Source organism: Ahaetulla prasina, chromosome 12 (genome assembly GCF_028640845.1).
Source record: "Ahaetulla prasina isolate Xishuangbanna chromosome 12, ASM2864084v1, whole genome shotgun sequence".
Lineage (NCBI taxonomy): Eukaryota > Metazoa > Chordata > Lepidosauria > Squamata > Colubridae > Ahaetulla > Ahaetulla prasina.
This window is the reverse complement of record NC_080550.1, coordinates 25745251-26294901: the sequence shown is the minus strand read 5'-3', so window position 1 is coordinate 26294901 and position 549651 is coordinate 25745251. Positions and strand designations below refer to the sequence as shown.

The 549651-nt window shown below is 47.0% G+C and overlaps 12 protein-coding genes and 1 non-coding gene across 28 annotated transcripts; 5 read left to right on the top strand and 8 right to left on the bottom strand.

The window, feature by feature from the left end:
• Nucleotides 1-15885: 15885 nt before the first annotated feature.
• FHOD1 (formin homology 2 domain containing 1) lies at nt 15886-61253 on the bottom strand. Of its 8 annotated transcripts, none has more exons than XM_058154819.1 (25): nt 53477-53929; nt 48216-48322; nt 47193-47257; nt 41459-41549; nt 34546-34613; nt 34298-34403; nt 33250-33344; nt 32615-32726; nt 32251-32345; nt 32021-32164; nt 31727-31920; nt 31429-31539; nt 30794-30817; nt 30181-30234; nt 25436-25551; nt 24428-25341; nt 23068-23220; nt 22740-22922; nt 22231-22350; nt 20773-20934; nt 20469-20659; nt 18382-18574; nt 18043-18205; nt 16770-16946; nt 15886-16562 (listed from the first exon to the last, which is right to left on the bottom strand). In XM_058154819.1, exons 3-25 carry the CDS (start codon nt 47202-47204, stop codon nt 16480-16482), a joined length of 3561 nt encoding a protein of 1186 aa, XP_058010802.1. In that variant the 5' UTR covers nt 47205-47257; nt 48216-48322; nt 53477-53929; the 3' UTR covers nt 15886-16479. The 8 variants fall into 8 exon arrangements, with proteins under 8 accessions (XP_058010802.1, XP_058010803.1, XP_058010800.1 ...); XM_058154820.1 differs by having other exon boundaries at nt 41459-41525; XM_058154817.1 differs by lacking the exons at nt 41459-41549; nt 53477-53929 and adding an exon at nt 60489-61253.
• An 18937-nt stretch (nt 61254-80190) lies between these two features.
• On the top strand, nt 80191-132098 carry LOC131184317 (puratrophin-1-like). The gene is made up of 23 exons (XM_058155455.1): nt 80191-80730; nt 81344-81513; nt 83453-85389; nt 93249-93467; nt 94705-94828; nt 95088-95181; nt 95504-95590; nt 102172-102288; nt 104136-104234; nt 104505-104653; nt 111236-111374; nt 112781-112903; nt 117794-117988; nt 118983-119788; nt 120518-120767; nt 121283-121372; nt 121479-121703; nt 121992-122162; nt 122587-122764; nt 127432-127548; nt 127638-127883; nt 129047-129219; nt 132030-132098. The coding sequence occupies exons 3-23, from the start codon at nt 83829-83831 to the stop codon at nt 132096-132098; spliced, it is 5232 nt and encodes a 1743-aa protein (XP_058011438.1). The 5' UTR covers nt 80191-80730; nt 81344-81513; nt 83453-83828.
• On the top strand, nt 131473-135257 carry LOC131184078 (puratrophin-1-like). The gene is made up of 4 exons (XM_058155024.1): nt 131473-132291; nt 132381-132626; nt 133782-133954; nt 134184-135257. Exons 1-4 carry the CDS (start codon nt 132183-132185, stop codon nt 134187-134189), a joined length of 534 nt encoding a protein of 177 aa, XP_058011007.1. The 5' UTR covers nt 131473-132182; the 3' UTR covers nt 134190-135257.
• Nucleotides 135258-142408: 7151 nt separating this feature from the next.
• On the bottom strand, nt 142409-173264 carry KCTD19 (potassium channel tetramerization domain containing 19). The gene is made up of 18 exons (XM_058155454.1): nt 173206-173264; nt 172796-173113; nt 172520-172691; nt 172221-172412; nt 170338-170469; nt 168820-169045; nt 167049-167209; nt 166245-166348; nt 162304-162446; nt 158668-158751; nt 155891-155996; nt 153355-153976; nt 153035-153048; nt 151744-152191; nt 144119-144304; nt 143385-143539; nt 143118-143219; nt 142409-142638 (listed from the first exon to the last, which is right to left on the bottom strand). Exons 1-18 carry the CDS (start codon nt 173206-173208, stop codon nt 142525-142527), a joined length of 3282 nt encoding a protein of 1093 aa, XP_058011437.1. The 5' UTR covers nt 173209-173264; the 3' UTR covers nt 142409-142524.
• A 251-nt stretch (nt 173265-173515) lies between these two features.
• Nucleotides 173516-204063, bottom strand: ST3GAL2 (ST3 beta-galactoside alpha-2,3-sialyltransferase 2). Its single transcript, XM_058155188.1, has 7 exons — nt 203746-204063; nt 187929-189050; nt 184707-184900; nt 182849-183028; nt 181558-181603; nt 180573-180692; nt 173516-179735 (listed from the first exon to the last, which is right to left on the bottom strand). Exons 2-7 carry the CDS (start codon nt 188256-188258, stop codon nt 179562-179564), a joined length of 1044 nt encoding a protein of 347 aa, XP_058011171.1. The 5' UTR covers nt 188259-189050; nt 203746-204063; the 3' UTR covers nt 173516-179561.
• Nucleotides 204064-216494: 12431 nt separating this feature from the next.
• On the top strand, nt 216495-243032 carry FCSK (fucose kinase). Its single transcript, XM_058154950.1, has 23 exons — nt 216495-216622; nt 217176-217327; nt 217533-217583; nt 218100-218225; nt 219956-220028; nt 220297-220394; nt 221111-221191; nt 223003-223122; nt 223418-223589; nt 223802-223929; nt 224208-224309; nt 224746-224916; nt 225611-225684; nt 226670-227034; nt 227279-227489; nt 228474-228640; nt 229523-229750; nt 230300-230443; nt 231400-231519; nt 232284-232471; nt 241522-241621; nt 242181-242404; nt 242647-243032. The coding sequence occupies exons 1-23, from the start codon at nt 216553-216555 to the stop codon at nt 242737-242739; spliced, it is 3258 nt and encodes a 1085-aa protein (XP_058010933.1). The 5' UTR covers nt 216495-216552; the 3' UTR covers nt 242740-243032.
• Nucleotides 243033-244653: 1621 nt separating this feature from the next.
• COG4 (component of oligomeric golgi complex 4) lies at nt 244654-272661 on the bottom strand. Of its 2 annotated transcripts, XM_058154940.1 has the most exons (19): nt 272351-272661; nt 271290-271372; nt 271090-271204; nt 269300-269474; nt 268471-268664; nt 267375-267480; nt 262941-263098; nt 261925-261983; nt 260565-260698; nt 254429-254547; nt 253165-253331; nt 252366-252531; nt 251545-251607; nt 250983-251099; nt 250534-250626; nt 249594-249677; nt 249193-249294; nt 245428-245556; nt 244654-245231 (listed from the first exon to the last, which is right to left on the bottom strand). In XM_058154940.1, exons 1-19 carry the CDS (start codon nt 272549-272551, stop codon nt 245097-245099), a joined length of 2400 nt encoding a protein of 799 aa, XP_058010923.1. In that variant the 5' UTR covers nt 272552-272661; the 3' UTR covers nt 244654-245096. The 2 variants fall into 2 exon arrangements, with proteins under 2 accessions (XP_058010923.1, XP_058010924.1); XM_058154941.1 differs by lacking the exon at nt 271090-271204.
• Nucleotides 272528-333835, top strand: SF3B3 (splicing factor 3b subunit 3). 3 transcript variants are annotated; one of them, XM_058154937.1, is made up of 26 exons: nt 272528-272666; nt 273090-273195; nt 274886-275212; nt 281582-281754; nt 283096-283237; nt 284778-284890; nt 285984-286121; nt 286208-286311; nt 286513-286678; nt 289980-290075; nt 290612-290684; nt 301648-301799; nt 303780-303935; nt 305040-305195; nt 305694-305837; nt 311386-311508; nt 314935-315089; nt 315481-315655; nt 316453-316658; nt 316905-317061; nt 317246-317371; nt 318425-318637; nt 319267-319365; nt 330607-330750; nt 331607-331711; nt 333214-333835. In XM_058154937.1, exons 2-26 carry the CDS (start codon nt 273126-273128, stop codon nt 333352-333354), a joined length of 3654 nt encoding a protein of 1217 aa, XP_058010920.1. In that variant the 5' UTR covers nt 272528-272666; nt 273090-273125; the 3' UTR covers nt 333355-333835. The 3 variants fall into 3 exon arrangements, with proteins under 3 accessions (XP_058010920.1, XP_058010922.1, XP_058010921.1); XM_058154938.1 differs by lacking the exon at nt 272528-272666 and adding an exon at nt 272687-272961; XM_058154939.1 differs by lacking the exon at nt 317246-317371.
• LOC131184448 (small nucleolar RNA SNORD111) lies at nt 275736-275818 on the top strand. Its single transcript, XR_009151977.1, has one exon. It is a non-coding gene; the product is annotated as a small nucleolar RNA SNORD111 (small nucleolar RNA).
• Nucleotides 333836-337737: 3902 nt separating the features above from the next.
• Nucleotides 337738-418216, bottom strand: MTSS2 (MTSS I-BAR domain containing 2). 6 transcript variants are annotated; one of them, XM_058154947.1, is made up of 15 exons: nt 416062-416078; nt 394200-394261; nt 380155-380230; nt 379774-379847; nt 377069-377153; nt 376210-376301; nt 375916-375990; nt 368054-368211; nt 365322-365429; nt 349446-349543; nt 348172-348298; nt 347279-347398; nt 345215-345391; nt 344192-344360; nt 337738-343383 (listed from the first exon to the last, which is right to left on the bottom strand). In XM_058154947.1, the coding sequence occupies exons 3-15, from the start codon at nt 380178-380180 to the stop codon at nt 342617-342619; spliced, it is 2076 nt and encodes a 691-aa protein (XP_058010930.1). In that variant the 5' UTR covers nt 380181-380230; nt 394200-394261; nt 416062-416078; the 3' UTR covers nt 337738-342616. The 6 variants fall into 6 exon arrangements, with proteins under 6 accessions (XP_058010930.1, XP_058010928.1, XP_058010925.1 ...); XM_058154945.1 differs by lacking the exon at nt 416062-416078 and adding an exon at nt 394788-394920; XM_058154942.1 differs by lacking the exons at nt 380155-380230; nt 416062-416078 and adding an exon at nt 417713-418216.
• LOC131184040 (ATP synthase subunit epsilon, mitochondrial-like) lies at nt 358270-358793 on the bottom strand. Its single transcript, XM_058154949.1, is given in 2 exon segments — nt 358270-358751; nt 358753-358793. Coding segments are annotated over 2 exon segments (150 nt in total). The 3' UTR covers nt 358270-358642.
• A 331-nt stretch (nt 418217-418547) lies between the features above and the next one.
• Nucleotides 418548-479829, bottom strand: VAC14 (VAC14 component of PIKFYVE complex). The gene is made up of 19 exons (XM_058154864.1): nt 479643-479829; nt 479392-479542; nt 467687-467854; nt 467269-467331; nt 465052-465159; nt 464211-464320; nt 463623-463729; nt 462578-462712; nt 461632-461787; nt 459913-459973; nt 459212-459356; nt 456513-456578; nt 438995-439154; nt 436145-436277; nt 427657-427831; nt 426642-426760; nt 425660-425739; nt 421201-421351; nt 418548-418996 (listed from the first exon to the last, which is right to left on the bottom strand). Exons 1-19 carry the CDS (start codon nt 479744-479746, stop codon nt 418822-418824), a joined length of 2367 nt encoding a protein of 788 aa, XP_058010847.1. The 5' UTR covers nt 479747-479829; the 3' UTR covers nt 418548-418821.
• A 161-nt stretch (nt 479830-479990) lies between these two features.
• Nucleotides 479991-544058, bottom strand: LOC131184418 (hydrocephalus-inducing protein homolog). Its single transcript, XM_058155651.1, has 34 exons — nt 543904-544058; nt 542806-542905; nt 541798-541897; nt 541179-541347; nt 540831-541069; nt 539226-539352; nt 535902-536106; nt 533549-533784; nt 532804-532955; nt 532537-532726; nt 531761-531872; nt 531325-531585; nt 530721-530863; nt 526739-526957; nt 526095-526255; nt 525794-525909; nt 524929-525160; nt 519669-519881; nt 516792-516930; nt 516092-516257; nt 514139-514286; nt 509165-509372; nt 507701-507922; nt 505669-505838; nt 504823-505021; nt 503957-504115; nt 502554-502834; nt 495451-495670; nt 486379-486591; nt 485293-485456; nt 483612-483762; nt 482956-483186; nt 480654-480878; nt 479991-480551 (listed from the first exon to the last, which is right to left on the bottom strand). Exons 3-34 carry the CDS (start codon nt 541857-541859, stop codon nt 480063-480065), a joined length of 6222 nt encoding a protein of 2073 aa, XP_058011634.1. The 5' UTR covers nt 541860-541897; nt 542806-542905; nt 543904-544058; the 3' UTR covers nt 479991-480062.
• Nucleotides 544059-549651: the final 5593 nt, after the last annotated feature.

Sequence of the window (549651 nt, the reverse complement as noted above, 5' to 3'; positions counted from 1 at the left end):
TGCCGGCACCCTGGTACTGCGGTTGCAGCTGACTGTTGGGGGCGAGTCATTGGCCCCTGTCGTGTCCCACTCCTCCGCTGACGGCCGGGTCAGGGAAATCCGAATCAGGCGTGCCTCTGCAGCTCTCCCAAAGTCCTAGCAAAGTCCTCAGGGCAGGCAGGAGACCAGAAAGTGACTTCAGCAAGATATGTTTAGACTTTGCCTGACTCAGAGAATGCCAGAAAGCAGATCCTTTATATAGGCCATGGGGTGTGGCTCCATGACTCAGCACTTATCCAGGCCTGCCCCTCCCTTCCTTCTGTTGCCTCCGCCTATCAAGTCTTCTGACGCGAGGGTCACTCCAGTCGGCAGCTGTTGGCAATAGACCTCCCTCAGGCTCACATGCTGTGGAGGAGGGGGAGGGGTCTAGTTGCTCCGTTTGCCTGGGCATGGAGCCAGAGCTGGGGCCGGGAGGCATACTAGAACATTCCTCCGTGTTCGGAAGCAGATAAGAAGGCCCCGGCTGTGGTGAGATTGGGCGAGACACAACAGCCCCAACAGAAAGGGTGCGCAACTTGGGCGTTCTCCTGGATGGACAGCTGTCGTTTGAAGACCATTTAGCGGCCGTCTCCAGGAGAGCTTTTTACCAGGTCCCCCTGGTTCGCCAGTTGCGCCCCTTTCTTGACCGGGATGCCTTATGCACGGTCACTCATGCTCTTGTCACTTCCCATCTGGATTATTGCAATGCTCTCTACATGGTGCTACCCCTGAAGTGCACTCGGAGGCTTCAGTTAGTCCAGAATGCAGCTGCGCGGGTGATTGAGGGAGCCACACGTTGCTCCCGTGTAACACCGCTCCTGCGCAGTCTGCACTGGCTACCTGTGGTCTTTCGGGTGCGCTTCAAGGTGTTGGTTACCACCTTTAAAGCGCTCCATGGCTTAGGGCCCGGGTACTTATGGGACCGCCTGCTGTTACCTTATGCCTCCCACCGACCCGTACGCTCACACAGAGAGGGTCTTCTCAGGGTGCCGTCCGCCAAGCAATGTCGGCTGGCGGCCCCCAGGGGAAGGGCCTTCTCTGTTGGAGCACCTACCCTCTGGAACGAACTTTCCCCTGGTTTGCGTCAATTACCTGACCTTCGGACCTTTCGCCGTGAATTGAAAACGCACTTGTTTATCCAAGCGGGACTGGCTTAATTTTTTAAATTTTTTGAATTTTAATAATTTTAATTGGGGTATTTTATTTATGGGTCAAATTTGACGGTTTTAAATTTTCGGCCACTAATAGAATATGTTATTTTAACTGTTGTTTTAATTTGTATATTGTATTGTTTTAAATCTGGCTGTACACCACCCTGAGTCCTTCCGGAGAAGGGCGGTATAAAAATCTAAATAATAAATAAATCATAAATAAATAAAGCTCAATTTAAATGAAAAAAGAATTAAATGATTTTCATGAGGTCATGTCCCAGAGCAGGGAGGCTGGTTAGCATTCCTCGGACAAAAGATCTGTTTGACCCATGTACAAATGGCAGAAGGTGGGCTGATGATGAATTGTGGTCTTTTGTGTTAACTGTATTTTGCTTTATTTTTAAATTGTTATATTTGTTAATGTTAATGTCACCGTAGCCCATTGCAAAATAGGTGTCTGGATATTGTCCCCTGTTGGGCTCTGGATGAGCCGGGAGAGACCTATGACTGTCATGGAGGACAGAACCTCTTGAGCCATCTCAGACCCAACCCCGGGTGAAAGCGGATTGAAATCCCTCAAGACCATAAGCCTGGGCAACTCTGCCACCAACCAGAAATAGAGCTGAGCAACTCAGGTAATAGGGAGGTTGCCCTGCAGCAGGGAGGCTGGTACAATATCCATAGTCTCAACTGATTGCCAAAGCCCGACTGAAGGGACAGCAACTGGAAGGCTCCTGGAAGCCATAAGAGCAGGGGTGAAATCTAAAAATTTTCCCTATGGGTTCTGTGGGTGTGGCTTAATTGGTGGGCGTGGCTTGGTGGTCAGATGACTGGGTGGGTGTGGCCAATAACAAATAATAAAAATAATAAACAAACTATAAAAAACAATGAGGTACAAAAAACCATCTTTCACACTTTACACACACACACAACACAACACAACACAACTGACTCACTGCTTTTTACAATGTAAAAGCAGCTGCACTTCACCCAAAATGGCCCCTGCAAAAGCAGGAACTTCACACAGTCACAACAAGCTCAAGATTGTTGTGACTGTGATTCTGACCCAGATTGTCGGGGGCAATAAGTTGACATAATATACAAATGGATGAAGACTATTGCTTGCCATAGTGTAAGCCGCCCTGAGTCTTCGGAGAAGGGCGGGATATAAATGCAAATAAAAAAACAACCACCCAACTTTCATACTTTACACACACACAACACAACACAACTGACACACACACACAATGCCACATACAGATTTGTGAGATTTTGTGTGTTTGTGTAGTTAGAGTGAAACACTACAGAAACACACCAAATCTCAGAAAGCTGCACAAATATTTTATTTTATTACTTTATTTTATTTTATTTTATTTATATTTTTTTAGATCAGGGGTCTCCAACCTTAGTAACTTTAAGGTTTATGGACTTCAATTCCCAGAGTTCCTCAGCCAGCAAAATAGGCAGTTTCAGTTGCTAGCAGATTAAGGCAGATGGATTTTACACAGGCATATTCATCTGCCTGAATCTGCTAGCAACTGAAACTGCCTATTTTGCTGATGCTTTGCCAGCCCGAAGGAGCAGGAATAAGGTAAGTGGGGAAGGGGCGATTGGGTGGGCATGGGCTGTTGTAAGAGGTTTTACAAATGTTTTTTAGAAGCCTGTGAGGATCAGGAAACTCCTCTGGGATCGCTAGAGGAAAAAAAGTTTTTAAAAGGCTCCTCTGACGATCCCATGAGGCTTGGCCTCAAACGCTTTTTTTTTACTTTTAAAGGCATGTTTTCGGCTGAAGAAAAACTGCTTTTAAAAGTTAAAAAAAAAATCTCTGCTGATGGTGCGGCTCAGCAGAGGCGGGGGTGGGGCCAGGGATTTTTGCCACCGGTTCTCCGAACCAGCACCCGCCATCGCTACCGGATCGGGGGAGTCGGTCCGAACCGGGAGCATTTCACCCCTGCATAAGAGACTCCCAGATGACATCTGCCACACCCTCAGCCCTGCCTTGGAGACTCAGCTGCTGCCACACACCTGAAACCCAGTTGGATACCTTTCCAAAAGGGGAACCGGTCCTTGCAGCCAGCCCAGCTTGGCAACCCGGGCCAGATGACCCATTATTGCGGACTGGCAAGGAGTTTAACAGCAGCAGCTGAAAGCCATATTAAAGCAATATATCAGAAGCAAACAGCACAAATAATAGTAAATGGTGGGTTAACAGAAACTTTTAAAACCGGGCCTTCTTTTCTGAAAGCAGCCCACCCTCGGTCTCCTTTCGTATCTTCCCATAACCCATCTTCCACCACCAAGATGTCTCTGCTCCCCCTCCCCTGAGACCCTCCAGCCCCATGCTTGCTGCTGCCAAACCAGCCCAGGTCTTGCATCATCTGCAAGGGGGCTCTTATTTATTTATTTATTTATTTATTTGATCATATTTATATACCGCCCTATCTCCCGAAGGACTCAGGGCGGTTTACAGGCACTTAAAAACACATAAATACAATATAAAAGCAATTAAAAAACTTATTCTAAAAGCCCAATAATTAAAAATATAGAAATAAAACCCAATTTAAAACCCATAAATTTAAAATCTAACTCAGTCCTGCGCAATTAAATAAGTATGTTTTAAGCCCGCGGCGGAAGGTCCGAAGGTCCAGAAGCTGACGAAGTCCGGGGGGTAGTTCGTTCCAGACACATTCTTACACATTCAGACTGGGCCATCGTAAGACTTTCCTGCACATTAGAAACATAACAGCTAGATTTCATCAGAGGCACAAAGAGAGAACCATTATCCAACTAACATACAAAGGGCGTGTATAAAGAGAAACAAAATGCAGGAGTTGAGCCGGAGAGAAATCCTTCACAAGCAGTGCCCATTCACCCAAGAGTTACTGGCTGGAACAAGCATTCTTGCCATTATGAGTCAATGAAGACAGGTAAGGAAGTGAAACTCTTGTCTTTGATCAACCGGAAACAGTGTTAAATGCACTGGTGAATTCTAGTTTTACAGCGAAAATTACTTGGCAATTTTGTTTCTAAAGAACGGCTCCCTTGAAGTCTTTCAACACAGTTATTTCTAATACCAGACTGATTTCATTTTTCATACTGCATTGTCCAGTGTGGAGGGCAGACCATCCTTTAGGCTGCAGTTGCTTTGGGGGTGCCCCACCTAGGCAGCAGGGGAGCTGGAATGGAACCCTTGCCTGGCACAGGAACCACGGGTCCTACAAATTCCTCCAGCCTGGGTCATTGCTGAGCAGGGTTGGTTTTTTCCTGAGCTCTGAGTGAAATCGAAACTCATTGTTTTGTGTCCCGTCTTCCCAAACCAGTGTAAACAATTCTGCCCTGCCTGGCACAGGATTGCCCTTCAGAGGCCTGGGAACAACAAACACCTCTCTCTGGGTAAACAGGTCCAGCACTTTCCACCTTTCCTCTTAAGTTTTTCCTTTCCAGACTCTTTCTCATCTCCGTTGCTCTCCTTTAGGCGCATTCCAGCTGATCAATGTCTTTCCTAAAAGGTGGTGCCCAAAACAAGGCATGACAACCTAGGGGTGGCCTGATCAAAGTAGAGTTTTGATTTGAACACTTACTTGTGTTGATGCAGCCCAAAATTGCATTTGCTTTTTTCTTTTTCTTTTTCTTTTTTTGCAGCTGCATCAGACTTTTGGCCCAAGTTTCTCTTACAATCCATTAATTGCCCCAGATACCTTCCCAGGTAGAGCTGCTTTGCGCTTGTTCCCCCACATCCTGTCCAGATTCCACTTGAATTTATCCTCAATGAAGTTTGTCTTGCTGGTTTCTAATATCAATTCAACTTGTCAAGTTGAACATTGAAACTCTTATCTAAGCAGTACACTATCACCACCCATATATTTTTGTCACCTGAAAGGTTGATAATTGTATTTCCCAATTCCTCCTTCAAGTCATTTATAACAACATGAAACAGCTGGAGGCCTATAGTGGACATCTGCACTAACACTTCCCTCTAACTTCAAGTGGGATTAACAACTATTCAAGCTGCTTCATATCAATCTAATGCTAGTCCAATCTATTTCATCTATTGCCATTTTTGCCTTGAATTTCAAGGGTGACTCTGCTGAATGAAGAATCAACTTGATCTTTTTCATTTAACAGAAATTCAAGATAAATACATGAACTAGATTAGACTACCATCTAATTCGGTATCTTGAGCCCCTGCTGGATCCTTGGTTTTTGCCTAGCAATTCATTCTTTTTTAACTGATCCCTCAAACTGACCTAGCCCCCCTCTTTTTTGGGGGGTGGCTCTTCTCCAGTGTTATGGCATGCTGCCTAATTTCTGAAACTACCATGAAAGGGGCCCCAGTATAACATTTGCAGCCTCCTTGAAAACCCTTAGATGTGGGTTGGGTTCCTCCTGACAACATCATCAACTTCTCCTCCTCCTCCTCCTCCTGTTCCAACTAGGGTTCAGTCTTCAACCCAAGGGAGAAAGCATCATGAATCTCGAAGGGGCCGGGCTGAAGCATGTATGAGAGAAAGGTAGGCAGGGAATAGCTCTTTACTATGAATGTGCTCAAATCTCCAGACCAAAAATCACATGCAAACTGAGGAAAAAAAGAAGTTGACAGTCCTGGTTAAAGCATTTCATTGAAAAATCCTGGGAAATGGGAGAAGAGGCAGTTGACTGAAGCAGAGATTTAATGTCTGAAGATTTGAAAAGTGAGAAAGGAGGATGCTAAACTGAGCTCTATCAAGCAACCTAAGAAGAATAGTCTAGAGCAGATTGTCAAGAGGTCAGCCTGTGAGCACAAGAAGTCAGCGAGGGTTTATCAAGAAGTCTTGCCAGATTAATTGTTGTTGTTTTTTATTGAAAGAGTTTTAAAAAAACAAAAACATTTCCCCCCCTTTTTCCCCCCTCCCTCCCAAAAAAAAACCAAAAACAAAACACCCCCCTCCCTCCCCCACCCCCCGGCTTCCCGGGTCAATCACAAGGTAAAGTTATACATAAACCAAACATAGAATAAAATTTTCCCTTCCAATCCAAATAACCACATCCAAAGCTTTTCGTCTCCCAACCCCCTCCCCATTACATAAAATAACTTTCTAATTATTCAAAGGCAATCTGATATTTCTTAATCTGATATCTGTTTTGTAGATAATCAATCCATTTTTCCATTCAATTAAATATCTTTCCTGCGTATTGTCTTTTAAAACGCTGAGATTTTAGCCATCTCAGCCAAATTAATAACTTTCAATATCCATTCTTCTATTGTAGGTATCTCTTCTTCTTCCAGTATTGTCCAATCAACAGTCTTGCTGCTGTTATTAAGTTCAAAATCAATTTAGTCTCAATCCCTGTACAATCCATTATAATTCCCAAAAGGAAAAATTGTGGCAGGAACTTTATCTTCTTCTTCAGTACATTTTGAATAATCCACCAAATTCTTATCCAAAAGACCTTAATTTTCTTGCAAGTCCACCAAATATGAAAATATGTAGCATCATCACAATCACACCTCCAACATTTCGCTTGGATATTAGGATACATACATGATAATTTTTTGGGATCTAAATGCCATCTATAAAACATCTTATAAAAATTTTCCTTAAATTCTGTGCTTGTGTAAACTTATCATTTCTAACCCAGATTTTCTCCCATGTTTCCAACATTATTGGTTCCTGAATATTCTGTGCCCATTTTATCATACAATCCTTTACCAAATCCTTTTCCGAATCTATTTCAAGCAACACATTATACAATCTCTTTATATGCTCCTGGGTCTGATTTCTAATTTGCTTTATTAAATTTTCCTCCTTTGCATTATACCAATTTTTGATCTTCTTTCCATCTAGCACTTATTTGCCCATATTGAAACCAAGTATAATTCCTCCTTCTTCATTTAATACCTGTAATGATTTTAATTGCAATCTACCTCCTTCAGCATACAAAAGTTCTTTATATGTAATCATTTCCTGTTTCTGTTCTATATTTATATTCTCTATTGCATGTCTAGGGCTCGCCCATATAGGAATCTTGTAATCTAATTTATAGGAATATTTATTCCAGACCAAAAGAGCACTTCTCAACACATGATTCTTAAAAGCCCTATCCACTTTTTTCCATAAAATAAGTACGCATGCCATCCATATAACAAGTCATAACCTTCTATATTCAAAATTCTTTCCTCTGTTAAGTTAAACCAGTCACTTATTACTGAAAGGGTTACTGCTTCATAATATAGTTTAAAGTTAGGCATTCTTAAACCACCTCTTTCCCGTGAATCCTGTATTATTTTCATTTTAACCTCGCCTTTTACCCTGCCATATAAATTTATTAATCCCACTCTGCCAATCTTCCAAATTTTTATCCTTTTTAATTATAGGTATCATCTGGAACAGAAACAAAAATCTAGGTAACACATTCATTTTAATAGCCGCAATCCTTCCCAATAGGGATAACTGCAATTTCTTCCAGCCACTCATATCATTCTGAACTTTTTGCCATAGCAAGTCATAATTATTCTTATAAAGTTTCTTGTTCGATGAGCTAATATAGACCCCTAAATATTTAACCTTTTTTACTACCTCAAATCCTGTCATTTCCTCTAGTTTTTGTTTCTGTTGTATAGACATATTTTTAATTATCACTTTTGTTTTATTCTGATTTATTTTAAATCCTGATACCTTTCCATATTTATCAATTACTTCCAACAAAAATCTACTTGAATTTATAGGATTCGTTAACGTAACCACTACATCATCTGCAAAAGCTCTAACTTTGTACTCATATTGTCTAATCTTAATTCCTCTATTTTCATTAATTCTCGTATTTTATCTAATAATGGTTCCAGAGTCAAAACAAACAATAATGGTGATAAGGGACATCCCTGTCTTGTTCCTTTCGCAATCTTAATAACTTCTGTCAAACTACCATTTACTATAATCTGTGCTGTTTGCTCTCCATAAATCGCTTTAATTATTCTAATAAAACAGTCTCCAAATTGCATTTTCTCTATTAATTTAAATAAAAAATCCCAATGCAATCGATCAAAGGCTTTCTCTGCATCCAAAAAAATAAGTGCCGCTGAAGTATTCTTCTTTTCCAAATATTCCAATATATTAATAATCTGTCTAACATTATTCCTCATCTGCCTCCCTTTTATAAAACCAGATTGATCAGTATGAATTGTTTGACTGGATTACTTCATAGATGGGTTCTGGAGAAGCTGTAGTCATAAGATCTCCTGATTTAGGTGATTTAGCAGAGCACTTGACAAATGTTCCTCATAATTTGCTGATTAGCTAGCAGGATGAGTGAGAATTAAGTGGATATTTTGTTGGCTTGAAAGATGCCCTCATAGCAACTTATCAAAAATTGCAAATTGAGGAGGTAGCACCAGTTCAATCCTTAGTCTAAGGGCATTGCTAAAGTAATGAAGGGAACACTTCACTCTAGAGAAAAGGGTGGCCGCTGGCTCCGGAAGAGGAGGCTGCAGGTGTGCCCAGAGGAGGGTGCCAGCTTGCGGCCTGGAGCAGAGGAAGCCATGATACTGCCTATCTCCAGGAAAGGCCCCAGCAAGGTCAGCCAGATGTCTATCAAGGGCTGGTGGGGGGGGGGAGGAAATCAGACTTCAGATATCTGAAAACTATCTCACAGGGCTGGGGTTGCAGTAGAGACAACCACTTCCTAGGTCCCACAACATTCATTCATTCGTTCGTTCGTTTGTCAAATACGTACAAGATAGCAGGTATAAATATGAACATGGATATGAACGAAGGAAATGAATACAGATAAATGGGGACAGTAGGACAGAGATGGTAGGCACACTGGTGTGCTTATGCACACCCTGTTTATGGACCTCTTAGGAATGGGACGAGGTCCACGGTAGACAGCTTAAGGTTGTAGCTGTGAGGGTTTGAGGATGTAACAACGGAGTTGGGTAGAGCATTCCAGGCGTAGACCACTCTGTTGCTGAAGTTGTATTTTCTGCAATCGAGTTTGGAGTGGTTTACCTTGAATTTGTTTCGATCATTTGCCCGTGTATTATTGTGGTTGAAGCTGAAGAAGTCGTTGACAGGTAAGATGTTGTAGAAGACAATTTTGTGTACTATGCTTAGATCAGACCGCAGGCTGTGCAGTTCCAGATCGTCCAAGTCCAAAATTTGAAGTCTGGTGTTATAAGGGATTCTATTTTGAGTAGAGGAGTGGATTACTCTTCGCATGAAATACCTCTGGACCCGCAAAATGATATTAATGTCCAATATACAGTGTGGATTCCAGGCAGGCGAGCTTTATTCGAGAACTGGTCCAGTAAAGGTTTTGTATGCCCTAGTTAGCAGTACAATGATGCTGAAGAAGAAGCTTCACAAGATTAGGTTAACAATTCTTAGTGCCTTTTTGGCAATGCTGTTACAGTGAGCTCTGGAGCTTAGATTGTTTGAGGTGAGTGCTCCTAGTCCTTGACGGAGTGAAGGTCATCTAGGAGGTCATTTCCACCCAACTTGTATTTGGTGCTCTGATTTTTATTGCCAATGGGTAGGACAGAGCATTTATTAGTTGAGATTGGAGTTGCCAAAAGCACGACTATTCTGACACATCGCTTTGTCAAGGTTGCTTTGTAGGGCAGCAGCATTGTCAGTAGTGTTAAATAATTGTATGTCATCAGCAAAGAGGACACAGCTGCTTTTAATGTAATCGCATAGGTGGTTGATGTAAAGCAGAAAGAGTGTGGGTCCTAGAACGCTGCCTTGGGGGACACCACTGTTAACTGTTGCCAGATTTGATAGATCTATTTTGACTACTTGTTGTCTGTTTGACAGGAATGTGGCTATCCATTTGTGCAGGGATCCAGAAATGCCATAAGAACTTAGTTTTAACAGTAGTTTATTGTGCATCACTGAATCAAAGGCTTTGCAGAAGTCTATGTAAATTACGTCTATTGCTTTACCATGGTCAAGATGTGTGGTCCAAATGTTTCTGCAGTGTAGGAGTTGCAGATTATAGGACAAATTTTTCCTGAAACCAAACTGCCTGTTAGAATGACATGCAGGTGGGCAGAAACCAAAGGAAAGAGATGGGCCCTCAGATATTTATTTATTTAAGAACATTTATAGAGCTGCCCAACTCATTCTCAGTGACTCTGGGATAAAGGATAAAATCCCATTACAAAAAACAATGACCCTCCATCCCTCTGGTGACAACAATCAAACAAGTAACTCATTCTGGGGTCCCCAGGCCTGTTGGCAGAACCAGGTCTTCAGGGCCTTGCAAAAGAGAGTCAAAGTGTGGGTCCCCTCCATGGGGATGATATTCCTGAGGGAGGGGCCACCACAGAGAAGGTTCTTCTTCTTGGTCCTGACTTGGACCTCCTTAGGAGAGGAAACCCATAACATTCCCTGCTTCCCCTCTCTGGTGGGCCAGGTAGGTCTGATTGGGAAGAGGGTCCCTCGAATAGCCTGGTCCCTAGCCATGTAGGGCCTTGAACCTTGAATTGGACCCCAAAGCCCATGCAGATTGCATAGCAGTGATAACTCCAGGCCACAACAAAGAGCACCCATTACCCAGTGCTGCAGTGATAGTGTGAGCATTAATAGGCCGATACAAATACCAGGCAAAGTTATGAGAAAGATGATTAAACAGTTGGTTTGTGGCCCTTGATGGGACCCAGGAGGGGATTATCAAGAGTGAGTCATGTCAAACCAACCTATTTTCTTGCTATAGAGACCAGTTTGGTTGACCACAAAAATGCCTTGGACATAAAGTACTTTTACTTCAGCATTTAATAAAGCCTCCCCTGAGATCCTAGACCAGAACTGGACTCTGGACCATTAGGTAAACACAGGGCTGGCTGAACCCCTGTACCCACCACCAAGTGTACATTAATGGCTCTGCTGTTGAATGAAGTCCAAGTCTTCTCAGTTTGAGTTTCTGGGCAGTTCCAGTGTGATCATTCCTCTCTTTTGTGCATTGGGCGAACCACGCATAAGATATTGCATTCAATTCCAGGCACCACATTTCAAGAAGGACAATTGGCGAAATGGAGCTTGTCCAGAGGAGAGCAACCGAATTGACAAGGGACTTAGAGGGAAATTCATACGAAGAACAGCTGGAGATATTGCATGTGCTTTGCTATAGTTTGGATGATTTTTTTGTTTTGTTTACATTTATATCCCGCCCTTCTCCGAAGACTCAGGGCAGCTTACAGTGTATAAGGCAATAGTCTCATTCTATTTGTATATATATGTATATATGATGGTGGGAAAATTGTGTCTTTCTGGGCGTGAAGGGCTGTCAGGAGATAGGGAAGGAATGTTTAAAGTTGGTTCAACAATCGGGGTAAGGAATGGTAGCCCCAGATGACAAGGGATTCATTTCTGTCTGACACCAGGAAGTATTCCCTAACAATCAGGCCTCTTCAGCAATAGAACCACCTGCCTCAAGGCGGCCACCTGCTGAAGAAGCTACACAGGACAGAGAGTTGACTTCAGTTGCCTTTAAGATTTCCTTTCAGCTTTAGCATTTTATGATTCTGGATCACACAGAAGTTCATTATTTCAGAGGGCACAACACAGCAACAGCTTTAAATCACAGAGAGGCAAATTTTGACTGAATGTAATGGAAACAGCCAACAGTGGCAAAATGATGGTGGACTCTTCCTCATTGGATAAGGTCAAGCAGAGCCTTGATAGCTACTCATTAGAAGGGGAGTATGTAGAATGTAGAGGGGAGAGCCTTCATGGCCTCAGTGACTCTTCTAGGATTCTAAGGGTTGGTGTACGCACCTCTTTCAGAAAACCATCTGGGGCCAATGAGAGAATCCTTGATCTAACAGCAGGTGAGAAGCAGGTATGTTGGCAGAACTCGAGTCCCTTGCCCACTTAAGCTGAATGCCTCTCATGCTCCAAGCAAAGCTGTCACATCCGAGGCCTCAAGGGCTGCGAGGAGCTCCTGGGATATCAGCCAGGCTGGTCACCTTCAGATGCCCTTCTGTTCCAGGTGGTTGGCTTGTTCCAGCCGCCTCCCCCCACCCCCCCACCCCGGTGCTCCCTTAAGAAGCTGTTGACAAAACATGGGGGTGGGGTGGGGTGGAGGGAGAGAACAACTCAAAACCAGTTAGTCTTAGTAAAACGCTTAAGGGGAAAATGCCAGTTCAGGCCATTCCTCTTTCAAGGTCAGCGTCTTCCATGTCTTCAGGTGCTGCACATACAACACTGTAAACAGCCTGTATTTTCACTTTAGACAACCCCCCCCCCCCATTACTGCATTTTAATCCAAATTCATATAACTTGAGAACAAGGAGGCCCGCTGGACACAGGTCTCTCCCTTTGGCCGCCCATGCACCTCAGCCTCAGGAGCTTCCCAGGACTCGTCAGCCTCCTTGTCAGCAGGCATAGCTGAGCGGCTGTCCACAGCTTGCCAGTTTGGCAATGCGCAAACAAAAGTGGATGCCCTATAGGAGACCTTGCCACATGGCAGGGACCTTTTGAAACCTCACATGGGGAGAGAGGGTCTTGGCTAGGCAGTAGCAAGAGCCTTTAGACTTATATACCACTTCACAAGGGCTTTCCAGCCCTCTCTAAGAGTCAGCCTTTTGCCGCCAACAATCTGGCTCCTCACTTTACCAACCTCGGGAGGATGGAAGGCTGAGTCAACCTTGAGCTGGTCAGGATCAAACTGCCAGCAGGCAGCAGAAATAACTTGCAGTACTACATTCTAAGGACTATTCACCCCATTTGCAAGTTTCTAGTACACTAGAAGCTGCATCCATTTCAAAATTTGGGGTGGGGGAAGCTACTTCTGCTGCTACCACCGGTCCTCCCTCCACACCACTGGTTGGGTAAGGAGAAGACTAGAGAAGTCTCTAATGACGATCATAAAAGCAGGCCAAAGACACCCAGCCCTTCTCGCAGGCGGCTTCCCATCCAGAAGTGGGGGCCCTCAATACCACAAAGACAACCCTGGCTGAGATGCTGCCAGGGACAGAGAGCCCTGCCAGGCTAAGGAAGGGAAGTTGCCAGGTTCTCTTTACACTCAAGTCAGGAAGAGGCTTCAGCCAAAGTGGGAGGGAAGACAGAGCTGAACTGATGGCTCTCAGGTTCCTCCTTGGCCTTTTCTGATTCCTTCCTGATCCAAGAGCTCCTTGGGAAAGGGCTGAGCCTGGGGGCCAGATTTCTCCTTGGGTGGTTCTGGCACTGTAGTTGCACCCTGCTTTTCCCCTTTTGCTCCCCCACTATATATTCTCGCGAGGTCAGCCATGCCTGCAGACAGCAAGCCAAGCAAGGCAGGGCCAACAGACTTTTGCAATCACGTGACAAGATGAAGTTCACTTCCCATTTACCTGCATTTTTCTTTTTTAATGCTTTAGTTCCCCTGGCATACAGTCTGGGAGCTTTGGTCCTCCGGCCCTGTCGAGCCAAGCCAGTGGCACCCCTGGGAAGAAATGGTGGGAACCGAACAGTTGTGAAAGATATGGAGAGCTTCTTGCATGGAAAGAACCACATCAACTATGCCTTGCAATCAGGCAGCAGGAAGACCTCAAGCACCTGGGATGGAAGGCCTCGGCCATCCTTCAGCTGGGTGCTTCACAGGCAGCCTTAGATTCCTCCAGGGCAAGTTTCAAGCCAGTGGCCTGAGGGCGAGAGGTGCAGTGGCCAGTCCTGGGCTCTTTCGGCTTCTCCATCTCTTGGGGAAGCCCCTCCCATGCCATTGGTGGGCCATTTGCATTCAGCAGGTTCTGACCAGTTCTGGAGAACCAGTAGTGGAAATTTTGAGTAGTTCGGAGAACCGATAAATACCACCTCTGATTGGCCCCGCCCTCATCTATTCTCTGTCCCAGCTGATTGGGAGGAAATGGGGATTTTGCAGTAACCTTCCCCTGGAGTGGGAAGGGAATGGAGATTTTACAGTATCCTTCCCCTGCCACGCCCACCAAGCCACCACCCACAGAACTGGTAGTACAAAAAATTGAATCCCACCACTGGCTTGCAGCCCACCCTGAAGACATGGGACCGAGGGGCCCTCCTCCCCTGCTGGCCTTGTGCAAAAGGCGCCTGTAACCCATCTGGGAACCAGAGGGGAACTTAAAGGCCCTGGGGGAAGATGCCCAGCACCAAAGCAATAGTGGGAATGAAGGCGAAAGCTTGGCAGGAGCATGGAGAACTGGCTACGGAATACTTTGCCAGTCCTGAAGCCAACAGTGCCACAAACGGTTATTCATTAACAGATCACCTCCACACCCACATAAGCCACAGGGTGAGACCAGCCATCCCTGTAAAGCTGAAGCCGAGCAGAACCGCATGCAGAAACTCAGGTGCATCAAATCTTGGGACTTTCTGACAAAAGAGGTGGCCCCCTAATATTAAGTTGCATCAGTTCCATCAGATTCCCAGAGCTTCTTCAACTGTCCCACCTCATACAAGGAAGATCATGTTGAATTCTGGACTCTTTCTCAGGAAAAGATTTGAAGGCTGGTTGCTGAATATTGCAATAGTGGTTCGTGGTGTAAGGAAAGCATGTATATGACTCCAATGAATGCTTAATGAAGAGTTCGGATTTCAGCTGGAATGCGCGGTGCCTTTTTGGTGGTTTCTTGCATTTGTAGTTGGCTATATCAGCAATACCTGTGACATTTCAAGTGTGTTGCACTGAGGATATAGATAGATGGATGGATGTGTACTTTTGCATGCGGACAAACTCTGTTGTCAACTAAATGATATCAGACAAATTATATAGTGCAGCAAGGAATGTGGATTTAAAAAACTAATTATTAACAACCAAGGTAGCTTTATTTAATAGACAGAAAGGAATGAACAATTTCTACATAAATGGTGAAAAACAAGATGAATGTGTATATCCCTGAAGGATGTTTACTGAAGACAGGAAGACAGATGGAGGAGTTGAGACCCGAGATCTTGGCAAAGACGGTGAACAGCAGGAGGAACACTGGCCAGAAAGTGCAAAAATGGCTCCGTACCCATCTGTCCTTCTGCTCACTTTATTATATACTACAGGGAGGTGGAAGTTAAGAAATAAATAATGAATTTATAATGAAATGTCTTCTCTTGCTAACAAAGGATGTTGTTGAATGGGGATGGAATGAGTCCTTAAAAGTGTGTGTGTGTGCAGAAGAGATTGCAGACTGAAGGCAGGGCGAATGCAGACCGAATACGAAGGAAGCCCCAGCACAATAGGGGCACTCTGGTCACCCAGAGAGAACCTGAGAATCCAGTTGCAAACCCGACATGTGAAGAGAGAACAAGTCAGGAGAAAGAGGCAGAAAGTGGCATTTCATGGAGAGTTTCCAGAAACAGAACATGAGACGTTTAAAGGACAAAAGCCAGCCAGACCAGACCAAGAACAAGAGGAGTAAAAAGGGGGGGGGAACCCTTCCAGCTACCTTTCCCATCTTATTGCAAGTTTTTCTCCACTCTTCCTCTTTCCACCCAAGGAGGCGTGTGTGTAGAAGCTCTCTTCCTGAACCTCTCCAAGATGCCACGGGTGCCAATGGCTCTGGAGACTTGGGCCAGGCAGAACCTGTGGCAGAGCAGATTCTGTGCTGCATTGGCTCCTCTGCCTGGCCTAAAGACCACCGGAGAAAGGGACCCCCAGCAGCAGGCAAAGCCCCCTTCAGCTCTTGCTGCCTCTTCTTCTCTGGAGTCTGCTCAGGGGCTGCTGGGCCCCAAAGCTCAGATGTGGAGGGAGGGGGAGAGAAATGCTGTTGGGGAAGAAGTGGGGAGCTGGGGGCTAGCCAACAGTCCTTTTCTGTTGGGGGTGGGGTGGGAATTCCAGACAGCTCAGTTTTCAAACCACTTAATGAACAGCAACTGAAAAGGTAACAGACGGGATAGGAAACGAGAAAGACGGCCGCCTGGCCAGATTCGCAAGAACAGCTTTTACTTCTCGTTTCTAACACTGAATTCCAGGAAGGACCAAGCAGGCCTCGGAGGCTCATCCTTGGACGGAGGCAGCGACGGCGGCAGCAGCAGCAGCAGAGGGGCTGGGCAGGGAGAGCTGTTCCTTTGGCCTGTTCTCCATTAAGCCTGCCCTTCCCCATTGCAGGACTTGGATGGGTGGGTGGGTGGGGTGAACAGCAGCCACCCTCCACCCTCTGAAACCGAGGCCTCAGCTCCCCAGCCCTGAGTGGGAGCAGCCACACAAGCACACAGGCCAAACACAAAGCTTTGGCCAAGCAAAGCTTGCTCTCCTCAAGGCAGAAGGGGCCAAGCGAGACCCCCCCCCCCAGCCCCTCTCGGTGAAGGGAGGCAACCTCCCAAAGGGAAAAGCTTCTCCAGTTTCCCCTCCTGCTTCTTCCAGCTCAGGCACGGCCTCGTGGGGTTCCTCAGACCGCCACGCCGGCTGACTGTGCCAGGCCCAGAGCCTGCACCAGCTCCTCGCTCAGGCCGCTCTTCAGGGTCCGCCTCACTGCAAGGAAGGAAAGGGGTGTGTGTGTTAGGGAGATGCAGAGGTTCTTGGCGGCTGCGGGGTCTGCCTTGAGAGGGGACCCGGAGCCAGCGGGGGGGAGGGGGGGGGAGACCTCTCCTCCCACTCCTGTCTTCCACATCAGTTGCCCACTCCAAGAAAGAAGCCACGTCTGGGCTCCACCAAAGTGACAGCGCAGGCAACACTTACAGGACTTCCTGTTCCCGCGTGACCGCCGGCGCTCTTTGGCCGGGCCTGAGCGTGCAGGAGACCTCTGGGTCACAGACTTGACCAGGCGGTTCATGATCTCCTCAGAAGCATCCTCGAGAGAGCCAGCAGCTTCCTCCTGCGGGGTGGACCCTCCGGCGGGACTCTGCTTCCCAGCACCTAAATGGAAAAACTCCTGAGGGGTGGAGGGAGTTGCTGACCTGCTTCTGCGAGGGGGTGTGTGTGTGTGGGGGGGTGTTGAGCTAGCTCACATGTCTCTCCACGTAACTTCAGTGCACTTTTCAGCCACCCCCCCCCCCAATTAACTTCAAACTTTCCCAGAACCCTAGGTGGGTCTCTTTGGCCCCATCCTTCAGCAGATGAGGCTTCGTCTGCCCTGGGGATGCCTCCTTCCTCTGCCTTGCTGACCCCCATCTCCAGGATGTGCTATCATCTAAAGATAACCCGGGTGAAACTTGTGGCAACCAATTGGGTGAAGGGTTCGAGCAATCCGCCCTGGGCCTGATTCTGTTGTGAGAAAGAGGCTCCCCTTAAATAAGAGCCCAACATCTGGAAACAGAGGAAGCACACTTGTATGGGCACGCCCAGGGGTCAGGGGGTTCCTCTCAACAGATCTGCAGAAGGTCCCTGGCTAAAGAAAAGCCACAGAAGGCTACAAGCGCACACTTGGATTGTTGCTCTGCAGAAAGCCAGATAGAGAGTGGGAATGAGCTCCTTGTGTGGCCCTTTGCACCAGGATGCTTCTCTGCCCTCTGATAAGGGCAGCACAGGCCGCCTTGTGCATCATCATTCAATTCGCAGGAAGGCCTGGCCCCACTGCCTGTCGCCACTCCAGGGTCACAGCACTGAGCTCTTACTAATTCAGCTAACAGGACTTAAGATCTGTCTGGATCAGACGCCACAGGAGGAGAGGGAGGGCAGCAGGGGAATACAGGAGGACCTTTAGTAATGCTGGCAGTTACGGAGGGGGAGAGAGAGGAGAAAACCGGAGGCGTCCAGAAGGACCTGAAAGGGGGACAGGGATTGCTAGCAGCTGCCAGAGAGCCCAGAAAAGGGAGCCCTGCTCAGGAGGCGGCCCAGGCCAAATCCTGCCCCAGCTGCCCCAGGGCTTCTCTGTTTCTCCCAAATAAGACATCTCCTGATAATAAGCCCAATCGGGTTTTTGAGCGCATGGCAATAAGGCCAAGCGCTTATTTCAGGGTTCAAAAAAGTATAAGTCAGGGTCTTATTTTCGGGGAAACACAGTAGTTCCTACCTCTGCTGGTGCGAGAGCGATGGCCAGGGCCTTCTGCTGGGGAGACGAGCAAACTGGTCATGTCTTTATGGCTGGCTTCGTCCTTTTGCTCTGGGCTGGCTGATAGCACAGCATGAGGGGCACAGCTGTCTTCGGTCTTGCTAGCTGCAGCAAACTTCTCCATCTGCAAAGAGAGAAGATACCCAAGGACGCAATCCCCATGGTGGCTCTTCCTCCTTCCTCTGTTCTTGGCAACCGTAAGGCCTCCCAGAGGAGGGGAGAGGACGCAGGTGGATCGCCTCTTTTTGTGTGGCTTGCTGGACTCAGACAGAACGTTTTGAGCAACCTTGGATGGCTCACCTCAGTAATCATCCTGCCCCGTGTCTTGTTCCTCTCCCGATAGGCCGCCCGCTTCTTCTGCTGCTGCAGGACACGCTCTCGGCACGTGTGGTACTCCAGGGCAAACTCCCGCAGGAGCCGGCAGAAGCTGGTAACCCTCATGTTCTGCGCCGAGTGTGCGTCGTAACCCAGGAACAGGAGAAACAAGCGGAACCTTGAGAGAGAGAGAGAGAGAGAAAGCCTGAGCCTCGGTGGCACAGTGGTTAGAGTGCAGTACTGCAGGCTACTTCTGCTGATTGCCGCAGTTCGGCAGTTCGACTCTCACTGTCAGGGTTCCAAGGAACACCCCCAACGAAATAAAACTCTGAGGCCCGAGCTTCCTCAAAGTTCCAATTTATTAGAGATGTCATATTGGCACATCTGGGAAAACCCAAATCTGAAAGCTTCCAGGTTTTCTCCACCCAGCTAACAGTTCACAGCCCTGCCCCACATCCACAAGTTCATCACATATCCCAATCAACTCTTCACCTTCAACTGGATACAATCTCCAGGCAGTCTCCAGCCAATGCAGGCAAAAGTGTCCTTGAATACGGAATGCCGTTATGACTAACTTTCTAACGTTCCAACAAAAAACCCCTCCCAATTTCCCAGGCTAAATTCCTAACTCCCATGTGGCAGTTAGGAAGAAGAAGAAAAAAAACTGTCTTCCAAAACTGACACTCAAAGACTGACTCAGCTTTCCATCCTTATGAGGTGGGTAAAATGAGGACCCAGATTGTTGGGGGCAAGAGGCTGACTCTGAAAACCGCTTGGAGAGGGCTGGAAAGCACTATGAAGCTACAAATTGTAGTTGGCACTGCAGGAATCTGCTCGTGTGTGTCCACTCACCCTCGTCCCTAGGAAGGACCTCCGGGGACCCCGAACAGATTGAATGATGCCAAACCCAGACTGGGCCTGAACCCCTCCAGAGGGGGCTGAACTGAAGGATGCATGGATCAGCAGAAAAGCAAAAACGCTGCCCTCCCCCTTGGAAAGGAAGACTGCAGCCCTTGGGCAGAAATTCCCTCCCGGGACAGCCTGGTTGGTCTCTCATCATTCCAGACTAGATTCCCATCTCATCTTTCAGCTTCCAAGCATGATAAAGGTCTTTTTAAAATTAGATACTCAGCAACTTAACATTAAATGAGCAATTACTACAAAATAAGCAAATCACCAAATTGAACAAACGCACCAAGAAAAGGAGGAGGGAGGGGGGGTGACAGCAGTTTGTTCCAATGGGGCACCTGAGCAGGGAGAGCAAGCAGCGTGGTTGTCTTCGTAAGGCTACGGCTTCTGCTGGCCCCACACTCTCTCGAGGCCATGTCCTTGGCTTCCCCTGGCCTTCCTCTGGGGGCATCCCAGCTTCCATCCAGAGACAGCCCTGATCCGAACCTGTCCAGTGTCTGCAAGTCCCACCAAGGGTGGCGAGGTCCGTGCAGTGGCCAGCAGGTGAGGCAGGCAATTCAAGACTCCCCTTTGTACCCAGACACTGAACCACCTGGTCAAATTCTAGCTATGCCATTGGGGGTGGGGCTGTTTTCTGGATCAGGGGGTCTTTAAGGGTGGGATAGTTTCACCTCAGGGATGTGCAAAACTGTACTGCCCGTTCCTGAAATATTTGGGCATTCGTTTTCCCCAGGATGCTCCAGTCTGGAAGTCCCATGGGAGACCCGACCCTTTCCAGAATGAACCTCCCAGAACAGGCAACGGTCTGCCACACAGTCCAGCCGCACACTGGGGAAACAGTGGACTCTGAGGAGCTTTGCCTTCAGCTCCTTCATTCCCTCCAGCCTGGCCGACCCGGCCCTTTATGTTGGATGCCTCGGGGTCGCAACCCAGTGCCGTCATCTTGCTGTAATGTGGCCAATCCAGGGATCAGTTCCACTTAAAGGAAGCTCAGCTGTCTCCTGGTTGCCCGTGACCCCTTCTCTTGTGGGAAACTGGATCTGACACTGAGCGGAACACTGCTTTGTTTATGGCCATACACACAACAGAGGCCCTTCTTGATGAGCGAGAGGGGACCGGCCATTACTCATCCGGCAGGACTCGGACCATCTAGAGACTCTGACCTGTTCAACACCCGCCGGTGGACGATCTTAAGGAGTCCCATTTTCTCTGTACTGGCCTGCAGAAAATCCAGCAGCTTGCTCTTGAGTGCTGGCTTGCACTCGTGTTTTGCAATGGCCTTCAGGTGCTCCCAGGAGGCTTTGCACCGGCGCTCCAGCTGCAGGAGACTTGCTGCCAGCTCCTCAAAATCCACCTGAGGAGATAAGACGAGAGCTGTAGATGTGCCGCCCCTGTGGGATTTGGGCTGAACCTCAGCACCCAAACTCAGCCTCCCGGGTGCAAAACGAGGGAAGGAAATCCCTTCACCTTGGCACAGCGGGTGAGGGCAGCGATCTCCGAGTAGAGGTCTGTGGTGGCTGGGAACTCTGCCACCACGAAGTGGCACAGGTGGTGCAGGAGGCTCTGTCGGTGGACGGTGTCTTTTACCTCCGACACTTTGGCCAGATAGCTGAGCTCAAACCCTCGACTCTGAAATGCAGAACCTTGTAAGTGCCAGGAAGAGAAGAGGTTCTTTCCTCCTGTGATGGACGGGAAGCCTGTCCAGAGACAGTCCACAAAGAGCAGAAGTTCTGTCCTGGGTGGCCCTCAGGCGGTCCTATTTTGAGCCTGGATGTGTTAAAAGGACTTTAAAAAGGACTCAAAGGAGCAGGCTATAGGAGGGACACCTGGGCAGGCTTTGGCCTAGCGTCCCGTCTTAGAAACCAGCCCCCAATCCCAGAGACCTTCCTAGAGCAGATAGGGAAAAAGGCGGGAAAAGGTGTGCTTTGGTCATCTCCAGGTACATTCTGATCCAATGCCTTGGCCTTGGGCAGGGCTAGGTGTCAGCTTGGTGCCTTGCTGGCGTTCTGCCATCAATCGGAGAAGGGAGGGGGGAACAAGTGGGCAATAAACCCTTATTGTTTATTACCGTATGCCTCCCACCGATCCGTACGCTCTCACAGAGAGGGACTCCTCAGGGTGCCGTCCGCCAAGCAATGTCGGCTGGCGGCCCCCAGGGGAAGGGCCTTCTCTGTCGGGGCTCCCACACTTTGGAACGAACTTCCCCCGGGCTTACGCCAAATACCTGACCTTCGGACCTTCCGCCGCGAACTGAAGACACATCTTTTCATTCGCGTGGGGCTGGCTTAAATTTTAAATTACATAAATTTTATCGATTTTAAATTTTTTACTAATTTTAAATGGGGTTTTGGTTTTTATAAATTTTTAAAGTTCTAGGCTAATTATAATAAGTTTTTTAACTTGCATTTTAAATTGTATACTGTAGTGTCTGTATTTTATTGTTGCCTGTACACCGCCCTGAGTCCTTCGGGAGAAGGGCGGTATAAAAATCAAATAAATAATAATAATAAAATAATAATAAAGCTGTGTATCTTTATGATGGGAAATTGGGAGGGGGAATTGACATGTGAGGAAGAACAGAGAGGTTTGGAATCCAGTTCATGCTAGTGCTGACGTCTTCAAGACTGTATATCCTGAGAGTGGAATTTCATCAGCACAAACACCTCAGTGTTTCCCAAAACAGCTTGGTGGTGCTGGATTGGCTACACATGGGCGGATAATGTTGGGGGGGGGAGAGGGCTAGGGGAAGACAGGGGTTTAGATTTTAGATTCCGCTTGACTATTGCAATCAGTGTCTCTTAGTAAAAGTGCCTTTTCACTTCAGCCAAATGGAGTCGAGAGTTTTACTTTCCTAGGTGATCAGACTGGGGCAGGTCTGACACCTGGCACGAGACTTTCCTAGAAGACAGCCATGTCATTCTTCACCTGGGAGCCGTTCAGGAGGTTGCCCATGGCTAGAAGGGTGGCCAGAATACACCTGAAGGTCTGGTTTTTGGCTAGTTGCTCCATGCCCAGCTTCAGATCGAACAGAGGCTCTACAATTTCCTGAAGAGAAGAAAATAAAGAGGGTTCCACCTCAGAATTTCCTGAATCTCAGGATGGGCGGCAAATACATTTGATCAATAAAATAAATAAAACCCTCCCGGAAAGGGAAACCCTGAAGGGAAGGAGAGGGAAGGTTCAGAAGAGAACCATCTGGTCAGACACTCAATGCGTGGAGTGACATCCCCATCTCCAAACCTACCGATTACAGCAGACCGCAATGCCACACGAATGCCTCGTATTAATAGGGATGCTCGGTTGCCAGATTGATACCTGGACTTGCCCTTCCTTACTAACCAGGAGATTCTTCACGCAAGCTAGCAGAGAGGGTCGCCCTGAAGTCCAGCTGTGCGCCCCTTTCCTCCTGGACAATCCGGGATCTGCACAAGTACCTTCTCCAGGGCTTCGTAGTCCAGCTTGAAAGCCCACAGCTGGAGGCGAGCAGGGAGCTCTGTGATGGAGGAGAGTGTGAGCAGGAATTGCTCAGCTGACCCCAGAGGGAGATTCGGGTTTGCCAGTTGGGCCTCCTGGATCTTCTGCTTCTCCTCGTCTGTGGGAACCATTGTCAATATTTTCTGGTTAAACAAAAAAGCCAGAGGGACTAAGGTTAGTCAAAACCTCCTTCAGATCCATCCGAGGCTCCTGATGTTCTCCTGCATAGAAGGTTTCTGAAGCACCGAGGACAACCATCCAAAGGCACCCCAGGAAATCCCTTCTCACCTCAATCCCTTCCTTATTGATTGCAAACTCATCGAAGTTGAGAATGGCCGTCTTGATGACGTGGATGGGAGGCAACACCGTCAAGCCAATATTGATGGCATTGCTCCTCTTGGGATCCAGGATCACAATCACCTTCCTTCCGTCTACAGCTTTCTAAAAGGGGAACAGCAGAATTGGAACAGATGAAACACAGGATCCGGGAGCACCTTTATCCATATTTGTTTTGATAAGTCCCTTGTAAGAAAGAAACCCAGGTACGTTTTTGCAAACTCCACCATTGTAAGTCAAGAAACTCAGAGGCTCCTGAGGATGCAGAGCTGAGGCCAGGACAAGCAAGGCCCTGAAGTCTAAAAGGGAAGGCATCTGCCAGGCTGAGGCAAAAGTCACCCTGTGCCACAACTGCTCTACTTCTTTATCAACACCAGCATTTATGCCCAAATGCCCGGAGCAAGAGAAAGAAACCTTTCCATGGCCCGACCCAAACAAGGACCAGCTAGATCAGAAGAGGTCTGCTCTATCTGCAGCTCAAAAGCACAGCAGCCCAAAGATCTGCAAAGCTCTCTACGCAGAACCCCTGTGGGCAGTGAGCCCAAGGACTGGTGGGAAGCTGCTGTGGAAAAGACAGGGAAATGGGGGGAGGGGAAACAGCAGTTTCTTTTACCCTTGCATTTTGAGCCCATGCAATGGCCACAGGAGAAGGTTGAAGATGAGGAGCAGCTCACATTTCCAAGATGGGAAGTGATGTCAGGACAGCTGCTGTTCTCAAGATTCTGTCTTAGCCCCAGTACTCTTCAGCGTTTTCATAAATGATCTAGGTTAGGGGAGGGGAGGAGAACCTACCCAATTTGCAGATGAAACCAAGCTAGGGGGAATAGCCAACGCTTTAAAAGATAGGATCAAGATCCAGAAGGATCTTGATACACTTGAGCACTGGCCTCTATCCAACAAGGTAGGTCTAGTCTAACAAAGAGAAAGATGGTGACAACATGGTATAGTCTTCTAATATTTGAGGGACTGTCACAGAGGTCAACCTATTTTCTAAAGCACCAGAAGGCAAGACAAGCAATGAATGGAAAATTATCAAGGTGAGATCCAACCTAGAACTAAGGAGAGATTTCCTGACGATAAGAACAATTAACCAGTGGAGAGACTTGCCTTCAGAGGTTGTAGGTGCTCCATCACTGGAGGTTTTCAAGATGAGGTTGGACAACCATTTGTCCAGACTGGTCTGGGGTCTCCTGCTTGAGCAAGGGCTTGGACTGGAAGACCTCCAAGATCCTTTCCAACTCTGTTATTTTATGTTTTCTTAGCCAGAGGAAAGCTTTGATATGCCAAGTTTGAACCTCATGCAGCAACTTACCTTGGAACTCGGAGCCTCCTTTGCCCTGGACTCAAAGAGATGTTCCAGCTTAGCGGAGTCAATCTCGACCTTCTCCAGGGATGCCCACAGAGTAACCTGCCCAAACCGACTTTTCCAGGCAGGGCCATCTATGTCTTTCAGCTCCTTCCAGAAGAGCTTGACGGTCTTCTTTTTCTTTGCAGGGGAGCTGGCTTCTCCCCCAAGGGGGCTGCCGAATGGAGGCGGAGGGGGTGGACCAGGTATGCCAGCTGGGGGAGGCGGAGCCGGAGGAGGTGGAGCACAACCGGGAATGGGAGGAGGAGCCAGGTCCTCACTTGCTCCCAAAGCCATGTGGGGCAAGGCTGTCTTGGCCACCACCTTTGCTTCTTGTACATCAAAATCTTCCTCCTCACACAGGTCTGAGAAGTCCAGATCCTGGATCTTCAGAGGTTGAGAAGCAAGCACCAGTGGACCTCCCATTACTTGAGCCCTGTCCAGGCTCTTCAGACTGATTTCAGCTTCAACACTGAACTGGCTTTGCAAGGGGAGGGCCCAAGATTCGGTCTGTTGCCCCATCCTCTCCTGGCTCTCCTCTTCCCGGTGCCCCATCCTCCCCGTCTCTTCCATGCCTTGATCTGAGAGCAGCGTCCTCTCCGTGCCTGGCGGGCTCTTATTAGCGAACAGCATGTCGAGCATCAGTTTTCTCTTCACAGAAGCATTGCTGCTCTCGAGAGCCCCACTGATGCCACCCGGGGCACATTCTGGGTCTGGGCCCAAGATGCAGGAGGTGTCAAAGAGGTGGCTTAGAGGGGCATCCTTGGGGGACACATTCTCCCTGCCCTCCTCGCGATCCAAACCAGGCTCTGAGCTGGGCTCTTTCCCGTTGGCGTTTCCGTTTTGTCCTTCACTCTGCCTCCCTGTGGCAGAAAGGGGCACTAAAAGAGGAAAAGGCCAAGCAGAAGAGAACTGAACCAAGGAAGGGACAAGCTGTGCCACAAACGAGGCTCCCCCTGCACCCCGCCACGCTACCTGGGGCCACTTGCTCAGTGCTTGAAACCGCTTCAGCAAGAACTTCTGCTCGTCCCCGGGTGATGGCACTGATCTTCTCTTTCTGAGAGGCAGCCAGGTTTTCTAAAAAACGGGCTCTGCAAGAGAAGAGGACACTCCACACCACTGCATTGCGGACACCGTCACCATTGCGTCCAGCGGACAGTGCCACAATCATGAGCTCTCTTGCCAGTCATACATGCAGTTGCTGAGCAAGAGAGGGCCGGCCAACCCTGCCAGCCCCTCTTGACTTTCTATGAACATTTACACAGGAACACCCTCCAAAGGCAGATGCTACAAACAGGCCTATTTTGAGGATCAAGACTCCCCTGTTTTTCCAAGGGATGACCATTGCTGGTGGTTTTTGGAACTCCAAGGCCAAGCCAAGGCCAACCTCCCCAAGGCAAGGAATTTCCCTCCTGTAGCCACTGATACTAACACAGGTTTAAAGGAAGTCTGTGACCCCTGGAGTTGCGCCACAGCATCAAAAGAGCCTCTGTTGGGGAGGACTCATTGCCCAGCACATCAGAGGGCTCTGGCTATCAAGGACTTGGACGAGAGAGTCAAGGAGGCCTCAAAGTCTGCCCAGGGTACAAAGCAGGGCGGGTGGGTAACTCTGTCGACAGAGGGATGCTTAAAGGTTCAAAAAGATCCGAAGAGGCTTGAGTAGGGGTGAAATTGATAGGATGGAATTTAATGGGAAAAATATAAAAATCCCCATCTGGGGAGGCACAAGACCAGGAGAGACCTGCCTCAAGAGAAGTCCAGGTAAAAGGGGTCTGGGTGTCTCCGCTGACCCCAAGTTAAACTGAGCCCAGCAGCGCCTCGTAGCCGCGAGAGGCAAATGCCACCTAGGGATCATGATCAGGAGGGCTAGGTCCAGATTTCAGGAAGTCCAATGTCCAGTTGTGGGCGTAAGGACGACGACGAGTGAAGGCCACCATGATGCTTCCAAATCCCAGGAAGACAGTAGGAAAGAACTTGCTACCTTCAGCCGACAGAGAAGACAGCAGGAGCCCTTTGTGGCACCAAAGGGAGAGGGGGTGTATTTCCTCTTGGCCCAGAGAAGAGGACTAGAGCCAGAGGGTGAAAGCTGTGAGGAAGGAGCTCCATCCTGGACATCAGGAGAACTTCCTGAGTTCACAAGTTGTCTGGCAGTGGAACAGACGGCCACATGAGATGGTGGGCTCTTCTGGGACATTTGCTTTCAAACAAAGGCCAGATGCTCATCTGTCAGAGTTGCTGCAGTATACCTTGCATTCAGCTGGGAACTGGACTGGATAACCTTTGTGGTCCCTTATAACTTTATGATAATATGAAAACACATAGAAGAACTCAGCTGGCCTCAAAACAATAAACGTTGCCCATAAAGGTTAGCAGTAACAGTTAAGCTGTAAGCTAAGATACAGAAAAGAATATCAAGGATCTGAGATTCTCTGTTTCAGGTGTAATTCCTGTCTTAGGGAATCCAGTTGTCCTGCTCGCCCTCATGCAAGGACAACTGAGTGTCCTCCCACAGGTGAGGCAGCCGAAGGATGACACAAGGTGCTGCACTCCAAAGCTGGGCTGCTCCACTGCCCCACTTGAAGACAGGCAGGTGGGCCACGGAAGATGCCTCGATGTGCAGCTTCCATTGGGGCTGTCTTGGCCATTGGGTGGCTCCAGCTGATTTTCGGGTTTGCTGTGGGGCTGCCCTGTCCTGCCCAGATCTCTTCACCTGCCCTCCGTCCTCTCCCGGCTGCAGTGGGGACTGGCAGCCTGCCTTCCTTTGTAAAGAGGACCAATCCAACCGACTGCCCCCGAGTGTTGAACCCAGGGCTTCAGGCCTCAAAGAGGCTCGGTGACCTCTCAGAGACAGCCAGAAGGTCCGGCACTGCCGAGAGGCTCAGTGTGACGGAGGCCAAAAGAGCTTCTGGGTCTAAGGCCATGAGTGGGGAATGCCAGGGAAAGAGAGAGGGGAGCCCTCCTGGCCCTTCTGCCTCCGGGCACAAAAAACGGAGACCCACAGACCTGCTGGATGCCACTTGGCGAGGCTGCTCATTTCCTCCCAGCCAGAGGTGGGTGGGGGTCCCTTGAAGAGGAGGTCTTCCTCAAAGGCCTTGAGGCACAGGGGCTGCCACCTGCCCCGCCCTGAATGCCACAGGACCGATGGGGAGACCGAGAGTAGCAAGGGAGAGACCCACAATCTTGTTCCCGTAAGCTTTTCGCGCTCTTTCCTCGGTGGCTTTACGAGGTCCTCCTGCCAAGCGCAGCCCTTCTCTTCTCCCATTCTGCCTGAAGCACAGAAAGGGAGCTCGGACGCCTCCTAATGTCCAGCGACCCTCCCGTTTGGGCAGGAGCTGCTTCTCTCTCTCCTCAGGCCATTTGCCTTCTGACCCTCTTGGTCACTTCAGACTGGACTCCAGGCCGGACAAACCTGGCCTGGCCCTTTGCATGGCAGCCCTACCCAAAGCCCACCTGCTCATCGCTCAGCCCCGCCCATCATGCGCCATCCGTGGTCTGGTTTCCTGAAGGGAAGAGGGACTGGGAGGGAGCCTAAGGCTGTGTGTGTGCAAGGCCATCTAAATTTTCTTTCTTACTGGTTCTGTGGGCATGGTTTGGTGGCCGTGGCTTGGTGGGATGTGTGTGTCATGTGACTGGGTGGGCGTGGCTACATGATTGGGGGATCACAAAGACAGAAACTCACTAACAATGTCCTGCTGGAGCAGGGTTGGACTAGATGACCTCCAGGTCCCTTCCAGCCCTGGATTATCCTCTGATCTAGTGCCAGGTTTATAGTCCTTCCTTCCTTTCCTTTTCTTTCCCTCCCTCCCTTCCTTCCTCTCTCCTTTTCTTTCTTTCTTTCTTTCTTTCTTTCTTTCTTTCTTTCTTTCTTTCTTTCTTTCTTTCTTTCTTTCTTTTTCTTTCTTTCTCTCTCTCTCTCAAACAAACCCCCCATCCCCCCATTTTTTGCCTAGCAGGCTTCATCTTTTTTACCTTTTAAAAAATGCTTTTAAAAGTAAAAAAAAAAAAGCCTCTGACAATTGCGTGGCTCAGCTGGCCATGGGGGCCCCCCGGGGATTTTTGCTACCGGTTCTCCGAACCACCCGCCGCCATTGCTACCAGATTGGCTGATCCGGTCCGAACCGGGAGCATTTCACCCCTGGTGTTGCCCCAGACGTGCTCCCCACAGCCCTTCCACAGCCCTGACTCCCTTCTCTACTGCCTGGGGGCTGTCACTGGGGCCTTTCTGTTTCATGCTCCGGTTCTGAAACATACCTGCTGTGCCAGCCAAATCTCTCTATCCCCCTCAGAGCTTTGCACCAGAATAACGATCACTAAGCCATCCAGATGGGAGTCGGGATTCAAATCTAGGAGCCTCAGATCCCCAAGAGGAGATCCAGGCTGCTTCCCTTCCCCTGAGATAGGCTAGACCTAGCAGCTGACTTCTTTCTCCAGAAATCCCTCATTTACTTGATTATCAACTGTATGTGGCCTTGCACAATGCATGTAACTGCCATGCTGGGCCTCGCCCACCCTATTCCCTCCTCTGGTGACATTGCCTGGGGTAGCACAAGCCGTACATTAAACGGTCACCTCTCATTCCAGAGACTGATCTTCACGTCCCCAGCTTGCTCTATGATAAATCAATGTGTGCACAACACACAAAGCCCGGCGTTTTAGTATCGGCACCACTGTATGAACTTGAAAAAACAACTGTTTATACCCCATGGCTCAGGGGCAGGGAATCTATTTTAGCCATGGGTTCCCAACTTCCCTGAAATCCAGAAAAAGGATCCTTTGAGATTGAGCCCATCTTCTGGCTCAGGTCTTAGAGGAGGCTAAACCCACCGGGAGTTACCACCTGTGACCCTGGGCACTAAGGGGGGCTAAGTGCACCAAAGCAAAATGCTCCCACTTTTCTTTAACTGAGAAAAGGCTGCAAGAAAATCTGCCTCCGGGCTGCTTGCTTTCACTTTTGAAATGAGTTTCAATCCTGGTTTGTCAAGGCACTATTTTTCAGGTGTTTTTTTGTTTTTTTTTATTAAGGGTCTCCCTGTGAACAGGCAAGGGGCATTTACCAGATAGTTGAAGAATTTGCAGGTGGGCAGGAGGGAAGATGCTGGGCAAATGGCCCATGCGGAGGTCATGTGCGGGAGGAAAGAAGAGGAGGAGCGTTATGCACCAGCCTGGCCCCAATGGCTCTCTAACAGCACTCCAGATCCCAAATAAAATGCAACGGTGGGTCTCAGGATCAGACCAAAGTTTTCCATTTTATACACATCTGTGTCTTATCAGGTCATCCTGCCTAAGTAAGCAATGGCTGACCAGCGACCTTTCACACGGCTGGCCAGTGGCCTGTTTGCACAGCCCTCCGCGCAAGGCCGTGGGCAAGGAATGGCCACCTGGCCCAAATAGTTTTGGCTTCAAGCTCTTGCTGCCAGCTGGAAGGAAGTCGGTTTTCTAGGCTTGCCTCAAGGCGGATCCAAAACAAGTGGCAGAAACTGCCCAGGTCTCCCAGGGGGGCTATTTCTGCCTACAGAGAGAGGGGACCCGGAGGGAAGGAGGGGGGGGGGGCTCAGACTGGCAAGTGGAGGAGTTAAATAATGTGAGCTGGAAATGGATCCCAGCTAAACCACTGGACCCAGGACCAGGAAGGGAACAGGAGCCTCTGGCTTGGCAGGCCAGCTCCAGCTCTATCCAGACCCTCAGCCTGGCCAGGGGTGCACACGCCACTCCGTACTTACTCAAACAGCCTCAGAATGGGCTTGTCCCCACATACCGGGGGGGCTTCCTCTTGCCTGGGAGAAAAAGGGAGTTAATGCTAGTGGGGTCTCTGCACCAAGCCACAAGCTCGGCCAAGCCAGCCCCAAAGGCAAGAGAGACATGCAGCGGGGGAGGGGGGGAGGGGCACTTTCTGGAAGGAATCGCAATCAGAATGGCCATCATGCCAAGATACCCCCTGCTTGGATTCTGCAACGAACCGTCACCCAAAGCAGGAACGGAGGTCTCCCCGGATAAAAGTAGAGGCGCCCCCTTGTGGAACGGATGGGACACGGGGACCCCCTTCCCATCTAATTCTGAGGGGTGGAAGCTGATGGCCCCAAGACCCCAGCCCAGCCAAGCAGCTGCCTCGGGCTCCTGGCAGCCAGAGCGGGCAACTGAGCCACAAGCATCCCCAAAGGCCAACCGGGGAATTTCTTGCCAAGAAACCGGCACTGCTGGCAGGGAGGGTGGCTCAACGCCGCCCACCCACCCACCCACCACACACAGGCCGTCTTTTATCGAGCAGAGGCAGCCACGACACGCAAGCCCTCACTGACTTACACCACTGCACACCACACGCAGGCTGTCACTTACCAAGCAGAGGCTGTTTCGTGAAGTCTGGAAGAGGAAATAGCATTTAAGCCGGGCAGGTGCTGCAGAGAGCAAGAGAGCTGAGAGAAGCTCAGAGCAGCTAGAAAGAGAACAGACCCGCCGCCACCTGCTTCTCAACCCACCCTGAAGGTCCTCTGCACACAGCCCTCTGGCGCGCGCCAACCCAGTGACGAGGGAAGCAGCCCAAAAGACAGAGAGCGGTGCTTGGGAAGGAGGGGGCTGACTCTGGGGCCACCTCTGTGCATCACATGCCATCCTCCCTGACCCTGGGAGCCGTGTCCCCAAGAGGCAGAAAGGGCCAGATTAGCCACCGGTGGCCATGCGCTGCCAGCTGCAAGAGCCGAGCCTCTTCCTCTCCCACAACCTGCAGCTGAGGGCCAAGGCTGCCCCAGCACCATCTGCTTGAGAACAGCGAGCTCTGTGTGTCCCCCACACAGAGAGGCACCCGGAACCTCCCGTCTGTTGACAAGGACTAATTGCAGAGATGGGTCCCTGCCCAGGAAAGACCCAGGAAGACCTCTGGGCAAACCTCCCACACCTGCAAGTCCCCCCCCACCGCCCCCCCCCATCTCAACAGAGGCTCCTCCAGTCCTCTTGGCCGCCTAGCCGGGACCTACTTGAAAATGCTCCTCTCGCCCAGGCCAGCCAGCTGCTCTCCTTCCACGGGGGCCAGTGGCGCAGAGAGTTGCATGCAGGAGGTGCTGCTGTAGGAGCCCTTCGAGCTGGGCCTGGAAGGGAGGGAGGGGAAGAGCTGCAGCAGACTGGCCACTTGCCAGGGAGGCCCGGCTTTGTGGGCCCCAACAAGAGCCAGATTAGTGGTTCAGCATGGCAGCCTTAGGAGGACATGCGGGACGGGAGTCCAGTGGCCAAGACAGATGGAGTGGGCCCCCCATCCATGCCCCACGCCCAACTCACGGCTGCTCACAGCTCTCTCCCTCCAGGCCCGGAAAGGCATCTGCAGCAACAGTGGCACCTCTGTCCTCCTCCTGGCCCACAGCACTGAGGAAGGAGCGCCGGGCCCCCTGCCGGCCCTCGTCCCCTCTCCGCCGCTCCTTGGCACGGGTGCCCAGCAGAGGCTCTTCTGCCCCATCCTCCTCCTTCAGGGCATTCTGCGGATCAGAGAGCCGGTCAGCAAGCAAGCGGGCACAGGCAGGCAGCAAGGTGGCCAGAGGCGACTCCTGCCAAGGGCCTCCCTCTGTGGGCCCTCACCTCATAGAGGGCAAGTTGCTGCCTCAGATCCGGGTCCGTGCCCCTGCTGGCCAGGTGTGCCTGGACGAGCCGCTCCATGCCCTGCTGCTCCAGACAATCTGTCACGTCGTAGAAGGAGTCTTGGTCAGGGAGGGCAGCCAACGTCTGCAAGCCCCAACAGGACACAACCATTAGCCGGGCACAGCCGCCCATCCCAGGAGGTGCCACCTGCACGTCCTGCCTCCCCTCACCTTGTTGATGAGGGTCATTGCAAACACCTGTAGCTCAGTGTCAGCCCCGCTCTTCTGCTCCAGGATGGCCACAAGGCGAGACCACGGAAAGGCACCTGAAAGGCAGCAAGTAAGGAACAGAGGACGATCTCCCAGCTGCTTTCATCACCACTTAAGGCAGAACGTCTTCGGTTCCGAGAGACGTGCCAGGCCCCTCTTCTTTCTCCCACAGAGAGACAGCCTGCATCTCGCGGTCCTTGGGGGCCACCAAAAATGGTTTGCCTGATGAGACTAGAGGTTGGCCCTTTCCAAGGAGAAACCAGGAAGCACCAGGCTTGACTCGACTCAGCCACCTGCCAAGTCAGCAGCTCGGCCCTGCGCTCACCTCTGACCTGCTCTACAGTCCCCACAGCCTGGATCAGCAGCTGGGCATTGGACTCGGTGAACTCCACAAAGACCAGGAGCAGCTTCAGGGCCGTCTTCACCACCAGGCGGTACTAGGGGAAGGAGAGGGAAACCACGTATGCCAAACGAGCCAGCCTTCCCTGGCAAAGAGTACGAGGGCTGTAGAGATGGGCACCTTGAAGCGTGCCAACCATGCCCATTGCTGGGGTGAGCAGGAGAGATACACGCCCAGCGCTTCAAGCAGGTGAAGAGACCTTTCCCTGATGTCTTCTCTGAGCTCCCTCCTCTGACCCTCCTCTCCTGACTGCCCCGGGAGCTGGGATTCTGCCTGAAGGTCTGAATGATCCCGAGGGCCACCCGGTTCAGGGATGCTCTTGGTGGAGGTGACATGTGGAGAGGTCCTTGCTCCCTGGACAATGTCCTTTCAGGTGCCAGCTGAAGGGCCCGGCCACGGAAGTGCAGGTGCTCTGGGCTCTCCAGCCACTCAGGCAGCAGACAGGATGAGCTGAGCCACCCTTCTTTCCTTGCCCAGTTCACCTTCCAGAGCTGCTGGGGAGGGCATTCATGAGACAGCTAAGGACAACCCGAGCGTCCTCAGCCGGCATCTTCACTCACCAGGCTGCCCGTCAAGGTGTAGAGCCACTGCACTGTCTCTGGATGCTGGATCACCCCCATCATTCCGTCCACAAACAGCATGATCTGGCTGAGAGCTGCAAGGGGGGGAGAAGAGCGGTCCCATGGGAGCCCCAGCGGCACTTGGGGGAGGAAGGGGTGGACCAGGCTGCTCAATTGCTGGGCATTGCCTGCCGGTGGGGTGGACTTCTGCAGAACATGCAGCCCGAAGCCCTCCTTTGCAAAGCCCACCCCCATCCGCTTCCTGCTGCCTCACAGGAGGACCCAGGTGAAAAAAGGGCTAAATTCCAAAACAAAGGTGAAAACCTCAGGGCCTTTGGCTCTGTGAGGTAGAGGTTCCCCATGGGCCTTGGCCCCTCACTGGCCATGGAGTGCAGCCCATGACCAGTGAGTCTTTTGCAAATGCATAGCTTGGAGGGGGGGGGCGACCAAGGAAGCCACTGCGGATGCTTGCAGAGAAGCGCAGTAGAGTCCCTGGGCGAAGGTGGCGCTTCCCACACTTGGGGACCATGGGAGGGGGATGGATCGGACAGCCCCCTCTGTGCTCAATCAGACACCTAAAGTCTACCTTGCCTCTTCCTGCTTTGTTACTGCACCCAAAGAGGATGTGTTGGGGAGCAGGAGGGGGGCACATGCCCTGGAAACATAGGAAGCTGCAGAGCGCCAGCAGCCTTTCTCAGAAAGGGAGGCAGAAATAGCAGGGGGTCCTCCCCACTGGATCGAGGCTCTTCCCCCGCCCCTCCCCCTGCCCACAAGTGGCTGGTTGTTCATTCAGTTCTCCACCAGGGGGCAGCCGAAAGACATTGCTGGAAGAGAACCATAGGGACAACCCCTCCTCTCTCCCAGGGGCTTCTGACTCCCCCCAATTTAGCCAGGATCCTGCCTCCCCAAGAGCATCTGCTCCTCCCTCTACGGGAGGCAGTGAGGTAGAAAGAGGGGCAAGGGATGCCCGGGACATGCAGGGAAGCGCTCCCTTTGCTCCCGGGCCTGGCCGCCCCCTGGGCCAGTTCAGCCGCTCAGTCAGACTCACCCCGCAAGATGTAGTTCTGGTAGTTCTGGTCAGCTTCAGCTCCCACTGAGACGAGACACGTCAGCCCTTCGGAGTTCACAAACTCGGGCACCAGATCCTTGTCATCCTGCAGCCGAGATGCAAAACCTGAAAGACTCCCCTGAAGCACTGCTTCCATTGGGCTGGGCTGCCCCATCCCTTGGCATCTCCCGCCAAGGCCTCAGGCAGGCAGGGATGTTGGCAGGGCCGGCCGGCCGGCTGAGCCTCACCTGGAAAAGCTGCTTGAGGGAGAAGAGGGAACGCCTCAGCTCCGGACCCTTGGAACGGTACAGCTTCTCTGGGGAAGACAAAGGGGTCAGCCTCTGGAATGGGGCTCAATTCCCTCAACACTGTCAAACTATTCACTAAATCTGCACTACTATTAATCTTCTCATCGTTCCCATCACCAATCTCTTTCCACTTATGACTGTATGACTGTAACTTTGTTGCTGGCAATCCTTATGATTTATATTGATATATTGACCATCAATTGTGTTGTAAATGTTGTACCTTGATGAATGTATCTTTTCTTTTATGTACACTGAGAACATATGCACCAAGACAAATTCCTTGTGTGTCCAATCACACTTGGCCAATAAAAATTCTATTCTATTCTATTCAGAAGACCCAGCTTGTCTCCAGCTGGTTTCTGCAGGGCTCCCCCTCGAAAATACAAGGAGACCTGGGGGTCAAAACTAGAGCTGACTTTAAGTTAACAGAGACACAACCAGCACAATTCCCTTTGAGGCACTCGGCCATTCCGGAGAATTGGGGCCCTTGGTTTCTACCCCAAGACAAGCCAACCAAAATCCAAGCTAAATTGTTTGCGTGTGGATGATTTGGAAGCTCCTTCCTTCGGGGCTGGTGGACAGATGGGCCCCATTCTTGTTCCTTGGGGGTAACGTCAGTCAAGGAGGCCATGAAGGAGGGATTTGGTAACTAACCTGAGCAGAGCACCTTGTAATGATCTGCCCAAAGATAAGCCACAATTTTCTCCTTAAAAGGCAAAGGTGCACAGGGAGTCTTCGACTTGCGACCACAATTGGGCCAGAATATCTGTCACTAAGCAGACACTCACTGACTCTGCTTGCCGGAAGCCTCCTGGGGAGATTGTAAACGAGCTGCCTCAGGGATAAGTCAACTCCTGACCTCCGGACCTTCCGACGAGCTGAAGACATTTTTGTTCCATCGCGCAGGGCTGGCCTAATAGTTTTAATGGGGTTTTATTAGAGTTTTAATTCTTCTTAGCCAAATTGAATTAGTTTTTAAAAATGTTTTGTTTTTATAAAACTCTTTCAATTAAAAAAAAAAATGCTTTTAAAAGTAAAAAAAAAAATGCTTTTAAAAGTAAAAAAAAAAATGCTTTTAAAAGTAAAAAAAAGTTCTGACGACCGTGCACCACAACTGTGATCACGGAACCTTTTTACCTTTTAAAGCACTTTTACTACCGGTTCCGGAGTAAAATGTACTGTCCGTGCACACATGGTGCGCCCTTGTCGCGTAATGTGAATGCGCAGCCAGGGAACTGGTGGCAAACCGGTTCAGATTTCACCACTGGTGGGAAGAGTCAGGTCTTTGCAGCCCTCTGGAACGAGCTGCCTCAGGGATAAGTCAACTCCTGACCTCCGGACCTTCCGACGAGCTGAAGACATTTTTGTTCCATCGCGCAGGGCTGGCCTAATAGTTTTAATGGGGTTTTATTAGAGTTTTAATTCTTCTTAGCCAAATTGAATTAGTTTTTAAAAATGTTTTGTTTTGTTTTTTATAAAACTCTTTCAATTAAAAAAAAAAATGCTTTTAAAAGTAAAAAAAAAAATGCTTTTAAAAGTAAAAAAAAAAATGCTTTTAAAAGTAAAAAAAAAAATGCTTTTAAAAGTAAAAAAAAAAATGCTTTTAAAAGTAAAAAAAAGTTCTGACGACCGTGCACCACAACTGTGATCACCGGAACCTTTTTTTTACCTTTTAAAGCACTTTTTACTACCGGTTCCGGAGTAAAATGTACTGTCCGTGCACACATGGTGCGCCCTTGTCGCGTAATGTGAATGCGCAGCCAGGGAACTGGTGGCAAACCGGTTCAGATTTCACCACTGGTGGGAAGAGTCAGGTCTTTGCAGCCCTCTGGAACGAGCTGCCTCAGGGATAAGTCAACTCCTGACCTCCGGACCTTCCGACGAGCTGAAGACATTTTTGTTCCATCGCGCAGGGCTGGCCTAATAGTTTTAATGGGGTTTTATTAGAGTTTTAATTCTTCTTAGCCAAATTGAATTAGTTTTTAAAAATGTTTTGTTTTTATAAAACTCTTTCAATTAAAAAAAAAAATGCTTTTAAAAGTAAAAAAAAAAATGCTTTTAAAAGTAAAAAAAAGTTCTGACGACCGTGCACCACAACTGTGATCACGGAACCTTTTTACCTTTTAAAGCACTTTTACTACCGGTTCCGGAGTAAAATGTACTGTCCGTGCACACATGGTGCGCCCTTGTCGCGTAATGTGAATGCGCAGCCAGGGAACTGGTGGCAAACCGGTTCAGATTTCACCACTGGTGGGAAGAGTCAGGTCTTTGCAGCCCTCTGGAACGAGCTGCCTCAGGGATAAGTCAACTCCTGACCTCCGGACCTTCCGACGAGCTGAAGACATTTTTGTTCCATCGCGCAGGGCTGGCCTAATAGTTTTAATGGGGTTTTATTAGAGTTTTAATTCTTCTTAGCCAAATTGAATTAGTTTTTAAAAATGTTTTGTTTTGTTTTTTATAAAACTCTTTCAATTAAAAAAAAAAATGCTTTTAAAAGTAAAAAAAAGTTCTGACGACCGTGCACCACAACTGTGATCACGGAACCTTTTTTTTACCTTTTAAAGCACTTTTTACTACCGGTTCCGGAGTAAAATGTACTGTCCGTGCACACATGGTGCGCCCTTGTCGCGTAATGTGAATGCGCAGCCAGGGAACTGGTGGCAAACCGGTTCAGATTTCACCACTGGTGGGAAGAGTCAGGTCTTTGCAGCCCTCTGGAACGAGCTGCCTCAGGGATAAGTCAACTCCTGACCTCCGGACCTTCCGACGAGCTGAAGACATTTTTGTTCCATCGCGCAGGGCTGGCCTAATAGTTTTAATGGGGTTTTATTAGAGTTTTAATTCTTCTTAGCCAAATTGAATTAGTTTTTAAAAATGTTTTGTTTTTATAAAACTCTTTCAATTAAAAAAAAAAATGCTTTTAAAAGTAAAAAAAAGTTCTGACGACCGTGCACCACAACTGTGATCACCGGAACCTTTTTTTTACCTTTTAAAGCACTTTTTACTACCGGTTCCGGAGTAAAATGTACTGTCCGTGCACACATGGTGCGCCCTTGTCGCGTAATGTGAATGCGCAGCCAGGGAACTGGTGGCAAACCGGTTCAGATTTCACCACTGGTGGGAAGAGTCAGGTCTTTGCAGCCCTCTGGAAGGCTGCAGCTGGGCAGGGCAGCATAAACTCTCTTGAAGGAATTGCACACACCAACAACAGCCAAGCCTCCTACAACTGACCCCATTTCATTGGGTTCACAACCCTAGTGATCACAGAAAAGGAAGTGCAGGACCTATTTCACAGACAAAAGCCAGGAAAAGCTCCAGGCCCAGACAAGATAACTCCTTCTTGCTTCAAACGCTCTACCATCATCCCAGTGCCAAGAAGCCCACCATCAAGGAACTGAATGACTACAGACCAGTTGCTTTAACATCTGTAGTCATGAAAACCTTTGAAAGGCTAGTGCTTTCCTACCTGAAAACCATCACGGATCCGCTGTTAGACCCCTTGCAATTTGCATACCGAGCAAATAGATCAACAGATGATGCTGTTAATATGGCTCTGCACTACATCCTACAACATCTTGAGTCTCCAAAGACCTATGCAAGGGTCCTTTTGTAGACTTTAGTTCAGCATTCAATACCATCATTCCAGACATTCTTCTAACTAAGCTAACCCAGCTACAGGTACCGGAACAGACTTGTAAGTGGATCACAAGCTTCCTAACAAACAGGAAGCAGCAGGTGAAGCTAAGCAAGATCACATCAAATACCTGTACAATTAGCACAGGCCCCAAGGATCGCCTCCCCCAAAAGCTGGTGGGGCAGCTCTGCAGGACTCCGGGGATCCCTCGGCAAACAGCTTGGCTCTGTTCACTCGAGGAAGATCCCAAGGACAGGCTGAATGGATACAGCACAGCTGAGCCCGGAGGACCATCCTCAGCTGAAGGATCACTGAAAGAGATCACCGAGTGGATTTCCACTCCCTGGTGCAGTGCCAGCACTCCATGTGTGAACTGATTGTTACCAGTGGCCTCCCATCGACCAGTGCGCTCCCATAGGGATGGTCTCCTCAGGGTGCCGTCGGTCAGACAATGTCGGCTGGCGACCCCCAGGGGGAGGGCCTTCTCCGTGGGGGCCCCTGCCCTCTGGAACGAGCTGCCTCCAGGGATACGTCAACTCCCTGACCTCCGGACCTTCCGACGCGAGCTGAAGACATTTTTGTTCCATCGCGCAGGGCTGGCCTAATAGTTTTAATTGGGGGTTTTTTATTAGAGTTTTAATCTTTCTTAGCCAAATTGAATTAGTTTTTTTAAAAATGTTTTGTTTTGTTTTGTTTTGTTTTGTTTTTTATAAAACTCTTTCAATTAAAAAAAAAAATGCTTTTAAAAAGTAAAAAAAAAAAAGTTCTGACGACCGTGCACCACAACTGTGATCACCGGAACCTTTTTTTTACCTTTTAAAGCACTTTTTACTACCGGTTCCGGAGTAAAATGTACTGTCCGTGCACACATGGTGCGCCCTTGTCGCGTAATGTGAATGCGCAGCCAGGGAACTGGTGGCAAACCGGTTCAGATTTCACCACTGGTGGGAAGAGTCAGGTCTTTGCAGCCCTCTGGAAGGCTGCAGCTGGGCAGGGGCAACATAAACTCTCTTGAAGGAATTGCACACACCAACACACACACACATACACAGAATTTCAGAAGCTTTTATGAGCTATGATTCCTTCTAACAAGGTGTGAAGACAAAGAACCCAGCATTTTGCTGCCACTGGGCCAGTTGCAGCTTCAGGATGGTCTCCAAGGGCAACTCCACCTCAGGCATGTTGCAGTAACCGAAACAGGAGATGATGCAGCACAAACAACCGGATGCTCCTTCTGGGCGGAGTGGAGGGAGACGCTGGAACTCCCTTTTTCCTGCTCACACAACCCTCCTGGCTTGGCCTCTCCAGAAGGAGCCCCAGGCCAGGCCGGTGCAGGCAGGAGAAGCCAGAAGGCCTGTGGGGCTCCTGCTCACCACAGGCCCCAAGGATCGCCTCCCCCAAAAGCTGGTGGGGCAGCTCTGCAGGACTCCGGGGATCCCTCGGCAAACAGCTTGGCTCTGTTCACTCGAGGAAGATCCCAAGGACAGGCTGAATGGATACAGCACAGCTGAGCCCGGAGGACCATCCTCAGCTGAAGGATCACTGAAAGAGATCACCGAGTGGATTTCCACTCCCTGGTGCAGTGCCAGCACTCCATGTGTGAACTGATTGTTACCAGTGGCCTCCCATCGACCAGTGCGCTCCCATAGGGATGGTCTCCTCAGGGTGCCGTCGGTCAGACAATGTCGGCTGGCGACCCCCAGGGGGAGGGCCTTCTCCGTGGGGGCCCCTGCCCTCTGGAACGAGCTGCCTCCAGGGATAAGTCAACTCCCTGACCTCCGGACCTTCCGACGCGAGCTGAAGACATTTTTGTTCCATCGCGCAGGGCTGGCCTAATAGTTTTAATGGGGGTTTTTATTAGAGTTTTAATTCTTCTTAGCCAAATTGAATTAGTTTTTTAAAAATGTTTTGTTTTGTTTTTTATAAAACTCTTTCAATTAAAAAAAAAAATGCTTTTAAAAGTAAAAAAAAAAATGCTTTTAAAAGTAAAAAAAAGTTCTGACGACCGTGCACCACAACTGTGATCACGGAACCTTTTTACCTTTTAAAGCACTTTTACTACCGGTTCTCCGGAACCTGAGGTTAAAAATGCTTTTAGCTTTGGATGTGGTTGTTTGGATTGGAAGGGAAAATTTTATTCTATGTTTGGTTTATGTATAACTTTACCTTGTGATTGACCCGGGAAGCCGGGGGGTGGGGGAGGGAGGGGGGTGTTTTGTTTTTGTTTTTTGTTTTTTTGGGAGGGAGGGGGAAAAAAGGGAGAAAAATGTTTTTGTTTTTTTATAAAACTCTTTCAATTAAAAAAAAAAAAATGCTTTTAAAAAGTAAAAAAAAAAAGTTCTGACGACCGTGCACCACAACTGTGATCACCGGAACCTTTTTTTTACCTTTTAAAGCACTTTTTACTACCGGTTCCGGAGTAAAATGTACTGTCCATGCACACATGGTGCGCCCTTGTCGCGTAATGCGAATGCGCAGCCAGGGAACTGGTGGCAAACCGGTTCAGATTTCACCACTGGTGGGAAGAGTCAGGTCTTTGCAGCCCTCTGGAACGAGCTGCCTCCAGGGATACGTCAACTCCCTGACGTCCGGACCTTCCGACGCGAGCTGAAGACATTTTTGTTCCATCGCGCAGAGCTGGCCTAATAGTTTTAATGGGGTTTTTTTATTAGAGTTTTAATTCTTCTTAGCCAAATTGAATTAGTTTTTTTAAAATGTTTTTAATTTTTGTGTTTGTTGTTTTATTTGGCTGTAAACCGCCCTGAGTCCTTTGGGAGAAGGGCGGTATATAAATTAAAATAATAAATAAATAAATAAATAATGGCCCTCAAGGAGCTGCTTTTGAGGGACTCCTGCCCAAAGAAGAGTGGCCCAGCCTGTTCTGGTTCCTTTTCCTGCTCACACAACCCCCTCCTGGCTTGGCCTCTCCAGAAGGAGCCCCAGGCCAGGCCGGTGCAGGCAGGAGAAGCCAGAAGGCCTGTGGGGCTCCCTGCTCAGCACAGGCCCCAAAGGCACACAACTGCTGCCACCCTTCGACCCTCGGCGCACCCCCCTTTTCCTGATCCCAATAGCCACGGACCCCCCATCCCCACCCCGAAGTTGAGGAATTAAAAGGCTAGCAAGGAGGAGATAAGGGCCCAGGTCCAAAGAGCAGCAAGGGAGCCCAGCTCTCCCTTCACCCCCCCCCCCTCAATGTGTGCACAACAGGCAAACACCCACCTTCGAGTGGCTCTCCAGGTAGATGCCCTGGCTGGCTCAAGGGGGTGAGGGGTCTGGAAGGCTGCAGCTGGGCAGGGGCAGCATAAACTCTCTTGAAGGAATTGCACACACCAACACACACACACATACACAGAATTTCAGAAGCTTTTATGAGCTATGATTCCTTCTAACAAGGTGTGAAGACAAAGAACCCAGCATTTTGCTGCCACTGGGCCAGTTGCAGCTTCAGGATGGTCTCCAAGGGCAACTCCACCTCAGGCATGTTGCAGTAACCGAAACAGGAGATGATGCAGCACAAACAACCGGATGCTCCTTCTGGGCGGAGTGGAGGGAGACACTGGAACTCCCTTTTTCCTGCCGGGCAAGGAGAGGTCCATCATGGGACCATTTCTCTCCCGGAAACTCAGCAGCAAAAGAGGAGCACGAGTGTTTCTACTGTTGGCAGTAAATAGCTAAAATCCCGGGCTTGCTTTGATCCTCACAGTTATGTGTTGCCACCCACTCACTGGCGTCTGAGGCCAGGAAGATTTGCTGTCCCCTTTGAGCAGGAAAAGCATCTGCCTGCCCCTGGCCTTGCACAAGCAGAGCGGCCCAGGTGAAGCCATACCCTTCCCAGGTGCAGGAGAGGCCCAGATGTGGGATGGAGGAAGGTCAGCAGGCCCCCAAGGATCGCCTCTCCCCCCAAAAGCTGGTGGGGCAGCTCTGCAGGACTCCGGGGATCCCTCGGCAAACAGCTTGGCTCTGTTCACTCGAGGAAGATCCCAAGGACAGGCTGAATGGATACAGCACAGCTTAGCCCGGAGGACCATCCTCAGCTGAAGGATCACTGAAAGAGATCACCGAGTGGATTTCCACTCCCTGGTGCAGTGCCAGCACTCCATGTGTGAACTGATTGTTACCAGTGGCCTCCCATCGACCAGTGCGCTCCCATAGGGAGGGTCTCCTCAGGGTGCCGTCGGTCAGACAATGTCGGCTGGCGACCCCCAGGGGGAGGGCCTTCTCCGTGGGGGCCCCTGCCCTCTGGAACGAGCTGCCTCCAGGGATAAGTCAACTCCCTGACCTCCGGACCTTCCGACACGAGCTGAAGACATTTTTGTTCCATCGCGCAGGGCTGGCCTAATAGTTTTAATGGGGGTTTTTATTAGAGTTTTAATTCTTCTTAGCCAAATTGAATTAGTTTTTTAAAAATGTTTTTAATTTTTGTGTTTGTTGTTTTATTTGGCTGTAAACCGCCCTGAGTCCTTTGGGAGAAGGGCGGTATATAAATTAAAATAATAAATAAATAAATAAATAATGGCCCTCAAGGAGCTGCTTTTGAGGGACTCCTGTCCGAAGAAGAGTGGCCCAGCCTGTTCTGGTTCCTTTTCCTGCTCACACAACCCCCTCCTGGCTTGGCCTCTCCAGAAGGAGCCCCAGGCCAGGCCGGTGCAGGCAGGAGAAGCCAGAAGGCTTGTGGGGCTCCCTGCTCACCACAGGCCCCAAAGGCATACAACTGCTGCCACCCTTCGACCCTCGGTGCACCCCCCCTTTCCTGATCCCAATAGCCACGGACCCCCCATCCCCACCCCGAAGTTGAGGAATTAAAAGGCTAGCAAGGAGGAGATAAGGGCCCAGCTGCCGAGCGCTGAAAGAGTTCCCAGCCAACGGGCCCCAAGCCCTCCGGGGCATGGGGGTGGGGTGCTTTGCAGACCTCAAAGCAGTGGTGGAATTCAATTTTCTTACTACTGGTTCTGCGGGTGTGGCTTGGTGGGCGTGGCATAGCTTGGTGGGCGTGGCTTGGTGGGCGTGGCTTGGTGGGCGTGGCTTGGTGGGCGTGGCAGGGGAAGGATACTGCAAAATCCCCATTCCCACCCAACTCTGGGGCCAGCCAGAAGTGGTATTTGCCAGTTCTCTGAACTACTCAAAATTTCCGCAACCGGTTCTCCAGAATCTGTCAGAACCTGCTGGATTTCACCCCTGCCTCAAAGCCTCCCCCAGCTGGTTCAGCCAGTCCTCCCAACTGTGGGGTCAGCTCAGGAAGTCCCCTTCTGTGGCTTCCGTCCCTCCCTGCTCTCCTGCTGGGACCAGCAAGGCTGGCGTGGCCCTGAGGATGCGGGGCTGTCCCTCACCATTTCCTGCTGGTCTGCGCCTGACCCTCAGCAGCCCCGCTCTTAGGAAATTTACTTAGAAAGTTGCCATGTGGGTCCATGCCCCCAAACAGGATGCGGCAGACGGCCAGGCCTGCACAGGCTGACTCATGGGGAAGCAGCCAAGAAAGAAACCCTCAGCCTGGCTAGCGGGAGGGACGGAAGAGCTGCCCCGTAGGAGCCCTACGATCAAGGGATCAAGCAGGGATGTGGCTCTGCTGACAGCTGCACCCCCACCCCCAGCCCTTTTCAGGGACAGAAACCGCAGGGCAAAGCCAGAGCAAGAGCTCTTGAAGGAATTGCACACACCAACACACACACACATACACAGAATTTCAGAAGCTTTTATGAGCTATGATTCCTTCTAACAAGGTGTGAAGACAAAGAACCCAGCATTTTGCTGCCACTGAACTCAAAATTTCCGCTACCGGTTCTCCAGAACCTGTCAGAACCTGCTAGATTTCACCCCTGCCTCAAAGCCTCCCCCAGCTGGTTCAGCCAGTCCTCCCAACTGTGGGGTCAGCTCAGGAAGTCCCCTTCTGTGGCTTCCGTCCCTCCCTGCTCTCCTGCTGGGACCAGCAAGGCTGGCGTGGCCCTGAGGATGCGGGGCTGTCCCTCACCATTTCCTGCTGGTCTGCGCCTGACCCTCAGCAGCCCCGCTCTTAGGAAATTTACTTAGAAAGTTGCCATGTGGGTCCATGCCCCCAAACAGGATGCGGCAGACGGCCAGGCCTGCACAGGCTGACTCATGGGGAAGCAGCCCCTTATGCCTCGCGTGTCTCCTCCAGCAACCCCTTCCCTGGAGGTTATTCGTTTTCCCTATTTAAATTCTCTATTCAGTTACACGCCTGCTTCCTTTTTCAAATGTGGCTCCAGATAGCGCATTCCGCAGAGAATAAGCTAAAAATAGCCCCAGCTGCCGAGCGCTGAAAGAGTTCCCAGCCAACGGGCCCCAAGCCCTCCGGGGCATGGGGGGTGGGGGTGCTTTGCAGACCTCAAAGCAGTGGTGGAATTCAATTTTTCTTACTACTGGTTCTGTGGGCGTGGCTTGGTGGGCGTGGCAAGGGAAGGATACTGCAAAATCTCCATTCCCACCCCACTCTGGGGCCAGACAGAGGTGGTATTTGCCGGTTTTCTGAACTACTCAAAATTTCTGCTACCGGTTCTCCAGAACCTGTCAGAACCTGCTAGATTTCACCCCTGCCTCAAAGCCTCCCCCAGCTGGTTCAGCCAGTCCTCCCAACTGTGGGGTCAGCTCAGGAAGTCCCCTTCTGTGGCTTCCTTCCCTCCCTGCTCTCCTGCTGGGACCAGCAAGGCTGGCGTGGCCCTGAGGATGCGGGGCTGTCCCTCACCATTTCCTGCTGGTCTGCGCCTGACCCTCAGCAGCCCCGCTCTTAGGAAATTTACTTAGAAAGTTGCCATGTGGGTCCATGCCCCCAAACAGGATGCGGCAGACGGCCAGGCCTGCACAGGCTGACTCATGGGGAAGCAGCCAAGAAAGAAACCCTCAGCCTGGCTAGCGGGAGGGACTGAAGAGCTGCCCCGTAGGAGCCCTACGATCAAGGGATCAAGCAGGGATGTGGCTCTGCTGACAGCTGCACCCCCACCCCCAGCCCTTTTCAGGGACAGAAACCGCAGGGCAAAGCCAGAGCAAGAGCAAGAGCTCTTGGAAGGGATCCGAAGCAGCAGGAAGACGGCTTCCCTTTCATCGAGCATTTATTGACAAAACCATAGAACAACAATACACACTTAAAAACAAAAAAACAAAACAAAAACCCACCTGAATAATCAATCTGCCCATAACAGGCGCTCCGTCACAGAATCCAGCACCTAACCCAGATAACAGAGCGGGACCTCAAGGCCCAACAATGCTGGGGCTGCTCTAATCCCAGGGATCTTTCAGAGCCCCAGGACCGAAAGAGCTCTCTTCCTGGGTCCTGTGGAGGGTCCAGAGGGGACCCTAGCATGCCTCTCCTGGCAGATCTGATGGACGGACAAGCACAATCCAGGAAAGACATCCTCCCAATGCAGCTGCATGTTGCAAAGGCTCTATGGCCATTATCAGGCCTGGAACTAACCCAGAAGCCCACTGGCCAGCAATGCGGCTGGCAGAGCATAGCGGGAGGATGGCTCTGAGCTGCACGAGACAAGCTACACAAAAACCTCCCTGGCCTCGCCTGCCACCCCTTCCTCAAACAAGAGCCACAATCCCGGAAGGACTCCCAGGCCGCGCTCTGCACCTGTTCAGAGGTAACGATGGCAAATCCCTGAGCCGAAAACCCAGAGCCCCTCTGCCCCCCCTTCAGTGACACCGATTCCTCCCGATCCAGACCCTACAACCTGCAGAGTGGGCTTCCACCGCATCTCCAGGGCAGGGATGGGTCTCATCTCCACACTGACTGGTAGATCCTCTAAGCATTTATGCTACCATTAATTATCAGCTGTTGCTGTCTCTTTTAAAATTTTGCTTGGTTCAGCCGGGAAGAAAGGTGGGCTAAGAAATTATTCTGCCTCATACTACAGTGGGCAGAAGGAATTTCCCCAAGGAAAGGCCACCCCCGGCACTGGCCAGACAAACGCGGCTTCAGCTGGTCCAAGCAACCAGTTTGAGAAGACAACTGAGGCCCCTCACTCAGTCACATAAAGATAAAGTGGGGCGGGGGAGAACATTCAGACTTGCAAAAAGCTGCTCTTATAGCTTCACAATGAGCTCTGCAGCAGGGGTGAAATCCAGCAGGTTCTGGAGAAGGGTAACGGAAATTTTGAGTAGTTCGGAGAACTGGCAAATGCCACCTCTGGCTGGCCCCAGGAGTGGGGTGGTAATGGGGATTTTGCAATATCCTTCCTCCAGGAGTGGGGAGGGATTTTGCAGTATCCTTCCCCTGCCACGCCCACAGAGCCGGTAGTACAAAAAATTGGATTTCACCACTGCTCTGCAGCCTGACTTTCTAAGCCTGGTCTGCCTCATGGACTGACACCCACAAATTACCCACCAGAGATGCCGAGGAGGCTCCTAAAGCAGAAATATCTTCCTCCTGCAGCGGATGCTGTAGAAGGAAACAAGCAGCCCACCAGCAAGAAGCTCCAGAAGCCCAAATTCCCTGAGGTTGCCTGGTCTCCTCAACACCTTCCCTGGTGGCCTCATCACACACACACCACCCCCCAGGGCAGACTGCTCCTGGATTGTCCATGAAGGAATCTGAATCCAAACCCAACTGAGGGAGGGAGGGGAGCTCCATTTCGCTGCCTCTCTCACTGCTTTCCACTCTGCCTCTACTTTTCCCTCACCCCCCACATCTCCCCACCCCCGTAGTATAGTCCTGTTGCTCACTCGCCCCGCCACCCCAGGTTGTTTCCTCCTCCCATTCTGCCATGCCACCATTTCTTACCCCAGATTCATACCAGCTCCACCTCCACCACTTTTTGCCAATTCCTTCCCTGTTAATTCCAAGCCGGAGATCGGTCTTTCATACAGCAACCATCACTGGGTGCACATTTCCACCAAGATCACCAACATGACTGAAAGGTGGCGCAACCGCCGGCCTTACCAGGGCCTGGGGAGCCCTCCAGAGCAGCCCTTCCACAGCCCAGACCCAGGCAGGACTCACCGATGATGGCATGCACTCGGACCGAGAGCTGCGTGCGCAGGAGCAGGATTGGCCGCCTCCCTTTGCTGCAACAAGAGGAGACCAAGTGAGGAAGCCAGTCAGGACCAAAAACCGCTGGCTGCTTCAAGATCCCCCACCCGCCCACCCACGCAGGGCCTGCCATCTGCTGACACAAAAGACAGCATCCAGAAAACACTACATGTAACTCCTCTGCTGCGTGGGTGCCGGTCTGCATCCGGGTCCAATTCAAGGTGTTGGTTGTGACCTATATAGCCCCAGATGGTATAGGTCCAGGCTACCTATAGAACTGGCTTCATCTCATCACATCAGTACATCTCACCTGGTGAGGTAAGGAAGGCATTTTGCAGATCCCGTCAGCCAAAGGATTTGGACTGAGGGTCCAGGAAGAGGGCCGTCTCAGCCAAATGCCCCCATCTGGTGGGATATCCTGCCCCCCCCCAAAGACGTGAGGCAGCCCCCCCCCTCCTGAAAGGAGGGAAAACGTGGCTCTGAGGCCTGGACCCCAGGGGAGCACACAGCTGTGAGGCTGGTTAGCCCATTGAAAAGCCCTTCTCTCCTTTTCATTAATTTTTAACAAGATTTTATTTCATTCTTGCCTCTTCTTAATTTTTTAAACACAGTTTTTATATTTTAATATTTTATTTGTGCATTACCCAGAGTCTCTCGGTGAGGAAGATAGGCAGTTTAAAAATTTGATCAACAAACCAGCAAAGTAAAAATAGAAGGGTGCCGGCAAGGTGCCAGCAACTGGGGCCAGGGGGGAGAAAGGAGCTGCAGGTGTGGCCACCACGCACGATGAACCGAGCCTCCTCATGAATAGGTAAGCACATCACCTTTGAGTCTGCCTGGTTGCCTCACACACATCGAGTGCAACATCTGACACCCCCAAATTGAGATGTGCTTCTCCTTCCAGATTAAAAGCGCCAGATGTGCTGGCAAGAGGCGCACAGGAGGGAAGTTTGCAAGTGGAAAAGGAGGTAAAATCCCCCAGCAGGGATTCACCTGATGTCTTCGTAGAATGCTTCCAGATCGTCCTTCTGTTCCAGCAGCGAAAGTTCCAGGTCCAAATAGTATCCGGAAGTTAGCACTTGCAAGGCGCAGTCCTCCAGCTGCAAAAGAGGTACATCTGGATATTAGCCCAGCAAGGAGCATCTGCTCTGGGATTCCTCCTGGCCCCTTGCCCAGCACGGGCAAAGGCAGTGCCTGCATTGGCACCTAACCCTGGCTTCTTTGGAGGCAGGGCCAGATCCTGCCCTCAGCTCCACCTCTTCAGGTGCTGGACCAAGCCAGGGCCATCAGATGCGCTCTAAGGTGGGTGAGAGCCCCCTGCCCTTCCCAGCTGTAGCTGCTCAGAAGGGAGGAGCCAGCAGACCCACACCTCAGCCCCACCCCACCCACCCACCCACCCACCCCGATCCCCAGAAAAGCAGCCCAGGATTTGAAGGAGAATTTCTTCCCAGCACTGAATAAAAAAGAATCAAGGCCTACAAGCAGGGAGGCGGGAGTTTGCAGACACCCTTCCGGGGGAAGAAGGGAAATAGAGATCAAATGGAAATTTACAACCAAAGGAAGAATTCTCAAGGGTGAACACAGAAGAGCCAAAAAAGGCAAAGTTAAAGTTGGAAATCTTTTCCCTCTGTAGAAAGAGAACACGACAGTGGTGGAAAGGGAGGAAAAGAGGTAACAGACCACCTGCTAAATAGAAAAGCATTAACTTCTGCAGGCAAGTTGTTCCAATAATTAATCAGTGGAATAACTTGCCTGCAGAAGTTGTAAATGCTCCAACACTGGAAATTTTTAAGAAAATGTTGGATGGCTATTTGTCTGAAATGGTGTAGGGTTTCCTGCTTTTTTTTAAAATTTATTTATTTGATTTTTATACCGCCCTTCTCCCGAAGGACTCAGGGCGGTGTACAGGCAAGATAAAACAATACAATATACAGATTAAAATACCATTTAAAAAACTTATTTAAATTAGCCTAACATTAAAAAATTTCCATACTAAAAACCCCGTTTAAAAATTGATAAAAGATAAAATTCAAGACAGCCCCGCGCAAATAAAAAGATGCGTCTTCAGTTCGTGACGGAATGTCCGAAGGTCAGGTATTTGGCGTAAACCCGGGGGAAGTTCGTTCCAGAGTGTGGGAGCCCCCACAGAGAAGGACCTTCCCCTGGGGGCCGCCAGCCGACATTGCTTGGCGGACGGCACCCTGAGAAGTCCCTCTCTGTGAGAGCGTACGGGTCGGTGGGAGGCATGTGGTAACAGCAGGCGGTCCCGTAAGTACCCAGGCCCTAAGCCATGGAGCGCTTTAAAGGTCATAACCAACACCTTAAAGCGCACTCGAAAGGCCACAGGCAGCCAGTGCAGTCTGCGCAGGAGCGGTGTTACGTGGGAGCTACGCGGAGCTCCCTCTATCACCCGCGCAGCTGCATTCTGGACTAACTGAAGCCTCCGAGTGCACTTCAAGGGGAGCCCCATGTAGAGAGCATTACAATAATCCTTGGGCAGGGGGTTGGACTAGAAGACCTCCAAGGTCCCTTCCAACTCTGATATTATTATTATTATATTATTTTTTTTTATTCAAAAAGTTTTACAGAATTTTTTTCCCTTCCCCCCCTCCCCTCCCCTCTCCCTTCACAACCCCCCCCCCGACTTCCCGGAACGAGCACAAGGTATAGTTAAAAATAAAACAAACATATGTTAAAAAAATTTCATCCCAACTTAATTATACTCCTACAATCATCAATTCCTAACTTCCCCAAAACAATCAAAAATAATACATCATAATCATTCAAAAACAGTCTGATAACTCTTAGTCTGATATCTACTTTGAATATAGTCAATCCATTTTTTCCATTCCTTTAAGTATCTTTCTTGCGTATTGTCTTTCAAAAAGGCTGATATTTTCGCCATCTCAGCCAAATTGGCAACTTTCAATATCCATTCTTCTATTGTAGGTACTTCTTTTTTCTTCCAGTACTGTCCTATTAATAATCTTGCTGCTGTTATTAGATTTAAAATCAATTTAGTCTCAATTACTGTACAGTCCGTAATAATTCCCAACAGAAAAAATTGTGGTAGGAACTTTATCTTCTTTTTCAAAACATTTTGTAAAATCCACCAAATTTTTATCCAAAAGGCCTTTATATCCTTACAAGTCCACCAAATATGAAAATATGTAGTGTCATCACAATTACATCTCCAACATTTTGCTTGCATATCTGGATACATACACGATAATTTCTTAGGATCTAAATGCCATCTATAAAACATTTTATAAAAATTTTCCCTCAAATTCTGTGAATTTAACATTTCTAACCCAAATTTTTTCCCAAGTTTCCAATAATATTGGCTCCTGAAAATTTTGTGCCCACTTTATCATACAGTCCTTTACCAAGTCCCTTTCAGAATCTGTTTCAAGTAACACATTATACAATCTCTTTATATGCTCCTGAGACTGATTTCTAATTTGCTTTACCAAATTTCCCTCATTCTGCTCTATACCAGTTTTCTGATCTTCCTTCCATCTAGCACGTAGTTGCTCATATTGAAACCAAGTATAATTTTTCCCTTCTTCTTTTAGTACGTGCAAAGATTTTAATTGCAAATTACCTCTTTCAGTATACAAAAGGTCTTTATATGTAATCATTTCCTGATTCTGTTCTATATTTATATTCTCTATTGTATGTCTAGGACTTGCCCACACAGGAACCTTATAATTTAGTTTATAAGAGTATTTTTTCCAAACACGCAGACGAGCAGTTCTTAACACATGGTTTTTAAAGGCCATATCCACTTTTTTGTCATAAATTAAATAAGCATGCCATCCATATAGCAAGTCATAACCTTCTATATTCAGAATTCTTTCCTCCGTTAAATTATATTATTATTATTATAATTAGCACCACTGCTACCCCACTTAGCAGGTGGACTGTTACCTCTTTTCCTCCTGCTGAGAGCCAGCAGTAGCATCCCAGAATCCTGGTTCTGCACTGCAAACATTGATTAGCTGAGCAGTTTAGTAATCTAGCTTTTAAGTACTTTAGAGGCTCTGTAGCATTTTAATATTCCCATTTATTCCATATTTTTGTTTAACTAGTTCTAGTTCCCGGGGGTAAGATGGGCACCCAATAACTTTGATAAATATGGGATTCATTTAGAAATATTTTTTTCCGTTTTTCCTGAGGTCTTTATTTCTGATATGAATATATAAATCTTTGATATAATAAGTGATACAATAAAGCAGTGATGTCGGTGCAGATAAAGTATACACTGAACGGAATGGTGAGGATGAGGCAGTTGAAGTTCTAACAGACCTATGTCAACAAGTCTGGAGAAGGAAATTTTTACTGAGAAGTGCAAGCTGAGGTAGAGCTGACAATTCATCTTTGTCTCAACGACAGCACACAAGACTTTTGGTGTGCAAACCATGGCAGAATGTGAAATACATTGGAATGAGCTGGCATAACCAGACCAGTTCGCAAGAACCGGTAGTAAAATCGGTGGGAGGCTCTGCCCACTGACCCAGGCGTCATCAGGAAGTCTCTGCATGCGCAGAAGCTTCTGCGCATGAGCGAAATGAGCGCACGCAGTCCCACTGCAAACTGGTAGTAAAGGTAAGTAGAACCCACCCCTGAACCAGACCCCACGATTGCTCTTCTGGTTTGCAGAGAGCAAACAAATTTAGAGACAAGGTCAGCCAGAAGAGAAGGACAGCAGAACATAAATGGGTGCTTCCTCCATGTCTCATATACCATAAATATATTACTATGTAATAACTCAGAACTGGAGATGATGATGTCAGGAAGCTAAAAACTGAAGACTTGGAGATATGCAGCCACTTCCACTTGGTTGACAGAAAGGAAATAAGACTTGTGAAAGTAAAAAATGGGAAGTAGAACAAGTCAAGTTAACGTAAAGTATTAAAAAATAGAGGTAAATATGAACAGGCGTATTTAGTTATCTTAAAGTTTATGGAAGAGATGCAAATGGCACACAACTTGAACAAAAAGGAATGGAGGCTGCGGTAAAAAAATAAAAAGGAGATTAATTTTAGGGGAAAACCTATGCAGAATCATGGATGTTTTATTCATGCATTCAGTTTTGTTTATATAACATATTTTGTCCCGGTTTCAATAAAGACTGAAGTATCTGAATGCAACCGAGATCAGACTAAAGGAATAATCTTTCCTGCGCCCCTGAAAACCCAACTATGAAAATGGGGCACTAAGAATGACCAAAAGGAAGGCAAGATTATTCATTTGGTGGCAGCTACTAAGAACCTGGGATCTGCAAACAGTCCCTTAGTCCTCCATCAAATATCCTGGCTGCTCTCCGAGAGGACCAAGCATGCAGAATCTCACGCATGTCGAGGAGTGGACGAAGGACTAGGACAAAAACAATTATACTTGGCAAGACTGAGGAAAGTTGGAAGGGATGTCAGTGAATACGTCCAGATGGACAGCATGGAAGATCAAGTTTGACTGAAGAGGTAGAACAGTTGTGGCCACAAGGAGCTCAGCCCAACTCCGGAATAGCTGACTGGGTAAACCAGCCTGCCCACTGTGGTCTCCTTATGGGTAGGCTAACCTTTTGCAGGTAGGTTAAACCTGAACCAAGTCAATGCAACCAACAGGTGTGGATCACAGCCCTGTGAGGTAATTTTGTGCCTGCATTATTAACCATTACCCATGGCTTAGGGCCTGGGTACTTACGGGACCGCCTGCTGTTACCACATGCCTCCCACCGACCCGTACGCTCTCACAGAGAGGGACTTCTCAGGGTGCCGTCTGCCAAACAATGCCGGCTGGCGGCCCCCAGGGGAAGGGCCTTCTCTGTGGGGGCTCCCACCCTCTGGAACGAACTTCCCCCGGGTTTACGCCAAATACCTGACCTTCGGACCTTCCGTCGCGAACTGAAGACACATCTTTTCATTCGCGCGGGGCTGGCTTGAACTGAATTTTATCAATTTTAAATTTTTATTAACTAATTTTAAATGGGGTTTTTTTAGTCTAGTATATTTTAACCCATCAAGCTAATTTTAAAATACGTTTTTTAATCTGCATTTTAGATGGTATATTGCATTGTCTGTTTTATTTTTGCCTGTACACCGCCCTGAGTCCTTCGGGAGAAGGGCGGTATAAAAATCAAATAAATAAAACAAACAAATAAATACGCATTTGGTGAGGCCAGAGAAACAACCAGTTGCTCAGCAGGCATTTGGCGGGGGTCTTCTGCTCTCCAGCCCCCCCGCCCCACAAACCTCTCCCCGTTTCACAGACGCTCCGGGAAGGCAGCTGGGGCTCCGTCCCGCGTCTCAGTGGCCCAGCGTTTCTTCCGCCGGCAGGCGGCCCCAAAGCCAGCTGGCAGCGATAAGAGCCGCCTCGTGGGCCCCGCGGCGGAAAGGTCTTTCCTGTTTGTTCCCGGCTGTTTTTAGCAACAGGAGCAAAAGAGCCTGCCCGGAGCTCGTCACCCGCGCCGCTCAGAATAGAAGCCGCCCGGCCGCCCCAGCCAGCCCGGGGCCGCTGCCTTGGCTGCCAGGCTCAGCTGGCGCGGCTCCTTTGGGGCGAGGGATCCGAGCGGCCGGCACAGACCGGCCTCCCTTCGACCTGCTCCACTTGGGGTCGCGCGGCGGAGGGACCCCGGGAAGCAACTCGGAGGCGCCGGGCGGCGTCTGCCAGAGGGAGCCCCGGGCTGCCTTCCCACGCGCGGCTGCTTCTCCAGCCCACCCACCCCCCCGAGGCGCTCACCCGCAGCGGCGCGCCCAGCAGGCGGAGGAAGGCGGGCACTTGGGCGGCCAGCGGCAGCGCCTCGGCCACGGGTGAGGTGGGCGGGCGGCGGGGCTCGGGGAAGGCGGCGCAGCAGAAGGGGTCCGCGTCCTCCAAGTACTGCAGGCGGCACTGCACGGTGCCCGGCGCCTCCGGGGGCGCGGCCGGCTCGGCCATGGTGCGGCTGCGGCGGCGGCGGCGGATCTGCGGCGCTCTCCCCGGGCGGGCAGAGCTGCGCCGGAGGGGCGAAGGGCGGGCGGGCCGCGCCGGTCGGGGATTGGCGAGGCGGAGCTTCCAGGGCGGGGACCCGCGGAGACCCCCCAGCGGCCGCCGCTCCACCCCTCCGCCGTCCCCGCCTGCCTCTGCCGGTGTCCCTGGGCGCGCGTCCGGCGCGGAGCGGAGCCGAGCGGCTGTCCTGCGCCGAGGCTCCAGCGCCGGGCGAAAAGCGGCCGCCGGTCAGGGAACGCAGCCCCGCCGTTCCCTCTGCGGAGCCCGGCGAGAAAGGAGCGCTTTCCCTGCGCCTCTCAGCCCTCGGCCGAAGCTGCTTTGGAACCGGGGCTTCCGGGCAGGGCTCAGGCAAAGGGCAGCTCTTCGTCCGGATCTCGCTCCGGCTTAAGCCGGCCGTTACTCGGAAGCGCCGGCCGAGCCGGGCACCCGAGCGACGCTCCAGACCAGCCGCACTTCCTCTGCCGGCGGCCCCGAAGAAGGGAGAGCCCAGAGCCGTCGAGGGCTGCGCAGGCCTGGGGTCGCCCGGCGCGTCTCCCTCGGCGGACGGGGCAGTTGGAGGGGGGCTCACCGGTGGCCTCCCCACATCTCTCCCTGCGCCGATCCGGCCGGGTTGAGCGGGCGGAAGAAACGCGCTTCCCCCGCCGCTGCCCTGCGCGCTTCCTTCCTTCCTTTTAAAGGCCCTGCCGGGGCTCGGGCTGCGCTTCGGTTCGCCCCCTCCGGCCCTGCAGAAGAAGCCGCCCTCCGAAACCGGGCCCGGGAAGGCCAAGGTGGCCCCGCTGCTCTGGCGGATCTGGGGACGGGGCGGCCCTGGCCCAGAATCCGGAGTAAGGGGGGTGGGTGGATGGGGGAGTTCCGGACTCGGCCCCAGTGAGAAAGGCTCAGCTTCTTGGTCCAAGGACCCTTTTTTGCCCAGCGGCCATCGATCCCTTTTCCAGCTTCCGGTTCCTCAGATGGGCTGTTTCAGCTGGTGGGTTGTTGTTTTTTTTTGGTAAGCACATCAAGAAAGCGTCGATTTTAGCAGAAGCAAAAAAAAGTTAAAAAAAGGAAAAAAAATGATCGGTTGGCATTTGATACTCCCTTTGGGCCTTGTTTTATACCTTTTTGTTCCTATCTACATTACCCCAATAAATTAAGGGTGGCTATTTTTTTATTTTTTAAAAAATATTTTGAAATTAAAAGTTCTTCAAGACAGTACAAGAATAAAGCCAGCTTCAGAGGAAGCAGCCTGGTCTAGTGGTTAAGACACTGTGTTCCCAATTCGGCTCTGAGCCTGATGCCAAAACTGATGAAGAACCTCAGAGACGATGTTCTCTGTTTTATTGAAGCGCCCCAAGAAAAGGGTCCTGGCCAAAAATGCCAAGGAACCTCGAACAGTAGAACTAAGAAAGCTTTATACATTTTCACTAAAGTGGAAGACGGGATATATAAAACAAATCATCTATTAAACATTTTAGTAATCATCTAACAATTGACCAATAGGATGGTCTCTAGTTGTCCCTATTCCTAAGCCTTGGCTAATGAATATGCCAGGAGTTGTACAAATACATATTCTATTTGCTCCAGGCCACCCCTATTTCTAACTTCTAGCTGGGCTATGCAGGATGTCTAACTCTTTTTTACTGTTATATAGTTACCTAGTTCTCTAACCACCTGCAATTGGTACAATTGGTACACCGTGCATATTCTCTGTGAATAAACATTCTTTGTTCTTGCCAGACAGACTCCACAATTACAGGCGTCCCAGTTTTCTTTCAAGGGCAGATGCGCATCCTTGCTTCGCTTTAGCAGCCCATCAGACTAAGTTAGAAACCAGGAGACTGAGTTCGAGTCCAGCCCTGGGCATGAAACTTGGCTGAGTGTCTTTGGGCCAATCGCTCTCTCAGGACAGCCCAAATAGAAGGAGGAAGGAATGTTAGGTACATTCAGTGCTTTGAGTTATTTATAAAAATAATAAAGGATAGGATAAAAATAAAATAATAAAAATAAAAAGTACCAAGTATTTAAAACATGAATTTGTTGCTCACTCAACAATGGATGTGAAGTCTACCAGAAAGATGCAGGGCAGGCTGGACTCAGTTGCATGAAAGGAAACCAGGCGCTCCTCTGGGGACTAGAGATGGGGGGGAGGGGCGCATAGAAGTTGTGCTCTTCAGAGACACACACCCTCCAGTCGCTACCAAGCAGAAAAGCCACTTTCCTCCTCAGTGACGCTTGTCTTGCAGACTCATACGTTCTCGTACCACTCCAAGGAGTTTCTGGCTTCAAGGCTCCACATCAGTTGAAATTGGATCTGGGGGTTCACAAGAACCGAACCCTCTGCAGCTTCCCTTTGGTGCCCACAGGATCCATCAGTCATGGGGCAAGTCTAGCTGCCCGGCCGGAAGTGGAGGGACTTCTGAGAGGGGCTGTGTGAGGGACCCCAGGACCTTGGCCCCGTCCCTGCCGATGTAGTCTGAGGAAGGCTTTCGGGAAGCGGATGATCCCCCTCGTAGTACGGCAGAATCTTAGCTCCAGGGGGCTTAGGGGCTACCATTTCCACTTGGACAGCCAGAGAGATGACAGCCAGAGAGCTTCTGTGGACACTTCCATGCCGAATAGTGTACAATGATTGCACCAACTTGACCAGACGTGCTTGTAGCCCCAGGTCTTGTAGGCCTCTCCGTAGCATCTCATGATCAACACAATCGAAGGCTTTCATGTAATCGATGAAGCTCATGTAAATGATCATTTTCCATGACCAGCGCAGATTTGCAATATGTTGACAGGTGACCCCCCATGACCCCTTCAGAAGCCAGCTTGACATCCGGTAATTTCCTTTCAATAGTTGGTGCTAGATGTTCTATACTTTTAAGCAGAAACTTAATGCTGATCGAAGCTGTTCCGAAGCTGATCGGACACTAGTTAGGTCCTATTCTAGGACCTACCTAGTGGCAATGAGGGAGGCGAGGCGTTCCTACGCCTCCACCCTCATTGCGTCGGCAGATAACCGCCCGGCCGCCCTGTTTCGGGTGACCCGCTCCCTCCTTCATCAGGAGGTGCGGGATGACCCTTTGCAGGGACGTGCCGAGGAGTTTAGTGGTTATCTACACGATAAAATCGCTCAGCTCCGGGACGGTCTGGACTGAAATTGGGATGATCCAAGCGAGGGAGAGGAGGCACGTCTTGTCGAGTCTGTTTGGGATGAGTTTGACCCTGTGGCTCCCGAGGACGTGGACAGGTTGTTGGGGAGGCTTCACGCCACTACATGTTTACTGGACCCGTGTCCTTCCTGGCTGGTACTGGCCACTCAGGAGGTGACACGAGGCTGGCTCCAGAGGATTATCAACGCTTCTTTGTTGGAAGGGGTTTTCCCTGCCGCCTTGAAAGAGGCCGTGGTGAGACCCCTCCTCAAGAAGCCCTCCCTGGACCCAGCTATTTTGGGTAATTATCGTTCAATTATCGCTTCGTTGCGAAGGTTGTAGAGAGTGCTGTGGCGCGACAGCTACCCCAATACCTGGATGAAGCCGTCTATCTAGACCCGTTCCAGTCCGGCTTCCGACCCGGATACAGCACGGAGACAGCTTTGGTCGCATTGGTGGATGATCTCTGGAGGGCCAGGGACAGGGGTTATTCCTCTGCCCTGGTCCTATTAGACCTCTCAGCGGCTTTTGATACCATCGACCATGGTATCTTGCTGCGCCGATTGGGGGGATTGGGAGTGGGAGGCACCGTGTATCGGTGGTTCTCCTCCTATCTCTCCGACCGGTCGCAGACGGTGTTGACGGGGGCAGAGGTCGACCGCGAGGTGCCTCACTTGTGGGGTGCCGCAGGGGTCGATCTTCTCGCCCCTTCTGTTCAACATCTATATGAAGCCGTTGGGTAAGATCATCAGTGGCTTCGGGGTGAGATACCAGCTGTACGCTGATGACACCCAGCTGTACTTTTCCACCCCGGGCCACCCCAATGAAGTTGTTGAAGTGCTGTCCCAGTGTTTGGAAGCCGTACGGGTCTGGATGGGGAGAAACAGGCTCAAGCTTAATCCCTCCAAGACGGAGTGGCTGTGGATGCCGGCACCCCGGTTGGAGGCGAGTTATTGGCCCCAAAGGATAGGGTGCGCAACTTAGGTGTCCTCCTGGATGAACGGCTGTCGTTTGAAGATCATTTGACGGCCGTCTCCAGGAGGGCCTTCCACCAGGTTCACCTGGTTCGGCAGTTGCGCCCCTTCCTTGATCGGGATGCCTTGTGCACAGTCACTCATGCATTCGTTACCTCTCGCTTGGATTATTGTAATGCTCTCTACATGGGGCTCCCCTTGAGGTGCACTCGGAGGCTTCAGTTAGTCCAGAATGCAGCTGCGTGGGTGATAGAGGCAGCTTCGCGTAGCTCCCGTGTAACACCGCTCCTGCGCAGACTGCACTGGCTACCTGTGGCCTTTCGAGTGCACTTTAAGGTTTTGGTTACGACCTTTAAAGCGCTCCATGGCTTAGGGCCTGGGTACTTACGGGACCGCCTGCTGTTACCACATGCCTCCCACTGACCCGTACGCTCTCACAGAGAGGGACTTCTCAGGGTGCCGTCCGCCAAGCAATGTCGGCTGGCGGCCCCCAGGGGAAGGTCCTTCTCTGTGGGGGCTCCCACACTCTGGAACGAGCTTCCCCCGGGTTTACGCCAAATACCTGACCTTCGGACCTTTCGCCGCGAACTGAAGACATATCTTTTCATTCGCGCGGGGCTGGCTTAAATTTTACTGATTTTAAATTTTCTACTACTAATTTTTAAATGGGGTTTTAGTTTTTTATACATTTTAAAGTTTTAGGCCAATTATAATAAGTTTTTAAACTTGCATTTTAAACTGTATATTGTATTGTCTGTTTTTACTTTTGCCTGTACACCGCCCTGAGTCCTTTGGGAGAAGGGCAGTATAAAAATCAAATAAATAATAATAATAATAATGCTGATGTGTGAGGGATGAGAGCAACTGTATGATATCTGGAGCAATCTTTACCCCTTTTTGGCAGTGGAAGGAACATTGGGCATTTCCAATCCTGTGGCTGAGTGTTGGTTTCCCATATTTTCTGGCATAGATCTCTAATGACTGTGAGTGATACAGGTCTCAGTAATTCTGCAGCAGTCATGTCAGCACCTGGAGTCTTGCCGTATGGCAGTCGGTTCATCACCCATATGATCTCTTCCTGAAGGATGGCCAATTTATAGGTCTCTTATTTCTACAGGGAGGCAGCAGAATGTGGGGTGGGTGGGGAATGGGTCCCAGCCTCAGAGGGCAGAGCAGGGACGGGCATTTCTGTCTCTGCTGGGAAGAACCTTCTGCCTGCTGGAACTGGGTGTGTTTGTTGTTGCCTGTGGAAACACTGCCCTGTAGACTCCAGACTCACAAAAATGGAAAAGGGCCATGAATGGGGGGTGGAGGGGGGAGGATGACCCACTATCTTGAGCCTGCCATGAGTCATCCAGAAGTGTGATCATGGTATAAAGGCCACATTATAATGAGCTTATATAAATCAATTGTGCAACTATACATGTGGATTATTGTGTGCAATTTGAGATCAAATTTCAAAAAGGATGGAGAATTGCTAGGGAAGATTCAGAGGAAGGCAAATAAAATGGTCAAGGGCCTGGAAAGTTTTAGGGCAGGGGTGTCAAACTCGCATCATCACGGCATCATCATGTGATGTATCGTGGCTTTTTCCCCCTTTGCTAAACCGGGTGTGGGCGTGGCCACTGAGTGACGCACTTGGCCCGCAGGCCGTGAGTTTGACACCCCTGGTTTAGGGAATGAGGTGACATTGAGGGCTTTTTAGTGTGGAAAGGATGTGGCTAAGGGATATGATTGAGCTATACAAAACTATGCACAGAATGGATGAAGCAGACAAGGAGAAATTATTTTCCCTTCCCAAAATACTAGAAACACAAATTAACCAAAAGAAACTGAAACAGGAAGGAATCTGAACAAAGGGGTGGTTTTTAACACAATGTCAATTCTATTTTGGAATTCACTGCTGTGTGAAACGTGGTGCTGGCTACCAGCTTGGCTGGCTGTGAAAAGGGACTGGAACAACCATGGAAGTTCTGGGGAAGAAGAGCTGTTGGCTGGCTGGGAGACTGGAGGGTTTCCTGGGGCGGCTGGCAAGGCCATTGGCAGAAGAGCACAACTTCGGTTCCTTTTGGTGCCCCAGAGAGGGAGGAAAGTATATGAATAATTACAATAATGTCAACAAAAGTTGCAGCCTAGAATTTGGCCTTCAAATGACTTTCCCCAAAACATGGGATGAAACAACCTACCTTTGCATCTGGAGGGGTTTTGGCACGTCTCAGTCCTTCTTGCCTATTTTCAGGGGCTTGGAAGCTGATGAAACCCGGCTGCATCTCCCCCGTCAGAAGGGCCCTCATGCTGCACCAGAGCTTTTCCTGGCGTTCCTCTTTGGGACAATTCGGCATGAGACTTTGGGCATCTATTTGCAGCTGGATGATGCGCAGCAAGCACTGTCAGATGCCACAGGTCTTCAGACTGGTTAATGAGTACCTTTGCTGCCACAGCTGGAAGCTCTCCTGGGACCTGTGAGTCATCCCCTGAATTGCCAGCTGCACTCTGAGTTGGTTTTCCTTGAAAAAAAATGACTCCAACCTTATGAGGAAAACCCCAGTTCAGATTTGTGTGGTTTCCATGGTTCCTTAGTAGTCATAGGAAGCCAAACTATAATCACAGAATTCCTAGTCAACATTTCCAGCACAACTGAAGGAGGAAATGACACGGTCCAGCCTTTTGAACAATCTGGGGTAGGGGCAGGGTTATTGGATCATGGCTGATTTCCCAAGCCTGGCAGAGGCTCTTCTAGAATCGCCCTGAGCTTTGCAACCAGGGCCTGCCGTGGGATTTGCATCCTGGAGCCCCGAGGCTCTTTCTGTTGTGTTTTGCCCGCTCTCACCGCAGCCGGGGTCTGCTTATCTGCTTCCGAACGCTGAAGAATGTCCTAGCATGCCTCCCAGCCCCAGCCCTGGCTCCATGCCCAGACAGGCTGAGGAGGGGGCATCTCCCGGCCCCAGCCCTGGCTCCATGCCCAGACAGGCTGAGGAAGGGGCATCTCCCGGTCCCAGCCCTGGCTCCATGCCCAGGCAGGCTGAGGAGGGGGCATCTCCCGGCCCCAGCCCTGGCTCCATGCCCAGACAGGCTGAAGAAGAGCAAGTATCTCCAGCCCCCAGCTCTGGCTCCATGCCCAGGCAAACGGAGCAACTAGACCCCTCCCCCTCCTCCACAGCATGTGAGCCTGAGGAAGGTCAATTACCAACAGCTGCCAATTGGAGTGACCCTCGCGTCAGAAGACTGGATAGGCGGAGGCAACAGAAGGAAGGGAGGGGCAGGCCTGGATAAGTGCTGAGTCATGGAGCCACACCCCATGGCCTATATAAAGGATCTGCTTTCTGGCATTCTCTGAGTCAGGCAAAGTCTAAACATATCTTGCTGAAGTCACTTTCTGGTCTCCTGCCTGCCCTGAGGACTTTGCTAGGACTTTGGCAGAGCTGCAGAGGCATGCCTGATTCAGATTTCCCTGACCCGGCCGTCAGCGGAGGAGTGGGACACAACACTTTCATCCGCAGAACTTCCAACCAAACCCATTCATCATTGGGCAACGTGGGTGGGGTTCTGTTACAGGTTACCCATCTGGGGCCCATCCTAGCCTTGGTGAGCCCCGATTTGTTTCTGCATGAAACAGAAACTGTTTCAAAAGGTTGACTCAGCCTTCCATTCTTTATAAGGTAGGTAAAATGAGGACCCAGATTGTTGGGGGGGCAATACAAGTTGACTTTGTATATATTATACAAATGGATGAGACTATCGCCTTACACAATGTAAGCCGCCCTGAGTCTTCGGAGAAGGGCGGTATATAAATTCAAATTTAAAAAAAAAATTGGGAGGAATCATCCCCACTTCCTTTGTATTTAATCCTATGTTGCATTATTTCCAGTTTCTACTACTCCTTCAAGTCCTATAGCAATCTTCCTCCTTCCCTCCCCCCGCCCCCCTTCCCTCCCCACCCCCTCTGCCTACCTGCCTGCCTTAAAAGTGCAGGATCCAGTTAAAGGATTCTGTCCCTTTTGCTCTTTAGCCCTTGCTAAATGCACCCACCACATCTCTGGTTGAGTCCCTGGTTGAACTGCTACTTCACAGATGGGTGAAGTTTATCCTGAACTTCCACTGGAATCGGCTCTCGGCCCTTCTTGGCTTTTCTGCACAGCCTAGCAGCTTCTGCAACTGCTCTTGCTGTCTGCAGCTTCTTCCATCTTTTTTTCTCTTACCACAAAATATCAACCAAGCAGGAGGTAGCAAGTGCTAGAAGGCCCCTTGGGGAGGCTCCTCCTGCTCTGTCCCAGGGGAGCCCTTTTCGGGATGCTGGTGGGGCTGGTCATTTGGGAGGCTCTCTTCCTCCTTTCCCTATTGCTGTCGGGCCCTCCCTCAAAGGGCTTGCTTACCTCTGCAGGGACTCCTCTGGGCTGCTTGGTCACTGGGACTGGAAATGGTTGATGGGTTCTATTTACAGACCCCTCGCATCCTGGACATAAACTGTTTGAACTCCTACCCTCAAAACGACGCTATAGAGCACTGCACACCAGAACAACTAGACAGAAGAACAGTTTTTTCCCAAAGGCCATCACTCTGCTAAACAAATAATTCCCTCAACACTGTCAGACTATTTACTAAATCTGCACTACTATTAATCGTCTCATAGTTACCATCACCAATCTCTTTCCACTTATGACTGTATGACTATAACTTGTTGCTGGCAATCCTTATGATTTATATTGATATATTGACCATCAATTATGTTATAAATGTTGTACCTTGATGAACGTATCTTTTCTTTTATGTACACTGAGAGCATATGCACCAAGACAAATTCCTTTTGTGTCCAGTCACACTTGGCCAATAAAAATTCTATTCTATTCTATTCTAGAAAACAGAATAACAGAGTTGGAAGTAACCTTGAAAGTCTTCTAGTTCAACTCCCAGCTCAAGCAGGAAACCCTCTTACCATTTAGGACAATCTCTTCTCCAGTGATGGAACTCCCATAACTTCTAGAGACAAGCCATTCCACTGATTGTTCTCACAGACAGGAAATTTCTCTTTAATTTTATGTTGGAACACCCCCTTGATAAGTTTTCATCTGTTAGTTCTTATCTTGCCCTCAGATGCTATGCAGGATAGGTGGATCTCCTGTTCTCTGTAACAGACCCTCAAGTATTGGAAGACTGCTATCATGTCACTGTTCTCACCTTGGCTTCCTTAGACAGTATACAGCACAAACTTACTCTTTAATTCAGACGGCTGTGAATTAGTGTCATTCCCAGTCCAAAAGGCTTATCAAACAGTCTTGCAGGGGAGTGTTTACAAACACCCACCTTATCTCCCTTGGAATGCTGCCAGAGAACTAATTGCCACATGCAGGGCAAGGCCAAACTTAGCAGAGTCAAACAACTTTTCTACAGCTTTTACCGACCAGATAAGCTAATTGCTTCCTGCAAAAGCTTCTCTTCTATGTCTTATGGGAGGGGCCAATCATCTTCAAGCTTTACTCCCAAGTTGACCCTGTTTTCTTAATTGTTCCTGTCTACTGGCAGTTCACACAGCCACAAAAAGCTCAAAAAACAACTTTCACACTTTACACACATACAACACAACACAAGTGACTCACACACAATGTAAAAGCAGCTGTACTTCACCCAAAGTGGCCCCTGCAACAAGCAGGAACCTCACACTTTCACACTTTACACACACATAACACAACTGACACACACACACACACACACAAAATGCCACATACAGCTTTGTGAGATTTTGTTTGTTTGTGCAGTTAGAGTGAAACACTACAGAAACACCAAATCTCAGAAAGCTGCACAAATATTTTATTTTATTATTTTATTTATTTATTTATTTAGATCAGGGGTCTCCAACCTTAGTAACTTTAAGGTTTGTGGACTTCAACTCCCAGACTTCCTCAGCCAGCAAAGCAGGCAGACTGAGTTGTTCACAAGGAGATGGATTTTAGGCAGGCAGAGTCAGCTGCTACCTGATGCAACTGATTACAGTAGCTGAAGTAAAGCATGGCTTTGCCAGCCCGAAAGGAGCAGTAATTATAGGTAAGTGAGGAGGGGGCTTGGGTGGGGGCTCTTGTAAGTGGGGGCTGTTAAAAAATGATTTTAAAAGCCTGTGATGCTGAGGCAACTCATCTGGGATCACCAGAGGAAAAAAAGATTTTAAAAGCTCCTCTGACGATCCCAGCTGAAGTTTCCTCATTGCAGCCCAGAATCTCTTAAAATAATTGTTTTAACAAGCTCTTCGGCTGAAGAGCTTGTAGAAAACATGTTTTTTAAGGTTCTGGTGATGAGGAACTCAGCTGGGATCGCCAGAGGAGCCTTTTAAAACCTTTTTTTTACAACCTCTTCTGCCAAAGAGCTTGTTAAAAAAAAGTTTAAAGGCTCTGACAATCTCAGCTGAGATCTTCAAAGGCTTTTTTTTTTTTTACTTTCAAAGGCATGTTTTCGGCTAGAGAAAAACTGCTTTTAAAAGTAAAAAACAAACAAACAACCCTCTGATGATGGTGTGGCTCAGCTGGGCATGGAGGGGGGCCAGGGATTTTTGCTACCAGTTCTCCGAACCACCAGCCGCCATCGCTACCGGATCAAGTGAGCTGGTCCGAACTGGGAGCATTTCACCCCTGGTCTCTTGGCATCAGAAGGCAGACGAAGCACCGACATCCCAGATGAAGAAGCCAGGATGCACTGCCTGACCAGAGCCCTAGAGAGGAAGCAGCCAACTGGAGAGCTTTGGATCGGGAGGAGCTGGCGGACTGGAAGTGTCTGACTGACTGCTGTAGTCCTTCGGTGGAACAACTGAGAGAGAGTTTGTTGGGATGGAGGTGCATGGTACAGCATCGATGTACCAAGCAACCCTGGGACCAGGAGTGCGAACCAGCCAAGCCCAAGCCTCTGCAGGCCCCTTGCCTTCCCGGTCCCAACCCATGATGATGGGACTGCAACTCGAGAAACCACAAGAATTCAAGGGACAACTGTCCCTCCCCAGGTAGCCCTCAGACAACCCCAAGTGCTTGAGGATGCTGCGGTACTCCAAGCACAAGTGATCCCACAGGCAGTGGGGGTGCCACCGGGTTACGTGCTGGTCCGGGACAACTGAGAATCCCCTCCCTTGAGAGCCATATTCAACAGGAGGCTGGAGAAGTTAGCCTACTTCCAGAACAAAGTGTGGAGCCACATGGACCACTCCGGGGTCGGCTATCCAGATGATGTTGCATGTGTGAATGCTATCAATGCGAGCCTGGAGGCTGAGGATTGGGTGAGGTATCTCCATGACGAAGGAGCTCTGAAATTGGGAGATGCTGATGCCTTCATGGAGGAGCTTCAGACCAGATTTGGGGACCCCTCACAGACCCGCCAAGCAGAAGCAGAGATCTGGACCATAAGGCAGGGTGTCAGCTTTGAAACAATTTTGGCCGAAGCCATATTTGACTGAAGCCATCACTTTGTTTCCTAGTTGCCACTATTGATGGGAGGTGGAGAGTTAGAAGGAACTGGAACGTGGTGCCTGAGGACTAGACAAAATATCAACCAGACGCAGCACGTGAACCAAGGTCATGGCAATGAACATCTGCTGAGACCGAAGGGGAGCTACTGCTGGACTAATTGGTTAAAGTGACCCAAGACACCTGAGGGGGGTGGAAAGTGTCTATTCTTTTAACTACCCTAAAGTGCGGGAATTACTTCACCTTTCTAAGTGCCAATATGATGTTCTCAATAAAAGGTCTTTCAAGCCTGAACGGAGCTTCTGAGTCCTGATTCAATTGGGTTTATTGCTCGGAACTTTGACACAGGGAGCCAGGCCCATGGCCAAATACATCCAAGAATTCCAAGGCCTGGCAGGGAAGCTGAGAGGATAGCCAGAGTGATTGCTGGTCTACCAATTCCAAGATGGGCTGAATCAGAAGCTGTTCCAAAATTTCCTGCCCCAAGGAATTCAGGATTAGCTCCATGCCTGATAGCAACTGGCGACTACAGTAGAGTTAGACCTGGTGGAGTACAAGTAGCATGCTGAGCTCAAGAACAGACCCCAGAGGACCCAAGAGAGACTCTCGCTGGAAGAGAAGACCTCGGGAGCCTCCTCCTTGACACCGAGGGAGAACCCATGGCTCCTGGGGGGGGGTGCTGTTTCCAGTGCAGGAAGGAGGGCCATAAGGGCACAACTTGCCCAGCACCAAAAATGGTAGTTAGCCCAGAGAACTCCGAGCCAACCAAAGATCAAGAAAGCATCGAAGAAGGCAAAAGAGAAGATACGGGTGGCGCATCAGGTCGTGGAAGTCTCTCCCCAATCCAGTGAATGGGAGAGAATTCCAACCCCCATCAAGCCCAGCCTGGTCTTTATGGAAGTGACAGTGATGGGGAGGACAATGCAATGGTAAGTGGAGCCATCATCCATTTCACTGTCCAAGTGGAGATCATGGTGCCCCACCAGAAGCCCAGGGGGTTTTCACTGCCCTGATAGACTCGGGCTGCACCCGCTGTTCTGTTAGTTTGCAGTCAATAGAATAGTTGGGACTAAGAGTAAGGAAGCTGAGACAGCCTATGAAGTTCGAGCAAATTGATGGCTCAATCGTGGGTGTGTGTGCCCACCACGTACCTGACAGAACCAATGAGCAAGAGAGCAGGGAGCCACAAAGAGACTATCTGATTTTGTAGTGGCCCCAAAAATGGCAGAGGAAGTAATACTGGGACTATTGTGGTTGAAACAATGGAACCCTGCAGTGAATTGGGGAAGTGACTGGTGGTGCTTAAAGGCGGGATCGAGAAAACTAGAGCTAGAAGGAAAGAAGGGCCAGGTGCTGCTGAGAGGGGAAGAGAGGACTAAGCCAGTGAATGCCATAGCAGAACCCGAGCTGGGGAAGCCATCCATCCCAAAAGAGTACAGGGACCTGGTGGAAGTGTTCCGTGAGAAGGAGTCCAACGTGCTCCCTCTCCGCCATCCCACGAACTGTGCTATTGAGCTATTACTGGGGGCAAAACTGCCGAAGCCCAAGATGTACGTGATGATCCCCAGGGGAGATGGAGGAGCTGTGGAATTTCGTGGACAAGAACCTGGCTAGAGAAAACTGCAAAGTTCTGGCGGGTCAAGCAATATTTACGCTGCTATGTGAACTATCAGCAAACGAACTGGGCGGAACTTTTGCCATTCGCAGAGGTAGCCTATAATGACTCAGTTCATAGCAGCGCTGGTTTCAGTCCTCATTCAAAGTGGCTGCAGGGGTGGAATTTGTGCTCATGCCAGAATTCCCAAGGGAGCCTCCCCTCTCAGTGACACTAACCGAGTGGGTGGACACCCTAAGAAACGCCTGGGGAAACGTGCGGAAAGCTCTCGTGAACGCGATGCAGTCACAAAAGAAACAAGCAGATTGGAAGAGGGCCCCCCAGAGTGAGTTTAAGATCAGGTTTAAAGTATATTTGTCCACAAAGTACTTGAAATTAAGGCAATCCTGTAAAAAACTGGGCCAAAGTACAGGTGTACACATCATAAACCCAGTCACGGTGAAGTTAAAATTGCCAAAAATACCAGAGAAAGTCCACCCAAAGTTCCACTGCAGTTTGTTGAAGTCTGTTCAAGGCTCCAACTTGAGACCAGTTGAAAGGAAACTGCCATCTTCTATCTGGGAGCGAGAGGAGGAACACTTCGAAATTAATAGAATTTTAGATTTGAGGTACTATAAAGGGAAATTGCAATACCTGGTACAATAGAAAGAGTACCTAGAATGGGTGAAAGAACAGAACATTAATGCTGATAGTTAGTGAGAAGATTCTATGCTAAGCACCCATCAATACCAGTGAAGACTCCAGAAACATGAATAATGATATTGACCTATGCTTGATATCCAGGTCTCCCTTTTTTTCCAGGGGGTCGGCATGTCAAGGTTGAACTGCTTTTGAAAAGTTTGGGTCTTATCATTATTCAACCTGCCAAAGAACTGAGGGAAGGGAAGGGTGAGAAAGAATCCAGACGCTCCAGAGACAGACCGTGAGAGCCAAGACCCCACTAAGGCCATTGATGCAGGTATCCAACAAAAAAGTGAAATATTCTCAAAACAAAAGGATGATTCATAATTAGACAATGTGACCAACCAGTCAGAATATTCTCAGAACAAAATGAATACAACTGATTGTTGGACAATGAACCATGGGGAGGTTGAAGGGATAAAGGGGATTTTACCTATGCTGGTTTTCACATGAAAAGTTTAGAACTGGCTTTGCTATTTCTGTGCCTATGTGGAATTATCAGTAAATTTATACTCGTGGTAAAATAATATCTCAGGAGTTTCTTTTGCTACATTTACCAATGGGATGGTTGACACCAGGAAAATCAAATGTACAGGTACAGATTAGATAAAACGTGACTCAACAGCAGTAACAGTGAGAGGGATCTTGGAGTCCTAGTGGACAATCACTTAAATATTGTATTAGCCAGCAGTGTGCGGCAGCAGTCAAAAAAGACAACACAACCCTAGGTTGCATTAACAAAGGGATAGAATCAAGATCATGTGAAGTATTAGTACCGCGCTATAAAGCCTTAATAAGAAATTTCTTCTCAGTGAAAACAATCCGTGAAATGGGTTGCCTTCAGAAGTTGTGGGAGCTGCATCACTGGAGGTTTTTAAGAAGAGACTGGACAGTTTTATTGTCTGAAATGGTGCAGGGTCTCCTGCTCAAGCAGGGGGTTGGACGAGAAAAAATTCCGAGGTCCCTTCCAACTCTGTTATTCTGTTATTTATTTATTCTGCTAATTTAATCTGAACCCGATAAATCTGACTCTCAAAAATGGGTCACAAAGACTTTTGAAAACTAAATAGTAAACTCATATCTTGGATCCATTCTTTAAAATCAAGATGTCCATGACCACTTGCACCAAAGTAGCTCTCTTATAGTAACGATAGTCCTTGCTTAATTCAGTGCTCGTTCAGTGGCCATTTGAAGTAACAGCGGTGCTGAAACATTGGCACATGTGAAAAGTTCTGGAGGTTGCAGCTGTTGTAACATTGCTGCAGTCATGTGACCATGATTCAAAGACTGGGCGATTGACTTGCAATCACAAGGTTCACAACCTCCCACAATCCTGTGATCGTCATTTGGGACTTTCACTCCTGGCTTCCAGCAAACTAAGTCAATGGGGAAATTTGGCAAATGGCGATCACATGACTGCAATGGAATTCGCCTAATGATGGCAACTGGGGCTGTGCTGTAACTGCTATTGTAAGTCAACGTGATCGTGTGACTTTGCAACTCCTGAGTACGTTGCTTAGTGACACAGTTTCTGGGATTTTCAGAACTGAGAGGGAGAAAACAGGGAGGTGGTGTAAGGATCGAGGCTGATGAGTTCTTAGGCTAAACCCAGGTTTGATTTTATGTCCTGTGGGCCACATCCAGCCCTTTGTCTGTCCCTGGCCAGCAAGCTATGGCGACACGGGGGAGGCCCTCCAAAACAGTCCCAGCTTTTTATGTGGTCCCTTGGGAAAATCAGTGGTCCAACCCTGGGCTAAAGAGGGCTGTTTTGTATATACTGATGAGACGGCTCCCAATCTGAGGGACAGGACAGCCAGGTTTTCATTAATTGGAAAAGACAGGAAGGAGAGGTGTAGAATTTGAAGGGAGGGAGGGAAGGAGGGGAAACTATTCTAAATAGTCAGTATTTATTGCCATGCCTAGTTTGAAACCTGGACAATGCAGGATCTTTGCTATGAAAACTGGTAAACTTGATAAAACAAAAGAAGATCATAGTTGAAGAGCAAGCAGGATGGAGATCCACTTTGGATTGCTGCTTCATTGTCCATCATTTTTAGAGAAAGACACAAACCCTGAGAACGGAAGTGCTCTGTGTAAACACTGCAGGCCTTTGACACAGTCCCACAGCACAGAATGTGGACAAGACTAGATGACCAAGTTATTTTTAAGCCAAAAGCAGGGAACATTAAGCAGCCAAGAGGCTTGACTCGGGGCCTGTGACTAGGCGTCTCTTCTGCAGGAACGGGAAGGGATGAAACCCACAAACCTCACAGCTCCAGCCACAAGGCTGGACTAGATGGGAGGCTTTGCCTGGAGGGAAGGTTTTTCAGACTTCTGGAACAGCCTGACCACTTGTCATGGATCTTTTCTTTTATTATTCTTTTTTTCCGGCTACTTTTCTGATTCAGAAATCAATAGGCCTCTTAGGGTAACTTGGTGGAATGGAGGAAAGAGGACAGCAGAAACACTTGGTTAATATAGAAACCAATTTAATTTTATTAAATAACCAAAAAAAGAAAGACCTCCCTTGTTTCTACAAATTAACTTGATCCCTCCCACACTGCTCCTCTCCCTCAGGTGATTTCTAAACCTGCCTCTTTATGTGGAGAGTGCATTCCAGTCTGGAAAGCTGGCTCTCCCTCTGACCTCACAATGTTTCCAATCTGAAGTGGATGCAGGTCCCCTATAGCCATTCTGAATTTGTGCAGGTGTGCAGCGGTTAGAATGCAGCATTGCAGGCTAGTTTCAATTCTCATGAAAAAGTTCAAAACTTCTATCACATGCCTCAAGCTGAGTCTAAAGTGTGAACAACTACAAGCTTGGCAGAACAGGATTGTCTCAATCTGGAAAAAAGAACCCTAACATCAAGTACAAACTTAATGGACATTATCTAATGTCCCCCACCCTGTCAAAGATCTTGGAGTTCTCATATCAAATGACCTTAATGCCAAAGCCCACTGCAACTACATAGCAAAAAAAGCCCTAAGAGTTGTAAACCTAATTCTACGCAGCTTCTTTTCTAAAAACTCTACACTACTAACCAGAGCATACAAAACATTTGCCAGACCTATTCTTGAATACAGCTCATCCGTCTGGAACCCATACCTCATCTCTGACATAAATACAATAGAACGAGTCCAGAAATATTTCACTAGAAGAGTTCTTCACTCCTCCGAAAACAACAAAATACCTTATACCAACAGACTTGAAATCCTGGGATTAGAAAACTTACAACTCTGTCGACTCCGACATGACCTGTGTTTAACACACAAAATCATCTATAGCAATATCCTTCCTATAAAAGACTACTTCAGCTTCAATCGCAATATTACAAGAGCAAAAAATAGATTCAAGCTAAATGTCAACCGCTTCAAACTTGATTGCAGAAAATATGACTTCTGTAACAGAGTTGTTAATGCTTGGAACTCACTACCTGACTCCATAGTCTCTACTCAAAATCCCAAAATCTTCAACCAAAAACTGTCTACTATTGACCTCACCCCATTCCTAAAAGGACTATAAGGGGCGTGCATAAGAGCACAATAGTGTCTACCGTTCCTGTCCTATTGTTCCCTTCATTATATCAAATTAATATAGTTGATGCATATTTTTTTACTTATATATTTTCTTCAATACATGTTGTTTTATCTATGACAATTGTTTATGTATACTGTTGTGACAAAATAAAATAAATAAATAAATAAATCTCATTCCCAGATGGCAGTGGAGACAAACTATGCAGAAAGACCACAGAGGGCAGACCACTGCAGAGCCTGTCATGGGGCTTAGAAAGGTGGTTCCAACACAAGTGTGCAACAGGACCCCACAGATGTGGTCATCAGGGCCCAGGTAATTGTGGCCAGGCCACCTTCTTCCAAAATGGCTAGAATTGGTGTAACAGCCTTTGGGGTAAAGGCTTTCCCAGCCATGGCATCCACTTTTGCCCAAGCAGGAGCTCTAAGTCCAGCAGAACCCCCAATGGTCATCCTGAAGCAGAATCCCCAGTCGTGATTTCTGAAGGAAAGAACATCCAGAGCTAATCCAGGGTTGACCCAGAAGGGCTTTGAGCAAAGCGAACTCTCTGAGAGTCAGTTGAGCCTCTTCTGTTCCACGTAGCCCAGGACAGAACCTCTGCTGCCTCTCCTACTGGTGATAATTCCTCCTGAGGAAGAGAGGGCCTCTTCCAGCGTTCTCATATAAGCTGGGGCAGAGAGCTGACCCTGTGATGGACACAGTCAGGATTTCTCTTCTCCTCTTCCACCCACTGCCAAGGAAGTTCCTGCACAGGAAGCGCTGGAACTGCTTCAACAGGTCCCTGACATCCAGTTCTTGCAGGGGTCTTGCAGGAGGATATCATGATTGGTGGCCCCAAATGCCACCAAAAGATCCAGCAAAGACCTGTGGTTGCTCTTTCTTTTTCCAGACCCAAGATTCTCATAAGGGTAAATCCTGAAATCCACATGGTTCTCGCTCCAGTGATCTGTGCAAGCTGCTGGGACATCTATGAAATCAGAAGTCTGGGATGAGTTAGTGCCCCAGCCGTCTCACTGGATTCTGCTCAGATGGCATTTAACTCGGAGCAATGATGAGTTTGTCAGTGAAACACTTGGCAAATAGAAATCTCCCTCTCTTTGACTCCCCAGCAGGGTTTTGCTCATGCTAAACAGTGCTGCTGGATGGCATTCTGCTCATACAAAGCGGGCAGAGAACGTCTCGTCTGGATTACTGCAATGCTCTCTACATGGGGCTCCCCGTGAGGGGCATCCGGAGGCTTCAGTTAGTCCAGAATGCGGCTGCGCGGGTGATAGAGGGAGCCCCTCGTGGCTCCCGTGTGACACCTATCCTGCGCAGACTGCATTGGCTACCTGTGGCCTTCCGGGTGCGCTTCAAGGTTTTGGTGACCATCTTCAAAGCGCTCCATGGCATAGGGCCGGGCTACTTACGGGACCGCCTACTGCTACCGAATACCTCTCACCGACCCGTGTGCTCTCCCAGAGAGGGACTCCTCAGGGTGCTGTCAGCGAGACAGTGTCGTCTGGCGACACCCAGGGGAAGGGCCTTCTCTGTGGGGGCTCCCGCCCTCTGGAACGAACTCCCCCCAGGACTTCGTCAACTTCCGGACCTCCGAACCTTCCGTCGCGAGCTTAAAACACATTTATTCATCTGCGCAGGACTGGATTAGTTTTTAAATTTGTTGGTTTTAATGGGTTTTTATCATTTATTCTAAATTTTTAATCTAGGCCAATTGAATAAGTCTTTTAATTGTATTTTAATAGTATTTATATTGTAATATTATTGTTTATTTTATCTGGCTGTGAACCGCCCTGAGTCCTTCGGGAGAAGGGCGGTATAAAAATTTAAATAATAAATAAATAAATAAAAATAAAATAATACTGCCACGTTGCCAGTCCAAATCTTTGTTCAGCCTCATTCATTGTTTTTCAGCCAGGGTGCTGTAGGTGCCTCTTCAGCTGCCCAGGATTCCCAGTAAAGCAGAGCTGAAATCTAAAAATTTTCCCTACCTGTTCTGTGGGCGTGGCTTAATTGGTGGGCGTGGCTTGGTGTTCAGGTGACTGGGTGGGCATGTCCAATAACAATAAATAATAAAAATAATAAACAAAGTACACAAAACAATAAGACGTACCAAAAACCAACTTTCACACTTTACACACACACAACACAACACAACGGACTCACACACAATGTAAAAGCAGCTGCACCTCATCCAAAATGGCCCCTGCAACAAGCAGGAACCTCACACAGCCACAAAAAAACTCAAAAACCGACTTTCACACTTTACACATACACAACACAACACAACACAGCTGACTTACACACAAGGTAAAAGCCGCTGCACTTCACCCAAAATGGCCCCTGCAACAAGCAGGAACCTCACACAGCCACAAAAACCTCAAAAACCAACTTTCACACTTTACACACACACAAAATACCACATACAGCTTTGTGAGATTTTGTATGTTTGTGTAGTTAGAGTGAAACACTACAGAAACACACCAAATCTCAGAAAGCTGCACAAATATTTTATTTTATTATTTTATTTTATTTATATTTTTAGATAAAAGCAGCTAAATTTAAAACTTCCTTAACTTTAAATTGCTGTCTAAAAAAAAAACTCCTTAAAAAAACCCAATTAGCTATTTTTTAAAGCTCCCCCCAGTTACTTACTCAATTGGAGGCAGGCAGATTGAGTTGCTCACCGATGAGATGGATTGCAGGCAGGCAGATTCAGTTGCTAGCTGATGCAATTGATTGCAGCAGCCGAAGCAAGGCTTAGCGAGCCCAAAAGAAGCAGCAATTAGGCGAGTGGGTGGGCATGGGCGGGGGCTGTTGTAAGAGCTTGTAGAAAACATGTTTTTTAAAGGTTCTGGTGATCAGGCAACTCAGCTGGGATCGCCAGAGGAGCCTTTTAAAAGCTTTTTTTTTACAACCTCTTCAGCTGAAGAGGTTGTTAAAAAAAAGAGTTTAAAAGGTTCTGATGATCCCAGCTGAGCCGCGCGATCATCAGAGGCTTTTTTTTTTTTACTTTTAAAAGCATTTTTTCGGCTGAAGAAAAAATGCTTTAAAAGTAAAAAAAACCCAAACCTCTGATGATGGCGCGGCTCAGCAGGGGCAGGGCCATGGATTTTTGCTACCGGTTCTCCGAACCACCCGCCACCATCACTACCGGATCACGTGATCCGGTCCAAACCAGGAGCATTTCACCCCTGCAGTAAAGCAACAACCAGCCTTGGTGACCCAATGCTGGGAGCCAACTGGGAGCTGCAGCAGCTCAGAGTTGGCTGGAGAGAGGAAGCGTGGCATCTCAAACTGCCTCCCCCAGTAGGTCTTTGGTCCCCTCCCTGGCCCTGCTTGCTCTTGCTAGATCTGAGAACCTGGACAAAATCACTGGTTTTCAAGGGCTTCTGGGATCCTGACATTTGAAAGGGGTGTGTGTGTATTTTGTGATCAAAGGAACTGTCTGTTTTCTCCAGTTTGTGGGGAGTGGACTAATGAACGAAGGTTTCAATTTTGCTGACTTTTGTTATCTCTGGCAGAACCCACAGTCACGGATTCAGAGAGAACGATGGTGTTCGTTTACGCGCTTGTGACCACAGACTGTTTCTTGTTTTGAGGATGTTCAGCTTGCAGGGCAGGGTACCAACCAATCCAGTACGCTCCACCTAGAAACAAACAACCTACTCTCTAATAAACAATTTGGTTTCAGAAAAAAATTATCATGTAACTTACAACTTCTTCACTGCAAAAACATATGGACTACAAATCTTGATCAAGGCAAAGCAATTGATGCAATCTACATAGACTTCTGTAAAGCTTTTGACTCAGTAGTACATGATAAACTTCTCCAAAAACTAAAATCCTACGGCATCTCAGGACCCCTCCACAATTGGATAACAACTTTCCTGACAAACAGACAACAAGTGGTCAAAATTGGCAATGCTCTATCAAATCCTGTTCCTGTCAAAAGTGGCATTCCCCAAGGCAGCGTTCTTGGACCAACACTCTTCATATTATACATTAATGATCTCTGTGACCAAATAACAAGTAATTGTGTTCTCTTTGCTGACGATGTCAAACTATTTAACACCACCAACAATACAGCTACCCTTCAAAAAGACCTTGACTTTGTATCTGAATGGTCTAAAACTTGGCAACTCCAAATCTCAACCAGCAAATGCTCAGTCTTGCTTATTGGAAAAAAGAACCTAAACACTAAGTACAAACTTGATGGACATTACCTTACAGATGACCCCCACCTTGTCAAAGACCTTGGAGTTTTCATTTCAAATGATCTAAGTGCCTAAGCCCACTGCAACTACATTGCAAAAAAGGTTTTAAGAGTTGTAAACCTAATCTTGCGTAGCTTCTACTCCAAAAACACTACTAACCAGAGCATATAAAACATTTGCTATACCAATTCTAGAATACAGCTTGACTGTCTGGAACCATACCACATTTCTGACAATTGAACGTGTCCAGAAATATTTTACAAGAAGAGTTCTCCACTCCTCTGAATACAACAAAATACCTTATGCCACCAGACTTGAAATCCTGGGTTTAGAAAATTTAGAAGTACGCCGCCTTCGATATGACCTGAGTTTAACTCATAGAATCATCTATTACAATGTTCTTCCTGTTGAACACTACTTCAGCTTCAATTGCAACAATACACGAGCACACAATAGATTTAAGCTTAATGTGGACATGAGTTTGGGCTAGAAATTAGAGGGGAAATGGGCAACAGGATCCCACGTTTGGCTTCTTGGTTTTTAATGCCTTCTAGTGTCCTATGTCCAGCTCAGAAACAGACTCTGCAAGATGTTGCTATGCTCAGAAGTGTACATCTGCTTTCTGTGTAAGATTTAAATCTGCACGGCTGATGAGTTTCAAGCAAAGGTTGCCCCAAGGAAGCCTGCTAGTCGCTTGGGTCAAGATCAGGGGTGAAATGCTACTAGTTTGCTCCGGTTTGGGCAAACCGGTAGCGATAAAAACTACCGATTCGGGTGAACTGGAAGCAAAAAAAAGTTACCGGTTCACGTGAACGAGTAGTTAGCTACCATTTTGGTGGAACATGAGTTTGGGCTAGAAATCAGAGGGGAAATGGGCAACAGGATCCCACGTTTGGCTTCTTGGTTTTTAATGCCTTCTAGTGTCCTATGTCCAGCTCAGAAACAGACTCTGCAAGATGTTGCTATGCTCAGAAGTGTACATCTGCTTTCTGTGTAAGATTTAAATCTGCATGGCTGATGAGTTTCAAGCAAAGGTTGCCCCAAGGAAGCCTGCTAGTCGCTTGGGTCAAGATCAGGGGTGAAATGCTACTAGTTTGCTCCGGTTTGGGCAAACCGGTAGCGATAAAAACTACCGATTCGGGTGAACTGGAAGCAAAAAAAAAGTTACCGGATCACGTGAACGAGTAGTTAGCTACCATTTTGGTGGAACCAGTAAGTAAAAAAAGCTACGATCCAACGATCACCTGTGCCGCGCAATTTAGCTTTGCTAGAAAGCAGGATTTCCTGTTTTCCAGCGAAGCTAAACTGTGCGGCACAGGGGATCGTCAGATTGTAGCTTTTTTTAACTACCACTTCACCCGAACTGGTAGCTTTTTAAACACACAGCATACATTTGGTGCGCACTGCACATGTGTATGCAACATGTGTTTGGTGCACATGTGCGCATGCAGCACGTGGTTGGCATGCAGCGTGCATGCATGGCCAGCAAACCAGTAGCAAACCGGTTCAGATTTCACCCCTGGTCAAGATCCACGCAGAGAATCCTAAATTGGGTTGGCCAAGATTGGGGTGTGCAAGAGCTCGGGGGTGGGGGGGGAGAGGAGGAGAAATAAAAAGCGAGGCCCTTCTAGTGAGGGGGTCAGTTCTGAAGAGGTGGATTTGTTGAAGAGCCTTCCTGCATCCTTCGGCTTGAATTGTATATTTGGGTTCCCTCCCTCAGCAGGCTTGAAGGCCTTGGGTGGTCTTGAACTCCTGCAGGGATCTCCAGTGTCCTGGAGGGAGGCTACCAGTTCAGATGCCAGACTTTAGCCCCCTAGAAGAAGCCAGCCAGTGCAGAAAATGAAGGCGGACTTCAGGCTGGCCGGGGGCTGCCCTTGAACTTTGGGCAGCTGCTCTAGGTCAGTGGGTTGTCGGGGGGGGGGGAGGGGGGCTACCTTTTAGCTCCAGCTCCTAAGGCACCTCCTGATCCTAGCCTTGGCTTCACCTTCCCTTAAGGCTTAAGGGATCCCCTGCCCACAGCTCGGCCTCTCATCATCTCTGAGATGGTGAAGGATCAGAGAGGGAGGTACAGCAACCGAGCCAAGTGCTTGCCTAACTCCTGGGCACTCTTGACACATAGAGAATGTTTATTCATAAGCTGTGCCAAATTGCATGGGCAGCCCTCGCCCCCCCGCCCCCCCGTTGCTGACCAAACCTACAAAGGCATGGGTGAAATGCTCCTGGTTCAGACCGGATATGCTGATCCGGTAGCAATGGCAGCGGGTGGTTTGGACAACTGGTAGCAAAAATCCTTGGGCCCCCTGCCCATGCCCACCTGAGCCATGTGATTGTCAGAGCCTTGCTTTATTTACTTCTAAAAGCATTTTTTTTACAACCTCTTTGGCTGAATAGGTTGTAAAAGAATGCTTTTAAAAGTTAAAAAAAAAGACAGCGCACCACAGCTGATCGCCCCCCCCGTGCGCGCTGTTTTACTTATCACATGCCTCCTTTTGGCGTGCACTGTGTGCGTGCACCTTGCATTTGGTGTGTGGTGTGCATTGTGCATGTGCGTGCAGCACATTGTCCAAACAGTTGCACTGAAATCTGCTCGCACTTCAGTTATGCAATTAAGTGCGTCAAAGGCTGGTGGTTATTTAGGATACCTGGAGAAGTGCTAGAAAAAGTGATCAGACAGTGAGTTTGCAAGCGCTTGGAAATGAGTGAGGCGATTACCAGTTTTGTTTGGTTTAATGGATCCAGGGAATGCTAAGGATGCACTGTTGCTGGGCTCCAATAAGGCATCCGATGAACCAGTTTCTTCCTTGATAAAGTGGAACAGAGCAGGGACACGCAGGGGAGTTTTGGTCAACTGAAGACAAATCTGCGAAATGGAGCCGCTGTTTGCAGCAAAGACCAAGGAACTGGGAGTAGACCGATTCCTTGGATCCTCTTCAGATAAGGAGAGGCTGGGAGATTGCCCAAGAAAGCTGCTCCCTGCCAGGAGACCGCAGGACAGCAGAGAATCCATCAGATTACGGAATTTGCCATCTTGCTTGCAACTGGGGCAGAGAGTTTTAAAAGACAATTGCCTCTCTTTTCAAACACTCCTGGAAACTGCTTGTTAATTATCTTAAAGCTATCACAAGTGGTCAATTTATGACCATGGCTGGAATACTCAGTCATTCAAATGGTTGCTAAGTGAGGCATCAACTTTGCTGAGCAACTGCAATGCCAGCACTTCTGGCTGTGGTTGGGCAGTTTCCTAAGTCCCGAAGCAGGTGGAGTCGCAGGAAAGGAGGGCAGGGGAGGCCCTGGACAGGCCACGCAGGCCTTGGAATAGAATAGAATAGAATAGAATAGAATAGAATAGAAGAATAGAATTTTTATTGGCCAAGTGTGATTGGACACACAAGGAATTTGTCTTGGTGCATATGCTCTCAGTGTACATAAAAGAAAAGATACGTTCATCAAGGTACAACATTTACAACACAATTGATGATCAATATATCAATATAATATTGGGGGGCAAACTTGCAGCTGCCCAAGGAAGGAAGCCCCCCAAACCCCCAACTCTCCCCCACTTCGGCCTTGGCTGTTTTTCTCTGGCTGCTGAGAGGCAAATATCGCCAGACGGAAATCCAAGCAGGATTTCCAGGAGAAAAAGGCTCCTCTGACTTTCCCACCAGCCCAGAGGGAGCAACGGCCAAAGCCCCCAGATCCCAATCTGGGGACGGACTGCAGCCTTTGGCGACCGCTCGCAAGTCCTTTCATTCAGTGCCGTCGTAACTTCAAAGGCCCCTGAAGAAAATGGGCGTTGAGGCGAGGACCGGCCGAGAGACCTTCAGAGGAAGCCCGAGAAGGGCCCCTTACGGCCGTTTCCACAACCGAGACTCCCGAAGAGGTCCCGGCCTCGGCCGCAAGAGGGCGCCCGCCGCCAGTAGCTCCTCTCAGCTGCGCCCCCTTCAGGCGGGGCCGGGTCTTGGCGGCTGGGCGGCGCGTGCCCGGGGAGGGCCGGGAGCGCGCCCGGAGGCTGAGGCCCGTTGAGCTCGGCCGTTCCCGCCCTTCTCGCCGAAGCGAGACTCCCACCCGAGGGGCTCTCGGGCCAGGAAAGGCGTCCGTGGGGGGCTCCGTCCTCTGCCGGGCCTCGCTTGCGGGCGGTCGGTCGGTCGGTCGGTCTCCCGAGGTCGTGGGGGCCCTTCGGGCAGCTGCTGCTGCAGGTCGAGGTGCGCCGGGCTCTTCGGCTCCGCCACGGATCCGGGGCCGCCACGGAGGCCGAGGGGAGAAGGGCCGCCCAGGCCCCCCCCCCCTTGAAGGGCCTTCCACTGGAGGCGCAGCGCGGCCAACCCTCAGCGGGCCTGAGGCAGAGCAAGCAGCCCGCCCTTCGGCTCCCTTTGGCCAGGAGCGCCTCCCTCTCGCTGTGTGTGGCAGAAGTGCTGATGGTGCACAATCCTGGTTCTCTTGCAGCCTTGCAGGCAGAAGCTTCTTCTACCAGCCCAGGAGGGAAGGTGGCTGCCCTTCCTTCCCAGCTGGCAGAGGAGGCAGCGGCGGCCTTTCTGGGCTCAAGGGCCAGCAGGCCAGTTGGAGTCCCCCCCTGGCTGGCTGGCTGGCTGGCTGTCAGTGTGCGAGCTGAGCACCGCCAAGTGCTCCCCTCAGACTGATGGGGGGGGTGTCTGGGCGAGAGAGGCCGTGAACGTGAACCTTCTCTCTGTCCCCACAAAATGCTCCCTCGGGTTGGCCTCGGCCTCTCACCTGAGCATGTATTCCAATGCACCTGAGCATGTATTCCAATGCTCTTGGGACGTGACGTTACTGTAAAGGCAAATAAATGCAGCGTTGCATATATATTTTGTTGCATTATCTGCGTAATACAGGAAATCCTAAATAAAGGGGATTTTTTTGGGGGGGGTTTTATTTATTTATATTTATATCCCGCCCTTCTCCGAAGACTCAGGGCGGCTTACAGTGTGTAAGGCAATAGTCTCATTCTATTTGTATATTTTTTTACAAAGTCAACTTATTGCCCCCCCAACAATCTGGGTCCTCATTTTACCTACCTTATAAAGGATGGAAGGCTGAGTCAACCTTGGGCCAGACTTGAACCTGCAGTAATTGCAGGCTGCTGTGTTCTAATAACAGGCTTAACAGCCTGAGCTATTCCGGCCCTTATGGATTGGTACAGCCATAAAGAACTCTTGAACCTAAACTTGAGTTTATTATCATGTACGAGAGAGTGATTGAGAATGTGGTTTCGTGAGCCTTATGAGAACAAGACAGACACATTCTGCTGCATGCTGTTCTGCTCCTTTCTCTCACGTTCACAAGAACATGCCATGTGTTCTCCCCCATGCTACAATCATAATAGTTTAACGGGAGCCACACCCTGCTCAGTCAGGGAAGTTTTTGCAATGTAAGCTGTCTGCCGCCACTCCGTTGGGACTAGCACTCTGCTCTGGCGCTGCAGGAACTGTCTTTGGGAGAGTTGGGGGTCTGGAGGAATGAGGCGGTCCCCCAGTTGCCCTTCGTGATTGCAGCCCGAGAGACCCAGTTGCCAGCTTTGCTGACTCTCCTTCTCTTGGTAGGATTCCCAGCCGCTGGATGGTTGCATCCAGAACATCCTCTCTGGGCTTTGCCCTCCCTCTGAAACCACATCATGTGGCGGAGAAGCTCTGCAGCGGGGATGGCCTCTGCTACCTCATCAGCTTCCTGATTCCTGCCAAGCGCATCTTGCGGTGGGCCCACTGGGAAGCCTGTGAGTATCTTGCTGCCTCCAGGCTCAGAAGGAATGCTTGAAAGCTTCCCCCCCCCACCCGCCCCATCATCTCTAGGAGGGAGGGAACCTAATAGCCAGGCTGGGTCTGCAGCCAGGAAACCCTTAAGTGTGCCCAAGGCATTGCGATTCTCTGCCCCACTCGTTCCTAAGCGAACAGAACAATACTGTGGAAGCTTTCAAGGGCCTGAATTGTCAGATTTTATCATATTAAATGTATACATAGGTAAATGATGTTTGTGCAGATGACTCTTCAAAAAACTGCAAATGTTAGCAGGTTTGTGTTATCTGCTGCCATGCAACAAATGTCAGGCCTGACTTTAATAGCAAAAATAAATACTCTGTTGCTCACTTCTGTTGTTCATGCAAAAAAGGAGAGCCTGGAATAGATGTGCCTGGATTCTTGAGCGCATTTCTGTCAGAGAAATTTTCTATGCTGGCACTGCAAATAGTTACTTATCAATGCTTTTATTTATTATTTTTATTTACTTCTATCTTAAATTTATTTTTGAAATTTAAGATAGGTACTCATCTCACAGAAGTGACAATTTTTTATTGAGAGAATGCCAAGGGATTCAGATCTCTTAAACTCCCTGTGCTTTGATGTCACAATGCCAGCAAAGTTGAGGGTCTCCCCTGGGACAGTGAGGGGCTTGTTTCCCCTGCTTAAGTGGGACCATAGAACTTGACCAAGATTGCAGCTTGAATCAGGGGCTCACTTCTTTCAGCCTCCCCGTAACTTTTTCCTTTCCGTAGGGCTCAGAGTTTAAGAGATCTGAATCCCTTGGCCTTTTCGCAATAAGCCTGGGTTAGCCTTTCTGCCTCCCTCTGCTGTCCTCAGGGACCAGAGCCATGTGCAAAGGTAACCTGGAAAAAACATCATTTAAAGTGTAAAAATGGACTGTTTTACTTGATTAGACTCTTTTTTTTTTTGATGCACTCCTTCTGTATTGTGTGATGCCCAAAGTCTGTCTGAATTGGGATGGGTTTCATTTTTTGTTACCCATCAGGATAACAACAGGATACCAGTACCAGAATGTCCCATCTCCACATTTTGTTGAGGAAATATTTTTAATTAAAGCATCACCTTGATTTTTGTTGGAGGCAGTCATCCTTCCTAATAGTATTCACCATAAACGCATATTTCGGGAAAGTTATTTTTAAAAGAGTGTTATCAAACTGCCAAATTCTGCTTGCCCTAGGTAACAGTCCAGCTGTTGTACTCTCTTGATGTTTCCAGCTGGATTTCAACATCTTAGTGTGTGCTATTTAAACATGGAAGGGAACTTTCAGAATGAAGAATAATACTATTATGCTCAAAATGATGACTATACATGCTTCAAACTGATTTGGAAGAATTGCTTTAGCTTTGAATAAGAGTGAGCACAGCATCCCTTTTGCTACTAATTGAAGCGGGCCCATCTTTTGTCAGAGTTTTGCACGAGAGAGAAAAAAATGCACCTGCTTTAATGAGATAGCTCTTTGTGTGACTTTTCAAACAGTCACATCTTTTGTTAGCCTCACTTGGAAGTCTGAGCAAAGAAAGGACAGCTTTATGTCATAAAACACTGGTATGATAGTAGCACAAAGTCTCCATCTTCTGAATAATTTTCTGCACAGCCCTTTTGAAAGTAGCAAGTTCAGGGAAACACATGTGGTAGTTCTACCTTACTACACAGGTAAGGACAGCTTACTTCTTAGAATAAGTAATGCATCATTGTGTGCCTTAATAATTGTGGGCTTAATAATATCTTTAAGCAACTATGAACCTGAAATAGCTTTTCCTCAATTAGGGGATGCTTATAATTATGGCATGGGGGGAATGGGTGAGGTGGCATTAGATTCTTCCTTATTGAGAAATGGCTTGTAAATGATTCCCCTGGCTTTTCTTATTCCGTCAGGTTGCTCTTCCACCATGCAGGTTGGCCCCTTTGCGTGCACGAGAAGATCGTCATCCAGTTGGCTTCTCTCGACTGGTGGATCTTGAGACCGGAGGACTTTTACCTGCAAGCGGTTCTGTACTTGAGGAAGTCTCCATGGATCGTAGTGAAATGCTTGGCCAAGGACAAACATAACATGGAGGAGTTTGTGGCATCTGCTGCCTTGTATGTCTCTCTCTTCGCTGTGGAATGGCTGAGCTCCCTCAGCAGGAAATGGTTGGAATCACATTGGGAACCAGCTTGTTAGCCACAGATGGTGAGATATTCTGAGTGCCTTGGGATGAAATAGTCAATCCAGGATTTACCAGTAACTCCCAGACTACTGGAAAAAATAAAAAGAATGTGCATTTTGTCCCAATGACTGAGAAGTCTTCTGCTCTGGACTTTCCAGTGGAGGAATCCCTCAGTACCTGTCTTTCGGGGGCACCCCACATCTTCCACGAGGCCAACTCATTTGCCACCACCTTAATGGAGGAACCTGCTGATCAGGCATGTGAGAGCCCAGAGCTCGGGAAGGCCTGTGAAAGGGTCGGGGAAGGAGAAGAGGCGGACTTGACAGGTGCCTCCCTGCCCACCTCTGGCTGCCCCAAAGGATCTTCAGCTCAGCCCAGTGCTTTCTGTTGGCTGGAAGCCAAGGACAGCCAGCAGCACAATCAGAACAATAGCCGTCGCTGGGGAAATTGTGCTGGTTCAGCTCTTGCAGCGGTGCCATCTGGGCAGCTGAGGACTTCTGACATGCAAGCTACTAATGTTGCATGTTCTGTAAATAATGAAACAGAGTGTGATAAATTGTTCCCGAAACATCCTGGCAATCCAGAGAATCATCCAGCTTCTTTGAGTCCCACAGCTTCCTCTATTGTTCAGGAGCCACATTTTGCCAAGACGTTATTGACGCATCGAGAACAGGAGCTCGATTGGAGGTATGCCACGTGCAGTTACAAGGATGGAGAGGAGGCTGAAGGTCAGGCTCTGGGGACGGGCTCTTCCACCATAGCTGGAGGCCGCTTGGAGTTCCCCAAGCCTTCTGCATCCTATCCTGATGTTTTGGGTGTAGAGAGAATGGGAGATGTTGTCCTGACAGAGTGGGAGATCAGTAGCTGCGAGTGGGATTCTGACAGCTCCAAAGAAAGGCTGGAGGGAAAGGCAACTTCTCCGACCACAATCAAATCATCACAGGTGGGAACCTTTTCAAGGAGGAGAATAGCTGATAACCAGTTCTCAGAGAAGCAGTTGGTGGAAGTTAAAGGTCAATCTTTTGAACGGCTGGAACAATTGCATCTTCTAGAGCACACGGAAGGGACACTAGTGGACCCATTAATGGAGTTGGGCAATAGAATAAGCATGGAAGGAAATCATCCATGGCAGACTAAGCAAAGCCCCTCTAAGAATGGGTGGCAACTTAATTCTGGAGATCCTTTCGTCCCGAAAAGCTCCCTTTCCCAGAAGGCAGGGCAAGAAAATGTGAATAGTTGTCATCAGCGAGCGGGAGACAATCTTCTGGTTCCCAGTTCTGAGGCTGAGTCAAAGAGCACAAGAACAAAGCTGAAGGAAAATGGCCCCAGGCGTCTAGCAGGAGTCGCTGGACAGGCAGAGGCCCCCTGCAGCAACCTTCCCCAAGGCAGTGCTGCAGCACATTCTGTGGATCAGCCCGATCGCTCAAGCACGCTACAAGCTTTGCAGATAGGTGTTTCCAAGAAGGTGGGAAGAGGACAGGGCAGCCGAGCCCCTTCCCCAGATAAGGAGTCGGGCACTGGGGCCTTCCTGGAAGGTAGACACAACTCAATCCATGAAGCTCCCCGCCAGTTTCAGCCTAGTGATCCAGAGACGAACTCCTTGGCACCCCCCCTCCCAGCACTGTTTCCAGCTGTGACATTGCCAGAGCGCACCAAGCCCATCCCGGAGAGGGATCAGGCCACAGGTATGATGCATCCGGCCACTTTCTGCCCTTCGCTGGGGAAATGTTCTCATGACAGGTTGAATGTGCAAGGATAGGGCCTCTTTCAAGAACATGAGAACTGCAGGGAAGGGAGTTCAAGTTTAGAACGTTACAGTGATTAATTGCAGAGGCTAGCAGCTCTTTTGGCTCGTGGACATAGTAAGGATTTTGAAAATATGCCATGGGCTTTACCGCAAAGAATTGCCTCGGGAGGGTTGGCCCATTTGTGACACAGTTGTCGTATTGGACATGGAAGATCATTTAATTACCACAGCAAACTGCCTATAGCCCATGGATACTTCCTATCATTTCTAGCTTGTTTTTTTTTTTTTTAATTTTTGCTGGACAAATTGGGCGTGTTTAAAGAATAGCGGTGCCCATCCTAGGCTGTAGTTAGCTGATCTTTAAGTATTTTCTAAGTAAAATGCTGGTGGGTCATCTGGCATTATTGGAAAGGAAGATGGTGCTTGATGGTTGTCTCTTTCCTTTGCATAATGCCAGCTTCCAATTGGAATATTCTTCCCTGAAGTCTCGGTCTCCTCAAACTCAGAGGGGCACAAGGCCTGGGTGGGGCCAAGGGAGCGGTTCACACACACGGGCGGGCGTGGCGCAGTGCTGGAGGCTTCCGTGTTATTGCACAGGAATGAGCTTGCAAATTGTGTGTAGAATGTACATCTTGACAATTATGGTGCTAGACCAGAACTCCCAGATTATACTGCTGAAGTTTAGAAACGCAACAAAAGTTGCGATGACATGATTGTTTATAAAAACTTCTCACTCGTTCAAAAAAAGCTGTACAGGTAGTCCTTGACTTAGGACCGCAATTGAGCCCAAAATTTCTGCTGTTAAGTGAGACATTTGTTAAATGTTTGTCCCATTTTACAACCTTTCTTGCCACAGTTGCTAAGTGAATCCCTGCAGTTGATAAATTAGTAACCCATTTGTTTTTTTTGTTTTTATTGAAAGAGTTTTAAAAAAACAAAAACATTTTCCCCCCTTTTTTCCCTCCTCCCTCCCAAAAAAAAAACAAAACACCCCCCTCCCTCCCCCCCCCCCCGGCTTCCCGGGTCAATCACAAGGTATTGTTATACATAAACCAAACATAGAATAAAATTTTCCCTTCCAATCCAAATAACCACATCCACAGCTTTTCATCTCCCAACCCCCTCCCCATTACATAAAATAACTTTCTAATTATTCAAAGGCAATCTGATATTTCTTAATCTGATATCTGTTTTGTAGATAATCAATCCATTTTTCCCATTCAATTAAATATCTTTCCTGCGTATTGTCTTCTAAAACGCTGAGATTTTAGCCATCTCAGCCAAATTAATAACTTTCAATATCCATTCTTCTATTGTAGGTATCTCTTCTTCTTCCAGTATTGTCCAATCAACAGTCTTGCTGCTGTTATTAAATTCAGAATCAATTTAGTCTCAATCCCTGTACAATCCGTTATAATTCCCAAAAGGAAAAATTGTGGCAGGAACTTTATCTTCTTCTTCAGTACATTTTGAATAATCCACCAAATTCTTATCCAAAAGACCTTAATTTTCTTGCAAGTCCACCAAATATGAAAATATGTAGCATCATCACAATCACACCTCCAACATTTCGCTTGGATATTAGGATACATACATGATAATTTTTTGGGATCTAAATGCCATCTATAAAACATCTTATAAAAATTTTCCCTTAAATTCTGTGCTTGTGTAAACTTAACATTTCTAACCCAGATTTTCTCCCATGTTTCCAACATTATTGGTTCCTGAATATTAGTAACCCACTTGTTAAGTGAATCTGGCTTCCCCATTGACTTTGCTTGTCAGAAGGTCACAAAAGGGGATCACACGACCCCAGGATGCTGCAACCGTCATAAATATGAATCAGTTGCTATGCATCTGAATTTGGTCATGGGGATGCTGCAAAGGTTGTAACTGTGAAAATTGCAATAGCACTTAAACTTACATACAGTGTAAGTTGTTTTTTTTTATTACCGGTTCTGTGGGCGTGGCTTGGTGGGCTTGCCTTGGTGGCATGGCAGGGGAAGGATTTTTAAAAATCTCCATTCCCACCCCACTCTGGGGTCAAACCGGTATTTGCCGGTTCTCCAAACTACTCAAAATTTCCCCCTATCGGTTCTCCAGAATCTGCTGGATTTCACCCCCGCTTACATGCCCTGAGATTTTACATTTCTCTGAGCGGTTTTCAGAGTCAGCAACTTTCCCCCAACAATCTGGGTCTTCATTTTACCGGCCTCGGAAGGATGGAAGGCTGAGTCAGCCTTGAGCCAGTGAGAATCAAAGTGCCGAACTGTTGGCAGCCAGCAGTCAGCAGAAGTAGCCTGCAGTACTGCATTCTAACCACTGCGCCCTAAATTGGCCATAAGTCACATTTTTCAGTGCTGTTGTAACTTTGAAAGGTCACTAAATGAACTGTTGTAAGCTGAGGACTACTTGTAGGTCTCATCCACCTGTAAACATCCTCCCTGCTGAGATGTCACTGTGTGGTTGGCTAGTGCCTCGAGTCCCAGGAAGGAGCTTTTAAAACGATGAAGCAACAGTTCTAACCATTTTGGCTCACCAATTAATTTTTTCCGCATCTGAAAAGTATTATTATTATTATTATTATTATTATTATTATTATTATTATTATTATTATTATTATTATTATTATTATTATTATTATTTATTCGATTTTTATACCGCCCTTCTCCCGAAGGACTCAGGGCGGTGTACAGCCAAGGTAAAACAGACAATACAATATACAATTAAAATACAAATTAAAAAACTTATTTTATGATTGGCCTAAAAAACTTTAAAATATATAAAACTAAAAACCCCTTAAAATTAATAGAAAATTTAAAACCAATAAAATTTAAGCCAGCCCCGTGTGAATGAAAAGATGTGTCTTTTCAGTTCGCGGTGGAAGGTCCGAAGGTCAGGTATTTGGCGTAAACCCGGGGGAAGTTCGTTCCAGAGTGTGGGAGCTCCCATAGAGAAGGACCTTCCCCTGGGGGCCGCCAGCCGACATTGCTTGGCGGACGGCACCCTGAGAAGTCCCTCTCTGTGAAAGCGTATGGGTCGGTGGGAGGCATGAGGTAACAGCAGGCGGTCCCGTAAGTACCCAGGCCCTAAGCCATGGAGCGCTTTAAAGGTAGTGACCAAAAGCTTAAAGTGCACCCGAAAGACCACAGGTAGCCAGTGCAGTCTGCGCAGGAGCGGTGTTATGCGGGAGCTACGCGAAGCTCCCTCTATCACCCGCGCAGCTGCATTCTGGACTAACTGAAGCCTCCGAGTGCACCTCAAGGGGAGCCCCATGTAGAGAGCATTACAATAATCCAAGCGAGAGGTAACAAGCGCATGAGTGACTGTGCACAAGGCATCCCAATCAAGGAAGGGGCGCAACCAGGCGAACCTGGTGGAAGGCCCTCCTGGAGACGGCTGTCAAATGATCTTCAAACGACAGCCGTTCATCCAGGAGGACACCTAAGTTGCGCACCCTATCCTTTGGGGCCAATAACTCGCCTCCAACCGGGGTGCCGGCATCCACAGCCACTCCGTCTTGGAGGGATTAAGCTTGAGCCTGTTTCTCCCCAAGTAGTTGTTAATCTGGATGGGAAATTATGTATTTCTGTCCCTTTGAGGGATAAAAGTATTTTTTTATCTCCCAAAGGGACAGAAATTCATAATTTTTTATCCGTCTCACATAGTTCATGGCCTGCAGTTGATTATTTATTATGTCTGGTATTACTAAGTGTTTTCTAAAAGTTACTCATCTAATGCAGTAACTCATTCATGTGAATTGCTGATGAGTGTCAACCTGAAATGGGGGCTGCCCAGAAGCGCCACTCCTCTGGGCTCACAGACAGACTCTGCTTTCTCAGGGCACCTGAATCCTGGTCTTGCTCTTCTTCGCCGCCAGAAGAAGCTGGTGCTGCCCAGCAAGCGCCCAGTGGCCTTCCCAGGGCTGGGGGAGGAGAACAGGCTGGCTGGCAAGAATCAGGGCTCCAGCCAGCCTCCCACTGCTGTTCCCTAGCTTTGCAGGCTTTTGCAGCTAGGAAGAAAGGAAGCTACCAACCCTGCAGCTCCAGAGAAAATGCTGCAATTCAGTTCTTTGGCCTGTCTGTGGAGTGGCAGCTGAGCCCCTCCTGGGTGAAAGGAACCTCAGAGAAGTGATAAAGTTTCTACCTTGACTTTGCCCAAAGACTAACATTTTTTCAAAGGACATTGATGCATGTTGTGTGCTGCAGATATAGAATAATTAGGATGTAAATCTCCTCTAACAAGACAGCAGGAGATGAGGGGGAGGCATTTTTATTATGGCATTCAAGATGAAATTAATATGCTTCTTATTCTTGATGTAAATGAGCACTCAAGACTGCTTTTTGCTAACGTTGTGAAGAGACTAATCTTTATCATCTCCATTAGTCATCTCTTGTTTTGAGAGGAAAAAACTTAAAATTAAATGCCAGTGCAAAGTAGATTTTTTTCTCTGTTGACAATGGGTTAAAGCAAAGAGTACATTCTCAAAGTCACATGAAAGTTGATTTTTAGCACATGATTGACTGATGGATTGATTATATGCCATGAAATTATTTATTTAGCATATGGCATATCATATATAGACTAGTAATATATGTTAACATTTCTTCTAGATTAGTAAAACAGAATAAAATATAAATGTTAAAAAGATCTATGTTCAAATACCAATGTCTAGGCCAGTGATGGCTAACCTTTTTGCCATCGCCTGCCAAAAGTGGGGGGAGTTGCGCATGTGCGTGCCCACATCCATAATTCTATGCGCCTCATGCGGCCCTCCACATTCCCCCCGCTTTTGGCATGCAATGGCACAGTGGGCCCAGTAGACCCGTTCTTCGCTCTCCCCAGGCTCCAGAGCCTTTATAGGGGAGGGTGAAAACAGCCTTCCCCACCCCCCTCCAGAAGCTGGAAACTGCCCGTTTGCTGATTTCCAGTAGGACTGGAAGGCCTGCTTTTGAGCTCACGTGCCCATCAATATGGCTTCGCATGCCACAGGTTCGCCATTACGGGTCTAGGCCATCTAACCACTGAAGCGCAGCATCGTTCATATGAAAGAAATCAGATATTGAACTGGTAGATCCCTAATCCTAACCCTCAACTTTTAGCCGATCATGATGTGATCTACAGTTTGATGTGGGACCCCACAGTCACACTGAGCGGAGGATACTGTGCCCCATTTATCCAGGGAGTCCCAGCAGATGCTTTGCGAGGCATGAATCCTATTCAGGACTGTCCATTGTTGACGTGGTTCAGTTCAAAGTCTGGCACTCCTTTGTGGGGTCATTTATATGTCTTTTTATGTCTGGCCATTTAGCCCATTTGGCTTTCCATTGGGAATCGATGTGAAAGTTGTTGGGCAGATGTTGTGCAAGGACCAGTGGGGGCTGCCTTGCCATCAAAAAAGTGTTGACTCCTAGCTGCTATGTAGGTAGACCTTGTGCAAGATGATCTATGCCCAACTGGGCCTTCAATTTTCCACCAGTGTCCCCATCAATGCTGTAATTGAGTCTGTCTCTCTTGCTGCTGGTCATCTTGTCCTTGTAAGGACCTGCCTCAGTTATCTCTCAGGAAAGCATAAAAAGCATGACTCTTGCAACAGATGATAAGGAACTTTTACTGAAAGAAGTGAAGATTCCTGCGCAACGTTTTAAGCTAATTTCCTCTGTTCAACCCCCACCCAGAGCCCCATGTCCACCAGTAGCTAATACGATGCTGCAAAGGTGTTATGAGAAGTTGGAGACGGGATGACGATAAGAGGTCATCCTTAGGATGTTGCAGCCTTGAGTAACAGACTGGAACTGGCTGGGAGGGAATCCATCCTGATGGCCTAGTCCCCCTCCCTAATTCCCATGCAGTTATAGCAAAAGTGAAAGCAATCAGCTCCAAGAAGCATGCCCTCTCCCCTTTGGAATGGCAACATTCAGGCAAGGACCTGACATGCTGCCTCCCTAAAAGAGGGAGTTCCACACCTGGAGGAAAGAAAATAGCAAACAGGGAAAAGAAAACAACGATTATGGTCATTTCAGTTTATCAGGGTATGGTTGTGGAGCCATTTAAGCAATCTAGGGGACTTAACGTGTTGATTTATCTTCCTATTCGTTCTGGGCCCCATGAAAATCTTTCCATGCTACTAAGTATTGGATGTTGCCCCTGTGTAGGATCTCTTTCATTCTTCCCCTTCCACCATAAACAGTTTGGGTACAGGTGGAGGGGTTGGACTTATTGGGGAAATCACCTCAGCTTTTAACAAGCTGCAGTGGAAAACAGGGTGAATTTTCCTCAGTGACTTTGGCAATTCTAATTCTACTGTAACCAGGTTAATAATGTGCTTGATGAGAAAAGATCCTACAAATTTAGGTCCCAACTTTTTTGAGGGTTGTAAAGATTGGCGAAACCGGGTGGATAAATACACTCAGTCCCCAACGTGGAATTTGTAAGCTCAACCCTCTTTAACCTTCTTCTTATCAGCCTGGATTTTATAAGCCACCCCGGACTCAGCCAGTGCTTTATGCACAACTGGCCATGTGTTTTACAGCTGACCCGTCCACTCTTTTAATGAAGGGATTACTGGATCTTTTACTTCTTTGGCCAACACGCACCAGTCTTGGAGACGGGCAGTGTACAGGTCATTGTTCAGTCCATCTTTGAAACAGCTGACCAGGATGTCTTCCAGCCAGTCGAGGTGGCACTTGTCAATTAGTGCTTTTTTGAAGGCTGGGTCATTTTTCTTTTCCTTGAGCCCTGGTGGTTACTTGGGCTGCTAGTTGACGTGTTGGGAGCAGTGGTTTGATTATTTCTGCTTTGGAGCAATTATATTGTGGCATTTGTGATAGGGCATCAGCAAGGAAGTTTCTGCTGTTCGGTCTCTGACAATTTCTTTGAAGTGTAGGTGCATGGCTGTAGCTGCCCTTTCTCGTTCTCTTGCAATAACTCTGGTCCCAAGGCAACATCACTCGCGTTGGGCAGAATGTTCCTCCTCCCTTATCTCTTAGGTGAGGGGGTGACCTTCACGACCTCCACTTCTTTCAGCGCTGTTTCCCTCTTGCAAGGCGGCAGCTTTGTGTCCTTCCCCACCTTAGTTCTGGTCTGCTCTCTTTGTGATTGACCACTAGGATTCCAAGGCCCAAGGTTGGCAGCAACTACAGGCTGCTCTGCCAGAGAGAGGGAGAGAGAGAGGGAGAGGGAGAGAGAAGGAACCTTACTTACGGGACCGCCTGCTGCTACCGAATACCTCTCACCGACCCGTGCGCTCTCACAGGGAGGGACTCCTCGGGGTGCCGTTGGCCAGGCAGTGCCGGCTGGCGACACCTAGGGGAAGGGCCTTCTCTGTGGGGGCCCCCACCCTCTGGAATGAGCTTCCCCCAGGACTCCGCCAACTTCCTGACCTTCGAACCTTTCGCCGCGAGCTTAAGACACATCTATTTATTTGCGCAGGACTGGACTAGGTTTTAAATTTGAATTGGTTTTAATGGGGATTTTTATTATTTATATTGTCATTTTTAAGTATTCGGCCATTTGTAATAAGTTTTTTAATGGATGTTTTATGTTGTATTTATATGTATATTTTTATTTGGCTGTGAACCGCCCTGAGTCCTTAGGGAGATAGGGCGGTATACAAATACGAAAAATAAATAAATAAATAAATAGATAAGGAAGAGATGTTTCATCATCTACAGTAAACCTCATTGGGTTGGTCCGGTTCAGATCCATTGCAAGATAAATCCGTGAGTATCTCCTTTGATTCTGAATGCAAATGGGAATAATTAAACTCTTAGCATTGAAAACTCTTTCCTATTACAGAAACATCATCGAATGGGACAGAAAATTCCAATGAAGAAGCTGATAACAGCAGCCTGTCACTGATCACTCCTGGCAGCGCTGGGGAAAAAGACCCCACAGCCGTGACTATGCAACCAGAACTCCCACCCTTTCCATTCAAGGGGATTCTGGAAACAGACCCCTTGCCAATAAAGAGCTTGAATTGGGAGATGCTTCGGAGTGGGGCTGCATGCCTGCCAGGTAAAGCCCCCCCAAAGCTTCCTGCTGCCTTTATGATTTCCGAAGAAGGCAATGGTCGGGGGAAGATTTGTGATTTGTGAACCTGAGAAATCTTTTAGTTTTTATTTATTTATTTCTTTATTTATTTTGTCATAACAGTATATATAAGCATAAGCATGAAAATAACTATATAATATATAAGCATATAAATGAGCATAAGTATGTAATAACTATACGAAATTGGATACAATCAAAGGGAACATTAGGACAGGAACGGTAGGCACGCTGGTGCTCTTATGCACGCCCCTTACAGACCTCTTAGGAATGGGGTGAGGTCAATAGTAGACAGTTTCTGGTTGAAGCTTTGGGGATTTTGGGAAGAGGCCACAGAGTCAGGTAGTGTGTTCCAAGTATTAATAACTCTGTTACAGAAGTCATATTTTCTGCAATCAAGATTGAAACGGTTAACATTGAGTTTAAATCTATTGTTAGCTCTTGTATTGTTATGATTGAAGCTGAAGTAGTCTTCAACAGGAAGGACATTGCAATAGATGATTCTATAAGTTAAGTACAGGTCCTGTCGAAGGCGGTGGAGTTCTAAGTTTTCTAAATTCAAGATTTCAAGTCTGGTGGCATAAGGTATTTTGTTGTATTCAGAGAATCTTTCATGTTCTCACTGGAGATTGGGCCTTAGTGCATAGGCCCCCCTCCCCAAAAAAACAGCCAGAGCCTCTGCACCGTTGACGGGTCTCTCTCCATAGGCTGGCCTTTCCGCATTGCAGAGGAACAGTGGGCAGCCAGGGGCTCTAAGCAAGAGCAGGAGGAGCTGAAGTTCGAAGCAATCCTTGTAGAGTGAAGGGGTGGCCCTGAGGCTCTTGAAGAGAACCAGCCTGAGTTTCCAGCTGGGATGGGGGACAAGTCCTCCCCCCCCCTACAGGGTTTATGGCTCCAGACTCCCAGCGAAGCTCAGGAAGATCTGCCACCGAAGAAAACAAATACGTGGGCCCCTCAAGGGTCCAATTCTGCTTTCAGAACTAGATCTGTGTAGATCTGAATTTGTGTTTCTCCTAATCGTTTTCAACTTCTACCATCCCGCTATTTCCCATACTTTGCCATGTTTGCATCTATCCATTCATGAGATAGGCTGAAAAAGCCATTTTTTTGTTTATTAGAGAGCAATGCATGGCCACTTCAAGGGGGCCTTGGTTCTTCTTTTTGCCTAATTAGTTAGACAAATTAAATGGAGCCTCTTTCTCAGGTACCAAAGACAGATCCGGACGTGCCGTGGTCATCATCACAATGAGGAATACAATTTGGTTGCACCCGAACTGCAATGCCAGTGAAATAACACGCCTTCTCCTGTATTTACGCAGCATTCTCAGGTTTGTGAGAAAAGGCAAGGAAGACCTGGTCAGTTCTTAGCTTTATAAGGGTAGATTTCCAGTCAGTGGAGAAACATGGATGTCGTGGCTCTTAGCTGGCTTGGATACTTTCATGTCGTCTGGGAATCCCAGATACAGCAGTTTAGATTTGCCGCTATAATTATTCACTGGTCTGTGTGAATATTCTTTGATCTCCTTGAGGAGTATTTTGAATAGCTGTAGACATTCATATCTGTCTCCTCTTTCCTTTCATGCTCAGGCCAGAGCGCAAAGCCTTGGGCTTAACCATCCTGGTAGATGCCCGGCGATCTTCTCCAGTCCCAGCTGTCTTCACTGCCTTAGACATTTTGCAGGTGAGTCTTCCTTCCTTCTTCTGAATGCTGCTCTAGCCTTGTTGGGTGCCCACTGGGCACACAGAGCCATTGTTTTCCTTTCCCAGTTCTTTGCCAGTGTTCCATCACACCAGATCTGGGTGCCCCGAAAGTGCCAGAAACATTTGGGTAAGAAACGACTCACGTGTGAAGGACTTGGCCTTAAGACAAGCCCTTCCGTTTGGCCCCGTCCTTCCTTGTTAATAGAGGAATGAACATTCCTGCCAATCCTTATTTAGCTGGATGTCAAAGAAAACTTTTGACTGGAGCAGGAGCCATAGAAAAACGCATTTTATCATTGCAGGAGATCATCCCCCACTGCATCCAGAGAGCCCTGCTGTTTGTGGAGAGAGAGCCTGCCTTCCAGATGGAAAAGCCAGCTGCTGTGCAGGTGCCTGGAAGTCCGGAGTTCAGGAATCCTCCACTACCATTTAAAAGGGCCTGGAGGGTGGTTTGATTCTTTGGGGCAGTTACAAGCGTGATTTTGAAAAGAATGAGGAAGGGCTAGAGCAGCCCCAGAGCCATCCTCCTGTCAGTCTGTAGGCCTTTGTGGTCCATGTAAGCCTGCTAAATATGCAGGCAGCCATTCCAAATTAATTAATTAATTTATTTATTTATTTATTTATTTATTTATTTATTTATTTTGTCCCAGAGTATATATGAGCATAAGCATGAAATAACCATACAGTATATAAGTATATATATAAGTATGAGTATGTAATAACTAAACTAATTGAATATAAAGAAAGGAAACAATAGGACAGGAACGGTAGGAACTCTTGTGCTCTTATGCACGCCCCTTATAGACCTCTTAGGAATGGGGTGAGGTCAATAGTAGACAGTTTTTGGTTGAAGATTTTGGGATTTTGGGAAGAGACCACAGAGTTAGGTAGTCTATTCCAGGCGTTAACAACTCTGTTACTGAAGTCATATTTTCTGCAATCAAGACTGCAGCGGTTAATATTTAGCTTAAATCTATTGTGTGCTTGTATGTTGTTGCAATTGAAGCTGAAGTAGTCTTTGACAGGAAGGACATTGTAATAGATGATTCTATGAGTTAAACTCAAGTCATGTCGAAGACGGCGTAGTTCTAAATTTTCTAAACCCAGGATTTCAAGTCTGGTGGCATAAGGTATTTTGTTGTAGTCAGAGTGGAGAACTCTTCTTGTAAAATATTTCTGGACACGTTCAATAGTATTGATGTCAGAAATGTGGTATGGGTTCCAGACAGTCGAGCTGTATTCAAGAATTGGTCTAGCAAATGTTTTATATGTTCTGGTTAGTAGAGTAGTGTTTTTGGAAAAGAAGCTACGTAAGATTAGGTTTACAACTCTTAGAGCTTTTTTTGTGATGTCGTTGCAGTGGGCTTTGGCACTTAGATCATTTGATATGAAAACTCCAAGATCTTTAACAGGGTGGGGGTTATCTGTAAGGTAATGTCCCTCAAGTTTGTACTTAGTGTTTGGGTTCTTTTTTCCAATAAGCAAGACTGAACATTTGCTGGTTGAGATTTGGAGTTGCCAAGTTTTAGACCATTCAGATACAAAGTCAAGGTCTTTTTGAAGGGTAGCTGTATTATTGGTGGTGTTAAATAGTTTGACATTGTCAGCAAAGAGAACACAATTACTTGTTATTTGGTCACAGAGATCATTAATGTATAATATGAAGAGTGTTGGTCCAAGAACGCTGCCTTGGGGAACGCCACTTTTGACAGGAACAGGATTTGATAGAGCATTGCCAATTTTGACCACTTGTTGTCTGTTTGTCAGGAAAGTTGTTATCCAATTGTGGAGGGGTCCTGAGATGCTGTAGGATTTTAGTTTTTGGAGAAGTTTATCATGTACTACTGAGTCAAAAGCTTTACAGAAGTCTATGTAGATTGCATCTATTGCTTTGCCCCGATCAAGATTTGTAGTCCATATGTTTTTGCAGTGAAGAAGTTGTAAATTACATGATAATTTTTTTCTGAAACCGAACTGTTTATTAGAGAGTAGGTTGTTAATTTCTAGGTGGAGGGTAATGGATTAGTTGATGATGGATTCCATTACTTTGCAGGTGACACAGCATAGAGAGATTGGTCTGTAATTTTCAACTAGGCTGGGGTCGCCTTTTTTGAAGACGGGGATGATTCCAGCCCAGAAGAGGTCTGTTCCTGGGTGGCCTTTCCCTTCTCCTGTCAGCGTGCACAAAGTCTCAATTTTTCTGGCCAAGGGGTTGTGTTGCTGGAATCGGAAAATGAGAGGCTAGACATCTGGAGCATGACCTGTGTGCTTGCACTGGGGCTCAATGCGTCTAGCCTACTGGTCAGCATCTAAGGGCGGAGCTTCATCTGCCATTCGGAATGAGGCTGCATTGTTTTTATTTATTTATTTATATACCGCCCTTCTCCCAAAGGACACAGGGTGGTTTACAGCCAAATAAAAAATAAGATTCCACAAAAATTAAAAAAAACATTTTAAAAAACCAATTAGGCTAAGAATAGGTTAAAACTATACTAAAACCCATATTAAAACTACAATTAAGCCAGCCCTGCGTGATAAAACAAAAAGGTCTTTAGCTTGCGTCAAAAGGTCCAGAGGTCAGGGAGTTGACGTATCCCCAGAGGCAGCTCATTCCAGAGGGCAGGAGCCCCCACAGAGAAGGCCCTCCCCCTGGGGGTCACCAGTCGACATTGTTTGACTGACAGCACCCTGAGGAGACCCTCCCTATGGGAGCGCACGGGTCAATGGGAGGCTATTGGTAGCAGCAGGCGGTCCCGTAAATAACCCAGTCCTATGCCATGGAGCGCTTTAAAGGTGGTAACCAACACCTTGAATTGCACCTGGAAGACCACCGGAAGCCAGTGCAGCTTGCGCAGGAGAGATGTCACATGGGAGCCTCGAGATACTCCCTCTATTACCCACGCAGCCGCATTCTGGACCAGTTGGAGCCTCCGGGTGCTCTTCAAGGGGAGTTCCATGTAGAGAGCGTTACAGTAGTCCAGGCGGGAAATGACGAGGGCGTGAGTGACCATGCATAGGGAAACCCGGTCTAGGAAGAGACGCAACTGGCGTATCAGGCGAACCTGATAAAAAGCTCCCCTGGCGACGGCCGTCATATGCTCTTCTAAAGACAGCCGTACATCCAGGAGGACGCCTAAATTGCGAGCCTTCTCCATGGGGGCCAATGACTCGTCCCCAACAGTCAGCGATGGAGTCAGCTGGCTGTACCGGGATGCCGGCATCCACAGCCACTCAGTCTTGGAAGGGTTGAGTCGAAGCCTGTTCTTCCCCATCCAGACCCGCACGGCCTCCAAACACTGGGACATCACTTCAACGGCCTCATTGGGGTGGTTAGGGGTGGAAATGTACAGCTGAGTATCATCAGCGTACAGATGACATCGCACCCCAAAGCCATGGATGATCTCACCTAGCGGGTTCATGTAGATGTTGAACAGAAGAAGCGAGAGAACCGACCTCTGTGGCACCCCACACATGAGGCACCTCGCGGCTGATCTCTGCCCTCCTGCCAACACCGTCTGCGACCGGTCAGAAAGATAGGAGGAGAACCACCGGAAAACGGTGCCCCCCATTGCTAAACCCTCCAGCCGTCGCAGCAAAATGGTTGATGGTATCAAAAGCCGCTAAGAGATCTAACAGGACCAGGGCAGAGGAACAACCCATGTCCGGAGCCCTCCAGAGATCATCTACCAACGCGACCAATGCCGTCTCCATGCTGTACCCAGGTTAGAAGCCGGACTGGGACGGGTCTAGATAGACAGTTTCATCCAGGTACTGGGGGAGCTGTTGCGCCACCACACTCTCAACAACCTTCGCCACAAAATGAAGGTTGGAGACGGGACGATAGTTCGCTAACACAGCTGGATCCAGGGAGGGCTTCTTGAGGAGGGGCCTCACCACCGCCTCTTTCAAACCCTCCATCAAAGAAGCGTTGACAATTCCCTGAAGCCAGCCTCGTGTAACCTCCTGTGTGGCCAGTACCATCCAGAAGGGACACGGGTCCAATAAACATGTGGTCGCATTCAGCCTCCCCAGCATCCTTTCCATGTCCTCGGGAGCCACAGCATTGAACTCTTCCCAAATAATATCCTCAAGACCTACCTCCGTCATCCCGCCCGAATCTACCCAGTCCAAGTCCAGACCATCCCGGATCTGAGCGATTTTATCGTGCAGATATTGTCCAAAATCCTCAGCACGCCCTTGCAACCAGTCAGCCCCTTCCCCACCATTCAGAGATCCCATATGCCTCTTCCCATCCCTTGGGGTCTCAAGCTGCATCACTGATAGCTAATTTACCTTTGGTGCCACATTTGAGAGCCCTGCGCTTCCCATGCTCACCTCCTGCACAGCCTTGGGTGCTGGAGCACCAGGCCTGCCTCTCCCCTTCCCCACTGAGCCCAGCCTCTCTCACAAGTGGGCACAGTTCGTCCCGCTGTTTGCTGGAGTGCCAAACCCACCCAGATTTCACAAATTGTGCCACTGCCTTGCTCCCCTCGCTTGCCAAAAGCATTGGCTGCTGCTGCTGAATGCTGGGGGAATGGGGGGGGGGTCAGTAATAGAGGAGCAAGCCGATCTGGCATGCATCACCGAGACCTGGCTTAGTCCAGAGAGGGGCGGAGATTCCCTTCTCGGAAATGTGTTCAGTTGGATTTAGGATTTGGCAGCAGCCAAGATCCCAGATCAGGAGAGGTGGGGTGGCAGTGGACATCCAAGAGTCTTATCCAATTATCTGGGAACAGTTTGATCCTATAGGACCTAAGGGAGTGGACAGGGTCTTTCATGTGCCACCACCGGTCACTTAGGTCCTTGTCCCTCTTGGTTGGTGAAAGTTGTAGAACTGTGACTGCCAGGCGGGTTTAGGCAGTGATCAATTCTTCACTGCAGGAGGAGGCATTCCTGGAGGCTTTTAAGGAGGCCCTAGCTTGCCATTTCCTAAAAAAAAAAATCTCTTGACACCCCCCCCCCCACACAACTGGACAATTTCTGCCCAGTTTCCAGCCTTCCCTTTTTAGGGAAGATGATAGAAAACATGGTTGCTTGGCAGCTTCAGAGGGTCTTGGATTTCCTGGTCAGGATCCAGGCTCGGGACAGAAATAGGTCACTGTTGTTGATGATCTTTTGCGAGAGTGGGATGGGGATGTCAACCGTCCGACTAGCGAACCCAAGAAATGTAGGCACTCTCAGGCATTTTAATATCCCAAAAATAAAATACACCATTTCAGCATTGAAGAATTAAAATCAGCTCTGAGGTTTTCCCGTGCAATGCTACATAGTTTCCCCTTCCCACCCATAGTGATGATGCTGGCCAATTATGAAGCAGTCTTTTGTTTTGAGAACAGTTCATTTCTCCGTGGGACACCTGCAGTAGTGACCTTGGTGGGTTCTTGGCTCACATAGTCTATTCTTGGATCGTCTGCATTCTTTCTCACCCTTCTTTCCCCTCAGTTCATTGGCAAGAAGCGTTTCAAATTTGATGGGTTGGTGCAACCATCCTTACTCTCCTTGGCCTCTCAGCAGCCTTCAATATCATCGATCATGCTATCCTTCTGGGCCAGCTGTGGGGTTTGGGACTGGGCAGTGGTAGTTTGGCTCCTTTCTACAAGGATGGTCCCCATTGGTGTTGAAAGGGAGCAAGAGACCAAGCGACGGCTGCTCCTTGTCCTCCACTCCTCTTTAACGCCCACATGAAGCCGCTGGGTGGGATCACCATGGGTGGAGGGATCACCAATATGTGGATGGTTCTCAATACTTCCGTATTTCCACCCTTGGTGGCCCACGTGATGCTGTGGCTGCCTCTCATGCCTGGAGGCTGTGGGGGCCTGGATGGGGGACAACCTCTTCGACAGAACCTTGGCAAGACCAGTTAGCTTTGAGCGCACGGGGCCCCAGGATCCAGGACTTTGTCATCTTCAATTCTGGATAGGGTTGCACCACCCCAGACGGATCCAATCCACCACTTGGGGGTTCTCCTGGATGCGTGACTCCTGTGTGAATCTTGAAGAGCAGGTGGCAGTTGAAGCTCGAAGAGCCTTTGCACAATGTTGTTTTGTGTGCCAGTTGCGGCCTTTCCTGGATCAGTCATTCAAACCCTCATCGTCTCACGCCTGGACTGTTGCAAGGTGCACTACATGGCCCTACCCTTGAAGAGTATTCAGTAGCTGCAATTAGAGCAGAATGTGGTGACAGAGGCAGTTATTGGGGCCCCTTGGGTGGCCCGTACTATACTGCTGTTCCATTAGCTGCATTGGCTACCAGTTTGCTTTTGAGTGCAATTCAAGTTGCTGGTTTAAGGCCCTTCATGCGAAGGGTCCAGGTTATCTGAAGAACTGTCACCCCAGTGGAATGGACCCTCCCCGTATTGGCAGAGGGGGCATGCTATGGAATGTCCATCCAGGATTTTCGGCTGACAGGGTCCAGCAGAAGAGCTTTTTCTGCTGTGGCTCCTGCCATTTGGAACATGGGGCCCCAGTTTATGATTCTGGTGGTTGCCATTGGATGAGGAAAGACCCCCACCTCTCCCTTCCCTCACCATCTTTTAACGGTGTTGTTATTTATCTTTCATTTTAATGTGTTTTCATGTTTGTAAGCTGCCCAGAGTCATCTCTAACAAGATGAGCGGGACATAAATTTAAATAAATGAATAAAGCCGGAGAGTTTGTATGGATTGGAGATTAGTGATTGCCAGTTTTCAGTCCTGTACAGTATTCGGGGACATGTACTGTAAACTCTCCTTTCTCTTTCACAGTATGTGACCTTGTTGCTGGTATTCTTACGATTTATATTGACTGTTTCCTAATATGATTTGATTGCTTATTTGTACCCTACGACTATCATTAAGTGTTGTACCTTAGGATTCTTGACGAATATATCTTTTCTTTTACGTACACTGAGAGCATATGCACCAAGACAAATTCCTTGTGTCTCCACTCACACTTGGCCAATAAAGAATTTTATTCTATTCTGTTCTATTCAGTGTGAACTTCTCAATTCCTTGAAGTCCCTCCACAAACATATTGAGAGCCAGCAGCTGCCTCAAGAATTCAGCGGGTCACTTCCCTATTGCCATCAGAATTGGCTGCACTTCCAAATGGTGAGGCAAGCACGAAAACATAACCTTTGAGTAATCCAGAATCCCAGGAAATCTCTAGTTCTGTAAAAAAGTATTCTCTCTCTTGTGGATTTTCTTCATGTTTGCCTATTTTGCCACTGAATATTATGAAAACCAGGGTTGAATGTATAAGATACTGATATGCAAAATGGGGAAGGTCGGGTGGTCTTTCAGGTTCAAAGAGGATAGGACACGAAGGTGGCTGTTCAGTCCCAGTCTGGAAGCAGAGTCTAATGGGGAGGGGGAGAGGCTGGGAGGCCGTGTTTTTCCTGGGATGCCACTTATGATTTGCTATCAGTTTTTGGTTGGTGCCTGTCTTCAAAGCCACTGGAGGGGGCTCCCACTGGGCAGATCCTAGGCAAGGGGCATGGGAGGCTGCCCGAAAAGGGAAGTTACAAAACCATTTCTAGAACTCCAGGACTCCACCAATCCAAAGTTAGAACCAAATTGTGTCCATAGTGAATCTTCTCAATTGGCTCCCTGTTAAAATCAATCTGACAGCCAGTCTGGAGGATCCTTAGAGCAACTGTTGCTGTTCTTAAGCCTCTCTTGCCATGGATGCAAATGGGATTCAGGAGAGAAGAGCCAGGCTGACAAAGCTCAACAAGAAGGGCAGCCTTCCTGTTTTCCTGAAAGCCCCTGGATGGCCCTCCATGCTTTGGGAGGAATACTCTGTGGCCAGGCGAGTAGGACATTACAGGCTGCCTAAACGTCTGACCGAAACCAAGCCCTGCATTCCGTAAGGCAAGCTTCCTCATATCGGGTACCACAGATATTACATCTGAATCAGAGAATTCTTCAGGAGAACAACAGATCAGATATATACTATATATCACGAAACCAGCAAAAACTAGAAAAGAAAAAATACCAAAATTTGGAATGAATAAGGCAAAATTCAGATTAAAGACCATAAAAATGTGCTGGCATAACCTGAAGCAAGCAGTTCCCTTCCTCTTCCTCTGGATCAGTTTTCCAGGGAAGAATGGGTGCAGCAGAACTCTTGGCTGCCAGGATTGCAGCTAAAAGGAGGGCCGGGTCTGTTACTGAATTTAAGGTGTTGCAGCAGGTGAGCTGTGTTAGCTTCAGGAGGTAAAAATGCAGCAGGAGTCTAGTAACACCTTTTCCAACGAACCCATTTTATTCAGAGCCTCATCGGATGAAGGAGCTACAGCTCACAAAACTTACATCTTTTCATACAATTGGTTAATTGGAAACGGTGCCAACAGATTTCTTCTGAATCTACTTTGTCATACCGTGCCATGACATGATGGATGACTAAATGGTATTGATAGTGGGCTGGCTACAAGTGTCCTCCCCTCCAACATTTCCCCCATGGCAGGAAGTCAGCAGGGTTCTGGGATTGGGGGAAAGGGGTCAGACGATTCCCTTTACACATTGGTAGGACTGACATGAAGTTCTGATAAGATTCATGCAAACATTCAGAAAATGTGGAACTGGGTATATCTGTTACGAGCATTGGTTTCCAGACGTTTCGGGAGGGAGGTTTCAGAAGAAAGATTGTTTTCTTTCATTTGGGGGAGTGGATTAAGCGAGGGGTTCCAGAGGGCCATGAGGAGTGGAACCCAGGGGCCCCTGGTGCTCTATGCCAAGAGAGGCGGGTCAGATTGTGCTGGAGAAGACTTCTGACCCTGGGCAGCTCCACATGAAAGGCAGGCTTTCCTGCCCAAGTAAAGTGGCAAAGCCTTTTCCTTGAAGAGAAAATCGGGCCTCCCCCTCCCCTCCCCCCCCAGGACCTTTGCTTGGATTTGGGAGCTGCACCCGGTGGATGGCTTGTTAATCCACGTGGTGCCCTTGTGCTGACCTTGCAGCGTCTGCAGCACTTGCTTTCTGGGTGCCAAGAGGCTCGCCTGTTCCTCAAAGAGGCGGTAGAAGCAGTGGAGTCCAGCAGATGGCCGGAGAACCCCCAGGTGAGTGTCTGGTGCCGTTCTGGTAAGAAGCAAAGGTTTCCTGGGCCAAGGGCCTACAGTAATGTGGCATAATGCTTTTTTAAAAACCTCCTCCAACCTTTGGGGTGGGTGCAAAGGCCCTGGAGGTGCCACCCACTCCTTTGCCCAGCAGCCATGAAGATTCCCGTAGCTTGGCTGGCTGGCTGGCTGGCTGGCCTCCCTTGGGTCAGAAGGCCAGGCATCTCCATCCCAGAGCCTTAAGCAGAGCACCAGGTCTTTCCGTGACTGTAGGACGCCGGTACCCTGTTGAAGAGCTCCAGACAAATGATGACAATGGTTCTGGATGACACAAGGCTGGCCAGGCTGCGGCTAGAGGGGGGCGCCCTCCTGGCCAGCCTCAAGAAGGGGGAATCCTGTGCGATGCTGTCCGAGGACTGCAGGTGAGCCTGCTGCTGTGGGAATATTGAGCGGGGGGGGGGGCAAGAAAGGGGGCAGGAGATGCGGAGAATCTGTTGGTGTCAAGGCTGCCTCCAATCAATTCCTAGGAAAGAAAACCCTCGATTCCATAGGTTCGGAGAAAAGATATTTTTATTAAGAACAAAGTGAATGCAGCAAAAGTCAGGCAAGGTCTGAGTCCAAGCCTCCTGTTGGTTTTCAGTAATTCCACTTTACCCTACCTGCATGCTTCCCCTCCCAAATGCCCATTGCTCCCGCCCAGCAGTGAAATGCTATCGGTTCGCACGGGTGTGGGCGAACCAGTAGTAATAAAAACTACTGGTTTGGGTGAACCGGTAGTGAAAAAAAAGCTATCGGTTCATCCAAACTGGTATTTCCGACAATCAGCTGTGCTGCGTGATTTAAAATCCTGCTTTCTAGTGAATCTAAATCGCGTGACACTGCTCTTCCCCCCACTCGCTGTTCTACTTACCTTCCCAAGCCTCCTTTTTCCATGCAAAGTGCGTGTTTAGTGCGCACTGCACATGCATGCATGCTGAGCATGCATTTGGTGCGCACTGTGCATGCTCTTGGCACGCAGTGCACATGCATGGGCAGCGAACGGGTGGCAAACCAGGGAGGATTTCACCACTGCTCCCGGCCTCCCTGTTTCCATGGCATCTGGCAGCAAGCTTGAAGGAAAGTGATGATGATCAAGCTGACAGTTGGCTTGGCATGAAAACAATGCAATTAACTTTCCCTTTTCCCCTGGCCATCCTCCCCCTGTTATCAGTCAATGTCCAATTAAAAGTTCTCAGGTTGTTTTGGAAACGGACCTCCTTCTTTGCTTTCCTTTTGCCGACCTTGTTCTTGATTGCTGCTCCTCCGTCAGGGCCAGCTGTGCTTCAATCCCCCATTCCAATCTTTCCCACTTCTGCCACTGGTAATATCAGGCTGGCAAGATGCAACATGAAGCAAGCAGCAGAATGGCAGCCACATTCTTCCTGTCTTAAACTGTTCCATATGGTCCTTGCCAGCTGAGAGCAGTTCCATCTTGCTCAGGAAGGGGTCGGTCTGGAATACTTCATATTGGACTTGCCAGGATTAATTTTGTGATGCATCTCACTAAGAGGCAGGGGTAAAGATATCTACTCTGTCATTTGATCATACTTCTCAAGGTTTGCATACTTCCCCAGAGTTATCTGATCTGCCAGGCTTGCCTGCCTTGGCAAGCTCACCAATGATAGTGGGCACCATCTGGAACTTGATTTCTCAGATCCTTCCATTGTTGGTCTTCTTCTCAGCTTTGTGATCCAGCATGATGTCAACAGCCAGGCCTGATGCTGACCACAAACCATAAGACAAGTAGATATTTTAATTTCTTGCCTGCAGAAGTTGTGAATGCTCCAACACTGGAAATTTGTAAGAAAATGTTGGATAGCCATTTGTCTGAAATGGTGTAGGGTTTCCTGCCTGAGCAGAGGGTTGGACTAGAAGACCTCCAAGGTCCCTTCCAACTCTGTTATTATGTTACGTTAAGTCACACAAAATTAACCTCAAGGACAAGAGTTGCTGCTTTAAGGAGGAATTGGGGGTGGGAAACTGCCTGCATTTCTTCCTGATTTGCTTCAGAGAAGCACGTGAGTAGAGTTGCTACTTTAAGGAGGAATTGGGGCTGGGAAACTGCCTGCATTTCTTCCTGATTTGCTTCAGAGAAGCACGTGAGTAGAGTTGCTGCTTTAAGGAGGAATTGGGGGTGGGAAACTGCCTGCATTTCTTTCTCATTTTCACAACCCGCGCGCCTAACGGCGTGTGAATCTAATCTAATCACTATAAATCAAAAATTGCAATAATATATTCAGGGTTGGTCCACTTGAGATTGTGATTTTATTCTATTGAAAATGACTGGCTTAGTTCAGTGCAATACTTGTTTTGCAGCTGTCTTTCGCAGTACTCTTTTCAAATTTGGGTACTGTTCTCTTTGTAAACAAATTAGCAGTCTACGTGGACAGATTACATATCTAGAATCTCTAATCTATGCTCTCCAAGCAGAAATTAGGTACCCAATTTAGCCATTCCAGCTGCTGTGCCATCAGCCCCCTCTACCACAAAGATCCTGCAGGAAAAGGGCAGTATGGACAACCGTGGGATCTGGCAGGGTGAGAGCTGTGAACGATAAACACAAAGCTTTTACAGTGTCCCAGTATAACAGATATAGTGCCCTTGCTGACCTAAATAGGAACACTAAAGTGACAGATCAAGGTAGTTGTGATACTGATAACTCAAACAATCAAGGGATTATGGTTCAAGATGAAGAACTTACTTTGGAAAAGTGTGAACCTACTTTGGAAAAGTGTGTATCAAGTATTACAGATCGGTCACACAAGAAGAGCACGGTATCCAAAAAGAGAAGCCACCTTCTGATTGGTGATTCAATTGTAAGGGATGTAAATTTAGGAAAGGATATGGAGGTTTTGAAAGATGTCAGGTGTCTACCTGGTGCTACTGCCAGCAGAGACAAGAGGCGTATTCTTAAGATAGTCAAGAATGCCAGTAAGGATTCTGATGTTGATGCTATTATACATCTTGGCACAAATGATCTGTCCCAAAAGGATGTGCTTTCTGTGCAGAATGATTTCCAGAGCTTGGGGTATGAACTTAATAGCATAGGTTGTAGGCTTAACTTTTCAGAGGTTTTACCAGTACATAAGGAACAAAAAGGTAAAGGCCAGCGTGTAGTGGAGTTTAATGTGTGGCTAAAGGAGTGGTGTAAAAGGGAAGGCTTTGGTTTTATTAGTCATGATATCTGCAACTGGTCCAATGAAAAATTGTATAAAAGAGATGGATTGCATCCATCAAAGAAAGGGACTGAGTTACTTAGCAATAAATTCACAGATTTTCTGGATAAACATTTAAACTGAACAGTGGGGACAGAGAATTAACTGATACAGAAAATTTCTGTCCCCAGCAATCGAAAATTAAAAGGGTTATCAGTGCATGTAACATAGATGTCTGTATGGGTAAGACTATCAGCCCTGCTATCAAGCAAAACCAAGCATTTTAACAGTGAGTGCTAAACCAACAGGTGGCAAGAAAGTAGAGGCAGTCAACACAGGTTATGTAGACAGTAAACACAAGGTCAATCCAAATGGACTCAAATGTCTTTACACCAATGCACAGAGTATGAGGAATAAACAGGGTGAATTAGAAATTCAAGTAAATGAGGGCAGATATGATATTGTTGCCATTACGGAAACTTGGTGGGATGAAACTGACAAATGGAACATACAGCTAGAGGGATATAAATTATTTAAAAGAAATAGACCAAATAAAAGAGGAGGTGGAGTTGCACTATATATAGAAATAACTACATCTCCACAGAAATAGAGCACAACAATGATGAAAATCATCTTGAATGTATTTGGGTCAATATAAAAGGGGTAAAAACGATATTGCCATAGGTCTATACTATAGGCCACCCAACCAAACAGAGGAAGTAGATGAACTTTTTGCTAGTCAGCTAACTAAGGTATGTAGGAAGCACATCACAGTAGTAATGGAGGATTTTAACTACCCTGACATCAACTGGGAAACAAACTCTGCACCAAGTGGAAGATCCAACAGGTTCCTAACAAACCTAGCAGACAACTTTGTTTCCCAAAAAATAGAGAAGGCGACAAGGGGATCAGCCATACTGGACTTAATTCTCACTAACAGAGATGAAATGATAGAAGGTGTTGAAGCTACAGGAACCTTGGGGGCAAGTGACCACGCAATATTGGAATTCGACATTAAGCAAATACAAGTAGTAGAACAAAGTCAAACTAGAGTCTTGGACTTTAAGAGAGCTAATTTCAATAAACTTAGAGAGAGCTTGAGAAGGATTCAATGGATGAGAATCCTCAGGGGGAAAACAACTCAAGAAGCTTGGGAAATTTTGAAAAGTGAGATTATAAAAGCACAGTCTAACACAATACCAATGAAGAAGAAAATAATAGATCTCAAAAGAAACCAGCATGGATGCATAAAGAACTATCTGACAAATTGAAAGACAAAAAGGACAAATATAAAAAGTGGAAAGAGGGGCAAATAACTAAGGCAGAATATCAGCAAATAGCCCGAGCCTGTAAAGATGAAGTGAGGAAAGCTAAGGCTCACAATGAACAAAGGCTAGCGACAAAAGTAAAAAATAACAAAAAAAGCTTCTTCCAACATGTTAAAAACAAGAAAAAAGTCAAGGAAACAATTGGCCCATTGCTGGGAGAAAGTGGCAAGAAGATGACAAGCAACAGGGAGAAAGCAGATCTACTTAACTCATATTTTGCATCTGTCTTTACACAAAAGGACAATCCAACCTATCAAAACGGCACTACAAAAAACAGATTAGAAACACAAGTTAAAATAGGGAAGAAAATGGTAAGTGAACACCTGTCTACCCTAGACGAGTTCAAATCACCAGGACCGGATGGATTACACCCCAAGGTTCTGAAGGAACTGGCAGACGTGATCTCAGAACCACTGAACTATATCTTTCAAAGATCCTGGAGCACAGGGGAGCTGCCAGAGGACTGGAAAAGAGCTGATGTAGTTCCCATCTTCAAAAAGGAAAAACAGATCCAGGAAACTACAGACCTATCAGCCTGACCTCAATACTGGGGAAGATTCTGGAAAAGATAATCAAGCAACGAATCACCGAACACCTAGAAGCAAACAAAGTAATAACCAAAAGCCAACATGGGTTTGTCAAAAACGGATTATGCCAGACTAATCTTATCGCATTCTTTGACAAAATGACAAAATTAGTAGACCAGAGGAATGCTGTCGATATAATTTACTTGGACTTCAGTAAAGCATTTGATAAAGTAGACCATAACCTACTACTAGATAAAGTAGAAAAATGTGGGTTAGACAGCACCACCACCAGATGGATTCGTAACTGGCTGACCAACCGCACTCAACGTGTAGTCCTCAACGGAACTACATCCACATGGAGGGAAGTATGCAGCGGAGTACCCCAAGGCTCTGTTTTAGGCCCAGTACTCTTCAACATCTTCATCAATGACTTGGACGAGGGGATAGATGGGGAACTCATCAAATTTGCAGATGACACCAAGCTGGCAGGAATAGCCAACACTCCAGGAGATAGGCTCAAGTTACAGAAAAATCTTGACAGACTTGAACATTGGGCGCTATCTAACAAAATGAAATTCAACAGTGAAAAAAGTAAGGTTCTACATTTAGGCCAAAAAAACAAAATGCACCGGGACCGTATATGTGGTACCTTGCTCAATAGTAGTACCTGTGAGAGGGATCTTGGAGTCCTAGTGGATAACCATTTAGATATGAGCCAGCAGTTTGTTTGTTTTTTGTTTACATTTATACCCCGCCCTTCTCCGAAGACTCAGGGCGGCTTACAATGTATAAGGCAATAGTCTCATTCTATTTGTATATTTTTTTACAAAGTCAACTTATTGCCCCCCCAACAATCTGGGTCCTCATTTTACCTACCTTATAAAGGGTGGAAGGCTGAGTCAACCTTGGGCCGGGCTCGAACCTGCAGTAATTGCAGGCTCTGTGTTCTAATAACAGGCTTCTCTACTGCCTGAGCTATCCCGGCAGTGTGCAGCAGCTGCTAAAAAAGCCAACACAGTTTTGAGTTGCATAAACAGAGGGATAGAATCAAGATCACGTGAAGTGTTAGTACCACTTTATAATGCCTTAGTAAGGCCACACTTGGAATATTGCATCCAGTTTTGGTCGTCACGATGTAAAAAAGCTGTTGAGACTCTAGAAAGAGTGCAGAGAAGAGCAACAAAGATGATTAGGGGACTGGAGGCTAAAACATATGAAGAACGATTGCAGGAACTGGGTATGTCTAGTTTAATAAAAAGAAGGACTGGGGAGACACGATAGCTGTGTTCCAATATCTCAGGGGTTGCCACAAAGAAGAGGGAGTCGGGCTATTCTCCAAAGCACCTGAGGGTAGAACAAGAAGCAATGAGTGGAAACTGATCAAAGAAAAAAGCAACTTAGAACTAAGGAGAAATTTCCTGACAGTTAGAACAATTAATAAGTGGAACGACTTGCCTACAGAAGTTGTGAATGCTCCAACACTGGAAATTTTTAAGAAAATGTTGGATACCATCTGGCTGAGATGATGTAGGGTTTCCTGCCTGGGCAGGGGGTTGGACTAGAAGGCCTCCAAGGTCCCTTCCAACTCTGTTGTTATGTTATGTTATGTTATGTTATGTTATGTTATGTTATGTTATGTTATGTTATGTTATGTTATGTTATGTTATGTTATGTTATGTTATGTTATGACTTTTGAGAATGTAGAAACTGCTTCCTTCTTCACCCAGTTCCCAGGCAGTTTCAGAGCAACTTCAAACAGGTACTGACCTGTTCAACCCTTCCATCTGGCCATTGGCCCCCTCATCTGTTCTTCCCTTCCTATGATTTATTTTACTTCCAGGCTATTTTAATAGGGATGTGACAAGAGAATTCTCCACAAGGATTTCTGGCATCCAAATAGCCCTGACGGGTGGGGTTGGAACTTCATTGATCAACCACCTTTGCTTTTCTCTCAGAGATGCCATGAAAGTGGCTGACACGCTTTACAGTGAAGTGGACGAAGGAATCCACCAGCTGGTGCTGGTTTCCAACAGGCGCATCCAAGCCCTGGAGCTGCTGATGGAATTTGAAACTGTGGAGCGATGCTTTCAAGAGGTCGGTGCCAGATGTTTTGCAGGGTTATCAGATGGGGGCGCTCTGAATTTGGGGGAATGAAGAATAAGCAGCTAGACCTCACATTTTCAGTGGACTTTCTTCTGACCTCCAAGGTCCCTTCCAACTCTGTTATCCTGATAATGTGGAGGTGTTATTGGGTAACTCCATGAAATTACTGCAAATTTGCAGTGACAAAAACAACATGAAAAGAAATATCCCCCCCCCCATCATTAATAATCATTGTGGCATACATGGACTGAGCTAGGGAACCCTAGCAGCCCCAGTTGGTTGCTGGGTGATTTTAGAGGAATGTCCAGAAAGTGGACCTGCTGCCTGGGTACTCGAAGGCCAGATTGGTGATAAGTTGATCATTATTGAAGTCCTTCTTGAACATTGCAAAGTCCCAGGCCTGAGGCTGGTGTGTTAGTGGAGCTACTGTTGTGTTTTTTGACTTGCAGCTGTTTTTCGCTTTTTTTATACTTTGTTGTTATGTTTTTAATTGTTTTAAATTTTACTGAATGTTGTAAACCACCCGCTTTTGCAGTGGGACATCTATAAATCATCATCCCCATGAACATTCTCATCCTTCAGACTGTGCGCCACTGAAATGGTCCTGACCTATCTTGCTGGACCCAGCAGTCCTGGGCAGTTTTAGCCAACTAAAAAGTTGTATTTCCTTTTTAGGGAAGGTTGTTGAGAAGGCAATTAGACTTCAAAAGAGGAAATGAATAATCTCAAGCGTTTTTAGGTTTCAGCCTGGATATAATACTGAGGGAGTGTTGACCTTGCTTGGGGATAGGCTCTTGTGAAGCCTTGATGGGGGGGTGGGGTAACGCAATGGTCCTAGTTCTTCTTGATCTTCATGTGAACTGCAGAGGGGGGAGGAGGGGAGCAACTGTCTGAGATGTTTACTCAAACTACCTTTTTGGAACAACAACCATAATAAAAAAAATAAGTCATTAGGTCACATCAGAATGCAAAATATAGAGCAATAATAAAACCAAAGGCAACACTAAAAGGGAATCAAATTCTATTTCTGTGATAGCTTTATCATAGATTTACCCCAATCAAATCCGCCCATGCGGTTCTCCATTGTATTGATATGTGCAATAGCCATGTCATATGGAATATTTGGGTTCTGAGCCTCTGTTGCTTTTATGTATGGATCTCTGCGTGATCCAAGATGTTCTCTGTCTTGTGCAGTTGACTCTCAAAGGATAGATATGCGCTCCGTGCTGATTTCTGGATGGATTCAGGCTCTGTTTGTCTGATCATGGCCTTGGGGTTGGCTCTTTCCCTGGGCTTCACAGCTATCGCCTAGCAATTAACAGCCCACAGCTTGAGCCAAAGGGGCCGTTCTTGTCATTGACCTACCTGAGCCGGCATTTTTTGCCTCCTTTTCTCAGATCTGCAGCTGGATCAAGAATGTTGGCGAAAAGCGCCTCTTGGAGCTGAACAGCCTGGACAATTCTCTGGATGGGCTGCTTCAGGCCAAGAGGCAGTTCCAGGACTTGGCACTGACGGCAGATGTGAGTTCTACAGTCTATGCATTCTCCCTCCCTCTTATATAGTGTTCCCTATATTAAATGTAACAATAAAGAATATAATACAACAGGATTTTAAAATGGTATAAAACTGTTGGATAAAAATAATGCTCATAAAAAAGGCTGGGTGCAGAGATGAGGTTCAGCATAGAACCTCATCTCAAGAAGCACTTGAAGGCTAGGTGCCTCTCAACTTTCCAGGGAGAGTGTCGCAGAGCCCCCCACCAGCAGAGGCACCCTGTGACTTCCCTGGGGTCTGTAACAGGGCCTCGTTGTAGAGCTCAGGAACAGGGAACCCGGTCTTAGCTTGTTTAGGATCTTTGACTTCTTGAGCCTGGCTGCATAGCTGACTGGTGGCCTCAGCAGAGGTAAACCCTCTGTCCTGCCCCCTGCCTGCTGCATTCTGCAGTTTGGACCAAGCGCATTACAGTCATCTAAACACAAGATTTATCACATGTGAGCGTCCGCAGCTAGGCTGTTCCTGTCCAGTCACAGTTGGTGTCAGCGTTCCAGAAAGCCCCAACTCCCAATTAAAAACTCCAAGGCAGGCATTTCTCAAAGTTCCATTTATTAGAGTAGGTATACCGGCACATCTGGGAAAACCTAAATCTGAGAGTTCCAGGGTTTCCCTCAGTAAATCAAAACCCCAAATCCAGCCCCTGCACCCATCAGTCTGTCGCATAGTCCAATCATCACCCGTCCCAACTTGAGCCATCCCTGCAACCGCTCCTCCTCCAGATGCAGGAACACCATGACCTTGACTGAAGGGAAGAATGCTATTATGTCTAACTATAATTGCTCTCCTGAATTCCCCCACTCCTACTTTCCCAAGCGCAAGAACTTGGCAGCCTGGAAGCTTCTGGTGCTAATATGGCTTCCAAAGCCCACAGAGGTGACTTGGGGCTCTGAATGGCAATGACAACTGTGGAGCCGTTCTTTCCAGGTCCTGAAAATGGGACCTGCCTGACTGTGAAGTCTACGACTTGTCAGGATTCGGTCTGTTAACTGGCCCTTGTCCATTACAAGTAATGCAGGTGTTAGAGACACAGAGAGCTGAGTGTCATCTGCATGTTTATTTTTAATTTTATTTATTTAATTAGATTTTTATACCGCCCTTCTCCCGAAGGACTCAGAGTGGTGAACAGCCATATAAAAACAACTAATACATAAATAAGCTTAAAAACATATTAAAAACTAATAAACTGGCCAAATTTAAAATTAACAATAAAATAAACAATCTTAAAACCCCTCTTAAAATTCCCCTAAGCTAGCCCTGCATTGTGGAATAAAAAAGTCTTGAGCTCGCATTTAAAAGACCGGAGGTCGGGGAGTTGACGCAGCCCCGGAGGCAGCTCATTCCATAGGGCTGGAGCCCCCACAGAAAAGGCCCTCCCCCTGGGGGCCGCCAGTCGACATGGTTTGACTGACGGCACCCTGAGGAGGCCCTCCCTATGGGAGCACACAGGTCGATGGGAGGCTATAGGCGGCAGTAGGCAGTCCTGAAGGTAACCCGGTCCTGTGCCATGGATCGCTTTAAAGGTGATAACCAGTACCTTGAATTGCACCCGGAAGACCGCCGGCAACCAGTGCAGGCTGCGCAGGAGTGGTGTTATATATGGGAGCATCGCGGTGCCCCTTCTATTACCCGTGCAGCCGCATTCTGGACCAGTTGGAGCCTCCTGGTACTCTTCAAGGGGAGCCCCATGTAGAGAGCATTGCAGTAGTCCAGGCGGGAAGTGACAAGGGCATGAGTGACCGTGCGAAGGGAATCCCGGTCGATAAAGGGACGCAACTGGCAAATCAGGCGGACCTGATAAAAAGCTCCCCTGGTGACGGCCGTCAAATGTTCTTCTAAGGACAGCCGATCGTCCAGGAGAACGCCTAAGTTACGAACCCTCCCCTGGGGGGGCCAGTGATTCGCCCCCAACAGTCAGTGATGGTATAAGCTGCCTGTACTGGGATGCCGGCATCCACAGCCACTCAGTCTTGGATGGGTTGAGCTGAAGCTTGTTCTTCCCCATCCAGACCCGCACGGCTTCCAGACACTGGGACATCATGTCGACAGCTTCATTGGGGTGGTTAGGGGTGGAAATGTACAGCTGAGTGTCATCAGCGTACAGATGGTATTCCACCCCAAAACCACCCAGCGGCTTCATATAGATGTTGAACAGGAGAGGCGAGAGAACCGACCCCTGTGGCATCCCACAAATGAAGTGCCTAGAGGTCGATCTCTGCCCCCTGCCAACACCGTCTGCGAACGGTTGGAGAGATAGGAGGAGAACCACCAAAAAATGGTGCCCCCCACTCCCAAACCCCCCAACCGCCGCAGCAGGATACCATGGTCGATGGTATCAAAAGCCGCTGAGAGATCTAACAGGACCAGGACAGAGGAACAACCCCTGTCCGAGACCTCCAGAGATCATCCACAAACGCGACCAAAGTCGTCTCCGTGCTGTACCCAGGCCTGAAGCTGGACTGGAACGGGCCCAGATAGACGGTTTCATCCAGGTACCGAGGAAGCTGACATGCCACCACACTCTCAACAACATTCGCCACAAAGCGAAGGTTGGAGACAGGACGATAATTTGCCATAATAGCCGGGTCCAGGGAGGGCTTCTTAAGGAGGGGCCTCACCACCGCCTCTTTCAAGGCAGTAGGAAAGACGCCCTCCACTAAGGAGGCGTTGATAATTCCCAGGAGCCAGCCTCGCGTAACCTCCTGGGTGGCCAGTACCAACCAGGAGGGACACGGGTCCAATAAACATGTGGTCGCATTCGGCTTCCCCAGTATCCTGTCCATGTCGTCGGGAGTCACAGCATCAAACTCTCCCCAGATAACATTCTCAAGAACAGCCTCTGTCATCCCACCCGGATCCACCCAATCACCGTCCAGACTGTCCCGGATCCGAGCGATTTTATCGGACAGATACTGACCAAAGTCCTCAGCACGACCCTGCAAAGGGTCCTCCCGAGCTCCCTGTTCAAGTAGGGAGCGGGTCATCCTAAATAAGACGGCTGGGCGATTATCTGCCGATGCAATAAGAGCGGAAAAATAATTATGTTTTGCCGCTCTTATCGCCACTAAGTAGGTCTGAATAAAAGACCTTACCTGTGTTCGATCGGATTCGGAGCGGCTGGACCTCCAGATACTCTCTAGGCATCTTTTCCGGCGCTTCATCCCTCTCGGCTCCTCAGAAAACCATGGAGCTGATCGAGATCGGCACTGGGTCAGAGGCCGCAAAGCCCCTGTTGCTGCCCGTTCCCAGGCGGCGACTAGTTCTTCGGCCGAGCCGTGGGTTAGGTCCTCAGGGAACGGCCCAAGCTCCGTCAGAAACCTTTCTGGGTCCATCAGACGCCTGGGACGGAACCAGTGAACCGGTTCCGTCTCCCTATGGTGAGGGTTGGCGGTTCGAAAGTCAAGTCGGAGGAGTGAATGATCTGACCATGACAGGGGTTCAATAGTTAAATCCCCCATTTCCAGATCATTCAGCCGCTGTCCCGAGACAAAAATCAAGTCCAGCGTGTTTCCCCTGATGTGAGTGGGACCATTCACTATCTGGGTCAGGTCCAAGGCTGTCATGGAGGCCATGAACTCCTGAGCCGTCGTCGAGGTCTCGCCTGCAGATGGCAGGTTGAAATCCCCCATAACCATCAGTCGGGGGGTATCCACCGCCGTCCCGGCTATCACCTCAAGCAGCTCGGGCAGGGCTGCTGTCACGTAGCAAGGAGCCAGGTATGAAACCAGCAGACCCACCTGTAACCCAAGGCCCCACTTCACAAGGAGAGACTCACATCTGGCTATCGGCGGGACAGTGACCTCCCTCGGTTCAAGACCTTCGTTGATAATAACTGCCACCCCCCCACCCCTACCCTGAGCCCTCAGCTGATGAAATGCACGGAAGCCTGGCGGGCACATCTCAATAAGGGGAACCCCCCCCTCTGAGCCCAACCAGGTCTCCATAATGCCCATCAGGCCCGCACCCCCCTCCTGTATAAGATCACATATGAGGGGGGCTTTATTTAATACGGACCTGGCATTGCACAGCATCAGCCGAAGGTCCAGGTCCTGGGGACTCTGGCCATCCGGGGAACGGGTAAAGCCAGGGGGACCGGAGCGTGCGATTGCTCGTAAACAGCGAGCGCGCACTCCCTGAACATGATGTGGGCCCCCGCTTCCGCCATATCTGCCCCTCCCATACCCCGTGCCGATGGAAAAGCCCGTAAATGGTTGAGAGCTCGCCACCTCCTTCTCCTCCGGACTTATAGTCTCCGAGCCGCGAGCTCTAGGAGAGTCTAGCTTCGCCCGTGATGGGTTACCCCCCCAACATGTTAGCAATGTCCAGAACTTTGCAAGACAGCCCAGTGCTTTCCTGTAGCTGCTAATTGACCTTGGAGCCAGAAATGTGTCTTATCCCATCTGCAGCATGGCTGTAGGGTGTAGACAGTGGATGTACCTTTGATTTATTTTATTTATATCCTGGCTTTATTATTTTTATAAACACCTCAAGCAGCAAACATATCCAGCACACCTCTTCCATTTTCTTCATAACAACAACCCTGTGAGGTAGGTTGGGCTGAGAGAGAGAGAGACTGACCTAAACTCACCCAGCCGGTTTTCATGGCTAAGGTAGGACTTGAATTCGCCATTTCCTGCTTTCTAACCCGGTGCCTTTGCCACTAGACCAGACTGGCTCTCTTTTCCGTGCCCCCTCCGGATTTAGCCAATCTCTAGAAAATTACATATTGGCACCTGGAGGCCTTCTCAGGACTGGCGTCCGGAGCAGGGCAGGCTGAGGCATTTCACAATCATTGGCTGGCCTCTTGTCCGTGTGGAATTTCATGCTTGGCTAAGGAGCCTGCTCTGCTTTGGTTTCAGGAATATTGCCAGAGGGGATGGGAAGCGCTGAGGAGGTGGGACGGGGAGGAAGAGCCACTGGCCATGGGACACCAGGCAGGCTGCAGAGCCCAGCTGCAGGACTACAAGATCCAACTGCAGGGATTCTGTAAAGAGTTGGAGGCCAGCAGGAGCCGGATAGAGCAGGCGGTTGAGCTCTACAGATTCTTGGAAGAGGTAGGTTCTTCTGAAGAGATGCAGCCGGTACTTCCCTCTGCCTGCCCTTTTCTACCCTTTCCTGGGACTGGCAATAGGCCCTCCTGGCTCTGGCCAAGTTTCCAAACTCATGAGTCCCATGAGGAAAGTGTGGTGTGACCTGCAATCCAGCCCCGCCAGCAGCAGAGAAATTGAGGCGCGGCTGCAGAGGCCTTGAGGAGGCCCAGGGCTGCCTATTGAGCTGGGAAAAAGCCAAAAGTCCTGTCGTGTCCCACTCCTCCGCTGACGGCTGGGTCCGGGAAATCCGAATCAGGCTTGCCTCTGCAGCTCTGCCCAAAGTCCTAGCAAAGTCCTCAGAGCAGGCAGGAGACCAGTAAGTGACTTCAGCAAGATAAGTTTGACTTTTGCCTGACTCAGAGACTGCCAGAAAGTAGATCCTTTATATAGGCCATGGGGTGTGGCTCCATGACTCAGCACTCATTAAGGCCTGCCCCTCCCTTCCCTCTGCAGCCTCCGCCTCTCCAATCTTCTGATGCGAGGGTCACACCAATCAGCTGTTGGTAATAAACCCTCCTCAGGCTCACCTGCTGTGGAGGAGGGGGAGGGGTCTAGCTGCTCCGTTTGCCTGGGCATGGAGTCAGGGCTGGGGCAGGGAGATTCTCCTTCTGCAGTTTGTGTGGGCATGGAGCCAGGACTGGGACCGGGAGGCATACATTCCTCAGTGTGCGGGAGCAGGTAAGAAGGCCCCGGCTGCTCTGAGGGTGGGCAAGACACAACAAGTCCCTTTGCCCTGACACTGAGTGCTCCTTTGGCCACAAGATAGTGCTTGAGAGTCTCTTTGGTTTTGACCGTAGACTTGGAATTGCCTAGAGGAGCCCCACTTGGGTCTCGAGCAAACCTTCATCCAGGAAGCCAGAAGCCTCCCAGGACAACCAGGTCTAGCTTGACAGGCTTCTTTCAGCTCCAAGCACTTTTTCATTTCCTTTGAGCTTTTGTTTCTCTTCCTCCCTTGCAGGCACACAGGTGGGCAGAGGAGGGGATGCAGTTCCTTGCCAGCCTCAGTGGGGACAATGGTTCTGCTACTGTTGGGTGTCTGCAGAACTACCGGGAGCAGCACCCAGGCATGAGTGACACCCAGTTCCAAAGTATGAAGAAGCTGGCCTGTCTGCTGCCGAACACTGATCCTCTTAAGAAGTGGCAGCTCATCTGGTCCAAGTGTCAAAGGACCAAGCTTGGCTTGGAGATGAGGCTAGAAGCCGCCTTGAGGATCCAGCAGCCACTGGGTCCTCCCAACCTGAAGCCCTCAGAAGAGGGAGAGTCCCGCTTGGCCAGTCCAGACAACAGAACTCTGGCCAAAGTTCCCAATGTGGCACCTCTACCTGACAAGCCAAGTCAACTTTCCAGGTGGCCTGGGGGCAACACAGTGGACCCTTGCAGTGGAGCTGGAGAGGGCTTGTTCCAGGCTGCTTGCAGCCAATCTTGTCATCTGCCTGTTGACACTCCGAAGCCATCATGCCGTCTCCATGATGGGGGATCCCCTCTGGAAGCCCCTTCCTCTGCACAGCTCTTCTCCAGAAGAAGACTGAGGAAGGCCTGGAGTGTTGACCTCCCCAGCTCAGAGGGACCTCGGACTTGGGCTGACCCCAGCCATTGTGGCAGCAGCAGAATCTGGATTAAAGGCTTGGAAGTCAGCAGCATGGAGTCGGTGGGTGGGCCCTGGGAAGGCCAGCAGCCCCTCCACTCAGCTGCCTCAGCTGCCTGCCCTCCACAAGAGGATCAGAGACAGAGGGGCCCCGTGCCAGAGGCAAGGAGCTGGAGCAGGTGGGTTTGGACTGTGCCTCCCCAGTCATGGCAGCTGGTCTGTAGCTGTGGATGGACGTGCACAGCAGCAGGAAGCTGGTCTCTGAGTCATCTTGACTGCAGAGCATGCCGGCCCTGGTTTCTCAGCACAGCCGCTGCCTGAATGCAAGGGTGTGTGTGTGAGGGGCAGTTTGGAAGAGTTTAGGGGGAAAGAACAAAGGTCCAGCATAGATGGGTAGGGCATCTGGCAGCTTTAACATGGGAGAGAAGCCTCTGTGCCTTGTTCAAAAAGTTCCGTTCTTTATTTGTATTGTATCTATTGATGTCGGCATCTTTGCTTCTTGCCAAAGTCTCATCCAGTTCATGGTACCCAAGTAGGTGAACTTGTTCTTCCAGGGACAACTTCCAGGGCCTCTTCCTTGCATTACATTGTCCACATCTTGCCAAGCCCTGAGCGTTTCCTGAGAAATGCAAAAGGCCCCCAAGAATAGAGCTGCCTCCGGTCTATGGAAAGGATTACAGCAGATGCCAGTCCGGGAATGTGTCTTTCCCCTATTTCTCCCGTAACGAAGGCTGGCTGGCTCCAGCGTTTGACGTCAGCTTCCAGCTTGTGACTCCATGATGGCTCTTCAGCTTTAAGGCTCTTTTCTCTTGACCCTTGGAGGTGCAGATGACCCACACAAAGGTCGGATACAGCGCTTTGATAGGCCTCATGCCAAAATACACTCTTCTCCTTTTTCTGTATTGCAGCAAACCGCAGCATATCATGGAGGAGATGGTGACGACAGAGCAGGAGTATGTGCGATCTTTGTGCTACATCCTTGACAACTATTTTCCTGAAATGGAGCGGGTGGACCTGCCACAAGAGCTGAGGGGAAAGCGAGGCATCATTTTTGGGAATTTGGAGAAGATGTACAACTTCCACAGCCAGTATTTCCTGAGGGAATTGGAGCACTGTTGCAGCCATCCTCTGCGCGTCAGCCATTCCTTCCTGAGACACGTAAGAAGGGAGGTGGGGGTGTCCTGGGTGGAGCAGGTCTGGACCATCACAGTGGACAGGAGAAGGTGAGCTGGCAGCTGTTCCGGATGGTCCAATCTAGAGGAAATTTGCAGCCCAGGAATGTCCCTGAAGCATGCCAATAAAATTGGTTTTGAGCATAAAAGATGGACCCCTCATAATGTTATTCTTGCCACAAAACGAATGAATTTTACGCAGGGAAAAGCTGGTTTCCATTACTAGAATGTTAATAGGTATTCATCCCTCCCCACGGGAGTGTCTCTGTCAGGCCTATCCGAATAGTTACAGGGGTCTTGGAAGGATTTTTGTGGGGTTGGAGCAAGTGGAGTAATCCTGGCAGAATTAAACATGTATCTTTTTGTCTATCCTCCACCCACCTCTGTCCTTTCGCTGGGAGCACAGAGTGGTGGTGGTTGCCTTTTCCTCCTCCTGCCTGAAAAGGTGTCTTGGTACCTGGAGGTGGAGAGAAGAGTCTGTGTTTCTGTCCTTTCTTGCAGAAAGACCAGTTTGGGACGTATGCCTTGTATAGTAAAAACAAGCCCAAGTCTGACTCTTTGCTGGCCAGTCAGGGGAATGCCTTCTTCCGGGTAAGTTGGTCAAACGCCTCCCTGAGACAACCATGGCTGCCCTGCCCACTGTTCTGGGGGGGCCTGGGGGCCCCTTCCTGCTGAGACCGCTCTCCTTGGCCGGCAGTTCAAGCAGATGCAGCTGGGAGATAAAATGGACCTGGCCTCCTACCTCCTGAAGCCCATCCAGCGCATGAGCAAGTATGCGTTGCTCCTCAAAGATCTCATCGGGACGTGTGGGGAGGCCCAAGAGCAGGAGTTGGCCTACCTGCGAGCGGCAGAGCAGATGGTGCGCTTCCAGCTGCGGCATGGAAATGACCTCCTGGCCATGGATGCCATCCGCAACTGTGACGTATGTATTGACCAAGCGATGTGTGCGCAGGGCTGCCAGGCTTCTGCCTCCACAAGCCAGGGGCCAGGAATTCCCCTCTCAGGTGGGGAGCTGTTGCCAGCAGCAGTCCCATGAAGGCCGTCCCTCGCCGGCCTGTGGAATTGGGCCTGGTTAGGACCCCTGGGAAGGGGAAGAGGCCGGGCTTCCTCTTGCTCATCTTCAGTGGCACCTTTGGGGCCTGGCTGATTGGGCACCTGCCTTCTTCTGTAGCTCCCCAAGAATAACTGACCTCCTGGTTCCTCTGCCTAGGTGAACCTCAAGGAGCAGGGACAGCTGATGCGCCAGGACGAGTTTAGCATTTCTCTGGGCCGAAGGAAGTACCAGCGCCACGTCTTCCTCTTTGAAGATCTGATCCTCTTCAGCAAGCCTAAGCGAGTTGAGGGTGCCCTGGATATCTACATCTACAAGCGCTCCTTTAAGGCAAGGACTTCTCCAGGGCATCTGCCACAGTGGGTGTAGGGTGGGCTGAACAAGAGACAGGCAAGAGAAGGCGCTGTTGTCTCCAGTGTCTTGTGCTTGGGTCACCCTCTCTTGCCCCTGGAGGTGCGGGATGAATCTTCACACTTTGTAACCTTTTGAGGGAAAGATGTTCTACTTTGTGAAGTGGGCTGGAGCTGACTTCCTCAGAGCACTTTGCCTGGCTCACAGTTGCTCAGTGCACAGCCAGTCAGGCTTGCTGAGGGGATCGAGGCAGGGGTTGCCTCACAGACGTCATGGCTGCCTTGTCCTAGACCCCCAGCTCCATTCCCCATCGCCCATGGAAGTTGCCCCTGCCCCCTGCCCCCCGCCACCCGGCAGCCTCAGCTACATCATGCACGATGGATTCTCATCTTTATCCCCGCAGATGGCAGAAATTGGCCTAACGGAGAACTCGGGGGAGAGTGGCCTGTGCTTTGAGATCTGGTTTAGAAGGTGGAAATCCAGGGACACCTACATCCTGCAAGCCAGCAGCCCAGAGGCCAAGCAGGCCTGGACCAGTGACATCACCAGGATCCTCTGGGAACAAGCTGCCCGCAACAAAGGCTAGTTCCCACACAGCCTCTCCATCTGTGTTCCCATAAGGAGTGGGGCTCATGAGAGGGAGAGTCCTAGGGAGCGGATGGGGGTTCTTAGCCTGGCGGGAGGGGATGTGAGATAGCAGGGTGGGTGTCCTTGGCCGTGTGAAGGAGAGTTTCTCATATCAATAGATACCAAAAGGGGAGCCATGTTTAGGCATCCCCAGGACCGCTAGTGAAACTTTTACAGATGGTTTTCTGACTTGTGGAAGCACCTGGGACAGTTTTCACAGGGGGGGAGAGAGAAGAGGCTATTCTGGAGGACAAGGCTGTATGTCCTGGGACTAGGGCCAGCATGCAGGAGGGAGAGGCATCCAATACAATCCAGGGATTGTAGTTTCTTTGCAAGGATACGGGGAACGAACAGGAAACATTAGAAAGTCTTTAGGTAGAAATATGATTTAGTGGCATTGCAGGTGCTAAGATTCTGCCATACATTCAGCAACCATTCAAAGTTACAACAGCACTGAACACTCCTTGGAGTTCTGGTCGCTCTCGGTGCTGGGGTGCCTGGCTTACAGTTACAATGTCACAGTGAGAGATGCTCCATGGTGGTTGTGCCCAGGGTTCCCTACCAGCTTCCCCCACACAAAGTTAGTCAGGAGCTGGAAATTGCTCCTGCTGCTTTTGCGCTCACCTGTGCTCTGTAGGGCCCGTTTGTGGCATGCCTACCTTTCTTTATTCAAAAAGTTTTACAAATTTTCCCCCTTTCCCCCCCTCCCCTCCTTCGCAACCCTCCCCCGACTTCCCGGAACGAGCACAAGGTATAGTTAAAAATAAAACAAACATATGCTAAAAAATTTTCGTCCCAACTTAATTATACCCCTACAATCATCAATTCCTAACTTCCCCCAAAAGCAATCAAAAATAATACATCATAATCATTCAAAAACAGTCTGATAACTCTTAGTCTGATATCTACGTTGAATATAGTCAATCCATTTTTTCCATTCCTTTAAGTATCTTTCTTGCGTATTGTCTTTCAAAAAGGCTGATATCTTCGCCATCTCAGCCAAATTGGCAACTTTCAATATCCATATTCAATATGGATATTGGCATGCCTACCTTTCATGGGGAATGCGTTGCTATGAGCAAGGCTGGTGAGCTAGCCTACATCTAGACTGGACTAGACTACTAATGTTCCCTATAGATCCACCTGGGGATGGCCACAGCATAGTAGAGAAGGCCAGCTGGATGCAAGAGGGGTAAATCGTAAGGAATACAGAGGAATGTGAGATGAAACGTCCATAAGCGGAAGGCAAAAGAGGATGGGGTCATAGAGCGGAATGAAGACGATCTGATTATGTGGATGGCAGCTGATGAGATCCTACCTAGAAGCGAAGGTGTAATTATAAACAAAAGGGCCGTGTGACTCTCCTTATTCGTCCCCCAGTTCACCTGACTTTCCTTTTGGACCTCTTTGGAATTGCTTCTCCTCTGAAATCTTTGCCAAGCTTTTGTGGTTATCCAAAAGCTAATTGCTTGTTAAGGGCCCTGGGTTGCTTGGTTGGTTGCTTGGTTTTATTTGCAGTTTTTATTTAACAACCAATATTTTTTTTGCAGACAGTGTAATGACTGGGTTAACATATTTTTCACACAGTGCTCACAGTAATAATACAATTACATATACAGGATTTTTATCTTCCAACTTCTAACCTTAATGTGCACATTATAATTATAATATATTCTTTTATATATGTATTAACTCCTAGCATTTTAATATTATAGATATCACTCCAATGTGCATTCCACCACATTTTCAATATCTCAACTTTCTATAAACACAAATGAAACCAGTTGTCAATCAGATTTAATTAGTCCCAAGATTATATCTCTAAGTCACCTGAATTTATAGTCTTTTAAAACTATTTTCCAATATATTTTTTCATCCTGTTAATCATAATACCTTTAGAAATACCTAGTCTTAGTCTTCCACCTCCTAATCTTAATAATATTTATATTTATAATAAATTCTATTATATATCTACCATATATATTACTTTCCCAATTTAAACTTTCCACTTATTTCTATTGGTTTTCAATATTGTTACTATATTGCAAAATATTATATCTCTATCCATCAACGCTCAGCCTTTTTAGAATGTCATCATTTATTGATTTTTTGATGATTCTTTTATGTTTCTCTCTTGGAATTCTATATGTCTTTCTAGCATTTTTACACAACTGATTATTCCCTCTGTTTTACCCTTTATCTCCTCCTGCTGCATCTTTTGAATATCCATCCATAACCTTTTCATTATTTTTGAAAGATCTTTCTTTTTTCCCTCTATTCTATTATAAGCTCTTAAGGGATTGTCTATTTGATTTTTAGTATTTATTATTGCTGTCTTTTCAGTATTTTTATCTGCTTTTAACTTATTTTTCTTTTGGTAGCTTATTTTGCATTGTCCCCTCCACCACTCCTTCTAATTTCTCAGATATCTTCTGTGTATTATATTCATCTTTTCCCACCATTTGTTGAGAGCCTTCTACTTTCACATCTTTATCTTTAAATATTCCCATCAAGTTCTTATAATTCTTTGTCACTATTTCTAACATTTCTTTATAAACCTTTGTTGTCTCCTGCTGAGTCATTTTGTAACAAGTTAATATACCTCTAGTATCCCAGTATCCCAATATCTAAAAAAATAAAACAGTTGTTAATAAGATTTGATCAATCCCAAAGTTATTCCTCCAAGTCCCCTAAATGTCTATAAATTTGTGCTTTTCAGTCTTTATAATTTCCAATTTACACCTTCCCAATTGTCCAGATTTTAAAATCTTTTCTTCTTTTTCTTTTTTCTTCCCCCCTTTCTGCACTTTTCTTCTTTTGCTTCGTAAGATAATCTATCACGTAATGTTAATAACTGAAATCCAACTTAGCCCACCAAGTTTCTTCAAATCTTTCAAATCCGCTTTCCAATGTACTGTTCCAATATAGAGTTTTAGTGTTCAATTTAATTTGCCTTCTGAATCTTCAAGAGCTCAGTAAATATTTCTGAGCATCCAAATTGCCTACTGAAATAAAATCAAGGTCATGTAACTTTCCAGATGTTGTTTACTTTCTCATCACTTTCCTTTGAATTCTACACATCTTACTCCTCCAGTAGAGGGCTCCCCTGCTCCCCATTCCAGCATTCCACAGAATGTCAAAATCAGAAACGGCTGATTGTCGTCCAATCAGGGGAGTTAGAGAAGAGTTTAGAAAAGCAATTTCCCAATAGTTGCTTTTCACAGTGTTATTTAGCTTTTCCAGGCTTTCCATGTTTTAAATAACCCTTTAGGTTTTTCTTTTACTTCTAAATCTTCAATCTTCCTCTTTAGTTTTTAGTCTTTAATCTTTCTCCATAGATCCAATTACCGCTTTTTTAGCATTTGGAGATCATTTTTGGAACTTCTAACTCAGGTTAAATCTCTCAGGTAACAGATGGGAATTTTCTCACCCAGTTTCACTTCTCTGTCCACACACTGCTCCAGCACAAAAACTTAGTGTCCCGGTTGTCCTAGTTTGTGACTGACCAAAAATGGCTGTCGTCCCTGCTGCCATTCAGGAGAGCTTTCTTTGGAACAATGAGGAAATTGCTGTTTCCTCGCAATCGACCAAATGCCTATCCTTTCTTCACCACCCCTCTAGGGCGGCTTAACCCTGTAGGGCCTCCCGGCAAGCAGTTGCCAGCTGCATTTCACGGAGCCCGGCAGAGCGCCGCTATTTTCCAGCCGTTCTTGCCGTGACATCAACCAGAAGTGTGCAAGGGCTCTGGATTTGATCAAAGGCCTCAACCCAACTCTCCTTTTCTCAAAAAACCAGCCTTCGTCCCACCAGGCTACCACCACTGTCCTGAGCTTTCAAGCTTGATCAGAGAAGGCACAGCTTTGCATTGGCCTTATTTTCTTTATTTTGGCTTTCTTTCTTGATATTGTACGTGTATCAAAGAGAAACAGACATTAATTCCCCTGTGAAATTAACTATTTTAGCCTGATAATGATGCAGCTAAGCTCTTCCTCAGCCCTCTTGGTGTCTGCCTAGTCACCTAATTGTTCTCCTGTTTCTTGGCTTAATTATCTCCATACTGCTTTTGATAACGTGGCTGTGTATCTTTCCAAAAGTGTAGCTGTTGCTAAATTCCCCTAAAAGTGAATTAAGGCCCACCAAACTCCCAGGGCTTCTGCAACTGCCACCTTCTTTTTCGTGCATTCAGATCATCTTCTCCTAGAAGTATGCCCTTAGTCGATCAATATTATACATGCCTCCCCTGCTCGCTCTCTTTTCCGTGGCAGCTTTGATCCCCTGGGCCAGACAGCCCCTTCCCCCTTTTCTCCGTGGTTCACTGCCTGATAGCTCCTAAGGCCATTCCTGCTTCCTTTCCCACATGACAGGATAGCAGAATTCTCCATTCTCACAGACTAAGAAGATATTCACTGCTGTCATCTAGATTGTTCTGGGTGTGTAGGAAATTCATAATTGGGACAGTTGCGTGTTGCGTTCCAGTGGAGGAGCAAAATGGAAGAATCGATCAGAGAATTTGGAGGGAGGCTGCACTCCCTGGAAGGATTGTGATGGAGTGGGGGAAGATAATTTAGTCTGATGGGGGAAGAATGGGCGCTTCTCAACGATTGACATTTCTCCCCATCAGAGGTCCGCATGCAGGAGATGTTGTCCATGGGGATTGGGAACAAGCCTTTCCTGGACATCAAGCCTAGCGAGGCTGCCATTCACGACCGAGCCATCAATTACATTATGAAAGGCAGAGGTGGGTCCCTCCCCAACGTGCTCCTGCCGTGTCCTTTGGCCGCCCAAGGCTGCACTGGTCTACATGATGAATTCCTCTCTTTGTGGCAGGCGCCAGAACCAGGGCTTCCATCGCGGTGTCTGTCTTTGACCACGCCAACCCTTACAAGAGATCTCCGACCACTCTGTCCGCCGGCAGCCCAGCCTCCTGCTCGGGGATTGGGGCTCTCAACCTACACATGTACCTGGATCAGACCTTGCTGCCTACAGTGCTGCCCACCAACCTTCCTTTAAGGGCTGGGGTCTGCCCTGAGGAAGAGGAGATGGAGAACGAGACAAGCAGTCAGCCCTCTATGAGTATGTATGATCCATCTTTTTCTAGCACCGTCTCAGAAAGTATTGTCCTCCAGGAGATTTCCTGGAACATCTCTCTTCAGTTAGCCTAATCCTGTAACTCCACCAGCTGATAGGAACTGCCAGGTGCTGTGGTCAACCAAGGCACAGTCACTCAGCCCCTGTGGAGCAAACCATCTTGGTTCCCAGTCTCTGCCATGGAAGCCGCAATCTGGGCGAGCTGCTTCAGGTATATCTGCAAAGGTCACATTTGCAAAGGTCAAATTCGAGAAACACTGATCAGTGTTTCTCGAATTTGGCAACTTTAAGATTTGTGGACTTCAGTTGGCTGGAGCCAGAGCAGACTCCAAGTGACTTGCAAAGCCCACGGCTGGGACAGGAAGGTTATGGAGACCCTCTGGCAGAATTGATACCAAAGGCCTGGCACTTAGTTTGACTTGTGAGGTGCCAGCCATCTGACCGGGCAGCCCTTGTCTGCAACCCTCAGTTCCTAACAGGAGAGCTAATTTTGTTCCCCATTTGCCACCCTGAGTCACCAGAGAGGCACTAGATGCATAGATGAGCAAGCCTAGCTGAAGGGAGATCAGCAGAGATTTCACGGGTGGAGGTGACCCGGTTGGTGCTGCGTTTTTAAAAGCCTTCGACAAAACTCATTGCCCAAAGGCTGTGTGAATTTAGCAATTGTAGTATAAGATTGTTTCCTTTTACACTTTGCTAAGAACAGAAACGAAGCCTAGGAATAAACATGGAACTTTCTCAGTGGAGGGAAATGGCAAGTGGATGAGCAGTGGGACTTGTGCTTTTCTGACTAGTTGATAAATGACCCTGGGAGAAAATAGCAGATGGCCATGGTGGAGGTGGTGCTGATCCGTTTCAGGTGGTCAAAAAGCAAAGCTGAGCCTTTTGAGCTGGGGTGCTGAGACATTTCTCCTTCACGCAGCCCCCCAACTGCTCAGTGCAGTTCAGTTTAAGAGAGCGGGGTGGGGTGGGGAAGCCCCTCTGGGCACGAAGACTGTTTGGGAGGAGGGAGGAGTGTAGCCGCAAGGGAAGGCGCAAGGACAGTGGGGAGGGATGGGACTGCAGGAGAAGCAGCCCTTCTCCCCTTCTTCCAGCAACTGGAGTGTGTGTCTTCTCAACGTGCCCAGAGTTTTCTTCTTCCCCTTTAGCCACCGAGAGCTCCGGGTCCTCCCAGGGCCTGCCTGGAAGTGGCTCCAGCAGTTCTGACAGCTGCCTTCACAACTTGAGCGAGGACTGGAGATCCCCACTTCCTACAGACTTCTCCTTAACCACCACAGATATGGAGAAAGGCTGTTTCCCCAACAACCAGTATGTTTCAGCGGTAAGCAAATGGGGCTTAGCAGGCCAAGCTGGCCCTCCTCCCGAGAGTTCTGCCCAATTAAAATAATCATTAAAGACTTATTCTAATGCCAATAATTAATAATACCAATTATTAAAATAGAAATATAAATATTAAAATCAATTTAAAACCCTCTAAATTTAAAAATCTAGCCAGTCCTGCACAGATGAATAAATGAGTCTTGAGCTCATGACGGAAGGTTCAAGGTCCGGAAGTTGACGGAGTCCTGGGGAGTTCGTTCCAGAGGGTGGGAGCCCCACAGAGAAGGCCCTTCCTGGGTGTCGCCAGACGACACTGCCTAGCTGACGGCACCCTGAGGAGTCCCTCTGTGAGAGCGCACGGGTCGGTGAGAGGTATTCGGTAGCAGTAGGCGGTCCCAGATAACCCGCCCTATGCCATGGAGCGCTTTAAAGGTGGTCACCAAAACCTTGAAGCGCACCCGGAAAGCCACAGGTAGCCAGTGCAGCCTGCGCAGGATGGATGTTATACGGGAGCCACGGGGGGCTCCATCTATCACCCGCGCAGCCGCATTCTGGACTAACTGCAGCCTCCGGTTGCCCTTCAAGGGAGCCCCATGTAGAGAGCGTTGCAGTAATCCAGGCGAGACGTCACGAGGCGTGAGTGACCGTGCATAGGGCATCCCGGTCCAGAAAGGCGCAACTGGCGCCCCAGGCGACCCTGGTAGAACGCTCTCCTGGAGACGGCCGCCAAATGGTCTCCTAGAGACAGCCGTTCATCCAGGAGGACGCCTAAGTTGCGGACCCTTTCCATCGGGGCCAATGACTCGCCACCGATGGTCAGCCGCGATTTAGCTGACTGTACCGGGATGCCGCATCCACAGCCACTCTGTCTTGGAGGGATTGAGCTTGAGCCTGTTTCTCCCCATCCAGACCCGACGGCCTCCAGACACCGGGACAGCACTGCTTCGTTGGGGTGGTCCGTGTGAAAAGTACAGCTGGGTGTCATCCGCATACAGCTGGTACCTCACACCGAACCCACTGATGATCTCACCCAGCGGCTTCATGTAGATGTTGAACAGAAGGCGAGAGGATCGATCCCCGCGGCACCCCACAAGTGAGGCGCCCGGGCCGACCTCTGCCCCCCTGTCAACACCGACTGCGACCGGTCGGAGAGATAGGAGGAGAACCACCGGTAAACGGTGCCTCCCACTCCCAATCCCTCCAACCGGCGCAGCAGGATACCATGGTCGATGGTATCAAAAGCCGCTGAGAGGTCTAATAGGACCAGGGCAGAGGAACAACCCCTATCCCTGGCCCTCCAGAGATCATCCACCAACGCGACCAAAGCCGTCTCCGTGCTGTAACCGGGCCGGAAACCGGACTGGAACGGGTCTAGATAGACAGTTTCATCCAGGTGCAAGGGAAACTGATATGCCACCATACTTCGCGAAGCGAAGGTTGGAGACCGGACGATAATTACCTAAAACAGCTGGGTCCAGGGAAGGCTTCTTGAGGAGGGGCCTCACCACCGCCTCTTTCAAGGCGGCCGGAAAGACACCCTCCACCAAGGAAGCGCCAGAATCGCCTGAGCCAGCCTCGTGTCACCTCCTGCGTGGCCAGCACCAACCAGGAGGGGCACGGGTCCAGTAAACACGTGGTGGCATTCAGCCTCCCAACAACCTGTCCATGTCCTCGGAGCGACAGGGTCAAACTCATCCCATAAAATGTCACCAAGACCACCCTCAGCCGTCTCACCCGTATCACCGCAATCTTGGTCCAAACCATCCCGAAGCTGAACGATTTTATCGTATAGATAACCGTTAAACTCCTCAGCACGTCCCTGCAACGGGTCATCCCGCCCCCCCCCGTGTAGGAGGGGGGGGGGCACCCGCAACAGGGCGGGTGGGCGGGTTTCTGCCGGTGCAAAGGGGGAGGAGGCGAGCTACGCCTCGCTTCCTCAATGCCACTAGGTAAGTCCTAGTATAGGACTTCACTAGTGTCCGATCAGCTTCTGAACGGCTGGACCTCCAGGAACTCTCTAGGCGCCTTCTCCGCGCTCATCCTCTCAGCTCCTCGGAGAACCAAGGAGCCGGTTGGGACCCGCGCCGGGTCAGAGGTCGCAAAGGCACGACACGGTCTAAGGCCCCGCCGCGCCCGCTCCCAGGCCGCAACAAGTTCCTCAGCCGAGCCGTGAGCCAGACCTCAGGAAATGGCCCAAGCTCCGTCCGAACCCTCCGGGTCCATCAGGCGCCTGGGACGGAACCAACGTCGGCTCCGTCTCCCTGCGGTGGTGAATGGCGGTCAGAAAGTCCAGACGAAGGAGAGAGTGATCTGACCATGACAAAGGTTCAGTGACTATTTCCTTTAAGTCCAGATCTCTCGACCACTGACCAGAGACAAAAATCAGGTCCAGAGTGCCACCCCCAATGTGAGTAGGGCCATCAACTACTTGGGTCAGGTCCAAGGCCGTCATGGAAGCCATGAACTCCCGAGCTGCCGTCGATGACGAGCCGGACGATGGCAAGTTAAAGTCCCCCATGACTAAAAGTCTGGGGGTCTCAACTGCCACCCCGGCCAGCACCTCCAGGAGCTCGGGCAGGGCAGCTGTCACGCAGCAAGGAGCCAGGTACGTGATCAGCAAACCCATCTGGCACCTATGACCCCATCTCACAAAGAGGGATTCGCACCCGGCAATCTGAGGTACAGTGGTCTCCCTCAGCTCTAGACTCTCTCTAATCACAACCGCCACCCCGCCACCCCTACCCTGAGCCCTGAGATTGTTCTGGGTGTGTAGGAAATTCATAATTGGGACAGTTGCATGTTGCGTTCCAGTGGAGGAGCAAAACGGAAGAATCGATCAGAGAATTTGGAGGGAGGCTGCACTCCCTGGAAGGATTGTGATGGAGTGGGGGAAGATAATTTAGTCTGATGGGGGAAGAATGGGCGCTTCTCAACGATTGACATTTCTCCCCATCAGAGGTCCGCATGCAGGAGATGTTGTCCATGGGGATTGGGAACAAGCCTTTCCTGGACATCAAGCCTAGCGAGGCTGCCATTCACGACCGAGCCATCAATTACATTATGAAAGGCAGAGGTGGGTCCCTCCCCAACGTGCTCCTGCCGTGTCCTTTGGCCGCCCAAGGCTGCACTGGTCTACATGATGAATTCCTCTCTTTGTGGCAGGCGCCAGAACCAGGGCTTCCATCGCGGTGTCTGTCTTTGACCACGCCAACCCTTACAAGAGATCTCCGACCACTCTGTCCGCCGGCAGCCCAGCCTCCTGCTCGGGGATTGGGGCTCTCAACCTACACATGTACCTGGATCAGACCTTGCTGCCTACAGTGCTGCCCACCAACCTTCCTTTAAGGGCTGGGGTCTGCCCTGAGGAAGAGGAGATGGAGAACGAGACAAGCAGTCAGCCCTCTATGAGTATGTATGATCCATCTTTTTCTAGCACCGTCTCAGAAAGTATTGTCCTCCAGGAGATTTCCTGGAACATCTCTCTTCAGTTAGCCTAATCCTGTAACTCCACCAGCTGATAGGAACTGCCAGGTGCTGTGGTCAACCAAGGCACAGTCACTCAGCCCCTGTGGAGCAAACCATCTTGGTTCCCAGTCTCTGCCATGGAAGCCGCAATCTGGGCGAGCTGCTTCAGGTATATCTGCAAAGGTCACATCTGCAAAGGTCAAATTAGAAACACTGATCAGTGTTTCTCGAATTTAACTAAGATTGTGGACTTCAGTTGGCTGGAGCCAGAGCAGACTCCAAGTGACTTGCAAAGCCCACGGCTGGGACAGGAAGGTTATGGAGACCCTCTGGCAGAATTGATACCAAAGGCCTGGCACTTAGTTTGACTTGTGAGGTGCCAGCCATCTGACCGGGCAGCCCTTGTCTGCAACCCTCAGTTCCTAACAGGAGAGCTAATTTTGTTCCCCATTTGTCACCCTGAGTCACCAGAGAGGCACTAGATGCATAGATGAGCAAGCCTAGCTGAAGGGAGATCAGCAGAGATTTCACGGGTGGAGGTGACCCGGTTGGTGCTGCGTTTTTAAAAGCCTTCGACAAAACTCATTGCCCAAAGGCTGTGTGAATTTAACAATTGTAATATAAGATTGTTTCCTTTTACACTTTGCTAAGAACAGAAACGAAGCCTAGGAATAAACATGGAACTTTCTCAGTGGAGGGAAATGGCAAGTGGATGAGCAGTGGGACTTGTGCTTTTCTGACTAGTTGATAAATGACCCTGGGAGAAAATAGCAGCTGGCCATGGTGGAGGTGGTGCTGATCCGTTTCAGGTGGTCAAAAAGCAAAGCTGAGCCTTTTGAGCTGGGGTGCTGAGACATTTCTCCTTCACGCAGCCCCCCAACTGCTCAGTGCAGTTCAGTTTAAGAGAGCGGGGTGGGGTGGGGAAGCCCCTCTGGGCACGAAGACTGTTTGGGAGGAGGGAGGAGTGTAGCCGCAAGGGAAGGCGCAAGGACAGTGGGGAGGGATGGGACTGCAGGAGAAGCAGCCCTTCTCCCCTTCTTCCAGCAACTGGAGTGTGTGTCTTCTCAACGTGCCCAGAGTTTTCTTCTTCCCCTTTAGCCACCGAGAGCTCCGGGTCCTCCCAGGGCCTGCCTGGAAGTGGCTCCAGCAGTTCTGACAGCTGCCTTCACAACTTGAGCGAGGACTGGAGATCCCCACTTCCTACAGACTTCTCCTTAACCACCACAGATATGGAGAAAGGCTGTTTCCCCAACAACCAGTATGTTTCAGCGGTAAGCAAATGGGGCTTAGCAGGCCAAGCTGGCCCTCCTCCCGAGAGTTCTGCCCCCATGGCTGCTGCGCGGCATAGAGTGAGGATGGTCCGTGCAGACCACCTGCAGGCTTTGGGTGTGCTGGGTGGGCTTGCATCTTCAAGGAACTGGTACCTTGCTGGCCAATGCAGACAAACTGGGGCAGCCCAGTTATCTACCTGTGCAACTCCCAGATGCTGCTGTCTTGCAGGTTTGAATGCAGCCAGAAAAGAAGGAACCCGATTGCTGGGCAGACCCCTGATGCTACGAGGGCCCCTTATCCTCCTGTCAAGCTCTACAGGAGGGAAGCAGGCTCTGGCCTGCCTCTTCCGGTAGTCTGAGAGCTGGCACGGGGAAGCAGCAGCAGCTGAGAAAGGCCGGTTGACGAGGGTTGGTAGCTCGAACAGGACCCAAAGGCCAACTGCGGTGGCGGGGAGGGGAAAGAAGTGCAAGCGGGAGAATGATCCCACCGCTCGCTGGCTGGCTTGGTTTCCACACCTGGCAGGTTTTGTTCACACACAAGTTTCAGTAATTGTATAAATATGCAGAAGGAATCAAATCCCAGAAATAATTATTTCTGTATGAACATTAAATCTTGTAATCTAGCTTTTTTGCTTTCTTGCCTGGTGCTTACTAATGATTTCAAAAGCAAGTTCCACAGAAAGCAAAGTGCCAGGTCAGCCCCCTTGCCTTCCTGTGAGGTAAAACAGCAGCTTGGATTCTTCTGCTTGGCAGGACGAGGCCTCCATCCTCCACCTGAAGAAAGGTTCCTTTGTTTCTTTGAATCGGGAGCTGCTCCTTTGGGAGTTTTCTGTGATCCTCTAGTTCAATAAAGGCACCTCTGACTCAGCCCGTTGAGCGGATTTTTTTGAGAGTTCAGTTTTTCACGCACCTTCTCTAGGCACCGTTATGATGTTGTTGTTAATCACAACTTTGTTCCATTCACATGCTATGAGTATAGCTTTTATTTAAGAATTGACAGTTTCACTTTGTGAGAACAGGTATTATTGCAGCTATTTGGTGCAATATAGCATGGAGACCCTCTGTATGGGATTTAGAAACATCAGAAATGTTTTCTTCTTAATTTATTACTGGCTTTTATAGAGTTTACAAAAAAACTGAAGAAAGCTTAGACTAAATTTTGCAGGAACACAGCATCTCACTCACAGTTCTGGAACTCCTTGATTTTGGTTATTTTTTAATTATTGTTACTGCTAGAAATAAAGTCCTAATATATAGTTGCCACCAATGTTATTTTTAAATCTCAATAAAAAGTTTGTTTCTTCCGGTTGTTTGGCTGCATGTTTATTGCTAAGATTAGACTCAGTAGAAGTGGAAGGGAGCTAAGAGGACTTCTACTCCAACCCCCTGCTCTAGCAGAAGGCCCTGGCCTATACCATTTCAGACAAGTGGCTGTCTAGTCTCCTTAAAAACCTCCAGTGATGAAGGACCCACAACTTCCGAAGGCAAGTTGTTCCACTGCTTAATTCTCTTCACTTTTAGGAAATTTCTCCTTAATTCCAGGTTGCTTCTTTCTTTGATTAGTTTCCATCGTTTCCTGTTTTGCCTTCTGGTGCTTTCAAAAATAAGTTGACCCCCTCTTTGTGGTAGATACTCAAAAGTGGAATACTGCTATCATTTCACCCCTAGTCCTTCTTTTCTCTAGAGTACCCATACCCAAATCCTATAACCATTCTTCATTTATATTAGACTCCAAGCCTTTAATCATCTTAGTTGGTTTTCTTCATCACTGTCTTCCCTGTTTTGAAGTGTGTTTCTTTTTCCATGATTTTATTTGTTTTCCTCTTAGATCATTAAGAATTTAAAAATTTCTAAAGAATTAAGTGTTTTTTATTTTTTTAATTGAAAAATGAAAATTGAAAACATTTTTAAAAATTGAAAAAAGTTTTAAATTGAAAACAAATTGAAAATTGAAAAGATTTAAAAATTGAAAAAAAAATTAAAAGTTGAAAAAAGTTTTTTAAAAGTTTAAAAATTGAAAAAAAGATCATTACAGTCTTCATGACATCCAGATAGATGCTATGTGGAATAAAGTTGTTGAATTGATACCTTCATCTCGGGGCAGACTTGTAAGCCCACAAGATGGAGAAAGATATCCCAGCTGTCTTAGGGCCTCAGCTGCCCTAAGCTACCCATCAGGAGGATGGGTTCCAGGGTGTGTGCCAGAGAATAAAACGGGGGGGTGGGGGTGGGATTTCACAGACCAAGACCTGTTCTAAATCATACCGGGGAGAAGATGCAAGTCCTCTGAAATGGAGGCTGAACCAGTGTGTGGATTTAAAAAGTGACATGCCCTACATGCTCAATCACAGGCAAAAAATACACATCACACATTTACCCCTTTCTTCCCTCCACCATTCATTTACTTCGCTGAAGATGTTTTGGGGCATTTGAGGCAATAGGCAAACGGAAGCGTAGAGCTCATCCTGAGAGCGGCCTTTACATTCTTGGGAAGAAGAACATCCTCAAAGGTTGGGAAATCCCACAAATGTGAAGCTAAAAACATAACTGCAAATAATTTTCACAAAGAAGTAAAATGGGAGAAATCTAAAGAGGCCAGGATGAGGCAGACCTTTCATGAATGTTGAAGAGATGGAGTCCCTAGAAATTGAAGGAACTGGCTGAAAAAATAAAGCTCAAAATAAGTCAAGGTCAGATGTGTCAAACTGGCGGCCCATGGGCCGGATGCATCATCCGCAGGCAACGCCCATCCCAGTTTCTGAATGGGAAAAATGTCACAAAATGTAATGGCAACGTGACGCAGCTAGTTTAACCCCCCTGGTCAAGATGGTCAACAAAAGTAAAATTTAAAAATGTAATATTTTTAAAAAATGACCTTCTGTATGTTAGAAAGTCAAAGACCGTGCAGGTCTGCTGGAAGTGGAGGGGTGTGAGGTTGAGAAGGCAGAACCCAGAGATTCTGCCCCTGTTTTTTCCAGTGAGGAAAATGAAGCTGTGGCTGGTTGTGGTTGTGCCACTGGGGGGGAGGAGAGAACCAGCTGCTGAGGATGGACCAGGGGGGCAAGAGAAAATTTCGCTAAAGTATTGTCTCCCACGCAGTTGCTCGTGAAAGGGGTGACAGAACCTGTCCCAGTCAACTTGGGCCAGTCCTGGAGAAGGACCTGGGAGACTGGGGAACAGCTCATCTCATCCCCATCCTCAAAAAGCAGACGAAGGGAAGACCTGGGGAAACCACAGAGCCACAACTTGGTTTCTGTAACCCGCAAAGGTCTTCAAACAATCCATCGACACCATGTTTGTGAGCCCTCGGATAAGCATGTTGGAATCGCTAGGAGCCAGCATGGACACCTTGCAAACAAATTGCGCCAGATTAATTTCAGCTTCTTCTTGCTATACCTTGGTAGGGTCTAAACTCCCACTTGGGCTCCCCGTTGGTTTAATGAGTGCACCCAATAGTGCTCGTTAATAGCTTCAGTTCAGCTGGGAAGGAAATACCAGTAGAGTGCCTCAAAATTCTGCCCTTGGCGCTCTGCAGTTTAACATGATTCACAAAGGGGAAAAAAACCTCCCACCCTGGTCACAGTTCATTTGCAATGGTCATGTGTAGTTCTAGACCCCACCACTCAAAAAGGAAACTGACAAATGGTCTCCCAAGTTCAAGGTTACTTATGGGACCGTCTGCTGCCACCGAATGCCTCCCACCGGCCCGTGCGCTCTCACAGGGAGGGACTCCTCAGGGTGCCGTCGGCCAGGCAGTGCCGACTGGCGACGCCCAGGGGAAGGGTCTTTTCTGTGGGGGCTCCCACCCTCTGGAACGAGCTTCCCCCAGGACTTCGTCAACTTCCTGACCTTCGGACCTTCCGCCGCGAGCTCAAGACACATCTATTCATTTGCGCAGGACTGGACTACGTTTTTTAAAATTTTAAATGTCTAAATTTTAGATTTGGTTTTAAATTGGGTTTTATTGTTTATATGTCTATTTTAAATTTTGGCCTATATAATAAGTTTTTTAGATGAATGTTTTACTTTGTATATTTATGTGTTTTTATATGGCTGTACACCGCTCTGAGTCCCTAGGGAGATAGGGCGGTATAAAAGTATGAATAAATAAATAAATAAATAAATAAACCCAGTACAAGATGGAAATGCCTGTCCAATTGTCAGGAAAATTCCCAGGTGCCCCTCTTGACTCCTGAATCTGTCAGTGACTTAAAGCTAAAGTGTAACAAATCCCACAATCAGCCTGGGAGGATACACAGGAGCTAATGGAGGACCACTGCAGAACACCACCAGCTGCAGCTTCACTATCTATCTCTAGACCCCATCCATTCATGGCACTTATCTGCTGCAACTTTGACCTCTAAATGGAAACGATCCTTGGCTCCATTTGTTGAGAAAGGTATAGTTTTATCAAGGGCCTTCTGGCAATAGTGCATCGCCAGAACTGAGATTTAGAAGCCCAAATCCCCAAGTTCAACATTTCTCTCCCATCCCTCCCCCTCCCCCACCCTCCAAGGTTCAACAAGATGTTTTGAGAATCAACATAAAAATGCTGCAAGGTGCAAGCTCTAGAAGTGGGTTTGGACTACCATACTGGGAATTTTATTACCAAGTGGAAGCATTGAGGAATATAAGACTACTGACGCTGGAGGGACATGATTTACAACTAGGTTGGCATGCTTTCCTATGGTATGGGAAACAAAGGATACACGGATATTTCCAGAGATACTATGTAAGAAATGGTTTGTTATCAGTGTGGGAAAGAGTGAAAGAAAAACATGATTTGAAAATACCAATGTGGCTTTCTACAATAGAAGCTTTGACATATCCAAATATTGTTAACATGGGGAATATTGTTAGATACAAGGATATTTTAACAGAACAGAGGGAACTGAAACAAAGGCAAGAATTAGATAGGCAAAGATTGAGACAGATTGATATACAATATTATTGCAAATACAATCAAGGTTTGAAGCAGATCATAGACAATATGGTTTTAATTTGGGGAAATCAGAATTGGATGAGATATTGACTGGAACAGATGAAAAATGATTACAAAATTATATAATTATTTATCATTACCAAGCAATGTCGGCTGGCGGCCCCCAGGGGAAGGTCCTTCTCTGTGGGGGCTCCCACACTCTGGAACGAACTTCCCCCGGGTTTACGCCAAATACCTGACCTTCGGACATTCCGTCGCGAACTGAAGACATATCTTTTCATTCGCGCGGGGCTGGCTTAAATTGAATTTTATTAAATTTTAATTTCTTATTAACTAATTTTAAATGGGGTTTTTAGTTCATTGTATACTTTTCAGGCCAATTTTAAAATAAGTTTTTTAATTGCATTTTAAATTGTATATTGTACTATCTGTTTTATTTTGCCTGTACACCGCCCTGAGTCCTTCGGGAGAAGGGCGGTATAAAAATCAAATAAATAAATAAATAAAATAAATTTATTGCGGATTAGATTAGAAGATGAAGAAGTAAAAGAAACGATAGCATGGGCAAAAAATTTTGGATAAACTATTGAACTGGAGAACTGGCAACAGCTATGGGAAAGAAATTATAAATTAACAATGACGACAGCTTATGAAGAAAACCTGTATCAGATGTTTTATAGAGGGGCATATGCCACCAGAAAGATTAGCTAAAATGTTTAAAGATAAATCAGCCAAATGTTGGAAATGTCACCAATTGCCGGCATCGTATTATTGTATGTGGTGGTCATGCAAAGAAGCAAAGTACTATTGCGTTAAAACACACACATGGTCAGAGGGAATGCTGCAGCAGCATATAGAGTTAAGACCAGAGATATTTCTGTTGGGAATATTACTGGAGAAATATAGTAAAGAAGATACATATTTGATTATTCATATAATAACAGCAGCCAGAATTGTATTTGCACAGAATTGGAAAGCAGATTCTCCTGTTGAAAGGAGAAATTATAAAGAAAATTTTAGAATGTGCAGAAATGAACTGACTAACACTGAGAATAAAAGAGGAGCCAATGTATTTCAAGACATGGGGATAATTTTATGATTGGTTAGAAAGAAATATGAATAAAGGTATGGCGATAAAATAGATAAGGAAAAGATGAAAAAGAGAAAAAATAATTAGAAGAATAGAAACCCAGACGATGCCTAGGTAAAGGGAAAAGGGGGAAAGGGAAAAGTGAGATTATTATAAAAGGGTACACAAATGATGAAATGGATGTAATTACTAAACAAATGAGAAACTGAAATGAAGATGGATGCAAAAAGATAATTGGGGCTGCTGAAATATCATTCTAGACTGAATTAAAAAGGGAAACAACAAGAGAGAGGGAAAGGAGTAGAGAGATAGAGGAAGGAAGAAGAGAAGAAAGGGGAGGGAGAGATAGAAGAGAGGGAAAAGGAGAGGAAGAAAAGGGGGGGAAAGAGTAGTAGTAGAGAGGGTTAGAAAGGGAGGAAGAGAGAAGTGGGGAAGGGAAGGGGAAGTAGGAAAGAGAAGGAGAGGAAGAATGAAGAAAGTAGGAAGAGAAAGGGAGGAGAAGAGGAAAGGTTGTGGTAAAATAAAGGAGGGCAAATTGTAAAAGAGCAGTCCCAAACAACTAACAATGAAAGTTAAAAGATAAGATGAATGGAAAATGATGGATATAAGATTGTAAACTCAAATATGCTTATAAGAAATAAAAATAATTTTTTTTTGGAAAAAAAATGTTTTGAGAATGATCGCTTCAAGTGTAGGTTGGTATGCAGCTGCCTTCTTCTCCCAGCGTTCTGGGAAGATCTAGCAAGGGGGGTGGGGAGTACAGCTCTCCACAACCAGCAGTCACTTTCACTTTGTCCCAAGCAGCCCCCCTCCCATCCACCCTCCCCATAGATCATGGTAGACTCACTGTATGGGATCGAAGCACAAGTGAGAGTAAGATAGCAGCTGCCCTGTGCGTCCTGCCCCATGCAGGATAGTGGCCCCTGTCCACTGTCTTGCAAAGTCTCAAGTGAAGTTATGGCCACCCTCCCTCTTGGCCTTGACTTGCTGCTACTGAAGGACCCGAAAGGCAGATGATAAGCTGGTTTCTCATACATCCATGCCACTATTCAACCAGGTCTCAATAACACAGGCCAGGTCTCTACACTTGTCCACCCCCATAGATCTGAACTTTACCAGCAGCAGGAGGAGACCGAGGCACCCAACAATGGACAGTGGTCATCTGGGCTCAGGACCTGGGCCACTGGCTTAGAAGGGACAAGCCTGTTTTGTAGAAACCAGCAACTTAAGAAGCCGTAGTTGGTTGGTCCCCTTATCCCCCATTCTCCCACTGTGGGACACTTGAGCCACTCCTTGGCTTGTCTCCAACCTCATCCTGGCATATTGAATCAACTGATCTTCTGATCCAGCTGCCAAAGAGATCTGAAACCTGTCAGAGTTGAATCCCATAGAGGTAAACAGCCACAGCAGTGGGCCTCCAATCTCTTCTTCCTCACTATCAGTGCTTTCATGTACGAATTTTATGTATTTTTATTTATTTATTTATTTTGTCATAACAGTATATATAAGCATTAACATGAAATAACTATATAATATATAAGCATATATATGAGCATAAGTATGGAATAACTATATTAATTGGATATAATGAAGGGGAACAATAGGACAGGGAACGGTATGGGTTCCAAACAGGCGAGCTGTATTCAAGAATTGGTCTAGCAAATGTTTTATATGCTCTGGTTAATAGTGTAGTGTTTTTGGAAAAGAAGCTACGTAAGATTAGGTTTACAACTCTTAGAGCTTTTTTTGTGATGTAGTTGCAGTGGGCTTTGGCACTTGGATCATTTGATATTAAAACTCCAAGATCTTTAACAGGGTGGGGGTCATCTGTAAGGTAATGTCCATCAAGCTTCTACTTAGTATTTGGGTTCTTTTTTCCAATATGTAAGACTGAGCATTTGCTGGTTGAGATTTGGAGTTGCCAAGTTTTAGACTATTCGGATACAAAGTCAAGGTCTTTTTGAAGGGTAGTTGTCTTTTTGGTGGTGTTAAATAGTTTGACATCGTCAGCAAAGAGAATACAATTACTTGTGATATGGTCGCAGAGATTGTTGATGTATAATATGAAGAGCGTTGGTCCAAGAACACTGCCTTGAGGAACGCCGCTATTGACAGGAACAGGATTTGATAGAGCATTGCCAATTTTGACCACTTGTTGTCTTTTTGATAGGAAAGCAGATATCCAATTGTGGAGGGGTCCTGAAATGCCGTAGGATTTTAGAGGATTTTGGAGAAGTTTATCATGTACTACTGAGTCAAAAGCTTTACAGAAATCTATGTAGATTGCATCAATTGCTTTGCCTTGAGGAAGATTTGTAGTCCATGTTTTTGCAGTGAAGAAGTTGTAAGTTACATGATAATTTTTTTCTGAAACCAAATTGTTTTTTAGAGAGTAGGTTGTTTGTTTCTAGGTGGAGGGTAATGGATTGGTTGATGATGATTGATTGGTTGATGTATGCGTTCATTTTGATTTTATCAGGTTAATTTCAAAATGAAAAAGAAACTTCTAACAAATTGCAGCCAAAGACTTCAGTTTTATTAAGGGTTCTGTAAATATTTTCCAATAACAAAATGTGAGAGTGATTTAAAGTATCCTTTTTTAATAAGTGAGTTAACACAGCAGCTGTATTTCCAGGCAAAAGGCAGGGTGAACTGAAAGGAAACGGAGATGCTCACTTAACAATTTCTGCTGGGTCAAAGGCCACCCCTTAGCCTCCCCCCTCGACAACAGGCACACAGATGGGGGGACAGTGATGTTCACTGGGGACCCCCGTTTCATTCTCTTTTCAGGGGGAGGTGTCAAGAATCACAGCGGGGATGGGTTGCTTCCCAGATGCATGCTCATCGGAGCAAAAGGCCCACCAAATGACATCTCTTGGTGAACTTTGGGTTGCCGGTGGGGTGGGGTGAGCCTTTGGGGCAGCCTTGCCTGAACCTGTATCCAGCCTAGGCATCCCTGACCTGACATCTGGATGTCAGATCCCTCAGGCATTCCAGTGGCTGTTCTCAGGAAAGGAGGGGAGGGGTCTCACAATGAAAGCAAAGTCTGTACTGCAAACGTGCATTTATCTGTCCCCTGCATGTGGAAGGCCACGAAAGAGGATGGAAGCACCGCTCTCATTCACACTTACTTCAACCCACTTCAGCAACTTCTCATAAGAATGGCCATCGGCTTTAAAGGGTGCTGAACTCAGGAGCTCGGCCACAAACTCCTTCGCCGTGATCTGCAGGCGCTGTAAGGAATGAGGAGATTCAAATTCCAGAGCCAGAGCTTTGCCAGGCCGAACGGCACTGAAAGAGCCCTTGGGAAGGAGTGGCTCGAATGCCGGAAAGGGCAAAGCTTGCTTGCCAGCCCAGCCAAAGCATCTCTGGGCTGGAGGCAGCAGATCCCTTCTTACCCACAACCGCCGGACCAGAAGCTCTACTTTGGCAGTGGTTTCTTTAGGATCCTTCTGTCTTATAGAATCCAAGATGACATCCGTGAGGAAACCATGGCACTTCTGGGCATAAAAAATTTCTTCTTGTGTTAATGGAAAGCTCAGAAAAACGACATCTGCAAGAGGAAAGAGACCGAGACCCTCAACTCCTGCCTTTCTACCCAGCTCTGAGCTCTGCCTTCTTCACCCCTTTCAGCCTTTGAGCTCCTTCCTCCTCTCCTGGAGCAGGGAAGGCGGCTTCCTTCACTCAGAATAACTCAGCCCCAGGCGAGCTGCTATTCTAGGCAACATGCTGAAAGGACGGGGGCACAAGTGGGATCCGAATTACCAGCTTTGTATTGGATAATGTATTTCTCTCCCTTGAGAGAAAGCATTGCTGCTGATAACTTCAGATTGGGGGGAAAAGGTTGAAATGGGACAATAACCCAAGAGATCATCAGGCTCGAATGTCTGGATCATTCCTGGAATGTGTCTGGGAAAATGTGTCCTGCCGTTCTCCTGATCTTTTGACCCTTCTCAGAATGGACTCACAGCGTAACAACCAGCAAGTCCAAGGCATAGGAGCATGAGATTTTAGCATGACGCCTTGCTGGGGCAGGCAGAAAATGAGGTTTCCAAATGTCTTTTGGGATTCTAAGTGTGTACAGTCTGCCCTAGGACATCACCCACCCACACAACTGCAGTCAAGGGCCTACCTTTGTCCACTGGGGGTGCCAGGGCACAGACCAGAGTAAGGTCTTCTGTGCCTGTGCTGTAGAGAATGCTGCCTTCGTGAAAAACGCAGGAACCGTCACCTGGCACAATGGGTGGGTGCTCAACCTTAAGAATCAAGCCCCTCATATCAAGGGCTTGGCAAGGAGCAGCTTCTTCAAGAGCTGTTCCTGTAGAGCATGAACAAAATAATTCCATGGGTGGTTTGAGCAAGGCAACATCTCTAGGGCTACAGTACAAAATCTCAGCCATTGCATTAATCCCACTTCACTCTACTTCTGCAACAAGATTTTAACAGCTAACAATTTGTAAAATATTTCACAGATAGGTCCCCTGATGGCTTACACTTACTAAAGTATACATGGCAGTAACACTGATAATACAATTTTAAATAAATACTTTAAAAGCCTAATTTGTTTACAGAAGCCAGAATAATAAACAATAAACGGAAAAGTGAAATTCCTTGGACCAAAGTCTGCAGTTGTGACATGCAAGGCTTTCTTCTTGGAAAACATCTGCTCTACTTTTGCAACATGTGCGAGGCATTCAGAAGGATCCTCGAAGGGAACGGTTGGGAAGAGTGAAGCAGTAGATGGACAGAGCCTGAAAAAGGACCATGGGCATTTCCATGCGTGACACTGGCAGCAACTCTCTGAGTGCAGGAAGGAGCCCAGTTCTCCACAAATCAAAGGCAGAGAGATCATCTGCACCAACAGAGACAGTTTCCAGGCTCTTCTAGATGAAGCAGGTTGTGAGGGTTCGGGGAAGAGAAGCAGACAGGCGGATGGGCGGAAAAATCCTGAAGTCACCATCTCAAATAAGACTTGTATCCTACAGAAACTAGGTGTGTTACTAAAATTAGTCCTCTAAACATGCTCAGTGAAAAACCAGAAAAAATACTGGCCTTTATTGTGGTAGACACATGTTCAGAACATGAGAATTAAAAAAAATCTAAGAAGAGCTTCAAGTAAATATGATTCAATGAGCAGAATGCAGACATGATGGAATGTTACCCATCACTGATAGGAAGTGAGGGAAACCACTGATTCAAAAGAATAGCAGTCAAAGAAAAGAGCAGTTGCACTGCATATTAAAAATGTGCGTTGTTCTTTGGAAATCCAAGTGAATAAACTTGGCAATGCCACAGATAGAAACTGATGGAAAACAAGTGGAAGAATAAATAAAAGCAGTATCAACCTTGCAATCTGCTATCTATCACTCACTCACTCACTCACCCACCCACCCACGGAAACATGGATTATAACAGGCAAATGAAGATTCTTCGTCTTATATAGATTTAATTGCTCTGACAGCTGCCGGGACGCAAACTCTGCCAAGCATAATCCTTCCAGGAAATTCCTCAGTTGCTTTGCTGATAGAATTAATTGCTTAGTTAATTGCTCATAGAATTATTTCAGGAACCTTTGGTTTATTATCCAATTTTTTTTCTACTAGAAAGCTCTTTTTCACTTTCACTTAAAAACTGCCTTCCAGTGACTTAAATCCATCATTTTGTCCTCATTTATGGAAATGACTAATTCCTGAAATTTGGAAATTTTAGATTAAAGTCTATTCATCTGTATAACACTTTATTACACCGGCAACTTTTGCTCAGTTGGCAATCAACTACTATCCAAAGATTTTTTTTACAACTACGGTACTAAGTCAGGTTATACCTCCCTCCTGGCACCTGCATATTCGAGCTTTGTTTGCTAAGCAAAGACTTGTTTCTATTAAATTTCACTACTTTACTTATAGCTCATTTCTTTAACTTAACTACATTGTTTCAAATCTTATTTCTGTTGTCTAGTATGACAATAGGTTGTCTACTTATTTCTCACATGGCAGCATCTGCCGGGAAGGAGGGAGGTTAACAACAAAGGCAAGATGGTGGCCCTGACACTGTCCAAAGGACAGTCATGAAGGACACCTCCATGACTGTCCCCTACTCCCCGCCGCGTGGCTCAAGATTCTCCAAACCAGAGACAGAAGGAACGCAGCCAGCCCGCTTCAGGGGAGGAGCCAAGGATCTTTCCTGGGTCGGCAATGTTATCTCCCAGTTGGCCAAACGGCTTCCATCTAAAGGCCAAATGGAGATGCCTGGATGATGGCTGCTTCACTGTCTTCAGTCAATAGGTCCCTGGGTCCCTCAGGAGCTTGCCTCACCTCAGCGTAGCCAGGTCTGCCGCTGAACCCACTTTGGTAACACCTGCAATGTTGTTTGTGAATCCTCATAAAAAGGACAAATGAAAGTGGTATGAAGCATCCAGGAGCGATCTGGATAGCATCTCACTTGATTGCTCCAATTTCATGAGGAACTGCTGGCAGCAGAGCATTCTCTCCAAGACAGATCTCAAGCCAGAGGGTCATCCATTGGGGATCCCACTGCAGTCTAAGGAACATGGCTCAAACCATTTTTGAGAATAATTTGCTAGAACAATTAATCCATGGAAGAGCTTGCGTCCTGGAGTTGTGAGTGCTCCATTGCTGGAGGTTTTCAAGAAAGAACTGGACAAGCATTTGTCTGTAACATCTTCTGCAGCTGAAAACAAGGTTAGCAGAAACCCACAGGGGAATTAATTATAACTTTCTCAAAACAACGAGGGTGAAATTGAACACACACATCCCAAAGAGGCTTTGTAATGAAATAGTTGGTAATGGTGCAGGCTTCTTCTTATGAATTCAAATTCTCTTCAGGGAAAGTTTAATAACGGAAAACAAAAGTCCTTTTTCTACCACAGGGCTTCCTTATGATGCAGTCAGAAGCCGTGTGGGAATTGAATGAAGGAGCACCCGAATGGTTGTTGACATAAATATCAGTCATACTATTCCCATTCGGGATAAGGATGCTTTGTGAAGGAGCTTGAGTAGAGAGAAAACCAACTCCTGTAAAATGCAGATTATATGAACACAACTCACTGTCCTTCTCTACTTCTCTAGCCTTCCTTATGTCTACGGAGTCTCTGGGCTGCTTCGTGCTTTAAACTTCTTACTCATTTTATTCTTTAAACTTCTTATTCATCTTTCAGGGCCTCAACTCCATCTAATCATCTAACCATTAATTTTTGGTCTTTACCTTACTTTCAACCCAATCATTCTCATTTCATAGATTTATTTTGCAAGGCAATCATTATTCATTCACAAGATGGCAGCAAAGCATTTGAGTTTCATGTATTCTTGGCTTCTTGTTCCACTGTTTACTAGACTTACAAGTTGACCCCTTGATGAAACAAACAAAACCCTAAAAACCATACATAGCAACCCAAAGAATTGAGTTTTTTAGTTGTAATTGGTGAAACTGGTGTGTGTGTGTGTCGCTGTTACAGCACATGCTCTGCACATTGACTAGATGACAGCTTACAAAGGAAGGAAAGGCTTCCAGTCCCCACTGCAGCCAGGAGAGGATGAAGGACAGATGAAGAGATCTGGGCAGGACAGGGCAGCCTCACAGCAAACCCGAAAATCAGCTGGAGCCACCCAATGGCCATGACAGCACCTGGGACTTGGTCCATACCCCTGGCACACATCGAGGCACCTCCCATTGCCCAGCTGCATGTCTTCAATTGGGACGTTGGAGGAGATCAGCTCTGGAGTGCTGCACCTTGGGAGACAATCTCTCTGTCGTGTCCCACTCCTCCGCTGACGGCCGGGTCAGGGAAATCCGAATCAGGCGTGCCTCTGCAGCTCTGCCCAAAGTCCTAGCAAAGTCCTCAGAGCAGGCAGGAGACCAGAAAGTGACTTCAGCAAGATAAGTTCGACTTTGCCTGACTCAGAGACTGCCAGAAAGCAGATCCTTTATATAGGCCATGGGGTGTGGCTCCATGACTCAGCACTCATTAAGGCCTGCCCCTCCCTTCCTTCTGTTGCCTCCGCCTATCCAGTCTTCTGATGCGAGGGTCACTCCAATCAGCAGCTGTTGGAAATAAACTTTCCTCTGGCTCACATGCTGTGGAGGAGGGGGAGGGGTCTAGCTGCTCCGTTTGCCTGGGCATGGAGCCAGGGCTGGGGCCGGGGGGTGCTCCCTCCTCTGCAGCCTGCTTGGGCATGGAGCCAGGGCTGGGACCGGGAGGTGCCCCCTCCTCTTCAGCTTGTCTGGGCATGGAGCCAGAACTGGGGCCGGGAGGCATACATTCCTCCGTGTTCGGGAGCAGATAAGAAGGCCCGGCTGCTGTGAGAGCGGGCAAGACACAACACTCTCTGTCTTGGGGACCAAAATCAGTTCCTTTAGCTAAATTCTCTCTCACCCTCCTAGTCTGTATTAAGCAGCCACCTCTCTTCTCCTCCCCACCCCGCCACAAAACCACAACCAGTTTCATTTTCCTACTGGGAGAAAATGGATGCAGAATCTCTGGGTTCTGCCTTCTCAACATCACTTTTTCCAACAGATCATCTTCGGCTTTCTAAGTACCAAAGGTCATTTTTTAAAATATTACATCTTTAAAAAACAGTGTACGTACGTACGTACATCTGTCTGTCTGTCTGTCTATCATCTCTCTCTCTCTCTCTCTCTCATCTATTATTTATTAAATTTATTTGCCACCTATCTTGCCCACTTATTCTAGGTGGCTTACTATAATAAAAAGGAACAAATGAAAAGAGTGTAAAGAATACAGAAGTAAAATAGTAGAACAATAAAATAAACAATGAAAAAGAACTCAAGAGGAATACATTAATATGACAACAAAAAGATGTAGAGAGCAAGGGCGGGGAGGTGGAATTGGCCATCAATCCATTTTCAAAATAATAACCGTCCAATGAAGAAGCAGAAGCATGGAAGTCAACCACTGGCTTAAAGGATGTGCCATCAAGAGAACTCCACAATATCTGCCTGGGGGGTTCTTGCAGGAGATGGCTACACCTTACAATAACTGGAAAGAGCATCTTTGGAAACCAACTGGCTCCCCTTATCCACAGGGCTTTAAATTAACCCTGGAGAAGGAGGGAGACGAACTTTTGGAAGGTAATTCAAAGCATAAACCTCTAGAATAGAATAGAATTCTTTATTGGCCAAGTGTGATTGGACACACAAGGAATTTGTCTTCGGTGCATAGGCTCTCAGTGTAGAAAGGGAATACAGACAAAAACAGGAGATATAGAAAGCAAATACAAGGTCAGTCAAAAAGGACTCAAACACCAAAGTATGAAGAACTAAAAGCTGAGCTGAAGCTCCCAGTACATGAGGGCAGATATGGCATCGTTGCCCTTACCAAAACTTGTGGGATGTAACTCATGACAGGAGCATATGGCTTAGAAGGATTTTAAATTGTTCAAAAGAAACAAAAGGGGAGGTGGAGTTGCATTATGTATAAAAAAATCACTACCCCTCTACAGAAATGCAGAACAAAGGATGAAAGCCTCCTAGAATGCATTTAGGTTCCTCTAAAAGGAAAAAGGAATGACACGGCCATAGGTGTAGACTACAAGCCACACAACCAAACAGAGGAAATGGATGGACATTTGCTAATCAGTTAACTAAGGTGTGCAGAAAGCATTTAACTATCCTGACATCAACTGGGAGAGAAACTCTGCACAAGTGGGAGATCAAACAGATTCCTGACGAATGTAGAGGATAACTTTGTCGCCCAAAAGGTAAAGGAGAGAACTAGAGGGTCAGCTATATTGAACCTAATTCTCACTAACAGATGAAATGATAGAAGGGGTTGAAGTTGTGGGAACTTTGAGGGAGAGTGACCATGTCATACTGGAATTCAACCTAGTGCAGTCACACAAGCAATAGAACAAAGTCAAATTAGAGTCTTAGACTTAGAGAGCTGATTTCATCAAAATTGGAGCTTGGAAAGGATTCCATGGGTGAAAATCTTAAAGGGAAAAACAACTCCAGAAACTGGGGAAACTCTGGAAAAAAGAGATGATAAAAGCCTAATCTAGCACAATACCACTCAAAAAGAAAAACAAGAAACCCCAGATGTAACCAGTGTAGTTGCACATGGAACTCTCTGATAAACTGAATGACAAAAAGGATAAGTATAAAAAAATGGAAAGATGGACATATAACTAAAGCAGAATATCACCATATAGCCTGCAAAGATGAAGTCAGGAAAGCTGAGGCTCAGAATGAACTAAGACTTTTAAAAGTTTCTTTCAACATGTAAAAAAGAAGAAAAACGTCAATTGATGATTGATAGGCAGCAGGGAGAAAGTCAAACTGCTTAATTCATTCTTTACATTTTTCTTTACCTAAAAGGAAAAAAAGAGAGTCCAACCTACCAAAAGCAGAATCATAAAAGACAAATTAGGAATACAAGTCAAAATAGACAACACCTGTCCAGTCTAGAACAAGTTCAAATTGCAGGACCAGATGGATTACATCCCAAAGTTCTGAAGGCACTGGCAGCTGTTTCTCTTGGAATCATTGAACCATATTTTTCACAGTTCCTGGAATGCCGAAGAACTACCAGAGGACTGGAAAAGAGCTGATGTAGTTCCTACCTTCAAAAAAAAGGAGGGGGGGGTTTGATCCAAGAAACTATAGACCAATCAACCTGACATCAAAACCTGGGAAGATTCTGGAAAGTTAATCAAGCAACAGATCTGCAAACATCTAAAAACGAGGAAAGCTATTACCAGAAGCCACCATGGCTTTGTCAAAAACCATGCCAGACAAATCTTATTGCATTATTTGACAAAGCGACTAAATTAGTGGACCAGTGAAATGCTATGGACATACTACACTTAGACTTCAGTAAGGCATTTGATAAAGTAGGCCACAACCTACTATTTAATAAGATAGAAAATGTGGGATAGACAGCATCACCATTAGATGGATTAGTAACTTGTTGACAAATCGCACTCAATGTGTAGTCCTTAATGGAACTGCATCTACATGGATGAAAGTATGCCATGAGGTACCCCAAGGTTCTGAGTTAGGCCCAGTACTCTTCAAAGGCATTTGACCATGTAGACGATAGCCTACTTCTCAATAAGATAGAAAAAATGTGGCGTAGAACAGCTGTTTCTCAAGGTCTGCCTTGGGCCCAATATTCTTCAACATCTTCATAAACAATTTAGATGAAGGAACAAAAGATTAATTCATCAGATTTGCAGATGACACCAAGCTAGGAGGAATAGCCAACACTTTAGAACAGGGCTGTCAAACTCCTGGCCCACGGGCCGGATGCGTCTCATGTTGGCCATGCCCATACCTGGTTTAGCAAAGGGGGAAAAACGCCCAATATGTCATGTGATGCCCGATATACCACCATGACAATGTGAGTTTGACACCCCTGCCTTAGAAGATAAACTCAAGATTCAGAAGGATCTTTACAGACTTGAACACTGGGCCCTATCCAAGAAGGGGAATTCAGTGATGAGAAAAGTAAGGTTTTACACTTAGGAAAGAAAAACCAAATGCTTTAACTACTCTAAGGATCATGACTATCGTATCAAGAAGTTGATCACTAAGCCTCCTCCTGAACAACATGCAATTAAAAATAGAAAGCTCAGGGACAAAATTAATGTTTCGAAGCTCTATGTACAATTTCTAAGGAACCCCCGATTCCTAGAATAAATAAGCCATGGAGAGCAGTCCTTTATTCCCAATCAAACCCAGAAGTCATTTACAAGCAGCAAGTGAAAGAGTTCCACTTACCCTTCTCTTTCTGGCCACTCTGTTCCTGAGAGCTGGTACTTTTTCCCGAGGAGGGCACCTCCTCCAAACAGCTTGGCTCATCTGCCTTTGCCAGCCAGCCCTGGGGAGGCAGGGGTCCCTGCTTGCACAGTCCAGCCTTGGAGAGATTTCCTGGTGCTCTTGGTGCCCCTGGTATGTCTACCTCATTACTGGATAACTCAGAGGCGGAGATTCTGGAGCAGCTGGCAGAGGGGGTCCTCACAGACAATGCTCGCCATTTAGAATCTTCACCAGATCCTGGTCCCTGGGGAGCCCCACAGCATCTGCAGTGAGCCATATCCCAGCCTTGCACCAGGGAAATGAGCTTCTGAATGGGGGGGTCACTATTCTCCAGGGGTTTGGTTAAGTTGCCTTTTGCTCCTCTTTTCTTGGGGGCTTCCTTCCTGTCGGAAAAGAGCTGATGTAGTTCCTACCTTCAAAAAAAAGGAGGGGGGGGTTTGATCCAAGAAACTATAGACCAATCAACCTGACATCAAAACCTGGGAAGATTCTGGAAAGTTAATCAAGCAACAGATCTGCGAACATCTAGAAACAAGGAAAGCTATTACCAGAAGCCACCATGGCTTTGTCAAAAACCATGCCAGACAAATCTTATTGCATTCTTTGACAAAGCAACTAAATTAGTGGACCAGTGAAATGCTATGGACATACTACACTTAGACTTCAGTAAGGCATTTGATAAAGTAGGCCACAACCTACTATTTAATAAGATAGAAAATGTGGGATAGACAGCATCACCATTAGATGGATTAGTAACTTGTTGACAAATCGCACTCAATGTGTAGTCCTTAATGGAACTGCATCTACATGGATGAAAGTATGCCATGAGGTACCCCAAGGTTCTGAGTTAGGCCCAGTACTCTTCAAAGGCATTTGACCATGTAGACGATAGCCTACTTCTCAATAAGATAGAAAAAATGTGGCGTAGAACAGCTGTTTCTCAAGGTCTGCCTCGGGCCCAATATTCTTCAACATCTTCATAAACAATTTAGATGAAGGAACAAAAGATTAATTCATCAGATTTGCAGATGACACCAAGCTCGGAGGAATAGCCAACACTTTAGAACAGGGCTGTCAAACTCCTGGCCCACGGGCCGGATGCGTCACATGTTGGCCATGCCCATACCTGGTTTAGCAAAGGGGGAAAAAGGCCCAATATGTCATGTGATGCCCGATATACCACCATGACAATGTGAGTTTGACACCCCTGCCTTAGAAGATAAACTCAAGATTCAGAAGGATCTTTACAGACTTGAACACTGGGCCCTATCCAAGAAGGGGAATTCAGTGATGAGAAAAGTAAGGTTTTACACTTAGGAAAGAAAAACCAAATGCTTTAACTACTCTAAGGATCATGACTATCGTATCAAGAAGTTGATCACTAAGCCTCCTCCTGAACAACATGCAATTAAAAATAGAAAGCTCAGGGACAAAATTAATGTTTCGAAGCTCTATGTACAATTTCTAAGGAACCCCCGATTCCTAGAATAAATAAGCCATGGAGAGCAGTCCTTTATTCCCAATCAAACCCAGAAGTCATTTACAAGCAGCAAGTGAAAGAGTTCCACTTACCCTTCTCTTTCTGGCCACTCTGTTCCTGAGAGCTGGTACTTTTTCCCGAGGAGGGCACCTCCTCCAAACAGCTTGGCTCATCTGCCTTTGCCAGCCAGCCCTGGGGAGGCAGGGGTCCCTGCTTGCACAGTCCAGCCTTGGAGAGATTTCCTGGTGCTCTTGATGCCCCTGGTATGTCTACCTCATTACTGGATAACTCAGAGGCGGAGATTCTGGAGCAGCTGGCAGAGGGGGTCCTCACAGACAATGCTCGCCATTTAGAATCTTCACCAGATCCTGGTCCCTGGGGAGCCCCACAGCATCTGCAGTGAGCCATATCCCAGCCTTGCACCAGGGAAATGAGCTTCTGAATGGGGGGGTCACTATTCTCCAGGGGTTTGGTTAAGTTGCCTTTTGCTCCTCTTTTCTTGGGGGGGCTTCCTTCCTGTCGGAAAAGACTGGAGTTTCCCCAGTCATCAGAGGACTTGGACATTTCCCAGGGATGTTTTCGCTTTGCTCCCTTACTGGAGGAAACGCTGGTGTACTTGGTGTTCTCTCTATCACTCCCTTCCACAGATTGTGGTTCTCTAGCTATATTCCAATTATTGGCACACTGATCTAAATCCACAGCAAAATGTAGATGCTTAAAAAAAGGAAGAGAAAAAAATCCATTAAAGCATAATTAATAATGTAATAATTGTATTATAGCAAGAGTTGCGATGGCACAGTGGTTAGGGTGCAGTACTGCAGGCTACTTCCGCCGACTGCTGGCTGCCTGCAGTTTGGCAGTTCGAATCTCACCAGGCTCAAGATTGACTCAGCCTTCCATCCTTCCCATGTCGATAAAATGAGGACCCAGATTGTTGGAGGCAATACACTGACTCTGTAAACCGCTTAGAGAGGGCTGGGAAGCGGTATATGAATCTCAGTGCTATTGCTATTCTTTCTTATATAAATCCAAATATGATTTTTGCTGAATATATTTGCCATCAGAGAATCCATTTTTTCCAATGTGAACCTCTGGGGCCTCTGGTGGCTCAGCAGACTAAGTCTGTCTGTTATTAACACAGCTGCTTGCAATTACTGCAAGTTCAAGTCCCACCAGGCCCAAGGTTGACTCAGCCTTCCATCCTTTATAAGGTAGGTAAAATGAGGACCCAGATTGTTGGGGGCAATAAAAGTTGACTTTGTATATAATATACAAATGGATGAAGACTATTGCTTGACACAGTGTAAGCCGCCCTGAGTCTTCAGAGAAGGGCGGGATATAAATGCAAATAAAAAAAAACAAACCATCCATTTCTAGCCTTCTAAAAAAAAAGTAGGCAGTGACAGAGATATTTTGCAGTCCTATAAACTAAGGAAGTTGGACTCCATAGGCTTGCACTGGTATAATATTTTATTATATTCTGAAATAACCACTAGAGCAAAAAAATAAGACATTATAGAATTTGTAGTTATAAGATAAAATAACCAAGTAGAACTAAAAACAGCAATGTTGCTCCAATACGAAAGACTGAAAGGGCATACAGGTCGTCCTCAATTTACAACCATGAGAGCAACTGGAAATCTGGTCTGAGGTCACTGTAGTCGAAAGTTGAGGCACCCACATGACCGAACCTGCTTTTTGGACATTTTTCACTGGGGTCATGAAGCAAATTGCAACCGTTGTTAAGCAAACCCGTTCTTCTGAATGGGGGAATCGTTTTTGCCAGAAACCATCCAAAACACCAGAAGACGGCAAGAAATATTGCAAAATGTAATCACATGACAACAGGATGCTGACTTAGTCATAAAGGTGAGCCACTTACCAAGCACCTGACATGTGGTCATGTGACAGAAATGTAGTCAGTTTGCCACAGCTAGAAGCGCTGCAGGGATCATAAAGCCCCCACTCAGAGGCCGAAGTGAAAAGCTGGTCTCTATCTATGAATATTATTAAAGCTGATGGGAAGTGTAGAAACTTGCTCTGTCTTGCTATCCATTGTACTGCTGTGTTTTGATTAGGAAAAAAAACCCTGTTTCTCCCCCTATTTGTTTTCTGAGCCTGGCATTAACTTTTCTTTTGACCCGTGTTTAAAAACGTGTTTTTCACCCTATCATTGGAAGGGTACTTTTTTCTGCAGTGCTCAAAAATGAGAAAGAAGAAAAAAGTGCTCAAAAGAAAGAAGTGCTCAAAAATGAGAAAGAAGAAAACCAGCATGACAGAAGTAATAATAACAGCAGCATAAAAGAGAAAGAGCTGGAAGAAATATCACAAATTACAAATAGAAATGGAACGACTGTGGCAAAACAAAGCATTGATCAGAGGCTCCTTGGGTGCAATCTCAAAAATCTGGAGCACCTCTTGACAAAATCTCCATCAGTCAATTGCAAAAGGCAGCTTTGACTTGGAACAGCTGACATCCTGTGACAACACTTTTAACAATATCAAAGAACACCTGTCTTTTTCAGGTCCTCGGCAAGGACTGAACAGCTGGATAAAAATGCCAAATCTAAACATCTGGATGACTATGCAACCAATCACAACAATAGTAATAATAAAAAATAACATTACTTCTCGAAGGACTTCGTTCGATCTGGTATCCTTCTCTGATATTGGAGACTGAAGGTTTCTAACTGGACAAACTACATGTTGAACTTCCTGCTGTTGTACCCATAATCTGGAACACAAACATTTAATATCTTTTTTAGGAAACACTTTCCATGCCTCAATAATATTGGTCATTGTTAAGAACAGGAGAAAGCTATGTGGGCTTTCCCCCCCTTTTTCCTAAGGGGCAGGAGAAAAAGATTTTGAGGAGCAACTGACACTTTTAAATTCTTGGCCAAAGTGCAAGCTACCTAACTTTTGCATTTTGTTCAAATGTCCTCTTGCCCCACCCCGGTGGCTTAAAACTACCCCCCACCTTGGATCCTGCAGCCCAAAGGGAGGGGCCTTTCCTGGGGGGGGGTGTCTGGGGGGGGAAGGGCTGGGGTTTCTGCACCTCTCCTATTTTTCTTCTTCACTGAGAGCTTCTGCTTCCTACTACAGTATTCTGGTCCTATCCGATGACTGATAAGAGGTTAATCAACCAATCAGAATAGAGCTGGAAGGGATCTTGAAGCTCTTCCAGTTCAACTCCCTGCTCAAGCAGGAGATCTTACAGAATTTGAGACAAATGCCTGTCCAGGCTCCTCCAGGGATGAAGTACCCCCAGCAGGTCATCCTCAACTTGACACCATTTGTTTAGTGACTATTAGAAGTTGCAACACGCCTGAAAAAAATTACTCCTGAATGTTTTTCACCCTTAGGACTGTTTATTTATTTATTTATTTGATTTTTATACCGCCCTTCTCCCAAAGGACTCAGGGCGGTGTACAGGCAAGATGAAACAATACAATGTACAGATTAAAATACCATTTAAAAAACTTTTGGGGGGTAAGGGGGAGGGGAATTGGGGGGGGTTTGGTAGAGATGGAGTGATGGTTAATGTACAGGGTTTATTGAAGATGTATAAATATAATTAATGCAGGGTCGGGTCTGCCCAGTTACCATTTTAGAACGGTGGGAGGAGAAAGAGAGAGTAGGAGGTAGGAAAGAGGAGAAGAGGAAGGAAGAGGGGTAGAAGAGGGAGAAGGAAGGTGTAGGGTGGAGGGAGGAGAAGATGTAGATAAGAGAAGGAGAGGAAGGTCTGGAAAGTAGAAGAAGGTAGAAGAGGGAAGAGTGTTAAAAAGGGGGGTGGTGACTGGGCAAGCCCGACTAATTGTATATAACTGTACATTGGATGAACTATTTGATATGATTGTAAGAATAAAACTTTTAAAAAACAAAACAAAAAACAATTATTGGTTTGCAAGTATTTTTGATTTTCTGACTTCGCCCCCTTCAGTTTCGTTTTAGAGAAACTGAAAGCAGAGCGATACATCAAAGGGAGCTTTGCTGTTGAATCGAAACTGAATGGAGATTTTATCTTATTGTGTTTGACTGTGGACTGTTGGATTATATTACGCTGTTTAAGTACTTTACAAGGGGATTCTCAGCAGGAATTTTGTTATGGAGGTTCTTTCAGAAGAATGGATTCGTGACTTTATACAGGACTACACAGAAAGTATGTATTTAATTATTCAAAATACGAATTGATAAAAATGGGACGTTTTGGATGAGAGTTTGGAGCAAATTAACCAGTGCAATTATTCGGAAAATGGAATGGAGGACATACAAATAAAAGTGGATAAATATGAAGATTTGATCGTGAAGAAACAAGGTGATCTAAAGAAGTTTTCTTTAAATAGTTTGGATGAGCTGCCTGAATTTGTGCTACAGGAGATTGTCCCTCAAATGGAAAAGACTCACAAGCTTAATGTTTCCCAAGAGTTCTCTTTTTGGACTGATGGAATATACGGCAGTAATTTTGGATTTCTGGACATAAGGAATTACTAGGAAATATTGTGATTGACTTTTTAAAAGGAGCAACGAAGGAAAGACAGAGATTAATGCACCAAAAAAAAATAGCAAGAGACAAAAGTATTATTTTTGAAACAAGGTTTTTTAAAATATTAATAGACAAAAATATTAGTGTCCCCGAAAGACAATTTGTGATTATAAGAGACTATATATTTGGATATACTGGATTTTGATGAGGAAGGACTAAAGTTGAATAGATATTGTAATTAATTAAATAATATTGTAATTTTCTCTATTGAAATTTTATAAATTTTATAATCTGTTGTATTGAATTTTAAATAGAATATTCTTGAAAGATCTTATGTAAGAAAGACTTGGAAGAGAAATTATATGGTTATATGGTTATAGAAGCTATAAGGAGATATTCTCTGAACTGGATTGGATTTTTATGCTTTAGCTGGTTTTAAAATATTTTAGGATTAATTTGTTCTACTGATTTATATATTTTATTACTGTTTATTGTTAATTTTTGAAGGATTTGGTTATGTAAGGAGGAAGTCAGAGCTAGAGAGGAGAATTGGTATAATAGTTTTGGGAAAAATTTTTTAGCATATGTTTGTTTTATTTTTAACTATACCTTGTGTTTGTTCCGGGAAGCCAGGGGAGGGGGGAGGGGGTTTGTGAAGGGAGAGGGGTTGGGGGGAAAGGGGGGAAAAATTTTTTTTTGTAAAACTTTTTGAATTTAAAAAAACAACAACAACTTCAGTGATTTACTTAACAACTGTGGCAAAAAAGGTTGTAAAATGAGGCAAAACTCACTTAACAACTGTCTTGCTTAGCAACAGAAAGTCTGGGTTCAATTGTGGTTGTAAGTACACTGAATTTTATTTATGCTGTGCAGCAAATGAGAAATGGGCCCACACTGAAGAAGAAGACGGAAGAAATACCTGTACGTGTCATACTGATCGAGAGCCTCTAACAGAGAAGGGATCTGATACTCTATCACTTCCTGGCACAAAAGTGACCATTCCCTGTCATGGGGTGAAAAAGCAAATCATATCAAATCAACTGTACTGAGATTCCCCATTAACCTTTGCTGAATTTTAAAAAAGGAAAAGAAATTATGATAACAATGATTTTACCACTGACACATAGTTCAGCTTCACAGAGAACATGTTGAAGTTCCATCTTCTCATCCTGGAAGGCCACTTGATTCTATGAGAGGGTCTCCAAGGCGCTGCCTGATGCCCAAACAAAGCCATGGCAGGGGCTGACCGGGGACAAGGACCGTGGGACTAACCACCCCTTGAATCTAAGACTCCCCAGCTCATGGACCGAACTGGCATGGAAACCATGCTAGTCCTGGAGTTGGCAGAGGTTCATAACTACACACTGTGCAATTCTGTATTTATTATTTTTTATTTATTAAATTGGTTTGCCACACATCTCACCACAAGGCGACTCTGGACGGTTTACATTAAAATGAAACCATAAATATATGAATAAATATACAAAATCATATGAAAATTACAATAAAATGTAAGTTATAACTAAAGATGGGGAGGAAGGGAGCAGAATATGTGTGTGTGGGGGGGGGGGAGGTGGAAGCTGCTGTCAGTCGATCAACCACCCCCAGCATGAAATCCCCCCATTGGAACCAATTGGCATAGCCAGCTTTAAATTCTGACAAAGACGAAAGGAACTGGGGAAATACACCCCCTTGCGCACCCACCCACCCCCGAGACTGACTCAGTTCTCTTTCTTTGGGTATCCTGCTCCCTGGTTTCCAGCCAGGCAAATGAAGGTGAACCAAAACCTATTTAATGAACTGTACAATCAATTGAGCTCTAAAGTGAAAGTGATCCATTTGTCAAGGTCTCTTTAACCATTTCCTTTCAATAAAAAATAACTCTGCATATCCCAAAGATGCTTTTCCAAGTGGCAACTGGACTTTCTTGTGTTTCTTTGAAGACATTTCACTTCTGTTTGAAACATCTTCAAAGAAAAACCAGAAAGTCCAGTTGCCTCTTGAAAAAGCACCTTTGGGACAACCATGACCTGGATGACTGAGACTCTCCCTAGATATAACTAAGCATGATAAAGAGAACAAAACAATAGCGGAAAATAACACATTAAATCAATTGTAACCTCATAATATAATAAGCCCAAAAGCCTATCATTTGTTATGATCACATTAATTTATAAACATCCCAACCGGTTTAGGTGATACCCTTCTGAGCACAAAGCCAGGGGCATCAATTCCAGAGAAGGGGAGCTGGGAGGAAAAGCCCTGGACTCAGTGAGCCTCTCGTGGCAGAACCACATGATCCTGCTTCGGTCAGGCACAGGGAGGGGGGAAGAGGCTTTCCAAGTCACTGGTGGTGTCCTTGTGCCCCCCACCACCCTGCTCTCTTTCTCAAATCCACAGCTGTTGGAGCAGGGCAAAATAAGGGAGGTCTGGAATAGTATCAGCCAAGCAAAGGGCACAGTGAGGTCTCTGGGATCCCAGCCAAGCTCCTCATCTCTGGAGAGACCTGAAATTGGCAGCCTAAAACTCAGAGGGAAACCGAATGGGGAGGCTTCAGACAAGCACTTCACAGAAAGAGCAAAGGAAGCTTGGAACCAACTTCCAGCAGAGACAGGGGCTCGGCCATCAGGAACTGAGTTTAAACATGCTTGGGATAAACATACATCTATCACCCAACAAAAACTAAAAAAAGAATAAATTATAAAAATAAAAATAAAAAAGAAAGCAACAGCAGCCTCAAAGGACCACTAAATCTTTTTCTGCCACCAATTTTCCATGTTTCTACAACAACCATGTCCTATCCCTGTTCCATTCAATCTGAAATTGGATTTGCAACAGGATGAACAAGGCTACTAAAGCATTCCAAGAAAGAAAGAGAGACAGAGAGAAAGGGAGGGAGGGAGGGAGGGAGAGAGAGAGAGAGAGTGAGAGTGAGAAAGAAAGAAAGAAAGAAAGAAAGAAAGAAAGAAAGAAAGAAAGAAAGAAAGAAAGAAGGAAAGAGGATGTATCTTTGCTATGCCTGGAAGCTGCCTACAAAAGGCAGTAATGATCCCAGGATCTTCTGTTTGACAGCAATCCATCTGGCTCCAGTTTTATAAGTGATCTTGATGAGGGGATAAAAGGGGAACTCATTGAATTTGCAAATGACACCAAACTTGGGGGAATAACCAACACTCCAGAAGGCAACTTTAAGATTCAAAAGGATCTTGACAGACTTGAGCATTGCACCTGATCCAACAAGATGCCGTTCAGTGGTGAGAAAAGTCAGGTCCTGCACCTAGGCAGGAAAACCCAAATGCACAGATTTAGAATAGGAGGTACCTGTCTCAATAGAAATAATTGGGAGGGGGATCTAGGTGTCCGAGTGGATCACTACTTCCTACGAGTTAGCTGCCAAAAAAGCCAACACAATTCTAGGATGCATCAATAGAGGAACAGCCTCAAGATCATGGGAAATGATAATGCTGTTCTACAGTGCGCTAGTGAAACCACATCTGGAATCCTGCATCCAGTTTCGGTCCCCACAATATAAAAAAGATATTGAGACTCTAGAAAGAATGCAGAGAAGAGCAACCAGGATGATGAGGGGACTGGAGGGTAAGTCATATAATAAACACCTAAGGGAACTGGGTATATTTAGCCAAATGAAGAGAAGATTGAGGGGAGACAACATAGCCATCTTCCAATGCTTGAGGGGCTCACAGGGAAGAGGAAACTAATTTACTCTCCAGAGCACCTGAGGGCAGGACAAAAAGCAGCTGGTGGAAGCTTGGCAGGAGGAGATTCAACTTGAAAATAAGGAGGAGTTTTCTTTTTTTCTTATTGAAAAAAAGGAAATAAGGAGGAGTTTTCTGATGGCAAGAAGGATTCCCTCATCCAACCTTTTAAAGCACTGCTGTTTTCCTTGGGTTAGTATTTGTGTGTAACCTGGCCTGGATGGCTGCTTGTTGTGCAGTTTATCTGAATGCTGGTCTGGAAGTTCTCATTTTAAGTCTAAGCTACCCAGAGCCATGATGAAGTTAGGCAGCAGGAGGGAGGCCTGGTCCAAGGACAAGACAGCAGTTCAGCCTGCTCCTTCTGCAGCTGCAGGGGGATACCTGCACTGCCCCAGTTATTCTTTGGGGCACAGGGCATCTGCCCTGGGGCTCTGCCACTCCAGCCTTCCCTGGCCGTCCCCAAGTGCAAAATAAATGCACTTTCCAAGATTTCGGATAAATAATCTTCATGTTCTCTTACATCACTAGTGTTATTTCTGAAACAATGTTTAGCTTTGTGGTCCTGATTTATTGCTGCAAATGGTTAATTAGCAACATTTAATGACATCATAGGGGACATAACGAAACAGGAACAACCTAAGAGAAATTGGCAAACACAAATTGCTACAGTTTTAGAGAAAACAGAGCTTTGGGAAGGAAATAATTAAAGCCTTATTCTCCAAAGAACATGGTTGGGAGAGGCAGCCATTCGGTGCACTGAGCACTTCCAATTCTATCTTAAGGTAAAACTGCTCTTTAGCTATCCCAGATATAATATGCATCAACAGTAATTAACGTACTTAAATTCAGACGGTAAATACAACTTGCCAAGTCTTAAGAAGTTGAGAACATGTCGAAACATTTTTCCATCTCCATGAATGAGGAGACTCTGGCCATAAGCAATCCAATATACCTTTTTGCAATTTGACAACAACTCTGGAAACTAAAAGGAAAAAAAGGTAAGAGATTTCAAGTCAGCTCTTTCCATAAGCTTTCTCTCAACCTGAAAAGACTATTTTTCTTACCAAAAAACCGCCCAGGTTTGTATTCTAAAGAACTAGATAGCTCACAAGGATAGAATAATATCAGGTGCAAAGGGGCACCACACATGACTGGCGTTGTTAGCGTAAAATCAACACGTGGCATGGAGGCTGCCCACTTTGCCTGGCCTGCAGGTGGCCCAAGTCCCTGCAAAGCAGGGGCGGCATCATCCCATGGTTCCAGAGGGGAAACAGTCACCAGAGTTTGCTGCAGTAAAAATGTCTTTTTTTTTGCTTTTGTTTTTTGCATTTTGTAAAAAAAATCAGATACACGGATTGTCCTGAGTCTTGGGTCATGGAAAAAACGCTTTTATCAGTTTGGTTAATCTTTAAAAGACTAAAACTGCAATGTCACAGCAGCCCAATGTAGTACTGGTAGTCTTCAAGTTATGATCATAATGAAGGATGCCCATTAGGGGCGAAAATTGGGACAAACATTAAATGAACTACATCAAGTCAAGTAACAACCAGCATCCCGGCTCCCCCCACCCCTGTGCATCCCTTAAATGAACGTGTGGGTCATTAAGTGGAATTCAGAGGTGGGGAAGACCCTGGGAGGCCTAGTGCAGGCACTCCCCAAGGCCTCTCTCACCCCCAGGATATCCTATGGTCCACTTTCTGTCCTCAGGGGGGCTTACACACATGTCAGCTTTGCAGGTGGCTATCTTGCCAATGAGAAACAAGGGGGAAGGAAAATGTGGGGTGCCCCTGCCTTTCCAGGTTCTGCCACTGCCCTTCCTCCTGGCTAGGTGCCCCTGCCTTTCTGGGGCAAAACAAGAGCCAGGCCCCTCACCTATCAGATGGCCGGGTCATTGGGGCAAGAGGCTCTGAACGCAGCAGCCATTTCCACAAGGAATTGCTGGAGCACTGAAAATGGTGGTCTCTTTCAGGAGGCCTGGGAAGCAGACCCAATGCACTGTGGGGTCCTGTCAGGGCGGGATGGAAGGCAAGAGAGGCGGGGGTTCTGCAGCATTCCCATGGCCTATCATAAGGGCAAATGACCAAAGGGGCCACTGTAACTTTGAAACAGGGTCATACAGTATGTAGTTTTGGGATGTCTGTTAAACTCTGCACATTTATTAAGTGACCTGTCATATCTGGAGGACTGCCTGTAGTAAGGGATCCAAATGTTCCTTGATTCCCTTATCCTCAGATATAATAATTTTAAAACGCCACAATCTCAAGCAAATGCCCAAATCCTGTGCCATCATGCTAGATTAGTAAATACCATAGCTCTAAAAGTTGGAAAAAATGTGGACTGGAAAGTTACTGTCATCTTCCAAGAGAGATTAAGGACACTGCCCGGCAGCCCCACTAGAATGGGACCCATCGGCAGAAGAGCCTGGCTGAAGTTCACCCTCCAAGCCCTGCCCAGCCTCACTCCCAAGGCTAGCAGGAGGAAGGCACAGCTCTTCCTATATGTAATAGAGCAGCAGTCAAACTTTCTGGCACCAGGGACCAGTTACGTGAGAAACAATTTTTCCATGGACTTGTGAAGGGGGGATGGTTTTGCACGCAACCTAGATCCTGTGATCCTGTGCCTGCACAGAGGAAGTTTTCCTCGCTTGTCTACTGCTTGCATGGCCCAATTCCTGACAGGCCATGGAATGGTCCCAGTCCAGGGCCCGAGGTTGGGGACCCTTGTAATAGAGGACCAATGAAAGGCAGCCATTTGTGGCTTGCTTTCCCCTCTCTCTGAGAATTCCCTGCCAGCAGGAAAACCACCACCCAACTGCTCTCATTAAAAGGGGGAAGGACGGGGCTGGGCAGGCTTGGGAGGATCTTTGGGCAGAGATTTCTCTCAGGTTGCCCAACTCATAGGTCATCTAGTAATCCTCCTGCGCCTCCACCTTTGGCAGTCGGGATAGAAAGAGAATGCGTGGGGGTGGGGCAGAGCTAGGAAACAGGAGCACCCTCTGAATAACAGAAGTGGCAAGTAACCTCCAATCTTTTGCACAGGAGACAAAAGGGCTCAAAGTCCTGATAGCAATAGAAAGTCCAGTTTGGTGTTAGCAAAAAAAGAACAAACAAAACAAAATAAAACTGCAGGGCACTTCTTGGGGGGGGGGAAGAACTGGCATCCCCCAGGCGGCAAACTCCAGCTCTTTCAAAGGAATGCTACACCTGGGTTTCCAGAAAGCCTCCTTGTGACCCACAAGCCCTTTGGGAACTCCAGTCAAACATTTTGCCTGGAGATGCTTCCACAGAAACCCGCTACCTGCTGTCTCCTGCACTCCAAGCCCAAAGGGCCGTAGAAGGCGGAAGAGGTCAGTGAGAGGTAGGCAGACGAGCCCACTATATGGCCAGCCACATTGTTGAAAGTGAGGCCCATTATAAAAATTGGGTTAGAAGGGGAGAGAAATCCCTGGACTTTAAGCTGGCTCGAGTCTGGGCTGGGGATGGGACAAAGGCCGTATCCCAGGGCTTGTTTGTGCAGCGGTTAGAGGGATGCGAGGATGAGCTCTCTAAGGTACTTTCCCACGGTCACCTGCATTCAGGAGAGGGAATGGATGACACTGGAATTCTCTCACACATCCCAGCCTGCATTTCTCCAGGAGAAGCCCAACAAAAAGCCCAACAAAAATCACGAGAGGTCAATTTTCAAAATCTCCATGCAATCTGCCATATGTATCCTGAGCTTAGTTACACACCGTGCTTTCTCTACATCTCTTTAGAACAAGCAGTCTAAATGTCCCAAAGGTGCTTTTTCAAGAGGCAACTGTACTGAATGAAAATGTACTGAAGAAGAAGATAAAGTTCCTGCCACAATTTTTCCTTTTGGGAATTATAACGGATTGTACAGGGATTGAGACTAAATTGATTCTGAATTTAATAACAGCAGCAAGACTGTTGATTGGACAATACTGGAAGAAAGAAGAGGTACCTACAATAGAAGAATGGATACTGAAAGTTACTAATTTGGCTGAGATGGCTAAAATCTCAGCTTTTTTAAAAGACAATACGCAGGAAAGATATTTAATTGAATGGGAAAAATGGATTGATTAGCTACAAAATAGATATCAGATTAAGAAATATCAGATTGCCTTTGAATAATTAGAAAGTTATTTTATGTAATGGGGAGGGGGTTGGGAGATGAAAAGCTGTGGATGTGGTTATTTGGATTGGAAGGGAAAATTTTATTCTATGTTTGGTTTATGTATAACAATACCAGGATTGACCCGGGAAGCCGGGGGGGGGGGAGGGGGTTTTTTGGGAGGGAGGGGGGGGAAAAGGGGGGAAAATGTTTTTGTTTTTTAAAACTCTTTCAATAAAAAAAAAAAAGAGGCAACTGGACTTTCTGGTTTTTCTTTGAAGATGTTTCGCTTCTCATCCAAAAACACAGTACAACACAGTCCTTTCAGCAGTTCCAAGAAGGCTCCACACCCATTTGCACTACTCAAGTGACCCTGAGGACACAGATAAACTTCCAAGTAGCCTCAACTACTCTCTAAAAGAATGCAAATGTCTGCAAGGAGTATAAATCCTTCCCTTCCCCTCCATCCAGTCAGAGCTGAAGAAGCTTCTTGGATGAGAAGTGAAACGTCTTCAAAGAAAAACCAGAAAGTCCAGTTGCCTCTTGAAAAAGCCCCTTTGGGACAACCGTGACCTGGAGGACGGAGAATCTCCAGAGACATTTAGCTAAGCAGCCTAAATATTGGCCACTCTAGACCAAGCAACATAAAGATACTTAATAATTATACCTTTAATAACGTTTGCAAATAGGTGGCATACCAGTGGCTTCCTACATAGACTTTGACAATATGATGGAGGGAAAAAGCTGTTATTTCTGCCGCCCACTCTGCATCTACAAAACACAATCCAAATGGCAGAAGGTCTACTTTTATACTTTTGCAACACAAAGGAATGGGTTCATGGAGGAATGAAATATGCCCAGCCACCTGAACCACACCATTTCCTTATAAATGATTGGATCAGGGAAGGAAATCAGAGAAAATTCATTACTGGCTCAAACTATTTTACAATCTACAACAATTCTAAATCCACTTCGCAAGTTCCATTACCAAGCCAGAGATTGGTCTTGGCCTATATGCTAGATCATTTTATGTCGGAATTCTCAACTATGTTGTGCAGGTCAACAACTAAGTGTGTGAGCCGAATCGGTACAATACATTAACCTAAAGCATGACTGGACAATTTCAGTGTGTCCAATGAAGAAAGCCCTTCCGAGTAATGCACATAGGAGGACAGCTTGGTAACAGTCCCTAAAAAGGCGTAAGAAACTTTTTAATTTTCTTCTCCCACTAAGAGAAAACATCAATTATTCTATCACATATTCATCCTTAAAAAAGTCAAGTCTCCTTCAAGTTCAGCTTGTCCCCCCCCGCCCCCGATGAGTCTCCCCTGTACTGCAACAACACAGGAGGTGTTTTGTTCGCCGCAGCCTTTTTCGCAGGGTTTTTTCCTTACCCAGATCTTTAACCTGTGAATGATTCCCACAACGCAGTTTTACATGCAAAATATATCTGAAGGAAGACACAACTTACTTTTTATCAGGGAATCTGTGGGCGTCTTTGGGTTTAGAAATCTTTTTAAAGCGTCCTTCATTGGCTCATAGATAAGATCCATTTGATCCAAATACGTGCAAAGGTGTGGAAGTTCAGACATATTTCGTGTAAGTGGAAGTCTGCAAGTTCCTAACCAATTCCTTTGCACAGAAAAAGAGAAAGACTTGCCAGAAATGTAGATTTTTTCAAATCATTCCTATTTTAAGGCAGCTACTGGACTATTTCTTTCCATTCTTTCATCTTTATACGGACTTCTTACCTACTGCTTTTCTTCTTCATATACATATATCAGATTTCCTCACTCTACTTTAAAAAAAACACCAATACAGCTCTTCCTTATCATATGCATATTAATTTGCCATTAAACCTTGCTTAAGAGATACTGTTAGCAGTGTACTTTCACTTCATTACATGAAATATTGAACAGTTAGAAACTGAAGCTTTCTATTATAAGGTCAAAATATTATTTGCTTCCATGAGGAAGCTAGGCCTTCGCTGTTAAAATAATAAAACATAGAAAGCATAATTTAGGACCAAACAAATTCTAACAGAAGAGTTCAGAACTGCTATGCAGCTGAGGGTGGAACTGTGGAGTCTGAACTTCATGGTTTGCTCGCAGAAATGTCTTTTCTGACTATCTAGTCAGAAATGTCATTACCTGACTAGATAGTAATATCAGTGCAAAGAAGTGTGGGTTTTTTCCCCTGTATATGTACAGCAATTTGCTATGCCAGTGTTGGGGGCGGGGTTTCTCCTAGGTATTTCCATGATTAGGTTATTGCTTTCTGTTTGACTATCAATCAAGACGAATGACTGACTGACATTCCCATAAATCCATCCAGTGGCCTTAAAGGAACCACCAAATGCTACAGTTACTTACTAGAGGGCACCACATATACGCATTCTCTACAGGTTACTCCTACGATACAACTCTGTCTACTCAGTTCCATCTGACAGAGGCACCCCAGGACGAATTTGGCACCCTTCGAAGAAGTTAAAATCCCTCCATGAGATCCATGTGGGTCCTGGGAGCAGCCAGCTAGTAAATGGATCGAGAAGGAAAAACAGCGGATTGCCAATCACTGCTCACAGCTCTCAGCATAAAGTGATTTGTCCGCTGCTACAGTCCCTCCTGGCTCCTCCTGCCTTCTTTTCGTGGAGAACAGAGCTCTATTTGCTCCCAACCGGCAACCTCCATTCACATCCCAAGGAGACCCAGCCAGGAACTAAACTTTGCCACATCTGGACTGACCAGTCCTGCCCTTTGTACAGGACTCTCCCAAACTACTACAGGATCTAATAATGATGCCCGGGTCAGGAGGCAACGTGAGGCATGCCATCCTCTGTCAGCAGGTGCAGATTCTATTTGGCCATCTATCCAACCTTTGGGAAAGCCTCATCCTGGCCGATGGTCCGGATATTTCTGGCTACAGACCAGCCTTATCCCTCTCTCTCCCATCCTGGGAATGGCTGCAAGAAAATGCAAAGGCCATAAATACTAATTGACTGGATGACTCAGGTGGTAATGAATGTGAGCAGGGAAACGCTATTTAAACTGAGAATTTTCCAATTATAAAATAAATTTTCCAATTATAAAATAAGAAATATTCTGGTAATATTCATGGAGCTGCCTGGAGAGCACTTCCTTCACACCATTTTGTTATACCGGAAGGTTGTGTTTGCATCCACACCTCAAGTGTCTTTATTAGAAACTAGAAACAAGCACAACCAAACTTCCCAAGGGACATACATGACATGCTGAAAAAGAACTCCGTTCCCTGAGATGTAGAGCTTATTCCCATCCAGGGTGCTCTCCATGTGCAGCTGCCCCAGAGCAGAGTCCGGGTACTTGACTAGGAGTCCCAGCACCATTGGGTACAAAGGGAGGAGGACAGATGGGTCCTGAACTCTCTGCTGCTGGGCCGTCGGGCTCCTCTCACAGCCTTGAGACTTAGAAGCTTCGCTGGAACACGAGCCTAAAGAAAAACGCCCAAGGAGACATTGACGTTAGCATGGCTGACTGCACCTTATGCTTCTCTGTGCTGGAGTAAAGATCCGAGCTGCATTCCACTTTAAAACCAAAGCAGAGGAAAAACTCAATATTAGCAACACAAGCAAACGCATTTCTTAAAAGTTCAGAACTACAGCAGTCAACTTTTTTGCCCAATGGTTCGGAAGCACCCATTTTGTTCTGGACTTGGGGCAAAAGTTCAGAGTGTTTTCAGAGCCAAATAGCATAAATGAGTTAAAGCTCAGAACGTTTTGCATTCTGAGTCTCCAAGCAGGCTTGCATATGCTCAAAGCTTCCTAATCAATTAATTATTGTAATCAGAAGGACAGACGCCTATCATGGACAGGGCACAGGAGGAATCAGCCCAGAGGAGCACTGAGTGCAAGGACCACCTGGTTTTGTGTTGTTGGACAGTCATAAAATACTTATTTTAAGATGAGCAACAATAAAGCAAGTACGCTGAAGAAAACAGAATAGATTCAAACTTAATGTCAACCGCTTCAAACTTGATTGCAGAAAATATGACTTCTGTAACAGAGTTGTTAACGCTTGGAACTCATTACCTGACTCCATAGTCTCTACTCATAATTCCAAAATCTTCAACCAAAAACTGTCCACTATTGACCTCACCCCATTCCTAAGAGGACTATAAGGGGCGTGCATAAGAGCACAAAAGTGCCTACCGTTCCTGTCCTATTGTTCCCTTCATTATATCAAATTAACTATAGCTGTTGCATACTTTTACTTATATATATATATATATATATTTCTTTTATGATGTGTTGTTTTTTTTTATGTCAATATTTGTGTATACTGTTGTGACAAAATGAAATTTTAAAAAAAAGATACTGGTATTGTGAAGGCCAAGTAGTGTGGGATTCCTTAATGGTATTCAAAAGAATATTATTTTCTGAAAAAGGACAGCTCTAGTTTGACATTGTATTCTAAATATTGTAATTTGTAGTCATTTTTAGAGTTTCCTAGTAGAAGGGGTAAATCAGTCTAAAAATGCAGGAAAGTTATTATCTGCTTCATTTGGCCATTTAACAAAAAAAGAATAATTGCATACAAATGTATGCACAATATACTTCAATTTTAGTAACAAATAACTCAACATCTTTATTACAGGTTATATTCCATACGATTTCCTAATGAATATGATCAAGCTATCATTACTTTCATTCTGTAATTAAAGAAAGTCCAAGTATGGAACTTACGGAAGTCAACACAGAACTTAAGTTCTTGTAAGAACTATACCTGGGTTATTCCTGAAGATCTTCACAGCTTCTATGACCTTGGGAATGCCCAAGGCTTCCGCTTCCGCTTCCAAAGCATCCAAGCTGGAGAAGTTATCAGGCAAAAGAATCTTCTCTGAGCGAAGAAAATTAGCTAGTTGTTTTAAAAAAATGCAGACCAGAAAGTCAGCAACCTGAAGGGCTAGCAGGGTGTTTTTGCCATCCCATTTCACGCTATATACATATATTTCGAGTGACTTTAGGGGAAAGCAAAACTGGGGATTACTAGCAAAAAATGGACAGCCAGAAAGAAAGAGATGGACATGGAAACAACAGAGAGAAAATTGATAGGAAGAAACAAAACTTGAATTTGAAACATAGCCTAAGCTAGTAACTACAACAATAATTCTAGGATAACAATGCAAATTATAGACTTGGTAAACAGCAGATGAGGTCTCCTTGATACTCTCTGACTTCACTTGTTTTCTTGCAGATATTTCCTTACTCAAACCATCAGCAACCACTACAAGAAAACAACCAAGCCCAGAGAGCACAGTGGACCCCTCATTTCAACCTGGAGATACAGATATTCTCCTTTATCAACATCAGCATATCTTAATAGTGAGACACAGAGAAATATCCAACAAGCACAGTTTTCGTACAAGCAACCCTTTCTTTAAAGGAACTGAGAACGGGCAGCTCCAGGTGCCCTGGGTCAAAAGAGGCCAGGGAGGCTGCCCTGCCTTCCTTGCATTGTGTATTTTCTTGGGGGAAAAGAACGTGTCAAATGAGGGGAGGGGGGGGGCAGCAAAAGCGACAAGATTTCCCCCCCCCCCAATTTCCTCCTTATGCTTCCCAGTTCTTCATTTCAGGGAACAGGCCGACGGTACCCAGGAACGCTTTGAGTCTGTCATTTGCACCTCTATAACTGTCTGGTTCGGTTCTGCAACCCAACAAGAAAAACACAGACTTCAGAGGATAATTAGAACTGCAGAAAAAATAATTGCTACCAACTTGCCTTCCATTGAGGACCTGTATACTGCACGAATCAAGAAGAGGGCCGTGAAAATATTTGCAGATCCCTCGCATCCTGGACATAAACTGTTTCAACTCCTACCCTCAAAACGACGCTATAGAGCACTGCACACCAGAACAACTAGACACAAGAACAGTTTTTTCCTGAAGGCCATCACTGCTAAACAAATAATTCCCTCAACACTGTCAGACTATTTACTGAATCTGCACTACTATTAATTGTTTCATAGTTCCCATCACCAATCTCTTTCCACTTATGACTGTATGACTATAACTTGTTGCTGGCAATCCTTATGATTTATATTGATATATTGACCATCAATTGTGTTGTAAATGTTGTACCTTGATGAACGTATCTTTTCTTTTATGTACACTGAGAGCATATGCACCAAGACAAATTCCTTGTGTGTCCAATCACACTTGGCCAATAAAATTCTATTCTATTCTATTCTATTCTATTCTATTCTATTCTATTCTATTCTATTCTTTGCACCGAGAGGGCGGAGGGGGGGCATTCAGGATTCTGCCATAAAAGGACTCCCCTCCTTGTGCGGCCACGAGACGTTTTTTCCAGATTTTATTTATTTTATCGTTTATTTTATTTATTAAATTTTTATACCGCCCTTCTCCCGAAGGACTCAAAAGAAGGACTTTTGCGGGTCAGGGAGCTTCTCGGCCACTGCTGGAAGAGGAGCTTGTTTATTTCTGCGCTCTTTATTTATACTTCGTGGGTAACCGACACAGGCGCCACCTGTTCTCGCGCGCGGCGGCCGCCCCGATTCCCTCGGCACCTCCGGGGGCCGCCCCGCTCAGCCGGCGCTCCCCTCCCCGGGGCGGGTCCACACGCCCCCCGCCCGCCCCGCCCTTTACCGATGAAGCGGAACTCGCCGCTCTCGCACTCGATGAGCGCCGCGGCGTCGGCCAGCCAGAGCAGGTTGTCGTCGGTGACCAGCGCCGGGAAGCGCTCCACCAGCCGCAGCGGCAGGAAGCAATAGGGCACCTCGTCCTCCGTGTCCAGCAGCGGCGTGTCCATCAGCCCCAGCGGCGCCTTCTCCTGCGAGCCTGCGGGGAGCGAGGGCCGTCGCGGCGGGGCTGGGGAGGGGGGGGACCCCGCGCGGGGGGGGGAGCCGCCCCCTCCCCGACGCGCCGCCGCCCCCCGCCCGCCTTACCGGAGCAGGCGGGGCTCTTGAGCGCGCACTCGGCGGCGGCGGCGGTGGCTGCGCAGGGCTTGCTGATGCACTTGCGCGTCCGCCAGTAGTTGAGCGAGGCGCGCTCGGCGATGGGGATGTCGGCGGGGCGGACGCGCAGGTTGTGCTTGCCCTCCTTCAGGTTGTCCAGGCTCTGCGGGAGAGGCGCGTCAACGGAGGGGGGGGCGTAGAGGGGGGCCGGGGGTCCCCCCCCCACTCCTCCTCCTCCTCCTCCTCTTCCTTCCCCCCCGCGGGCACCTGCAGCAGCGGCGCCAGGCGGAGCAGCCCGGCCTGCTCGTACAGCAGCGGCAGCTCCAACCCGCTGCCGCCCGACAGCCGCGCCGTGTGCAGGAAGTAGTGGACGTGGGGGAAGGCGTAGCCGTCGCGGTCCAGGAACAGCCGCTGCCCAGCCGCCGCCGCCGCCGCCGCCTGGCCCAGCAGCGACTCCGGGAACTGCGCCAGCTTGCTCCGCGGCACCGCGAAGGCCCAGCCGCCCACGTTCAGCTGCACCGGCGGCTCCTCCGGCGCCCCCGACGGCGCCCCCGACGCCTCCGCCTCCTTCGCCGCCGCCGGGTCCTGCGGGAGGGAGAGCCGCGCGTCAGCCGGCGCCCCCCCCCCTCGCCCCCGCCCCCACCACTCGCCCGCCGTCCCCCCCCCACCCCCCTCACCATGCCGGGTCGCCGCCGCCGCCGCCTCCTCCGGGCAGCCGGTCGGGCACAGCTGCTCAACCGCCGCCACGGTTGCCCGGCAACGGGGGGGGGCACGTGCGGGAGGAGCCGCGCCCCCCTCCCCCCCGCTTAGCCACCGGCCGACGATCTCCGAGGCCCCCCCCCTCCCGCCACTTCCCCGGGTGCCTCCATGGGGAGGGGGAGGCCGTCCAGCCCCCAGTCGGGAGCCGAGGGGACCTTGGCCGAGGGGCTTCATCTTCGCCCGCCCGAAAACAGGAATCGCCGCAGCAAAAAAGCACTTATTCAGGGCGGAGGTCGAGGGTTTTTTTTTTTATAGGGTACAGAAATAAATGATAGATTTGATGCGTGTAGCTGATGAAACCGTAAGAGGCATTGATCACACGTTCGAATTAAACAATACAAAATATGGATTCTAGATAATATTGCAGAAGTTGGCAAGTTTAGGGGTTGCACTACTCTTCCCAAAAGGGTTTGTATCTTTCTTAAAAAGTATAAGTGCATTCAGGGACTTTCAGAATACACTCTCTCTTGTTTAGTGCTGAAATGGCAAGTTCCTGCATACCAAAAGAAATGGCCTTGGCCAAGAAGAAAAAAAAAACAACCCCATGTTTTCTAAAGCTAAAAATGTGGCCAGAGTTGCCATGTTAAAAGTGATAATGTCACCCTTTAAAAAACTAATAATGAACATTAAAATTCTAGGTAACACGCCTAGATCATGGAATGGGAAGCCTGCACATTGGCACTTGTTAGTTTGTTTGTTTATTAAATTTGTTTGCCATCCATCTCACTTAAATTGTTATTATCTGTTCATCATAATGTGAAGGCACATCATACACATCAAGTTCTTCCCCAAAACCAAATGAGGTCTTGGTGTAGCACAGGCATGTGGCCTTTGCAAGTGGCAGCTGCAAGACTTTGGTAGGGCACCCAGTGTGCAAATAGAATAGAACTTAGACTCAAGAGTGCTTTACAGCCCTTTCTAAGCAGTTTACAGAGTCTGCATATTGCCCCCAACAATCTGGGTCTTCAGTTTACCCATCTCAGAAGGATGGAAGGCTGAGTCGACCTTCAGCTGCTCAGAAACTCCTGGAGTGAGCAGCAGGTTAGCCTGCAATACTGCATTCTAAGCACTGCATAATATGGATGCACGCATGGATGGAGGGAAAGAAGGAAGGGGGAAAAGGAAGAGCGATAGCGATAGCACTTAGACTTATACACTACTTCACAGTGCTTTCCAGCCCTCTCTAAGCAGTTTACAAAGTCAGCACGTTGCCCCCAACAATCTGGGCTCTCATTTTACTGAACTTGGAAGGATGGAAGGCTGAGTCAGTTAACTTGCAATACTGCATTCTAACCACTTTGCCACCAAGGGTTGTTGAGACCACCATGGCCGGTTTATGCCGTAATCTTTCAATTTGGATTTTCAGATCTTGATACTTCCTAATCTTCTCCAATTATTTTTCTCCTATTCTCCTATCCTGATATAGCCATGTCCATTATCCACAGTCTTCTTTTCAAGCACAGTTGTCTGGTGTGTTGAGTCAAGACTTTTATCAGCCTGTATTCAGAAATTGCACAATATTTTAACCTCGCTTTTGACTTTCCAATTTTTATGTTTCCACTTTTCTATCTGTGCAATCTTCTTACACAGGTTTAATATATGATCTACTTGTTTCTTCTGCCTCTCTACAATTTGCACTTTGAAATGACATTTTTTTTCAATTCTGGCTTTGATTGCATTAGTTCAAATGGCTTACTCTTGAGCAGCCAAAATCAAGTTTTCAGATTCCTTTTTTTAATGTTCCACTTTTAAATCGTTGCCAGGTTGCATCCATTTTCTCCTTCACCATTTGTAGAAATTGACCATGTACTGTAATGGCTTTTCCTTGCCAGCATTCTGTTCATGTTTTTATTACCTTATTTCAATGTTCAGGTTTTGTTTCCTGCACATTCCTCAAGTTCCAAGTTTAAACTTGAATGCCTATTATCCTTGGCTGTCTTTTATGAAATCAGCCAATGCCTGCCTTTCATCTTCGACAGTTTATTTGACCTGCAGTAAACCTCTGCCTCCATTTCTGCAGGGCATCCATCAATATCGCTACAGGAATGTAAATGCATGACGAATTGCTATGTTGGTTGCATAGTCAGATGTTTTGATTGGATTTGCCATTTTTCTTCACCTATCAAGGATCTCTGATCCTCCAAGTTATTTTTAAACCCTAAAAGAAAAGGTTGTAATTTCTTCTCTTTTATGCACTGGAATAGTTTTAGCCAGACTGAATTTTTTTTTCAATCTCTCTGTTTTGGTGGATCAAGTTGTAAACTATTCATTTGGCCCAACTGCAACTTCAATCCATGCTCCAAAAATTGGTCAAATACTCAGTGTAAGCTAATACTGAAAATAAAAACAGGACTCTGGCAGATGCTTTCCAAATATCATCAGTGCTCCCACAGCAGCAACCCCATCTTCTCTTGCTCATTCAGGGCTGGTTAAAGCTCAGCCCTTTTGACTTAGTAGTTTATATCAAGCAGGGGAATTGTGGGTGCCTTCTGCTATACAATTATAGGAATGTTAATGTGGATCCTGGGTTTTGTGCTGCTTTTTGTGTTTGTCTGTGTGTGTATGCATGCACGTGCTTTATTACAATTTACTAAAAAGTTTTTTTTAAAAAAAGCATTATTGTCAGGTTAAGGGAGATCACCGCTCATCCACTATGGAACGAACATGGTGGGTGCCATGTTTCAAGTGCAGTGGACAAAATCCGAGGCTCAGCAGATGCAGGACATCTAAGGCGGGGGTGTCAAACTTGGCGGCCCACTGGCCAGATGCGTCACACGCAAGCCATGCCCACCCCAGCTCCACGAAGGGGAAAAGCGTCACGTGACGGCATGACACCCATGATCTAAGGGAAAGATGGTGGTCTTTGGGAGAGACCGTGCTCGGCTGGAACAGATGTGAGATCAGAGTTGAAGAACTGCCCTGAAGGGAGGGGAGAGGAAGAAGGGAAAGTGAGGCCTACAAAAGGTGTCCATCTCCTGCTTGATCCACAGCTGGATTACATGACAAACTTCAACAAGGACATGGAGCAGGCGGCCAGTCTCGGAATGCTCCGCCCTCCTGTATTCAAGGCTTGTGGCTCTGCTGACTGGGGATGGTGAAAATCTTAATAGCAAGTCAATCAGCCATTCACCACAGAAAAGCAGACCTACAATAGATTGGAACTGGAGGTGCCCTTTGGAAAGAGAATGTGACCGACTGATCTCTGTGAGGAGCCAAAGGGGAAGATGTCTTTGAACTACCTATGAATATGGGAACAGTCTGGAGGAGGAAACAAGGCAATTGTCCCAAATCTCCTTTTCCCACGTCTGATGGAGCAAGTTTAGACTAGATGTTTTGAGCCGGAGAGGCTACCAACAAGACAGGTATGGCCAGGAAGCTTCCTGTCAGCGAGGCTGTAAGCTTTGGAAGGTTCTGGAGGAGGTCTTGTCCAGGTGCGCCACCCATGTGGTGAATCCCAGCGGGCATGGGGACTCATGGCGTTGGAGCGCATAAGAGAAGCAACCCGGCGTACATGTGGGTTAGCTCGTCAGCCAGCCAGCCACTCCTCTCCATCTTGGGATGCGTTAACAGAAATAACGTCGAGGTTATGGACGGGAGTTGTTCCGTCTTACTTTGCACTGGTTAGACTGGGATCTGTGCTTGGAGCCAGTGAATTTGAGTCAGTGGCAGCAGTTTGGCTGGAGCCTCCGCTTTCTCCTGAGCATCTCCTGCACCTGTAAAAGGGTCCAAGACATGTGCAGCATAAATACCAGGAGCCCCCAGAAGGAAAAGGTACAGCTTTTATTTTGTGTAGCAGAACACAAAACAAATCCAGTTCTTCCAAACTGTAGCCTGTGAAATTAAAAAACAACAAAACGAAGGGCGGCATCACTGGTTTGAAGCGTAGGCAGCTTCCTAGGTAGGAAGGAAAACAAACCCTTTGGCTGTAGGACTTCCAGAGCCTGTAAGATTTGCAAAAATTGGGCAATGACCGCTCCCAACCTCTGGAGCTGAAGCACCAACTGATTTGGCCAGGACTGTCCTGGGACAGGAAGAAGCCCAGGCGGGACTATCAGGGACTAGATCATCTCCCTACTTCAGAGCGTCTCCCCCTCACTCTGACAACGGGTGCGGGCCCAGTCCAAGAAATCATGGCAGCCATTCTGCCAGCTGCAAAAGCTCCTGGGATTAGCCAGTGTCTCATCAGCCCATGCCATGCCATCCAGGGGCAGTGGGATAAAGATGTGTGAAGGGCTATCAACGGTTCACTAAGGAAACCCCCTAGAAAAGTACCCTAGTGAACTGGAGGCATTGCAATTGCAATTGATGTGGGAAGAAGTCAGCAGAAGGCTGCAGCTCCCAGCCCTGGGGCCCCAAAGCCCAGGGAGCCCCATGCCCATGCTTCCAGCTGGTACCTCAGTTACAGGGATCAAGTGGGAAAGAGCTGAAGGTCACACAATTCTTGTTTGTAGAATCAAAGCAAAGCAACTCTTGTAGGCCATCACTCCAGGTCAGTCCTGATGACACTGGTGATTATCTGCTGGTCCCGCAATCAGCTGACCTTTCCCCAACCTCTTTTGTGGAGAAACAAAGATTGAGAGAAGGTCCAGGGATCCTGGGCACTCTTGGACCCACGAGCTCCTTGGCTGCAGGTATCTGCAGCTCAAAGCATCAGGCTAGAGAGTTCTGAGGGGCATCGCAAGGCACACCAAAGGGAAACTGCAATCCAGTTGCAGTAGGTGTGGAGGGGAGGGGTGACAGTCAGATCTGATGCTGTCCCAGAAGCACAAGGGCGACCCAGCACCATTGGGGAGGGTACCCTCCACTTCGATATGACCATAGAAAGCTGCCCTGGTGTCAGCCAGAAGCTATTGACCCGCCAAGGCCAGGACTGGTTTATAGATCCCTGATTGCTGCCATTTCATATGTTTTAGTGCTCCAAAAACACCTTGGGGAAATATTGTTAGTTATGCTTGTAACAAAAAGCCACCATTGCCACAGCTCCGTCATGCTGTAGAATTCGATTATTTCAAGAAAGAAAACACTGATTTAATACCATTTGCTGGGATTGTCCTTTTGAAGAAAACCGCTTATGGGCAACTTGCTTTTACCATTTGTCTTCAAGACCTTAATCGCCAAAGCAGCTGGAAAGCTGCCTGCACCCAGAGCAAGAGAAGGCAGCCGGGCTGACTCAGGAGCCACTTCTCTTGCTCTCTTGCTTGAAGGAGAGCAGGCAGGAATACAGCATCCTGAAGCGCCCACCCCCACCCCCCGCTAGCAAGGTAAATGCAGGCCTAAAACTGCTAGCTCCGACGGCTCCTTTTGCAGAAAGTGGCCTAGAAAATGTTAATCGCTTGTGGATTACATCCTGGAAGGCATCAGGATTCTGACTCCATGTGACCCATTTGTCAACCACCCCTCCTTCCCCTGGAGAAAGGTTGCAACCCAGAGGCGGAGCCCTCTCCCCCTAAAGACGTGAAGGGCAGCCCTTCCTTGCATTCCTGCCATGAGCAGAACACATGACTGAAAATAGGTTGAGCGGAGAGAGGGAGGAAGGAGGTCTGGGTGGCCAGGAACCTACGGGCAAAGGGATGAGATCTTGCCGTATTGGAGGGCAGGACAGAAATGAAGAGTCTGAGTCACAGCCTACAGAATCTGAGTGCTTCAGCAGGACCTCTTGGATGTTTCGGGAACAAGAGCATCTGCCCTCGTTGCAAGCACACCACGCCCTGAGCTAGAGGTCAATGTTCACAATCTCCAGGCTCTTCCTGGCTTCTCCTCCAAGGTTACTCCATGAGTTTACGTGTCTGGGACAAAAATGCAATCCAGCCTGGCACCTAATTGGACAGAAAAAAAGAAGAAAAACAACTTCCTGGGGCAAAGGCAGGAAGCTCCTCTCATTTACTGAAGAAAATCTTAAGTTTTAAAAAAGAGTCTCAATGTGCCCATCGTGGGGCTTGGTGGAGGCAAAAGGGGGTCTCAGCCATAGAGCCAGACTTGGGCAGAAGCAAGAGGAGGAGGAGGAGGAGGAGCCTGGACAGCCCCCACGGCTCCTCTTTCCCTCCATTGCTCGGCTGCTGCAGAGGCTCCTGCATCTCATTGGTTTGTTCTAAGGAAGGAGGAGGACTCGAGCTGCTCTCTGCCTGAATCTGCTTCACTGGAACCTCCTCGGCTTTGGCGTCCTCCCCTCCCTGTGCTCCTCATTTCCTTTTCCAAATGGTGCATCAGGTGCAGGAGAACCGTCCCTCCTCACGCAGCCACCGACAGTCAGGCTGCCCGGCAGCAGCTGGAAACCTCAGTGGCCACGATAAACACTGATCTTGTTAGTTTTCTCCAGGATGTCCACAATGTGGGCCTCAAAGTCTGCATCGTGCACTCCGGTTTTCCGGAACTCTCCAGCATAGCGGTTGTTCTCCCAGTAGTGGTGCCAGTTGCCGTGGCCATCTGCCCCGAAGCCAAAGACGTTGACCTGTCACCGGGAGAGGGAAAGAAGACCCACTCACTGGGGGAACTCCAGACAACCTAGACACCAGCCTGCATTTTCTACTGAAATGGGCCCCAAATTGATGGGATTAAAAAATGACTGACATTCTTTCCCTTGTTGGCTTTCCTATGTTAAACGTTGATTTCTAATCTCCTCCACCCCACCCAGAACAAGAAAAAATGTCTGACATCAACTAAAGCAAGAATCTGAAGGAAAACTGTTTCCTCTACTGCTGCCACCCAAAGGTCAGCCCCATTTCTGACTCCCTCTTAACTATTTGACCAGCACTCCCAGTTCTCAGCCTTCTTCCGAAACAGGTTCTGAGTGGCATCCACTCACCAGGCCAACACATACGGACACAAGAAGGACAACTCTGAGTTCAAGCTTCATGGCATCTGAAGGGACCTCAGAGATGATCTGGGTCAAGGTCACCTCCTTGACCAATGGCTGCCTGGCCTCTGCTTGAGCATCTCTAGTAACTCTCCTGACTCCCATGGCTTTAGTGAGCCATCCTGGTTCATTATCCCACCTTTCCTGCCCCTTCATCCACACCCTTCACTGATAGGTCACCAAGCCCAAAGCCTGAGACAATGTCAGTTGGGTGTTCAGGAGAGAGCTTACGCTTCTACTCTGCCTCCCATTTCTGAGAAGAACAGGTTACAACTCAGCTCCCTTCCTGCACATCCCATATCTGAGGAAAAAATATAACTAAAACTCTGTTTTCAAAGTTCAAAAAAGTTCAAAAGTGCATGCATCATTTAATCAGCAGGAGTGCTGCTATTACTCCCACTGGGACAACTTGCTTGGCCTATCAAAACTGACCTCATCGCAAACATGCAGGGCGAAAAACAGCACCAGCATGCCTGTGGAGGGATAGCGGCCATGATGCTCTGTCCACCGGTCATGGATATATTTGAAGAATGCTGGATTGTAGATCTGAACCTAAAGGCAAGAAACCAAAGGAATAGTCAAGAAAGCTTTTTGCTCAGCCAGCTCAACTTCAGTTCTCTGGGTGAAGCCCCAGCAGAGATTCACAGGGTGCGACTAAGTCCGTTTTCAGGTTTGATGGCATCTACTAGTCCATATACTGCCTTAAAGAAAAGGTTTACGCACAAGATAAAAATAACATTACTAAACCAACACATAAATTGCAAAAATAATCCCAGCAATTAAAGCAGGATGTACAATAAGTGAGACTCAAGGACCATACCTGATCTGGGAGGTCAAGTGGAGTTCCCCAAAACAGGTGGGGCAGAGGCCCGTCGTGTGAAGCTTCACAGCGTAAAATCAAGGCTTAGGAGGTTTTTCCGCCCTCTGATCCTCCCCAAACCCTCAAAAATATCAGAACGCCTTGGATCTCTGACCCAACCCATTCAGGCAGGGCTAGGGCACGGAAGAGGGGGTGGCAGCAAGGGCACCCAGCCCTGGGCCAGACTTTCTGCAACCACCTAATACTTTAAAACAAGTAAAATCAAACATTTCCAGGGGCCACCCAGCTCAACCCTCTGCTAAACGTAGGGATATAAATTAAAGGATGATGGTCAAAAATCGCCTGTGTGGTTTATCCGTCCCCACTTCTCTCTGCTGAAGGGACGCAGAACAAACCAAGGGGCAGCTTGGGCAAGCTTTCTTCAGGTGGGCCCTGGGAAGCTCAGAGGGGGTTGACGCTCTATCCTTATTTTGTGTGTTTTCTCATATCGTGTTTTCCTTCATTTCCTTAATTTTGAGTAAACCCTGGGGATGCAGCCCATCATAGGGAATATATAAATATTGAATGAAATCAGTAAATAACCTGTATCTAACTTACCCTCTCTTTGTCTACCCGGAGGAACGGCTTCACTGGTGCGTAAGTGCTACAAGAGGCACGGGAGAGAAAAAGCAAGGCATCAGAAAATGTGGCTACCTGTGCTCCTCTTGCTCCCTTCCAGGAGGGAAGGGCCTGGGGGAAGCAGCTGCCAGAGGTAGCAGGGAGAGACGGGGCCGCTTCAGAAGTGAAACAGGCAAAGATGGCAGATGCCTTCCCTAGCCAGGATCAGTTGCTTCCGCCCCAGCACAGCACCTCAGGGCACAGGGCCAAGGAGAATTTTGCTCAAAGGGAATTCTAAGGGTTAACTCTGAGATAAGATGGGCGCCTAGACATTTTATAAACAAATAAGGTGAGCCCCAAAGCAGCAGGCCAGGTGGAAGGACCAGAGGGAACCGGAGCTTACCTGAGCTAGCCAGGCTCTCTTCAATAGAGGATCCCCTACGTGAAGGAGAGAAAACTCTGGGTGTCCTTAGTCCAAGGCACAAGAAGAGGAGTTAAATAAAGAGGGGGCTCTCTTGCTCTTCAGCCCTTCCTGGGCAGGGTCTGCATTACTTCTACTATTAGTACGGCTGCTTGTTTGCCAAGCAGCTCTGGGCAGTTTATCGGGGACTTTGCAATATAAAATAACTAAAGGCACCATGTCAGGACAAACCAGATCTCTAATCACTCATATAATATCTGGACCTGGGAGAAAAACAGGTCTTTGGGTCCTTCTTAAAGGGCATCTGTGTTGGTACCATTGGAATCCTGAAGTGGATGCTGCTCAATGGGGCACACGCTGACAGAGAAGGCACGACTTTAGGGTCCCATAAGAGAGACAGAGCATGCCAATCGGGTCTTGCAGGATGGCAGAGAACTGGAGATGGAGAACTCTCTCCAATACGCTGCTCCTGTGCCGGGCAGGACTTCCTGGGTGACCATTAGTACCATGAATTGCCCCCTGGAAGCCTGCAGTACATGGCAGGGCAATGATCCGGGTGTGTTTGCTGCTTGTGCTGGACATTCTGGGCCAGGAGCAGCTTCCGAGTCATCTTCAAGGGCAGCACTACGTAGAAAGCAATATTCCAAGCCAGAGGCGACTTGGGGAGCAATGGGGTACACGCACAGGGTAGCTGAAGTCACTTTGGCCACAGTACCCCTGGTGGAATAACTGCCAGCCAAGGCAGCATCATGGCAGCTACCGTAAATCAGCTCCCCTTTGGGAAGGGATGAAAAGGAGAGGGGTAGACCCTTCCCCTAAATATCCAGCTCCCCACTCTTCCTCAAATCAACTTCCCTCAGAGATACGTACAATCGGATCTGGCCTGTTGAGAGGGCGCTGGCGATCCACAGCAGGTCCAAGGCTTTGAAGGGCACCAGGACAAAGCTGACATTGGCAGGCAAGTTCTTGGCACTCTCGGGATACATGAAATGGTGGGTTGTCCTGCTCCCAACATCTGCCTCAAAGCCCACTGTAGGTGCCTGGTTCATTCTGTAGGAGGGAAAAGGATGTTTCTTCACGCCTTGGTTCTTAAAGGAAGAAGAAGACCTCTCCCTCCCCCACGAGGTTGCCCACTTCTTCTGCAGAGGGTTAGGGCTCTTTTTTGTCCCCAAGACCATGCACAGCAATGACATAATACGTCACTAAACGGATCAGGGCTGGAATTTTTCACCTTCCCACACTTTAAGAGGTTTGGCTTTAAAATTTAGTTAAGTATATCCCAAAGGTGCTTTTTCAAAAGGCAATTGGACTTCGTTGGTTTTTTCCTCTTTGAAAATGTTTGGCCTCTCATCCACAAGTACTTCTTCAGTGAAGCCAAAAAGCTTCTTGGATGAGAGGCAAAACACTTTTGCAGAAAAAAACCACAAGAAAGTCAAAAAAGCCAACGCAATCCTAAATTGCATTAACAGAGGGATACAATCAAGATCAAGTGAGGTATTAATACCACTCTATAAAGCCCTAGTAAGACCACACACCTAGAATACTGCATCCAGTTTTGGTCACCACCCTATATAAAAAAAGTTGAGGCACTAGAAAAAGCGCAGAGAAGAGCAACCAGGATGATTAGGGGACTGGAGACTAAAATATATCCAACGGTTGGTAGAATTGGGCATGGCTAGTTTAGTGAGAAGGATCAGGGGAGACAGGATAGCAGTCTTCCAATATTTGAGGGGCTGCCCCAGAGAGGAGGAAGGGGGTCAAGCTATTTACCAAGGCATCTGAAGGCCAGACAAGGAATAATGGAAATGATATAAAACTGGATGAGACACTTAATTCATTAGAAAACAGAAATAGAATTCATCCTGGTGGCTGGAAAATGGGATAAATTGACTAAAATTTAAGAGAAACAATTACAAAGTTCTTTATTTGGAAATGTGGCTGTTGATAAACTGAATCAAATTGTAATTTGAAACAAATTACACCACCAAAAGGGGCTGAGAAGATCATCTAAAGGCTCCAAAGAGCTAGGAAAGAAAGCAAAGGTGTGTGAGGCACAGGAGATGCCTTCATCTGTTCTTCCAACGGTTGGCCATAGTCCAAGGCAGGAGAGGACACCGCCGGGGTGGTGTGATCAAGGAAAGTTTGGTCTTCAGAAAAGGTCTATTTTATGATTTTCCCTTATGGCTCTTGCTCAGCTTGTTGTCTCCTTTCTAGGAAAGGCAGATGGTTTACTCGGTGCTAGTTCCCTCCCTGAATCTCGTGTATGAATGCATGCTGGTGAATACCACAACCCTGCATTAGATTCCTGGCCTACTGTTGAAGTTTGCAGGTGCTGTTACACAGATGTAGGTAACGAATTGTATTGATCAACTTGGTTCACAATTCTGCCGTCTTCAGCCAGAACTATATAGGAGCAGCTATCATACACATTCACAGTGACCTATTTGGAGAACAAAATCTGGTAAAAGAGTTGGTCCCATCTGATTGAAGGACACAAACATTTTACCAGCCTGCTTGGCTTAGGATGCAACACTCTGAAAACTTTCTGAAGACCCAATTCTGTGCCTGTTTTGTTTGGATCAGTATATTTATAGATACATCCACTTTTAAGATTATTCTGGTGGCAACAGAGCATAATGAAAACCATGATAAATAAATCACTTGCACAAATTGCTCGCTTGCAACCCCACACCACAGATCCCAGATCCTCCCCCACTTTGCTCCTCACCTCATGATGAAGTCGTGCCCATTGATATCTTGGCCATAGCCGGAGCCTCGCAAGTTCCCTGAGTTGCCCACGACAGCACAGCGCCGGCAGGACAGGGACTCCCGGCACCTGTATGGATCCTCTCCTGGAACAATCTGGAAGAGCTTGCCCAACACTTCATGAAGGTTGTGGGACTTGAACTGGGGCTGCAACATCTAGAAAAAGTGGAACCATTTGCAACAATTGAAAAGGTCTTGGGGAGTGGGTGTTGAGAGAGAGGACAGGACAACTGAATTTGGGTCGTGAGCACTGATGCTGCTGTTGACTAAACCAAGTATAAACCAAGGGACCTTATAAAACACAGAAGAGACTCGTCTTTGGGGCACATCTCCATCTCAGTCGCAACGAAATGGTCTGCAGCCATTAAATGCTCATCAAAATCCTTCAGAGTCTCCTCTGTAAGAGATCCTCTTCAAAGTCCCCCTTGCTTGTTGAAGAGCAATTTGAGGAACTGAACTGGGACTAGGCCCACCTGGTCCAGGGCTTTCTTTTAAGCACCTGCTGTATCTTCATTACATGCAAAACAGTGCATTAAATCTAATCTCTGTATTAGTAGACAAACCACTCACCTCGGGGCACCTTATTTTAAAGAAAGTCTCCATTTAAGGCAATTCAGCAATTTGAGGAACTGAACTGGGACTAGGCCCACCTGGTCCAGGGCTTTCTTTTTGCAAGAGCTAACCAGATGCTGCTTCTGGGGCAGTTCACAAGGAGCAGCCAGAGACCTCCTGTTTTCCATCCACTGACACACCTGGCATTTGGAGGCAATGCTGCCCACCTCCCATCTGAGGTAACACTGAGTCTCGAAGATCTTTGAAAGACCCAGCCTCTTTTTCAGTTTTCATGTTTGCCTGATAGCCACTGTTGGTTTTTGTTGCATTACTGTTACTGAATTTAGCTATAACAGGCATGGGCTTGCTCTGAAGTGCTCTCAGCTCAGCCCCATGAACACTAGATGAACATGGACTGCAATACATCAAGAAACTTTTCGGATCAAGAAAAGCAGCACCCCTCTAGTGTCTCTCCCCAAAGCTGGGGTGCGTCAGCTGTCCTAGGAAATTCTCAATCTGGTTGGCACCAGATTCAGGACCAGGTGGGCATCTAAGGGCACCTAGGAGGAGGAGCAGGACAGGTGGACAAAGACAAGGACTGCCCTCTTCTGGCAGAGAAACAGGAGAGCCAAGTTTCACCCAACCAGCACCCCAAACTCCAATGGATCCTTTTCCCCCTTTGCCTGTACTGAAGCCCCAGAGACAGCAGCTTTGAGGAAGAGCCTCTCCCCTGAGCCCCACCAGAGTTCTGCACCTGGGCTGCCATGTTAAGAGGCAGCCTGCAAAGGGCTGGGTGGAGTAAGATAAGTGAGAAAGGGGACCTTTGCAATGAGGCAGGCTTAGCCTAAAAATGCCACAACTTGGACAGCAAACACAGCAAAGTTTAGGACTCTCACAACAAAAGGTCATTCCAGAACACCACAAGAGGACTCCTTCCTTTCTAGTCCCATTGTGAAGTTCTGGTCATTTGCTGTTTTCCAGCCTAAAAATGAAGGCTGCATTTGCAGCCACTGCAAGAGGCTGGGGCTCCGGCTTTTCTCCTCCAACCTGCCTCTTGCGCTCACATGGGGGGAGCTACCATAAACACGATGACACACACACAATCTTTTTGAAGGCATTAGATACCTGCCTTCCTTCTGCCTGGCATTTCACCAATTTTCCAGAATTCCTCAAAAATAAGAAGCCAGACCAGACCATCAGGAAGTTAGTTCCCTTGTTATTTTAGAAGGCAACGCCTGTGGGGCCAGAAGTAGGGACTTATTTAAAGTCATCAAATACTAAGCTTGCATCCCAAAGTCACAGGGTTGATCCAGATGTTGATGAAGCTCATTATCTGTCAAAGCTAAATCTGACAAAGTGGTCATGTAGTCGACTGAATTGATCTAACCATTACAACTGCAACTATGCCCTTCTAGTTGAGTTTGACTAGATGCCCAGGTACTTGGATTGCAATTCACAGCTTGTGGGGTCCCGAAATGTCTTTTGCCTGTGTTTTTAATGGCACTTTTCTAGTTAGTTGTTAATCTGCTGTAAAAGAGTATTTGAAGGCAGAACATGCTGTGTTATTAATACATGACTTACAAGAAATATTTTTCCTCAGATTTCAGCAATGTTTAAAAACGGCTGCTCCAGGTGAGTCTATAGAATTCCTGCTGTCAGGTAGTTTTAACTGGGTGACATGATCACACAAGGGTCAGAGTCAAGCCCTGGTGTAGCCTGAGGTCCCCAGCAGCTCAAGACAAAAAGCCTGCGGAAAGATGGACGTGGTGGCCGCAGTGGCATTCTGGTCCTCCACGTCCATCTTGACCCCAAGAGAGCAGCTGCAGAACACATTTCAGGACGCTGTCTAAGGCCAAGAGCGAGTGACCGCCCTGCACTCCTGCAGCTGGCTTCAGGCTTACGGGAGGACTAGAACTCGGGTTTCTTTATTCCTGGCCCAGCACCATTACTCACTGCACCAAAGTGGCTTTCAAAAGGAAGCCAGGAGGCAGGAACCAAAACCAGGAAGGCATCAGCCTGAGGCAAAGCCAAAGCCAACCAGCTCCTGTCTTTGTGGCCTCGTGGGCAGGGCTGCAAATTCCTCCCCCCAGACTCTGTTCACCATCACTTATTCTCTGGTACCACATTTTGATGCAACATTTGGCTGATCATAAAAGATATGACACCAAATTAGCATTGGAGGAAATTAGCCCCCTGCTTTCTGCTTCTAAGCCCCCACTTGCCTTTTCCCATGAATTAATTCTTCTGCTTTCTCAGGATTTGGCCACAAAAGAAAAAAATCTGCCAAGACAGATTAACTCCACAATCTCAAGGGAAGGGAAAGGCTTGTCAACTCGGAAGTCCACTTAAGAAAACAGAAGGCAGGAATGCTCAGAGGTCTGTTATGCGCACAAGGACTGAGAGTGGAGTGTAGGGGAACGGACAGACAGGAGAGCATCACACAGCTTAAATAATGAAAAAGAGTTTGGCCATGCTTTTGCCACTGAGCAGGTCCAAAGGATTTTGGGATTATTTGCAAAACTGCCCAGCAAAGTTCTTGAGGTGATTTTACTCAAGCAGGAGGCATGGACTCGCCCTTCCTGCAGGAGCTGAGCAGCTGCTTCTGTCTGGGCAAAGAGCCCGCGGGACTCACCATCCACCACCTCTGGACGTCCGGCGGCAAGTCCACATTCTCTTTGGTCCACACCGGGGAGATGTTGCCATCAAAGCGGCTGTCGAACCAGGTGGTGTCGCCGGACTCCATGGCACACCGGTGGCAGGCACAGCTCTTCACCAAGAGGCCCTCCTTGCTCAAGCGCTGCATGCCGGCATAACTGGGCACCAGCTTCACCCGGTGGAGCCCGTTCAGCCCACTGAGGTCCAGATAGGCCATGCTGTGGTGCGAATAGGTGAAGAGCAGCGACATGATGAAGACAAGCAGGAACGCTGTAGAGAGGAACCAGAAGCGCAAGGAAAACTTCATGGCGGGCTCCAAGGAGAAGGCCCCCTCCGCTCAGCTGCAGCCAATGGAAAAGCGGAGGGAGGAGCAGGGCCGGCCAAGAGTTGGACTTGACTGGACTACCCTTTCTGAGTCATGAAGGTCCCACAGCAAGCGATGGCCAGACCAGAGATGGTCTTCCTGCACTGAAGCATACGAAATCCTCCGCCTTCGGGAACCAGACCTTGAACTGCAGAAGGAAAACTCACAGGGCCTCCTTGCTGTTTTGAGTTCTTATAAAACCTGTTTTGAAAATATCTGTTTCTGGAGAAGACCCTTTTCTTTGGGAAACTGTTGTGACTCCGGGGTGGGGGGTGGGGACTGGAGGCCTCGGCCTCTTCTTCCTAGCTTCAGGATACTGGGTCTCGCACGGAGGGAGGGGGAGCAACCGCTATCAGAGCCACGTCACCGACATCCTTGGGCTTAAGAAGCCGCCTCCTTGAGGCCCCCAGCTGGGGCGTGGAGAGCTGCTGCCCCTCCCCATGGGTGCGCCTCGCCTCCGAGGCAGCCCTCTGCTTCCCAGGGCTGACGAGGGGGCAGCGCATCTGCAGCGCTGCCACAGAGTGAGGTCTCCTGACTGGGCCAGGCTCTCCCTGCACCCTTGGCCCGCGGCGCCCACCCCTGGGTGGCACAGGTAATGCCCAGTCAGTGCAGCAGCATCTTCCCTCGTGTGGCATCTGCCAGACATGGAGCTGCAGGGTGGCACTTCCTTGCGCTGCTCTCTGTGGCCGCAACTTTTCAATATACTTCTTGCAAGTCCTCAACCAAAATCTGAACCTGGGAAGGGGGAGAGAGAGAAAGAGAAAGGTTGCACAAGGAAACAGGTAACAAGTCAAGTCAACACTAACTCAGTGCTCCAAAGGCTGCAAGAAGAGCAGCAATAGCCAACTGCGCCTTCCCCCCTCCAGCCTTGGGCACCCACAGCATCCTCTTCTTCTCCTCGTTAGCACACGAGAGGCAGCTGCCCCTTCAACCGTGGGTCCAATGTAGAAGTCGGACCCACGAAGTTGCTGCCAAGCTTCAAGGAAAAGTGTCTCTTATTTGCAGCATAAACAGATCAGATCGCATCAAGTGTCCTGCCAAAGGCCACATGGACAGATTTTCTTAGCGTAACCCATCTCTTGCAGTAGAAATGCATGCAATATTTTGGAATTCCAAATATTAACATTGTTCCAAATATTAAATCCTTCCTCAAAATGTCAGATTCCACTAGCAAAGCACCACCTGCACGCGAAGAACGTAAAGGCTCCAGTTGCTTTTTCCCAGCAAAGCAGCCAGATTTCCTTATTTTCCTTCCTACCAGGAATCCTGGTTCCAACTAACCAACCAAGTGCTTCCTTGTGCCCACAGCTTCCGCTAAGGGTAGGGACCTGAGAGGGACTTGCTGAGGCAGAACTTCCAACTCCTAGGATACCCCCTCAGGAGCAAAGGAGGGCTTGAAATAGGCATCTCATCACTAATGGGGAGGGGTACTTCACTGCAGCTCTCCAGAATCCTGCTCCTTTGCTCAAATGTCCATGGTGCCAACCCTGAATGAACGTGGCTGAGGCCATCTTGGAGGCTTCAGGGTTGCCACAAGGCAGAAGAGGGGACAGGGAGGGGGAAAAATAGATGGCTGGAGTTTTGTAGTCAGAACAAAAAATTTTCCTCCGGGAACCTAGGACATTCCAGCAGGTGGCTAGGGAAGAAGAGTGGATTAACCAAGCAACCGGCAAGCCCCTCTATTGGACAATGTGACTTGTGGGAAAAGGGGAACTTTCACTTTTTAATTAGGTGAAAACCGTGGGAACTTTCAGAGTCGATTTTCACCAACTGTGCCAATATGATTTAGCCAATAAATTGTTCTCTGAGGAATCTACCTAGCGAGTTCTACTTTCAATGGGTGCATTTCTTGGAGCGCTGACATATGGAGATTTTCAATCATCCAGGCCACGGTTGTCTCAAAGGAGTTTTTTTCAAAAGGCAACTGGACTATATTTTTTTCTCCTCGAGGAAGAAAATGTTTCACTTCTCATCCAAGAAGCTTAATTAGTTCTAACTGGATGGTGGGGTGGATTCTTCTTTGGTCTGCTGAATGAGATGCAGCCAGGGCCACAGCTGCAAGTGCCACATTCCTGGGCTCTCCGAGCAGAATATGGGGCTTGTGGGGGCCCTTCCCACCTCCCCGTTTCTGGGATGACGTAAAGCAAGGGTGTCAAACTCAAGGCTTGCGGCCCGGATGTGGCCCTCAGGGTAGTTAGATCTGACCCATGAGGCCGCCCATAGTGCCTCTGCCACCGAAAACAGAGCTCGGGAGGGCCAAACGCAGCCTTCCCAGGCCCCATTTTCAGCCGGGACGGCTTCCTGCAATCCTCTGCCAGTAAAAACAGAGCTTGGGGGCCATGCGCCCCCCCCTCAGCTCTGTTTTCGCTGGCAGAGGGTTGCAGGAGGCTGTCCCGGCAGAAAACGCACCACCCCAGCTCCGTTTTTACTGGCAGAGGGCTATCAAAACAAACAAACAAATGAAAAACAAAACAAAAAGAGAAATATTTTTCCTTTTGCATTTGAGCATGCAAGAAGGGACAGAAAAGTAGAAAGGGAAAGAGGAAAGACAAAGAAAAAGAAGGAAAGAGAGGCAGGAAGAAAAAAGGAAAATGAAGGAAGGAAGGAAGGAAGGAAGATTATAATGAGAGTGTAGGACTTAGCACTTGGCCACCACGGCTGCAGAGATGGGGTTCTTAGGCCAGATAGAACCGGGGCAGATGCCTGGTAAGAAAACGGGTGGCCCAAAACACGTTGCCTCAAAATAACAGGAGAGAAAAGCCTAAAATTTAAGCTTCTATCAAATCTTCTCTTTGTGTTATGGAGACTGCCCACATGTACAGGTAGTCCTTAACTTACGACTGCAATCAAGCCCAGAATTTACGTTGCTAAGTGTGAAGTTTGTTGTGAGTTTTGCCCCGTTTTATGACTAATGTTATATTACTGCAACTATACATTCTTTCTTTCTAGATGTCATAGGAGGAAGACTGGATTGTTCTTCCTGCAATATTGACAAAATAATTGTATTTTAAAAAGACAAATTTACTGCCAGCTATTCTCGGAACTTCCCTGCATGTCAGACCAGCTGACTTATCCAATTAAAAGGGCTGCAGCCTCTCAGCCAGCATCCGTTTAATTAACTGCCTGCAGAAAAAAGGCACAAAGGGACTTTTATTCCTGGCCAGCTGTGCGGAAGCTGAGAGCCAAGGCCACGCTCCACCCAACTCCAACAGACGCACCATGGAGGGAACTGTGCCAAGGGCCTGCAAGGCAGCTCACCCTCGGGCTAGTACTGGCCTGTGGCTGCAGCCACATTTGTGTCCTGCGGTTCTCGCGCACCAGCTGATTGAACCTCTTCCCATGTCCTCCTGCTCCAAAATGGGGTCTCCTCCTCCCTGGTTTGGTCCATTCAAGCCCGGCCCAGACCCTGCCTGGGAACCCTGTTGTTCCTTTCCCCCTAAGCCCAAGGCTGTGACATACCCAAAGCGAGTGCAAGTACCTGTCCCAAAGAGAAGGGACTGGCACAGTGCCCTGCTAACAGGTGGAGCAGATTAGCTAGGCTCACGTTTTGGGAGGGCAGGGGTGGATGAGGGAGGAAAGGGGCTCCTGCTCCAAGGAGGGCACTGAAAGGGCAGCTCAATATGTTCCCCAGAGACCCAGGAGCAGAAGCCCCCTCCATGGCTCCTGAGGGCCACATGAGAGAAGCAAGGAAGGAAGCTTGGCCCCCAAAGTGAGCATTGCCAAGGGTATCCCAGGACTGGCTCCCCCATCATTCTCTGCCCTGATTGCCTTTGGAAAACAGTGCACCAAGACAAATTGGTAGCCAGAGGTCATTTTCCAAAGAGGTGGAGAATCAAGCAGGAGGGTCTTCCCCAAGAACTTTGGCAGCTGGCACAGGCCTGCCGCTGCCATATGGGGGCATAGGCAGGAGGGCAACCTGTGCCCAGATGCCCGACGCCTGCCAGACGCCTGAAGGGAAGGCGGGGTACAAATCTCAGAAATACGTGGTGCAGGATGAAAAAGGCTATTTCAGTTTCTCACAAAAGCACATTTTGAGTTGTTGGTGTTTTGGAGCTTGGAAGCCCCCATAGCCCAGGGACAAGAAGTTCTTGGTTATCCCAGCCAGCAGGCAGCCGTCAGGGAAGCAAGCCTTCTGCAGCCACACGGCCTCTCTGTAAAAAACAGGACTGGCTTTTCTTCCAGGAGCTGCTGCAGCAACAACAGTAGGGGTGGGGGGAGGGGGCCATCCAGGTAGCCACTTGGGGCTTCCACTTGCCTCTCCAGAGCTGCAGGAGCAGGGAAGGCTGCTCCCTTGGCTCTAAAGCCCCCCTCCCTCAGGGCCCCAGGCGCCCTCCGCCCTGCCATTTCCTCCTCCATTCCGGCTGGGCTGAGCCAGAGGCTTTGGGCAGGGCAGGGCAGATGAGCTGCAGCCCAACAGCCAGGAAGATGAGGTGGCCTCCCTGCCTCAAGACCAGCTGTCTCCCTCAGGCTGGCACTGCCCCAATGGACACTCCTGATAGCCAGCCGGAACATTCTCTGACAGCCAATCCAGCAGGAGCACGGGGCGGTCCTGGGCTAATGTCCAGAGGAGGGAGGCCGCAGGCCACTCAACCACCTAATTCAGCTGATAAATTCAAGAAAAAGGCAGCTCTCCTTCGGGTTCTACCTAAGCCCATTCGTGACTGTGAGCAATGTTCTGGCCCTGAACCAGGAGACCCACTCAATGGTGGAGACCTCCCCACAGGCAGCAGCGTTCCAGCCTGCCTTTGCAGCCTGCCCCAACAGCCATCATTAAACAGCCTGGCCTGTCCGGGGAAAGGGATCGGCTGGCTCTTCTGAGGTCCTAAGGAAGCCAGAAGCCAGAGGACAAAGAGGAATTTACTATGGACACATGTAAAGTTCCTGCATTCTCAAAGGGAAACAGTTCATGGGAGGTCAGCCAAACAGCTCCAACCCCAAATATACTGCTGACCCATTTACTAGATCAGGTGGAAAACCACTGACTTGCTGAAGAAAGGCCAAGGAGACCCTCAGAGAGAGACTGAAGAACCCCAAAAGAAAGCAGCCGCCAAAGGCTTAGGCACTGCGAAGCAAGTCTGGGCAGTCAAAAATCAATCAATCAAAATAGAACTGGCGGTCTTGTAGTCCAACCCCCTGCCCAAGCAAGAGACCCTATACCGTTTTAGATAGATGGCTGTCCACTTTCTTCTTAAAAACCTCCAGTGATGAAGCACCCACAACTTCTGGTGGCAAGCTGTTCCACTGGTTAATTGTACTCACTGTTAGGAAGTTTCTCCTTAATAGAATAGAATAGAATAGAATAGAATTTTTTATTGGCCAAGTGTGATTGGACACACAAGGAATTTGTCTTGGTGCATACGCTCTCAGTGTGCATAAAAGAAAAGATACCTTCATCAAGGTACAACATTTACAACACAATTGATGATTAATTGCTTCTCTCCTTGATTAGTTTCCATCCATTGTTTCTTGCCCTGCTCTCTGGTGCTTTGGAGAATAAGTTGATCCCCTCCTCTTTGTGGCAGCCTCTCAAATATTGGAATACTGCTATCATGTTCCCCCTAGTCCTTCTTTTCTCTACACTAGCCTTACTCACTTTCACAACCGTTCTTCATGTTTGTATCTCCAGGCCCTTAATCATCTTAGTTGCTCTTCTTTGCACTTTTTCCAAAGTCTCAACATCTTTTTTGTAATACAGTGACCAAAGCTGGATGCTGGATTCCATGTATGGCTTTATAAAGCGGTACTAATACTTCACGTGATCTTGATTCTATGCCTCTGTTTATACAACCAAGGATTGTATTAGCTATTTTGGGTGCTGCCACACACTGCTCTCCTTCATGGATTACTGCCTTGTCATGGTGAAGGAGCTTGCGTAGCTCAATGAAGCTATGAGCTATGCTGTGCAGGGCCACTCAAGATGGATAGGTCATAGCAGAGAGTTCTGACAAAACGTGATCCACTGGAGAAGGAAATGGCAACCCACTCCAGTATCTTTGCCATGAAAACCCCATGGACAGTACAAAAAGGAAAAAAAGATATGACGCCGGAAGATGAGCCCCTCAGGTCGGAAGGTGTCCAATATGCTACTGGGGAAGAGCGGAGGGCTAGTACTAGTAGTACCAGAAAGAATGAAGCGACTGGGCCAAAGCCGAAAGGACACTCAGCCGTGGATGTATCTGGTGGTGAAAGGAAAGTCCGATGACAGAGAACGAGGTAGCTGGATGGAGTCACTGAAGCAGTCAGCGTGAGCTTAAATGGACTCCAGAGGATGGTAGAGGATAGGAAGGCCTGGAGGAACGTTGTCCATGGGGTCGCAATGGGTCAAACACAACTTCGCAACTAACAACAACATACTGCTGGCTCATGTTTAAGTGATCATCTACTAGGACTCCAAGGTCCCTCACAGTTACTGTTTTTGAGGCAGGTCTCGCCTAATCTGTATCTTTGATTTTTCCTGCCCAGATGCAAAACCTTGCTGTTCCCCACTTTACAATCCATGTTGTTGGATAGGGCCCATTGTTCAAGTCTGTCAAGATCTTTTTCCACCCTGAGCTTGTCTTCTGCTGTGTTGGCTATTCCTGCCAGCTTAGTGTCATCTGCAAATTTGGCGAGCTCCACTTGTATTTGTCATTTATGTTCAGGATTAAGGCTCTCCCACTGGGAGGAACTCCTAGCAACTAGGTGCTCCTGTGCCAAACAACAGGAGAGACGCTACCTTGCTGGGCTCATTGTTGCTCCTGGATTTTAACGTATTTCTGCAAAGCATCTTCCCAATCCACAGCCTCTCTTCCACTCAAGCCCTTTGGACTTGCATAGGAACCTGAAGAGAAATTAATGGCTGCCAGAGCATGTTTGCTCTCTGAGGACAATGGAGGTGGCCAAACAGTCATGAAGGGAAGGGCAGACCGGTCTAAATAAACACATACATGAATGACAGCTGGAAAGCGACAGTGTTGCCAGAAGACAGGCTGACATTTGGCCAGGCTCTTGCACAAAAGGAATGAAGGAAGCCTCCTTAGAGCAAGCAAGACAAGTCAATGCCGAGGATTCATGGAGAAAAAGGCAGCACTGAAGGAGGAAGCTGCCTCCATTTCTAGCACAAGTGACCAGCTTTGCCCCTGCAGCCGAGGGGACAAGGAACTGTGGGGGGGGGGGAGGAGGGGGGAAGCTCTGGACAAATGCCCCACAATGCTGAGGAGCCATGGACAAGCCGTAGCTGGTAGGGAGCTCCAGGAATTTAAAAAAAATGGTCTTGCAAATGCTCACAGTAAAGGAAAGCCAAATATTGGTTAGGGTGGCAAAGAAAGAGCAGAGCGACTCAGCTGCGCCTGGTTCAGCTCAGGCCCTCTTTCCGTGGGCAACCATGCCAGGGCCAAAGGCAGCCTTTCCTCTGCTGAAATGCAAGCCTCCAGGGCCACCTGAAGGGATTATTGCAATGCTCTCTACATGGGGCTCCCCTTGAGATGCACTCGGAGGCTTCAGTTGGTCCAGAATGCAGCTGCGCGGATGATAGAGGGAGCTCCACGTAGCTCCCATGTGACACCCCTCCTGCGCAGACTGCACTGGCTTCCTGTTGCCTTTCGGGTGCATTTCAAGGTTCTGGTTACCACCTTTAAAGCGCTCCATGGCTTGGGGCCTGGGTACTTACGGGACCGCCTGCTGCTACCTCATGCCTCCCACCGACCCGTACGCTCACACAGAGAGGGACTTCTCAGGGTGCCGTCCGCCAAACAATGTTGGCTGGCGGCCCCCAGGGGAAGATCCTTCTCTGTGGGGGCTCCTACCCTCTGGAACGAACTTCCCCCTGGTTTACGCCAAATATCGGACCTTCGGACCTTTCGCCGCGAACTGAAAACATATTTGTTTGTTCGCGCGGGGCTCTCTTAAATCGTCTAGATTTTAAATTTAAATTTTTTAAAGTTTTAAATTGGGGTTTTTTAGATTTTATATATTTTAAATTTCTTGGCCAAACTGTATAATAAGTTTTTTAATTTATTTTTAATTGTACATTGTTTATTTTTATTATGGCTGTACACCGCCCTGAGTCCTTCGGGAGAAGGGCGGTCTAGAAATCTAATAAAATAAAATAAATAATAAATAATCCTCGGCTGTAGCCGAGGCCCAACACTGTGCTGGCCTCTCAGAAATCCTGCAGGGCTGGGAAGTGCCAGTTGACAGGAGGGAAGTAATTACCAGAACAAATCAGAACAAATCTTGCCAAACTCATCTTGTTTCTTCATTACCTTGGACTGACAACAAGGGTGCTTAATCCCACCTCTTCTACTCTTTAGTATCTGGGTAAAGGCATGCTTATTGAACAGCGTGTACGAGACAGAACTGAGTGGAAGAGAAAAATATAATTCAAATTGTTGTTGATAAGTTAGGCAATTGGGCTGAAAATAACAGAGTGAAGTTTAACAAAGTTCATCATTTAGGAAAGGAAAAAACAAATGTTCAGGTTTAGGATGGGGGATGCCCGGCACTTGTGAAAAAGACTTTAGAAGAGAAATCTGACCCCAAGATGAACTTCAGCGCAACCATGCAATATTAAATTGTGATAGCAAAAGTATGGTTTTCATATCTGGGGAAGTTATCATCTTATTCATCTAGAAACTTTGTGTGGTCAGGTTTCACCTCAGGTTCAGCTCCGCGCAGCACCCAGCAGTTCCTCCTAGCAGGGAGCTTGTACCGCCTCCCTTGTAGTTTGCCCCACAGGCTCTGGTCCTGCCTTCTTTTGTGGAACAGCCCTGCACAAGTTGCTGGCCTCCCTCCCTCTTTGACAGACCCACCCCTCCGATCAGCCCCTCTCCTTTTCAGCAGACAGACAATAATAATAATAATAATAATAATAATAATAATAATAATAATAATAATAATAATAATAATAATAATAATAATAATAATAATAATAATAATAATAATAATAATTTAATTTGTATACCGCCCTTCTCCCGAAGGACTCAGGGCGGTGAACAGGCAGATAAAATAAAAACGATACATATCAATAAAAACAATATTTAAAAAACTTATTCCAATAGCCTACATTTAAAATACTATACAAAATATAAAATAAACCCCAATAAAATCCATATTTAAAACCCTATTAAGCCAGTCCTGCTCGAAAGAATAGATATGTTTTAAGCTCGCGAAAGGTCCGGAGGTCTGGAAGTTGTCGAAGTCCTGGGGGAAGCTCATTCCAGAGGGTAGGTGCCCCCACAGAGAAGGCTCTCCCCCTGGGGGTCGCCAGCCTGCACTGTTTGGCTGGCGGCACCCTGCGGAGGCCCTCTATGAGAGCGCATCGCCGGTGGGAGGCATATGGTAACAGAAGGCGGTCCCAAGATATCCCGGTCCTATGCCATGGAGCGCTTTAAAGGTGGTAACCAACACCTTGAAGTGCACTCGAAAACCACAGGTAGCCAGTGCAGCCTGCGCAGGATTGGTGTTATATGGGAGCCACGAGTGGCTCCTCTATCACCCGCTGCTGCATTCTGAACTAACTGAAGTCTCCGGTGCACCTCAAGGGAGCCCCATGTAGAGAGCGTTACAGTAGTCCAGGCGAGAAGTGACGAGGGCGTGAGTGACCGTGCATAAGGCATCCCGGTCTAGAAAGGCGCAACTGGCGGACCAGGCGAACCTGGTAAAAGCTCTCCTGGAGACGGTCGCCAAGTGATCTTCAAAAGACAACCGTCCATCCAGGAGAACCCCCAAATTGCGCACCCTCTCCATTGGGGCCAATGATTCGCCCCCAACAGTCAGCCGCGGTTGCAGCTGACTGTACCGGGATGCCGGCATCCACAGCCACTCAGTCTTGGAGGGGTTGAGCTTGAGCCTGTTTCTCCCCATCCAGACCCGTACAGCCTCCACACACCGAGACAACACTTCAACAGCTACATTGGGGTGGTCAGGGGTGGAAATGTACAGCTGGGTATCATCCGCGTACAGTTGATAACTCACCCCAAAACCACTGATGACCTCGCCCAGCGGCTTCATGTAGATGTTGAACAGGAGAGGCGAGAGAACCGACCCCTGTGGCACCCCACAAAGGAGGTGTCTCGAGGTCGACCTCTGCCCCCCTGCCAACACCGTCTGCGATCGGTCGGAGAGATAGGATGAGAACCACCGAAACACGGTGCCTCCCACACCCAATCCCTCCAACCGCCGCAGCAGGATACCATGGTCGATGGTATCAAAAGCCGCTGAGAGATCAAGGAGAACCAGGGCAGAGGAATAACCTCTATCCCGGGCCCTCCAGAGGTCATCCACCAATGCGACCAAAGAGAAAGGCAGGAAGGCCAATGCTCACCTTGGTGCAGGATGGTAACCAAAACCAAAACCAAAGCAAGCGAGATGTATTCTGTCATCTACGAGGGCAGGAAAAATTGAAACACGAACGGAAGTTACATGAACGCAGGTGTTGGTTCAAGAGGAGGAAACATGTCTGACTGGAAGGAGCATCGACCGTGCAACCAATTCCCTTCAGCAGGCAGTTGGGCAGCAATCTGCAAAGGGCCCAATCCACCACTCCTCTACCTCCGTGGCAGCCAGCCAAGAAGAAGGCCAATGTTAGGCTGGTGGTGCCGCTCTGGCCCTGCCCCACCTGGGAGCTCTGCTCACATTTGATCCAGTGTCCTCTCCGAGAAGTAACTTTAGGCATCTGTAACTAGTAAGAGTAACTCTTACTTTTTTTAATATATGATTGTTTTATTTAATTTTATTTACTAAAACACATCGCTGACCCCATTTCCAAGAAGAGTCAGGAGGGTAAAGGACCAATAAACTGTGTCTCATGGAGCAGAACAAAGGCTAACCAATGCCAGGACTTCATGCTGCCCGAGTGACAGGAGTAGCGGGGGCTCTTCATCTGTTTGGGTCAGACTTGCTTCCAGGTCCCCTTAATCTCGCATAGTGGGAGACCCCAGTGCACCCCTCTTGAACTGTTCAAACTGTTCATGAAGGTCTCTCGGATCTTTCCCCTAAGACCATCCACTCATCTGCACTTCTAAGCAGCTTGCAACAACAGCAACATCCATGAAAAACAATAACAATTAATTAAGCAACAAAAATTCTTGCTACTCTTGGGAGATGGTATGACTGCAATGTCCTCTGAAACAAAAGCCAAGAAGGGGACAACTCACCACTGTCAATTTGCCCCGATCAGCTCACCACAGGACATTCTCTGTGGGATAATTCAACCATTTTATTTAATTATTTAAAATAATTTTAAAATAATTTTAATTTTTCTCGTTCACATTTCATTTTATCCCTCCTTTTGCATCCTCTCTTTAACGATTCTATTCCACCATTTCTTTGATACTAGTATAACTCTTGTCCCGTGGTGAATTTGGCCATTGCAAATTGTCCCCTGGTGAGCTAGCCGTGGCAAGTTGTCCAAGATGCAACGGAAGTGTCTTAGCCATCTTTTTGGACAGTTATAGGAGAGGGAATCCTTTGGACTCCGAGGGTGTATTGCTCCTGGGAATGGGGGAATCTGATTCCCTGCTCCTGCATTTCCTGGCTGCTAAACCAGGTGTCAAACCTGGAAACAACTTTTGGCCATGGTTACTTTTGCTTTGTTTCTCAGTTGCCACTCTTGTGAGGGAGGGGGGGGGAGTCAGAAGGTGCCTTAACCTGCTAGATAAAACATTGGACAGCCTCCATGTGAGAACCAAGGTCATGGCGAACATCTGCTGAGAACGAGGGGGAAACTGCTGATGTGACCTAGGACACCCGAGGGGGGGGGTTTGGGAAGTGCCTATTCTTTTAACTACCCTAAAGTGCAGGGATTACTTAGAGCTGGCTTCACCTTTCTACGTGCCCATGTGATGTACTCGATAAAAGGTCTTTTGAGCCTGACTGAAGCCTCAGAGTCTTGATTCAATTGGATTCATTACTTGGAACATGACACTGCACCCAACTGGAAGAAATGCCCCACGTCACAAGTGCCTGATTCCGCTTGCCTAGAAATCAAACACCCTTCTCGAGCCTCACAAGGAGCTGGCTACCAGTTCCATGAACTTCAACAGCTGCAATGCCTGAAGCAAACTTTCAGAAGTTCTCCTCATCCTTGGAAAGAAGCTTCTCTGAACCAGAAATCCTCCCAGCTCTTGTAGGTCCTTAGGGCCTTGTTGGCCAGAAGACCTGCTTGAAGTGGAGACAGACTTTCCTACCAGAACTTGGGCTATCTTTAGTCACACCAACAGCTCTCCCTACCTGGGCTGGCCCCCTTGGGCCCCTCCCGCTAAGGCCAGGGATTCCCTTGCTCTATTCCTGTCCAACTTGGTGAGATAAAGAGCATGGCTTTCAGTGCCAAAGATCTTCCCTGACTTTGCAAGTGCTTGACTACTGGCGTAAGCCATAAATATGACAACTGAAGGAGAAGAGCAACCCAGCACAGGGCAAAAATCAAACATCCTATAGGACTAAAAAAGGGCTAAAAAAATGATGGTCATATTAATTCTCCGGCTTAGAAGATTGAACAATAAATGCTTTTATTAATAAAATATAAATTATTCTTTTTCTGACTCAACGGATTAGAAAATCAGAAAGAAAAAAGGAGGAAAGGCTAGGTCCCAGGACAAGATGGGCTTGGATACCAAAGGTCAGCCTCCTCCATCCAAACATTGCCCCATGGGACCATAAGAAGATATGTGAAGACTCCCCTTTTCTCCCTGCTTTAGCGCTGAATATGAAGAAGGAATGCTCAGTCATCAGAAAGGGGGCGGACTTTTCTGGATCAATGGAGACGCAAGGACTGTGGCTCATGGGAGGGGTTGCACCTGCCCACACTTCTGATGGTTAGGAAGGTGCCAAAGTGAACGGAGAGAAGCACAAGGTGGATGACATAGCTAAAGCCACAACGTGTTCATTTGAAAATGTGATCGTTCTGAAATCAGCCATAGGAACAGTAGCAGAGAAAAGATTGTGCACAATCCAAAGGAGAATTAAGAAATTCTTAATTCTGCTGTACAAAATAATGGAGACAACCACGCAGGCCCAGCTTTGTATTTGCTGGTTGTCCCAGGCAACAGGAAATTCCGCCCAGGCTGTCAGGAAGGGAGAAATCATGGGATTTGCCCTTCCCCCACTCTGCTCTCCAGATGGGGAGGAAGCTCATGGGGGTCTGGGAGTCTGGCTGAATCCCACCAGGGCCAGAAGGAAGAGGAAGGCCCTCCTTGTCCTCCAGCCCATCCCCCCTCCCAGCTCCAGGCTGGCTGTACAGGAGCAGAACCTTATTTTCACGCCCAGGCCAGAAATGAAAGTCCCTGCAGGGCAGGAAACCACAAAGAGAACTCTGGTACAAAAAGATTTGTGAAACAGTAAATCAGTTTAAAAATTAAAGGAATGTGAGGTGTTAAACTTAAATACTAATTTTGTTACTTTGATTATTTGTTATTTTAACTTGCATTAACCTTCATCCTGTTCCTGGATTAAAAATAAGGAGCATGATGGAAGCTTCAGCCATCCTCACATACGCACCACCTCCCTTGAGCATCCTATTCACATGGGGGGAGGGCAGAAGGGGGGTTGCTGCTGTGGGGCAAAGAGGAGCCTCTGGGCTTCAGGATCTCCTCTCTGAACCAGCAGAGGCTGCCGCAAAGGTGAAAAACAGATTGGGATTTCAGGGTGCAAACCTCGTCCTTTTGGACCTGAAACCTGAGGCTGGACACAAGTTTGTGAGGCAGGGGGCACATCTGGTCAGTTCTCCCTGCCACAGACATCCACGCTGTGAACCATGGCTAATTGCAAACCCAGTTAATAAGATTTAATGGACTCTGTTTGGTTTTGGGTTAGCCAACGGGATGTGCAAACTATACCTTACGGTTTAGTGTGTTGTATGAAAAAGGTATTGTGGCTTATTCAAATCACCAAACCCATGGTCTAGTCTAGTGTAATGTGTGAATGCAGCTCTTTAGGGAAAGGGCAAGTCTGTTGGCTGGAGGTTCCCCCTTGTTCAAGCTTCATGTTCTTCACCTGGGGAGGGGCACTGACCCAAGGACCACATGCATTCCCTTCGTCTGGGCGCCTGTACCAATTTGATTAATCAATAAATAATCATTCATTCCATGCCACAAGCCACAAACTACCCTTCTAAGTATTTGCTCATTTTAAAACGTATGTGTCCCTTTTCCCATCTTCACCAAGGGATACAAATTCATTTCTTAGTTTTTCTCTATTTATGGTGAATCGTTTGTAATATTTTCCCTATCAAGCACAAATTCTGTAGTCTTAAGACACATTAATTTTCAGATCTGCATTCTGCTTAATACCATATTCTGCTTAATACCATACAAGCACCCAAGTCACATTTTTGTATCTCACAATCCCTGCCAGGCATAAATCTGCCCTGCCCGAATGTTCATTTTGCCTCTTGGAACCTTTGAATCGGAATTCTGCCTAATACTTTTCCATCAACGTTTGACACATGATAACTTTCTATTTGTGCAATGTCACATTTACAGCATTCTCCCAATGATACAGATGCAGCCTTCATACACAGTCTAAGCAAGGCACACGTTATTCCACCAGCCAGCCAGCCATCCAAACAGCCACACATACACACGCTTTTTTGCAGGTGCACCGTCTACAAGAGTGGTCACCAACCAGTGGTCCGTGGACCACTGGTGGTCAGTGAGAAAATTTTGGTGGTGCGTAGAAAAAGTATTTGCATTTTTAATATTGCACTAAATACTATTTATCTTTTTAAAAAAATCATATTAGTGGTCCGCTGGATTTAAAATTATGAATTTGGTGGTCCCTGAGGTCCGAAAGGTTGGTGACTTCTGATCTACGACATCTTCAGGTCCAAAACGTTCCATACGGTCTGTTGGTCACAGCAGCCTCTTCTTGGTGTTTCTTCCCTGGGGGGCGAGCATGGCTTTCGACCCTATTCTGGGCCACATCGCCATTATGGCCCTCCCATCTTGGAAGTCTTATTGCCAGCCCCTCGCCCATCGTTTGCCGGGCAGCCTCTTCTCCCCGGCACAAAAGGGAAGCGCAGCAACGAGACGCCGCCAGATCCCAAGGGGCCGTCGGGGGATAGCGGCCGGGAGGCCTCCGAGGCTGGACCAGGCGCGCGGGGGCTACGGGAAGGCGGCTCCGTCCGCTCAGCTTGGCGTCCCTCGCAAGCGCCGACGCCCAGCCGCCCGGAGCCCGCCGCTCAGTCCCGCCAGGCTTTCGCGATCCGCCCCGGACCTCGCCTCCCGCCGGCCCAAAACCCACCAGGGGCGCGGCGCCCCTTCCCGCAGCCCGAGCCACGGCGCCGCCTGCCAAGCCCCCACCTCCCGCCGGCCCTCCTGCGCCGGCTGCAGCTGCAGCTGCGGCGCGCGAGCCGTGCGGGCAGCGGAGAAAGGCAGGCGGCGAGCTCCGCCTGGCCGGCATCTCTCCCGCGAAGGCAGCACCCGGTCCCACCGCCCCCGCTCGCCCCGCTTACCGGAGAGCCGCCGCCGCCGCCGCCGCCGCCGCGCAGCCAGCCGAGAGCGAGGAGGAGGAGGAGGAGGAGGCGGCGGCGAGGAGCTGCCGTCCGCCGGGGAAGGGCGCGGCGCGAGCCCGGATGGAGGAGCGGGCGCCGGGCGGGGGTCTTCCGCTTCCTGCATCGGGGGTCAGCGGGCGGGGGCCGGGCTGCTCCGAGGGAAGCGACGCCTCGCCGCCCCGCGGCTCCCAGCCCAGCCCAGCGCCCCGTCCGAGGTCCTCCGTCCAAGCTGCGCAGCGAGGGAAGCGCGACCCCGCCGTCTCCAGCCCCGCCCCGCAGCCCGGCGGACTTGGCGCGCGGCCCCCGGGGGGCTCCGAGTCCCGAGAGCGCGGCTCCCCCAGAAGGCGGCTTAGCGTGGCGGGCGGGCGAGCCTGGCCGGGGAAGCCCCCGCCTCGTCCGCCCCTTCTGCCGGGCCGGGGGCGCCTCCCCTCCGCCTTGGCTGGAGGCTGCGGGGCGGCGCCGCTGCCAGATGCGTCCCGCAGCCGCTGCGCAGGGAGGGCAGCCGGACAGGCGTCAGTCTGCAGTGGGGGAAGCCGCGGGAAGGAGGCCGTTCAGTCCCGCGGCTGTTTCCCTTTATTTTCAACTCTTTTTACTTCCCTTTTACAATAGTCGATATATTTCTTCTAAATGACACCTTACCTAAAATTTCTACAACTATTTTAATTTCTTTTCTGCTACTCATTTTTCTTTTAACCATTTGCTTTTCAGTCTCTCCAAAATCCCATTCCTTAGTATTTTTCTCCCGTTCTCTTATCTTTTTCTCTTTCTTATTTCTTCCTTTCCATTGTCTCCTTTCTCTAATTTTTACTCTTTTGGTTTCCCCCCTCAAATCTTTCACCATTTCTTCCTCTTCTCTATGGGCCATCACTGCCAATCCCAGTGTAGTTATCTATTTTTTTTACTCTTTTAATTTTCCCCCTCCATCTTTTCCCTCCTTTTTTCTTTTTTTTAAATATCCTTCCCCCTCTCCATTTCTATTCCATCACTGCCATTCCAGTGTAATTATCTATGTTTTTATCTTCAATTATTTCCTTTTCAGCAGTTTATTCTTGTTCCTCTTGTCTCTTCCTCATAATTTCTTCATCTTTTTCTTTTTTTTACTTTTTAACCACATCTCTGATTCCTTGTTTACCTTAAACGATTCTCTCACCATTTGAAGCATCTCCCTTAATTCCTCGTACTCATCCTCCCAGCTCTCCATATTCTCAAGTTTAAGGAGAAAGGATTTTTAAATTTATTATTTTAACTTATACATAGTTCAAATTCAAGTCCAAATATTGTCTCTTTTTTTTCCTTTTCAGTTCAGGTGTTTCTTTATTATTTATTTATTTATTTAGATTTTTATACCGCCCTTCTCCCGAAGGACTCAGGGCGGTTTACAGCCAGATAAAACAGAACAACATAATAAATACAAGATAAAATAATATTTAAAAAACTTATTCAATTTGGCCCAGATTAAAATATATTTAAAACAATAAAACCCACTAAAGATTAAAAACCAAATAAAATCTAAAATTCTATGCCAGTCCTGCGCGAATAAATAAATGTCTTCAGCTCGCGGCAAAAGGTTCAAAGGTCAGGAAGTTGGGGGAGTCCTGTGGGAAGTTCATTCCAGAGGGTGGGAGCCCCCACAGAGAAGACCCTTCCCCTGGGGGTTGCCAGCTGACATTGCTTGGCGGACGGCACCCTGAGGAGTCCCTCTCTGTGAGAGCACACGGGTCGGTGGGAGGCAATCGGTAGCAGTAGGCGGTCCCAGCCGTAAGCCATGGAGCGCTTTAAAGGTAGTAACCAGCACCTTGAAGTGCACCCGAAAGACCACAGGTAGCCAGTGCAGCCTGCACAGGAGTGGTGTCACATGGGAGCTAAGAGCGGCTCCCTCTATCACCTGCGCAGTTGCATTCTGAACCAACTGGAGCCTCCGGGTGCTCTTCAAGGGGAGCCCCATGTAGAGAGCATTGCAGTAATCCAAGCAAGAGATAACAAGAGCATGAGTGACTGTGCATAGGGCATCCCGGTCAAGGAAGGGGCGCAACTGGCGAATCAGGCGGACCTGATAAAAAGCTTTCCTGGAGACGGTCGTCAGGTGATCTTCAAAAGACAACCACCGGTCCAGGAGAACGCCCAAGTTGCGCACCCTCTCCATCGGGGCCAATGACTCACCCCCAACAGTCAGCCGCGGCTGCAGCTGGCTGTACCGGGGTGCCGGCATCCACAGCCACTCCGTCTTGGAGGGGTTGAGCTTGAGCCTGTTTCTCCCCATCCAGACCCGTATGGCTTCCAGACACCGGGACAGTACTTCGATAGCTTCGTTGGGGTGGCCTGTGGTGGAAAAGTACAGCTGAGTATCATCAGCGTACAATTGGTACCTCACCCCAAAGCCATTGATGATCTCACCCAGCGGCTTCATATAGATGTTGAACAGGAGAAGCGAGAGAATCGACCCCTGCGGCACCCCACAAGTGAGGCGCCTCGGGGTCGACCTCTGCCCCCCTGCCAACACTGTCTGCAACCGGTCAGAGAGGTAGGAGGAGAACCACCGATAAACGGTGCCTCCCACTCCCAAACTCCCCAGCCGGTGCAGCAGGATACCATGGTCAAACTTTAAGTGGTTCCAATTCAAATCTTTAATCTTCCCAGTCCTTTTTAGATGTTCTGATAGAATAGAATAGAATAGAATAGAATAGAATAAACAGATGTAATATTTATTTATTTATTTATTTTTATTTATTTAAAAAGATAAATAGAATAAAAAGATGCAGCTGTTTAAACAATCACTCCTCCAGCTTTTCACATGAAAGCCTAAACAATGCAATGTTGTTGTTTTTTCTCTCTCCTCCAGCCGATGTTTCTCACAAATCCCCGGCAAGTGTCGCTTGTTAATCCACAAAAATAGTTACTCCGTCTTCCTCGATTAAGTCCTTTTGTTAGTAAAAGATGCTTTCCCTCAATTTTCTTTTCCTTTTAGTATTTTTCTTCCAAATCCAATTTTAAATCCAGATGGAAAGTTACTTCTTTTAGGGCTTTAGTCTTAGGAGTTCCTTTTATTTTTTGTTTCCCTTCACTTTGAATTTCCGCCTGCCAATTAGCCGCTAATTTCAAGTTAGAAAGTCTTTTCAGCTTTAATTTTTTTCTTCTTCTTACCTGTGAGTTGGCCAATCACTCACCGGGTAACAATAGTCCCTTCAAATCACCGCTCTTGCTCAATTCTTTTGTGTGGCGGCCCGGACTTTGACAGCTCCTAATGGCCGCCTTTCCTCACTGGCAAAATCTATTTGCAACCTGCACAACTGCTGAAGACCACTATAGAGTTTTCCTACTTGAAATCAATAAAGTCATTAAACTATATGTACCACAAATGACCACCATGACCAGGAAAAGCAAACTACCCATATCAATAAAAAAGCTTCAATCAAAAAAAATATCCCTCTGGAAAAGAAACAAAAAAGGCTGTGTAGCAAATTTCAAAATCCGCTACAAAAATATATGCAACCAAATAAAAACTGAATGCACAAATTACCACACCAAGCAAGAAGAGGACCTTTTGCGCACAAATTCCAATCGTGCCTTTTATAATTTTGTGAACAATAAACTTAAAGACTCAAGTCCATCCCACCACTAAAAGATTCTAACAACAAAGAATGCAATGACGAAACAGTTAAAGCTAACCTCTTCAATAGTTTCTTTGGCTCAGTTTTTGTTAACAGCAATAACACATATCCAACATTCCATAAACGCACTAGCATTGAATATGATGACTTAACCCATATAGATTTCACAGAAGAAAACGTTGAAAAAGCTCTTCATAACTTGAAACCATCGCTATCAATTGGACCTGATGGACTATGCGCATACTTCTTAAAAACTTTCCACTAATATAGCAGAACCCTAAGCATAATCTTTGACAAAGCTTTTCACAACCAGTTCCCTTCCCAAACTTTAGTCACTAGCCACAGTCATCCCTATCTTCAAAAAAGGAGACCCCAGCTTAGTTGAAAATTACAGACCGATCTCTCTGTGCTGCGTCAACTGCAAAGTCATGGAATCAATCATCAACCAATCCATTACCTCACACTTAGAAACTAACAACCTACTCTCCAATAAACAATTTGGTTTCAGGAAAAAATTATCATGCAACTTACAACTTCTTCACTGTAAAACATATGGACTACAAATCTTGATCAAGGCAAAACAATAGATGCAATCTACATAGACTTCTGCAAAGCTTTTGACTCAGTAGTACACGATAAACTTCTCCTAAAACTAAAATCCTATGGCATTTCAGGACCCCTTCACAAATGGATATCTGCATTTCTGTCCAACAGACAACAAGTGGTCAAAATTGGCAATGCTCTATCAAATCCTGTTCCTGTCAAGAGTGGCGTTCCTCAAGGCAGCGCCCCTGGACCAACACTCTTCATACTATACATTAATGATCTTTGTGACCATATCGCAAGTAATTGTGTTCTCTTTGCTGACGATGTCAAACTATTTAACACCACAGACAATGCATCTATCATCCAAAAAGACCTTGATCATCTAACCACTTGGTCTAAAACTTGGCAACTCCAGATCTCAACCAGCAAATGCTCAGTCTTACATATTGGAAAAAAGAACCCAAACACTAAGTACATACTTGATGGACATTACCTTACAGATGACCCCCACCCCGTTAAAGACCTTGGAGTTTTCATGTCAAATGATCTAAGTGCCAAAGCCCACTGTAACTACATAGCAAAAAAGGCTCTAAGAGTTGTAAACCTAATCCTGTGTAGCTTCTTTTCCAAAAACACTACACTACTAACCAGAGCATATAAAACATTTGCTAGACCAATTCTAGAATACAGCTCGCCTGTTTGGAACCCTCACCACATCTCTGACATCAATACAATTGAGCGAGTCCAGAAATATTTTACAAGAAGAGTTCTCCATTCCTCTGAAAACAACAAAATACCTTATCCCACCAGACTTGAAATCCTAGGCTTAGAAAACTTGGAACTCCATCGCCTTCGACAAGACCTAAGTTTAACTCATAGAATCATCTATTGTAATGTCCTTCCTGTTAAAGACTACTTCAGCTTTAATTGCAATAATACAAGAGCAACCAATAGATTTAAACTTAATGTTAACCGCTTTAATCTAGATTGCAGAAAATATGACTTCTGTAACAGAATCATCAGTGCTTGGAATACTTTACCTGACTCTGTGGTCTCTTCCCATAATCCTAAAAGCTTTAACCAAAAACTTTCTACTATTGACCTCACCCCATTCCTAAGAGGACCATAAGGGGCGTGCATAAGCGCACAAACGTGCCTACCGTTCCTGTCCTATTGTTTTTTTCTTTTTTTCTTTTTTTCTTCCTATATATATATAGATGCTTATACCTCCCCTAATATTTACTCATATATATGCTTATATACCAGATAATCCTTTTTATATGATGTTGTGACAAAATAAATAAATAAAAATAAATAAATAAAGGCTAATGCCGGCGCTGCAGGGAATTTGCAATTTCCCTTTTGGCCGTTCGGCGTTTTCCCCCCAGAGCTCCGGGCACGCCTCTCTCCCCGCGGCTGTTTCCCGGGGATGCCTCTCTGCTGGAGGCGGCCAGGCCGAGTTGGTCTTTGGGGCTCCCCCGGCGCCTCCCGCGGGGAAGCCGAGTTCACACTTTGCGGACAAACTCCCAGCTCCGTTAAAGCCCGGGGCGGCTCGGTCGCCTCTAGCACTGGGGCCGGGCTGCGGCCAGAACCACCCTGCATGCACGCCGGCCCGACGGTGCCTCATCCGGGGTTTCCCCTCGGGCAGGCTGGGCGGAGCGACCCTGGGGACGCAGCGCCCGATGCAGCCGGGCCAGGCTGGGGAAACGAGGCACGAGCCGCCGGACGGGCGTTTTTCCACCCGTCCATCCGACTCTCCGCGTTGCTCTTGGGAGGGAGGCGAGAGGCGGCCAGTGCTTTGGAGCTGCGCCTCGCCCCCCCCCCGTCGCCTCCTCGTCCGGCCACAGGGGGCGCTGGTCAGGGAGGCGCTCCGCGGCGGGAATCCCGGGGGGGCGGGGGGGCGGAGTCACGCGTGCCCGCCCCTTCCAGCGGACTGCATTTCCCGGCCTGCCCAGCGCCTTAAAGGGCCAGCGCGAGGCCGGGCGCCGCTCCCCGGGGGGGAGGGAGGGAGGATGGCCGCAGACTGGACGGCGGTGGTGCTGACCTGCCAGCACAGGGACAGCGCCTTCGCCTTCCAGAGAGGTGAGAGGGGAGGAGACGAGGCCCCCGGCCCGGAGGGGCTGCTGGCTCCCCGGCTCCCCCGAATCTGGTCTGCCCGCAGCCCCGCCCAGAGCTCAGCGCGGTTCGGGAGCCCCTCTGGGCACGGAGGCCGTTCGGGAGGAGGTGCCGGGGGTGGGGTGGGGGGAAAGGCGCAAGGAGAAGCAGCCCTTCTCTCCGGGACCTGCTGGAAGGAGGAGCCCGAGAGCCAGCTGACCATCGTTTAGTGTAGGTGTGTCCAAACTTGGTTAAGACTTTTGGATCAACTCCCAGAGTTCCTCAGCCAGCTTTGCTGGCTGAGGGACTCTGGGAGTTGAAGTCCAAAAGTCTTAAAGGGACCAAGTTTGGACACCCCTGGCCTAGTGGCTGCCTGCTGTTAAAGGGGAGGGGCGGGTCTGGCCCTGGGGCTGCTATGTCTGGGGCTCTGGCTGGTGGGTGAGGAAGGGGCTGCTTGGTCTGGTCCAGCCTGGCTGCCCTGCGTCCCGAGCGGCTCCTTATTCCGCTCTCTCCTCTCTTGGGTGGCCTTCCAGAGCTGGAGATCCGCAGAGACCGAGGCTCCCTGGGCCGGGAGACCACCCTGCTCACTGTGGAAGACCCCAACGCCCAGGTGGGCAGTGGAGGGGCTACCCTCAATGCTCTCTTGGTGGCGGCAGAACACCTGAGTGCTCAGGCAGGTTACACGGTGAGCACCTTGGCGTCTCCTCCCTTACCCGCAGCTCGCCTGCCCTCTTAGTCGGCTGGGCCCCCAACAGGTCAGCAAAACCTGTTGGGCTTGGGATCCGTTTTCACGGGAGACGCCCCCTCCCCGCCATCCCTGGACCTCAGTTTGGGATGGGAGCTGCCTCTGGCCCAGGTCCATCCGGGGTCTCTCCTATCTGCTGCTCCAGGTGGTCACTGCTGACGTCTTGCAAGAGGCCAGGATACTTGTCTTGCACATGGTGAGCAGAGAATCTCTGTCTGCTTTGCTGGGTTTTCTTTTGTGGGACTTCCTGCCTCTGGGAAGAGGCAGAGTTCCTGGTTCCCACTAGAGAATGGGGCAGCATGCACTTGCTTCCAGGTGTGTGTGTGTGGGGGGCAGCATATCCTGTCAGGCCAAAGCAGCCCCCCCACTCCCAAACATATTGGAGAATCGGAAGCAGGTCAGTTTAGAAAAAGGAGCAAAGGCTCAGTTAGAGATCATAGCAAAAGGGTAGCTGTGAAGGCCAAGACTGACATGGACCCCCCCCGCCCCCCCCGAGGCTGTTGGCCCTGCCTGGCCCAGCTGCTGCTGCTGCTGCTCCTCAAGGGCTGACCTGCTGTTGGGTAGACCTGCAGCTCCCAGCAACTTTGTCCCTGTAGCCAAGGACGGGGACACACACACACACACACCCCGGTGTGTAGGGCTAGGGGCTGACTGAGCCTTTGGGTTCCTAGGCTTGCTCCCTCCTAGTGGGGACATCCAGTGACATGTTCCCCTCCCTCCAGGGCCGGGACTTTCTGTTTGATGACTGCAGCCGTGCAACATTCCTCTCCTTTTCCTGATAAAAACAGGGGCGTGCTGAAGTTGGAAGGTGGAATTGGTGGTCATAAATCCAGGAAAATTCGCTCTTAAGAGCAAACCCCCTGTCAGACCTGCCACTCTTCCACAATTCTGATAATCTCTTTCACCCAGAGATTATGCTAAGCTCAGTGAACAGTGATTTTCTGTTTCACTGACTTTTACAATCTTCTAACACGGAGTGCTCTGTTTGAGCACCCAGCAGGAGGGTGACGTCACTGGAGCCTGAACCGGCCGATAGCTACTGGAGAAATAGTGGAGGCAATTAAACAATTAAAAATGGGGAAAACCCCTGGTACAGATGGTCTTACAGCAACTTATTATAAAAAAACACAGGATGAAATATTAGGCCCACTTAAAGAATTATTTAATCAGATACAATTAGTATTGTTTATACCCCCTTCATGGAAAACATCTTTTATTTCACTGATACCGAAAGAGGAGCAAGACTGCTCTAAACCTGGTAACTATAGGCCGATTTCACTTTTAAATAATGATTATAAGATTTTTGTAAAAATAATAGCAAATAGATTAATGTTAGTTTTACAACAAAGAATTCATACTGATCAATCTGGTTTTATAAAAGGGAGGCAGATGAGGAATAATGTTAGACAGATTATTAATATATTGGAATATTTGGAAAAGAAGAATACTTCAGCGGCACTTATTTTTTTGGATGCAGAGAAAGCCTTTGATCGATTGCATTGGGATTTTTTATTTAAATTAATGAAGAAAATGCAATTTGGAGACTGTTTTATTAGAATAATTAAAGCGATTTATGGAGAGCAAACAGCACAGATTATAGTAAATGGTAGTTTGACAGAAGTTATTAAGATTGCGAAAGGAACAAGACAGGGATGTCCCTTATCACCATTATTGTTTGTTTTGACTCTGGAACCATTATTAGATAAAATACGAGAATTAATGAAAATAGAGGGAATTAAGATTAGACAATATGAGTACAAAGTTAGAGCTTTTGCAGATGATGTAGTGGTTACGTTAATGAATCCTATAAATTCAAGTAGATTTTTGTTGGAAGTAATTGATAAATATGGAAAGGTATCAGGATTTAAAATAAATCAGAAAAAAACAAAAGTGATAATTAAAAATATGTCTATACAACAGAAACAAAAACTAGAGGAAATGACAGGATTTGAGGTAGTAAAAAAGGTTAAATATTTAGGGGTCTATATTAGCTCATCGAACAAGAAACTTTATAAGAATAATTATGACTTGCTATGGCAAAAGTTCAGAATGATATGAATGGCTGGAAGAAATTGCAGTTATCCCTATTGGGAAGGATTGCTATTAAAATGAATGTGTTACCTAGATTTTTGTTTCTGTTCCAGATGATACCTATAATTAAAAGGATAAAAATTTGGAAGACTGGCAGAGTGGGATTAATAAATTTATATGGCAGGGTAAAAAGGCGAGGGTTAAAATGAAAATAATACAGGATTCACGGAAAAGAGGTGGTTTAAGAATGCCTAATTTTAAACTATATTATGAAGCAGTAACCCTCTCAGTAATAAGTGACTGGTTTAACTTAACAGAGGAAAGAATTTTGAATATAGAAGGTTATGACTTGTTATATGGATGGCATGCATTTATTTTATGGAAAAAAGTGGATAGGGCTTTTAAGAATCATGTGTTGAGAAGTGCTCTTTATGGTCTGGAATAAATATTCCTATAAATTAGATTATAAGATTCCTATATGGGCGAGCCCTAGACATGCAATAGAGAATATAAATATAGAACAGAAACAGGAAATGATTACATATAAAGAACTTTTGTATGCTGAAGGAGGTAGATTGCAATTAAAATCATTACAGGTATTAAATGAAGAAGGGAGGAATTATACTTGGTTTCAATATGGGCAAATAAGTGCTAGATGGAAAGAAGATCAAAAATTGGTATAATGCAAAGGAGGAAAATTTAATAAAGCAAATTAGAAATCAGACCCAGGAGCATATAAAGAGATTGTATAATGTGTTGCTTGAAATAGATTCGGAAAAGGATTTGGTAAAGGATTGTATGATAAAATGGGCACAGAATATTCAGGAACCAATAATGTTGGAAACATGGGAGAAAATTTGGGTTAGAAATGTTAAGTTTACACAAGCACAGAATTTAAGGAAAATTTTATAAGATGTTTTATAGATGGCATTTAGATCCCAAAAATTATCATGTATGTATCCTAATATCCAAGCGAAATGTTGGAGGTGTGATTGTGATGATGCTACATATTTTCATATTTGGTGGACTTGCAAGAAAATTAAGGTCTTTTGGATAAGAATTTGGTGGATTATTCAAAATGTACTGAAGAAGAAGATAAAGTTCCTGCCACAATTTTTCCTTTTGGGAATTATAATGGATTGTACAGGGATTGAGACTAAATTGATTTTGAACTTAATAACAGCAGCAAGACTGTTGATTGGACAATACTGGAAGAAAGAAGAGATACCTACAATAGAAGAATGGATATTGAAAGTTATTAATTTGGCTGAGATGGCTAAAATCTCAGCTTTTAAAAGACAATACGCAGGAAAGATATTTAATTGAATGGAAAAATGGATTGATTATCTACAAAACAGATATCAGATTAAGAAATATCAGATTGCCTTTGAATAATTAGAAAGTTATTTTATGTAATGGGGAGGGGGTTGGGAGACGAAAAGCTTTGGATGTGGTTATTTGGATTGGACTTTACCTTGTGATTGACCCGGGAAGCCGGGGGTGGGGGAGGGAGGGGGATGTTTTGTTGTTTTTTTTTTTTTTTTTTTTGGGAGGGAGGGGGAAAAAAGGGGGAAAATGTTTTTGTTTTTTTTAAAACTCTTTCAATAAAAAAAAAAAAAAAAAAAAAAAAAATCATCAACCAATCCATTACCTCACACTTAGAAACTAACAACCTACTCTCCAATAAACAATTTGGTTTCAGGAAAAGATTATCATGCAACTTACAACTTCTTCACTGTAAAAACATATGGACTACTAATCTCGATCAAGGCAAAACAGTAGATGCAATCTACATAGACTTCTGCAAAGCTTTTGACTCAGTAGTACACAATAAACTTCTCCTAAAACTAAAATCCTATGGCATTTCAGGACCCCTTCACAAATGGATATCTGCATTTCTGTCCAACAGACAACAAGTGGTCAAAATTGGCAATGCTCTATCAAATCCTGTTCCTGTCAAGAGTGGCGTTCCTCAAGGCAGCGTCCTTGGACCAACACTCTTCATACTATACATTAATGATCTTTGTGACCATATCGCAAGTAATTGTGTTCTCTTTGCTGACGATGTCAAACTATTTAACACCACAGACAATGCATCTATCATCCAAAAAGACCTTGATCATCTAACCACTTGGTCTAAAACTTGGCAACTCCAGATCTCAACCAGCAAATGCTCAGTCTTACATATTGGAAAAAAGAACCCAAACACTAAGTACATACTTGATGGACATTACCTTACAGATGACCCCCACCCCGTTAAAGACCTTGGAGTTTTCATGTCAAATGATCTAAGTGTCAAAGCCCACTGTAACTACATAGCAAAAAAGGCCCTAAGAGTTGTAAACCTAATCCTGTGTAGCTTCTTTTCCAAAAACACTACACTACTAACCAGAGCATATAAAACATTTGCTAGACCAATTCTAGAATACAGCTCGCCTGTTTGGAACCCTCACCACATCTCTGACATCAATACAATTGAGCGAGTCCAGAAATATTTTACAAGAAGAGTTCTCCATTCCTCTGAAAACAACAAAATACCTTATCCCACCAGACTTGAAATCCTAGGCTTAGAAAACTTGGAACTCCGTCGCCTTCGACAAGACCTAAGTTTAACTCATAGAATCATCTATTGTAATGTCCTTCCTGTTAAAGACTACTTCAGCTTTAATTGCAATAATACAAGAGCAACCAACAGATTTAAACTTAATGTTAACCGCTTTAATCTAGATTGCAGAAAATATGACTTCTGTAACAGAATCATCAGTGCTTGGAATACTTTACCTGACTCTGTGGTCTCTTCCCATAATCCTAAAAGCTTTAACCAAAAACTTTCTACTATTGACCTCACCCCATTCCTAAGAGGACCATAAGGGGCGTGCATAAGCGCACAAACGTGCCTACCGTTCCTGTCCTATTGTTTTTCTTTTCTTCTTCCTATATATATATAGATGCTTATACCTCCTAATATTTACTCATATATATGCTTATATACCAGATAATCCTTTTTATATGATGTTGTGACAAAATAAATAAATAAAAATAAATAAATAAAGGCTAATGACGGCGCTGCAGGGAATTTGCAATTTCCCTTTTGGCCGTTCGGCGTTTTCCCCCCGGAGCTCCGGGCACGCCTCTCTCCCCGCGGCTGTTTCCCGGGGATGCCTCTCTGCTGGAGGCGGCCAGGCCGAGTTGGTCTTTGGGGCTCCCCCGGCGCCTCCCGCGGGGAAGCCGAGTTCACACCTTGCGGACAAACTCCCAGCTCCGTTAAAGCCCGGGGCGGCTCGGTCGCCTCTAGCAATGGGGCCGGGCTGCGGCCAGAACCACCCTGCATGCACGCCGGCCCGGCGGTGCCTCATCCGGGGTTTCCCCTCGGGCAGGCTGGGCGGAGCGACCCTGGGGACGCAGCGCCCGATGCAGCCGGGCCAGGCTGGGGAAACGAGGCACGAGCCGCCGGACGGGCGTTTTTCCACCCGTCCATCCGACTCTCCGCGTTGCTCTTGGGGGGGAGGCGAGGGGCGGCCAGTGCTTTGGAGCTGCGCCTCGCCCCCCCCCCCGTCGCCTCCTCGCCCGGCCACAGGGGGCGCTGGTCAGGGAGGCGCCCCGCGGCGGGAATCCCGGGGGGGCGGGGGGGGCGGAGTCACGCGTGCCCGCCCCTTCCAGCGGACTGCATTTCCCGGCCTGCCCAGCGCCTTAAAGGGCCAGCTGCACTTGCCCGGGCGCCGCTCCGGGGGGGGGGGAGGGAGGATGGCCGCAGACTGGACGGCGGTGGTGCTGACCTGCCAGCACAGGGACAGCGCCTTCGCCTTCCAGAGAGGTGAGAGGGGAGGAGACGAGGCCCCCGGCCCGGAGGGGCTGCTGGCTCCCCGGCTCCCCCGAATCTGGTCTGCCCGCAGCCCCGCCCAGAGCTCAGCGCGGTTCGGGAGCCCCTCTGGGCACGGAGGCCGTTCGGGAGGAGGTGCCGGGGGTGGGGGTGGGGGGGGGGAAAGGCGCAAGGAGAAGCAGCCCTTCTCTCCGGGGACCTGCTGGAAGGAGGAGCCCCGAGAGCCAGCTGACCATCGCCTAGTGCAGGGGTGTCCAAACTTGGCCCCTTTAAGACTTTTGGACTTCAACTCCCAGAGTTCCTCAGCCAGCTTTGCTGGCTGAGGACTCTGGGAGTTGAAGTCCAAAAGTCTTAAAGGGACCAAGTTTGACACCCCTGGCCTAGTGGCTGCCTGCTGTTAAAGGGAGGCGGTCTGGCCCTGGGGCTGCTATGTCTGGGGCTCTGGCTGGTGGGTGAGGAAGGGGCTGCTTGGTCTGGTCCAGCCTGGCTGCCCTGCGTCCCGAGCGGCTCCTTATTCCGCTCTCTCCTCTCTTGGGTGGCCTTCCAGAGCTGGAGATCCGCAGAGACCGAGGCTCCCTGGGCCGGGAGACCACCCTGCTCACTGTGGAAGACCCCAACGCCCAGGTGGGCAGTGGAGGGGCTACCCTCAATGCTCTCTTGGTGGCGGCAGAACACCTGAGTGCTCAGGCAGGTTACACGGTGAGCACCTTGGCGTCTCCTCCCTTACCCGCAGCTCGCCTGCCCTCTTAGTCGGCTGGGCCCCCAACAGGTCAGCAAAACCTGTTGGGCTTGGGATCCGTTTTCACGGGAGACGCCCCCTCCCCGCCATCCCTGGACCTCAGTTTGGGATGGGAGCTGCCTCTGGCCCAGGTCCATCCGGGGTCTCTCCTATCTGCTGCTCCAGGTGGTCACTGCTGACGTCTTGCAAGAGGCCAGGATTCTTGTCTTGCACATGGTGAGCAGAGAATCTCTGTCTGCTTTGCTGGGTTTTCTTTTGTGGGACTTCCTGCCTCTGGGAAGAGGCAGAGTTCCTGGTTCCCACTAGAGAATGGGGCAGCATGCACTTGCTTCCAGGTGTGTGTGGGGGGGGGGGCAGCATATCCTGTCAGGCCAAAGCAGCCCCCCCACTCCCAAACATATTGGAGAATCGGAAGCAGGTCAGTTTAGAAAAAGGAGCAAAGGCTCAGTTAGAGATCATAGCAAAAGGGTGAAGGCCAAGACTGACATGGACCCCCCCCCCCCGCGGCTGTTGGCCCTGCCTGGCCCAGCTGCTGCTGCTGCTGCTCCTCAAGGGCTGACCTGCTGTTGGGTAGACCTGCAGCTCCCAGCAACTTTGTCCCTGTAGCCAAGGACGGGGACACACACACACACACACCCCGGTGTGTAGGGCTAGGGGCTGACTGAGCCTTTGGGTTCCTAGGCTTGCTCCCTCCTAGTGGGGACATACAGTGACATGTTCCCCTCCCTCCAGGGCCGGGACTTTCTGTTTGATGACTGCAGCCGTGCATTTCTCTGCCTCCCGCTTGAAGACCCTGCGGCCCCCACCGAGGCGCTTGCCTGCCACTTGGACAGGCTTCTGGCCACTTTGACAGAGCGGGTGAGTGTGGTGGGGGGAGATGTCCTGCTTGCCTGCTGCCCAGAGGAGAGTGGGGGTTGCAGTTGCAGACAGACCCACCCTCCCTTGGTCTGGCAAGGGTTGAGAAGGGGCCAGAGAGAGTCTCAGCTCTCTGGGGTCCCTCCAGGAGAGGAGGCTGGAGCCCATCATCCGTGCACCTGACATGATGCAAACGGGAACCGTGAAGTGTCCAGGTTTGACTTCTGCTAGAAACAGGGACATGATCGGATGTCTGTGCTGGCAGTTAGAGGCGCCCATCATGAGTGGCATACCTTAAAAGGAGGCCCACCCTTGACAGGCTTATACCTGGAGCCGGAAAGCAGCTAGCAGGCAACCAGGCCTGCATAAGGTGACCTGGCTGGGCACAGGGCAAGGCTTAGCTCATTTATTCAACCAATTGGTACAGCCACCCTCATCTTGAGAGAGGGCTTCTGGAGAAAGAAGAGCAAATGTCACCCACTGTGAAATAGCATCTGACCGTGGCTCCCATGACTCAGTTCCCCCTGAGGATAGGGGAGTCAGATCACTGCAAGGCTGCTATGACAAATATTCTAGGCATCTGCTGGGTAAAGCGCCTCAGATCCACTCTGGCTGTGCAAATCCAGTGGAACTCCTGGGCTTCCATGGAGGCAGAGTTCTGCCTGGAGATCTGGGAGAAGCCAGTTGGTCCCATAGGATCTTCCTGGCTCTTAGTTCAGCCACCTGGGCTTTAGATCCACCCATCCTGACTGGTTAAGCTCCTAGGAGATGATGGGTCAAAGTCATGGTGAATTCATCCGTAAGCTGGGGGAGGGTCCCACCTGCACTTATGAATTGGACTCCTCCTCAAGACCAGGAGGTCCTGTTTGGTGTCACTCTTGGTTTCTTTATCTCCCACTTGGGGGTTGTAATGGGGCCGTCCTTGAAAACTACTTGAAACTTGCAGGGGGTCCAGAATGCAGTGCCAGATGTGTCTCAGTCCCCACATGTGGCCCCCTTGGCTTCACAAGCTGCACTGGCTCTCAGGGGACCTCAAATGCATTCAGGGGGTGGTCCTCGCCTGCCAGACCCTTTATGGCATGGCTCTGGGTGGGAGCGCCAATCTTCCGTTGCTGGGCTCCTCCCATGGGGCTCAGAAGGAAGCCTGCCTGGGCTCCTCTTATCCGAGGCCATGTAGAAGGGCCCAGGAAGTGACCCTCCGTTGTCACAGCAACTACCCTCTGGAACAGCCCTCCTCTCTCCAGAATTGGAGGTCCTGGCCAGTGGTGGGTTTCTACTGGTTCGTTCCGGTTCAGGCAAACTGGTAGCGGCAGCGGTGGGAAGCTCCACCCACCCGCCCGGACGTCATCACGGACGCTCGCAGTTCCGAACCAGTGGTGAAGGTAAGTGGAACCCACTACTGGTCCTGGCCTTCCAAAGGGGTGGGCCCATTTGGTGCGATGACAGCTTCCTGGTCTTTTAACTCTTTTTAATGGTTATTGTGGTCACTTCATTGGCCATTTGCAGGCCACAGTTGCATGCCGATTGGACAGACATATTAATCTAGGTAGTCAGTAAATACCCACAGAAGCCTCAACTATGCTAAGCAGCCCTGAATGTCTGAGGATAATCCGGGCAAGGAGAGCCCCCCCCCCCGGTTTTTTGGGGGAACTGGACTCGTCTCTCCCTTCTGAAGGCCTCCAGGGGCAGCTGCCCAGTTGCTCGTGCTCCCTTCCTTCTTGCCTCTTTTGCAGGTCTGCAAGGGTTCTCCCCCAGGCGTGTGGGTCTCCAGCACCGATATGTTTCTGACGGTTTCTGCCACGCCAGGTGAGTCTGCCTGCAGGGCAGGGGATGACCCCCTTCTGCAGAGGGGCTGAATGTGCCAGCGGGCCCCTCAGCCCTGCCTTAGCTGTTGGGTGCCTTCATCACAGAGGCAAGAGTGGGAGGGGCCACTGGAGGGAAGGGCCCCTATGTCTCACCTCCTGGCCTAGAAGGGCCTGCTTTGGGGCCCTGATTCCTGCTGAAAAGATCTGTGGGGCTTGACGGCTCTCAGAGGGAGGACTGGATGGTTGATGAAACCCGTTTCGCCCTACAGAAATTGACTGGCGGAGCTTCCAGGGAGTGAAAGTGGTTGCAGTGCCCGGCAGCGTCTCCTATGCCAGGCACCATGGCGTCTACTCTGTGGATTCTCAGGTGCGCCCCAGAAAGGTTGATTATGTAGGCGGGCACTTCCTTCCTGTGCCTCATAATCTTCAACGCAGAGGCTCCTCCCCAGCTTTCCCCAAGCAATTCAAAAAGTTTGCTGCCTCTAAAATGTCACCTCTTGCCAAAGGCGGCTAACAAGAGCATAACATAAAACAAGACCAAAATAATGAAGGCCGTAAGAAAAATCCCAATTATTGGCTAGGAATTCAGCCAAATCGGAGATAACAAAAACAGGGTTTTGGAGGCTCCGTCTGAGGGCAAAAGCCGAGTCTAAATAACAGCTGGATTTTATCAAGAAATAAGCGAAGGGATCACAGACTCCAAATAAGCATCTCAGCCCCAACAGGGAGACCCACGGCTGTTCTGGCCTTCCTGCTCTCCCGGCAAGCAGTCTGGAGTCCAGACTATCTGAGAAACTCCTGTGGGGCACAAAGGGGCAGCTGGGGATGACCTTGCTCAGGCTGCCTGGAAAAGGAAACGGCTCTTCTCTCTGGCCAGCCAGATGTTGCTGGCTGGGCTGTTTCTAGCCTTCCCAAGGAGGAGAGGGCCTAGGGTGCCCCCTCCCCTGCTTTCTTCCTGGGATCCCATCCCAGCACTGATCTGCTTTCCCTGCCAGCAGCTTCAAAGGAGCCACGATCTGCAGTTCACATCCCCCCCCCCCCGGAGGACCAGCCAAGTCTAATTCAGCCCTTGTGCATCCACAGGGGCTGGTGCAAGACATCCTCTACCAGAGCTCAGAGGAGGAGATCCAGCGGTGCCTGGGGCCCGATGGGAAGGTCCCACTGGTGAGTGGGAGCTTGGTGGGGATTGTGTGTAGGGATGTGGCTGAGTCCACCGTGTGGGCTGGCATGTGGGGTGTGGTGGGGGGCTCAGACCCACAAAGCCAGAACTGCCCCCCTTTTCTCTCTGGCAGGTGTGCGGGGTCGTCTTCTTCTCCTCCAGAGCTGCAGAGCAGCTTGGCCACCCACGTCATCCCCCCACTCAATGCTTGCACCTACATGGGGCTGGACTCGGGAGCCCTGGCCCTCCAGGTGGGGAAGCCCTGCTTGGGCCGGGTGGGCCAAAAGGAGCCCCCCTCGGTTTGGGTACTCATGGGGCCAGGCATCTGCTCAGGAAGGCAGAGGAACAGCCAAGAGAAGGGCTCTCGCCCATTCCCTCGAGGAGGCTAGTCAGTCTTCCAGGGAAAGATCCAAGTTGTGGGGTGGGAGGGAGAGTTACAGACCGGGAGCCAGGGCAGCCTCCGATGGAACCATCTTTCCCCAAGCAGACCGACGTGCAGCCTGGCAGCTGCTTTTCCCTGGGTGAAGACTCTCTTCTCCCCCTCAGCTGTCTCTCTTCTTCGACCTGCTCCTATGCATGGCCCAGGCAGTGACTGAGGAGGCCTTTGTAACCGGACGCCGAACAGGGACGGGGGGAGGAGATGCCCAGAGCTCCAGGGTAGCTCGGAGTGCCCGGACTGTGCTGTGGAAGACTCTCCACACGCTGCCACTCACAATGGGTGAGTCTCCCGTCGCATGCCTGGTGCTGTGGTAGCAGAGGAGAGTATTGGAACCCCAGCTCGGGGGTGGGGATGGGGAGAATGGGCGGGCGAGAGGCCTGCCTCCCAGGGAGGGCCAGAGTCTCCCTAGTTTGGCAGGCAGAACTGGGGGCCCCTGAGGCCTTGAGCCGGTGACGACTGCTGGTAAGTTCATGAAGTCCTTCTCTTCCCAGCCTACCTCCCTGATGGCACCTATAACTACATGACCTCATGTGCCAGTGAGCACATTTACCACCTCACCCCTCAGCTGGGTGATGCCCACAGCAGGGGTTTCTGCAAAGTGGCCCATTCCAACGTGGATGTAAGTTCCCGTCTAGCCTTCTCCTCGTGGATGTGGCCTCTTGGCTAGGAATTCAGCCAAATCGGAGATAACAAAAACAGGGTTTTGGAGGCTCCGTCTGAGGGCAAAAGCCGAGTCTAAATAACAGCTGGATTTTATCAAGAAATAAGCGAAGGGATCACAGACTCCAAATAAGCATCTCAGCCCCAACAGGGAGACCCACGGCTGTTCTGGCCTTCCTGCTTTCCCGGCAAGCAGTCTGGAGTCCAGACTATCTGAGAAACTCCTGTGGGGCACAAAGGGGCAGCTGGGGATGACCTTGCTCAGGCTGCCTGGAAAAGGAAACGCTCTTCTCTCTGGCCAGCCAGATGTTGCTGGCTGGGCTGTTTCTAGCCTTCCCAAGGAGGAGAGGGCCTAGGGTGCCCCCTCCCCTGCTTTCTTCCTGGGATCCCATCCCAGCACTGATCTGCTTTCCCTGCCAGCAGCTTCAAAGGAGCCACGATCTGCAGTTCACATCCCCCCCCCCCCCGGGGGCCAGCCAAGGCTAAATCAGCCCCTGTGCCTCCACAGGGGCTGGTGCAAGACATCCTCTACCAGAGCTCAGAGGAGGAGATCCAGCGGTGCCTGGGGCCCGATGGGAAGGTCCCACTGGTGAGTGGGAGCTTGGTGGGGATTGTGTGTAGGGATGTGGCTGAGTCCACCGTGTGGGCTGGCATGTGGGGTGTGGTGGGGGGCTCAGACCCACAAAGCCAGAACTGCCCCCCTTTTCTCTCTGGCAGGTGTGCGGGGTCGTCTTCTTCTCCTCCAGAGCTGCAGAGCAGCTTCTGGCCACCCACGTCATCCCCCCACTCAATGCTTGCACCTACATGGGGCTGGACTCGGGAGCCCTGGCCCTCCAGGTGGGGAAGCCCTGCTTGGGCCGGGTGGCCCAAAAGGAGCCCCCCTCGGTTTGGGTACTCATGGGGCCAGGCATCTGCTCAGGAAGGCAGAGGAACAGCCAAGAGAAGGGCTCTCGCCCATTCCCTCGAGGAGGCTAGTCAGTCTTCCAGGGAAAGATCCAAGTTGTGGGGTGGGAGGGAGAGTTACAGACCGGGAGCCAGGGCAGCCTCCGATGGAACCATCTTTCCCCAAGCAGACCGACGTGCAGCCTGGCAGCTGCTTTTCCCTGGGTGAAGACTCTCTTCTCCCCCTCAGCTGTCTCTCTTCTTCGACCTGCTCCTATGCATGGCCCGGGCAGTGACTGAGGAAGCCTTTGTAGCCGGACGCCGAACAGGGACGGGGGGAGGAGATGCCCAGAGCTCCAGGGCAGCTCGGAGTGCCCGGACTGTGCTGTGGAAGACTCTCCACACGCTGCCACTCACAATGGGTGAGTCTCCCGTCGCATGCCTGGTGCTGTGGTAGCAGAGGAGAGTATTGGAACCCCAGCTCGGGGGTGGGGGTGGGGAGAATGGGCGGGCGAGAGGCCTGCCTCCCAGGGAGGGCCAGAGTCTCCCTAGTTTGGCAGGCAGAACTGGGGGCCCCTGAGGCCTTGAGCCGGTGACGACTGCTGGTAAGTTCATGAAGTCCTTCTCTTCCCAGCCTACCTCCCTGATGGCACCTATAACTACATGACCTCATGTGCCAGTGAGCACATTTACCACCTCACCCCTCAGCTGGGTGATGCCCACAGCAGGGGTTTCTGCAAAGTGGCCCATTCCAACGTGGATGTAAGTTCCCGTCTAGCCTTCTCCTCGTGGATGTGGCCTCTTGGCTAGGAAATGGGAGTGGCGGGAGTCCGAAGGCAGATGGCATTGCATGCAATCAGCAATTGGGATAAATAATCCTCCTCACGCCCCAATTCCTGTTGAGGAGGCAAGTCCCTCTTCACACTCTCCTGTGAGGTGGAGGGCAGAGGGAATAGCGGGCCCTGCGGCTTCCCCCAGAGTTCCCCACCCAATCCCATCCAGGAGAGATTTTCTGGCATTTCCCCTTCTGTGCCATGCAGGAGCCACGTCTACTGGAGGAAGGTTGCTCTGTCACCAACTGCCTGCTGGAGGGCGCTGTGGTTGTGGGGCCAGGGAACGTCATCCAGCACTGCAACCTGGAGGTGGGTGAGTGGTGGTCTTTGTCCCCCGTTGGAACCAAGTGTAGTCCAAGTGTTTCTGGACTACCACGCAGCTAATCCATCACTATGACCTATAAGCACCCTGGGCTGATGTCTTGCTCGTCCTGGAGAGTCCCTGGGAGAAGGCTGTCTTGCAGGTCTGGCCCAGGATGGGGTGCTGTTACACTGGAAGGCCTGCAACAAGCCCCCCACCCCCATTTCAGTTCCTAAGAACAAGGGGCATGGATGGGGCCTGTCTCTTTAAAGAGGCACATTGGCCACCTGCCCGGGATGCGCCAGGTCAGGGCCTGCCTGCCTGCCTGCCGAGCAGCTGCGGTGCCACCAAGGCAAATCCTATGGACTGAGGTGTCCAGGTTCTGGCCGGGACTTGTGTGTCCTGTTCTGAGCAAAGACGGATGGTTGCTTCGTCTTCCTTCAGGGCCCCTTGCACATCCGTTCTGGCTGCCTCCTCACGGGGCTGGATGTGGCCTCCTCCGTGGCCCTCAGAAGCCACTTCCTTCAGGACGTGGTCATTCAGGGACACGTAATCCGGCTGAGACACATGAGCTGCAAAGTATTCACTCTGAGTGGACGTCATGATGACTGGCAGGTATGTGCAAGGTGCGCATTTTGGGGAATTTCTCCAGGCTTCTGGAAGTTTCCTGCAATGCCCACCTTCTCAGCCCCCTGAGCTGTCCATAAGAACAAACCAAATCCCGAAGGGTGGTTTCTGAGAGATTTCCTTACCAGAGTTCTCCATGCTTTCAACAATGGCCGCCATGTCAGGGCCTGCCTGCCGTCTAAGGCCCTGGGAAAGTTCTTCCACATTCAGGGGTCCTTTCAGAGGCTGTGTTTCTGCCTCCAAAGTAGCCACCACTGAAATGTATAGCGTAGTCAAACATCAGCACAGGAAATGTTTATGACATTTTATACTATGTCATAAAATGCTTTATGATAGTTTTTATGTCTTAAAATCTTTTGTGAAATTTGCCAAATTTCAGTTCCAAGGGAGTCATGGGTCCTCGATTTTGGATGCATTTCTTATGTTAGCCTATTTGGAGTCCCTTGGTTGAAAAGGTGCTGCCTCGTGACACATGGTTTCATCCAGGTAAAGGTTACAGACACCAGAGTTTCAGCAGTATGCAGAGGATACTGAGGCCCAGACCCCTGGCCCTCCACATCGGGCAGCCTGTGTTCACGGCAGCCGGTTACCTGCGCAAGGGAGCCCACGAGTCTCCCAGCAGAGACAGCCACACATTCCCCTCGTGGGCTGCCACTTCTGAGACAGCCATCGTTCTCCACAGGGTACAGCAACCGAAGAGAAGGGCACCTTCTTGAACCTGCCATGGGCAGCCTTGTACCACCGGACTGGAATACGGTATGTGTCATCTCGGTGAGGCCATGATGCTCCAAGGACCTCCTCAGTCCTGCCTGTGGATGCTGCCTGGTGGGCTCACAAAGAGCAGTAGGATGTCCGGCCACTCGGAGGCAGGGAAGCTGGTCACAGGATGGGTGTCCATATCATGGGTTCTGTTTGGCACCAGGCACTTGTGGCTGCGAGGAGAACCCGGGGTGAATTTGTGGAGGAGTTTGGAGTAATGTTCTTGGAGACTCTTCAAGAACTGGCAGCTGCAGGGCTGGAATAGTTCCGGATGCCTCTCCTGGAAGCAGCTGCAGGATGGGGGCTGCCCTGGCCTCTGCAAGGCCAGATTGATTTGAATCTGGTGTTTCTAGAATCTGGTCTGTTTTCAACCTCTGAAGAACTCCGTGTGGCCCAGAAATGAAACAAAACCTGCAGTGAACACAGACTTACTCAGCCCACGGATGATCAAGTAGTCCTCAGAGGATGAGGCAGAGCCACCCAGAAACAATCAACTTCTCTCCTGGGCCCACTCTTTGACCCACCCCCAGATGGGGGCTCAGGGGGGACTGCAGAGAGAAACTAAAAGGGGTGGGGGTTGCACCCCACCATGCAATCTCAAGCTAAGCAATAAGGGAGGGCCATTGTGGCAGTGATTAGGAGACTCCTGCAATACATTTTTATTTAGATTCCGGTGCCTTTGCTTTGGGGGCTTGAGAGAACGTTCTCCAAGTCCTGCTGCATCTTCCTCTCTTCCTCACACAGATGCTGGCTAGCAAACATGCAGTTTTAATCCTGGCCAGAGAGGTGAAGGCCGGCAGACTTGGGCCCTGGGTCTTGGTGGCCTTGGCCTCTGCCCTGCTCTCTGGGTGCCAGCCTAGCCCCCAGTAGCCGGGCAGCCCACCCATTCCTCTGTTAGGCTGGCCCTCTGGGATCTGCTGAACTGCCCCTGCCTCAGGACCCTTGCCCTGGGACTGCCACCTGCTTGTTCTCACCTGAGCAGGAGCCAGGACCTGTGGAGTCCGGATGTCCCACCAGACAAGCGCTGCCTGCTGAACGCCCGTCTCTTCCCTGTGCTCTGCGTCTCGGAGCCCCTGGGCCTCGGGGGCCTCTTGTGGCTCTTGGGCTCTCCAGAGACCCGGCAGCTGCAGTCCTGGAGGAGGGCCTGGCGCATGTCCTGGGAGGAGATGAGGGCCTGTCTGGACCAGGAGGCAGAACTGGCCTCCCGCAGGGCCATCTTTTTCCTACAAGGCCAGCGCAAAATCCAGCGGGTCCTGATGGAGCAGAAGAATTGCAGCCTCCTTCCCCTGATCCGCTCGGCTGTCCTGGAGGGCTTTGGGGAGGCTCTGCTGGATACCCTGGACCAGGGTAAGGAGGCGGGCCTGGGGTGCCCACAAATTCCCCCATTTGCTGACCTCTGTCTCAGGCTGAGCATGTTCCCTTGCCAGGCCACCCTGGGAAGTTGGAGGGGGCACCACTGTTGATTGGGGGGAGAGGTTTCTTTAGCCCAGCCCTCTGCCCAGGTGCTTGGGTGGTGCTCTGAGTTCCCCAGGGGGTGGAGGATGCCAATGGGGCAGGAGAAGGAGAATTCTTGGCTCTGCTTCCTCCCTAGTGGCTGCCACCGCTGGGGATCTGGGGGTTGTTGCTCGGGCACTGGCGTGCATCGCAGATGTCCTGGGCTGCATGGCCAGAGGAGAGGGGGGCTTACGGAGTGGCCCCACAGCCAACCTTGCCTGGGCTGCTGCCTTCCAGCAACTGGAGAAGGGAGACATCGCTCAGGGTGTAAAGGCACTTGCCGTGGAGAGGAAGAAATGGCTAAGCAGGTACTCAAAGGGCAGAGGGGGGGGGAGATACAGGGCAGTCTCCGCAGATCTGCCAAGGCTTCTGTTGTGTCTCGTCCGATCTCACCACCACAGCCGGGGTCTGCTTATCTGCTTCCGAACGCTGAAGAATGTCCTAGCATGCCTCTCGGCCCCAGCCCTGGCTCCATGCCCAGACAGGCTGAGGAGGGGGCATCTCCCGGCCCCAGCCCTGGCTCCATGCCCAGACAGGCTGAAGAAGAGCAAGTATCTCCAGCCCCCAGCTCTGGCTCCATGCCCAGGCAAACGGAGCAACTAGACCCCTCCCCCTCCTCCACAGCATGTGAGCCTGAGGAAGGTCAATTACCAACAGCTGCCGATTGGAGAGATCCTCGCTTCAGAAGAATTGATAGGCGGCAGCGTCAGAAGGAAGGGAGGGGCAGGCCTGGATAAGTGCTGAGTCATGGAGCCACACCCCATGGCCTATATAAAGGATCTGCTTTCTGGCAGACTCTGAGTCAGGCAAAGTCTAAACATATCTTGCTGAAGTCACTTTCTGGTCTCCTGCCTGCCTTGAGAACTTTGCTAGGACTTTGGCAGAGCTGCAGAGGCACACCTGATTCGGATTTCCCTGACCCGGCCGTCAGCGGAGGAGTGGGACACAACAGCTTCCCACATCTGTGCTTGGGGGCCCCTGTTTGTCTCCCGGCCCCAGAGCTGCCTGGAAAGATCCCTTGCCCAATGGCAGGCAGCTGGCATCTACGGCTCTGCCCCCCCGGCTACTGCCAAGCACCTGACTCACTCGCCTGGAGGCTGTGCAGCACTTGGGCGGGTGGGAATGCTTTACCCCTGCCGGCTTTCCTGGTCCAGCAGGGCTGCCATGCTCCAGTGGCTCTAGGGAAATTTCTCTGCTTTTTGGGAAGGTGTCTCTGAAGGCAGCTCAAGGCTCTTCCCAAAGGGGACGTGCCCACCAGAGGCCCCCAATAGCCTGGTTCCCTCCTCTTGCAGACCCATCCTGTTGGTTCGCGCTGCCCGACACTACGAGGGGGCCGAGCAGATCCTCATCCGCCAGGCCATCCTGCTCTCCTGCCAGTTCATCGGCTTCTGGCAGGTGGAGCTGCCTCCCCTGGGCTGCTGGGTGAGAGTGGAGTGCCCTGCACGGATTGACCTCTCTGGTAGGTGACAAGCAGAGGCTCTGGATGCCTGCCCAGGGCCCAGACTGGTTCCCTGCACTAAATACTAAATGGTTTGCAGCTTGGGAGGAGTGAAGGCCTGGGGGCAGTTGGGTTAAATAATAAGGGGGGGGGGATTGGCATGTGCCAAAAGCCCTGAGCAGACTGAGGTTGGAAGATGCCTGATTCAGGCCCTGTCCATCTCCAAGGATTGTCCTCCGTCCAGGCTGCTGCTTTGTTCTCTTCTGCGTTTTAGGCAACATACAGGAGGTGCAGCACCAGGAAACATCTCCAAAACTTCATTTCCCCAGGAACTCCTCCATCTATTTTGCAGGTTTACTCATAGCTTTTTTGCATTGGCCCAAAAGCCCAACAATCATTGCTGGTTGTGGAGAACATGACTTACTCCCAGTGCCAATACTTTTCCAGGCTTCCTCCTCCCTGCTTCTAGTCTTGCTGAAGGCAGTTTGAAACTCCTGCCATCAACTTCTCATTGTGTGCAAACTCTCCACATGGAATGAAGAGGGGTGTCATTTTTGTTTCAACCTCCCCCCACTCCATTCTGTAGTAGTGGGAGCTCTGTAACATTCTCTGCCTGTGGACACGGGTAGCAAGAAGTCTGCATCCTCTTATACCCTTTGGAGCATTCACTTTCTGTCCAGCCCACGTCCTGGTCCTTCTTGATGATCTGTAGCCTCAAAGTTCTTCCTAGCTTTCACTCGATCAGTTTCAGAATCAAGCAAGAGATGTGCCAAATCGTGCCTGGTGTGCCCAGGGGAGGCTTGAGCCAAGAAATTCCACCAGCTGTAAAAGAGGTGTAGAAGCTCAAGCTTTGTCCATGGGTTCTGTCTGATGACCTTTGGTAACAGGACCGGTGTTTTCTAGGGGGATGGAGTGATACCCCTCCAATCACGTATGAACACGGTGGAGCAGTGGTGGATGTGGCTGTCCTGGTAGACGGCTGCAGGCCTATTGGTGCCCAGGCACGACGCATTGCCAAACCAGAATTGCAACTGATCATCACCAGTGGAAGTCTGGAGAGAGAGGTGGTGGTGGAGTTCGTCTGTCGCGACCTAGATGATCTGAGGGATTACTGCCAGCCTCATATGCCAGGTGAGAACCTGCATCTTCCATCCAGCTGTCCCTCCCTGTAGCCAGAAAGGAATCGGAACGTGGAACCAAAAGGGTGGGCCACTTGCCATGGTGTCCTGTGGATTCTGGAGAAGTTGTGTCTTAGCCAAGATGCTTGTAGAAGATATCATTTGGCAGAGCATTTTCACCCAACTTGAATGACACCCAGGACATGGGAAGAACATTTTTATAGCTTGATTGACTTGGTTCTCCTGCCATTTGAGATGTACTGTGAATCGTGCCCAATGTTCTGTCCTTCCTCTTCTGAAACATTGGTGGTGCCTCAGTGGGCTTGGGGATTGGAGGGCGCCGTGGACAACACTTTAGGCTCTCTCTCCCCCGTTCCATTGCATCATAAGCCTTCAGGCTCTTTCCCGAGTCTTGGCTGGATCTTTGGGCCAGTGGTCTTTGCCTGCTCCTCAGTTCAGGCTTCCTTGCACCTGGGCTCTGAAACAAAGGGCCAGGGTAGGTATGAGTGGCTTGGCTGCCCATCCTCTCTGGTCTTTGCTGCAACTCTGTCTCTTCTTCCAGGAGCCTTGCTCAAAGCAGCCTTGGTCTGCACTCACATTGTTAATCTCCTGTCCCCACAAACCCTGCGAGAACAGCTGCAGGAACGTTTCGGAGGTGGCTTTGAGCTTCACACCTGGTCTCATCTGCCCCATGGATCGGGCTTGGGTAGGTGGGGCTCTAGATCTGCTCTGGGTTGGTTGAGAGCCAAGTAAGCCATGGAAATTGCTTCTCTTTATCATACATTCATTCCCAATAAAATAGAATATTTGTAGCTCAGGGTTGAAATGAGAGGTCCTTGGTGCTCTCTGAGCTTGTGGGCACTAGCACTGGCCACTGTGACCTAGTTTGGCTAATTAAACATTTGCAAGAAAACAACTAAGCTCCTAGAGCACCGAAGACCCCTCATCCATCCACCCGTCCACCCACCCATCCATCTAGCTGCCCATCTCAGATTAGTGATTCTGGGTGGTTTACAATTAAAACATGAACAGTGCCAAAGCCCCCTCCCCCCTCTAAAAAAAAAGAAAAAGAAAACAACCATGCAGAGAAAGAAAACAGTGCAAAACAATCAAGATTCCTGCAAAGCAGCCCCTGGGAAAGCCACGGACTGTGTCCTCCCTCTGATCTCCAGACCAGATGGCCAACCCAGCCCTTCAAACCCTTCCAGAAGTCCATCAGGTTCCTGGCCAGGCTGACCTGGGAGCTGAAGGAGGAGGCAGCAGCTGCCTCTTTCCGTTTCTGCCTCCCTCTGAAAAGAGCCGGTTCACAAATAGCTCTTTTCAAGCAGCTACCAGTTACCCTCCTCCCTGTCAGGCTTTTAGTCCTTTCCCATTTGGCCCTGATCACCAACCCCACCCATTTTGTGAAGAGGACGGCTCTGAGAACTGCTTCCAGGGAAGATTCTCGGGGGGTTGAGGGCTCCCAAAGCGTTTCCCAAATGATCCGCCTCCCCATTGGGGTCCTCCAGCTCTGAGGTTTTTTGAGAATTCAAAGTGGGAGGCTCTGAATTCCCCCCCCCCTCTGCCATACCTGATGGTCAAGCGCCCTCCTTCTTCTCCATTTGGGACCTCCGTCCAGAGGAGTGAAAGGCCACATTGGTGTCGCTTGGTGTTCTTCCACAGGGACAAGCAGCATCCTGGCAGGTGCAGTGATCGCATCGCTCTATCGCGCATCTGGGCGCTGCACTGGTGTAGAGTCCCTCGTTCATGCGGTGCTGCAGTTGGAGCAGGTTTTGACCACAGGTGAGCAGTTTGTCTTGTTGCTGCCTCGACCGGCCCTTCCTAGCATCAGTAGAAAAGGAGGTTAAGACAGCCGTGTGTTGCAGCTGCTTAAAAAGGCAAAGGCTCCTTTTGGATGTATCAACGGGAGCAGGGAGTCCAGATCACAAGGAGCAACTGCCCATGATGTGACTCAGACAGGTCCCAGGTGGAATATTCTGCCGGGTTTTTGAGCACTGGAATCTAAAATGGACACTGACAACCTGAAATGAGTTTAGGCTAGATGAATAGGAGGGAAAACTAACTCTAGCTAAAGGGAGTTGAAGCGATCTGAGGGGAGATGAGGTGTCTTCCTTCAGAGAAGTAAGCGTTATCCCAGAGTGGACCCATTCTCCGCAGCCCCAAAGAGCAGGACCAAGAACATCAAGATACCAAAAGGTGGAGAACGAGGTTAAGATTATGTAAGGCCGTGATCAGAAGGCAGAATCAGCTGCGTGTTCCCTGGAGGTCTTCAGACAGTCTGGAAGCCCCTTCCCTTCTGACTCTCAGATTCTGAGAAAATGCCATGAAGTCTGCCAGCTCCTCTTTGATTTCTGGCAAGGGCAGCGCATCCTTACACACTCCCCCCCTGGTCACAGGACTTTATTAGGACTTTCACTTTGTACCTGAAAGGGGAGTTGAGACGGAGGACCTGCTCTCGGCCTCCCTCGCCCATTTCACACGGTTGCTGTGGAGCAGTGAGCAGAAGCTCCTGGCCTGGGCCTGAGCCCCTGCGCTGTCCTTTTCAGGTGGTGGATGGCAAGACCAGGTGGGCGGGCTGGTCCCAGGGCTTAAGATTGGGCGCTCGAAGGCCCAGCTGCCACTGAAGGTCGAAGTGGAAGAGATCACTCCCCCGGAAGGCTTCGTACACACCTTGAATCAGCACCTGCTCTTGCTGTACACGGGGAAGACCCGCCTTGCTCGCAACTTGCTCCAGGTATGTGAGGTGTATCTTCTCACTAGCACCCCACTTTGCACACGTTTTCTCCTAGATTTTAGTCTCAAGATTGCTCAGTGCTGTTCCTGGTCTCATAACGCTGCTCCCTTGGGTAGCTGATATATACACAAACCCTTGATACACTTGGATGAAAAGGTGGTTACAGGTTATAGAGTTTACATGTGAATGCCTCAGGTATGACAACATTACAAGAAACAGCCAAAATAACGCGTAGCTTGTATTGTAAAAAAAGTGTGGAACAGATTTTCTTCTATGAAAAATACAAACTTGTGCAACCGTACTTTGGAATAATTGCAGACCTTCAGTAGACAAATAGAATTGGGTTTAGCCTTATTCAGAGTAGATCCATTGGAACTAGTGATGTTTGAATTAACCAGATTTCTCTAGATCCAATCCAAAGGAATCAGATCAAGAAATCTGGTCCCTGGCCTAGACCTGCTCTCTAGGTGATGTGCAGAGGCTCCTTGGCACAGGATGGCCTCGTGCTCTGAAAATGTCAGGCGAGCTTCCCTTCTGAGAACTCTGCAAAGAGCGAGAAGGACCTTGGTGAGTTGCCAAGAGAACTCCCAGAAGTGAGATCAGTGGCCATATATTTGGCCAATAGTGGAATGTCTGTGCTGGTCATGGTTGCTCATAAGCAGCCACTTTACAATTGGTACAGCACCGCTACGCAGAGGAAAGTCAGCAGCCCTGAAATATCGGAACAGAGCAGAGATAATTTTGCAATTCGATCCTCAGAAGACTGCTACAGACTCTTAAAGCAAATTTCACTACTTTTTTAATGACTGTTTTGATCCAGAAACAGGAAATAAAAGAGGGACTCCAGCCAACTGTCTCTAAGTGGTTAAATCTTTAATCCACTTCAAAACATTTTCCTTCAGTAATCAGATGATCTTTAGCAACATTCCTTTAACTTCTATTTTGCAAAACTGTCCAATCATTGTCCCCAATTAATCCAAATAAAAATCTTTCCCACAGAAATATGCTTTACTTGTTTTAAAAAATACTTTAAAATAATAAATCTAAATTCAAATTGTCCCCTTAGTCTGCTTTCAATTTTCTTAATTTAAACTTGGCAAGCTTTTTATCTTTAATTATTTTTCAATATTTTAAAATTGTTGCTTCTTATCTTCAGATAAGAAATCTGAAATGAAGGATCACTTACTGGGCAGCTTGATTGCTTTGCTGCTTCAAAGATCTTTTACTGTGAATTGTCTTCCGAATTTGTTTAGGATAGTGTGTGCTGGGTGGGCAAACCCAAGGCCCTTTGCAGGCTCTGCTGTAGCTGTGAGCTCATTGTCTCCCGCAGAGTCTCTGTACCCAGGTTCAAGGGAAGATCTACAATCCCTTTGGATCTTGTGAGTCTTCTCACAAGGAGCAGCTTTCCAAAGCACAAGCGGGCATTCTCCTGGCCTCTCCTTGTACGGAGAGGTACTGTTGCCCTGAGCTTAACAAAACCTGGCTGCCGATCTTCCCCGCATTGCCATCCCACAGTTTGTGACAGTGTGCCATTTTTCCCCCATGCGGAAGTTCAAAAGCTCAGTATTGTTACTATTACTTATTTATTATAAGTAATAGTACTGAGTAATAGTACTCAGTACTCAGTATATTATTATATTATTTCTATTAATATTCTATTTCTATCCCAGTGGAATTTAAGTATATTTTCCATCTTATTAGGTTCACCTTTTTTTTATTAAAGTTTTTTATTTTTTATTTTTATACATCTCATTCAGTGGTGAAATCTGAACCGGTTTGCTACCGGTTTGTTGGCCGTGCATGCATGCTTTGTGCATGCGCAGTGCACGCCAAACACATACTGCATGCACATGCACAGTGTGCACCAAACGTACGCTCCACACGCCACGCATACATAGCGCCAAAAGGAGGCTTGGGAAGATAAGTAGAAGAGCGAGGGGGCAGCACAGCTGATCGTTGGAAATACCGTTTCAGAGAAACGGGTAGTTTTTTTTAACTACCGGTTCACCCAAACCGGTAGTTTTTATCGCTACCTGTTCACCCGAACCGGAGTGAAACGGTAGCTTTTCACCACTGATCTCATTGCATGAATGGTTAGATACCTGGGTATCATACATTTCAATACAAATAAACATAACATTATTATTCCTAATAATTACATTTCATTTTTAATTTACTGACATATGACTTCTAATATCATTCTTCAATTCTAAACCTTCTCATAGCTCTTCCGTTCATTGTTTCATCTTAATATCTGTTTTTACTATTCTTCCCCTCTTATTTCTATCTCTATTTTAACCCTCTTTTTCCCCCCTTCACCTATCACTCTGGTAATCAAAGACATGGTGTTAATCATTTTTTACATATTTAATATTTTTTCCAATCCTTCAATCCTTGTAATTCTACTATTAATACACTTGTTTTCATTAAAATATATCTTTCCCCCTTAAATTTCTTGGGGTCATTTTTCTTTTTTCTTTTTCTTTTTCTTTTTCTTTTTTTTAAAAAAATGTTATTTATTTTTAAATATAAAATAAAAAACCCCTCATCAAATCAATTCCATTACAATGTGCTGTAAGGGTGTTAACATATCTTCCTGTGCATTCACAAAATAATCATTTCTTCTATACATATATCTTATACTCATTTTTCCTAACATATCTTTCCATTTAACCAATTATAGAATAAATCCCATATTTTATAATATTGTTTATCTTCTTGTTCTCTAATGTCAAATGTTAATTTACTCATCTCTGCACATTCCAACATTTTTCTAATTATTTCATCTTGCAAAGGTAACTTTTCATTTTTCCAATTTTTTGCAAATACAATCCTAGCTGCTGTAATAATATTCACAGTCAAATATTTTATATCTCTAGTATGTATCTCTGGTATAATTCCCAACAGAAAGATTTCTGGCTTAAAGTCAATATGCTTTTTAATCATTTTTTCCAACAACGTGTTTATTTTAGTCCAATATCTTTTAGCTTCAATGCATGTCCACCACATGTGGTAATATGATCCAGATATCTGATGACATTTCCAACATTTTTCAGATTTGTCCTTAGACATTCTGGCAATTCTTGTCGGGGGTAGATGCTACCTGTAAAACATCTTATACAAATTCTCTTTAAATGCTGTCGACATCATCATTTTATAATTAAACATCCACAATTTCTGCCAGTCATCTAGATCTATCCTATGACCAAAATTCTTCCCCCAAGCAATCATTGTCTCTTTAACCTGTTCTTAATAATAACAATAATAATTACAGAGTTGGAAGGGACCTTGGAGGCCTTCTAGTCCAACCTCCTGCCCAGGCAGGAAACCGTACATCATCTCAGACAGATGGTTACCAACATTTTCTTAAAAATTTCCAGTGTTGGAGCATTCACAACTTCTGCAGGCAAGTCGTTCCACTTATTAATTTTTCTGTCAGGAAATTTCTTCTTAGTTCTAAGTTGTTTCTTTCTTTGATCAGTTTCCACCCATAGCTTCTTGTTCTACCCTCAGGTGCTTTGGAGAACAGCCCGACTCCCTCTTCTTTGTGGCAGCCCCTGAGATATTGGAACACAGCTATCATGTCTCCCCTAGTCCTTCTTTTTGTTAAACTAGACATACCCAGTTCCTGCAATCGTTCTTCATATGTTTTAGCCTCCAGTCCACTAATCATCTTTGTTGCTCTTCTCTGCACTCTTTCTAGAGTCTCAACATCTTTTTTACATCGTGGCGACCAAAACTGAATGCAATATTCCAAGTGTGGCCTTACCAAGGCATTATAAAGTGGTATTAACATTTAACGTGATCTTGATTCTATCCCTCTGTTTATGTAGCCCAGACTGTGTTGGCTTTTTTGGCAGCTGCTGCACACTGCTGGCTCATATCTAAATGGTTGTCAACTAGGACTCCAAGATCCCTCTCACAGGTACTACTATTGAGCAAGGTACCACATATATGGTACCTGTGCATTTTGTGTTTTTTGCCTAAATATAGAACCTTACTTTTTTCATTGTTGAATTTCATTTTGTTAGATAGTGCCCAAATGTTCAAGTCTGTCAAGATCTTTCTGTAACTTGAGCCTATCTTCTGGAGTGTTGGCTATTCCTGCCAGCTTGGTATCATCTGCAAATTTGATGAGTTCCCCATCTATCCCCTTGTCCAAGTCATTGATGAAGATGTTGAAGAGTACTGAGCCTAAAACAGAGCCTTGGGGTACTCCACTGCATACTTCCCTCCATGTGGATGTAGTTCCATTGAGGACTACAAGTTGAGTGCGGTTGGTCAGCCAGTTACGAATCCATCTGGTGGTAGTGCTGTCTAACCCACATTTTTCTACTTTATCTTCCTCTAACTTCACCTCTAGTAAGTATCCATACAGTTTCTTTATCAGGTTGTCATCTGAACCTGTTAAAACTTGTTAGGTTATTATAAAAGCCTTCTATTTTAATATCATTATCATATCTGGATTGTATTTGCAAGTATGCAAACCAATTCATTGTTATACCCTTTGCCTCTAATTCTAATTTGGATTTTAACTCACCCTTTTCATTCAACAATTCATTATATCTAACAATATGTTCCTTTTTAAATGTTGAGTTGGGGTCATTTTTCAGTGGAAAATATTCTCTTACGCAGATCACACACTACTCACTTTCTCCGCTCCTGCACAGTCTGGTGTATTCAGGCTGTCTTTGGTTTCATGGCAGCCATGTTTGCTGCTGCTGTTCCTCGTCGTCGGCTGAGGGGACTTTCCTAGTCAGGGAAGGGAGATGCGGCTCCCCTCTACCTGCTAGGCAGTCTCCCTTTACCTCCAGGGTGGCTATGGAGGTCGGAGCCAGCCACGGAGCTCGCGGTCCAGGCTTCCGAAGGCGCAGGAAGTACAATCGGAAGTCCAGGTTCACTTTTTGTACATATCCATTCATATATGTACACATGCAGGAAGATATACACACCATTGTGTGTGTGTGTGGTATATTATTTATGTACACTCATTATGCATATATACATCCAAGAACCTTTGCTCTGTGTGTGTGTGTGTGTGTGTGTGTGTGTGTGTGTGTGTGTGTGTGTAAGGTTAGATAAGTATAGAAAGTGGAGTCTAATAGATCTAATCAAAGCCAGCCATGGGAACAGAAGCCTTTGTCCCATTTGAAACTTCTGAGCAGGCCATGAAGGACAACTTGGAAGAAAACTTTGGTTTTCACAACAGACATGGTTTTATAAGAGTGTGGAGCTTTTGGTCAGAATTTTCTAATAATCCTTTGGCCATAGTTTGGATTTTTTAAAAATAGCGCCGGAGTGCTCGAATAAGACATCTCCTACCTTCAGTGCTTCACTGTCCGCCTGGTCTTTTTAATAGTTCATAGAATCTGTGGATTCTGGAGATTAGGTAGTGCAACCCGCTGCCCGGTGCAGGGATGCTCCTTCAGCCTCAATCTAAACAAATGGTTTGTTGGAGAGGTCTTCCTAGTCTGTTTATTATTGATTGCTTTAAACAAATGTATATGGTTACCCAACTCACCCATAGGGGACTCCAGGTGGCTTACAACATTAAAACCCACAACATAAAAATTGTAACTTGGTGCCCCGATGGCAGCAGCAACACACTTGGACAAGCCACTGGATCAGCTATGCCCCCGTTGGTGGTCCCCAGGCCCACTGACAAAGCCAGGAAGGGGAGGGCCAACTCTGTACTAGGGGAATTCCAGGGGAATTATGCCGCATAGGGAAAGGGCCACCACCAAAAAGGCCTTTTTTTTGTGGTCTCACCAAATGTACGTCCCTAAGAGATTGGGCCCACAACATACCCTGTTTTGTTTTTTTAAAATTTACATTTATATCCCGCCCTTCTCCGAAGACTCAGGGCGGCTTACAGTGTGTAAGGCAATAGTCTCATTCTATTTGTATATTTACAAAGTCAACTTATTGCCCCCCCAACAATCTGGGTCCTCATTTTACCTACCTTATAAAGGATGGAAGGCTGAGTCAACCTTGGGCCTGGTGGGGCTTGAACCTGCAGTAATTGCAGGCTACTGTGTTTTAATAACAGGCTCCTTACAGCCTGAGCCACCACGGCTCAACAATGTTCCATTGTTGGTAGCATAGTTGGACGTCCAACTAAATCTACCTTGTCATTTAAACTCATTCTTTTTGCTGTTCTCTGGAAAACCCTGAACCACCTGCCCATCTTCTAAATGACAGCCATTCCAATACTTTGGATCAGCTCTTCACATCTTCCCTTATCTGGGCTAAACACACCAAGAGTCTCCATCTGTGGCTCCTTTTCCTTCCAGGCCCTTCATCACTACTTCTTTTTTATTATTACAGAAAGTTTTTTATTTTTAAAAAAACATACAAACATAAAAGCATCTTCCATTCAAATTTCAAATACAATGTGCCGGTGTGTGTTTCACATTTTTGTGCATACAATTACCCATCATTAATTTGTTTAATCATCCATTTTATCATCCAATTATAATCAAATATTTTGGTTAATCAATCTCTAATGTTCCTTCTGGAACAATATTTTATCTTATTACCCTATTTTGTCCACCATTTTGAGACAATTATATTGTTCTTTATCATAATTTCCCTTCTAACCATTAGTAAAATAAGTCCCATACTTTATAAAATTGCTTGTCTTCCTGTTTTCTAATTTCAAACGTCAATTTACTCATTTCTGCGCAGTCCATAATTTTCTTTATAATTTCATCCTGCAATGGCAATTTCTCATTTTTCCAATTCCTTGCAAATACAATTCTAGCTGCTTTTATTACATTCACAATCAAATACCTCAGTTCTCTACTATAGGTTTCAGGTATAATTCCCAATAAAAAGACTTCTGGTTTAAAATCTATATGTTTCTTTATCATTTTCTCCAGCCATGTATATATTTTAGTCCAATATCTTTTAGCTTCCATGCAAGTCCACCACATATGATAATAGGATCCAGGTATCTGTTGACATTTCCAACATTTTCCGGATTTATTCTTGAATATCCTGGCTATTCTTGCCAGGGGTAGGTGCCACCTGTAAAACATCTTATACAAATTTTCTTTATATGCAGTAGACATTGTCATCTTATAATTTTGTGTCCACAGTTTCTGCCATATTTCTAAATCAATACCACGCCCAAAGTTTCCCCCCCAAACAATCATAGTTTCTTTCACTTGTTTTTCTTCTAATTTAATCTCTAATAAATAACTATATAGCTTTCTATTAAATTATCATCCGTACCTGTTAAAATTTTATCTAGGTTGGTCAAGTTATTATAGAAACCTTCTATTTTAGCATCTTTATCATGTCTAGAATGTATTTGCAAATATGAAAACCAATTCAATTTTATACCTTGTGTTTCTAGATCCTGAATTGTTTTTAATTCACCCTTTTCATTTAACAGTTCATTATATCTAACAATTTGTTCCTTTCTAAATATTAATGAATATGAGAATGCCTCAATTGTTGATACCCAAAGTGGAGTTTTTAAATAATGGTCTTTCTTGATTCTTTCCCAGTTTAGTAATAAAGCCTCTCTTATAAAGTGTCTTCTGAAGTACCCTTGTATTTTCACTTCTCCATACCACAAAAATGCATGCCAACCCAGTAATCAATCATGACCTTCCAGGGTAGGAATTCTAATATTTCCTAAGTTTATCCATTCTTTTATCCACATTAAATTTGCACCTTGGTAGTATAACTCCGTTTGGCAGACCAAAACCTCCTCTTAACCTTACATCTTGTAACAATTTTAGCTTTATCCTTGCTTTCCTGCCCTGCCAAATGTATTTCAGTATTATCTTATTCAGGCCCTTCATCACTTCTGAAAGGCTTCCATGAGGGTCCTTTCTACAATAGTCCCCTAGACTGAGGGTCTTTAAATTTGGCTGAATATTCTGACCGGTGCCTGATCTCTTGCTCATGACCCCATCTTTCTGTGGCCCTTGTATCATACCAGCTTTATCTTGCAATCTACCTAGACTTCCAGATCCTTTTCACATATTTTCCCCGCTCCCCCCAATTATGGTTCCCTGCCACCATCCAAACACAAACCTTTGACTTTCCTTGCACAGAGGATGGGCTTAAGTGTTTCTCCCCACTGAAGTTTTGACTTGCAGATCTTGCCTGTTATTCCAGGCTTTCAAAATCTGAGGGTTTGGTCTTCTCCCTGGATTGCCTGCAAACTTCATATTCAGATTTTTTGATCTTCTCATCATTCAGGCAGAGTCTTGGAAGCCACTTGACCCCCCTTTCCCCACCGGAGCCACTGAAGTCCATTCACAGGGTTGGCTGCTCAATCAGTGAGTGGATGGCCTGTCCAGCCCAGCTTCTTTCGCCTTCATGATCAGGGTCTCTGAGAGGCCTTTTTGAATGCTTCACTAAAGAAAAGAGATGGCGTCTCTACTGCATTCCCATGGTCAACTAACTTAGTTACTTTAGCTTAGGTCTGGCTAAGTGCATCCTGGTTCCTGTCAAGCTGTACATTCTTCTCTAAACAATGATAACCTTGTATTTCGTATCTTGCTCCAAGATTTTCAAGAAACAGGTCCAAATTGAGTGATCTGTCTTCTTTCTTCTACTCTTGATGTTGGAAACAATAATTTACAGTGCAGCTGTATGCCCACAGCCACCAAGGGGGCCTCCAAGGTGCCACCCACCAGCTATTCTGTACTACGTGGGCCCTGGAGACTTGAACTCCATCCTTGTCTGACCTTCTCTCCGGGTTGTCCCCGCCCCCCGCTCAGCTGCATTTGAACACACTTCCTTTGGGAAGTGGACCCAGAGACGCCGTGCGCTGCCCTGCCTCTTCCTGAACCTGCCTGTTCAGTTGACAGGGGAATTTCCACGGCCAGTGGGTTGCCTTGCCTCACCTCCCACAGCAGCTGTGGATCATTGGGGGGGAAGTGGTGGCAGGACTGTTGCCTGCAGCTGTCCCAAAGCTCAAGAATGTTGACACCAGAAGGTGGAGTGTGCACTTCTTGGCCCCCCCATCAATGCAGAGACACATCTGAGAAGAGGTTTGTGCTGAAGGGCACTGCCTTGTTTCTCTGCAGGATGTTCTAAGGAACTGGTACGCCAGGCTGCCCACCGTAGTAGAGACTGCCAATGCCCTGGTGAGCAATGCGGAGGAGTGTGCCCAAGCCCTTCAACAAGGTACCCACACTTGAGATAAAACTGTGCCAGGAAGGGAGCCGGAAAACCCAGACCAGTCAGAGAATGGCTGGAGGACTCCCCCACAATTTGACAGTGGGCGAGTGTCGGTGTGGTTGTGGAAGAGACCCTGCCGCATGGTTTGGAGTTTCAGAAAGACTTTGAGGGTTAAGTCAATTGAGGAATTGTGAAATAAGTGACCCCTTTAACCTAATCGGTTAAAAAGCAACAGCTGAAAGCAAGGAGTAGGAATAAACTGCCCATACACAATCCAAAGAGCCATCCTGAGCCAAGTAGGAGGCGGACATCTGGCTGGGGAAGGGAGCCAGGGGAACAACCCATAGATACCCCATTCTCTTAAGAGTCAGCACCCAGGAGTTGGATGGTGCCCCCCCCCTTTGTCCCTCCCTCCCATCTTTATCTCGAAAGGGAGGACAGCCAAGCAGTGATCAGAGTTTGTCCCAGACAGATTTTAGTGCTGTGAGGGTGCTTGGATGCCTGTCTTCCAGAGAGCACCTGGGTGTGCATGTGTGCTGCCATCCTCCTCCCCTTCTCCTTCCAGGTAACCTGGCTCTGCTGGGCCAGTGTATGAATCGGTACTGGCTGCAGAAGAAGGAGATGGCCCCTGGCTGCGAGCCTCTGATGGTCCGGCAGATCATGGAGGTGCTCCAGCCTCACGTCTATGGGCAGAGCCTGGCCGGAGCTGGTGGTGGGGGCTTCCTCTGTGTGGTAACCAAAGAACCCAGGAACCGGGCGGCCTTGCAGGAAATCCTGGCAGAAGCTGCGGTAGGTGAACACAGTCCCCCCATCGGGCAGCTCCTCCAAGGAAGAGGAATGCTCTCTGGGCTTGGGAGTGATCAACACAGAAACCTCTTAAATGTATGGGAATGGCTGGGTGGAGTGGGGTCGAGGGCTTCCCCCATGGAGGGACAGGAAGACAACTCCCTCCAGCTGCCCGAGAGCTACAAAGGCAGGAATCGCAGAAGATGCTCAGCTCAAAGCTCGATTTATCCACATGTCCCTTTCAGGTCCTTGGAAATGTCACCATCCACACTGTGGAAGTGGACCCAATGGGATTCAAGGTGGAGCTTCTGGGGGACACGTATACTTCAGAGGCATGAAAGAGCAGCTCCCTCCTCTGCTGCTGATCCACCAGAACCAGCTGCAGGGCAGGATGAAGAACCAGCTCTGCTGTGTTGCAGATCCCAATCTAGCAAACTGTGGGACGAAGTTCTTGGAAAGGGGTGAAAGTAGCAGGGCTGCATCCATTGCACAAGCCAAGCAATAGTCAGCCTGGCAAATCTAAGCAGTTTCCACACAACTGGGTCCCCAAAGCAAGCAATGCATTCGCTGTGAACACCTGTGATGATTCATTTGCGATTACAAAATAAAGGTTGCACTGGTTTTCTTAAGAGCTAATGAGGGTCTGGTGCATTTTTAAATTGAAAGTAGCAATACACCGCTTGTAATCTCAGAAATTGGACCATACTAGGAAGGACACATCATCAACTGAGACCCCCTGAGGCTCAGCTGCAGCAGGTCCTATCCCAGCCAAAAGGTCAGATGTTGCAGGCAAGAGGAGAGAAAATTGCTCTTGTAGTAAGCTAAAATTTAAAGTGAGGGCCTCGGGCTTTGTTTTTCCACTTAGAAAAGTAAAATACAACAAATCCCCCCCCTTTTGAATCCACACCAACAAAAGAAATATCTTAAACGAAAAGCTCCTTCAGAGAAGGGGCTACTAAGACAACAGGCTACATTTAGCTGTGGAAGGAGACACAAGGGGGGGATTGATGGGTCATCACGAAACAGAGGAAGGAGGCCGCTCTGGGGCAACAGAAGGGCAGGATGGGAACCAACAGAGTAAGAAAATCTGTTTCCTGTTCTAAGCTTTGAACTGCTAGGGGGGGTCAAGAGAAACCACCAGAGCCGTCAGCCACCAAAGTGGTTGGTGCTCTCTTGACGGGAGGTCTCGAAACCGAGGCCTGCACTGAGCAGAGGGACCGGTTCCGACAACCCTCGAGACCCTTTCCAACCTTGATTCTACCCTTAACAATATCCACACTTCCAGAGTTCTGATTCATGGAATCGGAGGGACCTTGGAGATCATCTAGCCGAACCCCTGCCCAGCGTAGGGATTTCCCATTTCAAAATCCCTGACCAATGGCCATCCAGCCTCTGCTTGAAGAGAGCAATTCACCATATCCTCACTAGCAAACAGCTCCAGTCAGCAGAAAATTCTTCCACCAAAATCTGTTTCCTGTCCTGATGTCTCAGTAATGGGTTTACCCATCTGTAGTATCCCCTCACAATGTTCCAGCTACAATAGCTAAGCCAGAGTAGTTACGCTGTCAGCCAGAGGCCAGTTAGATCAGACTGGAGGCTTGCCTAACATGGCATTTTGCTTCTGCAAGCTGCAACCACAAGCCCAAGGCAGGATAGCCAAGGGCAGCAGGGGTGGCTACCTTGGCATTAAAGGTGCCCACTTTTCCTTCCTGGAGGGAATCGGAAGAATGGAACAGCTGCTGGCAACGGGTTCCTCCTCTCTGAACTGGCCCAATCTTGTTTCAGCCATCTAAGCTGATGGGTGGTCCTCATCTTGCCTGCCCACACCCAATTACAGTTAACAGAATAACAGAGTTGCAAGAGACCTTTGGGGTCTTCTGGTTCAACCCCCTGCATAAGCAGAAGACACTCCCATTCCCAGTCTCTTCTTAAAAGCCTCCAATGATGGAGCACCCACAATGCCAGGAGGCAAGTCGTTCCATTGATTAATTGTTCTAACTGTCATAAAATTCCTCCTTAGTTCTAGGTTGCTTCTCTCCTTGATTAGTTTCCATCTGTTGCTTCTTGTCCTGCCTTCAGGTGCTTTGGTTGACCCCCTCTTCTTTCTGGAAAGCCCCTCAAATATTGGAAGGCGGCTCTTCTGTCTCGAACAAAAACAGAAAGCCCAAACCGTGAAACCAACTCTATAAGTTGCCCATTTCAGCTGTTAGTGTTGTTTCCACACCTGAACACTGTCAACTTGTTAAACAGCATTATGGTATGAAGAGGTTTATTTTAAATTCCTTTGGGTCTGTCAGCTAATTTGGCCATCTCCCCGTTGGTCTCAGCACCAGTGAAAGGTACCAGGAGGTGGCTCTGGCCAAAGCTCAGGCCAAACTCCTTACCAACCACAGCGGAGAGCCAAGCCCCAAGAGGAAGGGGTCCTTTAATCATGGTCCCGGGAACCTTTTTTCGGGGGGGGGGGCTGCCATGAATTGACAGCACCTCCCAAGCCCAGGATGCTGGGCAGCTTGCACAAACCAGGTAAGTTAAGAGGCCCAAACCTAGCTGAGGTTTCCTACTTTCACTTTTCAACAAAACAGCGTCCCATTTTCCCTAGCAAGACGGCGAGTGGCTGAGCTTCTATCTGCTTTAGCAGCCAGTCCTGGCAGGAAGAGGCGACACATTTTTAAAAAAGGAAGCTCCTCTCGGATGGCTACAGGCGCAGCCGTTTGATGTCTTCATTACGAAAATCCATCCGGAGGGCCAGCACTTGGCGGACCTCTGCTGGTGTCAGGCACCACGTCAGAGGGCCCGAATTGGGTCCCCAGTAATCCAGGATCTCCGTTACCTGAAAAGAGAAGACAATACTGTCTGCCCATCTGGCAGAGGACCGGACAGCACCGGCCTGACATCTGGAAGGCAACACAGCTGCTGCCCTGCCTGCTTCTTTCTTCGGCCCATCTGGGATGGGGCTCTGCTCCACCTCCCCTCGCCCCACCCGGTTGCCCTGCCTAGGGAGTAACATCTGGAGGGCGGAGACCCACCCTCTCCAGGTTGAGAATGGTCGCCATCTGGGAGAGCCGGGCAAACTTGTCACGGATGGTCCAGGTGGTGACTGTAGTCAGGTAGGCTATCAGGGACCTCAGTTCTTTGTCAAACTGCAGCCCGCCAAGCTGAGGAGACAGAAAGTGGCAAAGCATGGCTGAACCAGCATCTGGCCATGAGACACCCATCCCACCCCCAGCAGAACCTCCTGGAATGGATTCACCCCTGAATTCCACCTAGCAGGGAAGTTCGGGGAAAGGCCCACTTCCAGAGAAGCCCCTTACTCTCTGTTGCCCATTGGCTTCACCCACCCTGGGCTCCCCCTCCATCCATCTCCACAGCATTCTTGCGTTGGCCTTTTGAGGCAGGAGTCAGTAAACACGCAGATCGATTCCCAACCCTAACCTGGCCTCCTTTCCTAAGCAGGTGAGTGTCAGCCTCCACATGCTACCTTTATTGTTTTATTACTGTTAGTTAATTGGTTTACTGCTGTCTTTTAGTGCTAGGCAAAGGGAATGGGTAATGTATCCTTGATTAAGGGCTAGCTGCTTTGGCTGTCATGAAATGGAGTGGGGAGAGGAGTTTAGGCAGAAACGAAACTTAACTTGCTAGGGATTAGTAGAACGTATTCAAAGACTAGAACACGGGCTGATGACACTCACAGCTAACAGTCCATGCATACCAGAGAGATGAAACCATCTGGAGATGATCCTCACCTGGCACCTGAGAAGAAGGTGGATTGGACAAGACTGCCTGACCTTTGGGGGGAGGAGGGATTAATGCGTGAACTTGTATGTGTAAACCACACCTATTGTCCAGACCTTGCTTTACTCGCGTCGCAATCAGTTCATTCTCAGTAAAAGATACCTTTCTCTACAAACCATGGAGTTGGGGTTTTTCTTTTTTGAGTTTTGAAAGGAGGCACGCCTGACATTGGGCAAGCTGGATCTCTTCTTCCCCATTCCTCTCTTAGGACTAAGAGCAGGGAAGAAGCTCTCAGAGGGCCAAGACTTGCCGGTGGTGCAAAAGGCAGAGGTTCCGGGTTGCCAAGGGAGGGCTCTGTGCTGTAGGCACTGCCATCTGGCCAGCCACTCCCCTGCCCTTACCCAGCAGGCATTCCCCTCACACAGCTGCACTACACCTGGCTCACAGCATATAGAAAAGAATGGGCCATGTTACACAATCCAAAGATGCCAGCAAGCAGAATAAGGAGCACAAACAGGCAGAACCCAAGTCATCATGCAGGAAGCAAAAGTGATTTAGTACCTTACTGAAACAATGGCGGAGTGAAACTCAGGAACGGGATGTAAAGACTGAAGGAACAGCTCATCCCAAAGCAAGAGATGAAAGGGGAAGAGCAGCAGCAGCACATCTGAAGAAGGGGCGCCCTTGGATTGGAATCTAGGTATTTCTGGGCCCAGTTGAGGAAGGAGAAATGATAGAGAAAGTGGTGGGGATCTGCGGAGGCAGATCCTGGACTAGACTGTCTTCCAAGAGGAGAAACAGAGACAAAGGGATCACTTTTTTTAGACTGGATCTGTCGTGTCCGCCTCCCCCTCCGACGACCGGGTCTAGGAAGTCTGTATCAAGCGTGGCCACGAAGCCTCTGCAGCTTTGCCAAATTCCTTTCAGATTTCTCAGGGCAGGCAGGAATCCAAGGTGTGACTTCAGCAAACCAGATGAGACTTTGCTTGACTCAAGGAATGCCAAAAAGCAGATCCTTTATATAGGCCATGGGGTGTGGCTCCATGACTCAGCACTTATCCAGGCCTGCCCCTCCCTTCCTTCTGCTGACGTCGCCTCTCAGATCTCTGGAAGCGGGGATCCGTCCACTGTGAATTCCCTTCCTCCGGATCTGCTGCCTGCAATTCTAGCACGTGGCTGGCTTCGTGCTCACATGCTGTAGGAGTGAGGTTTTTTTGTTCATTCCTGACATTCTGTCCGGGCATGGTGCCAGGGCTGGGGGCTGGAGGCATGCCAGGCCGTTCCTCTTCATTATCCGACTCTGAATCTGACAGCAGCCCGGCAGGAGGAGGGAGGAGCCCAGCTGAGGAGAGGAGGGAGGACAAGGCACAACAGGATCCTAACTGATAAGCAAGAGCTGGTAGAAAAGGGAAAGGCATTGGGGATCAGAGGAGGTAGGGAGCATACTGGAATTGGAACACGAGATCTCAAGGGATCTCTTTCAAGAAAGTTAGGGAGGTCCTAGACAAGATGCCATGGAGAAAATGGGAGGATTCTCGCAGAGGCAGACAGAGCCCTTCAGTTCCTGTTTTGCTTTTCTCCTCTCAGAAAAGCCAATGTAGCAATGGACCGGAAAGAGCAACTGAGCGAAGAAAGGAGTGGCAACAACAGCAAAAAAAGACAACACAGCTACAAGGAATCCGTTTGGACTCTTCAAGCCCAGACCAGGGTGTCATCTTGCTGACCCCTTTGTGATCTCATGGAGGACAAGCAGATGGTCAGAGGATTGAGGAGCTGTGGTGACGCAGGATTAGAATGCAGCATAACAGGCTACCTCTGCATCCCCACTGCCAGGAGTACAATCCTGAGGGGCCACAGGTCGGTAAAAGGAGGACCCAGATTGTTGGGGGGGGTAAGAGGCTGACTCTGTAGAGGGCTGTAAAGCACTCTGAAGCTGTAGATAAGCCTAAATGTTATTGGAGAAGGAAAGCGTTGAGCGAAAAAGAATCCAAGCAACTATGGATTGTCAGCATGATATTCTTACTCAACTCTGAGCAAGTTAATAAAAAGTTGCTAAACAGAGAAGTAGGTATTACTTGTCAGAAACCAGCAGGAGTTTGTTTATCAAGAATCCATTATAACCAGCTTAGCAGACCATGGGAATGTGAGGTGTAGGGCATCTTGCGATTTTAGTAGAGAAGACGGCAAACTGGCTAAATTATACTACAGCGATATGGAGGATACAGAGGAACAACCTACCCCAAAAATCATGGGGACAGCAAATACCCTAATGGCCAGTTTCAAGATTCTAAAGGACTTGAATGAGTACAATGCAAAGTCCTACATTTCTGCAGAACAAAATCAAAAGCATGAAACAGGATTGGTGGAAGGAACACAATGAGCAGCAGATGTGAAAAAGGGCTGGTTTTCTCAGTGGATCACAGGCTGAACACTGACCAAAGAGTTTGTTTCTAAAGTACAGCTAGACTTCAGTTACCAACTGCTTTGTTCAGTGACTGAAGTTATGATAGTGCTAAAAAGATAATTTTATAACTTATGCCTCTATTTATGAGCTCTGCAGCATCCCTCAGTCTCATGACTGTCATTACAGTCAATATGTTTTATCCTATGCCTAAGCTGTTGTTTTTTCTTTCTTCCTCCTTTGCAGAATGGAGAGAAAGGGATGACAAGGGAGTAAGCAGGCACACAATGGGGATATACAGCAATGTGCTTGTGCTGGCAGCTGTTAGCATGCTATGCAAACAATCTAGTGTATTCCTCATTCTGTGCCTGTTAACTCTCTTGTAAAACCTTGAACGAATGTAAAAACAAACAATAATTCCCTTTTGTTAATTATCTCAGCACCAAAATGAACACTCCGAAGGATTGGAGAGTGGAGAAAAGGAAAGTATCTGCCATGCTGCTGCGCAGATGATGGGGGCACTTTGTTTGAAGTTACTTGAAGTTATTCTACATAGAATACATAGAATATAAGTTATTCTACATAGAATAACTACAATTAGACTCAGATTTTAACGCTGGCATGTCGATCTGCAGGTTGGCTTTACTGGCACTCTTACCCGACTGAAGGTGGACTTGAGAACAACCTTCTCCAGCTCCAGAGCTACTAAACTGGTCATCAGGCTGGTGAGGCTATCGTAGATCACAGGGGAGAGTCCTGCCTGCAGAGAGGGGAGAAGACATGGTTCAGGATGTCACTATTGCCAGAAGCAGACCAAGGCAGGCCAGGGGGACGGTGTTTCCACCCAGCCCCTGTCCAGAGAGAAGGCTGGTGTCAGGCAGGCATGCCTCCCTTCCCTGTGCTCAGGGAAAAAGCTGCCAAGGGAATACGTGCCCTTCCATTGGCAAGGGGAACACCCAGCGGGACAGCTGCCTTCTCCTTGAACTGACCGACGCCTATATGCCAAAGGGGCCAATTCCCCTTTGAGGAATTTCCTGCCAACTCCTGCCTCAAACCTACCTTGAACTCCACCATCTGCTGCTCCAGGTTAAGAATGAACTGCTGCACCCAGGGGTCGTTGGCTTCATAGTCATTAAACTCTTCCTGAAAGAGCAGCAGAGAACAGAGCTGGCCTCTCTACAAAACGTTCCCTTCCTCTGCCTCCCGGGGTGGTGGTGGTGATGGCTCCAGCTGGCCTGCCACGTCTTCCTCAGAGGCATCGCAGCAATTCCGTTTTCACTGAAGCCGGGTCCAGCAAAAGGATGGACGGACTGATGGGCTCAGCCACATAGGAGAGGCCTGGCTTGCTCAAGGCAGGCCCAGCCATTGCTCCTCCTCCTCCAGAGACTTTCCCAAGACTCGGCCAGCCTGGCAAAGGCTTGCCAGCCCCGGGCCTGCCTCCTGCTGCTTCCGTGCCCGCTTAGAGAGGAAACAAAGGGTGGGGCTTGGGAGGCAGTAGGGCTGTTCCCTGGGGAGATGCTGAAGGGAAAAGCTCTGCATGCAGAAAGGGAGTCCACTGCCAGGACGGCACTTGACTGGCAAGTCCCCACTCCCACCCCAAGGAAAAGGGAGCCTCCAGGCCACCCCTGTTCTCCTTCTCTGGCTTCTCCACATCAGCTCTTCAGTGAGGCCAGGAAAGGGAGCAGACACCAGGTGCAATATTGGAACTCGGCTGCATCGAGACCTCCAAAGCCTTTCAACATGCCCCCTTCCCTCCCTCTTACCCCAAAGAGAGTCAAGGAGGAGAATCCTGAGATTCTTCCTCAGCCTTTCCGACTGTTCATATTTTACTTAATGACCGTTGTATGTCTTATTCCAGCTCTCTCTCCCCCAGCAGCATTCCGATTCCACATCTCCCCTATAGAACCTCAGTTGAGTCTTCAAAAGAAAACACCCCCCCCCCCCATTTCTTCAGCCTCCTGCATTCAGGCAAGCAAACAAGCAAGGGCTGTGCACTCACCTCCTCAATGTTGTGGGATACAGACAGGAAGAGATTAATGCAGGGCTTCACATGCGGTTTGACTGCTGAGTTGGTGAGTTCATTCAGGCCTTCCTGAGAGAGAACAAGGGTCAGTCTGCAGCCCCTCATTAGGTCTCCTGGCTCCCCTATACACAGCAGCCACCAGGGAGCTGATCCTGGCAAAGGTGCAGACCCCAGGGGGTCCCGGCTTTTGGGCGAAGAGAAGCTCCTCATATTTCAAGAGTGGTATCATCTTTCTAAGCTGAAGTGGAGAAACGCTCAGCAAAATGTGGGTGAGTGGAAGAGAAGCTCCTCTTGCAGCCCCAAGCAGCTCACCTCCCGCCAGGCAAGGATGCTGCCCACTGGCCAGACTGGCCGCCTTCACTTCCTCCTGTGGGGGGGGGGGAAGAGGCTTGGGACAGGCAACGCTCCAAAGGTCCAAAGCTCACCTGTAGCAGGTCACGAAACTTGCTGGAGACAGCATCCATGTCCGAAAGGCAGCTCTCCAGCTTGAGCTGAGCCTGCTCTCCTCCAAAGCCCTGGCTGAGGAGCTCCGAACAGTCACTCTGTAGGGAAGCAGAAATCCAGCTGCAAACAAGAATCGCTTGGCAGAAGGAAGACCTCAAGTCCAGTGGAAATGAAGCACAGCAAGAGAAGGTGGGGCGGCAGCCCATCCGCAGGGAGGCTCTCCCGCTGCTCAATTTTTCCTCCCATTTCCCATACAGTCTAAGTCTCTGGATGTGGCCTCCCGGCCAGGCATTACAACTCCTTGCTCCAAACTCAGCATCCTTGAGTTTTTACACAGATGGTTTATATCCTGGTTTCTTTGGGTACCCATCTTTGGAATAAGCCAGGCAGGACCTCCTAAAATAAAGCCGGACTTCTAGTTGGGATGAAGTGATTCTATGAATTAGTGTATTAACTTAGCCCCAAGATGGGTTTGAATCACACAAACACACAGCGACACCAAGACATGCTGCTTCCAGCCAAGAGCTCAGAGCCAACAAGTACCTCCAGGGTCTTCTTCAGTGTCATTATGTTCTCGCTGCAGGCCTCCACGTTGTTTAAAGTCACCTGAAACAGAGTAAGCAGAACGGTCAGCATCTTTTCCAACCTTTAAGAGCAGCCATGCCAAAAGGGCCTTTGTCGCCAAGCTCAGCATTTCAGTCTTTGCTCCTCTGAGGAAGAAACTTGGCACGGAGGAGGAGGAGGGAGCCAGGGGAACACGAAGAAAAGTTTCATTTGCTAGGGAAGAGGATCAGGCACCTGATCTTCAACTTCCTTTTCCCTCTCAGACCCAGCTGACTCTTAAAACCCAGCATCGGGCTGTTCCGCATCCAGGAAAGGAAAAGAGACTGGCCCAACAGATGGAGAAAGGTAGGGAGGCGTTTCCATTTCCACCAGCCCTGCAGGGCAGGCCCAGTTCCTTGGGGGAGGCTACTGCAAAGAGAATTCCATGCATTTGATCATCAGGCCCAGGCCTTGGCATGCGGGGCTGCCCTTTGATGCAAAGACCTGCCACCCCCTATCCACCTGGTCCTTTGCTGCCTCTCAATACAAGACCCAACCAGTGGGCGTTTCAATGTGAAACAACATTTCAACCTCCTTTCCTCAACAGAAATTAATTGTATACCAGGTACTTGAATAAGACAAGCATTTCGACCTCTCTTCTCCAACGAATGACGCTGTATTGGTGCTTCCAACAGCCTTTCAACAGCCCTCTTTGCTTGGCCCTCAACCCAGCCATACCAGCTCTCTAGGAGACCCTCTGCCTTTCCCTCCAATCCAGGGACTGCCTCCCCCCCCCCCGGGTCCCCAACCGGACAACGCACCAGGAAGGACTGCTTAGCCTCATCAGTGCTCTCGATGCCTTTAGAGTCGAACTTCCCCTGCTGCAGGCTGCTCTGCATGAGGCTCACGGCACTGGTCACTCCCCTCTGGAAATCCTGGAAAGGGGTGGCTGGGAAGCCCACCCGCAGCTTGTGGCCCAGGATCTCCCTGTGGAAAGAAGGCAACCTCAAGAAAGAATGCTGGAGATTCAGGGAGCCAACTTCTTTTGCAGGAAGGAGGCAGACCAAGTTGCAACCCCTCCCCCCCACTTCTGACTCTGGCTAGGAAAAGCAAAACTGGCTTCACTGCTAAGAGTGCTGTGCAGGATTTGCAGAGCAAAGCAAGCTCCTTGCTGCCCACCCTTGTGTGACATAAAATTCTGCCCTTTGGTGCAGGAAGAGTCCATCCCAAGCCATCAGGAGCAGGAAACAGTGGAATCCGTGCATCTGTAGTTTATTTCAAACTCAGAACATTCCAATAAATAAATTTAATCTGAAACAGTGTGCACAGTTCACTTGTCAGACTTCTTTATACCCCCAAGGTCCCTCCAATTCTTAATTTCACGGTTCAAAGTCATGGAATCCTAGGGTTTTTGGAGATCATCTCCTCTAACCTCCTGAAGGTCCTAGTCCAGCCCCCAAATTTGCAAATTTGTTCTGATTATGTGCAACAGTATGAAGCCCATGCAGTCCAAAGAGCAGTTTATGTCTGTTTTACAGAAGCCTAGATGAGACTGAGCAGAACCTCCTCAGGTTCCCACAAGAGCTCCACACGTTGTCCACCTCCTTCCCCACCACCTACCTGAACTCTGACTCAAGCTCAGTGATGGAATGGTTGATCATGGCACAGAGACAGTCGATGCTGGAGCTGGAAAGAGCCCTCCCGATGCATTTCTTCACGATGTAGAAAACATCATCCACCATGCTTGAGGTTAGCTGACCCTTCTCACAGGTGTCCATGGCCACAGCCTAGCAGAAAAGCCAACAGGCATTCATCATTTACTCTGGGCTTGTCAACCCATCAAACACTGGCTCAACTCAGGCATTCAGGGAGACCGAGCACTTGGCTTCCAAACTTGGCTGCTTCTGAAGACAAAGACACTGAGAGATCTCTCTCCTCAGCAGAAAATGTCAAACTGGTCTTATCATCATCACCATTTAATCCGCTCAGCTATGGCTTGATTCAAACTGTGTTAAATTTTGCTGATTAAACCACCATTAGTAAGCCAAACCACCACTATGGGAAACTGAGAAACTCCTAAGCAGAGACTCTAGTTATCGCAGCTGAGAGAATCTGGCTTCCATCTCCGACAAGCTGGAAAAACTTCTGGCTAAAGCTTGGCGCAGTCAAGGTTGACATGGCTACCCTACACTGGCCCAGTCGAAGGCCGTTTCTTTCCCACTGGGCTTCCCATGCAGGAAATGGATCCTCCATGGGACTCAGCCACGCAACTGAGCTTGTTGAGATAGCCTGCTCCATCCAAGAACGGAAGGAGAACAGATGCAAACTTCCAGACAGTTCTTCCTACTGTCAGCCCTGGACTGCCAGATGGGCCGGGGCTGCCATTCAGGCGGAGGAGCGGATGCACGTGCACAGCCGGCAACGGCCAGGCTGCCATGGAGTTGCCATCTGAGATACCCGCATTGCTTCGCTCCGTCATACATGGGCTGCCGCCTAGCTAGGGGCACCCAGACTTTAACTGGCTGACCAATCCTCCATCCATGGAGCTGTTGCCTGGCTAGCGGAACCCTGGCTGTACCCGGCTCAGTGAAAAACAGCTGTTTGTTGGATCAGGAAAACAGCTGATCATTGGAGCGTGGGCAGCAGCAGGAAGCCAGGCAGGATGAGCCGGGATGGGCAGATAGGGGCATGGCCGGGCTGTGGAAGCTGTCTAAGCGGGCGGTGGGGCACAATATAAGGGGCAGGTGAGCTAACCACAGTAGCACAAACTTAGATTCCTTTTGGATGGTTACTTCGTGCCGGGTCCACGTTTCCAGATAAACAATCTAACATCAACTTGTGTTGCTGGCTTTTCTTACGCGGGACACCGGAACGTGACACCTACCTTATTCACAGTCTCTCTCATAAAGTACTCTTCCATGGTGATATAGTAACCAATCAACTCTTGCATGGCACAGCTCAGAAAGCAATTGTGGAGCAGTTTGTCCAGGCACTTCTGATGCTCTATGGAGCAGAACCACAATGATTAAGAAACAGCAGAATGGTTTATTTATTTATTTATTTATTTATTTATTCATATTTTTATACCGCCCTATCTCCCTAGGGACTCAGGGCGGTGTACAGCCATCTAAAAACAACATAAATATACACAGTAAAACATTAATCTAAAAAACTTATTAAATAGGCCGAATATTTAAAATAGACATAAATAATAAAACCCCAAGTTAAAACCAAATCTAAAATTTGAACAATTAAAATTGAACAATAAAAGAAGTGGGACTTGCACAAAGGTGAAAAAGATGTAATCAAAATCCTGAATTAAATTCTGTGCAGCTACTACTAGAGAGGTCAATAGATATCGAAGAGAGACAGCTGCAAAGCTTCCAGATGGAAAATCTCTGGTGAAGCACCTTAATACCATTTTTTGGCTGTTGGTGAGGCATCTTTTTCGGTGTATAAAACACACTCCCCACCCCCCCAAAAAAAGTGGGTGGAAATGTCCGTGCATCTCAGAGCGAATGTTGCCAAAGCCCCGCCCACCCGCTGGCCTCTGCCTCCCAGCAATTTGCTTCCTTGCAGCAAAGAACCTGGTCATCTTCAGCACAGCCCGATTTAGCAAGAGCAGCTAACTGTGGTTGGATCAGTTTCCTGGTGTTGGATTTCAATAACTGCATGCAAGACTTGACATGGTTGCCAGTGTGCGAGCAAGCGTGTTCGCAAGCGAGTGTGTCCACACATTTTTTTTCTTCCTCTTTTATACATGAAGTATTTGTATAACATGAAAAGTCATACTGCGTGATGGGATGGGCTGTTGTCACAGGTGTGAGACATGAACTTCAACTGAACCCTCCTCCAGACCACCCAGGCATGACCGAAAGTATACATATGTAAAAAAAGAGAGAACGAAACAGCTAAAAATATAGTTATTATGCTGATATGCAGTGAAGCATCAAGGGTGGTTAATTTCTTGACCTGTCACTGAAGCAAGTTTTGATAGAATTAGATGGGTCAAGATGGCCAGCTTAGTGACCATGTACTCTACATCCCAGAATACCACTTATCAGCAGTTCCAGGCTGCGGGGATCGCCACCACCCATCTCCACCTCTGTGCGCCCCGTTTTCGGCCTCGGCACATCCCATTTTTTTATTGGGTTTTTTTTATTGTTTTAATGTGATACACAATCAGACAAACACACAACATATAACAGATGAATATTTCCTATTTGTAAACAGCATTTCTTAGTGGTATTCTTTCGCTTTTATACCTTTCTCCCCAAATCACATTTGTTATTTTATTTTCTTTCTTATCCCATTTTCTTTATTTACATTAAATTATCTAATGCTAATAGCTTTACTTTTCTAGATGTTATATATTTATTATTTACATATTGTAACATACAGATTATTATATAATCTGGAATAAATGGTATGAGTGGCTTGAGTCTAGAAATAAAGGGAAAAAAATAAAGGGGAGAAATTAGAAGGTACAGTATGTATTAGAAAAGGCACATCCCATTTTTGGCCTGTTCCAGAGGCGGCAATTGCCTCTGCCTGGAATGGGCCAAAAAAGGCATGCGCGGAGGCCAAAAATGGGACACGTGGAGGCGGCAGCGGTGATGGGCAGCGACGGTAGCAGTGGGTGGTGGCGATCCTCACAGCCTAGAACAACTGATAGGCGGTATTCCGGGAGGCTGATCCAACTGCCAATCAGCTACTCGTGCTAAATCAAGCTGTCCTGAAGCTGACCAAGCTGTAATGGGGTGGGGGGGAGCAGTGGGGGATAGAGAGGCAGGGAGGGGACTCAGAAGTACTGTCTCAGCCGTCTCAAGGTCACACCAAAAGAATACAGAGCTGGCTCAATTCCCCAAACAAATTGTTAACATCTGATTGGACACTGACTAATAACCAGGGGGGCTGGCCGGGAGCAAGAGAAAGTTAACTGTATCTTTTAAGCATGAAAACCTCAGATCTAGCTTTGCTTCTTCTGTAACCACCTTTTCTTTAGTAAAGTATAATTTTGGCTAATCATGGGCCAGGGGTCTTTCTTTCCTAAACTGACCAAATTGGGACGGTTTCTGGCACTCCTGATAGCTAAAATAATGGGAGTCTACTTACAGATTGGGTGGAACTGCAGCTAATATCAATAATGAATACACTTTTATGCAATGTCTGATACAATAGCAGCTTACAAGATATTCAGTCCTGTGGGGGCAGTCCTCAATTTATGACCATAAATGGGACAGGAATGAGTTGAGTCACAATCAGTCACATTTGAGTCACAATTGAGTCACATCGCAGATGGGGACTGCATCCAAGAAATTAAAAGACGCTTGCTCCTGGGGAGGAAAGCTATGGCAAATCTAGACAGCGTACTAAAAAGCAGAGATATCACCCTGCCAACCAAAGTGCGTATAGTCAAAGCTATGGTTTTCCCAGTTGCAATGTATGGCTGTGAAGGTTGGACCATAAGAAAGGCTGAGCACCAAAGAATTGAGGCCTTTGAACTCTGGTGCTGGAGAAGACTCCTGCGAGTCCCTTGGACTGCAAGGCAAACAAACAAGTCAGTTCTAGAGGAGATCAACCCTGACTACTCTTTAGAAGACCAGATCCTGAAGATGAAACTGAAATACTTTGGCCACCTAATGAGAAAGAAGGACTCACCGGAGAAGAGCCTAATACTGGAAAGATTGAGGGCAAAAGAAGAAGGGGATGACCGAGAACAAGTGGCTGGATGGAGTCACTGAAGCAGTCGGCATGAGTTTAAATGGACTCCAGAGGATGGTAGAGGACAGGAAGGCCTGGAGAAATGTTGTCCATGGGGTTGCGATGGGTCGGACACGACTTCGCAACTAACAACAACATAGATGTGCTATGTTCCTTCTTGCTTCAAACGCTCTACTATCATCCCAGTGTCAAAGAAGCCCACCATCAAGGAACTGAATGACTACAGACCAGTTGCTCTAACATCTGGAGTAATGAAAACCTTTGAAAGGCTGGTGCTGTCCCACTTGCAAACCATCATGGATCCGCTGTTAGACCCCTCACAATTTGCATACTGAGCAAATAGATCAATAGATGATGCTGTTAATATGGCTCTGCAATACCATCACTCCAGACACTCTTCTAACTAAGCTAAACCAGCTACAGGTACCGGAACAGACTTGTAAGTGGATTACAAGCTTCCTAACAAACAGGAAGCAGCAGGTGAAGCTAAGCAGAATCACATCAGATACCTGTACAATTAGCACAGGGCCCCCCCAAAGCTGTGTGCTCTCCCCACTTTTCTCTCTGTATACCAATGATTGCATCTCCAACAATCCATCTGTTAAACTACTGAAGTTCGCAGATGACATAACAGTGATCGATCTCATTCGAGACAATGATGAATCCGCATACAGACGGGAGTTGAACAACTAGTCTCCTGGTGCGACCAGAACAATCTAGAACTGAACACATTCAAAACCGTAGAAATGGTGGTAGACTTTAGGAGAAACCCTTCCATAATTCTACCTCTCACAATACTAAACAACACAGTATCAACAGTAGAGACCTTCAAATTTCTAGGTTCTACCATATCGCAAGATCTAAAATGGACAGCTAACATCAAAAACATCATCAAAAAAGCACAACAAAGAACGTTCTTTCTGCGCCAATTCAGAAAGCTCAAACTGCCCAAGGAGCTGCTGATTCAGTTCTACAGAGGAATTATTGAGTCTGTCATCTGCATCTCTGTAACTGACTGGTTTGGTTCTGAAACCCAACAAGACAGACAACACAGACTTCAGAGAATAATGAAAACTGCAGAAAAAACAATTGCTATCAACCTGCCTTCCATTGAGGACCTGTATACTGCATGAGTCAAAAAGAGGGCTGTGAAAATATTTACAGACCCCACACATCCTGGACATAAACTGTTTCAACTCCTACCCTCAAAACGACGCTATAGAGCACTGCACACTAGAATAACTAGACACAAGAACAGTTTCTTCCCAAATGCCATCACTCTGCTAAACAAATAATTCCCACAACACTGTCAAACTATTTACTAAATCTGCACTATTAATCTTCTCATCGTTCCCATCACCCATCTCCTTCAACTTATGACTGTAACTTTATTGCTTGTATCTTTACGATTTATATTGATATTGTTTTGATTGCTTATTTGTACCCTATGGCTATCATTAATGTTGTACCTTAGAATTCTTGATGAATGTATCTTTTCTTTTATGTACACTGAGAGCCTATGCACCAAGACAAATTCCTTGTGTGTCCAATCACACTTGGCCAATAAAAAATTCTATTCTATTCTATTCTATTCTATTCTATTCTATTCTATTCTATTCTATTCTATTCTATTCTATTCTATTCTATTCTACATACAATCCACATTATGTGAAAACCCAACTTTCATAAAAATCAGGTGAAATGTTATACTATTAAATTTTATGGACAGCTGTTTTTGTAACAACTGGGGAGTAGAGATGATGTAGTGGAAGCATGGTTTTGAGGAAAGGGGGGAGAGACGCTGTCCAGGTCAAAGAACCAAACGAAGGAAGCCCTGATGGAGCTGGCAATGAAAAGAGGGGGCAGGAATATTGTCCTTTCAGATTTGCAAGATTCTGTCAATGTAGCCTTACAATAAAGGAGATTTATTTTATTATCATATTTAGGAACCACACATCTCCCTCACAGAGCAGCTCTACCACGTCTGGTTATGTTTCCTGTCTGGTTTACTCGGGATGGCTGAAGAGCTGCAAGACCCATGAGGCTGGGTCTTTCTTTGACTGTTCCAGGATTGCCATTCCTGCCCCTCTTCTCTGATGTATTCCTAGGCAGCAGCAGCTCCTCACTCCGAGGTCATCCATGAATTCCATTATATCCAGTCCTTGACTAGTTAACAAGCTACTCAGATATTTGTACTACAAGAAAGTCAAGTGCAAACCTGCCCTCAAAAGCTACAAACTGCCGCACACAATTGAATTTTGGGTGCTTAACAAATGGCTCGCATTTACGATCCGTTGCAAGCCACATGAGATTGTCCCAGTCACATGATATTTTACAACAGTTTTTGCCATTTTCTGGCAGAAAACAGTACAAAACACCCAGTGAATGTGCTGGATTTGCTTAACCACCACATGGTTCGTAATATGGTTCATGGTTCATCATAAAAATGGTCGCAAAGGTGAATCCGGTCATGCGGTGCGACTTACAACTGCAGTAACTTGTGATCAAAATTCTGGGCTCCATTGTGGTTTAGTCCACTAGTGAAGGCCTACCCGGATGCCTGCTTTCTCTCTGAGACACGAAGAAGCAACCTGTTGTGTCTTGCCCGCCCTCAGAGAAGCCGGGGCCTTCTTACCTGCTCCCGAACACTGAGGAATGTATGCCTCCCGGCCCAAGTCCTGGCTCCATGCCCACACAAACTGCAGAAGAAGGAGCATCTCCCTGCCCCAGCCCTGACTCCATGCCCAGGCAAACGGAGCAGCTAGACCCCTCCCCCTCCTCCACAGCAGGTGAGCCTGAGGAGGGTTTACTCCCAACAACAGCTGATTGGAGTAATCCTCGCATCAGAAGATTGGAGAGGCGGAGGCAACAGAAGGAAGGGAGCGGCAGGCCTTAATGAGTGCTGAGTCATGGAGCCACACCCCATGGCCTATATAAAGGATCTGCTTTCTGGCAGTCTCTGAGTCAGGCAAAAGTCGAACTTATCTTGCTGAAGTCACTTACTGGTCTCCTGCCTGCTCTGAGGACTTTGCTAGGACTTTGGGCAGAGCTGCAGAGGCAAGCCTGATTCGGATTTCCCTGACCCAGCCGTCAGCGGAGGAGTGGGACACGACACAACCCCTGTACCAAGGTGGCAGCGTTTATTTCCTTATAGGTTTCCTCACGTCATGCCTGGGGTGTGTGTGTGTGTGTCCCACTTTCACTGCTAAAGAGCAGTGATCACGGATTCCAAGCTGTAGGAAGGAAGCCAACTGACCCCTTTGCACCTGGCTCTCCAGCAAACACTTGCGTCTTACCTTGCTTCACCTCCTCGGAGGCCATAGAATCTCCCACCTCAAAGTCAGAGGTGATGCGTCTCCTGATGAATCTCAGGTAGAGTTCGCTGCGGGCATTCATCATGGTGACCTCGGTTAAAATAGGGTCAAGCTCCCTGTGAGAAGCAAAGCAAGGGTCAGCCAGAGAAAACCATGAACCATGTCTGCTAAACCAGAATCTCCAACAATGAGCCATCTGGGCAGGACGTCTGGCTGCCTTCAGTTCCCTTCCTGGCACTTCTGCCTAGCTCTGCTGAAAGTGCTCTTTCAGGTCTCACAAAAGACATAAGAGGCAAAGAAACGGCTAGCTGATGCTGCACCCAGCCAGACGCTCCTGTGCAGATTTTCCCAACAACTGAACCCAACAGTAATAAACAGGAGTATCAAAGAACAGAAAGCAGAACTCCACTTGCTGGGACTAATGGCTAAACGAATCAGAAAAGAGTTGGGAGAACATTTACATAAGACAATGGTTGCATGGTTATTACACAAAGAGAAATGAAATACCCACAATGGGGAAATGGCTGCTGAAGATGACAGAACTAGCAGAGATGGCAAACCTGACTTGTTTGATTAGAGAAAGATCAATAGCTGCATTTATTAGTGACTGAAAACTCCTCATGGACTTTTTGCTGAAAAAAGATGAACGTGTAGGGATTTGATGATTAGAAAGGGTAGACGAAAGAAAGAAAGAAATTAGAAAGAAGGAACTTATACTGTAACCATAGAGAGAGAGAGAAAAATATAATTAAGAAAACTGGAAGCTCTTCTTTATAACTCTTTTTTCTCTTTCTTTTCCTTTCTGTTTTTCATTTTACCCCTTTCCACTTTAATGCTTTACCTCCTTTCCTTTTTTCTTTCAAAATCTGTATTATTTTTATTCTCTTAAAATTTCTGTAATAAAAATTATATTGTTAAACAAAGTATCAGAGAACACCATGGATTCTGGCCCATGTTGGACAATGCTACTCTAAGGGGAATTTTAACTTCTCCCCAAGTCAGACTGGAAAACAGTCACCCGCCTCCACAAATTTGACCTCTCTTGGGCAGCTGAGAGCGTGAGCAGGGAAGCTCCAAGCTTCCAGGCAAGTTACACTCCTCGGGGGTGACATCCAAAGACCCCAGCGGAAGCCGCATCAACCATTTTCGGTTCACCTTCCCAGGGAGGACAAGCGCCTGCGTGGAAGGACTGGCCCTCTGGGAGGCTATCGGCAAGCAGCAAGTCTGATCGAGTTGGTAGAAACCCCAATGCAGACTTTGCTGCCCAGCAAATCCCAGCCTCCCCCAGTAAAAAGTCTGCCTTGCTTTCACCTGAAAAAAAGAGAAAAGAGGTGTGTCCCACCTTGGTTCGATCTTTTCTCCCGCCACGCTCCTCATCACGCTGCTCTGAACGTGCTGGAACTGCAAGCATGGGAAGACAAGAGCGGTCAGGCCCCCCCACTCTTTACTGGGCAAGCCCAAGCAGGCAGTGGCTGTAGGGGATACGTCCCAGCCACAGCAAAGCTGAAGGTGGTCAGAGAAAAAGACCTGGCTGCTGCCCGACCCATTTCCAGGACCCTCTGAGCACTCGCTGACAGGGCTGGGAGTGGCAGGTCCAGCTCTGGGAAAGGCAGAGCTCTGCAGGCTGTCAAATGCTCACATGCAGCTTCCAAAGATGAGGCAAACCCGGAAAATCTGAGCCCGGGTTCTCAGCCTTGACAGCCACTTCCTTTCCCTGCTTAGCCCAGGTGTGATTCTTGCTGCAGGAGCTGCTAGGAAGCAGAAGGGCTTTGCGACAAGGCTGCCTGAGGGGAGCCACGCTGCCCCTGTCTCCCTGCTGGAAGGATGGCTTGAGACATGGGGCAAGTTTCCACACTCGAAAGACTCTCGGGGCCAATCTCTTAAGTGCAGGAGCCGCTGCATTGAGCCTGATTCAGACCCCAGAGGACCCTGAGCAGCTGGGCCTTGGCAGCCAAGAGTCCCACCCTCCCTGGACAAGCCCCTCTGCTTCCCAGGACCAAGGATCCCGATTGGGCCCAGAACCAACATCGAATGGCCCCTCTTCATTCTTTAGAAGTATCAGGAGTTCTTTATGGGTTACAGTCAGAATAGCTCCTGTAATGCTGGGTGGGAGGACAAGGGAGCAAAGGCTGAGGCCCAATTCCCTCTGCTGCCCATCACTGGAACACGCAGGGCGATTTAAGCTTGTCCGGCTCCAGTGCAGCTCAACTGGAACATTCTGAAGAACAGTCCAGGCAGGGGGCTTTGTTCTCAACAAAAAGCAAGATTTATTTTCCATTTCACGCGCACTCCTGAGAGCAAGAGCCAGCCAGTCACAGGAGATCCGCCTGGAAGACCCAGCCTTCCTCCTTCCCTCACCTGCCTACGATAGTCTCTCTGCTGGATGAACTTCTCCACCACCTTCTCCACCTGCTGGTCACATTCCGCCTGCAGATGCTTGATCAAAGCATAAAGCCTGCCAGGTCCATAGTACGTCTCCACGATGGGCTGGTGGGTCTCCACAATACGTGCAATCCCTACAAAGAAACCCCAGACTCACAAGATCTCAGGGACAGGGAGCAGAAAATTTGCTGCCAAATTGCTACTTTTTATTGATTGATTGATTGATTGATTGATTGATTGATTTGATTTCCATACCGCCTTTCTCCCAAAGGACTCAGGGCGGTTTCCAGCCAGATAAAACACAGTTATACATATAATATAAAATTTAAAAATATATTAAAAAACTAATTCAAATTGGCCGAATTTAAAACTTAAAAACAAAAATAAAACTATGATAAACCCCGATTAAAATTACTAATTATATCAAGCCAGCCCTGCGCGGTAGAATAAATACGTCTTCAACTCGCGACAAAAGGTCTGGAGGTCAGGAAGTTGTCGTAATCCTGGGGGAAGCTCATTCCAGAGGGCAGGTGCCCCCACAGAGAAGGCCCTCCCCCTGGGGGTCGCCAGTCGACATTGTTTGACTGACGGCACCCTGAGGAGGCCCTCCCTATGGGAGCGCACAGGTCGATGGGAGGCTATAGGCGGCAGTAGGCGGTCCCGAAGGTAACCCGGTCCTGTGCCATGGAGCGCTTTAAAGGTGGTAACCAACACCTTGAATTGCACCCGGAAGACTACAGGAAGCCAGTGCAGCTTGCGCAGGAGAGGTGTTATATGGGAGCCTCAAGTCGCTCCCTCTATCACCCGCGCAGCCGCATTCTGGACCAGTTGGAGCCTCCGGGTGCTCTTCAAGGGGAGCCCCAGGTAGAGAGCATTGCAGTAGTCCAGGTGGGAAGTGACGAGGGCATGAGTGACCGTGCATAGGGAATCCCGGTCTAGAAAGGGGTGCAACTGGCATATCAGGCGTACTTGATAGAAAGCTCCCCTGGAGACGATCGTCATGTTCTTCAAAAGATAACCGTCCATCCAGGAGGACGCCTAAGTTGCGCACCCTCTCCATTGGGGCCAATGACTCGCCCCCAACAGTCAGCGATGGCTTCAACTGACTGTACCAGGATGCCGGCATACACAGCCACTCAGTCTTGGAGGGGTTGAGTTGAAGCCTGTTCTTCCCCATCCAAACCCGCACGGCCTCCAGACACCGGGATATCACTTCAACGACTTCGTTGGGGTGATTAGGGGTGGAAATGTATAGCTGAGTATCATCATCATACAGATGGTATTGCATCCCAAAACCACGAATGATCTCGCCCAGCGGCTTCATATAGATGTTGAACAGGAGAGGCGAGAGAACCGACCCCTGTGGCACCTCACACATGAGGTGCCTCACGGTCGATCTCTGCCCTCCTGCCAGCACCGTCTGCGACCGGTCAGAGAGATAGGAGGAGAACCACCAAAAAACGATGCCCCCCACTCCTAAACTCCCCAACTGTCGCAGCAAGATACCATGATCGATGGTATCGAAAGCCGCTGAGAGATCTAATAGGACCAGGGCAGAGGAATGACCCCTGTCCTGAGCCCTCCAGAGTTCATCTACCAACGCGACCAAAGCTGTCTCCGTGCTGTACCCAGGCCTGAAACCGGACTGGAACGGGTCTAGATAGACAGTTTCAGCCAGGTACTGGGGAAGCTGCCGTTCCACCACACTCTCAACAACCTTTGCCACAAAACGAAGGTTGGAGACAGGACGGTAGTTTTTAACACAAAGAAGAACATACTAGAAATCAATGAAGAAAAAAGTAGGTTTTGACCTTGTCTGTTCACTCTTAAATGTGGGGAAGAGCCACTCACATCCAACCCTGCCTAGGATACAGAAATCAGCCAGAACCACAGCAGAAGACGCCTAGAGAGCATCTGGAGGTCTAGCGTTCCGAGGCTGATCGGACACTAGTGAGGTCTTTTACCAAGACCTATCTAGTGGCAATGAGGGAGGCGAAACGTTCCTACGTTTCCACCCTCATTGCATCGGCAGATAACCGCCCGGCCGCCCTGTTTCGGGTGGTCCGGTCCCTCCTTCATCAGGGGGGACGGATGACCCCTTACAGGGACGTGCCGAGGAGTTTAACGGTTATCTATACGATAAAATTGTTCAGCTTCGGGATAGTCTGGACCAAAATTGCGATGATCCAAGCGGGATGACGGAGCCTCGTCTTATTGAGGTTATTTGGGACGAGTTTGATTCTGTGGCTCTCGAGGACGTGGACAGGTTGCTGGGGAGGTTACACGCAACCACATGTTTACTGGACCCGTGTCCCTCCTGGTTAGTACTGGCTACTCAGGAGGTGACATGAGGCTGGCTCCAGGGGATCATAAATGCTTCTTTGGTGGAGGGGGTTTTCCCCGCCGCCTTGAAAGAGGCGGTGGTGAGATCCCTCCTCAAGAAGCCTTCCCTTGATCCAGCTATTTTGGGGGATTACCGTCCAGTCTCCAACCTTCGCTTTGTGGCGAAGGTTGTAGAGTGTGGTTGCGTGGCAACTACCCCAGTACCTGGATGAAGCCGTCTATCTAGATCCGTTCCAGTCCGGCTTCCGGCCCGGTCATAGTACAGAGACAGCTTTGGTCGCGTTGGTGGATGACCTCTGGAGGGCCAGGGATAGGGGTTGTTCCTCTGCCCTGGTCCTATTAGATCTCTCAGCGGCTTTCGATACCATCGACCATGGTATCTTGCTGCACCGGTTGGAGGGGTTGGGAGTGGGAGGCACCGTTTATTGGTGGTTCTCCTCCTATCTCTCCGACCGGTCGCAGACGGTGTTGACAGGGGGGCAGAGATCGACTGCGAGGCGCCTCACTTGTGGGGTGCCGCAGGGGTCGATTCTCTCGCCTCTCCTGTTCAACATCTATATGAAGCCGTTGGGTGAGGTCATCAGTGGTTTCGGGGTGAGTTACCATCTGTACGCTGATGATACGCAGCTGTACTTTTCCACCCCGGACCACCCCAATGAAGCTGTCAAGTGCTGTCCCGTGTCTGGAGGCCGTCCGGGTCTGGATGGGGAGAAACAGACTCAAGCCCAATCCCTCCAAGACGGAGTGGCTGTGGATGCCGGCACCCCGGTACAGCCAGCTGCAGCCGCAGCTGGCTGTCGGGGGCGAGTTATTGGCCCCAACGGAAAGGGTGCGCAACTTGGGCGTCCTCCTGGATGGGCGGCTGTCGTTTGGCGATCACTTGGCGGCCGTCTCCAGGAGAGGTTTTTACCAAGCACGCTTCGTTCGGCACGTGCGCCCTTCCTTGACGGGATGCCTTATGCACGGTCACTCACGCTCTTGTCACTTCCCGTTTGGATTATTGCAATGCTCTCTACATGGGGCTGCCCTTGAAGTGCACCCGGAGGCTGCAGCTAGTCCAGAATGCAGCTGCGCGGGTAATAGTGGGAGCAACTTGTTGCTCCCATATAACACCGATCCTGCGTGGCTTGCACTGGCTTCCTGTGGTCTTTCGGGTGCGCTTTAAGGTTTTAGTTACCACCTTCAAAGCGCTCCATGGCTTAGGGCCCGGGTACTTACGGGACCGCCTGCTGTTACCTCATGCCTCCCACCGACCCGTACGCTCACACAGAGAGGGTCTTCTCAGGGTGCCGTCCGCCAAACAATGTTGGCTGGCGGCCCCCAGGGGACGGGCCTTCTCTGTGGGAGCTCCTACGCTCTGGAACGAACTTCCCCCTGGATTGCGTCAATTGCCTGATCTTCGGACCTTTCGCCGTGAGCTGAAAACGCATTTATTTATTCAAGCGGGACTGGCTTAATATTTTTAATATTTTTTTAAAAATTTTTATTTTTTTTTTAAATTCTTTTAACTGGGTTTTATCATTTTAGGGTTTCTAATTTTAAATTTTAAATCTTTTATTTGGCCTTTTTCTAATATGCTCGGTTTTAAATTGTTGTTTTAATTGTATATTTCTTATGTTTTTATCTTTTGGCTGTACACCGCCCTGAGTCCTTCGGGAGAAGGGCGGTATAAAAATTTAATAAATAAATAAATAAATAAATAAATAAATAAATAAATAAATAAATAAATAAATAAATAAATAAATAAATAAATAAAAGGTTCCTTCCAATTCCACTACCTCCTTCCTTCCTTCCTTCCTTCCTTTCCTCCCTCCTTCCTGAGTCTATCAAGGCTTCTTTGTATTTTGTTACAACTCAAAGACTTCCTGGAGGCCTCAGTCTAGCTTACTGCTTCCTTTGTCCTCCTTAATGACATTCCATAGAGCAGCAGCCCAAAGGAGCTCGGGGCCCCAGGCCCATGCAGGTGGAAGGCTCAATATAGCCGTGGAGGTTCCTCTGGGGTTCAACCAAGCAGTAACACCTTATTCATTTCTAAGTTTTCAGGATGAAAGCAGAGCAGAACTTTACCTTCGAAAAGGAGCGTCAGCGTGTCTGCAAACAGGACTGCATATCGCCGGTCTGTTGGGTCAGTCTGTAACGCTAATTGTAAATTCTCTTCTGCTTTGTTAGCAACCTGGAAAGAAGAGGCTCCCTTAGCCTGCTCTGTTGTCTCACAGCACCCATTGGTGCAAGAGGCTCACCACTGCCATCTCCTACTTTTTAATGCATACCAATTCTCCAAGGTTTTCCCGAAACAAACTGCAGATACTTCAAGGAACAAATAATAGGCAGTTATGAAAGACTTCAATTTTCTGCTGGGACACACAAAACATACTAAGTGCATCTTCTATATATTCTTGGCAAGATTCCTCATTAAGAAGATAGATGATTGAAAAGGAAATTCACACTCATCGCAAATAGTAGAGAATAGCTGGCCAATGAAGCACTAATGGTGAAAATCCAGTGAAGAGATTGCTCCGTACTGGAATTCTCATAGAAAACCAAGGAGAAAAGGATAATTAATATTGGATTCCAGGAAATGGGCATTAGCATGTATTCTTGAAGCAAGAATTATGAATTTGTTTCTAACTTTTATCACACACACAAAAATATGCAAGCTTCAGCGAAATTCAAAATTATAGGAGAAATGGGGAGAAATTTATAGATGGCTAAAACTGGAAAAGATTGCTAACACCACCAGTTTAGGGGTGCATCCCCAGGTATTGCAGCTTATTAACTGATCTCTGCAGTACTGCCGATACAAGCTGAACACAACTTGGCAGCATGAAGCTTGACACTTTCCTACGATAACAAACACACCTCAAACATTAGAAGAAAAACTGATCGCAGCTCAATGAAAGAAACAGAAGCTATCTAGGAAACTGTAAAAGCCCCTGGAGTAACATTGAAGCCAAATGAAATCAGTGAATAACAGAATTTCGCTTGGTTCCTCAAAGGACACCAGCTTCTGTTTGTCTTTAGCCAATTGAGCGCAGATCAGAAGAAGCTGGGCCACCAGATCTCTTCCATTGGTCCATCCACCAGACTGACAGAGTGCAGAGGTCAGAAATCCTCTCAGCAGCACAAGTATTGCTGTTCACCCCCAGACCTGCAAGGTGCTCACCTGCTTGCAAAGGTATCTGGAGAAGTTACTCAGCCCCTCATCATGCAGGCCCAGCAGGGGGAAGATCTTGAAGAAGCGTTCCACTTGGAGCAGGTCTTCCTGCTTCATGGCAACATCAAATTTTTCAGTAACAATTGTCTTCAGCTGCTGTTCTGCTTCTTGCAGGAGCTTCAAGTTGGCATCAGTTATGGTGCCTGTCAGGGAAGAGAATGAGCTGCAATATTATTTTGTTTTATAGATGCTGAGATTAATTTAACTAAATAATTCAGGCTCTTAAGAGGAGCCTGAACTGGAGACAGAAGAAAAACTTGGGAGTAAACTCCACTTCAGTCCTAACTAGAGGATAAACTCTAATTCAAATGCTGAATAAAGTAAAAAACATCTGGTTTTCCTGGCAGGGAAGGGCTAGAAGCCTTTAAAACTAGTAACAACAGCTACATTCAAGGTTGCTGCGGGCCAGAGGCAACTTAACATGAGGCAGTTTCAAAGTAAATTTTGAGGATGTGTTTTTGATAGGAGTTTACTGACTTCTTACAGTCAGTTTAACAGTCAAGAAAAATCACAATGATCGTTATGCTAATATAGCGTGATGTAGTATTTTATAGTATTTGGCATTATCCGTTATAGTACAGTATCACATGCATTTAACACAGTGATGATATACACGCCACAATGCCAATTTATACCATTTGATATTTTTCAATAAAGACAAACAGGTGACACTGGAGAAAGTCTGGGTACAGAAGGACTGAAAGCAGGAAGGCCCTCCGAAGGGCCAATGCTATGGGGTGGGGGAGCCCATTCAGGAAGAGACAAATGGCCTTCTTACCCTCCTGGCCCTGCCTGCTCAGCTCAATGACCGACTTGTCCAAAGAGAGGTAGCGGTGGACGTGAGCTGCCGCCTGCTCGTAGTCTTCACTCTTCAGGGCCGCCTGGACACCATCGGTGCAGAACTTCAGGTCCAAAATATCATCTGATCTCTGGATGGCCTGGTAGAGGCGGTTCTGCCAAAGCAAAGTAAGCAGACCAATTTCATTAGTAAACAACAACTATACATTTTTTACTGCAATACTGTTTACAGTCTTACACCAAGACCAATCTGGCTTTTTGCCAAAAAGACAACTGAGAGACAATATGAGAACTGTTTTGAATCTTACTGACAATTTAACAAAGAGAAACAAGGAGCTCTAATATTTTTGGATGCAAAGAAAGCTTTTGGTAACTTAAATTGGTACTTTCAATTTATAGTTTTGAAAGGCATAAAGAAAAATTTATAAATTGAGAACTTTCACTATTGATTATATTTCTGCGAGATCCAAAAACTGCTATAGAACACTTGATGAAGAAGCTGAGAAAGACTGAGAAAACAGAAAAAGCTTGTTAAGAATATGGCTTCTCAAGCTAATGAAATATTGACAAGAAAATCAAGTTTTAAGGTGGAGAAAAAGGTTAAATATGTTGGGACTACATTGACAAATACAAACTCCAAACTGTTTCAAAATAATTTTGTCCCTGTGTGGAGTGACATTAAAAAGACTTATTAAGAGGCAATACTTTGCAGCTACCGCTATTATGTAGCATCTCCGTAATTAAGCGGAGGCTGTCGCGTTATTTTTTTTTTTTTAATAAAAAAGTTTTATTTTTACATTCATATCCAACAACTCATCCAATGTAGAGTCATATACAATTAGTCGGGCTTGCCCAGTCACCACCCCCTCCTTTTAACTCTCTTCCCTCTTCTACCTTCTTCTACTTTCCAGACTTTCCTCCCCTTCTCTTATCTACATCCTCTCCTCCCTCCACCCTATACCTTCCTTCTCCCTCTTCTACCCCTCTTCCTTCCTATTCTCCTCTTTCCTACCTCCTACTCTCTCCTCTTTTCTCCCTCCCCACCATTCTAAAATGGTAGCTGGGCAGACCAGACCCTACATTAATTATATTTATACATCTTCAATAATCCCTGTACATTCACCATCACTCCATCTCTAGCCTCAACCCCCCAATTCCCCTCCCCCATACCCCCCTGCCCCAACTTCCCAGAACAAAATGCAGGGTATCAAAACTAACAATCATAATCCTAATAATTCCTAAATTATAATCTCTAGTCTCTCCACACTTAATCACACTCTCAATTCCCCTCTCCTTCAGAAATATATCTAATACAAAATATTTCCTAAATTTACTCATATGCTATTCGATATTTTTTTTATCTGATACTTATTCTGAATATAATCAATCCACATTTTCCATTCTAAAATATATTTTTCTTGTGTATAGTCTTTCAAGTAAGCGGAGATTTTTGCCATTTCTGCCAGATTTGATACTTTGAGCGTCCATTCTTCAATTGTAGGTAATTCTTCTTTCTTCCAATACTGAGCAATCAAAAGCCTTGCGGCTGTTATTAAGTTCAAAATCAATTTAGTCTGTCGCGTTATTAAGGTCATTCTACCGCTCGGGAAACTGTCGGACTTTCGTCCCCGGCTTTCCCGCTCATTTCTGCTTCCCCGCTCCTCTACCAGGTTCAGGAGGATTGTGCTGCAAAGAGCGAGCGAGGCGGGCGGGCCGGCCCAGCGCCTCCCTTCCGCCTCGCCGTTTCTGTTCCGGGGAGGCGGCACCCACCTTGGCCAGGTCCAGCTGGCGGACCTTGCTGCTGACGTTCTCGGCCAGGCGGCAGGTGAAGGCGATGGTGCCCCCCAGCTGCTGCGCGTCCCCCTCGATCAGCTGCAGGTTGGGGCTGCGAAGGCGGAGAAAAAGGGGCGGCTGAAGGTCTCCGACCCGGGAAACCCCCCGCCCGGCCCGGCCCGGCCCCCGCCACTCACCCCATCCGGTGCAGCGCCGCCACCTTCCCCTCCAGGGCGCCGCGCTGCTCCAGCAGCTGCTCCAACTCCGCCCGCGTCTCGCCCTGCAACGAAGCAAGAATAGAATAGAATAGAATTTTATTGGCCAAGTGTGATTGGACACACAAGGAATTTGTCTTGGTGCATATGCTCTCAGTGTACATAAAAGAAAAGATACGTTCATCAAGGTACAACATTTACAACACAATTGATGATCAATATATCAATATAAATCATAAGGATTGCCAGCAACAAGTTATAGTCATACAGTCATAAGTGGAAAGAGATTGGTGATGGGAACTATGAAACGATTAATAGTAGTGCAGATTCAGTAAATAGTCTGACAGTGTTGAGGGAATTATTTGTTTAGCAGAGTGATGGCCTTCGGGGAAAAAACTGTTCTTGTGTCTAGTTGTTCTGGTGTGCAGTGCTGTATAGCCTCGTTTTGCAGGTAGGAGTTGAAACAGTTTATGTCCAGGATGCGAGGGATCTGCAAATATTTTCACGGCCCTCTTCTTGATTCGTGCAGTATACAGGTCCTCAATGGAAGGCAAGTTGGTAGCAATTATTTTTTCTGCAGTTCTAATTATCCTCTGAAGTCTGTGTTTTTCTTGTTGGGTTGCAGAACCGAACCAGACAGTTATAGAGGTGCAAATGACAGACTCAATAATTCCTCTGTAGAATTGGATCAGCAGCTCCTTGGGCAGTTTGAGCTTACTGAGTTGGCGCAGAAAGAACATTCTTTGTTGTCCTTTTTTAATGATGTTTTTGATGTTAGCTGTCCATTTGAGATCTTGCGATATGATAGAACCCAGAAATTTGAAGGTTTCTACTGTTGATACTGTGTTGTCAAGTATTGTGAGAGGTGGAAGTATGGAAGGGTTTTTCCTAAAATCTACCCCCATTTCTACGGTTTTGAGTGTGTTCAGTTCCAGATTGTTTTGGTTGCACCACAAGAAGCGCCTCAGAGGCCGCCTCCCGCCCGCCCGCCCGCCCGCCCGCCGGCCCCGTCCTCCCGCCGGCCCCGTCCTCCCGCCACCCACCTCCTCGCGGCACAGTCGCCCGTAGGCCGCCTCCAGCTCCGGCAGCTCGGTCAGGCCGCGCAGCTGCTCCAGCGACAGCGCCGAGGCGCACATCTCGCCGGCGGTGAGGGCAGCGGCGGAGATCCGGCCGGGCCTGGGCGCCGAGGCGGGGCGGGGCCTGACGCGCGGTCCGAGGGGGCCTCGCAAGCCGCGGCGCTGCATCAGGCGCGCCGAGGGCAGCCCGCGCGCCGCGTGCCTCCAAGGACCCCGGGGAGGAGCGCGGGCCGTGCGGCGGGCGAGGGGCGACGGGATCCGCCGCCATCCGCGCCGTTCTGCGGTAGGTGCCGCTGAATCTTGTCCGGGGAGGCTGCCTGGGGCGCCCGCGGCCCTCTCTCCGGCGGGCCCGTCCCTGGGAGGGCGGCTGCGGCGCGGGTGCGAGGCCGCTCGGCGGGCCCCAGCGCCCTCCTCCTCGTCGTCGCCTTTGGCCCTGGCGCGGGATGAGCTCCTCCATTGAGTCTGTCGCTGTTTCTTTCTCGGACCTGGCCCGTTAACCCTCCGCCGCGTTTCCTGCTCTTCATCCCGCCTGCGGCTTAAAGGAGTTCCGAAAAGGGCGTTGGGCCTTTTTGCCTCAGGCACGGTCTCTTCCCTTTACTAATTGAGCTGCAACCCCTCGAGAAGAAATACTTTGCTTGGCTATTTGGGCCTTGCAAATGTTCTACGAAGCCCCCAATGCTTATTCGTTGTTTCACTCTTTTTCTAGCTGGTGGGCTGAAGGGAAGCGACGTCAACCGGCACCATGTTCCTGTACAACTTAACTCTTCAACGGGCCACTGGCATCAGCTATGCCATCCACGGGAATTTTTCAGGTAAACTTCACTCTGATCGCAAGGCCGCATGCAAGGGCCAGCGCTTGTTCGTTTGTGTATAGTTCCCAGAGGAGTGAAAGCAGGTATGACCTGATGATATGAACTCTGACAACCTCCCCTAAGAAGGATGCCATTAGCTCTGAACTAGAGTTAAAACCTGGGTTGAATTCATGGCTTTTCAAATGCTGTGAGAGTGGGTAAAAAACTCCAAAGTGTGAGGACCACAGCAGTGGCTTGTGTTCTAAATTTTGGTGGAGAAAGGCCTCTTAGTAGACCATTTCAAGTTATTCTTACCGAATGGGCAGATTTTGCCATGCTGGGCAATGCCTAATGTATTTTGAGTTGTTGCCTCCAGAGCCTATTGGTAACCAAGAGGTTAACACCTCTTCTAAAGTTGCTGCCTCCGTTACCAATAGGCTTCAGTGGTAGGATTGACCCAGCAGTAGTTTCACTACTCCATTCTGGACCAGTTGTAGCTTCCAGGCCTTCTCCAAAGGCAACTCCAAGTAATTTTTTTTGTTGTTTTTTTGTTTTACATTTATACCCCGCCCTTCTCCGAAGACTCAGGGCGGCTTACGGTGTATAATGAGTACAGTAACTTAGCTAGGGGTTGATCAAGGCATGCATTGTCTCTGCTGAAACACCCTACTGAATGTAGACTAGCAACTGGTGTACCAAAGATAACTGAGCAAAGATGTGGGGAGCCACAGCCTGCATGTAATGGAAGGTGGGGAAGAGGTGCTGCCTAGGAAGCAAATCGGATTGGAGACAGGAACCCTCCGTGGTTTAAGAGTCAGAGAAATAAATTAAGAGGACCAACCCTAATGTATGAAACGGTTAAAAGTAGTGACTGAAAGTTCGTATTTTCAGACTTGCGGGATTCTGTTAGTATTTTATTGCCTTAAAGTAGATTTAGCTCATCTAGTCATGTCTCGTATCTGATTCACCAGGGAGGATTGACATCCTACTTGCTGTTTAAGCAGTATAGGTTTTCCTTATTGTATGCAGATTTATTATACAACTGATAATTTTCATCCAATTGTACTCATGTTGTAAAAAAAACACCCCTTTTATGTAGTTGGGTATAGATTATGTGAGGTTAGATGAAGTTTTGGAGGAAATTGACTAGCATAAAGTAAGGGGAGCCTGCAGTAACCAATTGCTTCATGAAGAGCACAGTTTCATTCTGGTTGACCGTTGGAATTGATGCTCTTCAAATATCTGTCTTTGTTCTATTACTTGGTCTGGGAAAGATTTAATCTGGTGTTTTGCCTTGAACTGGAGGAGGCCTTCATGCATGCCTTTGTTTTAATGTTAAGTAACGTGGGAGACAGCAGGAGAGCCCTATGGTACCATACATTGGGGCAACCCAATCTTGTCCATTTTCATGAGTGTAGTAAGAATCCCACGTAAAAAGATCCAGCCTCACTCACCACGTTAGGTTTTGTCCAACTGGCATCCAGCCTAGACTGTTTTGCCTGCTAAGGAACTTGCAGAATCCTCATTCTGTACATATCTTTGTCCACCTTTCCTAAAAGGGTTTGGGTAACTGAATGAGCTACTATGTGGGAGTTTAGACACAAGAAATCAAGAGAAGGATGGTTGAGGCTCTTAACTGCCATTGGATTGAAGTTAATGAGGCTAAGCCTTTGATCCTCCTGAGTTGCTTATCGTAGCTTGCATTTTCCAGGTACTAAACAGCAAGAAATTGTTGTTTCCCGAGGGAAAATCTTGGAATTGCTTCGTCCTGATCCAAACACTGGAAAGGTTCATACCTTGTTGACAGTAGAAGTTTTTGGCATCATTCGCTCGCTCATGGCCTTCAGATTAACTGGTGGGACCAAGGACTACATTGTGGTGGGCAGTGATTCAGGCCGCATCGTCATCCTGGAATACCAGCCTTCTAAAAACGTGTTTGAGAAAATTCATCAGGAAACCTTTGGCAAGAGCGGCTGCCGCAGAATTGTTCCTGGACAGTACTTGGCTGTGGATCCTAAAGGGCGGGCTGTCATGATCAGTAAGTTTTATGCGAATGGCAATTGGGAAAAATGGTTAAAGAAATGTATTACAAATGCGGTTGGTGATGCATGCCATTTGTGTCTGATGTCCATATCTGTGTTATTGCACTTTTGGTATGTTTGGCAATGATTTGACTCTGAGTTGTATATTTTATGAATTTATGGTTTATGCTTTAGCATGTTGTCTGGCCTCAGTTGGTTGTGGTTTATTTTGTAAGGCTAGTATTGCATGAAAATGGCCAGTAAGTGTATTGATCAGAGGTTTTAATGTTTTTGCTTGTGGGACTTGTTTGGATTTTTGAAAAAGTATCAAAGGTGCCATCATAAAATTTGGGGGGGGGATAGTGCATGGTGGTTGCAGCTAGTCAGAAATCATGGATTTCGCAGAAAGACATATTTCCGGAAATATCTGAAAACAAAATCAAGACGTAGCTGACTTATAGAATACAAAGTCACCATTTTGACTCAAATGCCAGTGCTCACAAGGGCATTTTCTATGGAATCAGTTGAAAAACCGCAGTTTGGCCTGAAATGATGATTAGGAATTCATGTCTCTTCTCTGAAATAAGCTATGGAGACACTTGGATCCATTTCTGATCAGGTACTTGTTATAATTACTTATTGGCTTTTAAATACATCTGTCAGGGTTCCAAGGGACACCCCCAGCATCTTGGTGACAAAAACTAGATTCAGCGTATGAAGGAACGCTGGCTTGAAAGAAAGAGAGAGAGATGTATCCAGTGGATGACCTCAGGACACAGAGCTCTTCACCTTTCTATAAATGATTTAGATGAGCTAGAAGGGATGTTCAGCAGATGTGTAATTCCCAAAGTTAGGTGGGGATTGATGGCATCTCTGAAGACAAGTTCAAAGGCCATTTTTTTTTTAGTTTTTCAACAGAATGAAGTCCAGTTGTGAGAAATGTAGAATTCTCCACTTATATGGGAGAAGTCAGATGAGCAAGCAGTAATGGTACCTGGCTTGGCAGTAATATTTATGAGAAAAATCTTGGTTGCTGGTAGACCATAGGTTAAAAATAAACTTGCAATGTATAGCAGCTAACAAAACAGCCTGTCAGTGTTCCAGAAAAGAACCCCTCGCCAAGTAAAATTCGGAAGCAGGCATCTTTCAAAGTTCTTTTACTAGGATAGGTAAACTGGCACATCTGGGAAAATCCGAATCTGAGAGATCCGGGTTTTCCCTCAGTAAATCAAAACCCCCAAAACCATCCCCTGACTCCTCTGCCAATCACATGCTCCAATCACCAACCGTCCCATCTCGAGACATCACTCCGGCCACTCCTCCAGATGCAAGCTCGGCCTGACCTTGACCGACAGGAAGAATGTTGTTATGTCTAATGGCAACCCCTCTACTAAATCCCCCCCTAGGCCAGACGCTTCTGTGCTGCCACAGCCAATATAATCTTAGTCTTATTAATAGAATAATGTTGAGATTATACAAGCTGATAGTTCTGTTATACAAGGCCATACCTGTGGCACTGTCCAGTTTTGATTGGCACAATATAAGAAGAATGGTGAGGAACTGGAAAGAGGGCCAAGAGGAGGAGAGGGAGGGGCGGCTAGATTTTATGAAGCAGGATTAAAAAAAATTGGGTACATTTAGGTTAAAGAACAGGAAGGCTGAGGGGAGAGTTATTTGATCGATATAACTGATATGGACGGCTGCATAGCAACTGGGCAGCAAATGGAGTTTAAGGAGAAATCATAACATGAAACCATTGTTACATCATTTAAAAGTAACATCTGAGAATACAAACAAGATCGTAGCAACTTACTCAGTCTTCACTAACTTCATGATCCTGGTGTCAACCCTGGGCAAACAATCAGGTTTCAAAGCTTCCCAGAAGATCAGCAGGCTTGGGGCCAATCCGAGCTCAGTAGTGTGGCAGAAAAGGCATGAAAGCACCTTTTATTTAGAAGTCTGCAGTGAGTCGGCATCACTCAGGTAGGAAAGATGGAGAAACTAAGAAACCCTCATAATTTCCTGAGCCCCTGCATTCTGGCCCAGTTGCAGCTTCTGAATGCTCTTCAGGGGCAGCCCCATATAGAGTGGATTGCAGTAGTTCTGTGGGGAGTGAGCAGAGTGTGAGGGACCATAAGCAGGCCCTTCTGTCCTAGGAAAGGACACACTTGGTCCACTACATGAAGCAGGACTGAGTCCAGGAAGATCTCCAAAATCCTACACCAGTTCAGTCTGTCATAGTGCATAAAAGAGGGAACGTCACTGGTTGGGGGTGGGGGGTCGTGACCTGTCTGGTCTTTGATCTCTTGTCACAGGGAAGAAGGTGTGGATTAATTCTCCACGGTGCTGGAGGATGGGACAAGAACCAGCCAGTGGAAGCTTCACAGAGAGACATTTACTGACTGTCACAGCTGTGAAGCGGTGGAACAGGAGCCTGCCTCCTGGAATCATAGAAGGCTCTGTCAGTGCAGACTAAAGCAAGAAAGGGACAGCCATTTGTCTGGGGAGGAGGGGAAGGTTGAGCTAGAAGGCCTCCATGTTCCCTTCCAGCCCTAGGACTCTATGGAATTCAGTTTCCTCTTTCAGGACTGAGTTTTTTCTGTGTCATACTCAGTCCTGCTGCTGTAGTCTGGAAAAGCTCTGCTATGGTGGTGAAACAACCAGGGCTTCCTATAGGAACAGGGAGCTCAGAAGCTGGGAAATCACTTCGTGCAGGTATGGCAGTTTCAGAGCTAGATGGTTTGTTTTTCAGGGGATTGTTCTAGAAAGGGGTCCCCAACCTTTTGGACTTCAGGGACCACCAAGTTCATAATTTTAAATCCCGCGGACCACTAATACAAATCCAGAGCGCTGCTTGCTGAAGTGCCTGGACTCCCATGACGGGATGGGGTCCTTCAGGCACTTTCTCTCTTTCTCCCCCCTCCCATCTCTCTCCCAATCTTTCTCTCTCATTCTCTCTCCGCCCTCTCTTTCTTTCTCCCCCCACTCTTTCTCTCTCATTTTTCTCCCCCCCCTCTCTCCCACTCATTCTCTCTCATTCATTTCTCTCCCCCTTTCATTCTTTCTCTCTCTCCCCCTCTCTCTTTCTCTCTCCCCACTCTTTCTCATTCTCTCCTTCTCCCCCTCTCTCTCCCACTCATTCTCATTCTCTTTCTCTCCCCCCCATTTCTCTCTCTCTCTCCACCTCTCCTTCTCTCTCTCTCTCCCACTCTTTCTCTCTCATTCTCTCTCTCTTTCTCTCCCACTCACTATTCTCATTCTGATTTTCTCTCTCTCTCTGATTCTATTTCATTCTCTCTTTCTCATTCTCTGATTCTGAGAAAAAACCCAGGCGGCTTCGAGCAAGAGTTGCGAAGAGAGCGGCCCCCTGAGTGACATCCCTGGGGGAGGCGGGCAAGCTGGGCGGTGGAGCGCCCTTTTAGTTTCCCCTCCAGCTGAGAAAGCAGCCCAGAGACTCTGGGAGGAGGAGGAGGTGGGCAGAAGTGGGAGGGGGGACAGAGTGCTCTTGTCGTGTCCCACTCCTCCGCTGACGGCCGGGTCAGGGAAATCCGAATCAGGCTTGCCTCTGCAGCTCTGCCCAAAGTCCTAGCAAAGTCCTCAGAGCAGGCAGGAGACCAGTAAGTGACTTCAGCAAGATAAGTTCGACTTTTGCCTGACTCAGAGACTGCCAGAAAGCAGATCCTTTATATAGGCCATGGGGTGTGGCTCCATGACTCAGCACTCATTAAGGCCTGCCCCTCCCTTCCTTCTGTTGCCTCCGCCTAGCCAATCTTCTGATGCGAGGGTCACTCCAATCAGCAGCTGTTGGAAATAAACTTTCCTCAGGCTCACATGCTGTGGAGGAGAGGGAGGGGTCTAGCTGCTCCGTTTGCCTGGGCATGGAGTCAGGGCTGGGGCCGGGAGGTGCTCCTTCTTCTGCAGTTTGTCTGGGCATGGAGCCAGGACTGGGGCCAGGAGGCATACATTCCTCCGTGTTCAGGAGCAGATAAGAAGGCCCCGGCTGCTCTGAGGGCGGGCAAGACACAACAGCTCTGGAGAAACAAGGTGTGCCGGGAAGGACTGCTGCCTGCTGCACCAGCCTTGCAAAATTGAGGTGGGGTTTTTTTCGATACTTAATGCAAGACATCCCCCTTTGGCGCGCCCCCCCCGGCACTTCTTCCAAGAAGGCGGTGCTCTCGCTCTCTCATTCTCTCTTATTCTCTTTATCTGTCTCTCATTATCTCATTCTGATTCTCTCTCATTCTCTCTCTCTCACTCTCTGATTCTCTTTCTCATTCTCTCTCTTTCATTCTGTCTCTTTTTGTCTATTTCATTTTGTGTGGCATCAGCATTCTGCCTCGGTATCTTTGCCCAGCCGGTGGAGCAAAGTAGCTTTCGTCTCCTGCTGCTTGGGACTCGGAGCTGTAAACAGCGTTTGATCAGGGGAGCAGCCGGATTTTGCTCTCCATTGCGGATGTCAGACCTGCAAGCTCTTGTCTCTCGAGGAGCCCAGCCGAAGTTTCCTGTGCCACTTCAGCGAGTGCTCCTCGAGAGACGAGAGCTTGCAGGGGGCCAATCTGGCGTCCGCAATAGAGAGCAAAATCTGGCTGTTCTTCGGACCAGTCACCATTTATCACTCCGAGTCCCAAGCTGCAGGAGATGAGAGCTGCTTTGCGCCACCAGCTGGGCAAATATACTGAGGCGGAATGCTGATGCTGCGCAAGTGCAAGTAGTGCTTTGCTCCCACAGCTTCCAGCCATCGCAGTCGCTGCTTTGGCCCACTTGCGCTGCAGCTCCTCCACCAGGATGGACTGACAAAAATACAAAGATTTCTCCATGGACCACCAAAATTTTCTCGTGGACCACCGGTTGGTGACTGCTGTTCTAGAAAGATTAGAAGCTAAAAGGATAATACTGTTAGACAACACTGTTGCCCCATGTTGCTTCCAGCATTCCAGGAAAAATACTATATATTTTTTTTTTCACAAGAGTTTCTTTGAATGTATCACTTAAGCTTTATGAAGTAGTCTAGGTTGGAATTTTTTCACATCAAGCAACTGCATATTGAGAAGAATTTGCTGAGGAATCAATTACATTGGGAAAGTTTATGGCTCAAAATGATCATGAAAAACCACTTCTGTGGTTGCACACGGTTCCCCCATCTACCCTGCATCCCATTTATGGTCCTAGAGAGGGGCTGAAATTTTTAGGCACTTTGGACTTTCTTAATGGAAAGTCTGCTTATTATTTTCAGCTGTGCTGACTTGTAATGGAGAGAAGGAATAAGGAACAGGAAGAAGAGCTGCTACCAAGACTATAGAAAAAAGAAATCTATGTTCAGGACAGAATATTAATCTTGAGTAAGTGTCCCAGACAAGAAGCTCCATAATTCTCATAAGGATCAAGAGAGAAAGAGTGAGTGTGCAGAAAGCACATTCAGACTTTACACGATTGATATCAGCTGTTCAGGCTAGGGGAAACTAGAAAACCAAAGTCATGAGTTCTAATATGATTTTTATTTTAAGGTTCTAGCAATATAATCTTGCAAGCCTGGCTGCATTCCCCACTCCCTCAGCCTTTGTGAGAGCTAGGGATGGTCTTGCCTGAAGCACCCACTCAGCCCAGACTTAGATTTCTTTTGTCTGACCATTGTCTTGGTAGTGGCTCTTCTTGTTCCTCAAAGTTATTCCGTCTGCCCATTATGCCACTTATTGTAAGAGCAGCAGCAATGTGTCTCTTGGCAGGGCACAGATAGATTTAGCCTCTGCACTAACTTCCTCTGATGTGACCACCTTTTCTTTTTTTTCTTTTTGTTTACATTTATACCCTGCCCTTCTCCGAAGACTCAGGGCGGCTTACAATGTATAAGGCAATAGTCTCATTCTATTTGTATATTTTTTTACAAAGTCAACTTATTGCCCCCCCAACAATCTGGGTCCTCATTTTACCTACCTTATAAAGGGTGGAAGGCTGAGTCAACCTTGGGCCGGGCTCGAACCTGCAGTAATTGCAGGCTCTGTGTTCTAATAACAGGCTTCTCTATTGCCTGAGCTATCCCGGCCCCTTTTAGTGTCAGATTAGCTTTGCTTCCTATATGTCTCTGATACACATCTGTGGATTATTGAAATAGACCACCTTTAAACCATATATTTACTGGACAAGCTTTTGATGGAAAACTATTAATTTAAAGGAGCAGTCTGGGTAACTATGGGTGACCGCCAAGGCCCCTTCCAGTTCTGCTTATTCTGAACTTTGTATTGGAAGGGCAAGGAACCCCCAGATGAAGTGGCAGCTGTGAGCCCTGCCTGTTCAGCTGGCCTGTTGTGTCTGGAGAGGCTGAGCAGGACAAGCTCTGGCTGGCTTTGACACCCACCTTCCCTTTCAGCACTTCCTCTCTTTGCCTGCAGGTGCCATTGAGAAGCAGAAACTTGTGTACATTCTGAACAGAGACGCAGCTGCTCGGCTCACCATTTCTTCTCCGTTGGAAGCCCACAAGGCCAACACCTTGGTTTATCATGTGGTTGGAGTCGACGTTGGGTTTGAAAATCCCATGTTTGCTTGCCTGGAAATGGATTACGAGGTGATATTTCACGAAAATGATTTCTAAAATAACTAGATCAATGTTAGGTCAACTTGCTGACATTGTTAATGCTGGTAGTTGGCTTGTAGTGGTGAAACCGCTGCTTTCCTGGGCTTGCAACAAGTGTATTCTTCAGCACAAGGGATGCATGTATGAGAGGTGCTCCTAGTGAGTGCAGTTGTTAACCTGTCTGTACTTTGAGGCTGGCAGGGATATGTGTTTAGTTTGGGATTTTGGGGTGCTGGCGTTGACTTGGAAGGAGAATCTCTAAACCCCCATGCCTCTGTCCCACCTGTTTGTTTTTTTTTTAATTTAGATTTATAAACTGCCCTTCTCCCGAAGGACTCAGGGCGGTGTACAGCCAAAATAAAAAGAAACAACGTACAGTTAAAATAAAATTTAAAAACTTATTATACAGTGTGGCCGAAATTAAAATAGTTAAGAATCTAAAAACCCCAATTAAAACCAGAGAGAAGTTTAAAATTTAAAACTAAACCATTTAAGAAAGCCCTGCACGAACAAACAGATATGTTTTCAGTTCATGGCGGAAGGTCTGAAGGTCAGGTATTTGACATAAACTGTTGGGTGGTGACAGCAGCTGCAGCTATTGGGAGGAGAATGGACAGAATGAAAATGTCAGCCTGGATCCATTTCCATGGATTGTGTGCTGTCTATCTCTGCTGAGGCCACTCTTGGCTTACAAATGTCATTTAATAACTGATAGAGGCTACAATGGTCTTGGAAAGGGTGCTTTATGTACCAAAAAACACTTCTGCCCATTGTAAAATGTCACACACGCCCCTGTAATCCTTCAATGCACAAAGAGGGGAGTTGTCCACAGTTGTGATAATGGGCCACATTAGATGGTTTCAGTGCGATGCAGCTCTTGCAGAGGGTGAGCTACTGCTACTTACAGCTGTCTCCCACCTGAGGCAGAAATGGCCATTCCTGAGAAGCAGCAGAAAGGAGTGCCTGCCTGCACTGCAGCTCAGGGTTGTGCGGCAGAGCGTTGGGCCAGAGGAGCCTCTGCCTGATGCAGCCTCTGAGCCTGTATGGTCTGAAGTGGGGCAGTAAAGTTGGGGTCACTTGCTCTGGACACGTTGACTCAACTCTGCACGGCTGGGCTCTGCAGAGGCCTTTATGGAAAGGGTAGCCTCAGGAAGCTTCGCAGCACAGATAGGAACCCTTTCATCTGTTTTGAGTTATGCCAGTTTTTACAGGTGATTGTAAAACATCCGTAGGGTGCTTTCCATTAGATATGTCCTTGTCATATGGTAGCTTTTTTTAAAAAATAAACTATTCAAATTTCACATGAGACATAAATGGTATTTTTTCCCTTAGGAAGCTGACAATGACCCCACTGGGGAAGCTGCAGCAAACACCCAGCAGACATTGACATTTTATGAGTTAGACTTGGGCTTGAACCACGTGGTCAGGAAATACAGCGAACCGTTGGAAGAACACGGCAATTTTCTAATAACAGGTACTCTCTTTTTATTTTATTCTTTTTTTTTTTAATTGAAAAAGTTTTACAAAATTCCCCTTCCCCTCCCCTAGCCCCCTCCCCTTCAAAAACCCTCTCCCCCGACTTCCCGGAACAAACACAAGGTATAGTTAAAAATAAAACAAACGTACTAAAAAAATTTTCCTCCTAACTCAATTATACTCCTACAATTCTCATCAATTCCTAACCTCCCCCAAAACAATCAGAAATAATACATCCTAATCATTCAAAGGCAGTCTGATAACTCTTAGTCTGATATCTGTTTTGAATATAATCAATCCATTTTTTCCACTCGTTTAAATATCTTTCTTGCGTATTGTCTTTCAGAAAGGCTGTGATTTTTGCTATCTCAGCCAAATTGGCAACTTTCAATATCCATTCTCCTGTTGTAGGTACTTCTTTTTTCTTCCAATACTATCCTATCAGTAATCTTGCTGCTATTAGATTTAAAATCAATTTAGTCTCAATTACTGTACAGTCCGTGATAATTCCCAGCAGAAAAAATTGCGGCAGGAACTTTATCTTCTTTTTCAAAACATTTTGTAAAATCCAGCAAATTCTTACCCAAAAAGCCTTAATATTCTTACAAGTCCACCAAATATGAAAGGTACTCTCTTTTTTAGCCCTTGTAGGGAAAAGCCCAGCATTCATGAACCCAGAGAAAGATTTGTCTTTGTTTTGTGCATGCCATAGAATCTCTAATAAAATCTTAGTAGTGTCGTTTCATCCACTAACAAATAGCTTCCATTCTGAAACCTTAAGCAATCAATCAGAATAAAGCTGGAAGGGACCTTGGAAGTCTTCTAGTCCAATCCCCTGCTGAAGCAGGAGACTCTAAACCATTTCAGGTAGGAGGTCTTTTCTTAAAAACCTCCAGGGATGAAGCACCCACAACTTCTGAAGGCCAGCTGTTCCACTGGTTAATTGTTCTAAGTGTTAGGAACTTTCTCCTTAATTCCAGATTGCTTCTCTCCTTGATTAGTTTCCAATCTTTGTTTCTTGTCTTGCCTTTTGTTGTTTTGGAAAATAAGTTGACCCCCTCCTCTTTGTGGCAGCCTCTCAAATACTGGAATACTGCTATCTGGTCACCCCAGTCCTTCTTTTCTCTGGACGAGCCAAACCCAAATCCTGCAGCTGTTCTTCATATGTTTTAGTCTCCAGGTCTCTGATCATCTTGGTTACTCTTCTTTTTACTTTTTCCAAAGTCTCTTTCTTGAAAAACTGAAAACCTGCTCCAGAAAATTATTTTTCCGGCCTCTGAATACTTCTCTTCCTCCTTTTCACTTATACATTTCCTTGCTGTGGTTCTGGTCACCCAGTCCTTATCATTGACCTCCAATAATGATAGGCGAACACTTGAAAGGATAGATGGAGCCCTTTCAGTGTTCGCCATTCAATCTTTCTGCAGAAAGAACTTTAATAATATACATTGCTAGAAAGAACTTTCCCTTTTTATGTAAAGAAAAAAACAAACAGACTCCTTTTGTTCTTTGGCCATGCTCATGACCGTGTTCTATAGTTCCTGGAGGCTCCGATGGTCCGAGTGGGGTATTGATTTGCTCTGAAAACTACATCACCTACAAAAACTTTGGTGACCAGCCAGATATTCGATGTCCAATTCCCAGGAGGAGGGTAAGTATCTTGTGACCTTTACTCTTCTGAAAACATTATTTCCTCGGTACCTAAAAATCCCCATTCTCCCTAAACAAGGAAAAATATAGAAGTAGAATCTTGGCCTTGATAATTGCATCGTTGTCCTTTGAGTCTTTATCGTGCTCAAGGGTGTTGAATCCCTCAAATCTCCCTGTAAGGATGACCAAGGCTTTGGTAAAGGGAACCTGGAAAGCTACCCATGAAGCTGTCCAGCTGGAGAACGAGAAAAAGAGCATTGTTGCATATGCCCTCTTTTGTTTTGTTTTGTTTTGTTTACATTTATACCCCGCCCTTCTCCGAAGACTCAGGGCGGCTTACAGTGTATAAGGCAATAGTCTCATTCTATTTGTATATTTTTTTACAAAGTCAACTTATTGCCCCCCCAACAATCTGGGTCCTCATTTTACCTACCTTATAAAGGATGGAAGGCTGAGTCAACCTTGGGCCGGGCTTGAACCTGCAGTAATTGCAGGCTCTGTGTTCTTAATAACAGGCTTTACCAGCCTGAGCTAAACCGGCCCTTTGAGGAGCCTGGAGGGTCATGTCTTTGAAGAACCTCCAAAGAGAAAGGAAAGGTGCTCCTCTTCACCATGGACAGTCCCTAGCCTTTTTTTCTCTAGTTCAGTGATGGCTAACCTTTTCTGGACTGAGTGCCCAAAGCACGCAAATGCTCACACCCGCCCAAACCCCCCAAATGCAATGCGTGTGCAGCCCCCGCACATGCGCCCCGCCCCTATGCATACATGCGCACCCTGCATGCACGCACGAGCACCCTGCATGTGCCCCAACCCCTGCACATGTGTGGCAGAGACCTGAAGACCAGCTGGCTGGCGGGACGCGCACACACATGCGCAGGGGAGCTGAACTGGGGCAATGGCTCGCATGCCGTCAGAGGGGTCGCTGCGTGCCACCTCTGGTACGCATGCCATTGGTTCGCCATCACGGCTTTAGTTGATCCCAGGCTTTTCAGAAATGCAGACAGATGCTCTTTCATACTCTTAAACAGCTGGCTTTGTACTCCAGGCCAGCCTTTGCACTGCGACTACTAACCGGGTCCTCTTTTTTTTGACAGAATGACTTGGATGACCCTGAAAGAGGCATGATCTTTGTCTGCTCTGCTACCCACAAGACCAAGTCTATGTTTTTTTTCTTAGCTCAAACAGAGCAGGGTGATATTTTTAAAATCACCTTGGAGACTGATGAGGATATGGTAAGTCTGAGCACATTTAGTTCGAGGGAAAGAGAGACCTACAACCAGGACCGTCTCATGCAGAAATGCATTTGTGCCGGTTTCAGGTCACAGAAATTCGCCTGAAGTATTTTGACACTGTTCCTGTGGCTGCAGCCATGTGTGTGCTGAAAACGGGCTTTCTTTTTGTGGCTTCTGAGTTTGGAAACCAGTAAGTAAGACCTCCAGTTTCCCTTTCAAAGCAAGAGGTGTCCCTGGAAGGGCTTCTGGTTGGCATCCAGCTCCACCTTCTCAATATCTGGGGGTCCTTCAGGCGTGGGAAGGCAGGCAACGCGGGAGCCTCGCCCTTTCATCTTGTTTGACATGAATCCCCTCTGGCTCCCCGTCCCTTCCTGCCCCTCTTCTGTCGCAGCTATCTCTACCAGATTGCCCACCTTGGAGATGATGACGATGAGCCCGAGTTCTCCTCTGCAATGCCCCTGGAGGAGGGGGACACCTTCTTCTTCCAGCCCCGGCCTCTTAAAAACCTGGTATTGGTGGATGAGCTGGACAGTCTCTCTCCGATTTTGTCTTGCCAGGTATGTTGCTCTTCCACGTGGATGGCAAGAGTAGCGTAGATCAGAAGTGCAGACCAGCCTGTCTGCTGCTGAAAATTTGCCCCTGGAACTGTTGCTCTCTTTCTTATTTAGGTGATCAAACGGTTAATTCGTGTTCAAGATGAGCAATTCCCTATTTTATGTCTTTCTGCCTGCCTGCTGCTGTCAGGCTAGCCCTTTCCGTTAGGATCCATAAGCTGTATGGCTGTTTAGCATTTGGGTTTTGTCATCATGCCAATACCCAACTCCTCCCCTTCAGTATAGTAGAATTTTTAAACTTCACCATTAAAACTGTAAGATACATTTTCTTTTTTTTTAAAGGGAATCCCTGTTTTCAGGGAAATTGCACCACTTTGATTGTTAAGGAACAATTCCTTTCAGTTTATTCCCAGTGTATTCTTGCAATAACTAGCCATTTTATTTGGCAAATAAAACTATTTTCTATGAATTCTTACACATAACACTAAATATTACATACTTCAGAAACAATACATCGATCAAAATATATTTACTATCCAAGATAGTAAGGGGCCGGTTTAGCTCAGGCTGGTAAAGCCTGTTATTAAGAACACCGAGCCTGCAATTACTGCAGGTTCAAGCCCGGCCCAAGGTTGACTCAGCCTTCCATCCTTTATAAGGTAGGTAAAATGAGGACCCAGATTGTTGGGGGGCAATAAGTTGACTTTGTAAAAATATACAAAATAGAATGAGACTATTGCCTTATACACTGTAAGCTGCCCTGAGTCTTCGGAGAAGGGCGGGATATAAATGTAAACAAACAAAAAAAAAAAAGATCAAATACAAAAAAAAAACTCAGCAAGACAGTAACCATAATTTTTAATTTTTAAAAATGGTGAAAAAAAATCTCCAAACTGTGCAATAACAGGCAATAGAAGAAGAATTCATAAGCATCCCAAAAAGATACATCTCAATAAAAAAACCTCTTCCAAATAGGACTGCCCCAAGATCTGGGAGAAGAGGCAGGTCCTCAATAGCTCCTGGGGGTTATTAGGATGGAACCATTTGGAGTGTGTGTAAGAGAGAGAGAGAGAGAGAGAGAGATTCCAGAGGGGAGGTGTGTGACTGAGAAGTTTCCCAAGTTGTGGGCAGTAATGAGCATTCCTCAGTATGCCTGTATAACTTCTCTACTTTGTGAGCTGCACCAGTTGTTGGTTGGCTTCTGCCAATTCACGATGCCAGTCGCTCTCTGTAAAACCCTGCATGGCACAGGGCCTGACGGACTGCCTGGGCAGCTCGGTCTTGTAGGATGCCTTGGATTAAACAGGGCCTTCTGCCCATACCTCAGAAGTTTTGTGCCTTTTCTGTTACAGCACCTGCCTTCTGAAGTGGGGGGGGGTCTCTCTGAGACCTGAATGGCCCCCGTCCTGCTGGTATTTTGAAGGGACTTGAAGGTGTTTTTCACCCAGGCTTTTGGCCAGAATGATTGAACCTCGTTTCTTTTGTTTTTCACATTGTATTACCTTGCCAAATCTACCTTTCTTTTTGCTTTCTTGCTGTTTTAATGCCTTGTTTTTCATGTTTTAAATAATTTTTAAATGCCCAGAGTTACCTGAACTTGGGTGGCATACACATAATAACAATAACAACAACAACAACAACAATAATAATAATAGGATAACAAAGAAGACATGCTGATGCTAGCACACAATGAAGGCTTATTGAATACCAACTTGGCCAACAAGAAAGACCAACTGAAAACTAGAAAAGAGACATGGCAAGGCGAAGTATTTCATAGCCAGTACACACACACGCACGCACGCACACACTCAGACACAGAGCAGCAGACAATTAGTTGAAAGCTGGCAGTGACTAAGAGCCGGAAAGCTGAAGAGAGGCCGAGGGGCGCCTTCTAGCTGCACAAGACCAAGCCTTAGGAACAAAGGCACACAGAGCCAGAATTGAGCAGATAGAAACTGACTGCAAAGGCCGTCTCTGCAAAGCAGCTAAAGACACCTCAGACCACCTGGTTAGCTGCTGCAAGAAGATGGCGCAGACTGCCTACAAACAATGACATAATAAAAAAGCAAGAATGGTGCATTGGAAGATCTGCAAGAAATCCCATTTGCCTGCAGGCAAGAACTAGTGGGACCACAAAATAGACAAAGTTGTAATAAATGAAGAAGTTAAAATGCTCTGAGACTTTAAAATTCAAACAGGCTCTGCCACACAGCAACACTCCAGACTTAACAATTGCCAATAGGAAAGACAAAAAGAGTCTATGGTGGACATGGTAGCACAGCAGAAGAGAAGAGACAAAACACCGGGTGTGTGTGTGTGTGTGTGTGTGTGTGTGATCACAAAATACAAAGACTTGCAAACAGAAGCAGGACGTCTGGCAAAAGAAAGTGATGCTGTAGTGGCGTTCCAGGTGTTTCGGGGTTGTACCCAAGGTATCTATCCCTCTTGGGATAGATGCCTTGGGTGCAACCCCGAAACACCTGGAACGCCACTGGAGCACCAACAAGATGGATGGAATTGCCACCAGTCAATATTAAAAGGTAACTTTACTTGGAACAGCTTACATCCTGCGTCAGTAGTTTGAATACCATTAAACCACAACTACCTATCCCAGGTTCTTGGGAAGGACTTGATAGATGGACAAAAATGTTAAATATAATCTGAACATCTGAGTGTGCAACCAACCGTTCAAGTGACTGCTACTGCAGATCTCTTTGCCAGTGCCAGGAGGGATCTCTGCCCGGGCCAGGAGCATCAGGGTGTATGCGTGTGTGCGTGTGCCAGGCCAGTGTCCTTGGGGAAGATGTTCCATGTGTGGACCCCACGACTGAGGCGGTAAGGGGGGCTCCTCTGCTGCCTAGAGGAGATGTACACCTTGGAAATGAGAGATTTCTGGAGCAGGCCAGGAGTATATGGACATCAGAAGTGGATGGGATATGGGAACTGAGAGAAAATCATTTTTATACCTGTGGCCATCAGTGACAGGAAACTTCCTTTGGCCTTCATTCAGGTGAGCGAGCAAAGTATAACAAGCATTTCCTGACAGAAAGAAGCCAGATGCTGCGATATGTTTAAAGTTAGGATGCTTGGGCTTGCCTGCCAGACAAATGGCCTGGGGATAGTGATATTTTACAGTTAAATCCTGTTCTGTGTTGCTGCTAAATTCTTCAGGTTTAAGTCATGTCTACTTTCCCGTCACATCAGTGTGTGACAGCCTTTGTCTTCCTGCTTTGGGGGAGAAGCAGAAGCAGACCTCGGATGGGTGTTTTGGTTTCTAATTACCATTTATTGGATTTCCGTGCAGATTGCTGATCTTGCAAACGAAGATACCCCTCAGCTGTATGTGGCATGCGGAAGGGGGCCTCGTTCGTCTCTGAGGGTCCTGAGACACGGCCTTGAGGTAAGAAGCCGCCTGAACGAGTCTGACAGACTGAAATGGATTCTTTGCTTCACTTTGTGCTCTTTGATCGAAGTGCCGTGTTTGTTTCCTCCATGTTTTTGTTATGTGCAAGTCTCTCTTTGGATGACCCCTGTTGGGCTACATACCAGCTCCTGGCATGTCCTGGGGTTGTTGGGAGGGTTGGGATGGCTGTCACTGCTCGGGGTCTTGGAGAGCAGCTGCTGCTCAGATCGAAGCACCTAAAGGCCTTGAGTCACTATTCCTTCCTGTGAAGGAGTAAAACAGGCCAACCCTCCTTTCTCTTGTTAAGGAGTTGGATAAAAATGCCTCCCCTCCTCCCCCCACCAGAAAAAGCCCCACCTATTTTTTGAGTTTTTTTCTTTTCAAAGTTTTATGTGTGTCTGGGATTTAGCTGTATAGAAAGGAAGGAAGGCTTGCGTCACCCTGATTCTGTTGTGTTTGCTATTTTAGCCTCTTAAGGCTATTTCATTTTCACAAATCTTCCACGTCTAAGTTATTGTTCTCTATCTTGCTAGGTATCTGAAATGGCCGTCTCGGAGTTGCCCGGTAATCCTAATGCTGTGTGGACAGTGAGGAGACACATTGAAGGTAGGAAGAGTTCTTGTATGGAGAGAACTGGGAAGGAGCATGGCTCAGGCTGAGGCACCTGGGCACAGCTGGTCTGCCCACAAGCCACTGTGTGGTAGTGTAGTATCAGAACGTCCTAATGCGAGATGCAACTCCCCAAACACGCTTTACGTGGCACCACAGCTTGCAGCTTTTGAGTAATCTGTGACTATTACAAGATTGGCAGGTCTAACGTGGCTCCTAAAGCACCCCTGATAGCATTATCTGGACCATGGTGCTCTCTTAGTCATTTTCCCTCCCTCCTCAGCCGCTTCTGTCCTGTCCTACTCTCCCTGGCACTTAACTTGGAACCAATTCACACGGTCCTATTTATTTATCACTTTATTCACCGATTCATCTTGGGGGTCAGTGCCAAGAACCAGAGCAGTGGCTAGACTGGATCATCTGTTACAGGGGGAGCTTCAGAAATTTGTTTGTTGCCGTCTGTGACTGGTTGTGTGCAAAACTTTTTTTCATTTTGAATGCCTCTAGTTGTGACCATAATATACCTCGGAGCTTGCTATTTAAATGAAGCTGCTGGGGTGGATTGCCTAGCATGAGGAGTCTGGAAAACCAGGATCTTGATAAAGCCCAGTTCTGCCCTCCTTTTTCGTTGCAGTCCAAGTCGTCTGTTTAATGGGACATTAGTCTGTGGTGTTCAGTCAATCAAAACTGAAAATCAGTTCAAACAAGACTGAAGGACTCCTAGTTGGTTGCAAGTTAGATCAGACAATAGGAGGTTAAATTACAGTGGATGGCTTACCCCCCCCCCCCATCCCTAAAATTTTAGTTTGGTGACTTCTTAGGATCTGAATGTCCATCAGAGTTGGGGAATGGCCAGACTTTGTCTTCATAACTAGTGTTAGTAGACCAAGTGCATATGTCAGATTTGACCAGGACGACGCAGGCCTTGGTTGTATCCGATTTGGGTTACTGTGGCATGTTTATGTGGGGCTGTGTATGAGCGCATTTGGAACTTTAAGCTGTACTGTGGGGTGCTGCTGTGGGATTGTTGATGGGGAAGATGCGTCTCCCTTGAACAGCACCCTCACTTCTACAGGTCTGTTTCTAGTTTAAAGGGCTGGCCGTAAAGCAGAATGCAAGTTTGGACCAGGGTGGTTGAATGGCTGCCGATCCTTCTGCTCTGCTGCCTGTGGAATTCTCTTTGGTGGGCTCCCTTGAGGGGAACTTGCTATGAAGTTCAGCTAGCTCAGATATTTTATGTTTCAAATAGGTCATTTAAGGTGGTGTCAGGATGATTCAGAGGATGGAAAGTTGTTTTATGTTGTGTATGCCTGGATGTTTTTGCAGTGTCATATTTAATGAGGCTGCAGAAGTAATAGAACTAGGTGTGTAGAAAATTTTTGAGAGGTTTGAGGATTGCTGGATGGTGACAGGCTGAATTTAGTGTGGATAGGTGGCATATAAACAACAAGGACCAGGGAAAAAGCTATAACTCATATTCAGCCCCAGCAAGAGGTTGGCACTGGGCTGCTACTTTTATTTTGTTTTCACTACTTTCAGGAAATTGTGGGTGATGAGTGCCATTCCATGTATCTACTAGATCTGTTGGGGCAATGCCATGTGGCTGGTACCCACCATTTCAGACCAAGCAGCTGAAGAGCAAGGAAGAGCCAATTTAGGTTGCCGGTTGTGGTACCCAAAGAAAAGCTGTTGGAAGCAGCTGGATGTGGTTAGCTGCTGGGAGAGCATCAAGGCAAGAACAGCAGCTGGCATGGAGAGCCAGGAGGAAAGAGTGGAATGTGGCTGTGAGCAGCAGTTGGCTTGTAAAGCAGGCAGATAAGGAGAGCACTGGGGTGCAGGGTGGAAGACTTCCCTGGTCAAGTGCAAGAACAGACTAGGCGAAGGTACCTCAACCCTGATTGCTGGGGGCTGGGGGGGGAAGCTGTGTAGCTGTGGGCTACGGTTATATTGAAATGAGAAGATAGAAGTTGGGTGGAAAGACTGGGACTCAGTGAATTAAGAGCATGCAGTTGGTTCCAGCGTGAGGTGTCGGTTTAATGGGATGAACTGGACTGAGGAAGTGTCCAAGTCACTCACACGCTGACAGCCTAATGAAGTCTCATTAGTGTTATGGACCATGTAGGTGCCTCTCCTCCTCCCCCCCCCCTCCCGCTCTATCAGGGTTTTCCAGACAGATGCAGAGGTAGGGCAGCCAAGATACACAACCCTGGTCCATAGTCGGGCAGTTACGTTCTTTCGGAGCTCTGTCCTCCTTGGATTCAGGTTCTGCTGCATTCCTGATGTCACAGCCTTGGTGGCCAGATATTGGCAGTTGGGGGTGCCTGCATGTGAAACGGAGCTGCAGAGACAAGCTTTATCTCTGCTGACTTGTTAGCTTCCCAGGTACCTGGCAGTGCCCCTTCTTCAGTACTTAACTTCGCCTTGCGGGGTGGGATGGGGCACTCTGAGGCTTCCATACTGAACAAGAGGAGTTTTGGTTGGTTTGTGACTCCATTGTGAACCTGATCTTGCATATGTAGCTATGACTGTTAAAACACATATTATGTGAGCCCACTCTTGAACTGGTTTTTATTTTAAGCAAAGGAGATATTATCTGAATATGGAAGGCACTGACAGCTGTCATTTCCAACAGACAGATCACTTTCTGGCCAAACAGTAACTCACTGCCACTCCAAATCTTTTGAAGCACGGATCTGTTAAGGACAGATCTAGCTGGGCATCTGAGGGATCCCTTTGGGTTCTCTGTGTGTTTGGAAGATGCGTATGGCCGCTCATCTTAGTGGAATTCTTGGCAGCTCTGAAGGATTTTTCCACAGCTCGGTGGGCAGTTCCATCTTACCCCTGATCAATCTCTGCTCGACAGAGCTGGTTAAATGAATCTGGAAGGAGAGCCCTCCTGTGTGGCCTCAGCCCAGTCACTGACTCAGGCTTGCCAAGGAGTTTTCCAGCAGCCGAAGCAAGAATGGCCAGAATCGGAGGGGCTGAGACTGAGCACCCCTGCAGGCTCCACCCCCCACCCCCGGTGTAATGAAAGTGACACAGGCTTAGTCCATGGATTCTGACTGGCTTCCCTCCCTGTAGTAATTCAGAGCCAGCGAACCAGGATGCCGAGAGGGCAACTGGACTAGCGTGGAGATTTTTTTTGGCATAAGGTCGTTTCTCTCTGCTCTGACTTAGATGCCAGTTGAGTGGAACCACATGAAGGCAGCTCTCTGCATTTCTCCCTGGGATTCCTTTTTACTCTTGGGATTTGTAGCATGATCACTGCAACTGAGTAAGAACTATAGGTACTCCTCCCTTAATGACTATTTGAAGTTACGACAGATTCTCCCCCCCCCCTCCAAGTTACTTTCAACCCGTCACTGAAGCCACAGTTGCTGCCTGTGCCCAACCCCTGTCGCAATCCTGTGGTTGCCCTTTGAGCACTTGGCTCACATCCATGACGAGGTGCAGCATCCTGCGATGGTGTGACTTGTGCCATTTTTTTGCCAGCTTCTGCCAATCTGCTCATTTGGAAGAATGGATGCACTTAATGACCACCATAACTCACTTTATAACCATTGTAAAATTGAGTCAAGTCACATGGTGACCCGCTTAACAACTGCAGGGACTTATAATGGAAATTCCAGGTTCAGTGGTGATCGTTGAGTGAGGACTATCTGTACGCATAAAAAGATGTTGGAAATTGCTCCATCCAGGTATTAAGTGTAGAATCAGATTTGTTGCTCCCAAATGCTGGAGCCCATTGGCTGAGATGGAGCTTTTACTGGGTCAATATTGGGTTTCTCCTAATGCTTTTCCTGGAATGTATCACCGGATGGCCTGCCTAATTCTCAGTGGTTTTCCCTCCTGGCATGTGCTATTGACCCAGAATTGGGATGGTTGTGCTGCGGTAATCCTGTTTGCCTTTTGTTTTTGTATCTGAAGTTCTTTATTCTCTCTTTTGTGGTATCTACACAACTCTGGACAAATGCTAACTTTGGCTGGTATGTGGTTATGATACTACCAATACCAAGCCTTCTGTTTTCTTCCACAGGTGGCTGGCAGTGGAGGTGCTGATCTCCTCCCACAGGTGTGTACTTGCAGCTACAGGATATTGGTGCTGTTTTGGGTATACTTAGGGTCTCCTAAGCTCTTTTAATAGATAGAATATGTGGTCATTTCCATATTCCATTAAACCTGGGAATCTTAATATATCTGTATTCAGGATGTTTATCAAATCTTAAACACACCCAGATTTTGGAATTCATGCACAAGATAGTTAGAGCTCTTGCAGGTACTGTGGTTAGAGAACTTCTAAGCTAATACATAGGAGATACAAGGACATCCCCCAGCTTCCAGTTTTAGAGTTCCTCAGCTGACAGTCCTATTGCTGAGAATTCCAGAAGTTGAAATCCACACATCTGGAGAAAGCAGGCTAGCTGGATTCAGCTCCAGTATTACCATGGCTGCCATTGCACCGAGCTGCAAAGACCCCACTACCGAATCATCACTATCCATGTTGTGAGCATCCTTTGTTTTCCCACCTGTGCGTGCAGCGTTTCCCCACAAGAAGGCTCTTCCTGATGGCATCCTTCACAGTGAGGGCAACACTTCATTATTGTTTTCATTGCGGCTTCCCACTCCTCCCTTTTAGTGAAGCCAGGTTGGGCTGCACTAGTGCTCCTACCAGATACCTGCACATTTTCTTACTCACACTCTTACCTGTTGATGAGCATCTCTGCAAATCTGTTCCTGCCTCTGGAATTGCCCCCTGCTTTGCTTCCGTGAAGAGAAGCCAAAGAGCAGCCTTGAGTGGCTGCCATAGTTCAGATGTCTGTCTGTGGTGTTAACCCTGCTGTTCAGTACTTTCTGCCAAAGCACATAGTGAGAAGATTGGCTCTCATGCTCCTGCCCCACATTTGTTCCTTGGCCTCCCAATGGTCACACATGTTTCTGATGGGGGAGGGGGGGGCTTGGGCTGCTTGGTGATCGCCATCTAGTTAATTCCTTTCTGTTTCTGTTGTTGAATACCTGGCTTGTCTTTTGAGTGCTTTTATGCATCAGTAGTCAGAATGAAATTTACTTATTTATTCGCGCGGGGCTGGCTTAAATTTTATTGGTTTTAAATTTTATTGGTTTTAAATTTTTACTAGTAATTTTTTAGTGGGTTTTAGTTTTCATGTTCCAAAGTTTTATGCCAATTTATGTAATAAGTTTTTTAACTTGTATTTTAATTGTATATTATATTGTTTGTTTTACCTGGCTGTACACCGCCCTGAGTCCTTCGGGAGAAGGGCGGTATAAAAATTGAATAAATAATAATAATAATAATAATAATAATAATAATAATAATAATAATAATAATAATAATAATAATAATAATAATAATACTTTGACATCTATCTTGCAAAACCTTTACAAGCATCTAAGATAACAGATTTAAAAATGATTTAAATCTTCCAGTGAATATGTTGAAAGAGCCTCCAGTAGACTTAGACAGCCCAATAGGCATGGACTATCTGCAGTCAAGTAGATGCGAGTCCTGTTGACATCAGTCAGACAGAATGCTGGATGTGAGGACTCTTAGCTTCAGGTGATGCCTAGAACTTGAACTTGGGCTGACCTCTTGTGTGAACTCTCAGTTCTCACTTTCCCGGACAACTCAATGGGCAAAATTTAGCATAGCGGGACCATCAGCCTGCAACATGTTAGAATTCTGATTCTTGAAACTGTTAGTTCTTCAAGCTTTGGCAAAATGACCAGCAAGTGAGAGGAAGTACGCTGAACTCTAATTCTTGACTGAGCAGAGTCCATGGAAGCTGATTTTGGTTAACGGTTCTTGCTGACAACCTAAAATTAAATGGAGCTTTTTTCCTGTTGAGTTCTAACGTTGGAAGAACTACAGAATAAACCAGGATGAATAGGTACACATTTATCATATTAGTCACTATATAGATCATCTTAACAGAAAAGATAAGTGAAATGTTAGCAATGACCTCCAAGGTCCCTTTTAACTCTTGTTATTCAGTGAGATTCAAAAAGACTAAAGCTGTTTGTCTTTTGTGGGGGGTGGGGAAGGAGGGCTGAGAATTCCAGAGTTGAAATCCACACATCTGGAGAAAGCAGGCTAGCTGGATTCAGCTCCAGTATTACCATGGCTGCCATTGCACCGAGCTGCAAAGACCCCACTACCGAATCATCACTATCCATGTTGTGAGCATCCTTTGTTTTCCCACCTGTGCGTGCAGCGTTTCCCCACAAGAAGGCTCTTCCTGATGGCATCCTTCACAGTGAGGGCAACACTTCATTATTGTTTTCATTGCGGCTTCCCACTCCTCCCTTTTAGTGAAGCCAGGTTGGGCTGCACTAGTGCTTCTACCAGGTATCTGCACATTTTCTTACTCACACTCTTACCTGTTGATGAGCATCTCTGCAAATCTGTTCCTGCCTCTGGAATTGCCCCCTGCTTTGCTTCCGTGAAGAGAAGCCAAAGGGCAGCCTTGAGTGGCTGCCATAGTTCAGATGTCTGTCTGTGGTGTTAACCCTGCTGTTCAGTACTTTCTGCCAAAGCACATAGTGAGAAGATTGGCTCTCATGCTCCTGCCCCACATTTGTTCCTTGGCCTCCCAATGGTCACACATGTTTCTGACCGGGGGGGGGGGGGGGCCTTGGGCTGCTTGGTGATCGCCATCTAGTTAATTCCTTTCTGTTTCTGTTGTTGAATACCTGGCTTGTCTTTTGAGTGCTTTTATGCATCAGTAGTCAGAATGAAATTTACTTATTTATTCACGCGGGGCTGGCTTAAATTTTATTGGTTTTAAATTTTATTGGTTTTAAATTTTTACTAGTAATTTTTTAGTGGGCTTTAGTTTTCATGTTCCAAAGTTTTAGGTCAATTTATGTAATAAGTTTTTTAACTTGTATTTTAATTGTATATTATATTGTTTGTTTTACCTGGCTGTACACCGCCCTGAGTCCTTCGGGAGAAGGGCGGTATAAAAATTGAATGAATAATAATAATAATAATAATAATAATAATAATAATAATAATAATAATAATAATAATAATAATAATAATAATAATAATAATACTTTGACATCTATCTTGCAAAACCTTTACAAGCATCTAAGATAACAGATTTAAAAATGATTTAAATCTTCCAGTGAATATGTTGAAAGAGCCTCCAGTAGACTTAGACAGCCCAATAGGCATGGACTATCTGCAGTCAAGTAGATGCGAGTCCTGTTGACATCAGTCAGACAGAATGCTGGATGTGAGGACTCTTAGCTTCAGGTGATGCCTAGAACTTGAACTTGGGCTGACCTCTTGTGTGAACTCTCAGTTCTCACTTTCCCGGACAACTCAATGGGCAAAATTTAGCATAGCGGGACCATCAGCCTGCAACATGTTAGAATTCTGATTCTTGAAACTGTTAGTTCTTCAATTTTTGGCAAAATGACCAGCAAGTGAGAGGAAGTACGCTGAACTCTAATTCTTGACTGAGCAGAGTCCATGGAAGCTGATTTTGGTTAACAGTTCTTGCTGACAACCTAAAATTAAATGGAGCTTTTTTCCTGTTGAGTTCTAGCGTTGGAAGAACTACAGAATAAACCAGGATGAATAGGTACACATTTATCATATTAGTCACTATATAGATCATCTTAACAGAAAAGATAAGTGAAATGTTAGCAATGACCTCCAAGGTCCCTTTTAACTCTTGTTATTCAGTGAGATTCAAAAAGACTAAAGCTGTTTGTCTTTTGTGGGGGGTGGGGAAGGAGGGGCAGGGAAGATGACTTCAGGCTAGCTAGAGACATCCTCAAATCAAGGAGGCTGGAGCTGGTCCATCCCACTGCACCAGAAAGCCCAGCTGATCCTTCTTGTTCAGTCTTTCCCCCAGGAGGGTCGTTCAGTGAAATAAGGGCAGAGGAGCTGAATGCTATAATTGGGTGTGCGGGAGGGCAGTGCGGGCAAAGCATGGCTCTTCAGAGTTGCTGGATTGCAGTGATCTTGTTGGTTAGCACTGGTGGGACTTCAGTGGCTCTCCTGCTGCAGGAAGTCTTGGAATACTCTGGCCTTCTAAATTTGAAATGTATTTTCCAGTTGTACTAAGGAATCTTTTGGGCCAATTCATGAAAGTAGGACTCCTCCTTTCAAAAGTTCCATGGCTTTTTTTAGTTTTTTAGAATGAGAAGGGACCACAGCTGGCTGTTTCGCTTCTGAATGGAAGAGTCCAAAGCAATTTCAGCAGTTGATGCTTACGCTTACATTTTGTGTAATAGGATTTTCTACATTTTGCTGAGAATCCTGACAATAGCTTTTCTGAAGATTGTTTTCAGATCATGCCAAACCAATCTTACTTCATTTTTCAACATAGTGACTAAATGAGTAGATCAGCGAAATATGGGCCACAACCTACTTCTTGGTAAGCTAGAAAAAAGTGGGATAGTTAGCATTACCATCAGGTGGTTTTTTAACTGGCTGATAAACTGTAGTCAACGAGTTGTCCTTAATGGTACTACATCCACAGGGAGGGAAGTAAGCAGTGGGGTGCTACAAGGTTCCGTCTTAGGCCTAGTACTCTTCAATGTCTTCATAAACAACTTAAGATGAGGGAATAGGAGGGGAATTTATCATATTTGTGGATGATATTAAGCTGGCAGGAATAGCCAACACTCTAGATCGGGGGTGTCAAAACTCGTGGCATCAAGTGACGTATTGGGATTTTTTCCCCCCCTTTACTAAACCGGGCAGGGATGGGGCCAGCATGTGACGCCTCCAGCCCACGGGCTGTGAGTTTGACATCCCTGCCCTAGATGATAACTCAAGATCCAGGTGGAACTTGACAGACTTTTACACTGGGCCCTATCTAACAAAATGAAATTCAGTGTAGAGAAAAGTAAAGTCTTACACTTAGGCAAGAAAAACCAAAAGTACACATATAGAGTGGGAGAAACCAGGCTTAAGAGCAGCAACTGTGAGAGGGATCTTGGAGTCTTAGTGGACAACCAATTAAATATGAGCCAGCAGTGTGTGGTGGCAGCCAAAAAAGCCAATGCAGTTCTAAGTTGCATTAACAGAGGGATACAATCAAGATCACGTATAAAGCCTTAGTAAGACCACACCTAGAGTTTTGGTCACCACACTATAAAAAAGATGTTGAGACTCAGATGACCTACAAGGTCCCTTCCCATTCCATTATTCTGGAGCTTTTCTGAGCAGCTTGCTCTGGTGGGTGTGGGTGTGAAAAAGCTTTATGCTGTCAGAACATTTTTTTGATTGCCACTGGATCACCTGAATGGCATTAAAGTTGTATATAGGTAATCTTCACTTAACAACCACAATTGTGCCTGGAATTTCCATGTGACTTGATGTTACAACAATTTTTACGACAGTCGTAAAGCAAGTGACCACAGTCATTAAGCAATTCACATGGTTGTTAAGCCAATCTATTCTCGTAATGGGAGTTTTTTCCCAGATACCAGTAAAAAATCAGAGTTACGTGACTGTGGAACATTGCCCCTCTGTAGAAGATTCCTGCTACCACCAATCGGTTTCCATCAAGCCTTCCAGGGTCCCTTTGCCCCTTCAGTGAGAAGATGATGGCCTTCTCTGCCCCACGAAATCCCACGCCTGGCTTCTGTTATTTGACTGAGGGGTCAGAGGCTCATTGGGAATGTGGCCACCTCCTCTCCTCCGAGGGGCTTGTGTGATCGGATGGCTATGTTGAAGCTCAATATAGGACTAATAAAGATATTAACAAGACACTGGTTGGATTGACAGATGCATGTCCTCTTATCAAGAATACTTTTTTTTCTTTTTGGGTTATGACTTGCTCTGTCATCCCTGACTTGGACAGCTTTTCCATTCTTGCCTCCGGGTGGAAAATGGTTTGTGAATGAGGATACGTTGATCTTCCACAAGGGCCCTTTTGAGGCTCTGCTGACCTTCACTTACCTCACCCTTCAGACCTTTGAAGGACTTTCACTGTGACCCTACTGACCCTTTGGGAAAAGCAATCACTGCTACTCTGCTAGGGTTGTCTAAAGAAGGTGCCATCCTTGGTTTCTTGAGGCAGCAGCCGTGCATGTGGGCTCTATGTGGACGTTTTCAACCCAAGGGATGGCAACCTGGACTGCAGCTTGGCAAGGCATGATTCACTTTTTGACTTGAGCTGTGCGATGACCTGGTCTCGAATGTTGACCTTTGTTTGGGACTAGAGCACCCAATCTGATGCTCGGATTAGCTTCACAGGATTAGCCTTGGTGTTACATTGATAGGCCTACCTAACTTCTAATAAGATAGCTTGCGTTATTCATGCATATGAGGCACAGGAGCTATGGGGTTTTTTTAGTCTTTTGTGCATTCTCACAGTGTTGCCTATGCCGTCCAAGCACTTAGGTCTGCATCTGAGTGCTTATGAAGGCATCAAAGTAGTTTCCAATGGAGAATCAATTGCAGAGAAGCATCCTGCTCTGTCTGTGGATTATTAAGAAGCAGCTTCTTAATAGGGAAGACTGAGAGTAGAACCAAGGACCCAAGAGACGAAGGGCTTCCTTTCATTGACGGCAGTGCTCACACAGGAACCGGAGGTCGCCGTTTGGATCCCTGAACTCCATGGCCTCCGTGTCTCTCTCTAGCTCTGATTCGTAATAAGCCTGATGGTTTTGCAGATTGATCGCACCACATCATGTGAGTGCTCTCAGAATTCAGCTCTGGACTTTTGCATCTCCTGGCTTCAGGGGAAACTGCTCTCACTCTTTAGGGTCAAATCAGAAATGAATGACTTTCCTGAGGCTTCTGATATTTTTTAACCTGATGTCAAATTTGGTTTCCCAAAGATTAGCCATCGCTTCCTAGTGGCTGAATATTTTCCCCTTGGGAAAGCATCAGAGATGCTGTAGGAGCTTCTATGGGCCATCTTTGCATCACAGATAACCCCCACCCCCTAATCTTTCCTCCTCTTTCTCTCACCAGATGAGTTTGATGCCTACATCATTGTCTCTTTCGTCAATGCCACCCTAGTCCTGTCTATTGGAGAAACTGTGGAGGAAGTGACTGACTCAGGGTTCCTTGGTACCACGCCCACCTTGTCCTGCTCACTGCTGGGAGATGATGCTTTGGTGCAGGTAGGGCCATGGCTTAACAGCTGCATCGCCCTTTTATCCATTAAACGATTCTATTCACGGAGTGGCTGTGGATGCCGGCACCCCGGTACAGTCAGCTGCAACCGCAGCTGACTGTTGGGGGCGAGTCATTGGCCCCAACAGAAAGGGTGCGCAACTTGGGCATTCTCCTGGATGGACGGCTGTCGTTTGAAGACCATTTGGCGGCCGTCTCCAGGAGAGCTTTTTACCAGGTCCGCCTGGTTCGCCAGTTGTGCTCCTTCCTTGACCGGGATGCCTTATGCACGGTCACTCACGCTCTTGTCACTTCTCGTCTGGATTATTGCAATGCTCTCTACATGGGGCTACCCTTGAAGTGCACTCGGAGGCTTCAGTTAGTTCAGAATGCAGCTGCGCGGGTGATTGAGGGAGCCACACGTTGCTCCCGTGTAACACCGTTCCTGCGCAGTCTGCACTGGCTACCTGTGGTCTTTCGGGTGCGCTTCAAGGTGTTGGTTACCACCTTTAAAGCGCTCCATGGCTTAGGGCCCGGGTACTTACGGGACCGCCTGCTGTTACCTTATGCCTCCCACCGACCCGTACGCTCACACAGAGGGTCTTCTCAGGGTGCCGTCCGCCAAGCAATGTCGGCTGGCGGCCCCCAGGGGAAGGGCCTTCTCTGTTGGAGCACCTACCCTCTGGAACGAACTTCCCCCTGGTTTGCGTCAATTACCTGACCTTTGGACCTTTCGCCGTGAATTGAAAATGCACTTGTTTATCCAAGCGGGACTGGCTTAATTTTTAAATTTTTTGAATTTTAATAATTTTAATTGGGGTATTTTTATGAATTTTATGGGTCAAATTTGACTGTTTTAAATTTTCGGCCATTTATTGAATATGTTATTTTAACTTTTGTCTTAATTTGTATATTGTACTGTTTTATTCTGGCTGTACACTGCCCTGAGTCCTTCGGGAGAAGGGCGGTATAAAAATCTAAATAATAAATAATAAATAAATAAATGAGGGAGGGCTTGATTTTGAGGCAGTTTTTTGGGCCCTCTTTTTTTTTCTTCTTCTCTCCATCATTGCTGGTGTGATGGAATCCACGGGTGACTTTGAGAAAAAGGGAGAAGAGATGCTGCCTAGGAAACACTCAGACAAGAGAGGCAGGAGCCCCAGTGGCTTAACTGCCAGAGGGAGGATCCCCCTGAACGGAGCAAACAATTCAGTTTGAGGATGGGAAATTGGTGCTTTCAGTCTTGCTAGATTGTGTTAATTTAGCTCATCTTGTCATATCTCTGCCTGGGTTACCAGACAGATAGGCTGTTTCTTACTAAGGTAAAAAACAGCAGTGTGATGTTCTGGCTGTTTTGATGGTAAATATTACTTCGAAGTGGATGAGTTGGATTAACAGCTGCTGGCTTGCAATCAGGGAAGAAAGTAGAATAGTGCCGGTATGATCAGTGTGAATGAATTTCAAGTGGCTGCCAGAGCACAGAGTTACTTTGCTTGTCAGCTGTTTTTATGATTTGAACAATACAGATTTATTAGGATGTGCAAAACTCTACCATCTCAGGGAACTTGCCCTTAACTGCTCTCTTCCAAAAAATTCCCTTCTGAAAAAGGAACTAACTGTCCCTGGAATGACCAAATTGACACTGTCCTGAAAAATACTACCCCTTATTGGGAAGTTTTCCTTGCTCACAAATGCTTCTGAAAACGTCTTTTTGTTATATCCTTATTTTTTTAAAAAAAGAGAGTAAATAATCAGGTTTGTGTTCATGGGCTTATTTTTTAAAACAACTGTAGTACTTCTCAAATTGCTGGTTACTGAGCTGGTCTTCCGTCCTAGATTACTTGGAATGGGAAGTTTAATAATCACTAATTGTAAGAGAATTGCCAAGTTCCTTGCTAACCATAAGGGGTATTGCCTTGATAGGAGCTTCTTTGTGGGGGTCAAGCGATGACTGATGCAGCCTTTTCCCCTTCGTTATATCCCTGCAGGTTTATCCTGATGGCATCAGGCACATAAGAGCGGATAAACGAGTTAATGAATGGAAAACACCTGGGAAAAAAACGATTGTCAAATGTGCCGTGAATCAGAGACAAGTGGTGATCGCGCTTACTGGAGGAGAGCTGGTTTACTTCGAGATGGATCCAGTACGTGAGCATAGAAAGTACATTTGGGCTGGGTTGGAAAGGAGGATCAGAGCCAAACCAGCAGGTTTGAGGCTTTGAGCCTCTCGGCTCAGTCAGGACTGGGATGTTTTGTTGTTAGTCATTGGGAGTGGAGACGATCCTCTTCCAAATGCCACGTACTTCCCAAGACGGCTATCGGCTGGCAACCTTCACGGAAGCTCTTGCCAGCTCAGCGGTGGTCTTTCTTACAGTTGCCAGGTTTCTTAAAAAGGACTGCTTGAAAATATGGGTCATCCTTGACTTACAACTGTAATGGAGGCTGCTACTGTCGTGTCCCACTCCTCCGCTGACGGCCGGGTCAGGGAAATCCAAATCAGGCGTGCCTCTGCAGCTCTGCCAAAGTCCTAGCAAAGTCCTCAGGGTAGGCAGGAGACCAGAAAGTGACTTCAGCAAGATATGTTTAGACTTTGCCTGACTCAGAGACTGCCAGAAAGCAGATCCTTTATATAGGCCATGGGGTGTGGCTCCATGACTCAGCACTTATCCAGGCCTGCCCCTCCCTTCCTTCTGTTGCCTCCGCCTATCAAGTCTTCTGACGCGAGGGTCACTCCAGTCTGCAGCTGTTGGCAATTGACCTCCCTCAGGCTCACATGCTGTGGAGGAGGGGGAGGGGTCTAGTTGCTCCGTTTGCCTGGGCATGGAGCCAGAGCTGGGGGCTGGAGATACTTCCTCCTCTTCAGCCTGTCTGGGCATGGAGCCAGGGCTGGGGCCGGGAGGCATACTAGGACATTCCTCCATGTTCGGAAGCAGATAAGAAGGCCCCGGCTGTGGTGAGATCGGACGAGACACAACAGCTACTATGGTCGACGTTGCTATAGTCATAAAGCAGGTCACCCGCACGACCATCTGATTTTATAGCCATTTTTTGTGATGGTCATGCGATGGGTTATTAAGCAAACCCATTGTTTGCTATGGGCCAGTTTTGTCAAAAATGAAGTGGCTGCGGGACCCTGCAAATGGATGTAATGCCAAGCAGCCGAAACCTCCGTGAGAGTCCTTGTCAGTTTAGCCCCTTTCCATTTCATTGGCTGACCCGCCTCTTCTTCTCGTCTCTTTGCTTCCTAGTCTGGGCAGCTGAATGAATACACGGAAAGGAAGGAGATGTCGGCCGATGTTGTGTGCATGAGTTTGGCGAACGTTCCACCTGGAGAGCAGCGCTCCCGTTTCCTTGCGGTTGGGCTGGTAGACAACACTGTACGGATCATTTCCCTTGATCCCTCAGTAAGTGGCTGGCTTGAAGGATTTATCTACACTGCTCGCTTATAGTTCTAAGACCAGTGCTGCATGCTATGCTTCTGAAAGTTTCATTTTCTGTGGATGAGAATATGCTGAGTGTGGGGCCTGCTGAAGATGAGTGCTTAAAAACGAGGAGCATCTTGGAAACGCTGCAAGAGCTGTTGACCGCCCCAAATTTCTTTCAGTTTAGCCCTATTTCACTAAACGCCTGGCATGCCATCTTTCTCCCCAGCCTCTGCTTCTGGGCATTCTGGAAGAAAGACACATTTCTAGCCCCAAATAAGGATTCTGAAACATTAGTAAAAGAATGTTGCTTACCCAGTAGAAGTCCATGAAAAAACTAAAAGCATTACTTGAGTGGAAAATAGCTACCTCTCCTCTTGTGCTCTAGATGGCTAATGCAGCAGGGCTCTCCTGGAATGAGCTGTTGGCTTCTCCTGCCTGCCTGCTCCTGCGTAACAGTGGATCCTTTGTTCCCCTCAGGACTGTCTGCAGCCTCTGAGCATGCAGGCTCTCCCTGCACAGCCAGAATCCTTGTGCATCGTGGAAATGGGTGGTGCTGAGAAGCAAGATGAGCTGGGAGAACGGAGCTCCATTGGGTTTTTGTACCTGAACATTGGCTTACAGGTGAGAAAGCCCCGGGACTCTTTCCAGCCTTTCCAGCAGCTCTTCCCTGTTGTAGCCTTTGGTTGCCCAACCAAAGCAATCCAGTCGTGGCCCTCAGCGAGCCAGGACAGCCTTTTCACTGCTCACTCTAAAAAATAGCCCCGTCTGCTGGCAGTCGGTCCAGAAGAGAAAACTCTTGTCCCTACATTCTTCTTTGTTTCTCCTCCCATATTGCCAGATTTTATTTTATGCCAAGTACTTTTACGATCAAACAAAATAGGAAAAATGCCAAGAAAAGTCATCTTCCATGTCTTGAATGCCATAGAGCACAGGTGTCAAACTCACAGTGTCATGTTGCCATCACATGACGTTTTGTGACATTTTCCCCATTCGCGGAGGTGGGGTGGGCATGCCCTGCATGTGATGCATCCATCCTGTGGGCCGCCAGTTTGACCCCCACCCCCGCCATAGAGGTCTTCCCCAGGTGAGATTTTTTTCAAAGGATGAGAAGATGGAAACTATCCCTAACATGCAGGTGGCTTCTTGCGAAATTTATTTTTATTTATTTATTTATTTTTATACTTTTATACCGCACCATCTCCCGTAGGACTCAGGGCGGTTCACAGGCATATTAAAAAATACAACAATAATAAATAAGCAATTTAAAACCCAATTAAAACAAAATATTTCAATTGCCAAATGACTAAAACGGTAAAAACCGGTTAAAACCCATTTAAAATTAACTAAAATATTTTATTTCTTTTTTTTTTAATTCAAAATGTTTTACAAAAAAAAAATCCCCCCCCTTTTCCCCCCAACCCCCCTCCCTTCACTAATCCCTCCCCCCCCTGACTTCCCGGATGAAGCACAAGGTATAGTTAAAAATAAAACAAACATATGCTAAAAAGATTTTCCCCCAAAACTATTATACCAATTTTCCCTCTCTAGCTCTGTCTTCCTCCTACCACAACCAAAATCCTTCAAGAAAAAAAAATAAAAAATAAAAAAATAAACAAATAAGAATTAAGAATAACAAAATATATAAATCAATAAAACAAATTAATCCTAAAGTATTTAAAACCAACTAAAACATAAAAATCCAATCCAATTCAAAGAATATCTCCCTTATAGCTTCTATAACCATATAATTTTTCCCCCAGGTCTTTCTTACATAAACTCTTTCAAAAATATTCTATTCAAAATACAATACAACACATTATAAAATTTCAATACCAAGAATTACAGTAGCTATTCAAATTTAGTCCATCCTCGTCAAAATCCAGTATAAATCCAAATACCTAGTCTTTTATAATAGATATAAAACATATAATCAACCCATTTCTTCCAGATCTTCCTCACATATTGTCTTTCAGGGACAGTAATATTTTTGTCTGTTAATAATTCAAAGGATAATACTTTTGTCTCTTGCCATTTTTTTTGATGCATTAATCTCTGTCTTTCCTTCATTTCTCCTTTTGAAAAGTCAGTCACAATATTGCCTAATAGATCCTTATGTTCAAAAATCCACAAATTACTACTATATATTCCATCAGTCCAAAGAGAATTCTTGATAAACATTAAGCCTATAAGTTTTTTCAGTTCGGAAAATAGCTACCTCTCCTCTTGTGCTCTAGATGGCTAATGCAGCAGGGCTCTCCTGGAATGAGCTGTTGGCTTCTCCTGCCTGCCTGCTCCTGCGTAACAGTGGATCCTTTGTTCCCCTCAGGACTGTCTGCAGCCTCTGAGCATGCAGGCTCTCCCTGCACAGCCAGAATCCTTGTGCATCGTGGAAATGGGTGGTGCTGAGAAGCAAGATGAGCTGGGAGAACGGAGCTCCATTGGGTTTTTGTACTTGAACATTGGCTTACAGGTGAGAAAGCCCCGGGACTCTTTCCAGCCTTGAAGCAGCTCTTCCCTGTTGTAGCCTTTGGTTGCCCAACCAAAGCGATCCAATCGTGGCCCTCAGCGAGCCAGGACAGCCTTTTCACTGCTCACTCTAAAAAATAGCCCCGTCTGCTGGCAGTCGGTCCAGAAGAGAAAACTCTTGTCCCTACATTCTTCTTTGTTTCTCCTCCCATATTGCCAGATTTTATTTTATGCCAAGTACTTTTACGATCAAACAAAATAGGAAAAATGCCAAGAAAAGTCATCTTCATGTCTTGAATGCCATAGAGCACAGGTGTCAAACTCACAGTGTCATGTTGCCATCACATGACGTTTTGTGACATTTTCCCCATTCGCGGAGGTGGGGTGGGCATGCCCTGCATGTGATGCATCCATCCTGTGGGCCGCCAGTTTGACCCCCACCCCCGCCATAGAGGTCTTCCCCAGGTGAGATTTTTTTCAAAGGATGAGAAGATGGAAACTATCCCTAACATGCAGGTGGCTTCTTGCGACATTTATTTTTATTTATTTATTTATTTTTATACTTTTATACCGCACCATCTCCCGTAGGACTCAGGGCGGTTCACAGGCATATTAAAAAATACAACAATAATAAATAAGCAATTTAAAACCCAATTAAAACAAAATATTTCAATTGCCAAATGACTGAAACGGTAAAAACCGGTTAAAACCCATTTAAAATTAACTAAAATATTTTATTTCTTTTTTTTTTAATTCAAAATGTTTTACAAAAAAATCCCCTTTTCCCCCAACCCCTCCCTTCGCTACTCCCTCCTCCTGACTTCCCGGATGAAGCACAAGGTATAGTTAAAAATAAAACAAACATATGCTAAGAAAATTTTCCGCCAAAACTATTATACCAATTTTCCCTCTCTAGCTCTGACTTCCTCCTAACACAACCAAAATCCTTCAAGAAGAAAAAAATATATATATAAAAATAAGAAAATTAAGAATTAAAAATAACAAAATATATAAATCAATAAAACAAATTAATCCTAAAGTATTTAAAACCAACTAAAACATAAAAAACCAATCCAATTCATAAAATATCTCCCTTATAGCTTCTATAACCATATAATTTTTCCCCCCAGGTCTTCCTTACATAAACTCTTTCAAAAATATTCTATTCAAGATACAATACAACACATTATAAAATTTCAATACCAAGAGTTACAGTAGCTATTCAAATTTAGTCCATCCTCGTCAAAATCCAGTATAAATCCAAATACCTAGTCTTTTATACTAGATATAAAACATATAATCAACCCATTTCTTCCAGGTCTTCGTCATTGTCTTTCAGGGACAATAATATTTTTGTCTATTAATAATTCAAAGAATAGTACTTTTGTCTCTTGCCATTTTTTTTGATGCATTAATCTCTGTCTTTCCTTCATTTCTCCTTTTGAAAAGTCAGTCACAATATTGCCTAGTAAATCCTTACGTTCAAAAATCCACAAAATACTACCATATATTCCATCAATCCAAAGAGGGAATTCTTGATAAACATTAAACCTATAAGTTTTTTCAGTTCGGGAGACAGCCTCCTGTAGCACAAATTCTGACATTTCATCCAAACTATTTAAAGGAAACTTCTTTACATCAACTTGTTTATTCACGATCATATCTTCATCCATTGCATTTAAGTCCTGTTTCAGTTCGTATTTTTGAGTAATTAAATACATTCTTTCTGTGTAATCCTGTATAAAGTCACGAATCCATTCTTCTGAAAGAACCTTCATAACAAAGTTCTTGCTGAAAATCCCCTTATGAAATACTTAAATAACGTAATATAATCCAACAAACCAGAATCCAACACAATAAGATGATGTCTCCATTCAGTTTCGATTTCGCAGCAAGGCTGGTCTATTTGCAGTTAGTCTAAAACGCCATTTTAAGAGAAGGAAAAAAAAAGAATAACTTTTCTCTCTTTAAAAAGAGGAGGAAGTCAGGAAATCAACAATACTTGCAAACCAGTAATTATTCACTCATGCTTCTTCCGCCTGCTTATAAATCCACAAAAAGAAATCAATTGTTAGCAGAACTTGGGCATCTTCCTCTTTTCCTGCTGTTTTCCTGTTTTCCTGCTGGATAATGGAGATAGGAGGGATTCGAAGGGACTCGACCTTCCAGGACTTTGCATAACAAAAACAAAGCCCCTAAGGGAATCTACCTTTCTCCCCCCTGCTCTTTTCCCCTGCTCTCTCAACCAGAGAGGGAAAATTAAGTCGGGAACAGCTGTTCGAAAGCTATTTACACCGCTTTTACAATATCCAGTGCCATAAATTAGCACCCAGCGAGAAAGGTGGAGCCAAGCGGAAGTCAAAAATATTTTATTTCTTAGGCTAGTCCAGCTCGTTGAAATAATAAGGTCTTCAGTTCACGCCTGAAGGTCCGGAGGTCTGGGAGTTGCCGTAACCCTGGAGGAAGCTAGTTCCACAGGGCCGGTGCTGCCACAGAGAAGGCCCTCCCCCTGGGGGTCGCCAACCTACATTCCTTGGTCGACGGCACCTGGAGGAGGCCCGCTCTGTGGGAGCGCACCGGTCGTTGGGAGGCTATCGGCGGCAGGAGGCGGTATTTGCCTGTCTCCCTCCAAGACATGAGCAGAAGATTTGGCTGGCTTGGGTAGATGCTGACAGGCTGCCTTCCCTTGTTCAACCCAGCCAGTAAATGAGCAGCCTTGGCCTGGGTGGGTGGGATCCTGCTGCTCTGGTTCCCCCAAACTTTCATTGGCCTGGGAGGAAGCGAAAGAGAGAGAAGTGAGTCCTTGGTGTGGATTGGGCCACAGTGCTGCAGTGCAGGGGTGAAATGCTACCCGTTCGGGCCGGTTCACCCGAACTGGTAGTAAAAAATGCTACCGGTTCACTGAACTGGTAATAAAAAAAATGCTTTAAAAAGTAAAAAAAAAAAAAAGTTCCAAAGATCTGATCTTTGGAACTTCTTTTTTTATTTTTTTACTTTTTAAGCATTTTTAAAAATTGCTTTAAAAAGTAAAAAAAAAAGAAGCAATCCAAAAGCCCGTGTTTGGTGTGGATTTCACATGTGTGCGTAGCGTGCGTCTGGTGCACACACCGTGCATCCGTGGGCAGTGAACCAGTGGCGACCAGCAGAGGATTTCACCACAAGCACAGTGGTTAGAGTGCAGTACTGCAGGCTGTTACTGCTGACTGCTGGCTCCCTGCAATTTGGCAGTTCAGATCTCACCAGGCTCTAGGTTGACTCAGGCTTCCGTCCTTCTGAGGTCGGTAAAATGAGGACTCAGATTGTTGGGGGGGGGGCAGATGCTGACTCTGCAAACCTCTTAGAGCGGGCTGGAAAGCATTGTGAAGCGCTATATAAGTAAGTGCTATTGCTATTAGGAAAGAAGAAGAGACGCCCTTGAACTCTCCAAATGAAATGGCTGGCCATGAATGCTGCTGCTCTCTGTCCTCCCCCCCTCCTTCTATGGGGCAGGACTTTCTCTGGTGGAAAAAAGTTCCACTGCTTCACTGAAAAGGTTCTGCTGTTGGCTGCATTTCAAAATGCCTCATTTCTTAACTATGAAAAGTTAGAAGTGCTTGTATACTTTAGGAGCGGTGCTGTGCTTAAGAGAGGAGCTTGAAATGATGAATATGCTGGAACCTGGACTTAACTTCTCTCCTTTGGGTTCTCTGCGTTTGCCATCTAGAATGGTGTGCTCCTCCGAACTGTCCTTGACCCTGTCACCGGTGATCTATCTGACACAAGGACCAGGTACCTCGGGTCCCGCCCTGTGAAGCTGTTCAGAGTCCGGATGCAAGGCCAGGAAGCGGTGAGTGTGATGCCATGGAGGGCATGGGGTCAGCCTCAAAGCCCGCCCCCCCACCTCCCAGGGGGAAGAAGAGAAAACTAACATGGGAATATTAATGGGGATTTTTAAAGAGACACAGCTAGACATACTGCATTTCCTTGAAAATACGACATGTCCTGAAAATAAGGCCAAGCCTGATTTTTGGGGTAGGCGTAAATATACGCCCTCCCCTGAAAATAAGCCCTAGTGAAGGGGTGGGCATGGCTAGGACAGGAGGCAGCCCTTCCCTTCCCTGGTCACCTTATGGAAGCTTGGCACTTTAATTGTGGCCCAAGGATCAGCTGAACTTCTCTGTCTCTGCAGAGGCCTCCCAGTGCAATGCTCTGCCACAGCTTCGGAGCAAACCTCTGCCTTCCCTGTGCAGGGTTGCAAGGCTGAAGGCTTCGAAGGGAGCATGTTTGGGATGTGGGTCTGTGCAGAGCTCCCCAAAGATAGAACTATCGGCAGGGAAATGCGGGTGGGGGGGGGAGGATTTTCCTGCTGATCGGAGCAAGGCAAAGCCTCCAGCCTTGCAATCTTCCGCAGGGACGGCGGAGGTTTGCTCTGAAGCCGTGGCAGAGCATTGCACTGGGAGATGTCTACAGAGAAACAGAATGAGAGGCAGCTTCCGGCCCATGCTGCTCAGCTGATGGAGGATCCCTTGTGGGGTGCGATTGAACTTCCAACCCCAGTGAATCCGGTGGATGCAAGCTACCCCAACCCAGAAAGGGGGAGGAGCTGATGGGGGGGCCTGTGGGAAGTTCTAGGGCACTGAAATCCACAAGTCTTTAAATGGCCAAGTGGCTGCCCAAAGTGCTGCTGGGCTCTTCGCCCTCCTGGCAGCACTGTGCTAGGCAGCGCTGCAGGACTCATCCTGCCTGGCCGGTTGAATCATCCCAGATTGAAAACCTCCAAAAACATCCTGAGCACCACCAACCTGCCAGGGTCCCTTCGGGAGCAGCTGCCTGTGTTGCCTCACCTGCCGCCACCTTTTTGGTGCTGCAGACACGGGGCTTTCCGTACATCTACGCTGAGCCCGACGGTCTTCGGACCCTGGCAGCGCTGCAGCTCTCTTACCAGTTGGTAAGCAGGGCTCCACCTGCGACGCCAGCAGCATGGGGCCTGCCACACCTGAGAAGTGTCCAAGCAGCAGCTGAGCCAGCAGGCAGGGTGGGTGAGACTCCTCCTGCCGGCCAGGCACTGAAGCTCCACCACTGATTGGGCAGGTGGGGTGGGGGGGAGAGATTTCTTTCCGGCTGTAGGAAAGCCAAAGAGTCTAAAGAGGGTCAGGTGTGGGGGTTGGGGGTGGTGAGGGGGGAGCGAGAGCGAAGGTGAGGAGCTGCACATTAACCTGGTGGGAGGTGGGAAAGATTTTGCAGGCTCAGCACACAGCTCTGCCCTCCGTCTTCCTGGCCAGGGTCCACAGCTGTGGGGTGATGGAGCAAACTGCACAGACTTTTGCCCGTCTCTTTCTGGGTGCGGAGCTTATGCTTCTTAGGCCACTTCCCGAAGCTGGTAGCTCCTTGGCCAGCCACTTTGCTTTTTCTGTGGGGCGCTCGCAGGAGGCACTGGCAGCAGTTGGAGGCAGAAGCAATCCCAACCCGCTGTCCACTCCATCCCTCTGTTTCTCGGCTTGCCTGTGGCCGCACCGAAAAAGCAACACCACAGAGTGTCTGGATTACCTGCCTCCCCCATGCCTCTGCCTCCATCTGCTGCAGGTGCAACCACACAAGCCTCCTGCAAGGCAGCTGGGATCGCTTCTCTCCCACCCCCACCCCACCCCCGTCTCTTTCCCTTCCATTGCTGCTTCCGGGGAGCAGACAGAATGATGGAGAGAGCGGGGCCAAAAGTAAGATCTCCCCGAAAATAAGCCCAAGTGCTTATTTTGAAGCCCACAAGAAAATAAGACCCTGTCTTATTTTTGGGGAAACACGGCAGTTTATGAAGCTTTACTTTTTTCTCAAATACAGAATAAAAAGTAGCAGCTGTGTTTGTAATTGTGCATACAGCTGGCAGGAATATTGTTGGAAAGGAGGGAGAGGGGAAGATGTGTTTATCTGGAAAAGTTTATGTAGAAAGATAAGCTTGTCTGAGTCTTTTTGTACAGTAGGGATGATATTTGATGTTCATGTTGCCTGTTCTTTTTTTTTTTATTGAAAAAGTTTTACAAAATTTCCCCCCTCCCCCTTTTCCTCCCTCCCCCCTCTCTTCCCAAACCCCCCTCCCCTTCCCCGACTTCCCGGAACAAACACAAGGTATAGTAAAAATAAAGCATACATATACTAAAAAATTTTCCTTCCTAACTAAATTATAATCCTACAATTCTCATCAATTCCTAACTTCCCCCAAAACAATCAAAAATATGTTGCCTGTTCTTGAAGATGCTGCAATTATGATTAAGTGCTGGGGATTTAAGACATTTTGGTCAGGAAGTCTCAAGCTGGGACCGGAAACTCTTATGTGTAATAAAGTCAAAAAGCAAAAAATTGTCACCACACCGACTTACATCAGCCGTTCTGGTTGTGGTTGTTAAGGGAATTGTGTGTGATTGCTAAGTGTGATGTCACATGACCGTGACTTCTCGCCAGCTTCTCCTTGACTTTGCTTTTCGGAAGCTGGCCTGAAGGTCACAAATGGCAGTCCTACAACTATGGAAGGACCAGCCATAACTCCTCGTTCAGCTTCGTTATAACTTTGAGCTTGCTAAATGAGTGGTCACTAATTGAGGACTATTTGTCACTTGGTAACAACTTCGGAAACCTGCAAATGCAGGTCAGAAAACGTGAAGATTCATTGGCAGTTTTTGTCAGGCACAAGAAATCGGGAGCCAGGCTTAGCTCCAAAATGAGTACAAGTTTATCTCATGCTGCCTCTAAAGAAGAATCTGAACTACAGGCGGTCGAGACAAATTGGTGGTAGATGAAAGTCAGTGGAACTCAAGGAGGGCTGGGCTTAGATCTGTTGTGCAAAGGGACCGATGACGCACTTGACCCCTCCCTCGGGCTCAACCTGGTCACCTCCATTTTGCCAGCATCCTTCAGGTAGGGCAGAACTGGTCGGTGCCGAAGATTTCAAATGCTCACCTTTTCCCCTCCTGTGCTGCTGACCTTTAATTGTCTTATGCAGGAGTCCAGGAGACTGAAAGACCTCAGGAAGTCTTTCCCAATCTGGTTCCACTTGGAGAATGTCAAAACTGCCAGGTTGTTTGTGAACGAAGCTGCTTGCAAACTCTGACCTGCCATCGGTTCTTGATGAAATAGGCTCATTTATCGAAGCATTTTTGATGCTCGACCTGGGCCAACCCCAAGTCAGTTACCAGAATGTCAGCAGGATCTTGGATCTGCCCGGCGGTACTTCCTCACTCGGAAAAAGTCAGCCCCGCTTTCTTTCTGCTCTCACCCGCTCCAGGTGCTGGCGATGTCCAGCCGCTCTTGGCTGAGCTACTCCTACCAGTCCCGCTTCCACCTCACCCCCCTCTCCTACGAGACCCTGGAGTTTGCCTCTGGCTTCGCCTCAGAGCAGTGCCCGGAGGGGATTGTCGCCATTTCCACCAACACCCTGAGGTTTGTGCAGCTGGGGCAGAGCAGGGGAAGTAGGGATCTTTCAGCTGACTAGGTGCCCCTCCCTCCTGGGGAAAGAGGGCATTGGGGCTGGGTGGAGGCGGGGTGGCTGGAAACCATTCTTCAGGTTAAGGAGTCTTTCACCTGAGGCCTTTGTCTCACCAAAGCCTTGGGGTTTGTTCTAGTCTTTCGCTTGCGTTTAATGACGGGAGAAGCAGTTCTTCCCCTCCTGATTTTGAAAACCATAAGGGTGGGCGGGGTTTTTTGTCTATGCACCAAAGAAGCAGGCAGAGGCAAACGTTTCCCCCACCCACCTTGGGCAGCAGGACTTGGGGCTTCTTTCCCTGGGTGGCTTACGCAGGCATCGGTAACATCTGGCTTTTGGCTCCCACAGGATTTTGGCACTGGAGAAGCTTGGCGCAGTCTTTAACCAAGTTGCCTTCCCATTGCAATACACACCCCGCAAGTTTGTGATCCACCCAGAGAGCAGCAATCTGATCATCATCGAGACTGACCACAATGCTTACACCGAGGCGACCAAAGCCCAGCGGAAGCAGCAGATGGCCGAGGTAAGTGGAGGAGCCTAATGCCTCGCTGCTCCTTCCTTCTCTGTCCAGCTTCTGCTCGGCTCTCTGCCCCGTCTAAGAAGAGGAGCAGACAGGATGGGTCTGGTCACGGTGCTCAGCATCGGACAGGGACAATTGTTGCAGTGCAGGAAGACACAAGCCCAGGGACTTGCTCTTGGGGTGGGGGGGGCAGAAACGATTCCCTTCTCCAGAAATGGACAGAAGCGGCCTTGGATTCTCTGTTTGATGGGAGAACCCAGAAGGGATCCGTCCGGGGGCTGCTGCCTCCCTCTCTCCCTCCCTTCCTCTTCCAGAGGTGCTTTCAGTCCCTTTGGGGTTGCCTTCCAGCTCCTTTCTTGGGAGTCTGACGTGTGCTGGCTGCTGAAGGGAGTGGACACGGGAGGGAGACTCCTGGCCGACCAGCAAGGGAGCTAATCCTCCTCTCTCTCTCCGGAGGTCAGGAATCCTGATCTTTGGGGCGGCTGAGCACCTTCTAAGAAAGCCTTCGGATCCCCCTAAACTCTTAAGTAACACCCAGGATGTGGGACATTGTGGCTCCTTCTTGGGTTTTCCCTTTGGGAGGAGGCTTTCTGATTCCTGTGTCAGAAAAGGTGAGTGACCCGCAGCTCAGTCAAGGGAGCCTGCTGGTCCTCCGTTCCACACGGCCTGCTCTGCTCTGCTCTGCTCTGCTCTGCTCTGCGGCCTGAGACTGGAGCGGTCTTTTTCCTGGACCATAGTCAGGTCTAGGCCAGAGGTCTTTGGTTTGGCGTTCCATCCATTCTCCTCTCTCTGCATCACAGGAAATGGTGGAAGCTGCAGGGGAAGATGAGAGGGAACTTGCTGCAGAGATGGCTGCTGCTTTCCTGAATGAGAACCTTCCGGAGTCCATTTTTGGGGCTCCCAAAGCAGGAAACGGACAGTGGGCCTCGGTGGTCAGGGTGATGAACCCCATCCAGGGAAACACTTTGGACCTTGTGCAGCTGGAGCAGAACGAGGCTGCATTCAGGTAACTGCAGCTCCTCTTGATTACCTTGCGCCAGGTGGCTTAACTCCTCCCTCCCCCCCGGCACAAAGTCTGTGCTTGCCCTTCGACAGCCTGAGCTCTGATGAAGCCAGAAGACACAAAATACTTTCTTTTGGCTTTTATGAAAGTGGAAATTGAGATGCCCCCCCCCCACTCCTGGGCCTCCTCTCTTCCCTTCCCCAAACCAGAACTGGGCTCTGACCCAGTTGTTCCTGTGCTTGCCCGCAGTGTGGCTGTGTGCCGCTTTGCCAACACGGGTGATGACTGGCATGTCTTGGTGGGTGTGGCCAAAGACCTCATTCTGAACCCGCGTTCGGTTGCCGGAGGGTTTGTCTACACTTACAAGCTGGTGAATAATGGTGAGAAGCTTGAGTTCCTGCACAAGGTGAGCTCCTGGCAGCATCTTGGGGGTGGGCGTGGGGGTGGGGGGGTCCTTCTCTCCGAAAGCAAAAGGTGGGGCAGAGCTCAAACTAGAGCAGGGGGTCTCCAATCTTGGCAACTTTTAAGACTAGCTTAAAGGCCTAGCTTGGGCTTCAGCTTCTCGGGGCCTGCTCTTTCTTTGCATCCAGACACCGGTGGAGGAGGTACCCGCGGCTATTGCCCCCTTCCAAGGGAGGGTGCTGATTGGCGTGGGGAAGCTGCTGCGAGTCTACGATTTGGGCAAGAAGAAGCTGCTCCGGAAGTGTGAGAATAAGGTACGGCAGTTTCGCTGCCAGAAGAGCCAGAGAGTCCACTGGTAGCAAGGGGCCTGTGGTTCCAGGCTGGCCTCCTGCGGGAGGGTTGGGTTCCCTCAGTGTGTCATGGGGAGTTGCAGAGGGTGGGTTTATCTTCTTTTTCTGCCCCCCATGAAGGTCCCTTTCGGCTGTCGACAGTGGAAAGTCTGGTTGGTTGTCTTTTTTCTTTTTTTTAATTTGAATTTATATCCCGCCCTTCTCCAAAGACTCAGGGCGGCTTACACTGTGTTAAGCAATAGTCTTCATCCATTTGTATATTATATACAACTCTTTCTTAAGAGTTTAGGATTTGCGACATGTAGCTCACACATTTAGAATGCTGGGAAGGGATCCCTGTAGCCACACTTGTCTCAGATACCTCAAGCTCCAGTAAATGTGCCACTTATAGTAGCCTGCAGCAGGGGGGGAGGGGCAGAAGTCAAATTTGATATCAAATTGGATTGGTTTCCTGCCAGCCTTTGTGGGCAATTTCTGGAAACAACCCCTCCTCCATCTTGGCCACCCTCTGGACGCATGAGAGCAAAGCTTGGGGGCTTGCCAGGCCACTGCTTTGTGTGTGCGTGTGTGCGTTCGTACATAGACTTTCCAGCCTTTGGGTAGAGCTGCAGAGCTGGCAGGGCTTGTTCCTGCCTGGAGGAGCTGAGAGGGACAGTTCCTTATCCTGTAGCCTTGTTTGCATCCTTCCTGACCAGGGTGGCACACAAACCTGGCTCCTTTTTGGTTGCCTCTTCTCCTTCCCAAAACATAGCGCCACCGGCAAGGCTTCCATTTCACCCTAGTTGTCCAAAGCACAGTCCTGTTTTGCAGCCCTTGGATTCCTGCCAGAATTGAGGGGGTTCAGGATGCTTGTCCGGATCTCATGGAAATCCAGCAGGCTTTCCTATTATTGCTCTTCCATTGTGACTACTAGCTGTGAACTCAGGCCAGAGTGACTGGGCTTCAGTTGCGGCCTTCTTGTGCCCAGATTCTGTCTCTGGATTCACAAGTCCTTTTCTGAACTGCTTTTCCATACAGCACATTGCCAACTCCATCTGTGGGATTCAGACAGTGGGGCACAGAGTGATTGTGTCTGATGTCCAGGAAAGCTTCATCTGGGTTCGATACAAGAGAAATGAAAACCAGCTGATCATTTTTGCAGACGACACCCACCCCCGCTGGGTCACCACTGCCTGCCTCCTGGACTATGACACGGTGGCTGGAGCTGACAAGTTTGGCAACATCTGTGTGGTGAGCTGGGCTGACCTGGAAAAGAGTCCACTGATAGTTTGGATCTTAGCAGTAAAATCCATGTGGCACCGGAGTGTGTGGCCTGCAAGGTGGAGCAGGCAGTCTCACCCTTGCAGCTTTGAAACCCACGTATCAGTTTGAACTAGTAATATTTTTCTATTGATTTCTGGCTGAGGGAATCACTTGTTATTGCAACAGAAAATGTCCTAGACAAGGCCTCCCTTCTCAGCCAGAAGGGCAGGGAATGCTTGATATTGAAAATAAAGCAGGCAGTTGAGAGGGGACTTTGAAGTAGTAGAAGGTTCCCTCAAGGTCAGTTTTACCCCTCTCTGCTCTCAGAAGGACTCCAGAGTGCTGAGTTCATCCTGCCCTCTGATTAACAGGGTTGGAGAAAAGCCACTTTTGATTACCAACAGGACTTTCCCTAAAGTCTCAGGGACTCAACTTTACCCAATTGTGACTCAGAGGTTAAAAACTACCATTGCTCCTCTGGGCGATAACAGCTTGGCTTAGGGTCTCCGTGCTGCTGTTTGCTCTTCTGATTTTAGGCTCCCAGCTTCTCCCAGCGGGTGGGGGTGGGGCTGCTCTATTGAGAATCATTTGCAAGCACTCCTTTCCTTCCTGTGCAGGTGAGGCTGCCGCCCAACACAAATGACGAGGTCGATGAGGATCCAACCGGCAACAAGGCTCTGTGGGATAGGGGCCTCCTCAATGGTGCATCCCAAAAAGTAGGTGCTTTCTAGGGGTTGGCTCTTATTAGAACACACACACACCCTTTTTTCTTTTCCTATTATTTGTAATCTGCTTCCAGTTAAGATGACGAAAAAAACCTGAGAAAACTTGAGAAATCCATTCTGGCTGACTTTGTGGTTTTTATGCACTAGAGCAAAAGCAACTTCATCTTAATTAGGCATGTTTTTATTTATTTACTAACTTTATTTATTTATTAAATTTATGACATCCATTTTACTATCCAAGTGACCTGGCGGATTACCACCCAGTAAAAAAATAAGTATGTAGAAACATAAAAATGTTAGAATTAACAGGGACCAGGACCAGTTTTAGTTCCTGAAATTAGGAACCAAGTTCCAGAGTGGTACAGTTCTTTCTAAGTCTGTGAGCCTAACAGCGAAGACTTTCCTAGAATCATGAGATGGGGGGGCTTGAGGGGGGGTCCTGTCTTGGAGCGCAAGACAGAACACCCAGCTTCTGTTAAAGACCTAAGAAAGGAGAATCTGGTCCTTCAAGCAATGGCAAAACATTCTTTTTTTTTAAATTGGAAAAGTTTTACAAAATTTTAACAAATATCCCCCCCTCCTTCCCCCCTCCCCCCCTCCCTTCCCCCCTCCCAACACCCCCCCCCCGAGACTTCCCAGAGCAAAATACAGGGTATAATAAATTTCCAACAATCATAAACTAAACTTATGCTAACTGTCCATAAACTCTCATCCCTCCGTAGAACCTTAATTTCCATTACACTTTGTTCATTCAAAAGCTATTTGATATTTCTTAATCTGATATTTGTTTTGTAAATAGTCAATCCATCTTCTCCAATCCACTGTGTATTTCTCTTGTGAGCAGTCTTTCAAATATGTTGAGATTTTTGCCAATTCCGCCAGGTTAGCAACTTTTAATATCCATTCATCAATTGTAGGCAAATGTTCCTTCTTCCAGTATTGCACTGACAATAGTCTGGCTGCTTGTAGCGATCAAAAATCAATTAAAAATATACCTTATAGTCCATATTTGTATGTCCATCAGATAAACATCATCCTTTTAATTTGTTTAAATCTAACTTTTAACTCCAGTTCATTCCCATATTCCCAACCTTATATTCTAAACATTTTCTAAGCAATCTCAACATATATAATTCCAACATCTAAATTAATAAGCATTTTCTAAATCCCTAACCAGTTACTTTTCTTAACAATAAAATTCAAGTTATATCTCTCTCTCTTAATTAGTCAAATAACATTACTAAAGTTACATCTCCAACTTATATCCAAAATAAATCAATTATTAACAAGCCATATATAAACAAATAACATCGTCACAATCACATCTCCAACCTTTAAATTATTATTTTAACTTTCTTCTTTTATTATATTAAAAAAAAAATTTTTTTCTTTTCCCATAGACAGAAACACCCTTTTATCTAGAAGCTACACGAATCTCTCCTTGTTCTTTTAATTCCCATTTTCTTCAAAATTTCTCCTCCCCTCCCCTTATCTTGTATTTCTCTTACATCCTTATCCCATTTTTTTGCCATCTCAACACCAATCAACTTAGCTTCTAACAACAAAGGATTTCCAGCCTTTAATACATTAATATAAAAATCTCTTGCTTTAAGAACTGTACTAAAATGATACTTTCTTCCTTTATCATTCACTGTTAAACCAACTGGAACATCCCATCTAAACTGTATCTGATATTTCTTAAGTTCATCCACTAAAAAGGCAAATTCTTTTCTCTTTCTTAACATTTTAGGAGGAATTTCCTTCATCATTATTATATCTTGTCCTAATATTTGAAATTTATTTTTATAAAATGCTTGTAAAATTCCATACCTAATCCTCTTAGTTGTGAAATAAATCACCACATCTCTTGGTAGTTGCCTCTGTCTAGCCAACCAGGAGTTAACACGATAATTTTTTTCAATATTAACTTCAAAATCTTCTGGATTCTCTCCAGTTACCTGTGCAAAAGCCTGTGTAAAAATCTTTTTTAAATTCTCCTGCTTACATTCCTTCAATCCTCTCACCCTTACGGCATACTCCATTAACCTATTTTGTAAGATAACCCTTTCTTCATCTGCCCTATTTGTGTTAACCTGTATTCCCTCTATCTTGTTTTCTAAATTCAAATTAACTTGATTCATTTGAACCTCCTCTATTTTCCTTTTCAAATCCAAATTAACTTGATTAAATTCTTCCATTCTTTCATTCCTTAAAAGTATAATCTGCTAAATATTTAAATGCCTCCACTACACTTTCCAAATCCTCATTCTGAGTTTCCACCATATCTTTAAAATCCAATATTTCTTTTTCCATTTCATTTAATTTTTGATCTATTACAGAAATTTGAGCCTCCCAAAATTCCTTTAAAAAAGCCCTTAAATATTCCTTAAGATCTTCTTTTACCTTCTGTATTTTATCTAAAGAAATTTCACAATCCTTGATAACATTTGGCTTTGTTTGCTTAAAAGCCATTTCCTGTTAAGCTATAATATGCCAAATGGCAAAGAGAAATAATAATAAAAAAAATGGAAAAATTCAGTAAGTCTTCTCCTCTTGAACACTATAATAAAAAATAAATCAATTCTTGTTCATTCCATTTAATTAATCTCTTCTTATATACTTTGTGTAGCTTCAACACCAATTGCTTTAACAAGCACTTCCTTAACTTTCGCTTTCAAAGAACAAAGCACCATTTCCTTTCTTCGTCTCCAATCCTTCCATCAAAGTATTCTCTGGTTAGGGAATTAGAATTTCTTTACAAATAACTGCCAGTACTCCTGTTTTTGTTCCGTCTGCGTTTAGAATCCATTCACACGATTTTAAAGTTTCAGTTCAGTATAAATCCAGCAGCACCACAACGCTGAGAGCGATAACAACTTTAACAAGCAGTTAACTTTCACTTTCACGACCTGTTACAGTAAAAGCGCCATCTTTATTCTTCTTAAATTGATTCTGAAGGAAACTTTGTAAAACAAAGTTACAATTTGATACTTGCAGTTACAGTTGCCAGAACTCCTGTTTTCGCTCCGTCTGCATTGAAATCATCTTAAAACAGGTATTAAGCACAGAGGTGGATGCGGCGTCTTGTTCTGCTTAGGCAGACGCACTTCGGGTCTGGAGCTTGTCAAGCTTCTGGGGAGCTGTCACCTTTTGAGCCCCAGGCTTTATTCCTGGGGTTCTAAGGGAGCTCTACCCATGCCTGGCTGCTCTCCTTCCCCTCTTCTCCCGAGGGGAAGGAATTCAAACCGTCGGACAGCTGATTTGCGCTGTCCAAACGGTTCTAAACGTGATCCCGAAGCAGACGATCCATGGGATCGTCTTCGATGCAGCAGAGCCAACCGGAAGTCCTTGCCAAAACATTCTTAACCGTTCTGAGCAAAACTGTCTTTCCCAGCAAGTTTGATTCCACGACACCGTTGGAAAAAAGGCAAAATTTTGTGATTTTGCCTTCCAGTGATATGTCTGATTTTATACACTTCAGTTCCTTCTTCTTCACACTTTTGCTGTCCAAGGAGTGCGCAGGTCCCTTCTCCATGCAACAGCTTAAATGAGCTGGTTTTTCTCCTGTCTAATTTTTCCATGGTCCACCTTTTGCAGCCACAGGTAGCCACGGGAAGTGCAATAGAGTGCAGACAAATCTGCTCTTAGTTGCTAGACTGAGGCCCTTGCTTTTCCATGCTCAATTCATGCTTACCATTGCTGTGCAACCCAATACTTTTATTTCTGGCCTGCACTCACTGCTTTGATCAATCTGCTATCCTAGAAAAATAAATTCTCACTTTTTAAAAAATAATTTTATTTTATTTTAGTACAAATAATCCATCTTTCATTAAACAATGTGTCGTCTGGGTGCAAATGTTTGTGCAATAACAGTTAAAATTTACAATCATACCATTATTTAATCTATTCTTAGCTTAATACCAGTACATTAAATATCTAATACTTTACATGCTCTTCTTAATTTGCTTACCTCTATTAAGTATTTTCTATATTTTACTCATCTACTTTTATTTCTAATGTTTATATTTGTCCTCTAACCATCGATAAAATGTTTCCCATATCACATAATAACCAGTTTGTTCTTTGCCAATGTTAATCTATTCATTTCTGCACATTCTAATATTTTCCTTATCGTATTCTCCTCTGTGAGAATCTCTTCACTTTTCCAGTTTTGTGCAAATACAATTCTAGCTGCGGTTATTACATGAATAATCAAATATACATTTTCTTTACTATAAGTTTCTGGTAAGATCCCCAGCAGAAATATTTCAGGTTTCAAGTCAATAGAATAGAATAGAATAGAATTTATAATAGAATATGTTGTTGTATCATCTTTTCCAACCACGTGCATATTTTTATCCAATATTTTTTAGCTTCTACACATACCTTCCACATGTGACAATATGAGCCATTTATTTTATTTTATTTTTATTTTATTTTATACTTTTATACCGCACCATCTCCCGTAGGACTCAGGGCGGTTCACAGGCATATTAAAAATACAGCAATAATAAATAAGCAATTTAAAACCCAATTAAAACAAAATATTTCAATCGCCAAATGACTAAAACGGTAAAGACCGGTTTAAAACCCAATTAAAATGAACTAAAATATTTCATTTCTTAGGCTAGTCCCGCTCGTTGAAATAATAAAGTCTTCAGTTCACGCCTGAAGGTCCGGAGGTCTGGTAGTTGCCGTAACCATGGAGGAAGCTCATTCCACAGGGCCGGTGCTGCCACAGAGAAGGCCCTCCACCTGGGGGTCGCCAACCTGCATTGCTTGGTCAACGGCACCCGGAGGAGGCCCGCTCTATGGGAGCGCACCGGGCGTTGGGAGGCTATCGGCGGCAGGAGGCGGTCTCGTAGATACCCCGGTCCTAAGCCATGGAGCGCTTTAAAGATGATGACCAAAACCTTGAATTGCACCCGGAAGGCTACCGGCAGCCAGTGTAGGCCGCGCAGGATCGGTGTTATATGGGAGCAACCCGGTGCTCCCTCTATCACCCGCGCGGCCGCATTCTGGACTAACTGGAGCCTTCTGGTGCTCTTCAAGGGGAGCCCCATGTAGAGAGCATTGCAATAGTCCAGGCAGGAAGTGACGAGGGCATGAGTGACCGTGCGTAAGGCATCCCGGTCAGGGAAGGGGCGCAACTGGCGAATCAGGTAAACCTGATAAAATGCTCCCCTGGCGACGGCTGTCAAATGATCCTCTAAGGACAGCCGATCGTCCAGGAGAACGCCTAAGTTGCACTCAATTGCCAAAACATTCTTAACCGTTCTGAGCAAAACTGTCTTTCCCAGCAAGTTTGATTCCACGACACCGTTGGAAAAAAGGCAAAATTTTGTGATTTTGCCTTCCAGTGATATGTCTGATTTTATACACTTCAGTTCCTTCTTCTTCACACTTTTGCTGTCCAAGGAGTGCGCAGGTCCCTTCTCCATGCAACAGCTTAAATGAGCTGGTTTTTCTCCTGTCTAATTTTTCCATGGTCCACCTTTTGCAGCCACAGGTAGCCACGGGAAGTGCAATAGAGTGCAGACAAATCTGCTCTTAGTTGCTAGACTGAGGCCCTTGCTTTTCCATGCTCAATTCATGCTTACCATTGCTGTGCAACCCAATACTTTTATTTCTGGCCTGCACTCACTGCTTTGATCAATCTGCTATCCTAGAAAAATAAATTCTCACTTTTTAAAAAATAATTTTATTTTATTTTAGTACAAATAATCCATCTTTCATTAAACAATGTGTCGTCTGGGTGCAAATGTTTGTGCAATAACAGTTAAAATTTACAATCATACCATTATTTAATCTATTCTTAGCTTAATACCAGTACATTAAATATCTAATACTTTACATGCTCTTCTTAATTTGCTTACCTCTATTAAGTATTTTCTATATTTTACTCATCTACTTTTATTTCTAATGTTTATATTTGTCCTCTAACCATCGATAAAATGTTTCCCATATCACATAATAACCAGTTTGTTCTTTGCTAATGTTAATCTATTCATTTCTGCACATTCTAATATTTTCCTTATCGTATTCTCCTCTGTGAGAATCTCTTCACTTTTCCAGTTTTGTGCAAATACAATTCTAGCTGCGGTTATTACATGAATAATCAAATATACATTTTCTTTACTATAAGTTTCTGGTAAGATCCCCAGCAGAAATATTTCAGGTTTCAAGTCAATAGAATAGAATAGAATAGAATTTATAATAGAATATGTTGTTGTATCATCTTTTCCAACCACGTGCATATTTTTATCCAATATTTTTTAGCTTCTACACATACCTTCCACATGTGACAATATGAGCCATTTATTTTATTTTATTTTTATTTTATTTTATACTTTTATACCGCACCATCTCCCGTAGGACTCAGGGCGGTTCACAGGCATATTAAAATACAACAATAATAAATAAGCAATTTAAAACCCAATTAAAACAAAATATTTCAATCGCCAAATGACTAAAACGGTAGAAACCGGTTAAAACCCATTAAAATTAACTAAAATATTTTATTCTTAGGCTAGTCCAGCTCGTTGAAATAATAAAGTCTTCAGTTTATGCCTGAAGGTCCGGAGGTCTGGGAGTTGCCGTAACCCTGGAGGAAGCTCGTTCCACAGGGCTGGTGCTGCCACAGAGAAGGCCCTCCCCTGGGGGTCGCCAACCTGTACTGCTTGGTCGACGGCACCCGGAGGAGGCCTGCTCTGTGGGAGCGCACCGGTCGTTGGGAGGCTATCGGCGGCAGGAGGCGGTCTCGTAGATACCCCGGTCCTAAGCCATGGAGCGCTTTAAAAATGATGACCAAAACCTTGAATTGCACTCGGAAGGCTACCGGCAGCCAGTGTAGGCCGTGCAGGATAGGTGTTATATGGGAGCAACGCAGTGCTCTCTCTATCACCCGCGCGGCCGCATTCTGGACTAACTGGAGCCTTCTGGTGCTCTTCAAGGGGAGCTCCATGTAGAGAGCATTGCAGTAGTCCAGGCAGGAAGTGACGAGGGCATGAGTGACCGTGCGTAAGGCATCCCGGTCAGGGAAGGGGCGCAACTGGCGAATCAGGTAAACCTGATAAAATACTCCCCTGGCGACGGCTGTCAAATGATCCTCTAAGGACAGCCGATCGTCCAGGAGAACGCCTAAGTTGCGCACTCCAATTTCCAAAATTTAGTTATCTTTTAACATCTTCGCCAATCTTGCCAGTGGCAAATGCCATCTGTAAAACATCTTATACAAATTCTCTTTATATGCCATTGACATTGTTAGTTTGTAATTTCTATCCCATAATTGCTGCCATTTTGCTAGTAGATAGATAGATAGAATATAACCATTTTTTTTTTTGCCCAGGCTATCATTGTTTCCTTCACTTGTTCTTCTAATTTAATACTGTAAATAGCTATATAGTTTTTTTTATCACCCTCTCTTCTGTTCCTGTTAGTATCTTATCTAATTCTGTCAACTTCATATAAAAACCATATAATTTAGCATCTTTTTCATACCTAGATTGTATTTGTCGATCCCGTTTTTCTAATTCTTGCTTGTTTTTGAGCTTCCCCGTTTCAGTCAAAATATCGTTATATCTGACAATATTTCCCATGTTAACAATATTTGGGTTTATTAGTGCTTCCATCGTCGAAAGCCAGACTGGTATCTTTAAATATTGTTCTCTAACTTTCTCCCATACTAACAATAAGGCATTATATAATGTCTATGAAAGTAACCATGTATCTTATTCTTCCTATACCATAAAAAGGCATGCCATCCCAATTGCAAATCATGTCCCTCCAGTGTCAATAATCTTTATTTCTCAGTACAATCCATTCTTCCATCCACGTTAGCACTGCTGCTTGGTAATATAATTCCCAATTTGGTAATCCAAAACGTCCTCTACTTCTTGCATCCTGTAACATTTTTAAATTAATTCTTGCCTTTTTCCCCTGCCAAATATATTTTGCTATTATTTTATTTAGGTCTTCAAAATATTTTTTTCTCCAAAATGAATATAATAATCTTGGTAATATCTTAATTGTAGCTATTCTTCCTATTAACAATAATTGCAAGCATTTCCAATTTTCCAAATCTGTCTTAATTTGTTACATCAGTTTATAGTAATTATGTTCCTTAATCGTTACACATCTCGCTGTTAATTGAATCCCTAAATATTTTACTTTTTTTTGGTAATCTGAATATCTAATCTCTTCATTAGCTCTTTTTTTTGTTTTTCTGTAATATTCTTCACTAAAATCTTAGTCTTTTCTTTATTTTCAGCCCTGCCACTTTACCATACTCTTCTATTCTTTTTAACAGCTTTAGCCCTGATTCTTGCGGATCTTCTAAAATAAAAACCAAGTCATCTGCAATCACTTGTAATTTATATTCTTCCTTTTTTATTTCCATACTTCTTATCTCCTTGTCCTGTATAATGTGTCTGTTTAATAGTTCTAATGTCAACACGAATAATAATGGAGATAGAAGACATCCCTGCCTTGTTCTCTTCCATTATTCTAACCTTTTCCGTCATATCACAATTTATCATTACCTTTGCAGTTTGTTTACGGTATATTGTCTTAATAAGATTTATCTTAATAAATCTCTCCCCAAAATTCATGACTTTTAATTGCGTCAACATAAACTGCCAGTTCACATTATCAAATGCCTTCTGTGCATCAAGAAAAATCAATGCCATTTGCTTCTCTGGATGTGTTTGATAGTATCCCAGTGGGTTTAAGATTATCCTCATATTATCTTTGATTTGTCTCTGATAAAAAACCATTTTGGTCTGTATGTATAAATTGATTCAAGAATCTCTTTAGTCTTTCTGCTATTATTGAAGCAAATATCTTACAGTCCGCATTCAATAACGATATCGGTCTATAGTTTTTTATGTTGCAGATCTGTATCTTCTTTCAGTATGAGAGTAAAATATGCTTCCGTCCACTTTCACCTCTAACAGTAGTTCATTGAATACTTCCAACATTGAATTACCTAAAGCAGTGGTCACCAACCAGTGGTCCGTGGACCACTGGTGGTCCGTGAGAAAACTTTGGTGGTCAACAGAAAAATTATTTGCATTTTTTATATTGCACTAAATGCTATTTATGTTTTTTAAAAATTCATATTAGTGGTCCTCGGGATTTAAAATTATGAATTTAGTGGTCCCTGAGGTCCGAAAGGTTGGTGACCCCTGACCTAAAGTATCTTGTAATGTTTTGTAAAGCTCTGCTGGTAGCCCGTTTGGGCCTGGTGTGTTTTGCCATTTTTTTGTCTTTTGAGTGCTTCTGTTAGCTCCATCATCATTAAAGCTATTTTAACTGTTTCTGGTACTGTTGTAGTTCAGTTTTTTCTAAGTACTGTTTTATTTTTTCTTCTGAAGTTATCTCTTGCTTATATAACTTCTCATAGTAATCATGAATTATTTTCTTTTTATCATCGTTCCGATAGTAAAATGTCCCTTCCTCATCTGTTAATTGATAAATCAGTTTCTTTTCTTCCTCCTTTTTCAGTCTATATGCCAGCCACCTTCCTGGTTTAATTCCATTTTCAAAAATTTTTGTTTTGAACTGCTAACTTTTTGTGCTACATTGATCTCTTCATCATCAATTGATATTTCCATTCCTCATGGTGGTGATGACAGAGTCTTTTTGACACTCTAGGAAGAGGTCAGATTTCTTGTTTTTTCTTTAATTCTTTTGATCAGATGTTTCTTGTTTGATTTGGCTGTTTCTTAGCAGGAAAGTTGTGTCATCAGCATATAAAAGATTCTTCTTGTTCCTTCCTCCAATCTTTACTCCAGTTTTTCAGGTCCTAGAAAGGTGAAAGGATGTGAACCCTGTTCTGAACCTGTTGGTGGCTCTCAGCGCTCTTGGCACTGCAGCTGTCTGATTGTGTACAGCAATGATGGTCACTACCAGACTTCATTGTCTGCTCTTAGGGAGAATGGTTGCCCGCTCAGCTTCTTTCTGCTTTGGCCTCCCTTTCCTCATCAACCGGAGAGGCTGGGCCCCTTTGGGGCTGGCATGGAGCCCTTTTGTGTATCCTTGCCATGCTACCTTCTCAACATCCTCCTACGTCAATATACTTCCCATCTTTATTCTGTCTGCAGATTTGATAACTTTGTTTTGTAATTCCTTGTTCATGTCATTCATACATGTGTTCAATAATACAGCATTGATGCCCTACTCAAATCTTTCTTCAACTTACATGTTCAGCCAATTCTGTATCCAGCTCGCCATAGTTTAATTGTTCTGTTGTCTGTTCCTGTGTCAACTAAACTGATCAGTCGTATAAAAAACAGATGGCTTGATATGTCTTATCCTTTGTTCTTTCTAATATTCTAACTAATAACAAAGTTGCTGCTTAATAATCTGCTCCAAAATTATGCTGGCTATTGGCATCAAGTTGAAGAGCCTGTAGTGACCTAGGCGTCCCCCTCCCCCTATTTCTTTCTGAATATTAAATTCTGTGGCTTTATGTTTTCCCTCTGTGATTTCTCAAGGGGCTGTAGCATAACATGGAGGCTCTTTCAAGATTCTCAGAGGCTAGTGGAGCTGCTCTGGAGACTTCACTTATGCCAGAAGACGGCACTTCTCTTCAGTTGCCTCTCCATCCTTAAGCTCTTCAGTTCAGGTCACTTTAACCAGAGTTCCCCTCAGGGAAGAGGCTGAAGCAAAGAAGTGCTGCATCTTTTGGCCTCAACATCTTTGAGCAGCAGGCCCACCTGGCCCTTCCTTTTGTTTTGTTTTTTTATTGACATGCCCCAAAAAGCTGTTTTTCCTACTTTGGGTTTCCTGGGGCATTTTTTTTTAATTTGCATTTATATCCCGCTCTTCTCCGAAGACTCAGGGCAGCTTACACTATGTCAAGCAATAGTCTTCATCCATTTGTATATTATATACAAAGTCAACTTATTGCCCCCAACAATCTGGGTCCTCATTTTACCTACCTTATAAAGGATGGAAGGCTGAATCAACCTTGGGCCTGGTGGGACTAGAACCTGCAGTAAGTGCAAGCAGCTGCTGTTAATAACAGACTGTCTTAGCAGTCTGAGCCACCAGAGGCCCTTCAGCCTCATCCAGCTTCACTCTTAAGCATGATCTTAGTCACAAGTGGAGTGATAAAGTCTTGTTTCTTAACTGGAAAGATTCGTCTTCCTGAAGGACGGGGAGGGCAAGGGAGGAGGAGGAGGAGGAGGCCCCCAGCATTGTCTGAATCCCCATCAATGTGACTTCCAGGCTGAGGTGATCATGAACTACCACGTAGGAGAAACCGTGCTGTCTCTGCAGAAGACGACCCTCATCCCCGGAGGTTCTGAGTCGCTTGTTTATACAACCTTGTCTGGAGGCATTGGCATCCTGGTTCCATTTACATCACATGAGGTAAGACAGGGGTGTCCAAACTTGGTCCCTTTAAGACTTGTGGACTTCAACTCCCAGAGTCCCTCAGCCAGCAAAGCTGGCTGAGGAACTCTGGGAGTTGAAGTCCACAAGTCTTAAAGGGACCAAGTTTGGACACCCCTGAGGTAAGAGATAAATGCTGTCCTGGAAGAGTTGGTTCTCTTTGTCTTCCTGATTGATGATGCCATCCGGACAGACACTTGAGTTACAAAAGGCTTTGAATTGAGCCTGAAGGCAGGAGGCCCTTGCTCAGGAGCCCTCCACTCCTTACCCTTCCCTCAGGGCCAATGTTACTGGAATAAATGGCACATAAGTAGCATCTTGGAATTTTTGCTGGCACATGTTCCAACCACCTTGACTTACAAATTTACTCATAAAACTCGAAGTGAAAGTTGGAGTCCATCCAGAGTGATGGCATTCTTGAGTGCCTCTGCCCGGGGGGATCACGTACAGACTTGACCAAAGGGATGATGGAGATCTGGCAGTTCTATTGACTCGCCCTCCATTCTACAGTTGAAGCTTCAGCTTGTTTGGAGGTTCTAGCAGGGACACCAGCCATCACACTTGACCAAAAAATTGGTACACTCCTATCTGTAATGGTTGTCCATTTCCAGCGGAAACGCAGCTTTGGGAAGAATACACATGTAGGGAAAGTAGAAGAGGACACCCCCTAGCCAGCCAGATCTGTGAATCAACTCTGGCAGTCCGTGGGGACGGCCGCTGTCACAGTCATTTTGCCCTGGCAACCGGTATCAGTCAGCTTACTTCCTTCTTGCAGAGTTGAGCAGCTGCCCTCTTTGTGACATTGTCCTCCTTGACCATCCTCTGATTCTTTCAGGATCATGACTTCTTCCAGCATGTTGAGATGCACCTCCGCTCTGAGCACCCGCCTCTTTGTGGTCGAGACCACCTCAGCTTCCGCTCCTATTACTTCCCTGTTAAGGTAGGTCTTCAGCCTCATCCTTGGTGCGAAGTCACTGGGCTTGCTGGGCCTTCTGCCACCGGACAGCTCTTGCTCTGCTTCTTTGGCCAGAGCTGCTGCTCCAAGGCAGCTTGAAGTAACCCCCTTCCTGAGCATCATTCTGTGTCATTAGAAATGGCCTCTTCCTTTCTTGTTCTCTGTCTTTCCTCCGGACAGACAGGGGGGTCCTGAAAGGGGCAGAGCCTCTCAGATATTGGCCGCCTCTTGGCCTCCTCCCATCCTTTGTAAGCTGGCAGTGAATAGCGGGCAATCTTTAATATATTTTAAATTTTAAGACAATTTGATGAGATGAGATGGAATTTATTGGTTTTAACTACCCAGAATCTTGGCTGTTTAAAAATGTTTAGAGCAGTGGTAGTCAACCTGGTCCCTACTGCCCATTAGTGGGTGTTCCAGCTTTCATGGTGGGCAGTAGGGGTTTTGTCCGATACTGAAGCACTTAACTTTTTTTTAATTTAATTGACTTTTTAAAAAATTTTCATAGCATTATTTAAAAACATTTTCATTAAGTTTTCATAAAATTCCCCGTGACAATTTAAATTTCTGAAAATATACTATTTGTATCGCCTGCGCATAAGTTTAGTTCACATTACCTAAGTGAAACTAAATGGCGCTATAGTGCCAACACAAACAAAAGAGCATCATCCCAGAATAGCTCACGCATCTCCCCCCACACCACCCAGCTGTAACAGACAAGCAGAGCTGGTAGCCAGTGCCTCCCCCAACCCAATCCACGATGCGCAAGAGGCACGCACAGACAGTGATACATGGCGCATTACTGTGGAACCGGTGGGCGGTTAGAAAATTTTACTACTAATAGAGATACAAAAATGGGCAGTAGGTATAAAAAGATTGACTACCCCTGGTTTAGAGGAAGCAAATAAATGACTTGGTCCTCCCTGTCCCTGGAGGCTTGGGTGGTCAAGAGATGCCCAGTGAGGCAAAAGAGAAGGGAGGCGCCTCCTGTTTTAGGCCCTTCATGTGCTCCAGAGAGCAAACAGCATGTTTTTATTCTAGTCTCTGGGAGCTTCTCAGTTTGACACCCACACCCACCCCAGTGGCGGGTAAAGAGCAAGAAAAGTGCTGGTCCCTCTTGGTGGATTGTCGGCCTTCTCAGAGGGGAGCCGTTCCTCGTTCAGCTGTTCCTGCAGATCTCTTTTGGAGTCCCCAGTGACATCAGCTTGATTTTGGGCTGACTCAGCCCTGGTCAGGAGGCACCTGGCCGGAAGAGTTGGGATTGCTTTCCAGTGACAGCTTTTTTTAAAAAATAGATTGGATTTATTTTTTTAAGAGAGTCTGTTTCTGTAAATTCAGTTTAAAAATTGGCTCTTGAGTAATCCAATAGTTGGGCAGTCGGGTAACTTTGCATCTGTTGTGCCCCTGCTGGCTGTGAATTGATTTTTTGCTGCAGCTTTCTTTGTATGTCCCTGGGACTGACACCCCCACCTTCTTTTTCCTATTAGAATGTTATTGATGGGGACCTCTGTGAACAGTTCAACTCCATGGAGCCCAACAAGCAGAAGAACGTGTCTGAAGAACTGGACCGGACTCCACCAGAAGTCTCAAAGAAACTAGAGGACATCCGTACGCGCTATGCTTTCTGAGCTGAGCTGTTGGAGGACTTGAGACGGACTTATTTTAAAGATGTGTTGAAAGAAACTTCCTTGCCTGTCCCCATTTTGTTTGCCCCCGTTTCTATCCTGGAGCTCAGTAGGTCAGCATACAGAGATCGAGCCCTCCAAGGGTTAATGCCCCATAAGCCCATTTCAGTGGAGCTGCCATTCCACAACCCCCCCCCCCCCAAAATCCTGGCCAGTGGGTTATTGGTAGCTTCACCAATGAGCTGAACTGATTGGTCTCATCCATTCTGAGTCAGAAGGAAAGCCCACTGGGAGTGATAGGGGCTTGAAGCTACAACTGGTTTCCCTCCTAACCAGCATTTTGGAAATTTTGTCTACTTGGTCACCCTACTGTTTCTATTGTTTTTTAACTTTTATGTTGTAAATAGTTTTGCATCAAATTAGTATTTTGCTCGTTGGAGAGATGGTGGTTACAATCTTAAAGAATTAAAAAAAAAATACTGAGCTTGCTGTCTAGTGTCCATGTGCATAGATTTAAGGAAATCCTTCTGTCCATCCTTTGTGGGGATGAGTTGCATTTCAGCCTTTTTTTTTTCATGCTAAGAAACATTTTGATGTCCAGATCCATGCTTATTTGACCAAAGAGGACACAAGATTTCTTTAGTCCTCCATTTCTACTAATGGACTAAGCCAAATTACTCTTATGATGTGAGTTGGCTCAGTGAATTGGTCCTCCTAGAAATTTTCCTTTAAAAAGTAGAATTGTGAAGCACTTCAGATTGGAAAATGAGTGAAGGCAGGGATCTTTTTAAATGTCTTTTCCTGCTGCAGTGGCCCTCGGAGGCAGCCTTTTGCTTTTAAATCCAAAGTTCTACACAGCCCAAAACCTCAGTCCTTTGACTGTAGAGCTACTCTGTCAAAATGGGCCTGAGGAACTGAAGGGATTCCTTGGCCTAAATTGCTTACAATTTTCACATGCCCACAAACCTTAGAGCTGTTTCTTGAGCTATCGAGAGAAGTGGGCCAATTCTCTCATTTTTCAAATCTAGAAAAGCTTGGGTTATATATAAACTCAAGATCACATGTACCGAATTTTTCGGAGTATAAGACACACCTTCCCCTGCCCCCACCCAAAAAAGGAGGAAAATCTGGGTGGGTCTTATACACCAAATGTTGCATCAGCCATACCTGGGGGGAGGGAGGAGGGAGTTGCTGCGGTGGCGGCAACAGGCAGCTGATTCTGGGATCAACCACCAATCAGAAAGGTGAAAATCAAACAGTTCTGGGGAACCATTTGCTATAAATTGAGAATTGCTGTCTTGTTGCCGGACCTGCTCCTGACCTGCCGCCGACCAGTCGCTGCCTGAGTTACCGCCTGAACTGCCCCCCCCACCATCGCTGCCGCACGCCTGGAGAAGCCATCTGCCCAAGCCCCCCCACCATTGCCGCTGCTGCCCCATCGCTGCCTGACAGGTTAGCACTTGTTTGTAAATGGTTAGGGGTGCAAGGGTCTTCAAACTGGGCAGCTTTAAGACTTCTGGACTTTACCTCCAAGAATTCCTGAGCTAACATGACTGGAGGAAAAATTCTGGGAGTGGAAGTCCACAAGTCTTAAAGCTGTCAAGTTTGAAGAGCCCTGGGTTAGGGGTTAAGGTTAGGGTTAGCACTTGTTTGTAAAGGGTTATGGTTAGGGTTAAGGTTGGCACCTATTACAGCAAGGCTGTTGATTGGACAATATTGGAAGAAAAAAGAGTTACCTACAATAGAAGAATGGATATTGAAAGTTACTAACTTGGCTGAGATGGCTAAAATCTCAGCCTTTTTGAAAGACAATACGCAGGAAAGATATTTAATTGAATGGAAAAAATGGATTGATTATTTACAAAATAGATATCAGATTAAGAAATATCAGATTGCCTTTGAATAATTAGGATGTATTTGATATAATGGGGGGGTTAGGAAATGAAAAGATTTGGATGAGGTTAATTGGATTAGAAGGGAAAATTTTATTCTATGTTTGGTTTATGTATAACAATACCTTGTGATTGACCTGGGAAGCCGGGGGGGGGGGTGAAGGGAGGGGGGAAGGGGGTTTTGCAGGGGGGAAGGGAGGGGAAAGGGGGAAAATATTTTTGTTTGTTAAAACTTTTTCAAAAAAAAAAAAAAAGGTTAGCACCTGTTTGTAAAGGATTAGGGTTAGCATCGGTGTATAATGGGTTAGGGTTAGGGAGGATACGAATCACCAATATCCTAAAATTCTCAGCTTGCTATTGTTACTGTAATTGAGGGTGGGGGCATAATGAGCTAGTGTGTACGTATGGATGTATGAACCTGGTTTCAGCTACAGTGCTCTGCATTGTTATAAAGGACACATTATTGTTCTTTCTTGCAGAAAAATGTGAAAGCCAAAAAGGCAAGCATACAAAATCTCTTTCAAGCTGGAAGTCGTGAAATATGCTGACGAGCACGGAAACGGCAGCGGACCACCTCCAACTGAAAAAATGATAGGAGAGCGGAGGAAACAGGTGGATCAGCTGCAAAAGGTAAAGGATAAAAGCAAGCACAAAGTGGCCAGTTAAAGGGGTACATGAGAGAGTGGATCGCAGGTCACTGGAACAGTCACCACAAAAATGGGGATGTATGAACCCCAAACGCATTGCTACACAGAAAGCCACTCAGGATTTTACTGGATCACCATCGTGGTGCTTCAGTGAGGCGCTATGGCCTTGCTATGCACACCAAAACTAGAATTGCACAAGGAAAGCCAAGAGTATGATATAAGATTCTGTCTTTTCATACTTTTGTGATAGACTCCAGGAAGAAAAATAATTTTGAAATTGGCCAGATTGGGAAAACGGATGAAGTCCCACTAACTTTTGATGTGCCATCAGATAGGACTGTTGATGTGAAAGGTGGCAAAAACGTATCAGTGAAAACCTCAGGACATGAGAAAACACATTACACAGTTGTGTTGTCCTGCTGTGCGGATGGCACCAAATTGCCACCAATGTTAACATTCAAAAGGAAAACCTTCCCAAAAGAAGTGATTCCAAGAGGTGTTGTGCATGTCCATGAGAAAGGATGGATGGCCAAACTCGGAATGAAAGTATGGATTGAAAAACTGGTCCAAATGTCCTGGAGGGCTTTTGAAAAAAACAGCTTTATTAGTGCTCGACCAGTTTTAGAAGATATATTAGTGAAACCACAAAGAAAAGATTTGGCATGCGGCCAAAAAGGGGCTTAGAAATTTTTTAAAGTCATTTTTTAAGGGGTTGGTGGTTTAGGATGGGTTGGGGGGCGGTAACCCATCACAGGTTAAGCTAGACCCTGCCAGAGCTCGCGGCTTGGAGGCTATAAGTCTGGAGGAGAAGGAGGAGTCGGGATCTCAACCGTATATGGGCTTTTCCATCAGCACGGTGCATGGGAGGGGCAGATATGGCGGAAGCGGGGGCCCACATCATGTTTGGGGAGTGCGGCTCACTGTCTATGAGCGATCGCACGCTCCGGTCCCCCTGGCTTTACCTGTTCCCCGGTTGGCCGGAGTCCCCAGGACCTGGACCTTCAGCTGATGCTGTGCAATGCCAGGTCCGTGATAAATAAAGCCCCCCTCATATGTGACCTTATACAGGAGGGGGGTGCGGACCTGATGAGCATTTCGGAGACCTGGTTGGGCACCGGGGGGGGGGTTTCCCTTATTGAGATGTGCCCGCCAGGCTTCCGTACATTTCATCAGCCGAGGACCCAGGGTAGGGGTGGAGGGGGTGGCAGTTATTATTAACGAATGTCTTGAACCGAGGGAGGTCACTGTCCCGCAGATAGCCGGATGTGAGTCTCTCCTTGTGAAGTGGGGCCTGGGGATGCAGGTGGGTCTGCTGGTTTCGTGCCTGGCTCCTTGCTACGTGACAGCAGCCCTGCCCGAGCTGCTTGAGGTGATAGCCGGGACGGCGGTGGATACCCCCAGACTGATGGTTATGGGGGATTTCAACCTGCCGTCTGCAGGCGAGACCTCGACGACGGCTCAGGAGTTCATGGCCTCCATGACAGCCTTGGTCTTCCGGGTGCAATTCAAGGTGCTGGTCATCACCTTTAAAGCGCCCCATGTCACAGGACCGGGGTACTTACGGGACCACCTACTGCCACCTATAGCCTCCCATCGGCCTGTGCACTCCCATAGGGAGGGCCCAGTGGTGGGATTCAGCCAGTTCGCACCACTTCTGGAGAACCGGTTGTTAACTTTCTGAATAGTTTGACAAACTGGTTGTTGGAAGAAATCATTAGGGCAGAGAACCGGTTGTTAAATTACTTGAATCCCACCACTGGGAGGGCCTGTGCGCTCCCATAGGGAGGGCCTCCTCAGGGTGCCGTCAGTCAAACAATGCCGACTGGCGGCCCCCAGGGGGAGGGCCTCCAGCCCTATGGAATGAGTTGCCTCCGGGGTTGCATCAACTCCCCGACCTCCAGTCCTTTAAACGCGAGCTCAAGACTTTCTTATTTCACCCTGCAGGGCTAGCTTGATGAAATTTTAAGTGGGGTTTTAGGATTGTTTTACTTTAGTTTTAATTTTAATTGGCCATTTTATAATCAGTTTTTTAATATGTTTTTTTAATTTTGTCTATGTGCATGTTGTTTTTACTTGGCTGTGCACCGCCCTGAGTCCTTCGGGAGAAGGGTGGTATAAAAATCTAATAAATAAATAAATAAATACTCATCTAGCTGTAATTCCTGGGGGATCTTACCAGCCAGTTGCAACCTCTTAATGTTTCCATCAACAAGCTATTCAAAGTCTACATGCGAGAAGTGGAACAAATGGATGGCTGCTGGTAATTATCATCTGACTGGACTAATGAGGAAGCCCACTATCACTCAAGTTTGTGAATGGGTGAAAACATCATGGAACTGAATGAAGGATTGTTACACGGTCCTTCAAAAAATGTGGCATTAGCAATGCCTTAGATGGAACTGAAGATGATATCATTTATGAAGGTAATCAAGAAAGTGGTATTAGTGATTGTGAGCAACTGAGTTCTAACACCAGCGACAATGATGAGTTCTTGGGGTTTCCAGAAAATTAGAGGAGTGCTTGAACCTTAAAGTCTCTCCTCATTTGTTAATGAGTGATGATGGTTTTTAATATACCACTGTTGACTTTACACGGCTGTAATAAGTATACGTGGTTGTAAAAATTATTCTGCTATACTGATGTTTTATTAAGTAATATATTACTACACTGTAGTAGTTTTCCGCCTCTAAAATCTAGGTGCGTCTTATAGTCCAGTGCGTCTGATACCAAGAAAAATACGGTATTTAACAAGTAACAGTTGGAAGGGACCTTGGAGGTCTTCTAGTCCGACCCACTGCTCAGACAGGAAACCATACACTATTCCAGACAAAGGGAAGGAAGGTAGTTTCAACCCAGTGCAACAGCATAGCAGGTGAGGAAATGATCTGTGCTGCAGAGTGTCAACAAACTGTACTCTATGCCCTCCAGCCAGACTGGACAGTGTCACACAACTGCTTTTGGCAACTTCATTGCAAGGCTGGGAGTGAAGGCTTCCATTCTGAATGTAGGCACAGCCATGATCACCCAACATCTCGTATCGATTGGGGTTGAAGGCATCTGTCGTGTCCCACTCCTCCGCTGACGGCCGGGTCAGGGAAATCCGAATCAGGCGTGCCTCTGCAGCTCTGCCAAAGTCCTAGCAAAGTCCTTAGGGCAGGCAGGCAGATCAGAAAGTAACTTCAGCAAGATATGTTTAGACTTTGCCTGACTCAGAGAATGCCAGAAAGCAGATCCTTTATATAGGCCATGGGGTGTGGCTCCATGACTCAGCACTTATCCAGGCCTGCCCCTCCCTTCCTTCTGTTGCCTCCGCCTATCAAGTCTTCTGACGCGAGGGTCACTCCAGTCTGCAGCTGTTGGTAATTGACCTTCCTCAGGTTCACATGCTGTGGAGGAGGGGGAGGGGTCTAGTTGCTCCGTTTGCCTGGACATGGAGCCAGAGCTGGGGGCTGGAGGTATTTCTTCCTCTTCAGCCTGTCTGGGCATGGGGCCAGGAGGCATACTAGGACATTCTTCAGCGTTCGGAAGCAGATAAGCAGACCCCGGCTGAGGTGAGAGCGGGCAAGACACAACAGCATCTAAGAATATCTGCCGTGTTGCAAAATGTAGACATGAGTATTGCTGGGTAATTGCGGGTTCAAGAAACTGATAAACCTCTACTTTTTTTTTAAACCAGGAAGGGCAGAATGAAGAGGAACTATTTGCATTAATTACAGTACAACTTTTATTAATACTGAAATCTTCACAGTGCGTTTGTTACCTGTAGCGGTGACTATTTTGAATGAAAAAACCCAACATAACTAAATTGGAAGAAAGGGCGTATGTGGAGAAGCTTGGACTGTTAGAAGGAAAATAAATTATGGGATGGAACGGAAGAACAAGTTAACAGCACCAGGACAGTTACATCAGCTGAAAGACATTTTAGAAGGTTTGTTTCTTACTGTACAAAACAAATTGGAAAAGCAAAAAGCAGCAATCTCACACAGGCGTGTTTGAGGGGTGTGGGATCCACAGGAGGGCTGACATGTTAAAACGAAGAGTTATCACAAGAGCCGAAGAGTGAGGGGCCTACAATGATGTGGCGCACAGAGACACGGGTAGAACTGGGTGGGGAGGAAACGGCTATGTACAAAGGGAGGCCTTCCTCTTGGGATGCTGGAGCCGTCGTGCTGCCCCCTCAAAGGCCTTCGGGGGGGAGGGGGACAGGCTGCCTCTCCATTGCCAAGGAAGCCCCCAGCCCTTGTGAGCCCACTGCATCACCTCTCGTGCCCTTGAGCTCTTTGTCCCTCAGAACAGGGCCTGATCGGACTTCATGTTCTCCAGAGGTGTAAACTGGAAGTCCCAACACCAGGTTGGGAAAACCAGTGCCCTAAAACCTTCTACCCTACATGCTTACATTTGATGTGTGCTGCTTGAAATAACTCAAGTTTTCCAAATATACTTTCCCTCCCATTGTGAACATACTGGAATCCTTATTGGTGCAACAGCAGCAAACATTCACTTTCAATTTTGCTTTCTCTGCTTCATTCTCGCGTACCACATGTGCACCACATGTTGACCTCTGGATGCCACCTGTACCAGACATGCCAAGCCCAGTATCAAAAGCTCTGCAACTAAAAACGGGAGAACGAGCAGTGTTGCAACAGTTCTCCCTTCCTAGCCCTGCCAAGGAAAGGCAGCTTTTCTCAAGCCTCCGTGTCTCTATGCCATTTACTCTCCCACTCTGCAACCTTTCAAAACCGTCTTCTCTTTCCCACCATCACTTTCCTTTTGCCAACAGAGACTAATTTCTAGTTTCAGAGAGAAGTGAAGTTCACCATATCAGCATTTGGGAGAAGAGCCTTCACATCTCATTCCAGACCATGGAAAAGCTGCATCTCATGCCAGCTGTGAATAAATGCATTATGGCTACGTTGGCATCATTTTTGCCAACATCCCCGCTAAAAATCTTCCTGCCAACTACAAAAATAGGCAGATTCCACATCTGTAAACAAAACTGGTCAGGACTATATGCCGAGGCAAGCTTCTTTGACACAAAGCGTTCTGGGGAATGAAAGTGCAGAAGAGTTTGGTGAGACAAGAATGAACAAAGTGGAGAAGTGAGCGAGGCAAGACAGCCCTGGCACAGCTGCCACAAAAGCAACCCCAGCACAGGCAGAGGCCAAGAAGAGGCGCAATGAAGGCCCTGGGCTCTCACTCCAAGGCAGGTCAATGGCTCAGGCCACTGGGGCGAAGCTAAGCAAGCCAGGGCCACGGCTCAACTCGCCGCTTCTGTCCTTGGCCGTCAAAACCATCCCACCGTGGAACTGCTGTGGGTTCCCAAAAGGGGAGAGCAGAGCCGTTTCTGAAAGTCCCTCTTCAGGACTTTGTGTTTTGGCGGTTCTCCCCCTCTCTGGTGCAGCTTCAGCATCGCTTGGGCTCTTCCAAGAGAGCCTGGCCATGTGGCTCAGCTTTGTGCAAGAGGATTCTGAGAGTGCCACAGATGGCCTTGCACATCATGTGGAGCTGAAATCAAGCCAACCAAGACTGGCTTCGTGGAGCTTGTGAGCCCAGCCAGCACTAGCATGTCAAACCAAAGGCATCAGTCACGGTGATCTGCCAGACCAGTCGTGGTGGTCACAGAGCTGAGGGCTTTTGCTCTGTTCAAACCATTCCCCCAAAGCATCAGCCAAAGGAGCATCTCCTGGCTCCCTTTTTGTTCGGTTGGTCAAGAGTCCAGATTGGTCTGAGACAAGAGGAACCTGCCCATGGGCGGCTACCCTGGTGCTCTCTCAGACCAGCCTCCTTTACACCCCAAATCCAGGGGACCCGGGGCCTTTAGATGGCTTGGGGTAAGTGCTGTGTTCAAGATGCCCCACCCTAGCTCCCTCACTCCCCTTCAGGGAAAGGCCTGTGAAGCCCACGCCCGCCTGAGGCAGTACCTGGCACAGCTGCCATGTCTGTACCTGGCCTAATCTCTACCATCTTTCTCAATAGGCATTCTGCCACAGAAAAGCCTCGGGGGGTGTCATTGTGCCCATGTGCCTCCATGCAAACCATGCTCTAAATCGTGTGTCAGAGCACGCTGCTTGCCGTACCCATCCTGCCCCAGGGAGGCCTCTGTGAAGCTCAAGCCAGGCATGAGGGCTGGGCTGGGCAAGGAAGGAGGCACCCTTCCAAGGAGAGTCAGTCCCCTCCCTGAGGCAGTCTCACCGGAGAGACCCCCTCAACTAGAAGGGAGCCCCTCCCGAGAGAAAGCCATCTTCAGGGAGGGGGTCCCGCCCCTCGCACAGCCCACAGTCCACACACACCTCAGGAAGGGTTGGCTTTCGAGACTCCTCCATCTTGCAAGGTCCTTGGAGGAGCCAATACTTGCAAGGAGGAGACGAACAGAAGGGAAACAAGCTCTGTTTTGTGTGGGGGTTCCTCCGCTGCTGCTCCAAGCTGGAAGGGGAGCCAGGTGCTGGTTTCCCACCTTGCTGCAGTGGAGGGCAGAGAGAGAGAGTGTACAAGGGACAGGAGGACAAGGTAGGAAACAGGCTCCAAAATGGTTCCGGATAAGCGGGGGTCTTGTGTGTGGCTTAATAAAGGCATTTCATTTAGTCTCCTTTTAACTCAGATCCTGACCGTGGGAGGCGTGGCAGCCTTTTGGCAGTTTGCCCAGCCTCCACCACGTTTTCCAGTCCTTTGCTGAGTCCGAGCGCCTTGCGCTTGGGAGGAGTCCGGGTCAACAGCTGAGCAGAGCAATCACAAAAACCGTGGCGCTGACCTATCGTTGGTTAGGGTTCGACGAAGGCGCACCCCACGGCGGATGGCTACCAGCATGTCTTCAGCGGGGGGCTCGCTGGAAGCGGGTGGAGGGGGGTTGGGGGTCTGCTCCTCAGGACCAGGGTCCGAGAACACCGTGGGGAAAGGGAACTGGCCATCTCCCAGGGCATGAGCGCTGGCCACCAGCTCACCAATCTTTTCCACAAGGCTGTGGCGGTTGGCGGCCAGCTGCTGCTCCTCTTCTGTGGAAGGCTTCCCAGCCCCGGCATACACTGAAATCTCCAAGGCATTGCCGCCCCAGCTGGCATTGGGCAGGCTCAGCCTCTTGGGGGAAGGTTTGGTGAAGTCCAGGCCACGCGGCGAGCAGGCATCGTCGGCGTAGAAGACACATTCATCGCTGCCCATCCGGAGGGGGCTGGCGTGACTGGGCGAGTCAGGCACAGTGGGGGTCTTGACGGGGACGATGGGGGGCCTGATGGGAATTGGACCAGCGCTGGAGACGGTTCGACGAACTGTGGGCTTGGTGGAAGGTGTGCGACGGATGGTAGCCACGCCTGGCGTGGTCCCGGTTGGCAAGGCGGTGCCAATGGGCAGGCCGGCCGTTGAAGCCGGTCGCTTGGTCTGGATCATCCGCCGATAATTTTGAGCAATATTGCTGTTGCGAGGGATGGTTGAGGATTTGTCTGATTCATTCTGGTTGTCTCCCTCGATGTCCCCATTCACTGAATAGCAGTCATACTCTGAACCTGAGGAAGGGACAGGCAGACGCATCAGCAGCAGAGACCAGCAAAGGACCCCGAGTAAGACCTTGGCCGAAATGGGCCATTATCATAACATGGGTTCAGCGCAAAACAAGGACGAGGCGTGGGAGAGCAACACAGACAGAGATGTCCCTAATTCCTAGGGGCATGGGGGAGGGGGCGTAAGCAGAGTCACTCTTACTAAAGGCCAAAGTTAACAGAAGTCGTTTGAGCCTTCTGTGGAGTTAATTTCTGGAGTTGGTCACTGATCCAGAGCAGGGGGAGGCCACTCCCCACGCCAGCTGAACCCGAGTCAGAGCCACACCTCCTGCTTCAGCACAAAGCTGTCCCAAGCACATGTTGCTACATGAGGCAAGGCACATGGGGGGGGGGCACATCAAGGGAGTCTTGGCCTGCACCCTCCTACATCAAAGCTCGGAGCACATTTAGCCTCAGCAAAGCCCAACTGCTTCTTTCCACTGCTGGGAGAAACGGAGAGCTGGGCAAGGCCTTCAGCCAGCAACGGGGGCTGCTTAGGACAGGTGTGCCACGTCAGGTGATGTGGGCTCCTGGGAAGGCCGAGGAAGGTCCTGCCTGGCTGAGAGCAGCTGCTTCTGCCTCTCGGCCTTCCAGAAGACCCTTCAAAGAAGGATTCTGTTTCCAGGCTATGAGGGATCTGCCAGAGATGCCCAACCCCTGCCAGCACCTGAATCTTCTCCAGTGGCTTGGAAGCCCCTCAGCAGGCCTGGTCGCATCTCCTGCTTGACCCTCCCAGCCAGGCGCCTGCCTGCCCCCCTTGAAGCCAACCTCCTACCTTGAGAGGGAATGGTGTCCTCAGAGCAGGATGGGGTGGTGTTCTGGGTGCTATAGCCACTGGAGAACTGCAGGCTATCCCGGCTGCTCTTCTGGTGCTCCAGGCTCAGGCCATGGGTCAGCACCATGGCCAGGTCACTGGCTGCTGGAGACACCTCCTCCCCATGCTGCTGAGAAGGGGAAGCAAGCTCAGAGTCAGTGTTATGGCCTTCTTGGAGGGAGACGGGCAGTTCAGAAATGTGAAATAAAGAGAGAGCAGCGTCCCAAGTGCCCCCTCCCCCAGCTCCAAGCAGGGCTCCTGTGCTCAGGCGGACAGGCCTCCAAGGCCAGGGATGGAGGTGGGCTCCTCTCACTGCTGCCAGGGCAGTCCTGACTGGCTTCACCCTGAGCACCTGGCCTGAGCAGTGGGAAGGAGGGGCCTGCAATCAGCACGGCTTCTGAGGTGGGACACCCCCACACCCCCAACACTCTGCCCCAGTTCCTTGGCTACTTCTGCACTGACTCACAGCTTCAGGAATACCTGCCAGGGCCAGAGGCTGCTGCATTCACTGGCTGTTTAAGCTGCTCAGCCTGCAGAGCCTTCCTGGGGTCTTTTTTTCTGGGGACCAGGATTAAATGGGGGACCCCTTCGCTCGGCCTTGCCTGCAGAGAGCAACTCGCTTCAGCTCCAGCTTGTGAGGAAGGCAGAGGCCTCATCCTTGGAAAACCCCTTATGCAAACACTTTCAAAATTGGGCCCACTGAAGGGAAAGCAATGAGAACCCTACCTAGAGCCCCCCACATCTCCCCACCTTCTATTCTGTCTACTGGAAGCAGGCAATCTGTTTTATTCCAATTATTCAAACACTCATAAGTAAAATCAGCACCTGATCCTCCACGTGACCTCCCTCGAATCTGCCTGGATCTGGGATCGCGGGCTGGGCAGGGATGGCTCAGGGCTTAAGGCAGTGGCCCAAATAGCGCTCCAAATGAACCCCCAGACCAGCTGATGTGGCCCAAGGGCGCTTCCTGGGGCCCGGCCATACCTTGGCAGCAATGGAAGCAGGGGACAGGCGAGGCCGAGGACCATCCTCCAAGCCAAGCCCTGGATAAATCAGGGAGGCCGAGCCTGGTTCTGCCTCCCGGAGAAGCTCCACACGATCCTTTCTGCGCTGCAGAGCATTTGCCCCCAGCTGCTCATAGATGGGGAGCTTGGACCAATCCTGAAAAATACAAAGCTGGCATGACTGGCAATCCCAGCGCTGGGAAACCAAGCAAGGCAAGAGGGGAAGGTGACTGGGCGAGGAAGCGGGAGCAACTCTTGAGCCTTGGAGGGCCCATCTCCCTTGGCCTGTGAGATGCCATCAAAGCCCAATGAGGCCACACTGGCACCCAGAAGCTAAGTGCCAGGACCATCCTACTGCGCCAGGGCCCTGGGCATCCCCTCAGCCCTCCCAGATACTCTGCCCATTTCCACGAAGTAGAAAGCTCCAAAACAGTTCTGGATAAGCGGGGCTCTTGTGCGTGGCTTAATAAAGGCATTTGATTTAGTCTCCCTTTAATCCAGATCCTGACCAGGTTCCTCTGATGCATGGCAACCTTTTGCTAGTCTCCACCACGTTTCCCATTCCTTTCCTGAAGCCTCTGAATACTTAGGAAGGTGCCCTGCACTTCCCGGGTCTTTGCAAAAGGACCACAAAACGGGGAGGGGGCTGGAAGTCGAGCCCCATGAAGACCTGCCCGGGGATGAGCTTCCTCTGCCGAGAGTGGAAGGACTGAGGGCGGCCTCAGACGTGGCCCTGGAAGGCAGGACCAGATCCAGGGAGACAAACTGCCAAGAAAGAGCTGTGGGAGGAGTTTCTGAAGAGGAAGAGCTGTCAACCCATGGAATAGAGGCCACCTACAGAACCTTCTTTGTCCCATCATATCAACCCGTCCCACTTGGCCCAGCAGGAAGGATGCTGTGGATCCCATCTGCCAAAGGATTCCAACCGTGTGTGTGTGTGTGTGTGGTCCGGGAAGAGGGTCTTCTCGGTCACTGCCCCCACCCAGTGGGACATCCTCCCAAACTCTGCTGGCCTTCCGGACAGGAGAGAACACGTGGCTCTGCAGCCTGAAGCCCAGGGGAGGACGCAGCCGTGGGGCTGGTTAACACACTGAAAAGCCCTCCCCGCCTTTTATGAATTTTTTAACATTCCTTGCTTCTTTTATATACTGTTATTTTATATGCGGTTTTTATGCTTTTAATATTTTATTGTACACTACCCAGAGTGCCTCTGTGAGAGAGATGGGTGGTTCTTAAAAGTAATAAAACAATGAATAAGCCAACTGCTCCCTGGAGGTCTGCAGACTGGTGGGCCCAGCCCCCAAGGCCCCAGCACGGAGCAGAGTCTGCACCAAGCAGGATTAGGCCAGGTCACCCCCGGGATGCTATCCCTCACTGTGTCTGAGGCCAAGGGACACCCAGGAGACTTTGTGGCTGATCTGATCCTCAGAAAGTCATCCAGTGTCTGTCAAAGTCCTCCTGCCACCCTTATACCCCCTGCCGAGTTCCTGAGGTGGCAACTGAAGGAGGAGAATTGGTCCATTCCAGGGCAGGGCAGATCTAATCAAACTCCCAGTGGAGGGCAAGTGCCCGCTGGGTCCTTGTGCCGCGGGTGCTGAGCCTTGCAGGCCAGAGGGCAGGGACAGCATCCTCCCCATGGCAGGTACCTCTCCCCCCCCTCCCCCCCAGGAGGCTCTTTCCTGGCCCTTCTGCCTGGTTGCTCCACCAGAGATGGGCTGGATTCCAATCCCTTCACGGAGACACTGCTTCGGTCTCTTGGAAACCACGGAGGCCCCGGGGGTGGCTGGGCTCTCACTCTACCCACCAAGGGTAGCTGAGACCCCCCACCAGCTGAGGTCTGCAAGGCCCAGGGAGTCCAGGCTGACGGCTGGTCATGGAGCTCCCTAAGCTGCTCAGCCAACAGAAAGCAGAAAGCACCCAAACAAGCATGGGGGCAGGAGGCCGAGGCCATTGCATGCATCAACTCTTCACCAGGTGCAGGTGGGCCCCAAGATAAAACAGGGGAGGGAAAGTGTGTGTGTGTGTGGGAGGACTCAAGCTTCACCTTGTGGCCACTTGAATAGAATCCAGTAGCAGAGTCAGAACTAACCGAGGTTGGGGAGTTGCATTCACTAACAGATTGGCAAGTTTCAGAGGCTTCGGACGATGCAGAGCTGGAGGACTTCTGGCAGGCCCCAAGTCGCGTCAGCAGCAGCAAAACAAACAAGCAGAGAGGAAGAGAAGAAGCTGTTAGGGAAGGTCAGGAGGACGGTGGCGGAGGCAGCAACGGCAGCGGCAGCAGGGACAAGGCACAGGCAGAAATGAAAGCGGCAGGCAGCTGGGGGAGGAGGAGGAAGTCCAAACCTTCACCAGGCTATCATGAGGGGGAGGGAAACTACCCCCTTCCACCTGCAGTGACAGAGATCTCCTGAGAACTGGATTTTCCCTCCTCTTGACCTCCCCACAAACTGTGAGCAACCAGAGGGATCTTGAGACCCCTCTGAGGGCAGAAGCCCCAACCCCCAGGTCGATGTCCTCATGCCAGGGTCACCTTTAGAGAGCTGCTGGAGGAGTGCCAGCGTTAGCCTTTGAATTGGGCAAGGAAAGGCACGCGTGTCCTTTCCTTCCTCCAGTCCAAGAAGGGGCTCCTACTGGTAGCAGCTCCAAAGAGGCTTCCAAGTCCTCAGGGTCCCCCTGGCTTCCTCATGGCCCACCTCCTTCCTCAAAAAGGAACTGGCCCAATCCTTTCCCAAGGGACACAACGGAATCAACCCAGCACAAAGGGACAGCCCTCCATCTGCATTTCCAAGGAGGCTGGCCAGGGAAGGAGGGACATCACTCCCAGGAGAGGAGGAGGTCTCTAGGCTGCCACCAGCTTCTTTCAGGAGGCAGCACCTGTCTGCCCGCAAGCACCATAATTCTGTCCTGGACTTTTTTCTTTGTTCATCCTTAGCTCACCTGGCTGGTGATGTCCAAGGGCATCGGCGAAGGAGGCTTGGAAAACATGGCATCCTGCGAGATGAAGCCCGAGTCGTGTGATGAAACACTTGACAGGCGGGTGTTGGCATTTACCGGTTGTGCCACACTATGGGAGTAAAATGTGAAACCAGGTGAGGATGCTGTGCATCTAGGGAGCTACCAGAGCTTCCCCAGGAATTGAAGCAGGAGGACACTGGTTGCAGGTGTGAGAAGCAAGGTAAGCCAAACAGTCCTCTACGTGCCCTCCTCATGCTGCCACTGTTCCTCTGGGGGAGGGCAGCAAATACAAGCCGCCCTTATTTTATGTCAATTCAAGGACTGCAGAGTTGTTACAGAGTCCTTCTCCACCATGAAGAAGCCTTCAAGAAGCCAGCTCTTCCTCTTCAGCTGGGATCAATAAAGTAGGCTGAATCTTATGATCAGGGACTTATATGCTGCAGCTTACACAGATACGTATTTTAATTCTTTCCTCAGCTAAAGGCAGAAGCACTTTCAATGTCTATGAAGAATTCTGAGGTGAGATCAAGAGCAATATGTCTTAAAGATTGGAGCAGAACTTTTCCCAGCTACTTCCCGTTGACAGATGTTACTCCACCATCAAAGACAAAAGGCTCCACGCTTTGCTTGACCTGAAGGAGAGAACTGCCATGGCTCAAGTTCATTTGTTATGTCCGGTTCGAGGCCAACGCTGACCACAGCTGCCCAAGTCTGGCTCTCTTGGATTTTATTCCATGCCAACTCGGTTTGGGAAGTATCTGGTATGTCACAAGGACTCTGGCCATCGAGACACGGTTACAACTGGGGTATCATTGAACCTACTCTGAGGTCCTCATAAGGTCTGAGCCCATGAGGAGCCTGTTCCTGCTAAGCGCCACTTAACAGGGGGAGGGCCTTCTCTGTGGCGGCACCAGCCCTGTGGAACGAGCTTCCTCCGGGATTACGACAACTCCTCGACCTCCGGACCTTCAGACGTGAACTGAAGACTTTATTATTTCAGCGCGCTAGACTAGCCTAAGAATAAATTGTTTTAGCTAAATTTTAATGGGTTTTTAACCGGTTTTTACCGTTTTTAGTGATTTGGCTATGATAATATTTAGTTTTAATTGGGTTTTTAATGCTTATTTATTATATTGTCTTTTAATATGCCTGTGAACCGCCCTGAGTCATACAGAAGATGGTGCGGTATAAAAGTATGATTAATAAATAAATAAATAAATAAAACAAGAGATTCCCAGTAGCTGAGCCAAATATACCTGCACATGCTGGATTTGCGGGATCCTGAGCTGCTAGGGGAGGAGGGAGGGGTTTGGTAAGACCAGCTGTAATCGGAACCCTTCAGATCTTTGATCACCTGCAAGAAAAAGTCATTTTAGCCGGGTCGTTACAGCATTTCTGGCCCTAAGAGATTTTGCCCTCCGAACAGACCCCAGAGGCATTTGCAAACCGAGGAGAGACTCGCCGGCCTTTGGCCAATCTATGTTCACCCAGACCACAGCTAAGATGCTGCCGTGAAGAGCCACCAGCTGAGCTGCTTATACCATCAGGCCTTGCTTGAAGCAAAGGAGGAAGCATTAAAGGGATGGCTATTGGCCCAATTTTCTCTGGTGCTCCTTGGAGGCACCAGCATGGCACAACTCGTGGTGAACTGGGGGCCGGATAACAAAAACCGTTGGGCAAAATTTCCCTCAACCAACAACTGGCATATCACCCACAGATTCAATCTAACTTCCCAAACTATTCTAATCCTTTGTTGTCCAATATTGGGGCCCAGGCCCTGAAGCGAAGAGATGCCCCACTTGGAACTGCTCTGGGGCCACGAGGCCCGGACTGCCTGCATTGCTGCCAGTGTGGATGAGTTTCTGGAAGGGGTCTGGCCACCGCAAAGCAGAATGCCCACCCATACTCCAGCCATCTTCAACTACTCCAGAGGAAGTACACGTTCACATGTGATTATGTGAATCCATGGGATCACTGAGCCTTCCTGGATCCAGTTCCCCAGAAGGCAATCTTTTGAAATGGTATTTCCTGTCTTCACTTGCCTTTTGGGCTTGCCAATGGCTGAAACTATAAGATATAGAGCAATAACCCTCCATGCTCTTAGTTTCTTTGAACTGACTGAAATCCACTGAGGCAGGATTGTTATTCAGAATGGTGATACGGTAGTCCTCAATTTATGACCATTTATCAATGGTATTGTGACTTCTGAAAAAGTGACTTAGAAGCCATCCTTGTAGTTATGACCACCACCATCCCTGTGGCCACATGATTACAATTTCAGCCCTTGGCAACCAGCTCACCCTGACAACAATGGCAGCATCCTGCAGTCAAAATGTTTCAGGCATGCTTCTGAGAAGCGAAGTCAGCGAGGGTTGAATTTGCTTAACGACCGTGTGATTCACTTAACAATTGTGGTGAAACACTTAATAATCACAGTAAAAATGCATTTGATCGATTGAACTGGCAATTTTTACTTAAAATAATAGAAAGGATGCAATTTGGGGAATATTTTACACAAGCAATTAGAGCAATATATCAGAGACAAACAGCACAAATAATAGTTAATGGTAGTTTAACAGAAGCTTTTAGAATTGAAAAAGGGACAAGGCAGGGATGTCCTTTGTCCCCATTACTGTTTATTTTAACTTTAGAACTTTTACTGAATAAAATACGTGGATCAAACAAAATAAAGGGAATTAAAATTAGACACCAAGATTATAGATTAAGAGCATTTGCGGATGACTTGGTTGTTACTTTATCTCAATCAACACAATCGGTTATATACCTGATGGATATAATTAGTCAATATGGGAAGGTATCTGGATTTAAAGTAAATCAACAAAAGACAAAGATAATAACTAAAAATATGACTATATATCAAAAAGAAGAATTAGAAAGAGTAACCGGATTTGAAATAGTAAAAAAGGTTAAATATTTAGAAATATATATTTCAGCTTCAAATGTGAAATTATATAAAAATAATTATGAAGTGTTATGACAAAAAGTGCAGAAGGAAATGGAGAATTGGAAAAAACTACAGTTATCTTTATTGGGAAGAATAGCAGTAATAAAAATGAATGTTTTGCCTAGGTTTTTATTTCTGTTCCAAATGATACCAATACTTAAAAAAGATGCAAATTTGCAGGAATGGCAGAAAGGTATTAACAACTTTATCTGGATGGGTAAAAGACCGAGAATAAAGTTAAAAATAATATAGGATACACATGAAAGACGGGGTCTTAAAATGCCTAATCTAAGATTATATTATGAAGCAGCTGCCCTGTCATTAATCAGTGATTGGTTTAACCTAACAGAAGAAAGAACACTAAACATAGAAGGTTATGATTTGTTATATGGATGGCATGCTTATTTATTATATGATAAGAAAGTGGATAAGGTTTTTAAAAGCCATATACTTAGAAGTGCTTTGTTGCGGGTGTGGAAAAAGTATCAATATAATTATAAAATACTTATATGGGCAATCCCCAGACACGCGATAGAGAACATAAATATAGAACAAAAACAAGAGGTGGTTACCTACAAAGAGCTTCTTTTTATGAAAAAGGGTAAATTACAATTGAAACCTTTAAATATAATGAAAGAAGAAAGGATAATTCATACTTTGTTTCTGCAAGCTAGATGGAGGGAAGACCAGAAAATTGGTATCATGCAAAATGAGGAAAACTTGGTAAAACAAATTAGAGATCAAAGTCAATCACATATTAAAAGGTTATATAATGCGTTGATAGAAATAGACTCGGCAACGGAATTAGTTAAGGATTGTATGGTAAAATGGGCACAAAATATTCCATCAACCTATAATGATGGAAACGTGGGAAAAAATTTGGGTTAGGAATGTTAAATTTACACAAGCACAAAATTTAAGAGAAAATTTTTACAAAATGTTTTATAGATGGCATCTAGATCCTAAAAAACTGGCCTGTATGTATCCGAAATTGCAAGCTAAATGTTGGAGATGTGATTATGATGATGCTACTTATTATCATATATGGTGGACTTGTAAAAAAATCAAAGAATTTTGGATAAAAATTTGGTGGGTTATGCAAAATATTTTGAAAAAGAAGATAAAGTTTACTCTGCAGTTGTTTTTATTGGGTATAATTATGGACTGTACGGCAATAGAGACTAAATTGATCTTAAATTTAATATCAGCAGCTAGACTATTGGTGGCGCAATATTGGAAGAAGGAATATCTGCCTACCATTGAAGAGTGGATATTAAAAGTAGTGAATTTAGCGGAGATGGCAAAAATCTCAGTATATCTGAAAGACTATTCACAAGAAAGATATATACTGGGACTTCCGGTTGGCCCCACCTTTCTCACTGGGTGCCTAATTTAAGACACTCCGCACTGGATATCGTAAAAGCCGGTGAAAACAGCGAAGAACAGCTGTTCCCGGCTTCAATTTCTCCCTCTGGTTGAAAGAGAGAGAATAGAGCAGTGGGGAGAGTGGTAGGGGCTTTGTTTTTGGTATGCAAAGTCCCGAAGGGTGGAATCCCATTGAATCCTCCTTTAATCTCCAGTATTCAGTGCGCTCCTGCAAAAGCAGGAAAAGAGGAAGGTGTCCACCTCTGCTCAATTGATTTCTTTTTGTGGATTCCTACATGCAGACGGAAGAAGCACGAGTGAACAATTATTGGATTGCAAGTATTTTTGATTTCCTGACTTCCACCTTTTAAAAAGAGAAACTTTTTTTCCCCCTTGCTTTAACTGACTGTTTAAAATGGCGTTTGAGAGGAAGTGAAAGTACAGCGAAGTAAAGTGGAAAGGAGCAAGCTGCGTAACTAAGAAGCTAGGAAACACTATTTGTGGATTGTTAACGAATTGAGCTCTCTTATACTTAAAGGAAAAATCGCGTTTACTTGCTGAGAAAGTGAAACTGAATGGAGATTTTATCTTATTGTGCTGGACTGTGGACTGTTGGATTATATTAGTTTGTTTAAGTATTTCATAAGGGGATTCTCAGCAAGAACTTTGCCATGAAGGTTCTTTCAGAAGAATGGATTCGTGACTTTATACAGGATTATACAGAAAGAATGTATTTAATTATTCAAAAATATGAATTGATAAAAAATGGGGATGTTTTGGATGAGAGCTTGGAGGAAATTAACCAGTGTAATCAGTACTTGGAATATGGAATGGAGGCGCAAGCAAAAACGGATAAAAATGAAGATATGGTTATGAATAAACAAGATGATGTACAGAGGTTTTATCTAAAAAGTTTAGATGAAATGCCTGAATCTGTGTTACAAGAGGCTGCCTCCCGAACTGGAAACATTCACAGGATTAATGCTTTCCAAGAGTTTTCTTTCCGGATTGATGGAATATATGGCAGTAACTTGTGGATTGTTGGACATAAGGAACTATTAGAAAATATTGTGATTGACTTTTTAAAAGGAGTAATGAAGGAAAGACAGAGACTAATGCATAAAAAAAAATGGCAAAAGATAAAAGTATTATTCTAGAAAGAAGTTTTTTTTTGAAATATTAACAGACAAAAATATTAGCCTTCCTGACTTCCGGTGGCGCCACCTCTTCGCTGAGCTCCTAATTAAAGGGGCTCTGCACTGAACATCGTAAAAGCCAGGAAAAGCCGGCTTTAATCTCTTTCCCTGGATGAAAGGGAAAAGATAAGAGCTGCGGGGGTGTAGTGGTAGACCTCCCCAGGGGCTTTGTTTTTAATTAAGCAGAGCCCTGAGGGTCGACGGTCCCATAAATATTCCTGCCATAAGCTCCGACTTCAGTGCGTACCTGCAAAAGCAGGAAAAGAAGAAGGTGTCCATCTCTGCTATTTGTCTTATCTTTATGGATCTCTTTAAGCAGACGGAATGAGTGCGAGCGAACAATTACTGGATTGCAAGTATTTTTGATTTCTTGACTTCTACCCCTTTAAAAGGAGAAACTTTTTTTTTTCTTTGTTTCAACTGACTCTTTAAGATGGCGCCTGAAAGGGAGTGAAAGTGACGAATGGAATTCTAAACAGCCTGTGTAACTAAGAAGATAAGAAATGTTATGTGTGGATTCTAATGAAGTGAAGTGAGCTTTCTTATACTTAAAGGGGAAAAGAGAAGTTTTTAGACTTATATTTTGTGAATTTTAAAAACTGAAATGGCTACTAAACCACCTAAGACTGGGGGTAGAAGGGGTTCTGAACCAGCTTTAGAAGATTTGATTAAAGAGCAAGGGAAAGTGTTTGAAGAAAGGTTTAAGGAGATTATGGATAATAATGAGAAAATAAGAGAAGAAATAAAAGAAAATAATAAAAAAATAAGAGAAGATATTTTGATGGCTTTTCAAGGTTTGGCAAAAAGACTGGAGGTGGTGGAGGAGGAGGTGCAAGAAATTGCTCAGTCAAATCAGCAAATAGAAAATAGAATGGGAGGAATGCAAATCAAATTGGACAAAAATGAAGATCAAGTGGTGGTGATGCAGTATAGAATGATGGAAGGAGCTCTGAGAATTAGGGGCTTGAATGAGGAGAAAGGGGAAGATTTAAAAAAAATTTTATCAGAAGCTCTGGCTGAACTTATTGAACTTGATCCACAAGAGGTTGCTTATCAAATTGACAAAATTTATAGAGTTAATTCCTGGATTGCTAGGCAAAAGAAACTTCCTAGAGACATTGTGGTTTATTTTTTGAAAAGAACAGTGAGGAATCAAATTTTGCAAGTTGCTTTTCAGAAAAACTTGAAAATAGGAGAACAGGAGCTGAAGGTCTTGAAAGAGATTCCTCCCAAGATGTTAAGGGATAGAAAGGACTTTACATTTTTTACACAAGAACTTAAGAAATACCAGATTCAATTTAGATGGGAGGTCCCAGTTGGCTTGACAGTGTATTATCAAGGAAGAAGATATCGTATTGACACAGTGCTTAAGGCCAAAGATTTTCTTTCCACCGTGCTGAAACTTGAAGTAGAAATAATAGAAAAAAGAATTCAAGAGACTCAAATGGGTGTGGAAGCTGAGGTGATTCCAGTGATGATACCATCTGAGGAACAACCACAAGAACAAAGATTGACGAGGGGAGCCCTTAAGCGTAAAGAAAAGGAGCAACAAACTCAAAGTAAAGTTCAGGATTCTGCTACAGAAGCGGTGGGAGGAGCACGGCCGAAGATACGGGAGGACGATCTTCAGCTGATCGCTCAAAAGCTTCAGCAGGCCACTAATGGCAAATAAAATCTTGACTTGGAATGTCAATGGTTTGAATTCAGCTCAGAAGAGAAGAAAAATATTTCATTATTTGAAACAATTTAAAAATGATGTGATTTGCTTACAAGAAACGCATATTAAATTATCAGATCAAAAGTACTTAATAAACTCAAAGTTAGGTAAACATTTTGTTGCTTCAGCTTTGGAGAAAAAACATGGCATAGTGGTTTATTTGAGAAAAGATATACCAGCCAAGTTAATAGAGGCAGACATTCACGGAAGATATATTGCTATTGAACTTAAATAACTATGAGGTTTTATGGCAAAAAGTTCAGAAGGAGTTGATTGTTTGGAAAAAATTGCAATTATCTTTGCTGGGGAGAATTGCTGCTATTAAAATGAATGTTTTACCTAGATTTTTATTCCTCTTTCAGATGATACCAATAATTAAGAAAGATAAGAATCTTGAGGAATGGCAGAAGGGAATTAATAAATTTATATGGGAAGGTAAAAAAGCTAGGATTAAAATGAAAATAATTCAAGACTCTCGGGAAAGGGGAGGTTTAAAAATGCCCAATTTTAAATTATACTATGAAGCAGCTGCTCTCTCTGCAATAAGTGATTGGTTTAATTTAACAGAGGAAAGAATTTTGAATATAGAAGGTTATGATTTGCTATATGGATGGCATGCATATCTAATTTATGACAAAAAAGTGGATAAGGCCTTTAAAAATCATGTGCTAAGAACTGCTCTTTTGTGTGTTTGGAAAAAATACTCTTATAAACTAAATTATAAGGTTCCTATATGGGCAATAGAGAACATAAATATAGAACAGAATCAGGAAATGATTACATATAAAGATACTGAAAGAGGTAATTTGCAATTAAAATCTCTGCACGTATTAAAAGAGGAAGGGAAAAATTATACTTGGTTTCAATATGAGCAACTACGTGCTAGATGGAAGGAAGATCAGAAAATTGGTATAGAGCAGAACGAGGGAAATTTGGTAAAGCAAATTAGAAATCAGTCTCAGGAGCATATAAAGAGATTGTATAATGTGTTACTTGAAATAGATTCTGAAAGGGACTTGGTAAAGGACTGTATGATAAAGTGGGCACAAAATTTTCAGGAGCCAATATTATTGGAAACTTGGGAAAAAATTTGGGTTAGAAATGTTAAATTCACGCAGGCACAGAATCTGAGGGAAAATTTTTATAAAATGTTTTATAGATGGCATTTAGATCCTAAAAAATTATTGTGTATGTATCCAGATATGCAAGCAAAATGTTGGAGATGTAATTGTGATGACGCTACATATTTTCACATTTGGTGGACTTGTAAGGACATAAAGGCCTTTTGGATAAAAATTTGGTGGATTTTACAAAATGTTTTGAAAAAGAAGATAAAGTTCCTGCCGCAATTTTTTTTGTTGGGAATTATTACGGATTGTACAGTAATTGAGACTAAATTGATTTTAAACCTAATAACAGCAGCAAGATTACTAATAGGACAATACTGGAAGAAAAAAGAAGTACCTACAATAGAAGAATGGATATTGAAGGTTGCCAATTTGGCTGAGATGGCGAAGATCTCAGCCTTTTTGAAAGACAATACGCAAGAAAGATACTTAAAGGAATGGAAAAAATGGATTGATTATATTCAACGTAGATATCAGACTAAGAGTTATCAGACTGTTTTTGAATGATTATGATGTATTATTCTTGATTGTTTTTGGGGGAAGTTAGGAATTGATGATTGTAGGGGTATAATTAGGTTGGGATGAAAATTTTTTAGCATATGTTTGTTTTATTTTTAACTATACCTTGTGTTTGTTCTGGTAAGTCAGGGGAAGGGGTTTGTGAAGGGAGAGAAGGGGGGAAAGGGGGGAAAAATTTTTGTAAAACTTTTTGGTGCTTCCTGAAAGATTAGCTTCCTGAAAGATTAAAGATCTGGAAGAAATGGGTTGATTATATGTTTCACATCTATCATAAAAGACTAAATATTTGGATTTATATTGGATTTTGACGAGGAAGGACTAAAGTTGAATAGATACTGTAATTTCTTGTATTGAAATTATATAATGTGTTGTACTGAATTGCAAATAGAATATTTTCGAAAAGTCTTACGTAAGAAAGATTTTGGGGGGAAATTATATGGTTGTAGAAACTATAAGGGAGATATTCTCTGAATTGGATTGGATTTTTATGTATTAGCTGGTTTTAAATACTTTAGGATTTATTTGTTTTATTGATTTATATATTTTATTATTGTTAATTGTTAATATTTTTTTTTGAAGGATTTTGGTTATGTAAGGAGGAAGTCAGAGTTAGAGAGGGAAAATTGGTATAATAGTTTTGGGGAAAAAAAATTTTTTAGCATATGTTTATTTTATTTTTAACTATACCTTGTGTTTGTTCTGGTAAGTCAGGGGGGAAGGGGGTTTGTGAAGGGAGAGGGGAGGGGGGTTGGGGGAAAGGGGAAAAAATTTTTGTAAAACTTTTTGAATTAAAAAAAAAAAGAAAGATATATACTGGAATGGAGAAGATGGATTGATTATATTCAAAACAAATATCAGACCAAGGAGTACCAAATAGCTTATGAATGAATAGAAAGTAAAAATTGTATTTGTATATTTTTCTTTATGTAAAAGGGGAGTTAAGGCTCTAGGGGAGGGATGGGAGTTTATGGATAGTTAGCGTATTCTAGCTTATGATTGTTAGATGTTATACCCTGTATTTTGCTCTGGGAAAATACCCACCGGGGTGGGTGGGTGGGGGGATTGGGGGGAGGTGGGAGGTGGTGGGGGGAGGGAGGGGGACGGGAGGCATTTGTGGAAATTTTCTGTAAAACTTTTTAATAAAAAAAAATAATCATAGTAAAATTGTCTGTGAGGTCATGTGATAACTCGCTTAATGTCCCCATTGCTGAGCAAGTGAAATTCTGGTCCCATTTGTGGTCATGAGTCAAGCGCTAGGAGTGAATAAATAATTGTAATAAAAATGGTTTGGCCAAAAGGAGAGAGGGACTGCCGATTAAATCTGCAAGATTTATAGGTGATACTTCTAGATAAGATAGATTTAAAAATTCAAAATAAGTTCATAAATACCGATAACTGTGGGGGCTGGTTAAGGACAAAGGGAAAGTGAATTGTATCTTTTTTTTTTTTGGTATTAAGTTTCATTTATTGGCATGGTTCATTTACGTGGCGATTTCATAAAATGGGAAGCGGCTGTCCCTACCAATGAGTTGTCATTTTTCCTTTTAGAGAAAGGGGTTCTGTGTTATTCCTTTTTGGGGTTAATAATTTTTACATGGCTTCCAGCTGCTTTCTCTGCCGCTGGTTTAAACTGAGGTTTCAGGGCTGCTCTTACTGCTTTTGGACAGATCTGAGTAGCGGGTTTAGCTGAGCCCAGCTTGCCTCCAGTAAGACATGGTGATGGGCTGCTTGCTCGAGGTCAATTGTATCTTATCTAGCGAAAATCTCAGATCCAGCTTAATGTTAGAAAAGAAAGACCCTGGCCCACAATTAGCCAAAAGAATACTTTACTAAAGCCAAAATGGTTACAGAAGAAGAAAAGCTGGATCTGGGCTTTTATCAGTCAATGTTCAGCCAGGTGTCTGGAAAATGGTGCCCATCTTCCTGCGCCAGCTCTGCATTCTTCTGGAGTGACCTTGAGATGGCAGGTGCTTCCCTCTGGGCTTCATTTCGATTCCTCTGAGCCCCCTCCCTGCCTCTCTTTCCCCCCCTGCTCCCTCCTCCAGTTACTGATGTCAGGCTGTCAGCTTAGCAGAATGGCAGCCATGACAAGTTCTTTTTTATTAAAGGAAAAAAAGGAACAAAATGACCAGATAAAGCTGGCTTTGTAACAGTATTTGTGAAAAAGAGCTCAGAGCTTTCTGAATATGAATCAGCAGCATAAGTGCCCTAAAAAGGTAAGGACCATGTAAGGTTGCCTCCACAGAAAGCTACTACTGAATGGATGTCGTTGTCGTCATAAGTGAGAAGAAAGAGCTGTTCCAGACTTTTGTGGCCTGCCTGGTCAAGCTTCACTTAATGCGCCCAGGTTCCCCTTTAAGGAAGCCAGAAAAGCAACCAGAAAAGCAATCAGAGAAAGCTGCAACCGACTTCTGTACTTCTTATGAGAACTTAGAAAGTCCTGAGAAAAGAAAAGACTGTGTTTCTCAGTGGTTAAGAAGATTTAAAGTGAATATTAAGTTGGAAATAAATAAATAAATAAATAATTTTATAGAAGATGGCAGCCAAACAATTAAAGTCTACTGTAACAAAGGGCTCTGGAATTTCATCAGCTGGTGCCTCTCCAGCTCATACAGCAGAGACTAGAACATTGAATTTAGAGGCGTTACAAGAGAACTTAAAAGACTTTATACAAGAAAAATTTAAAGTAATAACTGATGAGATGTCTGAAATGAAAGAGCAGATATTAGAAATTCAAGTGGGAAATAAAGAAGTTAAAGAAGGATTTGTAATTGCAGTACAAAGTTTGGCAACAAATGTGATTTTATTAGAAGAGGAAGTTGAAGAAATCAAGCAACTTAACTCAAAATTAGAAAATAAAATGGATGAATTTCAAAGTAAAATGGAAAAAACAGATGATGAAATAGTTTTGATACAATATAGAAATATGGAATTTGCTTTAAGAATCCGTGGCTTGAAAGAGAATAAAGAAGAGAATTTAAGGGAATTTTTTTCTGAAGTATTTGCTGAGATATTAGCAGTTCGTCCAGCAGATGTGGCTTATCAAATTGATAAAATATATCATGTGAATTCTTGGATATCAAGGCAAAAAAAGTTGCCAAGGGATGTTGTTATTTATTTTACAAATAGAACAGTGAGAAATCAGATTCTGCAAGCCTCATATAAGGGGGAGAAGATACAGGTTGCTGGTCAAGATATTTTAATATTAAAGGAAATTCCACCAAAAATGTTAAGGGCTAGGAAGGAATTTGCCTTCCTGGTGAATGAACTTAAAAAACATCAGATTGAATATAGATGGGATATTCCAACTGATATAATAGTATATTATGCAGGGAAAGTACATCGTCTCAATACAGTTGGAAAAGCAAGAGAATTTTATGTTGAGGCATTAAAAGTTGGAAGTCTTCCCCCATTGGAAGCTAGAAGAAGGGAGGCTGAAGTGAAGGAAAGAGAAGTGAAGCAGGTACAAGAACAGATTGTGATGGAAGAAGATTTATTACAAGTGTTGGAAATACCTACGACGGGTTCAGATTCAAAGGAACAAAGGCTGACAAGAACTGCTGCTAAACGCAAGGAACAAGAGATGAAGGCACAACAACAACTGGCAACTACTACAACGGAAACAGTGGGAGGAGCAAGGCCTAAAGCAAAATGTGATCTCCAGCTAGTGTTCCAAAAGTTTCCTTTGGCCGATAATGGCAATTAAACTATTATCTTGGAATGTTAATGGTTTGAATTCACCACAGAAGAGAAGGAAAGTATTTCATTATTTGAAACAATTTAAAAATGACATTACCTGTTTACAAGAAACACATATTAGATCTTTAGACCAGAAATATTTGATAAACTCAAAACTGGGAGTACATTTTGTCAACAACAAGAAAATTTTTTCAAGTTTTTACATAAAAGAATATTATTTTGTGATTATAAATCATATATATTAATGGGTGATTGGAATGGTGTGTTGGATACTCAAAAAGACAAAAAAAGTTTAAGGAAGATTTCAAGCCGGGCGAAATTACTAAAGGCTTTTTTTGAAATGATGGAGGACTTGGAATTAAGAGATATTTGGAGAGAACATAATACAGAAGAGAGGGATTTTACCTTCTTTTCTGACAGGCATCAATCATTTTCAAGGATTGATTTTATTTTGATTTCTAATGATTTGTATTCTAGAGTGAAGAAGACTAAGATTTGTTCAAGAACTCTATCTGATCATAGTCCGGTTTGGATTGAATTTGATCGGGAAAAGGAGGCTAGGAGATCATGGAGGCTGAATGAGAATTTGTTTAAATATGAACAAAATGTAAATGAATGTAAAAAGCAAATGAAAGAATTTTTTTATTATGAATATGAAAAAAGAGACATCTATAGAGATGATTTGGGACGCTAGCAAGGCTTATATGAGAGGAAATCTTATACAAATGAATATTAAATACAAAAATAAATTACAGAAAAAGAAAAAGGAATTGGAAGAGGAAATTAAAAAGAAAGAACAGTTATTGATAAATAGCCCAGTAAATAGTAAAATAAAAGAATCAATAAATATATTAAGAGGTCAGTTTAACATGTTGATGGCAGATCAAGTAGCAATTAATTTACAATATGTAAAACATAATACGTTTAATAATGCCAATAAGCCAGGAAGATGGCTTGCCTATTTAATAAGGAAAAAACAGAAATCACGAACGATTGATAAAATAGAATATAGGGGTAAGGAAGTTTATCAAAAGAACTTGATTAAAAAAAGCATTTTTAGAGTATTATAGTAAGTTATATACTAGGGATATGATTGATGATACAGAGATAGAAAGATATTTACAACAACAAAATATTTGTGAGCTTACAGAAAATCAAAGAGAAGAACTGAATCAAACGTGCCTACCGTTCCTGTCCTATTGTTTTTCTTTTCTTCTTTCTATATATATGCTTATACCTCCTTATATTTACTAATATATGTTTATATACAATATAATCTTTTGTATGATTCCTACATATATTGTAGGAATAAATAAATAAATAAATAAATTACTTCAGAGGAAATTTTGTTAGCAATTAAGCAACTTAAAATCGGTAAAGCACCAGGTACAGATGGTTTAACAGCTGTTTATTATAAAAATTTACAAAATGAGATGGTTGAACCACTTAAAGAGTTATTTAATAAAATTCAAATGGGAGGGGATGTTCCCCCTTCATGGAGGACAGCCTTTATTTCGTTAATACCGAAGGAAGATCGAGATGGTATTAAAGCAGAGAATTATAGGCCTATATCACTTTTAAATACTGATTACAAGATATTTGCCAAGATACTTGCTAATAGATTAATGCCAGTGATGAATCAAATAATTCATAATGATCAGTCAGGATTTATTAAGGGTAGGCAGATGAGATATAATGTGAGGCAAATTGTAAATTTACTTGAATATTTGGAACGAAACAACCAAGTCTCAGCGGCATTCTTTTTTTGGATGCTGAAAAAGCCTTTGACAGATTGGATTGGCAGTTTTTGTTTAAAGTAATAGAAAAAATGCAATTTGGGGATTATTTTATCCATGCAATTAAAGCAATATATCAGAAGCAAACAGCACAAATAATAGTAAATGGTGGGTTAACAGAAACTTTTAAAATTGGGAAAGGGACGAGACAGGGATGTCCCTTGTCCCCATTACTTTTTATTTTAACTTTAGAAATTCTTCTGAATAAAATACGTGGTTCCGATCGAATAAAGGGAATTAGAGTTAAACATCAAGATTATAGATTAAGAGCTTTTGCAGATGACTTGGTTGTTACTGTATCCCAACCAATATACTCAGCTACTGGTTTAAAAGATATAATTGGTCAGTATGGCAAAGTATCTGGATTTAAGGTGAATCAGCAAAAGACAAAGATGATAACTAAAAATATGAATATACAACAAAAAGAAGAGTTAGAAAGAACTACAGGTTTTGAAATCGTTAAAAAGGTTAAATATTTAGGAATATATATTACAGCTTCAAATGTCAAATTATATAAAATAATTATGAGGTATTGTGGCAGAAGGTATGGAAAGAAATGGAGAATTGGAAGAAGTTACAACTATCCTTGCTGGGAAGAATAGCGGCTATAAAAATGAATGTTTTGCCCAGGTTTCTATTTTTGTTTCAAATGATACCGGTACTTAAGAATGATATCAAATTACAGGAATGGCAAAAGGAGGTTAATAACTTTGTATGGATGGGCAAAAAACCAAGAATAAAATTAAAAATAATGCAGGATACAAGGGAAAGGGGGGGTCTTAAAATGCCTAATTTAAAATTGTATTATGAAGCAGTTGTCTTATCATTAATTACTGATTGGATTAATTTAACTGAGGAAAGAGTTTTGAATATAGAAGGTTATGGTTTGTTATATGGGTGGCATGCCTATTTATTATATGATAAGAAAGTAGATAACATATTTAAAAATAATATAATTAGAAATGCATTATTGAGGGTCTGGAGGAAATATCAATATAAATTAGATGGAAAGATTCCAATATGGGCAATCCCGAGACACATGATAGAAAATATAAATATATATCAAAAGATGTAGTTATCTATAAAGAACTTCTTTGTATGGAAAAGGGGGAATTACAATTAAAATCCAGAGAAAAGATGGGGGAAGAAGGGAAAAATTATACATGGTTCCAATATGGACAATTACAAGCTAGATGGAAATTAGATCAAAAAATAGGTGTTAAGCAAACTGAGGATAATTTGTTAAAACAAATGAGAGATCAAGGCCAACAGCATATTAAGAGGTTGTATAATGTACTAGTAGAAATAGACTCAGAGACTGAATTGGTTAAGGATTGTATGATTAAGTGGGCACAAAATTTTCAGCAACCAATAATGTTGGAAACTTGGGAAAGAATTTGGGTGAGGAATGTTAAATTTACACAAGCGCAAAATATGAGAGAAAATTTTATAAGATGTTTTATAGATGGCATTTAGACCCCAAAAAGTTGTCATGTATGTATCCTAATGTACAGGCTAAATGTTGGAGATGATTGTGAAGATGCCACTTATTACCATATATGGTGGACTTGTAAAAAGTTAAAGCATTTTGGATTAAAGTATGGTGGATCATGCAGAATATTTTGAAAAGAAGATTAAGTTTACTCCGCAGTTCTTTCTACTAGGAATAATTATGGATTGTACAGCTATAGAGACTAAATTGATTTTGAACTTAATAACAGCCATAAGACTTTTGATTGCTCAATATTGGAAGAAAGAAGAATTACCTACAATTGAAGAATGGACACTCAAAGTATCAAATCTGGCAGAAATGGCAAAATTTCTGCTTACTTGAAAGACTATACACAAGAAAAATATATTTTAGAATGGAAAATGTGGATTGATTATATTCAAAATAAGTATCAGATAAAAAAATATCGAATAGCATATGAGTAAATTTAGGAAATATTTTGTATTAGATATATTTCTGAAGGAGAGGGGAATTGAGAGTGTGATTATGTGTGGAGTGACTAGAGATTATAATTTAGGATTTATTTTAGATTATGATTGTTAGTTTTGATACCCTGCTTGTTGTTGTGGGAAGTGGGGGGGGGGAAGGGGGAGGGGAGTTGGGGGGTGTTGAGGGTAGAGGATGGAGTGATGGTTAATGTACAGGGATTATTGAAGATGTATAAATATAATTAATGTAGGGTCGGGTCTGCCCAGTTACCATTTTAGAATGGTGGGGAGGGAGAAAAGAGGAGAGAGTAGGAGGTAGGAAAGAGGAGAAGAGGGAGAAAGAGGGGTAGAACAGGGAGAAGGAAGGTGTAGGGTGGAGGGAGGAGAGGATGTAGATAAGAGAAGGAGAGGAAGGTCTGGAAAGTAAAAGAAGGTAGAAGAGGAAAGAGTGTTAAAAAGGGGGGTGGTGACTGGGCAAGCCCGACTAATTGTATATAACTGTACATTGGATGAGCTGTTTGATATGATTGTAAAAATAAAACTTTTTTATGGGAAAAAAAAAAGAAAGTCCTGAGAAAAGGCAGGAGGGGAGAGGAGACCCCCGGCCGCATTTTAAGTCTTTGAAGTGGACTTTATCCTGTTCTCTAAGTGCAGAGCATGGTATCCATGGGGTTTTAAGCCCCAGATTCTGATGAAAAGCAGTTGAATTGGAGCAGGGAGGTGGGCCCCACTTGGATGCTGCAAATCCCTGCGCTGAGAGGGAGGGGCTGGCTCAGGGGAATATGGACCATGACTTTTGTGCTTCTCTACCTGCTCACTGGCTGTTGGCAGTTTATGTGGATCTGCTGTCAGCATCACTAGGTCATCAATGATGCCCTGAAGGTGGGTGATCTCTCCCAGCATGGTGATCTCTCCGTTCTGCAAAAGGGTAAAGGAAAGGATGAGCCTTGGCCGTGTGGACAAAAGAACCCTGAATCAGGAGAGAACCAGCTTCCCCCCCACACACACACAAACACACTAGAGTTTGCTCTTTACCTGGGGAAGACCAGGAGGAAGGGTCAAGGTGAGCCCCACTTTCTAGGCCAGGAAAGGTCACAGTCCCTGAGGCCATATCACCCAGTGTGCCTACTTCAGCTTCAGAACCCATAGAGAGGTGGGCAAAAGGGAGCCTCTTTTTGGCAGGTGTTACTGAGGTCAAGGATGTTTCCCTTCGGCCCTCTCATCTGATCTGGAGACTTCCCAGCTTCTTCTCCAATCCTGTTTGCTCTTTATCTCCACTGAGCATCCAAGTTCTGCTACTACATTTCAGCTGGTCCTCCACAGGCCGTGCAAGGCTACGGACTGTGCAGAAGCCACAAAATCACAAAGGTTTTGCGTAATTTCAGAAATCAGAAATGTAACTCAGGTTAATCCATGTGAAACCTGCTGGGATTATAGTTACATTACTGAAATTAAATAAAATAATAAAATAAAATTCCAGGCAAGCTTTCTTCCCTTTCGCTAAAGAAAAAATTTAAAAAATTCAGAATTAGGAACAGTAAACAAAAACAGCAATTTGGGAGTTTGCTTATGCAATCTTATGGAGAACCAGAAACACCTTAAATGTTTGTGCTCACATTCAAACCTTCAAAAAAGCTTAATGAAAAATGGGGTTGGCACCAGGGATGGTATTCACTTATCTTCGCTACCGGTTTGCAAATGTGAGCACAGGACTTTCTGCGCATGCGCAGTGTAAAAAATGGGACGTGATGACATCATGGCGGGTGGGCAGAGCCTCCCGCAGCCACCGCTACTGGTTCACCCAAATTGGATAGAATCGGCTAAATACCACCACTGGTTGGCACCAAATGTGGCAACAGATTCCAATATTGTTCCCATAAGTAAATTGCCAAGCACCAAAGCCAGAGACGCTCCTCTCTCGTCTGCTTGGAGCAAGCGAAGCATCAGCTGGGAGAAGAGCCACAAGCCAGATTCTCTACGTTTTTAGCATCCTTCCTTGGTTGCATCCTGGATTTCCTTCCTCCTGAAATACCTCTGTTCCTCTCTGGGACAGGGAGGGTCAGCCCAATCCTGTGACTTGCTAACCCCAAAGCCTTGTGGCCGGAGACCCAACCCGCAGGGGCCTTCAGACATCTCCCTGGGATGACTTCTAAGGAGACTGGATGCTGCTATGAAGGAGGAGGGCTCTACCAAAGACTTGGTCTTATCTCTGGAGGGAGGGACAAGGGGAGGGGGGAGGAGCTGGTCTCTGATGCGATGCAAGAACAACAATGGGAAGGATGCCGGTCTTGGGTCCCCTTGACTGGCAGTCTGGCTGGACTCTGAGAGAAAGGAAACACTGGGTTGACCAGCAGCACCTTGTAGGAGGTCAGAGGATGATGGGGAAAGGATAGAGATCCGGAGCTATATCAGCAGGGCCCCGAGGCTACAGAGACATGCCGGTTGGTTTTTAATCTGGACCTCGGTGGGGGGGACTGCTGCTACCACTACACCCCGACACAGTGCCTCCCTCAGTGCCCCAAAGCGCATCTGAACTCCACTGAGTAGGGGGTCTACCTAAGGCCTCCTAAAACTTGTCCTGGCCCATTCCTGAGTTTCCATGTGGAGAATGGAACGGCAGAGGAACACAAGGATCTGGGTTGCCCACACCTATCCCCACTCACTCTGCAACCCCCTCCCCTTTGTGGGCACAGCCTGCTCAGTTGGCTGCCACCAGCCACCCTTTTGCCCTGGAAACCCCTCTTGGGAAAAAGGGCAAGGAAGCTGGCACGTCTTTTCTGACCGCCTCTGCAGTTCCCCAAATGGCTGGGTGGGTGGAGCAGCCAAAGGAGTTCAGAAGACTAATTAAACATTGAAGGCAATGGGGGAAAGGGAAAGGCCCTAAATCTTGCAGCTTTTAACTTGCACAGCATCTTCAGGACAAGAATAAGTATTTATCCCAATATTCATGGGGGGAAAAATTGGACAAAGCAGTCAAAGAAAAAGCTGAGACCAATTCTTAATTGGAATTTTCAATAAACATCCTACTTGGTCTCTAATTCTGCATCACCTCAGATGCCACTCTGAGGTGAACCAAGGGCCAGTCTAGGAAAGCCACCTCCTCCTCCACCTCAACTCCCACCAAAAGAGAAAGTCCCTCCCCTCTCTGGACCCTCTGGGTTGGGCAGGGGTGACATCTGGTATCCAAACACCCAAGAGGGGACCTTCCTCTTCATCATATCCAGATTCTGGATGCCAAGTTTGGCAAGATGCATCATCCTCTCCCGCATTGCTGGGAGTAACTCAATGTAATGCCCTAGACGTGCATTCTCTTTCTTGCACAGGTTCCACTCCACTTGCCTGAAAGCAGGACACTGGACTAACCTGAGGGCAGGCACAAGCAGAATTGAACTGAGAGCAGCATTATTATTGGGCAACGAGAGCCAACTGTTTGTTCCCATGCTTAAAAATCAAGATCTGCCTGAAGAAAGGGTGGGGAATCCTTTGGGTGGTTGCCGGGTCCCTAGAAGAGCTGCACCTGACCATGGAAACAAGGCACGTACCACCACCGGCTGCAGGAATGCGATGAAGGTGCAGAACCTCCCCCGTTCCTCCACCAGGGCCTTGCGGACTGCTTGCTTCTCCGTCTCCTCCAGCAGGAGGTACAGGTCGTTCACATCCTGCAGGGCATTGTCCAGCTGAGGCTGCAGGTCCCCCCTGCCTAGAAACAACAGCAGATGAGACCATCATCGCTTCTTTACCTGGCTGGCTTTCCGCAGGTGTCAGGCTGGGACAAAACCTGCCACACACTAAATAAAAAAAACTACCACTGGCTTACTTTTGCAGCTGAAGGTGTCTCTAGGATGAAATGATTGGGAGTGGAACAACATATTATTATTACTGTTAATAATAATAAAAACAATACAGTATATAGACAGGAGGCAAGATCAGAGTGGGATGTGAAATGGATGAAGTGCACATGGGAGAAGAAACAGGCATTTCTCAAGACCTAAACTCAATGTGTGTTCCATTGTTCACACATGGAATTTAAATTTATTTAGCGTTTGCTTATCTCTAAGGTATCATGCAGCACAATACACGGATGGTTCCCAAGAACCATTCACGTAAGTTCCCAAATAATTTACTGGGCCAATATAAATCTAAATCTGGGAAAAAAACCCACAACAACTGAGTCCCATTGCATGCTAAGCCCTTCCAAAGAAACTATAATGGCTTCATATGATGGCTTATTTCAGAGAACACCCTAAGAAAATTGCTTGTGGATCGAACTTGTTAAGACGAAACTAGCAAACCTTGCCCATTGGCTTGTAAAAAACTGCCAACTTAGAAAACCTTATGGGAAATCTGGAGTGCCACAGTCCTCAGAGCAGCACCAAAGGTGGCATCTGCTGGTTGTAAAAAGTTATGACTCTATTTCAGGGGGGGAAAAGGAAGCTCCATTCATCCATTCACTGACTGGCGCCTGCTGACACTCATTAGAATGATGCCCAGTAATAATATATTGCAATAAGGCTGGACCATTCAGGTCAACCTTCTGCTGAGGAGGCCATAAAAAGCAAAGCAGAATGAGCAGATGATCAAATTTCTCTCTCTCTCTCTCACACACACACACACACTCTATTATAGCATAATTTTGTATTTATTTGTTTTTGTTTGTTTATGTCATGTAAAATAGTTATGCAATGTGATGTATACTGGAAGTGGTGACCCTTTGAGAGCTGTATGCAATGAAATTTCATTTTAATATATGCAGATTGGTGTATATTCAAAGTGACAATAAAGTTATTCTAATACATATGCATTTTTTATTTCGATATAAAGGTGGCAAATTAACGAGAACACCGTTTGACAAACTTAGACCTCCAAATATCTTGGAATTGATTCCTAGGCCTCAGAGCCTGAAGGCCCAAAACCAGTTTCTAAAAGAGGAGGAGGAGGAGGCACTTCCATATCAGGTGGGCAGGAAGCGTTTGAGGCAAAAGAGGAGCTGGGCTGCTCTTTTACGGCTTCAACGCTAGAAGGTGTTCAGTCTTAAGGGACACTTTTCCTGTCCCAAACTCCGTCCTCTGGGATGAGGCTGGAACGATTCGGCTGAGTGCGGAAAGCCTCTTCACTTTCATCGGCTTCCCAAGCAGTTTGGCTGCTTTGAGTCCCCAAGATGGAATCTGGCTTCCTTGATGGAAATCCTTTTTGCCCCTTCCACAGGCAGTGGGCACTATCACCCACCCATGGAAGAAGGAGCAGCAGGCCAGAGAGACTGGCTGACCGGAGGTTTTCGGCTCCCTCTTACTTCACCCCAGGGAGGCCAGATAAAAAGGTGGCACCACAAAATGCAGAAGAGCTGCCACATTCGTCGACTCTTCTGCAGAGCAGAGTTTGTCGCATTCCTCTAGAAAAGCCTCTCCACCACCCCTGTGGTCAGGGGGAATATACTTGTTGTGTCTTGTCCGCTCTCACCGCAGTCGGGGTCTGCTTATCTGCTCCCGAACACGGAGGAATGTATGCCTCCCGGCCCCAGTCCTGGCTCCATGCCCAGACAAGCTGAAGAGGAGGGGGCACCTCCCAGTCCCAGCCCTGGCTCCATGCCCAAGCAGGCTGCAGAGGAGGGAGCATCCCCCGGCCCCAGCCCTGGCTCCATGCCCAGGCAAACGGAGCAGCTAGACCCCTCCCCCTCCTCCACAGCATGTGAGCCTGAGGAAAGTTTACTTCCAACAGCTGATTGGAGTGACCCTCACATCAGAAGATTGGATAGGCGGAGGCAACAGAAGGAAGGGAGGGGCAGGCCTTAATGAGTGCTGAGTCATGGAGCCACACCCCATGGCCTATATAAAGGATCTGCTTTCTGGCAGTCTCTGAGTCAGGCAAAGTCGAACTTATCTTGCTGAAGTCACTTTCTGGTCTCCTGCCTGCTCTGAGGACTTTGCTAGGACTTTGGGCAGAGCTGCAGAGGCAAGCCTGATTCGGATTTCCCTGACCCGGCCGTCAGCGGAGGAGTGGGACACGACAATACTGCTGTGGGCCCAGCTGCCCCACGGCCTCTTTTGCAGAATCTGTGTGTGTGTGTGTGTGTGTGTGTGTATATATTTCTCCCCACTTATAGCACAGAGCCAAGCAGGGCCAAGGACAGCTGCTCCAGCCCAATGTTCGCTGGGCTCCCACCCAGTCACGGCAAAAGTGGCAGGTGGATCCTGCTCCCCTTCAAACAAGCTTCCCGCCACAACAGCCAGCAGCCCACATGCACGGAGGCAGGGGAGAGGGGAGAAGAATCAGGGAAGTCTGGAAATAGCCAAGCAGAGTCGAGAAACTGGCCAAGGATTTGGGGAGCGAAGGCTGAGATTCTGACGTCCTGCTTGGCAGCAAAAATACTGATGCTAACAAACAAGTTCAAACCAACTCGGAGGCGGGCTGAGTAAATAGCTGGAAGTCACCTGATTTGTTTTGCCCGTTCAGGAAGGTGAAAATCTTTTGAAAATGGGGATCTGAGCATGCCATGACTTGGCCCATTCTGCATTCACCAGCACTCTTGGGGATCACAAAGGTGCTGCTGCCTCTGGGATCACAGGGTGCATCTCAGCATTGGTCCAGAGAGGAGAGCCAGACCAGACAGAGGAGGAGGAGGAGGAGAGGGGCTGGTGAGGATTATGCACAGGCCCGAAATGAAACCCAGCCTGGATCCTTTTATTATATGTGCCTGTTGTGTCTTGCCCGCCCTCAGAGCAGCCGGGGCCTTCTTACCTGCTCCCGAACACTGAGGAATGTATGCCTCCCGGCCCAAGTCCTGGCTCCATGCCCACACAAACTGCAGAAGAAGGAGCATCTCCCTGCCCCAGCCCTGACTCCATGCCCAGGCAAACGGAGCAGCTAGACCCCTCCCCCTCCTCCACAGCAGGTGAGCCTGAGGAGGGTTTACTCCCAACAACAGCTGATTGGAGTGACCCTCGCATCAGAAGATTGGAGAGGCGGAGGCAACAGAAGGAAGGGAGGGGCAGGCCTTAATGAGTGCTGAGTCATGGAGCCACATCCCATGGCCTATATAAAGGATCTACTTTCTGGCAGTCTCTGAGTCAGGCAAAAGTCGAACTTATCTTGCTGAAGTCACTTACTGGTCTCCTGCCTGCTCTGAGGACTTTGCTAGGACTTTGGGCAGAGCTGCAGAGGCAAGCCTGATTCGGATTTCCCTGACCCGGCCGTCAGCGGAGGAGTGGGACACGACAGTGCCTTAGTACATAGACGAGTACGTATTTTTCTATTACACTTAACACTGACTGTACAGAGCCACAATGTGTGTTCTTGAGGCAGACTCTCACTGGCTGAGTTTAACTGCAGACAAGATTTCCAGGCAAGAGCCGCCTTTGCGTTCCTGTTTGAAAAGGAAGCTCCGAGGCTGTCCTTGGCCTGCAATGCGGAGGCCACAGTCAGTTGGTAGGCAGGCAGGCAATGGTTCTCCCCAAGGAAGACAATCAACGCAAGCTGGCAACAAGAAGGACAGACTATCTCTCGGCAGGCCAAGGAGCCTCTAAGGGGGGGCAGCCAGCCTTACGAGGAGAAGTGGAGGCTTGAAGAGCCGAGAGACTGGAGCTGTGCCCTCCAGAAGAGAAAGAGAAGAGTTGCAGTATGGGTAGTCCTTGATTTGCAACCATTTGTTTAGTGACCTCTGAAGTTATAACAGCACTGAAAAAAGTGAAGACCACTTTTCACAACCATTGCAGCACCCCCCCAGTCACATGATCAAAATCAAGTGGATTCTCTAGACCCTGTTTGGCATGGCTGTAGGAAACAGGCTAATAGAACGAAATTTAACAGAACCAAGCTTAGGAAACAGATACAGAACGCTGGATACCCAGTTTGGGCAGTAATACTTGTGAAAAGGTTTTAATTGAGCCCCATCTGAACTGACTACATATTGAAAGCGGTTTTCCTTGGAATGCTGGGATGTGAATGGAAATGAGGGGGCCAACAATGCTTAGACACTATTAAAATTGATCCCAGCTCGGGCATAAAACATCTGAAAGAAGCCACACAACACTGGGAAATGTAGAGAGAGCTGGTCTATGAAATCGCTGAGAATTGGACCCAATTGAAGAGAAAGCATCTTTATAAGCTGGATAGGGAGCAACAGCATGATATGTAGATCAAAACATGTAGATCAAAAACCTACATGAGGTTTTTGATCTCTCACACAGGATTCAGAGAAACTGGAACAGGTTCAGAGAAGTGCAGCTAGGAAGATTGGGGACTAGAAACAAATTCCCTTGAAGAGAGACTGAAGGATTTGAGCATGTTCAGACCTGCACAAACAGAAGACTAAGAGGGACCAAGACCATGTAGATGGTCCAAAGTTGTTTTTATCATTCCAGAGTGCAGCACATAAAGCAAGGCATTTAAGTTAAGAGAAAGACAGATTCCAATGGCACGTTAACAAAAGCTTCCTACTGGTGGGTGTTGTGGAGCCAAGGGCCAAAGCCGGAGTGGCCGCTTCTTTGCTGAAAGGAAATGTCAAGGTCATTTGTTGGTGTCAGCCTGGTCATCATCCCTTTCCTTGCTGCTGTCAGCTGCTAGGGAAACAGGGAGGGAAGGCGCAATGGGCATTTGGGCAAGTGGCGTAAGTGGATGGGGAGGCTTGGACTCAGAGAAGCCAGCTTGGGTTCTTCAAGGCCAACTGTCTTGGGAATGGCATGTATGATGGCGGTGCGGAGCACCTGGACCTGAGACTTTCCCAAAACAACTTCCTGGCCAATGATTGGACTCTGTCTGCCTGACTACTGGGGTGGGCAGGCTCTGGGGTTAGTTTCAATTTGTCTTTTTCACACCTGTTTGCTTCAGACCTTGCCTGACTTTTGCTGCATTCAGTTTGTTCTTAGTAAAAGTACCTTTTCTCTGAAAGTATGAAGTAAAGGGTTTTCTTTCCTAGGAACAAATTGAAGGCAGCCCTGAGAGCTGGACACCTCCAGTGGGACAGAATCCTGTATTTCTCAACTCCAGGCCACCCGCCAGCCAGGGCAGAAGGCGAAGCAAACGAGGTGTGACAACTTGCAGCCCCCAAATTGGCCAACTACCACCTGTGCTGCCATGTACCCAATGAGCCCTAAATCTGTGTTAGGGCACCCGAGTAGTAGGTTTGGCCGATATGCTTCTGTGCAACTTCTCCTAAGTATGTGCAGATGTGTCCTCCCAAAGACAGGCAGTTTGATCTAGTGGTGGGAGCGTGAGGCTAGAAACCAGGAGACAGTGAGTTCTAATCCCACCTTGGGTCCAAAGACAGCAGGTAATCTTGGGCTGGCCCCCTGAGCCCCTCTCAGGCTCAGGAAAGAGACAATGGCAAATCACTTCTGAGAAGCCTTGCTAAGAAAACTGCTGGGACTTGCCAGATGGCCATCAACTAGATTCGAGCACAGAAAAGCCAAAACAAAGCAAACCCTTCCCAATGACAATGACAGAAGCAAGGCAGGACTATTGGAAATATTTGGCATCTCAAAAGATGACTAATTTCAGTCTGCAGCCTTCAGCTGCAGCAACGGGAGTGTATCTTCCAAACCAAAAGTCAGGGATCCATTTCATTCTGCTTTAGTTATATCCACTTTCTGCAGCAAATCCAGTTCTGGGCACCATACTTCAAGAAGCAGTTAGCAAAATTGGAGGGAATACAGAGAAGGGCAAGGAGGGTGTCCACCAAATAAGAAGCCAGATCCTATGAAGAGAGCTTGAGAGGAGGCGGCTGAGTGGGGACAATGTCCTGAAACGATGTCACACAAGTTCAAGACTGGTTTTCTCTCGTATCAAGAAGGCAAGACCCAGAATAACAGGCTCGAGTAACAAGGAGGCAGATTTCAAGTTACAGTTCACCACGTAAGTGGCCTTGAGTTGTGATGAATTATAAGCACTCCAGCGTGCCTACCGTCCCTGTTCTACTATCCCCATTTATTTGTACTCATTTCATGTGCTCATGTCCATGTTTATACTTATACCTGTTATCTCGTACATGTTTGACAAACTAAATAAATTAAATAAATAAATAAGAAATGTTTTAATCTGCATATGTAAATAAAGGTTTAAAAATTCCCAATAAAAGCAAGTTGGACTGTGGAACCAATAATGACTCAGAGAACCGGTGGGCTCTTTTTCACAAACTAGAGATCCACAGAAGTCTGGATTTCTGTGTTCAGTCTTGTGTCTGGCATGATGGTCGCTTTTATCTATAAGATCCTATAATGCTGCATTTGGATTTGCCAAGAGGGCAGAAGAGAAGCGATTCATACAAGCAGCTCGGCTTTCTTCACGTGGCCGTCTGCAGTATAAGATCTGAGCTAAAGGATGGTTTCATCAGGCTTCCTGGAAGGGTTGTGGTAATCCCTGGGGCGAGGGGAAGGCGAAGGAGAACCAAGCTGGAACTAGAGTCAGATCCCTGGGGAACCTCAAGGGATCCAGTTATGGTGGCCCCTCATTGGAGGTTTTCTTTCATTTCAGGCCCAGCTGGGTGGGATGGTGAAGGAAGAGATCGCAAAGCAAAGGAGGAGGGAGAGAGGGAAGGAGGGAGGGAGGAAGCTGGGTTGGCAACATTTGACTTACCAAGTAGTTCTACAGAGGAATGTGGGAAGGAAAAAAAAGAGGAGAAAGACAAGAATGTGTGAAAGAAGGCAGGTACGCAGATCCCCCCCCCTTGCCCAAACCCTTTTGCCTCTTACAAAATAAACACTTTCCCCCAGGAAGGCACCCACATTACTGCAACCTGCCCCTCCCCCTCTCAGCGCTTAGCTTTTCGATCACATCTGGAGGGAACATGAGATTCCCCTGAGCAGAGGACCGGTGTGAGGGCCTTGCAGGAGTGCAGAGCGAAATTGGAGAATGCCCCAAAGGGCCACCTTGAGCACATTTCAGGTCCCAGATAATCTTCGGAGGAAGGCTCCTCCTCCCCCGCACCCTGCAGAAAGTACCAGGTGCAGAACCTTCTGGAAACATCTGCGCCTTTCCACCCCAATCCAGAGGAAGCCAATGGACAGGCTCTCAGATGCCGCTCCCTCTCCTTGGCTTGCAGCCCTCCTGCCAGCTGGGTCTCTATAGCTTCCAATCCTCTGCTCCTCCCAGAATGCCATGGCCAGAAAGGCCAATGAGAAACACTGGGAAGAGGGAAGGTGGCTTCTAGGTGTTATTGTCAACCGTCTTTCTGACATTCTAGATGTCAGCTGCCACCCAGGTCTTCTAGCTTTCAAGCCATCAGCAGCTGAAATCTCTCAAGGATGCAAGTTCCAATTAATGCTGCACTTTTCCTGTCCTGTGGGGACGTAGGTGCAGCTCTACCAGCCTGGCCGCTGTTCCTGTACATCACCTCTTCTATGGAGATGCCAAATGGCTTCTCTTCACTTCCTCAATGTCACCCAATGTCCCTTTCACATCCTCAGATTCTCACCTTTGCGGGCTTTCTTCTGAAGTTTCAGTGTGTCAGAAGACTTCTTCTTTATCTCATGGCGGGCTCGTTTGTACTCTGAAGAGGCAGGAAAGAGGCCAAAGTGAAGCTCATGCCTCGGCTGCCTTCTCCTCTCTGTGGCCAGCAAGAGGGTCCCCACACCACAGCCATAGACTTTCCCAGGGACAGAAGGCAAGCACAACTTTCTCCCATTCCCAGTCATCGCAGATGCCCACACACCCTGCCAGCCTCCTTCCCTGCATGGCCCGAGCCCCTGGCTCCACGGGACAGCTCTACCTTTTGCATGGTCCTTGTCGAGCTGGTTGGCAGTCTTCTTCCAGTCCTCTATCCTCTCCTGCAGGGGGCTGATCAGGCTCTCCATGAGGGCGCTGCAGCCCCAGAGAAAGGAAGAAGTGAGAGGCAGCTTCCCCTGGCCAGGGCCGAAAAGAGCAGTGGAACAGCTACTCCTTCCCTTGAAGCAGCCTCAGGAGGTGGGGAAGGACAAGGAAGCCTCCAACTAGCGAAAGTCACCTTTCTCTTTTTTTGCACTACACAAAGTGGGCCTCTGCGTGTGTGTTTGTATGTGTGAGGGGGGGGGGAGGGAGAGGGAGAGGAAAATGCTGCATTGCCAAGTGACACCTTATGGAACCAAGCAGACCCTCCACACCCCTTATCCCCTTCCACTGGGCATGAAGTCCTTCTGGGTGCAGGGCTAAAGAGAAGGGTTCAGAATGGGTCCAGCAAAGGTTTTCTAGAGCCAGCAGGCTCTGCGTTTCTGATCCTAATGGCAGCAGAGGACAGGCACCCATTGCCTGCCGACATGCCAGTAGGGCTACTGAGTGGTCCTGTGGATCTCCCCAACTCCCCAGGATGCAGGATTTGCTCTACTCTGCATGTCAGAAAAATGGCCAGGACTCCCATCAATAGGGGAAGGGGGGAGGGAGGGAGGGGGATTACATGTCTTAGACCTGCCTAGAATGCGAGAAGAGCCCCCCTGGCCTGGGCCACAGAGGGGAGGGAGCAAGACTGGCCCAGGAAGTGGCTGTCTGCTACAGAAGGCCCTCCTTCAGCCCCCCACCCACACTTCAAAGTCCACTGCTCCCCTTTCTGTATCTGGCCCAGGAAGTGCAACTGAGCTGCACAAGAGAACACTTACTTGGTGAAGTGCCTCAGCTTGGTCTCGATGCTGCGGTGGCGCATGCACATCCGGGTCAGTGCCGATCCGATATCCCTTGTGGCTCCTAGAGGGAAAAGGGACTCCTTAGTGATTGACTGGCAAAGGCCAGGAGCAAAAGATCTTTCCTGCAGCCCCACCGGGGAAAAACTGAAGAGACAGAGATGGACCTGTAAAGCCATCATCACTAGGGCCTCCTGGAAGGCATGGTCCAAAGGCCTCCATAAGAGGCAGGCTGGAAACCTCGGCAGCATCTCCCGGAGCCCCCAAGACTGCCCACCGGTTCAGAATCGTGATGTTCTCTGGCAGTGGTACAACGGAACAGCTGCCATCTTACCTTCAAGGTTTTCTGTTCTCCAATCAATTCCGCCACCCAATCCTACCCAACCGTATCTGGTCAATGCTATAACTCCTCCCACACACACTTCCCTCTCCCCCAGGGAAAAGTCCTCTCCTTGCGGCAACAGCAGAGTCATGCCACAAGGAGGCAGAGGGGCCAGGAAGAATGAGACGGGAGGAAGCCCCCCTTCCCTGCGGGTGGATTCTGGCTCAGACATTCCTGGTGGAGACCTCCCTCTCCTCCCTCTGGGCTCTTGCAAAGCCCAGCAGAGTCCCAACCACTCTGCAAACCATCGGGCTCCATCACTGCTCTTAGCTCATGCTCACATCGCCCCCACCCCCCATCCCCAGGGAAGCCAGAGCCTCTCTGGGGTGCCATCTACAAAACAAATTCTGAGTGAATGAATGCAGAAAGAGTTTAAGTAAGGAAAGAAAAGAGGCAGAAGAGGAGAAGAAGGGCCGACCACCCCTATCACTTTGGTGTAGGTGGAGCATGTTCTGTGGGGCCGACTGCTTGGGAGCGGATGGTCTGTTCAGAGCCCGAGAATCACAAGTGGCTGGAAAACCTTGGATACTCTGGGCATTTCTGAGTTATTTGTTCAAAGAGAATCTGCTAGGAAAAAGACTCTGAGGTAAATCTGGCTCTAAAATTGAAGACCCCGGTTGCCAACACTTTTTGTCAACCTTCTTCTATTCCCTTTCAATAGATCTGCTTAAAGAAACTCATCGAGGTCCTAATTTGCAACCTCTCCTTCAGCCAGCAGAGCTTCAGTGGAAGCCTTTTGAGGCCATGTGGGGACCCCCTCTGGCTATGGGACTGGACTGGACGATCTGCACAGTCAACGGCCTCCGATTTTATGAATTCCTCCATAAGAAACTTCCCACACTTAGAATTTCCTCACCTGCCCAGACCCCTAGGAGCTTCTCACATACAAGATGGAGGCTTGGGGGTCGCACTGAGGGAGAAACAGTTGACCAAAAGCAATTGGAGAATGTGGGAGAGGTCAAGCCTTCGCTCTCCAGGCATCTTCTCTCTATCTCCAGGCTCTGGAGGATTTCAGAGGCTACCCTCCTCCCCCGCCCCATAGCATAGAGCCAAGGGGCTTCTGGGTGGGGCTTCTCTGGGCCTTCCCTCCCCTCCCTCCCCCATAGAGACACTTCCCACAAGCACCCACCTTCCCTCAGGTGACCCAACGTGACCATCACCTTGAGACCGGCTCCCTCCCTGGTTTCTGAAGGATCCCCTGGAGGAGTTCGTGGTGAAAGAAACACAACGATGCCCACCTACCCTGAATGGAGGTTTTGCCACCTCTCTGGCACTTTGGTGATGTCCAAGCGCAGCCTGGCTCTTCGTGGGGGTTACTTTTTCTCCCCACCCCTCTTGCCCTTCTGCCCTCTCTTCCAAAGGGCCGCAACCCTCCCAGCCCCTCTCCTAGATCTCTTGGCAGGGAAGCCCACCAAAACCAGGGTGGTGATTCAAACCTACCATCGACACTGGTTTGGCTGCAATTGTGATTTTAAAAACTGGGGAGCAGGAGTGTTAAAGGCAACATATGGAGGGGATACACGAGAAAGAAACTTCACCTTGCTCCCTCTAAGGATCTTCCTCTTGATGACTCCGTGGCCTTTTTAAAAAGATCCCTGCCTTCAACCTCCTTTCTGGCTGAGGCCAGATGAATGCAAACACACATACATACACACAGCCTGTTCACAGCATCCTGTTTTACACACACACAATATGTTCACTGGGGCAAGACATCTGTGCATGGGGAGGGAAGGGACAAATCCTGCAGCAGCAGTAAAACCCAGAGGCACCGATGCTCCTCAGAGAGAGTCCAGTTCCTCATCCCCAGACAATCTGCAATCCAGACTGAAATTCACCAGCAGTCAAGTCAACCCTTTCTGAGCATGCCGCTTCTCTCCATTCTGGGGCCTCAAACAGGGAAAAAAAAGCTCTGAAATTTCCATTTTTCAGGCTGAAGCTTCTCCAGGAACCAAAGCACCAGACCAAAAATAAAAACAGAAATGTGGGTGCTTCTCACACCGGGAACCCCAGCCACACAATGGATGGACCAAACATGGATTCGTGCCAGTCTGGGAGCTGGAGGGACCTTGGGTGGCCTCAGGTAAGAGCCCCAATTGAAACGGAGGCAGCCGCTCGCTCCCTCTTGGGAAGACGATCTTCCTGGGCCCAGGTCCAAGTTCAGGGAGTGGTGCCAGAAGGAGAGGGATTCCCAGAACTGGGCCCAGCTGGGGTTGGATCAACGAAACTCCCCCTCCAAGCCCTGGAAGGGGCTTCCCAGGGGGTGCACCATTTTGCCTCCCCAAAGCTCCCCCTATCTCCTTACCTCTGGTGTTGGTGGCCATGTCTGCCACTCTCTGGAAGGCCTCCAGGAAAGCCACTGCAGCCAATATGGTGGTCCTAGGAAGAAAGAGGGGAGCCTTTGCGGGAGAATGGAGTGACAAGACACGGAAGCCTCAGGCCAGGGGAAGCTGCAGGGCATGAGGAAGGCAACCTTGGCAGAAAGAGACGGAGACTGTTTCCTAGGCAAAAGGCAGCTGAAACTTTCTGAAGTCCAGAGCAGGGAAATAACCTTCAGAAGGGGCTCAGGCAGACCCCCGCCCTAATTGTCTGGGGTAGGAGGAGGAAAAGAGGGCACCGCAAAAAAGGACTTGTGAACTTCTTTTATTATAGCCAATCTCAATGAAGTTAGATTTAGACTACTTGCCGAGTTGATTTCCTGGTCGAGCTCATTCCTCTCGCCAACCCAAACACCCACCAAACTGCCTTCAGCCAGACTCTCCCTAGGAAAAAAAAAATAAAACGTGGCCTGGAAAGACTCCTTACATCAAAAGTGTGCAGAACTTCAGCATGGCACAAACCAAAGCAACATGCAATCGAGTCACGTGAAATAGGAAGCCGCGGCTTATTGCAAACGGCTTATTAAGATCTTCTCAGGGCTCCTCCCCTTTCTCTAGGGTGGCAGGGGAGGGGCAAGCCAAGGCGACTCCAGCTATTGAGATCTTCCAGTTCAAAGCATCGACTTGCGCTGAGCTGGAGCAGAGATGGGCATCATCCGCACACTAAGGACCCCTCAGCCAATCAGGTCCAGTGTGTTTAGATGGATGCATGAAAACATGGAATTATGAACCACACCTACGTTCTCCTGCACTTCCTTCCCCATTTTAAGTATGTGTATCTGAAAGAGAGATCGACCAGGGACTCTTCTGCAGACACACTCCTGACAGACAGTTCACAAGTAGAGGCATCTATCTAGCACGCACTCTTTCCATTCGCTTCTTTTCTTCGCTGTGCAGGGACATAATCATGGAGGCAGCGTTCGGAGGAATCAATCACCCGAAAGGATGCAGCTGCTTTAATGCTTTGAGGAGAGGTGCTTCTTTTTCACACTAACATACTTCACCAAGTATCTTTTTTGAAAGCTATGCACAGCCTTAGCAGACAGTCTCCTGTTTCTTCTTCTTCCTTTCTTAGACGTTGCTGACTGAGGGGAAGTTTGTTACAAGCTCCTCCTTAAAATTCTCTGCCAAACTGCAGTCCAAGTCAGCTGTTTGTTCACTTTTCTGTTTCCTGGAAACTAGCTACTTTATATTCTTCCCTACAACAGGCTCTGCGAAAAAGCACTCACCGAACTGCTTTTAGGATGCATCCTTTGTATCATCACCTCTATACTACACAACATATGAAATCCCTCAAAATGTACAGCTCTTCTGGTAGATTTCTTCTCTTCCTCCTGACAGCCAAACCCATTAGCAGATGCAGCATGGAAGGCAACCTTGTGGCTTTCCATTATGCAATAACTTTGGCTTGGACTAAAATGATAATTGTTAAGGGTAATCTGGGTTCACAACCAAGGTTGTGGACTGTTGAGCAGAGTACCCTAGGCATGAAAACGACTGAGACTGGCTGTATACAATAACAGTCACTTACAGACAAACTGGGTTTGATATTCCTTTACTTTTAGGGAAAAGGCAAAGTCATAGTCCAAAACCAATTCCAGGTCATAGTGATATAAAGCCAGTCAGGGATGTTACAAATATCAGGTCTTCTTTCAGTTCGGCAAAACACAGTTCAATTCACAACAGTCAGTATCTTGAGGAATCAGTAACTAGCCATGATCAAGCAATGTTCATAAAGCTCAAATATACAGTTGCAGCATGTCATCAGGTTACAATGCTGTAGCATCCCTGTAGATTCCCCACAAGCCATAATTTAGTAGTCCTTTATACATTGGCTAGAGAGCTCAACCAATCAGGATGCTTGCATGATGCAGCACAGCCTTAAAGCAATATCATCCCTTTATACAAACATACATGGTTAGTTTATATATTGCCTGGCCAACTAGTTAGGCAAATAACACTTTCCTGACAATAATCTGCCAAAAGCAGTGACTACTAACATTTCATAAACAAGATCTGAACCTCCACAAAAAAATGCAGAGGTTAATTTTTAAGATATTGTTTGTTAAATTTACTTGCTGCCTATCTTGTCATGGGCTACTCCAGGCGACTTATAATATTAAAAAAGGGGAAAAGGGAAAGAAGTGTAAACGGAAATAAGAGTTTTTTTAATAGAGTAGAATTCTTTATTGGCCAAGTGTGATTGGACACACAAGGAATTTGTCTTGGTGCATAATGCGCTCGGTGTACATAAAGGACAAGGTACCTTCATCAAGAATTATAAGATAAAACACTTAATGATAGTCATAGGGAACAAATAAGCAATCAAATCATATTAGGAAACAGTCAATATAAATTAAGGATACCAGCAATAAGGTTACAGTCATACAGTTGTACGTGGGAGGAGATGGGTGATAGGAACGATGAGATTAATAGTAATGCAGACTTAGTAACTAGTTTGACAATGTTGAGGGAATTATTTGTTTAGCAGAGTGATGGAGTTCGGGGGGAAAATGTTCTTGTGTCTAGTTGTTCTAGTGTGCAGTGCTCTGTAAATATTTTCACAACCCTCTTTTTGACTCGTGCAGTATATAGGTCCTCAATGGAAGACAGGTTGTAGGAATTGTTTTTCTGCAGTTCTAATTATCCACTGAAGTCTGTGTTGGGTTGCAGAACCAACCAGACAATTATAGAGGTGCAAATGACAGACTCAATAATTCCTCTGTAGAACTGAATCAGCAGCTCTTTGGGCAATTTGAGCTTTGTGAGTTGGTGTAGAAAGAACATTCTTTGTTGTGATTTTTTGATATTATATTTGATGTTAGGTATACATTTTAGGTCTTGAGATATGGTAGAACCTAGAAATTTGAAAGTTCTACTGTAGATATTGTGTTGTCTAGTATTGTAAGAGTTGGTAGTATGGTAATTAATGATAAAACAACTGCTTCATAATACAATTTTAAATTAGGCATTTTAAGACCCCCCCTTTCCCTTATATCCTGCATTACTTTTAATTTTATTCTTGGTTTTTTGCCCATCCATACAAATTTACTAATCCCCTTTTGCCATTCCTGTAATTTAATATCATTCTTAAACACCGGTATCATTTGAAACAAAAACAAAAACCTGGGCAAAACATTCATTTTTATAGCCGCTATTCTTCCCAGCAAAGATAGTTGTAACTTCTTCCAACTCTCCATTTCTTTCCATACCTTCTGCCACAATACCTCATAATTATTTTTGTATAATTTAACATTTGAAGCTGTAATATATATTCCTAAATATTTAACCTTTTTAACGATTTCAAAACCTGTAGTTCTTTCTAACTCTTCTTTTTGTTGTATATTCATATTTTTAGTTATCATCTTTGTCTTTTGCTGATTCACCTTAAATCCAGATACTTTACCATACTGACCCCCAAAAATTGTCATGTATGTATCCTAATGTACAGGCAAAATGCTGGAGATGTGATTGTGAAGATGCTACTTATTATCATATATGGTGGACTTGCAAAAAAGTTAAAGCATTTTGGATTAAAGTATGGTGGATCATGCAGAATATTTTGAAAAAGAAGATTAAGTTTACCCCGCAGTTCTTTTTACTAGGAATAATTATGGATTGTACAGCTATAGAGACTAAATTGATTCTGAACTTAATAACAGCCGCAAGACTTTTGATTGCTCAATATTGGAAGAAAGAAGAATTACCTACAATTGAAGAATGGACTCTTAAAGTATCAAATCTGGCAGAAATGGCAAAAATTTCTGCTTACTTGAAAGACTATACACAAGAAAAATATATTTTAGAATGGAAAATGTGGATTGATTATATTCAAAATAAGTATCAGATAAAAAAATTACAAATAGCATATGAGTAAATTTAGGAAATAATTTGTATTAGATATATTTTTGAAGGAGAGGGGAATTGAGAGTGTGAATAAGCGTGGAGAGACTAGAGATTATAATTTAGGAATTATTTTAGATTATGATTGTTAGTTTTGATACCCTGCATTTTGTTCTGGGAAGTCGGGGTGGGGGTGGGGGTAAAGGGAAGGAATTGGGGGTTGAGGTTAGTGATGGAGTGATGGTTAATGTACAGGGATTATTGAAGATGTATAAATATAATTAATGTAGGGTCGGGTCTGACCAGTTGCCATTTTAGAACGGTGGGGAGGAAAAAGAGAGTAGGAGGTAGGAAAGAGGAGAAGAGGAAGGAAGAGGGAGAAGAGGAGAAGAGTGTAGGGTGGAGGGAGGAGAGGAGGTAGATAAGAGAAGGAGAGGAAGGTTTGGAAAGTAAAGAAGGTAGAAGAGGAAGAAGAGGATAGAAGAGGGAGAAGAGTGTAGGGCGGAGGGTGGAGGGAGGAGAGGAGGTAGATAAGAGAAGGAGAGGAAGGTTTGGAAAGTAAAAGAAGGTAGAAGAGAGAAGAAGGTTAAAAAGGGGGGTGGTGACTGGGCAGGCCCGACTAATTGTATATAACTGTACATTGGATGAATTATTTGATAAGATTGTAAAAATAAAACTTTTTTATAAAAAAAAAAAAAAAAAGAGTTGGTAGTATGGGAGGGTTTCTCCTAAAGTCCACCACCATTTCTACGGTTTTGAGTGTGTTCAATTCCAGATTGTTCTGGTCACACCCTGAGGCTAGTTGTTCAACCTCCCGTCTGTATGCGGATTCATCATTGTCTCGAATGAGACTGATCACTGTTGTGTCATCTGCGAACTTCAGTAGTTTAACAGATGGATAGTTTGAGATGCAGTCATTGGTATACAGAGAGAAGTGGAGAGAGCACACAGCCTTGTGGGGCCCCTGTGCTAATTGTACAGTTATCTGATGTGATTCTGCTTAGCTTCACCTGTTTTCTGTCTGTTAGGAGGCTTATGATCCATTTACAAGTGTGTTCAGGTATGGCTAGCTGGTTTAGCTTAGTTAGAAGAATGATGGTGTTGAATGCTGAACTAAAGTCAACAAAGAGAACCCTTGCGTAGGTCTTTGGAGATTCAAGATGTTGTAGGATGTAGTGCAGAGCCATATTAACAGCATCATCTGTTGATCTATTTGCTCGGTATGAAAATTGCAGGGGGGGGAGGGGTGTCTAACAGCGGATCCGTAATGGTTTTCAAGTGAGACAGCATTAGTCTTTCAAAGGTTTTCATAACTACAGATGTTAAAGCAACTTTGTTGTGGTCGTCAACAGCCTACGGAGCTGGCAATGGAGTCGGAACAAACTGGTCTGCAGTCGTTCAGTTCCTTGATGGCAGGCTTCTTCAGCACTGGGATGATAGTAGAGCGTTGAAGCAAGAAGGAACATAGCACATCTCTAGCGATTTATTGAAGATACAGGTGAAGATGGGGGCCAATTGGTCAGCACAAATTTTTAAGCAAGAAGGAGTTATCTTGTCTGGGCCTGGAGCTTTTCCTGGCTTTTGTATGTGAAATAGGTCTTGCACTTCCTTTTCTGTGATCACTAGGGATTGTGAACCCAATGGGATGGGTCAATTGTAGGAGGTTTGGCTATTGTTGGTGGAGCTAGGTGGCTGTAGTTTCCTTTCAAACCTGCAGTAAAACAAGTTCAGGTCATCTGCCAGTTGTTGGTTTCCTTCAGCCTGGGAAGGAGGTTTGCTATAACCGGTGATATTTTAAAGAGTTTTCCACATGTTTGCTGGTTCATTTGTTGAGAACTGATTCTTTATCTTTTCAGAGTAGCTTCTTTTTGCTGCTCTGATCTCCCTTGTTAATACATTTCTGGCCTGATTGTACAGCATTTTACCACCTTTTCTGTAGGCTTCCTTTTTGGAACGACGTAGCTGCTTAAGTTTAGCTGTGAACTAAGATTTGTTGTTACTGTATATTCGCAAGTTCTTGGTTGGTACACATAGGTCTTCACAGAAGCTGACATATGATGTTAGAGTATCTGTGAGTTCATCTAAGTCTGCAGAGGTACTTTCACAAACATTCCAATCAGTGCAGTCAAGGCAGGCCTGTAGCTCTAACTTTGCCTCCTCAGTCCAAGTCTTCACTGATTTAATTGTTGGTTTGTGGTTTTAAGTTTTTGCCTGTAAGTAGGTACAAGGTGAATCATGCAATGATCAGAGTGTCCCACAGCTGCTCATGGTGAGGATTGATAAACATCTTTTAGTGTTGTGTAGCCATAGTATTCTTGCCTCTATTGGGACAATTGACATGCTGAAAGTATTTTGGTAGCTCTTTCCTTAAGTTTGCTTTGTTTAGCTCTCCCATAATAATGGCCAGTGAATCGGGGTATTTGGCTTCACGCTCCATAATCTGGTCAGCTAGAGTTCGTAATGCCTTGTTTACATAGGCTTGTGGAGGGACATCAACAGCAATTAGTAGAAATGAGGAGAACTCGCGTGGACAGTAAAATAGTTTACAGTTGATAAGTAAAGACTCTTAAGTTTTCATCACAGAATTTATATATTACAATTATATCCTGAGACCAGCTGTTGTTGATATAAGCATAAGCCTCCTCCCTTCTTTTTACCTGATGATTCTGCAATTCTGTCTGTTCTATGTATCTGAAACCCTGGAATTTGCATGCCGTTGTCATCAATATCATCATGTAACCAGGTTTCAATAAAGCATAGGGCAGCTGCGCTGTGAAAATCAGAATTGCATCTGTTTAAAAGGAGTATTTTTATCCATCTTGTTAGCAAGTGAACGTAAATTTGTCAGGAAGATTGAAGGCAGAGCAGTTCTATTTCCCCTATTCCTTAGCTTATTTAAAATTCCCGCCCTTTTACCTTGTCTCCGTTTCCTCTGTTTGGTTTTATGCTTGAAGGTATTAAAAAGTAGCTCAGTAGTAATTTTAGCTCCAGGCCAGGCCAAACCAGATTGAAGAGGTTTTTGAATAACCAGTTTCATTAACCTGAAGGAAGACCTCTAGCCTCCTACAGGTGCTGCTCCTCCTCTGGCCGCTTTCTGGCTCAGGGCTTATTTTTATTTTATTTTATTTTATTTTATTTTATATTATATTTTATTTATTTATTTATTTATTTCATTCATGTATTAGATAACGTATATAAGTATAAACATGATTATGAAAAATGAAATGGATACAAATAAAAGAGAACATTAAGACAGAGATAGTAGCCAAATTGGTGCGCTTATGTACGCTCCTTAAAGACCTCTTAAGAATGGGGCAAGGTCAACAATAGACAGTTTTAAGGTTTAAGTTTTGGGGATGAAACCACAGAGTCAGGTTGTGCATTCCAGGCATTGACCACTCTGTTGCTGAAGTCGTATTTTCTACAATCAAGTTTGGAGCAGTTTATCTTGAGTTTGTATCTATTGTGTGCTCATGTATTGTTTTGGTTGAAGCTGAAGTATTCACTGACAGGTAGGACATTGTAGCAGATAATTTTATATACCACACTTAGGTCAGACTGAAGATGGCAAAGTTCTAAGTTGTCTAAGCACAACATTTCAAATCTGGTGGCATAAGATATTCTGCTGCGAGCAGAGGAGTGGAGGACTCTTCTTGTGTAATATCTCTGGTCTCGTTTGATTGTATTAATGTCTGACATGCAGTGCGGGTTCCAAATAGATGAGCTGTATTCAAGAATTGGTCTAGCAAAAGTTTTGTATGCCTTGGTTTGCAGTTCAATATTATCAGAGAAGAAGCTACGCAAGATTAACAATGCTTTTTTTGGCAAAGTTGTTACAGTGAGCTTTTGCACTTAGATCACTTGAAATGAGTACTCCAAGGTCCTTGACAGAGTGAGACTCATCTACTAGTTCATATCGACCCAGCTTGTATTTTGTGTTCTGATTTTTTTCCCCCAATGTGTAAGACAGAGCATTTGTTGGTTGAGATTTGGAGTTGCCAATTGTTTGACCATTCTGACACATAGTCAAGGTCTTTTTGTAGAGTAGCAGTATTGTTGGTGGTGTTGAATAGTTTTACATCATCAGCGAAGAGAATGTAGTTGCTTATAATACGATCGCAAAGGTCATTTATGTAAAGTATAAAGAATGTGGGTCCTAATAAGCTACCTTGGGGGACACTGCTCTTCCCTATTTTGAGTTCTTGTTGCCTGTTTGATAGGAATGCAGCTATCCACTTATGCAAGGATCCGGAAATGCCATAAGATTTTAGTTTTAGAAGTAGTTTGTCATGTACCACTGAATCAAAGGTTTTACAGAAGTCTATATAAATTGCGTCTATTGCTTTACCCTGGTCAAGTTTTGTTGATGGATTGCCACTTTCCTGAGGAAGCCCTAGCCCTCCTATGGCCTGTCCTCCTTTATTTCTCCCCCACCACAATGTAGGACTCAGGTTAGGCTATGAGACCCCTGTGACTCAACCGAAGAAATGTCTGCAAGAAAACCACCAAGCTCAAAGAGCACCAACAGCAACTCTCATTTCAACCCTGAGTTACAAATATTAATCAAACCATACAAATTCAAGGGGGCTTCCAGGTGGAGAAAGGCTGCCTAATATGCTTTCGTTTGCAGGGATGAGTGCCAAAGAAAAAGCGAGGAGATGGGCCAGATGGGCTTCGGAAGCCATTTGAGCACGGGCGGGTTTCAAAACCTGTTGCTACTGGTTTGTTCATGGGCGCACACGTGTTCGTGATGCTTCTGTGCATGCACAGAAGCGTCTGGGTGGGTGGGTGGAGCCTCCCGCTGCCGCTACCGGTTCACACGATCCAGGGACAACTGGTAGCAACCCACCACTGCATTTGAGGGAGAAAGATGAAGCTACAGCCTCAATCAGAGCCTGCTCGAAGGACACCACAGAGTTTGCCTGTTCCATTTTCCAGAGCTCGGGGGAAATTGTTAAAGTTATAGAGCAGAACACCTAAACCTCCTGATACTTCTGACCCAAGGATTAAAACTTGAGTAAAGAAATAATTATAATTATAGTAGATTTTTGTTGGAAGTAATTGATAAATATGGAAAGGTATCAGGATTTAAAATAAATCAGAATAAAACAAAAGTGATAATTAAAAATATGTCTATACAACAGAAACAAAAACTAGAGGAAATGACAGGATTTGAGGTAGTAAAAAAGGTTAAATATTTAGGGGTCTATATTAGCTCATCGAACAAGAAACTTTATAAGAATAATTATGACTTGCTATGGCAAAAAGTTCAGAATGATATGAGTGGCTGGAAGAAATTGCAGTTATCCCTATTGGGAAGGATTGCGGCTATTAAAATGAATGTGTTACCTAGATTTTTGTTTCTGTTCCAGATGATACCTATAATTAAAAAGGATAAAAATTTGGAAGATTGGCAGAGTGGGATTAATAAATTTATATGGCAGGGTAAAAAGGCGAGGTTAAAATGAAAATAATACAGGATTCACGGGAAAGAGGTGGTTTAAGAATGCCTAACTTTAAACTATATTATGAAGCAGTAACCCTTTCAGTAATAAGTGACTGGTTTAACTTAACAGAGGAAAGAATTTTGAATATAGAAGGTTATGACTTGTTATATGGATGGCATGCGTACTTATTTTATGGAAAAAAGTGGATAGGGCTTTTAAGAATCATGTGTTGAGAAGTGCTCTTTTGCCGGTCTGGAATAAATATTCCTATAAATTAGATTACAAGATTCCTATATGGGTGAGCCCTAGACATGCAATAGAGAATATAAATATAGAACAGAAACAGGAAATGATTACATATAAAGAACTTTTGTATGCTGAAGGAGGTAGATTGCAATAAAAATCATTACAGGTATTAAATGAAGAAGGGAGGAATTGTACTTGGTTTCAATATGGGCAAATAAGTGCTAGATGGAAAGAAGATCAAAAATTGGTATAATGCAAAGGAGGAAAATTTAATAAAGCAAATTAGAAATCAGACCCAGGAGCATATAAAGAGATTGTATAATGTGTTGCTTGAAATAGATTCGGAAAAGGATTTGGTAAAGGATTGTATGATAAAATGGGCACAGAATATTCAGGAACCAATAATGTTGGAAACATGGGAGAAAATTTGGGTTAGAAATGTTAAGTATACACAAGCACAGAATTTAAGGAAAATTTTTATAAGATGTTTTATAGATGGCATTTAGATCCCAAAAAATTATCATGTATGTATCCTAATATCCAAGCGAAATGTTGGAGGTGTGATTGTGATGATGCTACATATTTTCATATTTGGTGGACTTGCAAGAAAATTAAGGTCTTTTGGATAAGAATTTGGTGGATTATTCAAAATGTACTGAAGAAGAAGATAAAGTTCCTGCCACAATTTTTCCTTTTGGGAATTATAATGGATTGTACAGGGATTGAGACTAAATTGATTTTGAACTTAATAACAGCAGCAAGACTGTTGATTGGACAATACTGGAAGAAAGAAGAGATACCTACAATAGAAGAATGGATATTGAAAGTTATTAATTTGGCTGAGATGGCTAAAATCTCAGCGTTTTAAAAGACAATACGCAGGAAAGATATTTAATTGAATGGAAAAATGGATTGATTATCTACAAAACAGATATCAGATTAAGAAATATCAGATTGCCTTTGAATAATTAGAAAGTTATTTTATGTAATGGGGAGGGGGTTGGGAGACGAAAAGCTTTGGATGTGGTTATTTGGATTGGAAGGGAAAATTTTATTCTATGTTTGGTTTATGTATAACTTTACCTTGTGATTGACCGGGAAGCCGGGGTGGGGAGGAGGGGTGTTTTTTTTGTTTTGTATTGTTTTTGTGGGAGGGAGGGGGAAAAAAGGGGGAAAAATGTTTTTGTTTTTTTAAAACTCTTTCAATAAAAAAAAAAAAAAAGAAATAATTATACAGATTTAAAGAATTAAATATACCTTGATGAAGGTATCTTTTCTTTTATGTACACTGAGAGCATATGCACCAAGACAAATTCCTTGTGTGTCCAATCACACTTGGCCAATAAAAAATTCTATTCTATTCTATTCTATTCTATTCTATTCTATTCTATTCTATTCTATTCTATTCTATTCTATTCTATTCTATTCTATTCTATTCCAAATCTGTATAATCCCTATAGTGTTTTACAGCCAGGGTCCCCAATCCCCAGGCTGGGTCCCACTACTGGGCCATGAAGTTAATGGATTCAGAAGTGGGCTGGGTGAGTGGCTGGCTGGTGCACACACAGACTTACACACCACCCCGCTATTTGCATGGCCATCTCTCCCTCCCCGACCGCCAAGCCATAAAGGTTCAGGACTGCTGCTTTACAGCATTCTCTGAATGATTTGCATATGTCAGCCTCTTGCCCCCAACAATCTGGGTCCTCATTTTACTGACCTCCAGCAAATCTCCAGATCTTAAAGCAGTAGATCCCAATGCACCCTGGGTTTTCCTCTGGCGTATGGAAGTTGGCATAGAGGGAGAGGGGGGCGCATGCTTGTCTTTGGTCTTCCAAAGCCCGGCCGGATGATTTTTGACAATTATCAGCCCCAATTGATCCACCCTGGATAGTTTTTGCCCCCTTTCTCAGATTGAGTCAAGGGGGCTGAACAGAAGCACCAGAGGCAAGCAGGACCTGGGGGTGTCCAGGGACCTCTTTCTTTTCTATTCTCTCCTGGTCTGTCTACCTGAGAGGAACAGTCCTGCAAACAGACCATGCGGAGGGAGGGGCTATTTGACCCCAATGCCCACGGTGCTGAGCATTCAAAAGGGAAAGGTGAGCTCTACAGTCAATAACAAATGCATTAAAAACATATTAGGCTTTTCCCACAAAACAAGGAGTCTTGTTTCTGGGCAACAGCGACTTTAACCCTGTCAGCCAGCAGGTCCCTTATCTTACCTTACCTATTCTATTCTATCTAGCTCGCCGCCTGTGCTCTGTCCACCACTGCACAGAAGACGACACATAAGAGGGGGCACTTTGTTGCACATCTTGGTGGCCCTGTCCCCGCAGAGTAACAACAGACACCATCACTTCGATGTCTCCTCTTTTACATTTCCTTCTGATAGGACACCACCAGCACAATCCACCCAGGACCCAACTCTTTCTGCACCTCTTAGAGCAATGTCCACTTTCCATGTTCTCATTCTTTCATTTCAAGGAAGCTAGCCACTGGCACTCCCGTCTGTTATGCGGTCCAGCTTCTTCTCTGTGAGTGGCATCTTTCAGTAGCAAGTATGTCCCACACATTTCCATTCTTTTTCCCTGCCTCTTTCCTTCTTCCATCCAGTGCTTTATGTTCTCCATTTGATTTTTCCAACATTATAGCAGCCTTCCCTCCCTCCCTTCTCCCTTGAGTTCCCTCTGAGCTAAGAACCCTCACGCTGAGTGGTGGTGTGCAATTTCATTGCCTCAACACGGCAACAACAGCAACCCATCCACACAACAGCAGTCACCCAACACCTCCTTAAAGGGAGAACCCAGGGCATCTGCCCAGCGCAGAGTGGAAGGGCTGCCCTTCCCTAGTCCTCCCTCCTTTTGAGGCAGCCTGGCTGCACCAGCCCCACTGAGCAGAATCAGTGGCGCCTTGTCTCTGCCTCAGCCAGATGGGCGGATCAGCCAGCTATCTGACACCTGTGCACCTAACTTTTTCTACCTGTGGTGATCCTTCACTCCTCACTATTAAGCAACAACATACTCTTAGCTATGACCCAGTGTTCAAGTCTATCAAGATCCTTGAGAGTCTCGAGCTGCTTCCTGATGGATTAGCAGTCTCTGTCTCCCCGCCACCCCGACCATCTGTACATTTTCTGAGTGTGCCTTATGTTTTTTCATCTGGATCAAAGATGCCTGCTGGGGATTCCTATGCAAGGAGAGAGATTAAGGGTTAGAAAGAGGGAGGAAGCCCCCAAACTGCAGGGAGGCCCATTTTGAGGGGGCTTCTCAGCCCCTATGACTTCCCTTTCTGCAGTGTTAGCGAAGACACGGAGAGTCAACTCAATTAAAACATTTAATCTTCCCTTTCCACTTAAAGAGCAACTTAATGCCTGGGGCTACCCCAGAAGCCGCATGCCTGGCTTGTCCCTCGCTGGCTATGCAGGGAGAATCCCCATAATTCCTTGATCTTTTATACATTTATCAAATTTCTATTTAGAAAGGAAAGTTACTGTGGAGGATTGTTGTCCAGATGGGCAGGATATAAACAATTCCAGCCAATAAAGGGATCAAGTGGGCCCAGCCCCCCTTTCCACCTGGCTCCAGCCTGGGATGGGTGGTGGGGGAGACTGCAAGGCCATCAACAGACAATCCAGGACTTGCATGGGGATTTAACATCACATCCAGCGCAGAAAGACCGTACGCAGCTGCTGCAAACATTTCTGGATGCAGCCATTGGAACCGCAACTGAAAATCTCTGGCAAGGAAAAGGGAATATCCCATGTGGTTGGTCCTGAAAAGTCTGCACTGTGATTAAGTGTGGAGTGACTAGAGATTATAATTTAGGAATTATTTTGGATTATGATTGTTAGTTTTAATACCCTGCATTTTGTTCTGGGAAGTCGGGGTGGGGGGTAAGGGGGAGGGGAATTGGGGGGTTGAGGCTAGAGATGGAATGATGGTTAATGTACAGGGATTATTGAAGATGTATAAATATAATTAATGTAGGGTCGGGTCTTCCCAGTTACCATTTTAGAACGGTGGGGAGGGAGAAAAGAGAGAGTAGGAGGTAGGAAAGAGGAGAAGAGGAAGGAAGAGGGGTAGAAGAGGGAGAAGGAAGGTGTAGGGTGGAGGGAGGAGAGGATGTAGATAAGAGAAGGAGAGGAAGGTTAGGAAAGTAAAAGAAGGTAGAAGAGGGAAGAGTGTTAAAAAGGGTGGTGGTGACTGGGCAAGCCTGACTAATTGTATATAACTGTACATTGAATGAGTTGTTTGACATGATTATAAAAATAAAACTTTTTTATAAAAAAAAAAAAGTCTGCACCAGCCGCCAGCTGCTGGCCAGGCACAATTGAAGGTGCTGCCTTTAAAGCTCGAAACAGCTGGGTTGGGTGGGTGGCGGCTGCAGCTGTTCAAAACAGCAGGAGGGCCTAACTCCCCCCCCCAAGTTCTCAAAAAGCATCAATAAGGGGGCTGTCAGAGTGACTGGCTAAACTTAATCTACTTGGACTTTTTGACAAGCCCCACACCAAAACCTCCATGCACATTTAACAGAGACGGGCAGAAGCGTAGACAGCTGACTGGGCCTGAGACACTCAGCCGGTCAGGCCGCCCTTGGCAGAAATCCAGAATCCAGAGTTCCTGCCTACTACTGTTTGCTTGCAAAAATGGTCTCCGGCTCTCTGAACAGCCTTCCAAATAACCAGCCCACTTTACAACAGCAACCATAATAAAGCAGTGGAGGCACAAAGAAAGACCACAACCGTTTCTTCGGAAAAAGGAGCAATCCGCTTCCCTGGGCTGGGAAGCCAACAGCAGCTGCTCTGTAGGAGAACTCACCGCAGCTGGGAGTGGAGCTTCGTGGCTTTCGAGTTGAAATCTTCCCAGACAGGGTAGGAGCTCTGCAAGACAAGGGAAAAAAAGAGGTTGAACACCCCCAGCATCTCCCTTACCTGGGTAACAGCAGAGACCCATAAGGCATAAGGCAGTTGGGGGGGGAGAGGCTACTCCTTTCCCTGGGGTGCCAGAAAGGCCCCACTGGAGCCAACTTCCCACAAGTCAGAAGCCCCCCCCCAAAGATGCGGGCCTGCCCCAGCCCTACTCACAGCAAACAGGTCATGCCACTTTGGTACCTTTGGCCACACCAGGTGTCATCTAATCAGTTTGTAAGGTAGGGCATGTAAGAAAGAATCTGCCAACCCTCACCAGACACTTGGTGGCCTCTTTGGACACAAGACGTTGCACAATTTCAACTTGATCTCTCAACAGTCTCCTTGTTTTTCAATTCAAATCTTTATTGTCAGTGCACAACATGTGTGCAATGAGGTTGGTTGAGCTCCCTCAGTGCACCCCACCCAACACAATAAACTCACAGTGATTGATAGCACGGCAGCCCACAATTCGTCATATCTCAAGAGCTGCTCTCACCCAAAGTCAGTGGGGATGAATGGAGGAGCAAAGCAGCCCAGCCTCTCTTTGGCTGCGTCTCTCCCAGGAGCCGAAACGGTCTGCTGCTCTGCCAGCCTCTCCCTTCCATGCCCTGCCTCCAAAACCTTCTCCTCACTGGTGAAATCTGAACTGATTTACTACCGGTTCACTGGCTGCGCACGCGTGCTGTGGGCAGTGAGCACCATGCACCATACACGCGCCAAAAGGAGGCATGGGGTAAGTAGAACAGCACTGGGGGGGGGCCGTGATTAGCTGTGGCGCGCAATCTTTTTTTTTGCTTTTAAAAGCATTTTAAAATACTTTTAAAAGTAAAAAAAAAGGCTCTTGAAGATTGTGCAGCTCAACTGTGGTCGACAGAGCCTTTTTTTTTTTACCTTTTAAAAGCATTTTTATACAACCTATTTGGCTGAATAGGTTGTAAAAATGCTTTTAAAAGTAAAAAAAGGCTCCGACGATCGTGCACCACAGCTGTGATTATCAGAGCTTTTTTTTTTAACCTTTTAAAAGCATTTTTTACAACTTATTCCTACCATTTGGGCGGGAAAAGCGAGCGAGCCGGAAAGAAGCAGCAAACGGGCGACTGGGTGGGCCTGGGCAGGGGCGGGGGTTTTTGCTCCGAACCACCCACCGCCATTGCTACTGGATTGGTTGATCTGGTCCAAACCGGGAGTATTTCACCCCTGCTTCTCCTCCTAGCAGCCCTCATCTGCAGGGCAGTGGAAGAAGTGCTGAAGGCTAGGTAGCCCCCCCACCCCCACTCCACCAGCTTTCTCCTGAGCCAGGCAGAGGCCTGCGTTTCTTTAAAGGCTCCTGGAGAAGAATGTTGAGCATTTCCGAAAGCCAGCAAACACAAGATCTCACTCTTTCCAAGTGTGGACACAAAGCAGAGATGGGGCTCTAAACTCAGGGAGTTCCAGTTCAGCTCCTCTCCTTCTCCTCCCTCCCAGCAGGAAGAACCCCTCCCTCAGCTGCCCTTGCAGCTGTAATTAGAAACATCTGATCTCCTTCTGCACTTTAATTCTGCAGATTAATTCTGCACATTAATCTCCTCATCGTTCCCACCACCCATCTCCTTCCACTTATGACTGTATGATTGTAACTTTGTTGCTTGTATCCTTACAATTTATATTGATATTGTTTCCTGATTGCTTATGTGTACCCTATGACCATCATTAAGTGTTGTACCTTATAATTCTTGATGAAGGTATCTTTTCTTTTATGTACGCTGAGAGCATCTGCACCAAGACAAATTCCTTGTGTCTCCAATCACACTTGGCCAATAAAAATTTCTATTCTATTCTATTCTTTCTTCACACACAAAAAAGGGCGGCATTATCAAGCCCCGCCTTCAACAATTAATTGTGCTTTTTAGTTTGCCTGAAAAGATCCTCCCAGCCCCTCTTCACCTGGGAGGCTGCAAAAGAGGGAGGACCTCCCTCCCTGGAGACCTGATGGGGCTGAGCAGCCCCCATCCTCAGAGTGTATGTCAGTGGGGAATGCTCAAGAGCCAGTAAATAGGAGTCTCCTTCCTTGTCACCAGGCATGCGATCTCCTCTACCCAAAACTTTCTATTATTTGAATAAAGAAATGAATGTTGCTGCAACCATTGCATTCCTGGCAGGCTGTTATGCCAAGAAAGAGCCATGATCTCCTTTGAGGAGATGCTGGAATACAGAGAAGAGTTCAAGTGAGGGACAAATGCGTTGCCTTTGGATTTGTGCTGGGTTGGCCCCCACAAATAACACCTTGGAGTTGAATCCAGTCAAAGCAGAACACCCGTCACATCCATCAGGCTGCCCTTTATCTGCATAAAGCAGTGGATTAAATCAATGTGACTCACTCAGAGCAGACAATGCTGTGGAAAGGGCTACCTTAGGCAAGCAACATCTGGGAAGCCATCAAGATGAGGACTCCCGATCATTTCTCCAAACAATGGATGGTCCCTGGAGGCCCTGATCCTTCAATGAAAAAGGACCCACAATGTGAGCAGACTCTTAAGATGGACTGGCCAACCCCAGTCAGAAAGAACAGTCATAGTCTTCACATGGACCAAAGTGCCTGGTTCTTGATTTTTTCTAAAACAGAAACATAATTTGGCCAGACAAATTTCAATGTATAACATGAATAGAAGTGAAATAATAGAATAGAATAGAATTCTTTATTGGCCAAGTGTGATTGGACACACAAGGAATTTGTCTTGGTGCATACGCTCTCGGTGTACATAAAAGAAAAAATACATTTGTCAAGAATCATAAGGTACAACACTTAATGATAGTCATAGGGTACAACTAAGTAAGTAAATCTTAAGGATACCAGCAACAAGGTTGCATTCATACAGTCGTAAGTGGGAGGAGATGGGTGATAGGAACAATGAGAAGATTAATAGTAATGCAGACTTAGTAACTAGTTTGACAATGTTGAGGAAATTATTTGTTTAGCAGAGTGATGGAGTTCGGGAAAAAATGTTCTTGTGTCTAGTTGTTCTAGTGCAGGGGTCTCCAACCTTGGCCACTTTTAAGACTTGTGGACTTCAACTCCCAGATTTCTCAGCCAGCAACGCTGGCTGATGAACTCTGGGAGTTGAAGTCCACAAGTCTTAAAGTGGCCAAGGTTGGAGACCCCTGTTCTAGTGTGCAGTGCTCTGTAGTGTCATTTTGAGGATATGAGTTGAAACAGTTTATGTCCAGGATGCGAGGAGTCTGTAAATATTTTCACAACCCTCTTTTTGACTTGTGCAGTATACAGGTTCTCAATGGAAGACAGGTTGGTAGGAATTCTTTTTTCTGCAGTTCTAATTATCTGCTGAAGTCTGTATCTGTCTTTGTTGGGTTGCAAATGACAGACTCAATAATTCTTCTCTAGAACTGTATCAGCAGCTCTTTGGGCAGTTTGAGCTTTTTGATTTGGCCTAGAACATTCTTTGTTGTGCTTTTTTGATGATATATTTGATGTTAGGTATCAATTTTAGGTCTTGAGATATGGTAGAACCTAGAAATTTGAAGGTTCTATTGTAGATACTGTGTTGTCTAGTATTGTAAGAGTTGGTAGTATGCTTCTTCGGCACTGGGATGATAGTAGAGTGTTTGAAGCAAGAAGGAACATAGCACATCTCTAGCGATTTATTGAAGATACAGGTGAAGATGGGGGCCAATTGGTCAGCACAAATTTTTAAGCAAGGAGTTATCTTGTCTGGGCCTGGAGCTTTTCCTTGCTTTTGTATATGAAATAGGTCTTGCACTTCCTTTTCTGTGATCACTAGGGGTTGTGAACCCAATGGGATGGGTCAGTTGTAGGAGATTTGGCTGTTGTTAGTGTGTCTGAGATGCGGTCAGTTGTAGGAGGCTTGGCTATTGTTGGTGTGTCTGAAATGGGGGTTGTGGAGATAGGTGGCTGTAGTTTCTTTTCAAACCTGCAGTAAAACAAGTTCAGGTCATCAGCCAGTTGTTGATTTCCTTCAGCCTGGGAAGGAGGTTTGCCATAACCGGCGATATTTTTAAGAGTTTTCCACGTTTGCTGGTTCTTTTGTTGAGAACTGATTCTTTATCTTTTCAGAGTAGCTTCTTTCTTGCCTGATTGTACCGCATTTTACCACTTTTCTGTAGGCTTCCTCTTTGGAATGACGTAGCATAGGGCAGCTGCGCTGTGAAAATCAGAGTTGCATCTGTTTAAAAGGAGTATTTTCATCCATCTTGTTAGCAAGTGAAAGTAAATTTGTCAGGAAGATTGAAGGCAGAGTAGTTCTATTTCCTCTATTCCTTAGCTTGTTTAAAATTCCTGCCCTTTTACCTCGTCTCCATTTCCTCCGTTTGGTTTTCTTGGTAATCCATAGCTCTGGGGAAATTGCTTCTTCCTGTGTTAGAATCTCCTCTGCATTTGTAAAGACAGGGGGGGAATGAGATCACAGAAAGCTGCTCCTTAAAGAAACCTTGCTTAATTCTTAGCAGATGGTCTCATGAGTATGAAATTCATAGTGAGTCGCAGATAATAATTAAAAATAAATGGTTAGAGGAAATGACGGGGGAAAAAATGAGTAAAGAAATTCAATACCTCATACTTCACATAATTACGGCCACCAGAATTTCATTTGCCCAAAATTGGAAACAACAACATGCTCCATCAAACATGATGATTATAAAAAAGGTGGTAGAGTGTACAGAATCAGATAAGTTAACGATAGAACTTAAAGACAGAAAGGAAACGATTTACTATGAAACATGGAACAGTTGGTATAATTGGCTAGAAAAGAAATCTAAAATTGATGTATAATGTAACATAACATAATAACAGAGTTGGAAGGGACCTTGGAGGCCTTCTAGTCCAACCCCCTGCCCAGGCAGGAAACCCTACACCATTTCAGACAAATGGCTATCCAACATTTTCTTTAAAATTTCCAGTATTGGAGCATTTACAACTTCTGCAGGCAAGTCGTTCCACTTATTAATTGTTCTAACTGTCAGGAAATTTCTCCTCAGTTCTAAATTGCTTCTTTCCTTGATCAGTTTCCACCCATTGCTTCTTGTTCTACCCTTCAGGTGCTTTGGAGAACAGCCCGACTCCCTCTTCTTTGTGGCAACCCCTGAGATATTGGAACACTGCTATCATGTCTCCCCTAGTCCTTCTTTTTATTAAACTAGACATACCCAGTTCCTGCAACCGTTCTTCATATGTTTTAGCCTCCAGTCCCCTAATCATCTTTGTTGCTCTTCTCTGCACTCTTTCTAGAGTCTCAACATCTTTTTTACATCGTGGCGACCAAAACTGGATGCAATATTCCAAGTGTGGCCTTACCAAGGCATTATAAAGTGGTATTAGCACTTCACGTGATCTTGATTCTATCCCTCTGTTTATGCAGCCCAGAACTGTGTTGGCTTTTTTAGCAGCTGCTGCACACTGCTGGCTCATATCTAAATGGTTATCCACTAGGACTCCAAGATCCCTCTCACAGGTACTACTATTGAGCAAGGTACCACATATATGGTACCTGTGCATTTTGTTTTTTTGGCCTAAATGTAGAACCTTACTTTTTTCACTGTTGAATTTCATTTTGTTAGATAGCACCCAATGTTCAAGTCTGTCAAGATCTTTCTGTAACTTGAGCCTATCTTCTGGAGTGTTGGCTATTCCTGCCAGCTTGGTGTCATCTGCAAATTTGATAAGTTCCCCATCTATCCCCTTGTCCAAGTCATTGATGAAGATGTTGAAGAGTACTGGGCCTAAAACAGAGCCTTGGGGTACCCCACTGCATACTTCCCTCCATGTAGATGTAGTTCTGTTGAGGACTACACATTGAGTGCAGTTGGTCAGCCAGTTATGAATCCATCTGGTGGTGGTGCTGTCTAACCCACATTTTTCTACTTTATCTAGTAGTAGGTTATGGTCTACTTTATCAAATGCTTTACTGAAGTCCAAGTAAATTATATCGACAGCATTCCTCTGGTCTACTAATTTTGTCATTTTGTCAAAGAATGCGATAAGATTAGTCTGGCATAATCTGTTTTTGACAAACCCATGTTGGCTTTTGGTTATTACTTTGTTTGCTTCTAGGTGTTCAATGATTTGTTGCTTGATTATCTTTTCCAGAATCTTCCCCGGTATTGAGGTCAGGCTGATAGGTCTGTAGTTTCCTGGATCTGTTTTTTTTCCTTTTTTGAAGATGGGAACTACATCAGCTCTTTTCCAGTCCTCTGGCAGCTCCCCTGTGCTCCAGGATCTTTGAAAGATATAGTTCAGTGGTTCTGAAATCACGTCTGCCAGTTCCTTCAGAACCTTGAGGTGTAATCCATCCAGTTCTGGTGATTTGAACTCGTCTAGGGTAGACAGGTGTTCACTTACCATTTTCTTCCCTATTTTAACTTGTGTTTCTAATCTGTTTTTTGTAGTGCTGTTTTTGATGGGTTGGATTGTTTTTTCCTTTTGTGTAAAGACAGATGCAAAATATGAGTTAAGTAGATCTGCTTTCTCCCTGTTGCTTGTCACCTTCTTGCCACTTTCTCCCAGCAATGGGCCAATTGTTTCCTTGACTTTTTTCTTGTTTTTAACATGTTGGAAGAAGCTTTTTTTGTTATTTTTTACTTTTGTCGCTAGCCTTTGTTCGTTGTGAGCCTTAGCTTTCCTCACTTCATCTTTAAAGGCTCGGGCTATTTGCTGATATTCTGCCTTAGTTATTTGCCCCTCTTTCCACTTTTTATACTTGTCCTTTTTGTCTTTCAATTTGTCAGATAGTTCTTTATGCATCCATGCTGGTTTCTTTTGAGATCTATTATTTTTCTTCTTCATTGGTAGGAGAGAAGATATTATAGTGAAACGCAATATTTAATGTGTACTAAGTATGTATATAACGTAGTGATTATATGAATAAGTAAGTAACAAGCAAAATGTATATGTATATAGTTGGTCAAAAGATAAAATGGATATTACTAAAGATGCTGGTATTGGAAAGCTGTAAAAATGTAACAAAGATTTTAAAGATGTAAATGTTGAATAAAAATAATTAAAAAAATAAAACAAAAATAAAGAAACCATTCAAGAGCATTTTACCGAGGCAGCCTTCGGCGGCGCCATCTTGGATCAAAGTGATGTTTATAATTCAGAAAATGGCAAACTCATCGAAGCTGGAAAACTACATTTGTTTCTTTGAATAAATACTCTCAAAGTTTAGGACCAATGGCACTATGAAAATATTTGTATTTATTTCTTAGATTTACATGCTGTGGAATTGGACCAACTCATTCAATCTTCCATTTACTTTTAAGAAGTAAAGAAGGATGTTTGTTTAAAAGAGAAGACACAAATTAGTGGAAGATGGTGGGGGAAGATGTTGTGCAAAGATCAGGATGGGGTGGAAAGGTATTTTATTGATAAAAGAGATGTGGAGAATTGAGGCATACAACCATGGATGACACCAGCAGTTTAAGGAGGAAACGTGTGAGAAATCCGGGGGTGGGGATGGGGGTCTAAGGTGCCATGAAGGAGAAACCATCTTGCAAGCTGCTCTAGAGGAGAGTCAGAGACGCCAGATAGACAAATGCAGGAAGTTTGTTGAGCAGCCTGCAAAGCAGCACAAACAAGGCAGCTGTGTGCAGACCTAACCAACCATGGGAGTCCTGAGTGTCACTTTGTGGGATGGAAAGCTGTGGAGGGCCTGGGGGAGTGGGGGATTCTGGCTGCAGTGGCCAAGACAGATGAACAGCTTGAGGGGGAAAGTCTTGCAAGAAGAACCTCCTGCAGCCCAACTGCTGCCCAGGAACATGGACGTTGGCTAGAAGCAGGAAAAGCAAGCTGGAAACCTGGGGCAGTAACAGGAGGACTGCTCTGAGGGGCTCATCTCTGTTGAGGTTCAACTAACTTGGGAGAGGGTTGGGGAGCTTCTAGAAGAGGGCCGGGGAACTGTGCCTCGGGGCAGAGAGAGTTGGGATCCTCTTTTTTTAAAAGTGTTTTTATTTTATAAACGAACAAACATTTAGTACATCAATCATTGCTTCCGTGTGGCATCTCAGTGTTTTCTTCATGGCTCCATCTTTTTGTTGCTTCTTCTTTCGTCACTTCAATTTTATCTATTGCCATTTTTTCACAAGCACAGTATTCTAATTATACCTTTCTTTTACATAATTACCCAGATAATTGCTTCTCTGTCTTTTTTCTAACCTATGGTAAAATTTATCCCATATCTTAAAATATTCTGAATCCTCTCTTTCTTTAAGAGTTGGGATCCTCTTATCAGCCTGCCAGTTCCAGGGTCACCAGAGCCTTCGGGCAAAGAGGCAAAAACTGGAGGTGTTTGGGGAGCTGCTCAGAGAATCGAGCCCTCCCTCATATGGAATTTAGGGCCTTGGAGGTGGTTGGGGCTTTGCAACTGGGATGGAGCAAAGTGAACGGCGGGAGAGCATCAACACACATGTGGCCTTCACATTGGAAGGTGGCAGCTATAAGGGCTCTGCTCGGACCTCCTGGAAAACAACTTTGCCAGCCTCTCATCCGAATGCCGGGAAGGCAGGCCTGGAGACTAGAGAGGAAAACCTTCCAGGGTAGCAGAGGGTCTGCATGGCAATCCACCCAGGCTGGCAGCAGGTCTGGGAAGGGGCCAAATCGGTGGGACAAAGGCTGCCCAGTGCAATTGAGGGCAGGGTAAAGTTTTTGGGTGCCGGCAGAACCGGCAGGAATAGGGAAGACCAGCTGGACTGGCTCCTAGTTCTTCTGAAAACAATTGGGAAACCAGGCAAATGGGAATGGGGGGACTTTAGCGGTAAAACCCCAACTCACTCCCCCAGTCTTTTTGCGTAAGGATCAGCTAAAGCACAGATGCTTTGTATGCAAGAAGAGAAACAGGAAAACAGACGCCAAAAGCTTGCAAAAGTGGAATGGTGACACACTGCCCCCACCCCTTCCCGCACGCAAGGAACAGGAGGTGCAACAGAAACTTTCAAGGCACATGCAGCCAAGGGAGCCTCTGGTTCCAAATGTGGCCTCCTTGCAAGGCCAGATGTGCAAGCTTAGCCAGGACAAGAGACTACACTCAGTTGCAAAAGGACCATAAGAACAGCTGGACTGGAACCTGGAAGGTCAGGCAAGAAGGGAGCCTCTCACTGAGCTGAGGTGAAGTAGAGCTTGGACCCAATGCACAGAGGAGGCCATACTCAAGTTCTGTTTCTCTCAAGGCAGCTGGCATGGCTGGAGGGCAGAAGTTGCTACCCACCAGATCAGACCAGTGGAGAGCCAGCAGGTGCCACAGATTCTCACTGGGAAGATGGAGCTATTCAATTGGCCCGCTCAATTATTGGACAGACTCAGCTCCAAAGGGCGCTTGGGGAGCTCCTGGCAGCTGTGAGAGGCAGATCCTGTGCTGGAACTGGGGGGGCAACAGTGCCCTTTGGTGCTTCTTCTTTATTATTATTATTATTATTATTATTATTATTATTATTATTATTATTATTATTATTATTATTATTATTTATTAGATTTCTATACCGCCCTTCTCCCAAAGGACTCGGGGCGGTGTACAGCCAGAATAAAAACCCAAAAACAATACAATTAAAACAAAATTAAAAAACTTATTATACAATTTGGCCGAAAAACATTAAAACATTTAAAATTCTAAAAACCCATTAAAATTCATATAAAATTTAGAAATATAAAATATAACTTTAAAATACAACAGAATTTAAGCCAGCCCCGCGCAAATAAATAAATACGTTTTCAATTCGCAGCGAAAGGTCCGAAGGTCAGATATTTGGCGTAAACAAGGGGGAAGTTCGTTACAGAGGGTAGGAGCCCCCACAGAGAAGGATCTTCCCCTGGGGGCCGCCAGCCAACACTGTTTGGCAGACGGCACCCTGAGAAGTCCCTCTCTGTGTGAGCGTCGGGTCGGTGGGAGGCATGAGGTAACAGTAGGCGGTTTCGTAAGTACCCAGGCCCCAAGCCATGGAGCGCTTTAAAGGTGGTAACCAAAACCTTAAGGTGCACCCGAGAGACCACAGGCAGCCAGTGCAGTCTGCGCAGGAGTGGTGTTATATGGGAGCTACGCGGAGCTCCCTCTATCACCCGCGCAGCTGCATTCTGGACTAACTGAAGCCTCCGAGTGCACTTCAAGGGGAGCCCCATGTAGAGAGCATTACAATAATCCAAGCAAGAGATAACGAGCGCATGAGTGACTGTGCACAAGGCATCCCGATCAAGGAAGGGGCGCAACTGCCGAGCCAGGCGAACCTGGTGGAAGGCCCTCCTGGAGACGGCCGTCAAATGATCTTCAAACGACAGCCGTTCATCCAGGAGAACACCCAAGTTGCGCACCTGTCGTGTCCCACTCCTCCGCTGACGGCCGGGTCAGGGAAATCCGAATCAGGCTTGCCTCTGCAGCTCTGCCCAAAGTCCTAGCAAAGTCCTCAGAGCAGGCAGGAGACCAGTAAGTGACTTCAGCAAGATAAGTTCGACTTTTGCCTGACTCAGAGACTGCCAGAAAGTAGATCCTTTATATAGGCCATGGGGTGTGGCTCCATGACTCAGCACTCATTAAGGCCTGCCCCTCCCTTCCTTCTGTTGCCTCCGCCTCTCCAATCTTCTGATGCGAGGGTCACTCCAATCAGCTGTTGTTAGAGTAAACCTCCTCAGGCTCACCTGCTGTGGAGGAGGGGGAGGGGTCTAGCTGCTCCGTTTGCCTGGGCATGGAGTCAGGGCTGGGGGAGGGAGATGCTCCTTCTTCTGCAGTTTGTGTGGGCATGGAGCCAGGACTGGGGCCGGGAGGCATACATTCCTCCGTGTTCGGGAGCAGGTAAGAAGGCCCCGGCTGCTCTGAGGGCGGGCAAGACACAACAGCACCCTTTCCTTTGGGGCCAATAACTCGCCTCCAACAGTCAGCCGCGGCTGCAGCTGACTGAATCGGGGTGCCAGCATCCACAGCCACTCCGTCTTGGAGGGATTGAGCTTGAGCCTGTTCCTCCCCATCCAAACCCGTACGGCTTCCAAACACCGGGACAGCACTTCGACAGCTTCGTTGGGGTGGCCCGGGGTGGAAAAGTACAGCTGAGTGTCATCAGCGTACAGCTGGGATCTCACCCCAAAGCCACTGATGATCTCACCCAGCGGCTTCATATAGATGTTGAACAGGAGGGGCGAGAGAATCAAACCCTGCGGCACCCCACAAGTGAGGCGCCTTGCGGCCGACCTCTTACAGAGGAGCTACAAGGAGATAAACACACCAGGAGCTGTCTGGAAAGCCACTGCCAAAGACAAAGAGCCAACCAGACTAAAGGCACCGGATCAGAGCTCATGTTCATCCAGGTCTGTAGCACTAGAAGCAATGATGCTTTTCTTTTATTCTTTTTGATCTGTGGAATTTGGCTGCTGGCCTTTTTAAGGGGCTCCAACTCTATAAGGGAAGGAGAGCCCCAAAGGACATGGATTATCTGGGTGGTCCAGTCCTGAGAGGACACTGACCACATCCTTGGGCGGCCTCTGGATAGTCCTGCTGTTGCTTGATGATGTGGCCTTCAACACTATTAGGAAGGTATTCTTCTGGATCTCCTCTGGATGGGAACAGTACAGGGAGCGCTACTCCGGAAGGATTTCCTGACCTGGCCTACCTCAAAGGGCTGACCCAGCTGGAGGCAGCTGTACAGTCTTTCCAGCTGTGTGAAACTGGGGCACCTGCCCATGCTTGGGGATCCTTCCCAGCGACCCGTCTCAGTTGCCACCCCTTCCCTTGAACAGCCTCCTGCCAACCCCCATCTTTTCTCCCCTCTTCAGTTTCAGGAAGGCCATTAAATTGTGGCTGCAGCCCAAACAGCTGTTGGGGCGTGGATCTGCTGCTTCCAGGGCATTGGCATTGTTTGGTTACGCAAGAGAGTCGGACGGGATTGGAGTGGCGGCTGCGCTCAGTCGAATGCATTCCTACTGGCATGCCCTGGAAGGCACCAATGGGCCCGTGAGAGGCACCTATTCAGCTGAGAGTGTACAACCGAGGAGTGTCAAGCAAGTCTTTTCTTAACTGGGATTGGGGGATGGTGCCTGTTGTAATGGACTGTGAGTGTTTCCACTCCTTGCATAATTCAAAAAGCCACCGACATGCTTGCAAGAAGGCCCCCCTCCTCCCCCAGGAAAGGAACGAAAGCCACCCTTGGGCTCTTCTGCTGAATCAAAGGAGAGACAAAGCCAGAGAAGATCAACTAAGAGCTTCAGCCACTTCCAAGCCCCCTGATTTGGCACATCAAGCGGTGAGGAAGGCCTTAGGCTTAGGGGAAGTGAGGAATGGAGAGAAATGACCCAAACGGGAGGGGAAAAGACAGAGAAGTGGCCCTTTGATACTGAGCTACCCAAAACTGAGGCCCAAAGCCAAAACTGCAGCCGTGGAGGGGATGCCAAATCCACAGGGATCTGCGCATCTCTTAGTCATAGCAAACGTATTTTCAGGAACTGTGGACTGCTCCCTGCGTGAATCTGTGGGCCGAGAGCACTGGGAAGAAGCTTTAGGCAGGCAGGCAGACGTCCCTGGCATCAGACAGGTCAGAGGAAAAGAACGAAAATTACTTCGTGTCAGGTAAAGGACTAATTGTAACAGAAATGGCGCTTGCAATGGCAGATTGCAGCTTGGCAGGCGAGAAGGTTCCATCTGACCTCAGTTGAGAAGATGAGGCCCCGCTGAGTCCACACGCAGCTACCCTCCCCTTGAGGGCAAAGTGCCAGGCCATGGCACTGCCCAGCAGCTTTTGTGTCCCTTCCACAGTCCAAGGAAGAGCACTTGCCCGTGAGGAGAAGCAAAGCCTTCTGCCCTGCTCCTGCTGCTGCTGACCACAGCCACCGGCTCCAATAGCCCCCCCCCCCCGCAGCAGCTCCCTAAATCCACAATGTTGCTTACTGGCTGGCTTGCTTGGGATGATCAGGGCAGCCACTGCCATCCTCAGGTCAACTGCCAGGAGACCAAGCAATCCAGGGATGGCTGTCCACACCAACATGGTCTGATGGACAAATACAGCATTGCAGGAATGTTTACAGCAGGGAGCAGACTGGAAGGATGCTGGGTTCCCCCCTTGAAGCACAAGATAAACAGCCGCCACCCAGGGGACAAGAGAGTACTCCAACAACACAACCTACGCAATTTTACAGTGTGTTGCTCAGAAGACCTTTCCAAACATATGTTCAAACAGAGACATTCTGCTTCCCCCCCCCCCCACAATATGCCACATGCAAGATAAATATGGGAATATTTTGTGCTGCTCTTGAAGAAGGATCAGCCTAACGAGAGATCTCTTGCCAGATCTGATAGTCACCTTAGACAGGAGATGGCTGGCATATAAAATTTAATTATTAAATAAAGACATACTGCTGCTTCTTCTAGGGAAGCCATTTGTAACTACAGGTGGGGGGAGGGGTTATAATGGGAAGAGGGACCGAGACATCCTTTCTTGTACTTGTGACTTCTCGGGGCTGGGAGGTTGTACTCTTAAGACTCTAGAGATCTAGAATTTGTGGAATCACAATGACAGGGTTGGAAGGGACTTCGGAGGTCTAGTCCAACTGGCTGCCCAAGGCAGGAGACCTTATTCCATTCTAGACAAATGGTTGTCCAATCTTTTCTTGAAAACTTCCAGTGATGCAGCACTCACAACTACTGAAGGCACAAGGTTCCTCTGATTCATTGTACTGACTGTCAGGAAATTCCTCATTTCTAGGCTGGATTTTGCTCTGACGAGCTTCCATCCACTGCTTCTTGTCCTGCCCTTAAGATCATTGCTAGAGATTCCAAATTTTGGAAGCATAGTCTTCTAATTCTTGTTCATGATATGTTGAACATCTCAACAATTAATCTGCCTCAGACAGGAGAACCCATCAGTGAGCATCAAGCTCCCTATGGATGCAATGGCCCCTCCATTCCTGGGTTGGCTTCCTTTTTCCTCCTCAGACAAAGGCATCTTTCCTTGACTTGGGCTCCCTCACAAAATGGAGACAGAGAGTTTACACAAGCACAGAATTTAAGGGAAAATTTTTATAAGATGTTTTATAGATGGCACTTGGATCCCAAAAAATTATCACATATGTATCCTAATATCCAAGCGAAATGTTGGAGGTGTGATTGTGATGACGGTACATATTTTCATATTTGGTGGACTTGCAAGAAAATTAAGGCCTTTTGGATAAGAATTTGGTGGATTATTCAAAATGTATTGAAGAAGAAGATAAAGTTCCTGCCACAATTTTTCTTTTTGGGAATCATAATGGATTGTACAGGGATTGAGACTAAACTGATTCTGAATTTAATAACAGCAGCAAGACTGTTGATTGGACAATATTGGAAGAAAGAAGAGGTACCTACAATAGAAGAATGGATATTGAAAGTCATTAATTTGGCTGAGATGGCTAAAATCTCAGCTTTTTTAAAAGACAATACGCAGGAAAGATATTTAATTGAATGGAAAAAATGGATTGATTATATACAAAACAGATATCAGATTAAGAAATATCAGATTGCCTTTGAATAATTAGAAAGTTATTTTATTTAATGGGGAGGGAGTTGGGAGATGAAAAGCTTTGGATGAGGTTAATTGGATTGGAAGGGAAAATTTTATTCTATGTTTGGTTTATGTATAACAATACCTTGTGATTGACCCAGGAAGCCGGGGGGGGGGGAAGGAAGGGGGGAAGGGGGTTTTTTGGGAGGGAGGAGGGAAAAAAGGGGTGAAAATGTCTTTGTTTTTTTTAAAACTTTTTCAATAAAAAAAAACAAAAAAAACCAAAATGGAGACAGAGAGAGAGAGATGGATCATCAACTGGCTTCATGTGTCCCTCCTTGCAATGGGCTGGGAGAACCACCTTGCAAGAAAGGAGGAAGAACCGACTTTCCACAATGGTCTGATGGTAAGAAAAATCGGAGTCCACAGGAGGGGTGGAAGCCGAGAAAGGGCCTCAGAAGGGTCCCTCCTAGTTTTGGGGGAATAAAAGGGAGAATCCTAACTTTATGCCCAGCCTCACCTGCACAGTCTCCAAGGTACACGTGCATGTGGCCTCTATATCCATAGAAAAATGCTTAAGTCATATATGTTGCTTATGCTTGGAAGAAGCTCTCTGCATCTGTTAAATTTCACTGCCTTAGCAATACCATTAGAGAGGATGATAAAGTCCCATTTTAGCAACTTTTTGAGGATGAGGTTCCCTCCTTTCATAGGAATCTCACACAGTAGAGTCACTAAGACTATAGGAGAAGTTCTCCTCTCTCAGTCTCCACCGCGTTATCCCTTCCTCCCCATCTTCTAAATATCTAAAGCAGACTTCCCTGGGAAGCTTGTCCTCTTCTCCTCTCAAGGTAGCAATTCCTACATAATAGGGCATATTTTCTACAATGCCAGACTTAGAAATGGCTTTTGAGGCAGAGAGACCAATCCCTTTCCCCCCAAAGGATTTTGCTCCAATCGAAATTGGAGCACCCCCGAAGTCCAGAGTCTACTTGAGCCCATCCAATAAAGAAAATCCCACCAGTCTTTGGCTACTGATTCCACCGTCCATGTTTTTACTTTTGGTCTCTGGAAACTGCTGCCCTGTGCCGCTCAAGGTGCTCCCAGATCTCTGACCTACTCTGCAGACACCCCAGGTACCAGCATCCGACTCCCTCGTTCCTAAAGCCCTGGACGCTTTGTCCCTTTCAAAGTCAGAGACAACACCTACTCTCCAATAATCAACCGGTCATAGTTAGTTCTCTAGAATCTGTTCTGGTTAACAGGTCAAGGTTCCTTCAGCACCCTGGAAAAGAGTTCCTCTTGCCCTGGAGAAATGATTCAAAGTGACCTCCCTTAGCCACCCATCTTGGAAGCCGAAATGCTGCTGGTGAAGAGCTCCGATCCCTTCTCTCTCTCTCTCTGACATGGCCATTTCTGCAGTTCCAGGCCCTTCCTCTCCTTGATGCCCTGGCCTTCTTTCCATCTTTTGAGTGTCAATGCTCAGCTTTATGTGCAGCCTCCATGACTTTTTCCTTTTTTCTCATTGGAATTATGCATTATTTGCCAACTGCATCAGGCTCCTTTTTCCATTAGCATCTCCTGCCTTGCTTATTTAACTAAAATTCATATCTTTGCAGTCTGAGGTAAAATTAAACATTTTTAATTTTAACTATTAAATGTCTATAGTTTCCCTTAAAATCAAGAACTTCAATGTCACATTTACTTAGAATTCCTGCTATTTTTCAACTCTCTGAATAATCTTATCCTTCAAACAGAAAAACCAAGATGAACAAGGGTTCTATAAATACTGGATATCCTTTTCCATATCACTTCCAGATTCACGCTTAGTTTTATATATCCCACCTTTTCTTGAAGACTTCAGCGAGATTACCTAACCTTGATCACAATTCCCAATGTCTTCTAGCAGGGATTCCTCTGAAATCTGAAGCCAGGCTATCTCCTGGCAGCTGCTAAAAATGGTCAAGCCAATTGTCACTCAGATATCTTCGATAGCAGTGATGGTTAACCTTTTTGGTGCCGAGTGCCCAAAGCATGCGCCTATGCACGCACGTGTACCCAGACCCCCCCAAATGCAATGGGAGCACCCCTGTGCATGCACACGCATCCCCCGCACATGCATCCACCCCTCCCCCGCATGTGCCACACACCCTTGCGCCTCCTTTTGGTTTCCAGGTTGGTGCAGGAGGCCCAAAACAGGGCGCGGGGGGGCGCAAACCCCCAAAATGCAATGCGAGTGCCCCTGCGCATGCAACTCCCCACCCTGCGCATGCATGTGGCCCCCACATGCGTGGTGGAGCCGGGCTGGAGCAACTGCTGGCATGCCAGGCGACATGGCTCTGTGTGCCACTTCGGGCACGCGTGCCACAGGTTTGCCATCACGGTTCTATAGCAATATCTCCCTTCTCCCAGATTGCTCAGGAATCTTGCCTTTTTCCAAGCCAAGAGGCCAGGGAAGCCCATCCTCCCTGTTCCTTTTTCCTTTGCGACATGTGGGCGAAGCACTGAAGCCTCCCTATCAACCTGTAACATCAACTGGAGCTTTACAGATGCCTTTGAAGGTCTGGTTTCAGCTAAACTACATTAAGTGATCTTCATCACTTAAAAATCTGAGACAAAAGGAAATTTTGCAGGCCTAAGCTATGTATTTAGGAACAAAACGAAAACATAGCGACTTGGGAAAAACAGGTGTGAAAAGGATTAAGGCATCTTAAAATGATCAGACGCTGAACATGAGCTAAAAGAGCTATCAGAGTATTAGCACAAGAATGCTGCTTTCAGATCTGGGCACTGTATTTTAAGAATTTTGAGAAACTAGTCAGAGGACTTAAAATCAAGAGCTGAAGGGGTTGGGATATGTGACTGAAATAGATTAAGAAAAGACTTCAAAAAAGCAGAAAGGCTGTCATCTCAAAGATGAAGAGACAAAACTTTTCTATTACTCTGGAGTTCTGAATGAGAATCAAGGGGTGGAGACTGCAAAGAAACAGATGTTGTCTAAACGGTAGAAATATCTGTAGAAAGGAGAAAGCTCCTCTTTACTGTAGGATTTGGGCCAAGGCGAGACAGCTGTGTGAAAGGACCCTGGAGCAACAACCAGGACGGTGAGGCAAGCAAACGGAGGGTCAGAAGCTCTCGGCCCCACACACGATGCCTCAAAAGGCTGTCACATTGTCGCACAGTGCCCAAGGCTGGGAGAAGAGCTAATGGGTAGAAAGTTACTCAGGGAGTTCCAAATTGGAAATACTTGAATATTTCTTGACTGCAGAAGCTACTGAACAGTGGCACCACCTGCCCCCTGGGATCATGGGGACTTTAAAGCAAAGGTTGGACACCATTTTTCTGGGATGTTCAGGATTCTTGCCATTAGCAGGAAGTTGGACTAGAAGGCCTCCAAGTCCCTTCCAAACTTAGAATGCTATCAGGTAAGAACTGCCACCAGAATATAGTAATACAAATGTCTGCAAATTGATCAATCAAACATTTGAAAGCCAAGGATTATTCCCAGATCTCCGGGCCAAGGAAGCACCATCTGCAAAGCCCCAAAGGCCCAGGTCGACCAGGTTTCCAAGGCCTCCCCAGGAACCGCTATTAGTTACATGCCCTGAGCCAATAGCTGGGCCTTGTCTGACCGCCGAAAATGCTGGTCCACTGACCGGAATGCCTAAACATCAGCCTGGCCCTTGGCTCATTCTCTGCCAAAACCTCTGGAGCTGGATCTGAATGGCCTACCCCGTGAGAGTGGGAGGTGAGGATCAGGGGTAGTCAACCTTTTTATACCTATCGCCCACTTTTGTATCTGTTAGTAGTAAAATTTTCTAACCGTTCACTGGTTCCACAGTAATGCGCCGTGTATGCCTCTTGTGCATCATGGATTGGGTTGGGGGGGGGCACCGGCTATCAGCTCTGCTTGTCTGTTACAGCTGGGTGGTGTGGGGGAAGATGCGCGAGCTATTCTGGGACGAGGCTCTTGTTTGCAGTCGCACTATAGCGCCATTTAGTTTCACTTACGTAACGTGAACTAAACCTATGCGCGGGTGATACAAATAGTATATTTTCAGAAATTTAAATTGTCACAGGGAATTTTATGAAAACCTAATGAAAATATTTTTAAATAATGCTATGAAATTTTTTTTAAAAGTCAATTAAATTAAAAAAAGGGAAAGTGCTTCAGTATCGGACAAAACCCCTACCGCCCACTATGAAAGCTGGAACGCCCACTAGTGGGCGGTAGGGACCAGGTTGACTACCACTGGTGAGGATGAACAAGTTAGCACAGATGCTGACCCTGCCCTGAGAGACAACAGCAGCAGCTGAACAGGATGGACCATAGAGGAGGGCAATCAGGCAGACCCCAACCATCTTGGGGGGGGGCAGTTCTCCACCATTATTAACAGGAATCCCAAAACAAATCCTTAGAAGAGGCAGCACATATCAAACCAAATATTCCATAGGGAAGCTTGTTAGCCTTGAAGTACAAAGCACAATGTTCAGTAAAGACGAATGCATTGGATGTAGCAATCCACAAAACCTAATGAAATAAACCACCTAACTTTTGAAATGCTATAAGATTTTATCATAAAGTCCTCTTAAATGGTTTCCCTAAAACTGGGGGGACGGGGACGGGAAATCCACCCTTCCCCAAACTGAATGCAATTCTGAGTGTTCAAATGTTGTTCACCTGATCTACATAAATTAAAATGCAAATAAGTGGGTATTTGGGGTTTCATACCGTGGATTTTTAAAGTGGTAAGCCACCAGGAGTCACCATGTGCAACTCAGGTGGTCATATAAATTTGTTTAATAACGAACCAAACTGTGTGTTGCTTTACAATGTCTTCTGCTTTGCCCTCTCACCCTGTCATGATCCATTCAAGACTCTTTGGACTTCAGTACAAGAGCCAACCAGCCCCAAAGTGAGCTGTGTTCAGAGCTCCAGATTCGTCTTAAATCGCTTCAGATGTTCTCATCTCTTGCTTAGCAGACTTCCTGCTACTAGTCCAGACTGGAGCTGGGAAGATAATAAACCACATACGGTGGTTGGCAGAACTACCAAAGACCGCAGACTTAAAATTTGCATCACCCACTCAGCTTGTGAGATCCGACCCATTTGGTCTCTTTCCTGTTTAAGCTTCATATAAACAGTGTCAGTTCAGTCATCAAGTGAGGTATGTAGCGGGAGGGGGGGATACACAATCAATCCATGGTTACTCCCCCACCCTCCTGCAAAAGAAGAGTGGGCAAAGCAGCTCAAGATAACCTCCCTTTCTTTCGGTGAATTCCCTGGTAGAGTCCAACCGCTGGGAATCCTCTCTCCAGGGAACTGGAGCAGAGACTCAAACAGCACTTGTAAATATGCAGCCTGGGCCAAAATTGACCCAGTCTGGAGGGGCTGTGGTCAGGCTCCCCAATTACAGCCCATATTGGACAACAAAGAACCTGACCCCAGCTCACCGGGCCCCTTTTTTAACCCGATCTGGACAAAGTTCTGAGTGATCCAGGGCAGGAAATGCACTGCACCCAGCAGTTTCTCCCACCTTGGTACACCAGGGAAGCCTAGGCCAGAATTTTATTCCCTACCCCCCCCACCCCATTTCTGAACCACTCATTTCCCTCAGTTATCCCAGGATGGCTCTGGGCATCCAGCAGAGGATAGCTGGCCAACCCAGGACGGGCTGCTGGCCTCTTTCTCTCCTGTGGCAGCAGGAAAACTCAACCCTTCCGAAAGACCAGTCCCACCTGTCTCATGCGCCTCACCGGGAAGAGACACCCACCACTAACTGCTCCCTCCCCAAAGTCTTATAGTTCTCTTCTTGCCCTCCCCACCCCGGACTTCCTGGGTAGAGCACCACTGCTGGCCCTGTGGGTTCCTTCTTGAGGGGAGACCAGAACTCATCAACTACGCTGGATGGAGAGTGGCAAGAACTCTGCCAACTGCCAGGGAGGTTGGGAAGTCTCAAGGAAGGCACTTTTGGGGCAGGGAAGAGTTGAATTTTAAACCTTAGCTAAAGGTGCCCGTGCAAGTAAGGGTGGAACAATGCACAGCACCAATTCCTGGAGCAAACACTTGAGCAAAATCCCCCCACCCCCACCTCAGTCTTGCTCTCAGGCACTTCTGTCTGGGGCTCAGAATCTGGGGTGGGATCAGAACTGCTATTTCCCAAGCCTGACACTTCCTAAGGCTCACCAGATCAATGCTATCCTGGGGAGAGAACACCCAGAGTCAGCCTTTGGTGAGGGGCTGGCTATTAGATTAGATTAATCAATGACATAATTGAAATAAATTCTGGCACAAATTGGATTCCACCCATCAAGGTTTTGCTGCCCTTTCTGAACCTGAACCAAGGTGCAGATCCCTCGGGTTCTCTACCTAAGAGCTCTGCAGCCCCATCCTGCGCTGTGCCAGCCGAGCAGGATGGAGGGCAGATTTGTGCGACATCCTGAGCTGAGACCCCCTAAGCCCTTGTTTCGGGGCGGGCAAGGCCTCGGGGCCCTCGCAGCCTGAAGGCACCGGGAGTTCAAGCCAAGGGCCTCTGTGGCAGCCCCCGAGTGTCCCCCCCCCGGCCGGAGGCCGCAGCCCCAAAGCCAAGGAGGCGGAGGTCGCGGGAGGGCCCGGCGGAGCCCCTCGCCCACGCAGGGGCAGAAACAGGGCAAGGCAGCGAGCCTCTCTCGGCCTGCCCACCGGGCCGAACCAGGGCAGCGGCGCCGGACGGGGGAGAGAGGCGATGCCCCGAGGCGGCCCGCACAGGCAGCTACCCTGCGCCGAAGGCTACATTGTAGCGCGGCCCCACCAGCAAAAGGCCCGGCAGGCGAGCGCGGGCCGCGTCTCCAGACCGGCGGCAGGCAGGGGAAGCCGCCCCCAAGAGGCAGCGCGGGGAGTCCGGCGCCTCCCAGCTCCCGGCGCCGCCCGAAACACCTCCGCTGCCTGCTGCACCTGTGCAGGACGGGGGCGGGCAAAGGGCTCCGGCGAGCCGACCCCCTTGGCCGGGGCGACGGGAGAAGGCGGCCACTTCCGTTGGAGAAGCGTGTCCCGGCTCCTTCGGGAAAGCGGCCGCCTCCCACGCCTACAAGGGGCTCCGCAGCGCCCCCGCCCGAGAAGGCGCTTCCGGCAGCGGGCAGGGCTCTCCCCAAAGGCTGCCCCGCCCCAACACCGGGAGACGAGACCGGAGGCCCCCCGCAAGCTGCGAGCCGAGCCGCCCCATAGCCCGTGCGGCGTCGGGCGCCAAGGGCGTCGGGGGTGCCCGAGACCCGCCGACCCCGCCTCGCCTTTTGCACGTCCTCAGAGACGCCCTGGCTGGCCGCCGCGCGCCGCTCACCTTCATGTCGTTGACGATGGCCTGGAAGGGGCCGCCCAGCGCCCCGCACTCCTTCTCCGCCGCCTCCATGCCCGCCCGCTCCGTTCCCTTCCGCTGCGCTGTTGGGACGCGTCAGGCGAGGCTCTGCGGCGGCGGCGGCGGCGCGCCCGCTCGGTCACTTCTCGGCCGGGGCGGCTGGCGGGGCCGGCGAGGGCGATGCGGGGGGGAGGCGGCAGGGGCGGGCCATGGGCTGCGGGGGACGGGCGCGCGCCTCGGATGCCGGCGCGGGGAGGGGGCGCGCTCCAGTCACGTGGGCGAGGAGGGGCGCCCCCCCCCCGCCCTCCGTCGCGTCTCAGCCGGAGCCCCGGGAACTCGGACGGCGCGCTTGGTCCGGGGCTGCGGAGACAAGAGGCGCCCGGGAGGGAGCGCGGCTCGGGAGCCCCGAAGGGTCTACTGGGCGGGAGATGGTGGACGCTACTCGGTCTCGCGGAGAGCCGCTGCTGGCGGGCTAAGGTGGCTGGGACGACGACAGAGCGCCCCGGCTGACTCGGGCCGTTCCCGAGGACCGCCGCAGGGCCTGATCAGCTGCCGCTTTGCGCCTCCTTCCAGGCGGCCTCTTACAATTGAAACCCGCACACAAACACAAACACACACACACACCCGAATCTCCTGGCGGGTTTCCTCGGCCGAAAAAATCCCCGGCTTGGGCGCCGCCCGCTGCCGACCTCGGCCCCACAGGATCCCGGACGGTCCGTTTTAATTCCTCCCCCCCCCCCCCAGTGCCCGCCCGACGTCCCGTAGAGCCCGTCGCAGGAGCTATGCGCCCAGCGGCGCCATAAACGGCCCGGAGCGTTTCCAGTCCTCTTTATTTCCAATCTCTTTATTCAAGCAACGGGACACAGGACTCGCGGGCGACGCCGGAGCACCCCGCGGGGAGACCTCCGGGGCCTGGCGGGAGGGCCCGGCGGAGCCCCTCGCCCACGCAGGGGCAGAAACAGGGCAAGGCAGCGAGCCTCTCTCGGCCTGCCCACCGGGCCGAACCAGGGCAGCGGCGCCGGACGGGAGAGAGAGGCGATGCCCCGAAGCGGCCCGCACAGGCAGCTACCCTGCGCCGAAGGCTACATTGTAGCGCGGCCCCACCAGCAAAAGGCCCGGCAGGCGAGCGCGGGCCGCGTCTCCAGGCCGGCGGCAGGCAGGGGAAGCCGCCCCCAAGAGGCAGCGCGGGGAGTCCGGCGCCTCCCAGCTCCCGGCGCCGCCCGAAACACCTCCGCTGCCTGCTGCACCTGTGCAGGACGGGGGCGGGCAAAGGGCTCCGGCGAGCCGACCCCCTTGGCCGGGGCGACGGGAGAAGGCGGCCACTTCCGTTGGAGAAGCGTGGCCCGGCTCCTTCGGGAAAGCGGCCGCCTCCCCCCCCCCACGCCTACAAGGGGCTCCGCAGCGCCCCCGCCCGAGAAGGCGCTTCCCGCAGCGGGCAGGGCTCTCCCCAAAGGCTGCCCCGCCCCAACACCGGGAGACGAGACCGGAGGCTCCCCGCAAGCTGCGAGCCGAGCCGCCCCATAGCCCGTGCGGCGTCGGGCGCCAAGGGCGTCGGGGGTGCCCGAGACCCGCCGACCCCGCCTCGCCTTTTGCACGTCCTCAGAGACGCCCTGGCTGGCCGCCGCGCGCCGCTCACCTTCATGTCGTTGACGATGGCCTGGAAGAGGCCGCCCAGCGCCCCGCACTCCTTCTCCGCCGCCTCCATGCCCGCCCGCTCCGTTCCCTTCCGCTGCGCTGTTGCGACGCGTCAGGCGAGGCTCTGCGGCGGCGGCGGCGGCGGCGCGCCCGCTCGGTCACTTCTCGGCCGGGGCGGCTGGCGGGGCCGGCGAGGGCGATGCGCGGGGGAGGCGGCAGCGGCGGGCCATGGGCTGCGGGGGACGGGCGCGCGCCTCGGATGCCGGCGCGGGGAGGGGGCGCGCTCCAGTCACGTGGGCGAGGAGGGGCGCCCCCCCCCCGCCCTCCGTCGCGTCTCAGCCGGAGCCCCGGGAACTCGGACGGCGCGCTCGGCCCGGGGCTGCGGAGACAAGAGGCGCCCGGGAGGGAGCGCGGCTCGGGAGCCCCGAAGGGTCTACTGGGCGGGAGATGGTGGACGCTACTCGGTCTCGCGGAGAGCCGCTGCTGGCGGGCTAAGGTGGCTGGGACGACGACAGAGCGCCCCGGCTGACTCGGGCCGTTCCCGAGGACCGCCGCAGGGCCTGATCAGCTGCCGCTTTGCGCCTCCTTCCAGGCGGCCTCTTACAATTGAAACCCGCACACAAACACACACCCCCGAATCTCCTGGCGGGTTTCCTCGGCCGAAAAAGGCCCCGGCTTGGGCGCCGCCCGCTGCCGACCTCGGCCCCACAGGATCCCGGACGGTCCGTTTTAATTCCTCCCCCCCCCCCCAGTGCCCGCCCGACGTCCCGTAGAGCCCGTCGCAGGAGCTATGCGCCCAGCGGCGCCATAAACGGCCCGGAGCGTTTCCAGTCCTCTTTATTTCCAATCTCTTTATTCAAGCAACGGGACACAGGACTCGCGGGCGACGCCGGAGCACCCCGCGGGGAGACCTCCGGGGCCTGGCGGGAGGGCCGACGACAACCACGCGGACCAGCGCGCACGGCCAGGCCGCAGCGGCGGCGTCCCTCCCCCCCCGATGTCCGGCCTGGGCAGTCAGGTGCGGTCGGCCGAAGAAAGTCCGGGCGGGCTGCGCGGCCTCGGGCCGGTGAGTCTGCGGGGAGCCGAGAGGTCCCGTCCTCGCGCGGACCTTCAGAAGGCGGCCGCCCCCCGCCGCTCCGTCGGCTCTCCCGCCCGCACGGCCCGCTGGTGCCGGCCCTGGAGGTGCTTGCCCTGGACCCTTTCGAAGTGCTGCAGCAGCTCCGCGTAGTCGATGGCGGGGCCGGCGGCCGATTTCCTGGCGGCCTGGCCGGGCTTGGCAGGGTCCCTGCGGAAAGAGGGCGGAGGGTCAGGTGGCGCAGGCCGCTCACAGGGGGGGAGCTCGGCAGCGGGGCCCCTCGAGGCAATCCTGAGGTCCCCTGCCTGGTTTTTAGGCTCGGCCGGCAAGCAGGTGGCCGAATCGCCACTTGCCTCCCCGCCCGAAAGGCTGTCATGCTCCTCCCCGACCCTCCCCCCCAGCCCAAGCCCAGCGAGGACTGAAGCCAAAGGGGGGGGGGCGCAGAACAGGAGAAATGCCAGGGGCTTCCCAAGTGCAGCACAGACTGGGCCCCCCTGGGGCTCCCATCCGGCCAGATGCACCCAGTGCCCACCTCTTGAGGGTGGCAGGAAAGGGCAGGTCTGGTGGGGTCTCACTGTCTCCTGGCCCCCTTCCTCATTACAGGGTAGGATTTGCATAAGGAGGCAGCAGAGCCCCACTGCAAAGGCTGGTGGGTTAGGCCAGGTCTTCCCCTGCTCTTCTCCAGCCCTCTGGAGCCCACATTCAGGATTCCAGTGAGGATGATTATCCGGGACGGTTTGGGACTATTTCCTTTAGTTTCCCACAAGGCTCAAGCAAATTCTCTGCTGGCCTTCAACACACTGGACCTGCCTGATAGCCCTAAGGAAATGGGGGTGACAGGAACCCCCTTAATGTGGTTTTAGAAGAGAGGATGGGCTGCCCATCCGCACCGCAGAGAAAAAGTGGGAGATCTAGTTGCTGCCAGCCCCCCATCCCAACTGGAGCCTTTCCCCACTTTCTCTGAGCAGAAGGCTCCACATACACCAAATGTGGCTCCTCTGCTTCTGGCCCACTAGTGACAGGGTGGCTGCAATGTGCCCTGTGAGGGCTGGACTAGATGACCCTCTGCCCCTCACACAGAATGACATTTCTATTAGGACAAAGGGACATTCTGGAAGAGCCAAAAAATCCTTTTCCAACTCCCCAGGGCTGATATGCCTCCTACCCCCACAGGTTGCCCTCCCCTCCCCACTAGAAAAACAGGTGTGGGGGAACCCTGCCCCGAAAAGAAAGGAACAGCTGGAAGCGAGTGGGAATCGCAGGTTTCCAGGCTACCCCAAGGCCCAGGCAGTAGGGAAGAGAGTCCAGCCCCAGAGAAGAGAAGCCTTCAAGGGTTGCGATGCTGCGGTGTGTGTGTGTGTGTGTGTGTGTATCAGGGGTGTCGGAAACTCCTCTCCAAGCCTTGGAGCGCTCAACCCAGTCAAGGCCCTTTGGGTGGGGAAAAGGCCTGCAGAAGAGGTCCAGGAGGAAGAAAAGGACCCCGCCTCCCTGCCCCAAGAACCAGTTCCCAGCACTGCCTTTGGAAGAGCCGGTGGAGGAGTCCCAAGACTTCCCAAGAAGTCTTCCCAAGTCCCAAGACTTCCCAAGTCTTGTTCCAAGACTTCCCAAGAAGAAGGCCTGGCTTCTTCCTAGCTTCCCTGAGAAGGGCCAGGGGGTGAGGGAGGAAGGCTGGGCGAAGGATTTCCCAGGGGCCCCTCTGCCACCTGTGGGGGATGGCGGCGGCAAATGGCTCCAGCTGCTGCCCTGGGGCTGGTTTCCATGACAACACTGCAAGGGGAATTTTCCACCCTGGATGCCAAAGGCATGAGGAACAGCTCTCTGAGGTTACCAAAAATAGACAAAGCTGGGACCAGCTAGGCGAGGGCTGAGATGCCGTCACCAGGACCCTCTTCCTCACTTCTGCATCCAGGGGAAAAGTCCCAGCTGCCTGCCAGCCCCACACCAGGAGTCCAAAAAGCAGCTGAGGTGCTCCAACAGGGGCCCGGTGGAACCAGGCATTTTCCTGAAACGTGCCCGAGGGCCATTCAGTCGGGACCCTTCAAGGCAGTGGATGCCAGTTCTGTGGGTCCTTGATGGGCCAAGCGCAGCTGTGAATGCCCTCTGCAAAGGCTGCAGGGTCACAGGGCAGGTGAGCCCCTTAGAGGCAAAGAGCAAAGGCATTTTACCTGCTGTGCAGCCTCCTGCGCTGAATGGTTATTTTGAACATGGCTCTCCTTGTGCAAAAGGCGCCCCCAATGGTAAAAGGTGGTGCAGCCATGGAAAGAGAACAAGCGGCCAAAGGTGGACAACGTTGGTCAGCCGGTTCTTCCAAGTCAACAGGCCACTTCTATCCTAGGGCGGCCTCCCCCTTGGAAAGGGTAGTGGGGAATATGGCTTTTCGTTTGGGCGCCCGATTTAGCCAAGGTGCAACTTACGCTGTTTGCATGAGTTCTGGGTTCGGGACGCACTGGAGCCGGTGGGAGAGGAGCTGGAAAGCGTTGCTCTGGGGCAGAAGCATCAGCAGCCCATAGAGCGCCTTGAGGAGGTACGGGTTGCTTTTCACATCCAGCAGCTGCAGGCGGAGATCTGAAAGAAATCCAGGGCAGGACCCATGCGGTGAGGCTGGCAGAAACAGAAGTGGGTCCCTGAAACCTGGGATCCAGTGACAAGGAGTTACCTGGTTAGGTGGGCTACTAAAAAGCTTCTCATGGAAAACAACAGCCCAGGGCCTCGTGGGCTCCAAAGCGCATGAGGGCAGCAGCCCATCATGGCTTGAAGCCCAGGAAGCCAAACGGAGGGAGCCAGGGAAGAAGAGCATTTGGGTAAGAAGGCAAGCAAGAAGAGAAGACTTGGGGAGTGGGGTGGGGGGCAGAGCCAGGACAGAGCTCCTAGGGCAGTGGTTCTCAACCTTTATAGTGCTGCGACCCCTTTAATACAATTCCCCACGATGTGGCGACCCCTTTAATACAATTCCCCACGATGTGGCGACCCCAACCGTAAAATTATTTTCGTTTTGATTTTATCGCGCCTGAAGCCGTATTGGCTAGCGATCTGAACTGCTTGCGATTGCCTTGAGGACGGAGGCACTAAAGTGGAGACTCCTCCCCTATTAAGTTTATCGCTCCTGACGCCAGATTAGGCTAGCGATTGGGAATGATTGCAGCTGGTTTGAGAGGGAGACATCAGAGCAAAGATTTCTCTCTTTTTTAATTCATCGCGCCTGAAGCCGAATTCGGCTAGCGATTTGAAGAGCCTGCAGCTGGCTTGTGGAGTCAACCACTGGAGCGCGATTCTTCGACTCGCAAGTATACTTCCCATATTTCCGATGGTCTTAGGCGACCCCTGGCAAATTGTCATTCGACCCCCAACGGGGTCATGACCCACAGGTTGAGAACCGCTGTCCTAGGGAATTCCCTTCTAGACCAGGTGCAGGAATGCGGTAGGACCTCACTTTAGGACTGCTCATTTAATAACAAACTCAAGTTATGACAGCCACAGAATGGGTGCTTTATGGCCCATAAAGCATTTTTAGCCATTACAAAATTTTGCACAACTACCACAGCCCTGCAGTCACATGACATGATCTACATACTTGGCAACCTGTTTGCACTTAAATCCAGTTACCCTGGACTGAGTCTGGGGCTAGCTCCTGCGGGAACCTTTGTACCGATTAAACCCTTTCCTGGACCAGGAGTTGCTTCCAGTTTGGATTACTGCAGTGCACTCTCCATGGGGCTACCCTTGAAGACCACTCAGAAACTACAATTAGTCGACTTCCCATTGACATCGCAGCGAGATCAGATATGAGATTGGGTCTCCGCACTCCAGTGCCAAATCCTCCCTGTTGGTGGACTCCGAGAGGAGCCAAAGCCTCCCTGTAGGGGAGGCAAAGTGAAGAGGGGTGCCCTGCCTGATCCGGCTCCTGGTTAAGAAGGCGAGGAAGAAGAGAAGACTTGGGGGGGGGGCAGAGCTCCTAGGGAATTCCCTCCTAGACCAGGTGCAGGAATGCGGTAGGACCTCGCTTTAGGACTGCTCATTTAATGACAAACTCAAGTTATGACAGCCACAGAATGGATGCTTTATGGCTGCCACAAAGCTGGGACAGCCGAGGAACAACTAAGACTGGTGCTGGAGCAGAGTTAGTGAACAGTGATTGGAGCTGGGTGACAAGACCCCCCCCTTTTTTTTCTGCATTTAGTCCCTAAACTTAAAGGAAAAAAGAAGAAAATCCAGAGAAGAAAAGAGACTCCTAGAATTACCTTTTATAAAGGTAATTTATGAAATTTATAGTTTATTTATAACCAGAGAGAAAAATCCTAGACCCGAATGAAAGGAACTGAGGGGAGAAAAGGTAAAGATCTTTTGATCAAAGATAATTGGATTTTAAACTGGGTAGGGGTTCTTATGGAAAGGCATTATAATATGCTGGAACTATGTACCTGAATTGATTTAGAGTATCTAATTTTGTCTCTATAAATTGAATTAAATTTGGATTTTAATTTATCACGTTTGAAACAATGCTGATGCTGTCATCTATTGGTGAATGGAATATACTACACCCCTACAAATCTAGGAAAATTTTGACAGAAGAAATAAACATCTTTTTGAAGGATTGTGGTGATACTAATTGTCCTATAATTATTTCACTATTATGATAAGGAAGACAAAATTATTTACTTAAAAAAGTTACTTTTGTTGTGTGGAAACTGTCTGGACTATTTAAATTGAATAACCCTGAGCTATGATTATTGAACTCTTTGATGAGCAAAACTAGAACTGAATATATTATTTGTGGCCCTGACTAAAAGTGGACTTATTAAACTAAAACAAGATGCCTTTTCGGGGAGAAATGAGTGAGATTTCAAAAGAAAAGGCGTGGATGTTTCAAAGCATCAGGGATACCATGATAGAGAATCAAAGAGAGATAAAAGACTTAATCCAAGGCATAAGTGACAAAGTAGAAAATATAATACAACTGGCAATGAATGATCATCAAAGAGTCCAGGAAAGAGAGGAGGCGGCGGAAAGAATAGAATAGACAAGCCATCAAATAAAACAAGAGAATGAGAAAAACTTTTTGAGAAATACCTTGTTTTCCCCAAAATAAGGCATCCCCTGATAATAAACCTAATCGGGCTTTTGAGCGTATGGCAATAAGGCCAAGCGCTTATTTCAGGGTTCAAAAAAAATATAAGACAGGATCTTATTTTCGGGGAAACACAGTATAAAAATGGAATTGGATAATCTGGAAGATGTTTTTGAAAGGGAGACAGGAGTATGCTTGAATACTCTGGAGATACGGCAGCCTAGGAGGATAGAAACAGGAGAAATATTTAGATGGAATAATAAAGATACAGATGTTGACAGAGACAAAGGTCCAAGAGAAGAATATGGGAGGAAAGCCAAAAAACGAATAAGAATTGAAGTATTAAAACGGAATGGATAGAATAGTTATTTTTTTCTCCTTTTTTTCTTTCTTCTTTTTTCTAATATGATTAAAAACTAGAAATACCAGTAGAAATAAGAATATATACCTTTATATGAAGGACTATGTATTAACATAAATGTTTTAATATTAGGACTTGTTAAGAGTGACCTGACTAGAAGCCAGAATAGAAGTAGAAATAAGAATTAGGGGGAATATTAGTAGTTATAATTTCTATATACATTGAAAATAAGTAATAATTAGATGGAAAGTTGAGAGGTTGAAAGATGGTATTACTATGTATGTTCAAGAAGATCATTGACATTAGAATGGAACATTGAAATATTGAATATACTTTAAAATAATCAAGTACATTAATATTAGGATTATATACTCTTTGGAATGAACTTCCCCCTGGTTTACGCCAAATACCTGACCTTCGGACCTTTCGCCGCAAATTGAAAACATAATTGTTTGTCCGCGCGGGGCTTTCTTAAACTGTTTAGATTTTGAATTTAAATTTTATCTAAGTTTTAAATTGGGGTTTTTTAGATTTTAAATATTTTAATTTTTTGGCCAAATTGTATAATAAGTTTTTTAATTTAGTTTTTAATTGTACATTGTTTATTTTTATCTTGGCTGTACACCGCCCTGAGTCCTTCGGGAGAAGGGCGGTCTAGAAATCTAATTAAATAAATAAATAATAAATAATAAATTTGATTAAAGTAATAATTGACTGTTGTTATTTGTATCAATATGAACCATACCCAGAGACCACACTGTTCATGTATTGATTTTGATATATGTTTAAAAATAAAAACCCAATAAACCTTGGGGGTGGGTGGGAAGAAACTACAATTGGTCCAGAATTTGGCAGCGTGCATAGTTTAGGGTGCCCCAGTTTTAGCTCCATTGTACCCTTTGCATGAACTGTACTGGTTCCCAGTTTCCTTTGGACGGCATCTGAGAAGTCACTTATTCTCTTCAAAGCCTTACATGACACGGGACCAGGTTATCTGTGGGGCTGCCTCCCTCTATAGACATCTGCCTGCCCCACCAGATCAAACAGACTCCTAATCCCCTCTCTTAAAAGCTGCCATGTTCTAATGCGCAAGAAGACATTCCCTCCTGAGGTCTGGCAGGCCTTTCAGCTGTCCCCAAAGCACTTCAAGGCTTCGCTTCCCCTCCCCCAGTGCTAGTTTAGGGTGAGATTGATGAGGGGAACTTGCTGTGGGCTGCAAGTAAAAGTTTACCGATGGTGCCGGGCTTTGATTTGGTTTTTATACTTGTGGTTTTAACATTTTCTGTTGTACACAAACATTTTTAATTTGTTGCTTTCAGATTGCCCAATGTTGGTTCAAGACGGGTGCCTATATAAATGCTAATAAATAGATAAGTAAATGAAGACACACAGACTGCCATAACAAACAAAATATTGCAAAGAAGGGTCAGAGAGCGAGTAAACTCACAGGTAAAGATCGGGCATTCGATCAACTGGACCAGCTTGTCAACCTCAATCAGGAAATCGACCGTAACCTCCAGGTCTCCACTGGATCAGCAGTCAAGGCATTTAAACATCAAGAGGTTCCCCAGGCAGTTTTGAGGCTCACAGAGAGAGGGTCCCACTGCAGGAAAGCCCCTGCATCCAGCACAGCTCCTTGTGAGTGACTTTCAGAAGTGGGGGGGGGGTTGATCCATAGAAAACAAGTGTGCGAAGAAAGAGTTGGGGTGCTCCTCAAAACGCCAGCTGAAAATGGCAGTAAACCACCAGAAAGCAGTGGGTCCTGTAGCTGCCCTCATCAGAAGAACACAAGGGTTAAAGAGGCTGTGATAGGCACCTAGCAGGGCATGATAGAGGTTTATTCCTCCAACCTACATTGCTAAGTTTCTGAAATCTTTTGGAATCATCTGCGCATCTTTTCAAGAGTGTTAAGCCACCAGTCCTCAGGGTAGGACAATGACAGGAGTGGGGAGCCATTTCCACAGAGGGCTTGCAAGGAAATACAGCCATGCTCCACAGCCCTGGAAAAAGGGACCTGACCATCAGTCTGGCTGAAGAACCACTGGACAGAAAACTGCCTGCCTGCATCCAGAAGGCTGCTGACTCCTCCTGCAGGAGGTGAATCGAAGGGCTCGAGTGCGCTAATCTGAATGAGAAACTGCATTTCAGTTGGCCTTCTGCCAAATCCTCTGAATCCCGATGCCGCCCAGACCTCCAGGTTGGGTGTCTCATTTCCCATGGATCACCTTTGGTGGTCCATGAAGGTTCCTCCGCTGGTGGAATGAGGCCCTAGGCGAGCAGCGGAGGCAGCAGCCATCCTTGTGGGGTGAGAAAAGCAAGCCTCCCACCCCGCTTCCTTCCTGGTGCTTCATGGCCTGGAAGCCGCCCCCCTCCTCTCCACCCCAGAAGCATCCTGAGGGAGAGAGCCATGCAGAGCCCTAGAAGGATACAACTTCTGGATGAGGTCGTAGGCGTGCTTGTAATTCTGAGTCAGGAAACACAGGGAGACGGTGGTGACTGGATTGTGACACCAGGAGCGGTAGAGACAGCAGAAGAGGTTGCGGCTTTCCTGGGGAAACAAAGCAGGGAACAAAACAAAACAAAAATCACTTGTAGCTCAATTCTACATAGTTTTGTATTTTCTGAGCACTCCGGTCCCAAATGGCTCCTCCTGGAAGAAACAGCTTGCAAAACAAAGTACATTTGCAAAACACTGTACAAAACGGCACGGGGGGGGGGGGTTATGCAGATTCACACTTTTAACACTTCAGTAAACTGATACTGAAACAGAATTGAGCAAATGTTTACCTTCAAAACTGTGAAAACTGTAGGAAGGAAAAAGGAAAATTGCTCAGCAGCAAAGGCAGCCGTCTCTGCCAAGGGCTTAGCCACCCAGTTGGGTGCCTGGCCTGCTGGCCTGGCTGAAGGGCAGCAGCACAGAAGGGGAAGTGGCCGAGGGCGACGGGGAATTTGCGTCTCCCCCCAAGCCCTGGCCCAGAGGGGGTCCGTGGCAGTGCCACAACACTCCCTTGCTGGCCATCCCCTAGGTGCCCCCCGCAGGGCCTTCTCCTGCCCTACTGGAGAGAACAACTCGGCAATCTTCTCCAGGAGATTCCTGGCGCTGAAAGGCTGGGAAACTGGTAGGATTAAGAGGCTTAGAGGGAAGCAATTTTCACTGCTGACCTCATTTTAGGATTGTCCAAAGCTGACTCGCTCAAGATTCATGGAGGCTATTGTGGCCCAAGAGGCTCCTTCAGCCGGGCAGAGCAGGCTTTTGGCCGCGGAACTGGTCATACCCCCTCCCTTCCTGAAGCCCCACAGCATAACGGGGGGGGGGGAGGTCAACAGACCTCTCCATTTAAAGATGGGGGTGCCACCTAGGAAGCTAAGCTTATCTGAGCAGAGGACTGGGAGGGAGCCAAGGAACTCAAGCAGGGGAGGTAGGAGAGCCTTTCTCCAACCTACCGGAGTCTTCAGATCCTTGAGTTGGTTCCTCAGCTGGAAGAGCTCAGAAGACGTCAGGAGGATGGTGTTGAGGGTGTGGACCATGGTGGAAGCAAAACGGAGGTCCTCTTCCCGCAGGAGGATGTCTGCCATGGAGTGGAAGATGTTCTCTGCGTTCAAGAGCAGGCAGAGCTGCCTGCGCGACACCAAGAAACACAGTGCCCAGTTTTAAAGGCTGCAGTGCAGAGAGAGGACGCCCTGCAGCCCCCGAGATGCCTAAGATAAGCACAAGGTGGAAAGGCTCCTTTGCACCTGGTGAAGGGCAAGGTGTCTTCGGAGCGTCTTCTGCTTTTGCCTCTTTTGCTGGGCAAGTTCCAACCCTGGATGGCAACTTTATTCAGGAGACCCCAAGAATCCCCCCCGAGGGTCTCTCTCCCTTCCTGAGCCTCACTCTGGGATTCCCCAAGACTGCTGCTGCCTTGTAGTTCTTCCGTCCGCCTTCCCCTCCCTGGATGTGCACAAAAGGGAGTGAAGGCAGCTGACATCTAGGCTGCCTTGGGAGAAAAAGCAGCCCGGCAGGACCCCCAGTCCCCCCCCCCCGCAGCCCGCACCATTAACCACCTCCCCAGCTCCTCTTGGCCTTGCAGGGGGTGCAGAGCCCCCTCTGAGAAAAAGATACCAAGGGAGGGAAATGAGGGGTGGGGTCCCTGGATGGTTCACTCCAAGGCCAACCCAGCAGAAGCAGACCCCCTCCCCCAAACACTTTTTGCCAAGAGGCTGCTCTTAAGCCCTCCTCCCTCTGGACAGCCAGTCCCTTCTTTTGGGGAGGGCGGGTATTCCTGGGCTGGCTCCATCTCCTGCTCTCCAGGGGCTGAACAGAGGCTCTGCACTCTCCAACCTGAAGGGCAGCCAGGAGAGACATCTCCTCTGTGGGATCTCCCAAGGCCCTTGGCCCAGAGGCCACTCTTGCCTTCCACTCAAGCCCAAATGACAGAGAAACCCCCACACCCACCCTCCCTCCCTGCCTCCCTCCCTCCCTCAGCAGCATAAACAGAGCTTGGACAGCCATTTGTCTAAAATAGTATAAGGTATCCTGCTTGAGCAGAGGGTCGGTCTAGAAGTTGTCCCTTGTTAATGGGCAATGTTAGACTCAGCTTGAAAACTAAAACATGAGAGGAAGGAACCCCAGAGGAAGAACTATCCATAGCCAAAAAACTTTTTTATGACACACACGGACCAGAAAGGGGCAAAATTATTCCGATGTCCGGCTGACATCGTTTTTTCCCTGTTCAATTCATCAAAGGCTTGAAATCCCCAAACTGGGATCGGAAACATGGCCAACCATGAATTAATCCCCTGCTTCCTTTCTGGCCTCCTTTTCCCCTCTTTGCTCATGCAGTCAGGTGGAAAATGCCCGAGTGGGAAAAGCAAAGATTTTCTTGGCAGCTACCTACAGCACCAGCCTGGAGAAGCACTGGGACTGGCACACAAGCCTCCTCAGTTGCCTCCTCCCAGTGCCAATCCAGGGCATGGGGTGAACCTGGCACAGGAGCCAATTAGGCAATGATGCCCAAACCTCTTGGACCTCACCAGTCGCTACTTGAACCACCCAATCAAAGCTCCCCAGGTTGTTTCTGGAACCACCACAAAGTAGTGGTCAGAACCCGCTAGGCATGAATGCAAACTTTGTTTTTGCTAGGTCTGCTAGGTCTGAATTACTGCCGTTTCTTGTTTAATATCTTTTTAAGAGATGGAGGGAATCAGAGGCCAAACGCGGTTTAATGTTTGATTCTAATTCCTGGGTGTGTTTTAAATTTGCTACCATTCATTTCCATAAAGAAATCTCTGACTTCTCAGAGTTCATCTCTGGTGACCAAAGTTGCCTCTAATGGGACCACCCTTTATTTTTGAACCAAGTCAAATTTTATTATGACCAAAGAGCAGTACCGAATAAGCAATGAGATCCTGTGATGCCTAGTGGGAGCCCACCTGGCTAGAAACCAGGAGGCAGTGAGTTCTGGTCCACCCTTAGGTTCAAAGCTGGCTGGGGGTTGCTGGGCTCCCCCTCAGCCCTAGGAGGAAAGAGGCAATGATCACCCTGGGTCTTTTTTTTGGGGGGGGGGAGAAGGGTCGAGCTCATCCAGGCAGCGGCCAAGAGCAAGACTGACTCAAGAGTTACAAGCAAGGCAAGGAACGGCAAGCACACAAGCTGCCCTCATATAATCAGGACTGCCACAAGGAAAGGGGAACCAAGTCTATAGAAATATAGAAAAGGCAAACCAACCTAAGTAGAAATAAGATAAAAAAAGGAATGGACAAATGTAAAACCATTTAAAAATAATCTTGCATGAACGATACTAGGCCTGTGATGGTGAACCTATGGCACATGTGCCGGAAGTGGCACGCATAGCCATCTCTCTGGGCACGTGAGCTGTCGCACGTTGCTCTTCCGGGTTCCGGTGCGCCAGCTAGCTGGTCTTCATGTGCACGAGCACACCAAAAACCAGAAGATCAGCCGCCCAGTGAACATGTGTGGAAGATGATTTTCCAGTTTCCGGCACTCACACACACACCGGCCACCTGGTCTTCTTGTGAGCATGCGTGCATGAAGACCAGCTGGTTGGTGTGTGTGTGCACGCTGGAAACAGGAAGATCATCTTCCCAGTGTGCGCATGTGCACCAGGCGGCTGCTCTTCTGGTTTCTGGCGCACGCATGCACACCGGGCCAGCTGGTCTCCGCAAGCGCATGTGCACCAGAAACCAGAAGACCAGGTGGCCAGTGCACATGTGCTCGCCGGAAACCAGATCATCTTCCTGGCGCACGCATGTGCACTGGGGGGGGCCTGTTTTCTGTTTCTGGCACAAGTGCGCACTCATGTTCCCGTTTCAGCACTCGGTGCCGAAAAGGTTCACCAACACTGTACTAGGCAATTGGAAGAGAGAAGCAGCCATTCTAAGCTTTTGTGGGTGACTGGTATCTTCCCCGCCTTGTATCTGACACCCCAGAGGGCAAACATGTGAGTCACTGGGATCGACCGGGTGGCCCACAGGGGGGAGGACGACCAGCGAGCTGCGCAGGGAGGTCTGATCGAGCCCCTGTAAAGCCCTGCTGGGGGTGCAGCCTTTGCCTTTAAGGGAACTGATCCCGAGTGACTGGCAGCCTCGGGATTCCCGGGAAGACTCAAAGCGCAAGGCCTTCGGGATGGGAGACAAGTTTCAACCACCCCAATTTGGCCTTTGTCACACTTAGTCAGGGGCCGAGATGCATTAGAAGCCGGATTATCCGGTGACTTCAATTCCTGGCTTGTGTTTCTTGACCCTGCTACCCTCTGTTTCAGTGAACAAGCAGCAATTTTTTTGGAAGGGCTTGTTCTTTTGGAATATTGATTTTCCCCAGACACCATCACCCCCCTTCAGTACGGAAGAGAGCCCACGGACGCTTAAAATCCTCAAAAGGACTTTGTCAACTTGATTTTTACTAATGCAGCCTAAAATTGTGCATTTGTTGCTGTTTCTATTGTCAATCTTGTGATCAATTTTATTTTTTCCATACATCCTACTATCATACCCTCCTGTTTTTCCTACCTGCCCAACTTTACATCTGTCAAACTTCTTCCAGTATTCTCAGCCCCATCTTGGAGCTTCTCGGCCAGCTCTCAATAAGAGGAAACAAGGAGAGCAGTTTGATAGTCCCCGAAGAGAGACTCGGCTCTGCTTCACTGGAGGAAACACCCAAGGATGAAAAGCCTCCCAGCTGGGGAGAATCAGGCTGCTGGCAGTTCAGCCCCACGTCTGCCTGGCTTTCCTGGCCTTCTTTATTTCCAAATAGTCCCAGTGGCTTTTCCTTCTTAGCAACCAGGAAACCACTCTGATTCTGGATGACCAACGTGTCACCTGGAACTCACTCAACCAATCTTGCCCACAGCTCAGACTCAGAACATGTGGCCCGGGCAGGATAGGCCAACTCCAGCATAGGCTACTTCAGCTTAGACGAGCCACAGCTGGGCGCAGGGGAAGGAAGCGCTGCTTCCTGCAGGAGGATTTAGGGACTGTCCTCCTCTCTCTCCCCAGGGAAAGAAGGGCTGCTCCAGAAGCCGACGACGGAAAGGCCAGAGCAGCCTGCAAAGCTTTCCCAGGAATCTCGCAGTGATTCCAACTCTCCCCCCCAACCCACGTTACAGCAGAAAGGGGGGGGCATTGGCCCAGGAGGAGGAGTTACTTTCCAGAAAGTTCTGACTTTTCCCTGGCTTCTACTTGGAGAAGCCTGGCTGGGGAGGCAGCTCCTATTCAGCTGCAACGATGTGCCTCGCACAGATGAACCCGACACTGGGACACACAAAGTTTGTGTCATTTCCTTTAGAGGGTGTGTGTGTGTGTGTGTGTGTGTGTGTGTGTGTGTGTGGTCAACAGACTAATCAATAAAATAAAGTATAAACAGCTAAGGGGAGGCCTTTTTTCCTTTTCACTTTTGTGACCTGGGATGTTTCCTCCCAACCTGCCCACCTGGCTGCAGCTGCCGTGGGCTGCTCTTTCTGGGACCGTCCCTCAAGCCCACCATTAGGCCGACAGACAGCAGGCCTCGCTGGGGAAATGGAGTCTTTCAGCCAAGGCAGCCTGTGACCCCAGGATAAGCCCATGCTGGTCGCTGAAGGCCTGAATGTTGATCTTGTGACTGAGGAATGCTGTGACGGTTGCAAGTACAAGGACTGATCGTAGGTCACCTTTTTCAGCACTTCAAACGGTGTTAAACCTACGATTAAGTCACGGACTCCCTGTATAGTTATTCCATTGAGCAACTCTCATGCACAACATTCCATCACGGAAGCTTTATCGGATCCTTTCTTTAGAATCAATCAATATACAGTTCACACGTTTCTTCATGTGCTGCTGAGGAGCAAAAGCACTTCCCAAATCTTTCAGAGCCTCTCAGCGATGGTCCTGTCGGCCTCTTCCAGGCGCAGAGAGCCTCATGATCCTTCCATCTGTCCGTCCGCCTTTCCTCTCTGCACTAATAATGGAACCACAGTCTCTGAGTTGCCAAGTGGAGAAATGCCCGTCACATGCTCACCAGTTCCCCATGTCACTTGATAACAAATACATCCATATCTTAATAACTCCCACAGAGGGCATATCCTACTCTTCCTCAACCTTTATATTGTATTTGTGACTTCATTTTTGTTATTTTTTCTTGGACTTTAACATTCACACCACTGGTATCATTTTCACATTTTCTCATTTTTCTCTCCTTCCCAGAAAGTCTCCAAAGAACACGTCCAGCATTCCTTCACTTCAGTTTCACTCACATCAGTTTTATTCTGATTGTCGATCCCATTAAGGATCCCAAGTATGCATACAGAATGCAATTATGAATTGGGACATTTATGACATTTGCCTAACTGGTTTTGTTTTACACAGCACAGCAGGAATAAGCACTGCTCAGAATATGCTGTGGGCCTCTTAAGAGTCATACTATCGAAACATACATACTCTAGTGTTGTTTTTGCAGTTATTGCTCCATCCCCATAACTCGGTTGAAAATGTGCTTACACTTTAGAGAAAAAATGATTTGATAAAGCAAAAATTTTAAATTTAATCCAGTAACTGGGTGGACAAGAAATTGTTGGAAAAAGGCAAACCTTTAAGGTAAGAAACATGAAATTCAGAAATTTAGAATATATGAACTCAAAACTCTAGCTTATTATTATTTTCTATGTCACTATTTAGATTCCTTTAATATGAAGAGACCGGTTTCTAGCCAATCACATGTTGCTTCCTCTATCAGGTGCAGGGTATAAAATAAATAGTTTTCGACAATGTGCCCAAATCAATTTGATCAAATAATACATTTCAGTCCATATCCTGAGGTTGGCGGTTTTGGCACCCACTTTTTGATTCACCTACTGGATAACAAAAATGTAAATGTGACCATAGGAAAAACTACCAATTCAGAGACTGCTTCTCCTCCAGGCTGCTGCCCATCCCAGGGGCTCCGGGGTCCACCCAGGCGGATCCAGACAAAGACTGAGTCGGTCCCACCCAGGAGGAAAAGGCAACGTCTTCGCAAGGAAAAATGCAAGTCTTCGAAGGAATAGCTCCCAACCGTGGGCAGGGAATGACTCTGAATCAGCCATGCCTCCGGTCCACTTTCTTGGGGCATCCCGAGAACTTGGCTGTCACCAAGGTTTGGGAGAAGCCAGCCAAGGCAAAGAGAGGGGCCGTTGGGAGCAACAGCGGAGAAAGGGGAAGAAGGAATTGGTGGAGGAGGGATTCTGAACAAAGATGAACAAGGAGGGCCAGCCATACTTCGGATATACTTACAAGGGCAAGCCTTCATGAGAAAAGTCATTCTTGCTCATGGCGATTAAAAAGTACATTTTAGGTCCAGCAGCATAACACCCAGAGAGTCATCAAACCAGGAGAAAAATTGGCCACAGGGAAGTAAAACATACCCACAGCTCTTTTGAAAGCGAATGAGCCAAATGAGCAATAGGGGAAGGGAGACCAGCCTGGGAATTACATGGTCACATTTAGAAACAATTTGGGACTCACTATTCAAATGCATTGGGGGCTGGAGAATCGCCTGGCTTTTAAATCTGGAAGTCAAAACTCAAAATAAGAGTACATTAGAGAGAGAAAAACTTAATTTATCACTAAATTTGTCACTAAAATGGTTTTATTCCTAAGAATGATATAATTGTGCATCATATTTAAAGCCCAGATGGAAAATACCTATGTACTTCCTGCATATGAAGTAGTTTTTAACTGAAGCAGCAAAAAGTCTGATCAATAACTCAATGTGATCAAAATTTAATTTGTTGCTTAAGAGGTGAGTTTCTGATGCACATACATTCATTTTAACAGATTTCTTTCTTTTGGATTTTTATTTATTTATTTATTTATGTTTGTTTGTTTGTTGTCTTTTTATCTTCTGGGAGTGGTGCGGTAGCCTAGAGGTAGAGCTCTCGCCTCACCATCTGAAGGCTGTAAGTTCGATCCTAGGTAGAGGCAGATATTTCTCTCTCTCTGGGAACACTGAGAGTATATCTGCTGAACAAACCTCCACATTGGCGACAGGAAGGGTGTCCAGCCATTAAGGCCCTGCTAGCTTCATTCAGTTGCCAAGACTCTACACCGCAAGGGATTATAGGGTCATTAAAAGATGATGATTGTCTTTTTATCTTCTATTTATTAACAAAGGAATTTGAAAAAGACATAAAGACCACCATTTCTCTGGCTGAAAGCTCCTGGTCTGGCCAAGGGGAGGGGAAACCAAAGCTCCCTTCGGGCAGCCCATGCAAAGGCCTGGAGCCCTTCTGACCCCAAAGGCCATCCTGGCTCAGCAGCAGGCCCAGTCCTTCCCAGCCAAGAAGAGGCCTCTGTGGCTGCTGGGCTCATTCCAGTGACACTGAAGAATGGCCAGAAGCACCCTGCTCTCCCCTGCCAGCCTCATCCTGAGGAAAGGCCTGTAGGATCCACTACCAGGGAAGTGCCAGATGAAGCCCAGGGGATTGAGAGGCCCAGCGGTGCCGAGGGGAGGCGAGTCCTGCCCTCTGCTGAAAGACAGGCACATCCTGTCCGAATATTTCCCCCAAACGCCTAAGGCAGTGCTGCAGACAAAGCCCAAGCCGATAGACCCATGATGGCGAACCTATTTCAAGACATTCCCTTCCTTGGTCAAAAGGATCTCTGCCCACCTGACATTTACTATAAAAAATACAAGACGTTGGTATGTTGCACGTCATCGGGATAATTGCACTAGAATACTTGTGAATAACCACTGGAATTAGTAAGGAGTAGGCAAATGGGGTTTTATAAGTGATCTTGCTGAGTGGGACTACCATTTTATCAAGAGACAAGTCTCCTGTGGCAACCATTTTGCGACTGCATGCTCTCAAGTTGCCAGATGTGCGTCTAATCCTCCAAACTGCCTCCTCCAGGCCAACAGGTGAGCCTTTCGGGGCTACGGAGGAGAGCACAGGCAAGCAGTAGCCACACAGGTCCAAATTGACTTTGCTGGGGAAATCAGCTCCTTTTTCTCCTCTCCTTCCTCAGCAGGTAATCCCTATAGCTGGCCCCCTCCACTGGGGACCCCAGACCCAAACCAATCGAGGATGAGGTTAGTCCAATAACTGATAAAGAAGCATCTCTCTCTCCCATGTTTGTGATGAACTGAAAACAGGGCCTGGAGGCAATTAATTTTGCAAAAGCCCACAGGACTTTATCTCAGGATAATTCTAGATTTCAGAATGGTCAGCTGCTGAAGAGAATTTCCGAAACACAGGCATATAATTTTAGACCCTGTTTTAAAGTGCCGGCAATTTTTTCTTTCCCGTGAGGCCCAAACAGTACTGCTACTAACTTGATGGTCAGGAGGTTGTTCTTTCTGGCTCCGTCTCCAGAAAAGGGCCAGAGCCGGGAGCCTATCATAGAGCTGGCAGGAGGCTCCAATCATGGTGACCCATGAAGGACAAACTGCTCAGAGGCTGGAGAAGACGTTGCCTGGGCTCACCTGATGATGAAAGCTCCCCGGGTCTCCAGCAGCTTCCGCTCACTGCTGAACCTCTTGAGCAAGTTGATCATGAACTGGTAGAAGTAGGAATTCATGGTGGGGGTAGAGGGAGAGCACCCCATGCTCTTGGCTCCTGGAAGGAGAAGAGAGGAGGAGGTTAGCTAAAGAAGAGGAACGGAGGACACACCCATCCTGCAGAAAACAAAGGAATCTGCAGGGCTCCTCCTTCCCTTTCCTGAATCTGCTCCTCCTGCAGGTCCCAAGCAGAAGGAAAAAAGGGTCAAATGTCACTGGAGTTCCTTTACAGGGCTAATCCTGTCAGGAAGGAAACATTCTGGTGTGCCTCTCTGCATTGCTTCTAGCCTAATCCTTATCTTTATTGCCCTGCTTAAGTGTTTTCAGAAACTGCCTCTGGGTTAAGCCTGGTTACATTGTATATATAGGTACATCATATGTACATGTGATCTTACAGTATCTGTGAGTTCATCTAAGTCTGCGGAGGTACTTTTCAAAAACATTCCAATCAGTGCAGTCAAGGCAGGCCTGTAGCTTTAACTTTGAGGAGGCACAATTTTACAATACAATTTTAAAAACTAGAGAAAGGATGCAGGAGAGAAGATACAATAAATATAAAAAGAAAAAGAAGGAAATAAGAGAATGGGAGAAAGGGAGGAAAATATTAAGAAATAGAATTCTGGAGAGACCAAAAGAAAATGGGTAAAAGGGAAAGAATAATGGATAGTAGAAAGGGAATTAAAGCATTAATATGTTTATTTATGGTATTAATAGTAGAAATTGTATGCAAGAGGTAAAATAGAAGAAATATACAGATTACTGTAAAATGGAATAATTAATTGAAATTAAGTTATAAAATTGAAATGTTAGAAAATGATGTAAGAGGATGAAATGAAATGTAAGAAGCAAAAAAGAAGCGTATTGTTTAATGTAAAACAGATCAGCAGATGCAATGTGAAAGATAGAACGGTTTATATGTGAAAATAATTGAAACAGAGATATAAAATTGAAATGCTAGTAAAAGAGAAAAAAAAATTATTTGATATTAGGAACTAAAGAAAATACGAGGTGGAAGGTTAATTAAGCTAATAGGTTTTAAGATTAAAATGGAATAAATTGAAATACATTGTTAATAATTAAAATGTGATGGGAATTCTGAGAAATATATTCAATAAATGAAGGAAAAATCAGAGTTGCCAAGACACCATAGTGGAAATTACTGAATTGAAAATGAATACAGCAATAGAGAGAGAGACTGGAAGAGCAGGGAGATGGAAGGAAGGGAGAAGAGAGGAAGAAGAGAGAGGAATAGAAGAAAGGGAAGAGGAGAGGAAGAAAGGGAGAGGAAATAAGAGTAGGAGAGGTTAGATAGGGAGGAAGAAAGGAGGAGGGGGAGAAGGGAAGAGGAAGTAGAGAAGGAGTAGGAGAGGAGGAAAGTAGAAAGGACAAAAGAAGGGAGGGAGAGGAAAGAGAGGAGAGAGGAAGAAAGATTGCTGTAAAACAAAAAGATGAAATGGAAGAAATGCAACCCCGAACACATTTAAATCTATCAAGATAAAGAAAGAATCACTATGATAGAATTTTTTTTTTATTGGCCAAGTATGATTGGACACACAAGGAATTTGTCTTGGTGCAGATGCTCTCGGTGTACATAAAAGATACCTTCATCAAGGTATAACACTTACAACACTTAATGATAGTCATAGTGATTCATTCATAAAGAATGAATCACTATGAAAGTTAAAAGAGAATATAAATTATTAAAAAAGGAGAAATTAGAATTTAAGGGTGGAAGATGTTGTTTATATAATAAGCATAGAAGTATTAAGATATGATTAAAAAGTATGGAAAAAGAATATTTTGGCAGAAATTGTAACTATGTTAAACGTATTTGGATAGGACAAGTTGTATAAGACATGATATAGCCAATACTCTGTTCATAAAATAAGTTGGGGGTGGTGAAAGAAAAAAATCAATAAAACTTGATTCAAAGAAAAAAGAAGAAAAGAAAAGAAAAGAAAAGAAAAGAAAAGAAAAGAAAAAAGTATTTTGAGAGAATGGTTTAGGTTTCCATGATTGCTGTGATTGTCCTTGATCCCCCATTTCTAATGACTGGTATTTGGGGCAGCTTTTTGAAAGCAAAGCAGCTTTTTGTATTTTTATACAGTTAATCCTTGACTTACAACAGTTCATTTAGTGACCATTCAAAGTTACAATGGCACTAAAAAAAGTGAGTTATGACCGTTTTTCACACTTATGACCGTTGCAGCATTCCCACGGTCACGAGCGGCCAGGCGAGGCAAAGCGCCCCTCGATGTGAGTGACGTCAAGTTGGCCATGCCCGCCCAGTCACATGACCACCTAGCCATGCCTACCCAGCTGGTCATTCGGGCAGGGAATCTGTTGTTAAATTATTTGAATCCCACCACTGCTCTCAGCTTCTTTTTACAGAGCCCACACATTAATTTTGTCCAGCTCAGGTTTAGCATGCAGGAACAAGGCCAAGCAGTTGGCTGAAGATGAGGTGAAGAAAGCCAAGATTTTGATTCCATTACAATACCATTGGCACAAAAAACTTCTGTTCTTACAAGCATCACAATGCAGCCTAACAATGGAAAGACCTTCCCCAATTCCCTCAACCCCCAAGAGAGCAATAGCAAAACCCGCCAGGAGAACCTCACGTCTGAAGCAGACGGGCAGAAGGCTTTGCTCCTCCACCATCACGAGAGGGAACTTCTATCTACTCATGGCCTCCCTTGGAATGATAAGACAAAGCCCAGGGCTGCTCGGGACCTGCTCCCTTTGCCAGGTAGCGGCTGGAGATGAAGCACTTACCGGAGGAGGAGACAGCCTGGCTACTTTTGACCAAAGTTGGCACAGGCAGGTCCAGTTGTTCCAACCGGAGCCCAGGGCCCTCCTGCAGCCCTCGGCCTTCCATCTGGCCAGCTGGGGAGGAGGCAATCTCTGCCAAGACTTCAAGGTCCTTGAGAATAACCTGGGATCAGCAAGAGAGAAAATGGCTGATGAGGCCACAAGGAAATGGGAAGCAACCTGGGAGACTGTGTAGCCAAGTCTTGCAAGGGCATCTGCAGGGAATTTGGTCCCCTCGCCCCTGAAGTAGGTGGGGCTCTTGCAGCCCGCTCTCTTAAATCATGCCCCTCCAGTTCGTTAAGGCTGCCAAGGTGGGATCTCTGATTGGTCTAGGCAAGTGTTAATTTATTATTTTATATTATTTTATATTATATTATATTATTTTATTATTCTAATCTCTGGGGGAATGATGTTCCAGAGAGAGGGAGCCACCCTTCTCATGGGTCCCACCAGGTGTATCTTCTTCGGGGATGGGATCCGCAACGTTCCCTGCCTTCCCGCTCTGATGAGTCAGATAGATGTGACTAGCAAGAGACGGTACATCAGATCATCTGGTCCCAAGCCATGACGGGCTTTAAAGGTGACAACCAGCACCTTGAATTGCACCCAGAAGCAAATCGGAAACCAATGCAGCTCCTGCAGGAGAGGTGATACATGTGCACACTGAGGTCTGCGCAAAACCATGCAGGCCACTGCATTCTGAACCAACTGGAGCTTCTGGATGCTCTTCAAGGGCACCCCATGTACAGCCCATTGCAATAGTCAAGACAGGAAGTGACCAGGGCAGTGGTCACCAACTGGTGGTCCATAAGAAAATGTTGGTGGTCCTCAGAAAAATTATTTGCATTTTTTATATTGCACTAAATCAGGGACACAAATGAACATTTGTGTTGCTGCAGAGAGTCTCCCCCATGGGGTCTTTTTGTGTGGATCTGAGGGGGACAGAAATTCTGACTTGGGGTCTGCTTTGGCCTCCTGGGTTTGGGCGAAGGCTGGAAGTAAGTGCTGCTGGTGGCAAAGAGCCGGAGGACCTTGTTCCAGCAAGACTGCATCATGGCCTGGAACTGGCTGACCATCTCAGCCTGCTGAGCCTCCAGGCGCAGTATCTGGCCTTGCACTCCTGCAAGGTCTTCCCTCTGCTTGGAAAGCCTATGCTCCTAGTCCTCAGTGAGGTGCTTCTGCTGAGCCTCCTTCTCGGCCAGATCCAATTTGAACTGAGCCAGCTGTTTTGCCAATTCTTTCTCATGGTGGCTGCTTAGCTCCAGCAACTGCTTCCTGTTGGGGCCCTAAGGAGCCTGGGCGGGGAGGCGAGGAGTGGCTGGGAGTGGAGGTGCACGTAGAGGCTGACAAGGCACCCCTCGATGTGAGTGACATTGAGTTGGCCACGCCCACCCAGTCGCATGACCACCTAGCCATGCCAACCCAGTTGGTCATTAGGCAGATCATATTAGTGGTCCACAGGATTTAAAATTATGAATTTAGTGGACCCTGAGGTCCGAAAGGTTGGTGACCCCTGGACTAGGGCATGAATGACTGTGACTAGGGACTGTTGGTCCAGGAAAGGGCGTAACTGGCGCACAACCCACAGTTGCACAAAGGCCCTCCTGGCCACAACCGCAACCTGCGCTTTGAACAGGAGTCGTGAGTCCAGGAAAACCCCTAGATTAAACACAGGGTCTGTTTGGGGTAGTGCCACCCCATCCAAGACCAAAGGTGGCAATTCTCCCTGAGCCAACGAACCCCAAACCCAGAGCCACTTGGTCTTGCACGGGTTTAGCCTGAACCTGTTGCTCCCCATTCAGCCCCTAAACAGCCTCTAGGCACTGCGAGAGGGAGGACACGGCATCGCTTAACTCACCATGGGCCGAGACATACAGCTGAGTATCATCAGCATATTGGTGATACCTCAATCCATGGTGATGGATGATCTCAGCCAGCGGATTCATATACATGTTGAACAAGAGTAGAGAGATTACCAAGCCCTGCAGAACCCCGTAAAGCACTGGGTGAGGGCCAGATCTCTCCCCTCCTATCAACACTGACTGAGAGCGGCCGCAGAGGAAGGAAGGAAGTGAACCAGGATAGCACAAGGCCTCCCACTTCCATTCCCTGAAGAATACCTAGGAGAATATCGCCAAAAGCCACCGAGGTAGGTCAAATAGAGCAAGGATGAATGCACTACCCCATCTCACTCCTACCAGACATCATCCAAAAGTGCAACCAATGCCATTTCTGTCCCAAATCCAGACCTGAATCCTGATTGGTAAGGGTCAAGATTATCCGTTTCCTCCAGAAACCTCTGGAGCTGCCACGCAACCACCTTCCCAACCACCTTCCCCCAAAAGGGAAGATAGGAGACAGGTCAGAAATTATTCAACCAGGTGGAGTCCAGCGATGGCTTCTTAAGAAGAGGGTGGACCACAGACTCCTTAAAGTGCTGGGGCACTGCCCCGTCCTGTAGGGAAGCATTAATCACTGCCACCCGCCTGTCACCTCCTGGGAAGCTTTCACAAGCCAGGAGAGACATGGGTCTAAAACACAGGTGCTTGCGTGCATATTCCCTAGGATTCTGTCCATTTCCTCAGGAGCAGCAGGGTGAAACTGTTCCCAGATAACAGGGTGAGAACCTGCCTCAGGGGCTTCCACTGGACCAGCAACCATGCCAGCATCTAGCTGGGAATGAAGTCGAGCGATTTTGTCTTCCAGAAAATTTGCAAATTCTTCAGCGTGCTCCTTCAGGTGGACCTCTATCACCTCCTTCCCCAGGAGGTAGCTCACCTTAAAGAGGGTCGCTGGGTGATTATCTGCAGATGCAATTAGTGTGGAATGGGAGGTTGAAATCCCCCAGAACTATAAGCCTGGGGAACTCCACTGCCAGCCCCGCAGCAAGGCCTAGGAACCTGGGTAGGGAAGCTGCCACACAGCAGGGAGGTTGGTACAGAAGCAGCAATCCCACCTGATCCCTTGAGCCCAACCTAAGAAAAAGGGTCTCACAGCCGTGCACTTGTGGAGCAGTGCCTCTGGAGGCTTCTAGAGATTCTCTGATAGCCACACTCTCTCCCTGGCCCTGAGGTCTAGACTGGTGCCATGCTCAATAACCCACTGGGCACATTTCTACAAGGGGAACGCCTCCATCTGTGCCCAGCCAGGTCTCGGTTATAAAAGCCAGATCAGCCTTCTCTTCAAGGATCAAATCGGCAATAAGGCTAGCCTTATTGCAAGCTGATCTGACATTTAAAAGCAGCAGCCTACGACTGGGGCCATCACAGGTAAATGAGGTGAGTGCAAGGGGGCAGAACACACTTCACATAGCCACAAAAAGCTCAAAACCCAACTTTCACATTTTACACATACACAACACAACACAACCGACTCACATACAATGTAAAAGCAGCTGCACTTCACACTTCACATAGCCACAAAAAGCTCAAAAACCAACTTTCACATTTTACACATACACAACACAATACAACTGACTCACACACAATGTAAAAGCAGCTGCACTTCACACTTCACATAGCCACAAAAAGCTCAAAAACCAACTTTCACACTTTACACACACACAACACACACACACACACAATATGCCACATACAGCTTTCTGAGATTTTGTGTGTTTGTGTAGTTAGAGTAAAACACTACAGAAACACACCAAAGCTCAGAAAGCTGCACAACTATTTTATTATTTTATTATTTTATTATTTTATTTTATTTTATTTTATTATTTTATTTTATTTTATTTTATTATTTTATTTTATTTTATTTTATTTTATTTTATTTTATTTTATTATTATCTTATCTTATCTTATCTTATCTTTTTTTTTTTATTTTTTTTTATTTTATTATTTATTTTATTTTATTTTATTTTATTTTTTTATTTTATTTTATTTTATTTTATTTTATTATTATCTTATCTTATCTTATCTTATCTTATCTTATCTTTTTTATTTTATTTTATTTTATTTTATTTTATTTTATTGTGGACTTCAAATCCCAGAGTTCCTCAGCCAGCAAAGCAAGCCAGTTGATCACCGAGGAAATAGATTAGCTGAGTTAGCTGAGTGATTGATTCTGTCTGGCTGAAACTGAAACTGCTTTCGGGCTGGAAAAAGAGCCATGCGTTCATCAGTAATCAGGTAAGTGCCTTAGAATCTCTACTCTTACTTGTAGAAAACATGTTTTCTACAAGTAAGAGTACAACTAAGGTTCTGCTGATGAGGAACTCGGGTGAGATCGCCAGAGGAGACTTTAATTTTTTTTAAAAAAAAATTAAAGTCTCTGCCGATCTCAGCTGAGGGGCAGGATCCTCAAAGGCTTTTTTTTTAATACTTTTAAAGGCCTGTTTCAGCTGAAGCAAAACCGGCTTTTAAAAGTAAAAAAAAAAAAACCTCTGCAGATGGTGCGGCTCAGCAGAGACGGGGGGGCGGAGCCAGGGATTTTTGCTACCGGTCCTCCGAACCAGCAGCCGCCATCGCTACCGGATCGCGCGATCCGGTCCGATCCGGGAGCATTTCACCCCTGGCCCAAACCATGATCCACAACATGTTTCAAATGCAGGAAGGAGGGACATCAAGTTGCAGAGTGCCAATTCACAAAGCCCAGCCTCAAAGTGGTGCCAACCCAGAGGAGGAAGGCAGAGAAGCCAGCTCTGAGAACACTTAAGATAGCGCTGCAAGGGGTAGAGGTCATTGACAGAGCACTGCAAGGGGCTGGGAGCTTTGACCAACCTGGGTGAGAATGAAACCGACTCCAGTGGTTCGCAGTGCAGTGTGCAGGAGCATCTGAAAAGTGAGGCCAGAATCTCCAAGGAGTACTGGGATCTACGGGAGTTGTTTAATGAAAAGGGATCTACTGGGATCTACGGGAGTTGTTTAGTGAAAAGGGCTCCGACATGCTCCTATCTCATATCACTGACTATGGTATTGAAATCCTTCCTGGGGCTAAACTCCCAAAGCCTAAACTCTACTTGATGACTTGATGACTCCACGAGAGCTAGAAGAGGTTTGAGCGTTCATAGACAAAAACTTAAAATGTGGATTTATTCAACCAGCTAGACTGTGGGTGGAAGCCTCGGCGTTATTGCAGGACGGGTATCGGCAACCCATGGCTCCAGATCTGCATGCGGCTCTTTCATCCCCCTGCTGTGGCTCCCTGTTGGCTAAACCCACCACTGGCTGGCCACGCCCCTCACATTCCCCTCCCAGTCACTCCTCGCCTGGCCTGAGAAGGGTGACAGCGGGGGAGGGAGACTTGCTCCATATTCCAGAGCGGGAGCAAAGGGTCCCTGTACATGCCTTATCTCTTGCTGGGTCTTGCGGGTACTTCTTCCGGCCCTTGTTGGTACCTAGGTTGCTCGGGGAGACACGTGACTTGCTCTCCACCCCGAGACACTGGCCCGGCCTGGCTGTGGCCGATGCTCCGTGTCATAATGGACTCCAGGAGGATGGGACATTGTCTCCCCCATTGTGAAGCGTGCTAAATTTAACTGTGCTGCGCAAGGTGGAGAGCAAGTTGCATGACTCCCTGAGTGACTGAGGTGGGCGCAGCATCAACAAGGGCTGGAAGAGGTGCCCGCGAGATCAGGCAAGTACAGTGGTGCTTCGCTCCCACTCTGGAATATGGAGTGAGTCTCCATCCCCTGCTGTTACCCTTAACTTTTCAGGCCAGACAAGTAGTGACTGGGAGGAGAGGGAGAGGGGCAGGGTCAGCCAGTGGTGGGTTCAGTCAACAGGGAGCCCCAGCAGAGGGATGAAAGAGCGTTATTTATCTGGGAACCTGAAATGACAGGTGGAATTATACAGAGGAATTATTGAATCTGTCATTTGCACCTCTATAACTGTCTGGTTCGGTTCTGCAACCCAACAAGAAAAACACAGACTTCAGAGGATAATTAGAACTGCAGAAAAAATAATTGCTAACAACCTGCCTTCCATTGAGGACCTGTATACTGCACGAATCAAGAAGAGAGCCATGAAAATATTTGCAGATCACTCGCATCCTGGACATAAACTGTTTCAACTCCTACCCTCAAAACGACGCTATAGAGCACTGCACACCAGAACAACTAGACACAAGAACAGTTTTTTCCCGAAGGCCATCACTCTGCTAAACAAATAATTCCCTCAACACTGTCAGACTATTTACTGAATCTGCACTACTATTAATCGTTTCATAGTTCCCATCACCAATCTCTTTCCATTTATGACTGTATGACTATAACTTGTTGCTGGCAATCCTTATGATTTATATTGATATATTGACCATCAATTGTGTTGTAAATGTTGTACCTTGATGAACGTATCTTTTCTTTTATGTACACTGAGAGCATATGCACCAAGATAAATTCCTTGTGTGTCCAATCACACTTGGCCAATAAAATTCTATTCTATTCTATGACTCTTGGTTTAAATCATATGGTAAAAAGTGCCAAGAGACAAAAAAACCAAACAAACCCAAGTCTTGCCTGTTTTGGAAATGGTTCAAGAGGGAACACACACACACAAGAAAGAGAGAGAGAGAGAGAAAGAGAGGGAGGGAGCGAGGGAGGGAGTAAGTGGGGGGGGGGAGAAAGACGGAAAGAGAGAGAGAGGGAGACAGAGAGAGGGAGAAAGAAAGAAAGAAAGAAAGAGGGGAAAAAAGAGAAAGGGAGAGGGGGGGTGAAAGAGAAAGAGGGAGGGAAAGAGAGAAAAAGAGGGAGGAAAGAGAGAGGGAAGAAGGGAGGGAAAGAGAAAGACAGAATGAGTCATGTGACTGAATGGGAGTGAGTGACGTTGAGTTGGCCATGCCCACCCAGGTTTTGTGGATCCCGGTGTTTTCTTTTCTTTGGGAAGCAGGTCCAAACGGCTCTTTGAGTGTTTAAGGTTGCAGACCCCTGTTCCAGGAGAAAAATATGGAACCCTTCATTTATGTGTTGACTATAGAGGACTAACTGTGGTGTGCATAGAAAATGTTTACCCATTGCCCCTGATAAAGGACATGCTTGCACATCTAGCCAAAGGCAAAATCTTTACTAAATCAGACCTGCGGGGGGCTTATTAACAGGTTTGGATCAAGGAGGGCGATGAATGGAAAACTGTGTTTAACTGTCCTCTGGGATACTTTCAGTTCCGAGTGCTCCCCTTTGATCTGCAGGGAGCCCCAGTTGTGTTCATGCAACCGATCAATGAGGTGTTGCATGACTACTTGTACAAGGGGATGTTGGTGTATGTATGATATTTGAATATATACTGAGTTTGTGAAGAAACATGTGGTGGCCCTAAAGAAACTTTGGGTGGCCAAATTGTATGCAAAGCTCTCTAAATGCAAATTTCACCAAGATAAGATTATTACCTGGGTTACTGTATATCTCATAGAATAGAATAGAACAGAATTTTTTATTGGCCAAGTGTGACTGGAGACACAAGGAATTTGTCTTCGGTGCATAGGCTCTCAGTGTACATACAAGAAAAAATACCTTCATCAGGGTACAACACTTATTTATTTATTTATTTATTTAATTAATTAATTAATTAATTAATTAATTAATTAAACTTTTATACCGCCCTTCTCCCGAAGGACTCAGGGCGGTGTACAGCCTGCATTAAAACAATTAATATACACACTAAAATAACAATTAAAAAACTTATTCAATAAAAGGCCGAAATTAAAACCGTCCAATTGACCATATAAAATACCCAATAAAATTAGAATTGAAAAATTTAAAATTTAAAATTTAGAATTTAAAAAATCAGGCCAGTCCCGCTTGGATAAATAAATAAGTTTTCAGTTCCCGGTGAAAGGTCCGGAGGTCAGGCAATTGGCGTAAACCGGAGGGAAGTTCGTTCCAGAGAGTAGGTGCTCCCACAGAGAAGGCCCTTCCCCTGGGGGCCGCCAGCCGACACTGCTTGGCGGACGGCACCCTGAGAAGACCCTCTCTGTGAGAGCGCACGGGTCGGTGGGAGGCATGTGGTAACAGCAGGCGGTCCCGTAAGTACCCAGGCCCTAAGCCATGGAGCGCTTTGAAGGTGGTAACCAAAACCTTGAAGCGCACCTGGAAGACCACAGGTAGCCAGTGCAGACTGCGCAGGAGTGGTGTTACCCGGGAGCACCATGGAGCTCCCTCAATCACCCGTGCAGCTGCATTCTGGACTAGCTGAAGTCTCCGAGTGCACTTCAGGGGTAGCCCCATGTAGAGAGCATTGCAATAACTTATAACACTTATGATAGCCATAGGGTACAGATTTAACAATGACACAACACTTAATGATAGTCATAGGCTACAAATAAGCAATCAGGAAACAATCAATATCAGTATAAATCGTAAGGATACAAGCAACAAAGTTACAATCATAAGTGGAAGGAGATGGGTGATGGGAACGATGAGAAGATTAATAGTAGTGCATAGTGCATATTAGTAAATAGTTTGACCGTGTTGAGGGAATTATTTCATGAAGCAGTTGAGAAAAGGTGCGGGCAGTGTTAGAGTGGGCCCTCTCGGCACCAGGAAGCAATTACAAAGTTTCTTAGACTTTGCCAATTTTTACCTGCAGTTCATCCCCTCATTTGCCAAAATTGCATTACTGATCACCCAACTTTTAAAAACTAAGGGCAAAGGCAAGGAGAAGCCATGTCAGCCACTTAAATGCACTATGGAATGCAATAGCATTTAACAAACTCAAAGGACTATTTGCAACGGAACCCATGTTAAAACACCCTGTCCCAAATGCTCCTTTTGAAATTCAGGCAAATGCTAGTGATGTGGTTAGTTTCAATTTGTTATAATTTGTTTCTTTGTGCGTGTTTTGCTTCAGACTTTTCCTGACTTTTCCTGCAATCAGTTCTTTCTTAGTAAAAGTATTTTTTCTCTGAATCAATGGAGTCAAGGGTTTTCTTTCCTAGGAATTTATTCAAGGCAATCCTGACATCAACCATGCAAGACTGAGTAGTTTTTGGAATGTGGGGCTTCTGGTGATAAGGTTTTTCTACTATTGCGTTGGGAAACGCCCAGCCAGGTGGGTAACAAGCAGCAAGGAATTAGCCCTGAATCATTGTGCCACCACAATGATTTAAAATCCATGACTGACCCTCCCTAACCTCTATGAGCCTCATCTGTCTGTCCCCAAGGGAAGGCAAGCAGTCTGGGGAGATGCCTGTATTAAAATCAGAATACAATGAAGTTGCTAGCTCGAACTCTACATGTGTGGATCTGGTCGTTTATGTCTGGATGGAGTGGCAGTGCCCCAGATGGACCCAGTATGCAATCTGGAAGTCCTCTTGGATTCACAGCTCCTGCTAGAACAGGCAGCAGCTCTGACCAGGAGGGCCACTGCACACTTCAACTGCACCAGTTCCTGGATCAGAGGCTTTACTCATAGTTATTCCAGGGTGAGCCATGGTGGCAAAGTGGTTGGAGCGCAGTACTGTAGGCTACTTCTGATGACCGATGACTGCCTGCAATTTGGCAGTTCAAATCTCACCAGGCTCAAGGTTGACTCAGCCTTCTGTCCTTCCGAGGTGGGTAAAATGAGGACCCAGATTGTTGGGGCCAATAGGCTGACTCTGTAAACCGCTTAGAGAGGGATGTAAAGCACTGTAAAACTTTATGTTAAGTCTAAGCGCTATTGCTACTCATACTCTTGTGACCTCTGGATTAGGACGACACATTCTACATGAGATTGCCCTTGAAGAACAGACCTTCACATGGTGCAGAATGTGGCAGCAATGTGTTGTGTCTTGCCCGCTCTCACCGCAGCCATGTCCTAGTATGCCTCCCGGCCCCAGCCCTGGCTCCATGCCCAGACAGGCTGAGGAGGAGGGGGCACCTCCCGGCCCCAGCCCTGGCTCCATGCCCAGACAGGCTGAAGAAGAGCAAGTATCTCCAGCCCCCAGCTCTGGCTCCATGCCCAGGCAAACAGAGCAACTAGACCCCTCCCCCTCCCCCACAGCATGTGAGCCTGAGGAAGGTCAATTACCAACAGCTGCCGACTGGAGTGACCCTCGCGTCAGAAGACTTGATAGGCGGCGGCGTCAGAAGGAAGGGAGGGGCAGGCCTTAATGAGTGCTGAGTCATGGAGCCACACCCCATGGCCTATATAAAGGATCTGCTTTCTGGCAGTCTCTGAGTCAGGCAAAGTCGAACATATCTTGCTGAAGTCACTTTCTGGTCTCCTGCCTGCCCTGAGGACTTTGCTAGGACTTTGGCAGAGCTGCAGAGGCACACCTGATTCGGATTTCCCTGACCCGGCCGTCAGCGGAGGAGTGGGACACGACACAATGATAATAAAGGGTGTCAGTTGTTCAAAGCATGTAGCACCACTACATTGGCTGCCAGTGTGCTTTAAAGCCCTTCCTAGCTTGGGACTGGCCCACCTAAAGGATTGTCTTTTCCTAGACATTTCTACCGATCTAGTTCGGTCTAGCTGACTGATCATGCTATGGGTCTCATGTTGGCTGATAGGGATTATTGCAATGCTCTCTACATGGGGCTCCCCTTGAGATGCACTCGGAGGCTTCAGTTGGTCCAGAATGCAGCTGCGCGGGTGATAGAGGGAGTCTCACGTAGCTCCCATGTGACACCTCTCCTGCGCAGACTGCACTGGCTTCCTGTTGCCTTTCGGGTGCATTTCAAGGTTTTGGTTACCACCTTTAAAGCGCTCCATGGCTTGGGACCTGGGTACTTACGGGACCGCCTGCTGTTACCTCATGCCTCCCACCGACCTGTACGCTCGCACAGAGAGGGCCTTCTTAGGGTGCCGTCCGCCAGACAATGTCGGCTGGCGGCCCCCAGGGGAAGATCCTTCTCTATGGGGGGCCCCTACTCTTTGGAATGAACTTCCCCCTGGTTTACGTCAAATACCTGACCTTCGGACTTTTCGCCGCGAACTGAAAACATATCTGTTTGTTCGTGCGGGGCTTTCTTAAATTGTCTAGTTTTAAATTTTAAATTTCTTTTTAGTTTTAACTGGGGTCTTTTAGATTTTTTAACTATTTTAATTTCGGCCACACTGTATAATAAGTTTTTTAATTTATTTTTAACTGTATATTGTTCTTTTTACTTTGGCTGTACACCGCCCCGAGTCCTTCGGGAGAAGGGCGGTTTATAAATCTAATAAAATAAATAAATAAATAAATAAAGCTATAGCTCCCTTCAGAGTTTAGGATGACCCAGGCCCTATTGGCCTTTTGTAAAGCCTTGAAGACCTGATCAGGTGCCTGAGCCTGCATTTCTTAAGGAACCCATTCTTTGGCTATATTAAAATCTCTGGCAATAGTTTTACTTGGCAACCATATAGTTATTTTGTATTGCTTTGTGTTATGTATTTATGATGTACCCCACCCAGAATCACATGTTGAGATAGAGAGCGACAGAAATGAAATAAAATAAAAATAAACAAATGCAGCAATTAGATTTATTGTTTACATCAAATTTAAAGCTTATGCAGGAAGGTGCTATTTTGTAGAAGAATATTTAGTAAGGACTGGTAAGAAACACAAAGAATTCAGCAAAAAAGCAAACAAATGCAAAGCATGATAATTACTATGTTAGGGACTGACCCCCAGGCCCACTGCAGCACTTTCTTCTCTTTGAGTGGACTGATAATATTTATTGGGGGAAACTCAGACCACCTAGAACACAAATCAGTGTTGAAGAAATCAACCCAGAGAGCTCATTGCTGTGAGGGAAGGCATCCCTTCCCTCCTGGATATGAGGACTCTATTCAATCATCCATTCAGGATATAAATAACCAGCTGAAACTATCCTGTTTCAGACATTTTATTTTTTATTTATTTATTTATTTTTCATATTTGTATATCGCCCTATCTCCCTAGGGACTCAGGGCGGTTCACAGGCAATTAAAAATACATATAAATACAAGTTAAAATAACAGTTAAAAAACTTATTCTATAGCCCATTATTAAAATTAATATAAAAAATAAAAACCCGTTTAAAACCAATAAATTTAAAATCTAATCCAGTCCCGCGCAGATGAATAAATATGTTTTGAGCTCGCGACGAAACGTTCGGAGGTCCGGAAGTCGACGCAGGGAGGGAGTTCGTTCCAGAGGGTGGGAGCCCCCACAGAGAAGGCCCTTCCCCTGGGCGTCGCCAGACGACACTGCCTAGCTGACGGCACTCTGAGGAGTCCCTCTCTGTGAGAGCGCACGGGTCGGTGAGAGGTATTCGGTAGCAGTAGGCGGTCCCGTAAATAGCCCGGCCCTATGCCATGGAGCGCTTTAAAGATTATCACCAACACCTTGAAGCGCACCCGGAAGGCCACAGGTAGCCAGTGCAGTCTGCGCAGGAGAGGTGTTACATGGGAGCCACGAGGGGCTCCCTCTATCACCCGCGCAGCCGCATTCTGGACTAACTGGAGCCTCCGGGTGCCCCTCAAGGGGAGCCCCATGTAGAGAGCATTGCAGTAATCCAGACGAGACGTCACGAGGGCGTGAGTGACCGTGCATAAGGCATCCCGGTCAAGAAAGGGGCGCAACTGGCGCACCAGGCGAACCTGGTGGAAAGCTCTCCTGGAGACGGCCGTCAAGTGATCTTCAAAAGACAGCCGTTCATCCAGGAGGACGCCCAGGTTGCGCACCCTCTCCATCGGTGTAGACTCAGCTCTTTGGAGAATGCTCTGATGCTGGGAAAAGTGGAAGGGAAGGAAAGAAGAGGACAACTGGCAGCAAAGACTCAGATACAGTCTTTAGGGGAGGGGGGGGGGGGGCGAGCAGTGCTGAAAGACATGAAAGACCAGGTTAAGGGGACACCATCATGGAAAGCCAGCCGCCTATATGGTTGCTCAGCATTCATGTCAATTCGATGGCTCTTCCTCCTCCTCTTCTTGAAGGTGATAGCTGTAATTCTGCGTTTCTCCACCCTTCCCACTTCTTAAATGTAACCATGAAAATGGAGAAAGGAAAAGATGGGAATTCACAGGCAATGTGCTGCCTCTGAATAATTTTCTGTCCCTGGCTCTCCTTGTGTAGGCTATCAGGCTGCACACGAGCCAGCAGATCCAGCTGCTGGACATCCCAGCTGTTTCCTGAAGAGCAGCAGCAGCTGCCCCACAGGCTGCCCCAGAAGGCAAACATCCTGAGAGCAGAGCACCTCCTCCTTCAGATTCTCTGCAACTCTGAAGGGCATCCCAGCGTTCATGAGGTCAGCTGAGAGCTGGCGCTTGTATTCAGCGTCTCCTCATAGGTGTCCCTCTTCCCCGCCCTGCCTTGGGGTCCTTCCAAAAGGTAAGATTGGGCTCACTCCAGGCACATGCTAGCAAGCGGGTTGCTCTGTTTCAGGAGAGAAACCTGTTGGACGAGGAACGGAGGAGATTCAAATCCAGGTCTATTCTCCAGCGGGGACCTTCACTCAGCCCAACTATCCCATCAGGTGCCAGAAGGGCAGGAGCTGCTCTGTGCACCACCTTGAGACCCTGATGGAAAGGGAAGACTATAAATCTAACACACAAAGCCAACAGTCACAGTGTCTGTACAGAAACTAACCGGAGCATCTTATCTTCACCCTGGGCAACCAAAGGCAGAGAGCAGCAAGGGGCCCCCGGAGACTGCCAGAGGCAGACCTGGAGACTCAGTCAAGAGGCAGCCTCGGAGGCCTGCAAAGGATCCCATCACGGCAGCAGGTGAAGCACTGTGTTGTGTCTTGCCCGCCCTCAGAGCAGCCGGGGCCTTCTTACCTGCTCCCGAACACTGAGGAATGTATGCCTCCCGGCCCAAGTCCTGGCTCCATGCCCACACAAACTGCAGAAGAAGGAGCACCCCCCGGCCCCAGCCCTGGCTCCATGCCCAGGCAAATGGAGCAGCTAGACCCCTCCCCCTCCTCCACAGCATGTGAGCCTGAGGAGGGTTTATTCCCAACAGCTGCTGATTGGAGTGACCCTCGCATCAGAAGGCTGGATAGGCGGAGGCAACAGAAGGAAGGGAGGGGCAGGCCTTAATGAGTGCTGAGTCATGGAGCCACACCCCATGGCCTATATAAAGGATCTGCTTTCTGGCAGTCTCTGAGTCAGGCAAAAGTCGAACTTATCTTGCTGAAGTCACTTACTGGTCTCCTGCCTGCTCTGAGGACTTTGCTAGGACTTTGGGCAGAGCTGCAGAGGCAAGCCTGATTCGGATTTCCCTGACCCGGCCGTCAGCGGAGGAGTGGGACACGACACACTGGGGGAAACCATACAGAAATGGGACATGCTTGGTCCTTAATATTATTTTATTGTTTTAATCTATTGTTAGCTACCCAGAGTCACATGAACAGGCTGGGTGACTATATAGGGAAGGGGAAGGGAAAGGAAAGAAAGGAAAGAGTGAAATGTCCATGGGGAAGACTAGCCACAGCCCACAATCTCCTCTCCTCCCAGGTCCCTCTTTTAACCCCTCATTGAAAGGACGATGCGGTGTGAAGAGTGTTCGGCCTCAGGGAAGGGGGCCACCCTCTTTTCCTTGACTCTCTTTCCTGCTTCCCTATTATTTTGGTTTCCATCGTGGAAAGGATGAAAGGACTTTTGTCTCATTCAGAAATCCTCTCAGACAGCCAGAAAACCCCTCCCTCGCTCTGAAAGCCAAGTGTCCCCTGATGGCCTGGGAACAACCACCAGGTGGTCTCCCCCGCCCCCAGGACTCCACCTGCAGGACCTTCCCTGGGGGCACCCGGGGCCCCTGCCGGGGTGGGAGAGGGCAGCCATTCACAGGCAGAACATGTCTCTCCGGTGAGCCTACCCCAGGGCAGCTTTTCTCTCTTTTTTGTGCGGGTGTGAGCTACAGAAGAAGCTGGCAAGGGGCAAGGAAAGCCACATCCTGCCAGAGCACCAATGCCCAGCACTGCCATGGCAACAGGGTCAGTGCCAGCGGAGCCGTCAGCTGCTCCTTCCCGAACAGCACCTCCAGCTGCCAGTCCCCAGCCCTGGAAGAACCCTTCCCCTCCCACCCCATGGCAGATGGGCCTCCTCCCCTCGGAAGGAGCACCCTGGGAAGAGGGGGTCTGGCTCAATTCTCCAAGGAAACATGCACGGGTGGTAGGGCTTCAAATGTGTCTTGGGGGGAAATGGCAGCGAACAGGCATGCTGGGGGAGGGGGATTAGACTGTGAACAAGGACCCCTTTGTTCTCCTTGGCATCCCATGAAGATGAAAGGAGGCAGCTGGTATTCATCTTCTACCGCCAGTGCTCAGATGACCTTCTGCCGATTGGCAGAGACTGAGAACAAGGATTTGGGGAAAATGCAGGACTTCTTTGCACTAGGCTGCGCTGGCTCAGAGGGGACTTAGATCATCCCAAGGGAAGCAGCTGACTTTGCCCCCACCCCAAAAGATTTTGGCTGCAACCACAGTCACATGCCTGGTCTCCCAGCTCTGCAAGCATTTCCTCCTGCTGCTCAAAGGCAGACTTCCCTGCATGCTCATAAAGATGCATACACACACACACACACCCTCCCCCACTGCTCTGCTGGAGCAGCTCTGCCAACCTGAGAGGACTTCAAGCAAAAAAGGCTGCAGTGGAGTTAGATCCAGTTTGGCTTAAATCTACAGCATTAAATACTGCCAAGAGCTCAGGACGCTCATGGGACAAAGGGGTCCCATGAGTGTCCTGAGTCCCAGAGTGGGGCTGTCTCTGCTGCATGGAGGAAGACCGTGGGGGGAGGCTGGGTTCTCCACTACTGATATAAGCCATTCTGCCCAGGAAGATGGGGAGGAGGGCACATCTGTCCTTGCCGGCCCCATGGAATTGCCGCAGAGCTGGCTCAAGAGTGGCCCTTCAGATGACAAGACCCCTTTCAGATTCAAATGTCCAGGCTCACCCAAGAGCTGCACAATGGCCACAGAAGGGACATGGCCGTTTCCTAAAATCTTCCAGGTGGGAACACACCCGGGGGCTGCACTTCCCTCCCCTGCCTGAGCAGCAACCCAAGGGCAGGCCCTCTCCCTGTTGCCCGAGCGGCCCCTCAAGTGCCCCCTCCAAGACGACCGACTCATGCCAAGGGCAGGATGGGGCTTCGAAACTTGCCAAGGGCGCATGGAGCAGACCAGGTTGAGCCTCTGCCCACAAAGAACACTAAGAGCCAAACTGGCCCTTTTAAGCTCTTGGGAGCCTTCGTGCCATCTAAAAGAGCAGAGCCACCCCAGAGACTAACGGCGCAATTCCACCACTAGCCTTCTAGCAAGCAGAAATGGGAAGTTCCTTCCATAAACAGATGCTTCCTTTGGCTTGATTCAGCAGTTTAAATGTCTAAAAAAGTATAGAGCACCCACATATTCCCAATCATGCCTCAGTTTTCCTTTGCAAGCGGACAGCCTCAAGTCTTCCAGTCGCTTCCTTCAGTCATGGCTACTTTGGGCTCAGCAAACATCCCATGCAGCAAACCAAGGAATGAGCAAAGGCTCTTCGGGAACCCTACGAATTCAAGGCCACAAAGAGAGGTCTCCCTGAGAAGTCCAAGCACCCTTGGGGACATCAACCCTTGCAAGAGACCGACTTCTGGCAATCACAGCCGAGGAGGAGTTAACAAGGAGCAAAGGCCCACCAATCGATACCAACAAGCGCACAATCCAAGAACGGCAGCTGCCCAGAACCAGCAACAGAAGGCTTTGGTTTATTTCAACCAAAGATAACATCAAGTGGAAAGATCTGAGTCATTAGAAAGCATCACCTTAAGATGCTCCTTCCAAGAGCCAGAAGAAAAGGCGGGGGGGGGGGAAAGGGAGGGGAGAGAACCCCAGAAAATCACGGCTTGGGGACCACACCGACATGGTGATCTTGTTTTCTTGGCAGCATCACAGAAGGGAGAGGAACATATATAATATCCCATATAATATACAAATGGATGAAGACTATTGCTTAACACAGTGTAAGCTGCCCTGAGTCTTCGGAGAAGGGCGGGATATAAATTCAAATAAAATAAAATAAAATAAATATAATTACTGGTAACAAGCACACAAAGGAGTTGCCTCCTCTGAGAAAAAAAAAACTGAAGAGGGTGGAAATAGGCCTGCACATTATTACCTCCATGTCTACGTGAAAGCTGGGACCCATCCAGAGGACTCCCTGGTTGGATCCGAAGTCCAGAGAGGCCTTTCCCTGGCTGGGAAGCTCACCAAGAGGAACCAGCTCTCCAAAGCTCGCTTTCTTTTGCCAGAGAGAAAGAATTCCTTCATTCAGGATCCAAGGCTGCCCACTGCCCAACTCTGCCCGACTCCCAGAAAGTTAAACAGGGAAGAGCGATCAATGAAAATAACCGTAAAAACAGCTACGCTGGGGGGTACCAAACTAAACAAAAACGGGGGTGGGGGGGGGAATCACACAAATTCATTTTATTGATTCAGGGGCCAAAGGAAAGGAAATTTCAAAAACACTGCAGTAGGTTAGTCAGAGTCAGGCAAAAGAAGTTCAGGAATCTCCGCATTCCTGGCCCAGAGGAACTTCGACACCCACGGCCAGGATGAAGCAGCCCCAGAAGATGCTTTGTGGAGTGAACAATAAAACAGCAGAGAAACTCCACTTACCTCGTCAGAGTCATCAGACAAGGTCTTCAGTAAGATTGGGAATAAGCTGTCCGTGTGCCGGAACATCTGAAAAGCAGAGAAACCTTCAAGGAGACAAGTCAAAAAGCATCATGGAGTGTTTTATTTATTTATATAGCATATTCCGAACCTGCCCATCTCCCTCACAGAGTGACCCTGTCCCTGTCTTGTGTTGCTCCACCTGGAGCCTGCTACCACTCCCCTTGCATGTGGAGGGATAACGCCTACAATCTCAAGAATTGACAGCAGGGTCATGCTATAAAAATTGTTATAGCTATGCCTGCAGCAAATCAGGAATAAAACAAAAACTTTAAAAATAATGAAGATGGTGCCAGACATCTGAGCGGTCTTACAGACTGTTCTAATTTTGGTAAAATCGTGAAATCAAAGAGGACCTTGAGGCTGTGGGACCCAACGAAGGAGAGGCCACGGCTTCCCTTGGTCATTGCTCTTCCCCATAGGAGACCTTTTTTAAAACCTTTGAATCCACCTTTTGCAATGTAAACCCACCATTCTGCACCTCATAGCCTTGAATGAAAGAAAACAGCCCTTGAGTTGAGCCGTCTCTTTCCTCTTTGCGGAATTCAAGTGCTGCTGTAGTTCCAATTCTCTGTCAGCCTTTGAGGCAGGTCTGGTCAAGCAAGAGGCATGGCAGGGACTTCGGGAATGCCCTTCATTGTGGGTCTAGGACAACTCACCACAGGACAAGAGTTACAATAACGTCCAAGAAATGGTGGAATAGAAGCATTAAAGAAAGGAGGGGCAAAATAAAACATGAATAATTAAACTGTTGAATTGTCCTGGGGTAAGCTGTCCCGCACCCTATGGAAGGTTTTTTGAACCAACTGTCTATTCGTTCATCATGGCACCAACCCATACTTAACCAGCCCGCTCATCAGTGTCCCCTGGGGCATTTGATCTGTCAATGGAACAGATCAGTCTTCTTGATCTTCTCTAAAGTTTGGATCAGTCCTTGTGAGGTGTGACCCATCCTTGTGGCAGCAATCCTTTTTGTAGAAAATCCCGATCATGGTCCCAGCAGTCAATTCCCTTCTGTGGACAGCACTTGAAAATGCAATTGTTCAGTTACAGTATTCTCCTTTACTTCCTGGCTCTCTTCCCCAGGCAGATCAGATGGATGAAAAGAGCTCCTGAGTCCTCAGGATCTGGCGCATCCTTCCTACATCTTCCAAGTGCCTGATGATGGAGTTTCACTTTCTTGGAAGAACCTTTTGTCTCTATAATATTTCTCCTTAATCCATGGAGCCTATCCTCAAATAAATTATCAGAAAGCTTTTCTTATTCTTGGCTGGATAGGCCAGAAAACTGAACACAGGATACTCAAAAAAAAGTCAATCCTACCATGTTTCAGCCCTAAAAAGACCTTAAAGTGTTACCAGAAACACATTAGAGACATCACGTTTTGGCAGGCAGACAGAATTACCACTGGGCTTAGTGAATTATTTAATCCATCATATCTATATAAACGTCCATCTCACAAAATGTGACTATGGGTGGTGAACAAGCCATGAAAGGAACAGCGTTAAAATATTCCACAATAAAAAACATCAAAGGACTAGGGGAGAGCAAATTCAAAGTTACAGATAATGCGATCACCTCACTAATTCACCATTTCCTTGAGATCCCCATCTCTGTTTTAAGGGATTTCAGGAAGGATATCAAAGATGGGCCAAAATTGTTTTGATGGGAAGGATGCTCCAGAATGCTTGGAAATTGTTGTGTCACTAGTCACCAGCAATAATTCTTTGTCTTCACGTATGGCACAACTGTGCCCCCTTTACCCTTCAGGGTCTCACCGTTCTATCTGGTTCATTGTGGCGAGTACAAATCACATACAAAAAACCATACATACTCATTTTCCTTTCCTAAGGGGTTAGAACCAGTGGTGAAATCCAAATTTTTTCACTACCGGTTCTGTTGGCATGGCTTGGTGGGCATGGCAGGAGAAGGATACTGCAAAATCCCCATTCCCACCTCACTCGGGGGCCAGCCAGAGGTGGCATTTGCCGGTTGTCCGAACTACTCAAAATTTCCGCTACCGGTTCTCCAGAACCTATCAGAACCTGCTGGATTTCACCCCTGGTTAGAACCCATTTTTCCAAGGGTCTGAACATCCTGAATTTCTCTGTCCTGCCTGATTATGACTATCGCCCATTAAGCCCTCTTCTTGGAAGGTCTTCCGATGGAGAACTGATTCCAGTGTTAGATGCCTGAAAGCCTAGGCTTCCGCTTCAGAGAATTCAGAAGGTGCTTCAATCCAGATAGGCTGAATGGTAAATGATCATTAAATGGGAAGCGTATTTATGGCAGCCAGGCCCAAAACTTTGGTGTACAAAGCAGCAGCTACATCTGCCAAAAACGGCTCCGTTCTGTTTCAGTGACTGACCTTCCCTTGCACCCCTTTTTTGGTTCCAAGCAGCTTCTCGTGTAGCAAGCAACCAGTGGTGGACATGCTGCTTTGTATGCGCCAAACATAATGAATTTATCAAATTGGTAAATGAAGACCGCTTCTTATTTCTGAGTAACATCTATAGAAGCATCAAGAAATCATTTGCTCAGTTCAGGTGGCATTAAATTTGCTATTTAAATGGCTCCTTTCCAATCTAAACAAAGGTCAGTGGCAATAAAACCCGTTTCTCAAGATCCGAAGGCCCACCCACCTTGCGTGGTGTCTTGATGTACAAGTGGTACAGCCACTTCAAGACTGCAATCCGCGTCATCATCCCAGTAGTTGAATCATGAAGGTGGCAATCCAGGACCTGCACAATTCCATCAAGATTCAGGGTCACACAACTTCTCTCCATGCTGCAGATAAAAGCAGGAGCGACAGATTGGTCTAGTGGTTAAGGGTAGAAATCAGAGTTCTAATCCCACCTTAGGTACGAAAGCCAGCTGAGGGACTTTGGGCCGGTCACTCTCTCTCAGCTCAGCCCATCTCACAGGGTTAGGCACAACTGGCAAAAACTGAGATTGGCAGAAGGAATCCATGAGGCTGCCCAAAAGCTCAGCAGAGCCGCAGGAGAGCCATCCCAAGGGAGCTCCTTCCTCAGAGGCCCTTCGGTGGCTGAGGGCTCAAAGTTCCCAAATGCCTGCTGACCAGCTTCTTTCCCCTTCAGAGTTAGAAAAACCGCACATGCAGGGAATGAAACCCTGCGACTGAATTCTGCTCCCGGTTTGGGTTTGCTAATTTCCCTTCTGGGTGGAGGGGAACAGGGCTGCTGGGAACCGGATGCCCCTCCAAACAGGCCGAAAGAGTTATCTGCTCACTCCCCCCACCCCCGCATACCTCCTGGCACAGGCCTCCTCCTCCTCCTCCTCCAGACCTCCACCACCGCTCTTTCAAAACAAAGGAGTAACTGACCTGGCAGGAACGAAGATGTTGGTGCTACTGAAATCCGGCTCACTGGAGACATCCAGGCAGCCTAAAGGAAGAGAGCGCAGCTCAGCTTCACCCTTCCCCAAAATCGACCGGGAAAGAAGCCGAGGGCAAACTCCTTTCTTCCCAGGCCCAGCTATGGCTCATTATTATTATTATTATTATTTATTATTTATTTGATTTTTACACCGCCCTTCTCCCAAAGGACTCAGGGCGGTGTACAGGCAACAATAAAATACAGACACTACAGTATACAATTTAAAATGCAAGTTAAAAAACTTATTATAATTAGCCTAGAACTTTAAAAATTTTATAAAAACCAAAACCCCATTTAAAATTAGTAAAAAATTTAAAATCGATAAAATTTATGTAATTTAAAATTTAAAATTTAAGCCAGCCCCGCGCGAATGAAAACATGTGTCTTCAGTTCGCGGCGGAAGGTCCGAAGGTCAGGTATTTGGCGTAAGCCCGGGGGAAGTTCGTTCCAAAGTGTGGGAGCCCCCACAGAGAAGGACCTTCCCCTGGGGGCCGCCAGCCGACATTGCTTGGCGGACAGCACCCTGAGAAGTCCCTCTCTGTGAGAGCGTATGGGTCGGTGGGAGGCATACGGTAACAGCAGGCGGTCCCGTAAGTACCCGGGCCCTAAGCCACGGCTGGCTCTGCCTGCCAGAGGAGCATCATCCCCCATTGCCTCATCAGCAAGGCACAAGCTCTCCGCAGAGCTTGTCACAGCCAGGCGCATGGATGACGCCTGAAGGGCAACGGGATCGAGGTCAGGCAGTTCTGGCGCAGGGAGCGTAACAAGCAGCAGCCCTCCCTCCGCCCCCAGGCTTGGCTTCTCTGAGGGGGCGATATGCATCTTCTGAGGAGAAAACCACACACCCCCAAGCAAACTCTCCCTGCGTGGGATTCTCCAGCTGATCTTCTAGGGCACTTTCTAGCTTCTAGGGAGAGCCCGCTGGGAAGTGCCTGGCTGCAACTGTCCAGAGCCTCCACTCCCAGGCCTTCAGGCCAGCACTTTCCCAACTAGGAGCCCATGGCCTCGGCAGCCACCCTCCAGCCCCTCTGCAGTTTCCAGGCCACCTGATGGCTCTGCAGCAACTCAAGCAAAAGGTTACGAAGCAAAAGGACCATTGAAGCCGAGCTGGCAACTGCCCCAAATAAATAAGCAACTCAGTGCAGGTCGAATGACTTCTTAATCCATTATCTGAGAAATGGCGAGAAAGTAGGGGAACCAAAAGGGACCTGCAATTCAAAGCAACAACCAAAATGGAGAAAGCAACTTCACAATGGCAAAGGAAACTCCCGTTACCTATAAATTCAGGAGGGGTGACCCTTCGTAATACTCCTTTCACACCTGCAGCATCGGTTGCAGTTCTCGCGGCTGTGATCGACTAAAGAAGAGCCAGCCATTCTGGGCAGCAGTAAGCACCTGCCCAGGCGGTTTTAAGGGAGGGGATTCAGGGAAAACCAAAGCCATGCCAGAGCCCTAAACTGGTTAAGGGCCCATTGCTTGGCTGAAGAAGGTGGAACTGGACACCAGGCTCAGTCCCGGCTGGCTTAGCAATTTGCCCTACATGCTCTTTAATTGAGACCCAGAGGCCCAAGCAAAGTCCTTAGCCCCGAAAAGATGGAGATGCTACTACAGCCTCAGGTACAGCTAGAAATTCCTGGCTATTCCAGGGTTTGGAAAACAGGACTCACCATTCGGGGGTTGTTCTGCCTTGGGGCCAGCCTCTTCTTGGCCAACCTCTTTTTGGGGGGCTGGCAGGGGCTCCCTGCCCTCATTTGCTTCATCATCTTCTGGGGTCACTAACTTCATCAAGCTTTGATTGCATACGGCAGCCACTTCCTTAATATCTGTATTTCACTGATCAAAGAAGCTTTTCCAACAAAGACCAGGAGAATCCCCCCAGGAGACCCACAAAGTGGGGAGCCTCAGACCCTCAAGTGGGGAGGTTGGGCTCAGAGGGAGCTCCTCCTGCCTGGCCCCAATGCTCAGAAGAGCTCCTGGGACTTTGTAACTGATTTCCAGGTCTGGAAAACACAGGCCGGGACACGACACGGAGGGCAACCCAGGTTCTCTGTCTCCTTCCCACATGGCTATGCCCCCCTCATGCTCCCTCTCACCATCTGCCTTGTGAGGCCTACCAAGAAGAAAGGGCCCAACCAAAGCTCCTGCAAGGGCAGCGTGGCTGCTCTTGCTCGCTAGATGGAACCTCAAATTTCCCACCCATTCACCTGGAGAAGGTTCCTGGTGAGTTTTGGGGGACGACACCCCTGTGTGGTTACTAGAGGACTATGTCTCCACTTTTGGGACTGTGCGCAAGAGGAAGGAGGCCCATTTGGCTTCTTGATTTGTAGCACTAATTCTGCTACCAACAATTTAAGTTTGTATTGTGTAATGTCAAAGTTTAGACTCTCTCTCTCTCCAAGCAAACTGATTTGTGAGCTTGCTCTCTCGCCCAGGAGCCACGGCCTCCCCTCTTCGGCTGAAATCCACCCAGGGAAGTTGGAGGAATCCTCGGATTCCAAGAGTCACCAGTGGAGTCACAACCCACCCCCAAGGATTCTGTGGGGCTAGAAGAGCAGCAGCCTCCCCCGGGGAGCCCCCCCCCCAGAACAGCAAGAGGTGCAGCAGAGCAGATACTCTTCTTGCGGTCATCGTAGGACAGGCAGGGCAGGACGGCCGTCAAGATCCCAGAAGAATAGGGAAGCATCACCCGGCCGGCCAGCTGGATGAATTCCCGCATCCAACACATGGCGGTCAGCTGGATGAGATCATCTGTGGGAAAAGGAGTGCGCACAGTGAAAGCTCAGCTGCTGCTTCTACCCCAGGTGCCATCCCGCAGGTTTCATAAGCCAAGGGCACCTGTGCCCTCATCTCCCAGAAAGAGAAAAAAATGCCAAACGAGTCTCAAGTTAAAGGGAGTAGGACACAGGATGCACTCGTCGGGAGGGTCTTGGAAGATACAGGAACATTTACCAGCTGCCTCAATCAGCGACCATTTGAAGTTGGGACAGCGCTGAAGAAATAACTTTTATGACCAAAGCCCTCATTTACCCCCTGCAGTGCGTGTGAATGATCACACTTACAGCCAACACACCTTGCCCTGTGCCTGACCTGTCTGTTTTCCTCCCCCCTCCTTGCACAGCAGAGAGATACGAGAGGAAGGAAGGCCAAGAGAATAAGCAGAAATACCACTAAGAATAGCCCCAGAGTGAGATGGGAGGCAAATCAATGTAACAAACAGCAATAACAATACTACTACACTGGGCTATTTGCACAGCGCCCTCATAGCCGATGGTGCCAATACATTGCTTTTGATGTGTATTTCCCAAGATGCACCTGCTTAGTCTCTTGTAATCCTTCCTGGCCAAAGAATGTAAACACAAACCTGACTTCCTCTCTTGCTCATTATGCCAACTCTGCCATGTCTCAGGCCTAAGAGCCTGAATTTTCCCATAACGCACAAATGCTGAGAGGGTTCAGCCGGCCAAGGGTGGTTGGGCCGGGCCTTGGGAAGCTGGAAAAGAGCTACCACATTGGGAAGATGCTGCTCTGCTCTGCTGAGCCTGGAGCACGTAGACTTGGTGTCTCATATCCGTGTTTGAAAAGCGCTGGGTTCAGCGATGGACCGGATGCTGAGCAAGGGAAAGCAAGGGATGCACACCGGGGACCAACGCAGGCGTACCGGAGGCCTGGCAGTGAATGACCAGGATGTTGGCCATCTCAGCGAATTTGACGTTGGCAGGGCTCTTCTTGATCTCCTTGAGAAATTCTCCCAGGGCCACTTCACACCTGGAGGACAAGGCCAGGAATGAAAAAGAGCAAAGAACGAAGCTGAAGTTTAGGACTGTAAGAAGCACATTTCCAGAAAAGACAGCAATCGGCCAAAACTCCTGACACAAAACTTACTCCCTGCAGACTGTGGGGGTTTTCTTCTGCACTTTGGAAGGGAAGGAGAGGCCGACGCTCAGAAAACATCCATGCTGCCCTCCCACCCACAGCCAGGGGGCAGCCAGCTGCTCTGTGGGGTTGCCTGTAGGTTGACTTGGGGTAACAGGAAGCACCACCCATTTCAAACAAGCCCACTTCAGGCTGCGCTGCTGGAAGGATTCGGACAATGGCAGATTGTGCAGCCTGATACCTCCCTCTGCCTCTACCTGATCTCAGGTACATTTTAAAGGCTCAGAGAGCTGCACATCCCCCTCCCCACCTTGCGTTTAGACTGCCAATTCAGTTGCCAAACACGCATTCCCAGACCCAACATTGTCCTCACATTTTACGGATCTCTTTGCTGTTATCGCCTAGGATCTGGAAGAGTCCATCTAGAATCTCTGGCAGGTAATCTAGAAGATTAATGTCAGGAACAGATTCCAGCACCAAAATCTAGCACACGAGAGAGCAAAATCACAGTTAGAGAGCTGCACTCTGCAGTAGCACAAGAGTTCAGGGGCTCAGCCAGCAAGCCGAATGTGGATCCCGGCCATATCACAGGAAAGGGACACAAGGGACATGGGGTGTGTACCGGACAAATGTGGGTTCAGTCCTCACCTAGCCAGAGAGCTCCGTGGCTGACTCTAGACTAGCCATCTTCCCTCTCAGCAGGGCTGCTGCTGTGGGGAGATGCCAAGTTCCCACCATAGTTCAAGGATCCATTCAGGGGCTGCCATCTCAACTGGACTTGGAAAGCAGCAAATGGGTCCCACCCACATAAGCCATCATGTAGATAAATGGTTTGGTTTACTAACATAGCTGGACTCAGCCACTACGGTCATAAACCATGGCTTAATGTTCCCTATGAACTTCTATAACGCTTCTCTCTGTTTGCTGGAGAAATCAGGACTGAAAGTAAAACGAGCTCAGCCTTTTAAGTCTTCCACCCTTGAAAAAAGTGATCTGTGGTCACTCTGGAGGTTGGTGCCAACTCAGGACCGTGAAGCCATCCACAAAAGTACTCCAAGGTTAACATGATTTAAGCCTGTTATCTGCCGTGAGGTTTCAGAGAAGATGCTGGCTTGTTCCAAATGGAGCTAAGGAGAAACAAGACCCCCACTTCCAGCGCGTAACAAAAGAGTAACAAAAGCCGGGCAGAGTGACCACGCACACCTGCCACTCACCCAGGAGATGATGAACTGCCGGGCATACTGGTTGTTGGAGTAAATCCGCTCTCGCAGCAGCGGGATGAAGCTCACCAGGTCAAAGCGGCTGCTCTCTGTCACGATGTCCTGCCAAGGCAGAGAGGAGAGAGGAAGAGGAGGCCGCCCCCACCCGCCTGGAGGAGCCCTTCCCTGCAGCCAGTCATGGATCCTCCCCGCAGCAGGTAAACTGAAAGGCCCTCCAGGTCCAGAACTTCGTGGACCTCCAGCTCTCTCCCTATTTCCCTAAACGGGTTGCCTCACCAGGAGGGCTTTCAGCTTAAATGCCTGGAGCAAAAAGGTTGCTGTCTAAGAGTTTCTCCTAAAAGGCTTGGCAAAACCACTTCAACAATTGTGTTATTTTGCTCTTTTTTTATTTTCTCTTCTATTTATTTAAATAATGAAAGGCAACTGAACACACTCAAAACCGTAGAAATGGTGGTAGACTTTAGGAGAAACCCTTCCATACTTCCACCTCTCACAATACTAGACAACACAGTATCAACAGTAGAAACCTTCAAATTTCTAGGTTCTATCATATCACAAGATCTAAAATGGACAGCTAACATCAAAAACATCATTAAAAAAGGACAACAAAGAATGTTCTTTCTGCGCCAACTCAGTAAGCTCAAACTGCCCAAGGAGCTGCTGATTCAGTTCTACAGAGGAATTATTGAGTCTGTCATTTGCACCTCTATAACTGTCTGGTTCGGTTCTGCAACCCAACAAGAAAGACACAGACTTCAGAGGATAATTAGAACTGCAGAAAAAATAATTGCTACCAACCTGCCTTCCATTGAGGACCTGTATACTGCACGAATCAAGAAGAGGGCCGTGTAAATATTTACAGACCCCTCGCATCCTGGACATAAACTGTTTCAACTCCTACCCTCAAAACGACGCTATAGAGCACTGCACACCAGAACAACTAGACACAAGAACAGTTTTTTCCCGAAGGCCATCACTCTGCTAAACAAATAATTCCATCAACACTGTCAGACTATTTACTGAATCTGCACTACTATTAATCTTCTCATAGTTCCCATCACCAGTCTCTTTCCATTTATGACTGTATGACTATAACTTGTTGCTGGCAATCCTTATGATTTATATTGATATATTGACCATCAATTGTGTTGTAAATGTTGTACCTTGATGAACGTATCTTTTCTTTTATGTACACTGAGAGCATATGCACCAAGACAAATTCCTTGTGTGTCCAATCACACTTGGCCAATAAAAATTCTATTCTATTCTATTCTATTCTATTCAAGAAACATTTTTAAAGCCCCTTGAGATTTAAAAAGTTTTAAATGCTTCTTTCTATAAAACTGGGAAAACTTTTGTCATTGTCTGAACCAGATTGTGGTCACACTATCGCCATACTACAAAATGCCTTGCTTCAATTGTCACACAGTACTGTTCTAATACATTATATTCTGTATTTCATGCTACATTTATTCTTCTAACAAATCTGCTTTTATTTTTCAAATGCCTGTCCACTCCTGATCTCTTTACAGATTTTACTCTTTCAAGCCTCAGCCTGTCTTGATTGAAATCAGATGCCCTGCAAAGGGAGGACCTTCCTCTGCTCCGACTACTCAAGAGGATATGTGGGCTTTCATGGCGCAGTGGGCAGCTGAGGCCTGTCCACAGATCAGGGGAAGAACACCTCCCCTGCGCCAGCTCAGCTCCACTCTTAGTAGGGAGCCAGGAAAGGCACACCCAGCCACGGCAACTCCTGCTGTTCCTACGTGCCCACAGTAAGGCTTTTCCAGCCCTGGGCAGATAAAGCAGGAGGGGATAGACACTTTTGTTTTTAAAACATTCAGCTAACGTGGGGCAGTTGCAGGCAGCTCCAGGGAATGGCACTCACGCCATGCCACCGGCCCATGCCACCTTTCCCTGGTTAGTGAAGATGCCAGAGAAGCATGTAATACCCCAGAGTTGGGAAGCGGGGGAGGGGACGGCTCAGAAAGGACCGGGCACACATGCAAGACACCAGCCGTCAATGGTCCCAACACTGGACTTTTCCCGGCACCTCAATCGTTTCTGCCTAGGCTGAAAGCCCAGAGGGAAAATAAGTTCAGAAAATCCCACCTTCTGGTTCAGAGCTGCCCCCCAAAATCTCAGCTGCTTCCCTTCTTCAGGCCTCCCTCCAGTCACCCCCAGTTTCGATGGACAAGAAGGGAGCAGTACCTTCAGAAGGCGATCCAGAAGCTCAGAGCCGCTTTTGACATTTGGGTCAGGATCTGCAGCAAGCTGGGAAGGACAAAAGAGCAGAGGAGGAGCCTGCAGGACATGCAGAAGTTCCCTCTGCTCCCAGGATTCCGGTTGCGCTGCAGCTTTCCCCTTGCTGCATACCGAGGCCTTTGCCCTCACTGGAGGGAGCCTGGAACCCAGGACAGATCCCACCCCATGGGGCATCAATCGTTGAGGCAGCCTCCAGCGCCCTGTGCTGCTGTGTGCAAATGCTCTGGCGCCTGGCCTAACCTGGCTCAGGGCGGCTGTTTCAGAGGCCAGAACTCATCCTGGGGAGCCCCATGGACATGAAAAAGGGGACCCCTCCCCTCCAGGTACTGCTTTTGACCTTCATGCTCTGCTCATCAGCAATTACCTTGCTCAGGCCATCAAAGAGTACGTTGAAGTGGGGGACAATGGCACCCCGGGCCACCTTCACAATGTTGTACAGGGCCTCGCAGGCATAATAGCGCAACCGGCTGTCAGCATCTCCAAAGCACGTCAGCACCGGCTCGATGAGCTCCTTCAGGTACAGACCAGAATCCTGGCAATTGAGCCGCAATGGAGAACATCAGGATTGGCCTAGCAAGGTCTCCCCTTCTTGGGCATGGCAATGGGAGACAACTGCCATCTCTTTGTTCTTGGGTCGCCCAATGCCAACTTCGTAGCCATCAAAACTCGTGAGTCCCGTTACTTTAAGATGCGATGCCTCACCTCCTTTGCCCTAAACTGAAGAGCCCCCCCACCCCATATGGTCTGCAGGGCATTCTTGACTGCTTGTTATCGTTTCAGCCTCCTTTCCAACTCCATGACTCGGGATTGCTGAGCCTGGAGTTTGACCCAAGATGCCACTCACTGAAAGGGATGCTCTGACCAAGATAGGGACTCTCCCCTCAAAGAGGAGCTCGCTGCTGAGGCTTCCAGGAAATGAGTGGAGAAAAGGAGCAGCTAAGTCCTGCTTCTGAACTGCTGCTGTCCTACTGAGTGCCTCTGAATCCCCCCCTCCCAATTGTTGATGGAGACCCCAAGAAGAAAGCAGCTTGATTCAGCAAAAAACAATGACTCAGAATCTCATTCTGACAGCAATTTCTTCGTTTATCCAAGCTTACTTTAAGGTCAGCTTGCAAACATGAACCGATAGCTCACTTTTTACTTTTTCTAATTCTCAGTAAATTCTTCCCTCTCAGAAAGGACACGAGAGTGGAAAACAAAATGCTACAATATTTGGAACAGTCTGATCTTCCCAGGATCCGAATATAGTTAAAGTTATGTTAAACAAACACATAACTATGTTTGAAGTGACTGAAGCAATTAAGACAGAAAAATAATAAAACACCAGGGCTGGATAGTCTACCGGCAGAATTTTACAAAAAGCTAGAAGAGGTACTAAGCCCAGTGATGGTGGAAATCTACAATGAAGTATTACTGGAAGCAAAAATACTGAACTCACCGATGGAGGCAAATATTATCCTTATTCCAAAGGATGACTCAGACCCAACATACATAAAGAACTACAGGCCATATGAATGGCATATATTAATGTATATGTTTAAATGGGAAAGGGGAGTTAAGGGGGTGTTGGAAGAGTGTGGATATGAGTTAGATTTTTGTGGTATTTTAGCTTATGATTGATAAATGTTATACTCTGCATTTTGTTCTGGGAAGTCTCGGGGGGGGGGTTGGGGGGGAGAAGGAGGAGGGGGGCAGTGGGGGGGAACAATGGTTTAAAAATTTGTTCTTTGTGAAACTCTTTTAATAAAAAAAAAAGAACTACAGGCCAATATTTTTATTGAATGCAGACTACAAAATATATGCCTCAATAATAGCAGAGAGGCTTAAAAGATATTTAAATGACTTTATACATACAAATCAAATGGATTCCTACCGAAAAGACAGATTAAAAATACTATGAGAATTATCTTAAAGACACTGAAATATATTACAAGACACACTTGGGAAAACAAATGGCCCTGTTGTTCTTAAATGCACAGAAAGCTTTTGATAAAGTCAACCGGCAATTTATATTGGCACAATTAGAATATATGGACTTTGGGGAGAAATTTATTAATATGATCAGAGCAATTTACAGTAAACAATCAGCAAGGGTGATAGTTAACAGAGACACGACTGAGAATTTTGACATAAAGAAAGGCACAAGACAGAGATGTCCACTGTCCCCATTACTATTTATATTAACGATGGAAGTGTTAACTACAAATATTAGAAAAGATGAAGAAATAAGAGAAATAGAAATAAAAAAGAACATTATAAACTACAGACATCTGCCGATGATCTAGTTTTTATATTAGAAGACCCCTTAAAAACTGGACTGAAGCTTATTAAAATAGAAGAATATGGGGAAGTAGCGGGACTGAAAATAAATAAAGAGAAGAATGTCACAGACATACAAAAAAGAAGGTTAATGGAAAGAACAGATAGTTAAAAAAGTGAAATACTTAGGTATGCAATTAACAGCGAAATGTGCAACCATTAAAGACTCTATATGAAATAACTGAGGCAAATTAAACAGGACTTGGAGAAGTGGAAGGACCTATAACTTTCACTGTCAGGAAGAACAGCAACCACAAAAATGAATACCCTGCCAAGAATTCTATGCCTATTTCAGACTATACCAATAAAATTGGAGAAAAATATTTTGAGGAATTGAACAAAACAATATTAAGATTTGTTTGGCGGGGGAAGAAAGCAAGGATAGGTATGAAAATGTTGCAGGAAACCAAAAAAAAAAAGGGGGGGGGGATTTGGACTGCCAGATTAGGAATTATATTACCAGGCCTCGGTGCTCATGAGGGTGAAAGAATGGATTAATCTGAGAAATATAAGATTATTAACATTAGAAGGGCATGATCCCCAATTATTGGCACACCTTCCTTTGCTATGGGAAGAACAAAATACATAGTTATTTCCAGAGACATTATGTTAGGAACGCACTGTTATCTGTTTGGCTTAAAATAAAGGAACAACACTATCTGAAAATTCCAATCTGGCTTTCCACGATGGAGGTGCTGGTATACCCTAATATTGCCAATATGGGAAAAACTATAAGATACAACGACGTTTTGAATAATGAAGGGGAATTAAAAACTAAAGTAGGCAATAGAAATTGCAAGATGGCCACAAATGCACGTTGAGAAAGATGTCAAAATGTATGGCTTTAATAAAGGACCAACAGAATTAGACCAGATATTAATTGGAACAGATGAGAAATTGATAAAGAAACTATATGGTTACTTATTGAGCATCATATTCTAGACACAAGAACAGTTTTTTTCCCGAAGGCCATCACTCTGCTAAACAAATAATTCCCTCAAACTGTCAAACTATTTACTAAATCTGCACTACTATTAATCTTCTCATCGTTCCCATCACCCATCTCCTTCCACTTATGACTGTATGACTGTAACTTTGTTGCTTGTATCCTTACGATTTATATTGGTATTGTTTCCTGATTGCTTATTTGTACCGTATGACTATCATTAAGTGTTGTACCTTATGATCCTTGATGAACTTATTTTTTCTTTTATGTACACAGAGAGGATATGCACCAAGACAAATTCCTTGTGTGTCCAGTCACACTTGGCCATTTTTTTTAATTCTATTCTATTAGAAAGTGAGCAGGTTAGCTTGGCCCAAAAACTTCGGTCACACAATAGAATTAGATAAATGGCAAAAACTATGGGATAGGAATGTAAAACTGACAATGTCAACCGTTTATAAGGAAAATTTGTATAAAATGTTTTACAGATGGCACTTTGCACCGGCAAGGATGGTTAAAATGTATAAAGACAGATCAGCAAAATGTTGGAAAAGTAACCAAACACCAGGCACGTCCACCAGGCACATGTGGTGGACGTATCCCAAAATACATACGTGGTCAAAAATACATACCTGGTTGGAAAAAATGACAAAGAATTTATTTATTTATTTAATTAATTAAATTAAATTTTTATACCGCCCTTCTCCCGAAGGACTCAGGGCGGTGTACAGCCAAAGATAAAACACAAAATATATACAATTAAAACAACATTTAAAACATAGCAGATTATAAAAGGCTGATAATTAAAAATTTAGATTTTAAAATTTTAAAATATTAGCAAAACCCCAAATTTAAAATTCAACACTATTATGCCAGTCCCGCTTGAATAAATAAGTGTGTTTTGAGCTCACGACGGAAGGTCCGAAGATCAGGCACTTGACGTAGGCCAGGGGGAAGTTCATTCCAGAGCGTCGCTGCCCCCACAGAGAAGGCCCTACTCCTGGGGGCCGCCAGCCGACACTGTTTGGCGGACGGCACCCTGAGGAGACCCTCTCTGTGAGAGCGTACGGGTCGATGGGAGGCAAAGGGTAACAGCAGGCGGTCTCGTAAGTACCCGGGTCCTAAGCCATGGAGCGCTTTAAAGGTGGTAACCAAAATCTTGAAGCGCACCCGAAAAACCACAGGAAGCCAGTGCAGACTACGGAGTAGTGATGTTACGTGGGAGCCACAAGCGGCTCCCGTTACTACTCACGCAGCCGCATTCTGGACTAACTGTAGTCTCTGGGTGCACCTCAAGGGCAGCCCCATGTAAGAAACACATTGAACTGAGACCAGAGATATTTTTGTTGGGCATCCTACCGGAAAAATATTTTAAAAAGACTATATATTTATTTATTTATTTATTTAATTAATTAAACCTTTATACCGCCCTTCTCCCGAAGGACTCAGGGCGGTGTACAGTCCCGCTTGGATAAATAAATAAGTTTTCAGTTCCCGGCGAAAGGTCCGGAGGTCAGGCAATTGGCGTAAACTGGGGGGAAGTTCGTTCCAGAAAGTAGGTGCTCCCACAGAGAAGGCCCTTCCCCTGGGGGCCGCCAGCCGACACTGCTTGGCGGACGGCACCCTGAGAAGACCTTCTCTGTGAGAGCGCACGGGTCGGTGGGAGGCATGTGGTAACAGCAGGCGGTCCCGTAAGTACCCGGGCCCTAAGCCATGGAGCGCTTTGAAGGTGGTGACCAAAACCTTGAAGCGCACCCGGAAGACCACAGGTAGCCAGTGCAGACTGCGCAGGAGTGGTGTTACCCGGGAGCAACGTGGTGCTCCCTCAATCACCCGCGCAGCTGCATTCTGGACTAGCTGAAGTCTCCGAGTGCACTTCAGAGGTAGCCCCATGTAGAGAGCATTGCAATAATCCAGGCGAGAAGTGACGAGAGCATGAGTGACCGTGCATAAGGCATCCCGGTCAAGAAAGGGGTGCAACTGGCGGACCAGGCGAACCTGGTAAAAAGCTCTCCTGGAGACGGCCGCCAAATGGTCTTCGAACGACAGCCGTTCGATATTTGATTTTACATGTACTGACTGCGGCTAGGATTGTTTTTGCATAACAATGGAAGAGTGAGGAGATCTCGTCAGATGAGAGGGTAATTCAGAAAATAATGGAATGCGCAGAAATGGATAGATTAACGCTTATCATTAAGGACAGAGAAGATATTGAATATTTTCTGACATGGGAGGTATTTTATCAATGGCTAGAGACGTTAGGAAGTTACTATGTTAGTTAGGAGTTACTATGGAGAGAAGTTTATGATGATGTTATGTACTATTGCAAATTATATTGATAAATAGTTATATTATTAATGTCATTGTAACGAATAGAACAACTAATATGCTAACTATGAATTGTATCCAGTTCACGCACTGTTCAACGGAGATGAAAAGTTTTATAAAGAAAAGAAAAGAAAAGGACATGAGAAAAACCTAATTTGTAGCGTGGGCTTTTGCGCCCCCGTCCTAATCCTTCCTCTGTCTTCCCCTTTACATTTACATGAAGCCGCTGGGCGAGCTCATCTGTCCCAATTGTACAGCCCCATCCCGGATGATGAGGTGATGCTGTGGGTGTTTTTTCGCAATGCCTGGAGGCTGTGGATGTCTGGATGGAGAAAAAAAAAGGCTTGAGCTGACCCATGGGAAGACAGATTAGCTGTGGGCGAGAGGCTCTTCTGTATCCAGGGATTTGCCCCCCTCTGAATCTGCATGGGGCGGCACTGTCCCAGATGGCCCTGGTGCATAATCTGCAGATCCCCCTGGACTCACGACTGCTTAAGGAGCAGGTCGCAGGCGTGGCTAGGAGGGCCTTTGCTCAATCAACTGGTGTTGTGCACCAGTTGTGATCTTTCCTAGACAGAGCTCTACTCTCATGCCCTACTCATCTCCTGTAGTAACTACGTCAATGCACTCTACATGCAGTTACCCTTGAAGAGTATCTGGAAGCTGTAACTGATGCATAATGCGGTGACTGGAATGCTGGCCACCCCTAGGATTGTGCAGGTCACACCTCTGTTGCATGAGCTACATTGGGTGCCAGATTGCTTCCGGGTCCAATTCAAAGAGTAGGTTATCACCTTCAAAGCCCTTCATGGTATACGACCAGGATACCCGAGGAACCATCTTCCACCAACTACATTAACAGATTAACAGAGTTGGAAGGGACTTTATAGGTCATCTAGTCCAACCCCCCGCTCAAGTAGGAGACCCTACACCATTTCTGACAAATGGCAGTCCAATCTTTTCTTGAAAGTCTCAAGTGATGAAGCTCCCACAACTTCCGAAAGCAAGGTGTTCCACTGGTTGATTGTTCTCACTGTCAGAAAGTTCCTCCTCATTCTAGGCTGAATCTCTCCTTGGTCAGTTTCCATTCATTATTCCTTGTCTGGCCTTCAGGTGCTTTGGAAAAGAGCTTGAACCCCTCCTCTCTGTGGCAACCCCTCAAATATTGGAAGATGGCTATCATATCTCCCCTGGTCCTTCTCTTCAGTAGACTAGCCATGCTCAGTTCATGTAACCGTTCTTCATATGTTTTAGCCTCCAGTCCCCTCATCATCCTGGTTGCTCTCGATACTTTTTCTAGAGTCTCAACATCTTTTTTATAGTGTGGTGACCAAAACTGAATGCAGTACTCTAGGTGTGGTCTCACTAGGGTTTTATAGAGTGGTATTAGTACCTCAGAACTTTAGTTTAGTTGAGAGTACTTAGTACTATCAGAACATTGACTGATCCTCCCTGATCAAGCAGGAAAGGCAGGTTATACTCACCAGCTAAAAAATTTCAGCTTGCGGGGTTTAGAAAGACAACCTTCTCCACTGCTGTGGAACATCCTGCCCTTCTCTGCTAGCTTCCCAGAAGAATGCTAAAACCTGGCTCTGACCACCGGCTCGGGGATCCAAGAGCGGATGGCAACACTGTGGTGGATGGGGATGCTACCTGGAGGACACTGTCTCTCCCTTTTAACTGTGTCTTTTGTAGGGATTTTTAAGGGGGTGGTGGCTTTCAAACTGTGAACTGGGTAGTGTATAGATGTCATTAATAAATAAATAAGAATTGTGGACTGAAATCAAAGGGCCCAAAAGTTTGCAAAACCATGGTTCAGTTTGAAGACCAAAAAAGCCCAGACAAACTAATGTAGACAAATGTCAACCACATTCCAACCACCATGCCCAACCTTCTTAAGGGCAAACATAGCACTTCCCAAATACCACAAGATAACATTCTCTGACTGACAGGACCTGCAGCATGCTAGATTGAGTAGTATGGGTAGAAACCGCCAAGGAGAAGTGGTCCTGGAAATAACCTGGCTCTGTAGCATGAAGAGCTTTAGAGGTAACAGCCAACACCATGAACTGCACCAGAAGCAGAGTGAAGGCCAACACAACTTGCCAAGCTGAGGTGTGACATGTGCACATTAAAGGTGTTTTTATTACTGCCTATGCCACTGCATTCTGGATCTACTCACTGGTCTTCAAGAGCAGCCCTACACAGAGTGTATTGCAGTAACCCAGAGAGAAGGTGACCAAGGCATGAATTATGAACAAGGCCTGCTAATGCAGGACAGGGTGTAATTGGCAACAAGGCAAATCTGTGCAAAAGCTCTTCTGCCATGGCTGCCACCTGAACAGGAGTGTGTTATGGTTGTGCTTACACCTGTTCTGTGCCACTCAGCTCTCCACAGCCTTCAGACATCAAGACAGAACCTCGACTGCATCACTTCTATGGGATGCTACCTGGAGGACACTGTCTCTCCCTTTTAACTGTGTCTTTTGTAGGGATTTTTAAGGGGGTGGTGGCTTTCAAACTGTGAACTGGGTAGTGTATAGATGTCATTAATAAATAAATAAGAATTGTGGACTGAAATCAAAGGGCCCAAAAGTTTGCAAAACCATGGTTCAGTTTGAAGACCAAAAAAACCCAGACAAACTAATGTAGACAAATGTCAACCACATTCCAACCACCATGCCCAACCTTCTTAAGGGCAAACATAGCACTTCCCAAATACCACAAGATAACATTCTCTGACTGACAGGACCTGCAGCATGCTAGATTGAGTAGTATGGGTAGAAACCGCCAAGGAGAAGTGGTCCTGGAAATAACCTGGCTCTGTAGCATGAAGAGCTTTAGAGGTAACAGCCAACACCATGAACTGCACCAGAAGCAGAGTGAAGGCCAACACAACTTGCCAAGCTGAGGTGTGACATGTGCACATTAAAGGTGTTTTTATTACTGCCTATGCCACTGCATTCTGGATCTACTCACTGGTCTTCAAGAGCAGCCCTACATAGAGTGTATTGCAGTAACCCAGAGAGGTGACCAAGGCATGAATTATGAACAAGGCCTGCTAATGCAGGACAGGGTGTAATTGGCAACAAGACAAATCTGTGCAAAAGCTCTTCTGCCATGGCTGCCACCTGAACAGGAGTTACAGGTCAAAGGGACATTCAAATTGAGAACCAGTTCTGTTCCGAGTAATGCAACCCATCCATTGTCACCAAGTGGCTTACGCAGACATAATCACAGTAGAGAAATACTGAAGGAAGAGATGGAAAACCCTTGGCTGGAGGAGATGGTAAAACCCAAAGCCCTCAATAGTGTTATGGTTGTGCTTACACCTGTTCTGTGCCACTCAGCTCTCCACAGCCTTCAGACATCAAGACAGAACCTCGACTGCATCACTTCTATGGGATGCTACCTGGAGGACACTGTCTCTCCTTTTAACTGTGTCTTTGTAGGGATTTTAAGGGGTGGTGGCTTTCAAACTGTGAACTGGGTAGTGTATAGATGTCATTAATAAATAAATAAGAATTGTGGACTGAAATCAAAGGGCCCAAAAGTTTGCAAAACCATGGTTCAGTTTGAAGACCAAAAAAACCCAGACAAACTAATGTAGACAAATGTCAACCACATTCCAACCACCATGCCCAACCTTCTTAAGGGCAAACATAGCACTTCCCAAATACCACAAGATAACATTCTCTGACTGACAGGACCTGCAGCATGCTAGATTGAGTAGTATGGGTAGAAACCGCCAAGGAGAAGTGGTCCTGGAAATAACCTGGCTCTGTAGCATGAAGAGCTTTAGAGGTAACAGCCAACACCATGAACTGCACCAGAAGCAGAGTGAAGGCCAACACAACTTGCCAAGCTGAGGTGTGAGCTGCGCAAAGGTCCCTTGGCTTTTAGAGTTATCCTGTTGCGATGTACGAGTCCCGGTCGCTGCGGCCGTGTCCGGCTTTGTGCATCTGGGATCTCGCAACACCGCGTATGGAGCAGATGCTGCTTCTTCGCGGCTCCCTTATGACGATAGCGCGGCTCCCTGGGGAGCCGCGGCTCACACTTTGGGAATCACTGATATAGATGTTAAAACAGGCATGGGAAGGAGACCAAGCACTGAAGCACTTCCAAAAGCAGAGGCTGTGATTTATCTCTCCCCACCCCATGAATAACAACTAGAACTGATCCCAGAGGAAAGAGGAGAGCCCTCCAGAAGTCCTCAAGTCAGTCCAGATATCATGATCAGTGGTTTCAAAGGCCAATGAGAAGTCAATGAGAGCAAGTCATGGACACAGACAAAAGTTGCCTAACAAGGGTGGGACCTGCAATGGCTTGCTGAGGGCAGGACTACTCTCCTTTTTCTCAAATAAGGATTCATCACTGCCTCAGGGCCCAATCTCATGTCTCCCCCAAGAAAATCTTGGCTACTCTGGAAGGACAGGAGACAAACATTCAGATGGCTGAGCTTACAATTCTGAGAACTTGTCTACTTCCTCAATACTAACAATTTCAAACTCCTCCCAAAGTAACCAAGCCACAGAGTGCTTTGGATAGATGGGACCTCTCTCATAGCTTCAACTTAGAGCAGACTTGAGCAAATTAATCCAACAGATGCCTCAAAGCAGGACTGTAAGCAGACTTCTACCTTTTAACTTTAACTGGCCCTAAGGTGCAGCCGGACAATTTTGAACTGAAAACACTCAAAGCTGTACAGAAGATAGTAAATTTTAAGAGAAGCCCTCCTATTTTATCATCTCTTACAATATTAGACAACACAGTATCACCGGTAGAGACCTTCAAGTTTCTGGGTTCTATAATCTCTCAGGACTTGAAATGAGCACCTAACATCAAAAATATCCTCAAAAAAACACAACAAAGAATGTTCTTCCTGCACCATCTCAGAATGCTCAGGCTTCCAAAGGAGTTGCTGATATAGTTCTACAGAGGAATTATTGAGTCTGTCATTTGCATCTCTATAACTGTCTGGTTTAGCACAGCAACTAAAGATACAGTGTCAAGACTGATTGGCACTTTCACCTACGTTTCTTTTTCACTCCAGGGACTTTATCAGTGCACAGGTTTTACCCCTTTCAAGGTGGCTACAGGAACTGAGTTTCTACCTATTCCAGAGCTCTCTCAGGGGACCCCATCCTCAGTGTCATTAGCTGAGCGGATGGATAGTTTGAAAGCCATGTGGGGTACCACGAGTGAGGCATTGAATAAGGCTAGGGAGAGCCAAGAGGCATGTAGATTGGAAAAGAGCCCTCCAAAGAGAATTTAGAGTGGGGGCTAAAGGTATATTTGTCCACAAAATTTCTGAACCTGAGGCAACCTTTTAAAAAATTAGATCCCAAATATATAGGGCCTTTCCAATCAACCGGATCGTAAATTGGATGACAGTGGAGTTGAGATTGCCAAAAATCCTCAGGCAGGTCCATCCAGTATTTTATTGCAGTCTTTTAAAACCCTTTGAGACTGGACTGAGACCAGTCAGAGAAGTACCTCCTCCTCCTATCCTAGTTAGGGGAGAAGAACATTATGAGGTCAAAGGGATACTTGATTCCAGATACCACAAAGGAAAACTACAATATCTAGTGTTGTGGAAAGGCTGCCTGTAGTGGACGCTGAGTCGGTGGCTGCTCCAGGTGTTAGGCCAGCAAGATTACTTAAGAAGTTTCACACTAAATATCCTCAGCAGCCCCAATAAACATTGCAGTGGTAGGTGCTTAAGTAATTATGTGTACATATGTTTACTATTGTTTCAGGTTATCCTTTTTCTGGGGGGTCGGTACATCAAGACTGATCCACACTTTCACCTACATTTCTTCTTCCCTTGCAGCTTGACAAAAAAAGGGAGTGGGATGGTTGGAATGCAAGGGAGGTAGAATGGTATTCAAGTTCTTTTGGCACCATGGGACATTGCTGGCATCCTAAGGACACACAGAGCAGATGCCCTGGCGTTGCAGACTACTTCCCATAACAAAATGAACATGTGTGATTGGTGAACGTTTTGGACCATGGTGGCCCTTAGGGAAAAGGGGGAATTAACCACAGGTCCACAGCTCTCACATGGCCACCTCAGACACCACTCCATTCGCCTGGGGTACTTCATCACACCCCCAGTCACACGGTCCAGGATCTCAGGCTGGGAGCAGATCTAGCCACCCATCCCAGAGCCCCTCCAGTAATCTGTGGGCAACGGCTCAGCAACCACAGGCTCTCCTAGGACGGGAGGGGGGGGCACATCTCAAATCCCACTCACTCCCCCCACCTCAGCCCTCTCTCGGGGGGGGGGGCGGAGCTGCCTTGTCTGGCAAAGAGCCACATGGCAACCTTCTTCCGGGGCGCGCCGCCTTCACCCACCCCGCCACCGCCGCGTCTCTGGCCGGCTTCCAGAGCCCTCGGAGCCCAAGCACAACGGGATACCGGGCGCCGAAGCCCGGCCCGCCCGCCCGCCTCCGGCCCGGCCCGGCAGCGCCCACCTTGCCCAGGGCGATGGAGCAGGCGGCCAGGCCGATGAGCCCCCCTTTGCGGCTGTGGGGGTGCTGCGAGAGCGCAAATTCCACCGAGAGCGTCTGGATCACGTGCTTGATCTGCGCCGCGCTGTTCTGCGCCACGAACTCGCGCACCAGCCTGCAAGAGGAGAGAGGCGAGTTTGGGCCTGCCTCACCTCCCGCCGGCCCCGGCCCCGGCCCAGGCCCAAGCCCGCCCGCCCGGCCGACCCCGCGCTCACTTCTCGATCTCCAGCGCCGCCACCTTCCGCTTCTCGTACAGCTTGTCATTCAGGGCGCGCACGATGCTGGGCGTCAGCGGCGAGAAGTCCTTCTCCGGGTTCATCGCGGCCGGTGGCGGCGGCGGCGGCAGCACCGGCTTCGGCTACCGGGCGGCGGCCATGTTGGCTATCACATGACGCCGCGCCTGCTGCTTCCGGGGCGACAGCCGCCCCAGCGCGCCTCCCTCCCTCCCCGCGTGACGTCATCCTATCCGCGCGCGGGGCGAAACAGCGCCCCCTACGTGGAGGCCGAGGGACCGGCACCGCGACCCCCTCCGAAGCCCCGCCCCCCGCGACCCGGAAGCCCTCCTACCCCCCAAAGAGGCGGCGGACTCGCTTTCCTTTCTGGGAACGACTTTTATTGCGGAAGCGCCGCTCCTTCTACGGCGGGACCCCCCTCAGGTAGTAGACCCAGCTGACGGGCGAGGCCAAGCCGGCGGCGCGCGGGCACGAGACCACCAGCTTGCCGGTGACCGGCGTCTTGTTCCCGCCGCCGCCGCCGGCGCCCTCGAAGGCCACGGAGATGGTGGCCGTCTTCTTGGGGCGGATGGTTTCGGCGGCGCGCACCGAGAAGGCGGCGCTGTCCACGGCGTAGCTGAAGGCGGTGGGCTGCAGGAAGACGTTCTTGAAGGGCAGCGCCGCGCTGCCGCCCAGCCGGATCTGCACGGGGCCCTGCGGCCGGGGGGGCAGCGCCGTGCCCCGCAGCGGGATCAGGTAGTCGCCGCCCGCCGCCGAGGAGAGCAGGAGCGTCCCGCGGGCCTCGCCCAGCTGGCACGGCTCGAAGGTCACCTCCACGCCCACCTCGGTGCCGGTCTGTGCGCCCGCCGGCGCGCTGATGACCTTCTCGGCTTGGAAGTCCGGGCTGTCGATCTGCGGGGGGAGAGAGAGGAGAGAGGCGGGTCGGCCTGGCTCCGCACCCCGCCACCGCCCCCTCTTCGCCCGGCAGGTCCAAGGGCCGCCCTGCCGGCTCACCTTGGTGGAATACTCCGTCTTCTGGCGGGTGTAGTTGACGATCTTGGCCACCAAGCTCTGGCTGCTGCCCAGCATGGCAGAGAAAGTGAGGGGCTTCTCTGGGCGGGCCGGCCTGGCCTTCAGGATCAGATCGTACTGGAAAGAGCCCAGGTCGCTGCTGTTGAGAGCCAGGCGCCCGCTGGTTTCCCCGGGCCTCATGGGCAGGAACTCGAAGACCAGCGTTCCCTGGCGAGGCAGGAAATGGCTCTCTGTCAAGGGGCCAGGAGGAGAGGGTCCCGGGCCCTCCCGTCTGCACCCCACCCCCCCGGGGACCAAGAGGAGGAGGAGGAACCACAGGACGGAGGGGAACCGGGGCGCAGAAGGGATGGGAGAGCTGTCGTGTCCCACTCCTCCGCTGACGGCCGGGTCAGGGAAATCCGAATCAGGCTTGCCTCTGCAGCTCTGCCCAAAGTCCTAGCAAAGTCCTCAGAGCAGGCAGGAGACCAGTAAGTGACTTCAGCAAGATATGTTTAGACTTTGCCTGACTCGGAGACTGCCAGAAAGCAGATCCTTTATATAGGCCATGGGGTGTGGCTCCATGACTCAGCACTCATTAAGGCCTGCCCCTCCCTTCCTTCTGTTGCCTCCACCTATCCAGTCTTCTGATGCGAGGGTCACTCCAATCAGCAGCTGTTGGAAATAAACTTTCCTCAGGCTCACATGCTGTGGAGGAGGGGGAGGGGTCTAGCTGCTCGGTTTGCCTGGGCATGGAGCCAGGGCTGGGGCCGGGGGGTGCTCCCTCCTCTGCAGCCTGCTTGGGCATGGAGCCAGGGCTGGGGCCGGGAGGACATTCTTCAGCGTTCGGAAGCAGATAAGCAGACCCCGGCTGCGGTGAGAGCGGGCAAGACACAACAAGAGCCAAACACAAAGAGGGAAAGCCAGGTGGGCTCTGAATTCGCAACACCTAGAAGAGGAAGGCAGGTATGGGGTCCTCACGGCTAATGAATTAATTAGAATCACATTTTCTGATCATTTAGCTGTGCAGTTAGTTGGCCACTCAATGTGTTGTATTAACCAAAATGTGTTAATACAACAGCTCGCCACTGTGTGAAGTATGACAGGCCACAGCAGGGGCAGCAAAAACCACCCATGTTGCTGCCTCATATTTCCTCCCCCCCCCACAATTGGTTAAGAGGGGCCCACAAGGGAAAGGGAGCTGTTTTCTCCAGCGGCCTCAACTAGGGGCCCACTGAAGGTCAGAGGAGCAGGGAAACATTTTTGAACAGAAAAAAGAAGAATGTTGAAAAAGTAGAGCATGAGAAGGAGCCCTGAGAAGACACTAGCTTGCCCTGTGAGGGACTGTGTGTGCAAAGTTCAGTTTGGCAAAGAGGGCCAGAGAGAAAGGCACTTGGGGGTAGCAAATTCAGGTCTTATTACATGAAATCTTTAGAGATTCTAATCCTCAAATTATGACCAAAGAACATGGTCTGTGGCTAAGACATATAATTGACCCTGAACCAATGCAGGATCTCTTCCATCAGTTTCATGTGGATGTTAAACAAAAGGGGAAAGCATCAAAGCTCTGCAGCCCGCAAGTGAGGGAAAGATGGAGTCCACTTCTCTCCACCTGTCCTGTGGGTCTTGAAGCACCCACATGGAAAGGAGGAGAATCGCCACATTCCCCACTCCCTTGCAGGGTACTGTGACTGATGGTAGTAAAAAGCTGCTACATCAAGAACTCTCTGACAAACAGAGACAAAAAGGACAACTATAAAAAAGGGAAAAGATAACTAAAACTGACTATCAGCAAATAGCCTGAATCTGCAAGGAAGGAGTCAGGAAGGCTTAAGGTTCAGAATGAACTAAGTCTTGCAACAAATGTCAAGAATAACAAAAAAGTTTCAATATACAGGGAATAAGAAACATTTTCAAGGAAAGATAAAAGACTATTGGGGCACTGCCAAAGATCACTAGTGCTGTCTCTGTACTATATGCTGGCCTGAGACCTCACTGGAATGGCTCCAGATAATCTACTTCCTCTGGACCATTGCTTGACCACCCTCTCTACACTGGACAGAAATTGTCCAGGATTGTTGCATCCAATAACGGCTTCTTGGAGAGGGCACATACTTCGGCCTTCTTCAGAGGTAAGGCTTCTGTGGTATCACTGCAAGAGGTGGAAGGAAGAAAGAGGAAAGGATCGAACAAAAGCCAGGAAAGGAAACTCAAAGTTTCTCAAAGAATGGAAATGAAAGGCAAGCAGGAAGTCAGGGTAGAAGGTGCTGAGGGTCTGCTGAATTCTGGGGCCTGGCAGGTTGTGTACCTCAGACTGAGCAGGGACCGTGAACTGAGGAGGCAGGTTGATGTCTGGCACCTTGCAGTCTGTATTGAAGGACACCTGGTAGTGCAGCGGGTTTTCCACCTTGACCGAGGAGGAGGTGCTTTGCCGGACAGCTGTGGTCAACTCGAGGGTGCCTAGTGGGCCACATGGGGTGGCCTTAAACGTGATCAGATAGAATACGAACTCCTGGGTCGTCTCATTGCGGAAGGTGATCTGAAATGACAGAAGAGTCTTGAGAACCATCTAATCAAGCAGCCCTAGTTGTCCTGTTGGAGGCCATGCAAGACCGGGCAGATTGAAGACGAAAGGCCTCCGGCATCCAGGCTGACCCTCCTGCCTGCCTCTGCTACTGAGAGGCCTTTGAGTGGAAGGCAGGGAGCATCCCTGAAACAATTCTGAGGTCTTAGCAGTCCTGCTTGGTCAGACTACCAAAAAAAAAAAAAAAAGGTGCAAAAGGCAGGATATTTCTTCTCACATTCTTGTGAAAAGCAATGACCAAATAATTGTCACCATAAAATTGTATTTAAGTTTCTGAATCCAATTGTGCCAAAGGTTCAGCAGGACAAGCAAAGAGATGCTCCTTATACAGAGATGCTCCGGCTCAAGAAAAAGCCTGAGAAGCTGCCGGGGCTCTTTACCTTGGTGGTGTACATGCCCTCTTTGTAAGAGAAGAAGGTGAGCTTATGGTCCTTCTTAGTGGAGGCTGGCACTTCAATGTAGTCCAGAGTTTTCAGGGTGGTTGTGACTTCCAGTTTTTCTGGCTTTATCATGTCAACCGTTACCCGAAACCTAGTCAGAAAAGGGAGCCGTTCAGTTCCCAGCCCTTCAGGTCAACCCCATCCAGTTTTTCCACCCCTGTGCTTTTTCTACTAAATAAAAACAACCACAGCTACCCTTCTGTAGAATTGCCAGTTTTTTCAGTTTTCAGATGGATTGATAGAACCAGTTCTCTAATTTATCCCCCAATCTTCTGCTAAAAATAGTACTCAAGGCGATTAACAAGAAAGAAAAAACAGTTATTGTGATGCAGGTAGTTAAAATAATTAGAAACCTAGTTAAGAAAATATATCTCAATTGCAACATTAAGCTCAGAATGTAATCCTGGACCCTGAATGACAGGAGAAGCAGAATTTTCTCCCTGCGCACAGGTTGACTCCCTGTTCCCTCAACTGCCTTTGAACTACCCAGGAACAGGCAGGCCTTGTTTAGCAGCCACTAAACACTCGGCGACCATTCATAGATAGGTTGGCACTGAATGGTCCTCAAAGTTCTAGCTCTCCCAGTACCCCTGTGGTCATGTGATTGTGAACTGGGCACTTGGCAACTGGCTTGCGCTTAACAATAATTGCAGTGTCCTTTAGTCACACAATCGCCATTTGCAATGTTCGCTGCCATCTTCCAACAAGCAAAATCAATGGAGAAGCCAGCAGGAGGTGATCCCATAATGTTGGTGAGATCATGTGATGCTGCACTTCCCGACTGAATTGCTTAATGAAGGAATTCCTGGGCCCCAATTACTGTCATTAGCCAAGGATTACATGTATCTTGGATTATGGCTCAAATCGTCGCCCTTCTTGGATCTGTTATCCAGTTATTTGTAGTCGGCCTGAATTTCAAAATATATTTCAAAACATCTTTCCCAGCAATTTAATGTAGAGGGGGCATTATATGAAATTTAATAAATAGTAATAATAATAACATTCTTATTAAATTCTTATTTTCACAAGAGAGAAAAGATCCTAGTGATGCCTTACAGAATTTGAAAGAAAAGGTGGAGTTATTGTGACGTAACCTTCCTTCCAAACAAAGGTTAGCAAGGAGAGACTTTTTTCTTTTTGGATTATTTGCTTCCAGTCCATCTGCTTACACTCCCCATGAATGGCGTCTCCATGTTCTGACCCAGCCAGGCAGTCATACCCATTGACACTCATGAAAGCTTTTTCTATTATAACAGTGCTTCATTAGCAACATATTTTCTCTGCAAAGGGGCACAGAGAGCAGGCAAGATAAGACAAGCTAACTTTAGGGCTCTTAGGGATTTATTTATTTTATTTATATCCCACCTTCATTATTTTTACAAATAACTCAAGGCACCAAACACCACTTTCCTGTTTTTGGTAGAACCTCGGATCAATGGCTAGATAAGACAATGGGGGCCTCAAACGACCAAAGGAAAATTGGGGGTGCAAACTGTAACACCCATTGAAACTTGTGGGCTCCTGTGTGATTGCAGCCTCCTCCTCCCCGCTTTGTCTCAGGTTTTCCTCTGCTGCCTGGAGGGAAATAGCCAACCCTGCCCAGCCCATTTTTCACATTTGCCTTTGCAGCTTGTTCAACCAGTTGGTGATGGGAAGCAGTTCCGTGTAGGATGTTTTGCACGGAATTTCCCTCATGATATTCCCAGCTGACTTGGGAGGCTCAGCAGTGCCTTGCAGGAGGTAAAGCAGTCCTGTTCCATCTGGGAGGGGGAAGAAGACGGAGCCCTGGAGAAAAGAGGAGCGTTTCAGGCAACATTTCTTCACTGATTCAAGCCATCCCCAACTGAGATGGTCACATCTCCCATGATAGAGGCTACGCAGGAGAGTTTTAGGAGAACGATCTCTCTCGACCTGCTTTTGCAAGAGTTCTGAAGAGTCAAATTAGCTAAGACAAGCATTCTCTGACCATGTGGTGGGCAGCTGTGATGTGCTGCTTCTCCAAATGGTTGACTCAATTAAGCTTCTCCAGGACAAGTATGGTGGACCTAGGGCCAGACAGCAGAAAACTTTGGGGTGATCCTGCTCGTAAACAGCTAACCAAATCCACTGCTTTAAACACTATTAGGTAGCTAAGGCTAAATCGGAGCACTGGGATCTCCAAAGCATAGCTAGTCTAACTGGACAAGACACTGCAGGCCTTCCACTATGGAGAGTTTGGGAAATACCTCAAGAAGGGCCAGGAACCCCTTCCCTCCCATGGGCTGTTGTGGGGCCCACCCATGGTAGTTCTTTGCCCTGGATTCAGCCTCTCTACCTTCACTACATCTGGCCTTTTCTGCACGTTAGTTCTCAGCTTATTGTGGTTCACCCTCTACTTGAAAGAGGTATGAACTTTCCATCTAAGTTACAGCACTAGTTGAACAGCACTGAAGAACCACAACAAAAATATAGGGGCCAAAAATGCTGCTTTGTAGGATCTGTAGTAGCAGCAACCACAGAATTACTTTCTGTTCAAGCCAAGAACTAGCTTGGATGCACAAAAGGCTCCAGGCTTTTGTGGGCAGTGTTGAGCTAATAAAATGGCAATTGAATGTACAAAACAATGCAAGGATCCTTCTTTGCATACAACATACCTAATCCAGCCCAGTTTCTGAGGCCCCCAGCCCCCCCATCTTTCCCCTCCTTTTGCTGTTTGTTTCTGGGATACCTGGTCCTTTTTGTTTTCTACATTCATAGCCAGAGGCCTGTATGTGACTTCATAGGGCTTGTTCTGCTGGTGGGCTTCCACCCTGACGTACTCTGGCCCTTTCCACTGCTCTCCCTCAATAATGGGCCGCAACATCCATGGTTGGTTAGTCTTGTTGGATAGCATGATGGTCTGTGTCTGCTTTCCACGCACCTGGCATATGAAATTCACCACCTGTAAGAAATTGTGGAAGAGCCATGTTAGTTTAGGGTAGTCAGAAATCAGGAGGAGTCTGATACATTTTAAAGTCACTTTTACTAAAAGACGAGCACTAAAAATATTTCTGAATTTTCTTTACAAGGAAGAATCCCTTCTCTTCATTCAGTCCACTGTTGGGGGACTTAACATGCTAAGTTGGTTTGCTAGAGGTGCAGACCTTTCCTTCCTTAAAAATTTCACCAGACAAATCATTGGCCCAAAATAAGAGGATGGAGAGGACCTCCCCTCTGAAGATACCAAGAAAAAAGGAGCCAGAGTGATCCAGAGAGACCGCCGCCCTTCCCATCTCTGCACTAGAGCTGTATAGGTGTTTTTTAAAAATCTCCCCTTCACGACTTCCTGGTTGGCTCCGTTGGCAATGGAGGTGATCTTTCTGGTCACCAACCTCTGGATCATGTTGGACTGCTAAGACAGCGACAATCAGCTGTCCAGCAGTTCGGAAATCCCCCTCTTCGGGAGAAGAAGCGGTGGTGAGCAAAAAGAAGCAGAGGTAGAGCTTCCCTAGAGCTCCTGGAAGATACCAGGGGGCTCGAAGGGTTAAGCCCCCTCAGAACTTCAAAGTGCTCCAGATCTGAGGCTTTTTTCCTGCTCCGGCAGACCTAATTGCCGCGACCAACTTCCGGGACCAATTTTAACTTAAAGAAGATAATACCGGACTGAACAGAAACAGGAGAGCTCTAATTATAAAAGCAAGTAATCAATCAATTCCCTGTTATTTTTTTTTTAAGTTTTGGATTTGACTTCAAAGTGAAAATGGCGATCGTTCTTTAATGAGCTACGCAGTTGAAAACGAAAGTGTTACAATTCTCTGTCTGTTGTTTATTGCTGAAGGCCAGCTGGAAATTTTTTTTAAACATTGTAATGAGAAGGGAGAAGAGCTCAAGATACTGAGACTGATTTAAAAAAAAAAAAGACTTAAAAGGTTTATACGTAATATTAGCCGGGACCAATTTTAACTTAAAGAAGATAATACCGGACTGAACAGAAACAGGAGAGCTCTAATTATAAAAGCAAGTAATCAATCAATTCCCTGTTATTTTTTTTTTAAGTTTTGGATTTGACTTCAAAGTGAAAATGGCGATCGTTCTTTAATGAGCTACACAGTTGAAAACGAAAGTGTTACAAGTCTCACTGTCTGTTGTTTATTGCTGAAGGCCAGCTGGAAATTTTTTTTTTAAACATTGTAATGAGAAGGGAGAAGAGATACTGAGACTGGGGAAAAAAAAGACTTAAAAGGTTTATACGTAATATTAAGTTAAAGAGAAATTTTAAGAGATGGCAGCAAAACAATTAAAGTCAACTGCTACAAAAACCCCAGGAACATTAACACTGGGAGTCTCTCCAGCACATACAGCAGATACAAAATCACTAAATTTGGAAGCACTTCAGGATAACCTGAAAGAATTTATGAAAGAATCTCTTAACGATGCTATGAATTGGCAAACTTCCCAGATAGAGGATAAGTTTAAATTAATTACAAATTGTACTATGATGCAGTTGTTTTAACTTTAATTTCTGATTGGATTAATTTAACAGAGGAAAGGATTTTGAATATAGAAGGTTATGGTTTGTTATATGGATGGCACGCATATGTAATATATGACAAGAAAATTGATAAGACATTTAAGAATAATATGGTCAGAAGTGCGTTGTTGAGGATTTGGAAAAAATATCAATATAAGTTAGATGGAAAGATACCAATATGGACCATCCCCAGACATATGATAGAGAATATAAATATATTACAAAAAATGGAAGTTATCACTTACAAAGAGCTTTTGACTATGGAAAAAGGGGAATTACAGTTAAAATCTAGGGAGAAATTGAGGGATGAAGGAAGAAATTATACATGGTTCCAGTATGGACAATTGCAATCTAGATGGAAAATAGATCAGAAAATTGGTATAAGGCAAAGTGATGATAATCTGGTAAAACAAATAAAAGATCAAGGTCAACAGCATATAAAGAGATTATATAATGTATTGGTTGAAATTGATTCAGAAATGGAGTTGGTTAAAGATTGTATGGTAAAATGGGCACAAAATTTTCAACAACCTATAATGTTAGAAACATGGGAAAAATTTGGGTGAGGAATGTTAAATTTACGCAAGCACAAAATTTAAGAGAAAATTTTATAAAATGTTTTATAGATGGCATTTAGATCCTAAAAAACTGTCATGTATGTATCCAAATGTGAAAGCAAAATGTTGGAGATGTGATTGTGAGGATGCTACCTATTATCATATATGGTGGACTTGCAAAAAAGTTAAAGCCTTTTGGATTAAAATATGGTGGATTATGCAGAACATTTTGAAAAGAAGATCAAGTTTGTTCCACAGTTCTTTTATTAGGAATAATCTCAGATTGCACTGTTATAGAGACAAAACTGATTCTGAATTTAATAACTGCTGCAAGATTATTGATTGCACAATATTGGAAGAAAGAAGACTTACCTACAATTGGAGAATGGATTAGTAAAGTATCAAATTTAGCAGAAATGGCAAAAATTTCTGCCTACTTGAAAGACTGTACACAAGAAAAATATATTTTGGAATGGAGGAAGTGGATTGATTATATTCAAAATAAGTATCAGATTAAAATATCAATTAGTTTTTGAGTGAAGTTAGGAATTATTATGTATTAGTTTAAGAAAGAAGGGAATTGATAGTGTGATGGTGTGAAATGGAATATGTTTTATGTTATATTTTAGATTATGTTTGTTAGTTACAATACCCTGTATTCTGTTCTGGGGAGTCTCGGGGAAGGAGGCGGGGAAGGGGAAGACTATAAATTGATTGGTTGCCATTGTACAGGAATAATGGTAGAATTAAACAAGTTGGAATGGTGTAATGTCGGGACTGCTCGGCAAACACTCCCGAAGGGAAAGGGTAAGGAAAGAGGAGTAAAGAAGGAAGAAAGTAGGTAGGTAGGTGGGTAGGGAGGAAAGAAGGGAGGGAGAAGAAAGGATAGGAGGAGGAGAAGAAGGAGAAGATAGAGGGTTAAAAAAAATAAAAAAAGGGAAAAAAAAGAAAAAAAAAATCTCCCCTTCACAAACAATGCTCTTTTATTACTTGAGATTAATAATTTCACTGGAAATGGACTGGGCTGACTATTTTTGTGATTTCAGAACATGGAGGAAGAATAAGGAGAAAATCTAGTGGAAATAATGGCAGAGTAATATTGGCAAACATTGGTGAGATATTCAGAGTCAATACCAGATATGTGGCAACACATAAACTTCCTAGAGAAGTCCGTGTGAGATTTACAAAAAAAGCAATGAAGGCAGAAGTTTTACAAAGAGCGAGAGATGAACCTTTAAAATACAAGGAGAAGGAAATTGTAGTATTAAAACAGTTTCCAAGAAGAGTAAGATAAATAAGGAGAGAATACCAGTTTTTAACAAGACAACTAATCAAGCACGGAGTAAACTTCAGATGGTTGATTCCAAAGGAATATTGGTGACCTGGATGGAGCAAAGACATAGACTGGACTCCAAAGAGAAAGCAGAACAATTTTATGAGCAATATTTTGGAATGCAAGAGGAAATAAGAATAAGTGATGAGCCAAGATGATGACAAGAAGGGATGGAAGAGAAGAGCATGCAAAAAAAAAAAAAGATGAAAGAGACCGGGAGGAAATCACGATGAGAGAGGGAGCAAGAGTAAAAAAACCAAGAGCGACAAGAACAACTAGAACAACAACACCTATCTACAAATAACTCTGGAAGAAGAACTTAAATTAATGCCAATCAATATAAATGGACTGAATTCAGTAATAAAAAGGAAAATGATTTTCCATAGACTATATAAATTAAAATTGGACATAATTTGCAAGAAGTACATATAAAAAAACAACATAAGAATATTAGAATACCCTAAAATTGGGAAGCTATGTACCGCTTTATCACTACAAAAGAAAAGAGGAATAGCTTTATATATAAAAGAAACAATAAACGCTAAACAAGTTTTTACAGATGAGGAAGGCAAAATTTTGATGGTGGACATAATGATGAACAAACTGATAATTTTTGTAGCAATATACGCACCAAACATCAACCAAGAGGATTTTTACAGAAAACTTCATAATAAAATAACAGAACTTGAGTATGAAAACATTTGTATTCTGGGAGATTTTAATGCAATTGGGAATGCAGAAAAGGACTATAAAACTAGAAAAGTAAATAAAAAAGCAAAGAAAGCACTTCCTAAAGCCTTTTCAAGAATGGTGGAAGAATGAGCTATTCAAGATGTTTGGTGAGAAATGCATCCCAAAGAAAACCAATATTCATTCTACTCAAACAGACATATGGCTTGGTCAAGGATAGACATGATATGGATCAGGGGTCTCCAACCTTGGTCCCTTTAAGACTTGTGGACTTCAACTCCCAGAGTCCCTCAGCCAGCAAAGCTCTGGGAGTTGAAGTCCACAAGTCTTAAAGGGACCAAGGTTGGAGACTCCTGATATGGATGACAGCAGAACTGAAAGAAATAAGTATTGAAACAAGCAATTGGGCAAATCATAACCCAATAAAAGTTATATGGAAAGGACAAAAAAGATTATTGAAATGGACATTGAACCAAGAAATATTTAAAAAAAAGGAATGTATTCAATTTATGGGAAGAGAACTAGATTTTTTCTTCAAAGAGAATAGAAAAGAAGAAACATCATTATAAAGTGTATGGGACACAGCCAAAGCGTACATTAGAGGATTAGTCATAACATATGGAGGAAAGAAAACAGAATCAAAGAATATTAGAAGAAGAATATAAGACATTAGAGTTAGAATTACAAAAAGATCCACAAAAAAGGAAATAAAGAATCAAATGGACTTAATGAAACATAAAATGAGATTAATAGACAAAGAAGAATTAAAATGGAAAACTAAAAGTGTTAAACAAAACCTTTTTGAAAATGTTAACAAACCAGGAAGATGGCTGATGTGTAAGTTAAAAAAAGAAAAAGAAAGAAAGAAATTGATAGACAAATTAATGGACAATGAAGGAGAAATTCATTACCAAAATGAAGAGAAAAAGAAAGTGATTCAAAACTATTATAAGAAGCTATATGAGCAAGAGTCAATATCAGAAGAGAGAATAAAACAATATTTGGAAAAAGCGGAAATACCCAAGATACCTGAAACAGTTAAAACAGCACTAAATGAAAGTATGTCTATGATGGAGTTAACAAAAGCAATTAAGAGGCAATAAAATGGGAAGATACTTGGACCAGATGGTCTACCAGCTGAACTATATAAAGAATTCCAAGAAACCTTGAGCAAACCAATGTTGGAACTATTTAATGAACTTTTGTTAGAGGCAAAGGTACCAAATTCATGGATGGAAGCATACCCTCATAACGAAAGAAGAAGCAGACTAACAACAAATAAAAAACTACAGACCAATATCCTTGTTAAATACAGACCATAAAATATTTGCATCAATAATTGCAGAAAGACTAAAACAGTTTTTAAACCAATTCATACATCCAGATCAAAATGTTTTTTTTTTACCTAAGAGACAAATTAAAGATAACAGAATAATTCTGAACACCTTGGAGTATTCTGAAGCACATCCAGACAAGCAAATGGAATTGATCTTCTTAGATGCACAAAAAGCGTTTGACAATGTGAATTGGCAATTTATGCTAGCACAGTTAAAAAATGGATTTTGGGAAGAGATTTGTTAAAATGATTAAGGCGATATACAAACCACATAAGTGATAGTAAATGGAGATATGACAGAAAGTAAGTATTAAGAAAGGCACAAGACAAGGATGTCCACTTTCTCCATTATTGCTTATATTGACATTGGAAGTACTAAATAGAAATATTAGACAAGATACAGAGATAAAAGGCATGGGGTTTAAAAGGGAACAATATAAATTACAGGCGTTTGCAGATGATTTAGCCTTCATTCTGGAAGATCCATTAAAAACAGGACCTAAATTAATAAAAAAAATAGAAGAATGTGGAGAAGTGGCAGGTCTGAAAATAAATAAAGAGAAAACTAAGATTTTAGTTAAAAATCTCACGGAAAAGAAAAAAATTAGTAAAAAGTGTAGACATTCAGATAGCAAAGGAAGTTAAATACTTAGGGATCCATCTGACAGCAAAATGTGTAACAATTAAGGAATAAGTTGTTGAAGCAAATCCAAGTAGATCTGGAAAAGTGGAAGAATCTGCAATTATCTCTGGTAGGAAGAGTAGCAACAATTAAAATGAATATATTGCCAAGATTACCTATTTCAGACAATTCCGATAAAACTGGAAAAGAAATATTTTGAGGAACTTATCAAAATAATACATAAGTATATTTGGCAAGGGAAAAAAGCAAGAATTGGTTTGAAAATGACGCAAGACGTAAGAAGTAGAGGAGGTTTTGGACTACCAAACTGGGAATTGTACTATCAGGCTGCAGTTTTAGCATGGATGAAAGATTGAGAAATATAAGATAATTGACTTTGGAAGAACATGATTTACAACTGGGGTGGCATGCATTTTTACGGTATGGGAAAAACAAGATACATGGATATTTTCAGAGACACTATATAAGGAATGCATTATTACTGGTGTGGGAGAAAATTAAAGAACATTATTTGTGGATACCGGTTTGGCTTTCAACGATAGAAGCATTGATTCACTCAAATAGTATTAATGTGGGAAATATTGTCAGATATAAAGATATTTTAAATGAAGATGGGGACTTAAAACAAAAGAAGAAATGAGTGAGCAAGGGATCGATATAACATGGTATTCACATGTGCAGGTACAGTCTAGATATGAGAAGTTAAATTACAGGGCTTTTACAAAGAATTAACCAAGTTAGATAAAATCTTAACAGGAACAGAAGCGAGGGTAATAAAGAAACTATAATTACCTATTGGGTATAAAATTGGAAGAGGAGCAAGTGAAAGAGACTGATAGCATGGGTGAAAAACTTTGGTTATACAATAGAATTAGATAAATGGGAGAAATTGTGGGATAGGAATTATAAATTAACGATGTCAACTGCATATAAAGAGAATTTGTATAAGATGTTTTACAGATAGTATTTACCATCGGTGAGGTTGACAAAGATTTTTAAAGATAAATCAGCTAAACGTTGGAAGTGTCACCAACTACTTGGATATGTGAAGAAGCAAAGAAGTACTGGACAAAAAATAAGACATGGTTGGAAGAGATGATACAACAACATATTGAGTTGAAACCAGAAATATTTCTGTTAGGACTTTTACCGGAAACTTATAATAAAGAGAATGTATATTTAATTATTCATGAATTAACTGCAGCTAGAATTGTATTTGCACATTGGAAAAATGGAGAGATTCCTATTGAAGAGAAGGTGATAAGGAAAATATTAGAATGTGCAGAAATGAACAGATTAACGTTAGCAAGGAGAAAGAACAAACTTGAATATATGACATGAAAAGTATTTTATCAATAGTTGGGGAATAAAAATGCAGTTTGGAAATGAAGACGACCAAAAATAACTAGAAAATATATTAAGAGATATAAATAAGATGAAAATTTTTACTATATGTATGAAGAGAATAATGATATTTGATGTCAATATGGTATTATTACTAAAAGATACGAAGAAGAAAATGGAGAGTTTTACAATATTTAAATGTTTAATATAATAATGTTAACATGAATGTAAAAGATGTGATAAATGAGGAATGATGTAGCACAGAGAAGTTTGTACCCAGACGATACACTGCATAAGGAAAGATGTTTTATCTTTAAAAAAACTATAAACTATAAAAAAAGTTTTATCTTTGTTTTTAAAAAATAAAAAACTGTTTTAAAAAGAGAGGGTAAATGGAGAGGAGATTGCCTTGAAAAGAAATTCAGCAACTGCCGTATAAATTTCATATTGACTCAGCTAAACAAGAGGGAATGAGGGAAAAACCCCAAGATTGCTACACCTTGGTTCTCTTTGCTGTAAGAGGCAATCAAGAGGATTTCTGTCAGGTTTTCAAAAGTAACAATCAAGGAGTTTATGCAGTGTGTGTTTCTGACTGGGCCTTCAAAAGGCTTCCAACCCCATCCTGTTTCTGTAGGTATCTCAAATACTTTTAGCTCAGCTTGAGATACACTTACAGCCCCTGCCAGTTCTATGCTCTAAGCAGGCCTCTGGAATCTGTGGGGCCCCAGGTGCAATGCTGAAAATCAACTTGAGGCCGAGTCCCAGTCTTCACTTTTCAACTCACCTTCTCTTAAGAAAATTCAAGATTGATCATTGAAGGAACCAAAGAGGTATCTATGGCTTATAGATGCCATTTTGAGAGAAACATCGGGACTAATGAGCAGTAAACAAATGCACAAAACTTCGTATTTCAATGTCCTGTTCTGGAGAGTTTGTACAGTATTATTAAAACCAAAAGCAACACTACCTGACCCACGTCCCTCTTCTTGACCACCTCCTCTTCAAGGAGGAAGAATGGTTGATGAGTTTGTCCCCTCATGGCATAAAGACTGAGAAGGCTCCAGCCCTCCTGTGGCCACTGCAGCTATAGACTCAAGATATTCCCAACTCCGGCACAGAGGCGCCCTCCACATCGAAGGTTGAGGTATGCAGATAGGCTATGAGGTGAGTATTTGACTTTGAAGAGGCTGCATCAGAGACTAAGTAGATGGAGAGAAACCATCTCTTGTTTTAATCTCTGTTCTGATGGCTCCTTTTGCTAAGCTTCCTGTAACTTGACTTACATTACATTCAGGTGCCAGGAGTGGCCCATTTACACCTTATACTCGATTTGGACCATTCTTGCTTTTGCCCAGGTATTCCCAACTCAAGGTGCCCCACCAATCACCTCTTTGATAGGTGAGACGCTCACACACGATCCACTCAGTGTGAGCCTCACTGGTTCTCCGCCTTGGATGTGACATGGGAGGTTTTCATAGCAGATGTCCTGACTCTGCTCACAAGGGTGAAAGGTCACTTCAAAGGGGACACTTGTTCCTGGAGAAATGTAACCTTCTGTGGGTTTGATGGAGAAGTCTGGTCTGAAGCGTTTGGTATCCCATCGGAAGCTTTGAAAGAAAAGGAAAATGGTTCCCCTCAGGTGTTATGCACATTCAAGAAACTGTGAATGGGTTAAGACTGGTGGTGTGTCTGCGCCCCCCGAGCCGGGCCCCCTGCCAGAAAGTGACTCGGAAAGTGAGGGGGAAGGGCCATCAGGACTTACCTCTGGAGCACCGGCTTCCCTGGCTCAGCTCCAGGAGCCAGAGGCAGGCCAGGTGGAGGAGATAATGAGGCCTCCATCCCCTGACTCTTTCCCCCCCAGGCCACGCCTCCAGATCCAGCTGATGGCAATCAGGCCTGGCTGGACCCTAGGTTTCGTAGGCAGGAGAGGCGGGAACAACAGAAGCAGGGGTGGGGCAGGCCTAGGAAGTGCTGAGTCATGGAGCCACACCCCACAGGATATAAAAGCAGCAAGGACTGCTATACCACTTCATGGCGATTAAATCAACTGCTTAGAGGGAGAGAACTAGAGCTGAAGTCCTGTTTGTTCCTGGTTTCCTAGCTGACTCCTCGGCATCAAGAGAGATAACAGAGACACTTGGCAGACGCTTGCTAGCTTGCTGCCAGAGCTGATAGTTGCTGGCTAATTAAGTCATCGCCCGTCTCTCCCAGACTGAGGAGGGGGACAGAACAACTGGGGTCCCCAAACTTGGCAACTTTATGAGTTGTGGACTCCCAGAATTCCTCAGCCAGCCAGCCAGCTTCCTCTGCCTTCTTCGCCCCCACCCCCCATGCATTGCAAAATGTCAGCAAATTTTGGGAACGGGGAGTGGGGGGAGTAAGTGGCATTAGAGGGCAGATGCTGAGAAAGCTGCAAGAGAAGGGCTCCTAGCAATGCCACAGTCCTGTGGAAGTGATTTGCCCTCTCCCAAGATTCCCCACTCTAGCAAAGCAGGGATTTCTGGTGGCTTCTTGTGAAAGCATTGATGGGCTCTGATGGGGCAACTTGTTTGAGATTAACCAAATTTGGCACCAGCATCTGCCGTGCAAGGATCTAGAATAACTTAGAGTAGAAATGACACCTTGCCTAGCAGGCAAACTTGCATTAGGATAATGTAAGGCTTGCGGTTTCCATTTGTTAAAACTGAATGTGTGTCTCTTCCTTCTAAGTATCATCACACCAATCAGAAATTCCTCAAAGCCCACATTTATATACTCCAAATCAATCAAATAACACACCAGAAGCCATTCAATCCCCTAGCTAAAATCTGAGCTTCTCCAAATGTTCAGAAAAATAGTGTTTTAACCAATTTCTGAAAAATCATGCAAAAACTCCACCTAACCCAAAATTTGTGTAGGCAACGGACAGCCATTGAGAGACCCCCAAGACCTAATGCAAGAGGAAAGGTCTTCATTGCAGCTGGTCAGCTGACAGGGGCAGGGTGGAAAGAGAACAAGAGCCCCAGTCATGTTGCTCTTGGCCACCCATCATTGGCTCTTTGAAATGGACCCAGCATTGGAGGTTGCTGCAGTTTGGGCCTTATCCTGCTAGGAAGGCTCCTACACTCCCTCCTTTGGCATCCTTTCTTTAATGATTCTGTCCCACCATTTCTTCAATAGGAGCTGTTAACTAGTGGAAGAGATTGCCACATGAAATAGTGAGTTCTCCTTCATTAGAAGTTACAAAAGCTGAATGATCATCTGTAGGATCAAGGGAGATCTTCAGCTCTTTTCTTGTAAAGCCTGGTTTCCATATCCTTCAACATGATAATCTACTGAAGTACTCCAGTCTCTCATTGGTCTTTTGGAAATGTCATCATACCCAGGACCAAAACCAGGACGCTGAATAGTGGCTGACTATGACCGAAAAGAATGGAGCAATTACTTCCTTATTTGGTCTTTTGTACTCCAAGAAAAATGTGCTCTTTTAGCTATTGACTCAAACCTATCTAGTAGCTTTTTGATTCTGCTATCTTTTATCTGTAGGTAGTTAGAATAGAATAGGATAGAATAGAATAGAATAGAATAGAATAGAATAGAATAGAATAGAATAGAATAGAATAGAATAGAATAGAATAGAATAGAATAGATGTGGTATCTTGATGAACTTTTCTTTTCTTTTATGTACACTGAGAGCATATGCACCAAGACAAATTCCTTGTGTGTCCAATCACACTTGGCCAATAAAATTCTATTCTATTCTATTCTATTCTATTTAACATAACCAGTAGATATCAATCACTGTACTGATATGTTAGGATCCAAGGGAAGTAAGCAAAATTTATAAATCTCATAAATATGCTGAGTGTCATGTCGCAACTCAAAAGTCTGAAATCATTCTGTTGGTTAGCATTTTGGTGCAGATTGCAAGAAATAATTCCTAATCCACAGAAGAAATCCACCTCTGGCATATTTTGAACCAAATCAAAGGCCTTTTTTGCATTTAATGAAACACATTGATCAAGTGTGAAGGATAGCCTTGGATATTTGCAATCTCTGCAGGATCCAATCTGCATCGGTCACTGGGACCACAGATTTAGTCTTCTGAGCTTTTGGACTTGTGTTGGAGCCCATTTTCAGGGAGCTTCCCCAAGGATGGGTTCCAGTATGAAAGCTCAGAAGACTAAATCTCTGGTTCTGGTGACCAACACAGATTGGATCATGCAACATTATTTTGGGATATGTATCCCTCCCTCCCTCCCTCCCATCCTTCCTTCATTATTAAATGTGTTTGCTGCCCATCTCATCATGGAACTACTCTCAGCAGCTTACAACAGTAGAACATTAATTTTATTATTATTATTATTATTATTATTATTATTATTATCATTATCATTATTATTATTATTATTATTAATTAGATTTTTATACCGCCCTTCTCCTGAAGGACTCAGGGCGGTTTACAGCCAGAATAAAAAACAATAACAATGTACAATTAAAACAAAATTAAAAAACTTATTATATAATTGGCCGAAATTTAAAAACTTTTAAAACCTAAAAACCCTTAAAACTCATCTAAAAAATTTAGAATCTAAAAAATTTAAAATTTAAGCCAGCCCCGCGCGAGTAAATAAATACGTTTTCAACTCGCGGCGAAAAGTCCGAAGGTCAAGCAATTGGTGCAAGCCAGGGGGAAGTTCGTTCCAGAGGGTAGGAGCCCCCACAGAGAAGGATCTTCCCCTGGGGGCCTCCAGCCGACATTGCTTGGCGGACGGCACCCTGAGAAGTCCCTCTCTGTGTGAGTGTACGGGTCAGTGGGAGGCGTGAGGTAACAGTAGGCGGTCCCATAAGTACCCAGGCCCTAAGCCATGGAGCGCTTTAAAGGTAGTAACCAAAACCTTAAAGTGCACCCGAAAGACCACAGGCAGCCAGTGCAGCCTGCGCAGGAGTGGTGTTACATGGGAGCCGCGTGCGGCTCCCTCTATCACCCGCGCAGCTGCATTCTGAACTAGCTGAAGCCTCCGAGTGCACTTCAAGGGGAGCCCCATGTAGAGAGCATTGCAAGAATCCAAGCGAGAGGTAACAAGAGCATGAGTGACCGTGCATAAGGCATCCCGATCAAGGAAGGGGCGCAACTGGTAAACCAGGCGAACCTGGTGAAAAGCTCTCCTGGAGACGGCCGTCAAATGATCTTCGAATGACAGCCGTCCATCCAGGAGAACACCCAAGTTGCGTACCCTTTCCATTGGGGCCAATGACTCGCCCCCAACAGTCAGCTGCGGCTGCAGCTGGCTGTATCGGGGTGCTGGCATCCACAGCCACTCCGTCTTGGAGGGATTGAGCTTGAGTCTGTTTCTCCCCATCCAGACCCGTACAGCTTCCAAGCACTGGGACAGCACTTCAACAGCTTCGTTGGGGTGGCCCGGGGTGAAGTACAGCTGCGTGTCATCAGTGTACAGTTGGTATCTCACCCCAAAGCCACTGATGATCTCACCCAGCGGCTTCATATAGATGTTGAACAGGAGAGGCGAGAGAATCGACCCCTGTGGCACCCCACAAGTAAGGCGCCTCGCGGTCGACCTCTGCCCCCCTGTCAACACCGTCTGCGACCGGTCAGAGAGATAGGAGGAGAACCACCGGTAAACGGTGCCTCCCACTCCCAGACCCTCCAACCGGTGCAGCAGGATACCATGGTCGATGGTATCAAAAGCCGCTGAGAGATCTAATAGGACCAGGGCAGAGGAACAACCCCTGTCTCTGGCCCTCCAGAGATCATCCACCAATGCGACCAAAGCTGTCTCCGTACTATATCCGGGTCGGAAGCCGACTGGAACGTTAAAAATGTAAATATCAATAGTAAACAATGAAGCAATAAAAATAATAAAAATGCAGCAATATGAATTAAAAGATGGGCGGGGACAGAGCATCATGTGCAGGGGGGGAGGTGGGACCTGCTATTAGTCTATACCAAAAGGCTGTGGTGTGGCTCAGGCTGTAAGAAGCCTGTTATTATTGCCTGCAATTACTGCAGGTTCTAGTCCCACCAGGTCCAAGGTTGACTCAGCCTTCCATCCTTTATAAGGTAGGTAAAATGAGGACCCAGATTGTTTTGGGGCAATAAGTTGACTTTGTAAATATACAAATAGAATGAGACTATTGCCTTACACACTGTAAGCCGCCCTGAGTCTTCGGAGAAGGGCGGGATATAAATGTAAACAAAAAAAAATTAAAAAAAATACCAATATAGCAATACATAACAATAAATCATCTGATTCTTGATTATTTTTGATAAACCCTGACTGGGAATAGTGAATTATACTTGATAAGTATACTTGGGGGGATGGAGTGAAAACTAAGGTTGGGAATAGGCCCTTTCCCCACCCACCCACCACTACCGCAGAGGAAGCCATCCAACCGTTGAAGGACACTAAGCAAAATGAGAGAGCCAAAGCCACAGCTGAGCAGCTCCCAGGAATTCCCCAAAAAATACCAAGACCTAGCAGGGGTATTTAGCGAAGAGGAATGTAGCATCCTCCCCTCCCACCACCCCACAGACTGTGCTCCAGAGAGTTTGTGCCGGGGGTGAAATTACCCAAGCCGAAAATGTACTCCACGACCCTCAAAGACATGAAGGGACTAAGGGAATACATCGACATGAATCTAGCCACTGGATTCATACAACCAGCCAATTCCAGGGTGGCCGCTCCAGTTCTCTTCAAAGAGAAAAAAGATGGGTCAATGAGGCTATGCATGTATTTTATGGGAATAATCGCTGTCTGTGTAGAAAACATGTACCCACTCCCACTCATGAAAGTGCTGCTGACCCACCTAGCAAAGGAAAAAGTATTTAGCAAGCTAGACCTGCAAAAGGCATACTACCGGGTATGAATCAAGGAAGGGGATGAGTGGAAAATAGCCTTCAATTGTCCCCTAGAAAGTTTCCAGTTTAAAGTGATGTTGTTTGGTCTCCAAGGAGTCCCTGCTGTGTTCATGCAGCTAATCAATGAGGTGCTGCATGAGCACCTATACAGAGGAGTCCAATCTATTTAGATGACATTCTTATTTTTTTGGAAACCCTAGAACAGTGGTAGTCAACCTGGTCCCTACCGCCCACTAGTGGGTGTTCCAGCTTTCATGGTGGGCAGTAGGGGTTTTCTCCGATACTGAAGCACTTTTCTTTTTTTTAATTTAATTGACTTTTTTTAAAAAATGCATAGCATTATTTAAAAACATTTTCAGCACCATTGCTTCTGCCTGCCACCTGGTTGGCTATGAGTTATTGGTCCCATTCAGCAAAATCCCTAGGTCAAATGGTGTCTGGGCAAATGGGCAGGGATAATACTTCAATACACCACCGACAATACATCTACCATTCAAAAAGACCTTGATCATCTAACCGCTTGGTCTAAAACTTGGCAACTCCAAATCTCAACCAGCAAATGCTCAGTCTTACATATTGGAAAAAGAACCCAAACACTAAGTACATGCTTGATGGACATTACCTTACAGATGACCACCACCCAGTTAAAGACCTTGGAGTTTTTATATCAAATGATCTAAGTGCCAAAGCCCACTGCAACTACATAGAAAAAAAGGCTCTAAGAGTTGTAAACCTAATCTTTTCCAAAAACACTACACTACTAACCAGAGCATATAAAACATTTGCTAGGCCAATTCTAGAATACAGCTCGCTTGTCTGGAACCCACACCACATTTCTGACATTAATACAATTGAACGTGTCCAGAAATATTTTACAAGAAGAATTCTCCACTCCTCTGAAAACAACAAAATACCTTATCCCACCAGACTTGAAATCCTAGGCTTAGAAAATTTAGAATTCCGTCACCTTCGACAAGACCTAAGTTAAACTCATAGAATCATCTATTGTAATGTCCTTCCGGTTAAAGACTACTTCAGCTTTAATTGCAATAATACAAGAGCAACCAATAGATTTAAATTTAATGTCAACCGCTTTAATCTAGATTGCAGAAAATATGACTTCTGTAACAGAATCATCAGTGCTTGGAACACATTACCCGACTCTGTGGTCTCTTCCCATAATCCCAAAAGCTTTAACCAAAAACTTTCTACTATTGACCTCAACCCATTCCTAAGAGGACCATAAGGGGCGTGCATAAGAGCACAAACGTGCCTACTGTTCCTGTCCTATTGTTTTTCTTTTTCTTCTTATATGTATATGCTTATACTTCCTTATATTTCCTTATATATATGTTTATATACTGTATAATCTTTTTGTGTGATGCCTATATATATTGTTGTGGCAAATAAATAAATAAATAAATAAAACAATGGCAAAGGCGGAGGGCCAGGGGCCCACTGGCCGTGGAGAATAGCCAGGGAAAGGCCAGTGGAAGAAGAAAGCTGGCTGTGAATTGGCTGAGGCAGTTGGCTGAGGGTGTGGCCAATGGTCAGTGCCTAAATGTTCCATTCCAGACCAGGAGGGGCGCAAGAGCCAGTGAAGAAGCCCCTGATAGGGCTGGCTGGCTTACCCCACTCCGAGATCTCCAGAGTTCTGCATCACGACGCGCCGAGAAGCCTGGCTCCGCAGCACCACAGCTCCAAAAGGGATGTGATCCTGGTCCAGGTGGACTTCAATGCCCTGGCAGCAGCCTTGCACAATGAATAGGGAGTGCAGGACCCCCTGGCATTCGAGCAGAACCTCCTCGGAGAAGGGCAGGATACGACTCTTCGGACTGAATGTCACCTCCACGTGACAGGTGCCCCCCTGGGGCTTCAAGGTAATTTCACCACTGGGAGACATAGTGAGCACCTGTCCAAAGACACCCAGTGGAAAAGTCTTACCTGATGCAGGATGCTCCTCTCCTGCAAAGAGTCTCAACTGGCTAATCTTGCGTACAGCAGTACAGGCAGATGTTCGACTCGAGAGACGTTTTCAGTGGGGAGAGGTAGCTGGTCTTCCTCCAGATGCATGAACAATGGTCAGGCTCCAGCCAAGTTCTGAGTTTGGCCTCTGCTGATGCCCCAGAGATCAGGAGGCCCACCAGGGGTGATATGCTCCCAGTTCGGACTGGATCGGCCAATCCGGTAGCAATGGCAGTGCGTGGTTCGGAGAACTGGTAGCAAGAATCCCTGCCTCCCCCATGCCCAGCTGAGCCACGTAATTGCCAGAGCCTTTTTTTTTTTACCTTTAAAAGCAATTTTTACAACCTATTTGGCCAAATAGGTTGTAAAAAATGCTTTTAAAAGTTAAAAAGAAAGATTGCGCGCCACCGCTGATCACCTCCTCCACATGCGCTGTTCTATTTACCCCGTGCCTCCTTTTGGCGTGCAATGCACGCACGCGCACCTCACATGTGGTGCATGGTGCGCACTGTGCATGCACGCGCAGCGCACATGCACAGCCAGAGAACCGGAAGTAAACTGGTTCAGATTTCACCACTGAGGCCCACCATGCACTGCTCACCCAGCATTCTGCTCCTCCTCCTTTCCCCACAGAAAGTGGAACTTTACATGCAGATTTTTATCCCGTGGGAGCCCCACCCGCAGTTCTACCAAAGTCAAGAGTGGCAGCAGCAAGCAGGGGAGGTCAGTGGGGCAGACCAGCTTTCTCAGGAAGCTGCTTCCAATCAAGCTGCACTAGTAACTTGACCACTGCTTCCCTGGCTGGGCTCACCCTCTTGGTCTTCAGATCTGCCTCTGCCCCCGGGCACTCTCTCTCGTTGGCCAGCCAAATGGGAAGGCCCTTCCCTGCTCCAGGAAGGCCTCGGCTCCAAGCCGTATAATGCCCTTCATCCAGGAGCCTCTATTTCTTGGCAATGTCTGAAGTTGGAGAGCAGGAACAGCCCTTTGACTCCCCTGGGGCAGGAGTGCCCACCGGCCACTCCCCTGCTGAGGCCCTCCTGGGCACCATCTCAGAAGGGATAAGTCCTACCTTTGCTTCCTGCAACTCCGGGATAGAAGCCACAAAACTTAGGCTGAACGCGACAAAGATAACACTGTTGTTCACTAGTGTGACTCCCTTCTTCACAACGTGCCCTGGAGGAACAGCTCCAAATTTCAGCACTTTCTGGGGAGGCTCCACAACGTCTATCTATGTGTGGGAAACAGACAGGACTAAGGAAGAGAAGAAGTGGGGGGCAAGGGGGGAGGGGAGGAGATGAGACGGCTGAACCAGGGAGGGAAGGGCTCAATGGTGTCCTGCCCTGCGCCGCTGCCTGTCGCACTCAGGGTGGGGTCCTGATGTGCTGATTTGGTCCAGCTTTCTTTCTTTCTTTCTTTCTTTCTTTCTTATTCTTTCTCTCCTTTCTCTCCTTCCTTCCTTCCTTCCTTCCTTCCTTCCTTTTTTTTTTTGAAACATCACTGCACAATATCAGCAACACTCTGAAAAAGCTTTCTAGGCCCAAATGTTGATGCTTTGAGCTGGCCAGATTACTCAGAGACAGCTGCAAATTATTCTTCAGAAGTCCTAAATCTCCTTCTTTAAAAAAAAAAAAAATTTCAAGCTCCAATTTCAAATCATGAATGTGCAAGCTCTTTTCAGTTGTGTGCATAGAAGATCAGGACCATTTTGCACCACCACCACCACCCTTATCTTTAGGTGACTATGGTGAGGGCAAGGAGCAGCTCCTAAAAACCGAGCTCCTTGCTTTCAGTTCAGACTTCTCAAAACTGTAGGAGCAACCAGGCAGGAGGTGCAGAAACCCCTCGCCCACAGAAGTGGCACCCTGAGCAGCAGGTTGTGAACCCTGAATCTCACTCTCTATCTCCCTATTCTTCTAGGAATCTGCCTATTCTCACCTTCATCTCAATGCCCTTCCCAAAGAGCTCTACAGTCCGCTGTAAGATCCCATTTATTTCAAAGGTGACGATTTCATGGTAGGAAATGGCTTCTCGGGGATAGAAGCTGATGGGAATCTCCACCTTTTCTCCGGGACTTAGAGCTTCAGAATGGAAACCGATCTCAAGGTAGGCTGTGTTGGTGAACAAGCACTCCACACTTTGAAGAGACGAGAAGAAGATGGTTAATTGGCTTTGCAAATTGTATTGGGAACACCTGACTTCCTTGTGTTGCCATCAGAGTTTCCAAAACTAACAAATCTAAATAAACCAGCATTTAATCCCATGTGTGTTAAAATTAGGTTTATTTCCCCAGAAGTGATTTGTCCTGCATTTATGACTTCAAAATCTCACTGATCCCTTCCCAAATTGGCTGATTCCAAGAGGAGAAAGGGGTTGAGACTGTGGAAAGACAAGGAGCCTGCTGGTTTTTAATCCAGCACCTTCCAATCTTGCAAGTTCCTGGCACCTCCAGGGCTCTTGCGATGCAAGAGCAGAAGCCAGTGCAGCCAATGGATTTAGGCCCCAGGGTGCCATTTGGGAAATAAGAGCCTCAAGGGGGAGAAAGCTGACAGAGGGCCCGAACTTTGGAATGGGAGGACTCCTGGATGTTGTTACGTGGAAAACTTTTAATGCATTGGCTTTGTAATCCTTTGCAATAAAACCACTTTGTGTTTGTTTGGGAATGTCGATGGACAGACGGATGGGAGTGAGTGAGTTTTGAGTTCATTCTTGATGTGCATTCTCCTCACACATCAACCTACTGCTCCATCCCACCGGTTCTCACCTCAAGAGGCTGCAACTCACCTAGCTTTCCTGCTGTCTTTATTAGTGATCACCAAGATTCTCTTGGAAATGGGCATCCCAGCTTGGTATAAAAAGCAGTTGCCAAAGTCCACTCTGAGGGACGAGAAATGGATACTGGGAGCCAACACTGAGCCTCGCAAAACACATGTAAATGTAGGGCCGTGGCTTATCTATGAAAGAAGGAAGACATGGTCTCAGCAGAGCAGAGGACCTGGCCTTCTTCAAAGAGGCTTTATCATTTACTTTGCCATCACTGACAATTTATGAATACTATTACGAATACTACTAAATTTATGAATACTACTAAAGGTGATAAAATGCTGTACAATCAGGCAGAAATGTACTAACAAGGGCGATCAGAGCAGCAAAAAGAAGCTACTCTGAAAAGCTAAAGAATCAGTTCTCAACAAATGAACCAGCAAACATGTGGAAAACTAATAAAAATATCATCGGCTACGGCAAATCTCCTTCCCAGGCTGAAGGAAAGCAACTCCTGGCAGTTGACCTGAATGAGTTTTACTGTAGGCTTAAAAGGAAACTACAGCCACCTATCTCCACAACCCCCATCTCAGACACACCAACAACAGCCAAGCCTTCTACAACTGACCCCATCCCATTGGGCTAACAACCCTAGTGATCACAGAAAAGGAAGTGCAGGACCTATTTCACAGACAAAAGCCAGGAAAAGCTCCAGGCCCAGACAAGATAACTCCTTCTTGCTTAAAAGTCTGTGCTGACCAATTGGCCCCCATCTTCACCCATATCTTCAATAAATCACTAGAGATGTGCTATGTTCCTTCTTGCTTCAAACGCTCTACCATCATCCCAGTGCCGAAGAAGCCCACCATCAAGGAACTGAATGACTACAGACCAGTTGCTTTAACATCTGTAGTCATGAAAACCTTTGAAAGGCTAGTGCTTTCCTACCTGAAAACCATCACGGATCCGCTGTTAGACCCCTTGCAAATTGCATACCGAGCAAATAGATCAACAGATGATGCTGTTAATATGGCTCTGCACTACATCCTACAACTCTTGAGTCTCCAAAGATCTATGCAAGGGTCCTCTTTGTAGACTTTAGTTCAGCATTCAATACCATCATTCCAGACACTCTTCTAACTAAGCTTAACCAGCTACAGGTACATGAACAGACTTGTAAGTGGATCACAAGCTTCCTAACAAACAGGAAGCAGCAGGTGAAGCTAAGCAGGATCACATCAGATACCTGTACAATTAGCACAGGGGCCCCACAAGACTGTGTGCTCTCCCCACTTCTCTTCTCTCTGTATACCAATGACTGCATCTCCAACGATCCATCTGTTAAACTACTGAAGTTCGCAGATGACACAACAGTGATTGGTCTCATTCGAGAATGATGAATCTGCATACAGATGGGACTTATTTCATAGTTGATGCAGTCAAACAGAGCATTACTATTTTATATGCCACTTTTTCTCCATGGCATCTTCTTGGTATCACAGAGGGACCCAGTATGTCCATAAGTATAAGTGAGCTTGTAAATGATGTACCGTAATTGTTATATTGATGTAAACTGCTATAAGTTTACTTTGAACGCAATAACTGCAAAATAGAAATATATTAAAAAAACCAGCTGGATTTAGCTGGGAGCAAGTCTCGTTAAAGACCAATGGGGCTGAGTAAATGAGGATAGACCTGGGACCATGTCTAGATAGAGTTTCCCCAGGCTGGACTTCAGCCAGGGATTTTTTCTCCTTATTTTTATACCTTCTTCTTTTTCATATACAACTCAAGGCAGCAAACCTACCCTGCTCCTTTCTGCTCCTCTTTTCCCCATAAGAGCACTATGACCTGGTCATTCAGCATCAAAGTTGGATCTAGCAGCATAAATGGCTGTCCTCCCATTCCAACCAGTATTCCTGCTGGCGGAGAGTGCTTCCTTCCTCCTTGAGCCAGGTTCCTCTGCCTGGAACTGGTGCTAGACATCCAGGGCTTCATGATACAGCAATGGGCAACAGAAGCCTTCTGGCAAAGAGGACCCCTGTGCTCCTACCTGCAGCTTGAGTTCGACGTCTTTGAAGGTGAAGGCCTTCCGCGGCTGGAAGGAGAGCTTGGCCTCCACCCGCTCTCCAGCCTCCACAGTGCCACTCTCTGGGGAGAGGGCAAAATACTGCTGGAACTTCTTGGCATTGCGGAACTCCCAGGAAAAGATGAAGTTGAATTTGCCAGTGTTGAGGATGGAGAAGTTGCACTCTGCGTAATCGTTGACTTGCATCTGTCCAGAGCAGAGAGAAGGCAGTCAGTCGCTTCCTCCCCTCCCTCCAGCTGGAATTCCAAGCCAAGTCTGCCCGCCTCTCTTCAAAGCTGGCCCTGCCTTGCATTGCCTCCTTCACCACCCTTGTCTTCCAAGGCAGGTGGGCTCCTCACTGCCCATCAGCACCTGGCCAGACTTCATGGTACAGCAGCTCCCAGCCACAGGCCCCGAGAATGGAAGGATGCTCCACACCCAGAGAGAGAGTGGCCCCAAAGAAAAGCCCAGGGGGTCTGCAGCTGGGGTTCCCATGGAGGGAATTCCAGTGCAGCCCCTCCGGTATCGGGAGCTCAGCGCTTCTGCCTCCACCCTCCAGGGATGTTCCTGTGAAATGCCATATTTCGTGAGGCCCTCAGAATCTGCATCCCCCCTCTCCCAAGTACACAGGGATGCCTTCCCACCTTCCACCGCAATTCCAGCAGGATGGAAGGAGAGGATGTAAGGGGACTTGTAATTAGACTCCACACCAAGTTGGGTTTTAATAGTAGAAACAATCATACAGAAAAACCAACTCTCCTTTCTAGATCTCTGTCAGGTAAGGAGGAAATGGTCCCTGTGGTACCCAAGGTAGCCATTGCCCCTTCCTTCAGCCTCCACCACCATCACAAACACAAGGACCTACAGAAAAGCTGACATCTTCAGCAACATTAAGTGCCAGCCTCTGGTGCTGCTATATTACCAAATGTTATTTCAGGTCCCAGATTTTCTTTAAAAGTTGACTTTTTTTTTTACAAAATATCAATGATGGGCAGTTATGGTTGGTGGTGGACTTGTCCATTGATTTGGAAAAAAGATAAAATTCTGAAAGTGCCCCTGAAAAGTGGCAGGCTCCTGAAACAAAGAATGATGAAAGCCCAACAGACTTTTAGCTTCCAAGGAGTTCAGACCCTGATTTGATACCAAGAGGGAGAAGAGGACTCTGGGCTACCTTTTGGGATGCTATGGCTGACGGCTATAAAATCGCTGAAAGATAAGCTTCTAATCCACAGGGTAGAAATAGAAAGAGATTCTTGGAGTGGGGGTGGGGGTGGGGGCTGAATTGGCCAGGTGACATGCAGTTAATCCTTTTCTCTCACAGAACTGAAGATGGTGAGTAAGAAGCAAGAAAGCAAAGCACACCGAAGAAGGGCTAGTAGCCAGCAGAAGGTTTCTAAGCTTCCCGCATATATGTTCAAGCTAGGCCTGCTCTGCTCATGGCCCTCTCACCTCACAGAAGTGGATCTGCTTTGGATGCTCTGGGTTCAGCTCAGTCACCACCCCGTGGCTTTCTTCACACTTCACAGAGACGTTCATGGTGTGGCCAATGGCTTTGACATTCAGACAGAGTGGCTGGCTTTTCTTCTTGACATCACAGATGAGGTTAAAATTCACTTCTCCTTCCAGGGTTGGTGTGAAGTAGATGTGAACAGGGAATCTGGTGAGAAAACACATTTGCTGGGTTTAGTTGGCTCTCTGGGCCTGGGATCTGGCTGCATGTCAGAGTCCAGGCAGTGGTTGGGCTGATTTCTGGGCTTCTGCCTTGGCTGCACATGATGTGCCTCCTGTTGGTTCTTTAGTCTTTGGTTGTTTTATGCTGTTTTAATGTTAGCAACCCAAGTAGGGTGAGATAAGCAGCCATATAAATTTGGATGAATGAATAAATTAAATTAATTAAATTAATAAGTAAATGCCAAATCTTTGAAATGCTGGTCTCTGGTTCCTGAGCAACTTCCAGTAAAAAAAATGGACTTATCCAGATTGTTGATAGCAGGGTGGCTGTTTATCTCTGTACAAAGTCAGAATTCAAGAAATGAAAGAACAAGCATTTCATTTAAGGATGTGCACAATAGTTACATCCAAGGACCCTAAAAAAGAAAACAGGAAGGCCTCAGCAAAAAAAAACCCTGTAAAACATTTTTTAAAAAAGAAATAGAGTTAGTCCTCAGCTTACAACCACAATTGAGCCCCAAATTTTTGTTGCTAAGCGAGACATTTTTTTAAGTGAATTTTGCCCCATTTTATGATCTTTCTTGTCACAGTTATTAAGTGAATCATTGCAAATGTTAAATTAGTAACACAGTTGTTAAGTGAAACTGGCTTCCCCTTTGACTTTGCTAGTCCTAAGGTTGCAAAAGGGGATCACAACATCTTGGCACACTGCAACCACCATAAATATGAGTCAGTTGCCAAGTGTCTGAATTGTGATCATGTGACCATGGGGATGCCACAACAGTCATAATGTGCTGTGTGCTATGTTCCTTCTTGCTTCAAATACTCTACTATCATCCCAGTGCCAAAGAAGCCCATCATCAAGGAATGGTGACTGACTACTGAATGACTACAGACTAGGGGTGGGTTCTACTTACCTTGCAACAGGAGCAGTGGTAAGATTCAGCCAGTTTGCACCACTTCGGGAGAACCGGTTGTTAACTTTCTGAGCAGTTTGGTGAACTGGTTGTTGGAAGAATCATTAGGGCAGAGAACCGGTTGTTAAATTATTTGAATCCCACCACTGAACAGGAGTGCGCGCATGCGCAGAAGCCCCTTGATGAGGTCAGGTGGGTGGGCAAAGCCTCCCACCAGTTTTACTACTGGTTGTATAGAACCGGACAGAACCGGGAGCAACCCACCACTGCTACAGACCAGTTGTTCTAACATCTGTAGTCATGAAAACCTTTGAAAGGCTGGTGTTGTCCCACTTGAAAACCATCACGGATCCACTGTTAGACCCCCTGCAATTTGCATACTGAGCAAATAGATCAACAGATAATGCTGTTAATACGGCTCTGCACTACATCCTACAACATCTTGAATCTCCAAAGATCTATGCAAGGGTCCTGTTTGTAGACTTTAGTTCAGCATTCAATACCATCATTCCAGACATAAGCTAAACCAGCTAGCGGTACCTGAACACACTTGTAAATGGATCATAAGCTTCCTAACAAACAGAAAGCAGCAAGTGAAGTTAAGCAGAATCACATCGGATACCTATACAATTAACACCCCCCACCCCAAGGATGTGTGCTCTCTCCACTTCTCTTCTCTCTATATACCAATGACTGCATCTCAAATGACCTGTTAAACTGAAGTTCGCAGATGATACAACAGTGATTGGTCTCATTCGAGACAACAATGAATCCACATACAGACAGGAGGTTGAACAACTAGCCTCATGGTATGACCAGAACAATCTGGAACTGAATACACTCAAAACCATAGACATGGTGGTAGACTTTAGGAGAAACCCTCCCATGCTGCCACCTCTTAAATACTAGACAACACAATATCAACAGTAGAGACCTTCACATTTCTAGGTTCTATCAAGACCTAAAATGGACACCTAACATCAAAAACATCATTAAAAAAGGACAACAAAGAATGTTCTTTCTGCGCCAATTCAGAAAGCTCAAATTGCCCAAGGAGCTGCTGATCCAGTTCTACAGAAAAATTATTGAGTCTGTCATTTGCACCTCTATAACTGTCTGGTTTGGTTCTGCAACCCAACAAGAAAAACACAGACTTCAGAGGATAATTAGAACTGCAGAAAAAACAATGGCTACCAACCTGCCTTCCATTGAGGACCTGTATACTGCACGAATCAAGAAGAGGGCCGTGAAAATATTTGCAGATCCCTCGCATCCTGGACATAAACTGTTTCAACCCCTACCCTCAAAACGACGCTATAGAGCACTGCACACCAGAACAACTAGACACAAGGACAATTTTTTCCGAAGGCCATCACAAATAAACAAATAATTCCCTCAACACTGTCAAACTATTTACTGAATCTGCACTACATCCTACAACATCTTGAATCTCCAAAGATCTATGCAAGGGTCCTCTTTGTAGACTTTAGTTCAGCATTCAATACCATCATTCCAGACATAAGCTAAACCAGCTAGCGGTACCTGAACACACTTGTAAATGGATCATAAGCTTCCTAACAAACAGGAAGCAGCAGGTGAAGCTAAGCAGAATCACATCAGATACCTGTACAATTAGCACAGGGGCCCCACAAGGCTGTGTGCTCTCTCCACTTCTCTCTATATACCAATGACTGCATCTCAAACGATCCATCTGTTAAACTACTGAAGTTCGCAGATGACACAACAGTGAGCAGTCTCATTCAAGACAATGATGAATCCACATACAGACGGGAGGTTGAACAACTAGCCTCATGGTGCGACCAGAACAATCTGGAACTGAACACACTCAAAACCGTAGAAATGGTGGTGGACTTTAGGAGAAACCCTCCCATACTACCACCTCTTACAATACTAGACAAAACAGTAGAAACCTTCAAATTTCTAGGTTCTACCATATCTCAAGACCTAAAATGGACACCTAACATCAAAAACATCATTAAAAAAGGACAACAAAGAATGTTCTTTCTGCGCCAATTCAGAAAGCTCAAACTGCCCAAGGAGCTACTGATCCAGTTCTACAGAGGCATTATTGAGTCTGTCATCTGCACTTCTATAACTGTCTGGTTTGGTTCTGCAACCCAACAAGAAAGACACAGACTTCAGAGGATAATTAGAACTGCAGAAAAAATAATTGCTACCAATCTGCCTTCCATTGAGGACCTGTATACAGCACGAATCAAGAAGAGGGCCATGAAAATATTTACAGATCCCTCACATCCTGGACACAAACTGTTTCAACTCCTTCCCTCAAAGCGACGCTATAGAGCACTGCACACCACAATAACTAGACACAAGGACAATTTTTTCCCGAAGGCCATCACAAATAAACAAATAATTCCCTCAATACTGTCAAACGACTTATTAAGTCTGCACTACTATTAATCTTCTCATCATTCCTATCACCCATCTCCTCCCACTTATGTCTGTATGACTGTAACCTTGTTGCTGGTATCCTCACAATTTATATTGATTGTTTCCTAATATGATTGGATTGCTTATTTGTTCCCTATGACTATCATTAAGTGTTGAACTTTATGATTCTTGACGAATGTATCTTTTCTTTTATGTACACTGAGATCATATGCACCAAGACAAATTCCTTGTGTGTCCAATCACACTTGGCCAATAAAGAATAAAGAATTTTATTCTATAAGTGTGAAAAACAGCCATGTCACTTTTTTCAATGTTGTTGCAACTTCGAACAGTCACTAAATGAACTGTTGTAAGCCGAGGACTACCTGTATTTCTATTTTTGTACATTTAGTTAATTTTTATGGCCACCAATTTGCAAACTGCAATTCTGGGAGGCTATATCAGGTTAAGAGACCAAAAAATAACCAAACCAGAAATAAAAACAGCAGTGATACATTTGAGCCCACCCCCACCCCAGTCAGTCTCCTAAACCATCTTCTTCCCATCCATCCATCCATCGTCCAAGTCAGACTGGGCATTCTACAGCCCCTTCGGCCACATCCGACCGTTTGGCTGCTCCTTCCCACAGTGCCCAGCCCACCTGAAGTCAATCAGAAATGAGAAATCCAATGTAAATAAATGTGCCACAGGAGGCAGGAGAAGAAGCCGAGTTGGGTCCAACTCTGTGCAGTTGCTGGGCGTTCCTTCAGTCAGTTGGTGGCTGAGGGAGAGGGAGGAGAGGAAGTACTTTTCTGCACCTCTCCCCTGGAGCAGCCTGAGGAGTTGAGGTGGTGGAATTTAAGGACATCAAACCAAGTTACATTGCTTCGGCCCTCCACAACATTCCCAGTTTATCCCGCATTCCCTTGTTCATCCCTGCTATAAGCCACACAAACATCTATTAAAAGGTAAAGGTTCCCCTCGCACATACGTGCTAGTCGTTGCCGACTCTAGGGGGTGGTGCTCATCTCTATTTCAAAGCCGAAGAGCCAGCGCTGTCCAAAGACGTCTCCGTGGTCATGTGGCCGGCATGACTCAACGCCAAATGTGCACAGAACGCTGTTACCTTCCCACCAAAGGTGGTCCCTATTTTTTCTACTTACATTTTTACGTGCTTTCGAAACTGCTAGGTTGGCAGAAGCTGGGACAAGTAACGGGAGCTCACCCTGTTACACGGCAGCACTAGGGATTTGAACCGCTGAGCTGCCGACCTTTCAATCGACAAGCTCAACGTCCTAGCCCCTGAGCCACCACGTCTATTAAGCATCTATTAAACATCTATTAAGTCACCTCAAAGCCATATCTAGCCTCATCCTGGGGTACCACTTGCCCCCTTTGGCACCCAGTTCCCTCTCTCCTTCACCTGGAATGAGGCGGCACCACCCCTTCCATGGGCTGCACGCTCAGGCTGTTGATCCGCCCCTCTGAAAAACAGGAAGCGTCTCGGAAAGCAAAAGTGTAGGCTTTGTTCTCATCATTACGGATATCAATGCACTCGCGAGCTTCATGTCCTGGAAAGAGAAAGGCCTTTGCAGTGTGGAATTCATGGAATTTAGGAATTTATCCCTTCACTCGAGATAAAATGGCTTGGCAAAAACTTGTGAAACAGATCTTAGCGTGGCTTGGTGGGTGTGGCAGGGGAAGGATACTGCAAAATCCCCATTCCCACCTCCCTCTGGGGCCAGCCAGAGGTGGTATTTGTCGGTTCTCCAAACTACTCAAAATTTCCGCTATTGGTTCTCCAGAACCTGTCAGAACCTGCTGAATAACACCCCTGGCCTGGGGGACAGTGCGGGTTGTGGGATGCAGGGAAGAGACGCCTTCTGGATTTAACTCGCTCAGATGCAAACCCAACCTAATGGCCCTATTTCTCCATTTTGCATTAAATGTACCTAATTTACAATTAGCTCTTTATGAAATAATAGTCATAGAAAAACTCTGGATCAGTGGTGGTTTGCCCCCAGTCTGGTCCGGTCTGGTTCTATAGAACTGGCAGTAAAACTGGTGGGAGGCTCCGCCCACCTGCCACAACATCATCACCGGTGATCTGCACATGTGCAGAAGCTTCTGCGCGACTGCTCCCGGTAGTAAAGGTAAATAGAACCCACACCTATTCTGGATGCTGTACCTGATCAGAATATCTCAATTAGTAAGATAATTCAATCAGCAGCCCTTGACATAGTAATAATATTGTTATATTGAAATAAAAGAGCTTCAAGTGCTTTCATGAGTGATACAATGAGTTCAAAGACAGCATCCACAAACCACATAAAACTGCTGTGGTTCTCTAAAGAGCTCTCTGACAAATTGAGAAATGAAAAGGACAATTTTTTTAAAAAACAGGAAAATTGGCCTATAAACAAAAACCGTGTTTCAAATCTATAAAGCCCAATCTATAAAGCCCAAATCTATAAAGCACAAAGGTCTCCAACCTTGGTCCCTTTAAGACTTGTGGACTTCAATTCCCAGAGTCCCTCAGCCAGCAAAGCTGGCTGAGGAACTCTGGGAGTTGAAGTCCACAAGTCTTAAAGGGACCAAGGTTGGAGACCCCTGCTGTAAAGAATGCTAAGATCCTGGAGGTCCTACAAAAAGCCAAATGGAGCTTTTCTGCAAGTATCCGAATCCATTTGGTCCCATCAGGGAGCAACCTCCCCTGAAGTCCTGAACTCATCGCCCATTAAAGGGAGGGAGGAAGGGAGGAAGGGAGGGGGGGAATGGGAAGCATAAGTGGGGCTCCTCTTCCAGGTGCCCTGATTTAATATCTGCATTGCATTTTTCTTTCTGTGGACTTGAAACAGCTGAAGTTTTAAGTCAGCTGCATCAGCTGAAATTTTTACTTATCCCGTGAGATCTGCTTTTTGATCACAATGATTATATGTAGTCCTTGACTTGCAACCACAATTGAGCCCAACATTTCTGTTGTTAAGTGAGACATTTGTTAAGTGAGTTTTGGCCCATTTTATGACATTTCTTTCCCCGTTGTTAAGGGAATCACTGCTTCCCCAATTGACTTTGCTTGTCAGAAGGTTGCAAAAAGTAATTGCGTGACCCCAGGACACTGCAATGGTCATAAGTATGAACCAGTTGCCAAGCATCTGAATTTTGATCACATGAGCATGAAGATGTTGCAAATGTCATAACTGTGAAAAATGGTCATTTTTTTCAGTGCTGTTGTAACTTTGAATGGTCACTAAATGAATTGTTGTAAGTCAATTTTGTTGTAAGTTTAGCAGAGCTGATGGAAGACTGCCTCACATGCAGTGCAAGCAGGACCCCCGGACCCCTAAGCACCCGAGTCCTCTGGGGCTGTTCTTACCAATCAGAAGCGACTGGAGGTTCAGGTGGACTTTCTCAAAAGAGACAGCCGGGTCAGTGGTGTGACCCACCAGGAGGAAAGGGACCGTGATGTTGTGTTCGCAAATGGTGAAGTTCCAGAAGGATTCAGTAACATCCAGATGTTTGGGAATGAATTCGAATATGATCTAGAGAGGAAAAGACAGGTCAGGGTGGTTATCACTGTGTAGGATAATGGAACAATAGGGATCCCGAATTTCCAAAGCCTTTAAAAGTATGCTAGAATTACAAAACAGCATTTAACTGTTGGATCTTTAAAGACTAAATAAGACTTAAAATATTAGTATATTAAAGACTTGGATTGAGTCTTTCACTGCTGTGGGAAGGACCACAGAGAGCTTTCTAACCAGCTGAGAAGCCTTCTGTCCTCATCTCCAAACTGCTAGAAATGAGAGTAAGGTAGGAGTAAATATTCCAACGTTCAGTATCTGCTCTCTCCCACCCCCGCCCCCACCCATGGAGAAGGAGAGCCACAACACCCTGGGGGAAAGAAAGGGAAGAAAGCCCTACGATGGGCTGAACCAGAAGAGAAGCCCAGCAGCTTGGAATTTGCTTCAAGTCTCCACCGGCTGCTCCCAGGCAGAAGGGGTTCAGAGCAGCTGTGGTGGAGGGCAGAGTAGCTGAGCCTGCTGGGCTTGAGCCCCCATCTTCTGCACACGCACCTCTATCTTCTTCTCTGGCCGGAGGAGTCCCCGCTCAGTGAAACAGATGAAGGCCGGGGGAGTCTTCCTCTCCTCCTGCTGCTCACACCTCCACTGGAAAGAGTAGGCGGCATTGGTGGGGTTCAGGATGGCAAAGCTCCTGCCGTGAAGAGAAGGGGATCATAAGGACCACCAACCAGATGTTTCCCTTCCATCAGTTGAAGCAGCAGGCATTTAATGTATTCGAAACAAATCTTTACATAGAGGAAAGTGTTACAAAACTATGCTTTACTGAGAGATTCAGTTCTGATAGTTGAGGCTGAAACTCCCTGCCTTTTTTGGCTGGACTGGCACAACATAATGGACTGGGTACCTGAGCTCCCTGGACACACACCTATCGAACTCTTGTTATGAGATGCCCACCACAGAAAGGACGTAAGAAACAAAATGCTGAGGAATTACAGGCATTGGATAAGGAAAAGGAAAGGAAATCTGGCTAAAATCTCTTGTCTTCGGCCTCCCTTTCTTCCTTCCATCACATACATCCAGGACTTTGTGCTCTGCGTTTTGTTCTTTCTCTCCGTCTGTCTTACATATGTGATTCTGGGTAGCTCACAAAGTTAATACACTCACACACACAAAAGCAAACACTAACCAAAACCATACAATAAAAGCCATTACAAACATTAAAAGAAATGAAAAACTATTTAAACATAACAGCCATAATCTGAGAAAGTGCAATCCAGCCTGCTAAAGATGTAATCACTTCGCAGGATCCATGCCACCACAACCTCAGGCAAGATGGTAAAGCCAAGAAGGGAAGGTAGAAATATTCTTTAAATAAGTCAGATGGCTGAAAGCAACATCATGGCATTGCAATGCCAGCCTTACCCCTTTTCCAGGCGCATCACACTATTAGTCACACACACACACATACATGCCAATGGAGCAGAGTTTGCCATGCAATGCTGGCACCTGGCGTTTGCCATTCAGAAGAGAGCAGATGCAGATGCATCTCCCCTTTCTCTTGGGGAGACCCTCTTCACCCCATTCAAACCTCTTCCTCTAAGCTCCTCCACTCTTCCTTCATGTATTTGCTTGCAACTGGATCCCCATTGATCCTCTCTACCACAAGTAATTTCACTTTTGAAATCAGCCCATATTATGGGTCTCTTGTTTTACAGAACTAGTCTGGATTGTCCATTTCCTCAGTGTGTATGTTTCTCGTGATCTACCCAATTCCTACTTCCAGATAACACAGGCAGAAGAGCCTCCACTCTGACTTCCTTTAACAAACCAAACCTAGAAGACACCACAGGAGTTGGTGATTGGAATTTGTACCACTGTCTCTCTACCAGCACTTGACATCGCAACATGTCTCCCTCCTTACTAAACTATATATATAAAAGCTGCGAGTCCCTTGGACTGCAAGGCAAACAAACAGTCCTAGAGGAGATCAACCCTGACTGCTCTTTAGAAGGCCAGATCCTGAAGATGAAAGGCCACCTAATGAGAAGGAAGGACTCACTGGAGAAGAGCATAATGCTCAGAAAGATTGAGGGCAAAAGAAGAAGGGGACGACAGAGAACGAGGTGGCTGGATGGAGTCACTGAAACAGTAGGCGTGAGCTTAAATGGACTCCAGAGGATGGCAGAGGATAGGAAAGCCTGGAGGAACGTTGTCTATGGGGTCATGATGGGTCGGACACGACTTTGCAACTATCAACTACCTCTTCCAAAAAAATGGATACCCATGCAACTTGATCGCTTAACTAACACAAACTGTGAAAAGGATAACACTGCCATATATCAAAAACATCTCAGAAACCACCAATCGACTGTTACAACCAAGTGGTATCACCACATCACGCAACTAAACTGCTCCAAAATACCCTAAGTAAATCTAAAGACCCAAAAGAAAAAAAAACCAGGGATAACCTACAACATATAGTGCATCTATGAAACACCAGCTAGCACTCAGAAGACATGATAATGTCTTGACCATAGTTCAAAGGCCTTAATTTAACCCTCCAAAGCACTTACAACCATTGCAAAATTTGCACACATATACAACCCCACACATACCCACACACACAGTCACTTGATTGCTACTTGAGCATTTGGCAATTACTTTGCAGTTTTGACCAGTTGCCAAGTGCCCCTCGACCAATGCAATTGCCATCTGCAATCTCCCTGGGGGCTTCCCCAGAAAGTCAGTGGTTTCCCCCTGGGTTTTAGCAGAGAGGATTGGGCCCGGGCTTCCCCCAACCCCCTGAGGCACCCCACACGTTCATTACTTTACCACACAGCCTCTAGTGCCAGAAGGACTGGGATTACAGTCATTGAGTGAAGCAGTCATATGATATCTCACTTCACTGTGCTCAACAACCAAGATTCCAGTCCCAATTGTGGTAGTGAGTCAAGGACTATCTCTACATCTATCCACAAATATCTTAAACCAGGGTAGCCATATAAATCAAAAATAAGTAAATAATAAAACACGTATTAAGGGCAGAAATTAAATCAGCTTATCATAACACACTATTATTTTATAAAATAACAATGAGAGACCCATAAGCTATATTGAAATAACCGCCTAAAATTTTACTTGAGTAAATCCCTAAAAACTGTTTCATATTTAAAGGGAAAGGTGTGGACCAGCACATGAACAATCCAGCTGGGCAGGGCCAGTGTAGGAAGGAGAGTCTAGAAGAGTCTCTCAAGGGCGGATGGCAAGGGGGGGAAAGTTCTACCCCCAGGATTGAAAGGAGGGAACCACACCACCTTCAGGGTGCTCTCCAGGTTAGACCGGGGCCAGAGCCAAATATGGCTCTGCTGGATGAAGATGATGACGCTTCCAAATGATCAAAGAATGTTTCTCGGTTGGCTTGAAGCTCACCTGCTGTTCTTGACATGGATTCCCACAGAGGTGAATTCAATTACTTTTGTTTGAGGGTCCAGACTCATCCCTCCTGGTCCTCGCAAGTCCGAATTGCGCCTGTTTGCAGTGATGTAATCAGAGTCTTCCAGCTCGAAGTGGCAATATGGCAGGAGGCTCTTCCCTTTCACAGCAACAACGGGCCCCTCCTCATCTAGCTTCAGATTAGGCATACTGTAAAGAAACAAGCCCGTATGAGGAATGAATGCAAAACAAGGGTTGAAGGATGTTCCAAGGCCCATGTAGGTGCTTGCTTTGCATTGAAACTCTCTTCGCCTGTCCCTTCATCACCAGGTGCCCAGAGAGAGGTGGAAGAGCAGGAGGCATGAACAGAGGTCGTGTCTGCTTAAAATAACATTCTCAAATATTTTTCTAGTTGAGCCATCTGGTTTGAAGGTTTGGTGAGCCTGAATTTTCTCAATTTTCAGTCAAACATTGTGCGACTTGGTCACTAGCAAGAGAAGAAAGAAAGTGATAGGAGAGCTCAGACATTTGAGATGCGAATGCAAAATTACTGGCTTGAGAGGCTGCTATGACATGAAAAGCCAAAGCCAAAACTGACATCTACTGTAGTTCAAACATCAAGATGGTACAGTTTTAATATCAGCAAATTTACAGAGGACACCAAGATGGGGGGAAATTGAGAACACTTTGGAAGATAGACTCAAGATTCAGAAGGATCATTACCGACTTAATCACTGAACCATATCCAGCAAGATGCAGTTCAGGGATGAGAAAAGTCAGGTGCTGCACTTAGGCAGGAAAAAACAAATGGATAGGTACAGAATGGACAGTACCTGGTTCAACAATATTAACTGTGAGGGGGGGTCTAGGAGTTTGAGTGGATCACCACTTAAGTATGAGCCAGCAGTATGCTGCAGTTGCCAAAACAGCCAATGCAGTCCTAAATTACATCAACAGACAGATAGCATCAAAATCATGAGGATAGAACTGTTTTATACTGCACTGGTGGCCCCACCCTTGGAATACTGCATCCAATTCTGGCCACCACACCACACAATGATGTTGAAGCCTTAGAACGTGTGCAGAGAAGAGCAACCAAGATGATTAGGGGACTATGATGAACGGTTGCAGGAACTGAGCATGGCTAGTCTAGTGAAGAGAAGGACCAGGACATGATAGCAGTATTCCAATATTTGAGGTCAAGCTATTTTCCAAAGCACCTGAAGGCCAGACAAAGAATAATGGATCAAGGAGAGATTCAACCTGAAAATAAGGAGAAAATTTCTGACAGTGAGAACAGTCAACCAATGGAACGGAAGTTGCCTTCAGAAGTTGTGGGAGCTTTGTCACTGGAAGCTCTCAAGAAGAGACTGGACTGCCATCTGTCAGAAATGGTGTATGGTCTCCTGCTGGCTGGGGGAGAGGTTGGATTAGCTGACCTACAAGGTCCCTTCCACTGGTGAAATGCTAGTGTTTCGGACTGGTTCAGCCGAACTGGTAGCGACGGCGGTGCATGATTCGGAGAACCGGTAGTGGTGCAGCATGAGGCTCCGCCCATCTGCCCAGATATCATTACTTCCTGGTTTTAACCAGGAAGTAACCTGTTTTTTGAGCCTCTGTGCATGTGCAGGTTTTGCGCATGTGCAGAGGGTCCAAGCGCGTGTGAAACCCGCTCTCCCAGGTGCTTGCCTGCCTTCGCAAGCTGGCCATGGGGGCCACCAGGAAGCCCGTGTGGAAGGCAGGCAAGCAAGCATGTCAGGGCCACCCGGCCGCGTTGAAGGGAGGGATCAGCCTACTCCCTTCCCAGCGGCCCTGCCATGCTTGCCTGCCTTCTACGTGGCCTTCCTGGCCTGCTTGCCTCCCCATGCCTGCTTGCCTCCCGAGGTCCAGTCCCCTCCCAGCCTTGATGGGAGACGTGCCACTTTCGCTCCAGCCCGGCCAGCGGGTGGGTGGCCGGCCCTTGGGGGAGACACAGCTGCTGCGCTGGGGCCAAGAGGGGCAGTGGTGGCAGCACTTCATGTGCAGCCCCAGGACATCTGCCCTCTCTCCTGGAGTGCCACTGCCGTCCCAGAGCTTGCCTTTGCCTCTGCAGCCCACTGGCCCTCTTGCCCTTCTCTTTCTGGGCTCAGTGTGCTTCTGCTTGTTGGGCCACTTCCCTGAAGCCGGCAACTCCGCGGCCAGCTGTTTTGCTTGCGCAGTGGCAGCAGCATCGGCATGGGGGAGGCAGGCAATCCAGATGCCCTGTGCTGGTGCTTATTTGGTGCAGCTGCAGGCAAACCAAGAGACAGTGGGACAAAGGGGCTGGTGCATTGGGATCGCCTCTGCCTCCCTCATGTCTCTGCTGGTGCCACCATGCAAGCCTCCCATGAGGAAAAAGTGGCTGGCTGCAGAGCTGCCAGCTTTGGAAAGTGGCCCAACAGGCAGAAGCGCTGCGCCCAGAAAGAGACGGGTGAAAGTCATTCTGCGCTGAAGCAGAGGCATTCCGAATCTTCAGCGTATCCCAGGATTGCAATGCTAAAGGCTTGGAACGGAGCTGCTATCATGAAAGGCAGGAAAATGGGGAGGAGGATTTTCCTGCCTGTCATCCATTCCTGAAGCTCAGCACAGACTGAGGGAAGGATGGTAGGTAGGAAAATTCCCCTCCCCATTTTCCTGCCATTCGCGACAAGGAGTGGCTGGGAGGGGAGGGGCGGGGTGAGGCACCCCTCGATGTGAGTGATGTTGAGTTGGCCACACCCACCCAGTCACATGACCCCTCACCACCACCAAGCCATTCCCACCAAACCACGCGCACAGAACTGTTAGGAAATTTTTTTTAAAATTTCATCCCTGGTGCATTCCAAGTCTGTTATTCTGAACTAGAGTTTATGCAAGGCAGGTTATTCCTTGTGACTCTCTGCGGAAGCAAAAGTTGGACATTAAAGAAGCAAGAAAGGAAGATATTAGTGCTTTTGGAGTTTGATGTTGGGGAGAGTCCCGAGAAGACTCTGGACAGCCCAGAACACAAATCAAGGATCATTGACCAAATCAACCCAGAGTTCTCACTTGAGGCAAGTATGTCCAGATTCAAATTATCCTTCTTTGGACCCATTATGCAAAACCCCAGCTCTCTTTTTCTGAAGAAGGTTCTGATGCCAAGAAGGGTGGCAGGAAAGAGAAGAAAAATGTGAAGCTGCAAGGTGGAAGGACTCGGTTACAGTGGCCATGAGTGAACTGCTGGGAGAATTGAAAGAACGGATCATGGAGAGGTTGTCATGGACAAAATCTCTATGTAGTTGCTAGAAGTAGAAAATGATTTGACAGCACATAATCAAAAAGGCAACAGGAGAGAAGTATACTTTTAGATCTGCCAGATTCTATTAATGTAACCTTAGAATAAACTACAGCTAGTTCTCTGGGTGTGCTTCTTGTCTGGACTACCATGCAAGGCTGGCAAGTTGAAAGAGGAAAATGCAGGCTCTAAATCCATTTCATAATCTTCTAGATCGAAAGGAGCAGAATGGTTTGGCACCTTACCTGTTGAACTCTGAGTGCAACATTCTGAGAGGATTGCAGCTTTAAAGACAGAAAGGACAGATGAGCCAAAGATGGAGAGAAAGGAAACTGGAGAGGAAGCAACCACAGCAGATGAAGCCAAGGCCAATTTTGCAGTTAGTAAATTCAAGATCAAATGTTTCTTGGGAGGATCTAGCCGGTCCCTATTGAAGGCACTGGGATAGCTATTCTTGTTGTTAAAGATTGTACAGCTTGATACAGAGGAATTACTATGCAACTCCCAGAAGCTGACTGATGACAGTAATCCTAAGGATGAGTAACTCAGATGCTGGGAATGACATCTTTCAAGAAGAGACTTGGAAAACCAGCTTTCACAGGCTCTTGTTCTTTAATGCTGCACTGATTAGGTGATATGGGGAAAATATCAGAAGAGGCAATCCTAGCTAGGGAAGGGGATCAAGAACGACATCTGGAATGTTACTGAGAATCCCGGAGGATATGAAGAGTGTGACAGTAATCCCAAATCTCACCCACACAAGTGGGAACAAGGATCTGAGGCTGCTCTTGTTCTCTCCTTTTAACCATTACAACTAGAGAACAAGGAAGAAGTGGAAGGAATTAAAGAAAGACCTAATATATATTAGTGTCACCTGTGAAAATCAAAATGCATCCACTGACAAAAGGGGGACCTGTAACTGTGTCATGTCAGGACTGAGACTTGAGATGCCAAACAGTTTGGATCATTGCCTGAACCAGTTGATCCTAGCTTGGGATCCTCGACCATTATGCCCTTCAAGAGTAAACTGTTGACACCAAAATAGGTTGCAACTTTCTGGTCTCCTCCAAGATAAAATAAGTGCCAGAAACAAGCTTCAGTGGGTTATCTCTTCCTTCCACACATGGCAATCTCCTGAAGAGCATTTTATAACATCCAGCCAAATTTCCACACAAAAATGCATTGCAACCAAAAGAAAACACAAACCAAGGATGGATATGAGAAAGATAACACAGACACTGAAGTTTTAAAAATCAAGCTTGGAGAAATTACTGATAAAATCAAAAAGGAACTGTGGAAAGTCATTATAGTGAGGACTTCTCACCAAAACATTCAGTGACAGAATGTTCTGGAATGTTCCTCTGCAGAGGAATAAGGCCAAGCATGCGATGATGCAACTGGTGGTGTTGGTTTTTTCCCCCCAAAATTGAAGCCAGTTTTGGGAAATGCTGAGTTGGAAAATGCCATCCACAGCAACCTGGCTAAGAATTCCTCCTATTCGGGTTTTCACTCTACTGTATTTTAACCTCCTTGGAGAACCTCTATCATTTCTGAATTAACTTTTTCATCCCCACAGCAACCTTAAGGCCCATTTGGCTGACATTTGGTTTTTGTCAGCCATGAAGCCCAACCAACTTCTAACGTTCAAAATGTTGGCACGAAACATGCTAACTTGTAGACCTGCTCCGAGTAATCTGGTCGCTCCAGCAACAAAAGGGTAAAGAATTTGGTCTGTTCTATATAATGCTCCAAAGTTTGTTCCAGACAAGTTTGGTTGAAATAATGGCAATCCATTTTCCCAAAGTGAGATGTCACATTTTGCCCTTTGCGTCCTCTCTCACAATACATTCAGGGGGGACTCAACATGGCAGTAATAACCGCCAGGGCAAAAGGAAAGAATTGTGGAAGGCTGCACCTTCTTGGCCAAGATTTAACCCATTTTACTATCAAACATGCCCACCATGGCTGGATGAGATGGTTTCTTACCTGCAGAGTAGCCGACCCTCAAACTCGCCTATTTCCTGGGGAGAGAATTTCACTTGGAGGGACTGAGATTTCCCAGGAGGGATCTTCCCACTGCTGGGCTCCATGAAGAATGGAGGGCGGGTGACCACTGGGAAGACGTAGGAAGAGAAACTCTCCAGCAGGCTTCCCAGCTGGCTGAAGGGCCGGCTAGGCTGGGCCTTGATGGAAGCAGTTGATGCTCTAGATGGGTCCCCTGGTGAAAGGAACAGTTTATTGACACATGTCTGCAAATACTTACTTTCTTCAGACTGACCTTCTGTTTGCTCCCCAAAATGGCTCCCTCCCGAAATTCTCAGACTGTAGGATATTAAACTGAGGAAATCTTTAAAATGAATCATCTATTGAGACACTCATCTACTGAAAGAAAGAAGCATTTTCTAGTTTACAGCAAACCACATCCCCGTCAACTGATATTCCAGAGCTGTTTTCCGCAGTTCAGTGTCCTCCAGAGTTTTGATTTCTGCTCCAGAACATCCATACCACGGGTGTCAAACTCACGGCCCACAGGCCAGATGAATCACGTGCTGGCTCCGCCCCCACCCAGTTTAGTGAAGGGGGGGGGAAATCCCGATACGTTATGTGACACCGCTGTGACGTCGTGAGTTTGATACCTCTGTCCTAGACAACAAAGTCGTAGCTGAGAATTCTGAGAACTGAAGTCCAAATCTGCGATAGCCTCTTCAGAGACTGTTGCAAGGCACAAAGGATGGTGGAAGACAATGCATAAACCAAAACAAAAGTCCTGCAGCATAGTTCTTGAGATCCTTGCAACAGGTGATTGTTAGGGAAGGAAGAGTAAGAGGAAAAGGGGCAGAGAAAGCTGTACCTTCTGGGCTTGTTGACAAAGGTTCAGTAGCAAAGTTGACAGCCTTCCCACCTTCTTCCATGACTACTTTCCAGGAATACTCCAGTTGCACATTCCCCACGTTGGACAGCTCCACCCTGAGAGGGCAACAGAGCAGGGAAGAAATGAAGGCTTTGCTCAGAGCTGGGATATATGAGAAAGGAGATCCAAAGGAGGTAACTGTGAGGACTGAAGGATCAAAGTCAGACGCAAAGAGGATGTAGGTGAAGGACAGGCAAAGTCTTCTTGATCATAATATTTTATTTGATCTCATCTTACTCACATGAACACCCTTGTTTGGAAGAGCAACGTGTCTCTGAAGTGCAAGGCATCCACATCCATTTTATACTGGGCAAAGTCAACGTTGGCACTCACTCGAAGCACCAGTTCCTGGCTATTCTCCTCCACAGTCATATGAGCAGGTTCTGGATCAGTCTCTATCACCTGCCCCAAAAACAGAAGGGTCAGAAGCAGCCCAGAAGGCTTGGTGCCCACCATCAGAGCTGCAGGCTGAAGTCTCTTGTTTGGCGGCTGCTCCAAGACAAGCGGGAAGAGGAGGAGGCCAGGAAGAGCAACCACCAGGAAAGTCCTACAAAGGCTGTGCTCTCTGCACATGCCACCGTGGCTGTGATGCAATTGCCTCAGGAGTACCAGTGAAGAAGGAGGTGGAGCAGGGCTGGCTCTCCTTCCTTCCTTCCATTCTACAGACCCTACACTTAGCCTGCCATGTCTGGATGGCCCTTAGATATGGTAGTAAGGGGGCACAGAGATCATCAGGATTTTTGCAGCAGCAGCAGCAACCCAGATATGGTACTTTACATCCATGAAATCAGAGGTGCTGAATGTGCTGAAGATGCACTGAAGGCAGTGGATGGGTGGCCATATAGGAAGGGTGGTTGGCACAACTCTTAGATTCTGGTTTCTTACCTTCTTTTTTGCTGGACGTATACTTGTGATGCCTTTTGACACATCCACCCATTTGACAGTATGCAAGCGATCATCCCAGTCCGGGACCTGGTCAGCAGGGCACTGGAAGGCAATTCTGGACACCTTGCACCTGAAGAGCTGCTCCCTGAGGGTGACGGGCAGGCTGGGCTTCAAAGCCAGAATGATGTTTTTAGTGCACTTTGCATGGAGATGGCCAACCTGGAGAGAAGGGTATTCAAACGTTTGAGACGGACAAAATTCTGAGAATCAAGGAAGCATTCATCAGCATTCATGTACTCTGGGCCATTTCACAGATACATCCACCTATTTTTCTTGGCAACAATCTGGAAGAGGCTTGCCCTCGCACTTCTGAAAGGCTTCCTTATCTAGCAAGAGCTACCAGTGCTCCCAAGCTGTACTTGAAAAACAAACAATCTTTTTTTTTATTTCATTTGTCACAACAGTATACACAAACATCAACATAAGAAAATCAATTACATTATAAAAGAATATATATATGTATATATGTATATATGTATATATGTATATATGTATATATATGTTTTCTGAGGTTTTCGCGGGTGTTTGTAGGTAGGTCTTTGGTTATTCGGGTTTTCTCCCGTGTAAAATTGGAAGTGTCTTGGCGACATTTCAACGAAGTCTCATTCGTCATCTTCAGGCTTCAGCTTCGTGCTTCTGGGAACAATGTGTGATTGCAGCTTTTTCTTCCTTTTTAACTGCTAGTGGGGGTTTGAACTGATTGGGTGGGAGCTTGGCTGTGCTCTGATTGGATGGGGGTTTTTTTGTGCTCTGATTGGCTGGGGGTGTGTCCTGTTTGGGTGGGGGCTTGGTTGTGCTCAGATTAGTCTGAGTTGCAGGGGGATTTGAGCTGGTGAGCTCCATTGCTGTTGTTTGGCTTCGTGTTTGTGGTCGTGCTACATCTTCATAGTGGGTGTCTGTCTGCTGCATGTATGGATTGGAGGGGTTTGAAATGGCTAATGTTGCAGCTGCGGTCTGGCTTCTGGTCCTTGGTCGTGCTTCCTAATCAGTGTGGGTTTGGGTCTGCTTTCTGGGTGCATGTGTGGTGGTGACATCCTGTGTGGACCTCGTGAGCCAAGACACTCATCTCTAGAACAAAACGCTTAGCTGACGAACAACACCTAAAAACCGAACTACACACTCTCACAAATGTACTAACATCCAATGGATTCCAGAGAAATAAGATTACCAAACTAATCCAAAAAGAACCCCCCACTAAAATCCAAGACAGAGAACAAGAGAACAGCACAGCCCTCCTCCCATATATATAAAAGGTACCACAGACAGAATCAGCAAGATCCTCCACAAATATAACATCAAGACAGCATTCTGCACAAACCAAAAAATATCCACCATCCTAAGAAACCCCAAAGACAAAATTGAGTTAGAAAATCAAGGAGTATATGAAATCCCATGCACCGCCTCCCCACCACATACATCGGACAAACCAACAGAAGAATAAGTGCACGCATTGAAGAACACAAGAACTCAGTCAAAAAAGAGGAACCAACTTCTTCCCTGGTCCAACACCTTAAAGCCACAGGACACGATATTGACTTTAAAAAGACCAGAACCATCGCCAAAACTGAACACTTTAACAACAGAATAATCAGAGAAGCCATTGAGATAGAAAAACGCCCACACAGCATGAACAAACGAGATGATACCTCCCGCCTACCAGCCATTTGGAAACCCGCCCTTATTGACAAACGAGTCCCTAACACGAGGAATGACACCAGAACCACACTCACGAGGTCCACACAGGATGTCACCACCACACATGCACCCAGAAAGCAGACCCAAACCCAGAAGCACGAAGCTGAAGCCTGAAGATGACGAATGAGACTTCGTCGAAACGTCGCCAAGACACTTCCAATTTTACGCGGGAGAAAACCCGAATAACCAAAGACCTACATACAAACACCCACAAAAACCTCAGAAAACAAATATATATATATCACACATTGCTCCCAGAAGCACGAAGCTGAAGCCTGAAGATGACGAATGAGACTTCGTCGAAACGTTGCCAAGACATTTCCAATTTCCAATTTTACACGGGAGAAAACCTGAACAACCAAAGACCTACATACAAACACCCGTGAAAACCTCAGGAAACAAATATATCACACATTGCTCCCAGAAGCACGAAGCTGAAGCCTGAAGATGACGAATGAGACTTCGTCGAAACGTCGCCAAGACATTTCCAATTTCCAATTTTACACGGGAGAAAACCCAAACAACCAAAGACCTACATATATATATATATATATATATACATATACATATACATATACATATACATATACATATACATATATATATATATATATATATATATATATATATATATATATACACATGTCTTTGGTTATTCGGGTTTTCTGTATATGTACTTCTCCACCCCAGGCCACCCCAATGAAGCTGTTGAAGTGCTGTCCTGGTGCGTGGAAGCCGTACGGGTCTGGATGGGGAGAAACAGGCTCAAGCTTAATCCCTCCAAGACGGAGTGGCTGTGGATGCCGGCACCCCGATTCAGTCAGCTGCAGCCGCGGCTGACTGTTGGAGGCGAGTTATTGGCCCCAAAGGATAGGGTGCGCAACTTAGGTGTCCTCCTGGATGAACGGCTGTCGTTTGAAGATCATTTGACGGCCGTCTCCAGGGGGGCCTTCCACCAGGTTCGCCTGGTTCGGCAGTTGCACCCCTTCCTTGATCGGGATGCCTTGTGCACGGTCACTCATGCGCTCGTTACCTCTCGCCTGGATTATTGTAATGCTCTCTACATGGGGCTCCCCTTGAAGTGCACTCGGAGGCTTCAGTTAGTCCAGAATGCAGCTGCGTGGGTGATAGAGGGAGCTCCACGTAGCTCCCATATAACATCGCTCCTGCGCAGACTGCACTGGCTGCCTGTGGCCTTTTGAGTGCGCTTTAAGGTGCTGGTTACGACCTTTAAAGCGCTCCATGGCTTAGGGCCTGGGTACTTACGGGACCGCCTGCTGTTACCACATGCCTCCCACCGACCCGTACGCTCTCACAGAGAGGGACTTCTCAGGGTGCCGTCCGCCAAGCAATGTCGGCTGGCGGCCCCCAGGGGAAGGTCCTTCTCTGTGGGGGCTCCCACACTCTGGAACGAACTTTCCCCGGGTTTACGCCAAATACCTGACCTTCGGACATTCCGTCGCGAACTGAAGACGCATCTTTTTATTTGCGCGGGGCTGTCTTAAATTGAATTTTATCTTTTATCAATTTTTAAACGGGGTTTTTAGTATGGAAATTTTTAATTTTAGGCTAATTTAAATAAGTTTTTTAAATGGTATTTTAATCTGTATATTGTATTGTTTTATCTTGCCTGTACACCGCCCTGAGTCCTTCGGGAGAAGGGCGGTATAAAAATCAAATAAATAAATAAATAAATTATATATATATATGAGCAAAAGTATGCAACAACCATGTTAATTTGTTATAACGAAAGGGAACAATAGGACAGGAACGGTAGGCACATTTGTGCTCTTATGTACGTCCCTTATTGTCCTCTTAAGAATGGGGTGAGGTCAATAGTGGACAGTTTTTGGTTGAAGATTTTGGGATTTTGAATAGAGACTATAGAGTCTGGTAATGAGTTCCAAGCGTTAATCTCTCTGTAAAAGTCAAGTAACTGCTGAATGACATGACAAAAAGCATGTTAAATCAGGAATGAGTGTATGGAACCCCAGAATCTCATTTTTGCCTCCCTTCCCAATGGATGGGACCAAAATGTTTTGCTCTATGTTTTAACTATTGGGGGAATAGGCAGCAGGGTCAAACTATATGCCTGGTTTCCCCTTCCTTCAGAGGCAACTCCCTCCCCAAATAGGCCCCCCATGATGCCATGGACCCCTCTGAAGACCAAATATGGGAAGTCCCAGGCCTGCCAAAGTTAGGAATCACTGGAGGCGTACCGACCTACCTGTGGGGAGAACTGGCAAGGGCCCACAGCGGGCCATTCAAATCTCATCACATCCGACTTGCTGTGATTTGTTATTGTGAACGCAGCCTGATACAGCTTCCCAATGTGGCAATCTCCAAACTGGATGTGGTCCATTCTCACTGCTGTCGGAGAAGAGGGCAAGCAGTCAGGACACACACACACCTGGCAGCTACACCTGGAGCCCTTCCCATCCCCTGTGCTGGCGAGACCAAGCGAGGCAGAAGGAGGAACATTGTACCAGAGGCTCTGCTGACCTTGCCTTGCCCTCAAATTGCGCATCCCCCACCCTTCCCGTCAAGAATGGCATCCGATTCGGCCAGTTCATGAATTAAAGAGGGAGAGAAAAAGCATTCAGTTGATGAACTGAGAGAAGACGTCCAACATTCAGACCTCTTCTCTTTCAGGACAGGAAAATGGGTGGAAGTGGCCTGGCCATGCCTCCACAGAGCAAGGCTGGGTCTCCTGGTGGAAGCCCTCTTGCTGGGCAAAGGAAGAGGAACAAGTGATTTGGGCCCTTTGTCCTGTGAGCCTTGAGGAACAAGAAGAGCCTTTGCACCCTCTGCAGTTTCTCAGGCTGACTCACCCTCTCCTGTGTTCTCATCTAGCTGCCCCTCAATGTCCTCTGCATCGGTCTCAGCCACTGGGCTATGAATATTGTCTAGCGTGACATTATCCTGGTAGCCTTCGCCAACCATCTGAATGCTGGTTTCTTCATACTGGTTGTCCACAATAGAGAGGTGGATCAGCCCTTCGACCCGCTGGACCAAGCTGGGCTGAAAAATCACGTCCAATTCAGCTGCCTCCCCGTTGTGCAGCACCAACGAGGCCGTGTGTGGTTTTCGGACTACAAAGATGCAAAGAGTGAGTATGAGTGCTAAAAGTGTGGAAAGAGTTCCCTTGCACTGTAGCAGAGACCCATAGCGGCCCAAAGACAGCTAGTCTGCACTCGCACTCGGCCCTCATCCCCTCCTTCCCAGCGCAGACGGAGCTCTTGCCCCAGGCAGAGAGGCAGCTTCTACCTCCATCGCTGGACTCGCTCTCCTCATTCTGAGAAGAGAGGTAAATGCACTGGGTGGTGGGCCTGGGCCTCAGGGTGAAGGCCCCACTCTCATCGGACACATCCAGGTACAACTGCAAGAGGGAACAATGCAGACAATAAACACCCTGAAATGGGACCCATGAAATTTGGCAAACTTTATAAAACATTTTATGACATAAAATTATCATAAAGTATTTTATGATCTAACAACAATGTCATAAAATATTTCCCGTGCTGATGTTTGACTGTGCTGTAGAGCTCAACGGGGGCTACTTTCAAGGCAGAAACATATTCTCTGAATGTATCCCTGAATTTTTAGGACCTTTTCCAGGGCATTAGAAGCCCTGTGACTGTCGAAGGCCTTGAGGAATCTAGTAAGGAAATCTCTGGCACAACAATATTGTCTAGCTCTCCTCATAGTTATTCAGCACCCACATTTTTTAGGGAAGAGTCTTGAGTCTCAGAAAGCTTTCCACAGCTCTGATTTCAATTGGCAACATGGAGACTACCTCAGGAACACTGGATTTCCCCAGTCTGTCTTCTCTTGTCCTTCTATCCACCCTCCCCCGCAATCTTAGCTGTCCTTGTTTTCTGATCCCTGGAAACAGGGCAGCTCTCAAAGAGGTGGAAGCAAGAGAGCAGCACTAATAGCCCAGCAAGGAAAGATGGCAGAGAGAGCACAATGGTGCTCTAACTGCTCCCCACTCAAGGCCCCTTTGCTAGTCTGCGATTGCTCTTCTGAGCATTGGCCGCTACCTTGACTAAAAGGCTGCCGCTGTTCTTAAGGACAAGGGGGAGCACTTCTGTGTGCCCTAAGAGGAGCCTTCTGAAGAGGAGGAGCGGGTTCCCCTTTTTATTGCGAAGAACAGGGCGCACAATGGTGATCTGAGGAAGGCTGCCATCTCCACTGACTTCAAAGGACAGAGCTCTTGATCTGGCAACCACACTGAAAGACAAGAGAAAGCATTGTTCTTATGTGCAGATTAGGAAACATGCCCTCTTCAGCAGCCAGTTGGGAATTACCTGGGCATTGCATCTACTGAAGCCTCAAAAATGCACTGGTAGTTTTGCATAGCCTGTGGTGAGAAGGTCAGGGTTGCAAAGGCATGCGAATGACTGGCGATGGACATGCGCACAGGATGGAGCTCAAAGGTGTCACTGATTCGGGCAGTGGACTGAGGAAACATCCATAGAGGAAGCAGAAGTTCAGAAATCACCCCAGAGAAAGCTCTGAGTAGCCCACCCACCACCCACCACTCCACCCGTTATACACTATGGAGTTTGGCTGCAGTATATTTCTAAGAGCTGTGGTGGTGCAGTGGTTAGAATGCAGTACCGGCTGCCGACAGTTCGGCAGTTTGATCCTCACCAGCTCAAGGTTGACTCAGACTTCCATCCTTCTGAAGTGGGTAAAATGAGGACTCAGATTGCTGGGGCAATATGCTGACTCTGTAAACCGCTTAGTGGGGGCTAGGAAGCACTGTGAAGTGGTGTATAAGTCTAAGTGCTATTGCTATTTCATGACTCAACCTGCCTGTAATGGGAATGGACAACCTCATCTTTCTGTCTATTCTAAGAAAAATCAGGAACAGCCGTGTGGGATTGGCCTCTCTAAATCAATGACTTCCAGAGCATCTACCCATTCGCAAGACAGGCAGGCGCAAGCACTCACCAAATTGCTACGTGATTAATGTTCATCTGAGCCTCCCATGAAATGAAATCGGACAATGTTACAAAACATGTCATGCAAACACTGTCCTCCTCTTACCTTGGCGGAAATGGGCTTGGTGGTCATGACAACATCGCAAGGGATCCGGCCAGGGTTGGAGATCTTGAAGCGGGCTGTTGCCTGGTGCCCAACCAGGACATTGTTAAAGAGAAACTTGTTCTCGTCTGTCACAAACACCCCTTCGCAGCCTATGGACTTCAGCACCTGGTTGAGATTGCCACTGTTACAGATCCGATGCTCCTCGTAAATGATCCCTGGATTGTCAGTCACAAATCCTTGGGAAACCAACATGACAGCAACTCTCAGGGACTCTTTCCTCATCATATGCACAAGACCACAGGAACTGCAGGAGGCAGTTTCAGCAAGGATCCTGGCAACTAATCAGCATTCCCCAACCCCTTCTACTAACTTCAGCTGCCTGCCTTCAACCTGAGAACTGTGAGGTTGACTTTTGCACTACCTTCAGGGGTGCTAGAGAGACATTCTCCCCAGACTTGAAGGGTCTCTGCTGAGATGAGACAACTGAGACAAAAGTTGCCTTGTCCTCCCTCCTCCCTGAACAAAAATAGGAATAGGAATAGAATAGAATCTGGAAGGGGCCTTGGAGGTCTTCTAGTCCAGCCCCCTGCTCAAGCAGGAGAACCTATCCATTTCAGATAAGTAACTGTCTAGTTTCTTCTTAAAAACCTCCAGCGATGGAACACCCACAATTTCTGGATGTAAGCTGTTCCACTGGTTAATTGTCCTCACTATTAGGAAGTTTCTCCTTAATTCCAGGTTACTTCTCTCTTTGATTAGTTTGACATCCCTGAATTAGAAGACCTCCAAGGTCCCTTCCAGTTCTATTTCTATTATTTCTATTTCTATTTCTAGATTCCCTACCACCCTGGGCCCCACCACACCTTACTTCCCAGGAGGCCTTGGCTAGCCACCAAGGACATTTATCTCATTAACAGGAGACCAAGTTCCCAGCTCAGAGAACCTCATCCATTTCCTTGGGGGTAATAGTATCAAACTCATTCCAAGTTAAAAAGCCAGACTAGGCTTCTATCAGCCTCAAAGTTCTGGCTAGCATTCAGCTGACATCCAACTTAGAGTGAATCTAAATGATTTGATACGAAGTGAGGTGAGAGGAACTTCTCTCACCCCTCTTGCAAGGTGTCTGGCCTTCAATAGTAGCAGCAGTCAAAAGCCTGGGCATAAGAAACCAAGACTGTGTTCGCTGAGCACAGTCCACCCATGTCTCCTGCTACATCTCCATCTGCCCTTAACTACACTAATATTCATGCCTGCCCTCCTCCTCAGGAGGCTAGGCCTCCATGCAGACCTGAGGTAACCTTCCTCCATTCCAAGGTGCTAATCAGAAATATTTTCAGAAATCTTTGTATGTTGCTAATCTCCCAGAAATGCATTCTAACATTTCTTTTGCCCATCTCTTTCTAAACCAGGCCTTCATCTAAGGCAGTGCTTCTCAATTATTTTCTGTCATGCCCCCCTAGGAAGAAGAAAACATTTTTCACGCCCCCCACGCGACTGTAAATAGTATCATTATTAAAAAAAACTTGTTTGCCGAGGTCAAACGCGCCCCCCTTTATGGAGCCTCGTGCCCCCCCTGGGGGGCGCGCCCCACTATTTGAGAAGCACTGATCTAAGGCAACTATTAAACCAGGCTGTTGTGACCCAGGTTCCTGGACCCGGACTCCTGGACTCGGATGATTCAGAAAGTGAGGGAGAAGACCTGGCAAGCCCTGCTTCTCTTGAGCCCTCTCCCTCCCTGGCACCCACTCAAAGGGAGGAGGAGGGGCCGGCAAGGCCTGATTCTCTGGAGCCTTCTTCTGATTTGGCAACGCCCCAAGAACAGTTTTGGAGTGATGCAAGACTGCGCAGACATGACTGGCGCGCGCAGCAGAAGCAGCGTTGGGATAAAGCCAAGTAATGATTGTCATGCAGTGACATCTGCAGAGACTATAAATAGGAGGCGGGACTTCCTGGTTTTTTGTCTTGGACAAAGCAATGAATTTGCACGGGCAAACTGTATCAATGGAGGGAAGAATATATTCGTGAGTAATTCTGGCCTTATCTATAATTTCCTCGTTATCTCCAGAAACTTGGCAGGCCCGTGGGTAGACGTGGCCAGGACATTTATCTATGTAAATAAATTAGAAAAGGAGGCCTCTGACTGACTGCTGGGAGTATTGGGGGGAGGGAAACAGAACACAGGCTGTCATCTAAACCAGGCCTTCATCTAAGGCAACTACTAAACAATTACATGTTTAATACCTCAGCTTGCTTCTCAGAAAAAATGAAATCCGATTTCCTGATTCTGGTGTGTAGACCATGGTTTGCATCCTCAGGCAGTGTAAGCCAGGAGCAAGAGAGAAGGTCTGCCTACCTGGGATGCAGGACTCTGCAACAAGGGTATAGAGCATGCCTCCAGGACTGTCTTCAGGGTCTCGGTCTGTGATCTCAATGATCAGGTATTCTTCACACTTCCCAGCAGGCTCAGCAAAGCAATCCACTGTGATGACCTGATGGCCTCCTGCGGCAATGTTTCCATACCCCGGAGACACAGTGAACATACCGGAAGAGAAGCGAGCCTGTGGAGAAGATATGAATTGCTTTCTCTTAAACAACTGCTGGCTGATACCAGCTGTTCTCCAGCAAAAGAGGGAGATGCAAACAAACAAGTTTGCAAAGGAGGCCTGGTGCTTCAGCAGTGGCAATTGTTTCCCAAGGGCCAGTGAAAACGGCAAAGTCTTTCCTTGATTCACAGAGAAGCACCCTAAGTGTGGGGTCCATGCTGGGGAATCACCTTCCTATGGTCCTCCCCACTGGAGCGGTACCTTCTGGATCATATGTCCCTGGCCCCATTTCCCTTGGAGACATTCCAGGGGCTTGAGATTCTGGAGCAACATGGAGAAAACTGGATGGGAGAATCCTGTCTCAAGCCCGTTTTCCCCAAATAAAGCATGAATGTTGCCTAATCAAGGGTGGACTTTGGTGGTGGTGGTGGAATTTACCAATTGGTGTCGCAGCGGGACGGATATGAGATAGTGGAGCTCTATGGAGCCCCACAAAACCCAGCCGATACCTGCCAGGAGACCTACAGGGTCAAAGCCACCCTGGAGGGATGGTGAAGAAAGAAGGGACGCTTTGTAGATTGTGAGGAAACAGCAATTTCCTCACTTGATCCCCAAAAAAACCCCTGATCGGCAGCAGAGACAATAGCCATTTTGGCAAGACTGAAGCTGTGACAACCGAGACAAGAAGATTTTGAGATGGAGCGGTTTGTGAATGGAGGATTGGAACTGGTGAGAAAACATTCAACTTCTATATTAGAGATCAAAATCCAAATAAAAGAGTTCTTTTTAAAAAAGCTTCTCCAAAATGCTAAGAAAGCGGTGATTTAACACATGGAGAAAGATTATAGACCCAAAAGTGAAACAAACTTTTAATGGAAGACTACGAAGCTTTAAAATATAGGAAGCTCTACTACAGTACTGGAACTTGTAGTAGTGTGAAAAGTGACTTAATCTGCGGATAACACTGTCTGATTACGGGAAGAAATCATATAAGGAAAAAGGAAATTTGTTTTTTTCCCTTCCTCCTCAATCTTTCTGACAATCAGCTGTTCAATCTTTGCTTTGTTTAATGCTGGAAGTTAGAATCGGGTGCCACCTACTGGTGAAAGAAGATATTATACTAGTACATGGTGGGAAAATACCTTGGCAAGTGAGGCTTGATTGATAACAGAAGAAAAACAAGAAGGAGGAGAAAGGAAATAGTAAAAGTCAAACGATACCTGGAAGGCCTCTTTAGTTTGGTTCTATATCTACTGGAGTTTTGGCTGCTTGGAAGTATTTAGTAAACCTTTTGAAGATTTTTAAGGCAAGGTGGATTATAATTAACAAGAAACAGTCTTGAAACTGAATACTTGATTCTGTGGATTAAAAAGATTTGGGGAAATCTGGTGGGCCAATCTGGATTATTAATACTATTTGATAGAACACTCTGCGAGGTGAAAGAAGAAAGGAGAAGGATTAAACAGGACTTTAAAATGTAAATAATTTTGAAGGTGCAAATTAAAATTTTTTAAGGACTATAGATTTTGTGGATTTTGAGGAACAGTCTTGGGACCGAGTAAACTTTATTAATACCTTGTTTTCCCCAAAATAAGACATCCTCTGATAATAAGCCCAATCAAGCTTTTGAGCACATAGCAATAGTTCAGGGTTCAAAAAAATATAAGACAAGGTCTTATTTTCAGGGAAACACGGTACTGGCATTTTTGGTGTTTCTAGGCAATTGGGATATTGGAATCTTGGTGGAATATTGAGTAACTTCCAGCCTATTAAATTATTACAAAATGTTTCAACAGGGGGAAACAAATTCAGTTCATAAAGAAATATCATTGATATTTCAATGTATTCAGGAAGATATGACAAGGAATCATAAGATGATGATGGAACTAATGCAGAATACAGATGTGAGACTAGAAAACCCCAACAAATGACAATAAAAAATGAACAAAAAACTCAGAAAATAGAAACCAGAAGGAGCTGAGGAAAGAATAGAGGAGATAAATCAAAAAATGTTACAAGCAGATTAAGATATGGAAGCGATAGTAATAATTCTTAAAACAGAACAGATAGATTACTTTTTAAGAGCTCAAAATATAGAAGAGAATAAAGAGAAAGATCTCCCAAAAGTCATGAAAGAATTACAGATGGGTGCTCTAGAGATCTAACAGCAAGAGATAGGTGTTGAGGCAGATGAAATACTTAAGATTAAATAAGTGTGATGTAAGGAGATACAAGATCCCAAGGGAGAAACATGAAAGATTTACCAAACAGTCAATAAGAGTTCAAATTCTAAAAAGGGCAAGAGATGATGGATAGATATAGAATACTTCTTAATAAGATGGCTATTTTATTAAGAGTTAGAAAGTAGAAATTGGAAAATAGTATTATAAATACTGATATATAATAGAAATATATTATAACTACAATGTATACACAAATGTTAGAAGTTGAAATCATAATCATAATGAAATCATACATTATGATTATGTATATCTAAATAGTATTATTATTATTATTATTATTATTATTTTACACCTAAACTTTTTTTTTTTTATTCAAAAAGTTTTACAAAATTTTTTTTTTCCCCTTTCCCCCCCTCCCCCTCCTTCGCAACCCCTCCCCGACTTCCGGAACGAGCACAAGGTATAGTTAAAAATAAAACAAACATATGCTAAAAAATTTTCATCCCAACTTAATTGTACCCCTACAATCATCAATTCCTAACTTCCCCCAAAAGCAATCAAAAATAATACATCATAATCATTCAAAAACAGTCTGATAACTCTTAGTCTGATATCTACGTTGAATATAGTCAATCCATTTTTTCCATTCCTTTAAGTATCTTTCTTGCATATTGTCTTTCAAAAAGGCTGATATCTTCGCCATCTCAGCCAAATTGGCAACTTTCAATATCCATTCTTCTATTGTTGGTACTTCTTTTTTCTTCCAATATTGTCTAAATAGTATTATTATCATTAGTATTGTGTATAAAGTAAATCGACCCAGACAATACACTGCTTACTAAGCACTTATGGATGTTAAAGAAAAAACTATAAATAAAATTATATATATAAAAAAAGGCTGGCCATCAGGGTGGAAGAAGTGCAAAGTAGAAGAAGCCATCCTTTGCCTACCTGCCCTATCAGGTTCATGTCTTTCTGCAAAGAGTCTGCGTGTTTGCTTTGCCTGCCCGTGCTCATAAAAGCGTTCTGCCGGCTGAGATCTGTGTCACGGGAACGGGAACTTTTGATATTAGAGTTTCTGAAAGAGGAAGCATTACAAAACAGTCAGAATCTTACCAGGCAGGGAAGGTTGCAAGAAGATGCACAGTCCACTTTCTGAGATGGTGTTTTACAAGCTTTCGGGATCATACCCACACTCACTTTCCCAGGGCCACAATAGACCTCCCCAAAGGAATCAAAAGAGAGATCTCACACACACACTGGCCAAGTTGGGAGATCAACTTGGTCTTTGTGGAGAATCTGAGCTCTGCTTCCACTTCCACATTTTACACTCCTGGGTTGTGGTAACTGTGACAGTTCTCACAAGAACATTTAATGCACGTATGCTTTTCCTTCCTTTGAAGTGCCAGTTCCTTTCTCAAGGAAAGAGCAGACTGGCTGTGAGGGCTGCCGTTCCCTACTCTGTTTCTCATGGTAGAACAGTTGGAAAAAGTTAAATTGAGGAGTGAGCAATATGTTGATGACAGGCTAGCCATCAATCCTGTCCAACAGCATCTCTGAGATGATCCAAATTCACTGCCCTTTTTGTAGACATGTAAATTCCTGATTGAAGTAGGACCATTGTCCCCCAAGAAGATGGTCCAAAACAAGAAGACCTCTGAATCAGTCTTCCTGATGGCTTCTCCGTGGGCTTTGCTTGTGGGAAGCTTGCAGAGAACTTCAGAAATCGTGATTGTGTGACCGCATTGTTGTGATGACTCTAAGTCCTTCCAGTTCAGGGTCATCATAACTTTGAATGGTTGCTGAATAAGTGGTTGTAAATACTTGATTGTACCACTTGTACTACCTATACTTGTACAATCAAGAAACTTCAGGGTAGATATCAGGAAGAGCTTCCTGATGGTACCATGTGTCATGCAGTGGAACAGGCTGTCGTGTAAGTGTCTCACTATGTGGGAGGTTCCCTTTTGCTGGAGGTCTTCAAAGGTCATCTATCAGAGATGATCTCATAGATCCCAGTTGAATGAATTGACCATTAAGATCTCTTCCAGGGGTGTGATTAAAACCAAAATTTACAATTGGGTACCAACCTTTAGAACATTCTCTGGACCAGAGAGGCTTCTGCTTCACTGGGATCACTTGGGCAGACAGCAATCTCTGAGTGCTGCCACATTTAGGAAAATTCTAAAGAAAGTGAAACTTTTTGCCAGGCAAAAACATTTCCCTTCTTCCAGGTATTTCTATAGATTATATTGGTTTCATTTTCAATGTTTATCTCTTTCTTGTGCTATTTACATATTGCCATTTTTGTTATAAGAAAGTTTTAGTATTTTAAATAACTTTGTAACCTGCTCTGAGAACTTTAATACAATTAATAAATCTCAAGAAACAAATGCACACATGAGCACATAGAAAGATGCAACTGTGCTGAGAAGTGAAATTTTGCTGTTCTCATCAGTGCTAAATATGTTTCTGTTCTATGGGCATCTGATTCCATGCACAGAACAAATCAGGCTGACAGATCCCAGCGGCCCGATCCCCGAAGACGAAGCTCACCCTTTCCTTGCTGTAATCACAACATCACGGACTTGCTTGCAGATGGTGAACTTAAAGTCCAGGACCCCTTTGTTCTCGATGGTGAAGCTGCTAGTCTTCCGGGTGCCGTTCATCAGCGGTCCCAAGTTAATGATGGATGGAGGGACAATATTGTACTTGCTGAATAAGGACAGCACTGACAATCGGATAGGGATGGTGGCGATGGTCTCCCCCCCCTCACAGAGGGAAGGCTCAATCACCTAGAGTGAGCGAGAGAAGAGGCTCAGGCCGATGGCTGGCTCCCACCTTGTTGGCTCTAATGCTAGCTGAGCCATCTTCTTGCCAGCCAGTTACACCCAGGGGTCTTACATGGCACTGCAGAATAGGCTTGTCCTCAATTTTTACTTCCTTCTTCGAATGAAAGACAATCTGGACCTGTGTAGGACGGTCATTGGGACTCAGATTCCCCTTCTGGGGCTGGATGGTGAACAGCTGACCCAGGTTAGACATCCCATATTCTGTGGATTCAATAACCAAGCTGGGGAAGAAGAACACAATCCTAAAAATCCACAGTCTCTTGCATCCATTTCTTTGTGGTGTGAGGTCTCATCATTTCAATTGCCCATCTATCCACCCACCCAACCGATCACAATTTCTTAGTCTAACTCTCCAAGAGCTTTGCGGAAGCCAGTGTGCCTCTCCAACCAACAAGCAGCCCACTGTGGCAAGGGAACTATTCCAGATTAAAAGCATGCATGTACACATTTTAAAATAAAAAAGGCCTCAAATAATATTTAAATAAAATGTGAACAATGCAGACTTTATTGAACAAAAAGGACGGGTGGGATTTGGATGGTTGGAATTATAGGACAAAAGTGTAAGCAAGGTGAACTCGAATGACTAATCTTTGAGGCTTTCACTGAGCTATAAAACTTTAATTAATGATACTGAAGGGAGCAAAGGGAATCCTCTGAAGAGCAGGGCTTACCTGAAAGCAATCTCATATTTGCCTTTGTTCTTCATTGATAACATCTGCTTAGCTTCGTCCATAACTCTGACAATCCCAAATTCCAAACCACCATTTGTTCCTGTAGGGCCACAAACAGAAAAGAAGGCACGAAGCTGAGGAAAATGCTCAAAACGCTCTTTTGTGTAATGCCTCTGCCTGACTCTGATGAGCAGAAACGTAGCTCCTCAGGAGTCACAGCCCAGCCCAGAAATGCCGATGCTCAGCTCTGACCGGGCCTTTGCCCGATAACAAAGATCTTCAAGATCAGGTGAATGACAACAACAACATGACATCCAACTTCCAATGTCAACGAAACTTCAAAAGAAAAGCCTCACAAAACAAAAAGATGCCAAGTGCAAGGGATTTCCCTGCCTCCTGGGTGAAGAGCTTCGTGGAATGGGGGGTATCCACATCGGTGGGGTGGGGGGAGAGAAAAAAGACCTCATTCCAGAGGACAGGTGCTATTACAGTCTTGAGCAGAGATATTGTTTAACTGAAGCAACCAAGAGCGCATCAACCCTGCTGGATGAAGTTGGCCAGACTGATGTTATGGGAGAGAGGCTATCTGTCATGTAGTCGGACCCTATGCCATGTAGGAGGAGGCAACATATTTATATGTGTCTTTTTGGGGTTTTTTTCTCTTCTGTAATGTACATTTTTTTCAACGTTTTGTTTATCTTTGCATTGCTTTTGTAAGATTTCTTTTTTCTCTTTGTATTTTAACTTTCTGAATAAAATAAAAATGTGTGGAAAAGTGCTTCCTTTGACAGCAAGGATCCAACCTCCATCACTGTCTGGAAGGTCAGGTGGAAAGGAAGGGTAGCAGAAATGGCTGTGGACCAAGGGGGGTAACTGGGGCAGGACGGGGGACAGAATACAACTGATTCTCTTCAAATGCTTCCCAGTGAGCACTCAGATGAAAACCCTCAGAGTTTCAAAAAAAGTCTTAATTTTAATTTAATATAAATAAATAAATAAATAACTTACCTTTGGGGAAACTGATGTCCAGGGCCACATCATAGGCCTCAGCAACAATCTGTATATTTTCAATCTGAACAATCCCCAGAATATTTTCAGCATCAGAAACCTAAAATGATCACAAGGATTGTTATTCCGATGGATCCCGTAGTTGGCGGGGTCAGCCCTTGGCGCTGCCTGCTGAAGACCAGAGCCTGTCGGCTCTCTTTCATAGATGTACTCCTACGTATTATATGAGCTGCCAAGGGTATTGGGTGATTGAAGGGGGATATGTTATTTGATGAATAAATAGCAAATAAAGAATCGTGGAAGAACACTGTTCCAGCCACAGACTGTGACAGAAAAGACACAATTCTTGAGACTTGATAGATGATCCTGTCAGCATGATCATGTACACCAGACTAAGAAACCAAAATCCTGTGAGCCAATATTTCTTTTACTATAAGGTTACAGCAACAAAATCTTGCAAGCCGGAAGGCATCTCCCACCCTTTGATCTTTCTGAAAACTGTATGTGTGTTGGGGGGGGGGGTTGTCTGTGTTGACTTCAACTCAGATGGCTTTTGGCTGACCATTTTGTCTTGTTTGCTGCTCTTCTCCTGTCCCTCAAGATTGCCACTTCTCCCCATTAGCTTCCATGTCCAACCCTGCCCCCACCCCATGTTCCTAGATCCTCTTCTCCCAGCAACTCCCCAAGAGCCCACAAGAAACCCTATGATAAGGCTGTATTATCTTGAGGAGAAAATTCCTCCTCTCGTTCTTGCTGCTTCTGCGAGGCTGCCTATCCTTCCTCTTCCCATGCCAGAAGTTGCTGCCTCCTTTCCCTCCAGTCCCGTGTCTCTGGTGCAGATGGAGCTGGACATCTTCCCTGCCCTACTTAGCTCTGTGGGCCCCGCAACCCAGAGAAGGCAGGCCCTGGCTCATTTTGGGTTGCCTCAGCCTCTTGCGATGGCAGTACCTGTCAGGGAGAGGATTTGTCGGGAAACTGGTCATGAAATGGAAACTTGGCAAAATCCTTTCATCTCTTGTTAATGGTCTCATCAAAATCAAATCCAGCAAGTTTTCCGAGCTGTATGGCTTGCTTTGCCCTGTCCCACGGAGGACTCACCTCCAGCCGGATAGCCTTCTTGAGGTTGAGGGCCTTTGTGGCCTTGAAGTTGACCAGCAGGCAGTGCTCAGTGAAGGGCTCGATGATGCCGATGTCCTCAGACAAGCAGAAGTCGTCGCCAATGTTCTCCAGGCCGCTGATCCGCCAGGCGACTGGCAGGGGAGTCACGTTTTTTAGATAAAGTGACTTTGTTTCCTTTCTGTAAGAACAAGAGAAGCCGGGCAGATGCTAATACATCTTGAAACCCAACTTCAGTCTCTCTGCAGTATTAGGCTTTGTTTTTCTGAATTATTTTATTTTGATTACTTTTCCAATACGAAGTTATTTATGTATTTATATTAATGTATCTTACTTATTAACTTTATTGAATTTGTATGGCCACCTATTTCATCTAAGCAACTCTGGGTGGCTCATACAGATTTTTAAACAAATAATCCAATAAAACATTAAAAACCAATTTATTATATAGAAACATATAAAACATATTAAAAGTCTCTATAATCAGTTTACAAAACAGAACATCACAATCAGCAGCAGAATCCTTTCTAGCTCAGCTCAACACAGTCACTGTAGGAGCCTCCTGCCATTTCCAGGCACCCCTTCCCCAAAACATTGGCAGAGCCATGTGTGCAGAACCTTGTTAAAAGGCTGGGAGGGTCGGGGCCAATTTAAGGTCTGGAAAGATGAAGGTGCTCACAGGGCAGGGGCCACAACAGAGAAGACTCTCCTCCTGGGTCCCACTATATAACCTAGTTTTGTAAACAGGACCTATAACATGCCCCTCCTGCTGATCCTGATGCAAGAGGTAGAGGTGACAGGAGAGGGGTGGTCCCTTAAATAACTTGCATTAGAGGACAGTAAGCAAGTACAGTAGGAATACAATAGGAATACACTGGCTTTGCCAAATGCCCTCACAGTTGCCAGCACCAGTGCACTGCTTTTGCTGTTTATTCCCATTATGTGTCTGCTTACTCTCTTCTAATCCCTTCCTCTTCTTCTCTCTGCAAAGGGAGAGAAAGGAAAAACAAGAGGTCAGACATAGAACAATGCATACTGACTGTAATGGTGATCACATGACTGAGGGATGCTGCTAATGTAAATGGTTGTAATGTTTTTTTTTTTTTGCTTTATTTATTTATTTATTTATTTATTTATTTATTATTTAAATTTATATACCGCCCTATCTCCCAAAGGACTCAGGGCGGTTCACAGGCATATAAAACATCAATATACAAAATTAAAATAATCTTTAAAAAACTTATTCCAATGCCCTATCATTAAAAATAGAAATATAAATATTAAAAATCAATTTAAAACCCCTATAAAATTTAAAATCTAAGCCAGTCCTGCACAGATGAATAAATGTGTCTTGAGCTCGCGACGGAAGGTTCGAAGGTCCGGAAGTTGACGGAGTCCTGGGGGGAGCTCGTTCCAGAGGGCGGGAGCCCCCACAGAGAAGGCCTTTCCCCTGGGCGTCGCCAGACGACACTGCCTAGCTGACGGCACCCTGAGGAGTCCCTCCCTGTGAGAGCGCACGGGTCGGTGAGAGGTATCTGGTCGCAGTAGGCGGTCCCGTAGATAACCCGGCCCTATGCCATGGAGCGCTTTAAAGGTGGTCACCAAAACCTTGAAGCGCACCCGGAAGGCCACAGGTAGCCAGTGCAGCCTGCGCAGGATGGGTGTTATGCGGGAGCCACGGGGGGCTCCATCTATCACCCGCGCAGCCGCATTCTGGACTAACTGCAGCCTCCGGATGCCCTTCAAGGGGAGCCCCATGTAGAGAGCGTTGCAGTAATCCAGGCGAGACGTCACGAGAGCGTGAGTGACCGTGCATAGGGCCTCCCGGTCCAGAAAGGGGCGCAACTGGCGCACCAGGCGAACCTGGTAGAACGCTCTCCTGGAGACGGCCGTCAAATGATCTTCTAGAGACAGCCGTTCATCCAGGAGGACGCCTAAGTTGCGCACCCTCTCCATCGGGGCCAATGACTCGCCACCGATGGTCAGCCGCGGATTTAGCTGACTGTACCGGGATGCCGGCATCCACAGCCACTCTGTCTTGGAGGGATTGAGCTTGAGCCTGTTTCTCCCCATCCAGACCCGTACGGCCTCCAGACACCGGGACAGCACTTGATAACCGTTGGGGTGGTCCGGTGTGAAAAGTACAGCTGGGTGTCATCCGCATACAGCTGGTACTTCACACCGAAACCACTGATGATCTCACCCAGCGGCTTCATGTAGATGTTAAACAGAAGGGGCGAGAGAATCGACCCCTGCGGCACCCCACAAGTGAGGCGCCTCGGAGCCGACCTCTGCCCCCCTGTCAACACCGACTGCGACCGGTCGGAGAGATAGGAGGAGAACCACCGATAAACGGTGCCTCCCACTCCCAATCCCTCCAACCGGCGCAGCAGGATACCATGGTCGATGGTATCGAAAGCCGCTGAGAGGTCTAATAGGACCAGGGCAGAGGAACAACCCTATCCCTGGCCCTCCAGAGATCATCCACCAACGCGACCAAAGCCGTCTCCGTGCTGTAACCGGGTCGGAAACCGGACTGGAACGGGTCTAGATAGACAGTTTCATCCAGGTGCAAGGGAAACTGATATGCCACCATACTCTCTACAACCTTCGCCGCGAAGCGAAGGTTGGAGACCGGACGATAATTACCTAAAACAGCCGGGTCCAGGGAAGGCTTCTTGAGGAGGGGCCTCACCACCGCCTCTTTCAAGGCGGCCGGAAAGACACCCTCCACCAAAGAAGCGCTCGTAATCGCCTGGAGCCAGCCTCGTGTCACCTCCTGCGTGGCCAGCACCAACCAGGAGGGGCACGGGTCCAGTAAACATGTGGTGGCATTCAGCCTCCCCAACAACCTGTCCATGTCCTCGGGAGCGACAGGGTCAAACTCATCCCATACAATGTCACCAAGACCACCCTCAGCCGTCTCACCCGTATCACCGCAATCTTGGTCCAAGCCATCCCGAAGCTGAACGATTTTATCGTATAGATAACCGTTAAACTCCTCAGCACGTCCCTGCAACGGGTCATCCCGCTCCCCCTGGTGTAGGAGGGAGCGGGTCACCCGAAACAGGGCGGCTGGGCGGTTATCTGCCGATGCAATGAGGGAGGAGGCGTAGGTACGCCTCGCTTCGCTCATTGCCACTAGGTAAGCCGTAGTATAGGACTTCACTAGTGTCCGATCAGCTTCTGAATGGCTACACCTCCAGGAACTCTCTAGGCGTCTTCTCCGCGCTTCATCCTCTCAGCTCCTCGGAGAACCAAGGAGCTGGTTGGGACCCGCGCCGGGTCAGAGGTCGCAAAGGCACGACCGGTCTAAGGCCCCGCCGCGCCCGTTCCCAGGCCGCAACAAGTTCCTCAGCCGAGCCGTGAGCCAGACCCTCAGGAAATGGCCCAAGCTCCGTCCGGAACCCCTCCAGGTCCATCAGGCGCCTGGGACGGAACCAACGTGTCGGCTCCGTCTCCCTGCGGTGGTGAATGGCGGTCAGAAAGTCCAGACGAAGAAGAGAGTGATCTGACCATGACAAAGGTTCAATGACTATTTCCTTTAAGTCCAGATCTCTCAACCACTGACCAGAGACAAAAATCAGGTCCAGAGTGCCACCCCCAACGTGAGTAGGGCCATCAACTACTTGGGTCAGGTCCAAGGCCGTCATGGAAGCCATGAACTCCCGAGCTACCGTCGATGACGAGCCGGACGATGGCAAGTTAAAGTCCCCCACGACTAAAAGTCTGGGGGTCTCAACTGCCACCCCAGCAAGCACCTCCAGGAGCTCGGGCAGGGCAGCTGTCACGTAGCAAGGAGCCAGGTACGCGACCAGCAAGCCCATCTGACATCTATGACCCCATCTCACAAAGAGGGATTCGCACCCGGCAATCTGAGGTACAGTGGTCTCCCTCGGCTCTAGACTCTCTCTAATCACAACCGCCACCCCACCACCCCTACCCTGGCCCCTCGGCTGATGAAATGCTCGGAAACCCGGTGGGCACATCTGAACAAGGGGCACGCCCCCTTCTGGGCCCAACCAGGTCTCCGTAATGCCCATAAGGTCCGCGGCACCCCCCTGAATAAGATCGTGAATTAGGGGGGCCTTATTGGCCACGGACCGAGCATTGCATAACATCAGCCGAAGGCCAGGGCCCTGAGGATCCTGACCATCCGGGGAACGGGAGAAGTTTGAGGGCTCGGGGCGCGCGATCGCCTGTAAGCATCGAGCGCGCACCCCCCTAACACGATATGAGCCCCCACTTCCGCCATATCTGCCCCTCCCCCTTACCGTGGAAATAGCACCACCCTCGACCAATGGAACACCGACTCCCCCCATGACCCTCGGACCCGCCCACCCCCCGCCACGAGCATGCGCAGGAACTGGACTCCCCCCCGACGGGTTACCCCAACACCCACCCCTCCTCCCACCCCCAACCCAAGCCCGTCGGTTTCCTCCCCTTAAAATCCCTTTAAAACTCCCTTAAAAATCTATTAAAACAGCCAATTAAAAAACCCCTAAGCCTCCTATTTTTCGCATGCCACCTCTCGGGACTCCAAAGCCCGTCCTCAAGGTGGGCCCTCGATAATCTGGAGGGCCAGACCCGCGAGAGAGGGGCATCTCGCAGGGCAAGTAGGTCAGCCGCGGTAAATGTTCGCATCACTGAGACGGTCCGGGCAAGGCCCATCCTGGGCTGGTCAAGTTGGCAGCAAAAGTCATAACAGATGATAAAATGACCATGACCAGTCTGTCCTGATGGGAAATAGTTCGAGATAATCCATGTGCGGTAGATGGCAAAACCGCTGACTCAGTCAGTTCACCACCCCATACAAACGACCTGGGGTGGGCTAAGGAAGAAGGGGAGAGGAACGATGGTAGAAATGTTATAAAGATGGTAAATAGTGGAGGGGTGTCCGCTGGACCCGCGGGCCTTCCTCCGGCGCTGCCACATATCCGCGCCACTAGGGCAAGGTCACAGCCACCCTGGGCCTATCGGGCCATCCGCCACTTCAAAGCACCGAGGCAGGCCGCTGCCGCCCACCGCCTCCGCCAGGCCATCGCCGCCGGAAACGCCCCCATCGCCACCGCGAGCAGGCCACTGGAGCTCCCCCAGATGAGAGGGGGACACCCGTCGCCAAATCCGCCAGCAGACCCAGGGCTCACCGGTGCCAACGTCCGACGGAGAGGGAAGGGCCAGGCCGCCGCCCTCGCCACCGCAGGTTCAAAGAGGCCGATGGAGCCCGGGCGGCCCTCCAGATCTTCATTGGGGCGCAGCCCCTCCGGGGCTCCTCCCATCGCCACCGGAGACGCCCAAACTCCAGACCCAACTTCCAAACTTCCAAACTGGCCAAGTCTTCCAGGCAGGGTCCAGGGGGCGCTGCCAACGCCCCCCTACCCCCCGCCGCCGCCGCCGCCGCCAAATCGCCGAAAAAGGCTGGCGGCGGCTCGGCAGGCCGCTAGGCCGCCAGGATTACCGCTGAGACGCCGTGGCTCCGCCGTGACTCCGGGGCTTCTCCCAACGCCCCGCGGAGTCACACAGCGCCCAGCCACCCTATTTACGGGTGGCTGGATCTTCCTCCATCAGGGCAGGGGCCTATGATGGTATTAAGGCCCCCCCCAGACCCAAAAAGAGCCCGGAAGGCCCGTCGCCGCGCCCCGATCAGCAGGGCGGCGCCATCTTGGACATGCGCAGCGAAATATTAGGAACTCTGAATGGTCACTGAACAAGTAGTCAATATCAAGGATG

Excerpts from the sequence above, each read along its gene's own strand:
- FHOD1 (XM_058154816.1), bottom strand. The coding sequence starts at position 54,158 with ATGGCCGAGCCGGCCGCGCCCCCGGAGGCGCCGGGCACCGTGCAGTGC. Across the intron at positions 47,258-48,215 it reads GCATTCTACGAAGACATCAG|CAAAGGGAGGCGGCCAATCC; the intron begins GTGAATCCCTGC and ends CTCTTGTTGCAG. Across the intron at positions 23,221-24,427 it reads AGGAGGCTCCGAGTTCCAAG|AAAGCTGTAGACGGAAGGAA; the intron begins GTAAGTTGCTGC and ends TTCCCCTTTTAG.
- LOC131184317 (XM_058155455.1), top strand. The coding sequence starts at position 83,829 with ATGACTGAGAAGTCTTCTGCTCTGGACTTTCCAGTGGAGGAATCCCTC. Across the intron at positions 112,904-117,793 it reads ACTTGGCACTGACGGCAGAT|GAATATTGCCAGAGGGGATG; the intron begins GTGAGTTCTACA and ends CTTTGGTTTCAG. Across the intron at positions 129,220-132,029 it reads ACAACCAGTATGTTTCAGCG|TGGAGGAGCAAAACGGAAGA; the intron begins GTAAGCAAATGG and ends GTTGCGTTCCAG.
- LOC131184078 (XM_058155024.1), top strand. The coding sequence starts at position 132,183 with ATGCAGGAGATGTTGTCCATGGGGATTGGGAACAAGCCTTTCCTGGAC. Across the intron at positions 132,292-132,380 it reads TTACATTATGAAAGGCAGAG|GCGCCAGAACCAGGGCTTCC; the intron begins GTGGGTCCCTCC and ends TCTTTGTGGCAG. Across the intron at positions 132,627-133,781 it reads AAGCAGTCAGCCCTCTATGA|CCACCGAGAGCTCCGGGTCC; the intron begins GTATGTATGATC and ends CTTCCCCTTTAG.
- KCTD19 (XM_058155454.1), bottom strand. Across the intron at positions 169,046-170,337 it reads GATCTTCAGGAATAACCCAG|GCTCGTGTTCCAGCGAAGCT; the intron begins GTATAGTTCTTA and ends GTTTTTCTTTAG. Across the intron at positions 143,220-143,384 it reads TTCTGGTCCGGCGGTTGTGG|CGCCTGCAGATCACGGCGAA; the intron begins GTAAGAAGGGAT and ends CATTCCTTACAG.
- ST3GAL2 (XM_058155188.1), bottom strand. The coding sequence starts at position 188,258 with ATGAAGTTTTCCTTGCGCTTCTGGTTCCTCTCTACAGCGTTCCTGCTT. Across the intron at positions 184,901-187,928 it reads ACGTCCAGAGGTGGTGGATG|ATGTTGCAGCCCCAGTTCAA; the intron begins GTGAGTCCCGCG and ends CACTTTTTCTAG. Across the intron at positions 179,736-180,572 it reads CCCTGCATGTTTGCGATGAG|GTCAACGTCTTTGGCTTCGG; the intron begins GTCAGTTTTGAT and ends TCCCGGTGACAG.
- FCSK (XM_058154950.1), top strand. The coding sequence starts at position 216,553 with ATGGCCGCAGACTGGACGGCGGTGGTGCTGACCTGCCAGCACAGGGAC. Across the intron at positions 217,328-217,532 it reads GTGCTCAGGCAGGTTACACG|GTGGTCACTGCTGACGTCTT; the intron begins GTGAGCACCTTG and ends CTGCTGCTCCAG. Across the intron at positions 223,930-224,207 it reads TGGCCCATTCCAACGTGGAT|GAGCCACGTCTACTGGAGGA; the intron begins GTAAGTTCCCGT and ends TGTGCCATGCAG.
- COG4 (XM_058154940.1), bottom strand. The coding sequence starts at position 272,551 with ATGCAGCGCCGCGGCTTGCGAGGCCCCCTCGGACCGCGCGTCAGGCCC. Across the intron at positions 251,608-252,365 it reads AGGCTAAGCAGTCCTTCCTG|GTGACTTTAAACAACGTGGA; the intron begins GTGCGTTGTCCG and ends ACTCTGTTTCAG. Across the intron at positions 249,678-250,533 it reads TATCCCACAACATTGAGGAG|GAAGAGTTTAATGACTATGA; the intron begins GTGAGTGCACAG and ends CTGCTCTTTCAG.
- SF3B3 (XM_058154937.1), top strand. The coding sequence starts at position 273,126 with ATGTTCCTGTACAACTTAACTCTTCAACGGGCCACTGGCATCAGCTAT. Across the intron at positions 275,213-281,581 it reads AGGGCGGGCTGTCATGATCA|GTGCCATTGAGAAGCAGAAA; the intron begins GTAAGTTTTATG and ends CTTTGCCTGCAG. Across the intron at positions 311,509-314,934 it reads GGATGCAAGGCCAGGAAGCG|GTGCTGGCGATGTCCAGCCG; the intron begins GTGAGTGTGATG and ends CACCCGCTCCAG.
- MTSS2 (XM_058154942.1), bottom strand. The coding sequence starts at position 417,781 with ATGGAGGCGGCGGAGAAGGAGTGCGGGGCGCTGGGCGGCCTCTTCCAG. Across the intron at positions 376,302-377,068 it reads AAGCTGAGGCACTTCACCAA|CGCCCTCATGGAGAGCCTGA; the intron begins GTAAGTGTTCTC and ends CTGGGGCTGCAG. Across the intron at positions 349,544-365,321 it reads TGCCAACAGCCAGTGAGCAG|GTGATCAAAGATCTGAAGGG; the intron begins GTAGAGAAGCAC and ends TTTTTCTTGCAG.
- VAC14 (XM_058154864.1), bottom strand. The coding sequence starts at position 479,746 with ATGAACCCGGAGAAGGACTTCTCGCCGCTGACGCCCAGCATCGTGCGC. Across the intron at positions 467,332-467,686 it reads TCTTTGATGGCCTGAGCAAG|CTTGCTGCAGATCCTGACCC; the intron begins GTAATTGCTGAT and ends TGTCCTTCCCAG. Across the intron at positions 418,997-421,200 it reads CCAGAACTCATGCAAACAGC|GGACCCTGCCAAGCCCGGCC; the intron begins GTAAGTTGCACC and ends CTCTTTCCGCAG.
- LOC131184418 (XM_058155651.1), bottom strand. The coding sequence starts at position 541,859 with ATGGACGAAGCTAAGCAGATGTTATCAATGAAGAACAAAGGCAAATAT. Across the intron at positions 541,348-541,797 it reads AAATATGAGATTGCTTTCAG|CTTGGTTATTGAATCCACAG; the intron begins GTAAGCCCTGCT and ends CTTCTTCCCCAG. Across the intron at positions 516,258-516,791 it reads GGCCAGAGAAGAAGATAGAG|ATCATATTCGAATTCATTCC; the intron begins GTGCGTGTGCAG and ends TTTCCTCTCTAG.